Source organism: Caretta caretta, chromosome 1, assembly GCF_965140235.1.
Source record: "Caretta caretta isolate rCarCar2 chromosome 1, rCarCar1.hap1, whole genome shotgun sequence".
Classification (NCBI taxonomy): Eukaryota; Metazoa; Chordata; order Testudines; family Cheloniidae; genus Caretta; species Caretta caretta.
In genome coordinates this window covers 257,821,577-258,398,292 of record NC_134206.1, presented here as the reverse complement: position 1 = coordinate 258,398,292, position 576,716 = coordinate 257,821,577, and the positions used below count along the sequence as shown (strand labels likewise).

The 576,716-nt window shown below is 45.4% G+C and overlaps 5 protein-coding genes and 1 long non-coding RNA gene across 23 annotated transcripts; 3 read left to right on the top strand and 3 right to left on the bottom strand.

Moving 5' to 3' along the window:
- Positions 1-15,560: 15,560 nt before the first annotated feature.
- MYH9 (myosin heavy chain 9) lies at positions 15,561-112,234 on the top strand. The gene is made up of 41 exons (XM_048832963.2): positions 15,561-15,725; positions 34,799-35,151; positions 42,353-42,509; positions 55,843-55,870; positions 56,746-56,839; positions 63,141-63,233; positions 63,994-64,057; positions 64,744-64,842; positions 66,629-66,772; positions 68,799-68,894; positions 71,308-71,426; positions 72,998-73,150; positions 76,035-76,208; positions 76,815-76,988; positions 77,570-77,684; positions 80,667-80,860; positions 81,362-81,483; positions 81,979-82,048; positions 83,315-83,475; positions 84,340-84,448; positions 85,337-85,468; positions 86,085-86,291; positions 86,899-87,036; positions 88,127-88,250; positions 89,091-89,262; positions 89,878-90,090; positions 90,486-90,630; positions 91,218-91,424; positions 98,338-98,442; positions 100,367-100,519; positions 102,104-102,352; positions 102,847-103,059; positions 103,981-104,193; positions 104,581-104,742; positions 105,067-105,195; positions 105,532-105,620; positions 105,815-105,938; positions 108,803-109,011; positions 109,507-109,615; positions 110,321-110,493; positions 110,708-112,234. The coding sequence occupies exons 2-41, from the start codon at positions 34,819-34,821 to the stop codon at positions 110,823-110,825; spliced, it is 5,883 nt and encodes a 1,960-aa protein (XP_048688920.1). The 5' UTR covers positions 15,561-15,725; positions 34,799-34,818; the 3' UTR covers positions 110,826-112,234.
- A 36,880-nt stretch (positions 112,235-149,114) lies between these two features.
- RBFOX2 (RNA binding fox-1 homolog 2) lies at positions 149,115-401,102 on the top strand. 17 transcript variants are annotated; one of them, XM_048832951.2, is made up of 14 exons: positions 149,120-149,517; positions 195,847-195,897; positions 323,596-323,820; positions 334,792-334,938; positions 359,593-359,646; positions 369,921-370,013; positions 372,682-372,742; positions 375,599-375,652; positions 375,775-375,867; positions 376,980-377,112; positions 385,492-385,534; positions 390,739-390,827; positions 392,184-392,256; positions 394,891-401,102. In XM_048832951.2, the coding sequence occupies exons 1-14, from the start codon at positions 149,347-149,349 to the stop codon at positions 394,933-394,935; spliced, it is 1,332 nt and encodes a 443-aa protein (XP_048688908.1). In that variant the 5' UTR covers positions 149,120-149,346; the 3' UTR covers positions 394,936-401,102. The 17 variants fall into 17 exon arrangements, with proteins under 17 accessions (XP_074979657.1, XP_048688908.1, XP_074979631.1 ...); XM_048832862.2 differs by lacking the exon at positions 385,492-385,534 and adding an exon at positions 382,717-382,756 and having other exon boundaries at positions 149,122-149,517; XM_075123556.1 differs by lacking the exon at positions 323,596-323,820 and having other exon boundaries at positions 149,115-149,517.
- Positions 401,103-416,612: 15,510 nt separating this feature from the next.
- On the bottom strand, positions 416,613-427,467 carry LOC125628096 (uncharacterized). The gene is made up of 3 exons (XR_007354138.2): positions 426,932-427,467; positions 421,157-421,280; positions 416,613-418,543 (listed from the first exon to the last, which is right to left on the bottom strand). It is a non-coding gene; the product is annotated as an uncharacterized LOC125628096 (long non-coding RNA).
- A 2,785-nt stretch (positions 427,468-430,252) lies between these two features.
- LOC125628058 (apolipoprotein L6) lies at positions 430,253-488,567 on the bottom strand. 2 transcript variants are annotated; one of them, XM_048832796.2, is made up of 5 exons: positions 488,459-488,567; positions 441,535-441,607; positions 433,758-433,884; positions 433,479-433,629; positions 430,253-431,551 (listed from the first exon to the last, which is right to left on the bottom strand). In XM_048832796.2, the coding sequence occupies exons 3-5, from the start codon at positions 433,786-433,788 to the stop codon at positions 430,660-430,662; spliced, it is 1,074 nt and encodes a 357-aa protein (XP_048688753.2). In that variant the 5' UTR covers positions 433,789-433,884; positions 441,535-441,607; positions 488,459-488,567; the 3' UTR covers positions 430,253-430,659. The 2 variants fall into 2 exon arrangements, with proteins under 2 accessions (XP_048688753.2, XP_048688758.2); XM_048832801.2 differs by lacking the exon at positions 441,535-441,607.
- On the top strand, positions 460,754-468,090 carry MB (myoglobin). The gene is made up of 3 exons (XM_048832814.2): positions 460,754-461,041; positions 465,868-466,090; positions 467,034-468,090. The coding sequence occupies exons 1-3, from the start codon at positions 460,947-460,949 to the stop codon at positions 467,178-467,180; spliced, it is 465 nt and encodes a 154-aa protein (XP_048688771.1). The 5' UTR covers positions 460,754-460,946; the 3' UTR covers positions 467,181-468,090.
- Positions 488,568-504,240: 15,673 nt separating the features above from the next.
- Positions 504,241-523,792, bottom strand: RASD2 (RASD family member 2). The gene is made up of 4 exons (XM_048832783.2): positions 523,775-523,792; positions 513,525-513,962; positions 508,270-508,549; positions 504,241-506,579 (listed from the first exon to the last, which is right to left on the bottom strand). Exons 3-4 carry the CDS (start codon positions 508,538-508,540, stop codon positions 506,050-506,052), a joined length of 801 nt encoding a protein of 266 aa, XP_048688740.1. The 5' UTR covers positions 508,541-508,549; positions 513,525-513,962; positions 523,775-523,792; the 3' UTR covers positions 504,241-506,049.
- Between the last annotated feature and the right edge of the window lie 52,924 nt (positions 523,793-576,716).

Sequence of the window (576,716 nt, the reverse complement as noted above, 5' to 3'; positions counted from 1 at the left end):
TCATTTTCTCTTCTCTCAGAATGGTCCTTATATTTATCTAGCCCTATCTGTCTGGCATTAGGCTTTCCTTAATTCAGATATGGGTCTCAAACACTTTTCCACTCCAGAGTAACAGCCGTGTTAGTCTGTATTCGCAAAAAGAAAAGGAGGACTTGTGGCACCTTAGAGACTAACCAATTTATTTGAGCATAAGCTTTCGTGAGCTACAGCTCACTTCATCGGATGCATTCAGTGGAAAAATCTCCTCACTGTATTTTCCACTGAATGCATCCGATGAAGTGAGCTGTAGCTCACAAAAGCTTATGCTCAAATAAATTGGTTAGTCTCTAAAGTGCCACAAGTCCTCCTTTTCTTTTTCCACCCCAGTGCTTCCATGAACTGCTGTGTGGAGCTACAATCCACATTTCCACCTACAGAATTTGACTCTGTCTATCATCATTAGTGACAGCACTGTTTGAAGGAATTTACACATGATGCCTCTGGAAGGCATGCTACCGTAGTGTATCCACTGCAGGTGCCTCTTAGCCTTTATTTGTTAGCCTACGCAGGAGAACATTTGAAGCGCAGATTTATTGGTTTAAATTTAAACCAATCCAGGCTCTCTGCAACCGTGGTGTGTAAACCTGGGTATCCATTAAAGGCTACAGCCTGTATCATAAGAGCAAGTCCTGGACAGCTGTAGTGTTGTAGTAGCTAGAAGAGAAGTCTATGATAGCACTTTTATAATACGCTTCTTCTACTCTGTGCTTCAGTTTCCCCATCTGCAACATGGGTGCTGAGGATCAATGAATATTTGTAAAGCACTTTGGCTGGACCTGTAACTCCATCCTCCTGCTGGCCCTCCCCTACCCCCTTTACCAAACTATCCCCACCAAACATACTAGATCGCCCTCAGGCTCCCTTTTTGCACAAGCTTTCCACCACTTCCTACACATTTTGTTGCGGGTGTTTGGTATACTAGTGTGTTCTGCTGGGAGAGGGTTGTTTGGTACAGGAAGTGCTAGGGGGCTGAGTTAATGCTGCAGTGTGTGGTTTATAGCATACACTAGTTATGGTAGGTGTGTGCCTGTGGGTGGAGGAGTAGAGAGTATGTACCGTTGAGGTGGTTTAACTTTTCAGTCTTTGCTTTTATGGGTTTGTGCCAGGTATAGGGTTGCCAACATTGTATTTCAAAAATAAGGGACTGTTTCTATAGTACCCCCACTCCACACCGCCTCCTGATATTATATTATTGTTATTATTTATTATTATTGATAATAATAATGGACAGTGTGTAATGGAGGTGCGGGGCAGCTAAGCCTCTGCAAACCTCGCACCGCTGTGGGCGGGGCCATGGCAGATTATCACACGGGCCCGGTCAATGTGGGGGTCCCAGAAAAATCTCCTCCCACCACAGCCCTGGGGCTGGAGGAACTCTCACACTGAGCTTTTCCAATCTCAGGGCCGCAGCGAGGAGGGCCCTCAAGGGAGTGCGGGGGCGGAGGGGCGGTGGAATGGGGGCAGGGCCACAGGGGAAGGGGTGGAACAGGGCAGGGCCATGGGCAGAACTAGGGCTGAGCCGCAGGGAAGGGGCAGAACGGGGGGAGGGGCCCCAAGCTTGAAGCTCCGCTGCTGCGGCCCCCTGGCCTGGGTGAAGGGCTCCGCCACCCATAATAAGAATGATTAATTAATTAATTAATAAGCAGCACTCACCTACATTTGTCTTGCTGATTTTTGTAGCACTGAGCAACTGCAGACTTGGAGTTCTGGCCGGGGTTGAGAGCTCCACTGTGATCCTGGCTGGGGCTCAGAGCTTGATCCCAGCCAGGGCAGAGCTCTCAGCCCCCCCGCCTCTGTGGCCCCGACCCCCCCAGCCAGGGCCTGCCAGTGTGCGGGGGAGGGGGGGAACTCTCAGCCCTTCCCCACATGGCCTTGGTCAAAGAGGCAGGTCAGGGGGCTAATCTCCCCAAGGGAAGCTTCACCCGCCACCCATGATAATAATAATAATTAATAAGCAGTACTCACCTACATTTGCAGGGGTATGTCTTTTTGCAGCACTCAGCAACTCCTGATCTTGTTGGACCGAGATTAAAAAATAAAGGACGTACCTTGTAATGGGGGACTGCTGGCAACCCTAGTCAGGCATGTTCTGTGTGTAGCAACAGTACCTGCTTCACTATGACTGTTAAAAGAAAAGGAGGACTTGTGGCACCTTAGAGACTAACATTTATTTGAGCATAAGCTTTCGTGAGCTACAGCTCACTTCATCAGATGCATTCAGTGGAAAATACAGTGGGGAGATTTATATACATAGAGAACATGAAACAATGGGTGTTACCATACACACTGTAACCAGAGTGATCACTTAAGGTGAGCTATTACCAGCAGGAGAGCGGGGGGTGGGGGGTGGGAAGACCTTCTGTAGTAATAATCAAGGTGGGCCATTTCCAGCAGTTGACAAGAACGTCTGAGGAACAGTGGGGGATAAATATGGGGAAATAGTTTTACTTTGTATAATGACCCATCCACTCCCAGTCTCTATTCAAGCCTAAGTTAATTGTATCCAGTTTGAAAATTAATTCCAATTCAGCAGTCTCTAGTTGGAGTCTGTTTCTGAAGTTTTTTTGTTGAACTATTGCCACTTTTAGGTCTGTAATCGAGTGACCAGAGAGATTGAAGTGTTCTCCAACTGGTTTTTGAATGTTATAATTCTTGACGTCTGATTTGTGTCCATTTATTCTTTTATGGAGAGACTGTCCAGTTTGACCAATGTACATGGCAGAGGGGCATTGCTGGCACATGATGGCATATCTCACATTGGTAAATGTGCAGGTGAACGAGCCTCTGATATTGTGGCTGATGTGATTAGGCCCTATGATGGTGTCCCCTGAATAGATATGTGGACACAGTTGGCAACAGGCTTTGTTGCAAGGATAGGTTCCTGGGTTAGTGGTTCTGTTGTATGGTGTGTGGTTGCTACTCTGAAAACTATGACTGTTGTCTTTGTATTTATTTGTAACTCGTCTCTAGCACAGTTTGGTCGGCCAGCAGGAACAGGGTCAAAGTGTGCATAATGGCAGATGTGCCCAGGGAGATCAGGAGGACTCTGCAGGCATGTGCCAGGAGGGGTGGATCAGCTAGGATGTGGGTGTGTGTGTCAGCTTGCCAGCTGTAGCCCTGCACTGGGTCGCAAGTGTCTGAAGAGAAAAGTTTTCCTTGTGATTGTTAACCCAGGATCACGACCAGATGAGAATTGGTTTCCGATCTCTGATGCTGGGTGCTCTCCAGCCCACTTCCCCAGATACTGTGGAGGTCACAGATGAGGTCATTTTGCTGCGATGTAGCTGCAGTCTGCCGGAGGTATGCGGGGGAAGAAGTGGGGGAAGTAGGGGTGGGTGGTTTCTTTGTACTTTCAGAGATTTGAACAGCTGGATTCAGTGAGGGTTCCCAGGGATTTTCCCAGGAAAGAGGTCAGTGGGCTTCTCAAACATGTAGCCTGGGAGCAACATGTTCAAATAGTGGCCCTTGAGGCTCCGCCTCTGCTGAGCTCTGTGAAAGTCTCCCTTGCCCATATAAGGCTACAGTTGTCACAAAGAACCATAAATAGTTGTGTTGTCATTACCTGCCTCCTCATGAGTATGAACTAACTAGGGCACCTTTCCAAGTCAGGTCCTGCTTCCTGTCTGGAGTGACCTACTCTCCTCTCCCCACCCATGCTCCATGAAGACAGTATTTTCCAAAATAGTATGTCTATATGTGCATGCACACACACAGAGCCTGATTCTCTGTGCCCTTTGCCTTGTGCAATCATTTCACACACACACACACACACACACACACACACACACACAGAGCCTGATTCTCTGTGCCCTTTGCCTTTTGTAATCATTACACACACACACACACACACACACACACACAGCCTGATTCTCTGTGCCCTTTGCCTTGTGCAATCATTTCACACACACACACACACACACAGCCTGATTCTCTGTGCCCTTTGCCTTGTGCAATCATTTCACACACACACACACACACACACAGCCTGATTCTCTGTGCCCTTTGCCTTGTGTAATCATTACACACACACAGCCTTATTCTCTGTTCTCTTTGCCTTGTGCAATCATTTCACACACACACACACACACACACACACACATACACACACACAGCCTGATTCTCTGTGCCGTTTGCCTTGTGCAATCATTACACACACACACATATCCTGATTCTCTGTTCTCTTTGCTGGGGTCAATACCTCAACAATAGTAACTCTCTCACAAGGTTACTGTGTTTTTATTCAGCGGCTGCGGTGCCTGTTGCCCTTTCGCCACTGGCAAGGATGGCGCTTTTGTTCTTTAAGTGAGCTGTTTTACTTGTGGGGGAGGGAACAGGAAGAGAAAGGAAAAAGCTCAGCAGGCACAAAATTGGACAGCAGAGAAGAGAGAGAGAGAAAATAACAAGTCCTTAAGTCCTGCAAAGGAAAATATGCTCCCCAAAGGCTTATCCCTCTTTTGAAGATGCAGTGTGTTCCTGGTAGGGGTGACCAAGTATAGAGGAGACCTCCTGTGTGCATGGAAGGACACACTCCAATAAAGAAGGATGGTCCAGTGATTAATGCAGTAGCCTTGGGCCTGGGAAACTGTCCAAATCACTGCTGTACCACAGATGTCGTGTGTAACCTTGGGCAAGTCACTTATCCTCAGTTGTCCATTTATAAAATGGGCTAATAGCACTGCCCTACCTCCCCAGGGTGTTGTGAGGAGACAGGCACTAAAGATTGCGAGGCACTTGGATGCTATGGTAGCAGTGGCCAGATAAGTGCCAGATGCAGATAACAAAAAGGCAGTGTAGTCTGAGAACAATGTGGTTTAGTGGACAGGGCACTGGACTGGGAGTCAGGAGACCTGGTGGGCCAACTCACTGGCCAATATGTCAAATATAGTTCCCAAGAGCAGCAGAACTTCTGTCCTCTAACAAAACAGTGTCAGCACATCTCAAAACAAATCTTTCCTAGACTCTCTAATTTCTCCTTGATAGTCAGGGCCTACTGCCTGATCTTCCCAAAAGTCTCTTTCGGATCCTTACCCCAGCCCTGCATCTCCCTGCCACCAAGCTGTCATGTGACCCCTGGTTACCTCACTCAGCCAGTCAGTCAGATCATTGACCAGGCCGCTGGGTCACATGCATGTGTCCCAGGACCAGGGCACTGTTACACCTGGGTGGTATTCCCAGCTCCACTTGTACCTTGCTGTGTGACCGAAGGCAAGTCACTTCCACTCTTTGTGCCTCTGTTTCTCCTCACACCCTTTATCTGTCTTGTCTATTTAGACTGTAGACTCGTTGGGGAAGGACTGTTCCCTTATTTATGTTTGTACAGCACCAAGCACAATGTGGCCCTGAACTTTGCTGGAGGGTCTCCAGATGCTAGTGTAATACATATAATCATACAAGCAGGGACAGAAGTGCTCATGTCATAGGTGCCCTTATACAAGGAGGAATGGGAATTGTCTTGATAGGGGGAGGCAGTGGGTCGACCTTCTGCTCAGGGAAAGGCAGGGGTGTTTACAATGGGACACACCCTAACTAGAGGGAAGAATAAGAATGCTCCTACTTGGGAGTTCTGATGTTGTGAATAATGGGTTTGCCCTAAGCTTAAATAATAATCCTTTCCATATCCTCTTGCAGTCCAGAAGCCATAGATCCTATTATGACCCAGTGGCCTTAACCAGGCTGAAGGCCCTATTGTGCTGAATGTTGTGTACACACACTTTCTCTCTCTCTCTCTCTCACTCACTCCTCCCCTGCTTTTTGGGCAGCTGAATGGATGCAAAGGGAACTTTTTGAGCCCAAAAGCTCAGATGTGGGCGCGTTGCATCTACTTGTGCTGTTTGGGGCACCCACATACAGGAGTCTTTGGAAACGTGTCCTTAGAGAAGTTGGGAACCAGGGTGTGGTGCTACACATCCTCTCTTCCTGACTGAATCATGAAGCGGCTCCCTCATGATCCTGGGTCAAAGGGCATCGCTCCGCCTTTTCCCATAAACCAAGGTTGGAATACACCTAGCATTAGGACCTGGCAGCTTTCATCCAGGTTTCCTGGCTTTGGAGTCACTGCAGCAGGGCACTGCTTTCAGGTGAGGGGAGGAAAAATCCCCTTTGAGCCCACAGGTAGCCCCACCCTCTGCACCACTGTGAGCCCAGTTCCTTGCTTGGAGGGAGGGGGGTGCTAATGTGCATGTGCCTGGCCCCTCGCTCCTTAGACGGTCTGGTGCCAAACGGTGAGGTAATCGTTCGTTATCAGGATTAAGCTTAGTTTGCAGGGGGAAGGCAGAGGCCGCGCCTTTCCCTGCTGGAGCTCTGTGCTGCTGTGTGCCTGAAGGCATGCTGAGCAGCCACTCAGGGAGCAGGGAAGATGAAAGGAATACACTGGGCGCCAAGCAGGGCACTCTGCCTTAAAAGCCCAATTATTGGAGAGTGATGGGAGGGGTCACAGCTCTCAGCCACCCTTAGTTTTCTGCCTCTCCTCCCAGGGGGCTGCACCCAGAGTCCATCCCAGGCGCACAGAAATCTAGTGCAGGTTCTTCCCTTCCTCACAGAGTCCATCCCAGGAAACACAAAATCAGGATTCTCTTTTGAAAGGAGACTTTTAAAGGTGGCCTGCAAAGAGCCTGAATCCTTTTGTGCATCTTTATGTTGTAAAAGGGAATTTTGAAATTTTCCTGTCCTTTCTTTTTCTGCTTGATTTTTACGTTACACATCCCTGTCTTGTTTGCCTTTGGAGACTCTATGGTGCATGGAGGACTAGTAGCATAATGACATCACAAGAAAGTGAAAGTTAAGCTATTAAGAGGGGAAAGGATACTCTTTAAGAGTCTATGTCTATTTGTTAATTCCAGTGCCTAATGAACACGCCACAAGGAAGTCTTTGTTAGAGGTTCCACACCGCACCTGAACATGCTCTGAAATATCCAAGAGATCATCTAGCACAATGGTTTTCAATCCGTGGGCCACAGACCATTGGGGGGCCACAGACTATGTCTAAGGTTTCAAAAGGGGTCTGCACCTCCATTTGATATTTTAAGGAGTCCGCAAATGAAAAAAGGTTGAAAACCACTGCTCTAACAAAACCAGATCACAGCCTCGGCATTCCTAATATACCTAAGGTAAAAAAGAAGTGGAACCCACACACCATTTTTGTTTGTTTAGTTGGTTGGTTTGGTTTGGTTTTTTTGCAGGGGAGGAAGAATCCTTTTAGACCTTTGTTTTCTTAAGCACAAAATAGCACAACCCCAATGTTTGAAATGTCTCTTGCGGGGCCCGTTTAACACTAGGCTCATTCTCTGTGATGTGTAGGACCTCACACAGTGGTTGTGGTGTGGGGGGTGCTGTAGATGGTTTTCTGGATTGTGGTGTTTGGTAGGAGACTCTTTGTGGGAAAGTTGAATCCCTTGTTTTCATCTTTCTACTTTTTCCCTCCCACATCTAAAGGAGTAGTTTTTTGAAATTCAGAAGCTGTGCAGCAAGACAATAGGTCTTTATACATCTACATTTATTTATAAAGACTCAAAGAGCAGTATAGGCCTTTGTGAAACTAACAAACCATGCAGGTACTTAGACTTCATGGTTGTCCAACTGCATCTATAGGAAGCAGAGCAGCAGAATAACAAGTGGTTTCAGCATGCATTACATACGTGTAAGTTATGAATAAACAGACAATGGAAAAAGGGAGTGGACAAGAATATTTCCTGACTTAGGTTTATTGATTCACTGGGTGGAGGGGAATTGGCTTATCTTTTTATTTCATGTTTTGCATTTTCACCACATTTTCCTTAGCTCCAAGAATAATCTCCCCAAACACCTTTATCATTCTAACAAACCAGAGTAGAAAGTAGCAGACCTTGGTCCCGGCAGGAGGCCATTCACCTGCTTCCCCCACTTCAAGTTGTGGAATGTCCCAAGCCCAACAAAAGGCCCCGACTCCATCTTGTCTGTGGCCTTGGTTCATCCAACACTCTCATACTTCCTGATATCTGAGAAATACACGTGGAATTGGTGCCAGCCCAGGGGCCAATGGGTTCCTCACTACTCTTTACTGGGGCTGTGTGTTTATTAAAACACTCAGGATGCTTTCTTCATTCTAGGCTTATCGCTGGAAATGGAAGCCGCAGGTGCTTTGATGAATGGAATTAAAAGATCAGGTGGTTTAATGGGAGCTTCTGTCAGCCGCTCTGCTGAAAGATAACTTCCTGCAGGGGAAGACACCTCTGTGTATCTCCATCAATATCACCCACCTCCTAAAGTGATAACTCCTCCGTGGGTCTCCAGAGCTATCTTTCCACCTCGCACAGTGCTAATGCCTCTGCCTCGGATGGGAATACTGTCAGTTCAACCACCTGTTGTCCCCAGGCTGCCTCTGCCCATCTGACAGTACACATGAGTTAAAGAGAACAAGGAACAGGTGCCGCAGCTCAGCTGTACTCAGCTCTCCACTCTGGCCATGTGTTTCAGAAGGAAGGCAGGGCGAGGAATAGATGGCTGGGCAGTACAGAATGGTCCAAGCTGATAGTGGGAGCCAGGAGAAGCTGGCAATGTAGTAGGAGATTCGAGGAGGCTTGCTAGAGAGCAGAAGAAAAGTCCCAAATGTGGGAGGGAATCTTGGCAGAGAAGCAGGTGGGATACTTGAACAAAGCATGTAGTGACTCCAAATGCATAAAGCTTGCAATGTGTGATATCAAGGGTTGGTGGGTGTGTTTATAAGACCTGCAGCATAAGCAGTTGAGCTGCATGCATAAAGTATGTAGCATCCCTGATAAACAAAGAATGCAGCTTAAATAATTCCCATAGATGAGGGTGAATACTTACTGGGAAGGGATATTGAACCACCTCTCCACACACCAACACTCATTGGTTACCAGAGCTGTAGCTCCCCCTTTGGTACTATAGCCAAAGCCAAAAAGAATGGCTTTGATTGGACCAATTTGATCGCTGGCAGCCAGGCGCAGTCTCTTTAATTGAGGATAGCTATAAGCTACCAAGGTTGTGGTCCGCAGCATGACAGCAAAGTCATGATAAGACTCAAAATGACTCCTACAGTATTGGAAAATTCCTCACTCCTGGGACCTTTGGGACACAATAGAATATTTCAGGCTAGTGTCATTTTGTCCCCAGTCAATAGGGTAGAATGAAAACCACAGAGCCATTTTAATGTGAGCAAATATTTGGTCTTAATTACCACTGAAGGTTAAGCCCAAGGCAAACACCAAACCTAATGTTAACTGGGAAAGCAGTGTCAACAGAACAAATGGTCATATGGCAACCTAAGAAAGGAGAGGTGCCATACCAAATCTGGGGGCACCCTTCCTTCCACTCCACTGAATCCCAGGACTAACTTCTTTTCCTCTGCTCCCACTGTTTGAACCTTGGGAAGAAAGAAAAGAGATTTAAAAAAAACCCAACAGTCTCCAATTAGATTCCTTACTTAGCCTTTCAGTCAGAGGCCCATAGAAAATAACTGAGACTTAAAAGCACCAAAACAATGTAAGAAATAGTTAAACACCATTCATGTTACTGGGTTGTTGGACTAGAAAGAGCACAGTTATATCTGCCAAATGGCACCACTTTAACCAATTCTCTGAGTCTCCCAGTCTAGTGACTGGACTCATTCTGCTGCATTTTACCTCACCCAAGACTCAGCCTGGATCCCTAGAAAGGAAGGTAGTGTCTCTGACAGAAATCTCCACATAGCTCAACAAGGCAGAAGCGAGAGAAGCAGCACTTAGCTGGATCTTACAATTACTTTAAGAGTCTGTCATTTTTCTCAGTGTCCTGTGTAGGCAGGCAAGTTTGTTTGCCATCGCAGTTCCATAAACATGATGGCTGGGCGGCAGGAGGGTTGGGGGTTGGGAAGGATATTATTCTGCTCTTCTCAGCTTTATCCCTTTGCTGAGTAAGAAGAATGCCCCCACGTCCTTCTAAACTCAGGAATCTGAAGCATTTCTTACTTCCTCCAAGAAAGGGGAGGAGGAAGAGGAGGTGTCTGAGATGCTGAGAAAGGTCCTGAAACAATTGTAAAGCCACAGAAGTGTGAGACAGCAGTGGTGAGATGAGGATATGACGTATAGGCCTAAGATTAGAGTGTTTCTCACTGGCCAATTTGCTATTAAAATAAGTATTAAGAAGTAAAGAGTCACTATTCTTGTCTTTTCAGAGTAGCAGCCGTGTTAGTCTGTATTCGCAAAAAGAAAAGGAGTACTAGTGGCACCATAGAGACTAACCAAATAAATTGGTTAGTCTCTAAGGTGCCACTAGTACTCCTTTTATTCTTGTCTTATGTAGGCAACAGGATGTGTTCTAGAGATGTTCTGGTGAGGTCTGGGTGAACCGGAGAGAGGTAGACAGCTCACAGGTCTAGTCTTTGGCGCATAGATACCTTTGCGGAGTGATCCTCACCTCTGTTGGCCCTTTTGTGCAGTTTCACTGGATGACAGCCTTGCACGAGATTGAAAGCCAGGTAGCAAATGCTGAACAGGAAGAAAATGGGGCAAGAGGAGCTGGAAATGAGAAGGAGGGGGACAAACTGAGGTAAAAAACAAGCACTGTGCATGCTCTTAAAAATTACAATAATGGGCACATTAGAAATTTGTAGAGTAGTTTAGATTGTAAGCATGCTCTGAGACATCCTTGTGAGTGTATTAGGTCAGGAATGTGGTCTCTCCAGCTTCACATCATGCAGTTATAATCCCAACACAGCATTTGGAGGAAATCATAAACTCCAAGAACAGAGCTCAGGTCATCAGACCTGACAAGATTGTCCTCTGCCTGAGATGGGAATACAGCCTTCATTTAGATACATTTCTGGAGAAGATAAAACTATGTTTCAGTTGTGTCAAGGTACAACTGTGCTGTAACATTATCCCCCAAAATGGTAGTTTCTACACTGCAGTATCTGTGTCATTTGCTGGGGAGGACTGCTGGAGTGCAGGGGAAACACTCTAGACATGTAACAACGAGGTTCTCCTGTTAATTGCATCCCACTCAACTGAGAGCAGAGATGTTGCCTGCATGTGATATTCTGCTGTGGATTTTGCCACGAATGTGTTAAGAAAATGACCACAGTTTTCTTCTTTGTTAAAGCAGAAGCAGGAACTGTGGTGATGGGGTCGGAGTTTAGCAGGTTATGAAGAATCTTTCTATTCATTCACTTAGTGCAAGAGTGAGTGGATTGCGGGGGCACGTTTGATAGGATTTTACCATAGACTGGCATGAAGCAGCTGTATTTTATAGGCAGTATGCTGCATTAAAACTACAGCGCATCATGCACATTCCCTCTGGCCTCAAGAGTGACACACTAGGACAAGCCATTGAGCCCACAACTTCTGCACAGCTTTGCAGAGTGCTCTTGGGCCCCTGCCATAACTCAAGTGAGCAGAACCAAAACTCAAGCTCAGGTGACCTAGGTCATCTAAAGCTCTAACCTCTAGTACATGGAACCAGTCTTGTTTCTTGTTTTTAAGTTCATGGTTCTCCTCCGCCAATGATCAAAGAGCTGAAATCTGGTTCTTGTACTGAAGAGGAGTGGAGAGGCATGGGCATATATAGGAAAGGGAAGTTGTGTGCTCTCTAACAAGTGATGACTATTTCCCAAAAAGATTTGGCACTGAATAGATACAGTTCAGGGCACAGAGGGAAAGAGGGAGTAAACGAAGAAGTCCAAAATGCATGTTGTTCCATTCTCCCAGGCATCTGCCTCCAAAGTGCTGTCTCCTTTTGTTATGGTGTGTGAACTCAAGCTATAAGAAAAGGAGTACTTGTGGCACCTTTTTGCGAATACAGACTAACACGGCTGTTACTCTGAAACCTGTCAAGCTATAAGCTGCACCAATAGCAGCCACCAGCACTTGCTACAGCTTTATAAAGCCAATACTGAGCATTCTTGAGGGACCTTAATTTTGGACTTTCAGTGAAGCTCCCTTTGTTGGTATTTCAGATGCCACAGAGCTCTTACCAATACTACGTTGTGACATTCTGTAGTTCTGTGCACATGTGGTTTCTTAACAAAGTCCCTGTGGTTAGCATTTAGCAATACGCCTTCTCTGAGGTAAACAACTTTACTCCCTTGTCTCTCTTCTTTTATTCTATTAAATTTTGGCTAGAAACACGGCAAAATACAAGCAGAGATTTTATCTGCAAAACATTAGGAAAGTGTTTTCATGATTAAAGTGTACTTAGTTGCTGGCCAAAGATGCTGGCCTATTTGACAGGTGTGGAGACTGATTCCCCTGTTTATCTCAGGAATGGTACAGCTTGGGCAAGAGAAGTGCAAGTTTACACACACACGAGTGCCTTGCCAATGAGCCTCAAACCTGAGCTATCCTAGATTAGCCTAAGAAAAACTGTTGCACTTAAAATATTGGGCCCAGTGCCTTACATGCCTGTCACAGCACATTAAAGCCATCGAGATATCTGACCTGGTGCAGGATATGCACAGAGCATGTCTGGTGGCCTGCCTCATTACATGCACTGAGCACACCTGGTCTAGAGCATAGTCACCGACTTCCAGAGAACAATCAAGTGATGGCCGAGCAAAACATCCCCAGAACAGTGTGCTTCTAGAGCTGGATCAGTCACCATGGTGCCAAATCCATTAAAGCAAAATGAAGGGCAAGCTTAAAGAGAAATCAGAGTTGGGCAGGATTTGTGTCTGTAAGGGAAGGAAAAAGGGTATTTCCATTTTCTATGCAGAGCAATACTTCAGTTGAAAAAAGAATGACCATGGAGTACCCCCTGACAGTCAATATGTATGGAAGATTACATTCACCACATTAGACAGGAAATCTTGCATAGATGATGTGATTGCATTTCAAAATGTACAGGGTTGGCACTATGTGGGAGACCTGGGTTTGATTCCTGAACACAGGTGAGAGGAGACAATGTTTTGAACAATTCACAATCCCTGATAGTTTGGAATGCCCTGGAAGCTGATTGGTTGGTGAGGAGACAATTGTAACTCTGGGTGCTAATTGCCTAGGAGAAGATGTGCTTCCGAATTCTAGAACCTGGAATTCTAGAACCTCTTTCTTGACTAGGAAAGAGGTGTTTCCTGACACTGGGTAATTCTAGATACTACTGGTTAGTTGTTGAGGAGGTGAGGACTTAGAATTCAGATAAAGACAGTGGCAGATTTGTTCTTCCAAATGGATGCTGTTTGCACATATTGTCCATCAATAAACGTTATAATTGGAACTGGTCAGAAGGATCAAATAAAACTCTCATGAGCTTTTAGGACATAACAGGTGCACCTCAACCTGCATGGCTTCACAGGAAAACTTTCTGATTACACTTTCATATGTATGCCTCCTTTTCAGGATGACTGCTGCCACCACAAAACAAACGCCTCTGTACAGTGTAACTGGCATCTGGTGCAAACGAATAACCAAGCAAAGGAAACTAGCCATTTCAAATCTGAATCACCTTACACACAGAAATATTAGCATTAGAGAACAATTAAGAGTGTTCTAAAGAAATTAGACATTTTTCCAGGAGGGAAAAGAGGGCGCAAAAGTGCAGTAACTGTGGTCCTAACTACTCTCCCCTCTCTAATCTTTTCCTTTCTCAGCCAAGTGGCTGAGAAGGCAGCTTCCTCTCATTCTTTAATAGCCTATTGCACATTAGTATCTTTGACCATTTTCAATCTCAGTTTCACTCCAGCCACAAAATTTAAACTACTCTCCAGAAGTAAACAGCCTTTTTTATGCTGCTACTGATGGCTCTTTCTCTTTCCTACATGTATCCTTGGACATAATGGACATCATCTTGGGCCACATGAATACTGTTGATTATGGATATGTCCCTGGTTCCCTCTTGTCCTACCTCTCTTGCATTCTCTGTCTCTGCTGGTAGCTCTTTTTCTGCACCAATACCTGTCCTGTATGAGGTCCCACAGAGTTAAATTTTCAGCCCTCCTATTCTTTCCCACCAGCATTCTTCTCTCTCATTCTGTATCGTTAACAATACCACTTTTATATCTGTTACTTAGCTGTACATATCTTTCACCACCTTTACTGACTTCTCCCACTCCACCTTTTGTGTCTTGATCAAGTAAACTTGTAGCTTTGTTCCAACTTCCTTCAGATAAATCTAAGAGAGAAGTGCTTCTCTTGGGCAAGAAATGCTTGCTCAAACACATCTTCATTTCTTCTACTTCTTTTTTCAGTTGAAGCCTCTCTCATTTGCCTCTTCTGTAGATAAGCTTAGATGACCCTTGACCTTTCTTTATTTTGCATTGCCTATGCCTGTGAATCTTCCTACCACACAGGGCTGTTGTGACAAGCTCCGTATGGGTGGTACCTTGTATTTACCTATAAAGTGCCTGACACATATATAGTAACCCCAACCCTAATAATTAATAGCTAAGTATTCCTATCAATACTTCTGCAATATTGTTCTTGGTTCACTGCTACTGTCTTCTGAAAGCCTTAGCCATTCTTTCTCGCCTCTCATCTTGGCTATTACATCCCCCTTTTCTGTGGCCTCCCTGTATCCCAGCTCTCTACATTTCAGCAAGTGAAGGGTGTTGTTGTCTATGTTCTTGCATGCACAAGAAAGCACAGTCACATCACCGCCATCCTTCCAGAGCTCTGTTTCCCCATTCATTTCTTAATCCCTTTCAAGGTTCCTTATTTTTAAAGACTAATTGTAAAACAAAAAACATATATCTGTGCCCTTTCCTGCTCCTTAATAATGGGTAAAAAATATCTGATATATAAAGCCAGTTATTTTCACATTAGAAGTATTAGGTTCTGCTTTCTATCTTTTTCCTAGACAACTTTGGAGGATCAGGAATATACCCCATCAGAGGAGGCTGAAACCTGGGCTGTAATTCTCTCAGCCCCCAAGTGAGAAAGAAGGAAGGAGATATTGAGGCATACACAGCGTAAGAAAGGGAAGGCACTGGAAACCACCCAGTGAAAGAAAGGGTCTGCTTCAGCTGGCACTGGCCAGTGGGTCGTAGTTTTTAAAGCGACTGGCAGAGAATGGTGATTTATACAGATGAAGAATTCCAGGATGGGCCCAGTAGCACCTGGCCCAGGGATCTCCCAGGTGGCCCTGGTGGAGGAGATGCCAGAGGGAAGGCAGGGGGAGTGAAGGGCCATGGGAGGGGCCTGGCACTGCCCACCAAGGGGCTGTGTGGGATGGTGAAGGGGATTGTGGGAGTGTGGCTGTGGTAACTGTGGGCACGGATGGGAGGTTACTCAATGCCCCTCCCGCCCCGTACAGTTGCCCCGCCTAACAGCTCCTCTGATCTTCCCCGAGCCAACAGGACACTCTCGGCTGGCCTACTCTTGTTCTCATTGGCTGGACTAGTTGTCAATCTGCGCTCCTCCCTGACTGAGCGCCGACTGGCTGGGCCCTTCACTCTCGAGCGTTAGCGAAGAACGCTACGCCCTCTTCCTAGAGGCGCCGCTCTCCTCCTCGACCGCTGTTGGTTATGGTCGGAGTCAATCAGGAGCAGCCCGTGTTTCTATTGGTGGGCTGTATGGAAAGGGGGAGGAGCTGCTCCTTGGCCGCGGCCGCTCCGCCCGGCTTGAAACCTCGCAGTGCCGGGGAGTTAGAGGTGTTAAAGCCGGAGCAGCGCGGTGGGTGAGCGCTGAGTCTGTGCAAGGAACCGGCCCTGAGGACCAGTCTCTCACCGCAAGGAGTAGGCGCCGCTGCCGCGGCTCTTCCCAGGCTTTGGCCGGACTCAGGTGAGGTGCGGGCGGGGACGAGGAACGCAGCGCTCGCGCTTGGTTCTTAGGGTGGCGCTGGCGGCTTTGAGAGTGGGCTGGGTCGGGCGGGTCTGCTCCGGTGCCTGGCAGCCGCTTGCGTCGCCCGCGGACTGGGGCCCGGGCCGTGGGTTTGCCCGGCCTGGCAACAGAGCCGTTACCTGCCGCCTCTCCCCGTCGGCCGGGGAGCGGATAGGGGGCATCCGTGGGGGCACGGAGGTCGCCCCCGCCCCGTGCAGGGCAACCGCGGCGGCAGCCCTGCCCACAGGGCCAGCCCTGGCCCGGGGCAGCGAAGCACGTGCCCGCGCGCCTCTCGGCGGGGGTGGCGGAGGGGTGGCGCTGGGCCGCGGGCCGTCCCTGCCCGGCGGTGGGGGAGTGCCGCTCGCGCGGGGTAACTTTTCTCTTCACCCCCCCCCCCTTGCCCCCTAGCCCGCCCGCCCGCCAGCCAGCGCGAGTAACGGGCGGGCGAAGGGAGCGTTTGGCAGCTGTCAGGGCTCCCGCCTGAGTCACGGGCTGACAGTCCCGCTGCAGACATTGCAATGGGCTTGGCTTCCGCCCTCCGAGCCAGACTTCCTCATTCGCCTCGCTCCGGCTGCTCCCGCCGCGGAGAGGGAGGGACAGGGGCAAGATGAAGCTTGCAGCCTGCAAAGGCTTGGAGAGTGCGGCGCTTTCCTAGCTCATTCCAGCGCACCGGGGGGGAACCCTCCCGCATTGTCACCCCCCTGCCTCCGCTAGGCGTAGAAAGAAACCAGCTCCCCAGCCCTTGTGGGTGAAACCTATACGTACACAGTGGGTTTAATCAGGAGTGCTCCTGTCCTGATCTGCCTCGACCCGGTGTGAAATGAGCCTTGCAGCGGTATCTTGTTCTGCCGAATACACAGTGTAGTTTCGTGGTAACAAGGTGCGCTGGTCAGGTTAAGGAGGCTGTTCTCACAATGGCTATTGGTACCCTCTTCCAGCCCCGTCCTCCTGCTGAATCACCTTGGTGCTTATCTGCATTGCTTTCTTCTTGTTTGTCTTTCTGGCCTTGCCGCACCCAGAGTGGGCTAAGAATCTAGTTTTTTGTGGGAGAGACTCTTTATCAGAAAGAAAAGGAGTACTTGTGGCACCTTGGAGACTAACCAATTTATTTGAGCAGACTAACACGGCTGTTACTCTGAAAACTGTTTATCAGGTCTCTCTTATCTAAACTGATGTGCTAAGTAACGCATGATAGGTTTGAACTTCGAAGCTGAACGGATGTTATCCTAGAAGAAGTCCAAACCAGCAAGCCCTGGTGCCCTGCCCTTCTCTGTAAAGAAGGTGCAGAGTAATTTGCATTGAGGTGTGGAGCTTGAGGAACCATGGTGTTCTAAGATTAAAACACATCCGTAATTCTTAAAATACAATTTCTTCCCTTACGCATAGGTGTGATGCTGTTTGAGTTACTTTTAAGTTAAAAGTAAAAGCCCTGTAATCAGTTTCTGCCTGTGTAAAGATACTTTCTAACTTAGTCTCCAGGGAACAATGTGACTAAGTTAATTTATCTGTGGCACTCCATTGAAAGCTGCAAACCTTGATGCAGCATTGTATTGATTCATATGCTCACTTTCTGGAGTTGTGGCACTCAAAATCTTATGCTTCACTGAGATGAGATAAACAGATGTTTCTGCTACATGGGGTGTTGAGAGGTAATATTTGGAGGAAAAGACACTTAATAAAAGTAAGTGGGGCTACTTTGGTTATTAAGTACTTCGAAGTTGTGCAGGATAATGCTAACAGTCGTAGATAGGCACATGATACTACTGGGCTGGATATTCTGGCCATGTGAAATTGCCTCTGAAGCTACATCTGTAGTAAACTGTACAGTTTACCTTAAGTCATGGAAGCTTCACATCAAGAGAGGCTAGTTAGAGTGGATTGTTTTTCCTGAGCGGCTTGGGTTACTTCAACAGATATGTATAGTCTGCAGGCAGACACTACCAAAAAATCAGTTGTCTAAGATTTTCAGTAGTTTTGTTGGAATCAGTGTAGACTCATGAATGGTACCAGATAAATAGCTGTGAAATGTCTGGACCTTTTAAACTGGATATGACTAACAAGGTTGAATTTTTTGTGTAGTGTCCTCTCTCTCAATGTTTAACTTGTCTTGCCAAGAAATGATATTGTAAGTTTTCAGGAGAAGGTACTGACCTTGTCCTCAGGCTTGCATGGCCATATAGTGCACATCTGTTCCTATATAAATAATAGGATGACTGATACTTGTATTAGGTTTTTTTGCTGATTACTCTTATTCCAGAGGAAACTTTCTAGGTCATTGATACTAGGAGTATGGTTCTGCTTACCTCATGTTCGGTTCAAGTTAAACCTTCAGTAAAGTAGTTAGACCCTTGTCAGCTTGACATCTTTATCCTAGGAGAGGCGGGGGTTGTGGCTGTTGAGAATACATAATTTTTCTCATCCTTTCTAGATGTATTCTGATTGGCTGCCTTAGAATGGGCTAAGGAAAACAAGTCGATGTATTGTCACAACTAAGCCTACATTGTAAAGCAGCTCGTAAATAATGAGAAGGCTAGGAAACGGTTTATCTACTATGTAGCATTAGGGAAGGCACTGTACATATACCTTCAATTTGTAGACATCAGTCATCTATGGGTATGTCCACACTGCAATTAAAAACCTGAGCTGTCATAAATATAAAGGGAAGGGTAAACACCTTTAAATCCCTCCTGGCCAGAGGAAAAACCCTATCCCCTGTAAAGGGTTAAGAAGCTAGGATAACCTCGCTGGCACCTGACCAAAATGACCAATGAGGAGACAAGATACTTTCAAAGCTGGAGGGGGGGGGAGAAACAAAGGTTCTCTTTCTGTGTGGTGGTGTTGTTGTTGTTTTGTTTGTTTTTTTTTGAAGCAGAAAAGGAATGGAGTCTTAGAACTTAGTAAGTAATCTAGATAGATATGTGTTAGATTCTGTTTTGTTTAAATGACTGATAAAATAAGTTGTGCTGAAAGGAATGTATATTCCTGTTTTTGTGCCTTTTTTGTAACTTAAGGTTTTAAGGGATTCTCTATGTTTTGAATCTGATTACCCTGTAAGGTATTTACCATCCTGATGTTACAGAGGGGATTCTTTTACTTTTTCTTCAATTAAAATTCTTCTTTTAAGAACCTGATTGCTTTTTCATGGTTCTTAAGATCCAAGGGTTTTGGGTCTGTGTTCACCTATGCAAATTAGTGAGGATTTTTATCAAGCCTTACCCAGGAAAGGGGGTGTAAGGTTTGGGGAGGATTTTGGGGGGAAAGACTTTTTTCCAAAGGGCTCTTTCCCTGTTATATATTTGTTAGACGCTTGGTGGTGGCAGCAATAAAGTCCAAGGGCAAAAGGTAAAATAGTTTGTACCTTGGGGAAGTTTTAACCTAAGTTGGTAAAAATAAGCTTAGGGTTTTTTTCATGCAGGTCCACACATCTGTACCCTAGAGTTCAGAGTGGGGAAGGAACCTTGACATGAACTCTAGGACCTTGCAAGGTGGGAGGGTTCCAGAGCCTGTACTGCAGCCCAGTGTCTGCACTGCACTTAAACAGCCCCTTAGCCTGAGTCCTGTGACCCCATACCTGTGAGCCATGAGTTTTTAATTGCAGTGTAAACCTATCCCATATGTCCTCCTAAGCATTTGTTTCCCTGGTATGAAAAATGCCAGGGGACTGAAGGTCTGGTGTTAAAACTCTGTAGTAAATGGTAACTAGTACTTCTCTTAAGTTGTAAGTTTTCTGGTGTTCTCTGTGTAGTCAAAAGCTGCAGGTGTTCAAAGCAGTCAAGCGTACTGATAATGCAAATGCTCCTAGTCTGACTGCTGAGGCCTGGTATTAGTACTGTAACAGGCAGTATGAAAGCACAAAGCATTATTTTATTGGTCTTGCTTTAAAAATGCCATATTAAATGATGCAATAAATCCTATTTCATAGGATAATTCTCTTCCAAACTATCTCCATGAAGGTGAGAACATGAGTGTACATGCCTGCATGGCTTGCTGTTTGAAAATGTGAGAGAGAAAGCTGCTATAGTGTCTAAAATATTTCAGACACTGATTGGACACCAGTCTGTGGGAGGTGTCAGTCTCATGACCTTCTCAATATACTAAATTGCTGGGAGATGAACGGTGTGACTAGTTTCTTCTGAGTTTTGCTACCTCTAACCTTCTAATTAGGCTGGAATGACTTTAAGACTCTTGAGTATGAGTAGCCTTCTGAATCTTTCTCTTGCCCAGGATTATGTAACTTTTAGGAATCTGTATGACTTTACCATGGTGAGATCATAAAATGGACCTGCTGGAGGTACAGGAACACTCCTATGGTTAATCTAGGACTTAATGCTTCTTTAAATAAGAGTTATGGTGCAAAAATCTTTCTATAGTAGGTCTACATTCTTACAGGCAGCTTAAGGTTGTCTTAGAGGAGAGGCTCTCTAACAGCTAAACTTCAAGGTCCAGAAACTGATGTGAACCTCTTCTGAAAGATGTCTGAATCCTCCAGACTGAATGTAAAATTGAACATGGTCTTGTTCATTGTAAGTGCAGTGCTTAATCCGAAGGGTGCTAGATGGCACTGAGGGTTCCTCCTGACTTCTAATGTGGATATCTTGTTAACCCACTTGCCTGATGTTTATTTGCAATTTAAAGCATATATGCAAACAGCAGCATAAACTTGGATTTAAACTTGGAGAGTGGTCAGTTTGGATGAGCTATTGCCAGCAGGAGAGTGAGTGAGTGTGTGTGTGTGTGTGTTCCCGGGGGGTGGGGGCGGTGAGAGAGCCTGGATTTGTGCTGGAAATGGCCCACCTTGATTACCATAAAAAGAAAAGGAGTACTTGTGGCACCTTAGAGACTAACCAATTTATTTGAGCATGAGCTTTCGTGAGCTACAGCTCACTTCACCAGATACATCTGATGAAGTGAGCTGTAGCTCACGAAAGCTCATGCTCAAATAAATTGGTTAGTCTCTAAGGTGCCACAAGTACTCCTTTTCTTTTTGCGAATACAGACTAACACGGCTGTTCCTCTGAAACCTTGATTACCATGCACATTGTAGGGAGAGTGGTCACTTTGGATGAGCTATTACCAGCAGGAGAGTGAGTTTGTGTGTGGGGGGGGGGGGAGAGGGTGAGAACCTGGATTTGTGCTGGAAATGGCCCAACTTGATGATCACTTTAGATAAGCTATTACCAGCAGGACAGTGGGGTGGGAGGAGGTATTGTTTCATGGTCTCTGTGTGTATATAATGTCTGCTGCAGTTTCCACGGTATGCATCCGATGAAGTGAGCTGTAGCTCACGAAAGCTCATGCTCAAATAAATTGGTTAGTCTCTAAGGTGCCACAAGTACTCCTTTTCTTTTTGCATAATAAGTGTTAGAGAATTTTTCCTTGTGTTCATTTTCAGTAATTCATGTGGGCTGGGATAAAGCTGTAATAGTATTGCATTGCCTGCAGCAGCATTGTTTTTGCTGGCAATCAATCTAGTTGTGTGCTGGCTTGAGGTGACCTTGCATCCTCAGTTTCTTTTTGGTCTGAGCACGCTGTCCGGTAGGACTAATTCAGTCTTCTGGTGCAAAAGGATGTGGAAACTAACAACCTATCTTGGAGTGGTATCCAATAACACCAACTATATGTAGTCACCTGCAAATGCAATGTCTACCCTGGAAGTTGTTACTGATGGGTGTGTCCTAGTAAATTAGGAGTACATTAACACAAACCTGTAGTTAATCTCTATGCCCACGTTTAATTATGGTTTATCTTTCATGCACACTTTCCCTTTTAAGTCACTTAGTGGCTGTAGGAAGTTGTACTGAGTTCCCAAAATGTTCATCTTCTCAACACTGATTTCTGTTATCCAAGAGTACTGCAGTGGCATAGCAACCTCTGATCTGATACCAACCCAGATTCCCTCCACAGCATACACCATATACCTGCTTTCAGTCATTGCCTCTTGACTCTGTTACTGTCCCAGGCAGCATGCTTCTTTTTCCCTGAGCTTCCTAAAGAAGACCAAAGAGGTAGTGGAGTTTGCAATTTTCCATTAATGAAACTCTGAACAATTTCATTGCCAGTTACTTTAGAAACTAGTTCTTTTGCTCTTGCATTATGTATTGCTTATGTCAATGTCACCTGTGTGTCTAAGCACAACAAAATTGTAACTATAGAACTCCCTGGCATATGTATCTGAAATAAGAGTTTCCCATATGTGAGGAATAGCTTTGTATCGTTCAAAAGCTTGTACCTTCCACAAACCAGTGTTGGTCCAATAAAAGATGTTACCTCACTACCTTGTCTCTCTCGTACCCTGGGACCAACATGGTTACAACAACACTGCATACAGTAGCAGGAAACACAGGCAATAGACATGCATTATGTTGGATGAGGAAAGGTGGTATGAGCAGGGTATGCAAAGGCATATTTCATAACTCCTGTGGGATTTGTGTTGCTGGAGCTCTGTGCTCGGGGTTGAGGTTTCATCTTCCTTCAAAAAGAAAACTAGTATCTAGTTAAAATGTACACAAGCAGTTTATTTAGGCACTTTAGTAAAGACTAGACTCTAGAGCCAGGTGGATGGGTGACCAGCAACAATCCGTAACAAATGAATAGTAGTATATGTTGAGAGAAATTTAACAGTTTAGAAACGTTTGTCATGATCAAGATTGGAATGAATCTGTTGCTCATCAAAAGCTACAGTTTTACTGATCAATCTCAGCAAGAAATCCATATGATGTAGGTTAAGACACAGGAACTACAATTCTCATTTGAATGCATGCAAAGCGGATGTAAGGCAGATTCTATTTTTGATAGAAAAATCTTTGGTGTAGGCAAAGCTTACAACTTTGGTTTCTTGTATTCAGATAGGAACTGCTTTTCTTGTCCGATAGTCAAGATTGCAATTTCCTGTTTATTCTTAAGTAAAATATATTCTTGTAGTTTACTTCTCTGTAATTGGGTTTAGTGATACAACACAATTTAAGACAATAACTTCCTTAAATGTGCCTTGAGTTTTCACCTGTTTACTTGAGTTTATGCTATCTCTTGACCAACCTGGATGTCTAGGATATGCAGGTGGCTTTACTGTTAGAATGCTGGCTCTTTTCCTCTTAAGAGGATGGCTGCTCTTGTGTCTGAGTGGTTTTAGTGGCATACTTGGTGCTGCTTTGAACAGAAGTGAACTGGAGTCACTAATCTGATATTACAGCAACACTGTGATAGTCATGGTGATGGTTTAATCTTGTACTCTGAAATGTAACAAAAACAGTTATTTAATCCTCCCTTCCCCAAAATGTAGCTGGTAACTGACTATAAAATGGTATGGTTTCCCAAGTGAACTTTAGGATGAAATAGTGAGGGCTTTTTGGCTGTAAACTCTGTTGGGCAGGGACTGTCATGCTGTATCTGTAGAATGCCTTGCAAAATGGGGTGCCAAACTGGTTATTGCCTTAGGTGCTATTGCAGTATGAATGTTAATACTAGAACATCATAAAAGTTTAAACTTTCTATTGCATGCTAAAATGTTCTTTATCTGCTTTATTTTAACTTCCTGACACAAGTCTTGTACAGAAGAATTTGAGCTTGCAGTTTAAGACATTGTATGGCAGGCAACGTGAAATGCGTGTACACACACGTAATATTGACACTTGTGTGTGGTTATGATTCAGCCACCTAAAAGTGGAATTCGCAAATAACTTCATTAAGACTTAATATGTGATTTTTAATAACGTTACATTGATATATGGAGATATGTATTGCATTGTAAATATTAAATCTGGAAATATGTAGTTGTATCAACCATCTCTCTCCCCCCCCGCCCCCACTGGTAATTGCCATGTAAAATACTTTACATTTTCCTTTATGGACCTCTGATTATGACAGTATGGACTATGATTCTTCGATATAGGCCAAAAAGGCAGTATCTGAAAGTGATATTGGTAGAATATGGTGGGGTGATGTCTCTACTCTGTATTTGTAAGGTAGATGCAGTAATTGTCAGTCTCTTGCTTGTTTGGGTGCTGGGAGTATTAATCGTGTAGACTTTAGCCTCTCCACCATGGATGGGGTAAGTTTATTGTGCCCCATGTGGGAAGGCTATTACTCCTTGATTATGAGGAGTGAGAATGCTCTCATACTTGTCACTGAAACTTGGTCTGGTACATTATATTTTCCAAATTATTGCCCCTACAGGAAGGGGAACACGTTTCCTGTAAGCATGAGTTAGCTACTTCCTGGTGCGGGAGTTGAATCCCTCCCCATGTTGTTGTACTTGGAGACCATTACTTATGAGCAGCACTAGCACTTCAGACTAGTAAAAACAAGTTTCCTGCTCTGATGAGTTTCCAGAGTAAAGGAGACATAAGAGGGGTGACAAAGTGGGAAAAGCACTCAAATATTTACGGTGATAAGTGCCCTAGAGCAGTGGTTCTCAACTTTTCCAGACTATTGTACCCCTTTCAGGGGGTCTGATTTGTCTTGTGTACCCCAAGTTTCATCTCACTTAAACTACTTGCTTACAAAATCAGACATAAAAATAAAAGGGGCACAGCACACTATTACTGAAAGTGCTTACTTTCTCATTTTCATCATATGATTACAATATTTATATTCCAATCGATTTATTTTATGCTTACATTTCAGCATGATACATGTGAGCCTTGTCTGAAGTCAGAGGTTTGAAGCCTGAGACCTGCCACCACCCAGAGCTGAAGCATGAAACTTAGCTTTGCAGGGCCCCCTCTGAAAGCTCAATATAGCAGAAACAAGTGGAAATAGTGAAGTGTGGGGTGCACACAGGGTTCAACTAGATAAATATGCAGGGGTGGAGCAGTGCAAAGCCTTGCAGGTGTTAGATATGTCTTCAGAGTGTGAGGGCAAGTCTATATTACAAAATTAAGTTGACCTAAATTACATGGACATACAGCCACTGCAGTAACTGAACGGGTTCTAAACCTCCACACTACACGCCTTGTGTCAGCCCCACCAGGATTTAACTGCCAGTGACGGGCATTGTGGGACTGTTTCTGAAAGGGAGCAACAGTCGATGTAAGCAGTGCAGTATCTATGCTGACACTGTGTGTTGACCTGACTACATCAACCTAAGAACTACACCTCTCATGGAGGTGGAGTTAAGTTGGTGTAGTGGGCGAGTTACGTCCGTGGGAGCTATATTTTAGTGTAGACGCTTACAGAGCTGGTTGACCTAATATGCCTTACATCAGCCTAACTCTGTAGTGTAGACCAGGCCTCAGTATTTATAGGTGCTGAAGTTGTTTTCACTTGGCCCCTACATACCTGTTGAGCCTCAAGGCTGCTTGGTATTTTCTATTAAAGTATCTTGGCTGTTTTCCTGGCCAGAAGATACTTAATGAGTCCTCTTTTTGGAGCTCACCTCTGCTTCCAAGGGAGGGTCTCCCAATCCCTGCCTGAATGGGGAGTGATGTTGAGAATCAAACTTGGATCTTGTAAGCCTTAGCTATGTTAGGCTTTTCTATCCAACATTTCCACAGTCGCTATCAATGGTGGAGCTGAGCCATTTGAAACAGGTGGGCAACTTTTGGTACAAAGGTCCAGTATATAGACTGTCATAGTGTAGTAGAACCAACTAGCAAGCTGGCCATAGTGTTTCTGGTGAGACGTAGACTCTGTTTCCATTGTAGAAATCACATTTGAACATGGCTGCCAAACAACTTTAAGTTTTCATTCTATATGGATAGGGAAAAATTAAAATATTTATTTGAAATATTATTGGTATGGATGGTAAAAACAAGTTCTCTGACATGCTGTTGCATTCAATTTCTGTACCTACAGGCCAGGATGATAAGGCTGTACCAATATTTTCATTGGTAAGACCTTGTGCCCTATAGCTTCACAAAAAGTAGCCAACCTTATTTTTCTTCACTGTCTTCAAACTAGATGTAATTAACTTAATCCCTGCTGCCCGCCCTGTGACAAGCAAATGTGTGTATTTACTACGATAATGTGAGCAGCTGTAGGGTTCTCAGGCTTAAAGCATCTGACTAAACTTTTTTGAGCACCAAAGACTCTCATTAGGCCTAATGCAAAGTATTAGAGAAGGGAGAAAAGTGACCCAGAGATAACAAGGGGCTAAAACTGTCTGAAAGTCCTTACACCCTCCAATGCAGTATTCCTGAGGAATTCTACACGTGTGGTCAAAGTTCTTGCTGTTTGTTCTGACTCTCGAGGCAACAATCCCACAGCAAAACCATTTGAACAGCAGGGATGGGCTGCAGTTTTCTAAACTACTGCTGTCTCTGTAAGTGGGATTACTCTGTCCAGTGGTCATGAAGTATGTGTTCTCCTTCTGGAATGTTTTTTCCTTGTGGGTATTCTGCCTCTGGGAGAGGGATTCTGTCCTTTGCTGAGAAGGCATGTACAGTATATCATTAATAAGAAACAACAGTTGCAGAAAGCACATCATGCACGATAGTGATCTTGGAATATTTATTTCAAGTGAACAGTGTTGGGTGGCAGCCAGCCTAGATTTGCTGGATTTAGGACTGATCTTGAAGTTAAGACAAGGCCACTCCCTATGAGCAGCAGTTGGTATTCAAACCCCAGCGTGTGCTTTGTAAGCCCTATTTAGCTTTGACTCAACTATCTCAACTATAAAGTGTAATATGACTTAGTTTGAACAGTGTTGCGTGGGGTGGGAAATGTGACTGACCATTGCCATCACCCAGATAAGTTGTGATGGTAGTGTCTTACTATTATATGACTTGTGTAGTTTGGGAATTCCTACTTAAAACCTTTGTCCCAAAGCAACCCTCCTGTGACAAGGACTATTCTAGAGTGAGGAAATGCTGCTTGATGCACTTACCAGATAGTGCTTGAGATCAAATTAAGAGAATTCTAAAGGTGGTCCTCCAAAAGCATGTGTCCCATATTCATCATTCTGAAAATACCTGCTGGAGACCTTTCAAGTGAACCTGTAAGACACACACTAATTCTTGTCTTTCTATCTCATGATTGACCTTGACAATCAACTAGTTCAGATTTACATATCCGAGAAATTCCTTGTTGTGTGGTAGAGAGAAGGTTGAAAGAAGTCTCTTTTCTGGACATGACTATTCACTTCCAGAATCCAGTTTGCCATTCACTACCTAAACATTGTATAAATCAGGTAGTGCACATATGAAATGAACTAATTTTCCAGCTGGGTAGGAGTGGTTCAGTGTCTTGAAGTTGCCATATTTGGACCCAAGAACTTAAAATTTCTTATCGGTGTTTAACCCTCTCCTCCAGTTAATCCAACTCCTTTTAACCTGTTGTCACTAAGATTCTTGATACCTCACATATTTATTGCCCCATCCTCCCATACTCTATCCAGCTGAATATGTGATGCCAAAATGCCCTCAAAGTTTCTGGATTATTTTTTCTCATGGGCAGAGGGGCACATATTAATGCTGTGCCTTGCACTTAATGTGCAGTAGTACAAATAACATAATGAAGAACCTCTTAAATTCTAAGGAGGCTGTGTAGTAGAGGCAAGATGGAGTTCCTGCCCCCACCCCCACTGTGGTCTACAGCATTACAGTTGACTGAGTGCACTGTGATTTTTGGCTTTATCTGTAGCATCAGGCTATATATGTTATCGAGCATACTGGATTTGATGGGCTAGTAGTTGGATCCAGAAAATTGTTCTCCTAGGAACAGACATGAAATACTAAATGGCATTTTGGGATGTATAAGTAGGGGCATAGCGAGCAGATCGAGGGACGTGATCGTTCCCCTCTATTCGACATTGGTGAGGCCTCATCTGGAGTACTGTGTCCAGTTTTGGGCCCCACACTTCAAGAAGGATGTGGATAAATTGGAGAGAGTCCAGCGAAGGGCAACAAAAATGATTAGGGGTCTGGAACACATGACTTATGAGGAGAGGCTGAGGGAGCTGGGATTGTTTAGCCTGCAGAAGAGAAGAATGAGGGGGGATTTGATAGCTGCTTTCAACTACCTGAAAGGGGGTTCCAAAGAGGATGGCTCTAGACTGTTCTCAATGGTAGCAGATGACAGAACGAGGAGTAATGGTCTCAAGCTGCAGTGGGGGAGGTTTAGATTGGATATTAGGAAAAACTTTTTCACTAAGAGGGTGGTGAAACACTGGAATGCGTTACCTAGGGAGGTGGTAGAATCTCCTTCCTTAGAGGTTTTTAAGGTCAGGCTTGACAAAGCCCTGGCTGGGATGATTTAACTGGGAATTGGTCCTGCTTCGAGCAGGGGGTTGGACTAGATGACCTTCTGGGGTCCCTTCCAACCCTTATATTCTATGAAATGTAGCTTCTTCAGTGATAACTGAGGTTTCAAGCTAAAATCCTACCTACAAACTTGGGTATAACCTTGTTTTTGCTCTTAGCCATTGGGTCCTCTATGCCTTTACTAATCAGTCCTAAGGATCTGAGGCCAAACAGTTCCTCAGCAAATTCAGAGGAACATTCACAATGAATAGTAGACGCTGCAGTCTTGCAAGAAGCTGCTTTCAGTTCATAGTCACATGATGCATTTTAACACTCTCACCACTTGCTTAACCTACATACTGCACTTTCCAGTTCGGCACCATCTGCTATATAATTAGATCTCTTAAATATGGTTATCTTTTAGTGATTGGTTTTGACAAACTATGCTCAGATGGCTGGGGACGGAGAAATAGTTCTATCAGCAGAACCAAGGCAAGAACAGACTGCTCAGATCATGCATTTGAATGGGACTCCTATCATGTCTATTGATGAATGTTTCAGATCAGCCAGGCTATTCAAGGTCAGATTCTTTAAACATTCTACATTAGGAAAGAGTATCCAAGTTCTCCCATTGGGAAGAGATTTTTAGCTGTGGTTGAATTGTATCTTCATCAGCCGGTAAAACTAGTTCTCTAATGACAGAGTCTTGTCATGCCAACAAGACATGGAGTTTTGCCCTTCTTGATAGAAGGTCCTAAGCTTGATAGAAGGTCCTATGTATTTAGTGGGTTGTAACTACAGAGTAGTTTGTAGGCCAATTCAACTAAGAACTGATGACTTGCATTTGTGAACTTTGTTCAAATATATGAACAACTTAAAAATGTGAACTGCATACACAAAGGGAGTCTGTTTATCAGACAGTGACACTTACCTAAAACAAGCTAATCTTTGTTTTCCCCTCTTTCTAATCTTGTCTCTACAATGCTGGCATAAAGGTCCCTAAACACACCTGTCAGGATAATTTCCCATTAAATTTTGAGTCATCTAGTAAGACACTATTAAATTTATCAAAAGGTAAGCTTCCAGACAAATCATTCCTCCATGTAGAAAGGGAAGTACAAGCTCCAATCATGAGCATGTACATTGATGATCTGTTAGTGAGCTGTTTCAGACACTACACTACTTCTACCTAGGTATTCTGTGGCCCCATACCAGCGCACCTCACAAACATCAATGAAGTTATCCTGATAAGGCTCTAAAGTAGGAAAGTAGTATTCCCATTTTACAGATAAAGAGCTGATGTACATGTGACCTTCCTAAGGCCACACAGGAGATCTGTGACAAATCCAGGAACTGGTCCCAGTCCAAGACTTACACTACAAGACCAACCTCTTTCCCTTTATTTGCTATCCTCCAATAAGAAAGGAGACAAATCTGCCTCACCATGGTAAATCCTTTTCCCTAGAAATTCTGTTTTAGCACCTATGGGGCTGGTCTGGAAATCTCCAGTTAGTGAAAGCTTTGGAAGACTCAAACCAGAAGTCTCCTGGTTTAATACTAGCTGTTTAATCAGCACTCCAAGTACTACAGTAAATCTGATGCAAAACTCCTGTTAGTGCTCTTTGATTATTTTCAGTCTAATTTACTTCTGCTTTTACCTAGATAGTTCAGTGTAGTCCAAGCCCATCTTGGTGAGCAATAGCTCAATCCCAAAAATAACAATTCTGTGGCTGCTGACAAAGTAAACACTGCGGGAGCGGGGGTAATGCAAATAGTTCTGGAAGATTAAATTACAAACAGATAATGCTGGCTTCTTTGAAAGGTCTCGAAACAGTTCTTAGTTCTGAAACTTAGAGGCAATGGCTTTCAGCAAGGGGGCAACTTTTAGATCTTTTTCAGGTTGGCCAAGGTGAGTTTCAATTTGTAGAATTGCTTTATTGGCACCTGATAGTCCTACTGGAGTAAAGGGCTGTGGGGAAGAGAACCTCCTTAACTCTCAAACCCTAAAGCTGCAAATCCATGGGAAGACTAAACCTATGGCAACACTACAGAGCTTACTGCACCGCTGTAGCACCACTAGTGCAGATGCACTAAGCCAGTGGGAGAGAGCTCTCCTGTCAGCTTAATTACTTCAGCCCCTGTGGGTAGCAATAGCTCTCCTGCCAAGCGCTGGTGTGGACAACATTGTTAGGTCAGTGCAACTTACTTTGCTCCAGGGGTGGCTTGTTCACACCCCAAGCCATGTAAGTTGTACCACAGTAAGTGGTAATGTGTACAGAGCCTAAATCAAACTTCAGTATGTGTGATTCCCGTGTAGATCAAAGTGTTTAAGAGACAAATGCATGTTTCCTCCTAGTTCCTAAGGGGGACAGATAGCGTCTTAACTAAAAAGCAATGTTTGGTTCAGTCAGCTCAGAACAGGATAACCAGATGTCCCAATTTTATAGGGACAGTCCCGATTTTGGGGTCTCTTTCTTATAGGCTGCTATTACGCCCTGCCCCCGTCGCAATTTTTCACATTTGCTGTCTAGTCACCCTAGCTCAAAAGAATCTGGACGGAAGTACATAAATACAGGGTTCTCATACTTTTGTTTCATAGTATGGACTACCCTCATATCTTGTGGGCATCTCCCCTCCCTTCATGACTGTGGAGACCACTTCTCCTCCGCTTGAAATTGCACCATATCCTTGTGGTGATCACACAACTACTTACATGACAAGAATGTGTTTGTAACTGTCTTTCAGTGTGATTTGGCACCTGGATAAAAGAAAGCAAACACCACTTGACTAACCTGCTCTCCAGACTACTATGGACCACTCTTTGGGAACTACTGTGTTAATAGAGCTGTACTATTTCTGAAAACACGAGGAAGGAGAATTTTAAACTCCAAAAAAATAAAAAAATCTTGATCATGACACTTGGTGCTGTTGTCTATAGGCTGTATTGCAACAAACAATAATCCCCTCCATCGCCCAATATACATGTATAGATAAATGTCAGTGCCTCACGCAATCATGTCCACATCCAAAACAAATTACTGAGCAAACAAACCACTTGCAGAGCAACACTACTTGCTGGTGTCTTTCCCACAACCATTAATTGTTTGGCTTTTAAACCTGACTGCCTGTGCTGATGCTCTAGCTCCAGTTACTAGATCAGCTTCTGTTGCAAAGAGGATTCAGAACGTGGAAATCAGCCTATAGTCACAGCAGAGTGTTGTGATAGCCGTGCTCGTGAATATATAAAGTTTCTTATGTCCTACTCAGCCATGTGTAGGATTTCTTAGTATTGAAGTTCATTGGGTACTTGTACATAGCTGGCCTCAATAATTACGTCCCTCTCTAAACTAGGATCTTCTGCTGGTGTCAGACTTGCAGACACTTGGGTAACTATGAATTTTTTTGGCCAATGGCCTCACCACTGCAAAGAATTTGGGAGCTTAAGGCTCCCAGGGAATAACCACTTGCCCAGGGGACCTCTGCATTATCACAGGCTATGTCTACACTACAGCAGGGATTGATGCTCTGAGATCAATCCACCTATGGTCAATTTAGCAGGTCTATTGAAGACCTGCCAAATTGACAGCAGATCACTCTCCAGTTGACCCCTATACTCTACCCCTGATGGGAAGAGTAAGGTAAGTCGACCCCATGGTAACTCAACCTAAGGTGTGCCGACTCCAACTACATTATTCACATAGCTGGAGTTGCGTCGCATAGGTCGACTTACCGCGGTAGTGTAGACGTAGTCACAGAGGTCCCAGGTGCAGGAGATACTGTGGTGCTTGTCAGAAGCCGGCTGGAGCTGTGAAGGATTGGATGGGGGCAGTAGGTGATGTGACTCGGGCAGTCCTTTGTCTAGGCAATTCCCTCCTCCTGTGAGCCCCATAGTTGTGGTAGGAAGCACAAGGTAGGGCAGTGCTAAGGGTTGCCCTGGAATTAGAGGTGTAAACAGCCTCCTCTTAGTCCTGGCATTAGTGTTAACACCAGCACAGGAATGGATTTGCTCCTAGTTTGGCCATCAGATTAATTTCTGTATTGTGTGAGTAATATGGCTATTCCAGGAGGCCTAATTTTTCTACATGCCCCTCCTGCACAATGCACAATCTGGAATGACTGATGGAGGCAGAAGTGTACTGTACATGCTGAAGCTGTGGGCTAGGAGGGCTAGTTATCAAATGGTATTGTACACTCTAACCATCTCTCACTGCTGAAGAGTGTAGTCTTACTGTGTGTGGGATGGAGGAGGAGAAACCCTGAAATAAGGATTTTGACCAGTCTCCTTAATGTGGCTATCCTCTTCATTGGGAGTGAAAGGGTCCATACCTGGGTGAGGTGTCTTTTGACCTGTGGTCCTATTTCCTAGCCAAAAGGTGTTCATCTCTACCTCAAAATGTGAGGCAGAAAAATCTCCAGACTGTAGCAAATGTATCTTCTGCGTGAAAAGGGAGTCAGGAATATGTATTTTAGGCTGAATGTAGAGCTCTTCAGATAGTTTAATTACGTTCAGTTTAATCATTTCCTGGGGAATCCTAATTTAGCTGAAGCACTCAGCCTCTGGTGTCCTGCTTGATTATAGCCAAAAAAGGAAACTGGTTAAATTCTTGGGAGTTACATTTGCAGGAAGCTGTGTAATGGAGGTTAGAATACATCTGTTGCCTTGCCAAACCTGATACGATCATGAACACAATGAACGTTTTAGTTCCTTTTTTCTCTCTTTAACCCTTTGGCTGGCCTACCGTCTGTAGCAAATATCCAAGGCCACCTGAGATTTGCAAGATCTCATGCTGAATCACCAACCCATTCTTCAAAGATCCTGGACTTCCTTTCCCCTTCCTGTGTATTCGCTCAGGCCAGATGTCCTGGAGTGTGGTGTAGTTCTAGAATGGAATGACAACTTGCTCTCATTTTAGTGGTGGCCTCATTTACAGGTGTGCACTGTCCAAGCACTGTAGGATTGCAAACACTGTTACTCTACCTTTGCTCCTGCTGCTATCTAGCCAACAGTGGATGGAATGGGATGTCTCCTTGGTGCCCCTACTGCAGGTTGTACCTGTCTTGCTGCAGAAATAAACCTAAAATACTATCAAATCACAAGGGCCCTGCTTGTGTCTTAGTCTTCTAGACTCAAGTGTATTCCTTGCATTCATGGTCTAAGATGTAGATTTTAAATCAGAGTTCAAGTGATATTGCTATATGTGGACTACTTGATCCTTATTGATGGCTACAAAACTTGCAGAGCAGGAACAAGTACAGCATTCAGTACAAAGCAAGAGTGCAGTTATCCATTTGATAAAAGGAATTTCCCTGCATGCGTGCACATTGCTGGATTGGGCCTCAGTGCCGATCTATACCATAGTTGGCATTTTTCCAGACTTTTCTTGCTGTTACATGTGCTTAATGCTGGGATGCTATGCTTTAAGCTGATCCCAATGCATGTTGGGGCCAGATTGCTCCTGCAGTGAAGCTCTTAATTCCTGTTGTCTTTTTGGGAAACTCTTGCTGTGCCGGAATGCTGCCTAGTTGGCTTTGCAAGCTTTGTTTATATACTTGAAGAGGAACTGTTGTAACAGTATTTGACAGCCTCCTATTGCATGTACAGACCATCCTGCCTCTTCTCCTTTTTGTCTTCTCTTTTCTGGCTAACTGAAAATTTCTGACAAAGTTGCATAAAATCAGAGTGAGTTAAGTGACTGACAAGTTGGTGAGCACCGATTCTAGGGGGTAAGGCTTTTGGTGTTTTTGTGAAGTGTCTGGCTTTCTTTGGTTTAATGAGCCCTGGTGCATGAAGTGCACCAGCATCTTGATTCACCAACCAAATGGTGCCTTACATAAATCCCATTTTAGGAACCGAAAACCCCTTGGCAGAAGCATTTCTGATAGTTCTGATGAAAGATTAAATCCCAATTACTTTGTTTTATACACACTCCTAGAAATCCCCAACGTTCTCCCTGATGCAATGTCAGTGATCTCTCCATCACTAGGCCTCAGTTATGTCACTGCTACAAAAACACGATCTTTAAACAAAGTAGTGACCATAATGTTTCTTAACCCAGAAAGGTTCTGTACCCTGATAACTAACATCTTCAACAGTTTCCTGTAAGGATGACCTACAGAGCACAAATAAACTGAGTTAAGCCCAGATTTGTGTTGGGTATGTACCATAATCTGGCTATGGGGAGTACTTGGTGTATTCTTAATCTGCCTTTTAAATTCTCTTCTTCTTAAAATGTATCTTGGGACACTTAGGGATATCTTCAGGGAATAAAGGGTAACTGACAGCTCAACCCAGGCAATCCATGGCATTTGTAAATGCTGAAGTACATCAAATATCACGTTTTCAGTGAACCAGGAAATACCAAAAAGACTTCATTCCCCCTCCATTTTGAGGAGAGAGCTAAAAAGTTTGGTTAAAACTATTCTGCAGTGAATTGTCAACAGCCTAGATAGTAGTGATATTAGTCAAGAAATCTGATCTTAACTGCAATGCGAAACAAGTAGTTATCTAGGTGTTTGTCAGTAAGTTACTATAGGGATTGTTGCTTCCGAATTGTCTAACATGTTTACAAGCTTAATTTCAGTTTAACTTGTTTTTTGCTAGGGAATAGAAAATACATATTTTCCAAATGCTAAATACTCACAATGTTTGAACAGTCTGTTCTTTTCCTGTCATTTTAGGAAGAGAAACCCTGACCTTGTGTGTAATTCCCGCAAACCACCTGTGATTACTGAAATAAACTTAAGGTGGGGGAGGCCCTGATAGCCAGGGACCTAAGCCAGCGTAGAGTCCATTTGCCTCTAAGAGTTCATAATGCTGCTTAAATTCTAAAAACTTGAGTTCTTTTTTTGTTCTGGCAGGTCCCTCGTTATAAATCACCATGGCTCAAAAAGATGTTGATAAGTACCTTTACGTGGACAAAAACCTCATCAACAACCCTCTGGCTCAGGCTGACTGGGCAGCCAAGAAACTGGTGTGGGTCCCATCGGAGAAGAATGGATTTGAGGCGGCCAGTCTGAAGGAGGAAGTGGGAGATGAGGCCATTGTGGAGCTGGCAGAAAATGGAAAGAAAGTGAGAATAAACAAAGATGACATCCAGAAGATGAATCCACCCAAATTCTCTAAAGTGGAAGATATGGCAGAGCTGACCTGCCTGAATGAGGCTTCTGTGCTGCACAACTTGAAGGAGAGATACTACTCAGGGCTCATCTATGTAAGTAACAATCTTCTGTATTTGGGGAGGGGGGCGGGGAAGGCTTTTATGGGGATTCCATGTAAACTTGCTGCAACCAACTTCTCCCAAACATTTATAGTTAACCTTACACTGCCCCGTATGAAAGTCTTATGTGACACCGCTGCTTCTTCAGCCCCACAACTCTCCCCTGGGTAGAATGGATCTCAGGGAATGCTGTGGTGAAATGGTTGGACTTTGGCATTTGAGTGTCGTTGTTTGGAGTATGTTTTGAATATCATTAACTTGTTTTTGGCTAGAAAAAAAGAGACTTTGGAAAGCAGGAAGCCTGATTAAAACAGTACTAAATAATAACAAACCCCATTTTGGATGTATACCTAACATCTGGCTTGCTTTTCCCACATCTGGAACCTCAATGGAAGGGAATGCTAATGCCAAGCTGGCTCTAATCTCCCTCTGAGATTCAGGTTTTTAGCACATGTGCCCTCTCCAGTAACAAACATCCTGTACCCCAGAACAGTGTCTATCTGAACTACCAGGTTCTAGTCTCTTCCCTCCCACCAAAATTTACAAGAACAGCATAATCCTTTTACTGGGTTGTTGCCATGGAAATGACAGTGATATCTGTAGATGACAGTCATGCACAATCATAAGGAATAAGGTACAAGAGCCCAAAGGGGGCATGCTAGAGGATAAGGATTTGGAATCTGCATTGGTTCTATAGTTCCTGTTCAAATGTCACTGTTAATGTGACTTGCATCAAACAGCACACAAGTCTATTCCTTAAGTCCCTGTTAAAGCAGAGGCTGTCAAGGGGCACAGGATGAACTAGGCTCAGTGGTAATGTACTTTTTAATTCACTAGCTGATTACCTCTGGAGAAATTTTGTTCCTATTTTGTTTGGTCCTAGTCTAGTCCTTATTTGACAATACAGAATGATAGCAGAATGGTCAGAGCTGGAGATGGAGATATTAAGTCCTGATGTTCAGTGTCTCTAGGCAATGTGAAGTAGATTCTTTAGTGTGTTATGTCTGCTGCCCGATGACCTATTGAGGATGCTAATGTTATTGTAGTTCTAAAGAAAATCTAGATTACTGTTTTTTTCTGAACACTAGTAACATTCATACCTCTTATGTACTTTGTCTGATCTCTCCAAATGTCAGAGCATGTTTCTAACAATAAGTCTCCCATAGTCTCTCTCAGATACCTGCTACTTAGTCATCCAAAGAGGCCTAGTCCTCTTCCTCGCCTCTTCTGTGGCAAGACAGAGGGTCTCTGTAGCCATTAGCAGAGATGAGCAATCTAATCTAGGGCAGCAAATGGTGCATCTCCATTCCCACCATGTACCTCTGTAAGAACTCCTTTGAACTGCCAACTTCGAGGTCAGTGGTTTTCAACCTGTGGTCCTCAGACCCCAGGGCATCCACAGACTGTCTCAGATTTCCACAGGAGTCTGCACCTCCATTTGAAATTGTTTAGAGATCCACAAATTGAGAGTCTGAAAACCACTGATCTAGGTAATACGATCCTAACCTAGAGTTTTTGGTTCCACTTCTGGCTGATGCTGTGGCCACTTCAGAGGTACAGGGGACATAGGCAGCTGCTACAGAATACCATTTTTGGAGTGGGGGTTCTTCAAGGTATAGAACTGGTGTAAAAGCTCCATGCCAGCCTTCTCCCTGCCTGATGTCAGGGGGCATGATGAGGAGGTGTTGGCTGGAGCTCAGTACATTCCATTATTCTAGGTTGCTGAATAGCTGATTGGTAGTTGTGTGTAACCACAGCTGCCTCGACCTCCCGAGGCTGTGACTTCTGAGCCGTGCAGCTCAGAATCAAAGCGGCACTTGTGCCTTGTACTGTTGAGAAATGGGTATATTTTCCCTTCCTAATAAAGCTATTAAATTTTAAAATAAAGTGTAAATGGATCATATGTATCCTAGGTAATATTTCCCTCCTAAATTAAATTAACAAATCTTAAAACTAGTGGTAGGTAGTCAAGTGAGTTAAATATTTCACTTGCCTTGCAATAGGCTGCCATTTCACAGGTGTTGAGATGTCCCCTCAGTGATGCGTCAGACAGGTGGTCACATGATCCATAGGTGTAACAAATTGAAATATAACCAGTTTCATAAAGGATATTTGCGGAAGTGAGATTTCCTCCTTAAACCTAACTAGTAATGCGTTATGCAAGAGCGAAACTTGGTCCTACCAATCTATCCAAAAAACATGAGTCTGCCCATTAGTGAAGTGAGCTGATCAGATTGGCCAGCAGCTCTCCCCAGTGAGTCAGGAGATTAAGGTGAAGAGCTAAAATCCTTCCACTGGACAGCAGCTGGGCACTAATCTTCTTGACAGGAAGAGAGCAAACACAAACTATCTCTGGTATAAAGATCTCTGGAAAGGTCATAAACACAACACAGCGTTGTTCTTGGCTTCTGCCTCTTCCTGCAGGTGGGGGCTCTGTTTCTGAGAAGTTGTGTGTGGGGGGGTGTTTCCCCTATCCTTCCTCTGAAGGGGGATGGGAAAGCTTGAGACTAAGTTTACAGTGGGGACTCTGAGGCTGTGTCTGCATTGCCACTTTCAGCGCTAAAACTTTAGTTGTTCAGGGGTGTGAAAAAACACACCCCAGTGACAAAAGTTTTAGTGCTGAAAAGTGCCAGTATAGACGACGCTTTAACACTGGGAGCCGCACTCCTGGCGATAAAGCTATTAAATTTTAAAATTAAATTTTAAACCCCTCATTTGTTTTTTTTCTTAATCGCTGCGGTCGCGCTGTAACGTGGGCAGTGTAGGTATATCCTAAGATGTTTGTTCAGGGAGTGGCAGGCCTTTCAGGAACTTGGAAACAGCAAATCAGTGTCACAGACTGAAGAGATTTGTTTCTACAATGATGATTGGTTTTAGATGACTTTGCTGATGGTTGTGATTATCTGCTTTCATTCTCTGAACTGAGCTTGACTTTAACCCTTCCTGACTAAGCATGTTCTCTGGCTCATCTTGGTAACTCACTGCTCACCTTAAGTGTGTGTCCTGGATCCAGAGCAGAATGTAAATCCAGAACCTTACAAGTATTCCAGTCCAGCAACCACATCAGCAGAGGCTAGACCCTGGGAAAAACTTTTTTCCTTCCTAAACTGTTCTTGTCTTCTGAGTCAAACATGCTTACACTATCTCTGCAAGGCTGACAGGAGTAGATTAACTGCTAAAGAGTAAACCTGATTCTAGTCTGCCCTGTGCATCAACCAAAACACCAGTGAGGTTTAAGTCCAAAACTATAATATTGGGCAGTGATGTCTGAAGCAAAGCAGAGCTGCAGTGGAGACAACTTGTTAGGTGTCACCTTTGTGCATTAGCCTTTAATCTCTGGAAACTTGGGTTCAGTTCCTAGACTGGGGCACAAATGAAAATTTAAATTGACATTCCCAAAACGACTAAGATGACTTTTGAACTCCTTGGTAAGGCTGGCAGACTCAAAGTGGAGTAGCAAAGTGAGTGAGATCACTGTGTTGGGGCTGCAGATTAGGAGGGGTGTGCATTGGTAGAGCTGTGTAATAAGTATCTCTTCCATGAACCTCAGATACTTAAAAGGATAAAATTAACTATTGCCTTAAAGAATTACTGCTCTGCAAAAGGAGTACTTGTGGCACCTTAGAGACTAACCAATTTATCTGAGCATGAGCTTTCGTGAGCTACAGCTCACTTCATCATCCGATGAAGTGAGCTGTAGCTCACGAAAGCTCATGCTCAGATAAATTGGTTAGTCTCTAAGGTGCCACAAGTACTCCTTTTCTTTTTGTGAATACAGACTAACACTGCTGTTACGCTGAAACCTGCTCTGCAAAAGACTGCCCTTAGGTGTGTCTCTCTCCTCCCCCCCACCCCCAATCCCAGTTGGTAGTGGTGATGGAAGGAGGAGACAAGTTTCTCCTTGCTGCATGGCTTCATTGGTCTGATAGCGTTAATGTTCTTTTTGTTGCTAACTGCTGCTCTTCCTGTGCTGCAGACTGCTTCCATCCAGCTTCAGACCTCCAGGCTATTTTTGCTTGGAATATGGGCAGTCCTACTTCACCAGCTTACACTCCTCCGTAGGAAGCTGTACTCATACAGACACAAGCAGACTCTAAATCCATAGCTGAATCTTTCAGCATTACTTGCTGCCACTTATTCACATTTTTTCTTTACCCCTTTCCGCAATAAAACAAAACAAACTATTAAATCGCTGCCTCCCTAACTTATTAGTACCTCTTCCAAACAGTCTGGAAAGTTTGTCTCCAGAAGTATGTTTCCTTATTGGGGGAGACTAACAGGCATATTCTCTTCTAATCTATTTCTGTTCACAATAGCCATATAGTGGCTATAAGCAACAATGGATGTTCACAAGAAAAGCAGCAGCATAGTTTACAATACAACATCTCTTTGAACTCCAGCAAAACAACTGTGCAAGTTCCAGTTAGACTATAACTTGTCCCTTAACAGCATGGTTGCTTGCTGCATCAGCCACACCTGGTATTAGGGGAAAAGAAAAGGTGTGCTGGGGGGCTTTCTGTGGGCAGGTGTGGTGGAACAGAGCTTCACTGCGTCTGATCCACCATTGGTGTAAGGTATGCAACAGACCTTACACCACTGGAGGAAATTAGAGCATAATGGGGCCTATTATCTTCCACTTGCACCTGGGAGCCATGCCAGCTCTCTCTAGTCTCTATGTCCAAACGCTATATTGGACATCGCAGAGAATCAGCGCCAATGTCTGCTGGTATTACTGTGGCAGAGCAACCCACTTAGCTAAGTCAGCTCACTAAAATTCAGTGAACCTATCTAAGCATGGAAATGATTGCCCATTTGTCAGTTTTCTCTTGGTCTTGCTTATATACCTCTTAACATTGAGCTACTAACCCATCAGGTAGCTAAATTTATCTAACTCCTTTCGTAGGATCCCATCTTGGAGAGATGCTTCAATAATATTGGGGTCTTCTCTTGCACACTATTTAAAGAATAGTTTCCAAAAGTTGTCTAGTGTCCTCCAATGCAAGACTAATTCTGAAACCACCTCCATACACACAGGAAAACTTGGTTGGCATACTTTCCTTGGGTGCGGGGCAGGGTGTCTAATTGGTGCACAGACTTCCATTATAGCCATGTGAAAATGGATGTGGATGCCCACTGATGGGGTGTGGGATTAAAATCTCATGCCTGAACACCTTTGTCCTGAGTCTGACACACAGGTAGGGCTAATTATTAAAAATGAAAGCAACATCCAGTAAATCAGGGTTATGACCATAAACTGTGTAACCGATGCTATCTCCACCCTTCTAATTGCCAGTAGTCTAATCTTTACTGTGAACCATCTGAAGAGGCTAAATCTGATCAAATGCCTCTTGTGCTTAGAGTAAAGGACTCTTTACTACACCAAAACAGTTTTCTTTGAGAAAGTGGGGGAAGTGTAAGATGTAGAATGTGCCAGATGCACCCTATTCTTGTAGCATTTAAGATAGGATGAGAGTGTGGCCTTATGAATCAAACACATGCCAATAAAATCTATACGCTCTTTGAGCGACTACAAACCTCAGGAGAAAAGTTTGGCTTCTTAAAATATCTAAGAATACATTCTTCCTTCTGTCCAAAATACTCTTTCCAATTAAAAAGGGCATTCTGAGACGTGGGTACTAACAAACCTGTAACACTTTCTCTCTTCCTCTTGTCTTGACACCTGTCTTTCTCAGGTAGGTCTCTTTAAAATTGCAGTAAAAGTGTCTGGACATTTGTCTTGCCTCAGAACTCTGCAGGATTAAAGCCAGTTGAAACTAAATTCCAAAATTTGGGTTTGGTGTGATGGATGCTAGTGAAGGTGGCAAGTATTTCCTTATTGTTAAAATGGGAGACTCCAAAACAGTTTTACATGTTGATCAATTCCAAGCTACGTTGGACTTGTGATTCTCTTGTTTTAAATGCAGCCCCAGACAAGTTTGTGTCTTGTATGTGAATGAACTAAAGTGGCTCCTCAAAATATTTCCTCTCAGAAACCAATTTTGCCTCGACCTCTGAATCAAAGTCTTGTTTTGAATGAAGGGGTCAGGAGGAAGTATCAGCTGTCCACCAAATAATCCAAAGAATAGTTTACTGGGCACTCCTTCAAGGATTTAGTGTGGAGGGCCTCTCCCCATCTCCTACCCCTTCCCTTTCTCCTATCTAGGGAAGTGTACTGCCTGTCAATTTTTTACAGCAACTTTAATAGGGAGAAACTGCTGAAAGTAAATCCTTGGTGACTCCCATACTGGGAATTCTTCTGGAAATGAGCAACTTTGTAGGATCCTAACCAAGCAGTGGCAATAGATTCTAAAGCCAGAAAGGACCATTATGATGGTCTAGTCTGACCTCTTATATAATACAGGCCATAGAACATCCTCAAAATTCCTAGAACAGATCTCTTTTTAAAAAAAAAAAATCTAATCTTGATTTAAAATTGTCAATGATGGAGAATTTACCATGATCCTGGGTAAATTGTTCCAATGGTTAATTACTCAATGTTAAAAATGTATGCCTTCTTTCCAGCTGAACATCAGTTTGATAGCATGACTTCTGTACTTCACACTTCTTGGCAAAGGATAGCTCTACTTAAGAACTGATGCATATGAACGGGGGGATCATATGCATTTTAATGGGTGTCCTGTGATATATTAAGAAAAATGCTTACCTCCCTGCCCATGGTGCTTAATGCAACGCATTACTTCTTGTCCCTACATCAGCTTATGTTCCCTTGTGTAGCTGATCACAGGGGTCTCAGTTATACTCTGGACAACTATAGTAAGCAGGCTTTACAAATATGAGCTAGCGCACAATAAAATGTGCTCCCAGGCTTCTGGGAGAAGTTTTCTACAGTCAAGTGTAGACTTGGTTTAAACTTCAGATCTCTGAAAGCCAGGGAAACTAGTTTTGATGGACCCTGCAGTTAACTGGAATGAGCTAGCCAGTATAGATCAGTTGCTGCCCAAAAGCATCCGATAGCATGGAGTATCTAGTAGGGTTGCTTGAAGGAGGTAATGTGCCATACTGGTAAACTTGGTATTAGCTGTTGCCCAGTTTCCAGTATTGACTTGTGCCTACCTGTCTCTCTTCACTGCCCCAGTAGAACCTCTCAAAGGGGGACTGCCTCCAAGCAAGAAACCTTAAACGAACAAAGATTTGTCTGACTCTAACTACTATTAACTGATGTCTTTTCTCGCAGACCTACTCAGGCCTTTTCTGTGTGGTTATAAATCCCTACAAGAACCTGCCCATATATTCCGAGGAGATTGTGGAGATGTATAAAGGCAAAAAGAGGCATGAGATGCCTCCTCACATATATGCAATCACGGACACTGCCTACAGGAGTATGATGCAAGGTGAGTGCTAACTATGGGACAGTGACTTTCTTAGTGAGATCTTGAAGTCAAAATGGTATTCAAGACCTAGTGGGAGGACTTACTGTAAAAGACCGCAAACCTCTCTGAGGATGTGTTGTGTAGAGGAGTCACTAGGCAGTGTAACTTCCTGTCTCCCTTCTAAGAAGGGGCAGGTGTGTGTGTACGCTTATAATAAAACTATTGAAATTCACTGAGGACAAACCTAGAGCTATTTTTGGTGCTGGGAGCAGAGTGTGGTCTGAAACCTTGATGTAGAGTACTGATCAACACTAGTTTTTCATTGCATGAAAGCTCAATCAAGTTCTATCCTGTCAAGGAGGATAAACACTTATTTGCTAGTACTACACAGTGTATTGGCTGGTCATAAATTTAAAAATAAATACATTGACCAGAATAGTTTCCTGATTATATTTAGCAGAATGCCTACATAGTGTCATCAGATATAAAGAATTTAATGCAAAACGAGGTGTGGTTTATGGGTTCCTGGTAAACTGCCAGTGGATTTCTTGGTGTCACTTGGGGATCCTTTATGTAAAGCTCTGAAGATCCTGTATGCATCCCACCTCTCAGTAAGGTGATCTCCTTTTAGAGAATCAAAGCCTACAGTTGGGGGATCCTGTAAAATGCCCAGATGTATATAGAGTTAGCTCTATTCTGTCTCTTCCTGTCTTGGTATCTGGATTATGGATGCAGAAGTAGCAAAGCTACAAGAAGTGCCTAAGGCAGATGGTGGACAGTCTGCAATAATGACAGTTTGGGACAAGACAGCATGGTAGGGTTGAGACTGAAACTCCCCTATCTCATAAGCAACTGTTCACTATTAAAAATCTGGATTTCTGTCACTTCCCCTAGAGGGGCAGAACTTATATCTCCTCCTGTTTTTGAAGAAAATTCTGTTTGGTCAGTTTCCAGTTATCTGGCCTTATGTATAGGGCCCTCCCAAATTCTCAGTCCATTTCACGATCAGAGGATTTAAAAAATTGTAAATTTAATTATTTCAGACATTTAAATCTGAAATTTCATGGTTTTGTAACTGTAGGGGTCCTGACCCAGAAGCGAGTTGTAATGGGGTGGGGGGGAAGTCATAAGGTTGTTGGGGTGGGGGTGGGGGGCGGGTCGAAGTATTGCCTCCCTTACTTGTGCACCGCTGCCAGAGGCAGCGCTTGCCTTCAGAGATGGGCAGCCAAAAAGTGGTGGCTGCTGGCCGGGAGCCCAGCTCTGAAGGCAGCACCGCTTCCAGCAGCAGGGCAGAAGGATGGTCTAATATGGTATCGCCACCCTGACTTCTGTGCTGCTGCTGGAGGGGCACTGCCTTCTTAGCTGGGTGCCCGGGAAACAGCTGCTACTCTCCAGCCATTCACCTCTGTAGGCAGCGCAGGAGTAAGGCTGGCAATACCATGACCCCCCTCCAATATCCTTGTGACCCCCATTTGGGTTGGGACCCCCAGTTTGAGAAACTCTGTTCTCCCCTGTGAAATCTGTATAGTATGTGGTAAAGGTATACAAAAGACCAGATTTCATGGTCCGTGACACGGTTTTCACGACTGAATTTGGTAGGGCCTTACTTGCGTAGCTTGACAGTTAATGACCTCCATTTCTCAGAAACTCTCCAGCATAGTGGAGCTAAAACAGTGGGATAGTGTGGGGGGGGAAAGGGAACAGGAAGAAACTGCTTCCTTGTGCCCAGATCAGTGACTCAACAAAACTTATAGGTGGAGGGAGGAATGCCAACAAAGGCTGCTGGAGTACAGCCCCACAGGAGATTTGGCATGACAGATAACTCAAGGTGAAGTGGAAAACTGCTTTCTGGAAGAGTGTAGGCAGGTCATAGAGTAGTGGAAGCAGGGTGGCAATGACTTCCAGGAGTTAGGAAGGCAGTGCTTCTTGTTAAAGAGCATGATTCCCTGCTGAGAAATACAAATACCTTTCCTAGCTGTCACTCTAAAATGGCTTTGCTGCATCCAGAGAACACTGCCTGGAACATGTCCTTTAAGGAACCTCATTTCCTCTTTTAAACAAAGGAATTTCTAAACTCTTTGCACAAATAACAGGACAAATGTGCCTTCTGTTCACTACATAGTAGCATGACTGCCCATAAACTTCTTATCTCCAGTTCACTTCCTCTATTGCTTCCTTCTCTTCCCTGCCTACTCCTTGTCAGCAACAGTGCCAACAACTGTTTTCTTTAAACAAGCTACTGACTTGTCCTAGCAGAGTTTCCAGTTTGTGGGAAGCACCTCCACTTCTATGCAACAATGGAGGCAATTCCTTTGATGCTATTGTAACATGATTCTGGAAGACAAGAGGCTTCCTCTGATAACTAACAGCGAAACCACTTGAAGGATGTAGAGCAAGCATCCTGTATGGAATCTCTGCCAGTTACACAAGTTAGTTCTGTGGAGAGCCGCACAGTTGTGGCTTAGAAGTGATAAGTGAAGTTCCCTTGCATGTGGTGGTTTGTAACCAAAGGTCACTAGTATTTCTCCTCATCTTTCTTCCTGACTTTGATAGAGCGTTAACTGTCTGAAACCCAGAAATCTCAGACTTGCATTGTTGATTCACTGCACAAAGCTAAAGGATGGTCGTCTGTCTATTTTCTTAGCACTGGGAGGGGGGTGTTGAGTTCTGCTTAAGTATTTACCTTGCCTGGCTGTAAGGGAAGAGGTAACAGGTGGAGGAAAGAGGGTTACAGTCCTGCCCTGAGGCAAAGAGCTCTCAGCTGTTGCCCCTTTCCCACAATAAATCTAACATGATGAATATGGCAGTCTTGTCCAACTAGCTGATTGCTCCAGGTCCTCTTTATCTAGTCCAGAATAACTGTGGCCTATAACCACCCTCCTCTGTGCACTTGCTGGGCTTGGAAATCATTCCCAACTGATGGGCTAGCTGGCTGTGACCACACTATCTATTTAACAAGGTTTTAGTGGGCTCTGAGTGTGGGTTTCGGTGTCTTGTAAAGTGTATGTATTGGCAGCAAAGTAACTCTAAAGCAACAGTCTCCTTCAGATATCCCAAATGGCAGAAACACTAAATTGTAGGGATGACACTGGGGTTTTGCTATTGGGGGTGAGGATGGAGGGCTGTTGTAAAGTTTCTGGTCCCAGCCAGCCTCCTGGGCAATGGAAAACATTCCTGTTTGGCTTTCTCCCATTTTGATTAGCTTGTGGGGGAGGTTTGATGCAGCAGCCAGTGGTATGGGAGGAATCTGCACTGAGAACAGAAGATGAAAGAGCCCAGTGCTCTGCAAGGACTGGAGGCATTTAAGATTAATGGTTGTGCCCCTTTCTCCTTTCAGAGCCCAATATGCAGGGAATCCTTCATGGTATGAATGCTTTTAGAGAAAGATAGCAAGCTGTTAACTCTCAAGAGGTAACTGTACTCCATTCAGCTGATAAAGCAGAAATGCCTACGTGTAAATTTGTTTGGATTCTGGATTTTTTTGGTTTCATTGAGTTTATGGTATCTTAATAAGCAGCCTGTTCAGATTTAGGGGTTGGGATAGGATTGCTTTTATTCTGATTTAAACTAATCCAGAAATTGTTTAACCCTTTGTTTTGTGTTTAAGCTGATGCACTACCTTTCAGAACTGGGCATTCTGGCAGGCTGCTGTCGAGGCCCCCTTACCAAAGGTGCACCAGTGCCTATATGTTCAATAAGTTTCCCACAAGCAACTTAATCCTAATCCAGGGCACTGCTGTGACCTAGAGGCATTGTGGAAAATTTGCCATATTTAAAGTAGTGCTGTTTTTATCTCCAATCTGCTCTGTTATGGGGCCTAGAGGGGACCTCAGAATTCTGCTCTTGTGGACAAACTTTGGAAATCCTCTAATAGTTACCATATTTGTGTGTGGGAGTGAAATACCCAGGGTGCCTAAGTGCTGTAATTCTCCTGGTGTCTGGCACCTTGAGTACCTAAGGGTCTGAATTTTTTCAGAGGAAGTATCAGAGGGGTAGCTGTGTTAATCTGGATCTGAAAGAGCGGCAAAGAGTCCTATGGCACCTTATAGACTAAACAGACATATTAGAGCATAAGCTTTCGTGGGTGAATGCCCACTTCATTGGATGCATCAGACGAAGTGGGCATTCACCCACGAAAGCTTATGCTCTAATATGTCTGTTTAGTCTATAAGGTGCCATAGGACTCTTTGCCGCTCTTTCAGAGAAAGTGGCTTTATTGCAGTGAAGAGCTGAAGGATAATGGTTTTATATGGAGAGGTCTTAAGCATGCATAGCATTACTCTAATGCAGCAGATGTGCATAAAAGGGAGTGTATGTGTGTGTAGAAATTTAAGGCAGATAAAAGAATTTATAAACAATTGAGTGTAGCATCTGCAGTAGATCTATTTGGAAAAGGCATTTCAGAGCTGTTGGAATGGAGTCTGTTCAAGCTAGTGGGAAGCATTGTTCACCTGCTCAAGATGCTGGTGAAGAATCTTCTCTGTGAAATACTGACATAGGGCCAGACTGTCCAGACATGACACCAATGTCTAAAGAACCACACAAAATGGCTGTTGAAATGTCACACTAAACCTTGGCAACATTTGGGCTCAACAGGGAGTACAATTAGTCCCTAATAGCTTCTTCAAAACTTCTCCCTAGAAGAGTGTTGCTGCTTTTTGCTCCTAATGCACCTCTCAGGTCTGGATCTGTCTATTCCCTCCCTGCCAGCTTGTCTCACTTCAGCAGGCAGAACAAGTAGCAGGGAGAGACAGTTTCCCACACGTCTCAGCGGTCATTTGGGTTTTTAGCAGTGGATTGGACAAGAGTCTTAAAAATATGGGGCATATTAAACACTCCTTGATTTCCATAGATTAGCCCCCAGTGATTTTTAAATAGCCAGTTTACTGCTGGTAGTCACTCGGGAGCTAGCCAATCTAAGGGCTAAAGGGACTGGAATATCCAAGGGTACATCTGCACTGCATTAAAAAACCAAACCCACAGCAATGAGTATTAGAGCCTGGGTCAACTGATTCAGGCTTTTGCAATGGGGCTAAAAATAGCAATGTAGATGTTCCTGCTTGGGCTCTGAGAGCCATCCCCTTCCCTGGGTCTCAGAGCCCAAATGGGAACATCTACATTGCTATTTATTTATTTTTTATTTTGCCCGGTAGTATGAACAAGAGTCAGTTGATGATCACTGTCGTGGACATGTTTTGCAGTGTAAATGTTCCCTGAAGTACTGAAGCTTCGGATACAAATAATGAAATTTTACCTTAAGGGGAGGAATGCCCCTAGATAGTCTAAACTAGAACCTAAAGTTGTCCTAGTGCAGAAGTATATGTAACCTCTTTAGATTCTATAGGGAGTCTTATCAGAGCTGTGCAGAAGCTTCCTTTTAAAGAGGACACTGTTGCATGTGGCTCACTAAGAGGCACAAAGTGGGTGGGAAAAATAGCCTGTCAAACTGGATTGTAGGAGAGCTAAACTGATCAAGTAATGTCACTCTTACGTTACATGTGGCACTTCTAGAGTTTAAGACAAATTAAATACTGTAGTGGCCGTTCCACGGATTTGAATAAATGGATGATTAATTGAATCAAAGTGTTTAAACTCAATACACCGGACCCTCGCTAGAACGCATGTCTGTATAGCGTGAATTTGCATATAATGCGGTCGCGGCCATGGATCCCAAATTTTAATTAGTTTAATTTCAATTCATTTTAATGCGGTCCCCATGTTAATGCAGTACCGCACATGGATCACAAATCCAGTGTTCTAGTGAGGGTCTGGTGTATTAACACCCTTATCGCTCTCTGGGAAGGGAGATGGATGCTCTTCAGAGGCCCTTCCCCAGTTGCCACATTTCATAGGAAATATCAAGTCCCCTTGGTCTGATACTGTAGAGTTTGAGCATGAATTAGACTCCAACGAGAGACTGCTGAATTGGAATTAATTTGCAAACTGGACACCATTAAATTAGGCTTGAATAGAGACTGGGAGTGGATGGGTCATTACACAAAGTAAAACTGTTTCCCCATGCTTCCGCGCCCCCTCCCCCCCCGCACTGTTACTCACATCTTCTTATCAACTGTTGGAAATGGGCCATCCTGATTTTCACTACAAAAGGTTTTTTCCTCCTGCTGATAATAGCTCACCTCTCTGATCTCACCTGGTTTCAGAGTAACAGCCCTGTTAGTCTGTATTTGCAAAAAGAGAGAGTACTTGTGACACCTTAGATTAACCAATTTATTTGTTTTTATTTTTTTTATTTTTTATTTTATTATTTTTATTTATTTATTCGTTATAGTGTGTATGGCAACATCCGTTTTTTCATGTTCTGTGTGTGTAATCTTCTTACTTAATTTCCACTGCATGCATCCGATGAAGTGGGTTTTAGCCCACAAAAGCTTATGCTCAAATTTGTTAGCCTCTAAGGTGCCACAAGTACTCCTGTTCTTTTTACTTAGTTTATAACTCTCAGGTGTTTTCATATTTCCTAAATTTTGAGTAAACAGGACACTTCTGGCTTTGCTTAGTTTGACTGGACTGACCCAACCAGCATTTCATCTTCTTGTCAAACTTGTATGTGTGGAACTGTCTGCTCCCTTAAGAGAGCTCTTCCCCCTGTATGTCCCTGGATGCTTAACGCTTGGTGACTGCTATGCAGTAAATATCTGAACTGGTTCTCCACCAGCTACATAGCCGTTCAGTTGCTAGAGGTGGCAGCAGAGCTGTGGGTTATGGGAGACTGAGTGTGGGTTTTAGTTGTTGTGTGTGGGTTTGGTTTTTTAACAGCATGGAAGGGTCCAGTTAAATTCCCACTAAAATGGAATGAAAACTACTAGTGATTTCTTTAGCAATTTGTGCATGGCTCTACAATAATCCAAAGCAAGAGGCATTGTTAAGTTTTTGCTTGCTTGTCATACAGAATGTTTCTTTTCAGTGGTGTCTACATGTGAATTGGGTGATAAGGCTAATGTAGCTTTTGATTTCCATAGTTTAATGTTTTTTTTAATAGGGGATTGTCTTCTCTCAGATTGCACTCAGGAGTCATAACCAATTTGGAAGTGTCTTTTTTTGCTTTGAAACACCATTTCTATTCAAGCAAAGAACATAGAAAATTCTTTACCCATTTGCTTTGTGCTGCTTACTACGCACCTTTTGGTTGGTTCTTATAAACCAAAGCTGAAGTATTTTAGCCAGTTTGTGGCACTTTAGCCCAGACTGTCAGTCCCTCTGCTGAATATGGTATTGGCACCATGAGCACAGGAGCATGCATACAATTTTTTTCCTTTCAGAACTCCCCAAACATTTGTGTAACCTAAAATTTCAGGTAGACACCTTTCTATTTTGCTGTTTCCAGATTCAGGTCTGGAATGCTGGAGGAGGGGATCTGGGATCTGGTCCAAGAATGTCTTGGGGAAATAAGCTTAGATGTTTCCATCAATATATAGAACAACTTGTGTATATTTAACTTTTTTGTACAAATCTTTCAGCTTCAGATAGCATGAAGCTGAGACTTAACTTCAGCTGATTCTTCCCTTGTCCATTCTTCCCTAGAAGTTCTGTTGCTATCCCTGTCCAGGGTCACCTTCATATTAATTCTGGTTTTGGATCTTGGATTTTGACTTTGTCTACACGAACATTTTACTTCCAAATTTTTTTCCCAGTTGGAGTGATAAGATAGACTGTCTGCTGGCTTTTTAATCACAGTGCTTCTAACCCTGCTTGCAACATGGCTAGATGGCATGCTTGTTCAAATACCACTGGTCGGGCTGTGCTACACTCACACCAATGGAGTGGCTGTGGGGAGAAACTTGAAATAAAATGCAAGTGTAGATAAGGCCACTGGGAAGAGCCCTAAAGGAGCCTGCTCTGTGTGTGTGGGGGGGGGGGGGGGGGAGGCTGTAATAAGATTACATGGTAAAATCAGGTGTGTGTGAAGAGGGTGCAGGACTGAAGTGCTTCATGGATCAAACCTTTTCATTTAAGGCTAAATCAGTCTTGCACTCTCACTTCAGCTCAATCCCCTCATTTGCTCAGCCTGTCAGTTGCTTAAATTGGACTGCATGCACTAGCAGCAGTGTCAGAGGAGCATTTAGTAACGGAAACGAAGAAGACTAGGCATTTTCTCTGGCCTGTCTTCTGCCAGACGTTATGTTCAGTGGTTAGGAGGTGGGTGGTACCATCTAGCAATGGTTAAGCTTTTTGCCTTAATGAGTCAGCTATAGGCTGGGGATTGCAAGCCAAGCCATTGCCTTTCAGATACACTTCCTCTTAGCTGGAAAGATGATGTCACCATTGTGTGAAAGCTATATTACTTCTCCTTTTATGGAGATGTACAGGCTCAAAATCGGAGTTGCTCATGCAGAGGAAGTGGGTGATAAAGGCCTTTTAGGATGTTCTGTAACTAAAATGTTTAGCATAAACTGAATGTTCTGTTCTAGCCTTCTAATTTCTCTTCCTCCACACCCCCAAATCCTCCAAAACAAAACCACCTGAGCAGAGGTTAACAAATTTATTTGAGCATAAGCTTTCGTGAGCTACAGCTCACTTCATCGGATGAAGCTGAGCTGTAGCTCACGAAAGCTTATGCTCAAATAAATTTGTTAGTCTCTAAGGTGCCACAAGTACTCCTTTTCTTTTTGTGAATACAGACTAACATGGCTGCTGCTCTGAGAGCTGAGGTTGTAGCCACTTGCCCATTGTACTAGCATATGCAAAAGCAGTCCCAGAACTCATACAGTCCATTTGCTATCTCACAGTACAACGTTTCATTGAGGATTTTTACATCTCTTGTAAAAATCAACTTTTGGCTTAATGATATATTTTTGTGCAAATGCTTTCAGATCCTGGAACCAACCTAAATGCACTCTGATATCTGGGGACTACAGAGGTTAAGAATGGTTCTTTTTTTGCATAGGCAAAAAAAGAAATGTATGTAATATGCACTTAGAGTATTACTGTACACCTTGAATTTGAAGACTACTTTCTGGATCCTTGAGATTACTTTGTAAGTACTCTGATACTGTGGTAATAAGAACTAAATAAAGCTTAGATAGAAATATTTCTTTGCCAGCTGGTCTAAAGTACAGAATTGTTGCTGCAGTTAGACTAATGGTTTACTTATTAAATATGTAATTCAGAGGAGTGACTTTGAAAAGAATCTGCTTTTCAGGCAATTACCCTATAGTAAGCAATTGAAGTTGTTACCCAGTATGAGTAACTTGCATGTGCCACCAGTTTTGGAGATGTGGGAGGTGGGCCTCCAAGAAAATGGATGCTTCTAGTTCTGGCAACTGAAGTTTGACTTTGGCCGTGGTTATGCAAGAAAAATGAGAGGGTTGTATGGAATATGTAACATCCTGGAATTTAGAGTAAGTGCCTCTTAAAGTGGAAAAACTTCTAAGAGCTGCTGTTTTTGTAGCAATTTAACAACTCTTTTTGGCCTTCTGCTGGGGTCCTACTTTTTGTGGTTCAGCACAGCATTTGAGTCTTCTGTCCGTACACAATTAGAAGAATTCCAGCTATCCCAGTGATGGCTGTTTTGCACTGCTGGGAAGGAATTTCTCCTTAGATTCCAAACTGGAATGTTTCCTTTTATGGTAGTGTCTGCATACTGCTGTGACTTGCCTGCACTCGCAGGTACATTCCTAGTGGCTTAAAGCGGAGGTGACTCACAGCTGCTGCTGGTCATGGGGAAAGCAAATGGGAGGGGGTAACATAGCACTGAAAGGGTTCACCCTTACTGTCTAGGGTTTTTCCTGGATGGTCACCAACTGGTATGTCTATTTCTATAGTAAGGTGTGAAAAGGAGAAACTCTACTTACCATCCACCTGTGGAGGATATTAACTAGACTGCTGCTGTGTCACCACCTCCCTCCCTCACATGAGATTCTAAAACATTCTTCTAGACCAGCAGTTTTCAAACTTCATTGCACCACAACCCCTTTCAGACAACAAAAATTACTACATGACCCAGGGGCGGGGGGAGAGTCTGAGCCCCACTGCCCAGAGCTAAAGCACTCGGGCTTCGGCTTCAGCCCTGGGTCCCATTGAGTCTAATGCTGGCCTTGGCAACCCCATTAAAATGGGGTCATGACCTACTTTGGGGTCCCAACCCACAGTCTGAGAACAGCTGCTCCAGACAAAGTGTCTGCCAGGGCATTTGATTTGTGTAAGTTTGATTCTAGTGTCCATCAACTCTGTTCTATTTGACATCTGGCTTATGTGGCTGTTTGCCACTGTTTTATCATGAAGGATATGGATATTACCTTTTTGTCTCAAACAGGCTTCCTACATGAGCCCCCGAATAAGCTCTTCCAGCAAATGAGCTGCTCATCACTTAATCAAGTTTTCAAAAGGCCATAGCTACATATGAATGTGCTGCAAAACCAGCCAGGTGTCTGTCCTACTGAATACAACACCTGGGGCTATGTGCAGATTAGTCATTAGTTAATCACCGATGAACCCTCCAAGTGCCCAGTCATGCAGAATCCTGGTGCATACCTTGGTGATCCATTGACCGCCTGGAGACCTTAATGGGTGTGGCCTTCTGAACTGCTTAGAGGTCTGTCCTTATACCTGTCATTCAGCTGTGGATTTCTTAAAGAACTACATTGAACATACCTTAAGTCTTCAGTGACTGAAGTCTGCCACTTCGTTATAGGTTTCAGAATAGCAGCTGTGTTAGTCAGTATTCGCAAAAAGCAAAGGAGTACTTGTGGCACCTTAGAGACTAACAAATTTATTTGAGCATAAGCTTTTGTGTAGCTCACGAAAGCTTATGCTCAAATAAATTTTAGTCTCTAAGGTGCCACAAGTACTCCTTTTCTTTTCACTTCATTATAAGTAGTTATACCTATAGTTAAGGTTGCCAGATGCTTAATTTCAAGACCCTATTTTCTTTTTTGTTATGATTTTGCCAGACTTAAACCATTTAGGCTGAGACTTTCCATGCCCAATGTCTGCCTTGCACTAAATATTTTTGGCAAGTTTCAGTAAAATGGTTCAGTCACGTCTGAAGACAAAATCGGGGAAAATACGTTTTTTTTGACTAGTTTAAAAAACAAAAACCCCTCTTGCCACAGTTTTAATTAAGAAGTCCTACCATGTCCATGTTTTAAAGCAGGGACCTGAAATTTGCCTGGGGTGAGTGTCCTGGTGTCTGATATGCCTTTTGCCGTTGGGTGACTTTTTACAGGAAGGGGCTAGATCCTTGGATATATAAACAGGAGTAGGAAGGTGATTTTTTTGTTCTTTGTTTTTGTTTTTAAACCTCTGTGTATGGCATTGGTGAGACTGGTACTGGAATACAGACCAGAGTGCTGGTGTCAGAATTTTTAAAAGGATATTGAAAAACTGGAGAGGGTGCAGTAAAGAGCTACAAACTAACTATTTGAAGGCTGGAGAAAATGCCTTACTGTGAAACTTAGAGCTCAGTCTGTTTATCTTGCAAAAAGAAAATTGAGAGATGACTTGATTACAGTGTACAAGGGGAGAAAATACTAGGTACTGCAGAGCACTTTAGTTTGAGGAAAGGCATAACAAGAACAAATGTCTGGAAGCCGAAGCCAGACAAATTAGAAATAAAGGCACAAATTTAACAGGTTGTTTAACCATTGGAACATATATCAGACTCCACAAATTTCCCTCCATTTCTTGATATCTTCAAATCAAGACTGGATGTCTTTCTGGAAGTTTTAGTCAAAAAGTTATTGGGCTAAATATATGGGTAACAGGGTGAAACGGAATGGCCTGTAATACAAAGGTAAGACTAGATCTAATAATCCCTTCTGCTTTTGACCTCTATGAACTCTGATAAATTCAGAGCATCTGAAAGTCTCAGCACATCATGCTCAGACTTGGTTGGCAGCTAAATTTTTGAAGATTCAGTCTGCACAGAGCATACTACATCCCCATAGCTCCCATGCGAAACCAGACTTCACAGTAGCAGTGCTGTCCCCACAATAACTGAGCATCTTCCATTCCTGGGTTAGGACTCTCCCTGCAATTGCTGCTGCTGGCTACTAGGAGCCAGCATAGCACTGGACTCCAACTGAGCATGGAAACGCTCTGTCCTGTGCTCTGTCTCCCCCTACTGATACCCAGCCAGCATGGAGGAGGAAGCTACCTAAGTGAGGAACAGGGGAGGGGAAAGTGATTAAATACTGGGTAGTGGAGGGGAAAAAGAAAGCATAGGAGCTGGGGGAGGGGGGGGAGGGAGAGGGGGCAGGGTGGGTGGAGACAGGAATGGGGGTGGAGAGGGAAGATAATAATAGGAAGTGGATATGGGGACAAGAACGGTAGGAGCCATGTAAGGGGAGGATAGGACTGGTAGGGATGCAGGGGGAACCTTGAACAGGAGCCAGGGAAGGAAGGTGGAAACTGGGGGTGGGGGAGAGGAAAGGGAAGAGGCTGGGACATAGGGGTGTTTGTGAAGATAAATTCACTAATGTTTTTAAAAATCTAAGATGTTATGACAACACCATAGTAAAGCCTATGCAGAAACTAATAGTTGTGTATTCGATGCAGGGTTTGGATGGTGCGCAGTAAATTATACATGTGGCCACATATTGAAGTGTTAAATAGTTACCCATTCAGTGAGCACCATCCATTCTGCACTGAATGAGGGTTTGTGTGTGTGTTGGTGGGATGGAGAGGGAGAGATGGGAGGATGGTGTTTGTTCATGTAATTGAATACTCCCAGTACATATACACAAGGGATCCAAATTTGGGTTTATGGTCAACCTTAATTCTGGTACTTCCTGTATTTGACATTGCAACCTTAATGTTCTTTTAATGCAGTGGGTTTTTGTGTAAGTACAGTGCCTCAGTCCTGAACTTGCCACATAAGAAATGGCTAAAGCAAAAACCTTGAGCCACATTTTTTTCACCCTAGCATCCCCATCACAGCTAAAGCTGTAGTCAATGCTTAGGCCTCCCTTGCTTTAAAGGATAGCTCAATGTCCGTAATCGCCTTGTGGCAGGATTGGAGTTGCAGGGCCTATTCTGCATTTGGAAGCAAATAGTTCAGGAGGCACAGGAACAAATTAGGAGTAGGGGTTCTTTTCACACCCTGGAAAAAGCAAAATAACAATTACCTTGTTTTGTGCTGAACTACAGATACATCTGGACAGGTAAAACTAAAATGATGGTGCTACCTTTAGGACTTTAGGGAGAGGGGAGGAACTATGCCAAGATTTAGAGGTGACTGGTCATACTTCTGAAGATGCTTGCATGAGGATGCTTAGTGGCTTCTGCTCTCCATGTTTTGGGGAGTGCCAGCATACCCTCTGAATTTAATAGCTTTTGTAGTGGAGGCAGAAGTGAGTTTTGGCCTCTCTGATTCTGTGTGTTTCTTTTATTTCAGATCGAGAGGATCAGTCCATTCTGTGCACGTGAGTATTTACATTCTTCAGCTTGTCTTGCTGTCAGCTCTTGTTAAAATCCTGCTGGAGGGCTTAATTGGGGGTTTACTGGAGTCAGTATGTCACATGATACTGTAGAGGCTAGGGAACATTTTGCCTGTTTAAATCCTACCATTAGCATCCCTTCCCTGCCCACATCTCACCTCTTTCTGCACAAGGATTGTCTCTGGCATGAAGGAGCAGGAAACAGGTGATCTTAAGGTGACTGCCTAGTGGAGATGTTACTTTATTGATGCTTGGAAAGGACTTTGGAAGAACTGGGGTAGCAGTGGTGTATATACAGTCAACAGCCATGTGCTCTCATTCATGCTATCTAGGCTGAGGTTGTAGGGAATAATGTGCCTATTTAACACTGCAGTTTCCTCTGTTGAGCCTAAAAATAAGACTGATCCCCCAAACCCTGTTAATTTCTGGTTCTGAAGGAGTTAACTACAGCTCTTTTGCTTAGGGAAATTCCTTTTAAGTAATTCACTTAATTGCCTTTGTGTCCTGTCCCGTGGTTCTCTTCTCCCCCCTCCTCCCCTGCCCCCATTATTCCTCAACCACTTGCATGTGAAGGCTGCCAAGTGACTGGAAAATTACCTTTATTCTTTCCTTCCCCGCCCCTCCTACCCCCAAAGTCACGAGAAACTGGCTGAGCAATAGGACTAGAGCACAGTACTGGTTGCTCTACTCTTCACTTAATGTGTTCAGGTTCTCTGTTAGGGCAGGTATCTCAAAGCAATGTTTAATGGCAAGAATGCAACTAAAAGCACTGATCAGCTGACAAGCATTTTAGGTTTAAAAAGGTGAATGCATTTTCCCCCATCTTGTTCTTGAATGAATCCCAGGCTCTGTCTTTGCAGAGGTGAATCAGGAGCTGGTAAGACAGAGAACACCAAGAAGGTCATTCAGTATTTGGCTCATGTTGCTTCCTCACACAAGAGTAAAAAAGACCAGGTAAGTGCCTGTGTTCCCTACAAGGATGCTGCACTGTCATGCCGAGCACCTACAAGCTATGGTACGCTAGGAGATACCTTGGTTAATACTGGCTGAATAAAACACTAGGTACCAACTTGTGCATAGGGGAGTGAGGAGACCATGAACTATGGAGCCATGACAATTTTGTGTGTAGCTTTAAAAACCTCACAAGTCAGGGGCCGCCATTCTCCCTCATAATTCCATTGACTTCAGTGGAGATACAGCAGTTTTTCAGAGCGTTTTGGTTTCATAGGTGGGTGTGTTTAGGGGCACAGTTTACAAACCATCACGTATTGGTCTTCTGACTCGTTCATATAATTTGTGACCAATCCAAGCAACTTAAGTGACCCACTCCCTGGAGATGTGGTCTCCTTTATTCTACTCCCCTGTATCTTGGGGCTGGTTGTGAAATCTGTTCTATAAGCAGTCTCTCCAATTTGGAGAGGTTCATAGATATGAGCTGAAGACTTGACTGAAACTATAACAACTTTTAAATGGGTGAAAAGTATCTAAATACATTAGAACAAGGGGTCTTTGCAGTTGTCTCACTTATATTTTTTTCCCCTCCCTCTCCCCTTGATGGATTATGACCGAACTCATCAGTTGTATCCTCTTAGGTGAGCTGCACGTTTACTGCACGTTCTGCACCAGGAATGCATTTTGTCCCATTGTGTGACTTGAGCACCTTTTCACTTCACACCAGTGTCACTTTCTGCAGCTAGAACAGTCCCATAGACAACTCACAGTTCTGTTTTTATGATGCACAATAACCTTTTGTGAGATGCTATCAATTAGAGATTGCAGTTATGTCAAGTTCACTCATCTAGTCTGCACTCAAGGTCTCTTGTAGAACTTCCCAAGTACACTGTAGAGAAACTGTTCCTGTATAGTGAAGGGGAGTTGAACTGAACCTGGCTTTCCTAGAACTGCATATAGAGCCTCTGGTGTGCATGGTGTTCCTAACCAGATGGAGTTGACTGGCTGTCTAGCCTTTCACCACAGCAAGTTAGCTGTGGGTGCAGTTGCTGGGAAAGGTCAGGAAGCTGCTGCCCTGAGTGTACTGGATGTTCCAACACAATGAGCTTGTTAGCCAGAGTTACACACATGGGAAATGCAGTTAACTTCTGAGCTTTATAACAAAACCCAGATGCCAAGCGCATCTTCAATATCTTTATGTAGAAACCTCTTCTTAGAAACTTAACAATAGCCATGCTGTGTCTGTATATAGGGTATATGAAAAGGATACTCTCTGCATGCAGATGTGTATGTTTGTGTAAGCACACTGTTCTAATGAGTGGCTTCTGGAATCAAAACAAAAACATAGCTTCCATGTGCCAGACTTTGAGATATACAAAAGCTTTTGCCATGGCCTGTCAGTAGCTGTATTTAGAAACATTTTGCTTTTATATTTTTTTCTTGGAATGTGTATGTTTGCGGGGGGAGGGGTGGGGAGTGAAGTGAAAGGATCATGGGATTGGGAGTTGAGCATTCTTCTGCTGCTTATTCTCAAGTGAAACTTCAGTCATCTAAGCAGACCAAGGATCTGGTTACGGTATAAACCAGCCTTTAGCTGGGCTTAACACATGAGTTCTCGGAGTTCAAGCTCCATTTGGAAGATTCTCTTAAGGAATCCTGCAGCTCACTTTTAACTCTGGTGGCTCCATGTTGGTTACCAGCCTTACCAATGAGGATTAGAACTATTCAGGTTCCTTAGTGTTAGATGGTAATGAGACCTCTCTGCAGCCCTGCTGACCTTCACACTCCCTAGGCCTGACTCCAGATTCCAACTCAGTTTGTCTACAGATTAGTATAGTAACTTTTGAGACATCTGTTCACCTATCACGGGGTGGGCAAATTTTTGGCCTGAGGGCCACATCTGGGTAGGGAAATTGTATGGTGGGCCATGCATGCTCACAAAATTGGGGTTGAGGGCTTTGGTTGGGGAGGGGTGATCTCTGGGGTGGGGCCAGAAATGTGGAGTTCAGGGTGGAGGAGGGGACTGGTTGGGGTGAGGGCTCGGGTTGGGGGTGCAGGCTTTGGAGTGGGGCTGGGGATGAGGGGATTGGGGTGTAGGAGGGTGTTATGGACTGGGATCAAGGGGGTGGGAGGGGGATCAGGACTGGGGCAGGGGGTTGGGGCGCGGGAGGGGCTTGGGGCGCAGGCTCTAGGCAGCGCTTACCTGAAGCAGCCGCATGTACCTCCTCTGGCTTCTACATGGCAGTGCGGCCAGGTGCCTCTGCACGCTGCCCCATCTGCTGTTGCCACCCCTGCAGGTCCCATTGGCCGCAGTTCCCAGCCAGTGGGAGCTGCGGGGGCGGCGCTTGGGCTGGGGGCTGTGTGTGGAGCCCCCTGGCTGCCCCTAAATGTAGGAGCCAGAAGGGGGACGTGCCACTGCTTCTGGGAACTGTGTGGTGCGACGCTACACACGTGCCAAGTGGCCCCCAGCCCCGCTCCTCAGCTGGAGCATCAGAGTGGGGCAAGCCCCAGACTCCACTCTCCGGCAGGAGCTTGAGGGATCGATTAAATCTGCTGGCAGGCTGGATGTGGGCCGTAGTTTGCCCACCCTGACCTATCACTACCCAAGGGAACAAGTCTACAGACTCTGCTTGTGCTAACCCCCAAGGCTACTAGATTAGGCCCTGCTGCTGGCACCATTAGATTGAGGATGTAGCATGAATCTTTGTCTCCTGCATGGGCAGTGCAATACAATAATGGGGTGACATTTGGTAGCCTAGAGCCTTTTGCATTTCTAGTATCTTTTGGTCAAGAGATTAAATTTACAACTCAAGTCTCTGCTTTCCTACTTTTTCAAACAAAAACAGCTTTTCTGAAGCCCTTCTCTCAGCTGCAGTGGGGGGACGGACCCTTTCCTCCAATTTCTATTGAGCTGCAAAGATTCTAAAGCAATGATTAATGTTTTAGGTGATTTCCCCCCCCCGCCTCAAAAAAAAAAAAAGAAAAGAAAAAGAAAATCACTGCATTTATGGTGGTAAGTACTACTAGGCAGGGTGATGCTGCATTTAGGGCATACAGCATTCCATTAAAATCCCTGTTTTCACTTAATCAAATTGTGTATTGGGGAATGGGGCAGTTGAGTTGTGGTTGAAGCATTCCATGTTTGCTGTCTACCTCGCTTCACCTGTTTCAAATCATAGGAGAGGAGAGTACTATTTTCAAAACTAAAGTTTATAACTTCTTTGCAATCAGAAATGCAAATGCCATGTTGCAACTCTGGCAGTTTTTTATCATGAGTGATGTGGTGCCTGGTGCTGTTTTCTTAAAGCTCCAGCTGCTGGAATCATGTTTCTTGAGAATCCTTTTTTCCCCCCTATTTTTAAAGGAAGCTTGTAGCTTTCATGGCTGTAGAGAAAAGCTTGCTGTCGTGAGCCGTAAAGGCTCAAAAACCAGAAAGAAAATAAGAAACCAAAACTTTTTTAAATTGAATGATTTTTAAGTTAATCTCCTGACTTTCTGGGTCTTTCCTCATGACTTTTATTTTTAAACAGGGGGCTGGCAAGGTTCCTATTTTTTGCATATGGCTCCTCCTCTTTGACGTTGGGAGCATATGAGGAGGAATTCTGAGTTTTCAGTGGGCATCAAAGACATTGATTACTTAAACTGATATGCAGTCATGGAGAGAGGGGGTGCTAAGGACCCAGCTGCACATTCCCACTGTGAGCTAGCAGACCTAGAAGCTGGTACTGCAACAGTTTGCATGGGAGGAAGGGGGATGTTGTATCCATCTCAAATGCACACAGAATCTTTTTTTAAAATTCTTTAAAAATCAGCTCAGGACCTGCAGCTGTGGGTACAGAAAGGTTGGCAGTGTCTTAATTACAGGATCTCAGCAGTTCCTGCTGAATTCTGCACATTGTAAGGTTTCGTAGTTTAGAAAAGTTTATTTTCGTATTGGAAAGATAGTCCTAAGTATGCGGCTGCTTCTACCTTGCTAATGAGCCATGCAAAAAGTCTTCAGTCAAACAATGGCTGCAGAGGTGTGAATGCTCCCTCCTATGAGGTATGACCTGAAACCCTACATGGGCTACTTAAATACCAACATCACAAGCATGCTTTTTTCTGCTTAAAACTAATGCTAAGTCAATGTTCAGGTTACATATTTAAATGTCAGTGAGGAAAGGAGCTAATGCTTTCTTGGTAACATTAACCTTGTAATCAGATGCAGCATTATAGTAGCATACTGAGACTGTGCTTCTGCAAAGGATTTGGTATTCCTTCTGCACTGCAACACTCTACTGAGCTGGTTCCCATGATCCATCTCTGATTTGATTAACTTTAGCCTTTCCCCTCTTCCTCTCACCCTGTGCACCCCTCCAACCCCCACTTACCATTGTGACCTTCTACATGCCTTCTACGATTGTGGGTCTCCTTACCCGCTAGATCATGCTATCCTAACCCTCCCCTTCTACTTGCTTCTGGCTCCACCAACTTCCATGTGTCACTAATTGCACCCTTCATTCCTGAGGTTAAAAAACATGAAGGAATTAACTTGCCCACAATACACATGTTGCTGTGAGACTCTTAACTGTCACTTTCCAGTTCTTGTGTAGCTAAATTTGGCCTTGCCAGTTTGATATTTTTATCTGAATAATTAAATATATTTAATGCCAAAGTCTAAGTGCTGTTTTTCTTCTAAATAGTCTTTTGATCTTTCCTTAGTCCTGCAGTGAAGTTGTAATGTTAAAATTGTGACATCATTCATTTCCATAGCAACAGATTGCAGTCTTAAACAGGATTAGGACTGCACTGCAGGATCACTCAGACAGGATGGGAACTGTTGGAGAGTAGGCGTGGGTGTTGCAGCTCACACATGTCAGAATAGCAGGAGAAATGCAAAATTACTGACAGACTTTTTATAGCAAGTTTGAGGTTTTCTTCTCCGCACAGCCAAGTGTGACCTTATGGGGTGGATGGCTGCTATCCCAGCCTGTTCCTGAAATTAAAAATCGTCTTATACGCACTTGTGACAAAGTGAATAAAAACTTAGTTGTGGCTGTGTCTTCTGTGTGTAACTCTGCAGACTAATAGAAATGGTTGACTCCGTACTTTAGGCTTGTAAAGGAGTGTTGTAACCTGAACGCAGCAATAAGAAGTAGAAATGCCAGGGTTCTAATTCCAGGTTTTAACCTTGGGCAAGTCACTTCATAGCTCTGCCTCATTTTTACCATCATTAATGGGGCTAATATTTATTTTATCCACCGCTAGAGGCAACATGAGGCTTGACTAATGTTTGTAAATGCACTTTGAGAATTAAAGGAGCTGTAAAAGTACTTTGTCATGTAAACACACCCTCTGCAATCTGATTTCTGGGATTGGCATTCATGGGCAAAAATGTTGGGCTCTATTCCCATGCATCAGGAAGTCCTGAAGACTTAGTCTCTACTACTAAAAGGAGAAACCTTAACCCAGTTGTCAATTTTGATATCTGGGATGGAGTGTTTTTTGCCTATGGCTAATTTTGAAATACCTAGGACTCCCTACTTCCAGCACAGAGAAGGGACAGTCAGTTCAAGTAACCACCTACAGACTTCTGGAAAATGTGTGTATGCTCCAGAGATTGAGTACTTAGTAGGGACAGCAATTCTGGCTGGTCTCTCCACCCCAAAACTCTGTTGCCTATGGAGAGGAGGAGTGTGTGGAAGTGGAAGACAGTGGATAAAACAGTTTGACTCAAATACCAGTAGTTGCCTTTTGTTGCATCCCCACAGAGAAGGCTTTTGCTGGTCTGTGTAGAGATGAGAGCCCCAGTGCAAGCAGAGATTATTGTCCCCAAAATGATTTGTGATTCTGATCATCTATTACTGGTGAGCTCATCCTGTGCAGAATCCAGGGCTCCCTCCCAACTGAAAGCCAGGTTTGTTTTGTTCTTCCACCTGGGAAGTAGGATGCTGCTGGGATGTGGATGTGATCTGGGGGAAGAACTTTCCATTCTCATTGCTCCCAGAAAGCCTGTGGGATGTGCCTTAGGCAAGACACTTAAACAGGACTGCCTACTGGTAACTGAAATCCAGCACCAGAAGCGGGGAATATTGCACTGATGCTGACTGGCTGGGGAGGAGAAAATATTTCTACATACTGAAATGAACTCAGTCTTGCCAAAAGAAGAATCCGTGGCACCCTAAAATGTTTGTTTAGGGGAATATCGCCAAAGATCTAATGTGGCTTCTTTACATAGATGCTAAGCTGATGAGATGAAACGTGGACCCTCTAGGTGAAGGTGTTAAAAGCTGCTGTCTTCATCCACTTTTGGTTTTCTGTCTAGGGAGAGCTTGAGAGGCAGTTGCTTCAGGCTAACCCTATCCTGGAGGCTTTTGGAAATGCCAAGACAGTGAAGAATGACAACTCCTCGAGATTTGTGAGTATTATCCTGCATGATTTCTGGTGTCCCCAGTGTTCCAGAGGGAGAAGCCACTAGTTGAATGAGTTGTGGGAGTCTTGCTTTACTTTTGTGCCTGATATGCAGTCTTGGGATGTTCTTTTCTGTAACTGGCTTCCCTTGAGTGAAACTGGGACACAGTTTTCACTTGTCAGTGAATTATCCATAAAGTACTGATGGGATTGAGTACCTGGTCTGCAAGATATTGAACCTTTGCCAGGACTCCCTGTGCCATTGTCTGTCTGTCAAATTCATTTTTCTCCCAAGGAGAGATTAGTGTCCCGTATTGGATTAATTCTGGAGGGCAGCAGAAAGCTTCTAAGGGCCGGGGAAGCTACACTAGAAACCAAATTGAAGTGTAAATGGTTGAAGAGGGGCTGAGCTGTGGTGGTGGTCAATCTAGAATGCAGTCTCTGCTTATGGCACCTGGAACTGAGGTGGAGGGGATCCACTTCAGAATGAAACTTAACATGTTTCCTGATGCCTAGGCAATCTGAAATTCGATCTAATTTGATGGCCCTTTGACTCTCATAGGAGTAATTTATGGTGTCAAGGATGTTAAACTGCTCCATGATCAGTGAGTGTTGTGAGCTGGCTGGGCTTGTGGTCTGTTTAAAACTTGTCTTAGCTGGTAATTATGTTGTTTGGAGCAGAAAGGCCTATACTGGGACCTTTACCATTTTGCTCTAGCTGTGATAGCATAAGATAACACTAATATTTCTGCTAACCTCTTTCTCAGGGCAAGTTCATAAGAATCAACTTTGATGTCAATGGCTACATTGTTGGAGCCAATATTGAGACTTGTATCCTTTCCACGGAGCCACTTAATGGAAATAAATTATGGGGAGTGGGAACATGCATACCGAACTATCTACCTATATACAGCCAAATAGTGTCTGCTACCTTACAGCAATGAAGTCAGAGGGATCTATAGACTTCTGTCAACACCTGTCATCTTAGGCTAAAGAGATCCATGTTAAGATCTCTAGTTTCGTCTGCAAGTAAAAAGGGAATCTTATTTAAATGGTACAGCATTTCAGAACCTATGCTGGGGTTATAGCAAGAATCCCTTCTGGATGAAATAATTCTAATGTTATGGGATAGAAGTGGCGTTTTAAGCTGTGATACGCTGAGTAGACTTGGGATTCCATGATCCTTTCATCTTTTAACCAGGGGAAATGAGGACTGTGGCAAGTGTCTTTCCCCCCTATTTATTCACAACTCAGTCTTGCATACTGGTCCTACCCTTGGAATGAGGATTAACTCAGGAGTCCAGAAGTACATCTTAAACTTAATCAGCCACTGAGGTTGTTGAAGGGTGGGTTGCTGTCAACCCAGAAACTTTGAAAGGGCAATGCAGAGCACTAAGCTGCCTGTCACGCCAACCAATTTAAAGGGCACTGACACCAAATAGAACCTCCTTTCCTCAGAGGAGAGTGGAATGGGAAGTTACTTGTTAGTCTCTCTGTTGTTCCTTTACTCTGTAAAGATCTCTTGGAGAAATCACGTGCAATCCGTCAAGCCAAAGACGAGCGAACCTTCCATATCTTCTACTATCTATTGTCTGGAGCAGGGGAGCACCTGAAAAGTGAGTACCTTGTGCTGTAACTAGAGTCCCTTTCCCCTAACTGCCAGATTGTTCCACACACTTGCAGTCTAGGCCCTATTATTTCCCCTCTTCCAAAGCCTGGAACTGCCTCCCACTGTTTTCTGACCAGGACCTCTCCTTTCAATCATCTCCTTGAAACTTTTTTTTCCTTCCTGAATTGGTACCCCTGCCAGTGATGTCTCCACACCCTTCCTTGTCTGAACTATTGTCCCATGTTTAGTCTGCTCTAATAGAGTGCAGGTTCTTCAGGGCAGGAACAATCTTCTTATAAACTTGGCAATTAAGAAAATACAGAATAACATTTGGCACCTATGCAGCACTAGGTGTGCCTGTGCTCTGTTAGCATAACACCTCAAGATCTCAATCTAACCTTCCTGTTAAGAAAGCAGTTTAAACTCACACCCTGGGAGAGGGCAGGCAGACTGGAGAGGTGGGGGGCAGGGAGAGAACTCACTTCAGAACCATCTGCACAGCGTTAATGGCAGAACATACGGCTCCCAGAGCTGGGTGTTGGACTCCATAACTGACTTGAAACAACAGGACACCTGAAAGAGGATGCACTTGCAGGACAGTCTCTTCTTCTAATGGGAGCAGGATCCAAGAACTGCTGGGGCTGCTTTGGCAGTGTGCCGGGGCGGGGGGGTGGGATGGAGGAAAGAAAAAAGTCTGGGCAGAAGAGCGTTCTGAGCTGTGACTACAGAAATGCTGCTACAAGAAAAACGTAAGACAACTGATCTAAACCTAAACCCTGGTTCACTCAGCAAGACTGTTTTCACTTGCTGGGGACAGGAAAAGAACTGAGGGCCAGATCTTTAAAGGTAATCCGGCACCTAACCTGCTTAGGTGCTTTTGAAAAATCTCACTAGGCGTCTATATGCATCTTTAGGCTCCTGAATACCTCTGAAAATCTGACCCTGAGGCTTTAGTGCAGAGGTCCCCAAAGTATAGGGTGTGCCCCCCTAGAGGGGCATGGAAGAACATTATGGGGGCGGGGATACAGTGAGGCCCAGGCCAGCCCTGCCCCCCACCAGAGCGGGGAGGGAATGCCACCCATCCCCTCCCTGCCCCAACTCTGCTCCGGTCCTGCCTGCAGTGACATCCCCGGCTCCCAGCCCTGCACCTGGCTCCATCCCCATCCTCAGCACTGCTTCGTTCCTGGCCCTGCGCCAGCCCTGGCCACTGACTATGGCTACATTCCTGGCCTTGGGCCAAAGCTGGGGGAAAGGCCCCCAGCTGCTGGCCCTTCCACCCCAGTCTTGACCCCTGGCCATGGCCCCCTTCTTGGCCCCAGACCCACCTCCAGATGCAGCTCCAGCCTCAGCCCCCTTACCCCTGCCTGTTCCCCTCTCTTCCGTCTCCTCCCCCAAGCCACGGCCCAGTGGCAGGAGGGGCATGCACATAGGTAAGGGGGGCATGGCCCGCCAAAGTTTGGGGACTGCTGCTTTAGTGAAAGAGGCCAGAAAAACAAAAGCTGTCTTGTCTTTGTCTCTGCTGGATATTTTTGACTTCCATGCTGATGGTTTGGCGGGGGTGGGAGGGGAGATGTTTGGGAGTGTTTTTTAAAGAAGCTGAAACTGGCAAATGTCGTCGTGAAAATCAAGACTGCAGGTGATTATAACTGACTTTCTTAGAAGCGTGTACAAAGGAGGTAATTCATTTTTTGGTAGATTTGGGAAAGCATACATTCTTAACTGCCTAAAATAATGCTAGCTTGTTCTCTATAATGAAGGCTACAATCATTCCTTGTCTGTTCCTCCCCCTTAAGCTGATCTGCTGTTGGAGCCTTACAACAAGTACAGATTCCTTTCAAATGGGCATGTTACGATCCCGGGTCAGCAAGACAAGGATATGTTTCAGGAGACGCTGGAGGCAATGAAAATCATGAGCATCCCAGATGAGGAGCAGATAGGTATGGATCCGGTGAAGGGCTTGGAAATGCATGGGAAAGGGTTAAAAAGAATGGAACAGTCTGGTCCTATTCAAAACACATGAGGGGAAGGCAGCCTCTAGTATACCAATTACACAAGTCAATTAGTGATATCTGAGAAGCAAGCTGGCTGCTGGTGGTATGGGAGTGGTCCATCTCAAAATTCACGAGCATAACTTCAGCTAGTGCAGAATGCAGCAGGTCACTACACAAACTGCCATGTCCCATGCTTGTCCCAATCTGTTGGAGTGCTATACATAGTGCTTATCTGTAAAACCCTCATTGAGTTATCAAATGGGTGCCTATCATGGGGTTATCTCTAGCATTTGCTCTTCTCTGCGGTCTGCCAGAGGCAAGACTTGGCCTTCTATGGGATGTACTGCAAGACCTTCATTCACTCTAGATTTCTCAATATGTGACTTGGGCCCATCGCCATAGGGGCATCTACTCCACCAATGGTTGGAGTCACTTAGTTGTGAACAGTGGCACAAAGCAGTGTACCTCTCTCCAGCTTACTGCACAGCTTGCTAACCAGAAAGTAATATGGTCCAACATCTAGATACCACAGTGATTGCCTTTTCTAAGGCACTTTCTGAAAGTGTTTTTTCCTCCATCTACTTTCTAAGGACTGGCCAAATCTCCATTATTTTGTCTTCTCTCTAGCATTTCAAACGTCTCAATTTAGTATCCTTTGTTCATCTTAGACTAAGTCCTCCTCCAGTGCCTAAATCTGTCAAGGAGGCTGGAACCAATGTGTGGGTGAAAAGACAACTCTGCATTGAGGTCTAGTTAGGGATTTGGCTGCCTAATGTATGGCCGAAGAGATCTGACGCCCACTTCATAAGTTGTGCGGTAGGGCGCATCTGTACTGGCCAATGAAAGTGGTGCCATTAGCTCATTTGCAGGGGTGCATGGAATGCCGTTTCCTCTCTCTTCCGGGCGCGAGAGATGCTACATGTTCTTTTAGGCTTATGAGAAGCACACATATGGCAGCTGGTTGAACAGTACATTTGGTTTGAATGCAAAGTCTAAACACACTAACCATATTTTTAGTTGAGACAATATAAAAATAAGCTTTCTCTTTGAGTGCCAGGTCTCCAGATTGTCACTGGGCTGTCAGATTTCATGCCATGTCAATGGGAGCATGTGTGCTACTTTACAGATATTATTTCAGGACTGGCAGGAGAGGCTTTAGAGGAGCAGCCGTGTTAGTGTGTATTCGCAAAAAGAAAAGGAGTGTTTGTGGCACCTTTAGAGACTAACCAATGTATTTGAGCATGAGCTTTCGTGAGCTACATGCATCCGATGAAGTGAGCTGTAGCTCACGAAAGCTTATGCTCAAATACATTGGTTAGTCTAAGGTGCCACAAGTCCTCCTTTTCTTTTTGTAGAGGCTTTGTTCACTGCGGATGTGTTTACAGACATGCTGTAAACTACCTAGTGCTATAGTAGGTAGAGAGGGAGACCACTTGAAGAGGAAGTAGTGACCAGTTAGTAGCTAACTAGTTAGTACCACTAACAAACTTACTGTCAGTGAGTCTTGAGATGAAGATGGCATCAGATCAACACTTTTCTCAGTATTCCGTATTGAAAATTCTCCCTCTGTTCTAGCATCTGACGCTGATTCTTTGAAGGGCTAAGGGGGTGCTTCAGTATGTTGTCCACAGTGGTACAGGTACTTCAGTGGACATCAGGATACCTGCAGTCTGCCACGCTATGTATGTTCCAACAAATGGAGACATTATAGCACTTGTGCTAGGGAGGTGAAAGTGTGCTGGATGAAAAGAACAAAGACCTGCCCAACCGTAACTGGCTCACACCCTAATATAGGCATGGCTTTGCCCTTTCAATGATTACTGTTACACAGTGGAAATTTTCATCCTCTTAATCTGATGCCTGAGGTGATCAGGGAAAAAGTCAGTGCATGCTGCTCATACCTGCCTTACACGTGTTGCTAATATGCAATTTTAATTCTTTCTAAATCTGACCTTTCTTTGCTCTATAAAAGGTCTGCTGAGAGTGATCTCGGGTGTTCTTCAGCTTGGCAACATAGTCTTCAAGAAAGAGCGCAACACAGACCAAGCCTCTATGCCAGACAATACAGGTAACCACACCCACAAAAACCACCAATACTTCTCCCTACAAGAGCTTCTTATCACACATGTAGGGGATAAGGGATCACCTTTGGAAAGTACAGAACTTTATAAAATGAGCCCAAGTTCTTTAACAAAACATAAATGTACAAATCATTTTATTCAGTGCCTAACTGCAGCCACCTTTGGGCAGGAATGTGGCAGTGTTCTTGTGCTGTTGGACAGGAAGTGAACATGGCAACTAGCTGAAACTGTGTTATGCTATTGCCATGTGATCTGAGTATTCACCTGTGGTCAGATGTATCAGAATACCTATAAAACCTATTCTCCACCAAAATTATGCCCCTTGCTCAAAGGATTTAAGGAAATATCCCTTCATAGTCTGTTTCAGTTAAAATTCTGCTTGATAAGGCTTGAATGGGCAGATCGGTGATGGGTAAATAATACATGTGCCTTAGCTACAGTGTTCTCTCTGTAAATAGCTGTAATTAGCACCCTGTTAGTGCATGCTTGGGAGACTTCTCTCCATTGCTCCAATTAAAAAGGGTAAATGGGATGAGGGATGACCTGGGTAATTATAGGCCTCTCAGCCTGAGATCAGTCCTGGGCAAGATCATGGAGCAATTTGATTAATATGTGACTCTATTAATAAAGAATTAAAAGAGGGTAATATAATTAATGCCAATCATCATGGGTTTATGGAAAATAGATCCTGTCAAACTAACTTGATATCTTTTTGTGATGAGACTACAAGTTTTGGTAATGGTGTTGATGTAATATTGTTAGATTTCTGTAAGGCATTTGACTTGGTACTGCATGACATTTTGATTAAAAAAATTAGAACTATATAAAATTGACATGGCGCACATTAAATGGATGAAAACCTGGTAGGTCTGAATGGAATTGTAAAAAGAGAATCATCAAGTGGGTGCATTTTCTAGTGGTGCCCCACAGGGATCTGTTCTTGACTCCACAGTAATTGACACCTTTTGTCAATGACCTAGAAAAAAACACAAAATCATCACTGATAGTTTGCATGTGTCCCAAAAATTAAGGGAGTGGTAAATAATGCAGACATTTCACTGATAGAGCAATCTGGATTGTTTGGTAAACTGGGCATGAGCAAACAATTTGCACTGTAGTATGGCTACATGTAAACATACATCTGGGAACAAAGAATACAGGATGGTGGGGGCTCTATCCTGGGGAAATGGTGACTTTGAACAAGTTTTGGGGCTTGTAGTGGATAATCAGCTGAACATGAGTTCCCAGTGTGATGCCACAGCCAAAAGGGCTTATGTGATCCTAGGATGCATAAATGGGAATCTAGAGTAGAAGGGAGGTTATTTTACCTCTGTGTTTGCAACCACTCCTGGAATACTCTGTCCATTTCTGATCCTTACAGTTCAAGAAGGATGTTGATAAATTGGAGAGGGTTCAGAGAAGAGCCAGGAGAATTATTAAAGGATTAGAAAACATGCATTAGAGCAATAGATTCAAGGAGCTCAATCTATTTAGCTTAACAAAGAGAAGGTTAAGGGGTGACTTGATTAGTCTATAAGTAACTACATAGTGAACAAATATTTAATAATGGGCTCTTCTAGCTAGCAAGAATGGTACAATATAATCCAATGGCTGAAGGCTGAAGCTAGACAAATTCAGACTTGAAATAAGGCATAAATGTAATAGTGAGAGTAATTAACCATTTGAACAATTTAGCAAGGGTTATGGTGGATTCTCCATCACTGACTACTTTTAAATCAAGATGGGATGTTTCTTTAATAAAAAGAGTAGGAATTATTTGGGGAAGTTCTATGGCCTATGTTATGTAGGATGTCAGACTAGATGATCATAATTCTGGACTTGGAATCAATGAATTATAGTAAGAGGCCAGTACACAGGAGGCTGCTGAGGACCTTTAAAATATAGACTTTGGATTATACCTTCAACCATTCTGTCATAATTTAGCAAATCCACTTCAAATGGTTTCCCTCCAGAGAGGAGAGAGGACCTTCTCACACCAGATGAAACATTCTTACACTGATTACAGTTGCCTGAAGAGGCCATTCAGCCAGTGTAGATAGGCTTATTAGCTGGGATTCCTTTTATATATTTCAGCTACTTGAATGCATCCTCAAAGTGGGTGCAGGCAGTTAACTTGATGGTGCCACTAGGCCAGTGGTCCTGTAATATCACCTAAAATTTACCCTTGTGTTTCCTGAAGCAATTTAACACACTCCAGTGTTTTTAGATCTCTTCTTTGATTGTCTCGTTAACCTGTTCAGTTAAGAGCTATTACATGCTGGTATTTGACTCTCTCTAAGGGATAGATTGCTGGGAATATCTTTCTCCTTTTGTCATTTCCCTGTGAAGCAAAAGGAGCATTAAGGTGAACATCTCTTTGCTTTCTCTTCTCCTTTCTAGCTGCTCAGAAAGTATCCCACCTTTTGGGTATCAATGTGACAGACTTCACCAGGGGAATCCTAAGCCCTCGTATCAAGGTGGGACGAGACTATGTCCAGAAAGCTCAGACTAAAGAGCAGGTATGTGTTCTGCAGAAGTAAGTGAGCCCTTGTAATAACATGGTACTAAGATTATTGTATGCACTAAAGACTTCCATAGCCTCAGATAGCATCTTAATTGACTCAGATATGTAAGCAATTGAGCGTGGAAACTGCTTTAGTTTTTGCTCCCGTGATCTACAATATATAGAAGGTTGTGGTGGTGGTGCAGAGTGAGGTAGCTCTTATTTCCCATGTATATTGACTGTGCGGCCTGTGATAAGGAAATATGAAAATGGCTCCCTGTCTCTAGGGAGTGAATTCCCTTTGGGGCTCTCAACGTCTTATCCAAAGCTGGCACATGGCAGTCAGCCTCTGTGGTAACTCTTTGTGGCCTGCCATGGCACTGTTCGCTCTGCCCCAGTTTCCCCGGGAAACTCCCTGGCAGTTGTCTCTCTGCATCACCTGGCAAGGCACTGGTAACCCATTTAGGTGATAGTCCCAAGTGCAACATAAACAAAAAGGGTCTTGTGCCCTCCTGGGCTCGGTTCTTTCCCATTCTCCTGCAGAGCTCTGGTTCTCAGGGCTTGCTCCCTCTTCCAGGGCCAGTTACAAGAGCAAGCCAGCTTTCCTGTTGCAACTATCCCCAGTCCCCCCTCTAGGCTGTCGGTTTGAGAGTTATCCTTTTCCAGAGCCTACTAGAGAAGTCAGCTACCCTTCTGCACCTTGTCTCTCCCAGATGAGTTCTCTCGGGCCTTCATAGATGCACGTAGCTGGGATGGGGCCAATAGGTAACAATTAAATGGAGCCATCTGTTCCCTAGCCCAGTAAAGGGCCAGTCAGCTTGTAACATGGCATTTCCTACACATTAGGTGCAAAGATAGTGATACTCATACTCACCCTCAGTGTTGACAATTGCCCTGTGGCTTCTCTGAGTGCAGAAATTTAGTTGTAAAATGGAGCAGACCATGCTAGGCCTTTACCTTGGCTATATGTGGCAATTGACCTAGAAACTGGCTGCCTCTGCCGAAGGGCTATCAGGCCTGCACTCTGTGTAGTATCACTTCTCTACTTGCCCTGTGATGAACACTTCAGTGTGGTCTCTGTGTGCTATAAAAATGTCCTCTTTAGAAGTGAGGTGATGGGAAGGAAGGATACCAATCAGATTCTATAAATCACCCTTGAGGTGCCCTCCCATTTCAATATACAACTCTCTGCCTCTGATGTGGGAATTTGACCTTCCAGGAAGAGGGGCATTGAGAAAACAAGCTCCAGACTCAACAAATACCTATGGTTCCCTTATGGAACCCTGAAAAGTCACCATGGTAGTCATTGACCTTTATGAGAGGACTAGACAGAATTTCCCCTTTGGAGTACCTGGTATTGGCTCCTGCCAGAGGCAAGATGCTGGAATTGGGACTTGGACTCTGATCCAGTATGGCAAGTCCTCCATTCATTGAGTCCCTCCTGCTCATCTGGAAGAGTCTGCAAAATGACTGACTCATTCACTAAGCCAGTCAGGTCACTGACTTCAACCTGAGTCTCCAGTGTGCCAGATTACTGAGCTATTCAGTTTTGGATTACAATATAACTCTTATTTCCTTCCTACTCAGGCTGACTTTGCCATCGAGGCACTGGCCAAAGCCACTTATGAGCGTATGTTCCGTTGGCTGGTGATGCGCATCAACAAGGCCCTGGATAAGACCAAAAGGCAGGGGGCATCCTTCATAGGAATCCTTGACATTGCCGGCTTTGAGATTTTTGAAGTAAGGAGGTATTCTATTCCTGCATATAATGCAACATGTTCCTGTGCCCTTGCTCCTTGGCAGAATATCACTGAGGTCTGGGGAAAACAAGTCCTGTTCAGTCTTAAAAAGGGGCTAATCTTTCTTAGTGGGGAACCTCACTGCCCCACTAATTGGCTAGTTTCTAGGTGTTATTTCAAAAGGTTAAATTCTTTAGTATTTCAAATTTGTTGCAAATATTTAAATTACCTATAATATGTTCTGAGGCTCTCCTCGTTTCTGGATTGTGCATTGTGGATACCACGGTAACCATCTGTATGGTTCTGTATCTCTTGATTTCCTCCTATAGATCAGAGTCCAAATGTTTGTTAGCTTTAGGCTGAAGTTTAATGACTTTTGGTGTCTCTTGCAATGTGGAATTTAAGGGCCACTGTCAACTTGAATGTTTTGAAATTGACTAAAAATGTTTCAGAACACTAAAGGATGATCTGTTGAAGTTTTTCCAAAAGATATGCTTTAGGAATTTTAGGAAAGTTCTATGGTCTGTTATACAGGAGGTCAGACTGGATGATTACAATGATGGAATGAGAATAATCAGTTGGACACAGTAGTACCAGGATACAAAATGTATCGGAAGCACAGAACAGGTTATGCTGGTGTGGAAGTGGCACTATGTGAAAAAGCGTAGAATCAAATGGAGTAAAAATCTTAAATGAACCAAACTGTACCATAGAATCTCTATTGATAATTCCATGCTTGACTAATAAAAATATAGCAATAGGGATATACTATCAACCACCTGACTAGGATGGTGATAGTGACTGAAATGCTCAGGGAGATTAGAGAGGCTATAAAAATAGAAAACTCAATAATAATGAGGGATTTCAACTATCCCCATGTTGACTGCGTACGTGGCACCTCAGGATGGGATACAGAGATAGTTTCTTGACACCTTAAATGACTGCTTCTTGGAGAAGCTAATGCTGGAACCCGTAAGAGGAGAGGCAATTCTTGATTTAGTCTCAAGTAGAGCACGGGATCTGGTCCAAGAGGTGAATATAGCTGAATCGCTTGGTTATCAGTTAGTGACCAAAACAAAATTTAACATCCCGGGGCGGGGGACACCAAAGCAGCTCACCATGGTAGCATTTAATTTCAGAAAGGGAACTACACAAAAATGAGGAAGTTAGTTAAATAGAAATTAAAAGGTACAGTGTCAAAAGTGAAATCCCTGCAAGCTGCATGGGAACTTTTTCAAGACACCATAATAGCTGCTCAATTTAAATGTACACCCCACATTAAAAAACACAGTAAGAGGACCAATGGCAAAATTGCAGATGATACAAAACTCCTCAAGATAAGTCCAAAGCAGACTGTGAAGAGTTACAAAGCTGGGTGACTGGGCAACAAAATGGCAGATGAAATTCAGTGTCGATAAATGTAAAGTAATGCATGTTGGAAAACATAATCCCTACTATACATATAAAATGATGGTGTCTAAATTGGCTATTACCACCCAAGAGAGAGAGATTGGAGTCATTGGGGATAGCTCTCTGAAAACATCATCTCGGTGTGCAGCGGCAGTCAAAAAAGCAAACAGAATGTTGGGAATCATTAGTAAAGGGATAGATAAGACAGAAAATATCATACTGCCTCTATATAAATCCATGGTATGCCCACATCTTGCATGCTGCATGCAGATCTAGTCACCCCATCGCAAAGGGGATATGTTGGAATTGGAAAAGGTGCAGAAAAGGGCAACAAAAATAATTAGGGGTATGGAACAGCTTCCTTATGAAGAGAGATTAATAAGACTTGGATTTTTCAGCATGGAAAAGAGATGATGGGGTTTTGGGGGGGAATATGATAGGTCTATAAAATCATGACTGGTGTAGAGAAGGTAAATAAGGACATGTTTTACTTCTCATAACACAAGAACTAGTGGTCATCAAATGAAATGAATAGGCAGTGGGTTTAAAACAAACGAAAGGAAGTATTTCTTCACATAATGCGCAATCAACCTGTGGAACTCTACCAGAGGATGTTGTGAAGGCCAAGATTATAACAGGGCTCAAGAAAGAACTAGATAAGTTCATGGAAGATAGGTCCATCAGTGGCTCTTAGCCAGCATGGGCAGGGATGGTGTCTCTGGCTTCTGTGTGCCAGAAGCTGGGAATGGGCAACAGAGGATGGATGGTTTGATTGCCTGTTCTATCTGTTCCCTCTGAAACGCCTGGCATTGGGCACTGTCAGAAGACAGGATACTGGGTTAGATGGTCTGACCAGTATTGCCATTCTTATGTCACTTCTGGCCTTGGATTCTATGAAGTGCTGCTAAAAATATTCTTAGAAGCAAGGGAGAGTGGATCAGATGCAAACATCAGACATTTTGTAGCCTATGTGCATTCCTGCCTGCCAGCCTGTTCAGCAACATGTGGGTAAGGCATCCCAGCTCCAGAACTCCTTCCTAGGACCTGCAGAAGTCTCTAGAGAGTGAAGAATACCCTCTCCCATGTGACCCCAGGTTCCCATTGCTCCTTGAGCAAAAACTTGGTGGGGAGGGTCAGGAGAAGAGGGAAGGGTCTAGGTTCCCATTGCTCCCCAGATCTATTAAGGGAGCTCCCAACTTTGAGGTTGTGGGAAAAGGGGAGACCTTGCTGATCCCAGATTGCTGCAGTTTCTCAACTCTTCTGCTGTATTGTAGAGTGTATAAGTGATGCTCTTGTATAACTGAGCGATTGACATGGTGCTACCGGATGTACAGCGTACACAGAACATTTTTGTCAAATTAATCTGTTATAGAAGTGATCCTAAATGGTAATAGAAAAATAGTAAGTAAATCTTCTAACAAAGGTGACCATTCAAGTGGTGTCCCTCTAACTTCTCCCCTTTTTCTCCCTGTTAGCTGAACTCATTTGAACAGCTGTGTATTAACTACACAAATGAGAAGTTGCAGCAACTCTTCAATCATACCATGTTCATTCTGGAACAAGAGGAGTACCAGCGGGAGGGCATAGAATGGAACTTCATTGACTTTGGCCTGGACCTACAGCCCTGCATCGAGCTCATAGAGAAGCCGGTAAAAATACAATGTGCACACCCTTTCTGAGCAGCAAGGAGAGGCTGCATTACATGCTTTTTTTGCCTTCTGTGCTATCATGCATACAGCCTCTTGGACAGTTTGGGGACTGGCCTTCCAGTTCCTGCAATCCTTTAAGTGATTTTACTTAGATGTGAACATGGGCACTTATTTCCATCTTGCTTCCAAATAATATACTGCTGATCAGATATACCAGTACCCATTCCTAAATTAATGTGCTTTGTGCAATCTCCTGCAATGACCTTCTGTATTTTAATGCCCTTTGTCTACACTTGTAAGGAGAGTGGCCAAGTAGCTTTTCTCCTTCCATTACAAAAGCATTCTGTCACCTAAGGCTCCCTAGACAATCCTAGTCTTGTATCGGGGCCTTACTAGTGAAAGGGACACTCCAGAATCCAGGGGAAATAACAGAATCTGGGGAGTTACAGGTGATATTCTGTGATTAGCCATTTCTGTATTATTGGGGATCTGGTTTTAATACAGCTGCTTTTGGTGGCTGGGTATTTTTTTCCGAAGTGTTTTAATGTTGGCAGTAGGGCTGATTTGTGTCTTTTTTGAGATGTTCTGGTATATCCATTGTGTTAGGCGGGGCCCCCTGGTATATTGGCTTTGCTGGATGAAGAGTGCTGGTTCCCAAAAGCGACTGACAGAAGCTTTGTGGAAAAGGTGGTGCAGGAACAAGGCAACCACCCCAAATTCCAGAAGCCAAAACAGCTGAAAGACAAAGCTGACTTCTGCATTATTCACTATGCTGGCAAGGTAAGACTCATGGAGGCTGCTGTGTGGAGTGAATCCAGAACATACTGCTGGATTCTTCCACAAATCTAACTAGATCTAGCTGTTTTTAGAATTCTGATGCTTCACACACCAATGAAAGAAGTTTCTATAATTACTCAGGTATCTGACCAAGGTGACCCTACCAAATGCATTCTCCTTGTGGGCTAGGACTTGCCTACAAAATAGTAGGTGTAAACATTGCTAGACTCAAACTCCAAACTGAGACTAGGATGACCTACCTCGAATATTTGTTCACCAAGAGTCAACAAGTTGAGTGATGCTCCACTTCTGTTGAGTGATGCTCCCAAGGTGGTGCATACTGGTATTGCAGCCTCACTCCTAGCTCTTAACAGCACATACTATAGCAATTCAACTGGATTCTGCAGATGTGCTCACTAGGTACCTCAGAGCAGGCAGAGTGGGGGGTAGAGGGTCAGACCCACAAACACTGTCTATTAACAACATCCTTAATGTTGGGTTTTAGACTTGTGCAGGGTCCTACTAGATCCTGCATTCTTAGAAACCCTCAGTCAATTTCTTGGTGACTGACATTCTTTCCTTAGGTGGATTACAAAGCAGATGAGTGGCTGATGAAGAACATGGATCCTCTGAATGATAACGTTGCTACTCTTCTCCACCAGTCCTCGGACAAGTTTGTGTCTGAGCTGTGGAAAGATGGTATGTGATTAAACCTCTTTCCTGTTAGCAGTTTTTACTAGAAGAATTGACCTTTAACATCATTTGATATCTGATAAAACTCTACAACAAGATGTGCTGCTTTTCCCCCTTAGAATGAGAACAGAGATCAGCATGATCTGGAATTGAGCCCTGCGTGGGACTATTTTTTTTAATTCTGACACGCAATACTCACTCCCATCTGCTCCTGCAGTGTTTCTTGCATTTTTATCCTGTTCCTACCTGCAAAAGCCTTAGATCCTGCAAGAGAGACAGATTTCCCCCATGCTACTAAAAACAAAACAAGAAATTGTTTGTTATAGATAATAGAATTCAGAGTTTTTAACCACGAAGAGTAAAACTTCTTGCTTAAACCCCGTAAAAATACTTTTAACTCCTTTTATAATTGACATAAAATCTTTCTATCCATTGCTTAAAAAACGTTTAAGTATTAAAACTTTAAAAAAAGAAACTTGCTTTACATTGCTGAAATTCTATTTGACATACTGACTAGAGATTTAGTATTTACTGTAATCTTGTAGTTTTTGTTTTTGGGGTGGGAGTATATCTTTGTCCCATCCAGTCCCGCCGACAACAAAGTATGTTTTACTAGCTCCCACTGTTGTGGCAGCGGGACCCAAGGGATCTCAGTCCCACTGCAGGGCTCTAATCTGGAACTTGCTATCTGCTTGCTTTGCTTAGGCAACAATACTGCACAAGAGAAATATCCCCTCTAGCTGAAATGAGGGGTTGCCATTCATTGGCGTATAGTCTGGTGCATGCACTGCAGCTACTTCTCTAACCAAGGAATCCCAGGCTAAAATCTGAATCTGCCAACATGTAGCCGGTAGCTACAACCTTCAAAGATGACATCTCAGAGGGTGAAACAATATAGTTAATTCTGTCACTAGTGTGTTCTTGCTGCAGTGTCATTAGGTATTTTACTCTTTCCTCTTTGGATGTGTTTGTTGCTTTTGACTCTTACTGTTACTATCGCTTTTTTTTCCCTTGGGTTTTCTTTGACGTCTCTGTCTGTTGCAGAGATGCAGAACGTTCAGAGAGCCTATTTCTATCAACACTTTCCTATTCTTCATCTAGAACCAGGTGACTGAGAAACCCGGCTGTCGTGTCGTGTGTAACGCATCCTAGAGCCATGCAAGAAATGCTTCCGTTAATTCTTCTGTCCCTTTGCCACTCCTGCTTCTCTCTTTGTTCAGTTCCTTTGCTTCATGCTAGTAACCCCTCTTGGGCTTGAAAAACAAAAGCAAAGCTCATCTTGCAGTGAGATACTTGAAAATGCAGGCACATCCATGTGCTATCCATGCACTCCTCAGACCTGCATAGGAACAGTTAGAAAGGAAACCTAGGAATAGCCAAAAAGCAAACATTTCCATCACCTGTTTGAATACAGACACAGTGATGCTGCATTTCAGTGCAGGATTTTGAGGGATGGTTTCTGAGATGGTACCTATAAAAACAGAACTTCAGCTGAATAGTACTCTGGCGGAATGATTTGACTTCAGCTGCTAACCATTTGAGAATTACTTCGAGACCAAGTCTCATGTGACTTGTTCTGCATGGAAAATGGCCTGTCTAGTGAATGCTGTACTGCATCAGGCTTGCAGAAGTCATTAAATGACAGAATGCAGCTGAGCAGTCCCCATGTACTGTTCCTAGCTGAAGCTTCTGTCTTAAATGATTGTCATTTTTACTGTTTTCATGTAGACTGTAGGGATCAAGAGTTTAAGAGGATTGTTCCAGCTAGAATCTGGGATACTGTTATGATGTCATCCAGAAACGTAGCCTTTTTTTCCCTAATTAGAAATACTTGACCCTATTTTTAGCAGCTATTGTAGGGGTGGCAGATTGTAACGTTGCCTTTGCTGAATAGCAGAGCCTGCCTCTTTGTGGGGTGTCTCATCTTACCAACAAGTTTTTTTTACCCCAAAGCAAGGTTGTACTCAAGTTAAATATATCTTCTTGGAGTGATTTTTCCCTGCCCATTGACATGGTAATAGCTGTTACCTGGCATCTAAACTTGGGATTCTAAGATCAGAGAAGCAATGATGCTACCAAGCCACTGTGATTAGGAGCTTAGGGAGTTTGTTTGTTTGTCTTAGTTTTGCAGGCTAGTAGAAATTGGGTAGGAAAGTTGGGAAGATAAGTGCTATAGCTTCTCCTGGCCTCTTCCCCCAAAGTTTGGCCAGTGTCTATTGATAAAATAACCCAGTTCAAAAATGGAGAAACTCTGTTAATCTGTGTCTAATATCTTCTTCAATTCCTTGGAGCACAGTGTTTGTGGTACAAAAGGGAGCTGTTAAGATCTCTAACAACTTTTTCCCCCAAGGCTGTTGGAAGTGTAGTGCACTCTCGTATCTAATGTACAGTATACTTGTCCTCTGAAAAGTGACTCAAATAATGGTATTTTGGGGTTCCAAGTTTGTGGTGATTCCATTCCAGGTTTGCCCAGTTTACCGTTTAAGAATGTGGCTTTTCTAACTGCCAGCCCTGCAAGGTCAAGCAGAGTTCTTGCTGTGCAAGTAACTGGCTGAACTTGTAGCTCCATTTGTGTCAGGGTTGCTGGTCTTTGTGTAGGAAGGAAAGACCTCAGGCTGAATCTGTTAGAAGTGTCATCTTTTTACTTGGAAACTAACCAAGCCTGGTGTGGAATCTGAGGTAGTAAACACAAAATCCATTATGCCACTTTTTGTTTGCTCTTCAGAATACAACTGCTCTTTTAAACTGCCAGTTGGGTCCATCTCACACAACAATTCATCACTCAGAGACCCAGTAGTGAGCTGCTGCTTTCTTTCCTTCCTGCCCCATTCCTGCACAAGTCTTGGACAGGACTTCTACATCTGTGTAGAGAAGAAGCAAAAAGGATCCTGCAGCTCCTCTTATCCTGCTCTGCCCAAATGTTCTTTGCACACATTCACCTACCAGACTCTAGTGGAAGTTCTAACTCTCTCCCTGTGTTTTGTTTAGTTGATCGTATAGTTGGGCTGGATCAGGTGGCTGGTATGTCAGATACAGCATTGCCAGGAGCCTTTAAAACCAGGAAGGGTATGTTCCGAACAGTGGGACAGCTCTACAAAGAACAGCTATCCAAGCTGATGGCTACCCTGAGGAACACCAACCCCAACTTTGTCCGCTGCATCATCCCCAATCATGAGAAGAAGGTGAAGGACGATCTCTGGCTGGGCTAGCAAAATAATGGCAGTGTCTTGAGAGTGAGGGGATGACTGGTAAACGTGCTTGTTGCAAGGGACACAACTATGGGCTTCAGTCACTTGCAAGGCTTTGTAGAGGGGTATGAAGAGTTTCCTTCCCTGGTGACTGCATTTGTTGCACAGCAAAGTAACAGAGTAACCTCTCTCTGTTACCCTTAGATCTCTGATGTCATTTTAGTTATAGTCCACTTCTAACACCTCCCTGAAGCTCACAGATATATGATTTTTAATTAAATAGTAGCCAGACTGTTTTAGAGCACTAAGAATGAATCCTATAACTCCCTTAACTTTGGAGGTGGATCTCTGTTTGCCTCTAAAGTAAGAAGGCATAAGGGCCTTCCTTATGACTTCCCCTGGAAAGGGTACTTTGAGCTCAGTGAGCAGAGTAGGAGTCTCTCTTTACAGCTCTTGTAAAGTTCTTTAACATTGCTAAATACCTTCCCTCATTAGGCTGGCAAACTGGACCCCCATTTAGTCCTGGATCAGCTCCGCTGTAATGGAGTGCTGGAGGGAATCCGTATCTGCCGACAGGGCTTTCCCAATAGAGTCGTCTTCCAGGAGTTCAGACAAAGGTAAAGTTCTGATCAGAGCATAAAAGCAGCCTCTTAATCATACCAGTTTAAATGCATGGTCAGTACATAAGAGCTGCTTTGTTTTAATCATAATTTGATTGCCCCTGCTTCTAAATGGCAGGGGACTTAAATAGCAAAGGCAGTGATGTAGGAGTTCGCCACTTGTTGTTATGGCAGCAAGGTCTCTAGAGGTTTTAGTAATCTGTTGGATCTGGGCTGCTTTGCTTCTCTCACAACAGCAGCTGTGACTTACGTGGTAAACCTGTAGTTGACATGATGGGTAGAAGACCTCAGCCAAGACTGGCTTTATCATCTAATACCAAAGGGCATAAACACTGTATTCTGTAATCCACTAGAGGTACAAACTATACAAATTCATAGTTCCATAGGAATATGTTACAGGTATTATTCTCTCCCAGATTTCTTCATTGGAGTGTCTAGTGCAACTTGTATGAGATCTGTCAAACTGGTCTAACACACAGATTGTCCCTACAGATATGAGATCCTGACTCCAAATTCAATTCCCAAAGGATTCATGGATGGAAAGCAGGCCTGTGTGCTGATGGTAAGCCACATCCTAAACCTTACTTGTGTGCATTGAGGCTGGAGAGGAGATGAGGAAGGTCTAAATCAGACCGACCTTCCTTTTCTAGGTGTATTACAAAATACATCCATTGTGCTCACGGACCTGAATTCTCCAACTGGAATGTCTGGTCCATTATGAGGGAGAGTAGCAGAGGACTATAGAAAGTAAAAGCCCCTATGACTAATGCTTCTGGACCTTCTGCTAACCAAATGATATATTGGGATTTTTCATGCTGGTGAGCTGAGACTCAAACACATGGCACCGTGTAAGATGGCAGTGGTTCTGGTCTGCGTGGATTGTTCACTGGCCGTAAAATTGTTCTTGATGCATAGTTGAACATGTACTTCAAGACAAATTTCTTTGAATGGCCTGTAGCGATAGCTGCTTTTAGTGCAGGGTCCAAGTGGCTAGTGCAGGAATGTCTGTCGCAAAGTGGCTATTGAGCATTCAGACTGAAACTGAACTAGTGTGTAATGGATGCCATATCCACTCTGTCACATGCAGAATGTGGCTGATTTTTTTCCCCAGCTGTTAAATGCTTAATGCTAAGCAGTTCCTAGGGGAAGAGAAAACTAGGTGGAGCACTTCTTCTGGCAAGGGTAAAGAAGCTGAAAGAGTTGTATCATTTATGGGAGGGTTCAACAAGTCTGTGCTGTTTAGGAAGGGAAGAGGAAGGTTAAGTACAGTATATATTTAAATATACTGGGTTAATCTCAAATCCGACTACAACCTCTAGCAGGGGGTGGGAGCACAATATTATCATTGTAGCTTCTTAAACTGGCTAGTAAGATGTCTTTTATGCACAAGTGGTCAGGCCTGGACATGTTCCCTAAAGCACTCTTGTAGACTTAAATGCTCTAGTGTGGTGTACTGAACCTGACTGCATGTTTCCTCTCTGCTCCTCCATCCCATCCTGTGCATCCAGCTGAGGATAAGACTTCCTCTAGAGCTGTGGTTTTCAACCTTTTTTCATTTGTGGACTCCTAGAAAATTTCAGATGGAAGTGTGTGGGCCCCTTTGGAGATCTTAGACCTAGTCTGTGGACCCCCAGTGCTCCGCAGACCAGAGGTTATAAACCACTGCTCTAGAGCCAGCTGTCAACTGGCCAGATGATCTCAGTGCAGGGGAGGAATGTCTTCTAGCATTGTAAATGGTCATTTCTTGTGACACATCACTCAGAGCAGTCCCAGTGCAGCTCCAATAAGATGTTTTCCTATTTCTAACGGGTGCATCTTCCCTCTTTAGATCAAAGCATTGGAGCTGGATCCAAACCTGTACCGAATTGGACAGAGTAAAGTTTTTTTCAGAGCTGGAGTCCTCGCTCACCTTGAGGAGGAAAGAGACCTGAAGATCACAGATGTCATTATTGAGTTCCAAGCATGCTGCAGAGGATACCTAGCCAGAAAGTAAGGACCATGATGTACATGTGTCAAATGCATACTCATCCTTGTTGGGTCAAGCTTATATTCTACGAAGCCAGCTAAAAATGATTCCCTTCAGAAAGGACTAACTCTTATCTGATGATTCAGTCTCAAAACACAACAGCTTATGTTTAAGGCATTTATAAAACTCAAGTACAGCTTGTATAAACTTGACCCAGAGTGAAATTGCAATTCATTGGCTAAATCCTGGTAAAGACTTCTGCAGTGAAGTGTTTGAGCTAGTATCCTACATCCTCCTTGGTTTTTATAGGCTGTAAGGCGTACTCTTGTCTATAGGTACTTCAGGCAATGGGGAAGCCTCTTGCTAGAGCAGTTGCAACTACAAACGGCAGATGTGAGAATTTGAAAAGGGTTTCTGCCATCAACATGGAGACCGTGTAGTGCAATACAAATGTTTTGTGTGTATCTGCCTCTCAAAACTCTAGAGTTGTGACTGTGGAGAGAACTGTGTAAACTACAGCACACTTCTGTAAGCATACAAATGGTATGGTGAGCAAACAGACATCAAACCAATAGTGAAGGGAGACGTGGGAAAGGGAACAAAGATCTCTTGATGGTGAGTAATGAGTCACTGAGGCAGGGAGGATTGTTCCTCATGGCAGAAGTTGGAGAGAAGGTGCTTCCTCACTGGTGAGGAAAATGAATGAAGGGACAGACAGCCCATGTATACTCAACAGCATAGTCAAGGTCTGAAATAAAGAAAGCTCATGAAAGGTTTAAAAAGGACAATCTGGAAATGAAAGTTGGAAGTGGCTGAGGATTGACTTGATGTAGATGTCTGTGTGGCACCTGTGGCTTGTTGGTTGTCTGACCACTCTTATTTTTCAGGGCCTTTGCCAAACGTCAACAGCAACTAACTGCAATGAAGGTGCTTCAGAGGAATTGTGCTGCCTACTTGAAGCTGCGTAATTGGCAGTGGTGGAGGCTGTTCACCAAGGTACATCTTCTCACCTGGCTATTTGGCAAAGGGTTAATAGCTGAAACTGGAGCTTTCCATGCTCAGCAAGACAAAAACTTCTCCGTACAGAGTCTCTGCTCCATGTTGCAGCTGGATAATGCCAGCTGAGCTGTCCCCAGTGTAGTTATGCAGGATATCTGCATGCCTCAGGTGCACTGTTGCATAGGAATCTAGTAACACTGTGGAAAAGGCAAAAGTAATCTTCCAAGTCCTCCAAACCCAGAAGAGTCTTGTCCTCTGCACCCTTCCAAGAGGCGGGCTGTTCGTTGTATAGCTGATCTGTGCTGTTGCTGGAGTTGTTTAGAGTTGAGGGGTTCCCCATCCCTCCCCAGAGCAGTAGAAGAAGAGGGGGCGTGCCTGAGGTTCTGATCCTCTACCAATAGACTCCATCATTTTCTGGCCTATAACTGAAGCATCAGCAGGAATGAGGCTCTTGAGCTGAGTAAATCTTCAATTTTCCCTACTGTGAAATGAGATTTCTGATTGACCTTTCTGTGAATTATCCCTCACCAACATGCAGAGGGATTTGCACTCTTGCTCTTCTCTCCTGCTGTCTTTCCTGGCTCAGCACCAGGTTCTCCATTCACCTAGATGTTACTTACCTCTTCCTGCTGTATCCTGGCCTGAAGAAAGGGGTGGGTAGGTATTGAGAGTTAGTGGCAGGATAGATTATACAGAGTCTCCAGTGATTCTGCCTCCCAGCAGCACCTCTCCTACCATGGCATTCTCTAGTGTCCCCAACAAAACCCTGGCAATTGACCAGTCCTTTAGACTTAAAAGAAACCTTATCCAAGCTTGTGTTGGGACTGGCCTGTTGTTTTTCTTGCTGTTGACTCTCTCTACGTTCCATTAATTTTCTCCTTGCAGGTGAAACCCCTGCTGCAGGTAAGCAGGCAGGAAGAGGAGATGATGGCCAAGGAAGAAGAGCTGGTGAAGGTCAAGGAGAGGCAGTTGGCTGCAGAAAACAGACTGACTGAGATGGAGACCCTCCAAACACAGGTGAATCTCCCTCACAGAACTCCAGTTAGTCAAACTACTATATGGCTGTTCTTTCACATAGCTGGTCCATGATCTACAAGCTGCAGGATTCCTGCTTAAGTGTATAGATTAGTTCTCTCTGGCTTAAGCACCCCAGCACTCTTCTCTTAGTTCTGCAACAGTGAACAGCTATTGCTCCGCTACAGCCATCATTTGGATTAAAATCTCCATTGACTGAGTATTGTGGAGAGTCACAGAAACAGAACGAGGTCACTAATGGTCTCTGGCTTGGAGTAGAGAAGGATTTTTTTTTGTTTAGGGATAACATGTGTGTGTTCTTTATGAGGGAGGAGGAAATCTCACTCACTCAAGAAGGGCAGTCCCCAGACATCTCAAGGGTTGATGTAACATGATTGCACTATACAAGCTTATGCAAAAGGATAAAACTTAAAACATGACATGACTACTTTGGCTTGTGACTAGCATCAGGAGACTCCTGGTCCTGCACTGAGAAGAGTCCATGTAAAAGGAAGAGCATATCTGCAAAATCTAAGGAAGAGGTTTAAACCTGGGGTTTAGCACAAAAGTAAAGTCAGTGATTTGGAACTTAAAGATCCTGGGTTTCTCTCTTGTGTAGCTAATAGCAGAGAAACTGCAGCTTCAGGAGCAGCTGCAGGCAGAGACTGAGCTCTGTGCTGAGGCTGAGGAGATAAGGGCCCGTCTAACAGCGAAGAAACAAGAGTTGGAGGAAATCTGTCATGACCTGGAGGCCAGGGTGGAGGAAGAGGAGGAACGGTGTCAACACCTGCAGGTTGAGAAGAAGAAAATGCAGCAGAACATTCAGGTAACATCCTGGGAATGGCACCAGTGTGTGTGAATGAGGTGGTAGGTGAGTATCAGAGTAGTGGTACTCTCTCAGTGGGAAAGATAACAGAACAGGAGGCAAAAAATAATGGTATGGAAGAGGGGGTCTGAACTACACTTTAAATTGTTAGGGTCTGTTATCTCACTCGTGCCTTCAGGAAGTTGGCACAGACTGTTGACTGAGGAGACCGCAATAGGACAGTTCTAGTTCTGGGGTCAGCTAGGCCTAATAAGCATATAGTTATCTGAGAGAATTTCCCCAGTTCTTAGGTGATGGTTGAATCTGAGGTTGCTCTTAGGTGGTTGGGTGGATCCTTGGTTAAAGTGGTAGTCCGGAGACTACATATCCGCTCTAGCAGAAGCAGCAGTGCCACTTTGCATATGAGTTTATGTACTTGATTATATGTATAGCTGGGAATGCAGTGTGCTACATCTAACTAGTGGCTACAGAATTCTGATATATTGGGGATTGCTTGGAGGATGGGGAGACCCTCATTTTGAGGGTCAGTTTGTAATTTGAGGGTTGTATTAATACTATAGTGATGACACGTGAGCAGTATGAATAACATGTCATGGGCCTTATTCAGGAACTAGAGGAGCAGCTGGAGGAAGAGGAAAGTGCAAGGCAGAAGCTGCAGCTGGAGAAGGTGACCACAGAGGCCAAGCTGAAGAAGCTGGAGGAAGATCTGATAGTTCTGGAAGACCAGAATCTCAAACTGGGCAAGGTAAAGTGCACAGAACAGCATTGGGGTGCCCAGCTGGTCTGGTGGGTACAGGAAGTCAGCTGTAGCCACTCCTGGTATGTTGTCAAGGCGGGGGCTAAACTGGGTCTTCAGTGACTTTGCTGACTTCCTGAACTGAACACATTCCTGAAATTAGCTGCCAGTTAACAGGTCAATATGCAGAGACTGGTACTGTGCTCAAGCAGTCTTGAGTGGCCTGATCTGTCTGATTATATTGCCTACCGAGAGCAGCACGTAGCCTAAAGAGCTCTCTTCACTTTTGAAGGGCCATCAAATACTAATCGGCTATTTTTAAAATAGCCAGTATTTGGAATCTACACTGAATCCTGAAGTCTCCATTATCACCAACTTTTATCTCCCTTTGGCCAGTGTAAAATTCCTTCCAGGGAATGGTCCTGTAAACCTGGAGATCAGTCTCCACTCCCACTCTGTCAGTGAACTTCCCTCTGAAGCCAGTGAGCACCCATTCCTTGTGTCCTGCAGAAGTATGGTTGCTAGAGAGCCCAGAGGACTCCTGCCCCCACCCACGCTTGGATTCCAAGAAAAGAGTGCTTCAAGTCCAAGAAGCTGGGAAAACAAACTGGGGTTATATGACTAGTTCCAGGTGTGGTGGGGGGGATGGGGGCAGGAGGGTGTCAGACTTCCTTTACTTCTAATCAGGTATACATGAAACAGTTGGACTTGATACAGTCATTCAAGCATTGTCAACCTAGAATGAGTTGTGCAGCCCAGTGAAAAAGCCATGGAACATTCTTGGCCTAAATTAAACAGTATCCTAATTCTTAATCCAGGAAACTAAAGTGTAAGGGTTACACTGTCCCCATATCCAACCCCTTGTGCTGTAGCCTCAGAAGATCGTTGGTCATAGGATGATGCTATATATAGGATTTGGGAAACCCAGGAAGTGTGGGTCAGCCACCACTTTCTCTAGCCAGATCCAAGATTGGGGTTTGGGGTTTGTTTCTGTGGCAGGAGTTGGCACATATGAACAGATTATAGCCTATTCAATCTATACAAATGAGTTCATCCAAATTCTAGCACCAGATTTGACACTGGCTTTTAAATCCTGCAGGAGAAGAAACTGTTGGAAGACAGAATATCTGAGTTCACAACCAATCTAACTGAGGAAGAGGAGAAGTCAAAGAGTCTGGCTAAACTCAAGAACAAACATGAGGCCATGATTACAGATCTGGAAGGTAGAGAGGGGGCTTAGGAAGAACTTGCTTATTTAGTATTAATCTTCCTGTCAGTCAGGATTTCCTGAATCTCAGACTGATTCTAGGTCTATGGCCTCATTGGGATTCCAGTTACCAAAGGGTTAATATTCTGGGGCAGTAGCGGGGATGCTATTGATCAGTCTGATGGAACCATTCAGCAGCTGGCTGGCTGAAGGTTATATGCCTTGTCAGCTGAGCTTTGGTCTAAATAAAATCCTCTAAACCAGCAGACTAATGGCAAAGAAAGACTGGTTTGATTTCTTTTCGTGCTGTGGAAGTGTCTCTGCTCTTCTGCTTCCAGTGGTACCTGTACACGGGGGTTAGTGCTGCTGCTGATCCAGAGTGTCTCCTTGTTAGTGCCGTTCAGGGTGCAGATTTAAAGATTTTACTCACCTCTGACTGGTCTCTGTGGAAAAACTGCTGGGAGAAACACATCCTGGAGCAGCCCATTCCCTTTCTGTGCAGGGAGGGGAGCTATTGCTAAGCATCGCTTTGTAGCTACATGTGCAGTGAGATGTAGGTTGGGAGGAGCATGGCACCGTCTTCCCTGGCAAAGGTATCCTCTTGATGGAGGAGAATAAGGGAAGCTGGCTGTAAAGTAAGAACCTGAAACATCTTCCAGATCTCACTCCTAATAGGAGTGCAAGATTGGGGGCGGACGCTACAGGTCATTGGAAGAACATACAGTATCCAGTAGGGTGGTGATTAGATGCCATGTTAGAAAAGATTCAGTCACTCAGTTTTTGCTCTCTTGCTGATACATCATGCAGTGTCCTAAGAATAAATATCTTCATTTATGCTATTGTCTGTCTCCTTCAGAACGTCTGCGTCGTGAAGAGAAGCAGCGGCAGGAGTTGGAGAAGACTCGCAGGAAGCTTGAGGGAGACTCCACTGATCTGCATGACCAGATTGCTGAGCTGCAGGCTCAGATTGCAGAACTCAAAATGCAGCTGGCCAAGAAGGAAGAAGAACTACAAGCAGCCTTGGCTAGGTGAGGCCTCACCACCTGATCACAGACAAAATTTCTTGTCTTGTGTTGCTTGTTGGAGTAGGAACTGAATGGAACAGGCAGCTCTTGTAAACTAGCTTATTTGACTGTAAAATCAATGCATTTAACACTATAGCTTTTTGACTGCTGATTCCTGCCACAGACTCGTGTGCAGCAGTAGAATATGAACATGCTGTGAAATGCCCATGCTTCCCAGGGACAGCAATACATCAAAGGGGGCTGACATGGGCAGCAGCAGGGGCAGCTTAGTTTACTGAACAGGTACAAAAATCAACCTTGAAAAGTCAACGTTTAAGTTGCGTTCTATATTACAAATTAACATACAGTACGTGGCCCCTTCTCTTCTGTCTTCTCCCACCATGTCAACATTCCTCTGTCCTCCAGTTTGAACTAGATAATCTCCTCTAAATCAGTGGCAGATGGAACTAGAACCTTAACTGGAGGGAATAAGACCAGAAACTGGGACCTTGGCCTCACAGACCAATGCAGAGCACTAACCTTTCTCCTGTTCACAATTTTGTTATGACTTTTCTGGAGACAGGTGGGGGGTCACTCAAGCTTCACGTGGCTAGAACTGTATTGCTGTGTCTTATGCAGGATGGAGGAGGAGGCAGCCCAGAAGAACATGGCTTTGAAAAAGATCCGGGAGCTGGAATCTCAGATCACTGAACTGCAGGAAGACCTGGAGTCTGAGCGGGCAGCTAGGAACAAAGCAGAAAAACAGAAGCGGGATCTGGGAGAGGAGCTGGAGGCACTGAAAACCGAGCTAGAGGATACGCTAGATTCAACTGCTGCACAGCAGGAACTCAGGTAACTGCAATACTCAAAAACAGTGGTGCTTGGTGAGGTAAACCAGGTGCTAGCATCCTCACCATGGGAGGAGAAGACTGAGTACTTCAGCAGCTGCAGAGACTTAGAGGCTAGAGTGAAATGTCTGGTTAAGACTGCAGTCTCTCACAAGATTTGTGAAAGCTGATATTTTCCTGCAGCCAATGGGCAAAACAGACTCTCCATGCTTTGTTCTGAGCTTAGATTCACAAAATTTAGAGGTGGGTAAGGCTGGACTCTGATAACTCAAGGATTGTTTTATCTTTTCATAGCTTGAGTCTCTTAACCAGTACCTGGTTATTTCTGTCAAAGATGCCAAGCTACAGGGGAATGCATGTTCCTTGGTCTTGTCCATTAAAAGCGTCTGGTTTTTGCAGGTCAAAACGGGAACAGGAAGTGACTCTTCTGAAGAAGACCCTAGATGATGAAGCAAAGACCCATGAGGCACAAATCCAGGAGATAAGGCAGAAACATTCACAGGCACTGGAGGAGCTGGCAGAGCAGCTGGAACAAACCAAGCGGGTATGTAAGAGAACGGGAGTCATAGTGCCGCGTCAGACAATCTCTCTGGAACAGTAGCGGGTGTACAACAGGGGCCAATATTTAAAGCTTCAGAGGACTACGGAAATACACCTGGTCAGTTATAGAATGGTAACTAATTTGTCTCCTGTTTTTCTCTCACCCCCCTCTTGCTGGTGCCCTTCACCCCCAGTAGATCAGCATATACCCTGAAGCATTATAGTTACCCTTAATATGTTGCACTCAGTGCTCCCTCCCTCCCCCAATATAACTGTACTGTACAGCTGTGACACTCTCTAGTTCCTTTCAGTGATGGTACTTGCTGATCTCTGGTCCCTGCTCTTACTGTGGTAATCTGAACTACAAGACTGTCCTCAGTTTTAGCTTCTCCCCATGACTGTTACTACTTTGAGTAGGTAAATGTCTGCAGCTTTTCAGTGACTGGGTGCTGAATTCTAACTATGGGATCTGCTTATTTGAGAAAGCAGACAGGGCCTAACTGTGAAACACTTACTATTTGTTGGCTATCAGAATAAACACCTCAGTGAAACTAAAGTCCACTACATCTAAAATTTGCTCTTCTCCTTCAGGTGAAAACAAATCTTGAGAAGGCAAAGCAGTCTCTGGAGAGTGAGCGTGCTGAGCTGTCCAATGAGGTGAAGGTGCTTCTGCAAGGCAAAGGGGACTCTGAGAACAAGCGAAAGAAAGTAGAGGCCCAGCTCCAAGAACTACAGGTGAAATTTACAGATGGTGAGAGAGTGCGGACAGAGCTGGCGGAGAAAGTCACCAAACTCCAGGTAAGGGTCCGTGAGTTTTCCTTCGCTTCTGTGTCTGCACAGAGCTGGGGGCAGGTAGGAGGCTAGTGGAACTTCTGTCTGTATGGGGCAGTGGGTTGCCACATCTGCTTTTCCTAGCTGATGGCCAGATAGTAAATATGTCCTACAGGAGCCATACCTCCTCCTGGGCTGTGCAAACTCCACAACTATTGGAAGGAGGGTTACAAGGAGCAGACGTACATCCATTTGGGGTGAAATGACTCAGTAATTGAATCATCATTTCTGAGGGTTTGAAAAATCTGGATTCTTCAAGTGCTTCCTCACGTCCTTCCATATTAGGTGTGTGTGCTCGCCACATGCACCAGTGCTGGAAGTTTTTCCCTCAGCAATATCCGTAAGGGACTGGCTCTGGCACCCTCTAGAGTGGCACCTGCATTGCACTGTATAAGGAGCGCCGCCGGCTCCCCACCACCCTCTGTTCCTCCTTGCTGCCCGTGATGGTGCTGGAACATCTGCTGCTTTGGCTAGTGTGGTTTCGTTCTCTGTTCTTGCAAACTTTGAAAACCTGTAATATAGGTACCCTTAGTAGTAGTTCTTGAACTCTTCATTAGTCCCGAACGGGACTCAGCTGGGGGATCAGGCATGCCCCAGTCTCTAGGCTTTAAGCCCTGTGGTCACTGCAAACAGCCTATGCCCGTCAGTAATCCACATGCCAGCTGCCTAAGGTGCTTAGGCAAAGGGCACATAAGTGACAAGTGCCGTATCTGCGAGTCCTTCAAACCTAGGATGAAGAAAGAGCGCAATATCCGTCTAAGAGTGCGCCTAATGGAGTCGTCACTCACTCTGGCACTGGAGCAGCGGTCCGACTCTGCACTGAGCACCTATGCCAGCCCTGTCCATGAACTGGCACCGGCCTCCCTGCACGGCTCCAGTCAAGAAGCCGAAAAAGACTGAGGGGAAGATCCCCTACCTCCTGTAAGGGAAAGGAGAGGGCTTGGGGGGGGAACCAAGACCTGTGTCGGGCAGCTCAATGTCTCCTTCGGGAAGTCAGGCCCCAGCTCAAGTCAAGCAGTGCAGCCCATCCCATCCTTTGCCTGTGACTCCGGATGATGGTGTAGGCCCCATCCAGTGTCGGGTGCTGTCAATACCTGAAGCCTTTCAAGCAGCTCAGGAGATCCTTTGGCTCCCAGTGGCACCCTCGCTGGCTCTGGCAGTACCCTGGTCTTGGGGAAAACCCGCGTTGGAACTTCTGCATGTATCCCCACCTCAGCAGTATCGAGCATCAAGAGGGACTTTGTTCCAGCATTCACCTGTGTGGAGCCCTCTTCGGTCCCTGCATCAGGGGCACCAATCAAGGGACTCGAGGCGTACTTCGGTGGTAGATTGGCAGAGACCCTCTGAGGCACACGCCACTCAGCAAGAATTCTGGGACCAGCCCCAGCCGTCTTCAAGGGCCTGATACTGATCAGACACCACAGAATGCCGATCACCGGGCTGTCATCACCTGTCTCCAAAAGGAAGGTTGCCCTAATCAGGACGATCCTCCTGGCAACCGGCCCATAGTAGCTCCTGGTCCCATTCGATGTCCCGGTACTGGTTGAGTAGCATGAGGCACGGATTGCCGGGTATCCAACGCAGATCTGCCGAATGCCTTTGGTCCCCAAGAGCATGACCAAGACAGTCTCACTCAGACCAGTAGGCTTCGGGACGCAGCGACTGGCACCAGTCGGACGAGAGCCACCGCTCAGCCTGATCCTGGTCACCCAGTACCAACTGCTCTTCTGGTCGCTCCGGTATGGAGCGAGGTTCCCTAACTGTGGGACAAGCCCCAGTACCAGCGGTGCTGACGACATTATCTGCACTGAAACCTGTCCCATGGCCCCAAGCACAGTGGCCGGCACCATGGTACCTGTGGAACCCTGGGGGTTCACCCAACCTTCCCAGGTTGGCCAATCTGTGTCTGGAGCCTCAGAGGCCAGCAGCCTCAGTATCCCGTCCCCCTCCGGTGCTGGAGACTTTGTGGGATAAGACCCCGCAGGTCCAGGAGGACCCAGAGGAGCAAACTGCTGGACCACCAATGGACGTGGATGTTCCCGTGGCACTGGCATCATCCTAGTCGCCAGACGAAGCTATCATGGGGTCCCCTCACCCAGTTCCTCAGGATGATGCCAAGGTGCACCAGAAACTTTTGAAGAGTTGCTTCTAGCCTCAGGGAGAGGAATTGGAGGAGCCCTCTGACTCTGACGTCCTCTGCTCCTCAGCTTCTACCCTTCATGAAGGGGTTTCCAAGATCACTAATGCCCTGTGGCAGACCCCCTCTTCTCTGGCCCCTATCTCTGAAAGGGCCGAATGCAAGTACTTCATGCCAGCGAAAGGGACCCAGCCCCTAGTTACCTTGTGGTTGAGGCGGTTAACCACAAGTAGAGGCAGGGACAACCCAGGGCCACCCCCAAAAGTAGACTCCAGGAGGCTGGATCTTTTCGGGCGTAAGGTTATTCATCTTCCAACCTTCAGCTGAGAGTAGCTAACCACCAAGCCCTCCTTGGCCGGTATGACTTCAACATGTGGCAAGCCAGGGCCAAGTTTGAAGGGTCGCTCCCTGCAGCTTCCAAGAAGCAGTTCCGAGCGATCCTCAATAAGGGCACGACTGCGGCCAGGGTGGCCTTCCAGGTGGCGTCACACTGGTGATGCTCCTGCCTGCACCGTGGCGTCCACTATCTCCATGTGGTGAGCCTCATGGCTGCTCCTGAGTTGTTCACTGAGGCCCAGCAGTCATTGCAGGACCTGCCCTTGAACAAACGGGCCCTATTTGCAGAGCAAACAGACAGCAAATTGTATGGTCTCAAGGACTTCCACACCACCTTGAAGACCCTGGGTCTCTACGTGCCAGCCTTGGCACATAAGTGTTTCAAACCCAGCAGCAGCCGCAGAGCCAGTGGAGCCAGCCTTGGCAGGAGCAGCCCCATAAACGAGCCAATGGCTACAAGCTCCATCCAAGCCACCCACCTTCATCCTCTGCCCAGGAAACTTTTTTGCCAGACAAGACATTATATGCATATACAGTAAAAGTTTTAAACAATTGAATATTCTACTCCCCAAAGAGGATTGTGAAGTTTGGTTGAGGTGGTGGGGTAAGAGGGTAGGCTGTTTCCCAGCGAATGCCTTGCTGCTAAATGATGAACTAGCACTCGGCTGCGCCTTCAAGGGTTAACATGTTGTTGTAGCCTCATGCTCTACAAGGCAGCACCGAGGGAGGCAGGAGGGAGGAAACACAATAGACATAGGGCAGTGGCTGCAAACACTTCCCTGTGGAAACTGAACATGATGATGAACTCTCACTATCCTGCTGGAGCTCACCACTCCCTCCTCCGGACAGCCCATGCATGGCTGCACAGGCGCTGACTTTCCAAAGTGCCGGGGTGCATGTGTGTCTGTGTCTGTGTGTGTGTGACAGAGACACATATTGCCCCTTTAAGTATGCTCCCTTTGAAGTAGATCAGCAAGTTCAGACACAGCAGCAGCTTCCAGCAAGCTCCCTCTGTCCTGAGACCTGTGTTTCTGAGCCTTGTTGTGTTTCCCCTCCCTTCTCCCCCCCCCCCCATGGAGATGGGATACAGGAGCGGGGGGACCCCCTGACATCAGCACCGCTCTCCTCCTCCTTCTCCTGTGTGTCGTGTCCTGTCGTGAGTCTGTCCGTCCCCCCGCCCCGGCCACACGGCAAGCAGGAGGCTCCTGGGAGCAGCTCCAAGGCTTAGGTCAGGAGCAGCACACGGCAGTGGGGGGAGGGACACCTGAACTGTGGCAATTGATAGCCTGCTGGGTGGCAGCCCAGCCCCACACCTACTTACAGGGAGCTGAGAGGAGGGCTGCTGGCCAACCCTGGTTCCAAGCCCCCATGAGGATGGGCTGCTCTTCCAGAGAATCCTGCAAGCAGTGGACAAAGCAGGCGGCCAAACAACGTTATAAGGGAGCATTGCACAACTTTAAATGAGCTTGTTCTCTAATAGATCAGCGATGTGACAACGTTAACCAGGATGATGTTAAGTGAGGAGTTACTGTACTTACCTCACTGCTGCGGTGGGCCGACTGCAGAAGTCCTTGAAGGGGTTCCATTCGACAATCCTTCATACTCTATCGAATTGGTGTAAGACGCCTTGGACTTTGGCTGGGGGGCACATATCGGCATCCTCCAGACTCGGAGGATGTGGTTCCTGGATGAAGCGTGCTTGCACATAAATGTCAGAGAGCTCCAAGCAGTCTGGCGTGGCGTGCGGAGGACTGTTTGGGCAAGGTGGTACGAGTCCTGACGGACAACACAGCCTTGATGATCCACATCAACAGGCAAGGGGAAGCACGCTCGTTGGCTCTGTCAGGAGGCGCTCGGTCATCAGCAATGAGATCCACCTGGAAGCTTGTCACCTTCCTGGTGTCAGGAATATGCTGGCGGACCAGCTCACCAGGAACTTCTCACCACGAGTGGTCGCTCAATCCAGAGGTAGACTGCATGATCTTCCAAAGGTGGGGAATTCCCCGAGGGGACCTGTTCACTACCAGACAGAAAAGGAAATGCCACTGGTTTTGCTCTCAGTAAGGTCTGAGCAAAGGCTCCCTCTCCAATGCCTTCCTCCTGTCGTGGTCAGGGAGCCTGATGTATGCACTCCCTCATTCCGTTAATCAGCAGGGCCCTGGCAAAGGTCAAGAGCGACAAGGTGCAGGTCGTCATGATCGCCCAGACATGGCCTCGCTAGCACTGGTTCAGCACACTCATGAAACTGTCAGCGGCCTCTCTCTGGCCCTTGCCCAACCGACCGGACCTGCTGTCACAGGACCACGGTCGACTCCTACACCTCAACCTCAGGTCCCTCCACCTTTTGGACAGTGAAGGGGTGTCCAACAGGTCCTCCTGGAAAGCAGGAAGCCCTCAACTAGACTGATTTAACTGGCCAAGTGGATGAGGTTTTCCTGCTGGGGATCTGAACGGGGCATCTCTCCCTCGCGTTCCTCCATACAGGCTGTCCTGGACTACCTGCTCCATTTGAGGAACCAGGGCCTGGCACACTCTTCCATTAGAGTGCCTCTCACGGCCATCTCCACTTTTTACTCACCGATCCAAGGACAGTGTTTTCCCATGACATGATGGTCAGATTACTGAGGGGGCTCGAGAGAGATTTCCCACAGGTACAGGCCCCTGTCCCATAGTGGGATCTTAACTTGGTCCTCTCTAGGCCCACCAGCCCGCCCTTTGAGCTGCTGGGTTCCTGCTCCCTTTCCCACCTGTCATGGAAGGTCACGTTCCTGGTGGCAGTGATGTCAGCGAGATGGATCTCTGAAATTAAAGCCTTGACCTCAAAAGCTCCATACACAGTCTTCTACAAAGACATGGTTCAGCTGCGGCCCCACCTGGGCTTCCTGCCGAAGGTGGTCTCCACCTTCCATATGAATCAGGACATCTTCCTCCCGGTTTTTTGTCCCAAACCGCACAAGACCAGTGAAGAGAGGCGTCTTCATGCCCTAGACATTCGGAGGGCCTTGGCTTTCTATTTAGAACGTACCAAGCCTTTCCATAAATTGACTCAACTCTTTATTGCTACAGCCGATAGGATGAAGGGTCAGCCGGTTCCATCTCAGAGGGTTTCCAATAGGATTACCTCGTGCATAAGCACCTGCTACAACCTGGCGGAGGTTCCGCCGCCCCTGATTGTCGGAGCCCACTCAACGAGAGTGCAGGCATCTTCGGTGGCCTTCCTGGCGCACATCTCTATCCAGGACATCTGTAGAGCTGTAATGTGGTCCTCTGTTCACACGTTTACCACTCCTCCTGCCATCACTCAGCAGGCCAGGGATGGCGCTGGATTCGGCAGAGCTGTGTTGCAATCAACATGTCTGTGAACTCCTACCCGCCTCCAGGGGTACTGCTTTGGAGTCGCCTAATATGGAATGGACATGAGCAAGCGCTCGAAAAGACAGTTACCTTTTCTGTAACTGGTGTTCTTTGAGAGGTTGCTCGTGTCCGTTCCATGACCGGCCCTCCTTCCCCACTGTTGGAGTTTCCGGCAGGAAGGAACTGAGGGTGGGGGGAGCCAGCGGCACCCCTTGTACCGTGCCATGTGGGCACCAGAGCCAGTCCCGTATGGACACTGCTGAGCGAAAAATTTTCAGTGCATGTGGTGAGTGCACGCACCTCATATGGAACAGACATGAGCAACACATCTCAAAGAACACCAGTTATGGAAAAGGTAACTGTTTTTTGTGTCCATGTTAATTCCACTCCTAACATGAAGCTTCTTTACGCTGGGGTTCCATTACTTGCGGGCTCTGAATGTGGGCGTCGTGGGGGTGGTGGTGTCACAACTCCCTTTCTATGTGGCGAATTAGGAGAGGGCGGGCCCAAAAAGTTTATAATATGGGGGTATATTATGGGAAAGGTGGAAAATGACTTCTTAAACTATTGCTGCTGACTCCATAAGGGAGGGGTAAACCTTTCCCTCCCTCCCACTCAAAGTGGACACTGCCTCATGGTGCCTTCATCATGTAGGGATACCTAGTGAAAATATGAGTGCAATGGGTGGAAGGCATACTGTGATCCAAGAAAGAGCAGAGACGTGGTGCTGAGGAACTGGCATCTCTAGTCTTGGGGCAGGTGGGTGTAAGAAAGCAAAATATCAACAATTCCTTTCTGTAACCTTGAGTAATTGTGTAAAATCTCCCATGGGCTGCAGCAGAATGGATAGCCAGTGCAGGCCTTCACAGATGGGGAGATTTGAATTGAGGTTCCATTAGTGTAGTCTTCATCCTTGCCGCTCTTAGACATCGAACACATCCTGTTTGCAGCAAAGAAGGTGGCTTTTTCGCAAGTCAAAAGCTGCGCATCTACTCCTAGTTTGTTTGTTTGTGGTTCCATTTGATAACTGGCATGCTCTAACTTCTCTTGCAGGTCGAGCTGGACAACATCACAGGCCTTCTGAATCAGTCTGACAGCAAGTCAATCAAATTAGCGAAAGACTTCTCTGCTCTGGAGTCACAGCTTCAGGATACCCAGGTGAGGAGTGGGAGTTGCAGCATCCTTATGTACTGTATTCATCATACTTGCCACAGTAGTAGAGCACAGAGCAGATCTCGGCACTAAATGCCCATGGACTTCTGCTCATCAGGTGTTTCTGGCTGATGTGATATGCTGAGTGGGTCCCCTCAGGAATGATCCCTCTGTCTTCTACCTGCTCCATCAGTAGATGGAACAAACTTAACTTCCCTTACCCCAGGATTAGAACCATTCCCATCACTTTTCCACTTGAGTGCTGTGTGCTGCCAATGCAATGTTCTCACTTTAACATCATGGTGCATACTTCGTTTTTCAACTACTTTCCATTTGTAGTTTCCTGTGAACTCCATAGTGACTGGCACAAAGTAGCCTTATTTGGTAGTGAAGATAAAAGCAGTACATCAAATACACTTGAATGTTTCAGAAAATCTTACTCTGTTAAAATGGGCTTGGATATAAGTGCCATTTTAAGTATATGGGCCTGCAGCCAAAGGGTTGAGTTCTGGGGATACCCTACAGAATGATGAAGGTGGTCAGATTGGATCCAGTATTCATCTGGCAGAGTAAACAGTGTGTAGATGAAATATAAGTATACTAAACTGGAAGGCACTGAACAACAGGGATGCATCATAATCCAGAAAGGATTAATTGGGAAGGGGCAAATTAGAAAATAGTCTTAGTACTTGTTGCTTCTGGCCTTAGACTATAAATTCTTCACAACAGGGATTCTCTTATTTGTACAGCACCTTGCACAATGGTTCCAATCTTGCTTGTGACTTAGGTGCTACTATAATACAGATAGCTTATCCAAAGTTACTGTTGAAAAGGTTGATATGGACCTCTGATTAGAACAGAATGAATGGCAGCAAAAGGCCAGTGTAGTTTGGGGCTTTGTATGCAGATGCAGCATATCTCTATCACCTCCCTGTTCTGTGATATGCTTCTGATGCAGCCATGCTTAGACTATTGCATTCGGCTCTGGGCATCTCTTTACCAGAAAGATTGACCAATTAAAGACTGCTCAGAAGAGTAACTGATTAAGGGGCTGGATGGGATGTCTTATGCAGAACTTGCCTAAGTGGGGAGTGTGATGAGCCTACAAATTTGGGGGTGTAAATGCTAAGGAGAGGAGAAGAATTATTTAGTGATCAATGGTCTGATGACATTGAGGGCAAAAGCTTAGGTTGAATATTTGGGGGCTGGCTGTAAGACCTGTCAGTTTTTGAAATAAGCTCCATCTGTTGTTGACACCTGTGTTCTTGGAACACGTAAAAGTAAAGTAGACCCGATATTAATACACCACAGAACAATTGTGCATTGGCAGGGAGATTGAAGAGATCAATATCTTTAGGTCAACTAGTCCAAGTAGTGGCAGCATGATTTTGTCAATGTGGGTACTACCCTAGGACAGTTTGTAGATCACAATCACTTCTCTGAGCAGGCGTGTGAAAGGCACCAGCTGCTTAAGAGTGAATTAACATAGTTAACCTGTTCTGATTTTCAGTATTAAAGTCCATCATGAAATGGGGATGGCAGAATACAGCTAACTGCCAGCATGAACTGTTGAAGGCGTTGAAAAGCTTTGTGTGCTGTTTGCAGAGAACCCTGGGGAAAGGATTATGGGGTGGCTGAGCCGGGAGGCAGCTGCTAGCACTTGTGCATCTCAGCTGTACATAGTAAAAGAGTGCCCTTCTATGTTTTAGAGTAGGACTGGAAATAGGAGTTGTGGGTGTTCTCCCTGGCTGTACACTGACTTGCTGAATGACATTAAGCAGTTATTTTAAACCCTATTGTTTTCTCTTTGAAAGTAGGATTCTTCAGCTGAATCTCCTGAATTGACATCTGTGTTGGGTGGTTGGGGCTTGTAAAGTTCCTTGGCTTCCTTAAACGAAAGGCTCTACATTTCAATGTCTTTGCTGTGTAGGAGCTTCTGCAGGAGGAGACTCGCCAGAAGCTGAGCCTCAGCACCAAACTGAAGAAGGTGGAGGATGAGAAGAACAGCTTCAAAGAGCAGCTGGAGGAAGAAGAGGAGGCAAAGAGGAACCTGGAGAAACAGATCTCTGCCCTTCAGCTGCAGGTACAGAACCTGCATCTCCTAGAACAGGGGTCAGCAACCTTTCAGAAGTGGTGTGCAGAGTCTTCATTTATTCACTTTAATTTAAGGTTTCACGTGCTAGTAATACATTTTAATGTTTTTTAGAAGGTCTCGCTCTATAAGTCTATATATTCTATAACTAAACTATTGTCATATGTAAACAAGGTTTTCAAAATGTTTAAGAAGCTTCATTTCAAATTAAATTTAAAATGCTGATCTTACACCGCTGGCCTGCTCAGCCCGTTGCCGGCCTGGGGTTCCGTTCACCTAAGCCGGCACGGGGCTGAGCGGGGCCTGCGGCCAGGACCCCGGCTGGCAAGGGGCAGGCAGTCAGAACCCCAGATCGGCAGTGGGCTGAGTGGGGCCAGTGGCTGGGACCACAGACTGGCAGTGGGCTGAGCGGCTCAGCCTGCTGCCGGTCTGGAGTCCTGGCCCTGTCCATATAGAGTAGGTACTTACCTATTTCCCTAGGTCTAGCCATTCTGTTCCTCTCTGCACTGAGATGAGGCTGGTAGTGTGCTGAAACAGGGCTGGGGGTGAAGGAGCAGGTTGGGGTGCAGGGTCTGGCCAGGAGCTAGAATGAGGGAGGGGGCTCAGGGTTGGGGCAGGAGGTTTGGCTGTGGAGCGCTTACCTGGGCAGCTCACATATGGTGTGAGTGGTGCAGGTGGAAATGGGGGTGTGGGTGGGTATGTGTGTGCAGGAGCTCCTGTTTGGTGCTCAGGGTGGGGGTGGGGATGTGGGGGGTGCAAGAGTCAGGGCATGGGGTGTGGGGGGCTGGGGATGTGTGGGGGGTGCAGGAGTCAGGGCAGGGGGCTGGGGGTGTGTGAGGAGGGGGTCGTGGGGGTGTTCCCATCCCCCTGCCCTGAGCGGCTCACGGCAGGGGGCTGGAGGGGATATGCCCTGATTCCACCCCCTTCCCCAAGGTCCCTGCGGCTCCACTTTTCCCTCTCCTCCTCCGTGGCAGGGAGGGAGAGAAGGAGGGGTAGGAACCCTGCATGCTGGGGGAAGAGGCCGGGGGGGAGGGAGAAGGTTGCCTGCCCTGCAAGGAGAGAGCAGTGGGCGGGGAAAAAAGCAGGCCGGGCAGGATTTTTAGTGGCATGCTGCTGTCTGCCTGGGTCCGGCAGACAGCAGTGTGCCACTAAAAATTTGCTTGTGTGCCATGTTTGGCATGCATGCCATAGATTGCTGACCCCTGTCCTAGAACAAACCTTCGTACTGGGGGGCGGGAGGGGAATAACGAGCACGAAGCTGATTCCTAGGAAATCTAGTTCAGATGGAGAATGCTGGTGCAATCTGGATTTGTTAGCAAAGGAAACTATCCTAAGGAAGCAGTGACCTTGCAGGGGTCAGGCAACTGAAACATTTAGTAATGAATCAGAGAGAATCGTCCCTAGAAACACCTCTGTAGCTATTTGAGGAGAAGGGGGACTCTTCATCCCACACACCTCGTAAGTCTGACTAACACGATCACTTCAATTCTAAGGGAACAATTTCTTACCTCCCCCCACCCACACTAGAGGTCTCTGTGGTTTGGCTTAATATCTGTTCTCTTCCCCCTCCCCCAGGTAGCAGACACGAAGAAAAAAATGGATGATGGCCTGGGCTGCCTGGAGGCAGTGGAGGAAGCCAAGAAGAAGCTGCAGAAGGACTTGGAGGCCATGAGCCAGCGTTATGAGGAGAAGGCAGCTGCTTATGACAAGTTGGAAAAAACAAAGACCCGGCTGCAGCAAGAATTGGATGACCTCATTGTGGACCTTGATCACCAGCGGCAGATAGTCTCCAACCTGGAGAAGAAGCAGAAGAAGTTTGATCAGGTAGTGTCAATCATGGGATATACAATGGGAGGATCTTCCTTCCCAATACTGCCTGCCACAATGTAGACATCTGTTTAGGGAATGCATATTCTTTTCTGAACCATAATGGGGGTGGGGAGGAGGAAGCTGGCACTGGTGAAAATTCATGTTCCTTGCATGTGAATTCTAGTGTCACCTCTTGTCCAGGGGGACTGAAATTTTGAGCCTCATCTAACTTGTATAAGTGTTTGGGAGCAGACCCAGGTCATGGGCAATTGCAGCTGTCTCTTTTTGGACTTGCATATAAGTAGTGACTGTGACTACTATAGAAGTCTATAGTCAGTAGGGTTCTAGTCCCAGCCCTGCCAGTCAACTTGGGAGCCAAATGCTTGGCTCTCAAGACCCGTGTTCTCTGCATTGCCCTTTCCGCCCAAATCTGAGACACTGTCTGGAATGGCACTTAGAGATAAGCCTAGCTCAGGAACCCTCATAGCAGTCATTCTCTCTTCCTTCAGCTGTTGGCAGAGGAGAAGAACATCTCCGCCAAGTATGCAGAGGAGAGGGACCGAGCTGAGGCAGAAGCCCGCGAGAAGGAGACCAAATCCCTGTCCATGGCCAGAGCCCTGGAAGAAGCCATGGAGCAGAAGGCAGAGCTGGAGCGGCTCAATAAGCAGTTCCGCACAGAGATGGAGGACCTGATGAGTTCCAAGGATGATGTTGGCAAGAGTGTAAATATACAGTTAAAACATCTCCCTGTTAAGCAGATTCGTTGAGAAACTTGCAACATAGGAGCTTCTGTAAAGGAATGCAACTGGGACAAGTAAACACATGCCGTGGGTTCAGGAGTAGGAATAGATTGTTTTGTTTTTATTGAGGGTGAGTGAAAGGCAGGAAGGAGAGATTAAAGGCGCAAGCTGGGCATTGGCTAAGAGAAGCCCACTACCCATTGTGGAGAGACGAGAGGGTGCCAGGTGAGCCTGGCATTTGAAATATAGGGAGCTAGCCAGAGAATGGGAGATTGACCCAGATCTGAAGATGCTAAAGATTCGTGCTAAAGCAGGGGGAGGCTTGAAAGGGAGTTTGAAGCACTTCCACATCTCCGGCAACATGACACGAGGGTGTTTCATGCTGCAGTGAGATCAGGACTGGCCTAACACATGCTTCTCCTTTAAATTTTCCCAGGATGCCTGATCAGAGGGAACAGGAACATGCAATAGAATCATAAAATATCAGGGTTGGAAGGGACCTCAGGAGATCATCTAGTCCAACCCCCTGCTCAAAGCAGGACCAATCCCCAATTTTTGCCCCAGATCCCTAAATGGCCCCCTCAAGGATTGAACTCACAACCCTGGGTTTAGCAGGCCAATGCTCAAACCACTGAGCTATCCCTCCCCCTGAGCTGAGGTCAACGTTCAGATTAAAGGCTCTCAAGTATGCGAGCAACTTTCTTTAGCCTTAATAAGGGGGCATCATGGTGCTAGTACAAGGAAACTGAGGGTGATGTGGCAGGAAGGGCAGCAGGGTCTTTGCATCGTTTCCTCAGTGAGCTGCTGCCCTATTGATGCATCTGGATGTCTCTCTGCTTTTGGGGTGGGTGAAGTTGGTGGCTGTGTTATTTGGGTGATCTGATGTGTGTGTTCATGCTACAGGTTCATGAGCTGGAGAAATCTAAGCGAGCTCTGGAGCAGCAGGTGGAGGAGATGAAGACTCAGCTGGAAGAGTTAGAGGATGAGTTGCAGGCCACAGAGGATGCCAAGCTGCGGCTGGAAGTGAACCAGCAAGCCATGAAGGCACAGTTTGAGCGTGACCTCCAGGGCCGGGATGAGCAGAATGAGGAGAAGAGGAAACAACTGATCAGACAGGTCAGCATCACTCCACAAATCCTGGAAGTTGTCTGCTCAAAGGGAACTGCTTCTCCATCTGCCCTAGGACAGCTGGACAGTGCCTTTCCAGATCTAGCCAGTGCCATTCCAGGAATTCCTGTTATCATTGGGAGGCATTGCTAGAGCTCCAAATCACTCCCTGGCATGTGCCCCTCATGTACCATTGTCACAGCACTTGCACTGTCTGTCAATCCAAGAAACCAGAATAGTGCTTTCTTGCTGAGGGAACACTGTCTTAACTCTCTCTCCCTTGTTTCCTTCCGTCCCCACCAGGAGAGAGAATGACCTCTGGTTATCTTTTTGTGGGAGATGAAAGGTTCATGCTGGCTTGTTTGGTTTCCATTGATGCCTTGTTTGTCCCACCAGGTACGAGAGATGGAGGTGGAGCTGGAAGATGAGAGGAAGCAGCGCTCCATGGCTGTGGCTGCCAGAAAGAAGTTGGAGATGGACCTGAAGGATCTGGAAGTCCAGATAGACTCTGCCAACAAGAATCGTGATGAAGCCATCAAACAGCTCCGCAAACTGCAGGTGGGGGATTTCAGTCCTGTGCCTGCTTCCTATGTGGGGGGCATGGGGTGGAGACTTGGTTTTCCCTGTCAGATTCATGCATTTTCATCACCCGAGCGGTGTGGCACAGCATTAGAAGCTTGATGTATGCAACAGTTTAGTTGGAAAGGTTCAGCAGCAATTCAGATGTCTCTCTAACCCCGATCTGTGTCAGTCCATTAATTTATTCCCCTATTGGTGTTGCAAAACCAGAGCAAATTTTCCTTACTTTTTACCACTGCTTGTGTAATGTAATGGGAGGAATGAAGGATGTTCTCTGAAGTCACCGTTTTGTTATCTCTGCAGGCCCAAATGAAGGATTATATGCGGGAGCTGGATGATGCACGCACCTCCAGAGAAGAGATTTTGGTCCAAGCCAAAGAGAATGAGAAAAAGATGAAGAACATGGAGGCTGAGATGATGCAAATGCAGGAGGTAATGGAGCCTGCATTCAGGCAGGAGGGCCTATTCACTTACTTTAGCCAAGGAGTAGGCCACTGTGCAGCTCCACAAGCCATCTCTGAGCACAGCAGTAACCCCCCACAGTACTAGGCTCAGTTTCCTCCACATGCTCGGCCCTTTCTTGTTAGTTGAATAAGAGTGACTCAAACACAGGAAGTCCATGTGGAAGTACAGAACACTAGTCCTCTTACTTCTTGGAATCTGCTCACTACTAGTAGCTGTTACCTCTCAGAGGTGTTACTAGTACCTCTGAGCTGCATTAATTACTAATTTCACATTGCATCACTGACCGTCTCATTTTCATTCCAGGAACTTGCAGCTGCTGAACGTGCCAAGCGCCAGGCCCAGCAAGAGAGGGATGAGTTGGCTGATGAGATAGCCAACAGCAGTGGCAAAGGGTGAGTAGTAGCACACTTTGCTGGGGAGGAGAAGCTGATTTGGGAAGGTGCCCTACATAAGCATATACTCTAGCCTGTATTGTAATAGTCTGTTAGATGCTTACCGTTTTGTAAGGCTATAACTGGTAAGCTTTCTCTAGGGAGTGCACTGCATCACCACCGCCCAGAGACTTAATTCTTATTGTCCTCATTAGAGCCCTGGCCTTGGAGGAAAAGCGACGTCTAGAGGCCCGGATAGCTCAGCTGGAGGAGGAGTTAGAGGAGGAGCAGAGCAACACAGAGATGGTCAATGACCGGCTCAAGAAAGCAAACCTTCAGGTACCTGCTTAGTCTTCCCACCAGCTGGCTCTGGAAACTCCCAAACTGAGTTCTGGATGAACTTCCTCCCGTCTTCCAAACAGTACAGATTCCCAAAGTGCTTTACACAGCAGTGTCTGTGCACTGCTGAAGATAAAATGGGATAGTCATTCAGTGCTCACTGATGGCTCATACTGACCCTGGGATGTTAAAACCTCTTTGTAAGAGAAGGAAAGTAGCTGGGAGTGTCCCCCAAACTCTTAAGAGTCCTGTCCGGTCACCCTTTTTAATAAGGGGTGACTGATAGTTCCCTATCAACATTAAATATTTTGCTGCTTATCCATCTCTGTAATATATTGGAACAGTCCCACTCTATAGAAAATCACTTTTCACTGCATGCTCCAAAATGATTAACCTTACCAAGTGCATCAGTCCATTGTAGTGTCTTTAAATCAAGACCTTAATCTGAATATTCTTGGCATATATTTGATTGTAAGCTTTTTGGGGCAGGGACTATTGTTCTGTTTGTACAATGTCTAGCACAATGGGGCCCTGGTCCATGACTTGGACTCCTGGTTGCTACTGCAATACAAATGATATATATTGTCCACCTTACCTAGAGGGTTAAAATAACCTGCCTGATTGCAAAAGTGAGTGAGATTAGTAGTTTCGCTAGAGGCAGATTTGCAGGTTCATTCCTAAATGGGAGCGGGGAGAGGCACACCGGTGAGAAGGGAGAACATGACCGGTCATAGGAGGAAGGGAGATGACAAGGGAGTGGATGCTAGGGCATGCTCAGAACCTAAAAAAGGAGGAGCAGTTGAGCTGGCCATTACACAGCTACTGTGGGAAGAGGGCAGCCACACTTCCCTGGTCAGCTTCCAGTACATGTCGAGGGGGCAAAGAAGCAGGGGGAGGAAGTGGGGGTACAGAAGCCAAATCCTAGAATTCTGAAGCACTTAGAGGAGAGGAAAGTGATAAGGAACAGTCAGCATGGATTCACCAAGGGCAAGTTATGCCTGACTAATCTAATTGCCTTCTATGACGAGATAACTGGCCCTGTGGATGAAGGGAAAGCGGTGGACGTGTTGTTCCTTGACTTTAGCAAAGCTTTTGACACAGTCTCCCACAGTATTCTTGCCAGCAAGTTAAAGAAGTATGGGCTGGATGAATGGACTATAAGATGGATAGAAAGCAGGGTAGTGATCAATGGCTCCATGTCTAGTTGGCAGCCGGTATCAAGTGGAGTGCCCCAAGGGTCGGTCCTGGGGCCGGTTTTGTTCAATATCTTCATAAATGATCCGGAGGATGGTGTGGATTGCACCCTCAGCAAGTTTGCAGATGACACTAAACTGGGAGGAGAGGTAGATACGCTGGAGGGTAGGGATAGGATACAGAGGGACCTAGACAAATTGGAGGATTGGGCCAAAAGAAATCTGATGAGGTTCAACAAGGACAAGTTCAGAGTCCTGCACTTGGGACGGAAGAATCCCATGCACCGCTACAGACTAGCGACCGAATGGCTTGGCAGCAGTTCTGCAGAAAAGGACCTAGGGGTTACAGTGGAAGAGAAGCTGGATATGAGTCAGCAGTGTGCCCTTGTTGCCAAGAAGGCCAATGGCATTTTGGGATGTATAAGTAGGGGCATTGCCAGCAGATCGAGGGACGTGATCGTTCCCCTCTATTCGACATTGGTGAGGCCTCATCTGGAGTACTGTATCCAGTTTTGGGTCCCACACTACAAGAAGGATGTGGAAAAATTGGAAAGAGTCCAGCGGAGGGCAACAAAAATGATTAGGAGACTGGAACACATGGGTTATGAGGGGAGGCTGAGGAAACTGGGGGCGTTTAGTCTACGGAAGAGAAGAATGAGGGGGGATTTGATAGCTGCTTTCAACTACCTGAAAGGGTGTTCCAAAGAGGGTGGCTCTAGACTGTTCTCAGTGGTAGCAGATGACAGAACAAGGAGTAATGGTCTCAAGTTGCAGTGGGGGAGATTTAGGTTGGATATTAGGAAAAACTTTTTCACTAGGAGGGTGGTGGAAACACTGGAATGGGTTACCTAGGGAGGTGGTGGAATCTCCTTCCTTAGAAGTTTTTAAGGTCAGGCTTGACAAAGCCCTGGCTGGGATGATTTAATTGGGGATCGGCCCTGCTTTGAGCAGGGGGTTGGACTAGATGACCTCCTGAGGTCCCTTCCCACCCTGATATTCTATGATTAATTCTGTCTGGTTCTTGGCCCAGTAGCTAGTGAAAGCTGAATTTTGGTATATCTTTCACTTCAGTGGACTGATGATGTAAAGGAGTGTCTGATCTTCAGAGGCAGTCCCCACTATGCCATGCAGTCAGCACTGACTATGTATCAGGCAGAGGTCTGGGCTGGAGGTGGCTTCAGTTTCTGTTACTGTTCCCTTGAAAACAAAATGTCTCCAGGGTGCTCCTGGGTAGCTGAAATGTGAGTCTGTCCTAAGCATGTGGCTCTGGCACTTGATTTCTGGCAGACCTTTCTTATGGGGGCAGCTGGATGCTACATTGCAGGGCAGACCATCACTGCTGTGGCACATGGCCTATGGCTGAGTTTGGCTAGCAAAACCAGCCCCAGAGAAGGGGACCTAGCAGACTTAACTCTCAATCCGTTCAGCCCTGGGCTTTTCTTGGATGAAAACTTGAGCAAACCAAAACAGGCTTCTGGGAGAGTTTGTCCTTTTGTGACCATGGAGAGCGTTGTGCTACATGGTGCAGAGTTAGTCAAGCTTGACTTGTACAATGTAAGCTTTTCTGCTCACGCTAGAGGTCCTTCCTGACAAGCGTCCATTGGCGAGTAGAAATAAATCAGTCTTCCAGCCCAGAACCCTCTTGGCATGCTGAGTCTCTTCTCTCCCCAGATCGATCAGATAAATACTGACTTGAATGCCGAGCGCAGCAATGCCCAGAAGAACGAAAATGCTCGCCAGCAGATGGAGCGTCAGAACAAGGAGCTTAAGGCCAAGCTGCAGGAGATGGAGAGTGCAGTGAAGTCCAAGTACAAGGCTTCCATCACTGCCTTGGAGGCAAAGATAGCACAGCTGGAAGAGCAGCTGGACTCGGAGACCAAGTAGGTTCTAGCAGAACCTCCTGTCATGTTAAAGGCCACTGGCCCCTCTGATGTACTGGCACAGAGCAAAATCCTACTCTTGAGTGCTGTGTGCCAGCCTCTTGCAATGAGTGCTCCATCTGGTTATCAGGAAAGAGTAGCTCCACTGACCTCCCCTGTTCTCGCAGCAAACACCCCTAATTCCTAGCCTACCAAGCTTTGCCATTCCAGGAACTGTAGCTCTAATTCAGTGACCCCTTAGCATCCCCCTCAAACTCTGGCAAAGAGATCAGACTGACTAGTTAGTGCACCCTGGGCATCTCCAGGAAACCTGACTTCTGTCCCTTTTGCTTTGCCAACATCCTGAGTGGAGCTCTGTCTCCTTTCATTCCCCTGAGGTGCAATGACTAGTGAAGTCTTGTTCCTAACCCACATACATGAGTACTTTGTCAGGGATGGTGCCCAGAGGGTCACCAGAGATAATCTGCTACCTGAGCTGACTCTGTTTCTGCACAGGGAGCGCCAGGCTGCAGGCAAACAGGTGCGCCGTGCTGAGAAGAAGCTGAAGGATGTCTTGCTGCAGGTGGATGATGAGAGACGCAATACTGAGCAGTACAAAGATCAGGTATGCGCAAATTACACAGCGTAGCGGTCTGTAGTTTGGCTTGTAGCTGGTGGATTTCTCCTACCTAAAGCCACATCTGCTTCATCAGTTACAGAATAGTGGCATTATTTTCTCTGTAGACTTTCCACTCGCTGTTACACTGAGGATATGGCTGCCCATGGTCTTAGCTCTGTCCCATTTAATGGCCGGTACAGCTGAAAGGGTGATGCTTTAAGAACAGCCTCTCCCCTTCAGTAACTTCTACAGTTCATCTGTGTAGCATAAGTTGGAACGATGTTCTGTAACTGAGTCAGCTCAGCCTGGCATCTTAAAAATCCAAATTCTGTTCCTCCGCTTCAAATCCCAGAGGCAGATTCCTGTGTGGTGGTCTCTGTATGGTGGAAGGAGAGTGGTGGCAGGTGGTGCCGGCTGTTGGCCTACTGAGTGAGCCCAAGCTGAAACATCTGACCCTGTTGTATGAAAGAGGCAGTGTGTAGAACACTTCCTGCACTACAAGCTGAAGAACAAGAAGAAGCAGAAGGAAAAGCTTAAAACTAAAATAAATCCCACGTCCAGGCATCTAATCTCAGGGAGCAAAGAGTAAGAGTAGGTGCCATTAAGGACTCAGCTTCCTTCTGGTGTAACTCCCTGCTGCAGCGCTCGAGCCCCCACAAAGGGCTAGGAGTGAGCTTTCTGAAAGGCTGACTTCTCCTTTCTGCTCGGCAGGTAGATAAGGCGAACGTGCGCTTGAAGCAGCTGAAGCGCCAGCTTGAGGAAGCAGAAGAAGAGGCCCAGCGAGCCAATGCATCCCGCAGAAAGCTGCAGCGTGAGCTAGAGGATGCCACTGAAACAGCTGATGCAATGAATAGAGAGGTCAGCTCTCTCAAGAGCAAACTCAGGTAAGGGAAATCAATCATGCTTGAGAAATGGGCTCCCACCCCAGCAAGCTTCTGTCTTAGCCAAAAGCAGAGACTTCAGTGACCAGATGTGCATCTTCTCCAAGGAAGCAGTGCGGCAGGTCCTTCTTTGCCCCCCCTCCCTCCCTCAGAGCATAATGTCTGACAGACGGTAAATGAATTCTGTTGCCTTGATGTGCTGTTCATCCCTCTCTAGGCGTGGGGACCTGCCATTTGTCGTGCCGCGCCGGATCGCCAGAAAGGGCACAGGAGAATGCTCCGATGAGGAAGCAGACAGCAAGGCAGATGCTGGCGATGCCAAAGCTACTGAATAAGTCTTCTCATCTGACCCAGGTTACACCTGACGGAGTGACCTACCCACCCCTCCTCCAGTGGTCTTCCTGCAAACCACCTCCTGGGGAACACAGAGCCCATCCAACAAGTGTGTTGTGTATCTAGAGCCATTGGGCAGCTGTGTTCCTCATTTCCTCCTCTTCCCAGCTTCCAAGTTCTCTTTGTATTTAATGCCAAAGAGTTGGGACTCTAAAATCTGACCAGCAGAGTTTCATGACGACATGCACCTGTAGAACTGTCCATGCCATGGCTGCTGGTGAATCTTTACACTTGGAAGGAGAGGGGTTAGGGAAAGATTTTTATTTTATTTTTTTTTTGCTGTAAATCTACTTTTTCTTCAGATCCTAGTTTGATAGATGCAGAGAAAGCCCCTTCCTCTACTCTTTTCCCCCACCCCTCCCTCTTTGTTTGCTTTTTGGCAATCATGTTCAGTGACCTCAGACTTCTGCCTCTTTAATCTGCCCACCCAGATGGTTTGGAAGCAGTTTCAGGAATAACGGGGTGCTTTGGCCATGGCAATTCACCCTTTCTTTTTTCTAGAGCCCACAGTTCACAGGCAGGGGTGAAGGAGGGAAGCATCTTTCAGGATCACCCACCTGCGGGACTTGCCAAAGACTTTTTTTCTTTCTTGTTCTTACTGTCTGGCCAGATCTCGGAAGTGCAATGATGTCCTGGTAGTGTCTCTGCTTCTGTCTGATTGGCTTTTTAGCTAAGGTAGCGTGGACCAGTAGCTGGTGACAGGGACAGAGAAAGCAGAAGAATCTCTGTATGCTTGTCTGAGAATCTCTTGAGGACCAAATATATTGAATGGTAATGGACAGAATCTAGTGGAATTTAATGGGTGTCGGTGGGAGGGGAGGAGAATCCCTCTTTTTATTGACATGTCCAAGCCTCTTGTGTATCTGCTCTGTAACCAGGGGATGGGGTTAGTTATTCTGCACCATTGACTAAGAGTATATTAAAAACCCTTTAATCTGCACAGATATACGTAAAGGGCCTTTGTGTCTCTTGTAATAAGTAATTAAGAAAAAAATAAAGGTCTTTATCACTGCCTTTCTATTGGGACCTTGGTTATATAGAGATGGTCTTTACTTTTCTACATCATACACTGGTTGCTGGATTTACCTGTATTCTTAACCATATTGTATATGCTGCATTTAGACTTACTTATGAGCAAAGAAAAATAATTAAAAATATGAAGCTCCGATACTGTATGCCTGAAAGCGCTCCAAATTCAGGCACCACGTCCCCATCGCGGTCACACCGGATTTAAAACCTTTTTTATATAAAAGTGCCTTAGCATGTGCCTCAGCTGTGTTCCCACTACAGTCAGTGATGGTTTACTGGTGCTCCACTGATGTTACCAATAAAGATGATCCATGCGCTGCAATCCGTGTGCTTGTGTTGCTGTTCCACCTTTCCTGAACGCAGTGGAGGAAGCCTGTGGAGCTGCCAAAGGAAGCAGCCCTATGGAATCAAATCGTCGGTCCATCCTGTCAGTATCACCTCAGGAGCACGTAGGCACCAGGTGACTCTTCTTAGCCCACCTTCCCTATCAAGTACGAATTGGCATTACAGTACCCCAAGAGACTTCTGGGCTGGGAGCCTTTCTCCAGCAGTAGCTGGAGGAGGACATAACACCTTAACACTGCAAGACTAGATCCAGGTGGGGGAATGTGTGAAATTCTACCTGACCCAACTGGCTGTGTTCATGGCCTGCAGAATGAGGATGTAATTGTAGAAATGCTATGTCCAAGCTTTGAAATAATGTATGTATATGTTACCTACCTCCCCACTTCTCCTACAGGGTTGCGGGGTGATAGGAAGGTCAATTCAGCAGAGGAGTAATGGAGAGGGATAGAAAAACCTTACTAGTGTGGCGAGTGTGCTCTGTAGAGTCCCCACTTTCCTTTAACTTTCTCTTTCCTCCCCTTCCCATCCACCCTGCCTCCCAAAGAACCTATTCCAAACAGCAGCTCCAAAGGAGATACACCTTTACACCCCTTCCCCAGGGAAGGGCTTCAGCACTTGTGGCTACTGTTTTTCTCCTCCCACACCCTTCCAGTTGCCCTAGCTGTTCAGATATGGATGGATGGATGTGATACAAGAATCTGGAGGATGGAGTCAGTGTCCATGCTACAATGAGCTGCCTTCTCCTTTTGGGTTGTATTGAACGTTGAATATTTCTGCAGGTTGGGGGTGGGTGTGTGTGTGTGTGTGTCTTTACTGATGGACATGGTACATCCAGGTGTGCAAAGGGAAAAGCTACCCTACAGCAGGGCACAGGGACAGAAAATAACATCGAGGACGACAGGTCTCCATGCACCTAGGTACTTGGTATGCATGATGTCTGGAGGAGTGACTCTAAAGTCACTGTTAGTACAAGTGGCACTTCAGAATTCTGATCATACTAATCACTGCTGTGTTGTCCTATTAAATGCCAAAGGGTTCAGCCTAGATAAAGAAACCTACGGCTGGATGCTGCTCTTAAGAGGTGGGCTTACATCCTGAACTGAAATGTACAGTGGCGGCTGCAAGATCCAGGGGACATGCCTTATGTTAACCAGCAGATGGCGTTTTGAAATTGCCAGCTGCTGCTGCAAAGAGGGGGAAGTGAGTGACCAAAGTGTGGCTAGGACAAACAGGAGGGAGGAAGCAGCTGTAGCTCAGTGGAGCACAGGAGACTAGAGCCCAAGGGCAGGAGGGGGGATTCTTGTTGACACAAGTAGTGAAAAGTAGGGGGTTGATCCTCCTGGAAAGAGCAGAGGCAACCACTGGAAGAGGCGATAGGTTTAAAGCAGGGGCAGGCAAATTTTTGGTCTGAGGGCTACATCGGGTTTCCGAAATGGTATGAAGGGCTGGTTAGGGGAGGCTGTGCCTCCCCAAACAGCCAGGTATGGCCTGCCCCGGCCCCCTATCAGACCCCTGCTGCTTCTTGCCCCCATGCAGCCCCCCTGACTGCCCCCTGCTGCCCCACCCAACCCCTCCTCTCATTCCTGACTGCCCTGCGGGACCCCTGCCCCATCCAATCACCCTTCTCCCTGACTGCCCCCAGAACCCCTGCCCCTTGCTGCCCCATCCAACCCCCTCTCCTTCCTGACTGCCCCCCTGGGATCCCTGCCCTCTGACAGCCCTGACCCCTACCCACACCCCTGTGCCCTGACCACCTCGAACTCCCCTGCCCTCCATCCAGCCCCCCTGCTCCCTTACTGTGCTGTCTGGAGCACCAGTGGCTGGTAGCGTTACAGCCGCACTGCCCAGAGCACCAGGACAGGCAGCCATGCCACCCAGCTGGAGCCAGCCACGCCACCGTGCAGCACAGAGCACCAGGTCAGGCCCTGGCTGTGCAGCTGCGCTGCCCAGCAAGAGCTCACAGCCCTGCTGCCCAGAGCATTGTGCTGGCAGTGCAGTGAGCTGAGGCTGCGGGGGAGGGGGAACAGTGGGGGAGGGGCTGGAGGCAAGCCTCCTGGGCCAGGAGCTCAGGGGCTGGGCAGGACGGTCTCGTGGGCTGGATGTGGCCCATGGACTGTAGTTTGCCCACCTCTGTTCTAAAGCAACACATTTGCCACTACAGAAGTGGGGCCCAATCCCACAAATCAATACTGATTGTAAACTAGATTCTATACAATTTAATGGGGGTTGCAAACTTAAATTTGAAAGCATTACATGTAATGCTTGTATTTTGGATGAGAAGTTCCTTTGTTTGTGAAAACCAGTTAAAAGCATCCTTCATGCTTGTATTATTGGAGCCTTGTAGGAGAGAAGACAAGTCACGTGGGAGACCACTCTTTAGCAATGCGCTTACTGCCACTGCATTGCTCAAACACATGGCTGATCAGATTTTACAAATACAATGAATACTTACTAAGCATGAGCAGGAATTCCCCATGAGAGTGCCTAGAGCAAAGGGGCCACAACAGTGCAAACGCTGCATGAAATACAAGCTTTGCTGTCTGTGAAAGACTTGCCCATGAGACATTAGCAAATCAGCGTTAAAACCAAGACTTCACTCACTTTGCATAATACAATCAGGGAATTTACTGGTTCAAATATGTAGCTGTTGCCTTCACCAAACTTAAACTGCTCCCTGCCAAACCAGATATGTTCATAGCTGTGTATCAGTGCTTCGACTGGGAAGAACCAGGGCAGCAGCCAGCTGTACTCCGAGGCGCTGACTCTGTGGGTGCTCTGGGGCTGGAGCACCCACAGGGAAAAATTTAGTGGGTGCTCTGCACCTACCAGCAGTCAAGCTCCCCTCCCCACTCCACCTCCGCCTCCTCCCCTGACTGTGCGTGTCCCCGCTTCTCCGCCTACCTCCCAGCGCTTGCTGCCACAAAACAGCTGTTTTGTGGTATAACAAGCTCTGGGAGGGAGAGGGGAGGAATGGGAATGTGGCATGCTCAGCTGAGGAGGCGGGGAAGAGGCGAGGCCAGGGCAGGGATTTGGAGAAGGGGTTGGAATGGGGGCAGGGCAAGGGTGGAGGCAGGGCGGGGGCAGAGGTGGGTCGAGCACCCATCGGCACCAGCAGAAGTCAGCCCCTATGGCTCTAATCAAGGAAAGCTGATGCAGTGGGGATAGTGACATGCTCCTAGCTTTCAGAGTAGCAGCCATGTTAGTCTGTATTCGCAAAAAGATAAGGCGTACTTGTGGCACCTTAGAGACTAACCAATTTATTTGAGCATAAGCTTTCATGGGCTACAGCCCCACTTCATCGGATGCATAGAATGGAACATATAGTAAGAAGAAATATATATACATACAGATAAGTTGGAAGTTGCCATACAAACTGTGAGAGGCTAATTAGTTAAGATGAGCTATTATCAGCCGGAGGAAAAAAAACTTTTGCAGTGATAATCAAGATGGCCCCTTTAGACAGTTGACAAGGTGTGAGGATACTTAATATAGGGAAATAGATTCAATGTGTGTAATGTCCCAGCCACTCCCAGTCTCTGTTCAAACCCACAGTAATGGTATCTAGTTTGCATATTAATTCAAACTCAGCAGTTTCTCATTGGAGTCTCAGAGTAGCAGCTGTGTTAGTCTGTATTCGCAAAAAGAAAAGGAGGACTTGTGGCACCTTAGAGACTAACAGATTTATTTGAGCATAAGCTTTTGTGAGCTACAGCTCACTTCATCAGATGCATCCGATGAAGTGAGCTGTAGCTCACGAAAGCTTATGCTCAAATAAATTTGTTAGTCTAAGGTGCCACAAGTCCTCCTTTTCTCATTGGAGTCTGTTTTTGAAGCTTTTCTGTTGCAAAATTGCCACCCTTAAATATTTTACTGAGTGGCTAAATAGGTTGAAGTGTTCTACTGATTTTTGAATGTTATGATTCCTGATATCAGATTTGTGTCCATTTATTCTTTTGTGTAGAGACTGTCTGCTTTGGCCAATGTACATGGCAGAGGGGCATTGCTGGCACACGATGGCATATCTCACAGTGGTAGATGTGCAGCATGACTGTACAGGCTGGCTTCGGGTAGGCTACCTGACTGGGAACATGGAGAGTCGCTGTCAGCCAGTACTGGCTGCTGCCAGCAATGTATGTGCGTGCAAGCCAGGCTGGAGCCTATCCACCTTCTCCAGGTGCTCTTTTGTGTAGCACAAGCTGCCTGCCCTGGCAACACAACTGCCTCCTACACCTTTTCCCCTATTTGTACACAAGCCCACAGAGGGGTGGGGTTTAACCCTTAGCATGCAATTTTCCTATCCTGGCTATTGAATCTTGTAGAGTGCAACCTTGATCTACCAAACTCCCCCTTTGCTGCTGGTTGGTCACAGTCCCTCAGCCTGCACATGCTGGAGTTCACTACCCTGTGGATCTCCTGGAACCCTTTGACAGCCCATCAGTCCAGCTTTCCCAGGGCTCGGCGTGTTTGTGTTTGAAGGGAGGATCTCTTTGCTCTTCCCTGTGGAAAATACATTGAACAGTCCCTAACGGCCTATGTGATAGACCCAGGCCAGTTGGGTACAGCAGAGTAGCCCCACTGCTAAAGGATCCCCTCCCAGCCTAAGGGGGGGGGGTCCACAGGACCTGGAAAACCAAGTAATTACAGGGGACAACTAATGAACAACAGGGACAGGAGTCAGACAAAGGGTCAAACCAAGGGAACCGGACGGGGACACCGAGCAGAGGACCCCAGACAGCGCCCACTGCTCCTCAAAGGTGTCAAGGGAGTCAGTGGACGCTGCCCAGAGGAACTCTGCCCGGAGGCGTGAACGGACAGAGGATCGGAAATAGGCCCCACAGTCGCAGGAGACCCTATCAGCCAACCTCCTCACCCTGGTTTTATAGATGGCCACTTTAGCCAGAGCCAGGGCCAGGAGGAGGCTGACGAGGAGGTCCCACGGCTTAGCAGGGCCACGGACAGGGAGGGTATAGATAATGAGGTGAGGGAAAAAGTGCAACCAAAATAACAAAATATTCGTGAGGAGCCGGAATAGGGGCTCCAGCCTGGCGCGCTCCAGGTAGACGTGCGCCAGGGTTTCCCTCACGCCGCAAAAGGGGCAGGTGTCCGGGATTGGGGTGAACTACTCCAAGTACATGCCCGTGCTCACAGCCCCATGAAGGAACCGCCAACTGATATCCCCGGCAGGCCTTGGGATTAAGGTGGAATATAGGCTGGCCCACCAGGGCTCCTCACCCTCTAGAGGTGGCAGGAGGTCTTGCCACTTTGTGTCAGGGCGGGACGCGAGGGTGAGGACATGAAGGGTGTGGAGCATGAGCATGTAGAGATGTTTCCTTGGCGCGGTCTGGAACCGGACCGGCTGCAGTTCGTGTAGCCGGCTCACGGTGAAGGGGCGGGGGGGAGGGGGTGTCGGTCGGGTCCACGGGAAAGGGGTCCGATGAAAAGGTCTGGAGGGCCTGGGGTGGAGGGTGGGTGGGGCGCGCCCTCTCGCAGGACCCGGTCGAGGTAAACCCGAGCGGTGGGCCGCAAAGCGGCCCTCACCTCCTGAAGTACGCGCAGGGGAGTACGAGGTCTGGAGAGCCCCATGTGCTGAGCGAGCGTCAGGGGATCTAGCCAGTCTCCCCGGTTGTAGTCCAGGAGGTCTCTGACTCTGGTAACTTCTGCCAGGACCAACCTCTGGCGCACCGAGGGGGACTCCACCACCTGCACACGGAACTGGGGGTTGTGTAGCAGGGGCTCCGCGAGGAGATCTTCCCCCACGGAGGCTACCACGGACCTGATCGCTGTGAACAGTTTCCAGGTCCGGAGGAGGTCCTGGAAGAAGACCGGCAGCCCAGAGAGGTCTCGCGGAAGACCCCTTGGATGGGGATAAAGGAGCTGCCGGTCGTATCAGAGCCCTCGGAAGCGGCGCAGGAAGGCATGCGCCAGTATGCTCCACGCCGGACTACCTGCACCATAAAGGAGCCTCTGCAGGGCCTGGAGGCGGAAGACATGGAACTGAGTGCGGAGACACTTCAGGCCCTGCCCTCCCTCCTCCAGGGGTAGATGGAGAACCCCTGCAGAGACCCAGTGCAGTCCTGACCAGAAGAACTCCAGAATCAATGTCCGGAGGTTGGCCAGGAAATCCGGGGCCGGAACCAGGGTGTTGAGCCAGTACCAGAGCATGGACAGGACTAGTTGATTGAGCACCAGTGCCCGCCCTCGAAGGGACAGACACCGGAATAGTCCTGTCCATCTCTGGAGCCGCTCTACCACCCTGCCCTCTAAACCCTGCCAGTTCTCTGGCGGAGATGGATGCGTGGCAGAAAGGTAAACGCCAAGATAGAACAACGGACCCGTGCTCCACCGAATGGCTTGCAGCGCGGGTGGGAGGGAGCTCGCCTGCTTCCAGTCCCCTACCACCAAGCCAGAGCTCTTGACCCAGTTGACCCGGGCGGAGGAGACTGCCAAGTAAACGGCCTGGCAAGCCTCCATCCGCGCCAAATCACCTGGGTCCTGGACCACGAGGAGCACATCGTTGGCGTATGCTGAAAGGACCAGCCGCAGCTCCGGCTCCCGTAGCGCCAACCCCATCAACCTCCTGCAGAGGAGACAGAGGAAGGGCTCGATCGCCAGAGCATACAGCTGGCCCGAGAGGGGGCACCCCTGCCTTACTCCTCACCTGAAGCTGACTGGTTCGGTCAGGGTCCAGTTGAGCCTGACCAGACACTCTGTGGAGGCATACAGCACGTGGAGAAAACCCACAAACTGGGGTCCGAAGCCAAACGCTCGCAGAGCGCTCAGGAGATACCCGTGATCTACCCTGTCGAACACCTTCTCCTGACCCAGGGACAGGAGGGCGAACGACAGACCATCCCTACACCCGAGTTCCAAGAGGTCCCGGACCAGGTACAGGTTGTCGAAGATGGTGTGGCCCGGGACGGTGTAGGTCTGGTCTGGGTGGATCACGTCCGCCAGCACGGACCCTAGCCGCAGCGAGATGGCTTTTGATATGACCTTGTAGTCCGCGCTGAGGAGCGAGACGGGACGCCAATTTCGTAAATCGCAGAGGTCCCCCTTCTTTGGCAATAAGGCGAGCATGGTTCGCCTGCACAAAAGAGGGAGGACCCTGCTCTGCAAAGACTCGGCCCAGACGGTGACTAGGTCTGGGCCGAGGACGTCCCAGAACACGCGGTGGAACTCCACGGTCAGCCCGTCCATGCCCGGAAATTTATTGGTGGGCATGCGGCAGAGGGCTTCCGAGAACTCTGCCAGAGTGAGAGGCAGCTCAAGCCAGTCTCGGTCGCCCGCGCTGACCGTTGGGAGTTCGTCCCAGAGCACTCTGCAAGCGTTAGGATCGGTCGGATCTGGGGAGAAAAGGCCTGCGTAGAAGGCCCTGGCTCTCCCGCACATCTCCACTGGATCCGTGAGGGGGGTGCCATCCTCTGCGAGGAGGCAGGTGATGTGCTTCTTGGCCCCCCTCTTTTTCTCCAGGGCATAGAAGAAGCGGGAGCCGCGATCCATCTCCCAAAGGATGCGGATGCGGGATCGAACAAAGGCACCCCGGGGCCCGATGGTCCTTGAGGGCCCGGAGCTCCTACTGCTTCTCCTGGCACGCCCCGCACAGGGATGGATCCTCGGGGCTGGTGGCCAGACGCCTCTCCGGCTCCAAGACCTCCCATTCCAACTGCCCTATCGCCGCATCCCTCCGTCGGCTGGTGCCCCGGCTGTAGTCACGGCAGAAGAGCTGGGCACGCACCTTCCCCAGGTCCCACCACCGCCGTGCCGAGGGAAAGGCACGCCGCTGCCCTCGCCAGGCCAGCCAGAACTCCCGGAAGGACGCCACGAAGCCCACATCCTCCAACAAGCTGTTGTTAAAATGCCAATAGGCTGGCCCCGGCCTCTCTGCGCAGAGAGAGACCGTCACGGTGGCCAAGTGATGATCGGAGAATGGTGCCGGCTGGATGCTGGAGGAGTGGGCCTGTGAAAGATGGAAGTGTGATAAATAGATGCAGTCCAACCGGGAGTGGCGCAACCAATGGGCCTCCACCCAGACAAAAGTGAACGTCGAGACGTCATCCGGGTGGTGGTTGCGCCAGATGTCCACCAGGGCATGATGGTCGACTATCTCCTGGAGGACGTCCGCAGCGGCCAGGCACCGCTCGGTCCCCGAGCGGTCCTGCTCCTCGAGGGTAGTATTAAAGTCCCTGCCCAAGACGAGGCACTCGCGAGGACCCAAGGTGCCGAGGAAGGTGGACGCCTGCTGAAAGAAACGCAGCCGCTCCGGGCCCCATGTCGGGGCATAAACGTTAACAAGATTGACCATGAGCCCCTCCATACAGACCCGGAGGTGCAGCAGGCGGCCCGGCACAGCCTCGGCGACCCCCAGCACCTCAGGCTGTAGGTCGGGGGAGAACAGGGTCGCCACTCCAGCCATACGAACTGTGAGATGGCTAAAGTAGACCCTGTCCCCCCATTCCAGCCACCAGCTATCTTCGGCCGCTGGATCCGTATGGGTCTCCTGCAGGAAAACCACAGAGTATCCCCCTCCCGAAGGAAGGAGAGCACCTGGTACCTGCGGAGACCCATCCTACAGCCCTGGGTGTTTAATGTTGTGATGGTGAGAGGTGCCATGAGGAGGGCTGGGGGGGATCCTCGCTGGCAGAGACGCTCACAGTTCCCAACGGGCCACGCAGCAATCCGTGACCTACCCCGTAGGTAAGTAGGGAGTCACGGAAGAGGTGGACCTGCTGGTAGGCCGCGGCGGCCTGCTTCCTGGTCCTTTTACCCTCCCCCATGAGGGCCCTCAAGGCCCGGAGGATTTGATGGAAGTCCCCCCCTCGCTGCAGGGCGAGCTGCACCTTGTTACGGGAGCCCTGAAAGTCCTCAAGGAACTCCCGCAGCTCCTCTCGCAGTGTATCGGGGGCCCGGGTCAGTAGCCCCCGGCTTTCCTCTGGAGGGACCACTGACACAGCCCCGTGGCCCACCGAAACAGGCAGGCAAGGACCCCCGACGTGGCAGCCCACACACTCCCCCTCAAACCCCAGCTTGATTGGGGGCGGCGGAGGGAAGATAGCAGCCCCTGGTGAGTCGGGACTGGGAAATACAGAGGTTGCTCCCTGGGGGTTATCCTCTAGGAGCGAGGAGATGACGGCCCCAGGGGGCGGCAATGATATGGCGGGAGATGGAGGGGACAGGGACGAGGTTGACATCAGGGGCAGGGTAGGGATCCAGAGTAGGGGCAAGGCAGGGGTCGGGTGCAGAGTCAGAGAGAGGGGCAAAAGCAGGATCCTGGGCCCCAGTAGCCAGGCCGTTGGGAAATGGCCCCTCTCGGTCAGGCTCTGGGAGCGGGGCAGGGGGCCCTCCGTGATGCTGGGCTCCGGAACCACGGCCGGCATAGTAGCCACAGCACCTTCAGTGGGGTCCCCGCCCAGGAAAGAGGTCGATCACCCTACGCCCACAAGGGACAGCCCATGGGGCTCGGGTCCCAGCCGCACAGCACCGGCGGTCGCCTCAGTGGGCTCGGCGGCCAATGCAGGGTGCCACCTGTGGCCGGGCAGATGGAGGAGCCCGGGGAACATTCGGAGGCGGGAGCAGAAACAGCGGTTGGGGCAGGGAACATGGAGAAGGCGGCGCCGGGGTGAGGTCGCTCAGATCGAGGCCCGCTAGCAGAGGGTTGTCCTCCCCCTGCGTGACTGGGGTCAGACCCAGGGCCTCGATCTCCTTATAAATGGAGGGGAGCTCTCCTTCCTCCACCCTGGAGGTCTCCCCGCCAGTTCCTGAAGCGACGCTCGCCCTGGGGTTCATGGGGGTTCCAGATGGTAAGGGGGCAGGTGGGGCTCCATCGGGGGCCTTGGAGGGAAGGGACTCCAATGGAGGGACGGCACTGCCCTCCCGTGCTGCCACGTTTTCCCCAGCTGGCACCAGGGGATGGCACATGCCCGCGGGCAAGGCAGAGGGCTTGGCATCGGCGCCCCCCTTTCTGGTCTTCTGGGGGGCTTCTGCATCGGTGGAAAGGAGTGGAGCTCGAGCCCTCCGCTTGCCCTGGACTAGGGCCCAGCCCTCCATGGCATCATCGGGGGGCTGGCTAACAGGGGTCAGGTCGGGGGGCAAGGACGATGGCTCAGGGACCATGGGAGGCAGCAGTGGGGCGGAATGAGAGAGGGAAGATTCCCCCTGGGCCCGGCCCTCTCCCATGCTCAGCGCTATCCCTGCTGCACCCTCCTCTAGGGGCCCTGCCGGATCGTAGGCAGCAGAGGCGGGGCTCTCCTGCTCATCTGGGCGTGCTGGGGGGAGCGCCCCTTGGGCCCGAGCGGGAGCAGTGATGGACTGAGTAGGAGGAGGGGCGTCTTCGGCCGCCGGGCAGCCAGGGGCGCCAGCGATGATGGGGCCGGTGCCCCGCCGGGGCTTGGAGGTCCCGGATGCCTCTCCATGCCGGGCCAAGGGGCAGTCCCTCTGGACGTGCCCCATCACCCGGCAGAGGTAGCACCGGACCTCCCCCGTGGAATAATGCACCCGGTAATGGGCCCCCTGGTAGGGGATCCAAAAGGACCCATCAAGCGTCTCTCTGTCAGGCGCCGCCGGCGGCAGTTGCAGCTGCACTTGCCGGCAGAACGAGAGGACGTGACGGAGGGCGGGGTCCTTGCAGCCCAGTGAGAGAGGGCTCAGGACGGAGATGGGCTTCCCCAGGGTAGAGAGGGCAGGTAACAGGGCGGCATTGGGAAGGAAGGGAGGGATGGAAGTCAGGACCACGTGGATGCCCAGGTCGTCCAGTGGCTCCAGGGGGACGAACACGCCTCCCCACCGCCAGGCCCTTCTCCACCGCCTCCTGGGCAGCGGCCTCCGATGCCAGGAAGAAGACCACCTTCCCGTACATTCTAGAGGCCACCACAATGGCCGCGGGCCCCAACGCCCGCACGTACGTCTCCCCGTGGGACGAGGCGGGCACCAGGAGGCAACGGACGCCATGCTTCCTGGTCATGGTGGGAAAGGGGCCCCGGCCGCTATAGCTGGTAGCAGAAGCAGTGGGCGGGAGAGATGACGTAGTGCAGGCGGGGGGGCTGCCGCTACCTGGGCGTACGCCCTGGGGAGGGACACAGAGTCTACAGAGCCCCTGTGCGCTCCCCCAGCAGCAGATAGCCTCGTCCCCTCCGCCTTCGGGGTCCAGCAGCTCTCAGGCAGCAAAGGCAGCAGCAGCCCCAGGCAGCAGCAGCCCCAGGCAGCAGCCTGGTGGCCAGGTAGGCAGAGAGGACCCCTCACAGATGGTGGTGGTGTCATCATCCACAGCAGCAGTAGCAAGGGCAGGGGGTAGGGGTCCCTCACTCCCCCCCTCTGGTGAGCGGGCCAGCAGCCCCCCCGCAAAGGGGCTGTAGTTGGAGCAGTAACAGCAGCACCCAAGGGTGGGTGGGTGGGGGAGTCCAGCAGCTAGCCAGCAACCAGGTAGCAGAGAAGGGGGGTGGGTGGTGTCCGGCCCAGCCAGGGGAGCAGCAGGGGCAGTGGCAGCAAGGGCCCAAGGCCCAGTAGCAGTAATCTCCCTCCTCCCTCCAGGCCAGTTGGGTACAGCAGAGGAGCAGAAGGCTGATCTACTGGCCACTGAATTAACAGTTTTCTGTTCCTTGACTGACCAGGGCAGGAGTGGCTCCAGGCAGATGAGAACACCTGACTCCAATTAACCTGCAAAGAGTCAGGTGAGGCCATTAAGCTAATGTGACTGCCTGACTCTACTTAAGGCCCCTCTGATCATATAAAAGAGGAAAGGAAGTGCGGCTGAAGGGCTGGTTAACAAAGACACCTTCAAGTCATTAGTAAGGGAGCCCTAAGGTAAGGGCGAAGAAGAGAAGCAGAACTGTGGGGAAGTAGCCCAGGGAAATGTAGCAACTCTACCAGTAAAAGGTTAGCTGCCAACAGCTGCTACCATTAGGGTCCCTGGGCCGCAACCCAGAGTAGAGGGCGGGCCCGGGTTCCCCCCAGTCCACCACTACAGAAACCCCTCCTGGGAAGAGAAAACAGGCCCCTATCAGGACAGGAGGCTAAACTGTTTTGGCATGAGGCCATAGGAGCAACAGAGACACTGGGAATTCTTTCACCAACCTCCACTGCTGGCTTATGATGAAAAGAGCTCGGTAGACTGAGTCCCTGGCCCTAGAGAGAAGGGCTCCGTGAAGCTAGCATAAACCGCCTGGAAGCGTGGGATCTACGGGGTCAAGGAGCTCTGCCACACCTATTTCACCCATTGGTTGATATCCCTCTTGGGTAGTGCAGTGGTGGCTTCTTGCTGACAGGAGAAGTGTGGAGGGGTGATGTTCAGTGCCACACCCCTGCCCAAACTCTTTCCTACTAAGTGAAGCTCTGATCTTATCAAGGTAAAGGGGCCCTTTGGGGCTCAGAAGAAGCCTTAACATTCCTACCCTTAGACTAGCTGGGCCTATAAGAGCAGGGCTCCGGAGTGGGGCATAGTTCACCCCTCCCTGGATTCTGAAGGAAAGCAGTCAACGTAAGTAGCCCTTGGTACCCTTAACTCCATTAAGAACATGACTAGGGTTGTCTCAGCAGTGTGGCGGGTCTCCCAACAGCAGGCCCAGAGGCAGGGGTGCTGGAACAATTTGTATAGTGGGGGGTGCTGAGAGCCACTGAACCAAACTGTAAACCCTGGATAGGATGGAAAGCACTTCAAGCCTGGGGTATGGCTGCACCCCTAGTTACAGAGGGAGTTTTGCATGTATTTAGGGGTGACTTTTTCTTTAAATGTGTCCAGCCTGGGATACATTCTGGTGGTTATATGGGGAATAATGGTAACCTGGTTCACTAAAGCCCCAAAAATACAGCCCCAGGGGCCTGTCTCTCTCCTCCCTCAGGCCTGCAGGGCTCAAGTGATGGGGCTGTTTCAGTGCTGTGCAGACTTCTGGGACGGGCTGGGCATCTACACAGCAGTGAAACAGCCCGGCCCCAGGAGCCCAAGTTGCCTGGTATAGGCCAGCTGCAGGTGTCTAGGCCTGTGCAGACATATGCTAAAGCTGCCATTCATCTTCAACGGATGAATGGTTACCAGTGACTTCGTTGCTTTATTACAGCACTCAGCAGGAGCTGCAGCACAATGAAATGCACGAGACTTGGCTCAGCTATTGTAGAAGGACTAGCCCTCGAAACAGCAGGACACTCTCCATGATGAGTGGCTTAGCCTACTTCTCTGTCTGCACTGGGAAATATTAGAGAAAGTTTCTGCCATTGCAACCACCAGCTCAACTGCATTGGTAGGAGGCCCAGCCTAGACAAGGCTCTGCCATTGTACTACCCTATAAGGCTGAACTTGAGACTATCAGAGCCTCATCTGTGCTAGGGCTTCCGGGGGGGCAGTTTAACTGGGGGTAGCACTAGGGGTTTAAGGTCCTTAGACAACCTTAATGAGTTGGTAAAGGGATTTAGGTGAGGAATTTGAACAACCTCCATCCCCCCCCCCCCGCCATTGATTCAAAAGGCGATATTGCTTTGGGATGTACTAGGTTACAAATAGAAAAGGAGTACTTGTGGCACCTTAGAGACTAACCAATTTATTTGAGCATGAGCTTTCGTGAGCTACAGCTCACTTCATCAGATGTTTACCGTGGCAGTTTCCACGGTAAACATCTGATGAAGTGAGCTGTAGCTCACGAAAGCTCATGCTCAAATAAATTGGTTAGTCTCTAAGGTGCCACAAGTACTCCTTTTCTTTTTGCGAATACAGACTAACACGGCTGTTCCTCTGAAACCTGTCATTAGGTTACAAATGGTTCCCCTTTGCCTGAACTATAAATATAGATGAAGTGGCTCCAGTCTGTCTGACTTCTGGCTGCCATGTATAATGGGGAGGGGGAAGGAGAATGGGTGATATTTGACTGAAAACCTCAACACAAGATACTACGTGTCGGAGGGGAGAGGAGGGCTGAGCCAAAGCGGGGTCTAGACGTGAGCTGTGAAGCAGAGCTCCTGGTTGGACTCAAACACACGCTGCTACTCAGCTCAAGTTCTGTAAGTGACGTTGCCGGGGCACGTTAGAATTGATAAGCTGTTTGCTTTTGCCAGCTAACAGTGCTGTTCAGGCATCTGCTTTCTCTCAGGCAGGCTCACTGCACCTACCACTGGGTTTTCCCTTCTCTCTGTGGTTGTCCAACCCTGTTGAACCCATCCCAGTTCAATTTGTCTCCTAGCCACGGGAATAGCTGTATTCCACCCATCCTCCTCTCCCTGAGCTCTGTTTGTTTTGTAGGAGTGGCCAGGGGCACCCCCAGTCCAGATTGGGGCCCCATTGGGGTGGACGCTGTACGGCATGGTTGACAAAGCATAGGGAATCAGCCAGAAGTGCTGAATGACACTTGTCCTAGAGGCAAATTTCTGAGCTCTTCTCAGATTAAAGGGAGTTTGCTGCATGGTGGGCAGCAGCTGCTCTTCCCCCATCTCCAGCACAGGATGAGAACTGACAGTCTCACGTGCAGCTCCTTGCAGCTTTGCTAGCCAGAGGAATAAGGTAACTTTTGCCCTCAGGAGCAGTCTCTCTGCACTCCAGTTTCCAGCCTCTCACTTACTGCACTTTGGCATTGAGCCTTGCCAGGGTCAAGCTCTGGCCCTGTTTCAGCTTCGCTTATGCTGCTGCTAGGGCTACCAGAAGTGGACGGAGGTACCAGGGGCCTAGAAGGGAACCCTTGGCTGCAGCTTTGCAGACAGCATCCCAACTTCTGAGCCGTGGGAGGGCCACACAGCTCTATTGACTCTAGCTCTGGTAGGACCACAGCATCAGAGAGAGAGATACCAACAAGGCTGTACCCTACAGGCCGTGGACCAATGCCACGGCCCCTTATGGAAGATTAATGGGCCTTTTCCTGCCTCTGTGGCCTTCATCTCAGCAGCTGCATGAGCCACCTCCACTAGCCACCAGTGCTGCTTAGCAGCTGGGAGTAAGTTCTCCCCCCAGCATGCATTGCAGTGGTCTCTAGGCAGCAGCGTGTGGTCCTTTTTCTCAGCTTCCCTAGCGACCACCCTCTCTCCTCACTGGGGAGCCGCTCAGAAACTATGCTTGAGCCAGGCTGCTCTAGCAAACAGGGCCTGAAGCCCAGATGAGGCTCTCACGCCAGGAGTCCAAAGTGGCTCAGAAGTGGGGCCTGTCCTGCCCCGTTCCACAAGGAGTGCTAATGTTGTCATTATCAACTGCCTCAGGCTTTGAAGCAGACCAGCCAAAAAGGGTGGAAACAAGAGAAACCAATTAGCTGGGTGGGTTTGGATCCTTTCTGCTAGGGCTGTAAGTGTATGTTATCAGAAGCATTGTGCACCTTGCTGTGGAAGTCAGACTGTTTCCCTGTGTGTGAGGGACGTGATCGGCCATTTAACCACATTGTACTTGGAAGAGTAGCTCACTGTTTCTCCTGTAGCCAGGAATCTGGGGAATTTCTGGGGACCTGATTAAAGAATATTCCCTATGCCCGTAGTGGTCTGTGCTCAGTAAATTCTGCAGTGGGACTCCATATCAGAGTAGAAGGAGACCTACAGGGCGGCTATCGCAACAGGATTAACAAATGTATGTCCTGCTGAGCCAAATGCCCCCAGGGTTCAATTATGCCCTATATATCTGATGTAGGAGTTAAAGCAGCCATGGACCCTTCATCGGTGAGTTGCCTGACCTTGGTGCATTGACTCGCTCTCGCTGGTGGGCTTATGTGAGTTTCTTACATCGAAGTTCCTTTGTAAGAGAGATGTGCAGCCTTCCAGGAGGGGTGAGTGGTTGTCTCCAGGAAGGACGGGCGAGTCAGAGCAGCTGTTCCTGAGAGGGGGATGGCACATTCACATCACATCGCCACAACTGGTGGGGCCCTTTTCAGATCCAGCATGCGAGTCCTAATCTGAGGACTAGTTGGGTCTGTAGTACAGACCCAACTAGCTAGGCACATTCACACTGAGCTCTGGCTGACAAAATCACCATCAAAACAGTAGAACACTAAACCAACATAGGCTTCCACAATGGCAAATGGTGCAGCCTCTTCTCATTTACTGTGTGCGCCTAAGGTGACCACCTGTCCCAAATAGGGTGGGACAGTCCCAAAATGCAGAGTTCAAGATACGGTCCCGGGCTGAATGACTCTGGGACAGCATTTGTCCCAGATTCCCTGTGGTGCTGCTCCGTGCCTGCCTGAGGCTCAGGGGCAGCACCAGCCTCTTCCTGGTGGTGGAGGCTGAGGTGAGCCTTAGTCCTTCCTCCCCACAAGGCCCCAACCCCTTTCCAGGCTAGAAGCCAGAGCTGGGCAGAGAGCTTGGGCCGCTGTGGGGAGCCCCAGACCCTCCATCTGCCCTGGGGGCCGGGGCCTTGGGATGAAGAGGAGCAGGGATGGGAGGCTCGGGGGAACAAGAGGGGCAGGGCCATAGAGAGTGGCGGGGCTCCTGCATGTGTCCTGCTTTGCCTTTTAAAAAGTTGGTCATCCTATGTGCACCCCATCTCACATATGATAGTGCAGAATTACAGGGGGTTCAAAGAATGATCAAGGGCTTGGAACCGCTCTCATAGGAAGAGAAGAGTTGTATAAGAGGGACATATGATAGGAATATATCAAATAATGACTAGCCAGACAAGGTAGATCAGGAGCTTCTGTTCTCCCTGGCTCAGCACCCAAGAAAAAGGGGCCATTAAATTAAAGGTGGGAAATTCAAAATGAATCAAAGGAAATGCTTTTTAATACAGCATGTAACTAGACTATGGAATTCTCTGCCACAGGATGTCACTGAATCCAGGACTTTAATGACAGTCAAAAAGGGATCGGCCATGTATATAGAAGATAATATCCAGAGCTGTTATAATTTGATGATAAAAATGTTGGCAGAGGTATAAAACCTCCTGCTTCAGGGCTTAAACCACTCTCTAACTATTAGCACTCAGAATATGACCTAACGTAGGTAGAAGATTATCCCAAATCTGCCTACTGCAGGGTACTTACACCTTCCTTTGAAGCATCTGGTCCTGGCCGCTGTCAGAGACATGATAATGGGCTAGATGGGCCTTGTGTCTAATTCAGCAGTTCTCAAACCGTGGGTCGGGACCCCAAAGTGGGTTGCAACCCTGTTTTAATGGGGTTGCCAGGGTTGCTTACATTTGCTGAGTCTTGAGGCTGAAGCTGAAGCCCGAGCCCCACCATCTGGGCTCGTAGCCGAAGCCTGAGCCCCACCAGCTGGGGCCGAAGCTTGAGGGCTTCAGCGCTGGGTGGCGGGACTCAGATTTACAGGCTCCATGCCTAAGACTGAAGCTCTGCGGCTTCTGCTTTGGCTCCCTGGCTGCAGGGCTCAGGCTTCAGTCCCCTCTCCTGGGGTCGTGTAGTAATTTTTGTTGTCAGAAGGGGGTCTCGGTGCAATGAAGTTTGAAAATCCCTGGGCTAATCCAGTGTGCTACTTCCTGTGTTCCTAGAACCATCCCTGGCCATGTTTCTGTGGGAAAAACAATCTGTGACTTAGCCCTGGTCTACACTACGAGTTTAGGTCAAATTTAGCAGTGTTAGGTTGATTTAACCCTGCACCCATCCACACGACCAAGCCAGTTTTGTCAACTTAAAGGGCTCTTAAAATCGATTTCTGTACTCCTCCCCGGCGAGGGGTTTAGCGCTAAAAATTGACCTTGCTGGGTCGAATTTGGGGTAGTGTGGATACAATTCGACAGTATTGGTCTCCGGGAGCTATCCCAGAGTGCTCCATTGTGACCGCTCTGGACAGCACTCTCAACTCAGATGCACTGGCCAGGTAGACAGGAAAAGCCCCAGGAACTTTTGAATTTCATTTCCTGTTTGGCCAGCGTGGAGAGCTGATCAGCAGAGGTGACCATGCAATCCCAGAATAGCAAAAGAGCTCCAGCATGGACCAAACAGGAGGTATTGGATCTGTTTGCTGTATGGGGAGATGAATCCATGCAGGCAGAACTCCGTTCCAAAAGACGAAATGCCAGTATATTTGCCAAAATCTCCAAGGGCATGATGGACAGAGGCTACAACAGGGACACACAGCAGTGCCGTGTGAAAATTAAGGAGCTCAGGCAAGCCTATCAAAAAACAAAGGAGGCAATTGGCTGCTCCGGGTCAGAGCCCCAGACATGCTGCTTCTATGATGAGCTGCATGCAATTCTAGGGAGCGCCCCTACCACTACCCCACCACTGTCCGTGGACACCTGCAAGGGGGGAGTCTCACGCAACAGGGATGAGGATTTTGTGGATGAGGAAGATGAGGAGGTTGAGGATAGTGCACAGCAGGCAAGCAGAGAATCCCTTCTCCCCGGCAGCCAGGAACTGTTCATCACCCTGGAGCCAATACCCTCCCAAGGCGGGCTCCCAGACCATGAAGCCAGAGAAGGCACCTCTGGTGAGTGTACCTTTGTAAATATAATACAGAGTTTAAAAGCAAGCATGTTTAATGAGTAATTTGCCCTGAAGACTTGGGATGGCCAGTATAGCTATTGGAAAAGTCTGTTAACGTGTCTGGGGATGGAGTGGAAATCCTCCAGGGACATCCCCATGAAGCTCTCCTGGAGGTACTCTAAAAGCCTTTGCAGAAGGCTTCTGGGGAGGGCAGCCTTATTCCATCCTCCATGGTAGAACATTTTACCACACCAATGGGATATTCAGAAGTGCCCATTCCTGCTGGGCTGTTTGCCTTTGGCTGAAAAGAAATAATTCCCGCTGTTAGCCATGCGGTGTAGGGAAGCCCATTCATGCTGAACTGTTCGTGTTTGGCTGACAGGGATCTTTCCTGATACTAGCCATGTGGTGGTGGTGGGGGGGCAGGGGCGGGTGTGAAGCGATCATCCCAAAGAATTGGGGGTGGGGGTTGGGTTGTGCTGCACATTCACCCTAAAACCGCAGCCCCTCCTTTGAAATGGCCAACGCAACGGGCTTTGCTTGGTATGGGAAAGGAGGGCACTGCTGTTTGAAACCAGTCCCACATGTTATGAAGTCTGAAGAAGCCAAAACCCTTTGCCTTACTATGGCTGCCTGCAAGCCGAATTCTGTTGCCCAGCCGAGCATGTGTGATGTCTCACAACAAACCAGCAGGCACTCAATATAAGAGACAAAATGTAATGTGAATCGCTTGATTCAGTGTGAAATAGTCTTCCCTTTGTTCTCTAAAATGTATCTTTTTAAATGCTACTCTCCCTTTTTTTTCCCTCCCGCAGCTGCAAATGTTTCTACGCCCCCCACTATCATCTCCATCCCAGAGGCTAGTGCAGATTAGAAGGCGAAAAAAACGCACTTGCGATGACATGTTCTCAGAGCTCATGCAGTCCTCCTGCACTGAAAGAGCTCAGCAGAATGCGTGGAGGCAAACAATGGCAGAGTCCAGGAAAGTGTTAAATGAACACAATGAGAGGAGGGAGGATGCAATGCTGAGGCTAATGGGGGCGCAAACTGACATGCTGAGGCATCTAGTGGAGCTGCAGGAAAGGCAGCAGGAGCACAGACCGCCACTGCAGCCCCTGTATAACCACTTGCCCTCCTCCCCAAGTTCCATATCCTCCTCACTCACTCCTCCTGGGCTACCTAGTGAGTTTTCTCGCTATTTGTGTGATGAATTAATAAAGAACGCATGATTCTGAAACAATAATGACTTTATTGCCTCTGAAAGCAGTGATTGAAGGTGGAGGTCGGTTGGCTTACAGGGAAGTAGAGTCAACCAAAGGGGCAGGTTTTCATGAAGGAGAAACCCACAGAACTGTCACAACGTAGCCTGGCCAGTCATGAAACTGGTTTTCAAAGCTTCTCTGATGTGCAGGGCGTCCAGCTGTGCTCTTCTAATTTCCCTGGTGTCTGGCTGTGCGTAATCGGCCACCAGGAGATTTGCCTCAACCTCCCATCCCACCATAAATGTCTCCCCCTTATTCTCACAGATATTATAGAGCACACAGCAAGCAGCAATAACAATGGGAATATTGGTTTCGCTGAGGTCTGACCGAGTCAGTAAACTGCGCCAGCGAGCTTTTAAACGTCCAAATGCACATTCTACCACCATTCTGCACTTGCTCAGTCTATAGTTGAACTGCTCCTTACTACTGTCCAGGGTGCCTGTGTATGGCTTCATGAGCAATGGCATTAAGGGGTAGTCTGGGTCCCCAAGGATAACTATGGGCATTTCAACATCCCCAACAGTTATTTTCTGGTCTGGGAAGTAAGTTCCCTCCTGCAGCTGTTCAAACAGACCAGAGTTCCTGAAGATGCAAGGGTCATGTACCTTTTCTGGCCATCCCACGTTGACGTCGGTGAAATGTCCCTTGTGATCCACCAATGCTTGCAGCACCACTGAAAAGTACCCCTTGCAGTTTACGTACTGGCTGCCAAGGTGGTCTGGTCCCAAGATAGAGATATGCATTCTGTCTATTGCTCCACAACAGTTAGGGAACCCCATTGCAGCAAAGCCATCCACTATGACCTGCACATTTCCCAGAGTCACTACCCTTGATAGCAGCAGCTCAGTGATTGTGTTGGCTACTTGGCTTATGTTGGCTTACCCACTCCAAATTGATTCCTGACTGACTGGTAGCTGTCTGGCATTGCAAGCTTCCAGAGGGCTATTGCCACTCACTTCTCAACTGGGAGGGCTGCTCTCATCTTGGTATTCTAGTGCTTCAGGGCAGGGGAAAGCAAGTCACAAAGTTCCATGAAAGTGCCCTTACGCATGCAAAAGTTTCGCAGTCACTGGGAATCATCCCAGACCTGCAACACTATGCAGTCCCACCAGTCTGTGCTCGTTTCCCAGGCCCAGAATCAGCGTTCCATGGCAGGAACCTGCCCCATTGCCACCATGATGTCCAAATTGCCAGGGCCCATGCTTTGAGAGAAGTCTGCGTCCATGTCCTCATCACTATCGCGATCGTGCTGTCGTCACCTCCTCGCCTGCTTTTGCAGGTTCTGCACATACTGCAGAATAATGCGTGAGGTGTTTACAATGCTCACAATAGCAGCGGTGAGCTGAGTGAGCTCCATGCTTGCCATGGTATGGCGTCTGCAGGAGAGCAGGAAAGCAGAGTTGCAGCGGAAGCGGTGGATGACAATGGATGCCACAAGAATAAATATTTATACAGAACGATGAGAGGACCTGTGGGGTGGATTCATGGCACCAGGAGAGCAGAGTTGCAGCAGATGATGACGGTTAGCAGTCCTACTGCACCGTCTGCTGACAGAAGCACCCAGGACACAACAGCAGCAGTGACGCTGAGCTGAGCGGGCTCCATGCTTGCCGTGGTATGGTGTCTCCATGGAAAAAAGGCATGAAACAATTGTCTGCAGTTGCTTTCATGGAGGGAGGGGCGACTGACGACATGTACCCAAAACCACCCGCGACAATGTTTTTGCCCCATCAGGCATTGGAAGCTTAACCCAGAATTCCAGTGGGCGGCGGAGACTGCAGGAACTGTGGGATAGCTACCCACAGTGCACCGCTCCGTAAGTCGACGCAGTCAGCCGACTTAATGCGCTTAGTGGGGACATACGCAATTGACTGTATAAAATCCATTTCTAAAAATCGACCTCTATGAAATCGAGGTAATTTCATAGTGTAGACATACCCTTAGATGTGCACAAAACCAGAAAGAGACAGAATACCTTCCTAGCACTGAGGATAAACAAATTGGGCCCAGCAGCACCAGCATGTGCTCAGATTCCGGCACCTATGGAGCAGGGAGCAAACCTGCTTGAATGCCTGACTTTCACAACAATGGAGGTTCCTTGTTTGCTTGGAGCTTAAGGCCAGAAGGGACCTTTAGATCCGTGGTTCTCAACCTTTCTGGACTACTGTACCCCTGAAGCCTGAGCCCTGCCGCCCAGGTCTGAAGCATGTAATTTAGCTTCGCGGGGCCCTCTGTGGCATGGGGACCAGGCAATTGTCCTGTTTGCAACCCCTAATGCCAGCCCTGCATGTGGAACCCCCCCAAACCTGTTCTGTGACACACCCCCCGGAGGGTCGCAACCCCCAGGTTCAGAAACTGATCTAGATGAGTTGAAGACCCCTGGAAGACCTCTGTGTACCACCAGGGATACATGTATCCCTAGTTGAGAACCACCGCAGTAGATCGTCTAATCTGACCTCCTGTATAACACAGGCCCTAGACCCACACCCAGCAACTGCTTGCCCCTTGCCCAATAACTTGTGGGTGGAACTTAGAGAATACCTTTCAGAAAGCCACCCAGTCTTGTTGTAAAGGCTTTAAGACGGGATTATCCACCGCATGGCTAGACAAGCTGCGCTAATGACTATGGCTGGTGGGAAAAACGTTGACGAATCATTCTTTCATCAGAATTTGCCGATTCATCAAAATCAAAAGAGACCGTGGAACCAATCAAAATCAAAATGTTCTGTGGGACCAAACTGGAACAAAACCAAATCTGGCATCTCTATTAATCCTCCACAGAACAGAATTACCATTTTCCACCCACTTCTACTAATGACAGATGACTCCACTTTCCACAAACCATCACTTCACAAAGCGAACGAACCTCTTCTAAATCTTAATGACCCCGCATACTCACCCATCAACCCTGTGGCACATGTACCAAGCTTACATCTGTGAGTTTAGAACAGCCCAGACTTCTGAAATTAAGAGGGATTCCCTTCAAAATCAGCTAGTGAAAGAATAACAAGAAAACCGTATTTACTTAAATTGCCATTTCTTTGGTCTTTTTGGTCTGTTTTTGTATGACACCTAGCACAATGGGGTCCTAGTCTGGGATGAGGGCTTCTAGCATTACGGTCATACAAATAAATAACAATCATATATTTGATCTCTGACCCTAAAATCTTGCAATGGGAAACTCCTGCTAACACTATGTGGACTTTCTAGCTTCTAAAACAGCTAATAAATATTTATACAAAAGAGAAGTGCTTTGGAGTTGGGAACAAACAGACCAATTTTAACAAGAGGTTCCCCAAACCAGGTCCCTTTTTGCCAGTGGCAAGCTCTGTGTACCAGCAGTATGGCTACTGTGGGGAGGGACTGGGAAGGGACTCATATTTTCCCCATTTACACTGAAAATCTCTCATTACAATAGGTAGGGAGGAGCAAATAGCCCTTGGCAAGCACATATACATTAAGTGCCTTTGCTGGAAATGCTTATGCTTTGTTCCTGAAAAAAATGACAGTGTTAGAGCTGACTGCCCTGCTTGTGTTATTTGAATGGAGAAGGGGATGAAGAGAGATGTTTAGAAAATCTCTTCCATTTGGTGCAATCTAGGCCATTCCGAAGACCAGAAACTACTCTCTTCTTTAGCAGTCTCCTCATGGGATGCATGCAAATCAGAGGCACAGAAGTCACCATAAGAACGGCCATAGTGGGTCAGACTAAAGGTCCATTTGACCCGGTATCCTGGCTTCTGACAGTGGCCAGTGCCAGGTGCCCCACAGGGAATAAACTGAGCAGGGCAATTATTGAGTAATCCATCCCCTGTAGTCCACATCCCTGCCCTCCTGCACGCAGTTTGGTGGTACAACTGGCCTGTATGTCTGCTGGGTGGTGAACTGCCCTTCTAACCCCTGTGAAGGCAGCTTCCAGGAGCCTTTAGAGTCCTTCCAGGTTCCAGCACATCACTGGCTACCTCAACAGCTGCAGCTATTTAAAGCACCTGATTGCTTGCAAATGTCATGTATAAATCATTAAATAATTGTGGTAACCACTGCCCTCTTGAGACCTCTTGTTGTAACTGCATACAAGGGATGGAAAAATGCACAAGTCTTACCCTCCCAAACAAAGGCATTAGGCCTGGTCTGTACTTGGAGTGAGCCTCGATTAAAGCCACCTGGGTAGTCCACCAGTGCAAATTACTGCTTCCCTTGTCTACACTTGGGGTTTGCACTGGTGCAGCTGCGCCAATGGCTGAAATTGGGGCTAATTCCAAGTGCAAAGAGGGCCTAACAGCACTTAAACATCCAGTTGTGGCTGAAACAGGCAGCAGGGCTGAGCAATGTTATAAGCAGATTCAACCAACAAAATCATGCATTAACTGAGGCCTTTCTTCAGCCTGGCTGTCATTAATGTGCTCTCTTCTTTTTGTTCTAGTTATAACAGGTTTAGGCCCTGTCCCCACAGGTTGTACCAGGCTGGGTTATGATCTAGTTTGGTCACAAGGAAGGTTAACAACCATTGTTTCGGCTGAGAGGTGAGTATATAAATGGCTTGTCATTTTTATTGTGTTACCAACATCTAAACATATCAGGGAGGTACATAAGAATGGCCATACTGGGTCACATCTCGCCCAGCAGGCCAGGGCCGTAATCAGGTTGGGGCGATCAGGGCAGAGGTCCAGGATGTAAAGCTGCAGGGGTGGAAAAATGGTGTGGTGTGAAGGGGACATATGGGGTCATGTACCTCCCCCAGATTTCTGCCTTCCATTTAGCACAGAGGTTTTCGAACTGTGAGGTGCCCCACAGTTTGAAAACCATTGCCTCCTACCAGGAGCTGGTGCATTGGAAGCTGGTGGGAGCCACTCTGCTTGCTTGGGCCCTGACTCTCTGTGCTGTGGGAGCCCTCTGCACGGCCAGGCGCTCCATAGGCAGGGCGGGTGGCAGAGCTCTGAGCTGTGCCCCTGATGTGTTCTTGCCTCTCCCCTCCAAGAACCAGGTGCAGTTTGAAAACCTCTGTGCTAAATGGAAGGCAGAAATCTGGGGGGAGGGGGAGAGGGCACGTGACCTCACATGCCCCCCATGCATTGCCTCTGGGGGCACAAATATGCTTACTCGCCCCTGGCACTAAAATGCCTACTTATGGCTCTGCGGTAGCTTGTCTCCCAACAGCTGCTGATGCCACATGCTTCAGAGGGAATGAAGAGAAGAGGGCAATTATTGACTGATTCATCCTCTGTCATTCAGTCCCAGATTCTGGAAGTCAGAGGTTTAGGGAAATGCAGAGCATGGGGTTGCACCCTTGACTATCTTGGCTAATAGCCCTTGATGGACCTATTCTCCATGAATTTATCTAGTTCTTTTTTTAACCCAGTAATATTTTTGGCCCCACCTTCATAACATCCCATGGCAGTTCCACAAGTTGGCTGTGTGTTGTGTGAAGAAGTACTTCCTTATGTTTGTTTTAAACCTGCTGCCCATTCATTTCATTGGTTGACCTCCTAGTTCTTGTGTTCTTTGAGGGGTAAATAACACTTCCTTAGTCACTTTTTCCACACTATTCAGGATTTTATAGACCTCTATCATATCCCCCCTTAGCCTTCTCTTTTCTAACCTGAACAGTCCCAATTCTTTTGTGCTCTCTTCATATGGAAACTGTTCCATACCCCTAATCATTTTTGTTGCCTTTCTCTGTACTTTTTCCAATTCTAATATATCTTTTTCGAGATGGGGGGGATGACCAGAAATGCACGCAGTCAGTATTCAAGGTGTGGGCGTACCATGGCTTTGTACAAGGGCATTATGATATTTTCTGTCTTATTTTCTATCCCTTTCCTAATGGGTCCTAACATTCTGTTCACTTTTTTGACTGCCACTGCACATTGAGCGGATGTTTTCAGAGAACTCTCCACAATGACTCTAAGATCTTTCTTGAGTGGTAACCGCTTATTTAGACCCCATCATTTTATATGTATAGCTGGGATTATATTTTCCAATGTGCATTACTTTGCATTGATCAACATTGACTTTCAACTGTAATTTTGGTGCCTGTTAACCAGTCTTGTGAGATCCCTTTGTAATGCTTTGCCCCATAATTCTAACTTCTGTCCCATATAAAATAATGGAATAAATATTAGGAGGAAAAACTACACTAAATATGAAGAGGACACCATTACCTCTGTCTGGCTTAGGTTTATAAAACTTGTCACAGGGGCGTAGACACCTTTTTTTATTTGGAGAGGCTAGAGTTAAAAATAATACAGTAGTAGCTGTTGAATATCACTTTGAGTAGTTTTGTACCATGACTAAATGTGTCCACGTTTAACGAAGTGAGAAATGCATTTCTGTCCCAAATTTAGTGTTTCCATTAGTTATTAAGGAAATCCCTATAAAATCTTTGGGGGAGGGGAGGGGATACAGCCCCTACCTGTTCCCAGCTGTCTACGCCCAAGTGTCAGACAATGTTTTTGGTGAGCTTTGTTTGCTAAATTACAATTTTTGAGGACAAAGAGAAAGTTATAGATGGAATATTTGGATCTAAGTGAAGAATCTTAGTGTTGTTCAAAAACTTTTAAATGAATTACAGTTGGTTCTAACGGCAACAATGTCCTGTGGAATGAAAACTGGCAGAAGGGGATAACTGTCTACTGATAAATAACTATGTATCAAGATGGGAGGGGCCATGTGGTCTAGTAGAGTATTACATTTTCTGGGTCACACCCAAGTAAGGCACAGCCTTACCTCTGACCATGGCTAGATTATGATGTATTCTCTTGAAACATGTGCACTGATAATGCAAATGTGTTAGCTGCATGGGGAAAGCTAGGAGGTTGGAGTTAAGGCTGTGTGATTGCCTCTGATGAAGAGGAATAGGATTATACATTATATGTTGGAAGTGCAAGGGAGCTTGTTGTGGATGTGAGAAGCCTGTGTGTGTGCTTGGGCAAGGATTGTTAAGGTGTGTCAATGAAGATTGCCTTAGCTGGTGATTTCCTTGCTTTTCAGTGATTGTTGTGTGGGATTTGCATTCTACCTACCTTATATCCAAGCTAACTAACTTCTTTGTTTTGCGGGGACTAGACTGTGAAGAGAGAGCCTCTTAAATCTGGAGTCTACTTTAGAGCATTTGATCAGGAAAGATGGCACATGTGCGCCTCTTTTTCTGGCAGTGTGCTCAGCCCCAGGAAGCGTGCCCTGAAATAGGTTGAAAACTCCTTGCAGCAAGAAATGCTCAAGTCAAATGACATTGCAGTAGCCTCACTTCATGGTTCATTGTTTCTAATGTATTTCAGAGCACTGAAAGAGCCAGCCCTCAGGATCTGTGTGGGCTGGAGGCATGCAGGGCTAAAATGAGAGACGTTTCTCCCATTGAGAGGGAAGTAGGGGCCAGGGTGTGTGTTTATGAACAGCCTGACTTGCTGCCAGAGATCACGAGTGAGTCAGTAGTAGTAACGTGAGCTGGCAGGGGAAGGCGGGAGAGTTTGTGCTTTGTAATAATCCCTTTTGTGGAAGGTGAGGGTCAATTGTAGAATCCTTGAAAGGGCAGAACCCGGGCAGGGAGCCCCAGGTGGCTCCTGATGGTTCTGGGAGGTTCTAAAAGGCACTGGCAGTTGAGGAGTAAATCGGTGCCCAGGTGGCTCTTACTGCTGTGAGCACCTGTGACTGGCCTCTTATTCCTCCTCCTCCTTAGGGGCCTTGCAGTGGCTCCCCTGGAAACACCGATTGTAATATCAATAGGGACCGGGAGGAAACAAAGATAAAGCGATGGCAAGCTAAATGCAGCAGGAGGAGCCATGCCTGGGAGGAACCAGGCTGCCAAGAAGCTGAGGCTGAGGGAGGGGCTCCCTGGGCAGAGGAGACCCCATGTGACAGGTCAGGGAGCCAGAGACTGGTGATGACATGGAGAAGAGGAGGGATTTTGCCAGCGAAGAGTCTGCCAGGCTAACCACAAAACCACAGAGGACCTCACAGCAACCAGTCTCTGACAAGCCCCTTAGGAGCAGGGAGAGGCCCTCGGTCATGGATGGCAGCTCAGGGAGAAGGCCAAGGAACCCCTCTCTTGGCAGAGGTGCCTATAGACTGGGAAGGGGACTCTGCCATTGCTATGGGGATGAGGAACAGGCCCCAAGTGGGCCGTAGGGCAGTTGGCCCCATCCAGAGAGAAGAGTCTCTGGGAGAGGGGAGCAGCAAGAAACCACCAGGAGCAGAGACGAGCCACAGTGAGTGAAGCGAGCAGGTCTCCAGGGTTTTTTTGTATCTCTTCGTATTTGTATGGGTTTATGTTATACGTGAAATTGGCACAATTTAGGGGGAAATACATTGTAGAGCTGTTGTCATTATGCCCTGAACCATGCATTACAAACCCAGGAAATTCAGTGTTAAGGTTCAACTTAAACCTAACCCCATTAAAGTAAGAAATACACTATTAAGTGCTCAAACAACCTTAACTCTGACCTGTAGTGAAACACAATGGGAGGACATTTGAAAATTGATTGTGCTTTTAAAAATCCGTTTATTGAATCCTGAGAACACAAACACTAAAATGCCTCAGTCTCAATCACATGGTTATTCTATCTGATCACTCCAGGGCAGAGTTATTTTTATCGCTAAATCACATATTTAAATTTCTTACAAGTTTACCCTGCATGGTGAATTTCCTGGGTTTATAATGCTTGTTTGAGGGATTATTGCAACATCCCCATAATGTATTTTACCTTAAATTACTGATATGTCAACTTCATCTTAACTCCACTTGAGCATAGTTTGTGTTTTGGAATAAAAGAAATAACAATGTGTGAGGCAAGTCCGTGGCTGGACTCGGGTGTACATAGCAGTAATAATCATGAGTCAGAGAAAAGATATCTGGTACACTTGGCCCATAACCTCAGAAGGCATGTGTCCCAATTCCATGTCAGTCAGAGATTCCACTACAGTTTTGTCAGCAGCTCCACAGACCTGAGATCTTCTTTTGATTTCTGATAACTTTTTGATTTTGGTTTGGATATGGAGCTGTGATCTGCTTCCAGATGGCTGTTCAGCATGAAGAAATGAGAGGAGAAGGGGCTGGAAAACATGACTAAATATGACTGGGTTTCCGATTGCTACAGACTGTTAGTTTAGCTGCCCCTCCCTGCCAGCAGCCACAGCTGGAGATCCCAAGGTTTGAAGAGAACCATGAAGAGCTGCAGGCAGGTCCCGCCTCCCCCACTTTTTTTTTTTTTCTGTGGGGAAATCTGCAACACATTATTGGGGCTAGAAAGCCTGGCATGTTTGAAGTGTCTTTAAAATTTCATTAGCCTTTCATATTTCCTACAGGGGATTATGTAGTGTCTGGAGTTTCAATAAATTCAGGGAGAACGGTTACAGACTTTTGTGGTGGGGATTGTAAATTGCATTTGAAATAATCTCATTCTGTTAGAGATAAGAGAGCACTGATGATCAGCAGAGACGACCACATATTCCAAGACAGATGTGTGCAATTTTGCATGCCTGCCATCTGTGTACAAACACTATGACTGTGCACACAAATCACGGACCTGATTCAGCAAAGTATTCAAGCACATGCCTAACTTTAAGCATGTGAATAATCCCATTGACTTCAGTTAAACTACTTATGTGCTTAAAGTTAGGCAAATGCTTAAGTACCTTGCTGAATTGGCAGCCAAAGGATTTCTGCATACACTTTGCCAGCTACATCCCTAGCTCGCTGTGTGTTCATGCAAACATCCAATTTTCATGTGCATTCATAGTATTTATGTAAATAAATTAGGCATGTGTGATTGTGTACATAGAATGGAGTTTTCTTATCTTTGAAAACCTTGCCCAGAATATCTTTGACTTGTACATGAATTGTTGTTGGGGGGGGGTTTGCTCCTGTTCTTCAGCATATGTTTGGGTGAGGGGCGGGTGTGACTGTGTATAGAGTGGAGAGAGCTGTTTAAAAATGTGTGTAATTATTTAAAACTTGCAAATAGCTTGAAATACGTTTTGTACAAGCGACATATCAACTTGTCAATGGATAAGATCGCATCTCTAGTACTTCTTGGTGCCTTCCATCCCCGGCTTCTAATAACATTTCTTCTGCAGCATTATAAATGCACAGGGCACTTTCAGTGTAAACGATGACTGATATCCTGCCACAGAGAGCCTACAATCTAAGGGCCTGATCTTGCAAACAGGTAGACACAGGAGTCAAGTTTCTCATGTGAGTAGTTGCATTGAGTGATTGCTGGACTGCTAAATAGCCAACAGGTGGAATCATTATAATGCATACATCATGGTCTGGAATGTTGAATAGGTTTCAGAGGAGTATGTGAAGAGTAAATGGAAATGTGTGAGAGTGTGGAGCAGATTAAGACTCAGAACCTCTCAGGCAGCTGAGGAGGGTTTAGCATAGCTGAGGAGGGGCATGGAAAGATGGCTTTAAGCTGCTTTTGCACTGCCCCGCTACCGGGGCTACTTCATGCTAATCTGATCCCCAGGCACAAGTTGTATGCCTGTAACCTGCAACGGTTGCCTACCACCTGAAGGGGCTTTTGTGGCAGCTAGAATCCTCAGGCTGCAGGGATGCCCCAGCCAGACCACCTCCCTTGGTCATGTTCCTGCACTGGCCGCAGAGAGGGAAGGAACTGCTGAGGACAGCCCCGTCAAGAGAAATTTGGGGACCTGGTACATAATGGTTGTTGAGGCCTCATCCCCTTTCATTTCACTTTATTTACACAAACTTTACAGTGTTTTTTTTTTTTTTTTTTTGCGGGGGGGCCCAGAACAACTGTCCCCTCTTTCCTCCCTTCTTGTCAGCTCTGGCTGTGGCAGCTCTACACCACCCAAGGAAATCCATGCTGTTCTGTAGCTAGTTAAGTCAGCTTTAGGACAGAGAGATCTGAACAACATTGTATGTATATTGGTGCACTTTAAGACCCTGTTCAGTAAACCAAATGGTAAAAACATACTAGTTCAAGAAATAGGCCAATTAATAATAGAGGCGAGGTTGATTTGCAATTAGCAAGTGTGTGGAGGTCTTAAATCATACAAAAATTATATGATCAAATACGTTCTGTTATAACTTGGCCGACCATCATCTTGACCATCTTACTTGTATATTGTACCCTTCCTTTTGCTTGATTGTTGGATCGTAGCGTGTAAGCTCTGCACATACCTGCCTTTATTTATGCAGTGCCTACCGCATTGTGGGCATTATTGGAAACAGACAATAACTAATACGGATCAGTGTTTGGTTTGTGTATTCCTGGAAGTCCATGTAAACAGAAGCTCTGCACACTGCAACAAACCAGCCACTATAAACTTTGGAATGTCAGGCAAAAGGTGTTTCATCTTAAAGGCACTGCAGAGAAATAAGAATGTAAACATAATTGGTTTACATATTTAGGCAGAGGAAGTGGGTTGGACCAAACTAGAAAAGTATTGCCTCAATACTGGTAACTACCAACCCCTCAAAACAGACCCCAAACCCCAGGACCTTCCATTACAGGTTTGACAAGCTGTTGTGAGGAAAAATCAGGTAGTCTATTGTGCACTGTTCCCTGGCACCCTGAATGGGAAAGGGTTCAATTTATGCCAACTAGTGCACCAGTTGTGGCATCTACATGGCTAGCTACCACAGTCTTTCCTGATACCTTTTGCTTTGAACTCCAGTGCATGCGATCCGGTCAACTCCATTTCCTCTAGCCTGAGGATCTTTCATTTCCCAGGAGTGGTCTACACACGCTTTTTGTACCGGTATAACTATTTTGGGTGTGTATGTATGTGAGATGGCTTACTAAGACAGTTATACTGATACAGCCCCTAGCGTGGATGCAGTCAGTATAAAGGTCCCTTACGCAAGTATAGCTTATTCCCCTTCCACTACAGAAATAAGCAATACTGGTGCAAGGAACCATTGTACTGATATAACTGCATCTACACTGTGGGGGGAGGAGTTATAATGAAAGAGGGATAGCTCAGTGGTTTGAGCATTGGCCAGCTAAACCCAAGATTGTGAGTTCAATCCTTGAGGGGGCCATTCAAGGGGTTCTGGGGCAAAATTGGGGATTGGTCCTGCTTTGAGCAGGGGGTTGGACTAGATGACCTCCTGAGGTCCCTTCCAACTCTGATATTCTATGAATCTATAAAAGCAGTACACCAGTATAGTTGAAGTGGTACAATTTATAAGCCTCCAGGGATGTCCAGGCCAATCAGCAATCAAATGCCAAGTATGGGTGCATTTAACCAACAGGTAAGAAAGATGTAAGAATCATAGTTAAAGTAAGAAAGAAAAAGCATTTATTCATATGCTTAGCTAAGGGAAGCTGCACTGGCACAGATTGGGATATTTCAGTTACAAAGGTCAAAGCATGGGTATAAAGTGCACCTCAGCTGGCCCAGCATTGCTTGAGAACCCTGTAGCAGTTACTGCTGCCACAGGGAGAGACATCAGGCTCCAAACCCCCAGATCCTCAAAGTTATTTAGGTCTCCATTGAATTCAACGGGAGTTAGGTGCCAAAATAACTTTTGAGGATCTGGGCCCAAGAGCTGTCCATCCTCCACTTTCTAATTGACCTGCAGGATAGAAATTGCAGCAACAAGCAGGGTGGTTCAAAGCACTACTTCCCTACTGGTCTTCTGAGGAGAGCGACAGAACCACTAAGAACTTGGGAATGAGGAGAGAGACAATGCCACCAGGGACTGAGATAGGAGATTGAGGAAAGGGTGGGCTGAATTAGGAGACACATCTTGTGTGGTGACAAAAGTAGCACAGGAAAAAGGACATTTTCAGTGTTGTGGTGGTGGTGGAGGGGAAAGGCTCGCTTTGAACTATTGCCTGATGATCTCCACACTTGGGATCAAAGACTGATCACTGAATTTGCATTTGCTATTAGCAGCGTCTCAGTTCAGGACTGTTTCTTAGAGCTCCCAAAAGTCAGTGTCCCCACTCCCATCCTCCAAGCAGTGTATGGTGGAGTTCAGGTTTTTGTCCTTTCCACAGATTGTGCTCCCCTCCCCCCCGCCACTCCCCACTGGTGTCTTGGTGCTGTCTAATCTCTGATACATGTCTGGTAGAATCCCAGAATTTATTCCTTCTAGCCCTTTCTTGTGGAGCCTTCCAGCATAGAAAAGCTACATGATAGCAAACCTATACAAGGTACTGGATATGTTCAGGCAGAGGAGTTTTTTCACACCAGCCTGCCATGAGCCCTTTGCAGGTGTAATGATTTACTTACAAGTGACCTGCTCATTTCTTGAAGGCAAAGTTGTGGTGATTGAGCATTTTATATGTTGGACAGGGGCATTTCTGTTGTCTCCTATGATGCAAGTGCAGTAGTGAAAGTACTGGGGGAAGAGGAAGTATTGGTAAGTCTCACATGTTACCTACAATAAATAGGAGATTGAATTGTGTGACAGAGAGTCAACCGATCTGGGTTATGGTCTTAGCTCTGCCACAGACTTCCTGAGTGACTTGGGGGAATGTCACTTAACTGAAGGAGAAATTGAAGCACCATGAGGTTAAGTGGCAATGGTACCTTCCCCACAGGCACGCTGTGATGGTTAATTCATGGGTTTTGAAATTATGGGATGGAAAGTGCTATAGAAATATTATTAACAGCAGAGGGTGTCCTTTAGTGGTAGCTCTGTGGCAGTTTTTTAGATAGAGCACAGTAACTTGCCTTAGCTCTGCATGTGCTCATTAACTGAGGGCACTTTGGAAAGTTCCCCTCAGTGCCATCCAGTGGCTGATAGGCTGTTCAATTAAGTCCTGCAGCTGCTGCTACTTCAGAGCTCCCTGGTGGAACGTCCTTACATGGATTCTTCATCAGGAAGATCTCTTTAAAATTGGTTGTGAATGGTGCATAAAAGTAGGATGAAGGTAGAGTTTGTGTGTTTTTCTCTGAATGGGGTAGTGGCCCACTGATTAGAGTCTCCATTCCTGGCCTATATCAGAAGGCTTTTATCGAACACTTTAGTTGAATCTTCCTCGACATGCCTTTTCATGTGGAATCTAATCAAGACGACTGGGCCAAGCAGTTACCCTTGGCATGCTGGCAGCCAGAAACTGCATCTAAGATTCCTTTGGGTACACACTATTCCATGTAGGTTTACTGCTATTGAATACAGAGACTACCATGTCCTCACAAACGGGGACATCACAACAAAAATATATTAGTTGAAATTATTGTTTAACTTGACCTTGAAAACAATTTCTGGATCAGGAAAAGTGTTGTGCATGGGAGGGCTGGAGTCAAGTGTTGGAATTCAGAAGCCAATGGCTGGATAATTTCATGAAGATCAATAGTAACAGTTGTAGAGAGATGCTGAGATAGGATAATCAATTCTCAGGCTTCAGGGCATAAACTGATATCTGGGGAGTCAAGAAAGACTTCTTCTCAAACCCACGTGCACTCTTGGCTAGGTCCATTATAGGGTTTTTTTTTTCCTCCTTCCTCTGAAGCATCAGTGAGTGGTCACTGTCAGAGGTGGGATGCCCAGCCAGATGAACCAATGACCTATTCCAGTACCAAAACTATACATTCCTCTGCAACAAATTCAGATACTGAAACAAAAGAAAGGGTAAATAATTCCATGGTTTCCACTGGTATCAATCTGACAATTTATCAAATAGCATATAGAATGGGTGGGAAGCTCTGGCCTCACCCAGTTTTGAAAAAAACAACCCACTCTCATGTAGACAAGGCCTATGGACTAATCCACACTGGAAAGTTATACGGGTAAATGCTAAAATGAGATTTAAAACCAATACACAAAAAAGAAAAGGAGGACTTGTGGCACCTTAGAGACTAACCAATTTATTTGAGCATAAGCTTTCATGAGCTACAGCTCACTTCATCGGATGCATATAGCTCACGAAAGCTTATGCTCAAATAAATTGGTTAGTCTCTAAGGTGCCACAAGTCCTCCTTTTCTTTTTGCGAATACAGACTAACATGGCTGCTACTCTAAAACCAATACAGTTATTCTAGTATAAATCCCTCTATGGACACGCTTATTCCAGTGTAAGGATATGCCTATACTACAGCAGCATAGTTATGCTGCTGTAGTAGTATAGATGTAGTTAATGCATCTCTCTGGGAGTTGGGAGCTACGTTGATGGAAGAATTCAAGCTGCATCTACAATGAACATTTGGTTGACCTGACTACATTGCATGGGGCATGAAATTTGTCACAGTCCTGAGCTATGTACTGTAGCTAGATTGATAGAAGTTTTAAGTGTAGACCAGGCCTAACAGTGCCTTTTTTCCAATTTAGCTTATGTCATTTTAGAAAGGGTTTTAAGATAAACCAGAAAAAGCCACTCTCAAACTGGAATAAGAGTGTCCACACATGGAGTTGTGCTGGTATAATTATACTGATATAAGTGTACTGGTAAAATTATACCAATATAACTGATAAAACTTTCCTGTGTCAACAAGCCTGAAGCAACAGCTAACAGAGTAGAAAAAAAAATGGTCAGTTTTCAAGATGACGAATGATTAACACTGGTACACGTTTAGATTTCTTTCTAGGTTCAATGTTTGTTAATTATCTGGAAAAGGAGATGAACAGTGAGGTGGCAAATGTTGCACCTGATTGTAAAATTATTTATTCAGGACTACCTAGTCAAGACTAGATAAAAATAACAAACTCCAGATGTACCTAACAAAGACAGGTGAATGGGAGTCCAGTGGTAAATGAAATTAAATGTTAAGAAATGCCAGGAGAAGCAAATTTGAAGGAATGATTTGAATTACTCATACACATTGCTGGGTTTTAAGTCAACTGTTAAATCACATGGGAAGATGATCTGGTCATTATGAATAGTCAGCAAAAACCTCTTCATAATGTGTTGCAGTGGACAGAAAAACAAGTAAAGTTGTATCATATAAAGAACAGGCCTGAAAATATTTCAATTAGGGCTGTCAAACAATTAAAAGAATAATCACAATTAATTGTGAGGTTAAAAAAGTCACTATTGATCACAGTTTTAATCACACAGTTAAACAATAATATCAAATTTAATTTGATATTCTTTTTGATTTTTTTTTACATTTTCAAATATATTGATTGATTTCAGGTGATAATGGTGTCTGCTTCTTATTTACAATATCTGCTGTAAATGTAAACAAACTTGTTTGGCTTAGTGATTGGCTGAATAAGAAGTAGGACTGAGTGGACTTGTAAGCGCTAAAGTTTTACACTGTTTTGTTTCTGAGTGCAGTTATGTAAAAAATATTTCTACATTTGTAAATTGCACTTTCACGATAGAGATTGCATTCCAGTACCTGTATGAGGTGAATTGAAATACAATTTTCTTTTTTACAGTGTAAATATTTATAATAAAACTATAAATATAAGGAGCACTGTACACTTTTATCCTGTGTTGTAACTGAAATCAGTAGATATAAGAAGGTAGAAAAACCTCAAATATTTATAATAAATGCAAATTGGTATTCTATTATTGTTTAACAGTGCAATTAAAACTGTGATTAATTGCAACTTTTAAAAATCTAGTTAATTTGTTTCACTTCAGATAACGGTGGTTAATTGACAGCCCCAATTTTCATGCCATTATGTAAATTGAGAGTTTGCCCTCACCTAAGGTGCTGTGTTCACTTTTGGTCATCCTACTTCAAACAGATGTAGCAGAAAGGGAGATATTTCTGAGCCAGGCAGTGAAAATGAGTAGAGACCTGGACAGATTTATGTATGAAGAGAGACTGAAAAGATGGGGACTGTGTAGTCCAGCCAGGAGACAAACAATGGGGGATATACATAGGAGTGAATAATAAGCTAGGCCCATGTGGGGGGCTCCTGTTTCTCATAAGTGAGAGCATGCACACATACCAGGAGGTTAAAAGGCAACACACCTTGAAAACTACCCCCAGGCAGGCAGGCAGGCAGGCACGGACCCCCCTCCGCCCCCCCGGGCCCAAGAGGTGAGTGGGGTGCAGGGAGCATGACACAAAGCAGCGGCGGAGCGCGCCGGTGCTGGACTTGAGCCGGGCAACCTGATGGGGCAGAGAAGACCCCGCCCCTGGGGCCACAGCGCTGGCCCAGGTTCCCACTGCCCCGCCCCGCCCTCTGGGCACCCGGGCTCGAAGTACCCCCCTGCCCCGTGTGTGGCCCCGCCCCCATTCCCGAAGGTTGCCGAGGCCCCGCCCCTCCCTTCCCGAAGGTTGCCGAGCGGGGGTCGTGCCGCCTCGGCTCCCGAGCCGGCGTTTCCGGAGAGAGCCGAGGGGCTCCGGCCCCTCCCCTCCCCGGCTGCTGCTCCCGCCGCCGCCGCCCCCGCCCCCTCCCCAGTGGCCGGCCCGAGTCAGTGCCTGAGTAGCTCGGCAGAGCGGCTGCTGCGGGACGGACCCTGCTACTCCTGAGCGCCCGGAGCCCGCTGCCTGACCCTTGCCCCGGCTGCGCCGGGCCCGCAGCGCCACCGGGCTAGCGCGACAAGCGGGGACCCTATCGCCCGTGCGCGGCTGCGGCGGCTCCCGCAGGGGACGCGGGGCGGCCGGGGGGTCCGGCTCGGATGGCGGAGGGGACCCAGGCCCAGCAGCAGCTTCTCCCCGGCGGCGGAGCCCCCCGGGGCGTGAAGCGGGAGCCGGAGCTGGAGCAGCCCATGCCCGGAGGGGACGGCGCCGAGACCGGCCTCTGCAAGCGGCTGAGGACAGAGGCGGAGGCGGGCGGCGGCGGCATGCAGGTAGCGGGGCCCGGGCAGGCTGCGCTGGGGGGCCGGCAGGCGGAGCCGGAGCGGGAGGAGGGTTGGTGCAGGCTCCGGGGGGCGCCCGCCAGCTCGGGGACCCGTAACTGGGTTGTGTGGGTCAGCGAGACCCTTGCATCGGAGGAGTGGCGGGATCGGGACCAGATCCTGTGGGGGCAGGCGGCCAGGCCGATGGCCGCGGGGAGCGGCTCGGGAGAGCTGGGGGAAAGCAGCCGGCCAGGTAGGCTGCGGGAAGGAGGAAGCCGGTGCTGGAGGAGCAGGGCGCCGGCCTGGGCAGGGATGGGACGCTCTCCGGAGCAGGGGGCCATGGGCTGGCCCTGGGCAGGTAGGGGAATGAGATTGACGGGGGATGTGGGATTGATTTGGGTCGTGGGTCAATTCCCCACCCGCAGCTTTATGGTCCCTACAGCAGAAATGAAGCCAGTTTTCCGAGAGGAGTTTTCGCCCTTCCTTGTCCCAGTGCCGAACAGAATCCAAAAAGTTACTGTTTCTAATGGAGAATAATACAGCGCTGGTTCTGGAGTGTGGCCCTAAGGATTTCAGTGTTTCGATTAAAGGGACACTTACTTTTCAAACTGTTATTTTTGCTAGTGCTCTCTTAAATAAATGGGCTTATTTTTTTAAAATCCCTTTTAAAAACAAATTATACAGTTTTTTGTTTGGTTGGTTGTTTCCCCCGATGTTTGTAAGGGTCTCCTCAACAATGAAGAAACTGAGGGGGCTATACAAGAGAAATTGTGAAACTGACTAGATGCAAAGTGATTTCAAATGCACAATGTAAACAAAATAGATACATATTTTTGTTAATCTATTTATTAAATAATACCTCAGATTATTATTATAACAAGAGAATGTATAGGGTTTTCAGACCTGATATTTTCAAGTTGATCTCTTTTACTGTTCCAGATGCCTATTTATTAAAAAAATAACACAACCTTAAAAATATGCCATTCCGTCCCATAGTTTGATTTTTAAGTACTGACTTTTCCTATGTTAAAGGTGTAGTAATATCTAAAACTGCAAAGAACGTTGTAGAATTGTTGGCATCCAGTGTGGGGGCTGCCCTCCTTTAACATATTTTCTTTTGCCAAATCACTATGTTTGTTGCAGTGAGTCACTGGATGCTTGTTTCTATCTTGGGTGCCTCAGATTGGTGACAGCTGCTGATTGTGGACTTCATTTACTACTTTTGTTGTTGTTGCTGTTTGTTCTGCTTTTTCCAGTTTTTAATGAATGGGAGAATATAGAAAATAAGAGTTCAGTGCTAGTTTACAGGATTGGAAGAGGGATTTTGGGGTTGGAGTATTCCGTGTATGGTGCAGAGGTGTCTTGGATAACATGAAGGAACAAGGAGGATCTGGTCTGTAATCTTAGAGCCTGTTCTCCCATAGATATAGGTGGGCATGAGTTTATGAATTCACATGGGCACGTCATCACAATGAACTATTTTAATTTATTAAGGGTACATTTCTCCTGGGGACAGTCTTGTTGCTGTTTGTTCTTCACTGGGCCTTTCCTTCCCACATGGCTGGATATCTCCCTCTGACTGTAGCTTCTGTGTACTGTATCTGATTGTAGCTTCTGTATACTGTGTAATGGCAGCGCTGCCCTGGGAGATGCTACAGACGGGAGTGGCAAAGGCAAATGGTTCTGCCATCGTGCATGTGTATTTCTAATAATCAATGACACTTAGCCATATCTTGCTCTTGTGTGTTTGTAAATAATGACTAATTGGAGGTGCAGCTGATAAACAAAAGACCATCCTATGTGGGTTGTTCCCAAGATTGGCAAAAAGAGCGCTACCTCTTATTATTAGAGTTTGAAGGCAGACATGTCAGCACATGAAAGATTCTTCTATCTTCTTGCCCCTTTTTGTTTTGATTATCATTAATGAAATGTTCTCTCCTTTTTCAGATGCATTTGTTTGGAGTTTCAGAGTAACAGCCATGTTAGTCTGTATTCGCAAAAAGAAAAGAAGTACTTGTGGTACCTTAGAGACTAACCAATTTATTTGAGTATAAGCTTTGGTTAGTCTCTAAGGTGCCACAAGTACTCCTTTTCTTTTTGTTTGGAGTGTTTTTATTTTCTCTCTGGAGATATTTTACACAATGTGTTTCTGCTAGAGAAGTAAGCGGGTGGTCTCAGTGCTTCTTGCTGCTGTTTCTTGCACTGGATGTGTTGGAGCTCTTTGAAAACAACCTGATTTATTCATCATATTTTTTTCTGCTCTCATTCCTGCTTGGGTTTGTGGTTTTTGTTAATAGTCTCTGAAGGGAGATAACATGTTTCTCTCCTGAGCACTTCCCAAGTGCCAATACAGGTTTTTCTTCACTTTTATTTTATGGTTATTTCCAGATTGGATGCTGGAGGCTTTTTTTTTTTTTTTAAACTACCTTGCAGCAGGAAGTATTTGTTTGGAGATCTCCTGTGTGTCTGGCCCTACCCTCTTATCTTTCTCTCTGTCTCGTCATTCACACCCCCCGTTTTCCCTCATATCCCTCCTTTCTTACACCATTATATCAACTGAACTTGATTTGGAACATCACACATTCAATTTGAAATGCCCCCTGCTCCTCCAGGGGCTGCCAGGAAGCACACACTTACCTCTTTCTCCCTGGTTGCAATGATATTTTACCTGGTATAGAGGTCTTGAAGTGTGAAGACTATGCGTGAGTGCACTAGAAAAGCTGCTCAGAATAGAAGGGAACCTTGTATGTTGCATGTAGCTTGGTAATTATGAATGAATACGTGAACAGTCTGATATGAACTTCTAGCTTTTAGGAGCTGAAAGCCAGGGCATATGTCATTGGTCTTGTGTACATACATGAGATGCACTGGTTTGGTTAAATAATGGTGGCTAATTTGGTTTACAGTTAGTTTACCAATATGTTTGTTCACACAGGAGTTTGCTCTGATTTAACTAAATTAAATAAACTCAGGTTTTAAATTGAACTGGTGCAACTTTTGTGTAGAAAAAGACCTACTTAAATTTGTGCAGGGAATGTATTTTTGTTGTGTGTGTACATTGCCTATTGTAATAGGACCTTATTCCCTTATTGAGGCCTTTAAGTGCTACCACAATAAAAATATTAAATAATAATAGATATGAATGTTTTCCATACTGGTAATGTAGGCAGACATACAATTCTAGCAACACAGGAAAAAAATTACAGTTAAAGTCCTCTTGGTCTGAAGTTTCACATGGTTATTTTTAGGCCAGAGGAGAGTGGTTTGTTTATTTTTTGGAAGGTTTTTTTGGTAGTTGGGACTGGGCCAGTAGAAAGTTTGAGGCTAATCAGACAAGTAAGTTTTGCGTTATTGTTTTTAGAAAAATTGATGGTTCTTAATGTTTTGGAAATTTATCCTTATAACTACAATGCCTTAATATAAAAACTTAATACTTGATTTTCCATCATGAGAAAGAGTGCCCAGACACTTTTAATTTTTGAAATCACTAATTTTTTAGCAAATCCTCCATGTATAAGTTAGGTATGATGCTTGCAGAAATTATGAATTGTGAATTGCACATATATCGGATCTGTAAGTATCGGAGGTTTTATGGAAGCTATAATCTGAAGCCAGTGACCTTATGTTGTGGCTCCTGCGGGTCTTTTACATTCTCTAGTTACTATTCGAGAGGTACTAAGCTTAGCAGCTGCTGTCTTCAAAACGTTGAGACTCTGCCTGTAGAGCTTGTAAAGGTTGTGAAGGAGTCCTGAACTGCCATATCTATCAGTTTCCTTTATGCTAGAGCATTATGTATTAATGTCACCATTAGGAAGACAGTGAATAAGGAAGAAGAACGTAATGTTGTCATAAATCAACTCCCAATTACTGAAAAATCTTAACTCTTCCATAAACTTAATGATGCTTTTTTGTCTGTGTAGATAGAATTGAAAAACTAGGTCACAAAGAGAGACTCAAGATAGTAACTGGATATTGAGAGGCTAATACTGGGGACAAAGTGTGCATTAGGTGCTAATGTAACCCCTAAGTATGTTGAGTTTCTTATTCTTCACTCTCTTTCAACCCTGGCACTAGCAGACCGCTTATACAGTTAGGGTTTCATTATCTAATCCATCTCTGATCAGCCTGGATAAGCCCTGTTTGGCCGGTGTTGATCTTGTTAGTAGGGTGGTGTAAAGCCGCTTGAGCTGGGATTGGGACAAATCGGATCATAGCTGGTATCTGAATCTGGGACATATTTCTGTTAATCAGGCTGTGGGAGGGGGAAAGAATTAGCCACAGCAGAAGGTCCAACATAAGCTGCTTCTGTCAAACTCCCTGTGGCCTGTAAGTGGCAAATCTGCTATACTGGACCAGTAATGTGTTCTGGGAGGGCTTGGATGCGTTTGCAAACTTTTTAAACAGAGTCCCAAGTGCATTGTTGCATCGTCTATTAACCATTTAAATACTGTGGTGTAAGAATGTAACTCTTTTTCTGGGGGTTTTGCTGTTCTGAAGAAGTGATTCATTGATTCACTTGAGTACCAGTCCCTCTGAAGTTGCCTTTGAAACACCTTGGTCCACTACTTCTCCAAGAGGTTGCCTGTTGTTCTGATTGAAGGAAGAGTGCCACTGAGACAAGCACATCTTTTACTTTTGTGCTGGGGTGGAGGAGAGAAATGGGGCATTGAACTGGGAAGTGTGCACTCTTTCTCCTTCTCTAGGAGAAAATGTGGGGAGAAGAATGGAATTGAAAAACATCATTAGCATGGAAAACATTGGGTTGGACATGTCCTCCATGCCCTCTTCATTGTGGCATTAAAGGGATGCCAGCTGAGTGGGATGCATAGGTTCTTGGCCACCGCTGGAGAAAATGTCCAAGTGCTTCTCTTCTGATTGGCCTGTGAAGGGGCTGAATTACTCACCCATGCCACCCTTTTGTGTTTTCCAATTAATCTGGGGGAAACTTTCTATCTGGACATGCCTTGTTTTGTGAATTAAAATATTTTTGCTTCTGTGGGTGAGGAACCTGGTACCGGTGGGGGTACTATGAATCTGCTACTAAAGTCTGGCTGGAGACTTTATTTTACAGCACATTTCTTTTGGAAACGACCCATATGTCACGTGCATTCCATAGCTCTCTGTGGCACGTGAAAGGAATTGCCTCTTGTCAGCTATAAATCTAACTGGGTGTTAATGGATCTTTAAGTAAGGTGTGTGCTAAGCAGGCCACTGATATTTTCAATGCTAATGATGCTTTTTCTCCTTCTTGCCATTCTTGCATCTCTGGTAACAAATTTCCAAAGACTGGGTTGGATTCTGAAGGAGAAAAGTTGACTGGGACTGTAATAGGTAGGAAGAGTCAGGTTGATCCACCCTTTTATGGTATGGGTTCATTCCTAGGAAACTGGCTGGTTACCAGGTCCTCTTAACTCCTACAAAGAGGAGCAGATGGTTTAAGGAGATGCTATAGAAGGTGCACACTGGGGTTGGACTTTCCTCCTTTTTGTCACTTAGTCAGTGGCCATCTCTGTATGAGGAATACCAGGAATGTAGAATATTCTACGATAGAACTGAGTTTCATTTTCTGTAATAACCCCTGTCTGAGATTCAGTGAGGGATGTCGAGGGAGTTTAACTGGGAGACTGTGGGTTTGCAGAAGGTTTTGGATTTGGACAGTCATATTCATGCTGTTGTGGAGGTGCATAATAATTCCTCTGGTTCATAATTATTTCTCTGTTGACTTTTGTTCTCTGGGTTTTTTTAGAATCTCTGTATGGATGTTACAGTTTCATAGATTCATAGATATTAAGGTCAGAAGGGACCATTATGATCATCTAGTCTGACCTCCTGCACAATCCAGGCCACAGAATCTCTACCCACCCACTCCTGCAATCAAACTCTCACCTATGTCTGAGCTATTGAAGTCCTCAAATCATGGTTTAAAGACTTCAAGGTGCAGAGAATCCTCCAGCAAGTTACCAGTGCCCCATGCTACAGAGGAAGGCGAAAAACCCCCAGGGCTTCTTCCAATCTGCCCTGCAGGAAAATTCCTTTCCGACCCCAAATATGGTGATCAGCTGAACTCTGAGCATATGGGCAAGATTCACCAGCCAGATACCAAGGAAAGAATTCTCTGTAGTAACTCGGATCCCACCCCATCTAACATCCCATTACAGGTCATTGGGCCTATTTCCCATGAATAGTTAAAGATCAGTTAATTGCCAAAATCATGTTATCCCATCATACCATCTCCTCCATAAACTTATCGAGTTTAATCTTGAAGCCAGATAGGTCTTTTTCTCCCACTGCTTTCCTTGGAAGGCTGTTCTAGAACTTCACTCCTCTGATGGTTAGAAATCTTCTAATTTCAAGTCTGAACTTCCCGATGGCTGGTTTATATCCATTTGTTCTTGTGTCCACTTTGGTATGAGCTTAAATAGTTGCCTCATAGGTGAAACCTGGGACGGTTTTATATATTCTTCCCCAAGTTTAAAGGGAACCTTTGGGAATAGACTGAAGGCTGTGACCAGTAGAGAAGCCGGGAGCTCTTTATAGCTGGCACTTTCCCTCCTCATTCAGGAAGATAGGAAATTCCCACCCCCACAAATCAGATTGATGCAGTAGAACACCAAGAGAGTATGTCATTATTTATCTGGATTTTAGAGGTGTATGTTTAAAGGTGATAGCTGGAATTGCAAGTCTAGAAGCTAAATCAAGGTCTGGTTCTTCTGGGGGCTGTTTTCTTTCCATATATGGTTGGGTGCTCTATGAACAATTAGTTTATAATATTTCCAATTAGAAACAGCTGGATGTTTGCATTTTATAGAAATCCTGGGATCACTGTGGTCATTTTGAAAACTTTATTGCCCACTTAGCCAATGAGGTTCATAACCAGGGTAGCACAATGCGACCAGGATGCTGGCCTTCCAGGCTTCCCCTGTGAGTGCTACTCTGTTGTTTCCAGTGGTTTCATTTGCAGAATTTCCATTTCACAATATACTTGAGTTCACAGTTTTTATAGTTGTTGTTGAGAAGGAGGCACTAGTCTAGGGGTTGGCAAACTTTTTGGCCCGAGGGCCACATCTGGGAATAGAAATTATATGGTGGGCCATGAATGCTCACAGAATTGGGGTTGGGGTGTGGGAGGGTATGAGGGCTCTGGTTGGGGGTGTGGGCTCTGGGGTGGGGCCAGAAATGAGTTCAGGGTGTGATGGGGGGGGCCTCCGGTGCTGGGGGAGGGGAGGGAGGGCTCTGGCTGGAGGTGCGGGGTCTGTGGTGGGACTGGGTATGAGGGGTTCGGAGAGCGGGAGGGAAATCAGGGCTGGGGCAGGGAGTTGGGGCGTGGGGAGAGGCTCAGGGGTGCAGGCTTCAGACAGCGTTTACCTCAAGTGGCTCCCAGAAGCAGCAGCATGTCCCTTCTCCATTGGAGCGTCAGAGTGGGCCACTGGAGTGCATAGGAGCCAGAGGGTGGCCATGCCATGGCTTCCAGGAGCCGCATGGAGCGGCCCCTGACCCTGCTCCCCAGCTGGAGTGCCGGAGGGGGGCCATGCTGCAGCTTCTGGGAACCGTGTAGAGCGGCCACCGAACCTGCTCCCTGGCTGGAGCGCCAGAGTGGGGCAAGTCCCAGATCCTGCCCAGCAGGAGCTCGAGGGCCAGCTTAAAATGGCTGGCAGGCTGAATCTGGCCCGTGGGCTGTAGTTTGCCCACCCCTGCGCTAGTCACTTGAGGATTGTAAGAAGCCAGAGTGACATGCTGGCTTCCTGCCTTACTCCATTCTCTATCTGTGGCTGTATTTACACGGAGGATTTTCCCATTGTTGGTCTAGCATTATAGTGAAAACATTAGTGTACATGTGGTGCAGATGACACAGCTGAAAAAATGCAAATGCCTAGTATACACTTGTGAGTCCACTGTTGCTAGTACTGCTGGGATCAAACTGGGGCTGGACTAACGGTAGGAGAAGTGCTGAAAATTCTCAGTATAGGCAAGACTTTTTCATTCAGTCAACTGGTGAGTCTGATAAAGTTTGAGCTGTCCTGTATAACTGGGTGTAAAAGTAAGAGAGCAAAAGGTCTGGGAGGAGATTAGCAAGTGGTTTGGGTGGCATGGCAACCTAATATTTAATTTCCCCATATGAAATATTAATTGACTGCATTTATGTGTGTGTGTAAAAAGCCTCTTCTGAGATATTTCAGCTAAGGGATTAAAAGAGCATCCCAAAGTAAAGTGAGAGAGGCAATTAGAGCTAACCAGTTCCAGTTCAGTGAAGCATTCTGTTGATCTACATTTTGCAGTGGTATTGAGGTGACTCTGGAGTGTAGCTGTCATGAGATAATCCCACAGTTTAGGGATTAAAGCTGTTTGGCTGAGTTTTGGGCATTAACGCCCTCTGCTCTCCAGTGAATTTCATTTTGACCACAGTCACTTCTGAATTCAAGAAAAATGCTCTGTTGAAAGATGTGCATCAGCTGTATGTGTGTATGCATTTTCTCAAAACACTTCCCCCCCACTCTTTGTATCAGTTTTGCAGATACACACACATTTCTATACTTATGGCTATGTTGACTCAACCTATCGCAACCCTTGTATGCACTGGGCTTTACTTAAAAAGAGTCTGTCTGATCATTTTGTAATGTGGATTCTCACTTGTGGGCTGTCTCCATATTTTTAGGCAGAAGCTTGTGAACGATCCCAGCACCATCGTCATCTGCCTTGTCATGCAGACCTATGGTACCTAGTGAACGCTACCAGAGTGGCTCTGTTGTTGGACTGGACTGGAATGGGACAGTAGCTGTATGGGAAAGATATGATATGCTCAAGTGGCTTAACATTGTGTTAAGGCAGCAGGAGTTGCGGAAGATGCTCCTAGTTTATTTTGTGAGGAATGGTATCCAGATTTGAAGGTGGGCCTCCTATAGGGCAGTGCAAAGAAAGCTCTTGAAGCTTCTGCTGGCTCAGTCACTGAGAGACTGGGACCCTATCAAGTATACTAGCACCTCCTGGTAATCTGGGGAATGTGGGAACAGGATGTTTCCAGTCTGTGTGACTTAGGAAGTGTGGGACTCAGACTTCTGCTTGGATGAGTCTCCTCTACAGCAGACTAACCACCCCACCCCCGCCCCTTGCTTACCAGTGTGATTGATTGTGTGTGTCCCTGTTGCCTCTGCCAAGGGAGAATTCTTTGCACAGGATAATTGGGATGCTTTTTTCCAGGGACATAGGTTAGACGAGTACTGTTTATTTTCCTTTATGGCTTTGTTGGTTTGCCTGATCATAATTGCCTCAACTGGAATAAAAATACTATTTAGTGCAAAGATGGGACAAACCCATACTACTAAAAAGCAGAGGAGGGGGATGGTTTTGAAACCTCTCCCTTCCCTCTATTTTTGGCTAAAATCCTAACAGAAAAGCTAAAGAAATAATCTTATATCGCATTTCTGTGTTGTGAATATCAAATTATCCTCCCTAGAGGCGCTTGAGATTCTGGGATCTGGATCTAGATCAGGCTCCTCCCAGGGCCTGGAATGCATTCTGTTAGCTGAGGCTTTCTGCAAGGCTTTTCCTGTTCTGTTATTTTAGAAGAATTTTGCAGACATCTGGGGTAATTGCCACCATCAGGGGTGATGCCCAGGAGTGAAGTTCCACCAAGGCCTCACTTAAGTCTTAATTTAGTATTGAGTATAATAGCAAAAGGCAGTAACTGGGACTACAGGTACATAATTTGTCTGTGGTTGCAATTTCCTCTCTGAGGGGGGTGGGAATGGAGCTTTAATCTAGAATATGCTGCATCTACCATACAAAAGCAAAACCAAACTCAAGATTTATCAGAGCTGTGTAGTTTCAACATTACTTTAGAGTGCAGAATGCGGGGGAATGACAAAGTATGACATGTCCAAACTATCTTCATTCCATACAACCTGTCTCTGAAAAATCCTCCGTATCTTTTGGCCCAGAACAATCTGAAACCAAGATCTATTGACACAGTGCAGTCAAGAGAATATGAGCACCATCATTGCCAGGAGGCGCTGGAGACGGATTGGCCATGTGCTTCGGATGGAAACTGATTCCAACGCCAGAGTAGCAATAAGATGGACACCTAAAGGCAAGCGAAAATGAGGCCGACCGAAAACAACATGGTGAAGAGCTGTGGAAGCCGAGCTGAAAAACCTGGGGCGCAGCTGGGGAACCATTGAACGACTTGCCAGAAACAGACAGGGGTGGAGGAGCTTCGTCGCTGCCCTAAACATCAGAGGCGTAATGGGAACATGATGATGATGAAGATGATGACCATAGACTACTGAGGGTTCAGCACTGCCCTCTAGATCAGTGGCTCTCAACCTTTCCAGACTACTGTATCCCTGCCAGGAGTTTGATTTGTCTTGTGTACCTTCAGGTTACACCTCACTTTAAAAACTGCTTGTTTACAAAATCAGACATAAAAATACAAAAGTGTCACAACCACTATTACTGAAAAATTGCTTATGTTCTCGTTTACCATATAATTATAAAATCAATTGGAATATAAATATTGTACTTACATTTCAGTGTGTGTGTATGTAGTACATAGAGCAGTATAATCAAGTTGTATGAAATTTTAGTTTGTACTGACTTTGCTAGTGATTGTTATGTAGCCTGTTGTAAAACTAGGCAAATACCTAGATGAATTCATGTATCTCTTGGAAGACCTCTGTGTACCCCCAGGGGGTACGCCTACCCCTGGTTGAGAACCAGTGCTCTAGATCAGTCTTATCCCAGAAAAGGTACTGGTGATGAGGTCTCCCCCTCCCAAGTCAGCCTGTGTATGGATTCTCCAATTTCCTCTGCTGCCTTTTTACTTCTGAGTGAAAGCCTCATGCTCATTGGCATGGAGGATGTTGCATAGGCACCTCTCCGTTCTTGTGAGTATTGGGGGATTCTCAGGAAACTGTCTCTTTCTGTGGCACTCCCCCAGGATTCTGGGCTCAGAGTGAAGACTTGCTTGTTAACTTTCACAACAAGCACTTGCAGCTTCTGCCAATCTAGTCAGTGAGGGGCTGGGATTCTAACATGAGTGCTCAAACCCTTGGGTGATCTGGGATGTTTGAGAACAGTCTATTTCCAGTCCATTTTGGTCCAGGAAATGTGGAACTGGAGCTTGAACTTGGGTCTCCTATATAGAATGCCAGAACTCCCACTAGTCCAGACCTGAAAACTTGTAGGAACTTGAGGAAATCTCCGTTATCATAACACATTGGCTCCAGAAGTGAGGGATTGTGTGAAGTAAGTAGCAAGATGATGCATTTGTTTTGAAACTATTGTAATGGAGCACAGATGCATACATACATGTGTTTATGGCTTGGCTGCTAACTGAATCCCATGAATGTCTTACTAAAGAAAAGCATGATTTTGGAACTCTGCCATTGTAACCTAGTGTTTTTGTATGCAATATGTGAACAAAAGTTAAAATTGCAAAGTCAAGCACTAAGAAGTTAGGAAATGCAAGAATGGAGGTTGCCTTTGCAATCTTAATTCCGCTCCCTTGTGTGTATGCATTATGGTACACTTTTAATTACATGATCACATATTATTTGGACAGTGTTCACTGGGGCCACTGAAATCAGTGGGAGATGTGACACTGACTAAAATGGGTGCAGGATCAGATCTTGAAGGGGTAGCTATTCAATATTGCTTTTTATTGTCATCATCCATTGTGTGGCCCTATGTATTATTTATTGCACACCATCCAAACCCTGCACTGAATACAAAATTAATTTCCTCATGGGCTTTTCTATAGAAGTATTCACCATAGTGTCTAAATATTTCACAGATATTAATGATCTTATCTTCACAGCAACTCCTGTGCCATAGGGAGGTATTATCCCTACTTTACAGATGGCGAATTGAGGCACAAAGAGATTGTCAAAAGTGTGAACTAAATTTGGGTGTCTGCTTCGGGACATCTAAGGCCTGATTTTTTCAGAGTACTTAGAATTTTTTATGTTCAATGCACAGCTCTAATCAGCTTCACTTGCAGTTGTGTTCTGCGCTTCTGCAAATCAGATCCTCTGTCTCAAATTGGTCACCTAAAAAATGAGGAACACACAATTAGTGACCACCTGTGAAAAGTTTGGTTTGAGTGACTTGCTCAGCATTACACAGAAACTTTGTGTCATAGGCAGGGATAGAATCTATTTCTCCAGGGCAGTATTCGCACACCTAAACCACAAAGTCATCTTTTCTTTTCCTGCAATCCCCTGCCTCATTCACCACTTGCCTTCCAACTTCTGCAACAAACTGGAGTCTTATGGATGCTGGCCTCATTTACGTACACAGCCATGATTCATTGTCAAAGCACCGTCCATCCTGTGCACTGAATGAGGCAGGGATATTGTGCAAAAAGTAGTATGTGATCATGTAATTAACGATTTTATCATACATATGCATAAGGGGGCTCCTGAATTGAGGTTGCATGGACCACATTAATTCTGGCATTTTCTTAACTTCTGAATTCTTGACTTTGCAACTTAAGATTTTGCTAATGCAGCATTTTTGGATGTAATTTCATAACTTTTTTTAAAAGAAGATTGGAAAAACAATTTATGTCATGTGGAATCATACTGGACTTTCCCTATCTCCAATGCTGGGAGCTTTAGATCAGCAGCAAAGACCTCTGCCACTTGAGCTAACAGAGTAACTAACTGGTAGCCTCTATGTGGACCAGAGCCACTAGAGGGGAAGAAGAGAGACAGGTTGCCAGTAGGTTTTACGATTATTTGCTCACAATAGAAGAATGTTGACACTCAGGAATCCTGGATCTTGTTTCAGGTTCTGGAATGGGTGGTCTCTGGTCATTACAGACTCTTCTGTCCCTGTCCCCAGCATGTACCAATTACAGCCTGAGTGTCACTATCTCCTTTCTGCTTCTCACCCCCTGCAATTACTGCCAAGTTACTTCCTCTTTCACCTCCTCACTGCCTAGGCGCAACACTGAGAGAACAGGAGAGAGAGACTCCTTGGTCTCATTCCTTGGGCCCAGCACCAGAAGCAGTTGCATGGAGAGTCTTGCTTAGCCCCTACACCCCTGGGCTGCATGCTTAATACAGATGGAGTCTTTGGAGAAGTTAGTTGCCAAAAGCTATCAAGTGTCTACTGAACTCAGATTTTCTGGAGGCTTGTAATTTAGCCAAATTTAGGTGGATTTTTATGAGATGGCAAAATACACATCCCTGAAACAAGGGCAAGCCCCTGCCAAATTTCAAGACTGCTCCAAAGCACGGAGGCTTTACTGCTTTTCAAAAGAAGTCTATGGATTTTTTTAACATGGACAAAACTACATATTTTCCTCAAATTTAATCCTAGAAAATGATTGAACCATTTATGCTGAAATTTAAAAATTCTGAAGCAGACATCTAGCATGGAAAATTTCAGTCTGTGAACAGTTACATTTTGAGAAAGCCATAAACAACTGAAAATAGGATCTTATAATTAGGTTTGGCAGAATTTGATTTTTTTGGGTAATTTTTCTGGATAATATCAATGTTTGTTTCTAAGCATTTTATTTTTTTGTTGATTTTAAATTTTCACAGTTGTGGGAAATTGTGGTGGTGAGAGATAATAAAGGGGTCAGACAATAATTATTTAATGACAGTAGATGTTGCGATTCAAAATGGTAAAGCTTTATATCGATTAACACAAATTGGCAACATCACGTGTCAAAATATACAAAGTAAATATCTTTAAATCAAGCTCTGAGTTCTCAAGCAACATTTTTCTTGTTTTGTCAATCTGTAAATTTCAAGTATAATTGATGGGAAATATTTTTCGTTGGGGGGTGGGTGTGTGTACAGTGAAATCAACTTTTACTGACCTTTACTGATACAAATCTGATCCTTCCAAGTCTAATTATAATGGAATGTGTTAGGCAACCTTAACTATAGGCATCCCTATCAACTCTGCCTACAATAATAAACACACACATGAGCGTATAAACTGAATGTTTTCCTAACATGTATTCTGCACTCATCCTTTGTCCTCTGGATTAGTTTAAAATAGTCATTATCCTACATCAGTTCCCCCTTTCCACTTATTTTGAGAAGACTATTTCTGGATTCCTGTGTTTCTTGAATTCCTGAGCAGAGTTCAGAGGTTCAGAGTGTTGCTTGGTTTGTCTTTCTATTAGAATATTTTACTTGCACTGTGAGGCAGGATTTTAAGGCCCAGGCCTAAATTCCTGGTTTCCTCCTTTCGGCAAGAGTGGCTATGGGGCATTGCTGCTGTTGGGGGGCAGTGTGTGAATTCAGACCTTGGTAAGGTTTTCTGCATAAGTGGGCACACAGGGTGTGGTTTTGGTGAGCTTTGCAGTTGAACTGTAAATCAACGAACTTGCTGAAGGGATGTGTTTTAGATCTATGGACGATTCTTAGTTAGGAATCCTTCCCTCTTGCCTGGGTTCTCTTCTAATGCAGGGGCTAGTCTATCTTGGGGCTAGGGACCTCAGTCTTTTTGCAGGCTCTGTTGTGTAAAGCTTTACAGCATAGTATTTTATATAGTTTGTCATTTAATCACGGAGGCAACTATCACTGTCAAGATACTGCAAAAGAATACAATTGATTGTGAATAGCCTGGATGAGAACTGCTGGTTTATGGGACTGGAGAGCTCACAGGATTACGAATAAGATATGGCACCTTTCATCTCTTGGTTGCTACTTTCCAATTGAACGCCAGGTCAGGTAGTGCAGCTTGCTCAGGGGATAGAACTCAGAGTCCAGAGACTTTCACCTCGAGGTGCCAATTAAGATTAGGCCTAGATTAGTAGTCATTGAAAGTCATCATTGTCTGATGGCAGTTCAGTCCACTATGTGAAATTACTTGGTAGGGCTTAAAAATTGACTTGCATCCTTAAATCCCTCAGAATTTAAACTTGAATGAAAAAGAAAGTCTCTAGCTACTATGTTTGTGACGATAACCCACAAAATATGAATCTATACAGTATGGTCTTGTTAAGTCTGCTGCTAGACACCTCCATTGCTTCTGTTCTTGCTTACAGCTTGCCCATGTAGCAGAATTAAATTAACAAAACTGGTCAATTCATTGCTGCAGTTGAGAACCCTCTGGGCAGCAGTGAATCTGACAATAATTGCATGACACTCATACTGCTGTGGGTAAAGCAGAGGGACAGCAGTAAAGGGAGGCCCTTGTGTAACCATTCAAGAGAGAGGATGATAATCCAAAAATGGATGCAGGGGGAACAGTAAAGTAGAGGAGGTCCTCTGAATTCCTTTTCTTTTATCAGCTTCTAAAGGAGTTGAGGCTTTGGGGCAGGAGACAGTTCTCTCCTCTGTCAGGTACCTACTAGCCAGAGGTTGAAGGAGCCTTTGAGCATGGTTAAGGGACAGCCGCACAGTAGGAATCCCAGTACCCTCCCTTTTCCTTGCAGGCTTCTTTCTTCTTCTTAGTAGGATTAATCCTCTATTTAGTAAAATTTTCAACCCCAGTGAGTTGGTTGTTCTGGTCCACTTTTTGGTTAGCCATTGTCCACATTACAAAAACTGTAACACTTTAGATCCCTCTAATCCAGGGGTGGCCAAACCACGGCTTGTGAGCCACATGCAGCTCTTTTACAGTTAAAGTGCGGCTCACGGACCGCTTCCCTCCAAGGCTCCCCTCCCACCCCCCACCAATTCTCCATCTACCAGACTCGGGGAGGGGGAGAGGAGAAGAGCTCAAAGCTTCTGCCTTGCAGCGGGCTGGTGGGGCTAGGGGCTTCTGCCAGAGACAACTGGTGCTTGCTTGGGGGGGCCCCAATTTAAAGGTTTATGCTCCCCCCAATAGCTTGTGTGATGCCCCAACAGGCACGCTCCCCCTCTTACCCCCAGTGGCACCTCCCTGCAACTCCCAGGTATTAGTTCTGGGGGGAGAGGCAGCAACAAAAGCAGCAGCTATCCATGCAGCTCCCAGCTGTTTGCCCCGCCTCTCCCCATGGCCACAGTTCCCAGCTTGCCGGCTCCAGCAGCTGCCCTGCAGGGAGGGGGCCTGGCGACACCATGTGACTGAGTGGGGCCAGCAAATCCTGGCAAAAATGTGTGTGTGGGGGGGCACATGACCCCACATGTCTCTCTCTCCCCCCTCCCCTGTGTCACCTCTGGCTTCTGCCCAGTGGGGAGGGAGGGCTTGGGACTTCAGCCCCATAGGGCATGTCTGTTGGGGCTTCAGCGGGAGCAGGACTGAAGCCCGGAGCCTGGGCAGGCACCTCCCATGGGGCTGAAGCCCTGGGACCTGCCTCCCTGCAGGGCTAAAGCCCTGAGCCCTGGCAGGCACACCCCAGCTCTTGAACTTCTGAAGATTGTTGTATGCGACTTGGAGGCTGAGTAAGTTTGGCCACCCCCTGCTCTAATCCATGGTAGTTGCCTGGTCCCCATTACCGTAGTATCTAGCACCTCACAATCTTGATGTATTTATCCTCACAATGCCCTTGTGAGGTAGGGAGGTACTGTTGTCCCTGTTTTATAGATGGGGAAGAGAAGCACAGAGCGTCTAAGTGATTTACCTAACTCCATTCACGCATCCGGGCAGAGTTCCTCTGGGTGGCATCCACTGGCTCCCTTGATGCCTTTGAGGAGCAGTGGGTGCTGTCCAGGGTTCTCTGCTCAGTGTCCGCATCAGGGTTCCCTTCGTTTGACCATTTGACCGCGCTCCTGTCTCTGTTATTTCATTAGTCCCCTGGAATTATTTGGTTTCCAGGTCCTGTGGATCCTCCCCTTAGGCCGAGTGGGGGTCCTTTAGCAGTGGGCGGGCTCCGCCCGTCCACTTCCTGGATCGCAATAGAATCACCTAGGAAGTCTGTGATGGAGCACGGAATTGAAGCCAGGTCTCCAGAGTCCTAGGCTGGATCTTAAACACTGGGCCAGCCTTTCTTCTTAATGTGCGCTAATGACGCCTTTGACTGTCTGCAGAAACGGAAAGGTGAGTAGCCCCTTTTGCTCTTAGAGGTGATTCTTCAGTGATGGATGACACAGTGGAAGAGGGTGCTGTGTGCTTGCACTGTTGCTACCTGTGTTGTACCTGTCCAGGGCATAAATAGAAGACACTTTTCTCCAGGGGCTACAAATCCAGCAACTCTTGCCAGCACCAAATTCACTTAAAACTAAATACATATAATGGAACTGCTCCCTATCCCTAGAGATTGCTCTTTTCATCTCTCTAACCTGGTAACTAATTAAAAGAATGCAGTGTGTATAGACTTTCTCCATTTCTCTTCCAAGTGAAAAATGGATGGTGAGATGGAGAAGGTTGTACCATTTCCTCCTTGCTCTCTGCCAGAGTATTCTGCATAGGAAAGCTGTTCAGGTTGTAAGAGATTGGAGCAATTGCCCAACCCCATGGCTGATTTACAGGTGTACTTTCCCCACTTTGTTCCAGTTCCATGTTTAGTCCTCTTCCATTTCTACTCCTAGACTTTCAGACATTAGTGGCAACTTGAACAGCAGAAAATGGCCCTCTATAGCAGCTGACAGATGGGCTGGCAAAAGCTCCAGAAGGCTCTATCTTTCAAAAATGTCTCCCCATAGTTAATGTCATATCAACACATGGGCATTAGCAATGTCAAGGTTTCTAGTGTAGGACGGTCTACTGGCTGCTGATGACATTTTCAGGATTGATAATGTGGCTAATATGGTGGTGGCAGTCAGTGGGCTGTCTACACTAGCGCTCCTAACATTGCTGATGCTGTTTTGGAAAACATCCCTAGTGTAGACCAAGCTTTAATGGAGGCTTGTCCTTGAGCATTCACACACTAGTGCTAGGAACACTGACCACAGAAGCCGTGCTATGTCTCTGAGGCTGAAGCAAGCTAAAAGAACTCAGTCTGGAGTACCTAGAGTGATGGTCAACAAAGAGTAAATATGTGTGTGTGTCCCGTCTCTCCCCCCGCCCCCCAAGTGAACTGGCTGTAGCAGAGGATTGGATGGAAGGAGAGGGTGCAGCATACCTGTATTTTTGAAAGGCAACATGAGCCAGCAGGTGGGGGGATGGGGCAGGAGGTAGAGAGGAGGCAGCAATATATTTCAGGCCTGTGCAGTGACAGTCTTCCCTTGCCTCTGTGATCTTAACAAGTAAGTGCATGTTGGACTTCAGAAACCCAGCAGTATTGGGGAGTGAAAGGAGAGACTCTCTTGTAGTGTTACGTAAGGAGAGGCCATTGAAGAATTTGTATCTCTACTACCCAGGTGGCCGCTGCTGTTCCTCACAAAGAGAGGCTGTTCTGCCAAAAGTGCTTAAAGTTCCTGTTTCTTGGTGGTGTTTGGAGAACCGGTATCTACACTTACCCTGTGGGTGTGGGTGTGTGTGTACACTCAGCACAGCTGACTACTGGTTTTAGCCTCAGTGCAGAACAATGGAGGTGGGGCATAGCTCTTGTAGGCAGAGGCTCCTCGCTCACTTGGCATTCGTATTCCTCTGCTCACCTTTATATTTAAAAAAAAATGCTATTTGGACTCTCTTCTTCCCTCTGTGGAAAAAGAGGAGAAAATATTTGTTTTGGTGGCTGCCCTGATTGCCTTTGAGTTTTTAAACTCTGACCTTCCAGCTGATGACAGGCTCCCCTCCCCCTCAGCGCATGTCTGCAATGCTTTCGTCCGCCGGCACGCGTGTGCTGCCCTTGAAAACAGACTGGACTTATTAAAATCACTGCTAGTTGCCATGGCAGCCGTTGTCGCTGTGGGCTAATAGGAAAGGCAATTACTGCTGCATGTCGGAGGAGCATACTGATGGGGGAGGGAGAGAGAGTATCCCATAATGATTAGCTGTGTGACTGATAGACTGGCTGTCATAGAGAACAAGCCATGGGGGGGAGAGAGGCTGGCGATATCTTCTAATAAGGTTTGGCTGAGTGTGTTATATTTTCCAGCTCAAGCGCTAATCCAAATGGAAAGATTCACACCCCTCTCATTAAGAAGGGACATCTCTCATTTTAGATTCAGATTTACTTCCGTCCAGTGCAGATCTGCTCATCTGACTCTGTTACTAAACCATCATCAAAAACTGAGTCTTGAAAACTTTGTACATGTTGAAGAAATGAACCTGGCCTCTTTCCAGCCATCTCCTCTTCTCCATAAATATCCCTCTTCTCTTCTTTTGCTGTGCCCAACAGGCTGAAGGTTATAATGAAAATTAATTCCTATTTTCTTATTATGGAAAGAGTGGCGTGTGAGAACTGGGAATAGAAGAGTGTTTCAGGCAGCTCGCCTTGTCCCCAGCAGCAGCCTGTTCTAGCCCTGTTAGACTTTTGATATGGTATTGTGTGTGTGAAGGCTGAAACACCTTCACTGCTGACTGTAGTCTCTCCACAGATCACATGTGGTCATAAAGGCAACCAATATCTATTTTTTCCTGATGCTTTTGATAGTAAACTGTCCTTTTTTCTGACTTTAAGAGAATATACAGAAGCAGAATCGGAGCCATGTGCTGGACAGTTTTAAACTATAAAGAATCAATAGTTCCCTAAAATGTGAATATGTGTGTGTGTGTGTGGAAACTCGGCTTCCTATCCCAGAATTGTAATATACAGGAAGTAGTTTATTCACACTTGTCAAAGCCCTGCTCCTCAAGATATCAAAACACTGGCTTTCCCTCACCTCTCTGAAGGTTCTTCCTTCCTTCTCTTCTGGGAAACTGATGCCATTTCATGACTCGGAGACACTTGGAGGAGGTCTCCTCTGATTGGCAGAAGGCCCATCGTGTGAGAGTTTCTTTTGGGATCAGAAATTCATCATGGTGTCAGCTCTGATGGTTTTGTTCCACTTGACGGTTTTGTTCTGCTTGGATGAGGAAACAATCCTGGGGATTGGGGAAGGGATATCTTTCTGCCAAAGCAAGAAAATAATACAGCCCTTTCAGAATGGGCAAAATTGGACCTTAAATTCATGTTTCTGTTTCAGATATCTCCCTTTTTCTCCACTCCCCATTTCAGTTGTTCTCACAACAGCTGTTTCCAGCTGCCCTCTGGATCTTACCCTTCTGGGATGGCTGTAATGACTCACTCAGTTGGGATGACTTCCACAGTAGGTCTAATTCTTGCTTCTTAGAGATGAGTACATCAGGAAGAGGAGGAAGATTTTTGGTGTCCTGTTTTAAATCTCTTAGTTAGGATTTCTCTAACTTTTTGAAAAAGTACTTTCCTCTCTACGTTTAGGTTTTTGTCTCCTGGATCTGATCTGGTAGTAAATATGGATGATGAGCTTAGTGAATAATAATTCAGGAGGCAGTGGTGCAAAGGTCAGGGGTGGGGATAGTTCCATATGAGTAAGCTTCCTTGTTTCCCTCAGCAAGTCTGTTCTTTCTTTTCTTTAGGAACATTCAACATGCCATTTGAGAAACTGCTGGATGTAGTGATGCAGTAATTCCTGTTAATTAAAAGGGGGGTGTGGGTGTGTTCCAAAGTAGAAATTAGCTTTGTGTTCCTCTCCCATTCCTTTCTCTTCCCCCTCCTTTACAATTCAAGAGTTAACGTAATAGGCTGGCTGCTGTTCTTGCAGTAGAATCTAAATTTTCAAACTTTTTGATCTAAATGTGCAAATTATCAATTTTATGTTCAGTTTTTACAAAGGTAATTTTAGTGCTTTCAGTCTTACATGGACTTGGCTGTTTCCCAAAGATCCTGTGAAGATCTATACAACTCTTCATGGGCCATAGCCCTGGAAAACTAGAATAACAATCAACAGAGGGAATACTTAGGATTCCAGAGAGAGCTTCCTTATCTTTCTTATTTTAGAGAGAGTTATTTGTGGATTCGAGATCAGGTTGGGATTTCTTTTGTCCAGTGAACTGCAACCCAGCTCCTTTCAGGCCCCAGAGGAATCTTCACAACTGGATGGACATCTGTGCTCAAACTGCAGTGCATTGTCAGTCTGCTGTTTGTGGAGGGATGAAGGTGGAGAATGAGCTTTTCTCTAGAGCTTCCAGCAAGTACAATGGACCCCATCCACTTTCACCTGCCCGTTCAGCAGCACTTCTCTGGTACCAATTCACTTTCCGGACAGAGGCTAGAGTAGGAGTCTGTGTTTGTGTATACAGAAGAGTGATTGTTCCTGTACTGTGTCAGGGATGGAAATGGAGAAGTATAGGTCACTGACACAAGCCTGGTGCCACCGTGGTTTAAAATACTCATTCACAAACAATTTAATAGAAGAGTCATTGTGGGCATAAGATATGTAAACAATTATTTCCAGCCAAGACCAACTTGAGGCTATCGGTTCAGCACCTGGTGAGGAGGCACTACCTTTTGCCTTCAGCTGCTATAACTGCTGCTTGTGCGCATCGTCTCACCAAACGAGGGTTGCTGGTTCATGTTGCTGTAGTAACGTGGGATATGTAAAAGCATGGCAACCAGAGTGGGCTAAGAAGGACTTAGCTCATGAAATCCTTGAGGCACTTTTGTCATGTAGCTAGGGGTGAAAGTAACTTAAAGGACTTACTGGTATGCTGGAGTCCTGAGCAGGGGGGCGGGGCCTCAACCGGAAAGGGGCGGGGCTTCAACACGAAGAAGTGGGGCCGTTAAATCCTCTGGCCCTTTAAATCGAGATTTAAAGGGCCTGGGGCTCTGGCTGTGGTAGCGGCAGCCGGGAGCCCCAGGCCCTTTAAATCACCTCTGGAGCTACCAGCTGCGGAGGTGGCCTGGAGCCCCAGGGCTCGGTTGGCGATTTAAAGGGCCTGGGGCTCCGGCCACTGCTGGGAGCCCCAGACCCTTTAAATTGCCGGCCTGGGGAAGCCGGTATGGTCAGCGGTGTACTGGACCGCACTGGCTTGCTTTCACCTCTGCAAGTAGCAGATGTGGCAGGGTGTGCTGAGTTGAATACACACTAAAGGTGGGAGTGCTTGGAACTGTCTAAACTTTTCTGGGTTTAAGAATCCAGACCTTTGGGAATATTTCCAGATGTGGGTCCATTGCAGAGGGGAGAGGGAGAGAAGAAGAGAGTTCTAGAGACATCATAACATTTGCTGACCACTTCTGAATGTCCTCGCATCCTTACCAGTGAGGCAGAATTACAACTAATTCCATTAGTTAAGGTATCTGGGATGTGCTGGGGTCTGGGCAGTCACCCTCTTTAAGCCTGACTACCTGAGTGGAGAGGGCAGAGTACCCAGGCTGGAGTCTCTCGCATCCCAAACTTGTATGCAGTCATGTTCACTTAGATATAACTGCTCCACAACTGGGGGGCCATTCTAAATCTTGCCCTCTGGTGTCACACCATAGTTCTGCAGGTGTTCTCCCCTTGGCTTTCTCAGGGTTCATGTGCCAGAATACTTAAAGTAGGATCCCCCTTGTGGAGTCTTATTTATTAAGTCTTATCAGAATATAGACCCTTTGGCTCCTTTGTCCCTAACCTTGTTCCTTCTTAAGTGAGGAATCCCACAGCCCTCCTTGGGGCCTGTGCTATGATCAAGGCAAAGGTTCTCTTCCTTGGGTCAAGAGTCTTACAGCTCCCCTTCTGGGGCCTGTGTCAGCAACTCTGGCTGGCTGCAGCCCTTGATCAGTTTCTTTGAGCTGGCCCCGCTGACATCTGTCCTTTCCTCCTAGGCAGGCAGGCTTCTGTTTGTCTGCTCATTCTTTCCTCCTTTGGCTCTCTGGAAACTTCTCTTTTATCCCTAGGCCTAGGACTGATTTAGCCACAGGGCCTACTAGTCATGTGACTGCGATAACTTTCCCCAGAACCGCATAAAAGGGCCAGTCCCCCTGTGACTGCCCAATGTGGTGATTGTGCCTCTTTTCTAGAAACTCAATTCCCTTTGCAGGATAGTGCCATATTCAGGTAATAACTATATCTGAGGTTGAAATTTGGAAACTGTTTTCCCCTTTCTCTGTCCTTTGAACCTTTCCCTCCCTCACCTTCTCCCTTCCTGTCACAGTTTTTTTTTCTGATTTTCCCATATTTACTGGAGCGGCAGAGTAGCTGTGTTTTCCACATGGAAGGGCTGTAGGTTGCAGAGGGAGAATGACTAGGAATAGTCTGTTTTCTGTGTAAAGCTCTAGAGACTGGGCTGTACAGGAACACGTGATTTAGTCTCTTTCCCCTTGCAGTAAGCCCCAGGAAGCTATGTGCAGAGGGAACAACCAGCTGTATGTAATTAGCAGGGACTCTGATGTTGTTATAGTAGGGTAGGCAGTCGGGGTTGCTGGTTTCTGTAAGTGCATTGGTTCAGAACACATTGGCTGGCAGGACTGTCACGCTTAGTTCCTCTCCTGGAAAGTGGAGTGTTTCTTTGGCTTGTTGGGCTCCCTGCAGTGAAATGAAACAAGTACTCCATTTGAAATTTGTGTCCCCACACTTCAGGTTTCAACCCCTACCTGCAAATTATTATGGGGTAGCTGACATTAGTTTACATTGGTTTTATCTTGCCTTGACAGCCTCTTGTAAGTGCATCGGGATGTCTGAATAATTCACTCCTTTTTGTCCTGCTGTTCATATTGAATTCCCGCTGTGGCTCTGGGGCATCTTGCCAGGCCCTAGGGTGATTGATTCCATTGCTTTGTGTGCTGTGTAGGCACAGTGCCCTGTGTATATGAGCTTTGGGGAGGGGGAGAATGATGGTGGGTCATTTGATTGTACATGTGAGTATGCAACTTGAGGTTCAACTATACGTCAAAAAAGATCTGATATCCTTTTAATCTATTGATCTGTGTAAAGAGGCTGGTGGATAAAGGTGCACTTTCCTCTTTAGCAAGGACCACATGTCTGGTTTTTGTTCTGAAGGCCAACTGGATTCCTGAGGCATGCTCTTCACTCCTTCCTACCATAATTCCCCACTTTCTGTACTCTCACTCGACACGACACCCTATGTTGCAGGTATTTTATCCTTGAAGCAAAGTCTATCCTGTAAAGCCTATCCTTATCATTCCTTAATTGCAACTTGAGATGATGCATCTCTTGCACATATCCCCTGTTTTCAAGGGCCAGTGTGCTACAAAGCAGCCTCGGTTGTTACCCATCTCTGATCTGGTGGGAGAGTTTCCCCTACTGGTGAAATGGAAACAGTTTCCCATCAGTTGTAATGCTGGTTTTAGCAGTCTGAAAAAATTTACTGTTAAATGTTTCCTCTTTTTAAAGTTCTTATTCTGTCCACTAATTGTCCGGTGATCACAGCACAAAAGGGCTATAGCGTTCCCAGCTACTTTCACAGGGTTGCAGTTTATAGTTTGTGATGAGTATCACTTTTCTTGCTGGGAACTTCCAGACTGATGCACTTAGCCATTGGGGAAACAAAGAGAAAAGGATTCAGAGTAGCAGCTGTGTTAGGAGTCATCTTTGTCACTCAGTGGTCCCTATTTTGCCTTGTCCCTCTGACTGTTATAAATAATGTTCAGTTGGCTGCAAAATATTCCTGGAGAAGCCATCTGTGACCTGAATTTGTTCTCAGATGTTGGCTAATGCTAGCAGAGGGAGAGGGAACTCCAGGCCCCTCCCTCTGCTCAGATAAAGTAGTGCGTAATGTAACTCAACCCTTCCTTTGTGTATGCCTCATCCTCTTTGTCCAGAGCCTCCCTTTAGCTGCGCTGTTAGAGGGCTCATCATGTAGACATTGAATTGATATATTATCAGTCTTGCCAGTGTGGAATTTAGAGTCTATGGTATTTTGGACAAGAATAAAACAGGAATAACCCCCAGGGTTACAGCCAATATTCCCTCTCAGTAAAACAGATTCTAATATTTGAGATGATGTGTGAATGATCTCTGAGCACAGAACGGCTGATGCATTAGTCTGTGCAGCTGCTGCACTGCTGAGCTCTTACTCAGTGATTTGTAAAGTGCTTTGGGGACCCCAGGGTATGAAAAGTGCTAGAGAAAATGGAAGTCTATCCTAGAGAGGAATCCAAACCGTTCACATCAAAGCAAATACAGAATGGAAATTAAACAAACTTTTTTGGGAGTAAGTTGGCCATTCTTGATAAGCGTACTCTTCTGCTGGTTGGTGAGAGGTTTCCTGGTGCATGGGGCCCCGTTGGCAACGATAAAATTGATCAGAATTGTAAACAGGGGCGACAGAGACTAGATTCAGTCTCCTGCTGCTATTTGGAATCCAGAGGGAGGTGGTGGGGAAAGAGATATTTCTCCTTTTTCTTCCTTCCCCACTCCTGTCCCTAGACCACTGGAGGATGCTGTTGCTTTTGAAAAAATCATGTTAGTGTCACTTTGCTATGATGGTCTGTAGCAAACAGTAGAGGAGGCTAGATATGATTCTGTGTGAAGGGTAACAAAGCAAAAGCCAGAAAAAGGAGTGGAAGGTAAGATATATCTACAGAGAAGAGACTGCTGAAGAAAGAGCCAAATAAGCAGGAGAATGGGGAGTGGTTCTCCCTGTACGCTTTCTAACAACCAGGAGTTGAGAGGAGGGTGGAGAGAAACACCATTTCTTTTCCAACTATATAGAGGGAAGGGGGACCTCCAAACACAGGAAAACTACTGCTCTCTGAGACCAGTTAAGCACAACCCTTCCCTCCCACCCAACAGAAAAAAGTTGGGAGAGTGGAAAGGGGCACAGCAGGTTGTAGAAACAGTATTCTGGGAAATCCACAATGCTGCCATCCTCACAACAGCCAAGAGAAATGGGTGGGGATCTGGTTACCTATTATCTATCAGGACTTAACAGATGTATTAGACACTTAACATATAAAAGTACTAGTCCTAGCCAGAAGTAAATGCAAAAGATGGTGGGGGGAAAGGGCCGTGCACTAGCAAGGTCTAGGTGCAATACCCTGGTGAGAAGCTTAGCCTCTTTATCATTCAGGTTCTAGGAAGTAGGAGAGTGCTGGGACTGCTACTAGGATGCTGTCCCTGGACTTTGCTTGCTCCGTCTTTTGTACAGGTTCTAGCTGTAGGTGTCTGATTAAATTTTGACAGGTTTCAGAGTAGCAGCCGTGTTAGTCTGTATTCTCAAAAAGAAAAGGAGTACTTGTGGCACCTTAGAGACTAACCAATTTATTTGAGCATGAGCTTTCGTGAGCTACAGCTCACTTCATCGAATGCAGCTCACGAAAACTTATGCTCAGATAAATTTGTTAGTCTCTAAGGTGCCACAAGTACTCCTTTTCTTTTTGATTAAAATTTGAAGCTCCTCCCTCCCTCCCTCCCCGCTTTAACTGGAAGAAAGGAAGAACTTGTTCTTCCTCCTTCCCTCCTCTGTCTCCATGAGTTTCCTGACTAAAGCCAGGAAGGAGCAGATCTCCTACTCCCTCCCCCCCACATACTTCTAGATGCTTCAAGGGTGATGGGAATGAGGAGCAGTCTGCCTCAGTCTGTATTTTGCATGGGTTGAGTCCCTTTTCATCCTGAATAATTCCAGTCTTTCTCAGCAGTAGCATCAGTGTAAAATGTATTTGATTCATGGCAGTTTTATTGCTACCCATAGAATTCTGAACAGCTGTAATAAAATTGTCAGCTGACTAGCATCTTTTAAATTTCACTCTGTTGCTGCTGTGCAAAGTGTGACCATCCTGCCAGGGACTGGAGCTGTCTTTCAGTAGATTCAATCTGATGCAGTGCTCTCTTTCTATTTGGTTGGTGTTTGGGAGATTTTTTTCAATCTGAAGGACTAGAACCTTACTTTTTAATGTGAACCTTTAAATGCTGCGAATGCAGGAGTTGATAGCATAAGCCGTGACCATTTACTAGGGGGAAAAAAAACTCTCTCTCCATGAGTTAGTGGATTTTCTGAACCGTTCCCATCAAATCCGTGCTACCGATCCCTGCTCAAGCTTGGGGAGCCATTTATCCTGTTAGCTGCTGGCTAGAAACTTCAGTGCTTTGGCTAGTACTCTAGGTGCTTGGTAAACAAGCCATAATACTATCATAATCATGAAGAAGCAAAAGGCAGGAAATCTGTGTGTATGTGTGAAATCCAGTGCAGAACTGGCAGCCTCAGTTTCCCCTGGACCCTTGCTGATTGGTGAGCTGGAAATAAACTCCCAAGTGTTGATGGATTTAATTGATAGAAATGCCCATTTCCTCCTGATGCTCAAGGCTCTGTCAATAATTAACTGAGCACAACAAAGCTTGGTTCCTGGCACCCAGCTGAGGTCAGAGATACTGCTGACATCATTCCCTTCCATTCATGAGAGTTCACTCAGTTTGAGCACCTCCACTCCTTGATAGAGCTGCATTATATTGTATCCAGCTGTCCCCTGCTTATGGTGAGGGGGGAAGGAGCAGTATGAGCAGATATGTTTCTCACATGGTGGTTCTGTACAGTACGGGTTGGATTGGGAGTGTCTTGGCACAGGGAGGGAAGCCAAGAAATGTGACTGGAGGGAAGTAGATTCCTTTTTTTCTTTGCCTGAGATGAAAGATGATGTCACATGGAATGAATGAATTGCAGAAGAGCACAGAGTCCTTGATCTTAACCTGAAGCAGTTTTAGGGGCCCAGTGGAAATTGTTCTGAAATGCATGGTAAGGGTAGATAGATTCCTCCAAGAAGGAGGTTTAGTGGTTGGTACTCCACACCACCAGGTGGCTGACCTAACATTGAGTCCCAGTATCTTGCTCCCTGGGCTGAACATCTTTTACCAGCCATGCAGAAGAAAGAGCAAGTAAGCTGAATGTACATGACTGCAACTGTCTAGGGCTTTGAATAAAAACCTTGGCTATGTTTACAAAACTGTTTTTTAAAAAGCAATGATGCTTTGTTGTGGCCTGAAGTTTAGATTGGCTCCATCAACTGCTATTTGCCATGGTGCCTGTGGCTGCTCCAGTTCTGGAGTCTGCTGTCCTGCCAAATTCTCTGTACCTAATTTAAGATGTTTGTGTATGTATCAAGAGGGTCAGCTCCCTTTTCTGTCTCCTCCAGATAAACTTGCCACATTCTAGGAGGAAATACGATGCTTTAATTTCAGGAGCCTAGTGTATTCAGAACTCTTCTCTCTTGTGTTTCATCTGTATGTTCAGGGAGGGGATTTAACCTCTTGATGCAAATAAATCTCCAGGGATTTTAGAAGATTTTTTTTTTTTGCCTTGTCCCGGAGGGAGATGCAAAATAATATTGAAGCTTTTCAGCAGTACAGTACTTGCAGGAATTTGGAGTCTGGGGTTTTTAAATCTCTTCTCTTTTCTGGTGTGTTTAAAGTTAGGCGAGTGGAACTTGGACCAAGTATGGAAATCCATTTATTAATGAGAAGATTAGTCAAATCTTAGGGCTAGTAAAAAAAGAACGCTTGATAGTACTGACATGTGATGCAAGCAGGAACCGTACAAAATTTGTCTGCTGGTTGCACCTCAGTCCTGACCTATGGCACTCCTTACTACTTCAGTTCTGAGCCTTCACGCAGTTCTGTCGGTGCAGCTGCTTGGCATTCCAGTCCTGGGTTAACCGTGGAGATCCTCTTAATGCCTATCTGGCCATCACTACCCTTTGCTTTTCCCATCCTGATATGTTCCAAAGACCAGAATTTGTGCCAAACAGCATTAATTTTGTGAAGAATTCTCTAACTAGGTTTAGTTTTGCCTTTTTTTTTTTCTTTTTAATTCTTGCAGTCTACAGGGTTTGGACTAGAGGTGTGAGGAGAGTACACTACCTCCCCTGTGCCACTGGTAGTCTCTTATCTCCTTCCCCAGTCTCTTTGTCACCTCTGAATCAATCTCTTGGGCTTTCTCCTTGGAATTTCTAGCAGCAGCTGTTCTTCCCTTAAAAGCAAGACTAGCACTCCTGTGCAGATCCAAACATGAGAAAAGTCCTGCTTTGGTTGGCTGGATAGTTACCCGGTGGATACTTTTCTCCACTTGTAATATGGTTTCTCTTAGGGCTTGTCTACACTGCTAAAAAGCTTGGTGTTTTTACCTTGTGGTAACTAATGTGCATGAGCTATCCCAAGGTGTAAAAACAGTGAAAACCAGGCACTTTAGTTTTACTGCAAGGTAAATTCTCTAAGGGCAACAGCAGGCAGGGGTATAGGGTTGATGAGTTTACCTCACAGTAAAACTGAAGTGCCTTTTTTGTTAACCTTGAGAGAGCTCATGCATGTAGTTATCACAAGGTTTAAACCTCCCCCCCCCCCTTTTTTTTTTTTAAAAGCAGTGAAGACAAGATTCTAGGTCTCAGGCTGCTGGCACCCTGCAAACTCTCTTATAGTGGCCTGTCTTGCTTCCCTGAGGCACTTCTTCCCTGTAGCAGGCTTTATTCGAATTCTTCCCTGCTCCCAGCACTCCCTTTCTGCTTTGCGTGCAGTCTCCCGTGAATGAAGCTTTGGTCTTGTTTTCCTCCTTTGAATTTTATGCTTTGTTCTTCAGTTTGATTGAAACAATTCTGGGGAGGTGGTGTTTTTCCTACGGGAGTGGGGGAGACAGCCATAATATTGTTGGTGGCTTTTCCTGCTTTTAACTCTGTAGTGGCTGCAGCTGTCATATGCTCTGTGGTGACTCAGTCCTGCCCTTTGCATAAAGACCTAGTTAGTCTCAGCGAGGGGCAATTACTAGATTTAATGGGTTATTGACTATAACCTGCCATAATGGACAATCTATTTATGGCTGGTGTTTTTCATTCATGACCTATTCAGTGGGGACATGCCCCCCCCCCCCCCTGCTCTTCCAGTATAGGGATCTAAGGGCAGAGGAGCTAATTGTGTTTAGCAGCAGCCAGTCTTGTAAAGGAGGAAGAGGTCGGAAAGACAGAAGTGTGCCCAAAAGAATTCTGGGGGCGTGTTTGAAAACATTTTTACATAGCACAATTGGTGTATATGGCCTGGTGCCTTTATAAAAACAGTAAGACGTGGGGTCTGGCACAAGCCACTTACAATCTAAATGGCACCAAATCTGAGGCTGGACATAAGGGGAAGGCAAAGATTACTCTGTAGAATGTTGTGATGTTAGTTATGTTAGTTTTCTGTTTGCAGTTGGTTTGGTATCTAAACAGGTGGTAGGTTTTGTTTTTTGCTTTATTTTTGTTTAGCTATGTTTTTGAAAAAAATTCTTACATTAAACTAGCAATTTAGCAATAAGGGTCAGCTCTGGAAAGTTAATTGAAAAAAGTTGATCTGGAGGAGGGAGTTGAATGAAAATGGGGCAGATTGCAAGGCATGTGTTTCTTTGTTCTGGAACTAGTAAACTGTTACAAACTTGTAAGACGGAATTACCTCTCTGAGTATATCAATGCATAACAGCTTGTTGGCTGGGTAAATGCCACAGTCATAGCTATCCCTCTACATGTTACAAGTTAATACATGTGAATGTAGTATTAGTGAAAGGTGCAATATTAACAGTCCTGGAGATTGAAGTCATCTGTTTATCCTGAGAGCGGATATAAAAGGATTAGCAGTTACAAGCAGCTTTGCACCCACACCACTTCCTGCCAGCATATCCCAGCCCTGATTGGGAGGAACCTTTCGAAGAGTAAGAAGGGGTAGTTCACTCTCCATGGACCCTTTCAGTCCTTGGTACTGCTGTTGAGACTGCCAGTTTAGTGCTAATTGTAATGGGTGGGTGCGTGTGTGTGTCTGCGGTTTTATATGATCATCCATTCCATAAAGAACTGAACTGAGACTCTGTTTTATGCAAATACTGCAGAATATTCCTTTATGTTCAGCTAAGTGGATTTTCTCATATCTGCATGCCAATTTGGCACTGGCCCGGAGCTTTCAAAAGAGCAAGTAGCAGTGTGAGAGGTCTTCTGGGTGTTTCATTCCTTTTTAGGGCTGCTGTATCCACTGACAGACAGTTGGGATTGGCGTCCAAGTTCTCTCTTTATCTTTTTATAAGTGATTAGTGGACTGGACACTTTGTTACTAATGTTACTTTTGAAGAAGTGATTCTTACAGATGACTGATGGTTGATCTGAGAAATAACCCATTCTGCCTTAATGATTTGTCTATCTTTGTTCCTTCCCCTTGTGTTGCAATCTCGTGATGACTCCTGTGAGCTGAGAGGGCCCTTGCACTGTGTGAGCCTCACTTGAGGGGTTTCATTCTCTCATATAGATGCCCTTTTGTTTGCTGCAGCCACAGGGAGAGGAGGTTTCCAGGAGGGGAATGAAGAGGGCCAGGCTCAGTGGTTTTAAAAGAGGGAATGATTTTTTTAGGGCGAGCCTGGGAGCTGCTTGGTTCTGACTGATTCCAGATGGTGCTGCTGGAACACAAAGATTTCCAGTGTGTTTGGGGTGGTGCTGACTGAGGGCCCCCTGAGCGCTTCCTGTGTGGCTCCACGATCATACGAGCTTAATCAGAACCAGCCTTGCCCCTGGAACTCACATAAGCCTCTCCTTTTCTTTATCCAACCTTCTGAGCTCCATGTTTTCTCCCACCCCTTTTAGCCCTTTACCATTTCAATTCTGGCCTTGCGGCCCTCCTCAGATCTAACCTGTTAACTGTAGCCGGTTAGGTATCCAACAGATGAAATTCAGGTTGTATAGAGCAGAGGTTCTCAACCCTTTTTTTTTTTTTTTCCTGAGTGCTCCCTCACAGCCCTCCAACATGCTATAAAAACTCCACGCCCCACCTGTGCCACAATAATAGGTTTTCTGCTTATAAAAGCCCGGGCTGGTGTTATTGCCTGGCGCCCCACAAAGCTAAGTTGCTCAGGCTTCGGCTTCAGCCCCAGGTGGCTGAAGCCTAGGGTTCAGCCTCATGCGGCGGGGCTTCGGCTTTCTGCCCTGGGCCCCAGCGAGTTGAACACTGGCCCTGCTTGGCGGACCCCTTTAAACCTGCTCGCGGCCCCATTGTGGGCCCTGGACCCCTGGTTGCGAACCACTGGTATAGAGTATTTGGAAAGGAGATTGCTGTTTCTGGGGGAGAAGTTAGTGTGTAAAATGAAGCGGTGAAAATGACACCCCAGTTATTTATGGCAATCTAATTCCGTCAGCTCAGAATATCCTGGGCTTGGAAAATTCCCTGACACCTAGATAAGTTCATGAAGGATAGGTCCATCAATGGCTATTAGCCAGGATAGGCAGGGATGCAAAACCATGCTCTGAAGTGCCCCTAGCCACTGTTTACTAGAAGCTGGGAATGGGAGATGGGATGGATCACTTGATGATTGCCTGTTCTGTTCATTCCCTCTGAAGCACCTGGCATTGGCCACTGTCGGAAGACAGGATGCTGGGCTAGATGGACGTTTGGTCTGACCCAGTCTGGCCGTTCTTATGACAAACCTACTAGTCTTGTTGAAAAAAGTCTGTGCTACGTCTCTCTCCCCCGCACACACACAAAAGAAAACCCACTCTAAAACAAAGCCTTGCTTGCTTAATTTATATTGTCCCATCTTCATTTCCCACCAATAAATCAATTCATCTCTCTCACACACAGCACACTATGAATTAATTCTGCCCTGCTTCTTTGTAGGACTGCCACTCTCCTGATCATGCAGGAAGTCCTTGTGCTCCTGGCCACCCCTCTGCAAGTAGGGCTTCTGTTCCCCATTCCTCTTTTCCTCTCCCCTCAATCTTCTGAGAAAATGAGCAGTAACACTTGATCTGTTCTGCTGCCTTTCCACCTTCTTCCTCCCCACATTCTCCAAGGAAGGAGTTAGTAGTTCCCTGGTCTTGCTTGCTAGGCCAAAATTTCTAGTTGCTGTGGATGAGCAAGCACATGGAGTTTTGAAACCCAGCGAGTGTCACTGCAGCTGGGGGATGTAATTCCCAGTTCGAGCTAGTGCACTAAAAATAGCAGTGTGGTTGCAGCGTCATGGGCAGCAGCTCAGGCTTGGTGCCTCAGTGCAATCCCATCCTAGGTACGTGTGTTGGGCCACTGCGGCCACACTGCTGTACTGTTGCACGCTAGACTGAGCAGACCTAGTGCGTAGTATGTCTACCCGAGCTGGGAATTACACCTCCTAGCTGCAGTGTAAGTGTATCCACTCTGACAGGTAGATTACAGTGCAAATAAAATGCAAGATGCTTCATCATCAACCCTATGTGATCTTGGTATCAAAAGGTGATTTCAACATTGGATTTTAAAGTCTGTGTAGGACCCTTAGATGTTTCCTGATGAGTAGAAATAAAAGTGAAGAAAAGTCGTACTTCTAAAACGCCATTGTCTACCAAAAATTCGGTGCTGCTAACTTTTGTGCCTACAGCATGTCCTTGTATCTGCTGGTATATAGCTGTCACATTGCACATAGTAGTCTCAGGGGCTTGATAATGCAAACGTAGTTCATGTAGGACCAGAAGCAGGCCATAGGCCCTTGAGGTCTGAAATACATTGAAAATACTGTCATCTCTAGCCTATATAACTTCTAACAAAATTCAGATTTAAAGTTGCTTTAAATAAATTGAATTTTTTTTAGTCTCTTTGTTCCAGAAGGCCAAAATGTCCTAAAGCAAAAATCTCCATAGCCGAACTGGGGAGAGAAAAGCACAATTAGCAGAAGATTCCTTCCTGACCTCCAGAAAACATAGATGGCTACTTCTCAAGCACAAAACTGACTAATACACCTTTTAATGTATTAGAGTCCATATAGCCATCTAGATTTTGTTTAAATACATTGGCTCATTCCACTGACAGATACTCACCATCTGTCTAATAAGACAAACATACTTTCAAAGTGGATGCATATATAATGGATGTCATACATCCTTTCCTGTCTGAGCAAGTTGTACTGACCATGGGGCTCTAAGCCAATTAGCTGTATAAATATTGTGCATAAGTAAGATGGCTATCCCGTGTGTTTGAGAGCAATGATCTTTATCTTTACATTTTATGATGGTAATTGAACGCAAGTATTTCAGCTAAAGATGAGCTGTGGCCAATCTTATAAAGAAATTCTGCTTTCAGTGGTTTTTTTACTATATAAATTTAAACCCCTTACACTTTCTAAATTGAAAAAAATATTCTGCAGAAACGTACGTTTCTTTAACAATTCTAAAAATACGTTGAAAAAGAAACAGATTAAATCCATTTAGTTGAATTTTATTTTTTTTTATAAAATCTATTTAGAGAGGTTTTTGTAATAGAAGCATTTATATTGGGTGATGTTTTCACTTTGACACGTATGAATCATGATCTGCTCAATGTCTTGCCTCCAAAAAAAAAAAAAAAAAAAAAAATTCTGATGTTCCTTTGGTTGTGGCTTTCTTTTCTGGCAAAAATTTTCCAATCTTGTAAACAAGATCTGTGATAGCAGCATAATGACTGCTTAAGAAACACATCTTAAACTGAATAAAAACTTTTTAAAAGGAAAAAAAAAACAAAAAACAATTCTAGAGTGTCACTCTGAAGCCTAGAATGTCTACAAGCTAGAGCCCTGCAGTGGGACTGGGGTCCCATGGGTCCCACAGGACCCGCTGCCATAATAGCAAGAGTGGGTAAAATGTACTTTGTTGTGGGCGGGATTTAGTGGGGAAAAAAATACAGACTGTGGTAATTTGTGGGGAAACACTAAATATCTCATTAGTTTACCAAGAATATCTTATTTGAGAAATTGCTAATTACTTTGTCTAAGCTTCTTTTTCCTATACATGTTTATCTTCCTTGCTCCGAATCTGGTGTAGTACACTGGCACAAGTCAGGTCAGAGAATCTCACTAATTGGTTTTATTGTTCTGTGATGTCACATATGCGCAGACTGTCACTGTTGTATCAGCTTGCTGTCAGTGCCGTGAGCAGTTTTCTGGTAAATGTTTTTCAAAAAGCAATAATTCTGACATATAAATAATTTGAATGGTATGTTTCAAAGTTCCGAAAATGGTGCTTAAGCAGTTTAAAAAATTCCTGGTTTTTTAAACAACTTCCTTTTTATAATCATTAAAAAAATCTGCACCTTTTAAGGCAAAATTGTGGTGCAGTTTGTTTTGACAACTGTGATATACACGACAGCAGTTTGTTTCAATGTTTCAAATTCAAAGTTTCAGCAATGTAAAGCAAATTTTTCTTTTTTTTAAATAATTGTATTAATACTTAAATTTAAGTGAGGGATAGAATTATTTGCTATCTATTATAACAGGACTTAAAATATTTTTTTTACCCGGTTTAAGAAAGATTTGTTATGATTTTTACCACTAAATAAATAAATAAATAAATTATATATATATAACCGTTTTTGTTTCCGTTTTTGTTTTAATAGCATGGGGGAATCGGTCAGGATTAAAAAAAATAGTTTTATGCAGGGCTCTACTACAAGGATTGTTGAGAGCTCTTTGTTTAGAATGTCAAGCAGTTCTATCCTCACTGCAATCTGACATCTTTTACCATCCGGTTTTTACATTCTCATCCATTTTTTGTTTTTTTTTTACACTTTATGAATTACAACCATATGACAGCATGGCTTTCATATGGTTCTCTCTGTAAAGTTTTATTTCTCGTTCTTTTTCCATGTATGTTTATTTTAAAGGGACACTTTCAGTTTAAAACCTGTGCTTATGTTTAAAACTTTACCTTCTGTTACTATTAACACTTGAGATTACTAGTAGAATTGAAAGATTAGAGATGTTCTTTTTTGGTCTTTTTTTTCTGTTTGTTTACATAGTGTATTTGGTGGCACTGTAGTCAGTGTCACTGTTTCTGCTGTACAGTCAATTAATTCCCTTCTAGTTTGTGAGATTTTTCCACAGTGGCCAGGGAATAGGGATTGGAGTTGAAGATAAATATTGAGATAAACACTTTTTAAAAATAGAAAAACGTGATTGTAAAACCATACAAAATTCAGAGGGACTAAGGGGCAAGTTAAGGGCCTCAAACCACTTTTAATTCTTCTAAAACTTAGATTTCAAGATGATGATCTCTATTTGATAAACTTTCTTCCTTTATTTGTGATCTATTTGTGGTAGATATCAGCATGACAAACTGGGAGTTAAGGGAACACATCAAGGAATGTGCAGGTAGGGCAGGGAATTGTGAAGATGTGACACCTGTTCTTTCGGGCCAGAAAACCACACCAAAAAGTTTGGGGCCAATGAACTCCAGCTAACTTTGTCTGATTTCAGTACTGCTTTACCTGACAGTAGTAAAGCTCCCTATGGATGCTTGCATGCCTTGTTTTATGGCTGCCTTGTTTAATGGCTCCTGGCTGCCTTGCATGTTTTGTCTGGTTAACTGCTCCAGATTATTGACATTCTGATTAGGGCTGAAGGCTATTTTGATTAATCTTACATCACTTCCACTTCTTGTCTTTTGCAGCCTTTCCTATCTCCCTGGATAGTAAAACATACTTGAACTGGGACTCTGCCCTGCATATTGAAAATATATCTCTCTGGGGTGTGTCTGTCTTTAGTGTACTCTTTCTGTTCTGTAAGGCTCTGACCAGTTCGGGGGCATTTCTTACTTGGTTATAATTGGTGCCTTGTCCATTAATGGTAGCATAGAACAGAACCACTTGACTGAGTAGTGAGTAACAGGTTGTATTGGGCTATAGAATATTGCATTATTACTATAAAGATGCGCGTTTTGCTTATGACAGGGAAATACATGACTGCACTGAAAGTCAGGATCTATAGTGTGGGCTGGCGTTTGAGGGAGGAGGGGAACGTGGCAGTCTCACTGTTGTAGTTTTACCAGGCAATATGTATATGTGTCTCCAACACTTTATATGAACTGCTTCTCAGTAGGTAGATATATTTCCTTGCTCCCTGGGAACTAACTAAAACTCTAATCTCATTGTACTACTCAAGGAAATATGTATTTCTGGGTGGGGAAGTGCAGGACATAGTTCCTTACGAAATTTAAAAAATACTACTTTCCTCCATATGTTCAAGTAAGCCCTGAAGCGTGCTGGGAATTAGGTGAGATTCAGAATTCAGGTGGCCAGTGTCCTGGGGTTGTGTTTTTCTTTTTTTTTTTGTCCCATGCAATTATTTATCTTATTCAAGAAAGGATGAGGTGAATTTTCCATTTTGTGTTCAGGGCTGATATTTATGGCAATCCCAGTTGTTTACATTCCATAGGCACTGCCCATTTCGTCTGAATTCTGAGGGGAGGAGGGAAATATGGAGCTGTTTCCTTAATTTCAAGACTCCATATCCCAAATGTCTAAATTTAGCTCTGCTTCTTGTTGAAAGCATCATTTTTTTTTTTGAGGTGAACGGGAAACCTTGTATCCTGCTCTGTGAGGCCACTAAAGAAGCAGGAGGAGGTGAGGGTTACCATGGAGATGATAGTTGTGTGCAAGGGGAGAACAGCATGGTTTAGAATTCCAGGAAGGAAGAGGAAGTGATGTCATCATATTTCATGCACCAGCCCAGGCACCACTGTGGTGATTGTGGGTGTGCGTATTTTTTTCAGGAACATCAAGGATGTGCAGTCGGTCATGCAGAAAGGCCCCAGATGTTTCATTTGGAAACATCACCTTGAATTTGTTTATAAATGCTTGTCAGGTCAATACCCTGAGTGCTTTTGAATGTATTGTGTGTGTGTGTGTGTATATACACTGTATTTTATAAAAAGAAAAGGAGTACATGTGGTACCGTAGAGACTAACCAGTTTATTTGAGCATAAGCTTTCGTGAGCTACAGCCCACTTCATCGGATGCATACTGTGGAAAATACAGAAGATGTTTTTATACACAAAAACCATGAAAAAATGGGTGCTTATCACTACAAAAGGAGAGTGATCACTTTAGATAAGCTATTACCAGCAGGAGAGTAGGGTGTGGGGAGAGAAAACCTTTTGTAGTGATAAATACCCATTTTTTCATGGTTTGTGTGTATAAAAACATCTTCTGTATTTTCCAAGTATGCATCCGATGAAGTGAGCTGTAGCTCACAAAAGCTTATGCTCAAATAAATTGGTTAGTCTCTAAGGTGCCACAAGTACTCCTTTTCTTTTTGCGAATACAGACTAACACGGCTGTTACTCTGAAACCTGTATTTTATAAAGCATTTTCTTCTGGTTAAAAAGAAAAAAAGGGTGATGTAACAATCCATGACTGTATCTGTTCACGGAAAATGTGATTGTCAGCTCACCACGTATTCATGCCTCTGTGGAATAGAATATATGGCCCTTGACTGCATTTCTGGACATCTCTTCCTGGTGAACTAAAGAAACAGCTCCACTAACTTAACCAAATGGGAAAACTTATATACATATGGGCAGGAGTATATATCGTGGGCAATAGAGGACAGTGGTGCACAGTATAGTTAATATCAAAGAGTGATACCTCTGACCAAAATTACCTTTTTACATTCAAAATACGTCCTGTAAAAATAATGATGGGATTGGGAGGCAGTGGTGTAATTCTCAATAGCCTACAACTCTGTATGTAGAGATGTTCATGCTAGTGCACTAATGAGGCGGCAAATAAATGGAAAGTCTTCTAGTAAACAAATGATGTTTGTAGGATTGTTGATGGGCCAAAGCCCAGAACCAAATGAAACTGGAAGAGGGAAGACAGCCAGAGGGAGGCTTACTACTCTATACATGATGTTATTGGAGCTTAATAGCAGGAGGTAATAAAGAGCCATACATCAAATTGGGGTAAGTATCCAGTTGAGGTGCCATAGAGATCAGTTTCAAAACCAGTTTAATTCAGTTTTTCATGAGTAATCTGGTAGTTGAGCCTTAGACACTACTTTTACATTAGTTGTATTCACAGGCGATTCTAGATCAGGAGGTGTTGCAAACAGCAGTGAAGACGGACCTAATGTATTGGGTGCATCCATGCTAGGAAAAAACGGGTTTTCTTACCATGTTAGCTAATACATGGTAACTAAGACGAAATAAAATTCTAGGGAAGACAAGGCAGTTTGTAGTTTCCAAATGTGTTCAACCTGCTAATTGGTGGTAAAACTAAAACTGTCTTGTCTTAGTGTTTTACTTCAGTTAGCTAACATGGTAAGAAAATACCTTTTCCTCATCCAGCATATTACATCTCTATCTTCAGGACAGTTTTGCCTTTTTTCCTGCTGAAGACAGGGCCACTAATATGAAAGATTGGAGGTTAAAACAGTGGGAGAGGTGCAACAGTGAGGTAAAAGGACAGTGCATCCGCCAGCTTCTGGTAAGGAGGATGGTATTGGGATTCTTACCGAGTTAAGTTCCCATGATGTGTTTGCAGTCCCCAAGCTGCAGGCTGAAGGTCAAGAAACAGTTGCTACAGAAGTCTGTTAGACCATTGAACAGTCAAAAGGGAAATGGTTGGCCACCCCATCACTTGCTTCCTTTTACAACTAAACTGCCAGGGAACTATCCTGTGTTGACCATAGTGGTGGACAAAGGAAAACTAAGATCTTTTCAATCTCCAATTTCTCTTTGTTTTATAGAGAAAAATTAAGGGAACTATGGGCCTTTCAGTTTGTGTGAGGACTACGGTATTTCCTATCTTGGATGCTGATTGTATGTTTGTGCAGAGAGCGGAAAGCGGGGGGCAGCTTGCCCTGAGCTGAGTCCTCCTTCTATGTGGCTCCCACACATGGACGTTGTTTACTGTATCAAATGTATGAGTAAATTGATTTCATTAGAGGAGCTGATGTAGAGTTTGTTCCCTCAGTTATGTTTAAATCTTGTCTTGTCTAGAGACCTCTCTTTAAAATTTCCATCATTGCTAACTCAGGTTCACCTTCATCAGTGTTAGTAAGGTTCAGTTCCACAGTGTGGGTGGTCTGACCGCCAACATCATTTTCAGCACCGTCTCAATTAGACTTGCTCCCAGTTGGGTTAGATGACGTGGATGCTGGAAATGGCGTTGGGAGTTTGTGAGCTGTCTGCACCAGAGCTCTTAGTTTGCTAATGTTGGTGGAAGTGAACTTGTTCTAGCAAGACTGGGAAATATAAACAAAACCAAAAAACAACAAAACCAAAACCCTCTGATGTAAGCAGGGTGTAAAAGTCTAGCATGGACTTCATGGGAGCAGTTGTTGGGGTAAGTCACAGGGCTGGCATATGTATTGTAACTATTACTTCTGTGCTGTAGTTGCAAACACTGTGGGAGTGAGGGAGTCATGGGTGAGAGATTAGTAGACAGTCAAAAAAAAGTGAGATGCCTGTGACAATCAGAAATCTAATGCCCGTGTGCTCCCCTCTCTTCACCTTGTTCTCCCCACTTTAAAGCAGGTCTTGAGCACCCAGGAAGTGCCTTTCAGCAGTAAACAAAATGATGAAATGCCCCATGGCAGTTTGATTTGATTTCACTGGCTAGCACATCCTAACTAAATCTCTCTGGAAATGGGGAGAGAAAACTAATCTGGTGTTGGTAGGAGGGAGTCGTGAGGGAACTGGAATAAGCTGGGGTTGTCCGGTCTCACTAGGCTGTGCTGCTCTTACTGGAAGGCAGACGCTTTCTTCTTCCTCCCTGAGGAGGGGTGTATGTGAGGTTTTTTTAATTAAACCTCCCTTTCTCCACAGTCTTTTTTGGAATGAGTTTTGTTGGGTGTAGGCAGTATGGCATATTTTGCTCTGCATTTAGTCTTTGCTTCCCCTTCTCCTTTGGATCTGCTATTGGGATTTTCTCTCCACTTGGTTTAACCGGATTGTTCTGTTCCAATCATAGGAGTTTAACCCATTCTAACCTTTTCACTCCCTGCTCCTTATCGTCTTCAACAATAGCAAACTCTGTACAGAATAATCATGCAGCAAGGCCCTTCCTCGATTCACAATTAGTGACCTGTAAAATTGGCAGCACCAGTGACTATTGGCAGGAGCCAGCTTTCCCCAGGCGCTTCCCCACTCCCCCTGGAGAGTTAAGTTCAATTAGAGCTACAACATGCACAGCAGGGAATTTGCAAACAGTACAGTGCCACATGGCACCATTTCTGCATGAAAGTCAGAAAGGTATCTTTGACCCTTCTGTGACCTTGATGCTCTAGCTGCTGCCCACTCTCTAACCTCCTTTTTCAGCAGATTGCTTAAGAAAGTAGCTTTTTCTCATTTCTTCAGTCACTTCTTGTACAACAATATCCTTGACTGTGTTCAGTCTGTGTGGGTTCCCCCACTTCGGACATAGAGTGGAAACTTCCCACCATATAGTTAACCTTTTTGTTGCATGGGTTTCCTTGACCTCAGTGCAGTCTTGAATCCTGGACCAGCCGCATAACTCTCAAGCCATCTCTGACTGACTTCCTTCTCTCTTGATGTAGCTCCTACTGTCCAACCACTCTGTTTCTGGAGATGACTTTTCTGCATCAAAATCCTTTCACTTACAAGTCCCAAAAAGCTTAATTTTGGCTCTCTTCCATGTCCCTGCCAAACCAATCTATGTTCACTTTGGGTTACTTTCTCTCAAACGCTTTTTTATTTTGGTCATATACAGTGCATACCAAGCTCTCATTTTCTATAACAAGTGGTCTCTGTTTACCCTTTCTGCCTCTTGTCCAAGTAATTCCTCTAGTTAATGTCTGATGTGAACAAGTGCATCCTTCAAATAACTTTGTCCCCCTCTTTCCTTGATTTGTGCATCCCATTTGCCTCCACTGCCTATCACATTGGAGTTGTCTATGATCCTGCCCTTTCCTTCCTTCCCACATCTTCTGTCTGCCAATCTTTCTACTTTCAAGGGTGCTTTGAGAATGTAGTCAATATTTCTAACACCCTTTGAAGATGAAGAGCTATAAAAATGCAACACATCTGCAACATTGACTCTACTGCTGCATTCATGTCTCTTGCCTTGACAGCAGCAAATATCTTCTCTCTGGCTTCCACAAGTGTCATGATGATATTCTGAATGTCCTCAGCTATTGATATGACTCTGCCTATAACCATAACAATTAAATACAGCAAACCTTGATCATTTTGTTTAGTTGCACCTACTTTCTTCAAAAGCAGCCTATTCATGAGTTTTTACTAATATTTAATCATATGGGGAGTTCGAAGAGTCTATTATTCCATTATTAATCATAGCATACTAGAATTGGAGAGCTGGAAGGAACTTTGAGAGGTCATCTAGTCCAGTGTTCCTCAACGACCAGTCTGTCAGCTGGTGCTGGTCCCAGAGATCTCCCTGGCACAGTTTAGGAAGGCAGCAAGTCAGTCGCTGGTACCAAAGGTTAGAAATACTGACCTAGTCGGCCTCCCTCATGCTGAGGCAAGGCCAAATAAACTGAGACCATCTCTCATAGGTGTTTGTCTTATCTGTTCTTGCATTCCTCCAGTAATGGAGATTCTACAACCTGCCTTGGTAACCAATTCCAGTACTTAACTATCCTTTTAGTTAGAAAATTTTTCTAATATCTCACCTAAATCTCTCTGGCAGCAATTAAACCAATAATTTCTTGTCCAACCTGCTGTGGGCATGGAGAACAATTCATCGTTATCTTCTTTCTATAACAGTCCTTAACATATTTGAAGACTGTTAGCAGGTGTCTCTGTCTTCTTTTCTCAAGACTAAACATGCACAGCTTTTGTAATCTTTCTTCATGGGTCAGGTTTTCTAAATCTTTCATCATTTTTTGTTGCTCTCCTCTGGACTCTCTCCAATTTGTCCACATCTTTCCTAAAGTGTGACACCCAGAACTGGACACGGTACTCCAGCTGAGGCCTCACCAGTGCCCAGTAGAGTGGGACATTTACCTCCCGTGTATTACATACACCCCAGATTGGTATTTGCTGTTTTCACAACTACATCACATGTTGACTCGAGTGTAGGCTCGGCAGGATTCAATTTGAATGGTAAATGTCGATTTCAACTGACACATTGAAACTGATGAAAAAAGTAGCCAGCTGTAACAGCGGGAGTGCAGCCCCCACCCCATTGTGCCTGCAGGGATCGAGCGTTACTGGCCCTGTCGCAGTGCAGGGAGCCCTCTGCAGCCTGTTTTCGTGGACCTGCTCCCTCATTCCTGTGATAGTAGGGCTGCAGAGGGCTCCGTGTACTGTCACAGGGCTGGTGACACCCAACCCCTGCAGGTGCACGGGTTGGGGAAGGCTGTGGCCAGGGCAGCAGGAGAAGGACAAGCCCCCAGCTGTGAGGGGAGGCCACCTAGCTCCTGAATGGCTCGTTGTTGTCCTTTTGACAGCCCTGCCAGTGGGTCTCTGCTCTGTCCTATGAGGACTGCAGTCTTCCCCATACCTTGCACCTGCAGGGATGAGGTGCTACTGGCCCCACAGCTGTGCAAGGAGCCCTCTGCAGCTCTGCTGTCACAGCCCTCCTCACCAGCTGGGAGTGTGGGAGCTGTCCCTGGCCAGGAACTATTGAACCCCTGGCCACAGAGTACTGCTGGTCCTCCTCCTTGCAGTCCTGGCTTGAGGCGGGGCGTTCTTTACTCTTCTGGGCTAGGACCGCATCCTTCCCTGCACCTTGCACCCCTGTGTCTTGGGCCCTTCAGTTGTGCAGAGAGCCTCCCAGAGCACTCTGCAGTCCTGCTCTAGTGCTGTTCTAACCCCACTCCTGCTCCTTAATTTCCAGCAACTGTAAAAATAAAAATCAGTAAAAATTGAAGAAAATTCTCAAATAAAATTAGTGCTGTCAATTAATTACAGTTAACTCATGCGATTAACTCAAAAAATTAACTGTGATTAAAAAAATTAATCGCGATTAATTGCACTTATAACTATAGAATACCAATTGAAATTTTATTAAATATTTTTGGATGTTTTTCTACATTTTCAATATTGATTTCAATTACAACACCGAATACAAAGTGCACAGTGCTCACTTTATTTTATTATTTTTGATTACAAATATATGCACTGTAAAAATGATAAGGGAAATAGTATTTTTCAGTTCACCTCATACAAATACTGAAGTGCAATCTCTTTATCATGAAAGTGTAACTTACAAATGGAGATTTTTTTTTTGGTTACATAACTGCACTCAAAAACAAAACCGTGTAAAACTTGAGAGCCTACAAGTCCACTCAGTCCTACTTCTTATTTTGCCAATCGCTAAGACAAACAAGTTTGTTTATGTTGACGGGAGGTACTGCTGCCTTATTCTTATTTACAATGTCACCTGAAAGTGAGAATGGACATTCACATGGTGCTTTTGTAGCCAGCATTGCAAGGTATTTACATGCCAGATATGCTAAACGATCGTATGCCCCTTCATGCTTCGGCCACCATTCCAGAGGACATGCTTCATTGCTGATGATGCTCGTTAAAAAATAATGCGTTAATTAAATTTGTGACTGTATTCCTTGGGGGGAGAATTGTATGTCTCCTACTCTGTTTTACCCGCATTCTGTATATATTTCATGTTATAGTAGTCTCGGATGATGATCCAGCACATGTTTGTTTTTAAGAACACTTTCACAGCAGATTTGACAAAACGCAAAGAAGGTACCGATATGAGATTTCTAAAAATAGCTACAGCACTCGATCCAAGGTTTAAGAATCTGAAGTGCTATCCAAAATGTGAGAGGGACGAGGTGTGGAGCATGCTTTTAGAAGTCTTAAAAGAGCAACACTCTGATGCGGAAACTACAGAACCCAAACCACCAAGAAAGAAAATCGACCTTCTGCCAGTGACATCTGACTCAGATGATGAAAATGAACATGCATCAGTCCGCACTGCTTTGGATCATTATCAAGCAGAACCCATCGTCAACATGGATGCGTGTCCTCTGGAATGGTGGTTGAAGCATGAAGGGACATAAGAATCTTTAGCGCATCTGGCATGTAAATATCTTGCAACGACAGCTACAACAGTGCCATGCGAATGCCTGTTTTCGCTTTCAGATGACATTTATAAACGAGAAGCAGGCTGAATTATCTCCTGCAAGTTGTAACCAACCTTGTTTGAGTGATTGGCTGACCAAGAAGTAGGACTGAGTGGACTTGTAGGCTCTAAAGTTTTATATTGTTTTGTTTTTGATTGCAGTTTTTTTGTACATAATTCTACATTTGTAAGTTCAACTTTCATGATAAAGAGATTGCACTACAGTACTTGTATGAGGTGAATTGAAAATCGCAATTTTGTTTTTTACAGTGCAAATATTTGTAATCAAAAATAAATATAAAGTGAGCACTGTACACTTTGTATTCTGTGTTGTAATTAAAATATTTGAAAATGTAGTAAACATCCAAAAATATTTAAAATAAATGGTATTCTATTGTCGTTTAAGAGCGTGATTATTTATTTAAAATAGTAATGATAGTCATGATGTGTGATGGAAGTAATCGAGCACCTTTTGCCACGAAGCATTTGTCTTAACAAGCACTGTGGTCCTGGAGTTCAGTCTCTGGACAGAGACTATGTAATCTTTTTGACTCCAAGAGATCATTGTGAGAACATAGCCTCAACCTCATGCTCTCTGTAGGACAGAGGCCAGTTTGAGCTGAATACTCCAGCATCAGTCAAGGTCTACAAAGTCTCTCTATCTAACTTCCAGCTGTTTCCCACAATGCAACTACTGGCAGAAACAGCAGTCCTGGCATAGGTTTGCTTTTAACAAATTTGGTCTGGTCAGCTTTGCCTAGTTTTTCCTCTAGGAACAAACAGCTGGGATAACATGCAGGGCTTGTTAAGACTCCAGAACACCCCCTTGCCAAACAATACCTACTGCTGTGTGTAGCAACAGTTTAAAAACAAACTCTATGCAGGAGTGTGGGATTGCTACTTTCTTTATGGCCAGCATTTTATAACTTTTGCATACAACTACTTCCCCCGTCTGCCCTGGAGGGAGCAGCAGGAGCAGCAGCAGCAGAATGAAACTGAAGCAATCCTATTCACTTTTACTCACTCCCTACCCTAACCTTGTCAAAGAAAAGAGGTGTGTGTAAGGTGAAACTGCCTAATTTCTCCCCCAATTTGAATTTGCAAGTGTAGGAGAGATTCTCTTCCTATCTCCAGGAAGAGTAAAAATAAAGTATTGATATGTTCACCTCATCTCTGCTGTAGTTGCTAGAATAGGGGAGAGGCTGGGAAATTATAAGAAATTCCAAGGATGAATAGGACGTAGAAAACTCACATATCCTTCCAGTCAAGGCAGTGTGACAGAATTGCTGATGTAGGAAATAGGATGAGCAATTTGGGGGTGAGAGAAGAGAAGCTAGAACATTGGTTCTTTTTGGGAGTGTGTGTGATATTTCGCCCAAGTTTAGTAAGGTTATAATTTAAATTGTAACTAACATTATGTTCACATGTCACAGTGTAGCACGGTTTTCAGGAAAGAGTGCACACCTTTGTTGCCATTTTTTAGATGGAGAGAGTTTTCTCCAAGACTGGGTTAACTGGGCAGCAGCACATAGACGTTTACACTATAATTGTTCTATCTCCACAATGGAAAAGGAGACGTTTTAAAAAAAAAATCCTGTGAAAAATAGCAAAAACTATAGACACATCTGACAGGAGATGGAGTAGGAATAGTTTGATTATTTCATGCCTGTATTTTCTTCTTCCATGCACTCTGGAATATGTAGTTTCAAACTAGTCTGTATTTAGATGCATTGACTCACACAGAAAATAGGACATCAGTAGGAAATTTTAATGTTACCATCCTCTTTCCCCAAATCATTGCAGCTTCTTGTGTCCACCTGGACTTGGGTAGACTTATAACCCCTTGTTTCTATTCCTTACAGTCGTTGCATTCACCTTTTCTGTTCTCTTGTAGAATGAGCCTCTGACCTCAGGTTATCATGGATACCCTGCGAGGGATAATCAAGTAAGAGTCCGATTACAGTAAACTGTGTGCGTGTCTGTCTGCTTGTGGATGTTCTGGCAGATGGCTTCCTGACACTGTTTGTTTTGGAATGGGGACTGTTTTATTTCACTGGTTGAACGCTTACGGAGGTATACAGTAAATTAAATACATTTTTTGGCCATGCCACACATGGAATGTGGCTGCATGCATGATGGGTTAAATGTGATCCCTCTGGTTCTCATTAAAGAATTTCCTGACCCTTGGCTATTCTTAAAACCGGACTTCAGATCTACATCCCAAATACCTATTCGGTCTCCTCAGTTTTGCTCAGTATAGACGTTCAGTCTGTGAACTCTTCGCTCTGTTTTGTTCTTACTGCTGTAACTCTAGCAGCTGAGGAGAGATGAGAAACAGTTTTTGTCTGAGAAGTCTCTTCCCTTGCAGTGCTGCTGGAGCAGAGAACAGCGTGGGCCAGGATGGGTTGCTTCTAGCTCTTGTGAATTTGCCTTGGTGCTTTTTGAGTCCTGCAGGGTCCATGCCCCATCCACCAGTTGAGGATGTTTTAATTTTATAGTAGTAAAGATGGTACGGTTTGGTCCATTGCAGCCATCTCAACATCCCCTTCCCACTCCACAGAAAGTGGGAAACGCCAGCTGATGAGTCTGTGTAGAGCAGGGAAGGAGAGGGCCATCATAAATTCTTTCTACCTTTCCATTGTGAGGATATTTGTCACCCTTTGTCCCTTGCAGCTTACAAGTCAACATTGTCCAGGAAGAAGTCCTGAAGCTTGTCTGAAACCTTTATTCTAACTCTGGAATTGAATTTTATGGAGATTTTTGAAGGACCTAAGCAAGGAGTATGGGCACATGCACAGTAGAAGTACAGCTATGTTTTATGTATTCAGTGTGTCACATGCTCTGATTTTGTTTCAACAAACACAGTTGTGTTGCACTGAACCTCCCCCGCACGCGCCCAAACAAACAGAAAAACACCATATTCATGTGTTAGCTGAGTTTGTATCCATGCTTGCCATGCTGCTGAACTGTTTGTATCTATGCATTCCCGGGGAATTTGGTAAATTATCCTACAGTGGTTCCATGGGAGTGTGGGGATTGGGTTGGGTGACCAGAGCAAGTGCATATAGAGTGGCACACCAGAGCCTGTGGTGTAGCGTAGTCTGTGATCTCCTACTGCACAAAGTTCTGGAAAAAACATGTGGACCAGTCATACCAGTTAAGGGATTCCCAGCTACATCGCAAAAAGAAAAGCCTTGTCTGTGCTACAGTATTTTGGCATTGCAGCCCCCTGTATGCCTTATTTTAACTCTCAAGACCCTTGCTGAGAGAAAGTACAATTACAAGTCTTGCCACCATTGAATCCTACACTGGGTTTCTCTACATTGTTGTGGAGAAATAAACAGAAAATATAAGTGTTATAGCTACAGTGGTTGAGTTAGTTCTGCCAGTGCAGTGTTACAATGCTCCTGGCCCCATCACTCAGTAGTAGCTTTGACCGTTCAGAATACTGGCTCTGTCCTCTCTCGTGCAACTCTTCTTTTGGCTGCATGTGGGTCTGAGAACACATGCATAGGTACTCATCCGCTCTCAGCTATGCTCCGTCCTGTCTTCCAACTCCTGCCATTCAGGGCCATCCTGACAGCACCTGGGACGCTATATGTTCTCTCTCAGTCTGCACCCAAACTCTGCACTCTGCACCCTGGGACAGCAATGGGGGAGACACAAAATAAAACACTAAACTACAGCTTTTGTAACCTGAACATGTTTAAACCTCATGAAGATTTGCCTGAAAAACAAAGGACAAAAATCAATTGCTGTTCAGCAGCCAATCTAGGCATGCACATGCCCTATTGTACTTACTTTCCTGATGGCAATCAAATCCTGGCAATCAAATCCATCTCTTAACTACTTTATTCTTTTATTTATGAGACAGTAGCTCCCAGATGCCCCAGTCAAGATGGAGATCCAGTGTGCTAGGCACTGTACAAATGTAGAATGAATGCTTCTGCTCCAACATGCTTACAATCTAAATAAGGTCAAGGTGTGAAGGTGGGTATTGAATGCAAGGGAGGGGGGGAAAGGGAGAAGACAAGGGTAATAGCTAAATGTAGTAGGTTTCATGGTGGCTGGGTTTTTTCTTTTAAGGTGAGTGACACACCAACCAAACAAGAACAGAAAATCAATCATGCAACAAATTAAAATGAGTTATTGAATAAATAATCAGACTCAAATCAAAGAACTTCCTCAAGAACGGTTACCGAAAGGAGGTAGTGTTTATCGTAGCTTGGGCCCAGAGTAAATCTGGCAGCAGCTTGGGGGAGAGGTTGGTGAGACTATACCATGAGCTTGGCAACTGTGAAACTAATCTTTGGCCCTCATGAGGCATGTGCAAATCCCCATACGGGACAGAATTATTCAGAGGATCCATTGGGACAAACAAAAAATGTGAACCAGGTGCAAATACCATATACCCTGTGAGGCCATGGACACTGGTCACAATTTCAGCTTGTACATAAACAGCATCAGTTAATCATAGGGCCTGCTATGGCAGCTGTACCCTGATAGATCACGAGGACACTGCAGGTGGGCACAGGAGCCAATGGATCAGCCAGTGTGTGTGCTGGCAACTCTACACAGTCCAGTCATGACCTCTCCATGAAGGTGCGCACAGGTGTCAACATATTAGCCAAAACGTGTATAGGCATTTCAGATGGCAATTTACTTCATGGAGGTTTCCTGGCAAGCCAGGCAACCTCACTTTTTAACGGTCACGTTTTCATTTTAGTAAATCTCTCTGTAAAATGATTTTCCTTCCATATTTGCTCCTCGTTATTTCTTGATCTATTAGGGTTTTTTCCTAGTCTCACTTTTGGCTCTGGGGCAGATGAAATTCAGACCTGGCTTTCAAACTAATGAGATTTCAAGCTTTTAGCTAATCTGATTGGGAGCCTCTAATCTGATAGCAGTAGAAAGCAAAGTCCTCTGTAGCCACAGGCTGGGTCTGGTGTTGTAGAGACGGCGGTGTGCAACCTATCACCTGGTTCTTTGCAGCGCAGGGCAAAGGAGGTTAGGTTTAGTAATTCAGGCTCCATGCTAAAGTAATTGAGATGCAGAAGCAGCAATTTGGTCTGTTGAATGAGATTTCTCCCCGCACTCTGACTGGGAGCTGGATTTGAATTGGTGGTTTAGGTTCAGAGCCACAGAGGGATTTAGGTATTGCAATGCTGAACTTTTACTTCAAAAATGTAGGTGCAAAAGAGTTTAGGTGCCTACAAAAACAACGAGGAGTCCGGTGGCACCTTAAAGATGAACAGATTTATTTGGGCATAAGCTTTCGTGGTACAGGGTTCAGCGACAGCCAGGCAGGAGTTTTGTAGATCGTAGTGGAGCATAAGTCTCGGAGTTAGGTGCCTAAATACCTTTATGTGTCCGGGCCTTAGTGTTTAAAAGCTGCATAGCTAACTCTTTTCTGAGACGTCACATTTATTTCTCTTTAAGAACTGTGCTGATTTCTTACCAAGTCATTTTTTATCAGAAATGGCAAAACTGAATTTTACTTTCTGGATAAAAGTGCTCAGGGATAACTCAACCTTTCTTCCATTTCTTCCTGTATGCCTTTTTTACACCTTTGAACTGTAAGTGCCATTAATTGACATCTGTAAACCTTTCACTGTGTTGTCCTTACACCATCTAGTGGATAAACCTTATCCATACATTCTTGACTGTTTCAGTTTTGTCACCTTTCCTTCTTCCTCCCTTCCAGGTAACTGTTCAAGGCCAGGGGATTAGGGTTCAGGAGGGGGTGTGGGGTCTGGGAGGGAGTTTGGTGCAGGAGGGGGATTGTGATCTGGGGCAGGTGGTTGGGGTGGAGGAGGAGGTGCGAGGTGCAGGCTCTGGCTGGGAGGCACTTACCACAGGCAGCTTCCGGCCAGCGGTGCAGCAGGGCTCAGGCAGGCTGCCTTCATGCCGTGGCCACATGCCGCTCCCGGAAGCGGCTGGCTACTGGCACATTTCTGCGGCCCCCGGCTGGAGTGGGACAGCATGTATCTGTGCGCTGCCTGCGCCTGCAAGCACTGCCCCCGTAGCTCCTATTGGCTGGGAATCGGCCAATGAGAACTGCGGGGACAGTGCTGGGGGTGGGGGTAGTTCACAGACCTGCCTCCCCCCACACCAGGAGCCAGAGAAACATGCCAGCAGCCAGCCACTTCTGGGAGCGGTGTGGGGCCACGGCATGCAGGCACCCTGCCTGAGCACCCTTTTTAGTGGCCCAGAGATCGTTGCCTGTGATTTATTTTTGCAGGGGCCCCCTTGAGCTGGGGCCCTGGGCTGCAGCTCCTAAAGCCCCTGCCTTAATCAGCCTCTGCCTTAATCCAGCCCTGCTCGCGGACCCCAGTTTGAGAACTGCTGCTCTCTGTGCTGTTCAGCCCTGGCCCCTCTGCTGAGTCTGCCAACAAAGGGACCAATTGTGGTGGTTTCTGTGATATAAATACTTGCCCCTTAGGCACTGAACTGAGACTTCCAGAGCACATTTCATGTGTCCTGCTAAATGTCTCTTAGATACTATAGGCATGTCAATACAAGGAAATTGACCTTCATTGCTATAGTGGAATAACTCCCCCATGTGGACACTCTGTTCTGGAATAAATGTGACTTTATTCCAGAATAATTACTCCAAATTACTCCACTTACTTCCAAATAGTTATTTTGTTGTGACTCTGCCAGTCAGTTTCCCTGCTTTGTATTTTTCTAGTGCTTTTCATGCCAAAGTGCTTTATAAACAATATCTAGAATTTGCTTCAGCCACTTCTGGGGTGAAGTATGCCCTTTCCCCAGTGTCAATTGAATATGGTACTCTTCCTCATTTTGTTCCAGACTGCTGAGTAGCATAGCTATGTGCCATATTCTACAGGCAGAATGTAATTGCACAAATTGGAACTGGGCCACAAAAGTGATCTTCAGCTACCATAAAGAGCTAGGGTTTAGAGTGTTAGTTTGAAGCCTCATTTAAAAGATTGCACCTCCAGGAATACAGAGTTGTAACATCATACTAATTTGGAGGGGAAAGTGCCATCTATCTTATCACAACGGCTACTTCATGCAGTAGAACAATTTCCCTTGCTGGTTTCCCATCCAAGTACTTGCCAGGTCTGACCTTACTCTTTTTATGAGTACAGATGAGAATATAGTCCAAGGTAGTATGGCTGCATATGGTAACTGCTAGAAACAACTTTCAGTCACTGCCCCTTTGAGCTGGCTTCAACCTCGGGGTAAAATTTATCTAACCCAGGGGTTCCCAAACATTTTTCATCCTTTTTTCTCTTTGGTATCTGACTAAATGTCTCTCGTTTCTGGTATTACTGGAAAGCCACCGCCAGAGTGGGAGTACCGTTGCCAGCTTGACCTCTCGTGCTTGGAATGTGCAAGGTCACGCTGTGCAGAGGACGTTATTTTGAGAACAAAATGGTGCCCTCCAGACAGCAAAAGTTCTTGAACAGTGTTTCGACACGTTTCAGCCTTGTTTCAAGGGACAGACCCTGCATAATCCATGACAGGGGTCCAGGAACCACTGATCTAATCCATTTCCAACTGAGCCACTGACCTCTTGCATTCTTATTCACTTATTGTTTTAAAATGTATATTCAGTTTCCTGAGCAACTTAGCCAAAAAGATTTGCGTGTTCGCTCCTACTAATGGTTATGAACTGGTTTGGATGAGACATGCATCACTGGCAGAAGCGTTGAAAACAGGCAGTCTTTTGTGCTGCTTGATCCCTTTCTGGCAACTGGAAAATTCACAGATCTGTGCCTGGTTCTTATAGGCTCAGCACAGCCCTTCCGCCTCCTCCCATTCCCTTGTGATGTGTGGAATTCGGCAAGAAGGCTCTTAGTGAGGAAATCGAGTGAGTTTGCTGCCTCTCCCAGGGGAAGTGCACTGCAGAGCAGCCAAGCTTCCTGGTGTAATCTCCTCACAGATACTTTACCTGTCGGGGGGAGTGGGGGAGTCTCTGCTGTGTACAGCATCTTCATGCCTTCTTCATTTGGGAAATGGGGCAGCTAGCATGGTCTCCCCATTGCTCTCTGACTGGTTTGGTGTGGGTCTGTTTCCTGTACCTTGGTTGTCCTGTTCCCTTTTGGGAAGGTGGGAAGTGTAGCAATATGAGTTGGGATTCCACATTGGGTGTTAGCCTTTTTTAAGACAATACTGGGGCAGGAAAATATCTGAGATTCAAAGGGAGTGGGGGAATAGTTCAGCCTTATCTGTCTTGTCTATCATGGTAGTGCCTAGGAGCCCCAGTCATAGTTTAGGACCCTATTGTGCTAGGCTCTGTACAAACACAGAGCAAAGAGGTTACATTCTTAGGGCTTGTCTACACAAGGAGTTATTCTGGGATAGCTATTCCTGACTAACTCCATGTGTGCATGTAGTTATTCTGCAATAAAATCCTCCCCTGCACATAAGATCAGATGCGTTGAGGTTAGAGTTGTTAAACCTTCTACTTCACTACTTTTCCAGCTTTTTGTCAGCAAGGAGTAAAATGTTCGTACTCTGTACTAGACAGGCCCGGTAACGTGGTCTGTTGTTGACCTAACGTGCAACTTCTTGCAGAAAATAGAGATTCCGTTTAGAAAACGGCAAGATAAATATGTGGGCAAAAATAATCTGAAAGAGAAATTTAAAGGAAGGGAGAAATCTGGGAAGCAGTGGTGGTGAAAGTTATTGAGGAGTGATATTGACTGATGTGGTAGACATGAGATTAAAATGTAGCATGGTCGCAACAACAAACCAGTGTAACTTAAGAGTGCGTACATAAAGCCTTTTAACAGAGTTGGAAGGGAAGAGACCTTCTTGAGACATCTCTCATACACAAACGCGGCTTAATATGTCCAGGTCTGTGCACCTCCGTGTCGGAAAGATAGTGACAGATTGGAAGGCATTAAAAGCAACGTAAATTATGAAGCTATGGAAGAAGAGTAAGAGTCAAATATTCCTTAAGGAAAGAATTTATAGGGAAGAGCCAGGCAGAGGCTGAAGCTGGTATAGCACATGCTGAGGCACTTTAAGCAGGTGTAGCCGCCTGGGTGAGGGCAGAAGGGGAAGAGGAAAGATGGGACCCACCTGGGCCTACCTCTTCGCCTCCAGTGCCACCTACTCTCAGACCCAGAACTGTGCAGAGGAGATCCCTCTGGGGATACTAGGAGGACCCATGTAAAATCCAAACCCTTACTCCAGCCGTTGGACCATCCAGCCCATTTCCCTGCCAACGCAGGAGTGTTCCCTCCAGTGCTAGTGCTCTGAGTCTAGCCTTTCATGTCCCAAACAATGGGACAACCACGATTTCTATTGAGAAACTAGACGAATAGAGCTCACTGTCAGAAAGCGAGTATTCAGCCTAGATTTCCCTGTTCTCAGTCTGAGCTCATGCTCCTAGTTAGACCCCCTTGTAAACACCAAGGAAGGTGAGGAACAGGGGGGTCTGACTAGGAGTACTGAGCTCAAATTGAGAACAGGGAAATCTAGGCTGACAGAAGGTGATCAGTCTGAGGCTCATGGGGTCAGAACTAAAAATGTGCAAACTTAATGTCTGTCTTGTGTAGGGATATTTTTTCTTAAGAATATTTAGAGTGATAGTGCGGGGAGCAAAACCCCATGGGAGATGGGAAGTTGTCAGCTCCCTGTGTATCTGTAGTTATCCTATCATTTGATATCTTTTGAACTGGAAAAAAAATCACTTAAATATCTTACATTTATTTAACATTTTTGATTCTGAAAGATCCCAAGACACTTTACAGACTTCCTCTCTGGATCTCTATAAATATCTGCACACATCACAGCAACAACCACATAGCTGACTGCAACGTTTTTTTAAACTGGATGCTGCAACACCACACAGCAGTAGATCATTTGTTTTTAGTTCTGAAGTCCCAGTTCTGACGTGAGCCGCACAGCAGTCGGCACAAAGAAAAGGAGTTTTCGGGAGGAGGCACCTCTGGCTGTATATGGGATTGATGTCATTACATTATTAGGAAAACTGTTACTGAACAGAACCAATAAAGGGCCTGCTGTGTGCCACGTGGGAGGAGATAGCTGATCCGTGTGGCTGTATCTGTGTTTTGCCAGAAGAGGGCACCCAGTGCACAGTAAGTGCCAAATGTAAAAGTGGAAACAATTCAAGACTCCAGAGCTGGATCTGTCTACAGAATGGATGTATAGAAAAGCCAAGAGTAGGAGCGCAAAGATTCCTCCTTCCTCTCCTGAAAGCCATTCTCATTTTCTAAGTGAGTCTTTTAGACTCTTCTGTCACTACAAATTTGTTTCAGAGGAACAGCCGTGTTAGTCTGTATTCGCAAAAAGAAAAGGAGTACTTGTGGCACCTTAGAGACTAACCAATTTATTTGAGCATGAGCTTTTTACAAATTTGTTGTGTGCAGTATTGTTGTAGTGTGTCAGTCCCAGGATATTAGAGACACAGTATGAGTAGGTAATCTCTTTAATTGGACCAATTTCTGTTGGTGAAAGAGACAAGCTCTCGAGCTTACATGGAACTCTTCTTCAGGTCTGGGAAATGTACTCAGAGTGTCAACCAAAAATTTGTAACTACTGCTGTGGAACAGGAATGTTGTAAGGTTTGGGGAGAAGATGGAAAGTAGAGGGTAGAAGCTGACTGGTTGTGTGAAGGAGTTAGTGACTAGGAAGTGGGAAAAGGCATGATAAAGTAAGTGTACTAACATCTAGTAAGCATTTAGTTACTGCTTCTCTCTGTGGATGTGTAGGAGGCAAATCTTGACAAGAGAAATCTTATTTTTGGAGGTGGGAAGAAAATGCTATGACCAATTCCGCACAGAGCCAGGAGAACCCAATGCAGGCTTCTGCGTGTGCATTGGTTGATAATGGGTCTGTTATCCCCAAATACAATCTGTTTTGGAATAGGACAGAGACTTAATCTGAGGAGCTGTGAGCGCTTTTGCTGGCAAGGTATGTAAGAAAAGGTTTTAATCATGGAACAGTCTCTATCTGGTTGCCGAATACCTATATGTCCAAGGTGGTGGACAAAGGGGAAAATACAAGAGGGTCTTGCTGAGAAATGTTGGGAATAGACAACTGACCCTTTTGTGGGAAAGAGGCTGGTTGGGCACCAGGGCTGTTCTGAACTTAGCATGCTGTTGGTTTTGAGCCTGCATTATCATTATGAATATTTGAGCGTGCTGTCAAGCATCATTCCTACTCAGTGTTTTATATATAATGAGAGAGTCACTGATCTGATCTAGGTACATCCCCCTTCAGGCCCCTAACCACCCTAGTTTCCCTAGAGACCACTCTGTAGGGAACACCTACTTTCTCCACTGCAATCAGCCTACCATAATCTATAACACCATTTATAGGAATAGAAGAGGGAACAGGACTCCCACTCCTCAACCCCTTCTCCAGTGGTATGAAAACAGGTGTCTCCATCTATATCATAACAGCCATGACAGATTGAAGGCTAAGGCCCTTCTGTCTGGGTTATTAATTGTAATACTGGAGGTCTCCTGTGGCTGACATATGATGTGTCCATCCAGGTGCCAGGCAGCTGGGTGGGTCGTTTCTTTGAGACCTCTGTCCCACAGCTTTCTGTGTTTTTCTTGCCTGACTTAATACCTGAGGGCTGAAGGAAGCTCTGGACTCCAGTTACAGGCCTTTCTTCTGCCTGGCATGGATAAGCTGGGCCAGGCTGTGAACCCCAGAAACCAGCTCACTTGTACGACTCCCCCATAAGGTTCAGTGGCCAGAATTTAATCTCTTTAGCTCACTTGAAGAGGGATTCCTCCCTCTCACCATACGTAGCCTTGCCCCCATCTCCTGTTACACAAATAAAATTGGACCAACAACCTTCAGCATCAGTATTTCCTCACTCCAGGGAGCTCTGTTGCTTGCTTTTACCCATGTGCTATTGGGAACTGCTTTTACCCATGTTACCCCCAGTATAGTTATTGCTCTATGCCTCTTCCTTTCCTTCTTGCACCTCATGCTGCTGTACTACCCTGAGAATGAAATGAATGGGAATTTCCTAACTACAGCTATTCTGCTTACTTTTCCTGCTTGGTAAACAAGCAACTCTGCATTTGCTGGTGCAAGATGGTGCATTTAAGAATCCGGTCTCCTGTCACTAAACAGATGCTTCTTAAGAAAGAACAGTGGATGGAGGATATTCATGCCCTTTCTAAAAGAGAGGGTTGCTTTCGGCATAGAGTTAGGGTCTAGGATAACACTGCCTGGAGCAGGCATTTACCAGATGGATTCTGCTCCCCAGAGATTTCTGGATGTACAGGAACTCCTCACTTAGTCGTCCCGGTTGACATTGTTTTGTTGTGACCTTGCGGATCAAGTAGGGAACATGCTCGTTTAAAGTTGCACAACGCTCCCTTATAACGTCGTTTGGCAGCCGCCTGCTTTGTCCACTGCTTGCAGGAAGAGCGGCCGGTTGCAGCTAGCAGGTGGGGGCTTGGAACCAGGGTGGACTTGCAGCTCCCGTATCAGCTCCCTGCTCCCCTAAGTTCTCTGTGCTGCAGCCGCCCAGCCCAGCGGGCTACCAATTGTTGGCAGTTCAGCTGTCCCTCCCCCCACTGCCATGTGCTGCTCCTGCCCTCTGCCTTGGAGCTGCTCCCCGAACCTCCTGCTTGCTGTGCAGGGGAGGGGGAAGAGGTGGGCTAATGTCAGGGTGTCCCCCTCCCCCCTACTCCTGCCCCCCCCTTGCCCCTTCTCCATATAGAGCAGGATGGGGACAGGACAGGGCTCCTGAGAGCTTGCTGGCCCTAGCTGCTGTCTCAACTTCTTGATTTTTTTTAAAGGCAATGTGCTTTGAATGGGATCAGCGTACTTAAAGGGGCAATGCACATCTCTCTCCCCCACACACAGGGTGTGTGTGTATGTCTCTGTCTCTGTCTGCCATGCTGCCTCCCCTCCCTTCATTCATGCTGCCTTGTAGAGTGTGAGGCTACATTAACAACAATGTGTTAACCCTTGAGGGCTCAGCTGAATGCTAGTTCATAGTTTAGCAGTAAGGCATTCCCTGGGAAATATCCCACCCTCTTCCACTCTCTAACTTCACCACCTCAACCAAGCTTCACAATCATCATTGCGGTGTACGGTATTACATTGTTGGTTTAAAACTTATACGCGCTGTGTGTGTGTGTGTATATAAATAGTTTTTTGTCTGGTGAAAAAAATTTCCCTGGAACTTAGTCCCCCCTATTTACATTAATTCTTATGGGGAAATTGGATTTGCTTAAAGTTGCATTTTTCAGGAACATAACTACAATGTTAAGCAAGGAGTTACTCTGTGTGTGTGTGTGTGTGTGTGTGTGTGTGTGGTGGGGGAACTGCTGTAGACACTATTTTGATTCATTCCATTAGTGGATTAATCGGCAATGTCCTGGCTTAACTCTCCTACATTTCCCAATGGATCTCAGGAGGTGCTGGCACAAGCAACAATGTCTTTGTGGGATGGCAGGCGGGAGGAAAGAAGTTGAAAGGCAACGTCTTTGAAAACAGTCCAGTTAAGCGTTGTCAGTAGGAGTGACGTGGCAGGTGAAAGTGTGCTTTGATTCTGCTGCCATTTTGCTGGGGTGTGTGTGTACATTTAATGTCCTTGGAGTGTGGTCTGCTGTGCTAATTTGATATAGAAAAAAAATATTTCTCTATTTTGCATTAATTGCCGGCTGGATTATGTTTTTCAAGAAGTCTGTAATTAGAGGACAAGGGTTCTCTTTCTAACAAAGGTCAGAGGCTGCTATCTCCTGAGACTTGCGGTAAAATGAACAGAACTGTCTGGCAGATTTTAGCTGAAAATTTGAGCAGATGCCATGTAGTTGTTTACTGGGCGGGGGGACCCATCTCTTCTTCCACCCCCCCCCTTTTACTAGGCCAGCCAATCATTGGGGAGTGGATTTAGCTGCTGCTGCCACCACCCACACAGGAGCCGGGCTTGTAGCTCTTGGCGGTTTTAGCAGGAATTTGACTTTTTAACTCTTCGGTGGCTTTGAATGGTGATGAGCTGCACTGTTGATTGTGTGGGGCTGAGCTGCATTTGCTCTCTGTCTAATGCAGATTTTCTGAATGATTTGTTGCTGATGAGTCCAGTTGAAAATCCCACAAGGATGATAATGAGGAGAAGCTTAAGTAACTGCTCTGTAATACGTCCTAACCTCTTGGGCTTCATCATCACTCCCCTGTTACAGCCTGGATGCCTGGGTTACACATTTTTACATGTCAACAAAGCAGCCATGGGAAACGCCTATTACTTTTCATGATTGTCATCTGTATTTACGAGGCACCTAACACCCTGGCACCTAAGCATACTTGATATAGGTTTAAAATAGTACGAAACAATTTCACGTGATAGGGGAACGTGTCTTTTCCAAACCTGTGTAGCAACCAACTCTGATCCTTTGCAAGGATCTGAGAAGATGGCTAGCAGCCAGAAGAGTAAATGTTATGGGATTCAAAAGCTTTCTGTTGAAAGCTTGGATGAAGGAGATGTCTTATATGTTGTGGTGTATGGGGCCAGGTTTGGGCTGTCGTGTTTCCTGCTGATTGGCATTTCAGAGCTGACTGCTGTGAGCTTCATCCTAAGGACAAATAGCTGATGCACTCTCTCTGAGAGCGGTGGTTGTGGTTGGGCACAGAAGGAGTGCTGGTCTCTGAGATACAGTCCAAATTATTTTGGGCTCTGTAGATAGTAGCCAACACTTTGATTTTTCACTCAAAAGTTAATCTAATTACTTCACAATACGCAACACAGGTGTAATGTATTCTTAGTGGTCAATGCTACATAAAGGGTAAACAACTGCATTTAGCATAATTTGGAGCTTTTAACTGTCCTTCAGATTTAGCATTAGGGCAGACCTAATGTTCTCATCTTTCTTGCCACTTTCCTGTTTGGGGTTGGTGGCTTTTTATAGCCGCCTTCTAAAACTCATCATTGTGCACCAGGCTGTTGTGCCGATTGGTGTCTCTGAGCTTCGCTGATACATGTACCGAGTCTTAGGTCTCCCCCTTGGTCATCTGTCCCCTTGAGTCAACCTATCTGTGCATGTGTCTGCCTTCAAATTTGCCCCCACCCAGTGTAAGCAACCCACTACAGCAACACAGTAAAATCACCTCCCTGAATGGTGTAGAGCAATGGCCAACCTATTTAAGTCATTGCAGTGCTAGCGTAGACATTGAATGACCTGAGTTGACCCTAACAGTCCTCCAGCAGCTGGCCCACTTCCTGCGACAGCAATTGCTCTGGTCACAATTTTAAACTCCACTGCGCAGGGGTCATGAGACTGGAAGCCCCATTTTCTCCCCCCCACAGTGTTTTGGAAATGCCTTTTCCTGATTGCCCTCCTTGGCAAGCCCACCTAGAAGCTCACCCTTGTTGTGTGCAACTATCCATGCTGGCTTCTTTCACAGAGAGGGGTACTAAATGCACTCCTGCCTGGAGTAGAAGGGGAAGTACTGGGGATCCTGGGCCTGTTGAGGGGGAGGAGGCTGTGCAAGCCTGCGACATTCCCCTCGTACAATGTGAACAGATGAGCAGCTGTGTCCCCTCAAATCTCCAGTCTCAGGTGCCTTTTAAACTGCTTCACTGTGAGAACAACCATTCCTGGCCTGCTCACACACAGCCTCCAGCATGTAAATTGCTCCCAGTTATATTGTATGGGCTTTCTAGCTAACCACTCATGAATTACATTACACGGCAACACCAGCAAATCCCCAGTCCCAGACCTTCCCCCAGAATTGTGCATCTTGTACTGCTCAGCTCTCTCCTTCTGGACAATACAAGCTCATAGAAAGTCCGTCATTTCATTAATAGAAAATGATATGCACAAGCAGTTACCTCAAGTGGAGGTTCCCAAACACTTTAATCAAAACATACTGGCTTAGATAAAACAATAAAACAAGTTTATTAACTACAGAAAGAAAGATTTTAAGTAATTACAAGTAATGAAGCATAAAAGTAAGAATTAGTTACAAAGAAAATAAAAGGTAAAACACAAACTAATCCAAAATTTAGCAAATTAAATGAATTCAGAGCAAAGGTTTTTCTCACCACAAGCTTTTTGCAATCTTACTGGCTGGAGATTGCATTCCATCCCAACCAGGACCACTCTCCCAGTTTAATGTTCCTTTAGGCGTAGTTGCTGCCATGAGGAGAGAGGAATGGAAGAGAGAGGTAATTTATATTGTGTCCTCTATTCTTAATCCTCCAAGAGAAGAGAAAGCTATATCTCCAGCTGGGGTACAGGCAACAGCCAGTCTGTTACACGGGAACTCCCAGCTGTTCCATTGCCAAAAGGTAAATTTCTCGTTCACACCTTTCTTTCTGCCAATGAATGGCCATTTACTCAGGTGATCTGATTATGCTGACACATCGCTGAGGTGCTGACTCACTTTTTGTCTCCGAGAAACTGGTTTGGGATGTTTCCCTAGATATGGAATATGCTTTGCTAAAATCATACAGTAAAACCGTATACATTTACATACTGTATTGCCACACATTTTACTAAGACGATAATGTTCAGCAGATTATGAGTTTTCAAATGGTACCTCACAAGGCATACTTTGTACAAAATGTATCATAGTCTTGTAAAAGTGGTGAACATTGGGTACTGTCTGTGTCACAAAGCCCAGCTACGGACCAGCTATAGAAATGTGGACATCTTCAAGCAGATTGTATGAGGGAATGCAGGCAAAGGATTACGACAGGGATCAGCAGCAATTCCACGTGAAAGCGAAGGAACTCTGTCAGGGATACCACAAGGCCAGAGAATGCAACAATAGATCGGATGCTGCACTGCAGACCTGTTGTTTTTATAAGAAACTGCTTGCCTTACTTGGCAGAGACACTGCTAGCACCCCACAGACTACTCGGAGGAGCCTGAGACAGAGGTCCCTGCTGTGAACAACGAGGAGGAGGAGGAGGGAGACATGGCAGGAGACCCTAGCCATGCTGCAAGCCAGGTCGTGTTTGAGACTCTGTCACAATCTAGCCAATTTTCCCGAGCAAGCATAGATGATCCTGAAAAAGCGGACGGGAACTCTGGTAAGTGTGTGTGTGTGTTTTCCCTTACAGTGTTTAATTTTAAAGATGGTGCCAGCCCATCCCCCAGTTAACAAGACAAAGGTATTGAATTTTCATTGTTTTACTTGTAGGAGAAGAGGTATTGGTACAACAAACAGAACAAAAGTTGGCGTCTGCTTTCATTCACCTGTTGGGTTAGGTGGGAGGGGATACATGGAGCAGTTTGTTTATGTGCATAGGGATGTCGCTTTTATTCTCCTGAGAGATCTCAATGAAACGTTCAAGGAGATAGCAGAGGACTGTAGACTGAAGGTTTCTAGGGATGGCTGCCTTATTTCCTTCTCCACAGTAGGCCACTTCCACACGCTGCTCTGCGATGAGTTTGGCTGGCACCATTGCAGTAAATGGGCTAGCAGCATCTGGGCCTGGGGGTCTTCTGGGTGCCAGTAGCAGCTGTGCTCTCTGTGGGTCTGCAGCCCTCAGAAGTGAGATATCTGCTAAACTAGTGCCAGTGTTCAATGCCATTGCCCTGTGCTCCTACCCATGGAATATGGAACAGAATTTTATATCTTCATGCAACAGAAAATCCTCCCCCCCACACCCTTGCCATACTTACCACAGGTAGATCTGGAGAGCAGTGTTGTGCTGAGGTACTCCAAAGCTCCGGCGTGTCAATAAGCATTTCTTAAGTGTTTATGGGAATAGGGGAAGGGAATTTTGAAACTTATCTTTCCCTGTCCCCTTGTGACTGTAAATCCAGAGGCACATCTGTTTTTATCAGGAGCTTCTAGTGTGGTAGCCTTTTGGGGGGGCGTCCCCCTCCCCACCAACAGAACACCTGACCCTAATGAAGATGAGAAAGAAGAGGACTAGGGAGGACATGTTCTGTGAGATCCTTCAAGCCCTTTCTGGATCAGACCATAAACAAAGGGCTTGGGTGGGGAATATGACCAAAAGCATGGAAAAAGACAGAGAACAGGACATAGGCCCAGGAGTTCCATCAGGGACAAGGAGTGGGAAGTGCACTAGGAAGTAATGGGTCTTCTCAGGTAGCAAATCCAAATGCTCCAGACCCTGGTTGATCTACAGGACAGGTCCAAAAATCCTGGACTCTCCGCCCTTTGCAGTCCTCTGAGAACTCCATCGTCACTGCTCCCTACACCTCCATCAGAACATGTGGCATCCCAGGGTGGTCATTTACCCCAACCACTTCACACTGGGGGGCAGCAAGGAAAACCGCCACTTCACATGCGCTGACTGGTGAGAACCACGGCTGGTGTATGTATAGCCCTAAAGGACAACATTTGTGCATTCAAATGGATGTAAATGTTTATTTCCTTTCTAATTTTAATTTTTCGCACTGTTAATTTGTTAAAATTTGTATATCATTGCCTGTGGTTTTATTAGCACATTGGTTTTTCTGACCTGTTTTTTCCTACTCAATAAAGTTCTATTTTTCAAGACTCAAATTGTTTATTAGTGTACAAGAAATCCTGTAGAATGCATAGTGCTAGTCAAAGGAAACAGTACTTGTAAATGCACACTAAGCACCACAGAACCAGCTTCAGGAAAATACCCCGACATATTTCTAAATGTATAGCAAGCACTACATGGTCTCAGCAGCACTCATTGTAAGTAAACACCACCAGTATCCCTTCAAACTACCAAAAACACATTCAGCAGTCATTTTGTACCTGCTGAGCTGGTAATCGAATCTTTCCTTGGTGCTCTTGAGGTAGCCAGCATATGACATCAGGAGCAAGAGGTAGGTTGGGTCACCTAGAATCGTTATTGCCCTTTCGGTATTGGCAGTGGTAATGCACCAGCTGGGAAAGAATGTCCCTGCCTGCAGCTTTCGGAACAGTCCTGTGTTCTTAAAGATGTGAATTCGTTCACTACCTCTGACCAGCTCACACTGAATATCAGTGATGTGTCCCTGGTGATCCACCAATGCTTGCATAGCTGTAGAAAAGTAGCCCTTTCTGTTGACGTATTCTGTGGCAAGGTGGAGTGGTGCCAGTGTAAGGATCTGTATTGGCCCACCACAATTCAGGAACCCCATTGCTGCAAATCCATTCACTGTTTCCTGCACTTTGCTGAGAGTCACAGTCCTGCATAGCAGGAGACGATTAATGGCCCTGCATACTTGGATGACAGTGGCCTGCACTATGGATTTTCTAACCCCAACTTATGGTCCACTGACCAATAGCAATCCAGTGTGGAAAGCTTCCAGAGTGCAATTGACACTCTCTTCTCCTCTGTCAGTGAAGCTCTCATTCTGGCATTTGTGTGTTGGAGTACTGGGGTGAGTTCGATATACAGATGCAGGAATGTGGCCTGGTGCAGCCGAAAGTTGGCAGCAAATGCGCATCGTTCCAAACCTGCGTTACAATGAGACACACCCCCCCGCGCGCCCAGTCCGTGCTCGTTTCTCAGGCCCAGAAGTGGTGCTCCACTGTGTTCCCACCAACAACCTTGAGTTGTTTTTCCGGTGTCCCACAGCAAACTATCCTCAAAGAAAGCATCATGGCCCCTGTGAGTCTGCAAATACAGAAGAACTGTGCATCCTGTATTTGCCATGTGCATGAGACCCATGCAGAGTGGTGTGTGCTTCTGTCAGAGATGCGGGTTTGTGGGATTTTTAAAGAGAGATGCAAAAATTGATGAGATATGGATGGCATTATGGGATGGAGAAAGTTGTATGCTGGGAATTTGACCCCTAGCACACAAGAAACCCCGGGTGAGTCATTTCTATCCCACAACACACTATGAAAATTTCCCAAAAGGCACTATGCTGGACGGTGACATGGGGCACACTGGGAGACCAACCCTAGTGCTCTGTATTTTGCATCAACACAAGCACTCCTGGTGAGTATGCACAGTGCTGACGCAAGTAGCCAAGTATGTACACACCCCAGCGGTATACCAACTTTGGCTGCTGTACACCAACATAGCTTGTGTCGACTACAGTTTGTAGTGTAGGTATGGTTTGGGACATATCCCACTTTGGTCCTTCTGTATGTGGTTTGAGAGCTGTGGATACACATATCACAAACTTTTAGTTCTATAAATGGCAGTCTCCCCTTGATTTTTCTCTACTCCAATGCTCTACGGGTATCAGCTTTCCCTTAAATCTGTATATGGTTTTCTTCCTCCTTCCCCTACTTACAATATAATTGTTACTATGCTTCACAGAAGTCTTTTAGCAATTGTTTTAATTTCAGCCTTCCTTCTGGGGATTCCCTTCAGACCCCACTAGTGTTGCACCTTAATTAACTGGAGGAGTCATAGAATCATAAAATATCAGGGTTCGAAAGGACCTCAGGAGGTCATCTAGTCCAACCCCCTGCTCAAAGCAGGACCAATCCCCAGCTAAATCATCCCAGCCAGGGCTTTGTCAAGCCTGACCTTAAAAACCTCAAAGGAAGGAGATTCCACCACCTCCCTAAGTAATGCATTCCAGTGCTTCACCACCCTCCTATTGAAAAAGTTTTTCCTAATATCCAACCTAAACCTCACCCAGTGCAACTTGAGACCATTAGTCCTTGTTCTGTCATCTGCTACCACTGAGAACAGTCTAGATCCATCCTCTTTGGAACACCCTTTCAGGTAGTTGAAAGCAGCTACCAAATCCCCCCTCATTCTTCTCTTCCACAGACTAAACAATCCCAGTTTCCTCAGCCTCTCCTCATAACTCATGTGTTCCAGTCCCCTAATCATTTTTGTTGCCCTCCGCTGGATGCTTTCCAATTTTTCAACATCCTTCTTGTAGTGTGGGGCCCAAAACTGGACACACTACTCCAGATGAGGCCTCACCAGTGTCGAATAGAGGGGAACGATCACGTCCCTCGATCTGCTGGCAATGCCCCTACTTATACATCCCAAAATGCCGTTGGCCTTCTTGGCAACAAGGGCACACTGTTGACTCATATCCAGCTTCTTGTCCACTGTAACCCCTAAGTCCTTTTCTGCAGAACTGCTGCCTAGCCAGTCAGTCCCTAGTCTGTAGCGGTGCATGGGATTCTTCCGTCCTAAGTGCAGGAGTCTGCACTTGTCCTTGTCAAACCCCATCAGATCTCTTTTGGCCCAGTCCTCTAATTTGTCTAGATCCCTCTGTATCTTATCCCTACCCTCCAGCGTATCTACCACACCTCCCAGTTTAGTGTCATTTGCAGACTTGCTGAGGGTGCAGTCCACGCCATCCTCCAGATCATTAATGAAGATATTGAACAAAACCGGCCCCAGGACCGACCCTTGGGGCACTCCGCTTGATACCGGCTGCCAACTAGACATGGAGCCATTGATCACTACCTGTTGAGCCCAACGATCTAGCCAGCTTTCTCTCCACCTTCTAGTCCATTCATCCAGCCCATACTTCTTTAACTTGATGTCAAGAATACTATGGGTAACCGTATCAAAAGCTTTGCTTAAGTCGAGGAATAACACAGCCACTGCTTTCCCCTCATCCCCAGAGCCAGTTATCTCGTCATAGAAGGCAATTAGATTAGTCAGGCATGACTTGCCCTTGGTGAATCCATGCTGACTGTTCCTGATCACATTCCTCTCCTACCTGTGAATTATGTACTCGTGTATTGGTCTCTCCAGGATCCCTTCTCACACCAAAACCATGTAACTGGCATGCTGTTGGCAAAAACGAGCTGACAATCCAGACAACTTGTCTTGCTTTAGGTACATAAAGTGTTTGTATAACCTTATTGAATTTTTTCTTTTATAGGGGATCACCACAAAGAAGATAATTAGTTTATAAGAAAAGAACACAGAGAAAAATTAAAGGAACCATGACATAGGATGCAGCTAGCCAATCATGAGTCTGTATAATGCAGAATTTGAAAAATAGTTGGACTTCTGTGCTGTTTTAGGTGTATTTTTAAATTTACTCAATGTGATTTATTAATCTTTGGATCTTCTTGGAAGAGAGAAATCATTGCACACTGTTAAAGGGAGTGTTCAGAATCTGTTCAGCTGCTCAAGGGGCTCTTATAATTACAGAATAAAATTCCTGTCTCCAGTTACATCCATATCCCAGGGCTTGTAAACTGCTTTACATAATATTGAATTAGATCTCAGCAGTATGGGGCTGGCACAGGTAAACGTAATAGCTAACAAGCGTCAGTACTGTCATATTGCCTGGAAAATTAGGATCTCTTTTATTGAAAAAGAATTTGGCCTGGACAAGAGAGCATCTCCTACTTTTTGATTAATGCCCTAGTATCTTTAGGTTTCTCCCACAGAGAAGAAGAAAGGAATTCCTTTAGCTTCTGTAAAGGACGGCATTTTCCCTAGGTTCTGTCCTGAGGTGTCAACATGGGGTATAAGCCAAAATTCTGTAGTGGAATTTTAACATGACTTCCTGGAGCAGAGGGGAGAACTCGGCTGCCCTCTTTCCCACACATACTGCTGTAATATCGCTCCACATACAGCTGATCTGAATTCAGTGGATGGTCTGTGTGTGCACGCTCATGAGTTGCTAATGTGTTAAGATAGCCTGCAGTAGTGGGAGATGGAGGCAAAAAAATTGATTCCTGATTCAAAACCAATGAAAAAAACCTCAGCTGTTAGTGGTTCAGAACAGCAGCAGCTTCCCTTCTTCCTCACCCAAACCACCTATGCCTCAAGCAAGGCAACACCCCTGACATTGCCTGTCTGACCTGGATGTGGCCACAGTTATGCAACACTGGTGACCATTCTGTCATTGAGGTTGGCCCTGAGTTTCCATTTTATAAGCCCTATTTGTGCCCTGTCTAAAATCCACAAACAAATGTGTACCAGCCTCAGCATTGATACATTAAATCGGGGGGAGGGGTAATTTTTCTACCCATTTTCATTTAAATCCAATATGGGGTTCCTGATTTGACACACTAAAAATAGAACAGCATTTGAACTCTGGAGAACGTTTAACGCTTTTTGCTGCTTTATAGGGACAACGGGGGAAAGAATTCCAACTTAATTTTCTGGACTCCCCCAGTCAAAATAATGAGCATAGGATTAAAGTTTAGTTGATTAAACTCTAACTTCAAAAATTATGAAAATTTTGAAATATCCGTGCCTCATGCCAGTCCTAGCAACCCCCTCCCGTGCAGCTCCAAATGTACTAACTTTTTGTGGCCCTTAGTAGGTCTTCCAGTTATGGCATGATGGTGGGGAGGGAATGGATCTTGGGTTGAAGCAGTGAAAAGGAGAATTTAGGGATGATGGTGGTGGGGAGATTCCACCTATACTCCAGACCCTAGGCTTGGTTGGCTCTTCATTCTCCCCTAAAACTTTGTTAGCACCCTCTCGCCCCACTACAAGACTTAATAGGTTCATTGGGGTTCTTGCAACCATCCCACATTCCCTGGAAGCCTAATTAGGTCTGCAGGTGCTGAGAAGTCTTTGTAGGTCCATTGGGAGCTACAGAGGTTTGTCGCGGAACTGACAATCCTATTTAGGGTCATTATGGACAGTTGAATTTCCTAAGGGTTACGAGGGAAGTATCAGGACTTGGGTCTGAAGTATGTTAATGTTTGCAATGAGGGTGGATGTTTGTGGGATTCTTACTGCTCTTCTACATCTCCTAACACTCGTGGGGGTGGGGATTTTCCACTGAGCCTCCTAAGCCTTGGGCAATGAGGGGGACTAGAGCCGCAAAAGTGTTTCAGAATTTGGGGGGCAGTGGATTCATACTGACTTCCTAAGGCTCCTGATAGTGAGTGCGAGCCTCCTATAGCCTTCGTGTGGGAGTGGAATAGCGTGGCCTGGGGCAGCTCTCATTGAAAATGCCAAGGTCAGGGCAGGCTGCAAAAAGGAGAGCAGATTTTCCCAAAACTGGTGGTTAACACTGAAGTTAGACTCACCAATCAGTCAAAAATTGTGCTCCTGATTCCCCACAGTGGTTATCAAGAAACTAAAAAAGAAATCATATATCCCCGTTATTGCATTCCAGTTTTCTGGCTCCCAATCAGCACATAGGTCCACTATAGTGAGAAGTTATTTAAAATTCTGCTCATCATACAAAATGTTCTTCTGACCCCAAAGGGCCAGCTGCTTTGTCAAGTCAATATTAGTTTGGATCTTACCCAAAATACTATGCTGCTAGCCAATTCTTTAGTATCTAAAACTAAAGGTTTAGTATAAAGAAAAAAGAACAACAAGAGTGTTAAATGGTAAAGTAATCAGATACATACAGAGACTTCAGAGTCCATATATCAGGTTCTTAGCAGTATTGGTGAATTTGCTGGCTTGAAAGGCCTTATGGAACACATCCACAGCTTGGATGGGTCATTCAGTCCTTTTTTCAGATCTTCAGTTTATAGCGAAGTTACTGCCTTTTAAATTCTTTTGCCATGTGGCTTGTACTTCCTGTGTCCCAAATACAAGCTTCACAGAACATGGCATGGAAAAGCCTCAGAGTTCTCTGTTCACTGGCCTGCCCCTACAAGTCTTGCTGACTCATAAGGTGTATCCCCTGGCACCTTTCTATGGGTTCATTGTACCGCTGACGACCATTGATGGGCCACTGAACAGGCTAGGCAGTGCTGATGCCAATCTGTCTAGGGGTGTCACCCAGAAACACAGCACACATTTGGAAATACAGATATACCCTACATATCTGTAACTCATAATACAAAGGTGGTACAAACATATAATCAGGATGATTTGCCAAGTATAAAACATTTTCACAGATACCTTTCATGGCATATCTAGAACGATTCATTGCAATTTTATAATACTGGTATTAATAATAATAATATAAAGTGTGTCTCGATTCCATACAGTGTCACAAATAGGGTGAGGTTTTTTTTTTTTTTAAACAAATCCCAAGGCCTTTCAGGAAGTGGGTTTTGGGGGTGTCTCTGACAAACCTCATAAGGCTCACCAGAAGGTTGATGCACTCAGGTAAAGTCCTACTTCCGTGAGCCTCTTAAATTAAAAGCATGGAGATTCACAGTTAAGGCACCCAGACTAATTTACCTGTGTCCTGGCAGGACACCATCCTTGGCAGATTGAATACCAAAAAAGCACCACAGAACATTAGCTATCTGGTGTGTGACTGTATTTCAAAATGTTTGCATTTCTTGCAACATTATCCTTAACTCTGAATTTCTTGAGTTTTAAATTTTGGTTTTGCTAACACTATGTGCTCTCTCAATCTTAACCTCACTTTAACAAATAACTTTGGGAATAACTACAAAGACTGCCTTGCTGGCTTTATATTCACCCGACTTAAGCTACTAATTTGGGAGTGACAGCTAAAAAATGACAGGTTTCAGAGTAACAGCTGTGTTAGTCTGTATTCGCAAAAAGAAAAGGAGTACTTGTGGCACCTTAGAGACTAACCAATTTATTTGAGCATAAGCTTTCGTGAGCTACAGCTCACTTCATCGGATGCTGTGGATGTACTTTCCACAGCTAAAAGATATTTCTCAATACTTGGTTCCTTTGTCCTTGCTATGGACTTCACTTTCCTTGGCTGCAGGTTTGGACAGTAAGGCTGTGAGCTGAGATCTTTTGAAGTATTTATTACCATTGTACAAGGTACTGGTGAAACCTCATCTGGAATACTGTGTGCCGTTCTGGTTTCCCATGTTTAAGAAAGATGAATTTAAATTGGAACAGGTGCAGAGAAGGGCTACTAGGATGATCAGAGGAATGGAGAACCTGGTTTACGAGAGGAGATTTAAGAAGCTTGGCTTGTTTAGCCTAACCAAATGAAGGCTGAAAGGAAATATGATTGCTCTTTATAAATACATCAGAGGGATAAATACCAGGGAGGGAGAGGAGTTATTTAAGTTAAGGACCAATGTGGTCACAAGAACAAATGGATAGAAGCTGGCCATTAACTAGTTTAGGCTTGAAATTAGATGAAGGTTTCTAACCATCAGAGGAGTGAAGTTCTGAAACAGCCTTCCAGGGGGAGCGGTGGGGGCAAAAACCCTAACTGGTTTCACAGGTGAGCTTGATAAGTTTATGGAGGGGTTGGTATGCTGAGATTGCCTACAATGGCACGTGGCCCATCTGTGATTGCTAGTAGCAGATATCCCCAACAGCCAGAGATGGGACACTATATGGGGAGGGCTCTGAGTACTACAGTGATTTCTTTCCAAGGTGTCTGGCTGGTGGGTCTGACTGACATGTTCAGGGTCTAACTGATTGCCATATTTGGGATCAGGAAGGAATTTTCTCCTAGGTCAGATTGGCAAAGACCCTAGAGGGTTTTTGCCTTCCCCTGCAGTGTGAGTCATGGGTCACTTGTTGGTTTGAACTAGAGTAAATGGTGGATTCTCTGTAACTTGAAATCTTTTTAAATCATAGTTTGAGGACTTCAGTAACTCAGCCAGAGGTTATGGGTCTATTACAGGAGTGGGTAGGTGAGGTTCTGTGGCCTGCAAAGTGCGGGAGGTCAGATTTGATTATCACGATGGTCCTTTCTGGCCTGAATCTACATGAAGTATATTTTAAGGCCAGAAAATTAATTTCTGTGTGGCCAGTGGCGGACATCTCCAGCAATGTTCCTGGAAATAGTTTGTTCCATCCACATGTTGGGATATCCTTGCTGTTTGGATTGACGCATTCCCTTTAGCAGGAGGTACTCTCATCCTAAGCAAAAAGAAAAGGAGGACTTGTGGCACCTTAGAGACTAACAAATTTATTTGAGCATAAGCTTTCGTGAGCTGCAGCTCACTTCATCGGTTGCATTCCTACATCCAGTGAAGTGAGCTGTAGCTCACGAAAGCTTATGCTCAAATAAATTGGTTAGTCTCTAAGGTGCCACAAGTACTCCTTTTCTTTTTGCGAATACAGACTAACATGACTGCTACTCTAAAACCTGTCATCCTAAGCAGTTTGCCTCCACAGAGTAATCCCTTTCAGAAGCCTGCTTCATGTGGTAATGTATAGCTGAGCTGTACCTACCAGAGGAAGAACAGGCAATCCTGTTTTACAGTGTCTCCTTTGCACTGTAACAAAATGGGTTTTCTCTTGAAACATGCCAGTGTTTTGCTTACTTGTTTGATAAGACATTCTAAAGGACCCTAGGGACCTTTCTGGGAGGCTTAGTGTACACACTTTGTATTCTCCTAACTTTTTCCACAAGCAGGCTGGTGCAGAAAGAAACATTTCCAGGTGCCTTGGACACTGAGATGAGACTTACCTTGTGGCTTCAGACATTCTGATACCTGTAGATAATGCAGGACTCCTGGGAAGAGAGGTTCAGAGTGAATATGTGCTCTTTTTTATAAGGTTAGAGTCTCTAGCAGCACCCAAAGGAGTAAACCAGCCTCAAAGAAGATCAGCGTATCTTCACAGGAACTGCAGGTGTGCCCAGAGACTTTTGTGTCCCTCCCCAGATAGTTCTCATCCCATTAATCAATCTTTTATTTATTTATTTATTTATTTATTTACTTACTTTTTAAAAAAAAAGAAGCAAAACTGAGAGACTCTGATTTACAAATTCTCTTGCTGGGACGTTCTGACAGAGTCAGATAAGCCCCAGAACACAGCCATTTAGTCATAGAAATTTCCCTTTGACAATTGCAAAGCACGTTTCCCTTCCCATCTCCGCTCAGACCTTTGTAGATAGTCCTTGAAGTATTTATCGTGGTGGGACAATGAACGACTCTCCATCCTTGATCAGTATACTGTTTCTGCATAAATTGTGGCATCCTGTGTCGGACTTTTGGCTTAGAAAATAGTCAGTTTCCCCAGTTTGAAATGAAATTCTCCCTTTCCTTACCGCTCCAAGACATACACACCTTTCCTCCCACTTCTTGGCCCTAGGAATACAACACAGTGTAGGAACACCAGTACATTTAGTAACATTTACTAACCATAATAGAACATGGTCATCCTTATTTAACTACTTTTTAATCCTATCTTACAGGAGAGGGTTCAGAGAAGTCTTATTTGCTAACAAAAGCAGATACATCCCTGACCAGAATTTTCCATCCCAAGAATGATTGTGCATTAGCAGCATCTCTCTGGGACAGCAATTTATTTTTGTTTCCCTCCCTTATGCCTTCTACTGCATCTTCGTTCCCTTTACCTTCTTTCATCTGATTGGCCCACCTTCATTTCTTCTCTCCTTTGGCCTGCAACGTTAGAGCGTTGGGCTGGGTTATGTTCCTAGGTGCTGTAGAAAGTGGTATTGGTGATTGTCAATGGTAGTATTTTCCTCACTCAGTTCTGAACCAGTGCCCTGATGTGTCCCTATGGGGCTGCTGATGGAGATGTCTTAATTTGGCAAAGACTTAGCCCCTGTCCGAGATACAAAAAAAATAACCGCATCAGGGAGCCTGGCTAAAACATGGTGGAACTTTTTGACCTGGCTACGTTATAGTTAAAATTTTGTAGTGTAGATAGGGATTATGGTTGTTGTAAACAGGTCATGTAATTCGGCTAAAACCTTAGACGTGTCCATGGGCCTCCACCTGGATGTAGTCAAATCTTTAACGTGATTAAATAATCTGTGTATATACATTGTGGTTAGGTCCCTTCTATTCTACAGATTTTACCTAGATTAGAGGACAACAATATTGTATCTTGGCACCCTGATCTGGTTATGTTTGTTGCGTAAACAGGGCCTTTCAACACAAAGGCTGACTGCTTCTCCTGATTAAGTATCCCATAACATTTTTTACAAGAATAAGGGTGGCAACTCTGTCCACTTCCTGGCCATATTCCCATTTGGGTCATTACATTCTGCCAACCTAAATATCAAATAAAATATGATCTGCTTTGTGTCCTGTTGTAAAATGTTGAGTGGGGTTCATGTGTGGTGTTAAAACAGCTGCTGGGATTCAGAGGCAATGGAAGCTCCCTAAAAGGGGTGGGGGGGGGGCGCACTGGTGCCAGAACTGTGGCCCTTTCCCTAGCGCTTCCTCTCCCTTTCTTTCCGAGGCTCTGCCCTTGTACCACCCATTCCCCTGAGGCCCCACCTCTGCACTTCTCCCTCCCTCCAGATCCTGCCTCCTGTTTGCTCCCCTCCGCCGCGCCTCCCCCACCTTCGCTTGCCCTTATGACCAGTAAAAAGTGATAAGGCCATGGCCCTCCCTGCTGGAATTTACCCCAAGGATGGCTGCATTTCACAGCCAGAGAATGTGAAACTTTGGCTTTGAAATCCTTTGGAATCCTTCAGGACAGAAGATGCTATACGAATATAAAATATTTATTTGTTTAATCCTCTTTATATTCTTCCCTCATTTTTCTTATTAATCTTTCAATTTCTCTCTTGTATTGGGGTGGGAGAGGCTGTCAAATAATTAGGTAGTGTGGTTTAGTGAGTAGAGCCTGGGACTGGGAATAGGGAGACCTTGGATTCTCTTCCTAACTGTCGCTGTCTTGTTGTGTGATCTTCAGTAAGTCACTTATTTCTCATATGTACTGCAAATATAACCATGTTAGGGGGTCTGTGAGGGAAACATCTTTGAGGCAGGCAGTGGAAACCGTCGGGTCTTGCATCTAGCGAGCAGTGGTATAGCTTAGTTTCTGGCCAGTGAAGTCATAAATGCAATCATAGCCATTTAGACACAATCCTATCAGTCACAGCATTGTAAAAGAAAATGGGGTGGAGACACCATGCCTACAGATTTTGAGACACATAGGAGTTTAGCTGTAAGGGATAAAATTCTCACATTAGGAGGGAGTGACGTGCCCTGGTAAACTGTGATGATCCAACACCATACTTAAGAGCCATCCATCATACAGTAGCCTGATTCCATTGTGGATGACCCTTGTTAACCTGGCATACTCAGTGCCATGAGTAGATGAGTAACGTGAGTGGCACAGAGAAACCTCAAGTATCCCACCACTTGAGTAAGTTTTGATCCCATGACTCCCTGATCCAGAGACCATTCATGAGTATTTGTAATGGGGCAACTCCGTCAATCTGCAGTCACTCTCCCTCCCTCCCTGGTAGGTACTTCGTAATCAAGAATATCGTGTGGAACATGCACACCCAGCCATTGTAGGCAGGCCACAATGACAGTCAACCTTTTTGTGACAACATGGAGTGCTGCCACCACCCCAAAAGGCAAAACAGGAAACGGTAGTGGTGTTGTGCTGTGGAAAATCTGATACACTTCTGTTGCTTAAGAATTATCTTTGTGCGCATGGTCCAGAGCACGTAATAATTGGTCACCTTCTTCTAAAAGAAGCATATCTCCCAGGGTGATGGTCTTGAATTGTCCTTGAGTAAATAGTGATTTAGGTACCTGAGATCCACGATGGGCTGGAGCCCTCCTGTTTTTTTGGCTACCAGGAAGTATCCCTCTTGGGTCTAGTTCCAGGGGTGTCTTTTTTGCCAGGAGGGTCTGGATTTCTTACATCATCTTTTCCTAATAAGGTGTCAGATAGTATTCATGGAAAGTGGGTAGTGAAACCTGATTTTGTAGCCCCACTAAACAATGGTGAGGCCCTACGAGGCCTTGGTGACAAGGGGCCAACTGGCCATAAAAAAACCTCCCAGTTTGCCTCCAGTGGAGAGGTTCTGACTGAGTACTGCTGGTGGCAGGATGATTCTTTATTTGATAGTTGTGGAAAAAGGGGTTTAAGACGAGTTCCAGATGTTGCTTTGGAAGCTGAATGTGCTCTGTGCAGCAGTGAAGTTATGGAGCTGCCTTGAAACCAGCCATCAAATTAAAATCCAGCTTTCAAGGCACAGGCTTTCCCTTACCTTCCCTGTCTTGTGAAACGGACCTAAGGGGTGAGACAGGCTGAGAAAATGCAGGGTAGCTTTTTGCCTTAGAGAGCTATTGGGTATTCAGGACTTTTGAAAATCAGGTCACCTATTTAGGAGTTTAATTTTAGGCACTCGTCTTTTAAAATCTCTCCTAAAAATACATTTTTGTATGGAGCTTGAATTTCCCTGGGTTGTGCTGGGTCAGTGAACTGCTTTGTGTTTTTTGAGGCTGTGCTATTGTATTCCAGAATCTCCAGCTTTCATTTAAAAAAATTGTAAGTCTCTAGCCGTCATGGTTGTGAATAAAATCTTGAAAATGTGACCCACGTGCAAACCAGTGGAGGGATGCCCTCCTGAATCTGCAGACAGCCTGAATAATATCTCCCAGAGGTGTAAATGTGTTCCATTCATGTCAGTGAAATGTTAACTGAGATGCCCAGTGATGTTAATGTGAGCATTTTTAACTATTTCACTGCTATTCAGTGCATACAAGAAAGAAGCAGAAGGGTCATAGTGCAGATTATAATATCTTCTTCTGAGAGTGACAGCTCAGTTTGGTGCCATGACTGGGTGGTGATTGGAGGGGGGAAAAAGGTGGTATTCTCCCATCTGATCTATGGAGTCACAAGGCCCAAGGGATTATTTTAGCCACACCAATGGGGAGCCAATTGTGCACAACCCAGTGGGGCATACAAGCCTACCTGGGCCAACCCTGTGCACCTTCTCCACAAAGTGTGTTCCAGTAGCGAGTATTGGGCCAGGTGGCTTCCTCCCTGGCTTTAGTGGCTGCTGAGAAATCATTGCATTTGTTCCATCCCGGTCACACTGTCAGGCTTTTCTTTGCAGCCATGAGGGTCAGAAACAAAATGCTCTACCCCTCTGAGGTTTTGATATTATTTTTTATCTCTGTCTGTTTGTCTATGATTTTGGGAGAAAGGGCCCTAGGCACGTGCCTGTTGTGCCTATACCTTAATCCAGCCTAGTCCGTGGTGTATCTCAACCCTGTTGAGGGGGAGTCAAGTGTGAGGAGCCCAGGAGAGCATATGTGAGCATACTTTGAACATTTTCACAAATTGCTCTGGTGGCATCTCATTTTGTCACCCTAGATAGGTGGCTCTTGTGGGAGTGGAGTTGGGAGAGTACCGCTGCTGTTTCCACTTTGAGCCCTATTTATGTATATAATTTATATGTAAGGATAAGGAGCAGAGGTGGTGTGAGATTTCTATTCCTTCTGCCGAGACAAAAATATTTGTTCCAAACACACATTTCCAAGGAGAACATTGCCTCTGCCTCTTGACCTCATTCAGTTAAAATACAGGCTCTTGCATTAGAAGATAGGCCAAGTAAGGCTTATCATTTGTGGCCTAGTGAATCGAGGAAATTTTGCATCCTGAGACGGGGAGGTAAACCCATTTTCCTAGTTTGGAACAGCAGTTTTAACAGGTTAGCTAGATGAGAAGTGACACTTGTCCTATGAGCATGGGGGATGGGATGGGGGTGTTGTGTGGAGGGGAAGAACTTGTTGGCTCATGTCTTTTCAGACCTGTGCTGGGAGCTCAAGAAGAGGGTCTTTTGTGCCATGCACCTCTGCCGGGGCTGGCTGCTGATTGATGGGGTTTGTAAAACTGAAATTGAGGATGAGGGATCTGAATGCAGTAAGCAAGAGGATGCTCACCTCAGCTAATCTCAGCTCACCCTCACTTCAGCAGGGCCCCTAGGGAGTGGGAACTCCATAGTCTCCATGAATCAGGAGCCAAGCCAGCTGCTTTTTTCCCTTTAGTGATATCAGAGATTGTAAAATATTCACGTAGAAAGCCACCTGCAAAAGATTTTTAAACCCTTTTATCTTTTGATTCTCTCCCCTTCTGATCCCACCCTGATCTTCTCTCTCTCTCTCTCTCTCTCTCTCTCTGTTGATAACTTTGGGGTGCCCGGTACACTGTATACACCATCTTCTGAGCTTCAGGGTTCCCAAGATTTATTCTCTGCCTTGGTCCCTGCAAGTGGCATACTATAAATACATATAGCTACTGGATTATGACTAAGCTTTGTACGTTGACTAACGTTGGCTAATGGTTGCAGACGAAGATGTTGCAGGAATAGGGCTCTGCACAGTTTCTAGGTTTATGGATGACTTCTGGAGCGGGAACTAAGGGAAGGGAGTTGTAGAGAGGGGAGGACTTGCTCTCACCCTCCTTGACCTTGAAGAGTAGTTCTCTGCTTCATTCATGTTTAAAGAACCCATTTCTAAAGTAAGCACACTCTGGTATTAGGAGTTGGTCTGCATTTATTACTAACCCCACCCATCCCTGCCTTTTGCAAGAATCTTGTGAGGCCCTGATTGTGTTTTTAGAAGCGGAATGACAGAGAGAAATTCCCTGGAGGCAAATGCAGAGTGTGTGCTCTGCACGCCAGTACAGACACACAAGGCTGGGAACTCCCAGAGAGATTGAGTGAGAGAGAGAGAGAGAAAGCACAGAACAGCCAAACAGTGTTGGAGGAGGAGGGGGGAGGAAGAGGCGAGACACTTTTTAATCCTTAAACTGAGCAATTTGGATTTTGTTTTTTAAACCCTTTGTCTCTACTTTTTATTGAGGAGCCTTTTGCGTTCCCGGATCACCTCCCTGCTGGGTTTGAACAGCTCAGGCTGACATGATGTACCTCTGGGTGAGTAGAGGGCTGTGTGTGTGAGGGCTTACACGCTTTGCACATATAAGGAGTGGAAAGCTGAGGGATTCTGTACTAGCATGAGCGGCCTTCCCCTTAGGGCTCAGCTCTCTGCAGCCCCTACACACAGTAGGCTTTAGCTTCCATTTTAAAAAATTCTTTAAAAAATTATATTGGTAACTGAATTTTAAACAGACTTTTCCTGCAGCAAGATCCCTCTGAGCTTGTATGTTTTTCAGCAGGTGCCTCAGAGAGAGAATTCTTTGTGGAATTATCCTCATTTTCTAGCACCTGTAGGACCTGTGCTGTTCCTGGACTTCTTCCTATGCTTTGTGGAATTTTGGTATGACTGAGGGGCACCCTGGCGGTGTACGTGGTAGAAATAAGTTTGATCCTCAAATGCCAGGAGTAGAGAATATGATCAGGAAGAATTAGCATTGTAATTGGGGAGTATGTGGCCAGATGCAAGGATGCTTTTATCAGAGGTGCCAGGATTACAGGAATTTCTAGTGGATTATGGGATATAGTGACAGGAAAAATGCGTGTGAGATGATAAATATCTAGCTAGCTTTATAAAATATACATAAATTTTCATCCTCTGAACAAATTCTTAAATTTTCTCTGGAGTAGTCCGCTGTTAGGATGCTCGGCTAGGATGTGTAATTCTCTCTGCTCCTTGGTACCCTTGAAATCTGTCGTTTTGTCCTTGGATCTGTTACCCATATGCCCAAGATTGCAGGCTCCTGCATTTGATTTAAGGATAATCAGGTCAAAAGTTTAATATATTCATTACTGGGGAAGTTGTGGGATTCTGTCACTGTCATTTTTTAACTCCCATCCCCCCTTCCCCAGCCCTTCCCTCCAGTTTATTTAGAAAACAAAGGAAGCCTTGGAACACAGAGGCGTTTTGCTGCTTTTTACTTTTTTCCATTGTGCACACACTCTAGCTTTGTAATCATAGGGTAACTTACATATGCTGGGCAATGCACACTTGCTTGTTTTTATAGGGTTGGCCCTGTTAGCAGATGGATTTCAACTTTTAAATCCCCTTTCTTCTCCAACCACATATTCTGGGCCTTGAATATGGCCACCATTTTTGCCAAGGAGGGCTAGATAGGCCTTCTCTTGCGGATCAGATAAGACTGCTGCTAAATCTGCTGGATGTGGTGAAGTGAGAAGCTATTCATTGGTGCTAGTACTGATTTTAGCTAATAAGTGACAATGGTGTGATAGTTCCCTACTGACTATGGGTGTTCCTACACTGGACCTGTAATTTCCAGCTCAGGTAGATGTATAGTACCCATGCTAGCTTTGATCAACTGAGTGTGCTAAAAGTACCAGCATAGCCCCAGTGGTGCAGGCAGCAGGATAGCTAGCCAGCTCCAGTACAATTGTTTCCAGCACCCTGTATTGGTACTTGGATGGCTAGCCCCTTCTGCAGCTCATGCTGCTGCAGCTACACTGCTGTTTTTAGCACGTTAGCTGGATCAAAACTAGTACATGTGTATCTGGAAATTACACCTCCAGCTCCAGTGTAAATTGGCTAAAGTGTGGGAGCGGACATCAGTAGCCCTGCTCTCCTTCCTGTGTGTGTGTGTGTGTAACAGTTCTAGGTGTAAGGGATATGGCCTGCCAATGTGTCAGCCAAGAGAGACTCATACTAGCGGTGTGCTTCATTTTTTAACAGGAGTGATTGTGAATTGCCGCTCTTGTGGATCCTGGGAGAAGGTTTAGTTTTGGCCAGTTTCCCAGCAGACTGAAGAACAGTATCCTCCTTTATGCTGTATGTACTACTCTTCCTCCCAATTCCACCCCAAACTCCCAGATCCACTATTGCTTTAGTAGGATTATAGTTAAACTGAGGTGTTGAAAGGGTTTTAACTGCTGTTAACCAGTGCTAAGGGCTCCTTCCAGCACCAAGTATGTTAATTCAAAAATGGGTAACTGGTAACATTCTTTTCTCTTTCCGGCACAAAGTGTGGGGAATTTTCTGCGACCCTGGTTCTTTGGGGAAGGTGTCTCTCTCTCCCACTCCACAGAAGCCTTTGCCTCCCAGTGCATCCTACATTCCCTCTTATGCTTTTGTCTCTCACTGACTTACCGTGTAGCCTTCAGTGGCAAAAACTAGGAACCCAGAGTTGCCTGTCTGATTTGACTCTGGGTCGGCTGTGCCACATCCATACTGTAATTGGGCTCTGGTTTCTTGCTTCAGTGCTTGTGGTCACAGCTCTTTCTGTTCCCTGTGCTGTATTTTCTCTGTTCAGTGTTTTTTGTCCATAGAACATTGGAACTGCTGTAGATCCATGGAGTTTTGTACTGAGTCATTCCTTAATTTAGTGTATAAAGCTACATTAATACAATGTTAAATTTGAGGTTTTAAATGTGCAAGCCAGGAAATCCAGAGTTATGGTTGCTGCGGGAACCTTAACATTGTCCCTTGTGCGTGCACATTACAGTATGATCTTTTCTTAAGTGATCCTGCAACACTGGACATTGCCACATACTATTTGGTAAATAATGCAATGAAATAAAATACAAAGGAACTGCACTTTTCTCTAACTGTGGGTGCAGAGAAGAATCCAGCCCAGAATGGTGCAGTAGCCAGAACGCAATAGCTTGGGGGTTATAACTGCCGCCTCCTTTGAATGAGCCATCATATTCCACATTCAAATTAAATTTCCTGCTTGCTGATCTGTACTCTCTAGTGTGTAATGTGTCACAGGATATTTTAAATAAAGCCTTTGTAAGATACAGTGCATTCTGGGCTGTAAGAGATCCAGAGAGTGGGAAATTTAAAATCTGATGTGATGACCTAATCTGTGGGGAACAGCTGGCTATGGTGTCGGAAGCTGAGAAGGCAGGCTAACAGTGGAACTGCACAGTTATAGTAGTAAGAAATACCGTTTACCTTAGCAGTGTTACAGTGTGGGGTATGCAGTTGTACGAAGTCTGCTGTGAGGCTCCGGCAGTAGGGGCAGGCTACTGCCCGGATCAAAATACAGGAAAAGATGCCTACTGTCGTTTTCAGTATTTGAACTGAAAATCTTTTAACTTTAATATTCCTGAACACATAATGGTCAAACTCAGAAAGGATTAGCCATGGGTGAAGTCTGATGGGAGCCCCTGTGGCTGCAGTCCACAGGAGGTTTGTGGTGGGGGAGGGGAAAGACGTGCTGGTGGCCCCGACATCTCAGCCTTTTCCTTCTGCGCCCTTGAGCCGAAATAAGAAACAGTGTGAATTAAACCAGACTTAGTTTGGTGTGAGTCCCTGTCTGGATACTTGGGTATTTTAGAACAAAAATGGCTAGGATCAATCTAGCTAAGGCTGCTTTGTGCTACTGACTGTAGCATTGGGGCTCAGATCCACCTGTTGTGTGCCAGAATACCATACCAGCCCCTATGTCTTGCTGCTGCCTTCTTTGCCTGAATTTAAGCTTTCACTTGAAGTGCAACTAAGAGCTTCTCTGCACTTGAAAATTTACCAAAATAGCTATTCTGGAATAGTTATTTTAGTATAAGCCGCTGTATGGACACTCATTCTGGAATAAGTGTGACCACACGGGGCTTATAATGAAATAACTATTCTGGAATTGCTATTTTGTTAAATTTCCAAGTGTAGACAAGTCCCAAGTGTCTAGCTGTTATGGTTATTGAGGTATACTTGGCTCAGATTTTTGAGGCTAACTAATGCAGTGATGTCTACCTGTATTTTCGATCTGAAATGATAACTCTGAAAGCCATTAACTGCCCCATTCATCTCAGTGGGGGCTAACTGAGGTACCCAGTGATATTTTGCCATTGAAAGTGTTAACTACTGAACTGCTCATCAAAGCAAGTAAGAAAGGAAAGGGAAGATCATATTATGAAGATCTGCGAGTGACAGCTCATTTTTGAACCATGAACATGTCGGTTTGGAGACACCACACTTTGTCCTACACACTGATTGAGAGTGAGCTAAACCCAAGGAGCAGGACATCTGAGGCCTTCCAAAGTGTGTGGGAGGGTCCAGTACAAAAAGCCCAATGGGTGTGTCCTTACCAATGGGAAGTCAAGCCCAAGGAGCACAGCAAAGTCCATGGGTTTCTTTGTACCCAAAGGAGCACAAAGAACATGCAAAATCATATTCTGAATTGTCTGTACAGTCTATTTTGAGCAGTCTCTCACGTGGAGGTAGCTTATTCTGTGGGCTGAGTTTGGAAGAGTGTATCATATTTTTTTCTCAATCTGACCCATGTTTAGTTCAATCAAATTTTATTTCACAATAAGTGTCAACACAGGCTTGCACCAAAACAAAGAGATTTTTGGAAATTAACGTAGTTAAACCAATACAAGTTTATGTGTAGACCAGCCCTTAGTTGCCTTTTAAATAGAAAAGCCTTACCCTCGCATTAGATGTCAGAGGTATGGCCCCTAACCCTTTGTATACAATGAATCACGTGGTACAAATGTAGGCTCACTTTATTTTGAGGAGTGCTTTATAAATTGCAGGATGTAGACTCAAGAGTTACACAGATGCTGCCTTGCTGAATGTATGTTGGAATATGAAAGGTTAGAAGAAAGAGCAGCAACCCCAGCAAGCAATTTGATCAATCTACCCTTCCTTCCATTCTCTGAGAGGGCTGAAGCCATCAAAGACAGGAGGGACTAATGGAGCGAAGGTCCATGTTGTTGCTAGGCTCCTGATAGGAAAGCACTGGATTCAAAGCTCTGATCTCCAAGGGATTATAGTGTCTCTAGATAATTTCCTCGGTTCTCCCAGCTGTGCACAGGGTACATGCTGAGTGTTTGTGAGAGGACTGGCTTCCCAGTGCAGTTAGAATGATTTCTTTCACCCGAGCTCTGTGGAAATGAATCCCTTCCTCAGACCTCTAATGACTATTTGCTTTACAAGCAGGAATGGTGCCAGGTAGCTTACCAAGTTATTTGTAATATTTCTGCCTTTGTCTCCTTTTTCTTTTTGATTTGCCTTTCATTTGCCTTGCCTTCACTGCAAGGGGAGCTCGCTGTAGAGTCTCTCTTTGGATTGCATAGAATCATTTTTCTTTTCCCTGTCTCTAGGCGTTGAGCTCATCAGCTTTACCACCCTAGGGACTAGAAACCCAACTCTGCTGCCAGCTCTGGGCCTTAGCAACATACTCCTGCTCATGCCATGTCTTTCTTTCATTTCAACCTCTTGCATGAGGTTGGTTAGAGCCAGTGCATACTATGATCAGCCCAGGATGTTTTTCACAGGACGCAATATATATACAGTCACATAGCAAGTGACCATCCCTGCTTCTGAACTTTTCACATACTGTGCTAGGGGCTGGATCTCTGTAAATATTGGAACTTCATGAGGCTTTGTTAAATGTGTAAATGCTGATCTATAAAACACATACTGTATTATAGTTCTATTTATTCTCTTTGAGTAGTGAACTAAGGGCAGAAGAAGTGTTTCTCAAAATAACCAATTAAATGAGATCTTTGAAAGTGGGGCATAGATCAGATATTTCTTAGACCTTGTCTTCTCTAATGTAAACTCTGTATGCGTGCGCATAAATATTTTACAGAAAGCTACATTAATAGAACTTTGTTGCGAAGTTGGGTACCCCAAAGTTAGGAAATTCCAGAATTTGAACCTTAATTTGAGCCATATGCATTATGATAGTCTTTAATTACATGATCACATTTAATTACATGATCACATGATCCACAGAACCCCATTCTCATTCAGTTTCTGAGCAGCTATTCAATATTTTGTTTTATCCTCATTGTTCATTAATTTCCTTATGGGCTTTTCTGTGGTGTTCCTTAATGTAGTATCTGAGTGCATCACAGTCATTCGATTTTTCACTACACCCTTGTGAAGTGCAGGAGGTATTATTATTTCCATTACTTAGTATTATGTAGCACTTAATATGTTCAAAGCATAGCTCTCATTGATTTCAGTTACAGCTCAGCACTTCTACAAATCAGACCCTAGGGTGTCAGTTCGGGCACCCAGAAAATGAGGAACCCACAATCCGTTATCACCTGTGAAAAGTTTGGTTAAAGTGACTTGTCCAACATCACACAGAAACTGTGTGTCAGATGCAGGGATAGAATCCAGTTCTCCAGGGCAGCATTCAACTGCCTTGACCATGAGACCCTTCTTTCTCTTCCTGCAGTCCCATGCCTTATTCACTACACACCTTCCAGCTTCTGCAACAAATGAGCTAAGGGTTCTACAGGCAACAGCTTCCTTTGCTACACAGACCTGATTCATCTCCAGAGCAGGTCCATCTTGTGCATAGGCGCTGACTCTGTGGGTACTCCCACCAGTGGGCCCCGCTGATCAGCTCCTCCTCCTGTTCAGCAGTGGGCAGGAGGCCCGGGGGGGGGAGGAGCAGGGGCAGAAAGAGGCGGGGCACGTTTGGGGGAGGGGTCAGAATGAGGGGGGAAGAGGCAGGGAGGGGGCGGAGCAGGGGCGGGAAGAGGCGTGGTGGGGTGGAGTCTTCGGGGAAGGGGTGGGGTAGGGGTGCTTGGGGCGGAGCGGGGGTTGAGCACCCCTGGGGAAATCAGAAAGTCTGCCTGTGATCTTGTGTGCTGAATAAGACAAAGGTCCTCTGGGGAAAAAACTCTGTGATCATGTACTGTATCATAATGCATGTGCACAAGGGGGCTGAATTAGGGTTGCACAGGCAGCCTGCATTCTGATATTTCCTGACTTTCGAGTCCTTGACATTGCAACACCTCAGTAACTTTTTAACATCATTTTTATATGTAATTTCCTAGGTTTTTTTCTTTTTTTTAAAAAGCAAACTTTAAAAAAAAAGTTCCATCCTGTAGAACCTTATTGGCACCCATGTGGTTCATCGGCAGGGTTGGAATCTATAGAGCCAGAGCACAGACCTCTGCCACTTGAGCTACTCTGTCACTTGGTGTAACTGATAGCAGAACACGATTGTGACAAGCACTAGAAAGGGGATGAGACGTATGCTTGGCCAGATGATTTCACGGATCTATGCTGACAATAAAGGAATGGTGAGACTTTAGTCTCCTTTCCAGGCTTAAGAGATGAGTGTTCCCTAGTGCAGGGGTTCTCAACCTTTTTCTTTCTGAGGCCCCCCCAACATGCTATAAAAACTCCACAGCCCACCTGTTCCACAATAACAGGTTTAGTGCATATAAAAGACAGGGCTGGCGTTAGGAGGTATCAAACAGGCCAATTGTCTGGGGAGCCTCATGCCACAGGAGCCCCTGCAAAGCTACATTACTCAGGCTTCGGTTTCGGCCTCGGGTGGCGGGGCTCAGGGCCCGGGCTTCAACCCCATGCGGCAGGGTTTTGGCTTTCTGCCCTGGGCCCCAGTGAGTCTAATGCTGGCCCTGCTTGGTGGTCCCCCTGAAACCTGCTCGAGGCCCCTTAGGGGGCCTCTGACCCCTGGTTGAGAACCACTGCCCTAGTGGGCACAGACTCTGGTGCCTGTACCTCCCAAACTTGACCTCTTCTGTCCCAGCCCTTTGTCCCCAGCCCAGTCTCTTCCTACTCCAGTTCCTTATGCCAGGCTCATTCTCCTTCTGTCTACCTAGTCTCAGTCTCTCCTCACCGGACTTCTTATAGCAGTGTCTTTTCCCAATCCTAGTCTCCCCTTCCGGATTCATTGTCGGAGTCCCAATTTCCTCCTCACCACTCCGTATCCTTGCTCAGTTAGTTTCAATTCCCTCTTTCCCATCCCGGCTCTTTGTCCCAGTCCCAGTTCTGTTCCCCCATGGCCCCGGCGCTTCAATTCCTTGTCAGCTCGATCTGCCCTCTCCCTGCCACATTCCCCTCACATATAGGTTCCTTGTACAGCCAAGCTAAGTGTCCCCCCCAGTCCCAACTTCTTGTCTGATCTCTGCATGTGTCCCTCCCCCCAACTGGCTCCCAGTCCCCACACTTCCATCACCAGCCTCCTCTCCCTCCACCTCCCAGTCCCAGCCACCTTGTCCAGCCAGTCGCAGTGTTTCTCTTTCCCCCAGACTCCCACTCCAGTCTTAGTCTCACCAGACTTCTTGTCCCACACCTCCTCCTTTCTCTGTCCACTTGTCTGACTTCTGTTCCCTGTGCATTCAGATCAGGCACTCTCCTTCTGCATGCTGCCAGGGTGCCAGCAGAGGAATAGCTGAGAGTGCAGCTGAGCCAGATTCCGTGCTTTCAGTTTGGGTGGCCAGTCCTACCCCAGCCTGGAACAGCTATTACAGGGAAAGTCCAGCTTTGCCCTTGTGGCACTGGGCTGGAGCATGCTCCGCAATTCTGTGTGGATGGCATGTGCAAGGCCTGGTCAGCCCTAGTTGCTGAGAGTGGCTGTAACATGCTCAGTGAGAACAGAATCATTGGAGGTTTTAGCTGGTAAGAAGTCTCTGCTGAGCATGTGGGAACTATGGTTCTTCAAAAGCCTATAACGTTGTCAAATTTGGGTGAATTTTCACAAGGATGACAAAAGGTATAGGCCTGACACATAGTCCACCCCCTGCCAAATGTCTGGGCCCTGCTCCAAAGCATGAGGGTGCTATTCCATTTCAAAGAAAAAGTAGCCAATGTTTTAACATGGGCAAATCAGCACATTTTTCTCTAGGCTCGTCCTCAGAAACAGTGGAACAGTTTGACCTGAAGTGGTGTCGTGTGTCTCCCCCCCCAACATAATAAAAATAAAGAAAAGTCAGCCTGAGGCAGACACCCGACATGGAAAATTTGAGCCCAAACAATAGCTTGGCGAAGCTGTAAGCAACTGACAAGGTGTTATAATGGGAGGTGTTGGGCAACCTTAATAATAGGTGATAGTACCAGCCCCATTTATAAAATAATAATAAAAATATCCACAGTACCATGCTCCTCCCGTGGGGAGAGGATGAGAGAACAAACATGTAACTGATGTTAGGCATGTTGTTTAATGCACTGCTGGAAGGCATTCAGATACTATGGTGATGAACGCAGTATAAGAACGTATATAGAACTGAGTGTTAGGGAGTACTGTGTCTTAAGAGATAAGAAGTGCCTTGTCTCATCTGAGCCTACATGTATGAAACCATGAAGGGGAAAACTCTAATTCTGGGGTTTACATTGTGATGAGTCACAATGCTCACCCAGTCAGTGTTCCTCTGTTCCCCTCCCCCAGCATGGTCTTGTGCCATTTTCTGAAGATATATTTGTTGAACCTCTTCTCTCTCCCTAGCTCCTTAACCCCCCAAGCAAATTGCAGGAACAAAAAACTATATTTTTCCATTGTGCTATTGGCCAGGAAGTGTACTGCTGTTAATAATTATTGCAGCAGCTGCTAGGAGTGGGGCCCCATCATACTGGGTGCTATATAGTCTAACAATTTGCATTATTTGATGTCCAAAATATACAACGTTTTAATAAACATTGCCTGTTTTTGCTGGTTTTAAATGGCTTCTGCTTGTTCCTTTTTAAAGGATCCCTTCCTGTTTGTTTTATTCCTGAAAGTGGCAAGAGAAGAATAGCTTTACAATAGTTGAGAGGGGAAATTTGAACACTTATTGGTTGGTGGTAAGCTAGTTATTTGGGAACTGTGATAGGGAGAGATGGGAAAGAAATCTGCTAGCCAAGTTCAGGTGGGAGCATTTCAATTCTAGGAGATTACTTTTGAATGGTTTTGGTTGAGGGTCAGTTTAGTAAATGTCATCGTGTCATCCTCCTGTTCAACGTATGTGTAAAGCCACTTGGAAGAGAGAGGATGAGATGTTTCGTATCATTATCATCTTCTTGTGAAATCCCAAAGGGACATAGTCTTCTGGGAGATCGAGCACCACCCGGATCAATCCCTAACTAGGTCCGTAAGGCAGTCTTTGATGAGCTTATCAGGCCACCAAAGCTTTTGGCGCCCACGTGATTGCCGGCCATCCCTTGGTAAATGCAGAGTGGTTACCATGCTGATGCTACTCATTTGTCATCTTTTCATTGAACCCAGATTTTGTTTATTTGTTGTTGACGTCTTGAAATCCCAATCAAGGATCAGGGCCCCATTGTGCTAGACACTATTAAGATATATAACAAAAAGACAGCGCTGTCCCCAAAGGGATCTGGTCTTATTACATTACTAGTATATGATAGAAGTTGGGATCTGGAGGAAAACAACACGGCTGTGATTTAACTTGGGTAAAATAGAAGTGGTGGTGTTACCAGGACAAGAAGTGTTGAGAGAGATGGAAGGAGGAGGTATCTGTATCAAAATAAACACGTTTTCAGGGTGTTTGTACACCTTTTGCTCAGTTAGTTCACAACCTCTAAGTCCAACTGGCTTCATTGCTGTTCTGGGATTTTCAGAAAACAGCAGTGCCTGACACGTTTTGTTGTTTTTTAAATCTGCTACTAGCCAAGAATTTACATCTTACCATAGTAACCCACATCTTTTTTTCTTTGATATTCTGTGCCAGTCCAGACACATGGGTATAGTTCTTCCCAGCCAACAGATGGCGACAGAACTGGGTCTTTTGATATAGTTCCCCTCTCCATGTAGGTGCTTTACTGGCTTTCAGACCTTGGTGGTTTCTGTTTCCAACAAGTAGAGCACATCATTGAGGCCTGAACAAAGGTGAGACTAGCCTAGGTTTCAGAGCCTAATAGGAGCTTTGTCAAGGTTCCTTCCCCACTCTGAACGCTAGGGTACAGATGTGGGGACCTGCATGAAAAACCTCCTAAGCTTATCTTTACCAGCTTAGGTCAAAACTTCCCCAAGGTACAAAATATTCCACCCTTTGTCCTTGGATTGGCCGCTACCACCACCAAACAAATACTGGTTACTGGGGAAGAGCTGTTTGGAAACGTCTTTCCCCCCAAAATACTTCCCAAAACCTTGCACCCCACTTCCTGGACAAGGTTTGGTAAAAAGCCTCACCAATTTGTCTAGGTGACTACAGACCCAGACCCTTGGATCTTAAGAACAATGAACAATCCTTCCAACACTTGCACCCCCCCTTTCCTGGGAAATGTTGGATAAAAAGCCTCACCAATTTGCATAAGTGACCACAGACCTAAACCCTTGGATCCTGAGAACAATGAAAAAAGCATTCAGTTTTCTTACAAGAAGACTTTTAATAGAAATAGAAGTAAATAGAAGTAAAGAAATCACCTCCGTAAAATCAGGATGGTAGATACCTTACAGGGTAATTAGATTCAAAACATAGAGAATCCCTCTAGGCAAAACCTTAAGTTACAAAAAAGATACACAGACAGAAATAGTTATTCTATTCAGCACAATTCTTTTCTCAGCCATTTAAAGAAATCATAATCTAACACGTACCTAGCTAGATTACTTACTAAAAGTTCTAAGACTCCATTCCTGGTCTATCCCCGGCAGAAACAGCATATAGACAGACAGAGACCCTTTGTTTCTCTCCCTCCTCCCAGCTTTTGAAAGTATCTTGTCTCCTCATTGGTCATTTTGGTCAGGTGCCAGCGAGGTTACCTTTAGCTTCTTAACCCTTTACAGGTGAGAGGAGCTTTCCCCTGGCCAGGAGGGATTTCAAAGGGGTTTACCCTTCCCTTTATATTTATGACAAGCTTTATCTACATATTGGTGTGAATCTGCCTTTTTTGGGCTCATGATCCTTTAGGTCAATTCATCAACTCTCTCGGTATAGCTTGGCTGATTTGTGCAGTTACAGTTCCAGGAAAGTGTCAGAGGACAGGAAGATGGAAGCTTTGTGAGGAGAGCAGCTTCAAGACCTTCTGTGTAAGCTTCACTCTATAAACTGGTTCATTAGGAGCCATTAGCAGGCTCCAGAAACTGAGGAAATCTCCTGTGCCAGAGATGAAGTAAGACCTGGTCAAGACTTTGCCCTACCTTGATTTGAGCTTATCTACATTGTGATGTCATGTGGCTCTATGGCTTTGTCAGTCATCACTGATCCACTGGCCACTCCTTAAAAGATAAGTTATCTCTCTTCTTTCACAGCATATTCCTGGTGGGGGAGGAGCTTGAAAAGTTTCAGTAGTTGCTAGTGCATATGAAGACTCAGTGTTTCTCTCCTTAGAGGGCCTTACATGATTCCTAAAGTAAGGCTCTAACTCGTCCAGGAACAGACTCAGAGAAACCAAAGTTATTACCCAGAGACCACAATCCCAGTTCAATAGGAGAGGTCATTTCAAATGAAGCAACACTGTGTTCAAAGAAGCGGGGGATTAGGGATCAGGGTGATCCCTCATATGGAGGCCAGTGCACAGAATACCATTGTAGTCAGAAGAAATAAAGATTCTTCTTCGAGTGCTGTCCCTATGGGTGCTCCACTTCAGGTATTGGTGCATCCCGGTGCCATCGATCAGAGATTTACGGTAGCAGTGTCTGCTCCGTAGGTGTCTCGCGGTGCTGTTGGTGCCGCATTTAGCATGTGCACGACCCAAGTCCTCCAGTTCCTTCTCAACTGTCCTCCGGTGAAGATGGAGCTCTGGGGCAGTGTTCGTCACTCTTGCCAAATCTTTAGAAATAGCAGTAAGTAGCTAGTTAGTCATTTGAAAGTTATAATTAGTTTTAGTAATAGTAATAGTTTTAGTTTAGTTTAAAAAAAAAGTTTACTTTTCTCAGTTTTACCCTCCCTGTAGTTTCCCTGCACCGGGGTCTATTAACTGTTTGGATGCCTGGCTCTCCAGGTTTTAAGGAATGCAGCTCTTGCTGCGAAGCAATGCCCGTTTTGGATGGGCACTCTTTGTGTGTCTGATGTCTCAGTGAGGTGCATATCCCACAAAAATGCGCCCACTGTAGTAATTTGAAAGTGAGAGCCCGGCGTGACCAGGATCTCTGCTTGAAAATGATACTAATGGAGAAATCTCTTCAACCAGAGCCTGACCAATAGACCTCCTTTCCGGGCACCCGCCCCCTTCAGAGACCGGAGACATGCCTTCCTCTAAAAGACCGAGGAAGAGGGTGCAGACGTCTCCGCAAAGAGCACCGCAGAAACATAGGTGGTCTTCTGCCAGGTCGCTACCCCTGATGCCGATGCATGCTCAGGTGAACACCTTTGATGCTCCAGGCACCTCTGGCACCGCCGAGTCCTGAGTGAAGGAGACGGAGTCAAGGCACAGACACAGACATGCCTTCTCCATGGCACTAAATTCACCTGTAAGGGACTCCGGTGTTGAGCGTCTCCTCAGGCACCTTGCCTCCGCCCCCAGCACCGACATTGCGGTTGGTACCGGTTGAGAAAACTAAGTTGACACAGACCGCGCCGACTGAACCGCCCCAACATCTGATGGCACCGGCATTGTCACCGATGAGAGCGCCCCCACTGGAACCAATTGTACCGACATCAGAACTGATACAGACTGTGTTGTAACAGTCCCCACTACTTGCTGCAGAGGGCACTCCTGTATGTTATAGAGGAGATCCCCATACCTCTCATAACACTGTACACTCATCCAGTGAAGATGATGATGATGCGCAGGAACCATCCATTTTCTCGCTACACCACTCATCACCAAAAGGATGCCAATCAAATACCTTTACAACCAGACAGCTCAACCGTGTTATGGACTGCCATGGATGTATCCACCAGTGGCCTTCCCAATTCAATGGGCACATTGGGAACCCTGGGCAACTTATCGGGGCCCCCACTCCAGGCCACCCATGGCTCATAAAGGCGAGTTGAGGTCTAATCCCACATCCCCCACCCTGCAGCCAACGGAAGCTCAGGATGTTGGGGATGACACAGAAACAGGCACAGATCAGGAAGCTGCATCTCCTGCTCACAATTCTTCCTCTTCCACAGATGAGGCAATCGTGTCACTGCTGTCCACCTCAGCGGATGACTTCAAGCAGTTCCAGGAACTGTTTAAGCGGGTCGCCCAAAGCCAGGACATCCCGTTGGAGGAAGTGCAGACAAACCAGCACGAGTTGGTACAAATTCTTCAACCTTCATCTACTTCCAAAATCACTCTGCCCATCAACGATGCCATTTTGGAACCAGCAGACAGAGTCTGGCAGACACCGGCCTCAATTTTGTCGACATGCAAAAAGGCGGATAGGAAGTATTACGTCCCTGCCAAAGGGGTGGACTTCCTCTTCTCACCCCCGCCTCCCAACTCTTCGGTGGTCAACGCTGCTAATAAGCATGGCAAACAACAACAGTTTAGATTGACCCCACAAAATAAGGAACACAAGAGGCTTGACATCTTTGATGAAAAATTTACTCCTCAGCGACATTACAATTCCGCGTCGCCAACCGTTCAACCTTGTTGGCTAAATACGGTTATGATTCTTATGGGAAACTTAGCTTGTTCACAGTGGAGCTTCCCAAGGAAAAAAATCACAATTTCAGAAGATTGTAAATGATGGTCAACTCATCGCTAAAACAACCCTCCAAGCGTCTTTGGACGTCACGGACACAGCTGCCAGAACACGGCCATGACCACAGTGATGCACCGGGCATCCTGGTTGCAGTCCTTAGGCATCCCAAAAAACTTCAAATGAAAGTCGAAGACCTACCTTTTGACAGAGAAAAGCTGTTCTTGAATAAGACAGATGAAGTGCTCCACTCGATGAAAGACTCTCGAGCCACTCTGTGGATTTACATCCCACCTGCAAAGAGACAGGGGGGATGTAACCTTATCAGAGATCCAGAGATTCCTCTTCTAACTGACAACAGCAACGACCATACGAGAACCAAAGACAGCGTCAATGTTCGCAGCGATGGAGAGCACCTCAATCTCAACCGTTGAGTTCTCAATCGGCTCCGCCCAAGACACAATTTTGAAGTTTTAGTCGAGGGTCTGGACAACCTCCCTCACCAGGCAGCGTTTACACCCAATCCATCCCCATGCTTTGGTCATCGTCTTCACCCATTCTATTTTATCTGGGTGTCAATAACCATGGACCAATGGGTGTTAGAGATCGTACGATCGGGATATACCATCCCCTTTACCTCCCAACCACCGACCCTACTTCCCTCCCTTCCCTCTTCAGGGATCCTTCCCACGAGCACCTGTTACAACAAGAAATCAATCATCTTCTACAGCTAGGTGCCATGGAACAAGTGCCTTTGCAATACAGAGGCAAGGGGTTTTACTCCCACTACTTGACGCAGAAGAAGAATGGGGGATGGAGACCTATCTCAGGAAGCTCAACAAGTTCGTATGCTCTCAAAAGTTCAAGATGGGCACACTGGGCATGATACTTCTAGCGCTGCAAAAGGGGGACTGGTTTTTAGCCCTCAACCGCCAAGATGCTTATTTTCATATTACCATATGCCTTGCCCGCAGGAAATTCCTGCGATTCACAATAGGACATGAATACTTCCAGTAGAGAGTACTACCATTTTGCCTATCCACTGAACCAAGAGTTTTCTCCAAAACCCTAGCGGTAGTAGCGGCACATCTACGCAAACAGGGAATAATGATCTTCCCTTACCTGGACGATTGCCTTCTCAAAGGCCCTACTCAACGAGAAGCACGGGACACTGTCCAGATGGCGATCACACTGTTCAGGGATCAAGGGCTACAGATAAATGAACAAAAATCCACTTTAGTCCCTGTTCAACAACTGGACTTCATCAGGGCACACCTTGATGCCATAGAAGCCAAGGCATCCCTGTCCCTGAATAAAGTCACAATGCTGACAAACCTCGTCTCAGAGGAAAGAGTCAGCCCCCAAATACTGGCTCATACTGTCTGGCAACTGTTAGGACACATGGCAGCCACAACATGGCAGACACGCAAGACTACATATGCACTGCCTACAGGGTTGGTTGAGCTTAGTATACATACCTAGCAAACACAGCCTGCACAAACAACTTACAGTACCACCCCGCGTCCTGGACTCTCTATACTGGTGGACAAGACCAGAAAATGTATGCTTGGGTATTCCAGTCCAACAGGATCCCCCATCAATAGTAATCACAACAGACTTGTCACTGATTAGGCTGGGGCACCCACATGTATCAGCACACAGTCTCTTGCAGAGACTCAGTTACACATCCATCTACTAGAGATACGCGCAGTCCGCAACACTAACAGACACTTCCTACGTCACATAAAGAACAAATCAATTAGCATATTGACCGACAACATTGCTTGCATGTTTTACACTAGTTGCCAAGGGGGCGCTCGATCTCACTTGCTATGCACCAAAGCCATGCAACTGTGGAACTGGTGCATACACCTCAATGTAAAAATTTCAGCTGTTGGAATGTGACGGTGGACATGCTAAGCAGATACTTCTCTCGAGACCACAAATGGGAAATGAACAAGAGAGTACTGCTATCGACATTCTGCCAGTGGGGCACTCCCCTCATCGCTCGCTTCCCCAATGAACCACAAATGCGCCATGTTCTGCTTGAGGGTGGGAATAGGACCGCGATCATTGGGGGGTGCCTTTCTCATGGGATGCACAACTCATGCACATGTTCTTTCTGATTCCCCGATATCACAAATGATACACAAGATATGACTAGACAAAGCCAAGGTCATCCTCATAGTCCTGACATAGCCCAGGCAAGCATGGTACCCTTACCTGATGTGCATGGCAGTATATTCCCCTCAAGTTCTCCCTCGCCGTCCGGACCTGCTGTCTCGGAACAATGGTTGCTCTGTTCACCCCAGTCCGGAGAAACTCCATATTCAAGCGTGGCTTCTGCATGGTTCCATTATGGTGAACTAGCCTGCTTGGAACAAGTTAAACACCTGTTACTAAACAGCAGGAAAGTGACCACGCATGATACTTACCTTTAAAAATGGAAGAGATTCTCCTCATGGTGTCATTAAAAACATGTGATGGACTCCCCATCACTGCTATCATTAGTGTTGGAATACCTACCGGAACTGAAACATTCCAGGATTTAGCAATGAGCTCGATCAAAGTCCATCTCGCGGCCATTACTGCATTCCATCATGAAATTGACAGGACCTTGATCTTTGCGCACCCTATTACTAAACGGTTCCTCGCGTGCCTCCAGAACATTTACCCAGAGGTTCGCCAACCTACTCTGGCCTGGGACCTCATTCTGATATTGAAATACCTCACCAGACCGCCATTTAAACCCCTACCCACCTGTTCCCTCCTACATTTATCCATAAAAGTGGCCTTTTTGATCACTATTACTTCCGCCAGACGGGTGAGTGAGATAGGGGCTCTCATGGCCGATCTTCCCTACACAGTATTCTTCAAGGACAAGGGCACGCTACGTCTGCACCCAAAATTTCAACTGAAGGTGACATCATCCTTTCATATTAACCAGCCAATCCATCTTCCTATGTTCTATTCCAAGCCTCGTGGGTCTCCAACAGAGACTGTCTTGCATACATTGGATGTCAAGTGTGCGCTAGCATTTTACCTAGAAAGGACCAAACCTTTCCAGAAATCTCCTAGACTTTTCATTTCTACTACTGAGCATTTGAAAGGCTGTGCAATATCCACTCAGAGACTGACTAAATGGATCTTCACATGCATTCAACATTGCTATAGTATTCGGAACACGGATCCTCCTATGCACATCAGAGTGTATTCCACAAGATCTGTTCCTATCTCGATAGCGTTCCTTAACAATGTTCCGATATTAGAGATTTGTAGGGCAGCCACTTGGGCCTCTGCCCACATATTCACTGAGCACTATGCAATAACTGAAGACTCCAGGGCTGACGCCATAGTTGGCCTAACCGTACTTACCTCTATGATTCAAATGAACCTGAAGTCCCTGCTGCCTTCTGAGGGGCACTGCTCTACAGTCGTCTGAAGTGGACCTCCCACAGGGACAGCACTCGAAGAAGAAGAAAAGGTTACTCACCTTGTGCAGTAACTGAGGTTCTTTGAGATGTGTGTCCCTGTGGGTGCTCCACTACCCACCCTCCTCCCCTCTACTTTGGAGCTTGCAGTAAGGATTCTGCGGTAGAGAAGGAATGGGAGGGCTCTGGTCGTGCACGCGCTAGACACGGCACCAATGGCACCGCAAGATGCCTACTGTGCATGCGTGATCCGCGCAGACACTGCTACTGTAAATCTCTGATTGTTGGTGCCAGGATGTACCAACCCCTGAAGTGGAGCACCCACAGGGACACGCGTCTTAAAGAACCTCAGTTACACTGCTACCGTAAATCTCTGATTGTTGGTGCCAGGATGTACCAACACCTGAAGTGGAGCACCCACAGGGACACGCATCTCAAAGAACCTCAGTTACTGCACAAGTTGAGTAACGTTCTCATTTGTTTCCTGAATGAGCCTAAATAAAAGAATACCAGGGTCCTGGATGGTAGATTCTAGCTACTGAACATACTATAGAGTTCAGTGTGAGTTCTTCCTGCAACTCTTCTGCTGAGTTGCTCTGCATCAACTGGTCGAGAAGGCAGGGAGTGCAGCAAACCTTTAATCTATTGTAAACAGAAACTGTTCTTCCAGTCTTGGAGGACGAGAGAGGACCAAGGGCCCACTCAACTTTAGTTTGTGCAGAACAGCAGGCAGCCCAGTCACAGACTTGGAATTGAAGAGAGTAAACTTTTGTTAGGGTTCACAGAATCTCTGAAGTAGATTATAGAGTTGAGAGATTAGTGCAGGCAGCTGGTGAATCACAGTGAAAGTCAAGATCTCCCTTTTTTGCTGGCAGAAAAGAAATAAACCAACAAAGGATGCCCTCTAGAGCCCACAGATTGGAGGATCCTAACAAACGCTAACATTGCTATGGCCATCAATCAAGTGTGTCCAAGTTTCTCAAATCTGTGAAGAAACTAAAACTGGTAATTAGGCCGCCTCCTGTCCCTCCCTTAAATCTGGTTTTCATTGTTCTCTCACAGCCCTTTAGGAAAATCTTCATTTGTATACCTTCTGTATCCTATTTCTGATGGCTAAGGTTCTGTCTGCAAGATATGATTTTCCACCAGGTTGATGTTATTCTTGGGCCTTTAGTTGAATTCAGGCCAAAGACAGTTTCCATGTTTCATATGAGCTAGGAGGCAGCCTGTCCCCTACCCCTTTGTCCTAATTCATGCCTAGACATCAAGACAATTATTTGAATTTGTCCTGACCAAATGATGAACTTCAGCTACTCTGTAAGAGATTAATCATCTTGCTGTAAGGCTCTACTGTAGGATGATGCTAAAGGCGGTTTTCTGATGCATGATGGACAACAGTGAGATTCTTCTGAACATTTTCACAACTTCGGAAGTACCAAGAGTACAAACAAATTTAAATGCAGGAAAACAATGTAAAAATTTAAATTACTGCATATGTCTTGAAATTGACAAATGAGCATGCTCTGGTCTATTATATTTCTTTTTTTCTCTCATTTCTGTTGCAGTAGCCTCCCCTTCCAGGAGAACCATGTCAGCTTGAGCCTTCCTGGAAATTTCATGGGTGAAGTGGCCTGTTAAGGATGGTCTCAGCCTCCTTCAGGAAGGAGAGATTTCACTGCAATATTTGAGGCAGCAGGAGTTAGCTGAGTTTCTGCCTTCTGTATACCCACAGAACGAGGATTTTGGGGTGTTTGATTCCAGTAGCCCTGTCTCCAAATAGCACTCAGGGGTGGCTGCTGTAACAGTCCCAGCGCTCCAGTGATATATGTGATTCCAAACTCTCGGAGCTGTTTGAGATTGGGAGATTGACTGACTGTTCAGTGCAGAGGTGTGGCAAAGGGGAGGGATAACTAGGATTAGTCCTTGCTTTGTCCATTTCAGCTAGTGGGACAGATGGTGCAGGGTAGGTGATGGTAGGTGATGCAGATGGTGGCACCTTGTGAGAAATGGCAGGTAACTGAATTGTGAAATTGGGTGTTTTGCTGGAGCATGATGCCTTGAAGGAACTGGAGAAGAGAATGGGGTTGGGTAAATGTTATTAACTGCACTTGAATGCTTTAATGTAGTGTTGTTTTTGTGTCTATAAATATAGAGTGTTTGTATAATTTCTGTTTTTAAAGTTGTTTGGGATTTTTCAGGATAAAAAGTGCAGTAGAAAATGCATGATATAATGCCTTCTTCTGGTGTCTCAGGTGTAGATCCCCTGTGCAGCTGCTTAGTTGTTGTGAATAGCTGTGCTCTGTGACAGTTGAGCGGGGTAGGTGTGACAGTTAAAAATTTTTTTTTCAGCTTGTGCAAAAAAAAAAAGGCTTTAAAAATTCTGGGTATGTTATATGAATGTCTAGAGAGAACTGGGTGCCTTGTCTTCTTTCCCTCTCCACAATATCCATTCAAATTACCAGCACAAGTGCTGGAAACTTTAAAGACCATTGGAATGGAGGAGCAGCTGGCCTGCATGTGCTACCCCACAGTAATGCCAGTGACATGTTTTTGAGACAGGCTTTTCTTTCTTTTGTGATTCTTGGGTTCTGTTGTACAATGGCGATATGCAACAATTTTTCTTAAATGTGTGTTTGCTGATATGTCCCTTCTAGTATACTGCTCTCTTTGTTCCTGATGGTCAATGGACACCTTCAAAAGCTGGCTGCCGATCTACAGCATGTCTGGGTACAGCTGAGGCATTTCCACTTTAGCCTTTCTCTTTCATCAGTCATGGGGCAACCCAATCAAATTCACTGTAGCAAGATTTATGGCTGGCCCCAGGACACTGCTTTGGTAAACTTCAGAGTGTCTTCCATGCTCAGGCAGCTTGTTATGTCGTCCCTTTGCTTTCTGTGAAGAGCAATGTCTGTTCTGTGGTTTTTCTACAGTTACAGGATTGAACTTGGTAGTGCTCTGTCATCCTTCCCACAAATCCTGTAGTGGTATTGCAACCTCTGCTATTTAATTGGAGTGGCGGCAGTGAAGGCGCTGTGGTTCAGATATAAAAATAAAAGCTGCTGTTGATTTAATCCCATTACGTAGTGTTGATCTCACGACCACTGGACTATTAGTAGGATTCCAGTTTTAATCCTGCAAGGATCAATCTAGCCTGTTGCTCTCTCTGTCCTGATCCTAAATCCCCCTTTAATCTTGTTAATTACACCAGGCCTTTTTCCTGTGGACCAGCATAGCCACATTATGCCTTCATGCTGCATTCTTTGACCTGGGATTTTCCCTTTATTTTTGGAGAGCTGAATTACTATTTGTTCCTGAAGACTGATTTCACCAGTACAGTAGCACTGTATCAACCCACCATGGCCTCAGATTCACTTTCTCAGATGCTTGTGCTACAGGTGGTATCTGTGCTAGAACTATGTCAGGGTGCTCTGCTTCATCCCTCCTAGCTTCTTCCTGGAAAGTTTTTTTCCCCATCTGTCATATGATAGGGTATCCTCTGAAGGAAGAAGTGCTTCCAGAACACCTGGGCCCTCTGAGAGGGAAATAGGAATCTGATGGGAAGAGGCTCTTCTAAAATGGCTAGGAATGGGGAATGCCAGAGATGGGATCAAGGATTCCTGTGGGGGAAGGGAATCTCATGGGATACAGGAGGATTCTCTGGGTGTAGTGATGTCTCCTGCTGAGGCTCTGACTACAGGGATCCCTGGACTGGAGATAGGCACTCCCATGGTAAAAAGATCCCAGGATGACGTATTCCAAAGGCCAGGCAGAAATCCAATTGCTTAAATCAGCTTTTTTATCTTGACGTATATTCTGTGGCTTAAGGTAACCCCGGGAGAAGAGAGAAATAACGTGCATTCAGACTTAAGGCTCTTTATCTTCAAGTTGCACAGTCTGTAGGCTGCAAACCCCTGTGCTGCTTTTTCTGCATAATGCACAAAGCGAGTTTCTCTCTGTGACAATCTGCTCTTAGCACTTGCAATAATAGAAACTAGCTGGGTTTAATGTATTCATTTTTAGTATATTTTATACTGTAAAGAAAAAAAGCAAACCAGAAAATCCCCCTTTGTTCTAATTTCATGAAGAACTGACAGATTTTTTTTTTCTAGAACAGGTCTGTACAGGGATTCTGGTAGCTGTTCCAAATCCAACTCCTTCATCTGGCTGGAGCCCTGCTAGTCCAGTCTTTCCCCTCCCCTTTCTTTCTCTTTTGTCAGTGCTCCTCCCTCCTGACAAACAATCTCCTGCTATTCCAGTCCAACAACCAGGCCCCCATCTCCCAGAATTTTGCCAGTACACCTCAGTCTTGATATACTTCCTCACCAAGAATAAAGTCTGCAATGACAGCCTGCAACACAGGAAACCAGCATAATTCCATTTTAAACCAAATAAAGGGAAAACCCTTTTGGCTCATGGAGGATGGGTTTTCTGGCTGCCTCTCTCTCTCCTAATTAAAGGGTCCCTGATACTTAGTTTTTTGGGAGGAAGGGTTTAAAGCTGTGATAAAAGGCGATCGTTTTAAGCAAATGCTGACATGATCCCAGCACTTCTAGGGTTAAAGAAATCACACTGAGGGGTGATATGGTGACTGTGTTCCATATTTTTTGTGTGTTGCCAGTAGTGAGAAGGGGGAAACTTTGATTTCTAATCCGCTTTGGAGGAAACTCTGTATCAGGGCTGCACAGAAACATCCAGTCAAGCAGTTCCTTTATCATAAAGGGGATTTTAATTAAAACTGTTCTTGCATCATGAGCGGAATGAGCGTCAGCGCCAGCCAGCCCCATACCAGGCATTTATCTCCTTCAAACCACATTACCAGTAATTGCTACATTAAATCAAAGTCGGGGGAGATTACAGGTCTGAATTGGGCAGGCGACTGGTGCCAATGCAGGGAGCTCTATGCTGCTGAGTGGCTGATATGGGGACCCCTCCTTCTTCCAAGTGAGGGTCAAGGGTTGAAGGACGGCTGGTTTCCAACAATCCTTCCCTGTTGATAGGGCAGGATTCTTCCTCATAATCTAGGAGGAGTGGCAGGCTGCATGCTTCAAACAACCCAAGCTACTGGTGTGTTCTCTTATTATTTTCCTTTTTCTTAATTTCCATATGTAGCAGGAATCCTCCCCTTTCCCCGTATCACACCGCGAGATATGTTAGAGACACTCCATCCCTTTCATCCAATAATCCTTGCCCCACTCCTTGAATGCAAGAAGAAAGCTCTCCTCTTCTCTCTCGATTTGTGCCGTCTCTCCCTGCCCAGAACCATGAATGAAACAGGGAACTTCTAGCTTGGTCAATCTTTCTGCCTTCCCCTGGGTGCAGGAGAGAATCTTTCCTTCCATCTGTGACTTCCCTGCCTATGCTTCCCCTTCTGCCAAGTGCAGCTCATTAACTCTGTGCATTATTTCTAAACATTAACCACACAACTATTTTTAATTATAGACCTGGATGTTCCCCTTTTTGTTCCTTTGTCTTGACCCTGTCTACAAGCGTCCCAGACCATCTGATCTTCATACTGTAAGTTCTAACATTGGAAGTATCGCCTGGTGAGATTTAGGAGTGCCCCATCCCCCTGAGACCTTTGGTCTGGGGACTGACTGGGGGCTTAAAAGTACTTGCAGGCAATTGGAGAACTACTGAAATGTGACAGCTGGGTTTGCAAGGTCACCATTAGAACTGTCTCTTAGTACTAACGAGGATGGGTGAGTCGCAGTCTTTGCAGAAAGCTCCCTTTCCATTTTAGTTTTCATTCTCTCTGCTTTCATCTTGATGTGAACTGCACTTCTGAGAACTTCAGTTTCATTGCAGCTAGTTAGGGGCAGTCTGGTGGCAACCCCTCTTCTCTTCCTCTCCCCCAATATATCCCTTTGGCAGTGTGTCACTTCCAGAGGTACACTTCCCAAGGAGTTTTTCGGTCTGCCACTTCCCTCATCCCCAGCAGAAGGTCTCATTGTCAAATCTGTACATAGGACCTGGGTAATTGGTATGTGAGAACAATACAGCCAGGTCTGTCTGCTGAAGAAATTAATAGACATCTAGCAATTTAAATTCTCAAGGCTCAAATGAGCTTCCTGGAAGTGGTGTAATGTGGAGGCATCACAACATGTGTGCAAGTTAGGCTCTTTAAAATGGGGAGCTATAGCGTTTGCTTCACTGAAGTGTTAGCTTGAGGTATGACTCAAGTGTTGCCCCATACCGGACTCCCATCCCCACACACACACACATTTCTAGTTTGAGTTAGGTGGTGCTTTAAACTCCAGCTTGCTGGTCTATCAGGGTTGTGGGTCGAAGCTTGAGTGCTGCATCTCAAGCTGCTAATGCAGTGGGAACACAGCTACTCTGTACTGCTAATACAGTCAGTCTACAGCTCAAGTATTGTTTTGCAGTGTGGCCATTATTAACTTGAGCCAGGCTAACTCAAGAGGTATGTTCTAGGAATTGTTTTGGGGAAGTTCTCTGGCCTGCATTATGCAGGAGGTCAGGCTAGATGATCACAAGGGTCCCTTCTGGCCTTGGAATCTTTGAATCTACGAGAGGGGGTAACTCAAGCTAACTCTGCAGTGAAGACACATCCATCGTCATAGAGCACATCAGCATGTGACCTACAGAAAACCAGGTATAAGGCTGTATGAAAGTTCAGTCGATGAAAGTTACGTCCGTGCACAGCCGCTGACTTTTGTATATAGCTCAGGCATGTGCACACTTGGGTGCTTGCATCGTTTTAAAATGTGGTGTAGCACAGGTAGGTAGCCCAGTGTGCCCCTCACTGCCTGATGAGTCGGTGCCTTGTAGGACATTTGCACTTTTGTGGGATACAAGTGATTCTGGTATCACCCAGGGTTTTCTAGGAGCTAGGGGTCAAGTTCCTGCTATGCCACTTTCCCCATCCCATAACTCTTTCCCCACCCCATAAATTTTGTGCTGTTTTTGTCCTGCTTTTTGTCCTCTGCCATCTCTCTGATAGAAGCATGGACCCTACTCTGCACAGCTCAGCATAGTTCTTATGAGCATTGCTAACAGAGGACGCATGATTCTCCTGTGTTTGCAGGACTTGAATGAGTACTACTACAACCAGGAGTGTGATATGGAAGAGATGGAGATGTTCAAGCACAATAACTGGATGCTGATGGATGCAATGAAAAAAAAAAAGCCAGGTTGCTGTTAGCATTCACGGAGCTGCTCCACTTGGTAGATTGCCTCTTCTGGGCCTGAGAGACAAGCACTGATGGGTGGGATTGCATCCTAATACAGTCTGACATCATGAGCAGTGGCTGCAGAACTTTTGGATGCAAAAAGCCACATTCCTGGATTTTGTGCCCAAGCTCACCCCAGACCTCCAGTGTACTGAAATCAGAGCTGTATTGACAGTGGAGAAGTGAGTGGCAGTCGTGCTCTGAAAGCTTGCAATGTTGGATTGCTGTCCATCAGTGGGCAGTCAATGTGGAGTTGGAAAAGCCACAGTGGTGGGCATTGTCATCCAAGTGCGTAAGACCATTAAGAGTCTCCTGCTACAAAGGACTGTCTCTCTCAGTAATGTGCAGGAAATAGTGGATGGATTTGCAGCAATGGGGTTCCCGAATTGCGGTGGGAGCGATAGAGGGCATCTCTATTGCGGCACTAACCCACCTTGCCAGTGAGTACGCCAACAGAAAGGGCTACTTTTCCATGGTTACATGAGCACTTGTGAATCATCAGGGATGCTTCACCTTTGTCAGTGTGGGCTCGACAGGGAAGGTGCATGATGCTCGCATCTTTAAGAGCACAGGACTGTTCAAAAAGCTGCAGTCAGGGGTATTCTTCCCCAACTGGCGCATTACCACTGGTGATGTTGAATGCCAGTAGTGATTCTGAGTGACCCAGCCTATCCCTTGCTCCCTGGCTCATGAAGCTGTATGTTGGCCACCTCGACAGCACCAAAGAAAAATTCGACTACCGGTCCAGCAGGTGCAGAAGTTGAATGTGCTTTTGGTAGATTGAAGGGACACTGGCACTGTTTGCTTGCTCACTTGAATCTCAGGGAGGCAAACATCCCCATTATTATAAGTGCATGTCATATACTGCATAATATGTGAGGCAAAGGGGGAAAAACTACTGGCAGGGAGGCAGAGTGAGGTGGACCAGCTGTCTGCTGATTTTCAACAGCCAGATACAAGGGCTATTGGAAGAGCCAACCATGGAGCTATATGGCTTAAGGAGGCCGTAACAGTCCATTTTAACAGTCAGTCACAATGATGTCTGATGCTTTTATTAAATAATGTCTGTGGTGTGTATGGAGATCAAATATGGATGGGTTATTGCCTCTCGCTATGAATTCTGTAATGCTTGGTGTAAAGATACTTTGAGTTTCCAAAAATAGAACTTCATTGTGTGCAAAGCAGCAGGGAACAAAATTAAAGTGCAGACACAATGTAAAAACTGTTTAGCAACACTGTAACAGGGTGAACCATACTTTAAAATACCAAGTGAAAATGGAGATAAACAATGAATATTTGGGTTCATGTATGTAAAACTTGACTACAGAGTATTGTGTCAGATCCTGTGGTTTTCACGTGGGTGGATGTGTAGCTGTTTTTCAAAGATTGGAAAGGTAGATGAGTCTGGGGTCTTTAGGCATGTGGGTCAGTAATGCTCTGCAATATCTGAGTTTGTTGCCTGAGCAAACTGATGATGTCCTTGCACATTTTCTGATGAGTCTCTAAGTTCTTTTTCCTCTCTTGCATCAATCGCTCCCTCCATTGCTGATCCTTCTCTAGGGTCGAGGTCATATGACCCCTCTGTGCTCACGGTCTGGTGCTATAAAGAATTCAAGGCTCTCACAGAACATATCCTCCCTAGTCTGCTTCTTTCTTCTGATCATGGTCAGATGTTCAGCAGGCGTGAAGGGGCCACCTCTCAAGGCCACCATCCCAGAGGCTGGTGATTAAAAAGACAGCTACATCATTAAATTTACAGTCATAACAGAAAAGGAACGATAAGTCTCAACTCCCTTTAAACATTATTCCCATAAATACCATGAGAAATGTTAATTGACACTTCTACTTTGGAAAACCTCGCTACAGCACCACTTTGCAGGTCAAACCATAGTATGTCTGCTCTAGCAGGAAGGAAGGGGATTGTTCTGCAGAGTGGGTGCCCCAGAGTTTGGGTATAGGGCAAGTGCATTTAATATTGGCAGTATTTTCTCAGGCAATGGTGCTCTTGGCTGATACCTCACTCCTGAGGGTGACAAAGTCAGAGACTCCAGCTGTTACTGGTGTCCCAAAGCCGCCTGAGCCTGCATGCTGCTAGCATGTTTGCATTCAGTTCCTCTGGCAGCACTGCAGTAGAGTGGCGTAGGAAAGTCTCCTATCTTTGGGAAAGAAACAAGGTTGCCTTTCCTTGCAATGTCGGGACAGGATTGCAGAGGATCTCCATGAAAGTTTCATAGATATTTCTCGGTAGGATAAAAGGGACATCCCTATTAAGATAAGCAAAGTACTCCACAAGTGCCCCACCGCCAGTGCAACAAATCAAAGAATTTAAAGTGGATTCCAACTCTACCCGTGTTTGTTCTACCTCTACTCAAGCACAGGACCCTGATCTTGGTTTGGTTTATGTAATCAAACTGTCATACTACTTTTTTTTTAAATTTATTATCGATCATTCGATTTTTTCAAACATTATACTAGTAAAGTAAGCAATTGGAAGTCAATGCCTTTGCTCCCTATACATGCAGATAGGACGGGTGCCATTTTTCAGCGGGAAAGAAAGGCAAAAGGGAGGAGAGAGATGAGGTTTCAGGAAACAAAAAGGAAAAAAATGATGTGCATACAGACTTACCTGAGCTCCCTTCCCCTTCATCACCTGTGCTTGCCCAGTGGGACTGGGTAGACTGCAGTGGAGTTTCAAACAGCTCCTGGTTCATGGCATGGTCTGAGTTCCCTGCTCCCCCCTCTATGCCCGATCATGACAGGAGTGGCTCCTGCAAAGTGTCCACAGTCAAATGCAGGGTGTTGGCGAGATGACTGCCAATATGGCATACACTTTGTGGTAAAAGCAGCAGGTCTTCACAGCAGCACCAGATTTCTTGTTGCCCTCCCTTGCTTGCTGTTATCCCGGAAAAGTCCCTTTGCTTTCATGTGGCACTGCTGCTCATCCCGGTTGTGTCCCAGTTTCAGCATCGCCTGTGCAATTTGCACATAGACGTCAATATTTGTATAGGTGTTCCTTAGCTGTGCTTGGGCAGCCTCTTCTTTGCACAGGCCAAGGAGATCCAAGACTTCTTGCCTGCTCCAGGCATGAGCATGTCTAGTTGTGCTCTGTGCATGTGGAACGAGCATGGACAGATGCATGCAACAAAGGTGAGCTGGGAGGTGTGCTTGCCAAGGTGGACAATCAGGAAAAGGCATATAAAAGGTGGTTTTAGAGGGGGGACAGGCTTCCAGGTCTCTGTGACCTCTAGCTGAGTTCAGAATTGTGACCAGAGAGGCTTCTGTTGTGGGGACAGGGGCATTTGGGACAGCTACTGGAGGACTGTTAGGGCTGACACATAAGAACGGCCATACTGGGTCAGACCAATATTCCGTCTAGCCCAGTATCCTGTCTTCCACTAGTGACCAGTGCCAGATGCTTCAGAGAGAATGAGCAAAACGGGGCAACTATCAAGTGATCCATCCCTTGTTGTCCAGTCCCAGCTTCTGGCAGTCAGAGGTTTGGAGACACTCAGAGCATGGTGTTGTGTCCCTGTCTATCTTGGCTATTAGCCATTGATGGACCTATCCTCCATGAATGTATTTAATTATTTTTAACCCATTTATACCTTTTGGCCTTCACAACATCCCCTGGCAACGAGTTCTAGAGGATGACTATGCACTGTGAAGTACTTCCTTATGTTTGCTTTAAACTTGCTGCCTCTTAATTCATTGGGTGACCCCTGGTTCCTGTGTTCTGAGAAGCAGTAAATAACACTTCCCTATTCACTTTCTCTACACCAGTTATGATTTTATAGACCTCTATCATAACCCCACTTAGTCTTCTCTTTTCCAAGCTGAAAAATCCCAGTCTTTTCAATCTCTCCTCATATGAAGGCTATTCCATATCCCTAATAATTTTTGTTGCCTTTCTCTGTACTTTTTCCAGTGCTAGTCTTTTTTTGAGATGGGTGGGGTGGGGGAAAACCAGAACTGCACGCAGTGTTCAAAGTGTGGGCATACCGTGGATTTATATAGTGGTATTATGATACTTTTTCTTCTTTTCTATCCCTTTGCTAATGGTTCCTAACATGCTGTTAACTTTTTTCACTGCTGGCTCACATTGAGCAGATGTTTTCAGAGAACTATCCATGATGACTCCAAGTTCTTTCTTGAGTGGTAACAGCCAATTTAGGCTCCATCATTTTTTATGTATAATTGGATTATGTTTACCAATGTGCATTACTTTGCATTTATCAACTGAATTTCATCTGCCATTTTGTAGCCCAGTCACCCAGTTTTGTGAAATCTTTGCAACCTTTCACAGTCAACTTTGGACTTAACTATTTTGGATAATTTAGTATCTTCTGCAGACTTTGCTGCCTCACTGTTTACCCCTTTTTCCAGATCATTTATGAATATGCTGAACAACACTGGTCCCAGTACAGAACCTTGGGGGACACCACTATTTACCTCTCTCCACTGTGAAAACTGACCATTTATTCCTATCCTTTATTTCCTATCTTTTAACCAGTTACTGATCCATGAGAGACCTTCCCTCTTATACCATGACAGCTTACTTTAAGAGCGTTTGGTGAGGAACCTTGTAAAAGGCTTTCTGAAAGTTCAGGTACACTATATCCACTGGATTACCCTTGTCCACATGCTTGTTAATTCCCTCAAAGATTTCTAATAGATTGGTGAGGCGCAGGTAATACAGTGGCTACGCTTGCACTGTGTCAACCTAAGTAGGTCAGCCGTGGCTCTGTGTTGCTCAAGGAGGTAGTGTTATTGTGTCATCATAACTGGGCACTTCATAGATTCCAAGACCAGAAGGGACCATTGTGATCATGTAGTCTGATCTTCTGTGTAACACAGGCCACAGAACGCCCCCAAAATAATTCCTAGACCATGTCTTTTAGAAAAACATCCAATCTTGATTTAAAAATGATCAGTGATGGAGAATCCATCACGACCCTTGTTAAATTGTCCAAATCGTCAATTATAGAGTGATTGGATTGTGTTGTAGCTTTTTCCACTAGACTGAAGTGACCATTATTAAATATTTGTTCCCCATGTAGATACATATAGACTATAATCAAGTCACCTGTTAATCTTTCTTAAACTAAATAGATTGTGCTCCTTAAATCTTTCACTACAAGGCATGTTTTCTAATCCTTTTAATCATTCTCGTGTCTCTTCTCCAAACCCTCTCCAATTTATCAACATCCTTCCTGAATTGTGGGCACCAGAACTGGACACAGTATTCCATCAGCAGTCACATCTGCGTCAAATATAGAGGTAAAATAACCTCCCTATTCCCACTTGAGATTCCCCTGTTTATGCTGCCCAGGATTGCATTAGCCTTTTTTGGCCACAGCATCACACTGGGAGCTCATGTTCAGCTGATTATCCAGCATGACCCCCAAATCTTTTTCAGAATCACTGCTTCCCAAGTTAGAGTCCCTCATCCTGTAAGTATGACCTGCATTCTTTGTTCCTAGATGTATACATTTACATTTAAATGTATTAAAACACACATTGTTTGCTTGTGCCCAGTTTACCAAGTGATCCAGATTGCTGTGAATCAGTGATCTGTCCTCTTCATTACTTACTACTCCCCCAATTTGGGTCATCTGCAAACTTTATCAGTGATGATTTTGTGTTTTCCTCTAGGTCACTAATAAAAATATTAACTAGTGTAGGGCCAAGAACTGATCCCAGCAGGACACCTCTGAAGACACATCCGCTCGATGATGATTCCCTGTTTACAGTTACATTTGAGGCAGTTTTTAATCCATTTAATGTGTGCCATGTTTATTTTATATTATTTTAGTTTTTTAATCAGAATGATGTGTTGTACCAAGTCAAATGCCTTACAGAAGTCTAACTATGTTACAGCAACGCTATTCTCTTTATCCATCAAATTTTGTAATTTAATCCAAAAAAGCATCAGGTTAGTTTGACAGGATCTGTTTTCCATAAAACTAATGTTAATTTACATTAATCCCATTACCCTCCTTTAATTCTTTATTAATAGAGTCCCATATCATCTACTCTCTTATCTTACACTGGATTGATGTCAGGCTGACAGGCCTATAATTACCCAGGCCATCCTGTTTACCCTTTTTCAATATTGGCACAACATTAGCTTCTTCCAGTCTTCTGGAACTACCCCAGTGCTCCAAGATTTAGTGACCTGTTGATTTAAAAATGTCTAACTTAGTAGCTTCTGTTTAACACCTTCCAGAGATACTAGTGGAATGGAAACTGTTATCATCACCATAGGATGAGCCTATATTCTGTTTTTTCCCCAAATACAGAACAGAAATATTTATTGAACACTTTTGCCTTTTCTTCATTATTATTGATAACTCTACCATTCCCATCTAGTAATGGATCAATACCATTGTCAGGATTATTTTTGTTCCTAATATATTTTAAAAACTCCATATTGTCTTTAACTCTGGCCATAGAGATCTCCTTGTGTTCTTTTGTTTCCCTTATCAATTTTCCACAATTCCTAAACAATACTCATGTCAGTGGGAGACAAATTTTGGTGTAGATGCATCACAACCAGGTTGACACATGTTCACTTAGATTGATCGAACTCAGAGGTTCTCAAACTTTTGTACTGGTGACGCTTTTCACATAACAAGCCTCTGAGTGCGACTCCCCTTATAAATTAAAAACACTTTTTAATATATTTAACACCATTATAAATGCTGGATTCAAAGCGGGGTTTCAGGTGGAGGCTGACAGCTCATGACCCCCCCCCCCCATGTAATAAACTTGCAACCCCCTGAGGGGTCCCTACCCCCAGTTTGAGAACCCCAACCTAACTTTATAGTCTAGACCAGGCCTAATGCTTTCTGCCTCTGGCGCAGGGACAGCAGATAGGGGAGACTCAGGGTCAGGGAAGCTGTAGTGTGAGTCTCTTCATAGTGGCCAAGGAGGCTGCTAAAGGGGTAGAGTGTGGTCCTCTCACCTCCCAGCTTGTGCAAGCTGGGAAAACGTTGGGTGGTTAACATCCAGTGTTTTGATTTTATTTGCTCTTGTTTTAAAACTGTTATTTGAAAATAAAGCTAGCCCTGCGGGAAGGGTCTTGGACTGAACAGTTGTTGGGAGCTTTATTCTACCTTCTCTGGCCTGTCTGTTTGCCCACCAGCCTTGAGTCAGTAGAGGAATGTTGTGCCATTTTGTGCCCTATTTCATGGGGTTTTGTGAAAATGCAAATATTTCAGTTTCTTGGTTTGCTGATAGTGGATCCCTGCACCTGTCTGCCTCAGGGTGAGAGCAATCCCCTTCTTCCACACACACACACCCTCTCCAAATACACATGCTGCATTTATTTGTAGGTCTCACTGACTTTTTCTGGCTGTTTTCATCTGCTCCCTTTTCCCCTTTCTCTTAGTATGAGGCAGAAACTGACCTGAAGACTACTTTTGGTGGGTTGGCAAACTGACTGCACAGTCTGGATGAAGCTCCTCTAATCTACACAGGCACACCCTATGTCCGAGAAAAACGCAAGAACGTGTGCAGAACATCCACAGCAATAACTAGTGTATTCCCCCCTCATCCCCCCAAGAAAAGTAGTCCCTGGGGTCACGCCCTGCATTAAGGCATGACTTGCTGCTGTCACCATTCATTTAGCAAGTCTGACTTTCTTCTTTCAGGGTAAACCTTTTCATTCTTGCCAAACATTTCTGCAATCTATTTCTGAATCCTTTCCACACAACTAAGGAAATTCACCTCATTCTTAACATGCAGCACTTCTGGTATTCTGCTCCTGAGCCTCTCCTTAGTAGACTAGCAGGCTGAGTTTGTTTTGTTTGTTTTATGGGTATAGAGTGAAACAAGATTGATGGTCTGAAGTTTAGAACCTAAGTCAAATTTAAACCTGGATCTCTAGAGATTAAAGGACATGGATAGCTTTCCCTCCTGAAATTGCCTCTGCTGATTTTGACTTTACCTGTCACATGCTATATTTTGCAGACCAAGAACCATTGCAAAAGCAATCTAAGTATTGTGAGGTGTGCACCAATATATTTCAGCTGTAGTTATAAAGGTCCCCCTTGTACAACATTCCCTGGTTTCTCTATTTCCATTGTCAGTGTAGTGTCAGAACCAGTTCCCTCACTTTGACTGTGCTGTTTATTTAGCTTAAATTTCCAGTTAAGAGGTTAGTTTATGTAACGTGTGTTTGCTCGCCTACTTATAACCTGCAGTTCTTTTTCGAGTCATTGTGCATGTGCTTTGCACTCTTGGTGTTGGTGTGCCCTGTGCAAAGCCATCAGAAACTTTTTCCCTCAGCGATACCTGCTAGGTAGCTGGAGCTCCCCTTGCTGCTGTGTGCCACTGCACAGAGGTATAAAGGGCACCCTCAGTTCCTTCTTACCTCCCACGATTATCGTTGGAACTCTGTTCAATACCAAACAGGTCTTTCTCTCAGCCGTTGTACATAGGTTGTGGTGTGTGTAGGTAATCTAGTCTTCAGTGTAGTTAGTAAGTTTTAGTTGTGCTGTTTTAAAATAAATAAATAAATAAAGGTCTACGTCAGCGAGTGCCCTGCACAATAGCTGCCTGAAGTGCTTGGGGGGAAGAACACATAAAGGACCAGCGCCAGATTTGCAGGGGGTTCAAAGCTAAGACAAAGAAGGATAGGGAGGCTAGGCTGACATTCCTGCTGAGGGAGGTGGAGTTCAGGCCACCGTTGGAGCCATCCTGGTCTGACTCAATGCTGAGTGCTGCAGATTCAGTGAGAAGCATGCCTGCAGCTTTCACGGAATCCAGACTCTCTTCTCTTTCACCCGTACTATGGAAGAAATACAAAACTTCTAGAGAAGCCCTGGCCAGGGGAAAGTCTCCATCCTCTCAAGTCTGGTAAAAGGAGCAAGAAGGAGTTCAGTAGAGTGCACTTAAAACCTAAGCAGTCTTCCTCCAAACTTGAGTCTAAGTTGGCTCCGGAGCTGCAAGGAGCACCATCAAGCCCAGTGCCAGAAGTGGCACAGTGATCCACAGCAGCTAATGAGAGAGTGCGACAGGGCACTGGGCTGCCACCCCAAATCAAAAGATGTTAAGAGACTAGACTTATTCATCACAAAGATTTATTCGACCGCATATTTGCAACTGCATATTGCTAACCAGCAGGCTCTGTTGGGGCTGTATGATTTTTATTGTGGTGCTCCATGGAAAAGTTCAGAGAATTACTCCTTGAGAACTCTTGTTCTGCCCTGGTCAATGAGGGCAGACTAGTCACAAGAACTTTGCTGCAGGCGGAGCTGGATGCAGCAGACTCAGCAGCTAGAACCGTGGCTTCCACCGTTGCAATGCGTAGATCATCCTGGTTGTAGTCTTCTGGTCTTCCCTATGAAATACTGAGCACTATCCAGGACTTGCCATTTGAGGGTCCTTCTCTGTTCTTGGTCCAGATGGACAGCAAGCTCCATGGACTTAAGAACTCTAGAGCCACCTTGAAGTCTTTAGGTCTGTACACAGCTGGCCCGGTCGGGAAGCACTATCAGCCCCAGCAAATGCATTGATCATAGGATCATAGAATCATAGAATATCAGGGTTGGAAGGGACCTCAGGAGGTCATCTAGTCCAACCCCCTGCTCAAAGCAGGACCAATCCCCATTTTTTGCCCCAGATCCCTAAATGGCCCCCTCAAGGATTGAACTCACAACCCTGGGTTTAGCAGGCCAATGCTCAAACCACTGAGTTATCCCTCCCCCTATTCCGCTCCTCAATAGAGCTTGTCAAAAAAAAGAGTTCCTGGGGTTATAGACCTATGCCTCCCCCTCCTGCAGGTTCAGCTCCGCTTCCACACTCTTCAAGACATCCAGGAAGTGCAAAGCCATCATTTTGATGGGTCAGTCAAGGTCAACTTACCAGTCTCCATCTTTTCAGACCCAAACTCCCTCACCTTTGTAAAACATGTGTCCCTCTTCCACAGTGCTTGGTCCCGTGTTACTTCAGACCAATTGGTCTTGAGCATTGTGGAAGTGGGATATACTCTCAAGTTTGCTTTTACCCCTTCCTCCTCATCCCTCTTCAGGGACCACTCTCACAACAAACTCCTTATCCAGGAAGTACAACCACTCCTTTGCTTGGGAGCCATAGAGGAGGTTCCAAATAGTCTGAGAGGGGAAGGGGGTTTATTCCTGATATTTCCTAATCCCAAAAGTGAAGGGGGGGGCGTGGGGGTGGCCAATTTTAGACTTGTCTCAATTCAACAAATTCTTTAAAAAGATAGGTTTCAGAGTGGTAGCCTGTATCAGCAAAAACGAGGAGTCCTTGTGGCACCTTAGAGACTGCCCAAATAAATTTGTTAGTTTCTAAGGTGCCACAAGGACTCATGTTTTTTTTTAAAGAATTTTGCATGGTCACCCTAGCTTCTGTTATTCCTTTCCTGGATGCTGGGGACTGGTATGCTGCCCTTGACTGAAAAGATGCCTACTTCCATGTGATGATCAGGCTCACAGGAAGTACCTTTGATTTCTGGTAAAATGATTACCAGTTCATTGTACAGCCTTTGGCCTCTCAGCAGCTCCCAGATCTTTACAATAGTCATGGCAGTAGTAGTAGCTAAATTCCTCTGAAGATCAGGAGTTCTGGTTTATCCCTATGTGGATGACTGGCTGTTCAGGGGTTGGTCCAAATTGCAAGTACAGAACAGTGTTGCCCCTGATCCAGTCAACATTCAATGCTCTGGGACCGTTAAGCAACACAGAAAAAATCTCTCCTCTCCTTGGTTCAGAGGATAGAGCTTATAGGGGCTATACTGGACTCATCTCAAGCCAGGGCCTTTCTTCTGGACTCCAGGTTCCAGGCAATTTGATCAATTGTTACCGGTTTGAAGGCTTACCCGGTCACAACAGCACAAAACTGTGTGAGTTTTTTGGGTCACATGCCCTCTTGCACATACATAGTTCAATATGCCAGCCTGCATCTCAGAACTCTGTAGGGCTGCTGGTATCCGTTTACTCACCAAGGTACCATCAGTTAGATGTAGTGGTGAGGGTGTCTTCCCATGTCCTCACCTCCCTAGACAAATCTAGCCAATGTATGTGTCAGTGTTCTGTTTGCCTGCCCACAGCTGACTCTCATGCTAGTGACAGATGCTTCTGCTCACCTGGCTTCTCTACAGACACAGAGTTTTTGGTCCTCAGAGGACTTAGCTTTACACATCACTGTCAAAGAACTGAAAGCAGTCAGATTGGCATGCCAAGTATTTCTGTTGCAGATCCAGGGAAGCGGCCTGTTAGTCCTCACAGACAACACAGCAGCAATGTTCTACCTCATAATCTGAGGTAGCCTACTCTTCTCCACTCTGTCAAGAAGTGACTCTATTCTGGGAGCTCTGTATTGACAATTTGATAGATATAGAAGCATCTTACCTGCCAGGAGGACAGAATGACCTAGTAGATCACTTGAGCAGATTGTTTACAAGTCACAACGAGTGATTTCTTCCCCCAGATGTGGCCCGATACATCTTCCAGCAGTGGAGATTTCCCCACATAGATCTATCTGTGACAAAGTCCATCAGAAAGTGCTAGCAGCTCTGTTTCCTAAAGTGTCACAGATCAGGTTCCGTAGCAGATACCCTTTTACTGACATCAGGCAGGCATCTCTGTGTGTTTCTACCCGTCCTGTTCATTCACAGGGTATTACTAAAGATAAGAGTGGCCAGAGTCATACTTACAGCTCCAGTATGGGCCCGTCAGCTCTGGTTCTGTGCTCTCCTGGCACTGGGTCAGTGAAACCTCCAATTTAATTTCCATTACACTTGGACCTAATCTCTCAGGATTATGGTTACCTACTCTACTCGAGCCTACAATCCTGTCACCTAACTGTATGGATGCTCCATGGTTAGACACTAGAGAAAGACATTCTAGAGATCCTCCTAAATAGTAGAAAGCCTTCTACAAGAGCTACTTACCTCTCTAAATGGAAGCATTTTTCTGTCTGGTCTTGCCAGTTTTGAGTGTCACTGACCAATTCTTCAGTTCGACATATTCTGGAGTACTACTTATACTGGAAACACCAAGGTTTGGTGGCCAATTCAGTTAATATCTGGCAACTGTCTCCATGTTCTACCCTAAAGTGGACAATTGCTCTGTTTTCTCCAGTGACATGTCCATACGGTTTTTAAAAGGCTTCCTCAAATTATACTCTCAGGTACAAAACCTAGTTCCCTTGTGGGAGCTAAACTCAGTGTTTTCAAGACTTATGGGTTCCCTGTTTGAGCTGTTGGCTCCCTGCTCTCTGCTGCTTCTGTCAATGAAGTTGTCATTATAGGTGGTTGTTACCTTGGCCAGAAAAGTAGGGGAGCTATGGGCATTAATGTCAGGGCTTCCATATATGATCTTTTTAAGGACAAGGTTTACCTGCGTCCTTATCCAAAGTTCATCCCAAAGGTGGTTTCTTCTTCCCATATCAACCAACTCACTTATTTGTCCATTTTAACCCAAAGCCACATATAAGCAGGGAGGAACAGCATTTGCATACCTTAGATGTAAGGAGAGCCTTAGTGTTTTACCTGGACAAACACTTTCGTAAAGCCTCCTAGGTGTTAATAGCTGTGGTGTACAGAATAAGAGATCAATCAGTCTCCACCCAGAGAATTTCTCCCTGGATCATGTCCTGTATATGCCTGTGCTGTGACTTGGCTAATGTTGCTCCACCTGACAGAGTCAGAACTCATTCAACAAGGTCACAATTGGCCCTGACAACCGTTTTGGCACAAGTTCCAATTGCACACAGCTGTAGAGTGTTAGCGTAGTACTAGTTCCACCTGTTTGCCTTCCACTATGCTGTGGCTCAAGACTCCAGAGATGATGCTCGATTTGAATGAGTTGTTCTCCAGTCTTTATTGAAGTAGACTCTGATTTCACCTCCTGTTCCTACAGCTTGTGAGTTACCACAGGAGGAATGTGCATGTGCAATCACCTGAAGAAAAAAAGGTTACTAGCCTGTTCCATAACTGTTGCTCTTCAAGAGGTGTTGTGCATGTCCATTCCATGACCCGTCCTCCTACCCCTCTACTTTGGAGTTGTGGCAAGAAGGACCTGAAGGAGCTTGGGGGAGTTCTGCCCTTTATCCCTGCACACAGTGGGAACTTGAGCCAACCAATGGGTACAGCTGAGGGAAAAAGTTTCCGACAGCTGGGCGTACTGACACCAGGAGTGGAATGGACATGTGCAACACAGCTCTAAGAACAACAGTTACCAAACAGGTTAGTAACCATTTTACAGCTGCTCTGAACCGAAGAAATTTTTCCAGTCCAAGAAGTTGAAGCAATAAATAGCTTTACTCCTGTATAAAAAGAACTACATCACAGCTAACACAGTATTTCTCTGAAGCTCTAAGGGGTTGTCTACACAGGAAAGTTATACCAATATAAAGTAGGGTATGAATTTAAACCAATGTAGTTGCATTGGTACATCTCCCAATGGGGGTGCTCTTAGTCCAGTACAAGAGTGCCTTTTTCTGGTTTAGCACATGTCATTTGGAAGTGACTTAAAATAAGCCTCCCCCATCAACCAAAAGGAGCCACTTTTCTTCCCAAATAAGAGTCTCCAGATAGAGACGTTAAATTGGTATAAGTATAGTGGTTAACTATGCTGGTATAACTGGAAAAATCTCCCATGTAGACAAGCCCTACTTTACTATTCATTCAATTAAAAAGATTTTGTTAGAGTATCTCTGATAGTGCCGCCTGGTGACTTCCAATAATATTACAATTTATTCTTAGGTAGTTATTTAAATAAGGATTTAAGATTAGTTTTAATAGGATTAGCGTGGAATCCAGTTCAGGTGGATTTGGAGAAATGCACAGGCTTCAGGTTCTGTATTTCATGTGAGAATAATGTTCCTGTCGTGAAACTGAACGTTAGGAGCTCAAAACACCTTTGAGAGAGTCATTCCCCTTGAGGATACTCACGTTGTGCAGCCGTTAGTCTCAGAGTGAGAATGAAATGGGAGTACAGAGTTACGAACACCAGAGTTGCGAACTGATGGGTCAACTACACACTTCATTTAGAACCGGAAGTACACAATCAGGCAGCAGCAGAAACGAGAAGAAAAGCAAATACAGTACAGTACTGTGTTAAATGTAAACTACTTAAAAAAAAAAAAAAAAAAAGGGAGGGGGGGAGTTAAAAAAATAAAATAAAAAGATTTGACAATGTAAGGAAATTGTTTCTGTGCTTGTTTCATTTAAATTAAGATGGTTAAAAGCAGCATGTTTCTTGTGCAGAGTAAAGTTTCAAAGCTATATTGTCAGAGTTCAGTTGTAAACATTTGAAAGAACACAACCATAGCATTTTGTTCAGAGTTGCAAACATTTCAGAGTTATGAACAACCTCCATTCCTGAGGTGTACGTAACTCTGAGGTTCTACTGTATTGGAGGAGGACATGCCCACTTTGCCTTCTGTATTTAAGGGTCCACAGATGTGTGAAAGGAAGCTGCTAGATCTATCACAAACAAAGGGAAAAAATCTTTTGGTCTATTTCAGAGCCGTTGTTGCTGCTGTCATATTCTCTTAAAAAGAAATGCTAAAAGGCAACATGGCTATCACGAATGTCTAAACCAATGATACTCGAGACTGAGGCTCAAGAGCTACAAGTGGCTCTTTAATGTGTCTCTCTGCAGCACATGATATTAAAACACTGTGATTTAATTGGTTAATGACTTAGGTTGGTTAATCAAGTTGTTTTTACTTATTAACCAGTGGTAGTTGATAAAATAATATTTGATCAGTCATTTTGTGTGTGTGTGTGTGTGTGTGTGTGTATTTCCCCTGTCATATTGTTTAATATTTAGTACTATGGTAAATGAAACAATGAATTGTGGCTCTTCTGGGTAATGTTCATCACTAATTTGGCTCCTGAACCACTGAGGTATGACTATCATTGGTCTAAACCATGAAAAAGGAAGTTCATTCTTTTCTCCTCTGTAGTGATCTGGTGAAATAATGTAGCCAGAAGGCTCCTTTTGCTCTTCACATGGCAGGCCAGCTGAATTCTGTATGGACAGCTAGAACTGCCAAGATCAAATCAAACACCAATGCTATGTTATGAACACATTTTTCCCCAAGTGGTGTAACCCAAAAGGCTTATTTTCTTTCTGAGGCAATGCCAAGTGCTCAAAATTTTGTTTTGAGGAGATCCAGCTCACTTGGAGAAGAAAAGTTCTCCTTCACTGGAGTCTGGAGCTTCTGTGTACATTTTTCTCCCTTTCCCATTGATATCTTGTATCTTATGGAAAATAAAACAGGACAGAGCTGCTGTGGAATTGGAAGTTCCGAAAGGTTGGCCAGGTTATGGTACTCAGGTATGCTGGCACTATCTCAAGATAACTTAATTAAAGATGGTATCATAATATGTACACAAGTGGAGAAGAGTTAGTTATGTGTGCAACATACACCCTGGCATTTCCTGACTTATGCTTCATTTTGCAACTTTAACCTTTTAAATGAATTTTAAAATTATTTTTCCATTAAAATTGTCTTCCTGGGAGTTATCTGTTTAGGTAGGACGATGAGTAAAATCCAAGCTTTGGTAGCAGATTCTCCTGATGGAGTATTTCACAAAGTTAAGATAATGCAGTGTGTCCATCTGAAATTTCTCCTCATGGCAATGTCTGAATTTCACCTGAACCAAACCTATATCCCAGTCCTTCAGCTGACTCTGTTCGAGCAGACCACGTGCTGTGAGGAGTTCCGTTTACTTTAGCTGAGGTCTGTCTTCACTGATCTCATTGCAGAATCAGGACTCCTTGTTCTTCCACTTTTTTTCTCCCAAAGTCTCACAATGTGCCTGGGAAAGCTAGACTGCATAGATGGGGTGGGCAAAGAGCTTTGTTGTTGTTTGGAAAGGATCCAAGCCCTTTCACATTTATTGGTGCGTTTAAGGAATTAATTTCTGCCCACCTTGATAAATACTTACCAAACCTACTATAGGCAGGAGTTCCAGTCCATTGGTATCTGCTCCATTGGAGGAAGATTACTATTATCATTTATGGTAGAGCCCTGGGTTTGGAGGCACAGTCCATAATCTAAAAAGAAAGTCTCCTCCTAGGTCTTTTATGTTACATGCATATTGATGACTTATAAGGCCACAACTTGGAGTTCAATTCACACTTTTTCTTAGAAGTACTCTCTCTACTTTGGAGCCTATTTACAGTTATAATTATTCTTTTTATACTACCCAAAGTGGGCTAGGTGCTTTCCTAATAATTAAATAAAACACTAGGTCCCTGCGTTGAAGAACTTGCAATGCCCTTAACCAAACTGGATGCTTATGCTCAGAGATCAGTCCTTCAACCGTTAGTTAAAACTCCCATTAACTTTCCTACCTGATTGCTGTTGTCTGCCAGTTTCCTATGGTACAGAGGCAATTCCATGTGATAGCAAAGGTTACTCTCCAGTGACCTGAGTGTCTTGGAACGTATTGCCTTTGCACATCCACGCTGATTCTCCCTCCTCCCACCTCTTCTATTAAAATTTGTCGAGAGTAGGAAAATATGTTGTTTGAGACTTACCCATTTTAAACCCAACTTGGACTGCCTACCTTACCATCATAGTTGTGTTTTAAAATTGTGGTGTTGTACACACTTTCAAACACCATTTATTTTCCTAGTTTAGACAAATCACTGGTGTATTATAATTAAGTGTAGATGAAACAGTGAGGAACTGTGGACAGTAATGGGAGCAGGGTATCCTATAACTACAGTTTAACCCTAGCGGTTAAGCCACATTACATTGGTTCCAGCATTACTCAGTTTGGCTTAGAATTCTTTAGAGTGGCAGAGGCAGCATATGGGAAGAGCTCCATTCATTGTAAGCACCCTTTGACGGGCCGCCATGCCTAGACCCTGCATTTGTCCAGTAGTCGTTTGTAACAAGGACATTGAAATCTCCTGAGCTGTCTGACCTGTGTGCTGATGCCCAGACAAGAGAGATGCTTACTGGTCGTGGGCGCAGAAGTGCACATATTTTTTCTCATGTGCCAGGATAGAAATGAGTGCATCTCTGAGCAATTTTGAAGATGATTTACAGAGCTAGGTGACAGTAACATTTCATACATCTCAGAAATGGCTTCATTCCCATTAGTCCCAAAAGCTGCCTCATCACTTCTTTCCCGGTAAAGCAGTGATCCCCAGGGAGTCTGCCATAGCTGTGCTGGGAAGACCTGAGCTCGCTACTGGTCACTGGCTGAGTGCAGAACTTTTTTTTTGGAGATGACAGCAGAAAGTGGTTACCTATTGAGGGCACTAGAGCTTAGTGTCACTGCCTGTTACTGGTGCCCATTCACTTGTGTCAGCGATGTCACTTCTTGTGGGATGCACACTTGGATGCTTCTCTCATTTGCGATATGTCTACACTGCAATCAAGGGGTGTGATTACAGCTCTCACAGACATATCTGAGCTAGCTTAAATCTAGCTACCTTGAATGCTGGAGAAGAGAAGCCATGGGAGCATGGGCTAGCCACTCTAGTCATTAACCAGGAATCTGGTTGGGCTTATACAGATATCTCTGTGTTGCCACAACTTCACTGCTCTAGTACCAGAGCTAGCTAGATTAAAGCTAGTACAGGCATGTTTCCGTGAGCTGCAATCATACTGCCTGATTGCAGTGTAGACATACCCTTGCTGTCACCAATTCTTACAATATTTGTCTCTAAATTTCAGAATTGCTCTTTGAATATTTCTGTCTTGTGCTTTTAAAATCTGGTTTGAGGTTCGAGTGATGTGGAATGCTAATGTGCTTAACAAACCCAGAAGTAGGTATTAGACTGTAAAGACTTACTGTTAAAGAGATGAGTATATGGCAAGTTGAACATAATAGTTTTACAGGCATTGTCTTGGAAACCCAGTTAAACTGAGCAAAATGGCAGAAGAAGATCAAATAGGAGGAATCTCCAGCCTCTTCTGAGAAGGAAAGGGAATATATAGTAACAATTTTTGAGTTTCCATTTCTTTAAATAATTCTGTTTCAATATCAAACCCATTAACATCCTCCTGATATATTGGATCACATCCATGAAAGCCAGGATGGATAACAACTGAGGTCCCTTATTAGTGTTGTTTCAGGGACTCTAGCCCTAATAACTTTTCAAATGTCTTGAGTGTATTAAGGCTTGTGAACATTGAGGTATCAGTAGCATTGGCTAGTCAGGCATAGCTCAGGCCAGGTAGGTACTATGCAAGCTTCTCCCTTATAATTCTGCTAGTATACCCGATTCCTGACGTGCCCATCATGCCAAATTATGTGGTGGTTTTGTGCAACAGATAAACTGTCCACTATGCGCTTTGTTGAGACTGCCAAATCTTCTTGCTCTTGTGACCAAAGGAGATATCTAACGTTTCTAGATCTCTAGAGGTGAAAAAAAGCTTATACCCTAATACACTTTATTCCCTCATAGAGCAGTCAGCATTGAGCTCTGCGCCCTGCACTGTACTACTGAGCACCTCCTGATGTATGCTGTAATTCAGTTGATATCCTCTCCACTTTAGTGTATGATGATCCCAAGGGCCAGATACAGTCAGGCTTACCTTAATTGCTCCAGTTTTTAGTGGATACTAAAGCTGGCTAGGAGATTTTCATCAAAAAGAGTTTTTGACAAAATTGGGAGGAGAAGAATTCATAACAATTTTTGAGAAAATGTTTTTCCTTTTCCCACCCAGCAGTCTAGTGAGTATGTTGCTAGCCCAGGAGATGGAGCCCTGCACTACAAACAAGGTGTAGTCCTGGTATGAGTTCACTAAGTCACCTTCTGGCCTAGCAAAAGCCACCTTCACGCACAGGCCATATAATTTGCATTGATACGGAATGGCACGTACAATGTCTAAATAAGGTGCTATCTGGAAATGTTATTCCCAGTCAGTTTGTCTAACACTTGTAAGAGCTGACTAGGCCCCTTGGACTATTTAGCTGCTGTGGAAATGGGTACATACCACACCAGAAAATGCATCCTTGCTTGCTAGCTTGTTTCTTACCTTGCCCTAGTCTTTAAAAAGCATAAACATATCCCGAGCTCCTCACTGGAGCTCTCATGACCCAGTTTAGCAGGTGCAGCAATTGTGTAGTTATTAAAGATGCCAGTTTGGGTGGGTGTGAGCAAGTGCACCAGCCAGTCCTCCTGGGATGAAGGGAACATGAACATAGTTAGAATATGTGGAGGGGAAAGTGTCAGTAGTGGGAATACAAGATGAGCCTAAGGATTATTCTGCTATCTCCAGAGGAAAGAATTTAGCATAAGACATAAGATTAAATTCTGTTTACTGTGAAACAGTTGGTGTGTTGATGTAATTTACTAAGTAAAGATCAGTACGGAGTGATCATTGTGCAACACAGAAAAAACCCCAGATGCTGTATGCAGTCTGTCTCTCTGGCCATGTCTATGCAGTGTTAGGAAGCTGTTTTAAAAACTTCTGTAGGAAATGATTTCAGCTACTATGATTGTGCCAGAAGCGTTGATACAGTAATAACTAACTTATGCTGGTTTGTACTTTTGAGTTAGCATGCTTTCTGTAGCCAGTGCTGAAAACAGTTTGGCCATGCTGACTCCAGCAGCCCAGTTTTGGGGAAGGGGAGAGATCTGATTTGACTCTGTATCAGAAAATGACCTACTGTTGACCAGTGTAGAGAGGGCCCTGGTCTCACAGTTTCTAAAAATAGTCTGCAGTCCTGAAAGCACTTACACTGTGAGTAACCCATAGGAAGTACTCATCATCTTAGTTACTCCCTTACAAAGAGTTTGCAGGATCAGGGCCAGGGTAGTTACCTACCCACACCAGTGTCATGAATCGTGTTAGCGGAATTTTTAAAACTTTCTCTCTCTCTCTCTCTCTCTCTCTCTCTCTCTCTCTCTCTCTCTCTCATTTCCTAGCGTGTCACATGGTAATGTAGTTGGAGCCTCTGTCTCTTCTCAAAGTGCGAAGTGTAATTTTTGGTATTAGGAGGGACAACATTTAACAAACTCCCTCTGCCATCTCCCCCAGTAAAGGTCTGTGCAACTGGCCCAGTGCTCACAAGCAACTCTACAATAACAAGCCAGCCATGATGAATAGCCCTATAATAACAGCATTTTCTAGAATGGGAGTCCATGTAGCTTGATACTGGTCAATAAACAGTGCATATTTTTACTTTTTTGTGCATGAGAATAGTGGCTTGGTGCAGTGATCTGAAAATAGGTTTGTAATTTAACTGTACTTTTCTGAGGGTGGAGGGGAACCGCTTCATCACTGAAGTGAATTAATGCTAGCAAGCTTAAGTGCATAAAAAGTTATCAACTTTAAAACATTGCACTTCTGTCTGGAGTTATTTACCTATTATAGTTCAAGTAATACTGAAGATTAGAGAAGAAAATGTTTCCTCTATTTTTTCATTTTTGTTTTCTTTCTCCATTTCACAGCATTTTATGGATAGTAAGTTTCACTGTTTCTCCCTGTAAAACCAGCTGGTTTCTCTGTTGTTATGTAGGTCTTTTCACACAGCAATTATGGGGATAGAAACATTTTTTAAAAGTGGGAAATCGTCATCATATAACCACCAGAATTTGTGGAGTGGGGCACTCGGGGGCAGGTGTAATACCTGAAACTGCTTTTAACTCATTTTAAAAATGGATTTTTATTTTATTTTATTGTGGGCTCTGTTCCTTTTCCTGACCCATGTCGTAAGTTTCTGGGGGCAAGGATGGTCTCTTACGCTGTATGATGCCTAGCACAATGGGGCCTCTATAGGCTAATGGAATATAAATAATAATGATAATGTCGATGTCATCCCTTCAGCACTAAAATACTTTAAGGTTATGCTTTTGGTGAAATTCTTAAAGGTAGTGTAGCCTAGGTCTTTTTTTAGTTTAAAAAAAAAATGACCCACTGTTGCTACCACTAGTTCAGCTCCATTGGTGGTAGCAGCAGTGGGAGCACAAGTGTAGAAGAGGCTGCCACTATTTTAAGCGCTGTGTCGTGTAGAAGTTCTGTGTGTGGTTTAGGCAACATGAGGCTTAAAATGCCGGTAGCTGCAGAAGCTGTGTCAGCCCCAGCACCACCACCACCAGGGGAGCTGCACTTGCGGTAGCAACAGTGGGAAACTGACAAAAAGATATAGTGTAAATAAGTCCCCTGTGCTTTAAAGCTGAAGCACTTCTCAAATGTGTGAGGGCACCCATCGTTCTGTGGCACTTTCAGATTAAGGTGCACTTAAATACTGAATGAAAAATGTTTTTCTGCATAGATATGTTCAAAGTATCCAGTTTATAAAGCACCATGCACATAAATTGTGCTGTGTAAATCAGGTATTTTAAACCTTCATAACTTTCAAAGTAATAAGTCAATTTTCTTCAAACTTAGCTTGATTTTTGCTTTGCAAGAAGGGTTATTGATATGCTAGATACAAAGTTTATAGCTTCATCTGTTGAATTGAGGTTTTTGCGGGTAAATTAAGATACTTGAAACACAGGGTAGGACGGGGGATAAAGCGATGGATTCTAATCCTTAACTATAGTGGTCACTACTTTGAATACTATCATGCAGAAATCGTTTCACTGATCACGGAAATGCAGCCACCTTAGAGGTAGGACATAGCAGTTATTTAACAGTGCACAGAAACGCTTCATAAAAGTTCAAGATCAGAAGTGTAGAAAAAAATCCATAGCCAGTTAAAACAGTAGGGGGAATTGAGATAGACACTGCTTTTGATCACCACAGCTTTGTCTCATTTTTTTGAAACTCCAAGGTGAGGGATACTGTTACTGACCTCTCAGGCTGAGGGTTCATGGTGTCAAAGAGGAGTTTGGAATTGTTCACTATTTTCTAAGTGTTAAACAAATGTTTGAACCATTGGGTTCATGTGTGAAATTGAGATTAGTTGCTTTGGAGTAGAACCCAGTGACATTTCATGTATTTTGTTGCTGGAGTTGTCTCCTTCTCTCTCTCTCTCTCGCCCTCCCCACTCCCTTCAGGCCATGTTCTGTCTTCTAAATCACTGGTCAGTTCTCCGGTTACAGATAACACATATGGCATCCAGGGCTCTAAAAGGAACTTCTGAACCTGCTGGCCTTTGTCAGATTAACTCCGCATCTGTCCATGTCAGTTACACATCCAGTATCCTTTTGTAGGAATGTGTGTGCGTTTGGAAAAGTACAAGGGAGTTTCCTAAAACGGGAAGAGCAACTGGGTTTCCAGACCTAGCTGCCTTCCCCACCCCTCACTATCCCCTTTGCTGACAGCCAGAGTTAATCCTCCTAAGTTTGATTGGAACAGCTGAGAGCGTGCATCAGGCATGTTTCAAGGCCTCTCAGTGGATTCATGTTGCCCCAGAGCTGGGGCCCCATTCCCTTCACACACGCCCCACCCCAGTGCTGGTTCCGGCAGCTGTCTCTGCCTGGGTTAATGCAGAGAGAGAGGTGTTAAACGATACAAGCATGTATTCTGCCATGAAAGAAATCCCTTCACTGCAGATATCAATGTGGCTTCTCTCTTCTACCCCCTTCTGCATCACCAAAGAGTTTTTCTGTGCTAATCCCAGCACCTGTCCCTGCCTACGACACTAAGAAGGATCTCTGAATAGGGGGAGAAACAGTCCCATATGCTTTTCCCTGTCCTGGATTGGGAGTTTTCCTTCTGACGCACCTAAAGCCCAGAACTTATGCCCCTTCCTAAATACTGCTTGCTTCCTCCCATCTCTGACTGTTGCTGCGAAGTGCCTATGTTCCCCTCTTGAGTTGCAGGAGAGGTGTCAGCTGAGGATTCAGTTTTCAGTTCAGGAATCCCAATTTAGTAGCCTCCTCTCTACCCCGTGCACTTTGGCTCTGCAGTGCTGGATACCACTGGAGAGGGGAGAAGGGGGGCTGATCTGAACTGAATCAGGCAGCTCCTTTTCATTTTCAGCTGAGCCAGTATCAACCTGAGTAGACCCAGAGTCCTGAGCCAGGCATTGCACAGTGCTGCCAGAGTCCTTTGCATAAGACTGTAAGACGGAGACGCAGATTTGGAGCTTCCAGTTCTCTGCCTAGCTGGTCTTTAATTGGAGAATCTTTGGCTATGTATGGTGTGTATTGTATGGATTATCAATACCCAGTTGTCCAGGTAAGCAAAGGAACAGTTGCAAATTAATAGCCTCGTCGTCATTTCCATTTATTCCTAAAATATGCTTAGGTGTATGTTTTATGGAAGGGTGATAGCCTTCTAAGCTCTGCTCCTTCACGTGATGCTGATCAGGCCTCAGCTTTCCAGGGGCTCTATACTGAGCTTTGCTGTAGCAGGAACTGTGAGCTTTACTGCTTGGGGGCCCTGTTGAGGGGTTTAGCATTAAACTTTGGAGATTCAGTTGTTCCAGATGCAGTTTCCTGGATTATTATTTTTTCAAGAAGGGTGGGAAATGGTTTTGAATTGATAAAACCTTCATGCTCTGTGAACTGAATCTCTTTCTTATTGGGTGACTCATTGCATCATCTGGGGGCAGTCCATTTCAGAGATGGCAAGCAGCGGAGGGAGCTGCTTCTCCCGCCCCTCACTTGTAACTAACTAGATTTTGTTAGGTTTTGTGGAGCATTTGCCTTTCACTTCTGAAGATCTGTCTTAAAGTCTGCATTAGGCTGTAGGTGTGATGACTTGATGGCTTCAGGCTAGTAGTTAGTGGACATTTGTCCACTTTAAAACAGGCTTGCTGGCCTGTGTTCAGAGGAGAGCCTGGGCCCGGAATATCAATGAGTACTCAGACCTGTGGTGTGCCTGAAGAGGTCTGAAGCAACAGGTCAGAACTGAGGTGCTTCTGGCACAGCTATGTGGAGAATGGTATACTCTGCACCATGCCTATCTAGCCAGCTCCAGCAGCCCTTCATTTTCACAAGCACTAAACTCGTCCACAAAATTTAACAAACAAAATAAAGAAACATTGGGTGAAGATTCTGTGCCCTGAGAATGCCCAAATGGCCACTGAATAGTCAGTGTTTTGTTAGGTTATTTTGCATTGGGGTTCTTATTACGCTACGTGAAAAGAATCCGCCACCAGAAGTGTGTCTCTTGGTTGTTAAGATTTGTCCCTGATAAATGTGGTTCTTTGCACTTGAAACTTTTTATCTGGCTCTGGTCCAGCTGGCAGGTTTGTTCCATCTCAGTTTGAGCCAGCACAGAAATGTACATAATGGGATGTTAAAATCGAAGAGTGTGCTCTCTTTCCACTCCACCAAGGGAGAATTACAGGGATAGCAAAGAAAAATTAAAACTAACCCTGGGGGCACTTGAAGTAAAGAAATGGGGAGTGAAAGGAGAGCAGCAGTTGATTCTATCTGCCCATGGTGTATTAGCCTTTCAACCACGGTGGCTAATTTAACTGCAAACCAGTTATCCAAACCAAAGGTTAGCCCTGGCTTTATTTGTTCAATGTTAATATTGTAATTTCAATGCCCGCCTTCACCTTTGTCACCTGCAGTTGAATCGTTCTCCTCCCAGCCTCTCTTTCCCTTGGAATTGAATGACATGGGCTGATGGAAGTCATCAAGTGCATTGAGGTTATAAAGGAATTGAAGGATGGGCGGAAATGCCCAGGTGTGATGCGGGGCCCTGTAGGACAACAAAGCATGTCTGTTTAGCCACTATGTGAGACAGACAGGTTAAATTTCCCCATGGTTACTTTAGAATGCTGTTTATCCAACACCAAAATGAAGTTCCGCGTGCATACTTGCACCAAGATGCACACAAGATGATGAGAACTTGTAAGTACCGGTATCCAGATATGTTTTGTTTCGGTTTTTAAATTTTTAATAAATTTGGTACTAGGAAATAAGGACCTGATCATACAGAGCTGGGTGTAGGGCAGGGAAGTGCTATGTAAGGTTCCCACACAGCTCTGCTTGTACACCTCTATCACGTCTAGCAGCATCCCCAGTAGTTTCAACCTGGGGCTTTTCCTAAGTAGAGATGACTGCCAATTATGCTAAATTATGTTGTCGTTCTATGGTGTGCTCAAATGAGATGCTAGGTGGAGGCCCAACAATCTTACTTCACTTGACTACAAGGCAGTATTTGAACCTAGGTCCCCAGAGTGAATGGACGAAACCGACTTATCCCATGGATCTTGTTCATCTTACACAAAGTTCTCCCTTGCTGGTTCCAGAAGAGCACAATGAAGAAATGACTTATGTTAGCATGCCTGATCCTCACCTCCACGGCTTTCTCGAAGCTTTTGAAATTCTATACTAGATTCTTATTTGACATGTTGTTTTTGTTTGTATTGGTCAAAACCCCGAAAGAGAACCTTCCTTTCTTGCCACACCAGAGAGTGCATTGGCCCTTGGGTGGCATTCCTCTTCGGTCAGAGCGGAGCAGAGATGGTGGATAAGGTGGGATGTATGCCAAACAAGGGAATTAGAGTTTCTATCTTGTGAAGAGTTCATTTGGGTAAGAGGTGAAGGCAGCAGTTGGGCACCACTATGGGTGTGCCCCTTGTTCTGGCGCATGTGTAAAGCGGTTGTACCAAGGAAGTGACAGGATGCAGAGTGCTTGAACAGCATGGTTATGAGCAGTTGCTTTGTTTTCAGAGGTTGGTTTTGTTAGTGAACATCTCTAGGAATTTGTAAGGTGAAAATCTAAATGGATCAAAGGCATGACACTGCCCCAGTGATTGGAGCTGTCACCCCTTTGTGTTAATGGCTCCACAACATGAACGTTTGTCTCTGAGTTGACTGTAAAAATGACCATCACCTCACTTGTTCGATACATGTGATTTATCTATTGCAGTGTACTACAAGATATCATGGGTTTGAGTTTCAGCAGGGTAAATGCATGAGTCAAGCTGGCTATTGGGCTTGGGAGGCTGACTATACTTTGTGGGGCAGGGTTTGTTCTCTAGGTTTTCTAGGTAGTATTCTGGACTGATGTATGGTGAATTGTGATACACACAGGACTGTACACAGGAAACCAAGTACTCTTAATATTTGTAGGAGGTCGATTTGGATTCGTTTCTATTCCTGTCAGGGGTGTCTGCCCCTATTCCCTTTGTAGAATTTGTGGTGGCAGTGATTCTCTGGAAATGTCCTTATCTCTAGCATGTTGAATGTAACAGTTTCTCTCAGACATGGCTGTGGCTGAATAATCCATGTTTTTGTGACCTCCAGTTTGCAATATGGTTCATGGGACTACTGTTCAGAAGCACTTTGAAACTGTAGCTTGTGCTGAATATGCCTTTTTGCTTATTTAGCAGATATTGCCATAGGCAGCATATTATATCAGTGCTCCACAGACTGCATTGGCTTCTTATTCACTTCTAGGTTCAATTGAGAGTGTTGATACTGACCCTTAAATCCCTATGTGTTTCGAGGCCTGGTTAACCAAGAAATCACCTTACTCTCTCTGTCCCTTCACAATATTTTAAATCAGCTAAGTGCCTAGGTTAACATTTTTTAAATGTTGGGGGCTGACAGCAAGGTGCTTTCAGTAGAGGACTTTTGATTTTGGAGTATACTTTTTTTATTGATTCAGTAGAGCCCATTTTAAGCCAATCTGTTCTCTCAAGCTTCTGCCTGAGGTGGAGAACTTGGGGAATATTTGAATACTGAAATGTTAAATTCTGAGGCTGAGTTTCTAATTTTAGTTAAAATTGTCTGGTTAGAGATAACTGCCAAAGTTGTGCTTCACAATCTGAGCTTTCTTTTAAAGAAAGTCTGTTTCTAGCCTTTACAGTTTCAGAGAGAACTTTGGAAATCCAAACAAAATATAAACCAGTGTAATGTGCTATGCTTGAGTCTGCAGACATCCTGAAACAATAGCTTTGAGAGGCGTGAACTGCCCTATTCACCTCAGTCAGGGCCCTGAGACTCAAGAGTTCCGCAGCTATGGAGTTTGGCTCTTTTCCAAGATGTCATAGAATTCACCATTTTCCTGCAACTACCCCACCTGACATTTTGTTTTCTGCCTCCCTGCCCTGCCAGGATGTGCCTGCCAACAACTGCCTCTTGCACTCCAACTTTATTTCTGAGAGGGAGGTAATTGGATTACAGTGCATGCTTCAGGCACTGTTCCACTCAAGCAAGCAGTAGATGGTGAGGAAGCCAGAGCACCCAGAAGTAGTGTAGGCTGGTGAGCTAGGCAGCTTGAAGAACAGTGTAGCAGCAGCAACCTAGAAAACCAAGGAGACAGGTCAGTTTACAGATATTCTCCCCCCTCTACCTCCCCCCCCCATGCCCGCTTTCACTGGTAAACTTGAAGATGGTTCTGAATTTGGGCTCCAGGATAGCATTGTATGAGCCAAGGTCAGGGGAATGGAGCCAGGCCACATATAGGAAATAACAGTGACAAAAGCAAAATCCCCTCAAATAATTATAGATGACATTTACTCCAATAAGTGTTTCCCATGATAAACATGATATGGTAGTGACTATCTATGGGTGATTTTTCTGCAAAGGCTGGAAGCAACAATGATGGGTTGAATAAAGTTATGGGCAAGTGCAGCAGGGGTTTGGACATGAACCAAAATGGTGAACGATTAATGGAAATCTACAGTGTGAATAACTAGTGGTAGATGGAACAATATTTCCTCATAAAGAAATCCGTGGAGTGACATGGAACTCCCCAGATGGTACTACAAAGAACCAGATAGATCATTTCTGCATTTTAGGAAAGTTTTGCAGCTCTTTGGTCAATGTAGTTACTTTATATTGCTAAATTGAAGATCAATTTAGAGGATGAAGAAAGTTAAAAGAAGACCATGCATCAACAGTGCACAGTTAAAAGATTCAAATGCAACAAGTGCCTTTAAGCTTGAGGTGAAGAACAGGTTCAGTGTTCTAATGGAATCAACTGATGAAAACGAAGTAATTGATACTCTGTGGGAAAACTTCAGTTTGTGCTATCTAGAAAGTGCAAAGATAACTCTAGTGACAATGAAATCTAAAGGTGAAGAATGGATTAGCAATGCTACATGGGCAGCAGTGGAAAAGAAAAGTAATACAAAGCAAAAACACACGCATGCTAAGATATGTGAAGAGACAAGGAAATAGTGCCCCCCGGGGGAATTCTGTGCTACTGCGTGTGTGCATAATTAATGAGCTGTACATATCTTTAATTTTTTGTGCAGAAAAAAGCTTCTGCTGAAATGTTGCTGTAGGTCCATCTTGTGACCACCGGAGGGCGCTGTGGCACAAGAACAGCAGCAGCTCCCAGCAGAAAATAACTTCTGCAGTTCCGCCTTTTGCCTACCAGAAGGTGCTGTGGTGATAGAACAAAGCAGCAACTCCCGGCCAGCTAGGGAAGAGAGAGAGCCGGTCTTCTTCGCAGCACCTGTCAGGTCAGGTCGGGAGACAGGGGCTGTGGGGAGGCAGATAGCGTGTGGTGCTGGGGATGACGGTCAGACAGGGGCTCATAAGGGCTAGTGGGAGAGGACAGACTGGGGCAGGGCCTGAATGGGAGTGGAGGCACAGGGCCACAGAGGGGAGGGAGGTGCAGGGCCACATGGTGATGGGGGAGAGGGTGCAGAGCTAATAGGGATGGGGTTGCTAAGTGGGGGTACAGAGACACATGGGGACAGGGGAGTGGCTGAGTGGGGACACAGAGACACGTGGGGATGGGGGGAGTGGGTGTCTGAGTGGAGGAGGAGGGACACATGTGAACAGGGGGTCCAAGGACACATGGGGGTGCAGGAATACATGGGAACAGGGGCAGATGTGCCTGACTGAATGGGAGAGGCTAGGAGTTAGCCAGGATCTGCATGGGGGAAGCTCCCTAATAATCCCTCCCCACCACCAAAATTCTGTTCCATACTTTTCCCCACCCATACCTAACATCTCTCCAAGTTCACACCCAGGCTCCTTCCCAGCAATTTACTTCCCTCTCCTTCAGCTCCTCCATTACCCCTGACTCCCCCAAGCCTTTGCACTGCTTCTGAGGGGTGTGGGAAATATGGTTCTATATTGTAGTTTAAATGAATTATTGCTCAGAGTTCTGTATTAATACGCGTAAGGAATCTATTTGTCAATAAACAGTTCCTGAATCTTTTTTTGTTGTCTGTATTGTTACAGATATTTGCTGACAGGTATTTTGAAATAAATGACCAAAAATAATTGAAACTGGTGTGATTATATTGTGTTGTTTTTGACACAATATGCAGAATTTTAAGATATTGTGCACAGAATTTTTAATTTTTTGTTGCAGAATTCCCCCAGTAAAATAGCAAGAATACAGAATTCTAGATGAGAGACAGAAAGGAGAGCCAGGAGGGATACAGGGCATGTACTGATAGAAAATATTGAGAGGCTGAAGATACTAGCCAAAGAGGTGGCCGTATTACCTTGTATAAGACAATCAAACAGCTAACAGGAAAATTTAGCAATACTGGAGGCCCTATGAAAGACGCAAATAGGTAGACTCTTAGTACAGAAGAACAACAAAGGAAAAGATAGTCACAATATTTTCAGGTTGTTTTAAACAGACGAAGACCAAGCGAACTACTAGAAATATGTGATGAAGATTTACCACTGGAGCTTGATATTGATTTAGGTGATATTAAAATGGAAGACATTAGAAAAGTCATAAGTAAACTCAAAAATGGGAAAGCAGCTGGAGAAGACAGATAACAATACTGGAAGAGAGATGTTTAAAGCAAGTGATGAAACAACCCTCCAGACTTGTGGTTTTGGCTAGAATATGGAATGAAGAAAAGACCAATTCAGGGGAAGAGAGGCCTCAGAGTAAAATTGCCATAGAAGGGTGATCTACCTAATGGCAATATCTGGACAGGAATCACATTACTTTCAATGCCTGGGAAAAATCACATGCCACATCATCCTTCAATGTTTCAAGGAACAAATAGATCTCCAATTTATAGAGGAACAAGCAGATTTTAGACCATTGAGATCATGTACAGACCATATTGTTTTCAGGCATATTATAAAACTAAGTGTGGAGCAGCAAGCACCTCTTAAGATCAATTTTATAGATTTCCAGAAGGCCTTTGACAGTGTACACTTCAATTCTTCAGAGTCTGAAGAATTATGGCATATTAGGGAACACCAGCAAAAATAATTGGAATAATCAGTTATCTATATGATGATGCCGAATGTACAGTCAGAGATGGTAACATTAGTCAGTGGTTTGCAGTGACACCTGGAATAAAGCAAGGGTGTATTTTGTTAACGCTGTTTGCACTAGTCATTGACTATGTCATGAGGAAAGTAACAGAAGGCAAATGAAGAATTTTATAGACAAGTGATAAAGCACAATTGGATTACCTCATTTTGCTGATGATAGTGTCCTGCTTAGTTCAACACATTGCTTAATGGAAGAGAAGACCCAGCTTTTGGTAGGCATAGCAAAACAGGTTGGTTTGTTTATCAACTGGAAGATTGTGTGTATGTACACACAATATATATAATAGCTATTAGTGTCCCAAAAGCAGCCCTCAGAATAGACTGAGAGACACTAGAAGAGGTAAAATGACTGCCTTATCTAGGGAGTGAGATGTACAATGATGGTGACCCAAAGTTATATATCAACATATCTCAAAAGCAGCAAACAACTTTCATAAACTTGAAAAGATTTGGAAAAGTAGCATAATGGGCGCTGATACGAATTTTAAATACTGGCATCATGTCTGTCCTCCATATGGAGCAGAGTCATGGAAATCTACAACAGAGAGAAGATAAGATGATCAACTCATTCTAAGTAAATGCCTGCAGAAGATCTTCAGAGGACAATGGAAAAGAATTTCTGATGTTGCAAGCAACTCAAGTAGATCAAACCAACCTAAAGCATCAAACGTGGTAATAAGATGATGATAGACATATTTAAGGACATGATTTATGGATGCCACTGAGATGACTTCCACATCAAGTGATGATTTAGGTACTGCCTGGAAGGAGGAAAAAAGTGATCTAAAGAAACATGCAGAACAATAGAGAGAGAAGCCAAATGCATCACCATGACACTCAGAAGTCCAAACAGACCAGCAGAAGACCAAAATAAATGGCGGAAGCTGGTGGATGCCCTATACACCTGAGAGTGTAGGAGGATAAAGAAAGAAGTATTTTCAACCGTAAGCCATAATTGTGTGTGTTAGCATGAACGTGAATGGATGGGGATGAAAGAATGAACAAATGTTGTTGCAGGATTTAGAGGTTGTTTCGGTGGAATTTGCTCCCATTTTACCACAGAGTGCATGGGGTCTTGGGTATAAGATATTTTGTTTGAAGGAGTGGCTTGCACAAGCACTGACTTTCCACCCCCATGCCACCCCTTCCCCCAAGGCCCCACCCCTGCCCTGCGTCTTCCCACTCCGCCCCTCCCCCAAGCGCGCTGTGTCCTTGCTCCTCCCCTCTCCCTCCCAGCCTCCCTCCATGCTGCCAAACAGCTGTTTGCGGCAGGTGGGAGGAAGGGGGGAGGTGCTGATCTGTGGGGCCCACCAGCTGGTGGGAGGCGCTGGAGATGTGGAAGGGAGCTGATGGGGAGGCTGCTGGTGTGTGCTCAGCACCCACCATTTTTTCCACGTGGGTGCTCCAGCCCTGGAGCACCCACGGAGTCGGTGCCTGTGGTGGCTTGGAAGGGATTTGGTGCCCTGTTGGTTTTATTCTTGAGGAGAGGTGAAAGTGGTACGATGATAAGGAAGGATGGTTCAGTGGTTGACACTAATCTGGGATTTGGGAGACCTAGGTTCAATTCTTGGTTTGCTGCAGACTCCCTATGTGACCTTGGGCAAATCAATTGCTCTCTGCCTCTGGTCCCTTTCTGTAAAATGAGGATTATGGTATCTCACATGGGGTGTTGGAAGGATTAATATGTTAAAAATTATGGGGCACTCAGCTACTGTGGCTAAGGGGGCCAAATAAACACCTAAGATAGATGAAGAAGCCTGGGAAATAATTCAGTGATGTCCATAGTATGAAGGAAATACTATTAATGCAGACTTTTTCTTTGGCATTGCATCCAGTTTCATGTGTAATCTCTAATCCAGTCACTTTAATTTCTGTGATGGGAGGTCTGTGTAAAAGTGTCAGACTGTCAAACAATAGCTTTTCAGACGTGATCTCACGTTGCCAAGCTGTGTTTGATCCAGGACTCAGGTTGGCTTGGTAAAATAGAAGTGGTAGTTCCCTGGCCTAACATGGAACTGTTTGAAATCATGGGTACAAGTGATTTAGTTGGGGATTTGTCCTGCTTTGAGCAGGGGGTTGGACTAGATGACCTCCTGAGGTCCCTTCCTACCCTGATATTCTGTGATTCTATGATATACAATATTTTAGTTTCACTTTCATGGGTCACATTTTGTCATATTGGAAAAAAAGATTTGTTTTGTTCTGTACGATACTGTTAGTTTCCATACTGCTAGATTTTTCTCTCTTCTTCCAGATGTGCCCATTGTTTAAGGATCAGATAGTTTTCAGTGCCACCTCTACCCTATTTGTTTATGGGGATTCTGCAGGCCTTACAGGGGACACACCTCAGGAAGTGTGTGTATTGGCAGTTGTGCCTTGGTTATTGTGGGGAATCCTTGCCACTTAAATACCAACTTCTAAGCACATTAGAAATATGAGACAACATTGTAGGCCTGTGCTTGACTGTAAATAAATATTTCATATGGCCAGCTGCAACATTTGTAACCTTCAGGGCAGTGGGCTCTTCACTGTGAGAGAAATTGTACTTGAGGGGAAAACCACCCTGTGCAGTTCTCAGGCTCGTTCTGTTTCAGTGATTAGCCTACCTTCCTGGTGCATCTCCGCTTGCCTACATGGGCACCCGCCCAATAGCTGAGCGCACACATGCCCATATACACCCCCCCCTTTCCCCCAGCCCCACACACAGAGCGCGCACACTAGCTTCCAGAGGCGCAGCCTCCAAAAGGCCTCTCTGTGTCTCTGAGTTGGATGTGTCAGCAGGCCAGGCGGGGATGGAGGAGGAGGCGGGACCCTGCTCTGATTAATTACCTTAGGCATTCGGGGGTGGGGCTTCCATCAGCCATCTGGCTGAGATATGGGAGGGAGCTTGGGGGGGGGGGGGGGAGAGAGAGGGAGAGGCAGCCAGAGAGGAAGAGAAAAGAAAGGAAGAAACACTAGAGAAGAAAGGGAGGAAAACGGGCGAAAGGGAAAACCCCACAAGCTCGTAAGAGCCACACGAGGGCAGGGTGAAAAGCAAAGAGCCAAGGAGGTTCTACCGCATCCGGCTCGAACGTTTTTTTCCTCCCACTTGTCTCTACTCCGGTTTGGTTTATGGAGAAAAAGAAAATGGTAACTCAGGTAAGGTTTGTGTTCCCTGCTGCTGTCTACTCTGTCTCCCCCTGCAACTCTGAATAGCGGGGAATTAAGAGTCTTCCTGCAGAGCTCTCGCCTGCTGGAAAAAGCAGCTTTTAGTGTGCTGAGCTGCAGGACGATTGAGCTGCATGTGTGTGTGTAGCTACCCCCTCCACCCCTGCTCCATAGCAGATTCCTGTTTCCTGTGCTGTGCAGCTGCAGCTCAGGAAAGACCCTGTGGGGATTTGTCTACCTCTTTGTCTTGATGTTGAGAGGGAGGGAGAGGGACTGCAGAGGTACGGAGGGATTCTCACAGAACTGCCATGGAACGAGGGGTTTCGCTTTCCAGGTTCACAGGAGATTTTGCATGAGTAGGACCTCACTCCCTTTTACCGCTCCTATTTTGGCTTGGGAGCTGGAATTTAACTCCTTCACTCAATGGCTGGGGTGTCTTGTGGAGAGCAATTCATTTTTTGGCTCTGTTGGCAGCACAGGCCCCAGCAGATGGGGGTCCTCTGCATATTTACGGGGCAGGGGATTTGAAGCCCCTTGTCTTCAACAACTAATTTAGCTTTTTAGTGCCCTCTAGAGAGCAGAGTGCATGGGGGGGGGCATATGTATATCTTCTTTCAAGCTAGGCTAAACCTGCATTTTAATGGCTTGTTTCTGACAAGCAGAAAGGTAAACATCCCCCTCCCACCATGTCGTCAGGTGGCTCTGCTGGTTACCCTCCAAGCGATGGACCCTTCTTTAAGGGATGTAAAAATGGGAATGGGACGGATTACAGTTTAGGAAGGAGAACGTGCTTGTGTTGAGAGCAACTGACATTTGTGAGGGAATTTACCCAGGGTCTGGAGCCATCATCTTTCTCCCACCCTGTGAGGGGATTTAATCAGACAGTGCCCACCTTTTAAGGCCACTACTTGTTTTAGGATTTTTTGGCATGGAATCACCAAGTCGCCGCCGTAGGGAGAGGGTAAGGAGAAGAGGAGGGAGGGAGGAAGTGGCATCGCAGGAGCTGGAATCCTTTACCGTTTGACATTATATAATGCCCTGCAGTGCCATGCAGAGCCGGAAACCTTTGGGGGATATTCCCAACGGGAGTGGGGGTGGAGGAGAGGTCTAGCGGAGGGAACTTTTCATCAGATCTGGGGTTGGTGAATACCGTTTTTCTTTGGAGCTTTGCATTATTTGGAAAACATTCCAATTTCACATATACACATCCATTCTTTGCTCCCCTTAGCTCTAACTGGATACATGTTTGTTATGAACATTGCTGAGACTGTGCCTGTCCCAACGCAAGGGGACATTTCATAGATATTTGGCTTAGTAGGGGACAGCCACAAGAAGTGGTGATACCAGCCTTGACCCCTTCATTCTCTCTCGCCTTGCATTGACTGTCAATGGCTAAAAGATAGGAAGGTCTCTGTCCACTCTAAGGCATTTTTGAAGGCTCCCAGTCCCCAGTCCTCTCTTCTGCTTTCGCTGTCATAGTCGGCATCTCCATCAGTGTGCCCTTTCATTCAGACCAGGGTTTCCAGTGATCTCCTGAGACTTTCTGCCTCGGTGTAGTTACTGAATGGTCCTAAAACTGTGCCTCAACAGTCAGTGTCCAGTTGTGTGTAGCTGTGGTGTGCCTGTAGAATGTGGAGTTATTGTACAGTTGTATGTACATAGCCTGTGTTCCTCCGTGTATGTGTGGGGAGAGGGGATACCATGTTTGTGTGTATGTGATGTGTCCTTATTATGTGTAGTTATTGTGCACATAGTCTGTGTCTATATTGTGTGTGTGTATGTACAGTTGTGCATGTGTGCCCCCAATTACAAGTGTGTACAGTAAGTGTGTGCATATGACCAGTAAACCGGAGACGGAACGTAGGCATAGAGATATGCAGAAGCTTGGAAGGATAGGATTCTTGTTATACAATGTTAAACAGAAAAATTATAAACCTATCAACGGGTTCTGGGGACACCCTAATAAACCAGATGAGGGAAGTCTGGCCTATTGCTTTTCCCAAAGAACCGTTAATTCACAGGCGTGTGGGAGAAAATGTCAAACTCATGAATTACTAGTCTTGGTTGACCTTGAATTACAATGTCTTAAGTGTGTGTAATTTCAAGGATACATTTGCTGGGTGTAAGTTGCATGTTTACATTCTGATATGAGAGAAATCCAAATTAAAATAACCAGAAGGGTCTGAAAGCTCAGGCTTCATCTTTCTCTGAGGGTCTCTGAATGATTGGTATCGATTTACTGAAATGTAGGAACAGTGGGGTAAGTTTGTCCATTAAGTACTGCCATATTTTAGGGAGACTGCATGGGTTGCTTAAAATCTGGCCCTATATGTTACTTTGCTGCAGGTTTGGGGAGTTACATGGTCTAGAATGACAGGTTTCAGAGTAGCAGCCATGTTAGTCTGTATCTGCAAAAAGAAAAGGAGTACTTGTGGCACCTTAGAGACTAACAAATTTATTTGAGCATAAGCTTTCGTGAGCTACAGCTCACTGAGTCCGATGAAGTGAGCTGTAGCTCACGAAAGCTTATGCTCAAATAAATTTATTAGTCTCTAAGGTGCCACAAGTACTCCTTTTCTTTTTATGGTCTAGAATAACCTGGCATACAGAACAACATCCTCGCCCACATTATTCTTACTGAGTTGTCAGGTTCTGTGTATTGCAGTGACCCTGTTCAAAGCCTGTGAGTGAAAGCCCTGTTTATTCCAGTGGGACTTTGAACCTTTGTGTATGAAAAGCAAGTGATTTGTGTTAAACTTATAGCAGTCTCTTTGTGTAGAGCTGTCATATTCACACACACTATCTGCTGCACACCCGCTTTTTGGAACATCTCAAAACAGTGTAGTGTGGTTTGCTATATTTTAGGGAACAAGCTCCCCAATCTCCCTGGAAGTGTGAGAGTGAGATTTGATGTATGAAGGGCCATTTAAAAAAACAAAAATGGGAGGAGATCGGGGCTAGAAATAGTGATGGGTAGAAACAGGAGATTCTGGTATGCTTTTAAAATAGGAAATCAAGATTGCTAATGAGAGTTTAAGCTCCAGTTCATTAGCAGAATGTGCCCTGATTCCCTTAATCCTTAATCAGTGAAAATGAGTATAAACCAGGCCCAGTATGTCATGTGCTAATTGCAGATGAAAGGGAAAGTCTTGGGTGGAGAGGAAAAGATTATATGTTAAAGGGCTTTTCTCTCTGCAGTGCATGGTAAGATTGCTAGCTTCTGTGAAACACAAAGCCCTCCCTTTCTTGGACAGCCCTGTGCCGTGCTGGCGTTTTCCTTAGAATCTGTTTCCCATCAGGGCTGAGAGAGGGGGAAGGTGTTGAACATCTGGGAAAAGAGTAAAGGGGGCTGCTGTCCCTTTAAGGAGTTCGGCAAGCCCATGTGGCAGCAGGCAATTCTGGAGTGTATTCCTTTGTAATGAATCACCAGTTCCATTGTTTGCTCCCCCCCACCCCCCTGTAGCTTGGAGGGATGGAGCCTTTCACCTGGGCTGCTGCTTGCTCACGGTTTGTGTTCCTAGGTGGGGGGAGGGGATGTTTGCTGTAATTAAAGACAGACACAAGAGAGCTGCTTTCTTCGAACTTCAGTGCCCCTTTTTCTCTCTCAACATGTCATGGGGTAAGGGGTGGCAGCTCTGCATTTTGTGGCGAGCATAGGCAGTAGCATCTGAGGGTCTGGCATTCTTTTTCGTGTGAGTCCTGGATCTCCTTGTAGGATTACTAGTCTCCATTTTGTGACACCATCAGAAGTGACTTCACTCCATTCTCTGCCAGCATGCCCCCCCCCCCAGCACCCCTCTGAGACTCCAGCTAGCACCGTTTATCTTGGCACGGGCTTGACTTACTGCGCTCTGTCCAGGACTCAGAGAGGTGGTGGGGTTTGTGGGTTTGAGACTAATTTATGTTCCTGTTAAAACGGACTAGCAGCGGCCTCATTTTTTCCAGAGATTGTTCCTTCCCTTCCCCCTTCTATAACCCTTTCCTATCCAGGCCCGCGCCACGCCAGTCTGAGACACAGCCCTCTGCAGCCAGAAGTTGCTCACCCAGTCTCTGCTTTTTTTGAAAACAATTCCAGAGCTCCTTAAATGGATATCGTATTTGAATCTGAGCAGCTTTCTGACTCATTAAAGGCCTCTCTCTGTGTGCCCATCTCATTCCTTTGCTTCAATCTCTCTTCCTATCTTTCCCAACCCACCCTTACAGTAATGACCAGATAAAATGGACCTCCTTTGTCTGAACTGTCTGTAAGGAAGACTCAGTCCTAGGACAACTCTACTTTCTCTTACACTGTGTGGTGAGATCCCCCCCCCCCCCCCCAGTTGTAAGCTGCCAAATCCCTCTTTCCCCCCTTTAAACACCTCTTCTCCCCCCTCTTGTATGGTGAATGGCTTTAAATTCTCCCTGTTCCTTCACAAGCGCCCCTCCCTAGATGATATTACTGCTCTCCTCTAGCCTACCCGCACCCTTTTTGCTGTATGGCGTCAGCGTCTCCGTCTCCCCTGGGCAAGCTCTCTTCTCTGCTGTTCAGTTTGGGGTCTCTTTCACCATGTGCACAGACTATCTGAAAGCCTTTGTACTTCTCTTGTCTCTAGGGCTCATGTTCATGGTTTTCTTTTTGTCCTGAAAACGGTCCCCGTTGAAATATACACTGCTTTTGTGCCTGTGGCATTTCCTTGTCTCTCCTCATTTTCCCTGGTTTGTCCTAGGACTTTTTTCAAATGCTGCAGAGACAATGTTGGCAGTGGAGGGATGTGTATGTGCGTACACCCGCGCACACGTGTGAGTGAGAATAGGAGTCCTAGCAGGTCATTTTTCCAACAGAACGTCCCAAAGAGGAATCTAGTAATGAATCTTCAGCTCACTTTCCTGGTGTAGGGTCCGACTTGCTGGGTATATGGGCCTTTGGTTTGTTTCCTTAGGTGTAGGAATATTTTATAGAGTGTTTATTGCATTTAGAGGAAGAACTTAAAAATCAGTGGGGCCTATAGGAACCTAGAGAGTGCATTGAAAGACCTATTCTCTGCACCACCCCGTTGAGGACTTTCAGGCACATTTGAGCAGAGTGCAAACTGCTCCAGGCACTCACTTAGCAGCCTCAGGATGGCAGACGCTGCATTTAATCATCCCTAAGCAGTGAGGTGGTGGGAAGAGGAATTTGATACAGCCATACCATTTGCTCAATTCCTGGTCTCAGGAATTAACTATTTCATTTAGCACGTTTCTACTTTGGAAGACAAAGGTGACTTAGTGGTTGGTGCCCAGGATAGCGAATTAGGAGAGTGGGGTTCTTAGGCTCATGGTGAAACACATTGTTATCAGATTAAAAGTGCTATGTAAATGCAAAGTATTGTTTTTTGTTTCAGAGGAACAGCCGTGTTAGTCTGTATTCGCAAAAAGAAAAGGAGTACTTGTGGCACCTTAGAGACTAACCAATTTATTTGAGCATGAGCTTTTGTGAGCTACAGCTCACTTCATCAGATGTTTACCGTGGAAACTGCAGCAGACTTTATATACACACAGAGACAAGAAGTGGTCCCAACATGAAAGATCCAAATGTATTGCTTATTGGGCTGTGGTGAGTTAGCAAGAGCCATTTGAGGATAGGGACCCTTTGGTGCCTTCTGTATGTCTTTTGGCCATGTGAACAAAACATGAGCTCTTTGTGACGAGTGGAATTTCAGTGAATTAGTATTGGACATCTACTTACTGCAAAGCAGGACCTACTGCTGCCAGAGGGAAATAATGAGAAGGCAGAATGTCCTGGCTAACAGACATTTGTGTGAGGATGAACTCCATTTTCAAACTAGCTTTTACAGGTAAAGTGATAGAGCTCATGCGTCAGATTCTGGAGACAATTTCAGTGGGAGATGCATCTGTTCATTTGTGGATTTGTAGAACAAAGTAGTATACTCTATTCTCCTTTCTTTCCTCTTACCCTCACTGTTACCATTTACTAGTTGGCTTCTTAGGTCACAGAATTCAGGTTTCAGTACAGGGAGCAGAAGCAATCAAATGGCTTCATGGTGGGGCACACAGATGGAAGAAGTTTGCTTGTTAAAAAAACCTCATAGATTTAAAAGGAATGTAGTCAGGTGCTCTCCCTATTTCTCATTTTTTCTGGAACCTGAAAACAAATCTTACCTTCGTACTACATCTGTTTTCCATCTACATTATGTGAAACTGCTCTGATTTGTTGTTGTAGGGTTATCTATGATCTCTGTGCTGTGCAGATTTTTTTTTTTTTTTTTTGGCTTGCTAGTGAATGTTGGTTTGTGGTTTGTGAGAGCGGGAGTTGCATATATTGTTTCTGTAGGGTTGTTCTCAGATACGAGAGCTACTAATGCTGACTTGTTTTCTTCTAGAAAAAAGAGCATTGAAACTTTTTGAAAAATAAAGAATTGAATGGACTTTGCAAATAAATGGAAAAGAAATCAGTTGGGACAATATCAGGCCTGTTCAGTGACAGTATGCTTTTTCAAAATGTCTGATTTCTTTTCGCCTTACCAAATTCAGTCTGTTTATGTAATTCATATTAATATTTCACACAAAAACAATGTTAAAAGAGCAATATTAAGGTTGCAAAGTCAAGCACTCAAAAATCACGACATACCAGAGTTAAGTTTGTTTGTGCAAACTTAATTTGGCCCCCTTGTACAGTATGCATTATGAAACAGTCTTTAGTTACGTGATCTCATACAATTTTTTCCACAGAAAAGAGAAAGAAGGTTTTGAAAAAACCAACAAAATTCCATCATGTGGGATCATATTGACGCAAAAATGGATCACGTTGGAACCTTTAGATCTACCATTCAGACCTCTGCCACTTGAGCTAAGGGAGTAACTGATACCAGTAGTAGGTGGACCAATCCTAGAGGGAAATGAGACACAGGCTTTGCCAGTGGGTTTCATAGCTATTTGCTGACAGCACAGGAATGGTGGACTCAGGAATCTTGGATTCTGTTTCAGGCTCTGGAGGGGTGGGGGCTCTAGCGGGCGCAGATTCTAATGCTTATTTCCTCAACCATGACCCCTTCTACCTTGTCGCCTCCAGCCTGTCCAGATCCAAGTCCTGTCTCTGCCCCACCCTTGGCTACTAATCCCAATCCCTGCTGCCCAGCCAGTCCCAGTTCTCCTCCTCCTGGCTCCTTGATCCAATCTCTCTCTCCTCCACCCCGCTTCCAGTCACCAGGGGCTCTCTTCCCCACCAGCCCACATTCCCCATCCCCACTGGTTTCCAGTCCCATTCTCCTTCTCTGGGTCCCTTGTCCAATTTCAGAATGTCTCCCCTCTTCTCCGACTCCTAGTCTCCTTGGCTGACTCCCAGCCCCAGTCTCTCATTGTGACTCCTGTCCTAGTCTGTTTGCTCAGCCAGTTTCGGTCTTCCCCCGCAACTCTGTCTGCCATCCCCCGGTTCCTTGTACCAATCTACTCTCACTCCCTTGTTCTCCCCCAGCAGATCTGGCTCTTTCCCCCTCTGCATTCTAATCAGGCAGCTTCCTTCTCCACTCTGCCTGGGCCCAGTAGAAGGGTCAAGGAGAACACAGGAACGAGGGTCTCCCCTGCTATCTCTTCAGGTGCCGAGAGCTGGACTCAGACCCAGCATATGGCCTGCAACAGTTGAGAGCTGCAATCGCAGTAAAGGTCCTGCTCTGCTCCAGGCTGGAGCATGCCTATTACAGATGGAATCTTCCTGGAATTTAGTTGCTAAAATCTAAGAATTCTCAAACCAGCATGTGCCAACTGTGATTCCTCCCCCCGGACTATAATTTGGCCAAGATTGGATGGATTTTCAAAGGAATGGAATAGACTTTCAAAAATATTCAGCCTGAGGCAGACATGTGGCATGGAAAACTTCAAATAGTTAATTTGGCAAAGTTATAAGTAACTGAAGACAGGGCCTGATAATGGGAAGTGCTGGGCAGCCTTAATGATAGGCACTAGTACTAGCCTTGCCTATAATTGGCTTGGCAAAATTCAATTTTCATTTTTTAAATAACTTTGATGGATAATAGTTTACTTTTAATTTTTTTTCCTATTTTTATCTTTTTACATTTTCAGTTGTGCAAAAATATGTGTGTTAAGCATTTCCCCAAGTTGATCCATATAAATGTTCACAGTTGTGGGAAATTTTGGGGGGTGTCAAACAGTAATTATTTAGTGACAGTAGGCATGGATTCAAAAAGTTAAAGCTTTAGAACTGTTAAAAACACAAATTATCAACATCACATGTCAAAACAAACACAAATATCCTTAAAGAAAACTCTAAGTTCTCAAGCAGATTTTTCTTACTTTGCCTATTTGTAAATTTTGATTATTGATGGAAATATATTTTCATTGGTTTGTGTGTACAGGGAAATTGACATTTATCAACATTTACCAATACAAATCTAATGTTTTCAAGACCGTCTATAATTACTTTTACCTCAAATGTAGTAGAACCTCAGAGTTTCAAACACCTCAGGAATGGAGGTTGTACATAACTCTGAAACGTTTGTAATGCTGAACAAAACGTTATGTTCTTTGTAAAGTTTACAACTGAACATTGACTTAATACAGCTTTGAAACTTTACTATGCAGAAGAAAAATGCTGCTTTCCCTTAATTGTTTTAGTACTTTGTTTAACACAGTACTGTACTGTATTTGCTTTTTGTGAGGGGTGCGTCTACTGCTGCCTGATTGTGTACTTCTGGTTCTAAATGAGGTGTGTGGTTGACTGGTCAGTTTTAACTCTGAGGTCCTACTATAGTCCCAGAGTACTGTATATAGCCTGTAAAATACAATCCAGTTATCTGAGAGTGCAAGGGGACACTACAACTTTAGGGCAATTGGGAGGGCAGCCTTGCTAGCAACCTTTAAGGACTACACTTAGGTTGAGGAACCCTGAGTGCAGTTAGAGCCATTCTGCTTCCTTAAGGTTCATAGATTTTGAAGCTGTGGTCCTGCAGACTTTAGAAGTTGTGCATGGTGAGGCCCTGGTCCCACAAAGCTTCCAAATTTTGGAGAGCAAATTTGACTTCCAGATAACTGTTTTTGATTGATCGAGTTTTAGACATCAGAGTTTGACTTAAGCAGTACATACAATACCACTCAGATTCACCTTTGAGTTTATCTTCTCCTTGTATAAAAACCTATCTCACCCTCCAATCCCTAAATCGTTGCTAGGCTTAAAATATTTGCAAGTATGAGAGGCTCACCTAAGACTGGGCTCACGTTTTTTTGGACAGCATCAATCCTCTATGGTGCACATATTCCTAAAACGTATGTTGTCTTTAATTTGTTTTGTTGTCCTTCTCTGGATCTTTTCTTGTTTTTGTTGTGTCCTCTGTAACATTTGAAGTGCGATGACCAAAACAGAACACACTACTCAAAGTGAGCACAGTTAAGGAGAGTGGGAAAGGCATTTGTTTTTCAACCAGCCCCCTTTTTGAGAAAGATCTGTCTCTGTAGCGCTAATTGGAAAGTGTAGTACAGACAGGAACAAAAGTCAGCCATTTAAATAGGCTGAATTTGATATCCATAGTTTCCTACAAGGAACTTCTTCCAGACTGACTAGATTAGACAATAGAAGAGGGGAAGGTGGCTCTTGAGGGATCCAGGAACTTGTTGACTCCCTGTGAACTGGTGAGATTTTGTGGAACATTAGCTTTGTTTAGTGTTTAACTGTCCGTATTTAATTCACACTATGTTGGTGTAAGTTTTCCTCGTTTTTCTTTCTGTGGGTCTTTAAACACCATCTTTCGCCTTGCTGTATTTACCAAATGCAACTTTGTGAGGCTCATTTTCTGTTAAGCTTAAACCCCTCAATGTCATCATGGTAGTGTAAAGGGACAGAACTTTACTCTGGGGAATTCCCTCCATGTAAGGGGGCTACACAAGTGTAGTCCCTAGAGTAGAGGACAGGGAGAAAAGGGGGCTGATCAGAGTTGAGGAGGGGGCATGGTGGGAAGCACACTATGCTTTGGCTGTTCTCTGCTTCCCATGTAGGGCTGTCAACTTTCTAAAACTGAACACCATAGCCCTGCCCCTTCCCAGAGGCCTGGCCCACTGCCCCACCCCTTCCTTGGGGTCCCGCTCCCACTCACTATATTTGCCCTCCCTCTTCCCCACCCTCACTCACTTTCACTGGGCTGGGGCAGGGGGTTGGGGTGTGGGAGGGGGTTAGGGCTCTAACTGGGGGCGGGGGCTCCGGGCCAGAAATGAGGGGTTCAGAGTGTGGGAGGGGGCTCCGGATTTGGGGGGGGCCTCAGGCCTGGGGCAGGGGGTTGGGGCACGGGCTTACCTCAGGTGGCTCCCAGTTAGCGGCTCAGCAGGGCTAAGGCATGCTCCCTGCTTGTCCTGGCTCCGCGCTGCGCCGCGGAAGTGGCCAGCGGGTCCGGCTCCTAGGCGGGGGGCCAGGAGGCTCCGTGCAATGCTCTTGCAGGCATGGCATTGCCCCCCCAGCTCCTATTGGGAGCTTGGGGGTTGGTGCCTACAGGCGGGGACTGTGCGCAGAGCCCTGTGGCCCTCCCACCGCCTAGGAGCCAGGTCTGCTGGCTGTTTCTGGGACGCAGTGTGGTGCCAGGACAGGTAGGGGCTTTCATGCCTTAGACCCTCAGCACCACTGACCAGACTTTTGATGGCCAGGTCGGCAGTGTTGACCGGAGCCGCCAGGGTCCCTTTTCGACCAGGCATTCCAATAGAAAACCGAACACCTGGCAACCCTATCCCCATGGCCTTTATGAGGACATGGGAAATGGAGTGTAAGTTAGAGCAGCAATAAAGATACCCTCATGCCAGGGCCCAGTCAGTTTCTCAAATGGCTCAAGAATATAGTGAGTGCAAAGGTAGTTTAAAGCTATTTTTCGATCCCATGTCCTGCCCAATATTCACTGTGTCACTGTGCTCAGAATTGACCCCTGTGTGTGGAACAGTTTAGATCCCCATTTTATGTAGTAACCCCAGAACTTCCAAGATATTGCAGGTTGGCGTGCCATAAGTGTTGAGAGGGCAGGATTACCCAATAGGAAGCATATTAGATAGACAAATGCAGACCAAACTACAGAGTTCTTAGGCGTTCTGAAGGCCTGGTTTTACCAAATTAAGCTAAATCTAAATAAACTAGGTTTAAAGATGAGATCTGAGAAGGAGACTCTTAATTATCTTGGAAATTGAGCGGCCTCTTGCAATGGTTATTGAAGGTCTGAGAAAGGAAGCAGGGAGAAAGATGAACCAGAAGTTTGAGACTCCAGATTCATTGTCAGGAATTTAGGCAGTCCATTGGCCCCAAAAAAACTGTTTGATGTGAGGCCAGAAGTCCTCTCCAGCAACTGAATCCCATCAGGAATTCTGTATCCCTCAGCCAAACCTCTGACCAAAGCTGAAGTAGCCAAAGAAGCCTAGTGAGTGAGTGTGTGTGTGTGTTGGGGGGGGAGGGAACTCTGGGAAATTAACAAAGGAAAAGAAATATCTAATGATTAAATAAGTAATGGAGAACTTCAAATATTTGTGGGGGCTGTAAAGGGAGATGGCTTTTATTGATTCAGACAGATCATAGAAGGCAGCAGTGACTTCAAAATTTGAAATGTTCCCCAAGGTTAGCCAGGAGGATACTGTACATTGCCATACAACTGTGCCAAGTTACTATCTGGCAGAAGCCTGGGGGGAAAGAGTCTGATGGCAGAGAAAGCTGGTTTAGGGTAACATAGTAAATGCATAACTATGATAGTCTCCATGCTAACATTTTGGTAATTTTGGCAGATGAGTGATAGTATACAAGGAATCATGAGACAAGGTAGGTGGTTTGCCATGATTCCTGAAAATGCTTAAACTCGCTGGCAATGAATTAGAGGAAGATATAAAAGCAGTGTATTATGTCATCCCATCTTATCTTAAGTGTATTTGGAGAATCACACATTTAAATAAATGTCAATATTTAATTCCTGGATTGAAAGTAGATCTTCCACAAGCAAGGTGGATTGATTTAAATAATCAATTTTAGTCTTGTTTTACATTTGTACTTTTAAATTATTTTCCTAAATAGAGGTTGATTTCTCGTTACTTGATAACCATTAAAACATGTTGATTTGTAATTAAATATAGATTTACAACAAAATTGATACTACTTTTTGCTAACCAGGAGGATCTAGTGTATCTAGCAATACACATTTATTTAAGCAGCTGTATGGCTTACTGTACATTTATTCAGATTCTGAATTTTTACATGTTTATCATGTTAGAAAATGGTGAAAGATGCATTTCTTATTTAGATTAATTTTTAGTCATTTGTGTTATGCTTTATTTGGATTGAAATTGGAATTCAATTAAAATGCACAAAAACAGCATTTTAAATTTTTTTTTATTACTTAAATGAAAGTACCTTAAATACCCTGAATATATTAAAAAAAAAAGTTTATCAATGCATGTTTTGCTTTTAAAATTAACTGATTATTTTAAAAAAAGGATTCTGACCATGATTAAGGCTCCTAGGTGCTACAATAATACAAAACAATAATAATAATAATAAATATAATCTGTAGTTAATGAACTCAATAGCTTGTTTCTGGTTGTCCTGTCCTTTAAGATTTTAGAACTAATAGATCTCATCCTCTTGCACCTCGTTTTTATTCAGACTGGAAGAGGAAAACAAGCTTTCCTTCTTTTTCACTCTCAATGAGTTCTTAACGTGGAATGAACTATGCATTGAACTGAACTAGCTGAATAAACTGAAATGAAGAAAATATTCTCTCTGAACTTGCAGAAAAGCCTATTGCTGTCAAATGCAGGTTTTAGCACTTCAACAAATTGTGGTTCCAGTTGTGTAGCCAGCGACTTCCACCAATTCAATGGTTTGACTTTCTTTAAAACTTTGGCAGCAAACATACATATTCTGTTTAATAGTATTTTTAATTAAATGATTGTAATAGATGATAGTAAGTTTAGACCTTAACATAGGTTGTCATAATTTTAAATTTAATTTAAAAGTTTTATATTTCAAAAGAGAAAAGTATTTAATTTAAATTTAAATTGTTTTTAACTAAAAAAAAAAATTGATTTTTTTTATCCACCATGACCACAAGTACTTACCTTCTTGTAAGCCTCTTCTTCTTGTAAGCCTGCTATTCTACATTGGCCTCTGGAAAGGATTGGAATAGCAAGGGTATGGCAGGTTAGACTAAGGTATGCTGGCAGAGCTGTACTTTTAACAATCTGCCGCCATTTTGGGAGTATTAAAATTCAGTAAACTCATCCCACAATTTTGGGGAAAGAAAGTAAAGCTTAGTTCCTCAAAAGTGCCACCAGTCTGGATGCATGGAGTTGGAAGGAACTACACACAGTAGAAAATGGATTTTGCAGGACTAATGCAATCTTGTTCTAGCACCTGGCCAGAATTCCTTCAAGCAAAGAGAAGCAGTCCAGCCCAAATCCCTTTATTCTAAAAAAAATAAGTTAAAACAAACTGCCCAGGGCTCTGTACTGTGGAAGGTTTCTGGAGTTTGACAATGATAGTGTGTCTTGTGAGCTGTGCTGGCCCATCTGGGGGAGGCTTGTATGGAACCTATCCAGCAATCTGGGGCTTCTGCTTCTAAAGCAATGAATGTGTTCAGTTGCGAAGTGCCATCTGCTTCAAAGGAACATGTCTGTAGGATGGAGAAAACTATCTTTCTCTGTGTTCTGTATGGGACTTTCAGTGAGCGAAGAGTAAATTGCATTTTCCAGTGTCCCCACTATATGTCAGAAAAATTTTGGTGCTAGCACTGAGATAGTCTTCCCTTTGTGCTTCTGGCTCCTTTAACATTCTGTGAAATTCTGTTCCTCCTACAATACTTACTTGAACACATGTGCTCACACACGACAGTATCTCTGCTCTCCTTTCCTGTCTTCCATTAGTATTTAATTTGCTTTTTCGTATCCCATCTTTCAAGCATCTTTCAAATCTTCTTGTTCAAGATGCTCATGACAGGTTCTGCTGCAATCATGTGGATTTTGGGATGAATTGGTAGTGAAATTAGTATACTCCATGAGGAATATCACCAGTATTGGCTGCAGCATGACCTTCCTGCCACTAGGGCTGCAGTTATCCAAAATTAAAGTTTGTCATCCGCTTATCTCCATTAATTGGAAATAAATCTATCCTTAGAAAATACAGAATAAAATTTTCTTTTATTTCTTTATTGTATTTCTCCTTTTCCATTTGGTAAACATTTAACTTCTAATTTGGTTTTCTGTCATCCTGGATCAGATTAATATGACCCTCCCCCCACCACTGCCTTTTTTGTGCACTAGTGTACATATGCACAGTTCCAGGAATAGTATTAAACTACTACCTAGCAAGCAGAGGGAGCTCTCACTAGTTTTGATGTGTCCTGCAAAATGGTGGCAACTACTTTAAATTTCTCAATGAAGGGATAGATATATTTTTTTTAATTGTGGACTCATGATCCCCACTGAGTCTCCATAAGCCTCCTTTATATATCTTTGAGTGTTCGCAAGGCCTGTTAGGAGGACTGAAAGGTGCAAGTCATTCTTCTTTGTCAGATCAGGTGTTTGATTTTTAATGGGGTTCCCCAGATCCTTTCGCCCTCCTTAGTGAGGGGTCTGTCAATACTAAAGGTGACTGCAGTGAGAGATGGGAGTGGGAATGTAAAATCCAAGCTCTCAACAAGGGTAAAATAAATCGCTGCCGCCCTTGGAACCACTTTGCTATGGTACTTACAATGTTGATGTAAACAGGATCTCTTCCCTTGCCCCCTGGCCATAGTCAAAAGTAGTGGCTGCTGCGAACCCTCCTGGAGCCTCAGTTCTGCAGGGACGGAGGGAGGCAGCAAGTGATCGATCTAACAATTCAATACACAGCTTCACTTCCCTGAAATTCTATATGGGGAGAGAGGTTTTGCCATTTGACAGCTCAATATTTCATATGGGAGCCAATTCATGCCATGGAGTGGGAGGGAAGGAGAGGGTGTTTCATTAATATGGAACTGGCCATCCAGAGCAGACCAAGTAGCATTCAGACATTTTAGTCAAGAAAAAAAAAGAGCTAATGGCATATTGTAAAGCCCCACTTGCATTAAAAGGGTTCCTGGGAGATATAAGTCCCCTTGTCTGTGGAAACTTCGACCTTTCATTTTCTGTTGTTGCTGATTTGTTTGATAAGATTAGGCTTTCAGAGGGATAGCTTCAAGTTGCACCTTCTCTTTGGTTCTTATCCTCCTGGAAGCAAAAGACCAAGACCCAACACGTTCTTCTCTCCCCCAGGATCAGTTATCCTGGCATTTAGGGAAAAAAACACTAAACAGGGGGCAAAAATAAGGAATAGGAAGCAAAATTTATCCTTTAGATTTCTGAAACTTGTCAGGACAGTCGTACCAGCTGGAACTACTCTATTCCTGTGTGAGTGTGACTTGTAACATCGAATTCTCCCATATACCTGAAAATACTGTTGAGGAGTAGAAAGATGCATTTCTGCAGTAAGATTGGGGTATCCCCTTTGATTTAATCAGCAGGAGACTAATCAAATCCGTGCTTGTGCAGAGTGGGTATGGGGATGAGATAGGGGAAGCATATGACCATCCTGCTGCAAGGCAGTTGGTGGAGTAAATTTCTGTCACTAGTGTTGTCAGCGAGATGGCTCAAAGAACCACTCACTCCAATGGGCTTCAAATTCCCTCTTCCTAAAATCCCATCTGAAAGCATTGTTTCTTTTCTCCCCTCACCCTCCAACAGAGGGCAGGTGTCTACACTCCACCACTTTTGTTCTATCTTTAGTCTGCAGTCATGATGGCTCATCCTGTACTTTAGATCATTTGGAGATGGGAGTCATACTGCTTTTCTCAGACTTTTTATTTATTAAATTGGTAACATTCAGGCAGGCCTCCAGAAGGACGGTTTGTTTTAATCTAACTGGTATTCCGCTGATTTCCTTTCACTCAATGTAAGGCTAAATGGCATCCTGAATGGCTTTTCCTAATATTGTATATCTGTTTAGAATTTTAAATGGGATCTTTCATGACCTGGTGAATAAGTGGTGGTCGCTGATATATGACCCCTTCTGTAAGGAGACCATGAATTCCACATCCTCTTCCTGTAATCTAAGCATATGAAAGTCAATGATGATGTAAATGCAGTTATGCCCCATCCCCAAAATATGCCTTCTGCTTTCTTAGCATTCTCAGAGGAGCTTCGGGTTATCCATCTTGAATTTTAGAAGCAGCCAACGTTTTGTGGGAAACCTATCAGGCCCAAGGCTGATATCTATGGCCGTGAATATGGCTCTTAACTGTGTTCTATACATTTGCTTCAGAATTTACTGAGGACTGTAGCCTCCAGTACAGGAAAACCCCTTTAAAAAGGAACTTGGTCTCCAAGGAACCAAACCCTGGAAGTATAATCAAGGCCTTGGACAGGAAAGACTTCTAGTTCTGAAAATTAAAATCCAGTACATGAAGAAGGTATGCAGAAGATGAACTCATTAAACAAATGTATTTTCTGTAGTATTCTAAAATTTGTTTTCTATCCATTCTTATTCATGTTTCATGTTTTATCAGAAATTGCAAAGTTCTGTGCAACTGTTACATCCCACAGAGGGCTAAGAGCAGGGAGAGGAGTTGCTAGCAATAGAAAAAGCACCAGAGTAAACTCAACAGTTAAACTAAGGAGAGGGGTTGCAGCTGAACCTGGCTGACCTGGCACTGAGCTTGGCCCTCAACATGTCTTACTGTTTCAGGATGTACTGTGGAAGAGTAGAGTCTAAGAAAGCTTTGAGGGGACTTAAAGCAATTGTTTTCCCTCAGAACAAGATAATATCATCTAAAAGTTTGCATCTCTCCAGAAGCTGGTGATCATTTTGAGGTCCCATCCTCCTGGGATATGGGACACACATCTCTTTCCTCCTTTGTGGTGGCTTTTGCTGTTTGGAAAGTAACTGAAACTATGCTCATTAATCTTTGAAGTTCTCAGGTGCCTAGTGGAGGCTTCGGGAAGGAGGGGGGAACAGGACAAGGAGTGGCCATGGCCCTGCAGTATTTATGTCTTCTCTTTTATCCTAATAGACTTCTCGTCAGGATGAATGTGTTCTGAAATATTTATTGCCCTGTTTAAATATTCATTGCTCCAAAGGCAGTACAGCATCATGGCAGCACTGGTGCCTTAGGAGACGGGTAGGCTACAATGCTCCTTGGCAATTCCTTTCAGAAATAAGATAAAAATGGAGTAAATTTAAGGCATTCCCCCAACTGCAAGATTCATACTAGCATTCGGGCTTACATCTTGGTGTTTCCTCTGAGTACCAGAGGCTTGCATTTGTTCTTAGGTGCATATCCTAGAGTCTCTCTCTCTTGGCTGCCCAATGCTCATTCTTACTGCCAGGCCTATATCCTAGGGTGTGTTGCCTTGTTTAGCCTGGCATTTATATGTAGGACCCGTTGGCAGAAATGGTTTGAGTTTGATGTGACTCAGCCTCTTGTATTTCTGGTATGGTGGCAGACTAATGGAAAGAGGAAAAATTGTATCTATTCACCCCTTAGTACACTGCTGTGGGTGGCAGAAATCTGTTGGGATTCACTGAGGTGCAATCTTTGGGAGTCTGTAGATACTCACAGAAGCCCTGACATCAGTTTAGCTTACAGAAGGATTTAAACCAGTTAAAAGTATGTCTGCATATTAGGAGTTTGCACCAGTTTAACAAGATCAGTTTTTAAATTGGTCTCTTTAAACTGGTGCACTTTTCTAGTATAGACAAGACTTTAGTGGGGTGAGGATAGGAATGAGCATCTTGCCTTTGGAAATCTTGGGGGGCTGTTCCATCTGAAGGCATCAAGGCCGAAGTTTACTGAGACCTCACTGAGAGAGTGGAAGTGTAGAGAAGATGTCGCTAGATGGGCTGCATCTCTGAGCAATATCTGTGGGTGATATAGAGCAGAATTTAGTGCAGACTTGTGGGTTACAAACTGGTATATGATAAATTGAGGTTTCTCCTCCCCCAGGTCGACAAAGAGATTCCGCAATAAGGTAGAAATTTCTTACAGGTATGTCAGACATTCATAGAGGTTTAAGGCCAGAAGGGACCGTTAGATCATCTAGTCTGACCACCTGTATATTACAAGCCATTAATTTTCACCTAGTTACCCCTGTATTGGGCCCAGTAACTTGTATCTGTCTAAAGCATAATTTATGTTTAACTAAAGCATGTATTCTAGAAAGGCATCCACTCTTGAGCTGAAGATCTCAAGAGGTGAAGAATCCACCATTTCCCTTAGGAGCTTGTGGCAGTGACTAATCCCTCTCATTGTTAAAAATTTGTGCCTAATTTCTAATTTGAATTTGTCTGGCTTCAGCTTTCAGCCATTGGTTCTTTTTATGCTTTTCTCTGCTAGATTAAAGAGCCTTTAATACCTGATATTGTCTCCCCATGAAGGAATTTATACACTGTAATCAAATCACCTCTCAATCTTTTTGATAAATTAAGTAGATTGAGCACTTGAGGTTTCTCACTGTATAGCATTTTCTCCAGCTCCAAAATCATTTTTGTGGATCTTTTCTGTAACCCCTCCAGTTTTTCAACATCCTTTTAAAAACTATACTTGGTATTCCAGTATCAGTCGCACCAATGCTGTGTAAAGAGGTAAAATCATCTCACTACTTCCCTGCTTGGACATCCAAGGATCACATTAGCCCTTTTTACCACAGTATTGCACTGAGAGCTTATGTTGAGTTGCTTTTTCACTGTGAGCCCTAAATCCTTTGCACAGTCAGTGCTTTCCAGAATACAGAATGAAACCTTCCTTTAGGATGGAAATTTGGTCTTGGAAAAAATGAATAACAAGGCAAGAGGAAACTATATTAGCTAGAGGAGCCAATGTGGGAGCCAATCTGGATTCCTGAGCCACCAAACTCCTTAAAAATAACATGCCAAGTCAATCACAGATCTCCTTTGCCACTTCTCTCCTCCATCCACACCCCCATGGCAGATTGTTACAGTATTGTTGCTTTGCTATTGAGTCCTGGCATTTAAAACACAGAGGAGAGTCTGGTTTGCCTTGGCTAGGATTGTGCGCATCTGAGCCAGTCTGGTTGCTGTTGAATTCTCTCCATGCACAGGACAAATTCATATGGACCCGTGGTATGTGTAGTCTGCAGTGAAAGTGGTATGAGCCTGACAACTTTAGCTGCTTATATAATGAAGAATCTCAAGAGGAGTTGTGCTTTATATATAAATACTCTCTATGCATTCCCCCACATCTCATCTCCAAAGTCGTGTCTGTACATACAGCTCCTAACTGTGTTTTCTGCCAGCTCTGCAGTTCCTTCCAAGGCATTCAAAACCCTACCAATTGATTCCAGATGTTTTTCCCTTTCCCACCATTCCCTCCTTTCCCCTCCCCCTCCCCATCCGGCTGGCACACTGCTGCTCTGTCCTTGGTTTTCATCCTGAGGTGCTGGATTTGGGGAAAGGAGGTGCAGGCAAGGGGGTAGATTTTGCTAGCCACTGGAACAGGGGAATCAGAGTGGATTTTGTTATGTAAGTGAAATTAGATGTTTGACTGGGCTGTGACGTAGTCCTTAATGTTTATGTGCATCCTTCTACCATCAAAATCATGATGTAGGCAGTTACTTTGCACAGTTCAGTACCACCCTACTTTCCTCTTTCAGCTGTGGAGAAAGAGACAAGGAAGCCTGGCTTCTGGTTGCAAAGGGATCTCCACAATTCTTTCCAGAGAAGCACCAGTTTGAGAGAGCTGCATGTGACTCCCACTGCAGGCAGACACATGCAATAGGCAAGGCTTTGAAAAATCCACTTGCCTACAATGAGTAGGAATTTTTCTGGGTGCGGGGCATCAGCTTCTCTAGGATTTAAGCTGTAATTTAAAAAAAAAAATTCTAGTTTTTATTGTGATGTCTTCCTAAATCTGCAGAACTAGCTCCAGTGCCACTTTTGGGGAATCTGGTTACTACCACTGTGAAGTAGCTGTGATGGAGTGCCCCGGTCACTAATTGTAGGAGTATGGTGCCCTGTGTAGGGCTGTCATCCTCCCTACCCCTTGGAGCAGAGGCATCTGGAATGCGTGGCACTGCTTAGAGCAGGAGATCCAGCTTGTGTGGGCAGTGGCCCCTGCCAGCACTATCATATCATTCCACCAAAGATTTTGCTTTCCCCACTCCATTCCCCCACACAGAAAACTTTGTTTTGTGGTGTGATATTGGGGAAACAGTGGACTGAGGGTCAGGAAGTCAGTCTGAAAGCCACTGATGGCATGCCCTCTATCTGCCTCTCTAGTAGTGGGCTCATGTATAGGAACCCCTTATCCTGAGTCTGCTGCTCCCTTGTGTTGGGTGATTTAGGTTCTAATCCGGAAGCGAAGCCTCACCTTCCAACCATCCCAGCAGAGGACTCTGTTTCTGTATGGGGACCCTCCTACCACTTCAGCAGAGGCCAACATAGAATGATTGGAGATCACTAACCAGCATTAATTTATTTCTAGGGTGTGTCAATGACGATAGATTTTTATGGTGAGGCAGTTGATGCAGAGTTCAGCAGCAGCAGACCCAGTGTTTTGGAGTCCAGCAGTGGAGAGTACCAATCCACTGGGAGACTGGGCAGAAGGTGGTATGGCTCAGAGCAAGGGTATATTTTCAGCCAGGTGATTAGGCTTAATTCTTGGCTAAGTTGTTGTCCATTTCAGCACAGAGAGCTTGAATTTGTGCACAGGAATAGAGTGAAGGTTAACTGGTGTTAAGAACAATGATTGTCAGGGGGTGTGTGCTGTCTTTCAGGTGCTTGAAAGTAAAGATCTCTCTTTTCTTCCTTTCCCACAGCAGCGGGGTTTGGCTTCCTTCTATATGATGTGTTTAAAAAGAAGTCCAGGGGGTAAATTTCGTGTCTCAAATTTCTTCTGCCTGTCTCCATTAGAATTTTTCAGACCTATAATTCTCATGGTGTTCTGAAAAACCAGTGCTAGAACCAGTGGATTCTGTGGGCTAGACAAGGCTCAGGTGAGCTCAAGCACTTTCACCACATTGTTATTCACCATTTGATGATAGTGATAAAAATGCTTGAATACATAGAAGGCTTCTGAGAAATACAGCTTCTATGAGTGCTCTCATGAGTGGAACTGCACCTACTGTGAATTACAGGCCTGAAAAATTCCAGTGTAAACAAAGCTGCCGTGATGGGAAGAATAAATGTCCAAGCCTTCAGACAAAAGAATCTCTAATATTACAGTGGTAGTAATACCTACCTGTTGCACAGTGCTTTACAAAGGAGGTCAGTATATCCCCATTTTACGTATTGGGAAACTGAGGCACAGAGGTGAAGTGACTTGCCCAAGATCACCCAGTAGGCCAGTGGCAGAGCCAAGAATAGAACCCACATCTCCTGTGTACTAGGTCAGTACTCTGTCCTGTCTCTTTTTATCCACTGCAGTTTTAGTGCTGGTGAAAGGTGCTAGAGGGACAGCCTTGGGTGCTGAAGACCTCTGTTTATGGAACAGATATGGTAGCAATGCAAGCTTTCCATACCCTCCATCTAACTCTCACTGGTGTTCAGTCTCCATGTTTTATTCAGTGCTTGCCCTGTGTTGGCAGTGTTAGCAAGGAAGCAGTTGTGGTTGCATTTTTGTGTTGTGGATACCAGCCAACTAAGAACAGAACTGAAAGTTAATTTTGGCAACACTTGTATACATTGTCATTCCAACTGCGTTGTTAAAAGCTGATTTCAGGCCCCTTGCTTGCCCCCATCCCTTTGCACCTACGACACTGAATAGCTGTTGGATGGTGATAGATTTTGATCACTTCCAACAAGAGCCATTTGGAAATAGTGATATAGAGACAAAAGGCTTTGTATCTCATTTCCAGTCCTTTGAACCCATCCGGTTTCCCCAATATGGGGCTGTGGTATGTATGTCGAATTCCACTCTTCAGGGCAACTAGGATATGAGGCTGGCTCCAGGTGGGGCTGGAGTTATGCTCTCACTATGTACATGTAAATGGTCAATACTGCTTCTTGACTTTGAATCCTATATTAGTGAGATATTTGAAACTCCTCTCTTTGGAGTTTCAAATGTGGGTAGGTGATGCTGCTTGAATTACCTTTTTCCATCATGACATCTGAAACCTACTCAGAAGAGACTTCCATTTCTCTGTGAAGTACTGAAGGCTGGAGTCTCCTGTCCAAAGCGGTTTCATCAGTTTGTCTTATGGGTTTCTTGAGAACAGTGTTAGAGCTACATAAGAACTTCCTTCCTTCCTGTATATACAGAGACAAGTTCCCGTTTCTGCTCACTGTCTCATTTCCCAGTTGGCCACCAAGCTGCTTTCTAGATCTTGGGAGATCAACAGTGTTTGAGCAATACTGTAACACCTTGGATTTTGAGTGGTAGGGCTGCAGGCAGCCATGGGATTTCTTTGTTTGTTAGTTCCTGTCATTTCCACAGAGAAGAGGAGAAGGAAACAGGACACAGTCCCCAGAAAGGAGAAGCGTCTGATCATGAGCTGATATGATGGATATTTGAGGACTTATCCTGGGGAGAAGGGAGATACATAATTCAGGCTAGATCTCCTGTGTTATTTTATCAGATACCAGAGACCTATAAAAGCACTGCTAAATAAGGCATTCTTTCACAATTATCATGACGGTGTTCTTGTTCAGGTGCAAAATACCTTTGTCAATGAGGATGATGGGAAAGTGAAATTTTATTTTCCTTACCCATCCAAAAAAAATGGCTTATCTGAGGCAAATGGGAAAGTAGAATATTGCAAGACTGAAATAATGTGTAAGAATATGCAAGTGATTCTTTCTGCTCCTTTTCCTTGACTTCTCTACTCTTGTGAGCTTCCCTGAACCTTGGAGTCCATGCAAAAATTCACAGGCTCACGCTTGTATTATGGTTGAGTTTGAATAGTACAGTATTTATAGGAAGGTATATTGCATTTTGAATGTGAATCCCTGTTTTACATATCTGGCATTAGGAGGCAGTGCCAAATCTTCTCTCTGTATAGATTTGCACTAGATTAACTAAAGGTGTGTTTTTAAACAGATTTAGTTAAACGAGTAAATAAGTTTGTGCATAGATGCTTTCTTTTTTTCATTTTAAGAGTCTCTTATTTTGGTTTAGCTTAATCCAAATTTAAAAATGAACCGGATAAACTAGCCTCAAACCGAAACAAGAATGTCTACACACAAATTGTACCCATTTAACTAAATTGGTTCAAACCCACACCTTTAGTTAAACTTCTGCAAGACTGTGTATAGACAAGGCCAGGGGTAGTCAATAATTTTTTGTCAAGGCCCAAATTTCTTGGTCAAGATAAAGTCAAGGTCTGGATGCCAGAGAAACATTTTTCACACCACAAGTGCCCTGGTTCAGTGAACACATACAATGCTGTGCAATATACCCAGGGCCTATATTGCATATATTTTTACTGCATTAAATGAAAAATAAAATCAAACCACTGTATAACCTAAAAATAACCTCCAAGAAAGAAGTAATTTATCTGAGACTTTGAGAATTACTTGGATAAAATGTCAAACAGATGCAAATATTTGTGGTCAAAATCCATGTGCTTCATTGTTTGATGTTCCCATTTTTAACAACAGCCACAGTCTCTGTCCAAATTAAACATACTGGTTGACCCTTTGGGTGTTGTGGCAAAATAAAACAATCAGCATCGGTCCACTCGTCTTTAAATGAATGGTTTTCAGTGTTGATTTTCTTCCTTGTTTTTTTTCCCCGACATTTTTAAACACATGCCATTAAATGTCGAAAGCACTGGAGGTGGGACTACCTTGGCTCACCTTTGCTCCTCCTGCAGTTCTTGGGGCTCTTCACTGCTCTGAAGCTCTGAGTACTGGCATGATTCCCGGCGGGGCTGACGCCACGATTCCCAGCGGGGCTGAAGGGGTGCGGGGGGAAGAGGAGAAGAGGGAGAGGCACAAGAGCCCTCTCCTTGTCCCAAAAGTAGACGGAAGGGAAGAACAGAGCCACCACAAGCCATTGAACTCTTTCCTCTTTCTTGTAAAAATGGCTCCTGCTGAGGGGCAGGGGCAAAGACCACTGCCTTCTTCGAGTGCTGTCCCTGTGGGTGCTCCACTCTAGGTGTCGGTATGTCCCAGCACCGTTGATCGGAGATTTTCGATAGCAGAGCCTGGTCAGGACACAGGTGTTCAGTTGGTATCTCTCGCCTTGTTGGAATCTTCCTGAGCGCCTGTGTCCCGCACCCCCCTCAGTTCCTTCTCAACCGACCCTGGCTGAAGACGGGACTCGGGGCAGTGCTACTTCTCTTCTCTGGTCTCAGTAGGAAAAAAAGTATCAAAGACTATAGAAATAGTTATTAGTTACATCCCAGTTGTTTCCCTTCCTTTAGTGTAGTTACATAGTTAGTTACTTAGTTTTAAAAAAAACAAACAAACACCTTTTCGCTTCAGGCTTGTCTCCTGCAGAGACACTCTCCCCTGCCATTTCTAGTTCAGAATGCCAGGGGCTTCAGGATTCAAAAAGTGTGTTTCCTGTCAGGACTCCATGCCACAGTCTGATGGGCACTCACATTGTGTGAAGTGCCTCAGGGAAACCCACATTCCCGCAAAGTGCCTCCACTGTACAAGCCTCAAGTCAAGGGCTCGGCGCGACAGGGACCTGCGACTTAAAATGCGTCTGATGGAAAAATCCCTGCAGCCGCTTTCGGAGACGGGGAAAGTTAAACCCGCTCCTACATGCTCCCCGGCCGGATCCGAACCAGTGGGGAGCGTTGCGTCACCCTCTTTGGAGCAGAGGCAAGAAGCACAGCAGTCTCCTGGGAGAGACTCCGACAAGGGTAAAGGGTCTCCCGCGAGATCCTTACCCTCTGTGCTGACAGCGCCTCAGCCCTTTCTAAAGCCTCAGCCGTGGCTCCCGCAGAGGCAGGAACCCTACTTCCCATACCGGGAAGGTTTCCGTGGCACCGAGCGCCTCAGCACTAAAAATATCCATGGTGCCGACTGAACGCTCTGCCCCGGTGCCGGGAAGAATGTCGGCACCAAGCCTGCGTCCTGTCCCAGCACCTGCAGCAGACCCCCTTCAGGGCACCTCCAACAGACCCGCGGCACCGCTGACACTTCCTCTTTCAGTTGCTAATGCGCTAGAGCACAGTCCAGGCTCAGGGCAGCCCAGGGAGCAGGAGCAGCAGTTCCTCACTGAATGTGACCTATCAGTGCCACCTAAGCCTAACTCACCGCTCCTGGATACAAAGGGCTCACTCTTCGAACAGCCACTCTCACCACCTGAACTGGCTACCTTCACTGACAGCGAACCCGATCTACAGCAGCAGACGGAGTTCCCCCCACCTGCCTCTCCTCCTCCACTGGACCCTCTTCCACTTCAGGCTATAGTCCTCAGCCACCAGCCTCAGTTTCCCTATTTTGCCGCCCCATGGACGGCACCTGGGTTCTCCTACCCTATGCCTGGGCCCCAGTGGTACCCTTGGCCACATCCTCCCACCACTCATTCTCAGACCTCTTCCACGAAACCATTACTTGCTTCTGTTCCTCGATCTGCAGCTCTGTCCACTTCTAGAGTACCTGAACCCCCTCCTGAGAACGTGAGCTACGAACCATATCCTGACTCACCGACCCCTAATTCCATCTGTTCCATACAGAGCCCTCTCCCCCCCCGCTTCCACAGAACGTGGTCAACTGTAAACAATTTCAAGAGCTTTTCAAGAGGGTGGCACTCAGTCAAGACATCCCCCTAGAAGAGGTTAAGGAGACACAACACAAACTCCTCAGGATCCTTCAACCCTCTGCACCGTCAAAGATCGCGCTCCCTATAAATGAAGCTCTCCTGGAACCAGCTGACACTCTGGCAAACTCCAGCTTCTTTATTACCTACCTGCGGAATGGCCGAACATAAATACTATGTTCCTGCTAAGGATGCTGACTTCCTATTTTCTCACCCACAAATGAACTCTCTCGTCATGGATGCGGTCGCACAAAGCACGAAACAGCCACAATATCGGCCCACCCGGGAAGACAAGGACCTTAAACGCTTTGACGTCTTCGGACACAGGTTTACACATCCTCCACTCTTCAATTCAGGATTGCAAACTACTCTGCACTCCTCTCCAGCTACAACTTTGATAACTACAATAAACTTTTTGAAATTGCCTCCTACATTCCAGAGGATAGGAGAGCGGACTTTAAATCAATTCTGAGCGAGGGCCAATTGATTTCCAGAACGGCCCTACAAGCCTCTTTAGACATGGCAGACACAGCAGTCCGTACTATTGCAACTGCTGTGGTTATGCGCAGATCTTCATGGCTTTCTGCATCTGGCATCCCTAAAGATCTGCAGACCAAAGTGGAGGACCTCCCCTTTGACAAAGACAAACGGTTTTAAAAAAAAAAATGGATGAACTACTTCACACTATGAAAGATTCTAGAGCGACACTGTGCACCCTGGGTATTCACCCATCTCTTCCCAGGAGACAATGATACCAACCTTACCAAAGACCATGCACACAACAATATTATTGGCCTCAACCCAAACCATATGACATAAATAGGAATCGCTCTAGACCCCCTAAGTGCAGACAAAATGAAGCTCAAGCAACCACCTCCCACCCATCCGGGAATAAACAACAATTTTGAAACGTTGGTCGAGGGTCTGCACAACCACCCCTTGATTCCACAGCCTACTTGCCCATTTGGCCACCGCCTCCAGAGTTTCCAACATGCCTGGCAGTGTATTACACAGGATCGCTGGGTCCTCGAAATAGTTCAGTCCGGTTACTCTATCCCATTCATATCCTATCCTCCTACCCTTCCCCGTCCCTCTTCAGGGACCCCTCCCATGAGCACCTACTTCGCGTAGAAGTGGCTCACCTTCTCCAGCTAGGCGCAGTGGAACTTGTGCCGACACAACATCAAAGGGAAAGGATTCTACTCCCATTACTTCCTGACCCAGAAAAGGACTGGGGGATGGAGGCCTATACTGGATCTACGCCGACTGAACAAATTCGTGAGGATACAAAAATTCAAGATGGTCACACTGGATCAAGGGGACTGGTTCACAGCCCTCGACCTACAGGATGCTTATTTTCATATATCAATTCATCCAGCTCACAGTTGCTTCCTACAATTCACAATCAGTTACGACCATTTTCAATATAGAGTTCTTCCTTTTGGCCTCTCCACAGCCCCGAGAGTCTTTTCCAAAACTCTAGCTGTGGTCGTGGCTCACCTCCACAAACATGGGATCACGCTTTTCCTCTACCTGGACGATTGCCTCATCAAAGGCAACTCCTATGGCGAGACACTTCAAGCTATCTGTCTTGCCATCTCCCTCTTTCACAGCCTAGGCCTCTAAATAAACATCCAAAAATCCACCCTGACATCTACACAACAGATCGAGTTCATCGGAGCTCATCTCGACTCAATCCAGAGCAGAGCCTTGCTCCCTATCACAGATTCCTCGCTATCACACAGCTCGTACGCACACTCTATTTGTTCCAGGACACAGGCAAGAATCTGTCTACAACTCCTTGGTCATGTGGAGCCACCACCTTCGTGGTCCAGTATGCCAGGCTACACATGAGATGTCTTCAGGGCTGGCTCAATTCCGATTTCAAACCCAACAGACACACCATAGGGTCGCTGCTAACTCTTCCTCTCAATGTTTTAGCTTCCGTACACTGGTGGACAAGACCAGAAAATCTCTGCATGGGGGTTTCCTTCCAGCAACGATCCCCAGTGCTCATGCTCACCAGATGCTTCCTTAATCGGTTGGTGAGCACATCTCGGGGGTCACAGGACACAAGGCCGGTGATCCGCCTTAGAGACGCACCTACACATAACTCTCTTAGAGCTCAGAGCAGTGAGGTGAGCATGCCTTCACTTTCTTCCCCTCATAAAGAACAAATCTATTTGGGTCTTGACAACATAGCATGTATGTACTACGTCAACAGACAAGGGGGAGCCCGATCACATTCCCTTTGCATGGAAGCCATCTGACTATGGAATTGGTGCATACAACATTAAATACAAATCCATCGCTTCCTACCTACCAGGCTGCCACAACACTACTGCCGACGCACTCAGCAGACCCTTCTCAACAGAACACGAATGGGAACTGCAATACTTCAACAGCTCTTCTTCCTCTGGGGCACCCCGTCAATAGACCTGTTTGCCACACCCCAGAATCGAAAATGTCAGCTGTTTTGCTCCAGAGTGGGACTCGGGACTGCATCACTAGAAGACGCGTTCCTCATCCTGTGGAACAACTCTTTCCTCTACGCCTTCCCACCAATCCCTCTGCTACACAGTTCTTCGGAAGATCGTAGACAACAAGGCCCAGGTCATCCTGATTGCCCCGGCTTGGCCGAGACAGACGTGGTATCCTTACCTCCTGTCATCCACGGGCTCTCCCAATAGGCCAGATCTCCTTTCCCAGGACAACGGATGGGTTCTTCACTCCCAGCTCCAAAAGCTCCACCTGACAGCCTGGTTCCTTCATGGTTCCAAACCCATGAACTAGCCTGTTCCGAGCAAATCCGATACGTCCTTCTGCACAGTAGAAAAGACTCCACTTGTAAAACTTACCTGCAGAAGTGGAAGCGTTTCACCCTCTGGTGCTCACGTAATCACTTAACGCCCAATATAGTGACCCTCCCTAACATTCTAGACTACCTCCTGAGACCAAAACAGGATGGACTTTCGCTCAGCTCCATCAAAGTACACCTGGTGGTGCTTACCACCTTCCACGACCTGTTAGAAGGTTATTCACTCTTTACCCACCCCACCATAAAACAATTTCTCACAGGCCTGCAAAATCTCTGCCTTGAAATTTAGCCAACGGCAGCTACATGGAATCTTAACCTCATTCTTCGCGCTCTCATGAAACCTCCATTAGAGCCTTTGGCTACCTCCTCTCTTCTCCATATGTCCATGAAGGTAGCTTTCTTAGTTGCAATAACATCAGAAAGGAGAGTAGGTGAAATAAGCATCCTGATGGCCCATCATCCCTACACAATCTTCTCCAAAGACACAGTCACTCTGAGACCACGTCCTAAATTTCTCCCTAAGGTGGTATCCACCTTCCACCTTAACAGACCGATATACTTGCCTACTTTTTATCCCAAACCTCACAAGACTCCACACAGAGCATCCCTACATACTCTCGATGTCAGGCGAGCAATCGCCTTTTACTTGGACAGGACTAAGCCGTTTCGTAAATCTCCATGTCTCTTTGTCTCCATCGTCAAAAGATCGAAAGGTACGGCTATCTCTAAACAACGTCTGTCCAAGTGGATCTCTGACTGCATCAGATCCTCTTACCGTATTCAAAATATTCAACCGTCCGAAGGCATTAGAACTCATTCCACTCGAACGTTCCATTCCAATGTCCGTTGCCTTCCTACATAACGTACCCATTTCTGACATCTGTAGGGCGGCTACATGGTCACCTGAACACACGTTTGCCAAACACTGTGCTATCACACAAGATACCATGGCAGACGCCATAGTAGGCCATACAGTACTCTCTACAGTACTCACTGCTGCATCTCCAAAGTCCCACCGACCATAGTGGGTACTGCTACACATTCACCTAGAGTGGAGCACCCACAGGAACAGCACTTGAAGAAGAAAGGGAAGTTACTCACCTTGCAGTAACTGAAGTTCTTCGAGATGTGTGTCCCTGTGGGTGCTCCACTCTCCACCCACCTTCCCTCTACTTTGGAGTACTAGTATAATCACTCCACGGTAGAGAAGGAACTGAGGGGGGTGCGGGACACAGGTGCTCAGGAAGATTCCAATGAGACGGGAGATACCAACTGAGCGCCTGTGTCCCAACCAGGCACAGCTACTGAAAATCTCTGATCAATGGCGCTGGGACACATCGACACCTAGAGTGGAGCACCCACAGGGACACACATCTCGAACTTCAGTTACTGCAATATGAATAACTTCCCTTTCTTCCTCCATCAGCCCTGTTTGGCAGCAAGGGAAAAAACAGTCAACCAGAAGAGGTTTTTCCAAGACAGGAAATATGCAGCCTCAGCAGCTTGGGTGGAATTGTGGACAGTTTAATTGCAGGGTCTGTGCCCAGGTGTACTATTTTAGATTTTGATTGGGGTGGTGGGTAGCATTCCAGGGGCTACATAGCTGTCAGCCCTGGGCAGGCTCCCACTGTCATGGTTTAAATTCAGGTGCACAAGATTAGAGCTGGATAAATGTTCGGGAATGCCCCCGTGTCTACTGCTAGGCTGAAGCCCCAAGTCCCCACGTGCCTGGACTTGGGTCTTCAGCCCCACCAGAAATCCTAGGGTCATCCCTGTGGGAAGCACCTCGGGACTGAAACACCCTCCTGCAGGGCTGAAGCCCTGAGCCCCCGGGACCCCTGCGGTCTGCTGAAAAGACTTTCGCGGTCTGGATGTGGACCGCAGGCTGCCTATTGACTACCCCCAGACAAGGCCCCAATTTCAGGAAGAGACTGCGAGAGTTGCTGCCATCCCTGTAGTGACAGACATCAGAATCTCTGGTCTCCCTTGCTGTCATGTAGCTGTTCTTCAGCTGGCTCATACCACAAGTACTAGGTGTGCTTTCTTTGGCTTCTTTTCTTTGACAAGAGGTGAAATTCAAAAGTCTTGATTTTATTATTGGACTCCCCTGCTATGATATTTTACTTCTGAACTCATACTAAAAGGAAAGAAGGCTTTGACAGGGCAGTGTCCTGCTCCTGTCTCTTTTCAAGAAGAAACTGTTTGGAGACCTTCTTCTGGTCAACACTTCATGGCTTATTTCACCAAGGGAATTGTGTGGTCAGGTTCTGAATTAGTTTTACCCAGCTTTACTTGACCCGTAAGACCATAGTTCTGGCATTGGGCTTTGAAGGGAGAGGGCACGACAGTTCCTTGATCCCTATCTCATGTTTCCATTCATTCAAACCGTTCAGCAGACAACATCAGTAGGTTGGAAAGCTGTCATGTGCTTGGTGCCTTCCTCTGTGGGCTTGTCTTACTAGATACATACTCTTTAGATCCAGGCTATAAATGTTTGTTCTTTACTTCTAGTCTATTCTCCCGGATAAAGAATAAAGAACAAACAATTATAGCCTGGATCATACTAGCCTTTACAAACATGTTAATTACCTCAAGTTAACAGGTAATCAGTTGCCACAAGTTTGAGTGTAGACATTACAACTGAGAAGAGTGCATTGGCTTTTGCTTGGTGGCTTGTTTTTGTTTTTTTGTTTTGTTTTGCTTGGTTTGTTGTTTTTAAATGAGGGATATAAACCCTAGTACTTCAGGACGTACGTCAACCAACCACAACCTGACAGGAGAAGGAAACTTCCTCCAAGGGCAAGTTATTCACAGAGTTTCTTGCACCTTCCTAAAGCATATGATGCTCGCTACTTTCATACAGGGTATTGGATTAGATAGACAACTGATCTGATCCAGTAGGACAATTTTTATGGGCTTCTCTACACACACAAGTTGTACTTCTTTAATTATACTGATATAGTTAAAGTGGTACAACCTCCCTAGGGTAGTCGCAGTTCAGTAGGTGTACATGTGCTTAGATCAGGATAGCTTATTCCTATACAGGAAGGGTAATGAACTGTCCTGGTGTATGGCATGGTTATACCAGTATAAATGTATTCCCCCGACGGCTTTTACTGGTATAACTATTAAAAAAAAAAAATTCACACAACTGACCAAAATGGTTGTACTGGTTTAAAAAAAGTGTGTAGACCAGGCCAATGTTTCTCTAGTAGCCGTGCTCCATTTCAGTGTCATGATCTTGGTTCACCACCTACTGACTGCCAAAGGAATTTACCTAATTAACATGGCAATGAAGAGTAAAGTAGTTTAGTAAATATTCAGAGGAATGTCCCCAGCTCCACATCTTTATAAGCTATTATATTTGTATAAAGGCTGATCTGTATGCAGTTTTTCGCACCGATTTAACCAAATTTCCTGATGTACCAGTGTGAGCTGGTATAAGTTTCCACAAAAGGGGTTTGAGCAATTAAACTAAATCAAATTTTTAAACAGTTTTAGATAAATTGGTTAAGTGCGTGTACAAGATCTAAGTTGGGAAGGAGGTCTCTGTCTTTAGTGTTCTACTTGGCCTCCACAGAGCCACGCACTACTCTGGATCACACCTTACAAGCCAAGGGGACTGGGTTCAAGCTGCATTTAGTTACATTAATCCCATATCCTTTTTGTGCTCTGACCGCTGTTTCAGTTATGTTTCTGAACAGAGCCTTAGTTTTCTTATGAGCAATGGAGGTGTTCCCTGTATCTTTATGGGAGTGGGGTCTGACGTGGACATGTGTCAATGAATCAGATGCAGGAATCTATTCATCTGTTTTGAGAGGGGAATTGGTTTGAGTCCCTGGTTGTGGATGAATTAGTGGAAGAGAGCAGAATTTTTTTCTTGGGCTGAACTGCAGGTTAAAAAGTACTGTACACTGTGTTTAAAAAAAAAGTACCATACACTGTGTTTACTGTTTGCCAAGCTACCACTGCACTTGGAGGGCTTGTTGCTATTCGTGAACAACCCTTCCCTGTTCGGCTAGTCTGGGATGGCTGTCATCTGCAGAAGAGAGTTTGAAACACACTATTGCTGACAAGACTCTCAAGACAGTTTGTAGAAAGGATGGGTAGGCAATGCAGTTTCAGTCCATCCATTCACACCTCTCCTCCTGCTTGTGATTGTTAGGACTCTTGCATTTCTTCATGTCCTTCATACCTGGGAAGTGGGAGAATCAGTTTGCTTAAATACTGCTGTTAGAATTGTATTTACATTTTAGGAGGGAGGGAGGGTGAGGAGCCCAATCCTTGCAATTTCTATATTTGAATTGTAATTTCAGGTCTTGTTGGTGTTTCCTGTACTATGTGCAGTACTTAGAAGATTTAAAGTGTTCTGTACATGCTAAGAATTAGTAGTAGTAAAATAGTGGAACAAGTATTAAGAGGTGAAACTCGCTGAACATCTAGATGATAACAGGACAATAATAAAACTTACAGATAGCGTAATAGGAGGTATTACGAGCACTAGAGAGGACAGAGAAATAATACAAAGGGATCCACGAAGGTTAGAAATATGGGCAGAGAATAGTGAGATCAGGCAGGAAATGTGCAAGTGAATACATCTGGAGAAAAATAATCTGAAATACAAATATTCAGTGGGAGGGAGAAACCTGGATAAGAATACTGGTGAAAGATAGTAGGAAACATCAAATTTAAAATGCGTTGGCAATAGTGTGGCAGCAAATATGGTTTTGAACTGAATTACTTGGACGTGAAGTCAAAAAGCAGGGTGGTGATAGTCCCCTCTAAATTGCTCTGGGACAACTTCATCTGGTGTACTGTATTCAGCACCAGAAATTGATTGAAAAATTTGGGAAGTTCAGAGAGGATGATAATGATCATAGTTGGATTTATGAGGCAAGATTAAGAGCTAAATATATATGTGTTGTCTAAGCATCCACTAAGAGGCTAGAAGGAACATACTATTTTCACCCTTAAAATGTTTGTGACTAAAAGTGGGAAGCGTATTTATTTAGGATGGTACAAGTGGATGAACTTGTAAGATAGGAAGAAAGGAATAAAATGAAATTAAAAGGGAAACAACTTCTGAAAATGAGATTGTTAGGTTTGCAGGATAGTCTTTTTGGGTCATTTTAAAACAAGATTAAATAAAACAATAGAATATGTCCTGCAGGGAACAATCCTGCATTATCAAGAGGATAGACTGTGTGACCTAATAGGTCTTATTCATAGAATCCTAGAAATGAAGGGCTGGAAGGGAACTTGAGAAGTCATCAAGTCTGGGTCCCTACGCAGTGGCAGGACCAAGTTAACCTAGACCATCCCTGACGGATGTTTGTCCAACTTGTTTTTAAAAGCTTTCTAATTAGCATTTTGTTCTCAGTGTTAGAGATATTGTCAACTTGAAAGCTAGTCAGTTAAAAATAAATAAGTTAGTAGTTTTAGATCAGTGATTCCCAAACTGGGGTTTGTGAACCCTTGGGGGTTGGCGAAATGTTACAGGGGGTTCTCGGGAAAGAATTCCCTAATGACGGACAGAGCCATCCTAGGGACCCTGGGCAGCATGGGGCCAGCAGCCTGGAGCCCCTGGACTTCCAAGAGCTAAGCAGATCAAAACAAGCATATCTATCACACTGAGGAGATTTAAACTTCAAGACTCCTTATAAGAAATGGAAAGGGAGGTAGATATTTTTTGCTGTTTTTAAATTAAATAGGCAGCTAGTATTGTTTTTAAAATTATTATGAAGAACAAGTTTAAGCTTTGTTGTAATGCTGTGCGTTGTTTGCCTGGACTGCTCAAGACCTGAATGCTTCTGTAGGAGGAACTCTTTAAGTTGGCTTCTTAAATACCTTCATGCTGTTTCACATCAGATACTCCTTGATGAAACACAGGAGCTTTGTCTTATAACAGGCTTCTTCATAGTGATAAAAGCTACGAAAGTGAGATCTTGGAAGAGTGTTGCCGTTTTCATAATGTAATAAAATACTGTAATGATAAATCATAATTAATAAATAGTATGTAATAAGCATGTCATAAAAACAAATTTTATATTTCCAAGGTCCCTGCTTTTATAATTTATACTCAGGTAAAGGAGAAAATCCCTGGAAATATTCATTTTTAGGAGGGGCTTCGCGAGACACAACATTTTAGTGAAAGGGGTTCACAGGTTGTTAAAGTTTGGGAACGACTATTTTAGATACTGCGCCTTCCCCGGAGTCCTGCTGCCAGTTTTTGTAGTTTTACAATCACAGTTTCCTATTTTGTTCCTATTTTAAAAATGGAAAAACCTACACAGTCATGGGGAACTGACTTACATTAAAACTAACTATAGACAAACAGCTGTCAAACAGACAAGGAAAATAAACTGAAAAAATATTAAAATGATTTTTCTCTAAACTTTCAGTTATAATAATCAGAGATGTCTCTCTCAATGATAAGTTTAAAAAATTCTAGACAGAAACATAATTAAGTTGATGGTGTTTCTTTAAAATCTTCATTTAAAAATAAAGTCTTCAGGCCTGTCCTTCCTTCAAAAAACTAAACTTATTTATTGTATTAGTTTAGATTCACTTAAAGGTTCAAAGACAGGGAACTTGTCAGGGTAAGGGAAGCAATTGGATAGAAATTAAAGCATGGTGGGGCTACCACTCTTCTGGGCTTTTTGGGGAAACCTTGCATTGCACAGATGATGCATTGAGTGAGTCTACACTGGAAATAATTGCAGCTACAGTAACTCCTCGCTTAACATTGTAGTTATGTTCCTGAAAAATGCACTTTAAGGGAAAAGATGTTCAGCGAATCCAATTTCCCCCATAAGAATTAATGTAAATAGGGGCGGGGTTAGGTTCCAGGGAAATTTTTTTCACCAGACCAAAAACTGTTTTATTTTTGTATAAAAATAAAATATACTTTTTGTCTGGTGAAAAAAAATTTCCCTGAAACCTCCCCCCCCCATTTACATTAATATAATATATATACACACACAGAGAGTATAAGTTTTAAACAAACAATTTAATACTGTACATCGCAATGATGATTGTGAAGCTTGGTTAAGGTGGTGAAGTTAGAGAGTGGAAGAGGGTGGGATATTTCCCAGGGAATGCCTTACTGCTAAATGATGAACTAGCACTCGGCTGAGCCCTCAAGGGTTAACACATTGTTGTTAATGTAGCCTCACACTCTACAAGGCAGCACGAATGGAGGGAGGGGAGACAGCATGGCAGACAGAGACATACACACACACACCCTGTGTGTGGGGGAGAGAGAGAGAGAGATGTGCCTTGCCCCTTTAAGTACACTGACCCCATTCTAAGTACATTGCCTTTAAAAAAAAAATCAGGAAGTTGAGACAGCAGCTGGGGCAGCAAGCTCCCTGCCTTGTCCCCACCCTGCTCTATATGGAGAAGGGGCAAGGGGGGGGCAGGAGTAGGTGGGAGGGGGACACCCTAACATTAGCCCTCCTCTTCCCCCTCCCCTGCACAGCAAGCAGGAGGCTCCCAGGAGCAATACATGGCAGTGGGGGGAGGGACAGCTGAACTGCCAGCAATTGGTAGCCTGCTGGGCGGCTGCTGCACAGAGAACTTAGGGGAGCAGGGAGCTGATAGGGGGGCTGCCGGCCCACCCTGGTTCCAAGCCCCCACCAGCTAGCTCCAACCGGCCGCTCTTCCTGCAAGCAGTGGACAAAGCAGGCGGCTGCCAAACAACGTTATAAGGGAGCGTTGCGCAACTTTAAACGAGCATGTTCCCTACTTGATCCGCAAGGTCACAACGAAAGGGACGTGAGGAGTGACTGTATATTCCAGTAGCTGCCAGCGGTGGTGCAGCCATTTTCATGACATGGTGGTAAAAATGTCTGCGTCTGTGAATTTAACAGTGCTGCTGACAGTTGCTGAAACACGACTACTGGTTTTTCTTTCTTTGATAAGGGTTCCAAGTTCTGTTTCTGCAAGCAGCAGTGTTTAATATGCAGCTTTGTGTAGGGACTGGACTTCAGTAAGTGAAACGGGCGGTGTGGTTTCATAGGGTCCGTGGCTGCAGCTCTGCACTGCTGAATGGTGTTGAATTCCCTTTCCTCACCTTCTTGCCAGCTACAGGCGTGCATGATCATCTGGTCCGCAGGGGACACAGGCCAGATATACTAGTGTCAGAACAAGTTTGAGATTCAGCCAATGTCTGAATGACCTGTGTTGGCTGGAGCTGCATTGAATTTCATTGTTTCATTCGCTCTGAAAGGGAGCTGCAGGCACTTTGATAACTGGATTGAAAGATTTGTCCAGTTTCAGCGGAGCTCCCTTCAGTGTCTCTGTATTCTCTGCTGAACGACTACGATGTAATTTCCTGCAGCTATTACGCCTTGGTGAATCCCTTCCCAGCAGAGATCCCTTTGCCTCATTTGGGGACAAGACTGTTTTCCCTTTTGTCCACTGATTTAAGCACACCAATATTACAACAGGCTCCACTACCTCAGGGTGTTGTGGAAGGAGGGCCCATGTCTGGAGTAGCAGGTGAAACTTAAAATCGGGATTACAGTACAGTGGTGAGCAACCTCCTAGCCTGAGAATATTCCTTGGCTTTCTCTGGTGGGGTGATGGGTGCAATAGAAACAGAGCAGTAGTCCAGTCTTCTAAGGTCAGAGAGACTTGAATGTCATGGGCCATTCTTCCTTTACCCCAGGTGACTGAATTCTTCCAGCCATGCTTCCCTCCCTTCCCTGAGGGCATATAGATGGGCCCTGACAGTTGGGCAGAGTGGCTATAACGATGATTTTGGAAGTGCTAGGACCCTCTGGAGGCATGGCAGTATGGGATTTTTACCCTCTTTGGGATACCTTTCGTCTGGTGGAGTATCTGTTTAATAGACAACCAGTTGGCATCAAATGGCGCCAAAAGCTGCTAAAAAGCCAATTGTCCTAGCACAGAAATCTCTGTGGGATGCCCTGAGTTGAGGGAGGAGTATAATTAACGTCTTGTTTGAAGGTAGTGATGCTAATGCTTGGGAGAGAGCAAGTGCTGCAAGCCTGTATTCTCAATTCTCAGTTCCCCATGGCTCCTGTCTGTCTTCTGAGGAGTAGGCAAGAAGCATGAATTCCAGTAATTGGGTATCTGGGTAATCTGTTTTGCACAGATCTGTCCTGGAAAACAGATCTCTGCTCTCTTTTACTAGAGTATAATAGCAAGGAATACTGCCCTAAGTACTTGGGGGCAGTGCCATGAGGATTCTGTTTATCACAAGAAATATCTTAATGGTTAGAGGACTGGGAGAAGTGGGATGTGCCAGCCAAGTACACTAGCATTTTATAGGGGTGTTAGGACCAATGTCACCAGCACTGGAATGCTGGGAGCACTCAGGAAAAGTCAGAAAGAGAATTCTATTCTGTAATTTGGGCCTGAGGAGGAGATGCAAGCCAGTCAGGCCCCGGAGATACACCTTACATGACTTAGGGGATCCTGTGATATTTCAAGGGTGTGTAGGTCCTGAGCCGCAAATATGGCCCCTTCATTCTGTCCAGTATCCTCAAAGCTGCCAAAGCAAACTTAAAAAAATGAGAATCTGTGCTCTCTGGGGAGGAGTGTTCCTTCTGTATAAAATGCAATAGAGGACTTGTTTGGGTGGTAGTGTAGTGACAATGAATGAGATACTGAGCTGGGCTGGATTGGACCCCTGTTTGCTCTTCTTAGATTGGACTGCTGGTCCATCATTTGTAGCATATTAAATCCATTTTCTCCTTTCCCCTTCTCCAGGGTAACCAGGAGCCAACAGCCACTCCTGATGCAATGGTCCAGCCATTCACCACAATCCCGTTCCCTCCACCCCCACAGAATGGGATCCCCACAGAGTATGGGGTGCCACACACTCAGGACTATGCAGGCCAGACCAGCGAGCACAATCTGACACTCTACGGAAGTACGCAGGCGCATGGAGAGCAGAGCACGAATACGCCCAGCACGCAGAATGGATCTCTTACGGTATGCACAGCCAGTTGCAGAGTGGGAAAACCAATACAGTGCCATTCGTACAGTTCGTTTCCTGAAACTGTTTTAGGTTAGATTACCTGATAGCTCTCTTCCGTTCCTAATGTCTCATAAGTGCGTAGGTAATGTTGCTCTTGTATCAGAGGTAGGCCGCTTGTATCCCAAAAGTGAGAGAATTATGAAAGCCCCGTGGCTTTCACATCCCAGTGCAATGCTCCTACCTTCTTTCCCCCTTGGATATACTCTCTTGATAAATATGTGTTTGTGAAGAGAGAAATATCCCCTCTGTCGCAACAAGGAGTAGCGATAGTTTATGGTGGCGTTCTTAAATGTTGTGACTGAACTGTAGACTAGAACAGTAATTTAGGGATGTCCAGCTTTTACAAAGATGTTAACTACTTTGAGTTAATCTGCAATCAAATTATAAAAAAAAAAAAAAAAAACGGAGTGAAAACAAGCCTTAAAAAGCTGAAATTATAGATAGGATTATAATTAGTTGATACAGATGAATTATCCCAGTTCAGGGAGGTGGTAGAGTGGGGAGACGTTTTGGCTTTTTGAAGATGACCGTGTGCATGGGGGGTGCAGGGGGGGCAGACCTAGGCAGGAGACAACCTTTGGCTGCTATGCAGCCATTTACTGAACAAAGACTTTCACAGTCTTCTTTGTTCACTTTCATCTTCCCATAGCCTGCAACTGAAACTGGACAACATGCTGGCAGATTATCCCAGGGAAAGCTTTATCCATCCCTTAAGCCACTTGTTAAGATTTAACTTCCTAATAAAGAGTCTTATGGTTAGAGCCTACAGTGCAAAGGGATGGATTTAATCTGCTAATGCTTTCAGTTTTCCTTGTAGTTAGGTGCTTGGCTGCTAGAGATTATTTTTTCTCCCTATAAGTACGGAGTGAATTTAGTCTCAGTGATTGGAAGGGCTGATATAGTGCCAGCTCAAGTGTGTACGGATGCGCAGCGTGTAGCACCCTTCTCTCTGGGATGGGCCATGACTGCACTGTTCACAGCACTGGTCTTGACCTTGGGAGGTGCTTCGAGCTATGGTGTTCACAAGATGAATGGATTGTCTTTCACAACTATACAGAAGGAAAGGGTATAAGCCTGGTAAAGTACATTGACCATGCTTTCAATTCACTTCAGACACCTTACTAAGTCACAGGGCAATGCAATCCTAGTCCATGACAGATCATGACTGGAAATGGAACCCAAGGCTGATGCAAGCAAGTGCAGAGCCATATAAGTAGCATTATGACACTGAGCTGTCTGTCCCATCTCCCACCCATCCAGTGAACACAACACAGGAACTGGAATTTTAGTTTCCTGCCTGGCAATGCAGAGCAATACTAAGCACTACCAGCTCAGTGATGGAGTTGGATGTTGGGAATACAACCTAGATCTCCTGCATGGCAGTGCAGAGTGCTTCCTTGTTTGTCTGCTTTTTCCATGTGTTTATGTAGTTCCTATCTTTGTCCAGACATTAAGAATGTTTTTTTTAAAATGGAAATGAATAATGTGAGCCTTGACCCTGGACGTAAGCTGCTGCCAACCCTCCTGTTCCTATTCCATATTAGGAACCATCTCCACTGCATTGCGGGGAAGAGCTCTGCGTTTCATTGACTAATACAAGGTCCAGAGAGCCAAAAGAACAAGAATAGGAGTCCGCATATGTGCTCTGGCAGGGTGAGACAGTGGTACTTAGTAGCCTATGAGGAGAGAATAGAAGCTCGCGTGGGAAGGAGTGTGTTGCTGGGTGCCTGCTGTGAGTGGGAGAATTGTTGTCAGGAGTCTGTGGAGAGGTTAGATAATAGGTTGGCTAGCATGTAACTTTTCTACCAACTACTGGGAACAGTAGGCATGTTTGCTCTAACTATTTAACATAGTTAAAGGTGTGCAAGTGAACACTGTGAAGTAGTAGAGTGCACAGAACTGGAGCAGGCCAGGAACGGGTAAAGGTAAATTCCTTCAAGAAAACACATGAACACATTAGTGGTGGCAGTTTTGGCCAGGATTATTTAACCTGAAGGGATTCCAGTTGGTGGTAAGCCACTGTGTGTGTTTCATGGAAATCCAAAGGGAGTGAACAAAGTAGCTGAGGGCTTTCCTAGCCTGTCTTACATGCTTTGGGCCTTGAATCTTTCTGCACTTATCCCTTTCTATCCCTCTAGTGGAATCTTAGTGTATGAAGCTCTTTTGATTCCATGGAATATAGGCCTTGGGGTATATTTGCTTTTAGCTTTACTCTTTATTCAGCACACTGAGCAGTCATGTGGGAACCAAGGAAAACTCACTGTATTGTGTTGTAAGTAGGAGGCTTAGTTACTCAGGCCGAAGGTGGGTGTTAGAATACAACACACCAGGTAGATGATACTACCTTTCCGAATACACCCTTAACTCACAGGCACTGTCCATCACATGTGCCAGTTATTACATACATACTTGTGTGTGTATGTTGCATGTGTGCACTCATTTGTCACACACAGGTTCTCCCTCTTTCTAATCCTGTCTTCTGGCCCATGGGACTCTACTAACCTAATACTGTGTAAAGTTGTCTTTGGGCCTCTAATGCTCTCCTCTTGCTACAGCAGTCGACAAGAGCAGCTGCCCTCACGTGTGTGCAAGTGAGATCCCAAACCCAACAGGCCTGCAGATTCCCCTGCTGTTGTGATCTTAAGCCTGGAATCCCAGGGGCATTTCAGGAATTCCTTTAACCAGAGAAAAGAGACCTTTCCCTACTTTTAAGATCAGAGTTTATGCTGATGTCCATTTGGTGCAGTACACAGTCAGTTAGCAAAAAGGGGATGGGAGGAAGAGCTTAGAATTCCTGCTTTTCAGCCTGGCAGATGCTGAGGTTTTTGCAGAAATGTTAAATTGAGAAGACAGGGTGTCATTTCTGAATTGGTTTTGGGTGGGTTACATCTGACTGATAACAAGCCTGTGCGACAGTGTAATGAGTTCATCCAGTTTCTTCTCTTATGAGCTAGTCAGGCTCTGGCACACAAGCCAGACAGGCTGATGTAAGGATGCTGACAGTGGCAAAGTGAGTTAATTTAACACAGTCTGGACACCTGAGTTCAAATGTCAGCTCTGGTTGCAAATGAAATAAACTTCATGAGTCAAGGTCCGCTCCAGACTGGACATTTCTCTACATCGGGGTAATCAGTTATTTTTTGTCAAGGTCCAGATTTCTTGGTCCGGGTATAGTCAAGGTCCGGACTCCAGAGAAAAGAATAAGTAAACTAAAAATATTTTGGGGTTCTTTTAAAAGTGTCTGGTGGTTCGGGTTTGGCCGGTGGTCTTCCTATTGACTACTCCTGCTCTACGTTATAAAAACAACGCACATTCTGGCATGATTGTTTTGTCAGCTAAGGAGAAACCTGGGACTTAAATAACATTTATGGCTATAGGTCAGGATTGAGAAGCACAGAAATAGAACTGTGGATGGAGGAACTTGCACATTAATTGCTCATATTATGCTTGAGTTTAATTTGTGGTATTGGCCCCTCACTTATTGAGGATCAGACCTCATGTGCTGGGCTGTGTTTCTTGCCCGGTACTTGGGGTTATGAGTCTATTTCCAAAGCATCTGGCCTTTCTTCCCAAACTATGCCCAAAGCAGAGTTGAGAGAGCTGGATCAAAAATTGACAGGGACATCAGTTCAAACGTGGCTTAGCAAAACAACCTGCAGCAGAAGTCTTTTTCCCTGACTGATACCTTGCATCTCAGTTTGTCAGTGGTATGACTCTTGAGTTTTTATCAGTTTACAGAGGTAGACATAAAACAACCTGAGGACTCTCAATCTGAGACAGCCCAAGGTGGAGAGACTTATTTAGAGGAATGATTGACCATCTAGTGAACTAAAATGGCTTTCTTGACAGTAGAAAACAAGAGGATTTCCCTATAAGGTGAATAAAACTGATGAAAGAAGCCAGCTGAATAGTGGGAAGAAGGTGTGTGGGTGTGTGTGTGTGTGTCTGTGTGTAAAACTCTATATCTAGAGGTATAGCTGTACAGACATAGACATATGTAAATCACTTTATATGAATGTTCCTGATGCAGCCTCATAAATGGCAGGTGTTGAGAGCTTGCCTTTTGCATTATATCATGAACCTGTACAATACAAAATCTCATTGCAGAGAGCAGTGTCTGAGATAAGTCTCTGACGTACTGTCACTTAAACACATTTAGTAAATGCAGCACATCCTCCAAAGGAATACAGATGTCCTTTTTTTATTGGCGAATGAGGAATCACATTCACAGTGGGATCCATGTACCCTAGTCAGTGTGAATGGTGAGATAGGGACTACACTTTCAAATTTCTGGGTGTATTATATGCATCTAAATGCAACATATATGCAACATATGTTTTTAAATGTGCAAGGTTTTCCTAGGACAGGGTGTTCCCAAACTTTTTTTTTATAGCATGAACTGCATCTTAACAGAAGGATTGTCCCAGGGATGTCTCCTCTCTGATTTGCTGTTGTATAGATTGCCCCCTCTCCCTCAAATAATAATGGAAAATCCCTATGGTAACTACAGCAAATGTGTACCTAGGAAATTTAATATTAAGGAAGTATGTAATGTTTACTTTTAGGTGTCTCTTAATGCAGTTTAACAGGTGGAGGAGAAGCCATCACTATGTGACCGAACAGCTCTCTGTGGACCACTCCATGGTCCACAGTTTGGAAACCATTGGGCAACTAAATATGAAATTTTGAATTTGAGAGCATGGTCTGACCATGAAACAGATTAGTTCAGTTTTCCACACTTACAAACCACTGTTTAATGTCTAAGCATGGCAGCTGTTCGCCACCACCTTCTCTGGCTTGTGTGCCAAAACCTCCCTATTTGATAAAAGATGCATTTGGTCCCAAGAGACTTTCATGAAGGTTCTGGCTTGGTGGCCATCAAAACAATCCTGTCTGGACGCTGCATGTCATCGTTGCATAGAAAAACATTTAATACATTCAGAGATTCCAAGGCCAGAAAGGACCCTTTGTAATCAGCTGGTCTGGCCTCCGGTATAACACAGGCCACAGAATTTCCCAAAATAATTCCTTTCTTATTATATTCCTAGCATGTTCTGAGTTGCATTTAGACATCCATATTGCCATCTCTGGAAATTGGGCTCCCTATTTTTAAGGTAAAGAATACAAATGGAAATGGATTTGTTAATTTTAAAAATGAAATTTAGTGCTGTTGAAAAGTGCCAATTGGCACTGGAAGTCCTCTGTCTTCAGAACAGGTACAGCATGGGCAATGACCATTCAAGTTCCCACATCCACTGCCCATGACTGTGTATTCAACCTTAACTCGGAGGAACAAACTATAGGAGTGAGGGGGATTCAGTGTCCATGGCCCTTTTAAGTCCTTAACCCGTACCTCTACTTAAACTGCTTCCTAGGGTGTCTGTTATGATGGTAGCTTTTGTGATGTGAACCTATTGGAAGCTGGACTGAAACCCCTCCATCCTCACCCCACCCCACAAAAACCTCAACAAGCAACTTTCCATTTCTGTAGGCACATAGCCATCAAATAGTAGTGAATTTCAGTTACCGCCTTCAGTCATTCCGCAAGCTGTTTCCTGATCTGTGGCCAGACTATAACTAGTGGAGTCAAAAAATGCTATAGCTCAACTCCAAAGCTCATAAGCCAATCTAGTTCCCCTCTGAATACAGGCATTAATAGTTTACATTTTTCTGTCTGTTTTGTAAATAGACTGTACCCACAGTCTACCCTTGTTCTTGGGCTACACAGCATTCTGGATCTTCTATTTCCAAACGTTTTAATTTTCCATAACTTGCATCTGAAGAAGCAAGCGAGGGAGAGAAACAAACTGTACTTCGTATTTATAGTTTCTGTGCTGGCTGATCTCTTTGCTGTTGTCAAAAGAACAGGAGTACTTGTGGCACCTTAGAGACTAACAAATATATTAGAGCATAACCTTTCGTGGGCTACACCCCACTTCATCGGATGCATATATATATAGGAATATATAGTAAGAAGATAGATAGATATAGATAGATACACATACAGAAAAGGTGGAAGTTGCCATACAAACTGTAAGAGGCTAATTAATTAAGATGAGCTATTATCAGCAGGAGAGAAAATTTTTTGTAGTGATAATCAAGATGGCCCATTTAGACAGTTAACAAGACGATGTGAGGAGGATACTTAACATAGGGAAATAGATTCAATATGTGTAATGACCCAGCCACTCCCAGTCTCTATTCAAACCCAAGTTAATGGTATCTAGTTTGCATATTAATTCAAGCTTAGCAGTTTCTCGTTAGTCTGTTTTTGAAGCTTTTCTGTTGCAAAATTGCCACCCTTAAATCTTTTACTGAGTGGCCAGAGAGGTTGAAGTGTTCTCCTACTGGTTTTTGAATGTTATGATTCCTCATGTCAGATTTTTGTCCATTTATTCTTTTGTGGAGAGACTGTCCGCTTTGGCCAATGTACATGGCAGAGGGGCATTGCTGGCACATGATGGCATATATCACATTGGTAGATGTGCGGGTGAACGAGCACCTGATGGCGTGGCTAATGGGATTAGGTCCTATGATGGTGTCACTTGAATAAATATGTGGACAGAGTTAGCATCAGGCTTTGTTGCAAGGATAGGTTCCTGGGTTAGTGTTTTTGTTGTATAGTGTGTGGTTGCTGGAGAGTATTTGCTTCCGGTTGGGGGGCTGTCTGTAAGCGAGGACTGGGTCTGTCTCCCAAGATCTGTGAGAGTGAGGGATCATTTTTCAGGATAGGTTGTAGCTCTTTGATGATGCGCTGGAGAGGTTTTATTTGGGGGCTGAAGGTGACAGCTAGTGGTGTTCTGTTATTTTCTTTGTTGGGCCTGTCCTGTAGTAGGTGACTTCTGGGTACTCTTCTGGCTCTGTCAATCCGTGTTTTCACTTCAGCAGGTGGATTTTGTAGACTGTTGTCAGTCTCACTTTGTCTGTCCACCCTATGTCTGCTCACCCAGTCAGATAAATATTCACTGTTGGCTCAAGCAGTATAGATCCCCTGCTTCGCCGAAATCTTAACTGAGACCCTAACTTGGGCATGCAGTCTGTGGAACTGGCTGCTTCAGAACAGTTTGGGACCATAAGCATAGTGCCAGGTGACTTTACCATCAATGTATGCAGTGTTGTTGTACCTGTGGTGGTCCCAGAATATTAGAGAGACAAGGTGAGTGAGATAATATTTTTTTATTGGACCAACTTTTGTTGGTGAGAGAGTCAAGCTTACACAGAGCTCAGACCTGAAGAGTCAAAAAAGGGTCACCACCTTCTCACTCTAATTACCATCAATGTAAATTACACAGACTAATGTGAGAGTGTAGGATGGGACTAAAAGCATTTTAAATTCCAGAATTTCTGCAACAGCGTAAGTCTCCTTGTTACTGCCTCCTTGCTGGCAGTTGAGATTTAAGGAACATGAAGAGACTCTGCACCCCACTGTTCTGAACTGACAACAGGTTGTAGTACGTATCTCGGACTTGAGGAGGGAGAAGTGCAGTTTCCCACTGTCAGATGTTGCTATCAGTCTAGAATGAAGTAAGTGAGAGTTAGTGCAGGGAGGAGAGAGTTGGTTTGTGAAGAGTGTTTTTTATTATGTGACTCAGGGTAACTTTCTGCCATGAGTCTCTATTAAATGCTGCCTCTAAACAAGCTCCAGGTCTTTCCCTTTCATCTCCTGATGAATTAAGTCAAGGAATGACCAAAAAAAGAAAAACAAGACCTTAGGAAGCCATTTCTTCCATTTGTATTTGTGGCTGAATATATGGCAATACACAAATGTATCCAGCCAGTCCGATGCTGGCTGAAAGACTGAACCTCACTTTAGGGTCACAGATGTTAGAAATGGGAAAGAACCATTAGATTGATGAACCCATCCCCTTGCAAGTGTAGTTTATAACTTTCAGAGAGGGAACATATCTGACATTAGCAGGAAACTGTTGAATTCATGTAGAAGAATGTACCCTTCCACATTGGTGTTACCTGTCTCTGAGCTTGGGAGTCTTATCATAGTCGAGGTGAGGTTTGACAGAAGACCTCTTGTCTTCCCTGTTTGAAGCCTTATCTCACTGTACAAAGCTAGCATGCTGTAAATATTGTCTCTTGTATGGCAGCAGCACGCTGCCATATGCAGGCACAGCTGTGAGGGATTTCTGAACAGGCCGCTGTATGGCATAGTACAGGCTTAGTAAGACATGAGTTCCTGCCTCTGAGTGTTTATATTCTCCTCGGTCCACTAGTTCACAGCCTCATGGTTTCCATGCCTATTGAAGAAATAGACCTATTCCTTGGCAGATTACATCAGAAACTGTTCAGAGTCCTTAAACTTGTGCTGACATACCTCACTTTGTAGAGTCTACACTTGTCATGCTTGGGAGGGATGGACAGAGGGTGCATGCCTATCTGGTGGGGCATGTGTCTACCTGCAACTTTTACCATCTGTTGCAGGAAGCACAGGGCTTGGAAATTTACATTAGTGGGACTCCAGAGTATGCATAAAACCTGACTGAAGAGAGATTCCCTTCGAAACTCAGTAGCACTGGGGGAGTTAATGATTTCTGGGGGTGGTGTTGGAATGCTAATCTCTAGGCACTGTTTGCACTGGTGATGGATGAGCTGCCATGTATTCTGTCCTTTTCCTTGGACAGATTTGCCCCGGGGAGCAGAGGACTCTGATGGAGTCATAAAAATAAAACTGCCAAATAGCATGGTGTGATTTAATCACAAGCTGACTGCATTGATTCTTCCCCTAGGGTGCACCACACGTGTTTCGAGATGCATTTTGTCATGGGGTGAGGGAAGGGAAAGGCATCTGGAAGTGGTACATTTTAGATATGATATCTGTCAGGATGTTGTCTATCTGATATTTGGGGGTGGGTAAACCATGGCTGATTGTAAACGGTGTACTTTGTCCAGTCTGTGGTGGGCTCATGTCGCTCTGCTGTCCCCTTCACTGCAACTTGTGAACAGAGATGCTTGCATAGCCATGCCATTCCACTCTCCCCATCACGGCTAGTTTATACCAAATGGATCACATTCATTTGTACTGCCTGCATTGCTTAAGTGAAGTGAAATGGAAAGCTGCTGTTGCTTTGATCAGCATGCCGCAGCCACAGTGTTCACTGTTAACATGCTATTGTCAGTCCCGTAAAACTCGTATGTGTGTCCGAGAGGGAGAGACTTCTGGCTGAGAGAATTTCAGTGCTACTGTTGCTCATTTTGTATAGCAATGGAGAGATGCCCCTTTTCAGGTCTTTGGGACTACGTCTACCCAGCAAAGAAGCAGCCATGGCTGGCCCATACCAGCCGACTGGGGCTGCGGGGATGTTTCATTTCTGTGTAGGCTTCTGGGCCCAGGCTCTGGGATCCTCCCACCTTTCAGGGTTCCAGGGTTCTAGGCCCAAGCCTGGAAGTCTACACACCAATGAAAGAGCCCCACAGCCTGAGCCCCATAAACCCAAGTCAGCTGGCGTGGGCCAGCCATGGGTTTTTCTTTGCTGTGTAGATATACCCTGGGAGGCTCTCAAGGCTTTGCTGCATAATGTGCAGGACGCTCTGGGTAAGTCCAGCCAGCGGTGGAGGAGCACAGTCTTTGGTTAAGTCCCCTGGGAGAATTTCTTTGCACATTTGATAGACCAAATGGATGTCCAGCATCAGTAAAACACTTGATTGTTTTAAGCTGTTAGGGCCTGGATATGTCATTGCAAGTGTTTAAAACAGGCTGAATAGAGTCTTTGCTAGCCCTTTGAGTTCCCATGCAATAGGTTTTAACTATTGCTGTGGGTGAAGGGGTGACGTAAGCCCACACCATGTGAGAGAGAGTGAAGCTGGGCTTAAGAAATTTACTAGACATCCAGCCAAAGCATTAAACCTTCATCTGAGACAGGTGACAAAAGAAGGGGTGAATAAGCGCTCTGGTGATTATCCTGGCATACCATTCACAGCTGCTGGAAAGGGACACAGCAATAAAACTGATCAGATTATTATCAATTTCGCTGTTCTGCTGGCAAGCGTGAGTCAGTGAGTACATTTTTCATGTCTCAGAGTAAGGGATGGGTTCCCCCATGCTGGGGTTAACAAAGTCATGACACAGCTTGTGGAGTCTCCTGGAGGAGAGATTCAAATGGAGATTAAATAAATCTGGCTATTTCAATTTCAATGTTAAAACCTCCTACCAAGACATCTTCATTTGTGCCTCAATCTCATCTATGATGCAAAACACATTTGGGGCAGCACGTATATTTTGACTGCAAAGCCAAAAAAGGAGTGTGGCTCTTTGAGTTTTAGTAGAACCTAAAAATGGTGATATTTATTTATTCAAGAAATTAAAGTAGATTTTAAATTAAGTAAAATAAATTAAACATAAGAATGCATAGCCATTGCCTGTGGGCTGAACCATTTTAGTATAGGTCATATTTAGAGGTGGTACTTCTCTGAATGGAACACAGCAGAACAGATGCAGTTTTGCCTGGGGGTGCAGTGCTGACATCAGTCTGTTGGAAAGCTGCACCTCAGTCATGGGATTTTGATTATTGCATCAACATGCTGCTATAAGAGATTAGAATAATAATATTACTTGCCAGCATCAGGACAAAAAAGAAGACCCCACCTCTTCACTGTAGCTTTCCCATGGTAACAAGGGGGAAGAAAAGCCAAGGGAAACAGAGGAGAAACTACTTTAAAAAAACAAAACAAAACACTACTAAGCTAAAATATTATATTGGTGGAGAAGGGGAGAGAAAGAAGTCTAAGATCCTCTTACTATTTGCTCATGGAAAGGAGGGAGAAATAAAAGATCAGTTGTTTGCTGGGATTATCAAACTTACTGTGTCACGGTTACAAGTGTAGTGTAAATACATAGGCAGAGACTACCTCATAAGGGTTGGTTGGAATTGGTATGATTTCTCTTCACTTCTCTTTTTGTCACTGTTTGATTTCAGCAAACAGAAGGAGGGGCACAGACAGATGGACAGCAGTCACAGACACAAAGCAGTGAGAATACTGAGAGCAAGTCCACTCCAAAGCGGCTTCATGTCTCTAACATTCCCTTCCGTTTCCGGGATCCAGACCTCCGACAGATGTTTGGGGTAAGTTACTGAAGCCTTTAAGGAACAATGGACTCTACTTCACTATAAGTACAGTACATGGTGACACTGATGGTGTGTCTATGTTAGGAAAAAAGGTGTTTTTACTACATATTCGTTAATATGGTAAAATCCCAGTGTGAACAGGGTAATTTGTAGTTTTCACATATTAGCAGGGCGAGGTAAGCACTAGGTAGGGTTTACCTCTACTTGCTATCACTTGCCCTTTCTGCACTAAGATTTTATCATGTGTTAGCAAACAATGGATAAAATTCTGCCTTGTTGCCTAGTGAAAATAAGGCTTCATAGCTAAGGTTGATTTAGTGTTTCCATTCTAAAGCGTTATTTTTCAGTTGGTTACAAACTTTCTGAAACATTTAAGGGCCTCCTTATGATCCACTTCTGGGACCTTATGAAGACATTCCTGTGAAGAAATTGGCCAAATAATATTTGAGGCGCCATTGGTGAGGGGATAGTATTTTTAAAAGTATATAACATACACATTGTGTGTAGTTTGACTGTATCTTTTAGCCTGCTCCCCCATCCTTCCAGCCTTTGTACATTACCTGTCTTCTTAGATTGTAAACTCTGTAGGGCAGAGACTGTTTTCATATGTATGGCCAGGGACTAGTTCACCATGGACACACACGAATTCAAAGGATGATACAAGGCTTTGCAAGAGCTATGCTTCAAGTGAAGTGTCTATACGATCCACAGGAACCTTTGGCTTGTTGGCTGCTCATCCTGTGTGGTTGACAATGTACTAGTGTTGTCTGCAAATAGTTCCGTGTAATTAAGTGTTTTGTTTTTCTTTTAACAAAATCTAGGGAATTCTATTTAATAAAACAAAACAAAACTTTGTTGCATGCTAAGGCTGCAGACTGAAGAGCTCAAGACAGGAAATACAATGTTAAGGTTGCTCATGAAATCTTGATAGTTGTTCCCTGAGTGTATGTGTAAATCATTTCTAAGTGCACCGTCACCTACAACTGGTTCTGCAGGACTCTTGCTTCAGTCATTGTACAGCTTGAACAGTATTCACTGAATGAGGCAGGGGTCCTATGAAACCATACCTAATTCACATCAGCAAACTATCCCGATGCAAGGGAAAGATAAGAATAGTAAGAGGTCAATTTGGCTCTATCAGGAGTTCTTTAATGACCTGAAAATCAAAAATGAATTCTACAAAAAGTGGAAATATGGACAAATTGCAAATGGACAAAATGGAGAAGTATAAAAGAATGGCATGAGCATGTCGGCACAAAACAGAAAGGCGAAGGCATTTAGCCTTTGAGTTACACCCAGCAAGGGACATAAAAGGCAACAAGGAGTTTTTTGAACACATTGGGAGCAAGAGAAAGACAAAGGAAAGTGTAGGCTCACTATTTAGTGGGGAAGTAACACTAATGACTTATGACATCAAGAAAACTGAGGTATTTAATGCCTAATTTGGTTCAGTCTTCACTAAAACAATAATGGTGATCAGATACTCAACACAATTAATATTAACAAGGGGGAAGGAGAAGGAATGTTAGCCAAAATAGGAAAAGAACAGGTTGAAGACTAGTTAGATAAATTTGATGTATTCAAGTTGGAAGGTCCTGCTGAAATTGATCCTAGGGTGCTTAAGGAACTAGATGAAGCAATCTTGGAACTATTAACAATTATCTTTGAGAACTCTTGGAGGACAGGTGAAGTCCCAGAAGACTGGAGAAGGGCAAATATTGTATCTCTTTTTAAAAAGGGGAACAAAGAGTACCCAAGGTCTTATAGACCAGTCAACCTAACTTTGATACCTGGAAAGATACTGGAACCAAATTATTAAACAATCAATTTGTAAGCATCTGGAGGATAATAGGGTAGTTCTTCGAGTAGATGTGGCCTTGTTTTCCGTGTAGGCATGTGCATGCATCAGTGCACTGAAGCCGGAGAACATTGCCTAGCAGTACCTGCAGGGACGGTGCTTGTGCCCTGTGGTCCTAGCATCTACCCTGGCTAGATAAGGGTGGCACTGCCCCAGCCCACCTCAGTTCCTTCTCTGCACCCGTGGCTAGAGTCAGAGCTATGTGTGGTGTTTCACCTTACATTTTCAGTGTCAGTTTTTCTGAGTTTTTCTTCTAGAATAGTAGTTATTAGTCCTTTAGATTTTGTTTAGTGTTAGTAAAGCATTAGAGTAGTTAGTTACCCTGTGTGTTGCCCTCACCAGGTTCAAGCATTGTCCATCTCCTTAATAGTGATCCCCACATGAGATGCTTGTTGTATCTCGGTGAGGGACACACTGAGGAATGGTACTCCATCTGTAAATCATTCAAAAAGAGGATTCAGGTAGCAAGAGACTTACAGCCAAAGCAGCACCTTCTGGAGCAGACCATCAGATCGCTTCAGCACCCAGGCCCTTGTCTTGTCGGTAGTTGCCTTCAGAACCAGCAAACAATGCCTTTCCATGTTTGGACTCTGGTGTTTCCTCTAAGAGAAAGAGGAGTTGTTATTCCTTCATTGCAACAAGAAAGACATCTGATAAGACTAATCGGAACCATTTCAGGCTCGGGAGACTGTTCTGCTGCTTCTAAGAGGAGTGCTGACCAGCATCACACTCCTTCCGGCATGTGGGATGGAGCAGGTCGTCTAACCAGTCCTTGGTACTGCACTGAGATCAGCGAGAGCCGGTACTGTTGACTCCCTGGTTCCAGCCACGGGGTGTCTGTTGAATCTGGTACTGATGATGTTGGCACCAGTGTTAACTGTCTCCACACCAGTGGCATATCAGCAGACATCAGACCTGCTTTGCCGCTCAGTCCCTAACTCTTCACTACTTCAGGAGTTTTCAAGTGCCATAGCTTCTACCACTTTGTCCTCCATTATGTCTTCGGCACATTCTGGCAATGTTGCAAAGGTGCTGGGTTCGTTAGCACGGCAGCATGCATTGCCCATGTCCCAAACTGTGGAGTTGAGGCTGATGCTGGGCCCAGTGTCAAAGGCCCCCTCACTGCTGGTGTGTCCTTTGACACCGTCATTGCACTTTTAGGAAGTCCCATTGTCGAGTTTGGTACCACCTGGGCCTTGGTACTGGTGCCTCTCCCAGTACTGAGTGGGAGTGTGTCTTGCTCAATACCGTCGATTCCCCATTCCTCTTCAGCAGCAATGCTGGCCCCCGTGTTGGGCTTCGGATGAGTCCAATTGTTTGTTCGCCCCATTGGGGCTGGCTCTCTGTTCTCACTGCAGAATCTTCGGAACTCCTCGATATCCAGATTGGGGTTGTCCTCCTCTTTGTTGTTGTCTGATAGAATGTAAGATTTGTGAGATTCTGTATGGTCACCCTTGCAATCATTCTCCCTATGTTAAATCACAATGACTGGCTTGCTGCCCCGGACCTTCAGGATGTTTATTTCCATGTAGCAATTCTTTCGAGCCACAGGAGGTTTCTCAGGTTTGTCATGGTAGACCAGCACTATCAGTACACCGTGCTTCCTTTCATCTGTCTTCTGCTTTCTGGGTTTTTACCAAGTGCATGATTGTGGTGACAGTGTACCTCAGGAAGAGGGGAGTTTCTAGCTTCTTGTATCTGTATGATTTGATACTGAAGGGCAAGTCCAGAGACGAAATCCTGTCTCCTTCAGTTCATGCTATGCTTACTTGGTCATCTAGGTCTCATCCTAAACAGTGGGAAGTCAGCATTGGTTCAAACTTTAAAAGAATTGAGTTCTTTGGGGTCCCGCTAGACTCTGAGTTTGAGACTGTTTCTACCAACTGACTGGTTCCACATGATTCACCATCTTTGTCTGGAATTGCAGTCTCAACCCTCAACCACAGCTTGAGTATGCCTGAGGTTTCTAGGCCATATGCTGCATGCACATAGGTAGTCCAATATGCCAGGTTGTGCCTTCATCCTTTTTAGATGTGGCTGAAGTTGGTGTATCATCCAAACGATCATCTCTTGGACAGACTGGTTCAACTTCCTCTGCCAATCCTGGACTCTTTACGGTGGTGTATGGCAGGGGTTCTCAACCTTTTTCTTTCTGAGTCCTCCGCAACGTGCTATAAAAACTCCACGGCCCACCTGTGCCACAATAACTGGTTTTCTCCATATAAAAGCCCGGGCCGGCATTAGGGGGTAGCAAGCAGGGCAACTGCCTGGGGCCTTATGCCACAGGGGCCCCCGCAAAGCTAAGTTGCTCAATTTCTTTGGCATCATCCCCAGGTGGTGGGGCTCAGGGCATGGACTTCAGCCCCATGCGGTGGGGCTTTGGCTTTCTGCCCTGGGTCCCAGCGAGTCTAACACTGACCCTGCTTGGGTGACCTCCTGAAACCACCCCAGTCCCCTGGTTGAGAACCACTGGTGTATGGTTCAGGACAAAGTGTGCCAGGGTGTTCCTTTCTCTCTGTCCTCACCAACCAGGCCTCTTGTCATTGTTGCCTCCTTAATAGATTGGGGAGCACATCTGGGGTCGCTGAAAGTTCAAGGACTGTGGTCGGAGGAGGAAGCTTCTCTGCATATCAATGTCCTGGAGCTTCATGCCACCTACAATGGCTGTCAGGTACTTCAAGATCACATCAGGGACTCAGCAGTGCACATCCTTACCAACAATACCACCACAATGTATTACTGTTTGTGAACAGACATGGGGGAGCACACTCCAACATGATGTGTCAAGAGGCGATCAGGCTCTGACAGTTTTGCATCAGGGAAAACTTTACCCCTGTGGCCAATCACTTTCGTGGGATCCAGAATCATCTGACAGATCATCTCAACAGAAAATGGTCCCTAAAGCCCAGAGTTCTATGGTCAATCTTTGCATTTTAGGGCATCCCAACTGTCGCCCTGTTCTCTATGAAAGACAACAAGAAATGCCAGCTGTTTTGCCCATGAGGGGGTTTCTGTCCAGGCTCCTTGACCTTTCTGCCTGAGCTGGGAATTGTCATCCCTGTGTGGTTTCCCTTCAATTCCAGTCATCTCGCAGGCCATTCTCAAGCTGAAATTGGACACTGCCAAGCTTATTTTTATTGCTCCAGCATGGCCAAGACAGTGTTGTTTCTCCAACCTCCTCGCATTATTGTTACGGCTTCCCATATCCTTTCCATTTCATCTTGATATCCTGACTCAGCATCATGGTCAGGTTTTGCATCCAGCACTCAGCTCATCCCACAGCATGGATGCTGCAACTAGATGAGAAGGAGGAAGGATGTTCGCAGATGGTCCAACAAGTTTAGTAGTAGAAAGCCCTCCACCAAAGTGGCCTATTTGGCCAAGTCGAAGTGGATTTCAGTGTGGTTGTTAACCTGAGGAGTTCAGTCAATGATGGCTTGTGTCCAGGACCTGTTGTTACACCTTCAGTCTTCTGGTCTTGGACTTAGTTCTTTGAAAGTGTCTCTGGCAGCAATTTCAGCATTCCATCCTGTTAGAGAGCTTATTCCTTCACTCTCCCACTTCCCTGGTCCTTCTCACATGAACAGAGAGCAACAATACCCGAAGTCCGAAGGTGCAAAGAATTCAATGTTTATTGGGGTGAACTTCCAGCAAACTTAAATACAAGTTCCTTTTTCCTTATTTTCGAATCCCAACTTACTTCCTGTTTGCCCCTAATTTATATAGTATTATTCTTAGCTATACCTTAACCAATCATTCTACTGAAATTTAACTAACCAATCCTAACATATTGTAACATGATTAGCTAACCAATTATATCCCACCACCTTAATTAGTTTACACCCAGCAAAATTAATTCTACAGCAGACAGAAACAATCACAGAACCAGACAGAGATTATACAGACAAACAATAGCAAAGTGGGAACTATAATGACAAAACAATACAGAAGTGAGGATTTCACATCCCAGCTATTGATAAGTGAGTTCTTGCCAGACGGGTTGCTATCAAACTAAGTTTCCTTTTACATTTTCTAGGCACTTCCCTTTCTCTGGAGGTGATAGGATACAATCCTGTCCTGATAGTGCCTGACAGCCCAATAGCACCTTATTTCAATGTGACTAGTTTGGAATGTGAGGATTGACTGTTCGCTTCCTAGCTTATGGCTGCCTCTGCTGCTTAACCAAAGGCCTTAGCCTGAGAACAGGGCCTCACACTGTCACAGTAAGAGAAGGCCCTTACACCAGCAGACAGTGATTTTGATTCTTTCTTTTATACCTCTAGAACTAGCCAAGTGATAAGAATACCCCTAAATTCTTAAAGTATAGGCCTTTGCAGGCAGGCCTGAATATCTATATCCTAACACATCCATCCATCCATCCTTCGGAAGTTGTTGTTTTCAAACTCCATGGTGTTGAGGTTCTTGAAAAAGTGTCACTCATCTCCACGCACCAGGTAAAGAACTAATTCCTTTGTGGGATCTTAATGCTCTCTTAGTGGTTCTTTTGGGACTTCCATTTGAGCCTCTGGCAACTTCTTTCTCCTTTCTGTGTCAAAAAATCACTTTTCTTGAAGCAATAACATCTGCAAGGAGAGAGTTGCAAGCTTTGATGGCAGAGCCTGCTTACACACAATTTTCCGAAGATAAAGTGACCTGTGATTGTACCCTAAGTTTTTTCCTAATGTGGTTTCTCAGTCTCATTTGAACTAAGTTATAGATCTGTTCGTATTCTTCCCTAAGCTGCATTCACCCCAGAGGAGCAGCGTCGTCACACATTGGAAATCAGGTGACGTTTTGTTTTTTACTTGGATGGGATTAAACTTTTCCATTCTTCACCTCATCTGTTTGTTTCAGATGCGGTCTGAATGAAGGGACAAGCAGACTCTTGACAGACAATCTCCTGGTGGTACTTCCTGTGTCATGCCAGTATACGAAATAGCTCACACTATGCCTCCTGAAAAGGTGCAAGCTCATTTCACAAGGGCCAAGCAATGTTGATAGCATTTCTAAGTGACGTTCCTATATTGGACATTGGCAGGGCTGCCACTTGGTTCTCTGTACGTACTCTTACAAGCCATTATGCCATTTCAGCTGCATCTAGATCAGATGCAAGTTTTGGGAAGGCATTCCTGGAGTCCTTGTTAAATAGACTCTGAACTCTGTCTCCCACGAGTACTGCTTGTGAGTCACCTGCCTGGAATACATGGCTGCATCTACTCGAAGAATTAAAAACGGTTACTTATCTGCACAGCAGTTTGTTGAGATGTGATACAGACCTGTACTCTACAACCCACCCTCTGCATCAGAGTCTGTACTCTTGTTATTTGGTGTGAAAGAACTGAAGGGGGTTGGGGAAGCACCGCCCTTATTTAGCCAGGAGAGGGGCTAGGGCCACAGGCTAGGCAAAGTTCTTTGGCTTCAGTGCACACACCTACATGGAATGCATGTCTGCATCAAATCACAAAGAACAACAGTTACAGTACAGAGTGAGTAGCTGCTTTTTATGAGGAATAGCCAGCATGGATTTGTCTAGAACAAATCATGTCAAACCAACCTAATTTCCTTCTTTGGCAGGGTTACTGATGTAGTGGATGTGGGGGAATCAGTAGATGTGCTATATCTTGATTTTAGTAAGGCTTTTGACATAGTCCTGCATGGCATTCTCATAGGCAAACTAAGGAAACGTGGTCTAGATGAAATTACTATAAGGTGAGTGGACAAATGGTTGAAAGACCATACTTAATAATAATCAGTGGTTCACTGTGAAACTGGGAGGGCATATCTAATGGGATCCCACAGGGGTCATTCCAGGGTTAGGCACTCATCAGTATTTACATTAATGGCTTTGATAATGGAGTGGAGCGTTTGCTTATAAAATTTGCAGATGACCCCAAGCTGGGAGGGGTTTCAAGCCCTTTGGAGGAGAGGATTAGAATTCAAAAGGACCCTGGCAATTTGAAGAAGTGGTCAGAATTCAACAAGATGAAATTCAATAAAGACAAGTGCAAATTACTTCTTTTGGAAGGAACAATCAAATGCACAACTACAAAATGGAGACTAAGTGGCTAGGTGATGGTACTGCAGAAAAGAATGTGGGGGTTACAGTAGATCACAAATTGAATTAGTCATCAATGTGATGCACCTGCCAAAAAGGCTAATAACATTCTGGGGTGTATTAACAGGAGTGTTTTGTATGAGACATGGAAGGTACTTGTCTTGCTCCATTCTGCACTGGGGAGGCCTCAGCTGGAGTACTGGGTCGAATTCTGGGTGCCACACTTTAGGAAAAATGAGGACAAATTGGAGAGAGTCCAGAGAAGAATGACAAAAATGATAAAAGGTTTAGGAAACCTGACCTGTGAGGAAAGGGTAAAAAACACGGGCATGTTTAGTCTTGAGAAAAGAAGACGGAGGGGAGGGGCCTGATAAGTCTTCAAATATGTTAAAGGCTGCTAGAAAAAGTACTGCGATCAATTGTTCCCCATGTCCACGGAAGGTAGGACAAGAAGTAACGGGCTTAATCTTCAGCAAAGGAGATTTAGGTTAGATATTAGGAAAAGCTTAATAACTAGAAGGACAGTTAAGTTCTGGAACAAGCTTACAGGGGAGGTTGTGGAATCACCATCACTAGATTTTTAAAAACAGGCTGGACAAATACTTGTCAGGGATGGTCTAAGTTTACTTAGTCCTGCCACTTCTCAAGGTCCCTTCCAGCCCTACATTTCTATGATTCTGGTTTGTGTGTCATTAGCAATTACAATATTGTTAATCTCCAAAATTCATGGATTTTTAATTAACAGTGGTTTAAATGAGAGCAAAAGTGGGCTCTCAGTTCACATGTTGGCCAGGGTGAAGTGAATGAAATGTGCCAAAATGTTAAAACAACCAGCACTGGTCTTCAACTCTGCTGACCAGTAGGAGCTGGGAGTGCTGTGTACTGTGGAAGATAAGGGTTAGTCCTGGTTTCTTGCACTGGGGTGGGAGTAGGCACTGTGAGAGACCTGGTTTTGAGTTCCAGGCAGTTAATGTAGTACACAATCTACTGCTGTGCAGATAGCCTGGATTTATTTCTAGTGCAGGGGTCAGCAACCTTTTAGAAGTGACAGGTTTCAGAGTAACAGCCGTGTTAGTCTGTATTCGCAAAAAGAAAAGGAGTACTTGTGGCACCTTAGAGACTAACCAATTTATTTGAGCATAAGCTTTCGTGAGCTACAGCTCACTTCATCGGATGCATCACGAAAGCTTATGCTCAAATAAATTGGTTACTCTCTAAGGTGCCACAAGTACTCCTTTTCTTTTAGAAGTGGTGTGCCGAGTCTTCATTTAATCACTTTAATTTAAGGTTTCACATGCCAATAATACATTTTAACGTTTTTTAGAAGGTCTCGCTCTATTTATTATATAACTAAACTATTGTCGTATGTAAACAGGGTTTTCAAAACGTTCAAGAAGCTTCATTTAAAATTAAATTAAAATGCTGATCTTACACCGCCAGCCTGCTCAGCCAGTTGCCGGCCTGGGGTTCCATTCAACTAGGTCAGCAGCCAGGACCCCGGCTGGTAAGGGGCTGGCAGCCAGAACCCCGGGCTGGCAGCCAGAACCCCGGGCTGGCAGCCAGAACCCCGGGCTGGCAGCCAGAACCCCGGGCTGGCAGTGGGCTGAATGGGGCTGGCGGCCGAGACCCCAGACCAGCAGTGGGCTGAGCGGCTCTGCCCGCTGCCACTCAGTCTGCTGCTGGGCTGGGGTTCCGTCTGCCGGCTCCTGCCACCCAGAGTCCCGGCTGCCGGTCTCTCTTAGCCCACTGCCGGCGTGGGGTCCCGGCCCTGTCCACATAGAGTAGGTACCTACCTTCTCCCTGGTTCTAGCCATTCTCTTCCTCTCTCTGCACTGAGATGATGCTGGGAGTGCACAGAGACCAGGGCTGGGGGTGAAGGAGCAGGTTGGGGTGCAGAGTCTGGCTAGGAGCTAGAATGAGGGAGGGGGCTCAGGGTTGGGGCAGGAGGTTTGGGTGTGGAGCGCTTACCTGGGCAGCTCCCATTTGGTGTGAGGGGTGCAGGTGGGAATGTGAGGTGTGTGTGTGCAGGAGCTCCCATTTGGTGCTCAGGGCAGGGGGCTTGGGGTGTGTGAGCAGGGTGCAGGTGTCAGGCCAGGGGACTGGGTATGTGTGGGGGGTTCCGGAGTCAGGGCTGGGGTTGTGTGAGGGGTGCAGGAGTCAGGGCACGGGGTTGGGGTGTGTGGCGGGTGTGGGAGTGAGGGCAGAGGGCTGGGTGTGTGTGAGGAGGGTTCAGGGCAGAGGGCTGAGGGTGTTTGAGGGGGGTGGGTGCAGGGGTCAGGGCAGAGGGCTGGGGGTTGTGGGGGGTTCAGGGGTCAGGGCAGGGGGCTGGGGTGTGTGTGAGGGGATGCAGGAGTCAGGGCAGAGGGCTGGGGGTGTGGGCTGGGGTCATGGGGGTGCTCCCAGCCCCCTGCCCTGAGCGGCTCACGGCAGGGGCCTGGAGGGGATATGCCCTGATTCCACCCCCCTTCCCCAAGGTCCCCGGAGAAGAGAGCGCTGCGGCTCCACTTTTCCCTCTCCCCCTCCGTAACAAGGCCATCTGCGGATTGGCTGCAGGGAGGGAGAGAAGGAGGGGCAGGAACCCAGCACTCTGGGGGAAGAAGCTGGGGGAGGGTGAAGCTTGCCTGTCCTGCAAGGAGAGAGCAGTGGGCGGGGGACGGAAAAGAGCGGGCCGGGCTGGGCAGGAATTTAAATGGCACACTGCTGTCTGCCGGGGTCCGGCAGACAGCAGCGTGCCATTAAAAATTGGCTTTCGTGCCATCAGTTGCTGACCCCTGTTCTAGTGTGACACACACAGCCCTGGGAGTTCAGGAGCCTCTATCCTCTGAATCACCTATTCAGGCTCATCACAGTTGTGTCTGAGCACCTAGCATCATCTGCGTTTTACTAATGGGGAAACTGAGGCACATTGAATAACTACACTTCTGTCTTATGAAATTTCTTCCAGAAAGCACATTGTAACTGCTGGGTACTTGCAGTAAGGATTTCCTGTCCTTCACTGAAGCCCAGCTAATGCCATGTTATGTTACACAGAGGAAAAACAAATGTTTTACTTGTTAATTTTCATTCTCCACCAAATGATTTTTGTGCTTTAAAGTTACTTGACTTAGGGTACGTCTACAGTACAAAATTATTCTGAAATTATTCTATTTGAATTTTCGGAAGCTATTTTATACATTCGGTCTTGTGTCTCCCCACTAAAGTGCGTGAATTCAGCAGAGTGCATCCACAGTACCAAGGCTAGCATCGAATGTCGGAGTGGTGCACTGTGGGTAGCTATCCCACAGTTCCCACAGTCCCCGCCGCCCACTGGAATTCTGGGTTTAGCTCCCAGTGCATGATGGGGCAGAAACATTCGCGCAGGTGTTTCTGGGTGTGTGTCGTCAGTCGCTCCTCCCTCCATGAAAGCTACGGCAGACAATCGTTTCATGCCTTTTTGGCGTGCAGACGGCATACTGCTTTCAGCAGACGGTGCAGTATGGTGCACCGTTTCTCTCCTGGTACTATGAATCCACCTCGCATTTCCTCTCGTCTTTCTATGTAACCTCGATAAGTATCTACTCTTTCTCTTCCTCATCTCTTCCAATTCCGCTGCCAACTCTGGTTGGCCATCGTGAACAGAGCAGCACAGCTTCCGCTGCCAACTCTGCTCTCCCGCTCTTGCTGCACTACCGAGCTTCTCCATGTTGTCTGTCCTGGGCTCCCACCTCTGTGAAAGCCACAGAAGACCTCCATTTCCCGCCTTTTTTCAGCTATCATGAACCAAACAGCATCTCTTGTGCTGCCACTCTGCTCTCCTATGTTTTGCGTCCTTTTTCCAGGATTACCCTTGCAGGCACCATAGCGCGGCAAGCATGGAGTCCACTCAGATCTCCACTGCAATTTTGACCATAGTAAATACCTTGCGCATTATCCAGCAGTATGTGCAGTACCTGCAAAACTGGGTGAGGAAGCGACGACAGCGCGATTACTATTCTGATGAGGACATGGACACAGACGTTCCTAGAAGCACGGCATGTGGCGATTGGGAGATCATGGTGGCGATGGGCCAGGTTCATGCTGTGGAACACCAATTCTGGGCCCGGGAAACAACAGACTGGTGGGATTGCATAGTGTTGCAGGTATGGGATGATTCCCAGTGGCTGCGAAACTTTCGTATGCATAGGGCCACTTCCATGGAACTTTGTGACTTGCTGTCCCCTGCCCTGAAGAGCAAAGACACCAAAATGAGAGCAGCCCTCACAGCTGAGAAATGAGTGGCCATAGCCCTGTGGAAGCTTGCAACACCCAACAGCTACCGGTCACTCGGGAATCACTTTGGAGTGGGCAAATCTACTGTGGGGGCTGCTGTGCTGCAAGTAGCCAACGCAATCGTTGACCAGCTGCTATCAAGGGTAATGACTTTGGGAAATGTGCAGACCATTGTGGATGGCTTTAATGCATTGGGGTTCCCTAACTGCGGTGGGGCAATAGATGGAACGCATATCCCTATCTTGGCCCCCAGAACACTGGGGCGGCCAATACGTAAACCGCAAGGGGCACTTTTCCATGGTGCTGCAAGCACTGGTGGATCACAAGGGATGTTTCACCAACATCAACATGGGATGGTCGGGAAAGGTGCGTGACTCTCGCATCTTCAGGAACTGTGGTCTGTTTGAACAGCTGCAGGAAGGGACTTACTTCCCAGACCAGAAAATTACTGTTGGGGATGTTGAAATGCCTATAGTTATCCTCGGGGACCCAGCCTACCCCTTAATGCCATGGCTCATGAATCTGTACACAGGCACCCTGGACAGTAGTAAGGAGCAGTTCAACTATAGGCTGAGCAAGTGCAGAAAGGTGGTAGAATGTGCTTTGGACATTTGAAAGCATGCTGGTGCAGTTTACTGACTCGGTTAGATCTCAGCACAACCAATATTCCAATTGTAATTGCTGCTTGTTGTGTGCTCCACAATATCTGTGAGAGTAAGGGGGAGACGTTTATGGCAGGGTGGGAGGTTGAGGCAACTCGCCTGATTGCCAATTTCGCACAGCCAGACAACAGGGCGATTAGAAGAGCGCATCAGGGTGCGCTGCACATGAGAGAAGCCTTGAAAGCCAGTTTAATGACTGGCCAGGGTACAGTGTGACAGTCGTGTTTTTCTCTCTTGAAGTTACCCATCCCCTATATATATGAAAGGAAATAAAGTCACAATTGTTTAAAAACTGTTCTTTATTATTTGTTGCACAACACAACACATACTTTCCACTAAATGCATCCGATGAAATGAGCTGTAGCTCACGAAAGCTTATGCTCAAATATATTGGTTAGTCTCTAAGGAGTACTTGTGGCACCTTTTCTTTTTGCGAATACAGACTAACACGGCTGTTACTCTGAAACGCATTGAGAGAAATCAGAAGGTAGACCGGGGCGGGGAGGGTACTGGGTTAGGGGGGTGGAGGAGGAGGGAAGGACAAGTCCAGAAACCAAATCAAAGTTTCAGATATGCCAGCTTTCTGCTGCTTGTGCAATCCTCTGGGATTGAGTGTGTGGGTCCCCGTAGCCTCTCCCCCCCCGCCCCATGTTCTTGGGCGTCTGGGTGAGGAGGCTATGGAACTTGGGGAGGAGGGACGGCGGTTATACAGGGGCTGCAGCGGCAGTCTGTGGTCTTGCTGCCTTTCCCGCATTAGATCCACCATACAGCGAAGCATGTCAGTTTGCTCCCTCATGAGCTTGACAATAGCATCCTACCTGCTCTCATTGCGTGCGTCCCTTCTCTCTTCGTGTTCATTTAACGCTTTCTGGGACTCCGCAATTGTTTGCCTCCATGCATTCAGCTGGGCCCTGTCAGTGCAGGAGGACTGCATGATCTCAGCAAACATGTCGTCCCAACTTCGTTTTTTCCGCCTTCTAATCTGGACCAGCCTCTGGGACAGAGTAGATAGGGGCCACGTTGAAACATTTGCACCTGTGGGAGGAGAAAAAGGGAGGGTAGTATTTTAAAAGATACATTTTAGAGAACAAAGGGGACACTCTTTCTTAGTGAAACAGGCAATTCATAGTACACAGCACATGTTCTTTCTGTACAAGGTCACATTTTGCCTCTTATACTGAAGTACCTGCCACTTTGGTGTGAGTAAGCCATCACACGCGGCCGGGCAACAGAATTCAGCTTGCAGGCAGCCATGGTAAGCCCTAGAGACACGCGGGGTTCTGCTTCTTCCGCATTCATTTCAATGCTTTCAAACTGCCGGGCCCCATTTCCCATAGCAAGCAATGCCTGGTGGGTTTGCCATATAAAAGGAGGGCTTGCAGGATTTCTGGGATGATAGCTTCACACAGCACCTCCTCCCACCCACCACGTGGCTCCGATGAGGCTCTGAGCAGGGATGAGCCCTTTAAACTAAACGCGAACAGCCCAGCGCAGCTGGGTGTCCCTCCACCCCCGACAGTGTGGCTCCGATCAGGCTCCACTCACCAGAAGTGCCTTCTCCGGAGTCATGGTCTGGGAGCCCGCCTTGGGAGTGAGGGGAGGCTATTGTCTCCAGCGTTAAGACTAGTTCCTGGCTAAGGGGGGAAACGGATTCCCCACTTGCTGCCTGTGCACTGTCGTCGTCCTCCTCTTCGTCTTCCAATAACTCATCCTCCTCGCTCCATGCAACTGCCCCCTTGCAGGCGTCCACGGACAGTGGTGGGGTAGTGGTGATGTCATCCCCCCATAATTGCATGCAGCTCACGGTAGAAGCGGCATGTATGGGACTGTGACCCAGAGCGCTTATTAGCCTCCGTGGCTTTTTGGTACACTTGCCTGAGCTCCTTGAATTTTGTACAACACTGCTCTGTGTCCCTGGAGTAGCTTCTTTCCGTCATGGCTCCAGAGATTTTAGCATACGTATTTGCGTTTCTTTTTTCGGAACATAGTTCTGCCATAACCGATTCGTCTCCCCAACCTGCGATGAGATCCAGTACCTCCCATTTGGACGATGCTGGAGTTCGTCTGCGAATCCGGGACTGTGTGGTCTCTTGTGATGGTGGACTCTGCATGGTTGCCTGTGATAGTGGACTGTGCTGATGGTGACCAAACAGGAAATGAAATTCAAAAGTTCCCAGGGCTTTTACTGCCTACCTGGCCAGTGCATCGGAGTTGAAAGTGTTGTCCAGAGCGGTCACAAGGTAGCATTCTGGGATAGCTCCCGGAGGCCAATAACATCGAATTGCATCCACAGTACCTGTAACCCAGAACTGCGATCTCGATTTTAGCCCTACTCCACTTGCCGAGGTGGAGTACAGAAATCAGATTAAAGAGCCCTTTAAATCGAAAAAAAACGGTTTGGTCGTGTGGACGGAATTAGTTTTATTTCGAATTAACTTGGCTAATTCTGAAATAACTGCATACTGTAGACCAGGCCTTAGATCAGCAGTAACAACAGCTAGAGAGCCAGCTCAGTGGCATTGATTTAAGGGAGAATTGTGACTGGTAAATCTCAGTGCCAGTGTGCTCAGCATATCTGTATGTCCAGTGAGAAAGGTATGAGCTTTTCAGGAGTGGTCTATCAGAACTGTATCTTTTGAGCACAAATTCAGTTACATGCCATTTTTCAGCACTGAGAAACTCTGCAGCTTTGCCAGAGAAACAATCAATGACTCTCCTCTGCTCCCTTTTTCCCTGTCAGTGCTGCTTCTCTTAACACATTCACAGCCTGGAGCAGTAATGTGGGGCTTCAGTTCCACCCATCACAGGAAGCAGGAGGTTTTTCCTTAGGTGACTCATATTGAAACAAACCTTCTGTCTCCTTCAGGGGACTCATGATTGTTCGAGTCTTCAGCTGTGGGTGGTTGCAAGCCGCCTCCTCCTCCCTCCCCTTTTTGTGTGTCAGGTCTGATCGCCTCAACATAATCTCTGAGAGACTCAAAGCCCTTGCCTCGAGTGGTTTTCCAAAAATACTGTGCAAAGAGTGAAATTGGGTAGACAGCATTGAATGGGGGGGAAGGAGTGAATGTGATGCTGGGGAAGAAGTCCCTCAAGGATAGAATGGCAACCCAGAGGTCAGCTCTGTCCCCAGGCATGAAGCATCAGCTAATGTTTTCGTGCAGTCTGGAGCAGACATAGAAATGAACCTCAATGAAGTATGGGTGGGGAAAACCATTTAACCCTTTCCAAACCACTGTTATTAATGAAAGCTAGGGATTGAAGGATTTCCTGTCAGATTCAGCCTCCAGAGCATCTCATTGTAAAGTGCCAGCATGTACTGGAAATGGAGAGCCAGTCCTCTTGTGGGACCTGAACACATTTCTAGCAGCTCCGTTCGAGCCCCTCGCTTCCTGCCCACTGTCCCTCCTGTCTCAGAAAACTGCATTCTTGATAGTCATTAACTCTGCCAGGAGGGGGTGTGAGTTGCAGACCCTGACGGCTGGGCCTCCTTACACACAGTTCTCTAGGGACAAGGTTATGCTTTGGCCATACCCAAAGTTTGTATCCAAGATGGTCTCTCAGTTTCATTTGAACCAGGTGGTATATTTGCCTGTATTTTCCCCTAAGCTACATTCCTCCCTGGAAGAGCAATGCCTCCATCTGCTAGACGTCAGACGCTCTCTAGCTTTCTATCTGAACAGGACGGAAGTTTCGTGCTTTGCCTCGCCTGTTTCATATCGTATGTGGACCGCATGAAGGGACAAGTGGTCACTGTGGAGACCATCTCTTGATGGATAAACATCTTGCATCAAAACTGCATACAAGAGAGTGTCAGCTTCACCTCCTGACCAGATACGGGTGTATTCCACAACAGCACAGGCAACGTCGTGACGTTCCTCCCTGACATGTCCATACTGGACATTGGTAGGGCGACCACGGGGTCGTTCATGCGTACTTTTACAGACCATTATGCGATCATTGCTTCCTCCAGAGTGGATACTAATGTCAGAAGAGCAGTCCTGCAATCTTTGTTCAGGTAGACTCCAAGCTGAGCCTCCGGTTGGGTGTACTGCTCACTAGTCACCTTCTTGGAATACACAACCGCATCAACTTGAAGAAGAAGAAACGGTTGCTTACTATTACTGATTCTTCAAGGTGCGATGCAGATGTGTATTCCACAACCCTCATGCCATCCCCTCTGCATCAGAATCTTTCCCTGGACATTGGATAAGAAAGGACTGAGGTGGTTCGGGGCGTGTGCACGGCCGCTCTACAGGTACTGCTAGGCAAAAGTCTCTGGCTCCAATGTGCGCATACACCTACTTGGAATACACATCTGCATCACATCTTGAAGAACCACAGTTGCAGTAAGGTAACCATTCTTCTTCTTTTCCACTAAATGACCCTAAATTCACACCTAGTATGATGAAGGTTTTTGCGTTCACAACTGGTGAAGATAGAAGTGTTACTCCTGCTGAGTGCAGTTCAGTGGGGAAACAATGGGATAGAGAAAACTAAATTATAGGTCTTGATTCAGTCAGGAGTGCGGGAGCTGAAAACAAAGAAAAGTACAGATGCTGTCCAAGGGCCTTCCAACTTCTTGCTCTGCATCCATTAGACATCCTTATGGAGGGGCCCCTAACCTTTAGGATGTCAAGACACTGGTATCTTTCCCCACCCTGGACATGCTCCTTGTACTTGACTCTGTTCCCACAGTCTCGGATATAGGTGCAAGGAGGTATAATAAAAGCTGTGGCGCAGTAGTACTGGTAGGGACTGCTCTTTATTTCCTCGCCCTAAGGGTCGGGGTTGCAAAAGGTCATACTCCTCCCTGTCATGTGGCGGGAAGGGGGCGGTCAGTATCTGCTGATTCTCGTGGCTTTCTCGTGGCTACTGTTACAGGAGGCACTGGCATTATCTTGACATCTTGCATCAATAATATACTTTCTAGAGTGACCTTGAACTGGGAACTGTATGTTCAGTGCTGCTTGAGCAACAGACTTTGTCCAAATGGATACCCTAGAACTAAAACTCTAGGACTAGAAGCATCTGTCCTAAGCCAATGGTAGCAGTACATCTGTCAACAACTATTGTGCTGCCTTTCTTGCTAGGACATTTGTTTGTGCTGCACAAAAATTGTGTCTGCACATTGGAATGCATAGGGTCTTGTGTGGTTTATTCTAGTGGAAGGCAGTGGTGAGTGTCAGTTGTCTGGCTGAGACATCTTTGAAGCTTTTATTTAAGTTGCAGGGAAAGTCTACACTAAGGTCTTTATGAAACTAGGTGAACCTGTAACTTTTAAAATCCAGTTACATATGGATTCTATCCACAGGTGCTAGTCCAATCAAACTGAGATTCTACTTACCCTGGTTCTAATCAATCGTCTGTGTAACTCACTGTCTTGTAGTCCAAGAGCTTTTTACCTCGCTGGCAGGTTTCAGACTGCTGAGGTTACCAAGAAACAGTATTTTTATATGAAGTTTCCTATCGCTCTGGTTTCTAAGACAGTTGTGGTCTGCATACCCTACTGTCTATGTGGCTTCCTTATTTGGATCTAGCCTATTAGAAAACTTCCAGGTTCTGTTGAGCAAGAGGTTTGTCCGAGCATGACTAGTTGAAGGTAACCTACTGTCTCTTCAGTTGATAATGAGTTGCAGCCCTGCAAGTATTTAATCCTTTTCAGTTCTGTCATCCTGTTTTTAAAATGTGGTATTCTATTTTGACTGAGTGTGGGAGATTCCAACTGAGTCACTTCAAGCCTGGGAACTCCTATTATTTCACAGGTAGTAAGTCAGTTTATCAGTTGTTTTGATTGTGTGTGTCAGAGTGTAGGGGCTTTGGTCTCTAATGGCTACTCCACCTTTTGCTGGATTAAGTAGAGAGAGGGGATGATGTGAATTATATGGATTCCTTTTGTGAGTGCTGACGGGGCAGGCCCTACACAGTGTTCTCCAAGGGGAGGGGGAGTTTTGTTCTGTGGTGGTGGAAGGTTGTCGAGCCTTACATTATTTCTCCCTTTTGTTGTCATCTGGCCAATTCTGGAGAACTCACATTTATGATTTTTATGGTTTTCATTTTTAGGGGAGCTATCTCTTTTTTTTTCCTGCACGTTTTGAAACGGACAGTGACTGCTCTAGAGAATGAGCCAAGGCAGTGCCAGTTGGAACAGAATACAAGGGAGGGGCCATACTAAACTGCCAGTGTGTCAAAAGGCAATCTCAGATTTATCACAAATAATGCAGTTTTGGCCTCTGCCACAAGAACTCTCACAAAAAGCTCCTGTCTTCATGCCTTCTGGGTGGGAAACAAAATGAGAGGCACAAAGACACACCCACCCTTCCCCACAGGTGCATAAGCTGCAAGCCAAAAGAAGAACCCATGTGGCAGTGAAAGACTCTGGCAGTGGGGAAAGGCTCCCGCAGCTCTCCATTGCTGGACCATTTCCCTACTGCGTCACCCATGCCAGAGCCTTTCACTGCCGCATGCAGCTATTTGTACCCTACATGCCACTGCAAGTGTAGGCCAGGCCTAAGAAAGAGGATTCACTGTACCACCTCAGAGCACTGGCTCACCCCATCTGATATCCCATCTTCAGCTCTGGCCCATCTCTGATATTTCAGAGAAAAGCTAAATAACCCCCAGCTAGTTAGGTTAGTTAGGCTAGTTGTGCATCGTCAGGAAAAATGTCCTTCCTGACCCTTGCAGGTGACCAGCTGAAGCCCTGAAACATGAGATTTGATTACAGTCATTGTTGTAGTACAGAGCTGAAAGTGTTGAACATGTTGAGGGCAATGCAGGCAATCCTGTTCTTCCTGTGGCCCAGGAAGGGAGGGAATGAACAGGGGAATTTATAGATTCCACGGCCAAAAAGGACCACCACCAGCTCTCCCTCCACCACTCATGTTAACCATGCTTTATTACCGCAGTGCCTATCATCCAACCAGTATCAGAACCCCCTTATGGCAGGCATGGCACAAACAGGGAGAAGCAGACAGTCCCTGCCCTAGTGAACGTACAGCCTCGGTTATTTTATGGATGTGCCCATTCACGTTGGAATGGGTGTGTTTATAAATCATAGGGAAAGAGATCAATACAATAAAATGGGCCAACTCCTCAGTTACCTCTATTCGGCATTGGTGAGACCTCATCTGGAGTACTGTGTCCAGTTTTGGGCCCCACATTACAAGAAGGATGTGGAAAAATTGGAAAGAGTCCAGCGGAGGGCAACAAAAATGATTAGGGGGCTGGAGAACATGATTTATGAGGAGAGGCTGAGGGAGCTGGGATTGTTTAGTCTGCAGAAGAGAAGAGTGAGGGGGGATTTGATAGCTGCTTTCAACTGCCTGAAAGGGGGTTCCAAAGAGGATGACTCTAGACTGTTCTCAGTGGTAGCAGATGACAGGACAAGGAGTAATGGTCTCAAGTTGCAGTGTGGGAGGTCTAGGTTGGATATTAGGAAAAACTTTTTCACTAGGAGGGTGGTGAAGCACTGGAATGGGTTACATAGGGAGGTGGTGGAATCTCCTTCCTTAGAGGTTTTTAAGGCCCGGCTTGACAACGCTCTGGCTGGAATGATTTAGTTGGGGATTGGTCCTGCTTTGAGCAGGGGGTTGGACTAGATGACCTCCTGAGGTCCCTTCCAACCCTGATATTCTATGATTCTATGAAGAATAGGTGTTGTAGTCCCAGCTGACTGCTGTTAATACGGCTGTGCTTTGGTACAGGCCTTATTATTAACCAAAGCATCATTGTGCTACCATAGGGTGGCTTACACCTTAAGGGCTAGAGGCCTGGGGGTCAGCCAACCCTGAGGCGGAATCACTTGATTTCCCTATAAGAGCAGGAGGAAACTGCAGAGAGAGTTCTCAGGGGGAAGAGAGGCTGCTGGGAGCGATTAGGCTCCAGCAGAGAAACCTGAAACTTGGAAAGGCCTTGGAGAATGGATGGACTTGAAAACTTTATTATGAATGTTTAAGGTAATAAAGCAGAACCTGATAAGGGATGGGAATGGATGGAAGTGTTTGAATTATTGAGGAAGTCCCCTGAAGAGGGAAAGTGAGGCAAGGGACTCCATGTAGGCCATTCTGAGGCGGTGAGTGAGCACCCAGGAGAAGGTCACATGTTTACAACTTAAAAAAAAAACACGATGGGGGAGTTGGTAACACCCCCTATAGTTAAATTGCCTAATATTTTCCATTATAAAAAAACCTCACTCACTCTTCCATTGTTTACAGAAAGCTGTTGATATTTGGCAGGAGGAACACTCTCCAGCTACAGAAATGTCTTTTCTATATCCTGTAAGGTTCTATTCAACCTTTTGCTGAGATATAAACTGTTAAAATTCACCATTTCACTTCTCTGCTTTTCATTCCTCAGGATAATTTTGACAGTATGAAAAAATAATGAAACACCTGAACATCCTAAGGCTGGGCTCATGGCTCATTCAGCTCATGGCCCCAGTGGCTCATACCCTTCTCTGGGGGCACCACATGAGGCAGGAACTAGCTAGGCTCATTTCTCCTCTCCCTCCACTAGCCCTGCACCTGGCCCCAGGTACCACCTGGCCTGACTGGAATGCAGAGGGCTGAGGAGCAGGAGTTTGGGGAGAGTGAAGGGGGCAAGGAACCATAGGGTGAGGGTGTATAGGTAAAGGCATGGAAGAGGGTAGGACCGGGGGACATGGATGGGTGCAGAAGCTAGGGGTGAAGGTGGGGGCAGAAGTGTTTATAACTATTTAGTGTATGCATCCCTCCAGAACTTGTAATTTGAACCCTGGATACCTGAGTCACTACATTTCTATGCCATCAATAAATAGCTGTGAAACCCTCTGGCAAAGCATATATCTCATCTTTCTCCTGATTAATTATAGGGTGTTCGACTGAAACACCTGGTTGAAAAGGGACCCTGGCAGCTCCGGTCAACACTGCTGACCGGGCCGTTAAAAATCTGGTCAGAGGTGCTGCAGCGCGAGAGCAGGCTAGTCCCTATCTATCCTGGCTGTCACCACGCTGTGCCCCAGAACTGGCCAGTAGAGCCGGCTCCTAGGCGGTGGGCATGGGGCTCCATGTGCTGCCTCTGCCCCGAGCACTGTTGGTTCCTGGCCAATGGGAGCTGGGGGGCGCAGTGCCTGCGGGTGAGAGCTGCGCGTGGAGTCTCCTGGCCCCTCCGCCTAGGAGCTGGACCTGCTGGCTGCTTCTGGGGGTCGCATAGCACAGTGACAGGGCAGGCTGGTAGCCTGCCTTTGCGCCCTCCGCCCCCCCTCGCCCCCCCGCTGTGCCACTGTCTGGGAGCCGCTGGAGGTAAGCCCACGCCCCAGCCCCTGAGACTCCCTAAACCCGGAGGCCCCTCCTGCACCCCAGTCCAGAGTCCTCACCCCGCCCCCCTACCCCAGCCCAGAGCCCCCTCCCACACCCTGAACCCCTCATCCACGGCCCCGCCCCAGAGTCCTCACCCCTTCCTACACCCCAACCCTCTGCTTCAACCCGCAGCCCCATCCCATACTCTAGCTCTATTGCACTCCAGCTCTCTTGGCCTCACCCCCCAGCCTGGAGCCCCCTCCTGCACCCCAAACTTCTCATCTCCAGTCCTACCCCAGAGCCTGCACCCCCTCCCGCACCCCAAGTCCGAGCCCCCACCGTGGAGCCTGCACCCCCAGTTAGAGCCCTCACCCCCTCCTGCACCCCAACCCCCTGCCCCAGTCCAGTGAAAGTGGGTGAGGGTGGGGGAGAGCGAGACACTGAGGGAGGGGGAATGTAGTGTGTGGGGGCGGGGCCTCGGAAAAGGGTTAGGGCTAGGGTGTTCTGTTTTGTGAGACTAGAAAGTTGGCAACCCTAATTAATTACACATTTTTCCAAAGCACCCCTGCCTTATTCAGTGCTCAAAATGGTGGACATTGCCCAATGAATGGGGAGTTGTTAAATATTTTTGTCTTCCTCCTTCAGTGTATAGCCCAAGCCTTATTTAACACACACCCAAACTTTGCAGTGAATACAAAATTAATTTCCTCATGCCCATTCCTATTGTGAATTCACCACGCTATCTATGTGTTTCACAAACATATCTTCACAACACCCTTGTAGAGTGAAGTTGTGTTATCATCCCCATTTTACAGATGGGAAACTGGCACAGAGAGAGAGAGGTCTAAAATTGTCAGAAATGTCCACTAATTTCGTGTGCACAAGTTGAGACACCTAAGGCCTGATTTTTAAGGGTACCTGGCATTTTTACATCACTTTATATGTTCAAAGCACAGCTCCAATCACCTTCTCTTGCTGTTGTGAGTTCTCAACACTTCTGCAAATCTGTCCCCAGGTCTCTCAAATTGGGTACCAAGAAAATTCACTAGATACCTTCTAACTCTGCAACAAATGAGATGGGTCATATAGACAACAGCCTCATTAACTACCAGGTTGAATGAGGCAAGGGTCCTGTGGAAAAAACAGTAAGAGATCACATAATTAGACTGAATAATAATGTATATGCACAAGGGGGCTGAATTAAAGTTATACAGGCCAACTTAGTTCTGGCATTTCCTAACTTTTGAGTGACTGATTTTGCAACAGTAACTTTTTTTGACATTTTTGGAATGTAATGGTTATTCAGGAGAATTTTTCAATACAATATATAGTTAATGTAAGGACCCTGGAATGACTGTAATTGTGAGAATTACTTAATATGCCAAAACATTATATTCAGAAGTGAGTTTGGATGTTTGTTTGTTTTTATTGCATTTTTGGTGTTTGTATTTTGGTTGACTTGAGCTGTCCCTTAAAGGACGAGATGGGGAGAGCACTTTTACTGTCGTGTGTGTTTGAGAGCATTGTGTAAGAGATATTGCCTGTATCCACACAGTGGAAGAACCAGCCTTTGTATGTTCCTGGGAGGTCAGATATTGATTTAATAAACTTTTCAGAAAGCAAGCCTCATTCTAGAAGTGTAACATTAGTATTTCTGGAGGACTGGATGCCTTAGGGCTTTGCTAATGAGCTACAGTGCCTTTCCCCTGGAAGTAATCAGAGAGTGTGTAAATATAATTTAGTGCATCCCAGTTCCAACTCCCACATTGCACTTATCGTTATCATTTGTACTAGTTAGCAAGTGAATTTGTACAGCACCGCCCTGATCTCAGGTGAGTCCTCTGGAGAGAGTTCCTGCCGCAGGGGTCAAAATCGTGCTACTCGTGATAAATGTGCGAGCGTTAGCAACGCTGATGGTCTCTCACACATGCCTCGAGGGTGGGCGGGGGAGTTAAAAACATGATTTAATCTTTTAAAAAAATTTCAAGCTCATTATTTCCTACAGTCTTACTCATGACTATTGAACATTTTATGGTTGCCAAACCTGAAAATAGCTAAGAGTTTAGGGAAGTTCCTATCTGTCTTATGCAGGGAGATGATTCCCAAGTATAGGAGTCCTGTGTGATTATCCTCTTCAGAGAAGTAGGATTACAATTCACTTTCTCTTTGTCGCAGCCCTTTCAGGAGGAGGCAGATGGCAAGATGTGACTACATTTGGGAGGTGTTGCTAGTCTGAGGGGAAACAGTAGAATGGGAGAGGAGGGAGATTGTTGAAAATATGAGTGAGGACAAAACCATAAAACAGTTCTGGAAATACAGTCTGAGAGAAGAAAAAAGTCAAGAGAAACCAATGGGCCTGTGACCGAGAGAGAGTCTGAGGGCCCCAGAGAATTGGGGCAGCCCTAGGGTTGTCCCTGGGATTTAGTGCTCTCACTTCTGAGTCAGAAATGGAAGGATTCCCACCTCCCTTCTTTCATGTGTAAAGAGGACAAAAATAGAGAGGGGGAAAGTGGCTAGCAAGGAATAAATCTTTCTTCTCTTGTCTCTCTGCAGCAGTTCGGCAAAATCCTTGATGTAGAGATAATCTTTAATGAACGTGGCTCCAAGGTAAGTCCTGTTTCTATATCCAGTTTCTCTTGTTGTTTTGCTTGCACAGAGAAATAGGCAGTTCATTGGCCAAATAACATGCTCTGCGGAGATCAGGAGGACCTGGTATGATGGGGGGAAATGGAGAAGCTATTTCTGGGACTCTCTCCTGCTTCTTCTAACTCCAGAATCTGAGCATGGCCAATTCTGGGCAGCACATCCAAATGCTCCCAAACATTCCTCTCTATAATGAGAGATCAGGTTCCCCAACCCTGTGAGGAAGGAGGGAGTCATTTGAACCCTCTTCACTGCAGAGCAATGTGGTGTTCTCTGGGGAAGGCAAGACAAGATGACACTACGTGTTATGTGTTGATATCCATAAAATGGTTTTTATTACATAAAAAAGTGCTTATTGAGAGTAACTGGAATATCTCACATATGCAAGGAATTTTTTCCTCGCCTTTGAAAACTTAATAGGCTGTTGTGAGAAATACTGACCTTTCTTGACAGAGACATCTAATGCTTAAATTAAGTACCCACAATTTCCCCCAATATGAACCCTTCCCCATTGAATTTCTATTTGCGCAACTATTTTCACCTTTAAGATGCATCAAAAGGGAGGTTTTGTTCAGCATTGATGCTAATTTACCTCTCTGGAGTCCAGGCTTCAAATGCTGCTTAGGTCAAATGTAGTGAATTTCAGGACTCTTTGTCCTAACTGGCAGTTGGGTCTCATCTCATAACCAAGATCATCACAATGACAAATTGATGTGATTCTCTCTCTGCCCAGGAGGTCCAGCACTGGAATAGCAGGGAGTGTTGCAGGTCAGGATCAAGGTGCATTGGCAGAGCTCTGTGGGGGAAGCTTGCACAGTGCATGTCTATACTATGCTTGACTTAATCAGTGCTACGATTCCCATTTTCAATTAAAAATGAAAATTTCCTCTCTCACATGAGATTTTGGAGATGCAAGCCAGCTAAGCAGTTCATATTTTTAAATCCCTGCCTTTCCCTTGGGTTTGAAGTTCACAGCACTATGCGGCCTCACTGCTCCTTCAGCAATATACTGATATACAAGGTTCTCTACAAATTCTCACCTGTGTTCCCTAAATTGCATTTTAAAATTCCTTAATCTCTCCATGTATTCTCTGGAATCCAGGCAAGGGGTGGTTTTATATCTAAAAGAACCAAGATTCACTCCCCACTCCCAACAGCGCATCACTCCACCCATTTTTGCCCATTCTGTGTGTTTTATAATCCAGTCTAGGTAAATAGGTTTCTGGATAGTTTAGTTTGGGAGTTTTCTTTCTCTTTATAGATACAGTAAACCCTACATGCTTTTACCAGAAACATTCAGCTATGGCTGAATCTGTAAATATTTATTCTGCTCTGCACAGTTCTTCTGTTTGTAGGCCAGAGCTGTCTGTGAATTATCCTTGATTTTAGTCATTTCTCTTGGGTGTTGTGAACAGCCTTTAGCAAAATCTCTGCTTTTTCTGAATGTAATCTCTTAAAAAAAAACAAAAAAACAAAAAAACAAAAAAAAACCCCCAACTGACCTGTCAAAAAAACTGTGGAGCTATATACCTCTTCCCCCACAGTATTTGTGCTTTACAGTTCTATATGCCTTTCCACCTCCATACACACCCCATCTCCTCCCCCAGCCCTGTATTAAACACCCACACCTGCCCTTTCCCATTTCAACAATATTAACATAGGGGATTTTCTGTGAATCCTTGAATTCTGATTATGAACACTACCTGTGCAAGAAGATAAATGAGCCCAAGGCTTCTGATTTTCAGTTAAAACAAAACCCATGTTTTGCTGAAGAGTTTTTTGCAGAATTTTGCCCTGGATTCTTAGTAAATATTTTAAAAATGAAAACAACCCAAAGACATAATATTCTGGATATCCAGTTTCCTATTGCTGTTTGTCAACTTCATAGCAATGAGTAGTTGCAAAACTGATGCTTGCTGTTTCAGAGATGGGACCCAGAATACACCCAAAGAATATTTGTTCATGAGAGTTTGCATCCTGCTCTACCCAAAGTAATTATTACTGTTTTTTAAAAATGCCAAACTTATTCCTACTTAGTGTGAAAATGGGAAGCCCAAGTGTTACTGAGTGGGGTATAGCTGCACGAACCACCTGGTATTCATGCTATAATGTAGAAACAACAATTTGGTGACCTGATGGTGAAGCAAAGGAAATGGATCTTTCTGGAGGCCCCTTACTCACTCTTGGGTCCTCCCTCCCCCCCCCAAATAAAATTTGAAATAAATTAAAAATCTGAATGCATTTCTCCTGCCCTGTGGTTTCCTTTGTAATCTAATTATATGAAACCTCTCTCTTCTCCTCCTCCTCTCTCTTGGGAATCTGAAAGCAGATGCTCCTGCTGCCTGCCTTGTGCTGTGTTCTCAGTGCTCCCCTCCCCTTCCCAGAGTTCCTAAAGGGTGTAGCTTGTATGTGTGTTTGGTAAATATTTAAGGTATAAAGGTAAATCCCAAATATCCCTGGTTTTGCCCGCACCCAGTGTGTGATGGGAAACTCTTCCATGGTCTGAGCAGCTCTTGTCCCTGTCTAATGATGGCAGAGGTCTCTGCCAGAAATTGCTCCAAGATTGGTAAATGTAGGGATTTGAGAAAATGAGCAACTTATATCCTTCCTTTTGGATCCACCTGAGATGAACTGATAACTTTTCTTTCTGCATCATTAATTCACTTAGATGGGTGATCTTTTTATACATTTTGAGAGGAATTGTACTCAACAGGGCAAGTGATTGTGGCCCCTGAACACCTGAGAAATACACTAACTGAGTCCTGAACAATACAGTTACAGCACAACAACTGGATTGTGTTACTTATCTTAAAAAATTGCATTGTTGACTTTCTGAAGTGTGGGGTGGGATGAATTAGTTCCAAGTCACCTGGTGGTTTCCTCTAGTCACATGATTTGGATTCCAAACTAATCTGAGTGCTCCTCTGATTGGGACTATATAAAATGACACTGTTGCCTCTGGTGGTCTTTACACTGATGCTGTGCTGGTACACATTCGAAAGCATAAATGAATGTTATAAGGCCTCTTGTGGCACCTTAGAGACTAACAGATTTATTTATTTATTTAGTCTCTAAGGTGCCACAAGTACTCCTTTTCTTTTTGCGGATACAGACTAACATGGCTGCTACTTTGAAACCTGTCATAAGGCGTCTTGGTTTTCTTGTGGTTTTCAGCTTGCCAAACAGAATGACTTCAGATTTCCCTTAAATGGGATTTTTTTGTTCCCAAGGAAACTAGCTGTTTGTTTTTGATTCCCCACAGTTTACCATTAAAGTTCTAGTTCATGTAAATGGTACAACACTCCCATCCCCAATTCACCATGCATTTTAGTGACCCAAGAATAGAATATATCCAGAGTAGGTGAGGGTATACGATGCTCCACCTGTTGGAGGAGGCACCTCTTCTAGTAGATGTCCCAACATTAGTATACCAGCTGAACAGCTGTGTGTGTTTGCAGAGTTAATGCCATCTGCATATTAGTTTAACCATAGAATTTTAATTGAGACTTGCTCCCTCCATTTCCTGTTCCCAAAAATTATAACGGAACATTACACCAAAAGGAAACTTAGTGCTTTTCTCTTCATCAGCCATTCAAGATGCAGCATTCAGAGCTGTGCACATGATGATAACAAAATAAGACTGCTTCTGAACGAGGAATCCTGGCTGCTGATTGGCTGATGAGGGAATCATTTACAAAAAATAGTAAAGTGTTCAGTTTTAGTACAGATCTCACATGCCATTGATTTTAGAATTATGTAAATGATGTTGTCCCCCGCTGCCTTTTATGAGGGAAACGCAGACCCATCAAAAAGGAGTTAGCCCTGTGTCCTGAAGAGTGTTCTGAACTTCTTATGGGAGAGAAGGTAGTATCCACAGGAGCAAATCCAATGGGGCTTAACCCCAAAAGGGATTGTGGCTTGTTGGAGAAATGCACATTGATCACATCTATAGAGTTTCACTTTTAGCTGCTAGCTGTCCTTAGTGCACACTACTACTATGGTGACCTAGGCTACTGGCCAAGTATTCGATTACAGGGTTCTGGTTCACAGAGCGATTTAATTCACACTGGGCTCTGCTCAGCACCACTCAAGCCCCCCGTGTAGTTGTATGTTTCATTTTAACATTTTGTAAAATATCATACACGTTCTGTAAATTTTGTTCTGGCCTATGGCAATTCATGCAGAAAACAGGCAGAGGTAGTTAGCAGGCACACTGATACATCCACCCACCCTTTATGGACTTCCAGTACTGAGGGTTGCCATGGCAGTCTCTGCTGCAGCAACAGCATCTCCTACATTCCTGAGATCTAAACCAGAGAAACCAAAAAGGGATGATTACTTAAAGGACACTCATGTGCAAATCTCTCTCTCATTTCCTCTGTTATCCCCAAGTAAATCCTCTTACTTTCACACACTGCTCCAGCACCCGGTCATCACCTCTTCTTTCCCCAAGGACTGAAACACATCTCCTGGAGCCTCACTGCTAGAGGTGAGGATGGGTGACATCACCTCTTCAGACCTTTTACTGGACCACATCCAAGCCCTGAATCTTAAGAGGGAAACCCAAGTGAAGAAACAATTAGTGCACCTACAAAACAAACTAAGAAAAGAAAATCAAGCTCCTTACCTCTTGAAGCACCACACCAGAATTCATATATTCAAAATCATAATATTGCCCATACTCCAGGCTCAGAATTGGTCTGTCAGCATCAGCAGCCCAAGTGGAGGCTATCTCACCCTTATGATAAAAGACAAGGAACAGCTTCAAAACACTGGTAGAGCAGACACCCATCCCTACTGCTTGCTATGCCCTTGAAAGCTGGGGGCGGGGGTAGGAGAATCTCACGCTGTTCATACAACTTATATAGCCCAGCATAGTTGCAGAAAGCACACTCCTGTTTTTTAAAAATATTTTTGCACACTAGCTTAGGGCTTGCCTAAACAAGAAAGTTGCACCCATTTAACTAAAGCTGTAATTTTAAAACCATTTAGTTAAACCAGTGCAAAAGGTGTGTGGACACTCTTATGTTGGTTTAAGTCAATTTAAACTAAATCAAAATAAGTCACTAAGGCTATGTCTACACTGCAGACCTCACAGCAGTACTGCTACAGCTGCGCCACTGTAAGGTCTCCTGTGTAGCTGCTCTATGCTGGCAGGAGAGAGCTCTCCTGCTTGCATAATTAAACCACCCCTAACAAATGGTGGTAGTGATGTCGGTGGGAGAGCGTCTCTCACCAACATAGCGCTGTACACACAGCGCTTTTGTCGGTGAAACCTTTGTCAGTCAGGGGTGTGTTTTTTTCTGACTGACAAAGGTTTCATCGACCAAGAGCCAGCGTAGACATAGTGCATTATTATTTTCTTACTAAACTGAAATAAGTGTGTCCACACAGGTTTGTATTGATTGAACTAAATTGGTTTAAAAACAGACAAGTTAAATCATTGCCACTTTCTTTTGTCAGCAAGGTCCTTAGTAATTACTTAGAATGAAAGAGATGTAGCCAAGATCTTTCCCCCTAGTTGTCTAGCTACAATTTTAGGCCTTGTCCACGCACAGTCTTGAACCCGGACAAACCCTGGTGTGCACACTTTTATTTCTGCTTACCAGTAACTAATTTCAGCTTAGTTTAAACCAATTCATAATCAGTTTGAGAGAAACTGAGCAAAGTCTGGCGTAAAACAAAATAAGAGAGTTCACACAGCCATTTGTGTACTGGTTTAACTAAATCCATTTAAAATCACACCTAAGTGCAATTCTTCTTGTAAACAAGCCCTTAGTTTGATTTTCCTTACTGACCAGAAGTTCTACCGTTCTCCTCCTGCAGGGTTTGGGGAATGTGCGTACACTCTTTAAACAGTGTGTGCTTGTTTCTGAATCTCCTGCTCTGTTGCTGTTGGTGCATTCCAATCACTCATCTCATGTGGATTATGGAGGAAGGTGAAAGGTCCCCTAATCTTTCCTAAAGCCTTGGAAGCAGACAGCCCATACTGCTGGACTTTCCTGGCCATGTCTCTATGCTTCTGTGTCTTGACTGTATCTATAAAGAGGGTTTATTTTCAGAAAAACAACTTATTTTTGGTAAAAATTAATTTTTGAATGTAGCAGCAAATTAAGGAAATGCCCTTCAGAGGCTTTGTGTTCTAGCAACACAAGACAAAATTACTGCTGCTCAGGTGAATGTTCTAAGCACAGTGGAAAACAAAGAGTTAACAATGCATGGATTTCAAGGGACTGGTTTAGTTTCCTTTGGTTTTTATTTTCTGTTTTTTGTTGTTTTATTTTTTGTTTTGTTTTAATTTCTGTGTTCTGGCCACACCCAGGAGAACCGTCTGCTTTTGATTTCTCCCTTTACGGTCACATGGTAAATTTTCTTTCTCATTCTTCAGAGATGGAAACATTCAAAGACTATATATCTCTACCTATCTATTTTTTTACACCGCTCATCCTGTTGCTTGTTATTTATTGCAGAATCTGAGGCCAGACTAAAAGGGTGACAGTTACTCGGTCTCTTCAGGGCCCTCAAACAAGCCTTTGGGGAAAAAGAGAGGGATACTGTTGGGCTGCAGATTGCTCAAATGTTGCAGAGAGGTTTCTTTGGGGGTACCCAGTACTGTCTAAGCTTGATCTTATTTCCTACTGGTGGTTGAGCTACTGGCAAGGTTGACTTTGGGGTGGAAAGCCATAACAGTCCTATTAAACTTAGTCTGCTTGTAATATTTAGAAAACCCTAGATCTCTCTTGACCCAGCCCTGTATCCTCCCTGGATCTGGCCCTCTGCCTGCTGAGGTAAGGAGAGCCTTTGCCCATTGTGGATCCAGGTTAGCAAATATTTTTTGCTTGAAACAAGTATTGTTTTGTAAAGCAGACAGTCTTGTGTGTGAGCAGAAATTACCAGGGAGGGAAAAAGAAGACTGTTATAAATGCATTTAGGTACAAAATAATCTCCATTCTTTTGTAGGTCACCTTTTTTAAAAAGGATTTTTAAAAATCAGTTTTGTGCTTTTTTTTCTCCCACATGGAAATTTTTAAAACAAATGAAGAAAATAAAAATTCTGCAAGTTTTTTTTTTTTTAAACCTTAGAAATAGTAGTAATGTCAGGTACGTCTGGTCTAGTTTTACTGGACTAGTGGTTGTAGGCAGTGTTGTTGTAGCTGTGTTGGTCCCAGGGTATTAGAGAGACAAGGTGGGTGAGATAATATTTTTTATTGGACCAACAGAAGTTGCCTCTGGAGTACTAGTTGGAAGGCTCAGATGTGCTTCATGTGGTCTCACACTTTAATGGAGGGTGCATAGGTGTTGAATCTTTAACATCATCCATACTCCAAAGAGTTAATTGGGTATTGGAATTAAATAGGTGTCAACAGAAGGATACAGTCTGAGGGCTTGTCTGTACATAAACTGGAACCAAAATAACTAAATCCGTTTTAATTCATACTTTTGGTTATTTTGGTGCAAGTCTGTTTGTGGGCATTCATTTTAGAATGAGTGCCCCAGTTTGATATTAGTTGTTGGTTTCAAATTTGTTTTTACTTAAGTTCATTTGAAATAGGGTACTCTTATTCCAAAATAAGTGTCCCCATGCAGATTTACACTGTCTAGAAGTAAAACCAGTGTAGTTATTTTGGTTCCAGTTTGTGTATAGACAAGCCATAAAAATCCCTTTTTCCTGTTGCTCAGTTTTATGTAATTTATGATGTCATTTCTTCAATTCTCTTCTCTTCATAAACTCCAGGACAGATAATTACAGATGTTTTTAATGAAAAAGCAAGTTTTTATTTTTAACTTTTTTACAACAAATTTTCAGGCTGCCTTTATACACCATAAAGGAGCAAAGAGGGGCACAACCATAACTTTCCCACCTTCACAAGTTGCCTTTAAAGGCAACCTATGGTCTAGCCTCCCTTGGTAGCCAGCTCAGCTCCAGCATGTCTGAGCCAAGGTTCAAGAGGGTTTTATCAATTCAGACTAATTTGTCATCCCTGATTCTGCCCCCCATGTGGTCTAAATTTGACTCATTTCAGCAACACACTTTCAAACTGCTTTGAAAAGGGGAGACACTTGTTAGTCATATAGTTTGTTATTTTTTTAGTAACCAGGAAAATGTAATTGGCTGGAAGTTTAGATTCCTGGGGTAAGAGGAGACATGAGATTCTCTTACAGAAGCTAGCGTAACAATTTAATCATTAACTATGATTTTTTTTTCTTGATCTTAAAACAAAAAAACAACCAACAGTGCCAAAAAAACCCTGCTTTACAAATGTACTGGAAATCCAGTTGTGAAGGATAAGGGGTACTATGCACAAGGCTACTGGAATGGCAAATAGCTCAAACCTTAGAAGGTTCTCATTATAAAACCTTAAAAAGCTCTTGTAAAATGATGGCCCACTAGCCTCTTGCCATTAAGCCTGTTTAGAAATCAAGATGCTGCTACTCCACTTCAGCCCGTGTGTTGAGGAAGGGGGCTGCAGAGCCAAGATGCCTTTTCCCTGCAGAGACATAGTCTTACATCACTCACATTACCTGGGTCTCTATTTAATATAATTTTTCCATTAAATCAAACACAAGCTTTGTTCTCCCTGCTCCCCAGGGTGGTTCCAGCACAGATTACTGTCTGTGCACAACTGGTGTTCATTTTATACCAAGCCACAGAAACTATGTACCCCTCTCCTGTTCATAAAAGATCTTAAAAGCCATCTGAGGTGAAATTTTCACCTTGGTCCCTGACCACTAGACTTTTATATTAAAAATGTCCAAATCATCAGAGCTGTCTGTTAGAATGTATCATTTGCTGCTAGTTAAATTCCTAGTTCATTTAGTCATGTTAGTCCATCCATGTGACAGTGCAGTTCATCCCCATAGGATTCAGTCTGATGTCGTACATTGTACTGTTTTATGATTGAATGAGTGGAGACTTCTTAGGAAAGAGATTCTGTATGTGTGTTCAGGGTGGCCTGGGCTAAGTAGACCAAGGGCTTTGCATGTAAGGAGATGTTATAATAGCCCTTGGGCCACCATAGTTATCCTAATAGGCATAGGTGCTGGCTTGAAGTGGTTTCCATCATCTACAGAGTTTACAGTTTGGTTCAGTGACCCTCAGAACCCCCACTATATAAATTGTTCCGGTGCCCCTGCCAACAGGCCAATGTAAAACCATTCTTCTCCAGCTTCAGCGTTCAAGCCCACCTAGTGCTCCCACTTGTCTCTACACACAGTTGAGAAGAAACCGGGATACCCCTTTGAAGTAGGAATTGTTAAAATAGTAGTCTAGGTATGTAAATGAGTTAGGAGGGAAGCAGCTGTTAGATAGGGGATGTCAGCTAAATCCTGTCTTGGCCTATGACATTAATGCACATAGAAATCTCGTTCATACTTATTATGCTATATAGATTTGATATGGCAGTCACAGAGGGAAAATTTTACACTGTTTTTTTCCTGACACTAATATATAGTGCTTTACATGTTTATATTTTGGTACTGCCTAGAAGTCTGAGTTAGCATTAGGGGCCTGTCCTAGACACTGTACAGGCATAGAGGTAGACATGATCTCTGCCCTGGAGACCTTACACTGGGCTTTACAAACATCTAATCCTCACAACAATTATCTGAGGTAGGTAAATATTATTATTGTACCAATTTTACAGATGAGAAAAGTGAAGCAGAGAGGGTGACTTGCCCATAGCTACAGTGGTGTCAATGTAGGAGCCAGGATCAGAACACAGGAATTCCTGGTGCCCAATCCTTAACTCAACCCACACCTCTCTCTTGCAAGAGACTGTTGAAACTAGCAGGTGCCTTTCAATACCAAATAAAGGTCCACAAAGTAGCACAGGCATTAATTGGCAATGGCATGAAATGTCCAGCTTGGGCTTCACCAGCTTCTCTACATCAGAATAGAGTAGGGCCTAGGATTTACCTTTAAGAAAATTTGTCTCGAGTAACTTTGTACTTCTTTTTTGGTCTGGCCTCAATTGCTTTTACATTTTCTTTTCATTATTATTATTATTATTTATTATTATTATTATTTAATATTCTGATTAAAATTCCTTTATTTTATTGAATTGAATTTATTTTATTTATGAAACATGCATGAACCAACTATGTGACTCTAGGAGAGTATTGCTGAGTTGTGCTGATGTCAATTTCATACTGTGATATTTTTTCTCTATTTACCTAGAGATCAGTATTTCAATATATAACGATGTGCATGTTTTCCCCCCTTCTCCCGCTGCATGCAGGGATTCGGGTTCGTAACTTTCGAGAATAGTGCTGATGCAGACAGGGCCAGGGAGAAATTACACGGCACCGTGGTAGAGGGCCGTAAAATCGAGGTGCATGTCTTCAGTAATTCAATTTCTTCTTTATATTTATTCTTTTTATTTCTTTTTTGTGTCTTGCCTCACTTATTTCACATTTGGATCCCTGTCTTGTGTGTGCGTGTGTTTGTGTCTCTGTGTCCTTCACCCCACTGCACTGAAGTGTACAAAAGTGACATCCCCTCCCAAAAAAATCTTTGATTTTGAGTATTTTTCTTTTTCTTTCTTTTTTTTTTTAAGTTTGTTTCCCACCCACTCCAAATTTTTGCCCTTCTGCTGTCTTGATTTTCCTTTGCTTCAGTTTGTGAGGCTCCGATTTCCTGTTTGTTATCAGGCCTGAACAAAAGTAACTAAAAAAGTACTGTCTGATTTCTAACTCTGTGTCTGACAATAAAGCAGGGGGCCAGCAAGTATCCTTTTTCCTCAGAGGCCAGTTCTCCTTCATATGAGTGTGAGCTGATGTTGAGGGCAGGGTAGAGGGGAAGAGGCACTAATTGGGCTGCTATTGCTGCCTTCTTGATCTGTCTGCAGTCAATTAAAGTTAACTCTTAAAACTTCCTGTAAGGAGAGCTCTCAATAGAAGGGTTAAGTGGCTGGCCAAAGTAGCTACATATGGGGCCATTGCATGGTGCTCACCAATTTTCTGTTCCACCTTGTTGAAGGCTAACTGGCCCCTTCCCCTTCTCCCTCTTTCTTTACAACAACAACAACAAAAAAAAAGTACTAAATATTAAAAAATATTAAACATAAAAGCCGCCGTTTTGAGTAAGATGTCTGCATATTTTGCTTTTTTTTTTGTTTTTGTTTTTTTTATTTCCCTTTTCGATGGTTTAGCGTTTAGGGCCCTTCACTTGACTCACTCTTTCCATGGTAACTATACACAATGCTGGCGATGGTACGAGTTGGCGGTAAGTGAAACAAAAGCACTGGAGAAGAAGCTTGTATTTTTAAATTTTTTCTTAAAGTTACAAAAACAAAATTAAATAAGAAAGAAAAAAATCCATCTGCCATCTCACATTAACACTACAAAATGTGATTTGACTTGTTGTCCCCACCCGCCTCCTTTCCCTTTTCCCCTCTTTTATTTTCAATGCTGTTGAGTAATGCCGCCTGGACTTTGGATGTACGTATCGTTTTGTAGCAGTCTGAGCTGTTTGATTACTGACTTCATGGTGATTTCCCCTTGCACATCTTACTCAGAGTTACTGAACTCCAGTTTGGCTGGTTTTATTAATGCACCCATCCCCTCCTCTTTCTCTCCTGCCCCTTCTTTCTCTTGCTCTGTCTTTCCCAGACCTATTTGTAGCTGTGATTGTTTGTTCTCTCTTTCTCTCTCTCCGCGCCCCTCCACCACATGCCCTCCCTCCCCAGTTTATTTCTTTACTCGGTTAAATGCAGCTGTTGGTCTCTCTTTGCTGACTGGTGGTTTCTGATTGGTTCTGGCAATTTTTCCTTTAAGTGCTTGTGTTGCACTTTGCTGTAGCAGCTGATTTCAGGCACTGGCTCCATCTTAATGATTGTCTGTGAGACCCTCTCTTCTCCTCCCTTCCCCCCCCAATCAATTGTTTTTTTTCCCTTTCTTTTATCTGTGTGTGTTTAACTGCATGCTCTCAGTCTCATCATTGTTGTTTCCCATTCTTTCTTTTTTAAATGTGTAATGTTTATATTGTTTTTGGGCCAAAACTAGAGTAAATGTGGTTCCAGGCTCCCCTCGCCTGCACAGGCTCACCACTCCATAAATTCCAAAGGGTTCCTTAAGGCAGGCTTCTTTCATTCCTCTGGCCTCTCAGTTCCATTCTGGCCTGAGATTTTGACAGATCATTGATTCCTGCTAAGAAGCTTCACCCTCCTTGCAAGAACTCTGAGGCTGTGTCTGACACAGGGCTGCAGTAACTTGGCTTTCAAACCCCATCCATCCTTTCTTTAGCAGCACCACCTCTGCTGTAACACCCACTTGCTGTAGCACTCAGAATGCTTGGAACTATACGGAGCTCTGTAAAGAGGGTGGAGGGTACAGTGAAACCAGGAGACCCATCTACACCCCTGCATTTTATTTTAGGAGGTTTTTGTGAGAATTTTAAAATCAGAGATAAACAAAGTAGTAACCCAAGGGCATCTTGAAACTAGGTTGAAGGCCAATGTCTCATAGGATTCCAAAAGTCTCTCTTGGCCTAGAGAGATTAAATCCAAGACAACTGGAATCCAGATTACTCTTCTTCGTGAAGACCTGTTTGTCTATGATGTTTGTGGTCTAGCACATTTAATGGTGGGCTTCTAAAAGAAGCTAGTTTATTCATCACCTGCTTTGTTTGTCCTCTGCCTCAGCTGCAGAGATCACCATCCTTACCACTCCAGTGGGACTGAGATTAGATTTTTGCCCATCCAACTGGTGAGCTGCAGATACCCAGTGTGCTTTAATGGTGGCAGGATGTCTGAGAATCCCAACTTTACTCTCGTTGGCCTTTTGTTTAAATGCATAAAGTGCCACAATTAGCTGTAACGTTTACAATTAAATGACAACTTCTAATAGTAATTTAAATTATCTTACATTTTTATAAAAGTAGCTGTTTGATTTCTTTGCTCAAAGATGTATAGGGTATGTGATATTGGAGAGGAAGTTATAATTTTCCCTAACGTCTTGTGCTTCCTTCCCTCTCCTCCCCCGCCCCTTTCTTACTTTTAGGTGAATAATGCAACAGCGCGAGTGATGACCAATAAGAAGATGGTCACGCCATATGCAAATGGTAAGAGAGAATGTTTGCGCTAATCCTAACCTGAAAGGTTTCAGGTGTGATGACAAACTCTACAGCCTCAAATTCAAGACCTTATTACAAGGTCTCATTGTTCCTTGACTACAGTGGGATCTCTGGCTGCTCAGCACCTTTGAAACTCAGGTCACTTATTTAGATGCTTAATTGTGGATTTAGGAGCCCACCTTTAGGAGCTCATTTTTAAAATAATCTGGGCCTTACTTTTAGCTGTAAATATAACTCTCTCCTTGCAGCCAGGAAAGCTGGGGCACCAAACAGTTTGTCTTTCACAGAACTTGCCTATTGTCAACAGTTTTCCAAGGAACTTGAATAAGGAATGACTCAGCTGTTTTGTGGAGTGAAGAACTCTGTCTTGATTAGCAAAAAGAAAAGGAGTACTTGTGGCACCTTAGAGACTAACCAATTTATTTGAGCATGAGCTTTCGTGAGCTACAGCTCACTTCATCGGATGCATACCGTGGAAACTGCAGCAGACTTTATATACACACAGAGAATATGAAACAATACCTCCTCCCACCCCACTGTCCTGCTGGTAATAGCTTATCTAAAGTGATCATCAAGTTGGGCCATTTCCAACTTGATGATCACTTTAGATAAGCTATTACCAGCAGGACAGTGGGGTGGGAGGAGGTATTGTTTCATATTCTCTGTGTGTATATAAAGTCTGCTGCAGTTTCCACGGTATGCATCCGATGAAGTGAGCTGTAGCTCACGAAAGCTCATGCTCAAATAAATTGGTTAGTCTCTAAGGTGCCACAAGTACTCCTTTTCTTTTTGCGAATACAGACTAACATGGCTGTTACTCTGAAACCTGTCTTGATTAGAAGTCTTGGGTCTGTTGTCTACCAATCTCTCTGCAGCAACTCTATGTAGCATAGTATAGAAACAGCAATATTCTTATTATACAGTGCACATGTTGCGTTTGAGAACTGAGCACCATTATACTGGAAGCTGTATATTTTAAATCTCACCCCCCAGTGAAATTAAATGTGGAGTTTACAAAGTTGTCCTGGGACAGACTGAGGTACACAAAGTTGTCCTGGAACATAGTGAATGGTCCCCAGTTGCACTGAAAAGGTTCCCAAACAGCTTCTGTGCAGTTTCAAGTTAAACATACAGTAGATAGTGAGAGAGCATGGGTTGGTGGTTAAAACAGAAGATTGGAAATCAGAAGATCTGGGTCCTATTCTTGCCTCGTCTACAGATTTACTATGTACCCTTGGGCAAGTCACTTAATTTGTGTGTGTGTCAGTTTCCCAAGTGTGGTGAGGCTCAATAAATGTTTGTAAAGAGCTTTGAAATCCTGTGGTGGGAAGTCACTATGGAAGTGCAAAGTGGTTGTGCTGTGTTACTCAGTGAATAGGGACAGAGAATGTATAAGGTTACATGGTAATGACATGTAGACCAGGGTGACTGGCAAGAGCATCCTTTTGGTTTGTCAACCCATAGTCTACGTTAAAATAATGTAAAGGTGTATGGTATTTGGGCAGTTTGAGTGTACTAGTTAGTGCTTTTCACTGCCATGTGAGAGAGACTAGGTTTGGGAATTAAAATCCATGTCTGTCTATCCAGGTTCTTATCTTAGCACCCATCATCTTAATCTCTTGCTCACAAAGTTGGCAGTGCACAGGTAATACGCCCAGTGCTGCAAAGAGGGTGTGCATTACATCATTCAGCATTACACCCCAGCATATTAAGTAGTGACATTGGTGGGCTGTGATCAAATCACACCAGAAAGGTGATTTGTAAGACCTCAAAGATGGGGCTGAGTAGTTAAAGTGTGGTAAGTTTCATAGGACTCCTGTGGAGGAAGGATATGTGATATTTATTAGTAAAACCTGCATGATAACTAAGTAAATAGATGAGGCCTGCCCTGAAAAGTAAAGACTTTTCTGTGGAAATCAGACCTGATCATTTTAAAGGGCCCACCCTAATCCCAGTTCTCTTCCCTTTTTGGTTTGTATGGGTGGAGACAAACAGGTTTTCCAGCTCTGCTCACTTGGGAAAAGTGCCTCAGTTCATGTCCATTCTACAATGGCAGGCTTTTCACCGGGTTCATTATTAGCTTATTTAACCATTGCTCTCTTGTGTATTTGTGTTGATGATTTTCAATACTTGACCATTGTACAGATTATATTAAATGATTCTCTGGGAAAGATTGCATCTGGGGGATGCAACATGGAGAAAGCAGCAAAATATAAATAAAACTGAGAAGAGAAAATGTGGAATGAACAAACTTGTTTGTTTGAAATACTTTTGTGCAACATATTCTGTGTGATTCAGTTACCTGGGAAATCGCCATTCAATTGCCATGCTGTCTTTAGTGACGCTCCAGTAAATATCATAGCTAGTGTATTTGAGACATTGGGATGTAAAGTGACTTGCCCGAGATCACCGATTGAGCCAGTGGTTTAGACATAGTTAGAATCTTCAAGATTCCCAATGAACATATAGAATAATAAGAACTGACAGGAAGATTCACAGAGAGAATGCGTCTTGTGGGCCAACTATGGGGATTGTAGTGAATATATGTATAAGGCAGTTGGCTTTCTGCTCAGTTTTGTTTCTTATAGCTTACACCAGAGGTTACTATGCAGTGGATCAGCTAGTGTTCTGCTTATACCTCCCATATAACGGTCTATATCTGGACACTGGCATTAGGAAAGGTAGTTTGCCTCTGTTCAAAAGCACAGGGACCTCGGTGGAAGCAGTAATGGGAGAAGTGCCTAAAGCTGAGTTTCACATGCAAGGCTCATTTTCCTCCCACACCCTTTCCACTGTTTTTCCTGGTATGGACTTCAGCACTCATTGCCATCTTTGCTCTTTCAGGTTGGAAATTGAGCCCTGTGGTTGGAGCAGTGTACGGCCCCGAGTTATACGCAGGTAGAACTTAAGTAGACACTTCCATTTCTGCCATTTAACTGCAGTGGTGTTTGTTTGTGTTCACAGTCTGCTGTTTCTTTATAACCTTTTTACATTTTTTATTCTTTTTAAAACTAAATTAGCATCCAGCTTTCAAGCAGATGTCTCGCTGGGCAATGACGCCGCAGTGCCCCTGTCAGGAAGGGGGGGTATTAACACTTACATTCCTTTAATCAGTAAGTAGCCCCAATTGGCCCCTGTATTGTTACTGTGCTTGAGTAAACAATGATCTGTTAGCCCTCTTCTCTCCAGCCTGTATGATATATACTTGAAAGGATGGGTTTTGTTGGGGACAGATTTGCCACCAGCCAGAGCCCCCACGCTGGGCAGTGGCCATGACCGTTTCATCTTGCAGTGCATTTCCATGCTTGCTTTTGACAGGGGCTTCTGAAATGATAAGGAAGGTGCAGAGCAGGAGGGAGGGGAGTGTGAAGAGAGTGCCACTGCTTGTACTTCAAAACCAAAGAAACCAAACAGACAAATCCCCAAAGTACATATTATACAAGCTGCTAAACTGTGAGTCGACTGCAAGCCCCTTAGGGCATGCGCCTGGAAGCACCTTGGGTTGAATTTGTGCCTTGCGACTGGCTCCTTCTGGGTATCTGTTATTGCATTGTTTGTAGCTGCCTCTGAGATTCTGACCTAATTTGCCCCGAGCCAGTTTACTCCAGCATGAAGTGTAATAAAACAGGGCCCAATACACATGGAACCGGTTACTGGTCACATTTGCTAGAAGATGATGGGCTCTTGGTAAACTGGCACTTAATGGGGAATTTCTGCTGCCTTACATGGGGGTTATCCTGTCTTTCTGGCTTTAAATTGAACATGGGGAGGGAGGGGATGGCAAAAGGGGGAAGGGAAGAGGACAATTGACTGATTTAAGGGGCTCATGCTGAATTATTTCAAAGAGCCACATCCAAATGTAGAAGAGTCGCCTGCTATATTGGTAGCAACTCTCTGTGCTTCTCGGGCTCTTTCTAACCAGACTGCATGGCAGTGTCAAAAATGGGGGTGGAGGGAAATTGTACCACGTTTGCAATGAGCAAGGCATGACACAACATTAACCCCTTGCATGCCAGGCCACTCTGCAGCCCCCCTCTCCTTCTGGGTCATGATGTAGCAGGAGGTACATTCTTTCTATGGGGCTGTAAGTATGCCCCTTTGCCGGACAGATGCGGAACATCCCATAACTCTGGAGCCTATTGTATTATTTTTGTTCAAAACAGATAGTTTTGAATTGGGCAGGAGTTCTGATCCCTCTCATCTTTCTCCTTATCTGTCTTTACAGTTCCAGGCTTCCCCTACCCAACTGCAGCCACCACAGCAGCTGCGTTCCGGGGAGCACACCTGAGGGGCCGAGGACGGACAGTATACGGTGCAGTCCGAGCAGTACCCCCCACGGCCATCCCTGCCTACCCAGGGTAAGCACTGGACACCAAAACAGTGTGATCTACACCATGTTGAGAGGCAGCTGATTGGCCAAGGATAAAAATCAGAGCTCTGTTGGATGGTGAGAGTCAGGATGCACCAACACCAGAGTATTCTGCACCCAATGACACCAAAAAAAGGCAGATCTAAAATCTTTTGTGTTAGATACTTTACATTTCATTTCAGTATCCTGACACACTAGTAACTAATGGCAACTGCGTAAGGTACCAGCAGGTTCCTTCTCTTATGCATTAGCAGTTTGTCCATGTGGAATTCATCTAGCACTGACACTACGAAAAAGGACAAAGAAAGGGTCTCAAGTCTGTGGAGTGAGGCAGGTTCTGTTTTCTTCACTCCTTTGTATTTTGTTATCCAGGAGTGGGGAGTATTATCCGCTACCTTCATGCCTCCCCATCTGGGAGTAGGGCACAGGAGAGCCAGTTACCCACAATGGATTTGCTTTCTTTGTTGGAGACAGTTTAAAAAGGTTTAAAACAAAGATCAATCAAGTCCATTTAAATTAAGGTGGGGAGAGAGGGAGTATAGGGAAAATGAAACGGCAGCATGCTTCAAATAATAAGAATGGTATAAAGTACTGATGGTTGTGTGATCTGGCATCCTTCACCATCTGATTTTCATTAGTCGTGTAGTGGAATGAATTCCGTAGCAACAAATTATTCTGTTGTTTGAAAGGTGTAAATTGCTGGATTTATTTGGGTTGTTTGAATCTGAGGATGCCTCATTCACATCACTTACCCCTATAGCCTGTTTGCCCGGTTCTCAAGGCAACATCCTCACATTTTCACAGAGGGAATCTGAGTGAGAGAGAATCCTCCCAGAGAGCAAGAAAGTTGGACACTAACTCCCATTTCTCCTTATTAGGTCAGCTCTGGAGGGGGAGAGCATAGACCATAAGTCTCCTAATACCACAGTACATTTGGACCTTGCCCTTGGATGCACTGATCAGCGTGGGGGACCTTGTGTAATAGATTAAGATGGGGGTTACTGTGCCCATTCTTTGCAGAGTCCAATCTGGCATTTAAAATAGAGCTCAATGAAGCAAGTTGGAGTGGCTAGACATCCATCGACCCTACAGCAATAACACATAGCAATAATTTGAATGGCTTTGCATCCTACATTATGCAAATAAATATTTTGGACTTAGTACGTCCAGTGACCTGGGGTGGGGAACCTGTTGCCTGAGCACATGGGGGTTCACAATGGTGTTCTTTTCACTGAGTTTTCAGATGATCATCCCTCTTACACAGATCCGTCTCTTTCCATTGCCATTACAAGTTTATATCCTATGTTCTCTAACCCTGGCCTCTGACCTACAACCTCTGTCCATCTTTGTTACTGTAATAATGACCCAGTCCTGTTTTATCAGGAAGTGCTCCAGAGTGAAGCACACAAGCAAAACTGAGCTAAGTGCTACTGTCTAGAAGGACTTTTATCCTGTTTTAGGAAGGACTTTTATTCTTTATCCCTGATAGTAACGGCTGGAGCATTCCTAGCAAGAGGCTGTCATCAGTGGTACACTGGGAGAACACTCCTTATAGCTTTTCTGCACTTATGACTGACTGGTTAAGTCCAACCCGATCTTTGTACAAAGGAGTTATTTACATTTGGAATACAGGCCATGCACCAGTGACCATCCCTTCTAAATAATATCTCATGACTGTATGTACTTGCAATTCATTCAGTTTGTCTGACTCCACAGATTGATCTCATATGTCTTCATGTGCAGTGAATTGTCCAGCAAACAACTGGAAGACAGCAGTAAACAAGCTGCACTCTCAAATGATCCTGAATTGTGCTAGACACAAACATGAGGTTTCAATTAATACATTTGTTGTTTTCACAGACTGGGTCTCCAACATTGCATGTCTTACAGAGGAAGGTGGTTCCTCGTTGTAGAGTTTAAAATGTGTGGAGCAGTTTATGTTGTAAAAAACAGTAGGAGAGAAACAGTATTACAACTGAAGTTACATCAGGCCACTTTTGACCGTGAATGCTTAGTGTCATGCATACATTCCTGGCACCAAATCATGCATCAGTTACTTCCCCCTACCCTTTTAATGGAAAGATGAGACCATGAAACCAAGAACCAAGCCTTGAGTAACTAAAATAAAATGGATACTTAGGAAGAGGACATTCAATAAAATTGAAAGGTGGAAAATTCAAAACTGATAGTAGAAAATACTTTCACAAAACACAATTATTTTGTGGAAATAATTGCCACAAGATATCCTTCAGGCGTAGAGCTTAGCAGGATTCAAAAAGGTAAGACGTTTATACAGATAACAAGAATAGGAATTGCCAGACTGAATCACGATCAAGGGCCATTTATCCCAGTATCCTGTCTCTGATAGTAGTCAGATCCAGATGCTTCAGAGGAAGGGGCAAGAAACCTCCTAATCCCTAGTAGTTACAGATTTGGTTTAAGACCTGAAGCATAAGGTTTAATAAAATTTGCATGAACATGCATTTTAATACTGCTAATTGCAGGTCATACATGTAGGGACTAGAAACAGGTTACACATACAGTTCCCCATCCTACATCTTGGAAGGCTGTGAACCAGAAAAACATTTAGGGGTCATGATGGATAACCAACTGAACATGAACTCACTGTATAACGTAGGGACTAAGAGAGCAAATGGAATCCTTGAGTGTACAAGCACAAGAATATTGAGAAGTAGTAGGGAGGTGATATTTCCTTTGTATAAAATGGTAGTAAGACCATTATTGGTATACCGTGTCCCTATCTAGTGGCCATGCCTTTAAAAGAATGTTGGGAAATTAGAGGGGGCCCAGAAAAAAGCTGCTACAAGAATTGAAAAACACATCTTACTAAAAAAGCTCAATCTGTTTAGGTTAACAGAAAGAAGGTTAAGAAGTGACTTGATCACAGCCTATTAGTACCTATGTGGAGAAATAATTTATGATAGTACAGGGCTCTTTAATATCAGCAGACAAAGGCATAACAAGATCCAAGTGTCTGGAAGCTGAAACTAGACAAATCCAAACTAGAAATAAGGCACTTTTTCTTTTGGGGGGGGCGGGGGGGCGGGAGGGAGTGCAGATAATTAACCACTGGAATAATTTACCTAGGAATGTGACGGAGTCTCCATCTTCTGTGCTGGGCCCAATGTGTATTCCACATGTGGGTACGCATGTGCACTATGCGGCTGAATCTGCAAGTTTTTCCAAGCAGTGTCGGTTGACCTGCACATGCGTAGTATCGTCCTTTGTGCTCCTGACCAAAGAAGTGATGGTGCAGGTCGAAGTGGAAGTCTTTCTAAAAGATATGCTATGACTCAAATGGAAGTTATAGGCTTGAAGCAGAAACCACTTGGTGAAATTCTGTGGTATGTGTAATGCAGGAAGTCAGAGTAGATAAACATAGTGGACCATCCGGCCTTAAAATATATGAATATCTCTTCAAAAATTTGTTTGCATTAATGAATTAATAAATCTGGATATTTTTGTTAGCTATATAAATGTCCAGTCCCTTTTCGAATCTTGCTAAGTTTTTAGCCTCAATAACCAGAGTTGTTATAGTAAATACTAAGAAGGGAGGAAAAAAATACCAAGAGTTTTGGAAGGGATTTAAACCCTCAAACTTCAGGTTATAAACCAATCTCAATTTATTAGGGATTACGGAGGAGAACTTTCTCTAGTGACAAGTTATCCCACAACATGGATTCTTGTACCTTTTTCTGAAGCAGCCAGTGCTGGCAACTGTCAGTGACAAGATCCTAGACTAGATGGACCATTGATATAATCCAGTATGGCAATTCCTATGAACTCCAAAATATTTTTACTAAAATGGTAACCTATTCATAAAACAATCACTGTCTCTGTCAAGTGTTTATCCTTCGTGCAGGAGTGGGGACCTGCTTAATAAAACACATTTGACAACAGAAAATCTAACAATTTAAGTCACAGCCCCAGAAGCCAAACTTTTGTGGTTTTAGAGTTTGGTTCCTACAAACACCATATGACCCACTTCTTCCTGCTGAGGTATATCATCTTGTCTCTTCATCTCCACATCTAGTGCACTTAGAGACCAATGCAACTCTGTCCATGGGGAATGGATTGCACCTGTCTTGGAGGAGACAAAATTTTACCAGAAGACTTCACTTGTAGCTAACGCTGCTCCATTATTTTTAATGATAACTTACAGTCTGCTTGCAAGATATCCTGACCTCTCTCTCTGTACTTTACAATAGATGGGTGTTTTAATCAGGGTGTCAGGATTTTGGCAGCATTTTACACTCCAGCTGATAATATGAAAAAAATTACAGCTAATGTTCCCTACCTCTTTCTAGCTTGTGGTAATGCTATTGGTAAGTTATACACATGCCCCCATCAGTCTCAAAGATGGTGGAGATAATGCTTTTTAAAGTGTGGGTGGCTTAGGACTGAACTGTCCAGAGGACAAAACAGGAGAAAGTTGTATAATATGAAAGCGTGTGTTTATATCAAGGAGTGGAGGGGGCGGCGGGGCGGCCTGGAGTATACCCTTTTTCCTTCCTTGTACTTCCCCAATTTTCATCCCCAAAGCAAGCTACATTACAACCTTACACTGCCAAATATTCTGGTAAGAGTGGCTCTTTGGGAACCACAGACCCTGGTCTGACATTTTTGCGGCTTGAAGTTCTGAGAGAAACTAATAGTTACCAATAAAGCCAAAGAGAGCACCACTCCATCCTTCCAGTTGCTCCTCTCTGCTGTGGAATGTGTCGTTACTATCAGGGATGATCCCACTGCACCTTTCAATTCTTGAACCTTGGACCAATCACTTAACCTTTTTAGCTCATTATCTCTGCTTGTGAAAGCAATGCATTGTGGGTATTGTTGGTTTTTTCTTTTGAATTATATTTCTCTGTGTTTACTTTGATCAGAATTGATTGACTTGTTTTCCTGAGGTGTTGCATCGGTTCTTTAAGATGCTGAATAATAATACTTTGCATGCTTGTGTGATCAGCCAAATCTTATCGCATGTCTAATGTGCAGGGTAAAAACAGGTGATGTATGGATATCAGAAACAGTCATGCAGCCCTGTAAAACTTAACATACAGAATTATACACAGCTTTCTCCAATGTGCTTCTGACTTAGGTGGATTCTAGCCCTTGTGGGACTGCTTCTAAAGGGCTTCTTTAGTCCATGTGAAACCCACTCCATGAAGCCAGTCTTTCCATGTGTTTAGGGAGTAACTAAAGTAATTCCAGGATCATAACCAGGGTGGAGGCTCCTAAACCCATGTTTCTCCTCTTCAGGGCATCAGGTCTTTCTGAGTCTATTTTTATTATACAATATGAAGGCTGTTTCCCTCCCACCCTATGCATACTGTCCCATCCCCCCACCCTCCCCGCCTGCATGCCATGGAGGATGACATGGGGCCGCATGGGTACGTGCGCACACACATTCTCTTGCTGATTCGCTCCTGCCAGAAAGCCCAGGTTGTGGATTCATACATCACCTGCCTGTGTAAAACGCATGTGCATGCTGCCGTCCTCAATAACCGGAATGTGTTTTCTGTTCTTTTTGTTTTTGTTTTTGTTTTTTTGTTTTTGTGTGGATTTTCTGCAGTGTGGTTTACCAGGACGGATTTTACGGTGCTGACCTCTATGTAAGTACACACACCGGAGCCTTCTCATCCCCAACCTTCAACAAGCCAGCCTTTTTTGTTCTTGTTGTTGTTTGTTTATTTGGTTGGTTTGATTTGTTGTTTTTTTTTTAAATATCATTTACTTTGATTTTCTTCTTCCTTGTGGATATATATATTATATATTTAAGAATGCAAGCATGCTTCTCTGTCACTGCGCTTGCCCCTGGGTGCAAGACCTAAGCCTATGGGTTTCCTGATCATTGCCAGGGTCAGTTTACTGGGTGTCCTCTCCCCACATGCACACTGCTACTAATCAACCTGAGAGATGATTAGCAAATTAAAATTTCTCTCAATACTTCTCTCATTTGCATAATTTGGATATAAAAATAACAGGACTGGTTTAGCCTCAGATGTTCCCTTTCCCTCTCCCCTCCCCCTTCTTCTCCCCTCTTGGGGCCCTTTCAGGCTTGATTTGTGCACCATGCACTAAGCTAACTGAGCTCTGTGTTTACAAAAGCTCGTGTACCATTGGGATGTGGATGTCACTCCTCTGGAGAAGACGTGGGGCTGATTAAAAATGGAGTCTGAGATACTGGAGTGAAGGTTGGCATCTCATTTTACTAGTTGAAATGGTACCTAAATAGAATAAGGGTTCTCTTTCTTCTCCCCAGGGGAGTTGTAGAGCACGTATATGTGAGGATGTTTAGATGGAAGAATCAGCAGCCTCCTGCTTCCTGGTAAATTTCTCAAGCACCGCAAAAGGCTTTGCCCTATCATGTGACTTCAGCAGCATATCTGTATCCAGAATTCTTAGCGCACTGATGTTTGAACTGATTGAGGGTGGTGTTCCTACACCATGGGGGGTGGTGGTGGGGGGGTTGTTCTTATTGGTAGGTAAGGAGAGCAGTTTTCCTTTGGATGGAAAGTTCCGTTATAACAATCACACTATAGGAGTGTGCTCTCCAGACCAAAGAACTTTACATTCACTGTCCCCACCTTCATCCTGCTCAAACTGTTGGGCTCCAGCAAAGCTCTTCCTTCAATAGGTGGAGATGTATCTTTGGAGTTACCAAGAATTTTGTCTTGTTTGTGGGTAGAGTTGCCAGAATAGCTGAACTTGGTTTCCATACTGCTTAGGAGATGGTGCCCCTAACATCCAAAGATATACATCTAGAGGTTGGTTCCTGGGTAATGGATAGGGTTGCCTTTGGGCTTCTCTGGTCTATATGGAGCTTCAGACCTTGTAAAGACACTTTTCCCAACCCAACCGTTAGAAAACATTCTATCTAAACACTGAGGAACTTAGTGTTATGTATATACTTTGCCTGTCTGCAAATAAACTCTCACACACATGCTCTCACATGTACATGCCTGCGCACACACATGCATTTCCTGATTCACATGTGCTCTTGCACATATGCTCACCTAGGAACTGACCTGCCTGGTCAAGTGTTCCATTATAATACTTCTTCAGGATGTAGGAAAGAGTTCTGTTTTTTCTCTGTCACTCCTAAAGCCTTACTCTAATCTATGTAGATCAATGAGTTTGGGGCTGACCTTGCAGTGACTAAGCAGGTAAATGGGCAGCTATTCTGTGCTTGGTGGCTTCTCTTGCACAGGCTAGCACATTAAAGCCTTGTTGAGAGGGAAATGTTGACTGGGGTTATCTCCCGATTCTTTTCAGAAAGTTCCTTCAGATCTTTAACTTGCACCTTTTATGCATAAAAGGGGCTCATTTAACACCTTGACAGCAACTTTAATAGTGCAGAGAATCCCCACGCCCACCTCATGTTACACTCCGCTTTCAGCATTTAATGTGTCTAAGCGCTAAAAAAGGGACTAGAACCCTCAGATAAAACCATTTATTTGGCATCTTGCTATAAATAGTTCAGGTCCCATTAATACGGAAAACAGGGACTTCAGTATAGGGCCTCTCTGAAGATGGGTCGGCCAGGTTTATCCCTTTCCTTTTTATTGCTAGAGTTCTCAAGAGAGATGCATCTCAGCCTGAACTTCTGAGTTACCCCACTTTCCACTCTGGATTGGCACAAATTGAATGGGTGCTGGTGCCTCATCTCCCACTGGATTGTATTCGTTTAGTTGCTGTATGAGGGCTGTCCTAAGCTTTCAGATGAAGGAACAGGGTTCTTCTGCCACTGATTGCTGATTTGGGAAGAGGGTTCCCTAGTTGTTGAGATGGTGGAAGTTAAGGTGAAGAGCCCTCACACCTGCTGAACTGATAGGGGTGGGCTGAGGGAAAAGCAGGGGGGAGAAGGACCTGCAGCTGGCAGGATGGGGTGAGTAGGGGGAGAAGAGGGTTGTTCCAGGCTTTGGCTGCTTTTCCTTCCCACACAGGTATCATACACTTTGATTTGGTCTTCCTCTTCCTCCTCCCTCCTCTTCTTTTCTGGGGCAACCATCCTGCTAGCCACTTTCTTCTATTAAAAGGGCTGTTCCATCTCTTGTTGGACTCATTCCTGTCTGGCAAAGTAACTGAATTTATAAAGTAACCTTCCCCAGGGTCAGTGTTGGGGGATAATAGCTCCATTTTGGCCATGAGGAAAGACAGTGCTTCTCCTACAATGGGGTTAGTCTGGGATAACAAACCACCCATAAAGACCACTCCCATCTATGAAAAGCGTGCTTGCATCCACTGGAAAGAAAAGGCTGGTGAGCCCCTCGGTGGGCTGTGTCTGTATGATTGTTTCTTTCCACAGCTGTGTTTTTTGAACTGCTCTTCCTGTGTTCTGTTATAGAATAGTCTTACAGGAACCAATCATTAGCGCTAAAATACCTCAGGTAGGAGAGCCAGTGTGACCTGCCAACCAATCAGATTGTGGATTGCAGTGGAAAAAAACTGAATTATACTAACCATTCCAGCGCCACGTTAGAGATGGGAACAGAGGCTTTTTTTAGGACAGTGCAGACTTGTGAGCGTGTGATCAAAGCTCCTGCTACCTCTGGGCTGCACATGTTCAGGTTTCACACCAAGTGGCTTTTCATTCCAAAAATTAAGTGGAAGGGTTAATACAGGTCATGCTTGTCCCATTACTATGTAGATTCTCCTGGTGCAGTGAATGCTGTTGTCCTGTCACCTCTTTCACCTGCCGATCCACAGTGCTTACCTGCCAGCTTTCTAATACTGAAATCCTAGAAATTAATTCCAGCCCCTTTTGCTTTTTAACCTTCAATTATAGAGGCATTGGGGAATGGAGAAAAGATGCGCCAGGCCTAGAAAACAAAGGGTTCCTAAAATTGGACTTGCAACCCCAAAACTGATAGGGTAGTGAGTATATAGACACACTCATCAGCATGGACTGTCCTTTTCTTCATGTTTCTGGAAATACCTGTGACACCTAGAGGTATGCAGGTACTCCATAGTACTGAACCTCAGCAACACGCTTCTCTGCTCACTCCCTCGTGTCCTCTGCCATTCCAGAGAAAGGGCATCTGCTAATATGCCTGAATAATAAGGCACTGAAAGAGGAGAGAGGAAGCTTGTTGTAAGGTGTAATTGGATCTCCTTATGGTCTGTTTTGTTTGATTGCCCCATATGGCTCTTTTGCGTGGAAGAGAGAGTGTGTTTTTTTGTGCTGAAGAGTAGTGTAGGCAACTGAAAATACTTGCTATCTGCCTTTAGAATCTTCAGTGGACAGCTGAAATGTTGTTTCAGTTCAAACAGCAGCTTCATACTTACATCAGTTATCAAATAATTTTCAGATACTTGCAGCAGCAAACGAATACTGAAAAAAATCCACATTTTAATTTTGGCAAAGGAATCCAAAGGGAATGTTTTGACTTATCCTTCTGTTGCTGGGCCATGGCTGGTATCTGCTTATCTTGGTCCTCTGGCCCTCAGAAAAGCAGTTTGAGGTCAGGGGATTTCTGCCACAAACCTAGGAAAATCCAGTTAGATTGACAAATGAGGACAATGGAATCAGCCTGTAGGGCCCTCCATATAGCCACAGAAGAGGAGAGGTTCATTAAAGACAACTTCTCTCAGCATTTGAGACATACTGGGAGTAAAAGAACTCAAATGAAGCTAATCTGCATTTTGCCGAAGCAGTGCTTAGACTGTCCTATTCAGTCTTCACACATCTCCCTCAACCCAGCCAAAATAGTATGCACTCTAAAGACCCATACCTGCTGTAGAAGAGCCTTCTCCTTGCAATTGAATGCTCACTAAATACATACAGCCCTTCTCCTTGCCCCTCCTCTCTTCTTGTGGCAGAGCTTTGTTACTGCCTTGCTGGTAGGGAGGTGTCTGGCATCACATTCTCACAAGTCCAGACCCATTCATTTGTTTTGAGACACAGTTTGGATGGTTTTTTTAAAAAAGGCTAACTAGGTTGGTGGAGATTGCACAGCTGCCTTGGGTATTTAGGGACTATGCCATTGAAGGGTAGGCTCCATTAGGGTCCCTCTGCAGCACTGGAGAAGTATGGAGCAGCTATTCAGGAGGTGTCTTTTTCATAGGGTAACGTGAACATGCAAGGTTTCAGAGTAGCAGCCGTGTTAGTCTGTATTCGCAAAAAGAAAAGGAGTACTTGTGGCACCTTAGAGACTAAAAAATTTATTTGAGCATAAGCTTTTGTGAGCTACAGTGGATGCATCCAATGAAGTGAGCTGTAGCTCACGAAAGCTCATGCTCAAATAAATTTGTTAGTCTCTAAGGTGCCACAAGTACTCCTTTTCTTTTTATGAACATACAAGTTCAGTGAAAATATCCTGTAGTGACGCAATTTAAATAAGCTACAATACCTAATGAGAGTGGCATCAGAAATCATGGGGGGTACGTCCCTATGAGGGGGTTAATAGATTCGCTTTTTTCTTCAGGCAAAGTTGTGTGTGGGCAGGAATAGCAGGATGGAGACATTGTATGTGCTTTGGACAAGCTGTGTGGGATCTGAGATGCACTGACGGAGCTGTGTGTGGGTCCTGGGTTTGGAAAAGCAGGGACTGCTGCTGAAGAAGGAAACTCCCACAGAGCTTCCCCTTGTTTTTTACAAGTCCTAAAACTCACCAGAAATTATTAAGGAATGAAAAGGAGTGAGAAATGGGACCTTTTATTTTTCCCCTGTTTTGGTGTATTTGGACCTGCTTAGGTAATGCTAGATATATCCAGATGTCTGAATCCCCAGAAGTGGTCCATGCTCATTGCTCCTAGATCAGGAACATATCATAGTGAGGTTAGTCCTCGTTTTTTGTTTTATTTATTGTACACACACATAGAATATGTAAACAGCTCCAGATCACAGGTCTGATTATGTGTGTATATACATATAGCCTTTAATTTTTTTTTAATTAACAGTAGCTTCCGTTTTGCATCAGTGCATGGTTAAAACCAGTACACATGTCAGCTGTTTCTTAACTTCATTTCTCCAATGAAATATTTCTCCTGTTTTTTGTTTGTTGTGCAGTCGGAGAAGAAATGTTAACATCTCGCTCTAAATCTCAGTGGAGTCTCTGTTCCCTTCTCTGATATAACAGATGGGTTATTGCTTGTTATGATTATTAACATTGTGGCGTGGGCTAGGGCTAGGGTGGGAGACATTTTTATTTTGGGGCGGGGGGCGGGTATTGTTAAGGTTTGGGATGTTAACTCCAGGGGTGACTGACTGTTTCCGTAGTAGCAGGTCGTTGTGGCTGCACGCTCTAGTAATTGAGGCTGTGTACTTCACCGAGCTTGCGGTAGAGCCTAGGACAAACCGCTGTCCCAAGAGAATGCTGGGATGGATAGAACTAGCCAATATGAGTCTGAACGTGGTGATTTTGCTGGTTGTTTTAGCTCCAGTTGTCAGCATGCTTAGTTTTTAATTTGATTAATAGATGTTACGCCATTACCTTTCCCACACCTGATTCCAGTCCCTCTGTCCCTTTTCCCATTATATGACATGTAAGTTAAAAGAGAATAAATAAAAACCTTTTTTGGTTTCAAACTGCATCTTGCTGTTATGTTCACAATAACCTCCACTCATATTAAACATGGCTACCGATTTCCAATGTGGCTAGTAAATGTTCGGGAGAGTGAGAATCTGGGCACATTCTGATGCAGGCTGCCCTGCATGTGATACTAACATGTGGAACTGGGTAAATTTTACATCTGCCTGAACATCAGACATACCAAGAATTCAGGAATCTCATAAACTAGGAGAGTACAGTGGTGGTGTCAATTTGAAGTTTTGCTTGCATTTGTTGGCGAAGGTTAATATGGATGAACTGGGTCTCACTGTGCCTCGTGCACCCTCTCTCTTTTGTGTTTGGGGATTAGCAGTAAAGTATAAAAACCTAGCAAATTTAAGTGGAGGGACTAAAAACAGCCAGGTAAGAGTGGGAGAGTAAAAGCAGTGACATCACACCATTTTAAAAAGATGATGTAAGGTTTAATGGGTGACGATTTGCAATATGCTATATCTCATTAACAGGACGATCCTAACTTAACCCTAGACATTATATCTTCACCTCCTCCAGAGTAAGAAAGCATCTGCAAACTTGTCTTCCAGTCAGCTCCCCACCCTTCATTCCGAGTAGCTCCACTAAGGCAGTGGAAACTAAACAAAAGCCAATTGCCTCTTTTTAAAAAGAAAACTTTGAGACAAACTTCACAAGGAGAAGGATCATGTATTTTCCCTCAGATTGAATATGAGCTTGAGTTTTTGCTTTTGCCCTCCTCTTGCCAAAAGTTTGTCAGCTAATGATGGCAAAGTTGTCATTAACCCAATCCAGAGATGAAGGATGTAAGGCCAGCATTTGGTCCTATACAACTGCGTAAATGTTGAAAACTGTCTCTGAGGTTTTCTGGCTTTAGTAATAGCTCAAGCTGGAGTCACTGGCCATATTATTCCCATATGGTTAACAAAAGCCATGTTCAAAGTTATACAGTAAATGCAGATCGAATCCCCATTTCACCAAGTTCATTATCCTGGTTTCTGACACTAGAAGCCTCTTTGGACGGGTCTTTGTCTCCATTCTGATTGGGAATATACCTTTCCGTCCATAGCTTACCTTTAATTGCCCCATGAAAGATATAGAAAGCCGCTTGCCCGACTACTCAGGTCCCTCTCAGCCCCGAGAAGGGGGAAAAGGAAGGAACTGCTTGTGTCTGTGCTTTTCCGGAATTCCACCCAGAGACCCACAAATCTTTCTTTGGCTCAGAATTTAGGATGAATTTTGCCTATTCCTTGGGAGCTGTAACTAACTCTCTGAACAACCTCCCATGATCTGTAGCATCTCAGCGTCTTTTAAAAGGCTTCTGTGTATTCTCAGAGCAACTATAGCATGGACCACAGCAACAACACACGCTTCCCTGACATAATGCCCAGATGTCCCCCACATGCCTCAGTCTTACTTTAAGGGGCCAACCCAAAGTGGCAAAAGGCCTGTTCAGTCTCTGTAAACGTTTAATCCTTGCTGCCTCTGCTGAGAATGCCAGCTAGTGGCACCTGCTTCAGTTTCTGGGCGTTTCGCTAACTCATCATTCTTTTGTGTATCTGGACCAGGTGAATATCTAAACTTCTTGTTCCTCTCACAGCAAAGAAACAAAAGCAGGAGTTTCCCTGGGTGATTTTCTTTCTGAAGTGCATATTGGTGGAAAAGAGAACACCTTGTTATGTTCCTTTGCCCACAGCCCACACCTCCCTTCTTAGGCAGCTTCCCCCAACTCTGGCAGAGGGGTATATAGGGGTACAACAGCCAAATTTAGCTCTTTTCTGTCCTGGTTTTCCCCTCCTCAACACCAGCTGTAATTTCCCACACGAATGACCGTATGAGATTTCCTTCGGCCTATGCCTTTCACTAAACTGCCTACTGAGGCTTTGATTCAAGGCTCTCCCCAACCCTACTGAGGGGTAGAACATAGATGGGTTAGAGGGTGACTCTGTTGTGATGGATGTAACATGGGAGCTGATGCAGTTTGAAACCCTTCCTCTCCTTGTGGTGTGTGTGAGTTTTGCTTTCTGTTGGTGGACAGGTATCTGTAAAGTCAGTTCTCCTTTCTCCTGCAGGGTGGATATGCCGCCTACAGATATGCACAGCCTGCTACTGCAACAGCAGCCACGGCCGCTGCGGCCGCTGCAGCAGCTTACAGCGATGGGTATGTAAGGAGGCATGGGGCGAACTGGATATGCTCAGGGGTTCGTGGAGCACTGCTACTCCTTTTAAATACTCCTCTATCTCATTACTCTGGCTCATTCCCCCTCCCCCACCCCCAAAGACGCCCCCCCATCCACCCACACCCACACACACTTTAGAGGAAAATGTCCAGTTGGCCCATTCCAGGCTTGGGCTCTGTAGCTGTCAGATATATGGAATAGGGCACTAAACCTGGTTTCTCCCTTACCCCTTTGGTCCTCTGCCAAAAGAGACAACATGGTTTTATGGTTAGGGCCAGGTACTGGGAGTCACAAGACATGGTTTATATTCCAATTTCTTTGTTCTGTGACTGTGGGGTAAGTCACTGAATCACTCAGTGCCTCAGTTTCCCCATCTGTAAAATGGTAAAAATGACCGTGTAAAGTAGTTTGAGATCCTTTCATGAAAACTTCTATATAAGTGCAAGGAATTATTCGGATTATTATCAGAGTAATTGCCATAAGGTCTTTTACCTCTCTGTACAGTGAAAATTGCATATTAATTCAAATGCATGGTGGGACTTTTCAGTCTTACTAGAGCTGGGGGAAAATTTTCAACCAAAACTTTTTGGGGGGAGGGGAAGCAGGGGCAGGGGAGGTGTCAAAAATGCAAATTCAGTAACACCAAAACATTTCATGAATTTATGTTGGTTTTGCCAAATTGTTCTGGCCAACTCTCCTCCCCCGCATCCCTCCCAAAAATCTGAAAAAATCTAAATGTTTTGTTTTGACATTTCAAACTGAAATGTTTCAATTTTGGGTTCAAAACCACTTTTTATTTTGAAAATTTCCTTCAGTTTTGAAAATGCAAAAACTTTAAGAAAAACACTTAAAGTCAAAACAAAAGGTTTTGTTTGACCTGAAACTAATTTTTTAAATTTTTTTGGAATTGTCAGCGAACTGAAAAATCCCTAATTCATCCAGCTCTAAAGCTTGCACTCCTGTCTTCATATTCTGGACAATTCCCCTCTCCCTTCCATTTAGTTGCTATAATCATGGCAGCTGCCCTAATACCAGTAGTTGCCCTCCTCCAAAATAGCACCACTAGAGGTAGGAGGGGCACTAAATGTGATGCCAGCTGTTCTCACCACGCTCCTGCTAATTAAGAATATGGCTTTTGTGTGTCTCCTCCTTGCAGGCCTTTCTTTCATCCCATCTCATACAACGTATCCATAGATGCTCTCTGGAGTGGGGCTGCCTCAAGCAGGTGTGGGCGGGGGCACAACATTTCCCCCCCGACCCTTCCACTTCCTCTCGTCAAAGAGTAATATCTAAATCCCTCTGTGGAGTGACATTTTTTCTTTTCCCCCTTTCCTCAGGTATGGCAGGGTGTACACAGCAGACCCTTATCACGCTCTTGCCCCTGCCGCTAGCTACGGAGTTGGCGCTGTGGTAAGTATGATTTTCTTTCTATCCTCCTGCCATTTCTCTCATTCCTGCTATGGTGAATAGCTGCCCAGGGCACAGGAGCTGCTATGAGTCTCCATCGACCACCTTTTCTCTTCAGTCAAGAGGCCTCTCACTGCAAGGAAGCTCTCCAGCTAGTCTATGCCCTCTTGTCTGTATTGCCTGACAGATCTGTTACTGCAGTTGGAGATGAGCAGTGTCTTGTTGTTCTGGTGCTTAGGAGAGGGATGGGGAGAGCAATAGGGTGATATCTGATAGTGTGGCTTTATTATTATTATTTGTATGACCATAGCGCCTAAGAGCCCGAGTCATGGACCAGGATCCCATTGTACTTGGTGTTGTACAAACACAGAATTAAAAGATGGTCCCTGCCCTGAGGAGCTTACAGGCTAACTAGACAACACAGAAACAGGGTGGGGGAAGGGGTCTCTCACACAATCAGAGTGAACAATGTATTGGTGGCAAACAGCACATTAGTGCTGTGACTTTTTTCCTTATTTTGGTGGGTGCAGTTAGGATGGGATAATTAAAAGGAAGGGCGAGGGGGACATTGAAGGGAAGGGAAATGAGGGGAATAGGGAAGGGAGGGGAGAAGAGGAGAACAGCGGTGATGCTGAGGCAGAGAGACTGTGAGGGAGGAGGAAGGGTTGGAGCCAACAGCCAATCAGCACAGGGTGGAAAAAGTCCACTCAAACCTGTAGAAAGTTCTCCCAGGATACGTCTACAATGCAGTGAAAAACCCGCGGCACTGAGTCTCAGCCCAGGTCAGCTGACTTGGGCTGAAGGGCTATAAAATTGCAGTGTAGACATTCAGGCTTGGGCTGGAACCTGGACTCTGAGATCCTCCCCCCTTGCAGGGTCTCAGAGCCTGGGCTCCAGCCCAAACCTGAATGTCTACACTGCAGTTTTATAGCCCTGCAACCCAAATCCCATGAGCCCAAGTCAGCAGACCTGGGCCAGCCACGAATCTTTTATTGCAGTGTAGACGTAACCTATGGACCAAAGGTCTCTGATTTGGCTGTTTCTGCCCTTAACCAGCCCTGCTCTGTAGCTTTCTTCCAAGCCCACGTGGGGGGAAGGGCAGAAAGACACACCTAGGTCCTAGTGCCCCCAGAGTGTGTGGACAATCTCCCCTGCACAATTCTGAGGACAGGAGTACCCCCAGTTGGGCCCATTTTACCCCCTCGCCCTCGCTTTGGCTGCTTCTGCTTCTACTGGATGGAGTCTCTGGAAACTGTTGTGGCAAAGCTTGAAAGCACAAGGCATCCTTTCACCACCACTTCCCTTAACTTTAAAAACTGAGTTAAATGTCAAGAATACGAATTCTTGGTAGGGGAGGTAGAATAAGGTCTTGTCTCTCATGGGCCTCAAGAGAGCTGCCAATGGAGTTGTTGTTCCTGGTTCCCCTGGGCACTAGAATGAGGTTGCTGAGGAGCAACACAATGATTGGCAAAGTGCAACCTGTCAGCTATGGCAGAAAGAAAGTCAGTAAACAATTAGGCCCTCATTGCCTTCCGTGGGTTTCCACAGGTGTCACTGCTTGGGACTTAGTATACCATTGTTTTGTACAAGAAGGAAGAGATTCCAGTTCCATCGCTCAGCTCTGTAGGGCTCAGAGGAATAAAAAGTAGCAAAAGTTAATTTTGTTACTGAAGTCAGATCTGACTCTGATACATACACAGAGCAGGTTAGCTGAGGTAGAAGGAGCCATTTTTCTGCCCCTGCATTGCTCTGTAAAGCAAAGCAGAACTATATAGGAAAGATGGTAGGTGAATGGATCAAGGACTCGTTGCAGAGAACAGACCTAGATGGCTTGCTTGGCTCTCCTTTATCCTCAGTGCTTCTTGCATTTCTAAATCCCAAGTTCTATATGTTTAAGGGCTCAGAATGGGAGGAAACCCCCTACAGAAAGGAGCATGAGGGCCTTTGAGCATTGGAAGCATTGCAGACCAACACTGAGGTGCCTGGGGGTTTGGCATTCCTGGGATTGGAACAGCAAGGGGTGTTCCAGGTCAGGAGTGAGTAAGGAGACCACATAGAAAGTGTGAAAAATCAGGACAAGGGGTAGGGAGATGAGATAATAGGTGCTTATTTAAGAAAAAACCCCGAATATCAGGACTGTCCCTATAAAATCGAGACATCTGGTCACTCTAGGAGTGAGATGCTGGGGAAGAGCTGTGGTGGGGGACATGACCTGGTCTAACCTGTCTTTCCAGTCAGGAATGAGGTGAGTGGAGCAGCTTGCACAGAACTCACCCTCACCATCTCTGCTTCCAGTCAATACTGTATCTCTGCTCTTATGAAAATTGAAATGCAAGCGGGTTCATCCAAAAAGGAAACATAGAATTGTACTCTGAGATCCTTGGAGCTGTTTGGATTAGGAGATTTGCTCAACTCTACTTTCAATTAACTGGTTGTCTGTGAGGCTGTCCCACCTGAGCCTGGTGTCTGTTTTTTCTGACTTTCCCATCTCATCTGCCAGTGGGAGTCTCCAAAGATGGTAGATCAACACCCGGGCGCACTCACTCCAATCCCTTTCATGGAGGTTTTGTCATTGCTTTGAATGTTTCTCTCCCCAAGCTCCTAATCATCTTTTCTTTTATCCTTTAACTTCTGCAGGCGAGTTTATACCGAGGCGGCTACAGCCGATTCGCCCCCTACTGAAGTGACGTGAGCCCCTGCAAGTGGGACAGCCCCCCCAGTTCATGAGGCCTGGCTATTGCAATATTTACTAGTAGAGGAACTCTATAGCAAGATGAGGAGGAAAAACAAAAAAAGAAAAGAGAAAATACTTTTTTATACCTCACTATGTTCTTTGAATATGTATTTTTCCTTTAAATTTCTGCCTTTAATTCTTTTGTTCCAAAGATTGTGCTTTTTTGGTTTGTTTTTTTGTTTTTTAACTGTGGTAAAAAATAATGCATTTCCGTGTCTGTATGTTGGTGCATAGCTTATCCTACCAATCACGGAAGAGGCAATTAATGATAAGGAAAGATATTAGGAACCAATATCATGCAATTAATCGTGGACAAAGTTACTTACCTGGGTCTGGTGCTTGGCACCTGTGAGATAGGAGGATGTGAGGGAGAGCCTCTTCCTGCTGTGTTTCTGCCCTTTGGAGGGACACATTGATTGGCTGTGGCTGGAACCCACATGCTGGTGAGAAGTAGTTCTTTGTATTTGAAAAGACGGGAGATGCAGAGACTTCCAGCATTTTATCACCATCTGGCACGCACACACTTGGAACAGTTTCAGGGGTGTCAGGACTGTATAGTTGGCGAGAGAAGATTCCCCAAACTTGCCCAAAGACTTGGGCGATTAACTGCAGTAGGGGACAAGACTTTGAAATGAATTCTTGATATCTCTCCCCCCACACACACCTTGATTGTTGTCCACTACTGGACTGTAATTGTCTGTCCTTCCTCTGCTTTCTAAGGTCTTTCTCCTTTACTGCCCCTCTTTTTCCCTTCTTTCCTTGAGGATTGGTTGGTGTGATGCTGAAAACGTGGGCCAGTAAGGATAGAGCTTGAGGCAATCGTTGAGAGTGCTTGTGTCTTGGACATCAAGGAGTGGTTAGATTTACCGAGCATTTGCAGCTTTATGGGGAAGGAAGCTGGCTGAAGAACCCTGCATCGGTGCCACACTGAGCTGCTCTGAGGTTCAGCATTCAAGGTCCCTCTCCCTATTCACCATGAGCCACTTCGGCATTGCTGCAAATAAATCATTAAAGTAGTGTGAAGACAAAAAATGAGTCATGGAGCAGCTGCAGAGGGACAGGGGAGTGTGTGTGAGGGGAAGAGAGTGTGTTTTATTTCAGAACGCTGTTCCTGAAGTGATTTTGGATAGCTCAGATGTCTGGAGGTAGGCAGAAGCCGTTTGTACAAGCTCTGAAGTCATAGGAACCTCCCATCTGCTAGATCTATTTGAGGCCCTTAAATATTTAATCTAGAGCCCCAGTGGCCATTTGCCCAGCCTCTTAGTATCCTGCAAAGAGCACCTGGACTGCTCAGTCCACATTTACACTACAGACTATTTAGAAGGGCTCCATGGCTCCCAAGGCCATCTTCCTTCTGCTCTTTTAACTGGAGTGATTCTTCTATTTTAAAAAGCAGGCATTTTTTAGGTTGCTGCAAGGAGTAACACTGTGGCAGGGAGTCGTTGCTGTCAACATCTGAGCTTGGTTTTAGAACTCAGAGGAATAGTCTCCCCTCCAGTTGTTAGTTATTGCTATGCTCCCAGCAACTCTTGCAATCAAAGGCAGATTCTCTGAAGCTTTATCTAACCCTAGACACTAGAGAAACAGAGAGAGAAGCACAATTCCATTTGGCTCCCTTGTCTAGCTGAACTGGTACAGGGGTGACTTTTCACTCCCAGAAGGGCTGTGTGGGGTGTGGATTTGTAGCTAGAGCCTTTCAACTCCTGCCACCATACACTTGCTTCGCTGTCAACAGTTGATATCAGAATAGGAAAGCAGATGCGCTGAACTTTAAGCATTGTAAGTGGGCAGGGCTGTCTGGGAGGTGCACTGACCCACCATGCACAACACACATCTTTGCTCTTCCCCTCAGCACACGTCCTCCCTGTGCCTGGCAGGGAGGAGGTGCCTGAAATGGGAAGGATTGAGGAGACATTAGTTAAGCTAGAGACCCTAAGGCTATTGATTCTGTGGAGGAATAGCTAGAACAAGGGGACACCAAACTGCCAGCCTGTTGGCCACTTTTCTCGTTGTTGTTTTTTTTTCTCCCCCAAGCCAAAGTTTGGTTTGTTGCAGTTATGACAATTTTTGTTGTTTGTCTATAAATATTTTAGTTAGATTGAAAACGGGGTGGGGGAGTGGGGTGTTGGGCTTTCACAAAATCAAGGAAATGAGGGGACGGTGGGATTTTTGCCTTTTACTGGTTGAGTGGGAAATTTTTTTTTCCAGTAGAACGTCGAGTGTCCTATTGAAGGGAAGCCGGTTTCCATCATGTGGCAGATGGGAGTGGGAGACTCCTTTCTGGAGCTGAGACGCAGCAAAAGCCTCAAAGGGAGTTCATCATAGCCACACCTAGATGTCTCTTTCCTCACGCTCAGGAAGGAGGGATTGCTGATGCTGTAGGGCCGGAGAATGGGAGAGGGTGAGGGGCCACAGCTTGCTTAGCGCTGTAGTGGCAGGAGCTTCAGCTTCGGCCGCTTCCATGTGTCTCACTTCAGCTGGTTCTGACTGCAGCTTCTGAAGGGCCAAGCTCCACTTTCTCAAGAGCCCTCCTGCACCATGGCAGCGCAGCATGTGGTTGGTTGCCCCTTTGCTTCTCCATCTGTAGGGAAGGCTGAACATATTTCTGCTGTTAAGTAGGGTCTGTGCTTGACAGCTATAACCCCGCTTAGTGCTGAGAATCTGGGTTCTCGTCACATAAGTGCCTGGGTTCAGCAGGGGGTGGGTCACCTAATGCTTTACCACCTACTGTCACCAACTTCTGATCCACAAAGGCCAGTCCCCTAATGCATCAGTAGGGGCTGCCCTGATCTATTAATCACTGTTCTAGGCCCCTCAGTGTATTAGCACCTGGGTTTCCCTAATTCCTACTCCATGGTGACCGGGCTGGGGGGAAGCTAATCCCTTTGTCCTGCTGATTACAGGAGTTGGTTCTATAATTTTAGACATTTACCATCCATACAGTCCAGGTGATACTTTCCAAAACCAAGACCTCCCAGACAGCTTTTATCACAGCTGGATTTTTGCAGCATGGTTGCTCCTATGAATTCTGTGCCATGGCAAGCAAGAGCCTTTCATCCCTCCCTCCATCCCTCTTGGCAAACACAATGACTCTGATTCCACAGATGACATTTAACGAATTGGCTCATGATACGAAGGACCTATTTCCATTCAGATTAGCCAAGCCTTGGCTGGTTTGAGGTATCCATTTCTCCAAAGATTGAGGAAGGCTCATATCTTCCTATGCAGAATTAATTATATTCAGGCTTTTTATTACAGGGATGAGGGGAATGGGGGTACAAAAGTGGAGCAGGCTTTTGTCACTGAGAACATCTAGTACTTTTGTCGTGTAATGATCAGTGTTCAAGAGTTTCTGTCACACAGGACTTGGCTCAGGTCCTTAACCACTTAGGTCTGGTCTGCCCCCCAGTGTTTGTACCAGTATAACTAGTTTGGTTAGAGGGGTGATTTTTAATGATATTGTTATACTGGTACAATCCAAATGTGGGTGCTGTTATACTGGTATAAAGGTGCATTATACCAGTATAGCTTATTCCCCTTTCCACATGGGAATAAGCTATATCAGTATAAGGCACATATATATAATTGTGTCCGCGGTAGAGGGGTTGTGTGACTTTAACTACACTGGCGTAGGTAAAGCAATACAACTTTTGTGTGTAGACAAGCCCTTAGTGTTCCAGTTACCCATTTCTTATAACCAGGCATTCACAGGGCAGGCAGTCATGGAGGTCCTGTCTACAGTAGAGTTCAACCATGTTAGCCAAAGCCATGCTTTTAAATTATATTCTTGCTTAGACAGCCCACTGCTATGGGGACAGTAGTGTGGTCCAGTGGGATAGAGCACTAGGCTGGGAGTGGAAGACCTGGGTTCTAGACTGGTTCTACCGATGATCCTGCCATGTGACCTTGGGCAGGTCTGTTCATCTCCCTGTGCATCAGTTTTCCCCATCCACAAAGCAGGGATTGTGATACTTTATCCTCCTTTTGTGAAGCCCTTTGACACCTATGGATGAAAAGTTCTATATGAGATCTAAGTAATGTCTCAAATCCCAGTATAGGTAGGGCCTCACTGATATAAAATGGTTTATAAAACGATTTCATAGCCTAGCAGCTTTCTGGTGAGAATCATTCTTAAATGAGGTCCTGGCTGTTGTGGTTTTTTGAGCTCTGCTATGTGGGCACCTGGGGGCTTTGCAAATCTTCATATATCCCCCTTCTACCCCAATCCCCAAGGAAAAGACAAGTAGTGAATAGGTGTGGGGAGCACTTAGGAATTCAAGAAGGGAAAGAAATATTGGCTCTGGGGAACTCTTCTTTTGCTGAGTCCAGCTCCAAAGGGAAACCACACAAGCAGCTTGGAGAATAACTTGCTGCTTGCGCCCCTCTAGTATGGTCACGTCTAAGGAGTCCATGCCTTGGCGGAGGGGGAAGTGGTTTTTAAAGAGTGTGTTACTTGTTTGCACTGTTTTAAAATAGGAGAAAAAAACAAACTAGTGAACAAGGTGAACATCCAATGTAAACTTCGGTGTGTTTTTATTTTGTCATGCTCTTGAAAATGTCAAACATTTTGTAGTATACACGAGTGAGACTTGATTCTTTGTTGCATAAAACACTATTTTTTGGTGATGTTACTGTCTGAAAAGCTCCTCCCTCCTTGCCCCCACCCCACTGATCTCCTCCCCACCCCAACTTATTTTATTCTATAATGAAATCACCAGTCGACAAGGCATGCAGGAATGTAATAGCCAGAGTGTGAAATGGGGTCCTTTCCAAGTAGGCTTTGGGTGTCCTCCAGGGTGGAGTCCTTCCTGTAGCTTGCAGTATGCAATATAACGCCCCTCCCAGAACACACACCGGTTACAAAGCAAATTGAACTAAGACGTCCAATGCCAGAATCGGTTGCCACCACGAACAGTGGAGGGGGACATTCCAGAAGTGGTGTAACCACTTGCAGTTGTTGTCCTACCCATGTTTCTGGCAGCAACCAGTGAAAGCTTACACAGGAAGATGACAAATACGGTCAGTGCCAGTGCAGCCAGTCGGCAAAGATTGGTAGCAGAGTAAGAATACATCAGCCAAAACCTTGCCTTTAGGGAAACTGCTGATGTATAAAGCCGTCCACCTGAGTATTCATTTGGCTGGCAATCTGCAAAGTGCCAGTGATCTAAGGATTGATTCTAAAGCTGGTCAATAAGTCTCTCTTTTGCCAGATATTTTTTGGGGGTGAGTGGGTGGGAGGGGTCTGTTTGTTGCTTCCCTGAGGAGTGATCTCGTAAAGGGAATCTGGCCTCCCACATAAATAATCTCAACTTCAGTCACTTTCTTCTGTTTTTCTCTTGACAGTATTTTTTGTGTGCGCGCGTGTTGTAGTTTTGGCAGCTCAGTTTGGCTGCATTCTCAAGTGACGAAGTAATCCTCTTTTACCCCAGGGGATAGGATTTGTTTTTCTTTTTATGTTATCAATTCTGCTTGTAAATAGCTGGAGCAAAAAAAAACCTGGGGCCGATAGCAAACGAGAACCAGGGCTGTAGAGCGATATGGAGCTGGTGGAGAGTTTACTGACCTCACGGGCTGATCTGCCTGAGACTTGGAGCTTTTCAATGCAAGGCTAAAATTCCACGGAACCTCCAGTGGCAATGACTGACTTTGCCCCTTCATGCAGTCTCCCCACCACCTTCCCATTGCCAGGTACCCTTGGGGCATAGGAGGCATCAAAATTAGATGCTTTCCTTTCCCCTGGATCATTTCCTAGGACGCCCAAGCTGCTTGTTCAGGGTCCCATTTCTCTGCTGACTCTGGAGAAGCAGTACCTGCATCCCAGGGCTTTGTGACCGTCTCTAACTTCCTTCCCCCTCTCATTAAGTATCATATTGTATAGTAGCTTTCAGACCATACAGTATTCATTGGGTTACTCCTATTATTATCAAGTAGCTGGAATTGTGAAGGTCGGAGTAGTTAGATCTTTAGCTTTTATTCCTTTTTTTGTATTACTATCCATGTGTATAAATTATTGATCATGTTGCTGGCTTTTATAAACTCTAAGCAAGGGAGGAGCCCTTCCTCACCCTTTGCAAATGGTAATGAAGCACTGTTTTTAAATAAAAGAGAAACACCAGTTGGATGTGTCCTGAGTGTTTGTTTACGGGTTCTCTGTTGTGAGCATTGTTGGTTTTCGTGCCCATTCCCCTTTGCAGAAGAATTTCACTGTTCTCACTTTGGAGGGCAGAGAGGCTTTTTTAAAAAATGATCAATGTAAAGCTCAGGAAAGTCAAGCCAAGAATACTGCCAGGATGCAGGAGAGGCGCTCTCACAGCTCTGCTGATGCACCTCAGTCGTGACCTACCATGTTCATTAATTGGGCCCCCAAAGCTGTCTGTATCTCCCAGTCCTGTTCTACCGCACTCCCTGCTATCCATATCCTGCGTTTTCGTAAAAGCAGAAAAACCCACTCACTGTGGACATGATTTGAGACTTTATTTCACCTATAAGCAATCCACAGCTGAACCCAGTTTTAGGGGGTGAAAGGCTAATATTTCAGCCCAGAGTGTCTTTAGGGCCATTCGCCTTAAACCTGTGTACCCAGCCACCCTGCCATTTGTGTTCACATGGCCTCAGCACATGACTCAGAGTCAGCAGTTCTAGGTTCTAATCTTGGCTCTGCATAGATTTCCTGTGGGAGACTGGACAAGTAATTTTAAACTCTCTGATCCTCTTTGCCCGTAAAATGAGGATACTATTATTGCACACAAGTGTTGAGGTTTGAATTCATTCATATTTTATAAAGTGCTTTGAAATACTGAAATGAAAGACATAATGCAAGTGTATTATTATTAGCCCTTGAAATAGATGTGTTTTCCAGGCTAATGATCCTAAGAATGAGGGAGAAATAATAAATCATAGTGCTGGCAGAATTACGCGTAATTGTAAAAGCTGACAAGGGGAGCAGAAGAATACAAGGAGAAATCTGTGGCCAGCAGCATTAAGGAAAAGAAGGAGAATTCTGGAGTACATCAGGAACAAAAGGAACGCTACCAAAGGTATTAGTCCATTTCTAAATGGAAATAGTAGAATTGTCAATAATAATGAAGAAAGTCAGAAATGTCCAATAAGTATTTGTTCTATGTTTGAGCAAAAGCAAGATGACGTATTCATATCCAATATTTTCCATTCCACCAGTAACTGAGAATGTTAAACAGCAGCTACTAAAGTTAGACTTCTTTAAATCAGGAGATCCAGATAACTTGTTTCCAAATAGCTGGGCAAAGAGCATTCTGGCCCATTAATGTTGATTTTTAGTAGGTCTTGGAACACAGGAATTTCCAGAGGACTGGAAATTAAGCCAGTGATGTGCCAGTATTTAAAAAGGGATGACCCAAGTAAGTGTCAGCTTAATTTTGATTCCAGGTAAGATAATGGAACAGCTGATACCAGACTTGATTAATGAAGAAATAAGAGGGTAAAACAATTCATACCAGTCAACATGGGTTTATGTCAGAGGTGGACAAACTACGGCCCGCAGGCCCCTCCTGCTCGGCTCATGAGCTCCCGGCTGGGGAGGCTAGCCCCTGGCCCCTCCCCTGCTGTCCCCCCGCAACCTTAGCTCGCTGCGCCGTCAGCGTGGGAGGGGGCTGCAGTGCAGGGGCAGGGGAGAGCAGGAAGGGGGGCTCACCTGCAGCCACAGGGGAACAGGCAGGCGGGTGGCGAGAGCACAGCGAACGCAGACAGAGGACTCAGGAGGAGCACCGCGCAGCCTGCTGGAGAGAGGCAGCACTTTGAAGGGGAAACCACGGCTCCTCCTGAGTCCTCCACCCATGTTCGCTGGGCCGCATTCTGAAAGAAGCTTTAGAGGGGGGCCTATTGGGGCGGGGTTGTGGATAAGGGTCGGGGCAGTCAGGGAGCAGGGAGGGTTGGATAGGGAGTGGGGTCCCGGGCGGGGGAGTGCGGTTAGGGGTAGGGGGTCCCAGGATGGAGTGGTCAGGGGACAAGGAGTGGGGGGGGTTGCATGGGTCAGGAGTTCTGAGGGGGGGGCAGTCAGGAGGCGGAAAGTGGGATGGGGCAGATAGGGTTAGGGGAGGCACAGCCTTCCCTACTTGGCCCTCCATACAGTTTTGGAACCCCAATGTGGCCCTCAGGCCAAAAAGTTTGCCCACCCCTAGTTTATGTTGATACCATTTTTCATTATATTGCAAATTTGGTTGATGAAGGCAGTAGTGTTGGTGTAATACGCTTGGACTTCTGTATGGCATTTGACTAGGTACCCAACTACATTTTGATTAAGAAACTAGAACAATACAATATCAACATGATACATAATAGATTAAAAACTGGCTAACTGATAGGTCTCAAACAGAAAATCATTACTGAGAAGGTGTGTGTCTATTGATGTCTGCAGGGCTGGTTCTTGGCCCTATGCTATTCAACAATTTCATCCTGGAAAAAACACACAGAAACAACACTGATAAAGTTTGCAGATGCACCAAAGATTGAGAGTCAAATAATGAAGAGAACAGGTCACTGATACAGAGTATTCTGGATTGCTTAGTAAGCTGGGTGCAAGTGAACAATGTAGGTTTCAGATATGGCCAAGTGTAAGGTCATCAAGGAATAAAGAATGTAGGCCATACACGATGGAGGACTCTATATTGGAAAGCAGTGACTTTGGAAAAGACCTAGGGGTGATCAAATACTCTGGCTACAAGGGCTAACGCTATCCTTGGCTATGTAAACAGGAATCTCGAGTGGGAGTAGGGAAGTTATATCACCTCTGTATTTGGCGCTGGTGTGACCGTTACTGGAATACTGTGTCTAGATCTGGTGCCCACACTTCACTTGAAAAATTAGAAAAGGTTCAGTGAAGAAAAATAAATAAAAAACAAATAAAAGGATTAGAAAACACGCCTTATAGAGATAGACTCAAGGAGCTAAATCTGTCTAGGGTATCCAAGAGAAGGTTAAGGGCTGAGTTGATCACAGTCTATAAGTACCTATATGGGAAACAAATCTGATAAAAAAGAGGGCTCGTCAGTCTAGCAGATAAAGGTATAACAAGCTCCAATGGATGGAAGCTGAAGCTAGACAAATTCAATATTGAAATAAGGCACACTGTTAAAAAAAAATGTGGGAAATTAATCTGTGGAACAACTTACCCTTGAGTTGTGGTGGATTCTCCATCACTGAAATTTTTTAAATTAAGATTGGTGCTTTTCTAAAAGATCTGCTCTAGTTCAACCCCAGCTATTGGACTTGATGAAGGAATTAGTTTAGGGAAGTCCTATGGCCTGTGTTAGGTAGGAGGTCAGACTGGATGATTACCATGATCCCTTTTGGCCTTTCAGATCTATGACTCTACTGCACTGTGATGCCAACTCTTTAATAATCGGTGATGGGCTTGCTTTCACAGCACTTTGGTGCTGCCAGTCTGTCCTCTAGTGGCTGGCTGAGGAAAATTGCAGTTATTCCAGATAACAGTGATGGCTCTGAAACATTCTGGGACCCAGTGGGGAGCACCCTTTTCTTTTTTTCTTTTCACAAACAGTGTTTCCGTTTGGGGAGCCCCTTTTTGAGATTCAAAAAGCACTGACTTTGGAGCACTGGCCGAGGGGTTACTACTTTGCCCTCTTGGGTTTATTTCCCATGGCAAGTCTCTCTCCGGACTGGTGCAGAGAGACTGGGTGCATTCTGCACTGTGGGGCCACATGTTCCAGGTTCACTCTCCAGTCCTATTGTCTCAACCTCTGGCCTCACGCTGGCTATCAACAACATTGGGTTGTATTGTTTGCATCTCATTAGCCGCGAGGGGCCCCCGTTAAAACGTGGGCTCCATTGTGCTAGGTTCCATCCAGACAGAAATGGATTCTACCCCAAAGAGCTCACAACCCGCACGAGAGAGCGGAAGTGCACTCGCAAAGACATACTGGGAATTCATGTCTAGATGAGCAGGTTGGAGGATCACACCATCCGACAGCTGGCGTTTGGAAAGGCCTGTTCAAGAGTGAGTCTGCAAAGGCCTGGGATAGACCTGAGGAGAGCTTGGTTCCTAACCATGCGCACTCTGCTTCTGTTACTCTTTGGTGAAAGTGGAGGCAGAAGCATTTTCTTGACACCCAAAGCGCAGTGGCCAATATCCCAAGATGGCTGCCAGAAGGCAGGAATTGACCTTTTGTGTTGAGAAATCATGTGACAGTCGGCTCCTGCTTTGCTGTGAGCTGATCACCCTTGGAATGGTCTCGAGATTTTGGGCACACCTGGGAGAGAGAGGATGTGCAGTGCCTGCACGGAGAGCAGCTGTCCCAGTCTGTGGGTACTTCGTCTTTTTAAGGACATGCTGAGTGCTGCACTCTAACTTTAGCACAACGGTACGGATTGACTCGGCTTGTTTTATTAATGGAAGGATATAAATACATCTGTTTTGCATCTGCCTTGTTCCTCCATGTGCAAATGGCAGGCTTTGTCCCGACTCCCTTTGGTGATTAAACTCGCCATCTTTTCAATCACAAATCACATTTCCATGTGTCAGTAGGAAATGTAAAGCTACAAAGTCACTTTGCTTTGTATGGAAAGTGCGGCCCTTCAGCCTAACTCAGCTGAGAAGCCACTGATTTTGTGGAGCTCTTTAAAAATATCTTCACTTAATCTTTGTTTCTATCAAATGATCTTTTCCATGATTGGCAGGTCTAGCACTGCCGATGCACTATACCCCTTACCCGCTCCACACTATTCCACCCCGTCCCCTCTGCCTCGGCTCTAAAAACCCTAGATCTCTGAGTTAAAAGCAGCAGTGCTCTTTAAAATTTTTACTACTACTTGGTTCTCCTCTGTCCACATGGAAGGAATTCAGACTCCATAAATATCTCACGAAATTGATCAAGTACATTTCACATGTGCAATTGACAGTTGTCTCAGAGGCCCCGGTTCTACAGAGCACAAAGTCAGTCACATACTCAACAGCTGCAGGGGTCGCAGCATTCTCATCATTTGAGGGGAGACGGCACCCTCCCATGACTCAGGAACAACATTGACCAGCTGTGGAATTATGCTCAAATACATTGGTTAGTCTCTAAGGTGCCACAAGTCCTCCTTTTCTTTTTGCGAATACAGACTAACACGGCTGCTACTCTGAATCCTTGAACTCTGTGACTGTTCAGATACAGGGCTTTTTGGGGGAGGGTAATGTGGCAGAGCTCCGACTTTGTACCCGTGGGTCCCACGCTTCTAGGCAGTTTATGCTAGCCTCAGAGGCTCACTGTGACCCTCCACATAGCCCTTCTCTCTCTAGGGCCAGGGTTACAGTCTACTGAGCCCTTTTCATCATAAGCCAGCAAGGAGGTTGATGAGAGATCTCCCACAGTCTCTGTTGTCCCTATGGGTTCATACCCGAACAGTTTAGCCTCCTGTCCTGATGGGACCTGTCTTCCCCTCCCAGGAGGTATTTCTGTAGTGGCAGGTTGTGGGGAACCTGGGCCCGTCCTCTACCCCGGGTTCCGGCCCAGGGACCCTAATGGTAGCAGCTGTTGGCAGCTGACCTTTCACTGCCAGAGTTGCTACATTTCCCTGGGCCAGTTCCCCACAGCTCTCCTGCTTCTCTTCTTCACCCTTACCTTAGGGCTCCCTTACCGATGGCTTGAGGGTGTCTTCATTAACCAGCCCTTCAGCCATGCTTCCTTTCCTCTGGCTCTCCTCGGCCTGACTGGAGTGAGCCCTTTTATAGTATCAGAGGGGCCTTAATTAGAGTCAGGTGTTCACATTACCTTAATGGCCTCACCTGATTCTTTGCAGGTTAATTGGAGTCAGGTGTTCTCATTAGCCTGGAGCCCCTGCTCTGGTCACTCAGGGAACAGAAAACTGTTAATCCAGTGGCCAGTATATCTGCCTTCTACTACTTTGTTCTACCCAACTGGCCTGGGTCTATCACAGTAGAAAGAAAAGGGGCGGGGAGGGGGGGAAGGGGCAACCCACCCAAAGCTTACAAAAAATGTTGGTAAATATGACACGAGACTCCACATTTATGGATTTTACATATTTGTGTCTCAATGACTCAATTCAATTAACTCATTTTATATTTAGGAAGGAAGCAGGGGGAGGGGTTCTAGCTGCCAACCTTGCAAACTCATCGTGGGCTCTGGCCGTCCAGCAGAGTTCTTTGTGGCTGTGATAAAGGCAATTAATATTCTAGTTTATTATAATTTAGTTAAGAATACTGTCAATGATGTGTGAACCAGAGTCAAATCCAGCTTGCTGTCCCATAGTGTGTTGGCTCTGCAGGAGGAGCAGCAATAGAAAGATGTGAAAGCTTGATGGAGAGAGAAAAAGGTCTCTGAAGACACAGAGAGGGTCAAATCCATCACTGATGTAATTCCAATAACTACTGCTGACTCTAGTGATGAAGGCTATGTCTGTGCTACAGATTACGTCACTCAGGGGTGTGAATAATCCACACCTTGAGTGACATAAGTTATACCGACCTAAGCGCTTGTGTAGACAGTGTTATGTCAGCGGGAGAGCTTCTCCCGTCAGCTTAGAGCGTCTTCACCAGAAGAGCTGCACCGGTGCAGGGCCCTCCCCATCAAGTAGTTGTTGCTGGCTATTACTGGACAGCTATGGGCAATATGAAATTATCCATTGCAGCTGCCTATTGTCAATACCCTCAAGTCCCAAAATGGACACAAACTAATGCTCTAAGCAATTGATACGTTTTCGCACTCAGTGGAAATGCTGCTGTAACACTGAGTGCTCCAAGACACAACGCTAAATGCCCTGAAAGCACAATAGTGCCTTGGGAGCCAAATGCAAGGTTTTCCCCTCCTTCTCACCCCTCCTCCACACAAACCTTTTCAGGCCCCATGAATCTGTGTATCCTAGTCTTGAACTCCCAGAGCTGTCCAGGCCCTAAGCTCCCCAGAACCTCATGAACACCCTGGGTGAAATCCTAGCCTCATTGAATGCAATGACAAAACTCACATTGACGTCACTGGGGCCAGGATTTCACATGCTGTGCTTTCCCTACCAGGACCTTGAGCGTTTACAGCCCCTGTTCCTGGTTGTGTGCTCTCATGGGCACAGGCGCTGTACTCATAGGTCCTGTCCCTGTTTAGACCCCAACCTGTGATGGTACCTCATATCTCCCCTGCCAGTCAGGGCCCATACCTCCATACCTCCACTAGCTGTAGGCCTGTGCTCCCATGCATGATGCCCACAATCCACATTCTGCATTCCCAGGGCAGGAATTCCCTACCCAGGAACAAACCTTCTATTTTCTGTATTGTGCGTGTTTGCACACGGGCTCCTTGCTGATGAAGAACTGTAAGTTTTTTCACCCTATTTCTTTGGAAAGTTAATTCACCTGAGACATGTGATCTTGGATTTGGCCTAGGTACTAGACATAATGGCATAGCCATTTTGAAACCTGAGGGTTTCAGACTGATCCCTTGAGCCAGTAGGCAATTCAAGGAAATTTTAACTACCACAAGCCATCAGGAAATTTCCCCTGCGTTTGCCAAAAAGTTACAGATTTGCCATGTAACCTCAGGATCCAAATAATGTGGGTGTGCACAATAGACTGACTGGGTACAGTACTTCTCAGAGCTTTTGTCCCAAGTTGATACAATGTTGTCGTTTTCCTTCCAGTGATTGTGCAAATACGCATTCCACTGTAGGGTCATGGAACGTATGTGTGCACAATACGTCTCGCAGAACGACAATTATTGTACATATCTGGTGAGTAACAGATTCTTGGCTTTTGCAATAGTAGTACTGGGTTTTCACATGGCGTGATAAGTGGTGTTGCCATGTGGGTGTGTACCTCTGAGTGGTGACTCTTTGTTCCTCAGTCTAGCACCTGCCTTCCTTTACCAAAGCGCCACCCTTTGGAAAAATCTTTAACTTAGTCTATTTTTAAAATACCCCCGTTCTTTTAATCCAAGAATTTTGCAGCATAGTCAGTGGAAAATGGTGCCCTAGAGAGAGAAAGGAATTAGAGGCTGAATTTAGAGCTACTGGAAGCAGGTGAAACTATACTGTCTTTGCTGGAGCTACACCTAATTCTAACAGTTGGAGTTGTGACCACAGCTGCTGAAATTCTAGCAGTGCTATACATTTCCAGTACACAGGGCTGACAGCAGGAGCCCAGCATGCTCAGCAGTGGAAGGTATCAAGTAAGCTCCTGCTCTGTTTACCCAAGTTGGTTAACAGGTGTGATATCCTGATACCAACATAAGGTCTGCTCAACATGAAGGGTGCATATTATGTATCGTCACTGGGCGGGGAAGCATAAAGTTTCCCTTAGAGTAAGTGAGGTACCATTTAGCAGCAGAGTTTGGCCCCTTGGCCTTCTTCCTGTACAAAAAAGCTCAACTAGCTTGTTAATTTCAGTAAACTAGTTAAGGAAGATCGAACAGGGAATGAACTGAGGCCAGTATGTAAAGTTAAGACCATGCATAAGTCTGTGCCGGATTGGAGCCTTGGGGCATAAAGCAGACAGGGAAGAATGTTTCTTTTCAGACTATTTACAAGACTGCAGAGGGAAGGGTCAGGTCCTGTCACCTTCTCAAGTCAGAAATAATTGTTCCTTACAGAGCATTCAAGTTTACATGTCCTTGCCTCTGAAAGCAGGGTTGATGTCCAAATCATTAGGTATTTAAGACACTGACATTCCAGTGCTCACCAGGTTATTTTTGAACAACACTGTAAGGGAAGCAGCAGCTCTGATTTTTGTCCATTTTATTATAAATTTATCAAAAGTCTCAATAAGTGGCAGTAGAGGAGGGGACTGATACTTTTGGTGGAGAAATAAAAGGAGGAGACTCACCTGCATGTAACATTACTACTGTATTTCTAGACTTAGTACCTTGGATACCCTGATTCTGTCAAATAGTGACTGCCATGGATCCAAAAACTTGTCAACCTGGAGCAGAGACAGAGGTCATCCTTGTCATGACTCACAACCTGGATTAAAGGGGCTGGGGAAAAAATCCATTACTGCCTATACAGCCAAGGCCTCAGTTCAGCGCTAATGAAAGCAAGAGCAAAATGTAGCTCTCCAAATCCACATTTACAGGACCAAGTTCTACTCTCAGCTACGCTGTATAACTCTAGTACTTTCCGTGGAGATACTCTGGCTCCATACCCTGCAGCTAAGAGAAGAATCTGGCCTGTCAAGTTAAAAGTAGTGGCGGCAACCCCATTCCACCCTGTTAAAAGCTTTGTCAGGCATGAGAAGAGACTCCACCTTTTGTGAAATTAGACACTGGCAAAAAGTTTCAAACTAGGGAGTATACAATGAATCACAGAAATCCATATTTAGGCACCTAAATAGAAATGGCCTGATATTCAGAGGTACTGAGAGATCCAAATTTCCGTTGAAGTCTGTGGGAGCAACAAACAATTTTGGACTGGGAAATCTACATTCAGAGTATTTCTCAACCTCAAGTTTTGCTTCCCCAATCGGTGTCCTGCCGCCTGACTTTTAACAACCTATGCACCTGTACCAGTTTTTCTCTTTTTTTTCCTTCTCCCTTCACAGCTTCTGAGCTATCTAATCCACTGGTATTTATAAAACGTCACCACAATACCTGATCAGAGTACATATGTTTGAACAGTGAAAACTGCCCGATATAGGGATTATAGGGTGGTGGAGGAATTAGTATTCTGTCCTACTCCGGTTGTAATCAGACTCTTAAATTGACCACATTATCCTTCATTTCTCTGGCCTCCTCTTTGGATCTAGTTACTTGGGGAATAATATGGCCAAGAGATGAATCCCTCTCCATGATAAGACCAGTGTCTCTGCCCTCTGACACTCCGTGCATGTCCATTTGAGGGAAATAACTTTTTCAAATAATTATTTAATTATTCTAGTGTACTGAAAATGTATAAGACATTAATCAGAACACATGGTAATGGATGAATAAGAATGATAAAAACGTAGAAAAAGCCATTTTTTCCTGATTGTTAGAGTCTGAGATTATAACATTTGGATGCAGATAAAATCAAAGCAAACACCAAGGGCCGTATGCCAAGATACAACCTATTTACCAAAACAAGAATATAGATAACAAGAATCACATTGACCGTAAAAATAAAGTGAACAAGTTTTCCAGTCAAATCAACCTTTTCCTATGAGAAAGAAGGGTAGAAAGAAAAAGAGAAAAGTATATATCCAAAGCTCAAACATCTTCTTGCGTACCTATATTATTTATAATGATTTTAAATCCTACATGATAACCCAATATATTAGAAGAGAAAAAATAGTTCCTTTGGGAACAGCTGCCACACCGAATCCTTTAAAATCAGAGTCTCTGGTCTTTTTCCTCCTCTTGGGTATCTTCTCCACTCTTCTTAAAAATCAGAAAACTAATTTTTATCCATAAATGGCCTTTTTTCCCTTAATAAAAAAGTGTTTCATTTCGTGTGTCTTCAATCACTAAGTGAGTGAAGCATCCATACCCCTGACATAATGTATCTGTTTGTTTGTGACAAGCCAGCTCAGAGTGAGACATATGGCAATCATCTGGGGAAGAATCAGGAATTAATCATCAATATATTACTTGGTAATGATAGAAGAGGAGGAACAATGCAACGTGATGGCCAACTCATTAGAGTGTCAAAGTTTATCCCAGAAGATGGAGATACTTAGGTAGGCCTATTAGTAATGAGATTAGTTGGCTGGATTTCCTCCATATTTTAAGAGGGAGTGAATCAGCTGCAATCACAAATTGACTTCTAAGAGCTGAAGTCATATACAATTTATGAAGACTGTTGTACTAGATTTTATGGACCTAATCAAGAGAGCCAAGACATTCTAGATTATGTTCTTTTGTTTTTGTATTCACAGTTGCCTTTGCAGATAACCTCCAAGGCTTTCCGTGCTCTATTACTGATAAATGTTTTAGAGAGACAAGGTAGGCGAGGTAATAGCTTTTATTGGACCAACTGCTGCTTCACAGTAAAAGCTATTACCTCACCCACCTAGTCTCTCTAATATCCGGGGACCAACATGGCTACAACAACACTGGAAACAACAAGTGGTTTGGATTTATTCAACGTTTTGTAGACTTGAAGTTAGACCTTTGCAAAGGCCAGTAGATTGGATAATTGATTCAAATGGGGAAAGAGAATAACATTAGTTCCACACGTGTTTTTTCAAGCCATGCCTTAGTTGAAAGTAAGCAAAAAAATTTGGAATGAAGATGACATCAACATAAAAAGCACATCTTAAGGGACCCTAGCACATCAGCATAGAAAATGCCAGCCAGTCATCAGATAAACCTTGACAAACTGCATGGAACTAGGCTAGGTTGAAATATTTTTATTTTTGTGACTGGGGCATAGAAGGGAAAGGGATGGAGTTTCACAAACAAATCCATGTTTGTGGTTGGGGGGATCAGTTTACAATGGCTTCGCTGATTGATGGACAAAAGCTATCTCCCCAATCTGTGTAGAGGCTCAATTTTATAAAGAGCACGTTGAATATGATGTAAAGCATTCCATACCTCCCAGGTGATCCTCCACAAATCTTAATGGGAAAGCATTGTTCTATACCAGTAGTTCTCAACCAGGAGTACGTGTACCCTGGGGGTAATTAGAGGTCTTCCAGGGGGTACATTAACTCATCTAGATAGTTGCCTACTTTTACAACAGGCTACATAAAACGCACTAGCAAAGTCAGTACAAACTAAAATTTCATACGGATAATGACTTGTTTATACTGCTCTATCTACTATACACTGAAATGTAAGTACAACATTTATATTCCAATTGATTTATTTTACAATTATATGGAAACAATGAGAAAGCGAGCAATTTTTCATTAACAGCATGCTGTGGCACGTTTGTATTTTTAGGTCTGATTTTGTAAGCAAGCAGTTTTTAAGTGAGGTGAAACTTGGGGGTACACCAGACAAATCAGGCTCCTGAAGGGGGTACAGTAGTCTGGAAAGGCTGAAAGCCACTGATCTATACCATGGTTTATATTTAGGAAGGTCAGGTGCCTCTCCCGCCTTGGAGCACTTCAGATATTTCATGTGCATTTGGAGATATCTAACTGCTACCGTAATACATATAAATCTGCATAAAATGCCATCTTGGTTGAAAATGGAGATGCCTTTGATCATATAAAACCATTGCTCACCTCAGCCAGCAGTTCTACTGCATGAATAAACTGAAGGGGATATTTCAGTGTATGATTCTTCATTTGTGGTGTATTGAAACTCTGTTAAAATTGTAGGCGGTGACTTTAAATTTCAGGTTTTTATTCCTGGTCCTGCTTGCAAGCTAGGGGACTGTGAAAGTAGAATGAATTATATTGAAATTATAATTCATTAAAGAAATGCTGCTTGAAGAGTTTGTTGAAATATAGTTGTCAAGAAGAGAAACATTCAGGAGTGTGAGACAATGGGTCCTCAAACTAATTAACTTAGAGCTCCTACTGAGCTAGGAGATTGGTAAACATTAGTATGCAAATAAGATATGTATGTATATTTGTCAGTTTCTGCTTCCTTTTGTCTCCTATGTTAAATTGGCTTTGGCTTATCTGTATAAATAAGTTATCTTGAGCTTTTGCAGAAGGCTCACATATATCTGGGTGCATTGGCAAAGCGCTTTGCTAATGAACAGAGTGGTCTGACAAATTCAGTGAGTCTTGAATCTGACTTTGACAGGACTCTATAGGAAAGCATGTGATCAGTCAGTCTGCAGACAGTCTGTCCAGACTCTAGAGTATAGTGGGTGAGTTGTGCCTCTGTGTTTTTAGGGAGCAGCCTGCTTTGTCTCTCTCTGTTTTGTGGCCTTTGTTATTGTGTGGATATGGGTTACTTGCAGGATTCTCTGGGTATATCTCATTTAATCATTTCCCTGCCGTTGCTGGGGCCTCCAGCACCAGGGCACCTCAGTCCCTCTTGTTCACTGCCTGTGGCACATAATAGTCTAGTCTCCTGTGGGCTGCAATACTCTGGTGTCATTTCAGTTGTTGGGTTTAGCGTGCAGGTGCTGGTTGATGCTGGTGACCTGTGCTATACAGAAGCCCCTTTGTTTTCAGTTTAATCTGATTTTTACCAAAAAATTCCTGGGTTTTACAAAAAGTATTATTCATTTTTTTTACAGATTTTCACCTTACTTTTTTATCATTCAAATATATAAAAAAAACTTCTTTTATTAGGAAAATACAATACGTTGCATGAGATATATGTATTACGATAGTACATTAGTCTGTGTGTATATGCAAAGCTGTTTGTTGAAGTAAAGCTATGTATTAGTCTAGAACAGGGGTCTCCAAACTTTGAGACAAGGGCCATATTAGATTTTTGAAGGGCCTTCGCGGGACGAAGCGACTGTGAAAAAATTAAACATATGCAAAATCGTTAAAAAAAAAGAAATATTATTTTAGGATTAGTGAGAAGTATGGTACTAATGTTTTTCTGACAAAACTGCATTTAGCTGTGGTTCAAAGTTAGTGTTCCCGATCATCAAAATTGATTGTACATGTTCATCAGACAAGGTCGATCTGTAGTTGGATTTCACATATTTCATCATCACAAATGTTTTTTCACACACATAAGTAGTGCCAAACACACATTAATCCACAGACAAGGTTTTTTACATGAGCATATTGATCACTTGGCCGGCATTTATAGAACTCTACCAGATTTCATTCCTCATATTTGTCCTTCAACAAATCATTGGATTGCAGGTCAATCACTTCCATTTGAAGTTCAGGTGGCAGTTTTTCGAGATCGCAATGAAATGGGTTTTGGAAGATCCATATTTCTCCTGCATTCACATCAAGGTCAGAGAAACACTCCTGAAACTGTAGTTTCAGATCAGAAATGATTTCTTGTGCAAACATAGTTGGGAATCGTGATTCAGTTGAACTTGGTTGAACTTTTCACAACATGTAAAATGAGCAAAGCAGTCCCTCATCAGCTGGGACTCGAAAAGAACTAGTTTTTGCCTGAATGCTTTCACCTGGGTGTACATGTCACAGATAAGCCCATTTTCTCCTTGTAGTCTAAGATTGAAGTCATTCATGTGCTTGGTTAAGTCTACAAAAAAAAGCTAATTTCCAAACCCATTCACTGTTTGTGAGTAAAGGTAGAGGTCATTTTTTTAAATTTAAGAACATTTCAATTTCAGTTCTAAGCTAAAAAAATCACGATAAAACCTTTCCACAGCTAAGCCATCGAACTGAAGTGTGGTAGGGCAACTCGTGATATTCTGATTCTATTTCCACCAGAAATGCTTGGAACTGACGATGGTTAAGTCCATGCGAGCGAATGAAATTCACGGTTGAAACTACGGGTTCCATAACACATGACCAATCCAAATATTTCCCGCACAATGCTTGCTGATGAAGAATGCAATGAAGAATCATAGGCTTGGGTTTCATAGGCCCGCACTTTCACAAGCTTTGTAGATTTGTCCAATCAAACCTTTTTTGGAACTGCACATATTTCTACCTCCATCAACTGTAACGTATTTCAGTTGTTTCTATTGCAGGCTGTATTGAGAAAGTGACTTTTCAACTTCTTTGAAAATCTTTTCACCTGTGGTTGTTCCATGCATACTATGCACAGAGGCTAGTTCTTCCATAACTTCAAAATTACTGCCGACCCCGTGAATAAACAACAGCAGCTGCGAAGTATCGGAAACATCAGTTGACTCGTCAAGTGCGAGGGAAAACCACTCAAACTTCTTAGCCTTTTCATTCATCTGGAAAATTATATTACTGCCAATGTCCTCGATTCTGCGACCAACTGTGTTTGCCGAAAGACTAATTGTCTTAAATAAATCTACTTTTTCTGGGCATATTTCTTCGGCTGCTTGAATCATACATATTTTAACTAGCTCGCCATCAGTAAATGGTTTTCTTCATTTTGTTAACAGTTGTGCCACTCGAAAGGTGGCTCTTGTTGCAGCTTTGTTCTCGGTTTTCTTCTTCTTAAATATAAACTGTTGTGACGATAAGCCACGTTTCATGGATTCTAATTTATCTGAACGTAGCTTTCCCGTAAATTGAGAGTAGTTCGACCAGTGCTTGGTTCCATAATGTCTACAAACGTTGTATTCTTTTAGCACTGCGATAGTTTCGTTACATATTAAACACAATGCTTTACTACCTGATTCAATAATGAAATAGTCCACACTCCATTGTTCTTTAAACACGCGACATTCAGAATCAACCTTTCTCTTCTGTCCTTTTCCCGACATAATGGCCCCAGTAGCAACAGACTTAAACACAACGAATATACATTTCTCAATAGTCTGACACGCGCTAAGACAAAAACTGAGGGAAACAACAACTCATCACGCATCCAGTTCCTTCTGCCGCTACTAACCTACCTACTGCGTGCTCATCGGCTCTGCGACCCTGGCAGGAATGCAGTGACGTAATGAAGTTCTGCCGCGGCTCTGGGGTTTCTGCTGCTGGCCCCTTGCCAGCCGGGGTCCCGCCACTGCTTGCACCCAGCACCCGCTGCTGGCCTGGGTGAAGGAACCCAGGCTGGCAGTGGGCTGAGACCCCGGCTGACAGGAGCCCGCGGCGGGAACCTCAGAGCAGTGGCGGGCTGAGCTGCTCAGCCCATTGCTGCTCTGGGATTCCCGCCACGGGCTCCTGCCAGCCGGGGTCCGGCCGCCCGATGCGATGTTGGTTGGGGGGCTGGGCAAATCGAAGCCACTGGCCGTAGTTTGGAGATCCCTGGTCTAGAAGATACACACAACAAACAGGCATGCACACAAGCTCTGAAGCGCATGCGCGTCTGAACGTGCCGCTGAATTTCACGTCGACCATGTACATGTTTCAAGCCGTTGGCAGATAACAGTTTAAAGATTTGATACACTAAAATGGGAAGAAAACAAAAATCTGTAACAGACTATGTTTCAGAACACAAGGAAGTATTCGAAAGTTTTAAAAAAAACAAAAACGGGAGAAAAGGATGAAGTTGAGCGTATGCACTGCAAATGGCATGGCCCAATTATTAAATGTAAATATTTGTAGGCTAATAGTTCTAAGTCTACAGCAGTCCATTGTTTCTTCAAATGAAAAGTTTTATTTGGGGATTAGAGATATATCGTTTTCTTAAACTCAGAGGTAGCATTATGTTTTGAGTTCTGTTTTAGTTCTGCAGCAAACGCACATTGACTAATGGAATTCAAAGCTTTAATCTACTAAATACTTCCCCCCCACCGTCTTTCCATCCACCAAAATAAACCCCGATATTTACCCAGTAAAATGATGAATAGTCTTTTGCACTGATTTTCACCAGTTTTTGTTGTTATGGTAATAAACACTGTTAAATTCCTGGGAGAATAAACACTGAAAACGAAGGGCCCTAGCTATACAGGAGGTCAGACTAGATGATCTAGGGTGCCTTCTGGCCTTAAATGCCATGATTCTAAGGATAAGCCTACACTTAAACTGCTACCGCAGCACAGTTGCACAGATTCACTGTAGACACTCACGAGAGTCATAGGAGGGGTTCTCCCGTTGCTGCAGTTAATCCACCTCCCCAAGAGGCAGTGGCTGGGTCGATGGAAGTATTCTCCATTGACCTAGCCATCAGCTCCACTGGGGGTGATGTTGGCTTAACTCTGTCTCTTGGGGGTGTGGATTTTTCCAACCCCTGAGGGATGTAGCTATGCTCATGTAACTTTTCAGTGTAAACATTCCCTAAGGAAAGTCGTGTTATGTTGCAACCTTCTAGCAAGAGTATTTGGTTTTTATCTAACTTCTCCATGTGTATGCCGTGAATGGTATATTTATACATAAAAGTTTGCTAATTTGCCATATCTGTCAATTCCAAATATGCTGTATACAGCAAACTGATCGCCTCAAGTTTCATTTTCAGCTTCTCAGCTATTTTTCTTATTTCAGCTCCAGTCCCTCCCTTACCTCCCTCAGCTAAATGTGTGACGTCTGTCTTAATCACACAGGCTTTGTTTATGATGGCTGGTGTTGCTATTACAGCATCCAGCCAGTTTCCTTTGGATGCAGCAGGTGGTGTTTCAGCTGAACCGCTTCCCATTGCCTTAGACTGTCTAGTTCTGCTAGGGATACTGCTTTCTTCTGACCTTGAACTAGGGTTAGCTTTTTGTTGAGTTGATTTGTTTAACTTTGTAATGTTTCTATATAATCCCTGAGCTGAACCAGCAGCAGACAAGAAATCATTCAAGTAGTTGCATGAGGCCTCCGTCTTCTGAAAAGCTTCTAATTCACAATCCTCTTCATTGGACATTTTCAGATAATTCAGGCTGTTTTCATATTGCTGTAGCAACTTCTTAACTTTATCCTCTATCTTGAAGTTGTTATGATTTTTGTATACAAGTCTGGAAATATTTGCAACATCACCTAATATCTCCCAACCAAGACCGAGACGGCCCCCATGTTTTACTAGATTAAAAATGCTTGAAATAAAACCCATGGTGTTTGCTGCAGTACGTATCGTGGCACATTTTTTATGGACTTCATCCATGGTGTCTACCATTTCCTCAAGGCATCGTATGAAGCTTTCCACCTTCTTTCTTTGCTCGGGAAACTGCTTCAGGAAGTCACCGATACTTTCTTTATTCCTGTTGGATGACAAAGTCATGTGTTTATAGTTGGTGCCACGGGGTCAGTCAACACATGAGAGCTGCTAAAAGGTAAAGGCTTGACTGGAATAACCAAATACACAAATGCAGAAGAGTTGAATACTGGCTACTCATGGACAGTAAGTGCCCCAGTGAAACTCTGTTCTATTCAGGTTCTTATGCCACACCCCTCACCTTGTATGAAGATGTTGGAATGACAGGAGGTAATACACTGCAGAGACGTCGCTCTTGGGGGAGGGTGGGATTCTCTGAAGCTTCTCCTCCTGGCAGGGGCGCTGGAATGATTTGTAGAGTGGGGCTGCTGAGAGCCATTGAACCAAACTGTAAACCCTGGATATGGTGGAAACCACTTCAAGCGTAAGGGTGCGGCAGCACCCCTAGTTCCAGCACCTATGCCTCCCAGTGAGTCCCCTCTAAAACCGACCTCAGACGGAGTGCCTACAGAACAGTCAATGATGGTTAAGTGGTGGGTGTGCAGTGACTGCTGCTGAACATGCTCGTTGCAGTGTTACCTTCCCCTTCCCCCTCTCTCTTTGCTGTATCCACTTGTTTTCCCTCTACGCTGAAGTTGTAAGCTCTTTGGGACAGGGGTTACCTTGTTATTTATATATATGTGCTACATCTAGCGCACTGGGAAACCCAAACCCTGCCCGAGCCATCTAGATACTACCCCAATAGCAGTAATTGTAGCTCTCTTGTCATTTGGGAGGGTTGAGACAAGAGCTCCCCCAGGCAGACAGTGGCACAGAATCAGCAGCGAGCGGTAGGATGAACAAGAACTTGAAGCTACCTGCTACCCGTGTGCTTGAGACCTAGACAGCCACTGGGGTGTTAGTGCAGAGGAGTTGTTGATAGCCCAGAAGATGCCCGGACAACCAGACTCTGTGCACAGGACAATCTGTGCCTGGACACCCAGCCCACGCAGGCTCCTTGTTTGGAGGGGGAAGTAAGGTGTCAACTTCTAGAATCAGGACATGTTGCCCCTCAGTTGCTGTCTGCAGGATGGGGGAAGGGAGGAGGGGACACTCCATTTGCTTCTCAGCAGGAGCCCAGCTGAGCAAAAGCACCCAGCCCCTTGTCAGCTAGTGGTCCCAAAATAGCTCGGCTCCTTGAGGCATTGGCAAAGGAGAGAGAATTTTAAAAAGTGAGTGACCTTATTTTAGCCACTGCAATATATCGGACTAGGGTCGTATCCCTTTTAACAGTCCGCGAGCCCTCTCGTGGCACTCCCTGCGTTCTGTGTTTTAGAAGCCCCCGGACACCAGCCGGAGCAGCAGCGTGTACGTGACTAGGCTGCCTGCCATGTTTGTATATGTTAGTAAACATGGTTACTTAGGGCCCAACTGTGCCCATGTGGTTTTTTTGTGTCATTATTGGCTGAGGAGCAAAAGACGCAGTGCCTACATTTACTGAGATGGAAAGTATAGTTTGATATTGGGGAGGGGGAAGCACTGTTGGGATGTATTCTGAAGCACTTTGAAAAGTCACTGGAGGCAGAAGTGAGCAGCACTCTCCCTTGACTTGGAAAACCTGCAAAGCTGTTGACCCACAGGATACTCCAGCCACTTCCCCAGCTTGGGATTCACTTCACGCCTAACAAACAGGATACGAGCCAGCCATGCAGCACTGCTCTCAGATACCACCCTGAACGGTGTAAATCAGTGTGTCACATGCACCAAAGGAGGAAGTAAGTTGCTCTGCTTTACTGGTTAAATCTCTCTTAGGTTGAGTCTGCACTCGACGTTTTCTTAAGATTTCCCATCATTGCCCTACATCCCACCTCAATGATCTGTTTGTTTTAAACAGTGAACAGAGAAAGGGCCAGAATCTTAACTGTTAAAATGAAAGCTGAATTCAGGCTGAATGTGTAACAGCTGCGAGATATAGGAATTGCCAGGTTGGATCATACCCTAGATGTCCATCTACAGTAGTTCAGTATCCTGTCCCTAACAGTAGCCAGCACCAGATGCTTCAGAGGAAAGGGTAAAAAAACTCCTGCAGCAGGCAGCTCTGGTATAACCTGCCCCCAGGGAAAGTTTCCCCCTAAATCACAATAGTTAGAGGTTGTCCTATGCCCTAAAGCTTGAGAAGGGGACTTCTTTCTATCATAACTGGCACCTGGAGACTGTGTCACTCCCCAGCTAAGGAACCTGGACTTTGATGGACTTTGAGTGCAAAGGATAGCCTTAAAAATGCTAACCCTCGTCACTAATTCTCAGAAGCCCTGTTTATGGTCGAGAAATTTTCGAAAAAAATTCCCACTCTGTCCATTGTCAATTCAGCTTCACAGACATTAGTAACATGGAGAGCCCCAGCTCAGGACTCATGCTGCTGGCTTTAATGTTGTGTCCTGTAACCCTGCTCAAGGCAGATCGAATACATTTTCAGTTAAAAAAAACAAAAACAAAACAACAAACATCAGAAACGTTTCACAGACACTGCACCTATGCCTAGAACTGGAATATCACAGCCTGCATTTTTCACATAACACGGAACATTGTGTCGTACTAAAGGGGAAGGAAATTAAAGCAGATCAACTGGTTAACTTCTGTTCGCGAGAATTCTTAACTGGCCAAAATTGCCGTGCATTACCTCTCAAGATATATCAAGGCCTGCTTGACCATCATCAAATCTTCAGCATTCAAGTCAGTGACAATCTTGTCTACCAGTGTCCTCTTTAGATGCTTTGATATTTCAAGGTTGTCATCAAGATTTTCTAAATCAAATTTAAAATAATTAAACCAAGTATTCCCTTGTGTTTTGCATGCGAGTCAAACGAAGAAGGGGCAGGAAGCTACGCGCAGTGGTTCATGCACTGTGCTGAGCTACAGGAGATTAGAACTCAGTTCCAAGTCCTGATCCTTCATTCTCTGGACTCTCAAGTCCTGGAAATGCTCCTCATAATCATGTAGAAGACCCAGATTTGGGTCCCAGGCTCTCTCGTCGCAGGTCAAGTGTAACTGGGAGTTACCTGGGTTACCTGGGTGACCCTGATTAGGGTGACTCTCACAGCCAACAGGATGATGAGAGAGGAAAGCAGGAACCCCTGGCCCTGAAAGGGTGTTTTAAGTGTGATGCACTAGTTCCGAACAGTGAAAAATAGAGACTGAGAAGCAGCCTGAGCTGCAGCAGATATTCAGGTACCTTCAGAAATACTGGATGCTCCTGAAGATATCCTGGAGGAAAATACTCTCTGCATCTTCTCTGTTGAACCCTTCAGGGGTATCTTATTAAAGGTGACTCAAGAGGAGACTGATGTGGCTTGTGGAATGACTGAGAATCTAGTCCCTAGTGGGAACAGGTGCCCATATTATAAAACTATCGGTGGAGTCAAAATTGGCATGAGCTGACCCTTTGTTGGTAGCCTCAGGGATTCCATGGGCAACATTCCCACCCCTGAGAGGTGTAGCTATACTGAAGCCCTGGTGTAGACAGCACTTCTGTCAACCTAGCTACTGCCTCTCGGGAAGGTGGATTAACTACGCCAATGGGAGAACCCTTCCCGTCAGTGTAGGTAGTGTCTACACTGAAGCACTATGGCGGCGCAGCTGGTGGGGCGGCCTCTGGGGTCATTAAATTGGGGAAGAAAACTATTAGAGCCTCCCCTGGGATAGTGCTTGGGGTGTGCTATAGACCGCCGGGATCTAATTTGGATATGGATAGAGCCCTTTTTAATGTTTTTAATAAAGTAAATACTAATGGAAACTGTGTGATCATGGGAGACTTTAACTTCCCAGATATAGACTGGAGGACGAGTGCTAGTAATAATAATAGGGCTCAGATTTTCCTAGATGCGATAGCTGATGGATTCCTTCAGCAAGTAGTTGCTGAACCGACTAGAGGGGATGCCATTTTAGATTTGGTCTTGGTGAGTAATGAGGACCTCATAGAGGAAATGGTTGTAGGGGATAATCTTGGTTCAAGTGATCATGAGCTAATTCAGTTCAAACTGAATGGAAGGATTAACAAAAATAAATCTGCAACTAGGGTTTTTGATTTCAAAAGGGCTGACTTTCAAAAATTAAGGAAATTAGTTACGGAAGTGGATTGGACTGAAGAATTTATGGGTTTAAAGGTAGAGGAGGCCTGGGATTATTTTAAATTAAAGCTGCAGAAGCTATCGGAAGCCTGCATCCCAAGAAAGGGGAAAAAATTCATAGGCAGGAGTTGTAGACCAAGCTGGATGAGCAAGCATCTTAGAGAGGTAATTAAGAAAAAGCAGAAAGCATATAGGGAGTGGAAGAAGGGAGGGATCAGTAAGGAAAGCTACCTTATTGAGGTCAGAATATGTAGGGATAAAGTGAGACAGGCTAAAAGTCAAGTAGAGTTGGACCTTGCAAAGGGAATTAAAACCAATAGTAAAAGGTTCTATAGTCATATAAATAGGAAGAAAACAAAGAAAGAAGAAGTGGGACTGCTAAAAACTGAGGATGGAGTGGAGGTCAAGGATAATCTAGGCATGGCCCAATATCTAAACAAATACTTTGCCTCAGTCTTTAATAAGACTAAAGAGGATCTTAGGGATAATGGTAGCATGATAAATGGGAATGAGGATATGGAGGTAGACATCACCATATCTGAGGTAGAAGCGAAACTCAAACAGCTTAATGGGACTAAATCGGGGGGCCCAGATATTCTTCATCCAAGAATATTAAAAGAATTGGCACAAGAAATTGCAAGCCCATTAGCAAGAATTTTTAATGAATCTGTAAACTCAGGGGTTGTACCGTATGATTGGAGAATTGCTAACATAGTTCCTATTTTTAAGAAAGGGAAAAAAAGTGATCCAAGTAATTATAGGCCTGTTAGTTTGACATCTGTAGTATGCAAGGTCTTGGAAAAAATTTTGAAGGAGAAGGTAGTTAAGGACATTGAAGTCAATGGTAAATGGGACAAAATACAACATGGTTTTACAAAAGGTAGATCGTGCCAAACCAACCTGATCTCCTTCTTTGAGAGAGTAACAGATTTTTTAGATAAAGGAAACGCAGTGGATCTAATTTACTTAGATTTTAGTAAGGCGTTTGATACTGTGCCACATGGGGAATTATTAGTTAAATTGGATAAGATGGGCATCAATAGGAAAATTGAAAGGTGGATAGGGAATTGGTTAAAGGGGAGACTACAACGGGTCCTACTGAAAGGTGAACTGTCAAGTTGGAGGGAGGTTACCAGTGGAGTTCCTCAAGGATCAGTTTTGGGACCAATCTTATTTAATCTTTTTATTACTGACCTGGGCACAAAAAGTGGGAATGTGCTAATAAAGTTTGCAGATGATACAAAGCTGGGAGGTATTGCTAATTTAGAGAAGGACAGGGATACCCTACAGGAGGATCTGGATGACCTTGTAAACTGGAGTAATAGGAATAGGATGAAATTTAATAGTGAGAAGTGTAAGGTCATGCATTTAGGGATTAATAACAAGAATTTTAGTTATAAGCTAGGGACGCATCAACTAGAAGTAACGGAGGAGGAAAAGGACCTTGGAGTATTGGTTGATCATAGGATGACTATGAGCTGCCAATGTGATATGGCTGTGAAAAAAGCTAATGTCATCTTGGGATGCATCAGGAGAGGTATTTCCAGTAGGGATAAGGAGGTTTTAGTACCGTTATATAAGGCACTGGTGAGACCTCACCTGGAATACTGTGTGCAGTTCTGGTCTCCCATGTTTAAGAAGGATGAATTCAAACTGGAACAGGTACAGAAAAGGGCTACTGGGATGATCCGAGGAATGGAAAACTTGTCTTATGAAAGGAGACTCAGGGAGCTTGGCTTGTTTAGCCTAACTAAAAGAAGGTTGAGGGGAGATATGATTGCTCTCTATAAATATATCAGAGGGATAAATACCAGAGAGGGAGAGGAATTATTTAAACTCAGTACCAATGTGGACACAAGAACAAATGGATATAAACTGGCCACTAGGAAATTTAGATTAGAAATTAGACGAAGGTTTCTAACCATCAGAGGAGTGAAGTTTTGGAATAGCCTTCCGAGGGAAGTAGTGGGGGCAAAAGATCTATCTTGCTTTAAGATTAAACTCGATAAGTTTATGGAGGAGATGGTATGATGGGATAACATGGTTTTGGTAATTAAATATTCATGGTAAATAGGCCCAATGGCCTGTGATGGGTTTTTAGATGGGGTAAGATCCAAGTTACCCGGGAAAGAATTTTCTGTAGTATCTGGCTGATGAATCTTGCCCATATGCTCAGGGTTTAGCTGATCGCCATATTTGGGGTCGGGAAGGAATTTTCCTCCAGGGCAGATTGGTAGGCCCTGGAGGTTTTTCGCCTTCCTCTGTAGCATGGGGCACGGGTCACTTGCTGGAGGATTCTCTGCTCCTTGAGGTCTTCAAACTACAATTTGAGGACTTCAATAGCACAGATATAGGTGTGAGGTCTTTTTTAGGAGTGGTGGGTGAAATTCTGTGGCCTGCATTGTGCAGGAGGTCAGACTAGATGATCATAATGGTCCCTTCTGGCCTAAATATCTATGAATCTATGAATCTATGTGCCACCCCCACCGCCCGATTTGCTGCTTTGCTTGTACTGAGCATGCTCACAGACTGAACATGCTCAGTAACATCTGCTGAAGCTGCTGCCCTCACTCTGCCCTGCCCCCCAAAGGGCAGGTCTCTGAGTGTAAACATACCCTGAATACCTTTCCAATACCTGAGGAAGAACTGTCTGTAGCTCAAAAGCTTGTCTTTTTCACCAAGAGAAGTTGATCCAATAAAAGATATTACCTTGTCTTTCAGTTAGTTAGTTATTTTGCCTTAATCTGGCAAATGTCAGTTTGAAATGCCATTTGACTGAAACAGCACTGCACTAAATGACACATGTAGATCGGCTGGCGTGCAATGGTCTCCCTTGTTTTAAAAAGAGATTAATTCAAACTGGAACAGGTGCAGAGAAGGGCTACTAGGATCAGAAGAATGCAGAACTTACCTTATTAGAGGAGACTTAAGGAGCTTGGCTTGTTTAATCTAATCAAAAGAAAACTGAGTGGAGATATGTTTGCTCTCTAAAAATACATCAGAGGGATAAATACCAGGGAAGGGGAGGAGTTATTTAAGTTAAGGGCCAATGTCGGAACAAGAACAAATGGATATAAACTGGCTATCAACAAGGTTATGCTTGAAATGAGACAAAAGTTTCTGACCATCAGAGGAGTGAAGTTCTGGAACAGCCTTCCAAGGGGAGCAGTGGGGGAAAAAACCCAACTGGTTTTAAGACTGAGCTTGATAAGCTTATGCAGGGAATGGTATGATGGGACTGCCTACAAGGGCATGTGGACTATCTGTGACTGCTAGTAGCCCATATCTTCAATGGCCAGGGATGGGACACTAGATGGGAATGGCTCTGGATTACTAGAGAATTCTTGCCCAGGTGTCTGACTGGTGGGTCTCAGCCACATGCTTGGGGTCTAACTGATTGCCGTATCTGAGGTCAGAAAGGAATTTTCCCCAGGTCAGATTGGCAGAAACTTTGGGGACTGGGGTGCCCTCTTCTAGAGTGAGGATTCAGCTGCTGGTTTGAACTTGAGTAAATGGTGGATTCTCTGTAACTTGCCATCTTTAAATCATGATTTGAGGACTTCAGGAATTCAGCGAGAGGCTGTGGGCATATTTCAGGAGTAGATGGGTGAGGTTCTGTGGCCTGTAATATGCAGAGGTCAGACTAGATGATCAAGATGGTCCCTTCTGGCTTTAAAGTCTATGAATAAGGCTTTTCTCAGTGTGTAGAAGGAAGAACACTAATAAATCTTCAGTGCTCTGCAGAATCTTCTTTGCAGTAGAAATAAAACCGATCACATTTCTGACGTGGACTCTTATCTGTAAATGCTAGATGAAGCACTAGAAAATATATTATGAGGAACAATCTTGTGCTAGCAGGCCACGAGAGAGGAGTGGACTCAATTACCTTGGTAGATCTTTTTCATCTGTAATTTCTTTGCTCCCTTAATTTAAAAACTGGTCATTTAAAGTGCTCTGGGCGGCTAGTTGGCTTGGACTCAGTAATTTAATTTAACAGCTCGTGTTCAGAGCCTTGTAAGTGTGTCCTCGCTCTGGTAACTATGTGGGTTGGGTTCAAGAGCACATCGCAGTAAGGAAGGTAAAGTTAATATTAACAACAGCACTGCATTAGGACAACCATTTAAGAGAAGGAAAGCAAAGTGAATCTGGTTGCTGTGACCATCAGAAACAGTCTGCTGTATGTTTTCTTTAGTAAACAGTTCACGTTTTACTAAGAATTCCAACTACAGTGTGTTATGTTTGCCAGCAGGAGACAAAACAATAGCACCTTGCTTGATAAATACAGAAGATCTAAATCAATAATTCAAATGAAATCCTATCGCGCTTACCTCTCGGGCTGCCACTTCTTTGTCTGTGTCATGATTTGCATGGCTTTCCCTCTCCACTGATGCCCTGGCTGTGCTGTGGGAGGACAAAGAGCAAAGCTTTCAAAAGAAAGTGGAACCAGGAAACCGGTGAGATAGAAACCGAAAGCAGATCCGATGGGGATTTAGTGCGTGTTTTGCAAGGTTAAATTAAGGTCTTGGGGCTCTGGTTAACAACTCTGCATTGAATTGCCTTTCATCATATGCAGATAGCCTGTCTGTGGAGAAAAAGTTCATGTAGGGTTGAGCATGAAACTCCTGGGCACCTCTTACCACCCAGTTCAACATTCAGCCAGCAGACGGCTCTCTAATCCTTCTAGAGTCCAGCACAGGAGTGGGAAGGAGGAGGTCACTGGGGGACCTGGCTCAGAAGAGAGCTGAGGGCCCTGTGGGAGGAACTGACTGTTGAAAGAAGTCCAGGCAGCTGGAGAGCTGAGGCTGGAAGGCGGGATCAAATCACAGCCTGTCGCTGGCAAGGGACAAGCACGAGCTGCTGCCAGGGGTACATCAGGTAGAGAGGTTACACCAAGACTCTTTCCTTCATCACCTCGTATTGGGTTGTTCTCGGCCTTGGGGACTCTGAGTTAGGAGCTGCTGAGCTGATCATTTATCATCTCTTTTGCCTGTGACTAAAGCAACTGTGCTGAGTGTCTTTGCACCTTACCTCTTCAGCCCTAGTTATCCTCCATGTTATCACAGTGAATGGGCGCTCACCCCGAGGGCTAGAGCTGAAAGAACTCAGTGCTTGGAGCATCCAAACCATTCACCTCCAGGGGTGTGGTTCACCCAGTGTGATACCAGATCCCTACAAGTCAGTGATCCACAGTGACGCCCTGCACTAGGGTTGGATACAGTGTCCCGTGGCTTGCAAAGTACAGCTCTCACGTGTGGGGGCTGCCATTTGCTAATCCTCAGCTCTGCTTACAGAGCTGTGGAAGATCTGCCTTGCTCCCCGAGGGACAGTGCAGTGTGGACATGTGCTGAATTGGAGGAAGATTCAGCTACAAAGGGTCCTGGCACAGTGGAACCTGCTGTCGTTGCTGGGTTTTTTGAGCCTCGCATTTGCACCAGCATGTGAATCCCTTGTGCTGTTACCAGGACCCATCTTTAACATCCCTGGCTTTGTCACTGCACAGAACTGTCTGTGTTGCAGAGATTATCTTGGTCGGTTTTAGCATGAAATGAATCTGCACTTAAAGCATTTTTTCAAGCATAGCCACCAGATGGCTTCAGATCATGCCAGTGGCTAGAAATCTGGACTACAACAGAGATACCAGCAGGAACATAACATTTGAATATGCAGGAAGAGCTTCAATGTCTGCCAGTTCAGTTCAGTACGATAGTTGTTAGGGTCAGATACACACAACTGGGGAAATGTTAGACACATGATGTGAAAACTTCTAATGTGAAGCCTTACGAGAGACCGGAGTCTATTCTGGGCAGCCTAATGAGACTAAAGGGAGATGACAGGAGACATGGTTATTTGGAGGTGGGGGACTTGGACGGTCGGACTGTGGAATGTATGAGAGCGACACAAGAGCCCAGTGCTGTTACGGGCCTGAGGCACGACGTTCTGGGAGTTTGGATCCAGGGTTTTAATTCAGCTCATTAAAGAGCTGGAGGCCTCCCCAAACTGCAGACTTGGAGCTGGCCTTCCGGAGTTTGTGGACGGTTGGGTCTAAGATTTTGGCTTGGGCCTATTACTAGTTCCTGTGTGTGGGAAGCTGCCTAAGCAGGGAAAGCGGGACATGCTGTGTTTGAAATTAAATATTTTAGTAGGATGTGCTGACTCTGGTTCGATTTGTGTGTGAATGTTCAGAAACGAGCTCCCATCACGTGTTGGTGGAAAGGTTATTCTCCCTTTCTTTGCAACCTGGCTTTCACCTATGATTTTGATGTCACAATAACTTAGCTATTCTGAATGTACCAACAGTCTGACTAGTTCCCTCCTCGGCCTGCTAGGAGTTGAAGGTCAGGCCATGGGTCACCCTCCCCAACTCTCCCCTCTCCTACTCCCCCAGTTTGCAGTAAAATCTTGGATTTGGCATGTGACCTCAATGTCACAACCATCTGGGCAATCTGTTCTGGGAATGGGCATCATATGAATTGTGTGTGTTTTGCCATATTGATCCTAGCTAGTACAGTGGGGGCCTGAACCTGTTCTGGAGCCTCTGGGCTCTACTGCAGTACAAATAATAAATCATATTTTCTAGGATGCGCTTTCTGAATGGCAGGGCTGGCTTTGGGGGTTTATGTGTAGGTTTTTGCCACTGCAACGTGTATTTTTAAATGGGAAACAAAGTGCACGCAATGCCCTCAGTGCTCCTCCATTTATATTATCAGTAATTTTGAAAGAACGTTTTTTAATTTCCATGTCTGCACCTTTCAGACTACAGCTTTATTTTCCAGTTGGATTAATTTTTTTCAGACACATTTTTAAATCATTCATAATGAGTCAGGAATTAAACTGCATGTGTCTAATGGGAAATACATGTGCACAGCTAGGGTTTCATATGGCTGCCAAGCTAGCTCTGCTTGGTCTTAACTCTTCACGGCATAAAATACCAATAAACCCCTCTTTTGCCAGGCCCGGTCTGTTGGTCTCAAAGGCAGGACATGGGAGCAATGTCACAGCTGCTGTACAGGGTGCATTCTGTAGGGCACTGGCTTTCTCTTGTTTTCCCTTCAAGGGCTGATACAGCCTTCCTTTTTCTCTAAGTTACTGTCTGTACATCCTCTCAGCTCCCTCTTGGTACCCTGGTCCTGAGGGTATGGATGCATGTATATTGGTTCTTGGTTAGTGCTGGCTGAGCCCGAAAGAACACATTAGCCTCTTCTCTTCTAGAGTGAGGGTGTGCCCCTCCCCTGAAATGTAAAAGTTTTGACCCTCCACCTTCCAGAAACACTGCTTTGCTACTCTCCATGCTAGTTCATGGCTGTGTGGTTGGTTAACCTAGAACTGCTAGGACTGCACAGCATGGCTTTAATTTCCAGTGAAGGGAGTTGGGGGAATCTCCCCTTCTCCGGATGCTCTTGCAGATGGGGGTGAGTTTCAGAACTCTGGAGAAATTTCTCTCTCCCTCATGCCTTCTCTTCACACCCAGCCCCAGTGTCCACTGAGTCTGTACAACACCTACCGTTGAGGCAAGTAGGTGCTACTCTAATATAAAAATAACGGTGGCCAGGCACAAATATCTCAGGTATTTCTATCTATTTGCTGAGGTGAATTAAAATGCTTCAGTGAGTATTACAGATGTGGGCAAGGCAGCTCATACACTCAAAACAGAAAGGAAGAAGAAGTTTAATGCTTTACAAGTTCATCTGAAAAGCAGGTACTGCTCTTGTAATTTCACTCCTGAGCAGATCTCTCACACATGCGTACAGGATATTGTTACTTTCTCTTAAGCACAGGCAAAACAGGGTAAACTCCTAGCAGGGGGATTCACGGTGTCCCAGGTCCTGTACAAACAAAATGCACGACATCTCCCGATCCTTTCACTGAATTACCGTATCAGTCTCTTTGAACTGTTCAGATTGTTTGATGCTTTTGGTCAAAGTGGAGCTGGGATCTCCTTATTAGTTGGCATCATGTGTCGCTTTTGGGGGCTTTGACGTCCTACCATGATCTCCCCTCCCCTTGTGGCTCGGTTCCTCTCCTGGCCCAGTGCTGGAAATGGGAACTTGTATCTCATCTATTGGTACACCATGCCTTTCAGCTCCTCATACAGCTCGCTGAGATTCTGAAGGTCCTTTTCAAGGTAGCTAGCTTTTTCTCTTATATCTGCTGCAGCCTCCGTCTTTGCCCCCTCAGTTAAATGGATGGAGTCTTTCACGAGACTGTAGGCATCAAACAAGACAAAAACTCCTGCTGCTGTGGCACCGAACACCCTCGCACCTTTGGACATGGCAAGGGTGGTCCCACCTAACACTTTTTGCACTTGCTTGGTCCCCTTTGCTGAGTTTCGGGCTGCACTCCCAGCCGCGGTGAGCCGTTTTGCTAAGGCCTTCAAACCAGGGTTAGCTTTCACCACTTTGAATGCTCTTACGTTGGTTCTTATCCCCTTAACGCTTTTGTATACTACCCCTGGAATTTTACTAGCGGTGGAAAGGACGGGTTTCAGGTGTTCGACCATGGCCTCGCTCTTTGGAGAGAATTTGGGTCTGAAATCCACTTCGTCGGGGAGGGACAGTGTTTTCAGGTTGCTTTGGCATTCCACCAGCAGGTCGTTGGCTTTGCTCCTTTCCTTCAAATTGCTGACGTTCTCATATATGCTTACAGAAATGCTGGTAGCTGCTGCTGCCGCCCCTAGGCCAATCCCAGTTGCCGTGAGAGCCAAACTCCCCCCTGCCGTCAGTGGTGCTAAGGTCAGCCCAAGGATGGTCAAGATGCCGGACGCCAGGCTTGTGGAGTTCGCGGCCATGTTGGCAATGGTGCAGTTCTTATGGGTCTCATCAATGCTGTCTGCCATATCCTTAAGGCACTGGATACACTTCTCTATCTCCTTTCTCTGGTCAGGGAACTGCTTCAGAAAGACCATGATATCTTCACTGGCACTCTCTTCCCAGGGGATGATTCCTTCAGACCTGTTAGAAGCCAAAGGTATATTTTGGTCACTGCAAGAGACCTTATAGTTGTGCGGTGAAAAGTAACTATTAAAAATGGCCCCTTCTTCCTCAGCAGATCTGTTCCCTTGTATGTATCAGAGTCATAGCTATTCATGGCAATGAAAATATTTTCTGACTTGTGAAGAGACTGTGTGTTCTAATGGCTAAGGTACTGCACTGGAACTTGGGAGATACCTGATGCTTATTTTGGCTCTGCCACTCACCAGCTGGGTGACCTTGGACAAGTCACTTTACCTCTGGGTCTCTGTTTCCCCACCACCCTTTGCCTTGACTGTAATCTCTTTGGGGCAGGGACTGTCTGCTAACTTGTGTGATACAGTGCCCAGCACAATGGAGTTTCAGTCTTGGCTGGAATCTCTAGGCGCTATTAGAATTCAAATAATAACGATACTGCCCGTCTTGTAAACTGAGCAAGTATCCCTGGGCTAGTCTACACTAGAAAATTAGATCAATCCAGCTGAAAAATCCATCTCCCTGAGTAATGGAGTTAAGCCGACCTAAGTCCATGTGTAGGCTGTGCTAGGTTGATGGAAGAATTCTTCTGTCCACCAAATTACCACCTCTCAAGGAGGTGGATTAACTACAGCAACAGGAGAGCCTCTCCCTTACTGTAGTAAGTGTCCACACTGAAACCTTACAGTGGTGCAACTGCAACACTGTAAGTTTAGACATAGACGCTATCCCTTACATACTTATCTGGCCTCCACTGCCATAGCACTGAGTGCCTCCTATTCTTAATGTATTTATCCTCCCTACACCACACCCTTCAGGGTGACTTGGGGGAACCCTCATCATTTTGGGGTTTTTTGTTCCCGCTTTTGTTTGGCTGGACAGAGGGGCCTGGCACAAGTGGGGAAGAGGGGAGAAAGCCACACACAGTTTCATTGTCTCTGGGGGAGGAGGGAGTTCTGCTCCCCAGATCCCTTGTTGGTGAGATTTTGCCTCCGTAATACCCCAACAGGGATCTCTTCCTTCCCAAACCCCACGGCCCTCGGATCACTGATCTGTCCTGCCTGCCAAATGTTGAAACTGCTGCAGCCTTGGTCCCTCTGAGGTAGATTTTCTCAGCCTGTGGGTTGGAACCCAAAATTGGGTCACTAGAATGTTTCAAAAGGTCATGTGGCAGCTCCTGTGGCTTCTGTCTCACGGGGCTGGCTGGGCTCGCATCCCTGCTCCCGGCACTGCAGCCTCCGGGGGAGCAGCACCACGGAGGTTTGGCCCAGCCGATGATGGGAGCCCGGGTAGGCCAAATTTGAGTGAGTGGCACTACAACCCCATGAAGCAGGTCACAAATCCATTCGGACAAATTTGGTCTAGTCAGAGGTGCGGGGCCAAACCTGAGTGGTGCTGCAACCCCAGAGGTTGCAATGCCTGGAGCGGAGATCCAAGCCCAGCCAGCCCCACAGCATAGGAGGTGCAGGAGCTGCCATTGTGGGGTGAGTGCTGGGCAGGACCCAACCCCCTGGGGTGCAGGACCTGACCAAAACCACCCCAGGCCCCAGACTATTTACTGGGTCACGACTGGGCATAAACATTTACAAATGGGTCCTGAGCCCAAAAAAGTTGAGAATCACTACTCTGAGGCACTGGGTTGTTCTCTCTGGCACCCTCTATTCCTCTCTCTTGCTCTGCATACCGATTAAGGTTATCCTTTCCCTGAACTGAGCCTGCTGGCAGAGAACCGTTTCTGCTTTATACATCCTCACTGGTGCTAATAAATCTGAAATTGTTCACCGATAACAAATAAAATGGAGGCAACACCCGGGGCTGTCATGGATGAAGGGACCTTGGTGCCATTCAGTTGGGGGGTGAGGTGTTATCAGGAGACAGCTGACCAGCCTCTGCGTGTGAGAATTCTTTTTTGACCAACATTTCTCTTGCTTACCTCTCAAGGTCCATCACATCCCGCAACATTTCCTCACAGTTGTACCCCTCAGGAAACAAGCTCTGCAGCTCCTCACTATATATTTTCTCCTGCAAAAGCTCTGAGATCCCCAGGCTGCCATCATATTGAAAATCGTGGTCATCAGTGTTTTCTAAGATTAAAAACAACATCAGACTGGAGTGTCTTCAGACCTACTTTTAAAAGGATGCATGCATTTCCCATTCTGAATCATGAAAACAGAAGGAAAGAGAAATAGCGCAGTGGAAGGAGCAGGGATACCTTTGTAAGTACTGAATGTTTCCGAGGCCATCTTATTGGGTGAAAATACCAGGTGCAATCTCTGTGACTTTCTTTACATTGCAGTCCTTCAGCACCTCTCATGTAGAGAAAAAGAGTGGCTTCCACCCTGGTAAAAGGAAGAGTAGGAGGGAAACATGGTTCAGAGTGAATCAACAGAAGGAACAAGTGTTGCATGTGGAATGAGTTTAGTGGGAAGGCAGGGTCCCATTTTAGTTTGCTATTGGAACATGCCCAGCCATCACAAAATCACCATCATAACTGGCACAAATTCTCCCTTTTGTTGGCAGCCGCAGGTATGTTGTGGAAAATCTAGCTGTTGATGTTGCTAACAGCTTGAAACCTGTAACACTTTTATTGGTAACTTGCGATCAATTGGTTATGCAGGGGATTGATACTGCTCTTAATAACCTCTATGTTAAATATCCCTGTGAATTTAAAATGACTCTTCCTGGCTTGAAGAGAGGCTAATCCAGGGATCAGCAAACTTTGGCATGCGGCCCATCAGGGAAATCCGCTGGCAGGCTGGGTCGGTTTGTTTACCTGCAGCGTCTGCAGGTTCAGCCGATCGCAGCTCCCACTGGCCATGGTTTGCCATTCCAGGACAATGGGGGCTGCAGGAATTGGCGCGGGCCAAGAGATGTGCTGGTCACCCTTTATAGTAGGTACATCTAGAAGTAGTTAGGTCAGGGGTGGCCAAATTGTGCCTCCGGAGCTGCATGCGGCTCTTCAGAAGTTAATATGCGCCTCCTTGCATAGGTGCTGACTCTGGGGCTGGAGCTACAGGTGCTAACTTTCCACAGCACAACCCCAAGCCCCGCCCCCACTCCACCCCTTATCCCAAGGCCCCCCCCTTTCCTGCCCCCTCCCCTGAGCCTGCTGCACCCTTGCGCCTCCTCCCTCCATCCCAGAGCCTCCTGTACACTGCAAAACAGCTGATCACGGCAGGCAGGAGGCACGGGGAGGGAGGAGGAGGTGCTGGGGGTGGCGACTGGGGGTGGGGGAGCTGATGGGGGGGCTGCTGATGTATTACTGTGGCTCTTTGGCAATGTACATTGGTAAATTCTGATGCCTTCTCAGGCTCAGGTTAACCCCTGAGTTAGGTTAATTAGAATTAGTCAGAAATAAAGGGTAAATAAATTATTACATTTAAATGTACAATGTAAAATTGGGTCACTAAGAAGACAGGATCGTGAATTTTGAAAGCATGAAATCTGGTTTACCTTTGTTGTAAAAGCCAGAACCAAGATGCAATTTGAATGGATGCAAAGGCCCTTAGCCCTGGTCTACACTATGGGGTTAGGTTGAATTTAGCTGCGTTAGGTCGATTTTAAAATGAATGCATCTACACAACTAACCCCGTTCCATCGACCTATAGGGCTCTTAAAATCGACTTCCATACTCCTCCCCAGCAAGGGGAGTAGCACTAAAATCGACCTTGCTGGATCAAATTTGGGGTAGTGCGGACACAAATTGACGTTATTGGCCTCCGGGAGCTATCCCAGAGTGCTCCATTGTGACTGCTCTGGACAGCACTTTCATCTCCGATGCACTAGTCAGGTACACAGGAAAAGCCCCGGGAAATTTTGAATTTCACTTCCTGTTTGGTCAGCGTGACAAACTCAGCAGCACAGATGACCATGCAGTCCTCCCAGAATCGCAAACTAGTTCCAGCATGGACCGAAAGGGAGACACTGGATCTGATCGCTGTACGGGGAGAGGAATCTGTGCAGGCCGAACTCCAATCAAAAAGAAGAAATGCAAATATATATGCCAAAATCGCACAGGGCATGATGGACAGAGGCTACACCAGAGGGACACAGCAGTGCTGCGTGAAAGTCAAGGAGCTCAGGCAAGCCTACCAAAAGACAAAGGAGACAAACAGTCACTCTGGGTCAGAGCCCCATACATGCCGCTTCTATGATCAGCTGCATGGCATTCTAGGGGGGGACCAACACTGTCCGTGGACACCTGCAAGGGGGAAGTCTCATGCAACAGGGAGGAGGATTTTGTGGATGAGGAGGAGAAGGAGAATGCGCAGCAGGCAAAGCGGTGAATCCGTTCTCCCCGGCAGCCAGGACCTTTTTATCACCCTGGAGCCAGGACCCTCCCAAGGCGGGATACCCAGCCCTGAAGCTGGAGAAGGCAGCTCTGGTGAGTGCACATTTGTAACTACAGTACAGGGTTTAAAAGCAACAGTGTTTAATGTTTGATTCGCCCTGAAGAATTGGGATGCATTTGTGGCCAGTACAGCTACTGGAAAAGTCTGTTAACATCTCTGGGGATGGTACGGAAATCCTCCAGGGACATCTCCATGGAGCTCTCCTGGAGGTACTCTGAAAGCCTTTGTAGAAGGTTTCTGGGGAAGGCTGCCTTATGTCGTCCTCCACAGTAGGACACCTTATCACGCCAAGCCAGTAGCAAGTAGTCTGGAATCCTTGTAGCACAACGCATGGCAGTGAATGGTCCTGGGTTTTGGTCGCATTCAAGCAACATTCGGGCTATACCTTTCTGTGTTAGCCTCAGGAGAGGGATATCATTCATGGTCACCTGGTTGAATGCATGAGGTGTTTACAATGCTCACAACAGCAGCGGTGAGCTCAGCGGGCTCCATGCTTGCCATGGTATGGCATCTGCACGGGTAATCCAGGAAAAAAGGCGCAAAACGATTGTCTGCCGTTGCTTTCATGGAGGGAGGGAAGGAGGGAGGGAGGGGCGACTGACAACATATACTCAAACCACCCGCAGCAATGTTTTTGCCCCATTAGGCATTGGGAGCTTAACACAGAATTCCAATGGGCAGCAGAGACTGCGGGAACTGTGGGGTAGCTACCCATAGTGCACCGATCCATAAGTCGATGCTAGCCATGGTATTGAGGATGCACTCCGCTGACTTAATGCGCTTAGTGGGGACATACACAATCGACTGTATAAATTGATTTCTAAAAATCAACTTCTATAAAATTGACCTAATTTTGTAGTGTAGACATTAGTGTTGAGTCTGCAGCTGATGTTTGAAGCAATAGTTGTTTCCTGATAGAAAAATGGATTTTGTTAATAGTTGGCATTTTCCATACAGTAGATTCTGACCTGTTCAAACTGCATTTCATTAAAGTCTAAAATCTAGAGAGACATTTTAATCTAGATCAAGATGAGGCGAACTACATATACACGGACTGAGTCTCCTCTCACATATACCAGGTTTAAACAGGTCTAAATCTGCTGGTGGGGTGGAAGCATGCTCTTGTGAAGTGTTTTCCAACTATTTCAGGTTGGCAACCCCTTATTCAAATGCAATTTTTTTCCTGACCACCACCCCCCTTACATTTTTTTACTCTTACTTTTATACTAGCTATATTGATGATGATAATACCAAGCCTACATCATGTATCCATATGTGTGTTTCAGGATGTTTAATATTTGACCTTGAAGGGTAAGCGTGGGGGTGGGGTGGGGGGACTGGAGGAGCTTTAAGTTTTCAGTGCTTCACATCGTACCTTGATTGCCTTTTGTGATTCCCCTGAAGGTCATTGATCCCTCAGCAGAGAAATTCTAGTCTAGTAGATGAGGATCTGGATTGGGAGTCAGGAGACTGAGGTGCTATTCCTACCTCTGCCACTGTTGTGCTGGGCGACCTTGGGCAAGTCACACCCCCGTGCCTCAGTTTCCCCTTTGACTAACTTGTCTATATAGTTAGCGGATTATAAACTCTCACTATGCATTTATGCAGTGACTAGCACAGCATGGTCTTGATCTCATTTGAGCTGTTAGGCTGTACCGTAATACAAATAATAATCTATAATGGAATGTAGGAAACGGAGGATTTAAAATCTCAGCTCAGTGCTAGTCTCTTTGGGCAAAGAATTTCAGTAGTGATTTTGGGGGCCCAACATGAGATGCCTTAAGGGGGCTGATTTTCAGAAAGCACTGAGCATCCTCCTGTGAAAATCCAGCCCCTTTAAGGGACTGCAAGTTGCACTCACAAAATCACCAGATGCTTTAGAAGCTCTTGGTCAAGGACAGCAGCGCTAGTCTGAGATGTTTTAAATCTTGGTCCTTGTGTTTTGTCAAGCGCCGTGCACATCTACTGGGCTCTGTTTAAATTTTTTTTTAAAACGGTTATTTTTAGAGCTGATTAAAATTCTGTGTACATGAATATGGAAATTAGGTATAGCACTGGGGCTCCTGGCTAGCAGCGAGCATGGCTCTTTGCACTGCAAAGGTCGGGCAGCTCTGCTGGTCAAATGAGCAGAGCTCAAATTACAGGTAAGAAAATTCCCTGTTGAGGTGTCCAAGTGCCTCACTGTAATTAGCATCTGTCACACTGCAAATCAAATGAGTGCCTAGAAGGATGCGGGGAGGGGCAGGAACCCAGCCATGGGAAAGAAATGGGGATGACGGATCTACTGGATGCTGGAGAGGCAGCACGAGAAAGGGACTTAGGAGTTGTATGACCCGGGTCCTGATTGTGATTCCACTCTGGCCATCCTGCGTGCGTTTCGGCTAGTCACTTAATTGCTCTGTGCCTCGTTTTCTCCATCTGCAAAAATAGGGGTGATCCCTGTGCCTCCTTTTGATGAGCTTTGAGCTCTTCAGATGAAATGTGCGATATGAGCCCAAAGCGCTGGGTTATTGTTACTACATCTGTTGTCTCCAAAGAGCAGCTAAAATGAAAATAGAAGAATTTTAATTTCAGTTTCATCAACTGTATTGCTGCAGCATTGGAGCAGTGTACAAACTCCTCCCCAAAGATGTTAGAAATTCAGCGACACAGAAAGGGTGTTTGTTTACACTGTGATGCAGCCTTGTTCTCCTTGCACTAGCAGCTCTGACCTGCTGGAATCACAACGAGGAATAGTTCCGGATGCCTTGTCCTGGGAGGTGCCTTGTGCTTCCTGCTGGAGGCTGGGTACTCTCATCTGCCACTGAACTCAAGGGGAGCTGAGCTGTTCAGCACCAGTCAGGATCAGGCCCTGAGGAAGCAAGAGCCCTAATTTCCTGCTTGGCAAACAAAAGCAACCTGTTCTGCAGTTTCAGTCCAACTGACAGTACCTGGGTCGGGGCCTCAGGCTCGTGTTTTGACACTGTATTTATACCGGGCATGGGTGTTAGCTGGGAAATGTGACTACTGACCACATGCTGTTCAGCTGATGTTGGCCCAGGCACCTTGGTAGGACAATCTCCCCTCCCTGCCTATCTCCCCTTCCCCACCACAAGTGGCCTTCAGATGAATCCTGCCATTTTGCTGGTGTCATTGGGAGGCACTCGAGCCAGAGTACTGAACTGGTAACTAGGCAGGGTGGGCGTTCCAAGGGAGTGAAACTGTTTTCTTCTTGTTTTATTGTTTCAGTACAGAACAGAAAGCTCCTGGGGGGAACTGTGGCAGCTGTGCAGCACAATTTAACCTGCCTGGGGGTACAGCCACATGCCACAGTCATTGGACTAACTGCACCTCTGACTCCCACCTGTTTTCTTCGCGAGCACCCTGCTCTGGTCTTGGGCCTGATGCCATTGCCTTTCTCAGGGTGGAATCCTGTGATTCTATCACTCTCAGAACAGGCCCTGGCTGCAGTCCCCTGTGATCAGCCATGATTAAGGTTGTGGGTCTGTCACGGAAGTCATGGACAGGGCTGGCCTTACTATGAGGCAAACTGAGGCGACCGCCTCAGGTGCCAGCCTGTGGGGGGAGGGAGCCACTAGGACCCAGAGTTTCAAAGTTTTGGCCCAAGCGAGGGGGCATGGGGACATCATTTGAGCTCCCTGCCTCAGGTACCAAAATGTTGCGGGCCAGCCCTGGTCGTGGATTCTGTGACTTTTCGGGACCTCCATGACTTCTGCAGTGGCCGATGAGGCTGGCTCGGTGGCTGCCACACAGGCTGCTGCTGCGGTAGTCTCGGGCCACTGCACCCCTCCCCCTCAGCATCAGCAGGAGTTTGGATGTGGGAGGGGGCTCAGGGCTGAGGCAGGGGGTTGGAGCGTGGGAGGGAGTGAGGGCTCTGGATGGCACTTACCTTGGGGGGGGGGCTCTCTGGAAGCAGACAGCATGTCCGACTCCTAGGCGGAGGCGTGGCCAGGAAGCTCTGTGCAGTGTGCGCTGCCTCCGCCCACAGGTGCTTCCCCCGCAGCTCCCATTGGCTGCAGTTCCCAGCCAATGGGAGCTGCAGATTGGGCACTCGGGGCGGGGGCAGCGCACGGAGCCCAACTGGCTGCGCCTCCACCTAGGGGCTGCCGGTTCAGACCGGCTGCTTCTGGGAACTGTGTGGAGCCAGGTAGGGAGCCTGCCAGCCCCCCCTCACCCCTGCAACAGTGGGAGTCCTGGGGCTGCGAGCCCCCAGACCACCCCCCCCAGAGAACCTGCTGCACCCATGGGCCACATAACCCCCCAAAAAGCACCCAAGTTTTAATCAGAGGTATATAGTACGAGCCATGGACAGGACACTGGCCATGAATTTTTGTTTACTGCCCATGACCTGACCATGACTTTTACTAAAAATACCCATGACTAAAATGTAGCCTTAGCCATGATTACCTCAGCAGGCTGACTTATTTTCAGTGCCTGCATTTCTGTCCCATGTGACCAATGACAATGGTATTCGCTACCCAGTAACAGAACAGGCTCTCTAAAGCAGAGTGTTATTTATTTAGAACCAAAGCTTTTCAGATGAAACAAATCTTAAAACAATAAACAGACTAATGCATGTCTAGCTTACCAGGTATCTAACACTCTTCCACATGAGGACCTTGGTAGATAGGTCTAAGCTTCCTGTAGAAACCCTGAAACCTCTAAGGTCTGGCCTGAATAATCTGTTGCTTTAGCGCTCAAACCATTTCTCCCCCTGCTTCAGAGAGCGTCACCTTTAAAGACTGCGTAGTGTTTTGATCACTCCCCTATTTATAGACCTTTTGATCACTAGTCTCCTAGCCTGGCAGAATAAGTCTTGCATCTTTGTTAGAGACAAGATATAAGCTCTGTTCTTATGTGGGACCATTATGTTTCTTTCCTGCTTGTTTTTCCACAGTCCTCATTGAATTTGAGCATTATACGATTATAATAAACATTCCACTACCACAGTGTAAGTTACACAGTCTATCTCAATAACCAATAACCTCAGTAATACAGTGTACAGAGAATTATTACATACCGGTGGTCTTAGATTATTACACAGCAGCTTTGTGCCCATCACACCATGTCTCAACACTGACTTGTGCACTCTCCAAAAGAAGGCAATCAGGTTATATAATTTTTTAGCTAGCTGTCTTTGAAAGCCTCAGACTGTGACCACTGAAGTCAATGGCAAAGCTCCCTTTGATTTTAGTGGCCCTTAGAACAGTTCACACAAGCGTACTGATGAGTAAAGTGCACTACACTGGTCTCTACACAGGTGAATGACCCAACATTTTGCACAGATGCTTCTCTCTCCCCGCCACACACCCCTCTTCCAGCTATATTCTTGCCATGATATTCTTGATATTGATATGTGCCTCTTCCAGCCCCCTTTCAGCAGGCAGCCCAGCCCCACCTCCCTGCTGCTGGAATCTGTCGGTGTCAAGAGATGAGGTAGTAAACCTAGCATTTAAGAGGAAGGGAAGATTTAAGCACAATCCCTACCGGACCACCTCACGTTTCAATAGTAAATAGTTTACATTTTACAGGGAATTTCTGGTTTGCCCACAGGCCAGCAGGAGGCAAAACAATATCCCCTTCCTCGATATAAGGTCTGCAAGATCGAAAGCCCTGATGAAACGCTATGACCCTTACCTCTCTGGCTGCCCTTCGCTAGTCGGCCTGAGAAATCATAGGGCGGTGTCTGTGAAGACTGAAGCACAGTTTCCTGTAAGGAAGTGGAGAGGAGTTTCTCAGAAGTGGGTTTAAAAAATATGTCCTATAGAAGCCAAATATACTCACCAAGGCCCTTAGTGTGTGTTTACCAAGGGTGGAGTAACTCAGTATAACCTGTTATAAAGGAAAGTTGGAGGAGTGAAACAAAGGGCATTTTTTTGTCAAAGAGCAAGCTTGTCTGCTGGCTACACTCTCCTGTTGTAGGCAGTGTTGTTGTAGCCATGTCAGTCCCAGGATATTAAAGAGACAAGGTGGGTGAGGTCATAGCTTGGGCCAACTTCTGTTTGTGAGAAAGGCGAGCTTTTGAGTGACACAGAGCTCTTCTTCAGGTCTGGGAAAGGTACTTAGAGTGTCAGAGCTAAATAGAAGATTGAACAGATAGTTTAGCAGTCTAGAGTCATGGTCTTACTAAGGACACTGTATTTATGGCTTATTACAACGATCTGTAACCCGCTAACTTCCTTTCTGTCCTATGACTGCAGGGGTGTTAATAAGCCACTTCACCTTGAATAGTCCCTTAGAATATGTGCTACTTATGCTAAACTATCTGTTTGATCTTGTATTTAGCTGGGACACTCTCAGTCTACACTACAAAATTATGTTGATCTAAGTTACGTTGGCATACAGCTGCAGCAGTTATTGTTTGTGCTCGTCCAAACTGCGCTCCGTGTGCTGGCGGTGCGTGTCCTCACCAGGAGTGCTTGTGTTGATGCAGGGTGCAGTGCACCATGGCAGCTATCCCACAGTGCACCTCGCCCCCATCCAGTGCAGGGTGTTCTGGTAAGTTTTCATAATGTTGCATTGGGATGAAACCAGTCATGCAGGGGTGACTGGGAGCGTGGATTCAACTTCCCAGAATGCAGTATTCTCCATCCCATAAACCCGTGCTTCCCTCCTCGCTGTCTACCATCTCTGACAGAAGCATGGAGCCTGCACAGCTCTGCACTACTGCGATGAGCACGGGCCACCTGATCCTGCAGTAATTGCAGAGCTGCAAGAGGTGCCACAGGGAACATGATGATTCCTTGGAGGCTAGATGGCTGTGGGACATAGAAACAATTCAAAGTTGTTGGCAGCATTCACAGAGCAGCTTCAGACAGTGGAGAGCTGGTTCTGGGCCCAAGAAACAAGCACTGGCTGGTGGGATCGCATTGTCACGGGGGTTTGGGGTGATGAGTAGTGGCTGCAGAACTTTTGGATGCGCAAGACCACATTCCAGGATCTGTGTGCAGAGCTCGACCCAGCCCTGCAACTCAGAGACACCAAAATGAGATCTGCATTGACAGTGGAGAAGGGAGTGGCAATTGCACAGTGAAAATTTGCAACGCCAGATTGCTACTGATCAGTTGGGAATCAATTTGGAGTTGGGAATTCCACCATGGGGGCTGTTGTGATGCAAGTGTGCAGGGCCATTAATCGCCTCCTGCTGGGAAGGACTATGACTCTTGGCAATGTGCAAGACATAGTGGATGGCACTGCAGCAATGCGGTTCCCAAACTGCAGTTGAGCAATAGATGGCACGCATATCCCTATTTTAGCACCAGACTGCCTTGCCACAGAGTACATTAACAGAGAAAACTAGTTTTCTATGGTAATGCAAGCTCTGGTGAATCACCAGGGATGCTTTACCGACATCAGTGTGGGCTGGTCAGGAAAGGTTCATGACACATATTTAAGAACACAGGGCTGTTCAGAAAGCTGCAAGCAGGGACTTTCTTCCCCGACTGGTGGATTACCATTGCGGATGTTGAAATACCAATGGTCATCCCGGGTGACCCAGCCCTACCCCTTGCTCCAATGGCTCAAGAAGCTGTACACTGGGCACCTCAAGAGCACCAAGGAGTGCTTCAGCTGCAGGCTGAGCAGGTGCAGAATGACTGTTGAATGTGCCTTTGGATATTGGAAGGGTCACTGGCGCTCTCTACTCATGAGATTGGACCTCAATGAAAAAATATCCCAATGGTTATAGCTGCCTGCTGTGTCCTGCATAATATCTGTGAAGCAAAGGGGGCAAAGTTTCCAAGGAGTGAAGAGTAGAGGTGGAGCAGCTGTCCGGTGATTTTGAGCAGCTGGAGACCAGGTCTTCAAGAAGAACACAGTGCGGAGCTATTAGGCTCAGGGAAGCTTTGTAAGACCATTTTAATAGTGAGCCAGAGTAGTGTGTTGCTGTAGTGAGCTCTACCTGGCCTTGCTCTCCTGTAGCTCTGTTATGAACCCTTTGGTGAGTGCTGTGTGTGTAGTAAAATAACACGGCCAGTGCACCCATACTGTCTGTGAAGGATGGCAGCAGCATATGTTGTGATCAAATAAAAATGCATTTGTTTCCCAAAATAGATTTTTACTCCATAACAATGTAAATAGAAAAACATTTATAACTTAATAGACCATAACACATTAAGGGAAAAGAATGTATGAAGGGGAAAGAACAGTCATTTCCATCTCAGCTGCACATACACCAATCGTGTCTTTCACAGGTCAGTGTATGTGCGGCTGTGAATGTCTTTAATGTCCCCAAGGGGTGGAATGGCAGGGGTAGAGCAGCGGCCCCTTGTGCTGTGTGGAACGTTTTTTTTTTTGGGGGGGAGGGGGGCTGTAGGGAGATCCTGATATGCAGTTCTCTATGGGCTGCAGAGGGAGGCGAGCATGGGATTGTGGAACCTGTAGGTCCACCAGAGTCTGCAGCATGTCTGTTTGCTGCCTGAGAAGCACTAGCATCTCCTGCAGCATGTCCCTCTCCTTTTCCTGCACCTCTCTCTGCACTCCCTGACTGTCTGGCCAGACTGTGCACAAGGGTGACCCTCCAAGCCCTATACTTGTTATCTGAAGCAGCGGAGGTTGCAGGATTTTTTGGAACATGTCATCCTGAGTCCTCTTTCTCTTTGTCCTTATCTGGCTCAGCCGTTCTGCTGGTGTGGATGGAGTGACCCCGAAGGCCACGTTTGCAGCTGCTGAAGATACAGTACACAGATGCACCATTGTCAATGTATTCACGAGATAAACTGAAACTTAGGATACTGAACTCGCTCCCCTTGATCCAGACAAGTTTTAAGCACTCCATTATCGCTTCTCCTTGGGGTTTATACAGCATGATGGCAGTCACAGCACCAGCCATGGTGAGTATGGCCCTAGGGTGGGGGACAAATTGGGGAAATTAGGGGAGATAGCTCACAGGCATGAGTATATGTGCATAGGGCAATTGAACTGAATACGGGCACCATTTTCCATAGGTGGAGCTGGATTTTAGCCGATATTTCAGTCCTGAGGGTAATGGAGGCTGAAAGGGAACAACTCCTGCAGATGTCCAGCTGCAGACCAAGGCAGTACGCTGCTAGCCTGTGTCCTGCAATGGTGCCTGCTGAAGTAATTGCTGAGCGGTGTGGGAAACTGTCCTACCACAGTAGAAGAAATAAGGCAGTCTTCCCCAGAAACCTTCAGCAGAGGATTGCAGATTATCTGCAGGAAAGTTTCATCGAGATATCTACGGAGGATTTACGGGATATCCCAGTGCACATAAACAAATTGTTCTGCGGGGGCCCCCTCTGCCTAACTCTAGAGGGGGATGAGAAGTGGATAGCAACTCTGACTCTGTTGGTTGTTTCACAACCTCTTCTAGCATAAGTAAAAAAGAGTAAATCAATGGATGTGTCCTGCCACTTTGGGGGTTCCATCTCTGTAATTTCTAAGCAAACCATATACTTACCAGAGGTTCCTTCCCCTGCAGGCTCACCCGTACTCAACTGTTAGGACTAGTTGGACTGCGCTGGAGTCAAAAACAGGTTCTGGGTCGCTGCGCTGCTGGATCCCCTGGTCATCTGTCTCCTGTATTCCACGTTCCTTCTCCCTGTTCATGGCGGGGGCCTCTGCCTTGGGGTCCTACAAAATATACACGGGGGCTCTTGGGGATGGTGGTGGGGTCTCGTCCAAGGATGGTGTGCAGCTCTTTGTAAAAGCGGCAGGTCTGTGGTTCCACAGCCAGTGCTTAATTTGTAATGAAAGAGGTGCCGGGGCTCAAGCAATTTTTTTACGTTCATAACTGATGCAGCAAGCCCAGAAGTGCTGGGGCTATGAACTGCCACGCCCAGAGGTGCCAGGGGCTCAGGCCTGGCACAAATTAAGTATTGTCCACACCAGAGTGATTGTTAGCCTCCCTTGCCTACTGGTACGCCTGCCGCAGCTCCTTGGCTTTCACGCATCACTGCTGCTGGTCCCTGTCGTAACCCTTCTCCTCCATGCCTCAAGCGACCTGCTCGTAGATGTTGATATTTCTGTGGCTGGATCAGAGCTGTGCCTGCACGGCCTCTTCTCCTGACAGACCCATGAGATCCGACCCCCCCGTCCCCCATGTACTCCAGGCAGGAGCACGTCTGTAGCATGTAGCCAGCATGGTCAGTTGCCTGGTGAGCTCTCCAAGCCAGGCAAACAGGAAATGGAATTTCAAAAATTCACGGGGCTTTAAAGGGGAGGGGTGGCTTCCTGTGTACCTGGCTGCTGGGCAGTGGAGTTCACAATGGTGACCAGAGCAGTCAAGGAGCGGCATTGTGGGGATACCTCCTGGAGGCCACCGACAGCCAAGGTAAGTAACACAGTGTCTACACTGTCACTGCTTCGACCGAACTACATTGACCTAAACTCTCTGCTGATCATGGAGATGGAGTTAGTAAGTTACGTTGGCGGGAGCGAAATTTAGTGTAGACACCTCCAGAGTTAGGTCGACGTATGCTGCCTTGCGCCGACTTAACTCTATAGAGTAGACCAGGCCTTAGTACTGTTCCCAGCCCTGACGAAAACCTCTGTGTGGCTCGAATGCTTCTCTCTCTCACCAACAGACATTGGTCTCATAAAAGAGATTACCTGAGCCACCTTGATACTCTGCTGTTGATAGGCTTGTAATGTGACCCTGCAATGCTATCCATGATACAAAGGTGTAATAGCCAGGATGGCCTGAAGCTGGTCACAGAATCATTTTATTTTAATAAAAAATTTCAATGTAAATGATTTTTTTTGTTTTTGCCCAAACGTTTTGGGGTTTTGCTGAAAAGCTGAACATGAAAAATATTTCCCTTTTCGGCATCTGCAAGCGAAGACACAACAAAACGAAATGAATTTTCTGGTTTTCATTTTTTTAATGAAAATTCAAAACAACTTGAGGAAAATGAACATTTTCCATGGAAATGTTTGTTTCTATGAAGAAAAAAATCTCAAACGAAAAATTTCAGCCAGCTCTACTAGCAATTCTGTCCTGAGTGTGGCCTTTACTGCATGCGTTCAGGAAGCCTGGATGTAGAGAAAAGACTCAAAAGGATGAGCATTGTGGATTCAGGGAATAAATCGAGAGGCAAAAGTGAGGTGCCAAGAACTATAGTGACCTCAGAAGAGTGAAGCTTTTGATGTCACCAGACCCAGAGATGACTTTATAGACTACAGATGAGTCTCTCTTCACAGTAACATCATCACAAGAAAAGTTTGGACTGGGTGCAAATCACTTGGAATTAGTTCCCGCTGGCCCCTGTCCAAATACAATCGTATGGCTCACTGGTCCATAATTCTTAGGGGATCTCATGGCTCCTTTTTAACAGATAGGTCCCATCTTAGTAACTAAGGAACAGCTGTAGTTTCTAGAGCTAAATCTATGCCTTTGTTGTATCTTTGGAAGGATCCTGAGGTTAGAGCAGTGGACTGGGAGAACTGGGTTCTCTTCCTGGCTCTGCTAATGACCTTGTGCATGGCCTTGAGCAAGTCATATAACCTCTCTGTGTGGCTCAGTTTCCATCTGTAAAACGGAGATGATAATGCAGTAATTGCCTTTCATAAGTGAAGTTTAATTCCTTAACGCTTGTAAAGTGCTTTGACATCCTCACAGAGAAGACGCCAGAAAGATGAAAAATATTACATGGTCATATCCCCCATTTATTGCCAACAGAACCTTCCGACGCTGAGTACTGCCAATGAATTGCATTTGAGTTTCTCTAGTTGCTCTGTAATTTCCTTAAGGAGGCCAGTCCCTATCAAGTGTGGGTGATCCAGGAACGCTGCATCCTGTACCTTGCAGTAGAGCCCTGTGTGGGACTATTTTTTTAATCCCGCTGCCACTCCCACCTGCTCCCACATTGTTTCTTGCATTTTTATCTCGCTCCCACCTGCAAAAACCTTCGATCTTGCAAATCCCGCAAGAGAGACAGGTTTTCCCTATGCTACTAAAAAACAAAACAAAACTCAGTCAGTTAACATATTATATATATAAACGTAATTCAGACACAATTTTTACCACTGAAATTATAAAACAAATCTTGCTTAAACCATGTAAAAATATTTTAATTCCTGTTAGAAAAGATACCAAATCTCTTTCGAGCCCTTGTTTAAATTTAAACATTAAAACCTTTATTTAAAAAAAAGAAAAACTTGCTTTACATCACTGAAAGTGTTTTCCTGCAAATTACCGTAGTCTGTTTTTTTTTTTCTTGGCCCATCCAATCCTGCCCACAACAAAGCACATTTTACCCACTCCTGCTTTTATGACAGTGGATCCTGTGGGACCCACGAGATTCCCCGTCCCGCTGCAGGGCTCTTATCTTGCAGTGTCCCAGACATGTTTCTTGGAGTTGCCATTTTTGAGTTCCTGCCTCTCCCTTTTATAAAATGCCCAGCTACACACTGGAATGTTGCAGAGGTGAGAATCCAAAATGGCAGCTACTATCTGATAGCTCCTTTTGCTCTTGTGACGATCTTGTAACTTGTCCCCGTCAGAGCACGATAGCTAATGCTGAATTGGAGAAGCAGCCATCTATATTTAAAGTCCTGCTAGCATGGGGCTCTTCCTACAGACATTGGTCATGCTTTAGTTAGCAATGGACCATAATCTGCACTCTTCTTTCCCCACACGGAGAATTCTTTAAAATCCCTGGCTCCTGCCATTGGGATTATCCTACTGTGATCTTGCTATGAATGAGGCTGCACTTATTGCATTACTCATCCAGAGCCACTAGGTGGCAGCAGGTCATGCCCAATAGGTTCAAGTTTGGGCTGAGCTCTAGGAACTTGCAGGATGTATGTATGAGCATGCAGCAGGCTCCTGTCATATAGATGATGGCATTATCTCTCTGTGTCTCTCACTCGCACCTCCCTCCTCCCCACTTGCCTAACATACAGGGTTGACTCTGAGGGAGAGTCCCAGTCAGAAGAACACTGATGATGACTTGGAGGCACAAGAGGAAAATAGAGGGACTCCTTAGGACTTTAAAGGGGAGAAGGGAAGGGAAGGGCTGGGGGGAGGGGTCACCAGTATTCTGCTTTGAACCTCAGAGCATCTGTTTGGTCCCAGCTAGTCAATGACCCATTGAGTCATGTATCCTGCCTCAGGGCTTGTCTACACTTAAAACGCTACAGCTGCAGCGCTTCAGTTTAGATGCTACCTATGCCGACAGGAAGGGTTCTTCCTTTGGCGCAGGTATTCCACCTCCCGGAGAGGCAGTAGCTAGGTCAATGGGAGAATTTTTTGTTGACCCAGCACAGTCTACACCGGGGGTTAGGTTGGTACAGTAACTCCTCACTTAACGTTGTAGTTATGTTCCTGAAAAATGCAACTTTAAGTAAAACGACGAATCCAATTTTCCCATAAGATTTAACGTAAATGCAGGGAGTTAGTTTCCAAGGAAAAAATTTGGGGGCAGACAAAAGGCATTATATACTGTACTGTACTGTGGTTGGGAGGTACCCCTGGCTTACCCTACACAGGCACAGCCCGCTGCAGACAATGAGGTAGGCAAGGACACCAGGAAGCACCTTGCGCAGCAGCAGCGGCAGCTTCCCCCCCGGAAGAACAGGTGCCGACTTTGCCAGGGGATGCTCCAGGCCCGCCTCTTCCCCTCCCTGCTCCATTCCAGGCCCTCCTCTTCCCACCTCCATTCCACTTCCTCCCCAGAGCATGTCGCGTCCCCGCTCCTCACGCTTCCTCCCAGCGCTTCCCTGATGCCAAACAGCTGTTTGGCAATGCTTAGGACTTTCTGGGGGGTGGGGGGGGAGGGGGAGGAGTGGAGACACAGTGCTGTTTGGCGGTGGGGGAAGCACTGGGAGGGAGAGGGAGGAGGCGGAGAAGAGGGACTTGTGCAATGCTCCCTTGTAAAGTTGCTGTTCTTCCACAGAATCCTACAAGCAATGGACAGAGCAGGCAGCCAAACAACATTAGAAGGGAGCATTGCACAACTTTAAACGAGCATGTTCCCTAATGGAGCAGTGACGTAACTTCAAACAACGTTAAGCGGGAGGATGTTAAGTGAGGAGTTACTGTACAGATACGTCTCTCGGGGGTGGATTTTTCATATTCATCAGCACACTCTGTTATACAGCGTTATAATCATTAGCACTTATATACTGTGATTTACAAAGATGATCTAATCAGGTAGAATGTTTTTCCTGAGGGCTAGAAGCTATTTGGAATGATTTATGTCATGTCTCTTTAATTAGCCTAACGGATCTATCTAGATGCGTATGGTCCTCACAAACATTAATGGATTTTAGCCTTGTGAGATGGTCAAGTATTATCTCCATTTCACAGGTGGGGACCTGAGCCACAGAGAGATCAATGTGATAGAAAGGTTTTACTGGGTTTTTTAGGGTTTTACTTAGATTTACTGCTCATTGGGCCAGAGAGTGTCTTTTTGATTGGTGTTCATATAGTGCCTTGCACAATGGGGTCCATGTCTCTGACTGGGGTTCCTAGATGCTACCACAATACTAATAATTATTAATAATAGGCTGAGTTTGGGATGGAATCTTTACTCCGAGCAGAATGAAGCCTTTTTACCCATGAGTTATGTGGTTATCCCAGATGAGTGCTAATAAGACCTTTTATACCATATCACATGATCATGTATCTGTAATTGCCCCATATTTTTCAGGAAAACTTTGTTTTAAACAAGTTTAGAGTTATATAAAATGTTAATAGTTCTATATTCCTTTACTTGTCAAACCAGACTCCCTTTCATACCATGAGACCAACTTTTTGGACCTCAGAAGAAGAGGAAAATTAGAACAAATAGATTTTGGAAAAGTGTTTTATCTTATTGAAAAGGAGGCTTTTCTGGCTTGCTTACACCATTACTCTTATTTTTAGCCCCAGTGGATCATGAGTTATCGGAGCTTTAAATCTCTCACTGTTCTAAAACAGAATATTGACCTGTCCCTGGCCTAGTGTCTGTGTAATTTGGGTGGAGGCGATTGGGGGGGAGGAGGACCTTTTGTGCCAGGTTGTTTTTTTAAAAAAAAGTAGAGTAGCCTGGAGTGTTGTTAGATGTCCCAGCAAGATGGTTTAGTGAGCTGAGTGCAGGTGAGGTGGTCAAAAGTACATGATAAATTATACCAATCAGACAGCTGTCACCTAACACTCTATACTCCCCACCCTTAACCTAAATGTCCCCTTCCATATAGAAACTCTGAAATGAAACTGAGTCTTTGATTAGATCCAAAGTCTGGGTGGATGTTTACTGGCAGAAAATTGATGGCCAAAATTTAGTATGAGGTTATCATGGTGAATCATACAGTTCAACCTGGTTTATATTACAGAAAGTCAGTACAAAATTATATGCACATTTTAAACCACACTTCTCCAGAGCAATTTTGTACCTGGGATTGACTCATGATGTCTGAAATGTGATATGTGGTGTAATAAGCTAGGCACAAGATAGGAAGCAAACTGTAATTTAGGGGACAGAAAGGATAATCGGAGAAAGGTAACAGAAGGGTTACAAATATGAGTTTGTCTTGACCAACGTACTAGCTAAGCCCAACTGAAACTTGTCCTTTCCCCTAGGCTAGCTGGAGGGTAACACCTTTAGCCTCAGTTTTAGGTGGTCAAGTTGTAGCTTAGGCTCCTGCCACTTTTCCTAGTCAAGACAAACCCTCTATGGCTATGAATTATTCAGAGATGTCATACACACCTCTTGAAGATACTTAGCTTGCCCTCCTCACTGTAGTATCTGTAACCCTCTCTGGAATTGTTTGTTCCTAACATATTATACTAAGCCTTTAGGGGGGTTACCCCTGGACTACAGCAGCAATGGCTACAGAAGCTCAGGACTCTTTGCCTAGATTCCAGGGTGGAGATAAAACAAGCTACCAGAACCAATCTTAAGCCAAAACTCGGAGAGAAAGGGTTTGGTTACACTTTTGGGTTTTGGCTGTGTTTGGAGTATGGCAGGGAGAGAAGCATCACAGCCAGGGAGGACCCTTTTATCCTCCATGTTCCTAACCAAGGGAAGACTTTTGCTAGTCTACTTAGATGACCTCATCATCTTCGGAAAGCCCTTAAAGGACCATGAAACACATTTGCTAAAGGTCCTGGATTGTCTGCAGGAATGTGGCCTGAAATTATTACTGCACAAATGTGTTTTCTGCCAGACCACCATCAAATATGGGGGACACGTCATGTCTGAACCAGGAATATCTCCCAGGCCTGACAAAATAAGTGCTTTGGCTACTTGGTCTCAGCCATGCAATTTACGAAGCCTACTATTCTTTTTAGAATTATGTGGATACTGCTGCAGGTTCGTCAAGAGCTATTCATTAGTTGTGAGACCCCTGCGTGAACTAACACAGGGATATGCCCCTACCAGATCTGAGGGGACTGGCAAGAAAACATTTAAAGAAAAACCCTATTTTAAGGAGTCTCAACCTTTCAGAGCCCGATAAGACCCCAAATGTGAGGAGACATTACAGCAGATCATCCAGTGCCTGACACAGGCCCTGGCTGGTACTAGCCTAGGGGTGGGCAAACTTTTTGGCCTGAGGGCCACATCGGGGTTCCGAAACTGTATGGAAGGCCGGGTAGGGAAGGCTGTACCCCCGCCCCCTATCCTCCCCCTCCCACTTCCCAATCCTGACTTCCCCCCTCAGAACCTCCGACCCATCCAAACCCTCTGCTCCTTGTCTCCTGACCGCCCCCACCCGGGACCCCCTGCCTGGGACCCCACCCCCTATTCAACCCCCCTGCTCTCTGTCCCCTGACTGCCCCAACCCCTGTCCAAACTTCCACCCCCTGACAGGCCCCCCCGGGATTCCCACGCCTATCCAATTGCCCCTGTTCCCCGTCCCCGAGGGCCCCTCCCCAAACCTCCGCCCCATCCAACTGCTCCCTGTCCCCTGACTGCCCCCCCGGGACTCACTGCCCCTTATCCAACCCCCCCTCCCTTATCCAACTAGCTGTAGTGGTCTGGAAGCAGTTCTTTATCAAGGAAATGATAAAGAGTTAAAACCCATTGCCTTTGCCAGCAGAAGTTTGAAAGTAGAGGGAAAAAAAACTATTCTGCTCACAAGTTGAAGTTTCTGGCATTGAAGTGGGCAGCAGTGAAAAAGTTTCATGACTATCTTTATGCAGCCAAGTTTCTGGTATGTACGAACAGCAACCTGTTATCCTATGTGCTAACATCAGCTAAGCTTCATGCTACTGGACACCGATGGCTTTCAGCATTGTCCCTTTATGACTTCAGCACCGGCTCAGTTTGAACGACACTAATGATGGTGCTGTGTCTTAGCACCTTCACACAGAACAGAACACACCAGATTTCTGGAGGACTATTCTTGACCCTGGTGTAAAGGCTATATGCCATATGCTAGTCTCTACAGACAATACGACCACCAACCTGAAGAGGGCTGCCAACCAGCTGGGAGCCCCTCCAGAAGCTATCTCTATGGGTTAAGCCCATTTCACCCATTTGGATACAACTTCTTTACTGCAAGTCTGCCTAGAGAAAAGCTCAGAAAACCGACTTCAGTTTAAAAGACTTTATTCATACTCTGCAAAAGGGATTGTGAGAGTTATCAGTCAAGTCTCCTCACCAAGATGCATCCTTATTTTTTTAAAAAAATGGAGTAAGCTTACTCTAATAAATGGCCTATTATTTCGCATAAGCCAAGGTTAAATGGCCCCAAAGAAACAACTAGTGCTTCCTTTTAAACTGTGGAGTATTGTCCTACATTTCCTCCATTACGAAAATGAGCACTTGCGAGTAAACAAAACTCTTAACCTAGTAAAGTTCAGGTTCTGTTGGCCATGTATGGCTCATGAAGTGGAAAAACATTGCAAGGCTTGCTTTAGATGTACATGTAACCAGGATCTGAATGAATGCTTCCCTGACAGCTAGCTGGGAGAGGGAGAGACTTTGGGTGTGTTTATGTAAATACAGTTTGCTCCTGCATTGCTTATATATTCAGCAGATGGAGTGGTGTCAAAGTAATCAACTTTGGCTGGTGTTGGGTTACAAATCACTTACCAGCCACCAACAGTACCAGGAGGTGTGAGCCGGTATGACATTGTGCATCAACTATGAGAAAGAGACCGAGAGACTTTTTCCATTGGACCATATGAACCGGAACCATAAACTCACTGAACATTAAATCTCACCAAATGAGGGTAAATCCATCCTCATCATCGTATCCACTCATTATACTCCACACCTGCATACAGCCATTATATGAACAACATACTCCCATATCTCAATGTCTGTACTTTGACCCGTTAACCTTTTACCCCCAATTGGGGAGATTGCAGATTATGTATTTCTTATGCCATCTGTTCCTAAACCGAACTTTGCACCCCTTGATAATCTGTACCTTATTCCCTGATAACCAGAAACTTCTATGCTTAAACTCTGTACCGTTTTCTTTTTATTTCAACATCATCTTAATAAAATTATTAAATCTGAATTCAGGAGTGGTGAAATATGCTTACCAATGTTGTAACTGTAGTAGGAATACAGGAAAGCGGGACTGTGCTTAACCTGTCCCAAAATAAGAGGGTCACCCTCAGTTGAAAGAACCTCGTTAAGCCAGGGGCTCAAATGCCAGAGCTCTGTTAAAGAAAGAGGGGTGGGGCTAGGTGTCTTAGTCAAGAGGCTGAGAACCCTCCCCAAAAGTCCTTCCTGGACGGTTAAACCTGTTTCTCCCCACTGTTCAGAGAAAGAACTAAATAGACTTTATGAGGAGTTTCTTTGTTATTTTAAATGCTCAGTCAGAGCTGAAATCAGTTGTGGTAGGACTGTGTTTCTGCCCTGCCTGCTAAGAGCTAAAAATCATTGAGAGACTGATGTGCAGAGGTCACAGCAGAGAAGCAGGTGGCAGCAGTAGGTGATTGACAGTTGGCTGGTGAACGAGTGGCTGGTGAGGCGGAGAGGCACAGCGAGCAGCCAGCAGGGAGGCTGGCAGAGAGTGCCACAGCAGAGCCTTGCAGAGATGGGTGGTGAGCGAGTGCTCGAGCACTAACGTGCCTCTTTACCCTCCCATCACCCTGGGTGTGGTGGGGTGAACTCTGCAGATGCACCTCTGAACTCTGGGTCTGCACTGACCAAGTACAGCAACTGTGAGTGGGGTGCAGAGAAGGGTCAGGCACGTGAAAGGGACTTTGGGTTCCTGGCCTTAAGAACCTGAGGGGAAAGGACACTGCCCAACTTATTTGGGGGTGGGTCTTTTGCTCATGGTTTTTGTTTATGAACCCTGTTTGCGGAGTTTTTCCAAATTAACACCAGTTACTTCCCTCCTTTTATTAAAAGTTTCTTTTTACACAGACTCTGTGCTTGCGAGTGGGGAAGTATTGCCTCTCAGAGGTGCCCATGGGCGATGTGTCATTTTCCCAGGTTACTGGGTGGGGGCTCAAACCGGTTTTGTGTTGTATCGATGGAAAGGAACCCCTAGCTATTGAACCCGGCCCTGGTTGCTGCTGGCTCCAACTGTCAGAAGGGTTACATTCACAAAGAAAAACACTGCCAAAGATATCTTCCCCTTTAGTTAATATTACCAGCTGCGGACCCCTTGATCTCGTACACATGGACTTTTTAAGTTTGGAAAGTAATACTAAGAACATTGAAAACATACTCCTGGTAAAGGACCATTTCACCCAATACTTGCAGGCCTTCCCCACTGAGGACTAGAAAGCTGCCACCGTTGCAGAGGTGCTGTGGGAAAAGTTCTTTGTGCATTATTGATTGCCCTGTAGAATCCATTCAGATCCAGGAAAAGATTTCAGAAGTCAGCTTATTAAAGAACTATTGCAAATGACAGGAATGAGGAAATCCAAAACAACTCCTGCCATCCCCAAGAAGACCCTCAGCCAGAGAGATTTAATAGGACCTTGTTAAACATGTTAGGCACCCTGAACCCTAATCAAAAGTTCAAATGGAGTCAGCATGACAGCTTCTTAGTACCTGCCTAAAATCGCACAAGTAAAAACCCACTGGGTATTCCCCATGCCACCTAACATTTGGGAGAGAGGCAGACTGCCAGTGAACTTAGCCTTTGGAGTGTCTGCTGATGGAGCTTACTCTGAAATCTACCTCCAGTGTGTCATCCAACTAAGAAAGCATTAAAAAAGGCCTATAAAATAGCCACAGAAGCAGAAAAGAAAAAGGCAGAGAGTCCAACAAAAGCAAATAAAACAACTGTGTGAGGGATCAAACCCGCAAACTAGAGAGCAGATCCTGACACAAAATCTTGGGCTCCAGGAAAGACATAAGATTGCTGACCATTGCCAGGCTAAACCTACATCACAGAAGAGAAGGTGCCAGGCCTTCTTGTCTACAAAGTTTGGCCTGAGGAGGGGAGAGAACGTAGCAAGATTCTCCGCGGAAACCAACTGTTGCCCATTGGACAGCTAGACTCCAGTACTAACACGGCAGTACCAGCACCTGTCCAAAGACCTCCTGTTACTTGGAGCAGGAAGACAGCAAGTTAATCTCAGTCTCCAGTGCCATCTCTCAATATAGCTCATTCAGCGACAGCCAAGGGGAAACCTGTTGCTTCTAATGACGATAATAAGTATAGTTTCCCATGTGGGGAAATGGTTTATGAGCACATCAATCTGATGATGTTTGGAAGGAACAAGACTCGTAATGAAATGAAAACCCTAGTTTCAACAAAACCTTACTGCTATAGGTAAGTTAAACCCTTTGGCTGAACATTTCATTTCACCACAAAATCAAGACGATATGGCCATGGTTATGGAGAAAAATCCTACTGAGGGAGAAGTTGCAGACCCAAGTGTGGAGCCTGAGGTGAGAAGTGCATGCCCTACTGCTGCCAAGGATACAGCTGTACCCGGACAGTGTGGTCAAGAGGTAAAACCTGTCATAAAGTTAATCTATGACTCCCCTGGTGTCTCCTTCAGTGTACTTCTCTCTGTGCTGTATAAGTGGGTGTCAGGAGCATGCTGTCCAATATTAAAACCCACTGTGTAGCGAGGGGGTGTGGCCTCCCTCCCAGACGGTTGGAGAGACAACTGTGACAGCCCCATGGTGGGCAGAGCCAGGACACCCACGCCCACCTCGCCAGAAACAGAGGGATGGGACAGGAACTGGAAATCTAAAAGGCAGGCCCTTCAGCTTAGTTGGGGAGGAGCCGCCAGAGGAGAAGATGTCTCCCACCAATTGCTGGAGCTCGGACCTGACAGCAAACATTACAGCGCCCGAGACCCGGAGTGACTATCAGAGCTGCTGGTCGCTGGAGACACCGAGAAGTTGCCATTAGCTGTTTATCCTAGCGAGGCGAACGACGACACTGGGACCCAGGTACACCTCCCTGAACAGGAGTGTAGGAATTAGTCCAGGGGAGCCGAATATAGTTCGGCTGTGTTGCTGACTGACATCCGACCAACGTTTTGTGGCTGAATTTCCCTGCTGACCCAGCGATGGACTACTTCACCACTGCTAGGGCCCTGACCTGGGTCCCAGTGTAGTCAGGCAGGCCCAGGTCCTCCTGCCACCCCACTTCTGGGGTGGCAGGCTCCTCACTCTAGGCCAAGAGACCTGTGTTTGTTTGGCGGTCTGCCAGAGCCAGGAACCCCATCTGTGTGCTGCCCCACCTGGGGCTTATAGACATTACTGCTCTACCCCGCCGACTGGCAGAGACCCCAGGTCTAATTCCCCCCTGGAACTGCACCCTCCCAGAGGCCTTGTAGCGAGGGGGCATGGCCTCCCTCCCAGATGGGTGGAGGGACAACTGCGACTGCCTTACACCATTAATGTTGTCCTCAGGTTGTAGTAGGACAGCGTATTTGTGTACTTTAATGAAATTGAATTTACGTATCATTTTAAATGTCTATTGAAATTCTTGATGGGAACATCAAGTTTTCCCAGGTGAGGGAGTGTGTAACCCCCTCTTGAATGGATTGTTCCGAACATGTTACACTGAGCGCCTAGGGCAGTGGTCTCCAAAGTGGGGTGCGCAAGACCATCCCTGAGGGTGTGCGGCAGGAGGAGCGCTGCTGGCACGCCTGCGGCAGCTCTTCTACCTTTGGTTCTGCGGCAGCAGGAGGCGCACGCCTGCGGCAGCTCTTCTATGTAGCAGCTCCTCCCTTCTTTTTTCTTCGGTGGCACGCCTGCGTCAATTTTTTTTTCTCCTGGGGGTGCACAATCAAAAAAGTTTGGAGACCACTGGTCTAGGGGACTTGCCTCTACACTACAGCAGCAGTGGCAACAGAGGATCAGGATCCTATTCCCCAGACTGCCTAGAGTCCAGGGCAGAGATCGAACAAGCTGGAAGGTACTACCAGAACCAATCAAAAGCCAAAACTCAGAGGCAAAGGGTTTGGTTATACTTCTGGCTTTTTGCTTGTGTTTGGAGCGTAGCAGGGAGAGTAGCATCACAGCCAGGAAGGACCCTTCTACCCTCCACATTCCCACCCATGGGAAGATTTGAAGACCTTTTGGAATTTCTAGGACAATGTCATCTCAGCAGAAATCAAAAACTCAGAAGACTTCAAGTTGCAGTCAGGCTACTGAAAGTCAGCCTAACTGCACACTTAAATCCAGATCAGAGAGGCACAATGACAATCTCCTTGGTGCGAATACAGTAGTTTGTAAAAACACCCTTGTTTATTTATTCTGATATTGTGTTTTAAGCGAGCCACTGATTCAGTGCTGCACCATCCATCAAAGACTGAGCCTGAACTCAGTTTTTGCCTCGGCAGATGCTAGCTGCTGGGAGAGGAAGTAGGGTGGTTTGCACTGGCTGTAAATGTTGGGTGGGCGGTAGAATTTATATATGACTAATTTTGTGTTTTGTTGGTTATTGTTTTATTACTCTGGGAACTGATATAGCTATTTTATTTTTGTGTATTCTGACTAATGCTCCTCTGTATGAGTTTGGGTGGTAAATATTTTCCCAAGGAACAGGCCCTCTGTGTTATATTGGAATTGGAAAAGGTTCAGAAAAGGACAACAAAAATTATGAGGAGTAAGGAACGGCTGCCATATGAGGAGAGATTAATAAGACCGGGACATTTCAGCTTGGAAAAGAGACAAACAAGGGGGGATATGTTTGAGGTCTATAAAATCATGACTGGAGTGGAGAAACTAAATAAGGAAGTGTTATTTACTCCTTTCAGTAACACAATAACTAGGGGTTGCCAAATGAAATTAATAGGCAGCAGGTTTAAAACAAACAAAAGGAAGTATTTTTTCACACAACACGCAGTCATCCTGTGGAACTCCTTGCCAGAGGATGTTGTGAAGGCCAAGACTATAACAGGGTTAAAAAAGGAACTAGATAAATTCATGGAGGATAGATCCATCAATGGCTACTAGCCAGGATGGTTTCCCTAGCCTCTGTTTGTCAAAAGCTGGGAATGGGCGACAAGGAATGGATCACTTGATGATTACCTGTTCTGTTCATTCCCTCTGGGACACCTGGCATTGGCCACTGTCGGAAGACAGGATACTGGGCTAGATGGACCTTTGGTCTGACCCAGTATGGCCGTTCTTATGTTCTCTGCACTAGGAGGGGTTTCCTTGGGTGGAGGCACAAGGTGCCTTTGTTGCTGAACCCAGGACCCATACCCACACCTCAGGGCTGGGTTACACTCACAACACCACCGTGAAGTAGGCCACTGCTATTACCCCCATTTTACTATGGGAAACTGAAGCACTGAGAGACTTACTGACTTTGCTAAGGTCACATAGGAAGTTTGTGGCAGGGAACTGAACCCAGATCTCCCAAGTCCTAGGCTGGTGCCAATTTTCATCTCCTAACAAGAGTTCCCTTTCTCTGTGCATATACACTTCTGCTTAGCCATAGATACGGGTGCATATTAAACAGTAATTGTTGATTGAATTTTATTATCAGGACATGTTCTGACCATGTCAATAAGGATTCCTTGAACCTGGGAGGGAATAAATCACCACTTCAGTGTGCCTGCCAGTTGTCTGTCCTTCCCTGGCCAGCTCCCTCTATGGAGCTATAAAGAAGGTTGGTAAGTCTCCCAAACTGTAAACACAGCGCTGTCCTTCCCTCCCCCCGGATTTCTCCAAACACACAGTTATTTGAATGTAGGGATACAGACAGTTAGTTAATGATTAGGGGAGGGAACATTATCAGACAGGATCAGACCCTGGGTCTATCTAGACCAGAGTCCTGTCTCAGACGCTTCAGAGCCCTGAAATATGCAGATGTGGGATAATCTGCCCCTGACAGTAGGTCTCACCCTGGCCTCTCATACTTAGAAATTGTTTTGAGCCCTGAAGCATCAGGTTTTGTATTATTTGACAAATGGTTACCTGGGGGCTATGTGACACATTCTGGGTACCACCTTGCAACATTCAAGCAGTTCAGTGCTATAATGTTATATCCCCCTTGGTTTTTTCCTGGTTCTGGAGAGTGAGGAGGGGAACACATGGCATTTGGACCCAGAGGAACTAAAAGCTCTCGAGGAGACTTCTCCATGAGATTGTGTGATTTTCTAAAAGAGAATCACCTGCTTTTATCAGAGAAGAAAATAAGAATATTAAAAAAGAAATATAAAATCTCATCCCAGATCCGCAGTGGAAAGGAAATACTTTTGTAATCAGTAACCAGTTCTACAGGACAGCTGGGACTTCCCCTGTTGCCCATCCTGGGGGGTTGAATAGAGGTGCAGAGAATGGGTCACTACAGACAGACGTGGTCCATCTCGGCGCCGCCAAGAGTGTGGTTCTGAAATCTACAGCTTGAAATTTTGACTCTGCCTCTCGGGTCCTTGGGACAGCAGCTCTGTGACAGGCTCCTGGCACTGCACTCCAGCAGTGTCCTTTCTGCCACAATGGGATACGTGCCAACCCAATAGGAAAAGCAGAAATTATTCCATCAGTGGCAGCCACAATAGCACCTGACCCAAAATAGCTTCCCAGAAAGAGAGAGGCAGATTAGGTTAAACTAGCCTGAAAGAGAGCGAAACTCCAGCTGACAATTGACAGGTGTCCGTCTGTGAGGAGGGATTATAAACCGCAGGAGTGAGCTCGCTAGCAGCACTCTGAGGCAGGGCATTCGGCTGCTAACAACCTCATCTCCGCTTTTTTTTTTTCAAGCACCAACAAATTATGGGGCTCAGTGATGACGAATGGAACCATGTCCTGGGCATCTGGGCGAAGGTGGAACCAGACCTCTCGGCCCATGGACAGGAAGTTATAATCAGGTAGGCATGAAACTGGTGATGGAAGCGTGCGAGAGAGCATGGCTCAAGCGCTTGGTGCATTGGACTTTAGGAATAATATGCTTTTGAGCATCCTTTAGAGGTGTACAGGTGAGAAAGTAAAGAGGGTGTTGTGACTCATTAGCCCTGGAGCTTTAGTTTTCTCTAGCATTTGTATGAACTGACTTCTTTCTTTATTGATCATTTCTAGGGCAGTGGGTTTCCCGTCACTATGGTTTCTGGGTCAAAAGCGTTAACTTTTTAAGGTTCCCCTCCCCCCGGCTCCCCCCCCAAAAAAGGTCTTGGGTTTTGTTACTCCCTTTGCCCTGATCAGCTAGCCCACTAATGAAGTTGAACTCCAGGTCCCCACTGTCAGAAGCAAAATGTTGGAGTGAGGTGGGTGTCCCTCCCGGGCCTTCCAATTCTCTGCAGTTAGTCCCTCCGGAGGTAGGGAGGGGAAACAGCATGGGAGGATACAAAAAAAGGGGTCGGGGGAAGAGATGAGAGAAAAATTGCATGTGACCAGTTTTTATGGAATCTGTGATTTCATCAAATTTGCTGTGATTACCTGTGATTTCCCCCCACCAAATTTCCCCCCGCCTAATAATTTCTTTCTGTTTCCTCTTCGGTAGTCCTCTTCCAGCCTGCCACAACCTCAGGACAAACCATCTAGAAAGGTGGGAGGTAGGACCCAAGTTCTTTTTCCAAAGCCTATCTTGAGTCTGGTCTGAGATGGGGCACTTTCCCACCCCACCCTCCTCCACTGGAGTGTGTGATTCTGAGGTTAGGGTGGGAATTCTCCCCAGGCCAAGCTCTAGGGAGGCCCCACAACACTGAGTTTTTGAGCATCTGGGGATGGAGCAGTGAGTAGCATTTCAATGACCTTGAGGTCCCCCTCCAGTGGGATGGACATGTTGGGTTTTGATTCCCCTGGGTGCCGTGTTTCAAGTCACATACACCATGAGCTTTAACAGTAAATTGAGATCCCCTTTACGTATCAGTTCTACCTGTCCAGTTCCAGAGGTCACCAATCCCCATAGGAACATGCTAAAAAATGATGCACATAAACATGTTCTTGGTTAAGTTGCTTTGAGTGCTTTACTTGTGTTATGGTAAGGTCATCTTAACTAAAAGTGGCGCCAATGACGTTGTCGATATTTTAAGAAGGGACTGCTACCAGATTTCTCCCTTAGCCGGTGCTAAATCCCATATACCAGAGGTATGGCGTATACTTGCAAGGGGAGGATGTGGGGCAGATGACTGGAGAATCTATCGGTCTGCTTCCCCTCTTTGAATGAGAATGTTTTCTTTTAAGCATAGCTAAGGAGGGGAGCAACATTGCTTGGCAAATCCATACTCAGCGCCCTTCACTGGAAAGGTCTATACTCTGCTCTTGAAAAATATCCTGAGTGTAGTATTCTTGTATGACAATTTTTGGTTCTGGTAGCAGCCACAGTATGTTAGACGCTTTCCAAACAGAAAAGAAGGAATTGTCCTTGCTCCAAAGAGCTCACAACCGAAAAGACAGACAGAGAGAGGGTAGGGGAAATGAATACAGCATAAACAATAAGAAAAGCCAGCCATGGTGGTGTATAGCCACATCTTGGCAATACAGTGTTTTAATAACATAATGGGGAAGAAGTGCAAGGGGTGTTTGTTTTTTGCATAACATACATAGATTATCCCTCACTACCCCAAGACCTAATCAGCCAGCTGGTTTCTTGTAGGAATCAAGAGGGATTTGAATACAGGGAGGCCTTGCAGACGTCTGTTGGCATAGAGGTGTGTACAGCCTGTGCTAAGGGAAAGAGCTTGTAGGTAGATATCATCCCCTGGGAATATTTTTGGAAAATACTTGACACTTGATGCAGCTGGATGCATTTCAAGCAAAACAAAAATTGCTCGTCAGAGGTATTTTTAGGAGTCCAAAAGATATATCATCTTTGGCAGGCATAATTTAGCCATAGCCAGGCAGAGGGTGAAGGGAGATCCATCAGAAGCATAGAACAATCATAACTTTTCTTCCAATTTAGCAGTGGCATTTTAACAAGGCTAATTGGTCCTGATAGGCTCCTTACATTGCACTGGGTGGAGAGTGTGTCTGCAACAAATTGCTTCGCTTATAAACTACAATAGCATATAGTTCAAATGATACTAAACGAAGCAATTTGTTGCATGTCCTTCCCTAAGAGATACCTCTGTGCCAGTCATTTCTTTCTGAAACCAACCAGGTCGTGAGGAGGAAACAAACAAGAAGGAAAAGACCCATCTTGATACATGTAGTACCTGATAAAGGACAAAATTGACACAGAAATCCTTTGTTCTGGTAACACTGGTGCCATCTTAAATGAAAGCCCTTTAAAGAATGGTCACCCACATGAAGAATCTTTTTGCTACAAGGCTGTTCCTATTATCCATATACTCGGGGTGTTTGTCAATTTAATCTAACTAATATAATGATGTCATAAGACTGAGAATCTGGCACGAGACTGAATGGCCCATAGAAGCAGAATTCCCTTCTTACTGCCCTCTAAGGGGTCTCTAGTTAAAGGTGGAGGGACTGACATACCTGCTACTGGCCAATAGCATCATTCCACATGGCAGTGAAACCTGGTGGCCATCACGTTGTGAAAGATGGTTTGGTGGTGAAGGCACTGGACTCAAGAGATGTGGGTTCAATTTCTGGCTGTTCCACAGACTCTTCGGGCAAGTCATGTAACCTCTCTGTGCCTCTTTTCCCCATGTATAAAATAAGGATACCAATAATTTTTTGCCTTTTCTTTATTTGCCTTGTTTATTTGGAGTGTATGATCTTCAGACCAGGGACGGCCTCTTTGCCTGTGTCTGTACAGTACCTAGCTCAATGGAGCCTGATCTTGGTGCTACTGTGACACAAATGATACATACTTATTACGTACGATATGAATAAATAATAGTAATGTGAGCCAGTATTCCCCTTTCATTGTCACTGTAGAGCGTGGGGCAAAAGTGACGTTTCCTTCAGGACTGGCTGCCTGCGGTATCTGTCTCCAACCCCCAGTAAATTCAGCAGGGGAGGAATGGTGACAGGTCTGGTTTTTAACCACCTTCCCACCGTCTCCATTTCAGGAAACAGAGCTCCTGTTTGTAGCTTTGGATGGTGTGGGAAACTTGCCGGCCCTGGGATGGCTGCAGACCTTGTGCTCCTCCAGCTCTTGTTACCCAGTTGCTCCCCATTCTCTAACAGTGCACAGTGGCAGAACCGTGCTGTCAGGTATCAGGCTTAGCTGATAGATGAGTGAGAGAAGTGGTAGGAATTAACACACACTCTCTGCCATGGTGTTGGGAGTGCTGACTGCTGTCTGCACACACACAGGACTCTGGCACAGCATCTACACCTCTCTGTCGAAAGGCTTTTGGTAGCACCTTTGACCATTCTATTTAAGTGCTGTACATGGCTCCCCTGGGTGGGAGGGAGGGGAGAGAGAGATGTCTAATATTGTTCCCTCCTGGTCAATTTAAGAGCAGCGCTGATGGGCTCAGATGGGAACTCAGAATTTAATGGCTGTAATGCCTCATGAAGCAGAGCTTGAAGAAGCAGCCAAGGCATTAAATTGTGTGAATCCTCAGAGCTCCATGGCAGGTGAGGGAAGAAGGGTTTTCTCAGACAAATGTCAGTCACTCCTTCGTGTCCTGGCTGGCCCTGTACTCCTACCCTGATCCTAATACGCTGGTACAATCCCAGGTGACTGGTGCCAAAGGGCTAAACAGCTGTGAAAAACAAGTAAGATGGGCACCCGCTCTGTGACATCATTTGAAAATGTTAAGTGCACTGCCTGCCTGCCTCTCATGAAGAGAGATGGAGAAGGCTGGGATCGGTCATCTTAGAAAGGAGACAAATATGAGGGCACAGGATTAAATGTTAAAAAATGATGCTTGGTCCAGGGGAGGAGCTTCTGTTCTCCCTGTCTCATAACACAAGAACAAGGGGATGTGCAATGAAATGTAAAACCATCAAATTCAAAGTGGATAGAAGGAAATACTTTTCCACACAATGTGTAATTAGACTGTGGAACTCACTGCCACAGGATGTTGTTGAGGCTAAGAACTTAGCAAAATTCCAAAAAGGATTAGGTATTTATGTGGACAACAAGAATAGCCTGAGTTGTCATAGTTATTACTGAAAACTTGGAAAGGATCTAAAACTTCTTACTTCAAGGCATAGGTGCTGGAATTAGGAGTACCGGGGGTGCTGCCGCACCCACTGGCTTGAAGTGGTTTCCATCATATCAGGGTTTACAGTTTGGTTCAATGGCTCTCAGTGCCCCCACTATACAAACTGTTCCAGTGCCCCTGCTTCAAGTGTCAGACTAATCTCAAACAATTGAAGGCCAGGATGAGACTTTCATGGGAGGCAAATCCCACATCTGCTTTCTTATGAGGTTCTTATACCTTCCTGTGAAGTATCTGGTTCTGGCCACTGTCTAAGGGTATGCCTACACTGCAATCGGCGGTGTGATTGCAGTGTGCATAGGGATACCCGATCTCTAGCTAGCTTGGATACCAGAGCAGCAAAGCCACAGTTGCAAGCCTACCAAGAACCCTGGTTAATTACTTGGATGGCTAGCCCATGCTGATGTCTGTTCTGCCTCAGCTTCACTGCTCCAGTAAACAGTCCAGCTAGATTAAAGCTAGCCTGGGTTTGTCTACTCGAGCAGCAATCATACTGCAGTGTAGAGATCGGTTTGATGCTGAAGTAGATGGACATTGGGTTTGATCAAGTCTGGCAATTCCTGTTTTTTTCCCCATCCCACCTTTGCACCTCATGGGTTCCCTGCCTCTGTTCACAGACTCTTTCAGCTTCACCCCGAGACCCAGGAACGCTTTGCCAAGTTCAAAAACCTGACGACGATCGATGCACTGAAGAGCTCAGAAGAAGTGAAGAAGCACGGTACCACTGTCCTTACCGCCCTGGGCAGGATCCTGAAGCAGAAGAACAATCATGAACAGGAGCTGAAGCCACTGGCAGAAAGCCATGCCACCAAGCATAAAATCCCTGTCAAGTACTTGGAGGTATGGGAATTGGAGAGGGTTTCTCGGGTGAGAGGGGTTCAGTGTGTGTAGAGAATGTGGGCTTGAGTGGGAGGACGGATTGCACCTCTGCTCACTGATATCTAGTTGGACCTGTATGAGCTCTGTGTGATGTAGGAGGCCACTGTAATATTGGAAGGCTCAGCTCCTGGGGTGTGAGTCTCCATGTTTACATTGCTCACACGCAACCCTTAACAATAACAAACCAGTGGGTGCAGCGGCAGCACCCGTGGAAACCAGATCATATTAGAACAGTGAGTGACAGCACCCAAGATACTTCTTTGTATTACAGCAGCATCTGGAGGCCACAGTGAAGATCAGAGATCTATTGTGCTAGGCACTATACAAACACAGAGGGAGAGTTTACAGTGTAAATGGACAAGGCAGACAAAGGATGGGAGGGGAAGTGACTTTCCCAGGATCACAAAACAGGTCACTGACAGATCCAGGGCTAGAACCCAGGTGTCTCCGAAGTCCCAGCCTAGTGCTTTATAGGCCACGATGCCTCTCAAATGGCTGAGGGAAGGACTACTGAATTCAGTCCTAGGACTTGCCTATGCAAACACTTAATTTGTGGCCAGCTGGAGTGTAAATCTATCTTGCAGTAGCTTATCACGCACTAAGTGCCTGTATGCACCCTGCTGCCATGCACCAAAAGCTCCCTGATGCACTTTGATCTACTCCCATTTCAAAGCGGGGTAGATCAAAGCGCACTAAAGAACTTTTAGTGTGCGGCACCTGGGTCCACATGGACACTCAGTGCACAGCAGGATTGTGCGGGGTAGATTTACACCCCTGCTTGCCACGAGCTAAGTGTTTGTGTAGACAACCCCTATCTGCAAATAATTATTTACTGAAAGGTCCCTACTGTGAGTGATGCTTACCTGTCCCTTTTCCTTTCCCTCCCCCCTCTCCTTCTTGACAGTTCATTTGTGAAATCATTGTCAAGGTCATTGCTGAGAAGCATCCCTCGGACTTTGGGGCCGATTCCCAGGCTGCGATGAAGAAGGCCCTGGAGCTGTTCCGAAATGATATGGCCAGCAAGTACAAGGAGTTCGGTTTCCAGGGCTAGCGTGCACATCAGGCGACACCTCCATGGAGGCCCAGCAGTGCATCTTAGAATAGCTTCCTAAGCCCCGGTTTGGGTGCCTCTTAAGTGACCATCCAAAGAGTGAGGGGGTGCTTTTGATTAGAGCAGTGTTCAGTCTCTCACCAAAGAGAGGCGCTCACGGTGATATCTGGCTTCACCTAGAGGAGAAATCTGTTTTCTTAGCAAAATAATGTATTTGTTCATTACGGAATGACCTGAGACCTTCTCCCCTGAGCTCGGCCCCAAAGACCCCATCTCATAGCAGAGCCAGAGAGTAGGAGAATGTTTAAGAATAGATGTCTGAGAATGTGTGTGGGAAGGAGAAACTGGGCTTGAACTAAGAACTCTCCTGCCCGCTGCTAGAATTGACACCACAGCTGGCACTAGGGACAGCCTTGGCCAAGGTCTCCAAAAGGAACTAGGAGTTTTAGGTGCCCAACCAGAGACGCCATAAATGGGCCTGATTGTCAGGAAGTGCTGAGCTCCTGCCCTCTGAAAATCAGGCCTCCGTAAGGTGTCACAGTCACTAGTTTGGAAGAACTTAGCAGCCTCACATGAGCCACCAAAGGAGTGAATGGGCTGTGGGGAGTGTCCCACCTCCCCCTAAGAGGGGGTGACAGTCTCTCAAGAGCAGGGATGAGACATGTTAGCAGGTTAGAGGGGAGCTTGTATTGCTACCAATGGTATTATGCCAATTCTGGGGATAAGCACAGCCCTTCAGCTTCTGGGGGCTGGCAAGTGTGTCACTAGTTGCTAAACTCTCATTAGCAAAAGCTCTCAAGAGAAAGTGTAGGACTCCCTTGATCCCCAGCAGCTGCTGCTACGCATTTGAATTTCCATCACACTGGGTTGTGAATAGTGTGTTTCACAGTAAATAAATATGCTTAATGTACCGGAGTCTGTGTCTGCTTCTTACGTTTGAGAAGTGCCTAGGTGAGAAGCAGGGGAGGTGGGAAAAAGAGAGAGTAGCAAACACCCAACATTTCCTCTCTGTGACAATCACAGGCCATTGCCCCTGTGGTACCAGTCTACGTCTTGAGATGCACTTGGAGTCTGTATGCTTTAGTGGAAATCAAGCTGCCCTGTGGAGGAATAAAAGCCCCTTATATTTGTGTATGGGGGAGACACCCTCAGCTTTGTCATTGCTCAAATACCAGCACAGATTCACAGGCTTATCGGCCTTTAAAACTCCACCTCAGCTGAATTCTGGGTCCCTGACTGCGCTGTGTGGTTTCCTTGACCAAACTCTGTGGCCACTGCTGGGCTGGAGATTCTCCTTGGCCCAGCACGGGTTCTTCCTTTCACAGATGCTCAGCTGGTGCTACTTCTGCAGAGAACTGAAGGTGACACTGTACTCTACTTTCTAACGGCAGCACATTTCTTATGTAAACCGAAACATGGCAACAAAAGAAATGCAACTTCTAGCTCAAGAGGGTAATAGGGGGCTGCAGCTGGCAGGCAAGTGGTTAAAACCTGCAATGGAAGAAGGACAGGCCAGTGGTTAGCCTAAGACTTGGAAGATCCGAGTGCAATTCCCTGCTCTGCCACAGACTTCCTGTGTGTCCTTGGGCAAGTCGCTTAGTTTCGCTGTGTCTCGAGATAGTAGTATTTCCCTACCTCAGAGCTGTTCAAATATGCTGAAGATAGCGAGGGGCTCAGTATGATAGTAATAGGGGCTCTAAATACTTCAGAGCGCATTCCCTACTTCAGTGTGAGTGAAATCAGCAGTGACTAAGCCCCCAGTTTCCTTAAAATACAGAAGACTAGCTGAGGTGGTCCTGCTCCTTCTCCATTCAGCTCAGAGGTCCAAAAACCCTCTGCCACTCAGAGGAGAATAGGGGTAAAGTCCTTGATGGATCAGGGAGTATTTCTTACTTTGCTCCCTTTATAAATCCCCACCACTCCAGTTTTGGTCATGATCAGCATTCTCTGGGAACTCAACCTTTCAGAATCTGGCATTGTTAACTAGCTGGAAGGGTCACTGAACTCCCTCTTGCCACCTAGATGAGGTTACAGTCTACTTGGCCCTTGTCTCAGTCAGACCACTAGCAGCTTGCGCATTCTGGCTCAGGGTATAGCAGCCGCTGCAGGAAGAGCAGCATATTAAATATGGGCCTAGGATTGTGAGCTGAACACAACAGGATTCCCTGCCAGCGACAACAGCCGCTGCTTTTGGCTATAAAGCTAGGCTTGGTGGGGAGCTAAATTCTGCAGCTATGGCAGCTGCTTATGTCAGTCCAAGTGGGCCAGCAGCCATCTATGGCTATGTTCATTTAGGGCAGTGTAATGGAGGAGTGGGGCTTGCTGCTGGCTGTGTTGTGTCTGACTACTTGCTGCATACTCAGCATAAGCTGCAGTTCTATTGGGTGAGGTGAGTCTCTACCCTCCCCAGCCAAGCTAGTAGGGAACAATGCTAAGCTCACCTCAGTCGTGTCCTATTGGTTTGGCAGAAAGCCAGTCACCCATTTGTCTGTAGTATGGTAGCATGGAAGCACCCCCAGCTGGTGAGCAGGGCTGTGTTGGGCTGGGCACTGTACAGATAAGACAGTCCCAGCCCCACAGTGTTCACTACCTAGGATTTTGGACAGGCTTAGGTGGTAGCTTTCGCTTTAAATCCTATCCAGCATGCCGATTGCTGGGCCTCACTCACCTACCACATGGCCAGTCCTCTTGCTTCGTGGATTTCCCCCTCCAGTAACTGGTAGCACTGGCGTGCACGTTAGTGACTAAATGCTGCGATGTTGATCACTGGCTCGTTGCAGGCAAGGATGGAGATGGTTAATTATGTTATAGGGCGAGAACAATAAAACACCTCTCGTGGGCACTGTACCCGGCTTTGTCCCACCAGGTGCAGCTGATGTGAGGAACAGTGCCTAGAACATCAGTCATTTCTTCAGCCCAAACACCTAAACCCTCATCCATTTGAGGATATTTGAACATCCTGAGACTGCTTGGGGTCTGGGCAATGTCCCAAGAGCACAGAGTCTGCACCATGGTTGTTGCTAGACTAAAGGGTGCCGCCCCAGTGCTCTGTACCCAGTGCAAAGTGATGTAAAACGCTGCCAGCTCAGCATAGTTACAGGTTATGGTCACTTGCCTTGGACGTGGAAAATCCAGCCAGAGGCTATAGGGGACTGGCAGAGGGGTGCATGTGTCCGTCCTAGAAGTGACAAAGTAAATGGAAAGAGAAGTCCAGGTCAGACTTGTCTCACAAAGGCTTATAAATGTGTCTAGCCGAGCATGTGTGAGAAGAGAGAGCCATGCAGGCCCGTTTGTTAGCACATAAATTCACTCCCTGCCTCTGTGACCCTAATCATGGCAGGGTCCATCTCTCAGTCCTGTGACTTGCATATAATCCCTTTGCAAATGTCAGCAAAGGTGACTTTGTGGCTTTTTAAAGAGCTGTTTTATAGACGCTTGGCTGAGTTGCACCAAGGTCCTTCCTCAGCTTGGCTGCTCTCACTCCATAAAGATACAAGCAAAACAAGCATCTTCTGCCACCCCAGGAAGCACTGAAGCTGCCTTTTATGGCAAACAGAGGCACCTCCCTGGTATGTCGTGCAGTCCAGGCTCTTGCATGTGTCCACAAGCACTACGGTGATTTCCAGCACAATAGCCATGCATTCAAACTACGGTGCATGTTCGGGTCATGGTGATCAGCCATAGCTGTGCCTCATCTCCCTCATCCAAACGATACTGCTGCCTCAGCTCTTGCTGGGGCAAATGGAGATTTAGTAGCACCAAGTGTTGCACTAGTTGGTGATGGATTGTTTCCGAGACTGTTTGTTTTCCCCGGGAAGCGCAGTACAAATATAGCATGCGGGGGCCCTGCTCTAATATTACAGCCTTGTTGTGGCCCGGTCACACACTGAATCAATTGAATAGTCTGGGCTGGAAGACCTCTTAGCTTCTAGTTCTGATGTTTTCTCTGTGCCTCCTTGTTTATCTGAACAGCAGCTCCGTGGGCTGACAGTGGTATTTGTTTGGAACTCCTAGTGCGAGAACGGGAACCTCATTTACTCTGTCCCTTTCTCATCTGCTCCACCCCCCGCCCCCTTCCAAATTCCACAGTAGATTCTCCCACAATCCCACCGTAGGGGTGGAAAATTACTGGTGTTGACATCATGCTAATGCAGTGGGGGGGGGCTCTGCCTTGGGCCTACGTGAGAGCAGTCCCGTCCTGCAGGCTCTTGGTGAGCTCTTGGGTTATCGAGAGAGTAGCTGATATGTCAGAATGGTTCTGTCTCTTCTCACTCACCCCCTCCGCTGGATGAACATATACAGGAATAGTCAAGCCACTCAGAGGAAACCCTTTGGGGGATGCAGGATGTCACGTATTTACTGGGAGCGGGCAGAGAAGGGGGAAAACTAAATGGGACAGAAAGAGTGAAGGTAAAGCACAGCTGGAAAGAAAAGAAAACTGCAGAAATTGCTACCAATGGGCTATCAAGCCAGGTCTCTTCCCTTGGACAATAGCTAGTTCCATGAGCTTCAAAAAGTTGCTCATAATTTTTCACTGCTTTACAGTGGGCAGGAGGGGAGGAACATGTCCTGATCCCACTGATGATTCATTTATGATCTGTTGCAGGGAGATACTGAGACCGTTTAGTATGGCTACTCTCACTTCAGCAGCTAGTCTTCTTATTACCCTTGTAAAAAAAATCTTATATGTTTTTGTCTCTATATTGTCATGTGTCAGTAAGTTCCACAGGTTAATCATAGCACATCAAGTTTAAACTGCTCATCCTCACTTTTCTGCTCTTACATAATTCTTCTGTGTCCAACATCTCAGACCTACTCAACTTATTGTAAGCTCTTCTCCCGGCCCTTCCCTGGTCTATCAAAAAAGGCAGGCTTGACACCGGCTTGGTCTCCTTCCACTCTTGTCCCCATGACTTTTTCTATGCTCCCTCTGTAAATGAAATGACCTCCTAGTCCCAGTTCATGAAGCCACCAGATGCACATTCATAGATTAAACAAATCCTTAACATGGTTCCTCCTGTGGTTTTCCAGCACATTCTTTCTAGGTCTGTTTTAGATTGGAAGCTCTTCAGAGCAGAGGCTGTCTGTCTGTGCATCTTGTCTGGGATGGAGCACGTTATGAGTATTTAATTAATGATAAGGTATTCTGGTTTATTATCTATTTTGAATCCATTGTTTTTTAAATCGGAGTACCCATCTGTTATTGAAGCATGACTTACTAAATGGGCACACCTGCTTAGCCTTCTTCCTGCTATTCATTATATTATTGCTGTCTCATTTAGATCTAGGACGCTTCACTTCCTGCAGAGAACGACTTGGGCAGTAGTCCCATGTGCTCTTAAACAATTCCATCCCCGAGGTGGTCACCTTTAATTGGTAGATGAGACGATTCCTGTATCCAGCTGTGCAGCTACTCCAGTGATCCGGGATAGCTAACCAGACAGATTACAGATGCTGTCTGTAGGTATATCTACACTTCAAGTTGTGTAATTTCCAGCTCAAGGAGATCGATTCATGCTAACTCTGATTGAGCTAGTGCATTAAAAATTAGTGAGGGGCTAGAGGCCCCAAAATCTGTAGGCGGCACATTCGCGACGCTAGGTATGTATTCAGGTGGCTGTCGTTACAGCGACATACTGAAAATAGTGTTAGCTCATCAGAGCTAGTGCAGGGATAACTCCTGGAGCTGGAAATGACACCTCCAGCTTGAAGTTTAGATTAGATGACAGAGTGTGGTTAAGAGCTTTGGGTTTAGTTTGGAAGAAAAGGCTCTGGAGACATACGCACTATTATCCTTAGAACTCTGTATAGTGGCTTAGTCTTCTCCTTCCCGAAGAAAAAGCCCTGGTCTGCAAAGAAAATGGCCACAGGTGCTGTGAACATCAGTGGCAGGCCAAAGCAGAACACTCCAAGCCCCTGGAGTCACTAAGCTAGAGATTTATATATACAAACAGAGAGAAGGGAGCAGCCTATCTTTTGAGGGCACAGCGGGTGCCAGCCATCTGGGGTACAATTAGGAATCACCTTTTCACTCAGATCCATTTGCTTTGCATTTAGCCTCCGCATAAGGTGCTATGGATTCTAGTGGGAGCTTTTAGGCTACCGTCAGCCATGTCCCGAGCTATTAGTGCACAGCGTTCCTGCTGTCAGACTGAACTATACCTGCTGGGATTTGGACAAAAAGCCACTGGCTTGAGACGACTCAACATACTCCACTTGCAATGTAACAGAAAATGGAAACCAGGCCTTTGTGTGTTAACTTACTGAACCCCGAGTCCCCAGTAGTGGTCCCTTTTGTGGCAACGGCTGTGATCTCTTTAAAGCACCAACACTTCAAATCACAGTTCCCAGCAGCAGGGGTAGAGAGTAAGGTATCAATGGAAGCAAGTAAAAAAAAAAAATTGACATCCCTCCCCCACCCCCATGCTGGTATCCATCCTGGTTGGCAGTGGTTAGTAGACCCTGCCACTTGAGGGCATGACTTGGTTTCTGGCTTTAGTGTGTTATGGCTATGGGGAAGGGAGGCTGGATTTCCTGGAGAAATAGTGCTGTGATTTGTATGCCTGCGTCATTCTCCTTTATTTATCCCCAGGGAGAGGGAGATGGTCCTATCCCACTGACTAGATCTACATTCACAAAGACATCATGACTAAATCCACATGGCATGACTGCCAGACTGAACTCTGATTTAACAGCAGTGCACTCATTTTCAGATCAGCAGTTTGGCCTTACAGGTGAGCTTTAAACAGCATGGGGAGGGTGCATACATATGGTGGGGAACAGAAGGGTCTTGGACAGCCTGCTTTGTAGGAGAACTAGCTTCAATTTTCACAATCTCTTATCTAACTCTGTATAGTGCTGTAGCAATATTATTAGTGTGAGCTATGCACGAGTGTAAGGAGTCCAGTAAAGGCAACAAAAGCAAGCTGCTCTCTCTCCTGGCACAATATATGTAACAACCAGGATATCATGGAGGCCCCGTAGGAGCTCCATAGATAAGGTTGTGTAGAGATTTCTGTTTAAAGCAGGACTAAAGTCCATTTGTTTTGAATTTCAGCTTAGGTGCTGATGCTCAGTTACTCAGTTCCTGCGGGTACAGAGGATAGGGCAGGAATGGGGGTAGGGAAGGAGAAAAGGGGCTTTGAGTTAGGTTTGTGCTCCCTGTGTTGTGGGATAGCCAACGGCCTGCCTGCTCTCCAATGCAAGCTAGAGCAGCCGCAGGGCTGCTCTTACATATGTGCTGTTTCCCCTGGAAGCAGTGACTAGCTGGAGTGTGATGGATTCTGGCCACCTCTCCTCTTGGCTCTGCCTTGCACAAAAAGCCACTGGCTTGAGACCACTCAACATGTTCCACTTGCAATGTAACAGAAAGGGGAAACCAGGCCTCTGTGTATTAACCTACTGCACCCCGAGTCCTTGATGGCAATGACTGTGATCTCTTTAAGTGCTCAGACTCCAAATCACCATTCTCAGCAACGAGTATAGAGAGTAAGATATCTGGAAGCAAGTCAAACAAATAACCCCATCTAATGCTACTGCCTCATCCACTCCACCTACATGTTTGCTGAGAGAAGATTCTCAGAGTGCTGTTTCCACTCTACCAATCGTTGTGTAACTGAGAATCAGTCCCTTAAGTCTCCAAATTATACACTGCTAAGCAGGAGACAACTGAGTTTTTTGGGTAAGCTGCCATTGCCTTCCATGTTAGCTTCTGCCTTCGGCTTTTGATTGGTTCAGAGGAGCGCCGGCTGACCTTTCCCAGCTTCCTTTCTGAAGAAGTTGGCTCTCTGTTGCTTTCATAACTGGATAGGAAGGCTGAGGTCATGTGACTTTGCCCCTTAAACTACAGACAATTGTCTAGTATGAAATTGCCTTTTTACTGAGTAATGTGACTTCCAGCACAGCCAGGACTTATTGTAATTACATCACTAGTTTCTTTAGGGAGCCATTCTGAACCATTTCTTCTTAGCTTGAGGTAGAACCACGGCTGGGGGAAACAGACACCCACCCTTCCAGCCTGAGAGGAGGCTTAAGTGCTCAATGCTAAAATGCTCGAGAATAGTTCTCTCACAGAGCCTGAGTTTGTGGTCACATATGGGTATCCCAGAGCATGGAATTCTAGCAAGAGTGCCTGGAAGAGATGTGTGGTGGAAACAAGCAGTGGTAAGAAAACAGAGGATTAAATAGTGCTTTCCCCTTGGTTGCTCTTAGCGGCTTGACAGCTGCACCATCTGGAGGGAGCGATGTTAAACAGACTTCCCTTCAGAATGTGTCCCAGTACAAAACTAAGGATTAGAGGAATTGTCCTGCACACAAGACCTTAAAATGCCTAGGGTACTTTCAAACTGTTATATGCACGCTAGAGGTCCTGGCCATGACTGGTATCCTAATCAAACAGATTTTGTTGTCTATCAGGCTACATGAGCAATGGCTGGACCACATAATAGTTGCCTGCACAGTTAGTATCTATGCATAGCTGTGTGTCATAATGACAACAGTGCTTTGAGATCTCCAGAGTCATTCTTTCCCCACCCTCCATTTTTTGATCCTTTTCTTTGGAAGCAGCTATTGGTATGAAATTCTCCATTTCACCTCATGGGGATCACTGTGTCTGGTCTCATATTTTCCATTACACAGACTCTTTCATAACCTCCCATGAGACACCATCCTACTACGCAAATGAGAACTGCCCTCCCTTATCTCGCAAGGAGCAGCTTCTGTCAGAGGCCTTGTCATAGCCATAATTTGTTAAGCACAGACCATGTACTTGGGCACTGTACAAGACAAGAGATGACAAGTTTTCTGCTCCAAGTAGCTCATCTGCTGACCGAGTGGAACTGAGAGAGACCCATGCCTTGCCACCAGACCACTAAGCTAGAGGTGTTGAGACTGTAATCTCAGAGACTCCTCTTCACAGACGTCAGCACAGCCAAGGACATCACAGAGGCTTATGCTAATGACATCAGACCAACACAGTGGAAGTACTGAGCAAGTGTTAGCTCAGAGGCTAGTCCATCAAACTTGAGATGCTGAGCCAAGAACTTCAAACTTTGCCTCAACAATAGCCCCGCAAGATAGCCTGACGTAGTCAATAACCTTACAGATGTCCAGGCCTTCATGTAAGGCCAGAAAAACTAACAATGTTGATCCAATGACCTTACAGAGGGCTGTCCCTTAACATCAGGCCAGCAAGTTAGGGGTACTGAACCAGTGAGCTCAGAGGCCTATGCCATGATGTTAATCCAATAAGGTATAGATGCTTAACTGGTAAATAAATCAACAGAGGCCTGTGTCTTCAAATAAGCCAGCAGTTCAGCAGAGGCACAAGAGTGCCTTTGCAGAGGTCTGTGTTTTGACATCAGCCCTTCAAGGTAGGGAGCCAAGTGGCAGTGTAAGTAAGCAGCAGTGCCTCGGAAAGCAGCTTTCTCAGAGCATCTCCCTTTCTTTGCCCAGGGAAGGGAGAATTCATCAGGTGAGGGACTCTGAAGTGGGAACCCAGGAGCAGAACTGACTGAAATTTTTTAAATGAAAAGTTTCCTTCACCTTGAAAACTGGCCTTTTTTTGAAAAAAGGGCATTTTAATGAAAAACTGTCACCATTTTCCACATTCTTTTTTTGTTTTTCACCAATCATGACTTTATCAGAATTGATTAAAAAAAAACAAACCCAAACATTCCTGACATTTTTTGTTTAAACAAAAAATTACTTCGAGAACCATTTTGATAGTGTGTGGATTTAAATGTTTCATTAAAAGCTTTCAGGATTTTTTTTAAAAATAAGGTTGCGCAGAGCCCTGCCAAAGGAACACAGCTTCAGCATTTCCCACAAAACGGCATGTGCACTTTTCAGCCAGCTCTAGCGGGGAGATTCGGGGGCTCCACGCATTCCTGCTGCTAGATGTGCCAGCACTGGCATCTGAGAGGATTACTCACACTGGGAATTCCTTATGTGTTTCCTCTCTCCTGCAGGAAGATCTGGTTTCCTCATCCGTCTAGAGGGGCAAAGAGAAAGGAAACCACTTTCAGCTGTCCCTTCTTCCCAGGAGTAAAGGGACAGATCTTACCACTGGCAGAGTCCATGGGAAACCAAATGGCCCTATAAGTGCCTGCTCCCTTCCTGGTACTGCATGGTGGGGAGGGCAGCTGGGAAAACAATTCACAGCTCCACCCACTGCCTAGGAACAGGCAGGCAAACACCGCAGGTGTTTTGCTGGCTGTCACCCGCTTTGGGGACAGGCAGTGGTGCAAGTAGAATTCCTTTTTTACCAGTACTCTGCACCAGCTAAAGGGGGGGGGAGAATCTCCGCACATGACTTCTCATGTGACCCTGCCCCAGCCCAGGGCCCTGTGCTCTCCCCATCCCCTCGCCATGATCCGTCCCATGTTAGCTGGGGGGGGCTCTGTCCTCTTCCCACTGGGCTGGAAACTTCTGAACCGCAGGGTTCTCCAGAAATGCAGCAGGGAAAGGCGCAGAACGTGGGGCCAGCAGGCGGCCCTGCGCCGGCACCTCCTCCAGCGCAGCTGTACCGCCCCCAGGCCCTTTCATGTAGCTGTGTCTCCTGAGTCCAGGGAGGCAAGGCTAGGGGCGGTACAGCCGCGCCAGAGGAGCTGCCGGCATGAGGTTCTGCTCCTTTTGCTGCTGCAGTTCCCGGGAGAGCCCTGAATCGCAGAGCTCTCCTGGGAACCACAGCGGCGAAAGGAGCTGAACGTCTGGCGGCCCCCACCATGCAGACCCCAGACAGGAGCCGCAGGCACGCAGCGTCAATTCAGGGCTCTCCCGGGAACTGCAGCAGCACCCCGCGCCGGCAGCACGATGTCCAGTCAATGCAATGGACTAGCTCTTACTTTAGTCTGCTTTCAACCACTCAGTCAGAAGAAAGCCCACCAATCAGACACAGCACACCCAAGCTCCAGCCTCCTGGTGTTCACGTAGTTCCTGGGTTTGAGAGGCAATGGGTTCAGCATTCTTACTGGTGTCTGTCTATGGTGGCAGGCTCCTGAGACGCGAACGGTTGATGCCTGGTGAACTCTGATAAGAAGGGAGTTCCAGGGCTAGGGGCAGCATCACGGTAGTCAGATTAGGGGAAGGATATGAACACAGTGGTGAGATGGAATTCAATGGCAGCTAAAGAATATGGGACATACTGAGCTGACGGTAAGTTACAGGGCTCAGTACAGGAACTGTTGGATGAACTGCAATGGCCTGTGCTATGCAAGAAGACAGACTAGATGAGCTAATGGACCTGTCTGGCCTTAAACTCTGTTCATTTTGCACAAAAGAGGAGGCCTCGCAGCCCAGTTTTGATGGCTGTCACCCCACATCTTCATTTGGTGTGGTGAACAGATGTTGCATTATCTTGTGGTGACAGCATACAGCAGGAGGACACTAGATACTATGGCCCAGCTCCACAAAGGTACTTAGGTGCCCCAAGCCCAAATTTAGGCATCTAAGTGCCAGGTTTAGGTTCCACTTCGATCCACAAAACTTTTGCCAAACACTCAGCGGGTAAGTTTTGAAAGTAAAAATTCCCTCAACACCCAAGTTTCTGCCTCTGGTCATGCATCCTGCTGCCTCACTCTAGGCACCCAGATGGGTGCTCTAACCATTGGACTACAGAATCTCTCTCTCGCTGGACCAATGATTGTTCGACTGTGGATAATTCTAAATAGTCATTGGGCCAGACACCAAGAGAATGACTCTGTTGTCCAGCGGTCAGGGCACCCATCTGGGAGATGGGTGGCCCCCCGGACCAGTCCCCCCTGCTCCAGCTACTCTTATTATTTATCCACAGGGGAACAGCTTCAACAGGCAAAACTGAGGGAGTCTTACATCAAAAGATCCCAGAGCTCAGTGGTTAGATACTCTCCTGAGAGGTGGGAGATCCCTGTTCAAATTCTTTCCTCTGACGGGGTGCGGGGATTGAATCTTAGGCTCTCACCTCCCAGGCAAATGCTCTAACTACTGGCTAAAAGTTATAAGGTGGGCACTGGCACTGCTCCTAGTCCCACCAACCTCAATTTTGTGTGGAGCCATGTAGGTGTCTAACCACAGGTGAGAGGGAATTGTCTTACAACACATTGGTGGTCAGCATTTCCCATGGGCTAGCTTAGGCAGCTCCCTGCCTAACATGTTAACTTTTGTGGATCATCACAAGGCACCTCTCTCTCCCCATTCATTGTATGGGCAGCCCAGGTGCCTACCTCACTCTTTGTGGAGCGCAGTGGTATTCCTGGTGCCTAAAAAGGTTAGATGCCTTGAGTCTGAGTGTTGCATAGGGTTGCCAGGTGTCCTGTTTTCGACTGGAATGCCCAGTAGAAAAGGGACCCTGGCAGCTCTGGTCAGCACTGCTGACCGGGCTCTTAAAAATCCAGTCAGCGGCACAGCACGGCTCAGACAGGCTCCCTGCCTGCCATGGCTCTGTGCAGCTCCTGGAAGCAGCGGCATATCCCCGCTTTGGCTCCTATGCTAGGGGGGCTGTGCATGCTGCCCCACACCTCAAGCGTCGGCTCCGCAGCTCCCACTGGCTGGGAACCTCCTTCAGCAGAGGCCCATTCCCTCCTCTCTCCACTTCCTCCAGCTAAGTCTTCTGTTTCTGGGAATGAAAAGGCTTTCTTGGTTTAGAGAGTTACCCCACTGGGCCAGGTGCTCAAGCAGAGAAGCTGAAGTTCTCCCAGTCATCTGCTCAGACCAGGGGATTCCAGCCCTCCCTTCCCCCCCAGAAAGGTTTCTGGGAAGAGAGTCTATTCAAAGTCAGTGACCTTACTGGCAGACAGCCCAGTGTCCCAGCAGGGGAGAGTCATACAGTTGATGGCTCTGTCAGCGTCAGCTTTCTAGGAGGTGCCCCCATGCCCTCTGCAGGAGCACAGTGTGTCCAACGCCACCTTTATGTCTTAACCCAAGATGGAGGATACAATGTAAAAGGACTTTCACAAAACAAAATGGCATTTACAAGTTGACACGGACGTATTCCCTCAAACTGTCACGGTGCTGGTTAGCGATTCATGGGGTGGGAGGAGGGACATACTCCTGGGAACCAAAAGCCAAGGTCAGGTTTGGAAATAGACAGTCAGTCCCCATGCTCAAATAGACTGACAGGGCAGTAAAGTCTGCCTCATGAGCTCTGCATTTGTACAGCAATTGCCTATTGGGTCAGAAAGAGTCTCATAAAAATAACTCACACATAGGCTAGGGTTGCCAGGTGTCCAGTTTTTGACTGGGCGTTCTGGTTGAAAAGGGACCCTGGTGGCTCTGGTCAACACCACTGATCGGGTCGTTAAAAGTCTGGTCAGCAGCACAGCGGGGCTGAGGTAGGCTCTCTGCACGGCTCCTGGAAGCAGTGACATGTCCCCCTCTGGTTCCTATGTGTAGGGGGATCCAGGGGGCTCCCTGTGCTGCCCCAAGCACTGGCTCTACAGCACCCATTGGCCAGGAATCTTTTTTTTAAACTAAGTAAGTAAACAAACATTTTGCCCCCTCCATCCCAAAAAAGAAATTTAGTTCCAGTTTGTTGAAAGGCACCCACTTCAAATTCTTTCCATCCTCATGGGGCTGGATTCAAAGTACAGATGAACTGACATGACTCTGGGAGCCACAAATTCCTGGATTGTACTTGCAATCCTGCCTCCACCACTGTGTGCCTCAGTTTCCCCAACTGTAAAATGGGAATAATTGCTTATCAGACTGAGGGCTTGTGAGGGTTAAAGTAATGTGCGTACACATGTGAAGATGTATAGTATTTATTATGCCAGCCAGGTGGCACATACAGCATCTGGTGTCATGTCTGTAGGGACTCAAGAACTGGCACTTTTTGTAACTGGCCACAAGATGGCATCATTGTGCCTCACATCCCACCAGCTGGGCACTTATCAGGAAGAGTAGGGTGCATGTAGGTGGCTAAGCTACAGTCATACCATCCCCATCACAACAGATCTTCTAGGAGATCTCCCCAGCTGATCGGCTGTAGAGCATTCACATTTAAATTCTTCAAGACAGCCTACGGCTCTCACATATATGGATGTAAATCCAGAGTGACTGCAGTGAGGTCAACGGTGGCATGAGTCTGCCTTTACACAATGCAAACAAGATCAGAATCTTCCTTCTCATTCTTACCTCTGAAGCTCTGCCTCTCCTAACATCTCAAACTGGTCTCCGCCTGCTTCCCCTGCATTCCCTATACTCTACCCCCACTTGTCTTTACTTGATGCCCCCTTGGTGTCTTTCTCCCAGGCACACCTTTGATGCCATGCCCTATGCCTGGAAAAGCCTCAATCCCCTTGAGCACTGAACACCTTCCCTCTCTAAATCCCTTCTTGACTCTCTCTCACTCCCTGACAGCAGCACTGGAATCATGAGCAACCTTACTCCCACCTGACCACATCATTAATTGAAACAAATAACCTGTCGCTGATCTGGTCAGACTCCCTCTTGCAGGCCGCCCACCAAATGGCTGTGGAGAAGTCCAAACCTTTTGATCCCTGGGTGTTTTAAGGCTCCCGAGTCTGAACAGAATGCTACTCCCTCCTGACAGCGGTGACCTTGCTGTCCCCTGCCCAGCCCTATTACCAGACCTGACGCCGCAGGCTCCCCCAAGCTTCAATACACCTTTCTCCAGAAATCCACCAAAAGGTGTGAGGCATCTGGGTTACTACTTTAGTCTCTCAGGGTTGCACATGGTAGATGCAGCATACAATACGCATGCATTTTGCCTGGAGTTCTACAACGCTGCTGTTCTTTAATAGTATGAGAATTACACAGCGCTTAACAAAATAAAAACCCCACACACAATTCTCCTCACTCTAGCCAACCCTTCCCGTTGGAGTCCTATCTGTTTCCAGATACACGGAGGTCCCAGCCACAGCAGCGTCCCTGATCTTACGCTCATGAAAAATTGTCAAAGAGAGAGACAATAGACTGAGCAACTCCTGCACTTTAGAGTATTCCAGTCCCTCTGTCAAGTGACTCATTGATCAGCCTACTCAGGTGATCCACAGGCCCTTACCAAGGTGACTTCATTGCCAGGTGACCTCTCCCGTGATAAACCATTTCTCCTGCTTGGGAGCCAGGCTACTGTATACAGTTATTCCATTTCAGTGGTCAGCCAATCGGATTTACCATCCTGCTATTGTCAGCCTTGTATCACTGCCTTGTTGGAATTTCAGTCCAACTTGGCGGTACAGAGGTAACAGAGTAGGTAAAGAACCCCACAGCCAAGATGGAGTCAGCAGGTTGACACAGATACAGATGAACAGTTCATAATCTCACACAGAGCTCATAAATCATACAGATTCCCCAAACCATCACACCAACATTAAAATCAAACAAAAATAGAAAAGAAACATGGAACCAAAACATACAGAACAATCTCAGTTCTTCATAGTTCACTCTCCCCAAACCATTTTTCCTTTTCTCATTTTCTGTTATCTCCCCTCTTGCCCTCCTATACTTCTCCATTGGTCTATTTATTATTCTTGAGGAAGGGATTGTGCCTTCCTGTCTGTACAGTGCAATTCATATTTATTGGGCTAATGCCATAGGATGGGAGGAAGGATCTTGGTTGCCAGCCATCAACTAGAGATATGTACTAACTCCAGCATGGATTATTGGCTTGATGCAGGAGTGGTGGAAATTCCCTAAAAGTAAGTAAGAGAGAGAGAGAGAGAGAGAGGTGGTGGGGGGGGTGTCACCAGCCCCTGAACGGAGACTCCGCCCCTGTGCCCACACTATCCGTTAGCCCTGAAGCCACACCCCCACACTGCCCCTTCTCCCTGAGCCCCAGGTGGCCCTCATGCCACCTGTTCCCCTGCGTGGCACATCTACTCCCCAATCCTCTCCCCCCAGCTTGCTCGCCCTTAGGGCTGGTAAAAAGTGGGAGGGCATATCCCTCCCACTTTTAAAAGTGATGGGGCCATGGCCCTGCTGCTCTCCCCGTTCTGGCACCCCAAGCCTCATGCATGAATTACTGAATGAAATTCTAAGGCCTGTGTTATCACAGAGGTCAGGCTAGATGAACACAATGTCACATCTCACCTTGAACTCTCTAAGTGTATCATGCTTGTTAGCATATGAAAGCTAACTAAAAGAGAGGGTCTAACTCACTAAACTTCCATTAAAGACAGGTTTTAAATGCCATTGAATTGCACTGGCCTGGGAGAAGTTTTGGGGATGGACAGAGATAGAAAAAGGATAGTTTTTTGCTATGAAAAAAAGCAGGGACTAGTCCTACTAAGCACAGGCAGTCAGTGTGTATGAGTTTACTGAGTCAAATAAACCATAAAAAATTGACTGACATTAAAGTCAGTGCAAGAGACAAGAGTTGGAAACATTTCCCCCTTAATTGGACATATGCTTCTAAATAAATTCTTTTTTTATATATGTAATCCAGATTTATGGCTTGAACTGGATAGCTGAAATGTTTTTTCAAATGTTACCATGCATGATCATCAACAAAGAGAGTCTTAAGATTGCTTTGAATTGGACCCAATCCTACTCTGCAGGAGTTTTTGTAATTGTTATCAGGGGAGCAGAAATGAGCCCTGTTGATAATATATCATCTGATATTAGCCTTCCAAGAGGGCAGGTCATCTCATGGTTCAGTAACTGGTTAAAAGATAGTAAACAAAGGGTAGAAATAAAATGGTCAGTTTTCACAATGGAAACAATTGAATAGCGAGGTCCCCCAAGGATCTGTGTGGTGACCTAGGCTGTTCTACATATTCATAAACAATCTGGAAAAGGGGCTGGACAGTGAGGTGGCAACATTTGCAGACAAAATGAGACTACTCTAGATAGTTAAGTCCAAAGCTGACTGTGAAGTTACAAAGGGACCTCACTAAAGTGGGAAACTGGGCAACAAAATTGGCAAATGAAAATGAGTGTTGATAAGTCCAAAGTAATGTGCACTGGAAAAAATAATCCTCAACTCTACATCCAAAATGATGGGGTCTAAATTAGTTGTTAACACTCAAGAAAGAGATCTTGGAGTCATTGTGGACAGTCCTCTGAAAACATCCACTCAATGTGCAGTGGCAGTCAAAAAACAAACAGACTGCTAGGAACAAGTAGGAAAGGGATAGATAATAAAACAGAAAAGATCATAATGCTGCTATATAAGTCCATGATACACCCACACCTTGAATATTGTGTGCAATTCTGGTCACCCTATCTCCAAAAAGATATTAGAATTGGAAAAGGTACAGAGAAAGGCAACAAAAATGATTAGTGGTATGGAACAGATTCCATTTGAGGAGAGAGTGAAAAGACTGGGATTGTTCACTGTAGAAAAGACATGACTAAGGGGTCATATGACAGAGGTCTATAAAATCATGAAAGGTGTTACTTTCCCCTTCACATGACACAAGAACCAGGGGTCACACAATGAAATTAATAGGCAGCAGATTTAAAACAAACAAAAGGAAGTACTTACTCAACCTGGGACACTCGTTGCCAGGGGATGCTGGGAAGCCCAAAAGTATAACTGGGTTAAAAAAAGAATTAGATAAATTCATGGAGGATAGGTCCATCAATGGCTATTAGCCAAGGTGGTCAGGGATGCAACTCCATGCTCTGGGTGTCCTTAAACTCCTGATTGCCAGAAGCGGGGACTGGATGACAGGGGAAAGATCACTTGATAATTGCCCTGTTCTGTTAATTCCCTCTGAAGAATCTGACACTAGTCACTGTCAAAAGACAGAATACTGGGCTAGAAGAACTACTGGTCTAACCCAGTGTGGCTGTTCTCATATTTATTATTAGTATTAATTATTTGTATTACCATAGCACCTAGCATCCCTAGTCATGGACTGAGACCCCACTGTGCTAGGTGCTGTACAAACACAGCACTAAAAGGCAGTCCTTCCCCCAAGGAGCTGACAATCTAAGTATCATAGAAGGGATAAGAGGTGGGTACAGCGCAAGAAGGGTGAGCACATGGAAACAATGATACAATAGTGGTCAGGATAATGAGCAGCTGCCTAACCATTGTCAAGGGTTATTTTTTGTAGGTATCATGGCACAGGAGAGTTTTAAGAAGGGATTTGAAGGAGGAGGATGGGGTGGCTTTTTGTTGTACATTTTTTCAGTGAAAAGGGTAGAATGTCAGTGTCATCAAACAAGCATATTATATATTTGCTGTATCCTGGGACTGTTAGCCCCTTCACTTTTCCTAAAAGGAATCAGTCCCAGATTTAGACGGGGGACTAGGAGAGAGATGGGGAGTTCAGGTGTGAGTGGAGCTCTGAACAAGACTGAAGTGACAGGTTTTGCCTCTCTCTTAAGGACCTGATCTTACACAGTGGGGAACTTCCTCAACTCCGGTCCCAGACAGTGGGGATGGTGAGGAGCTCAGCACCGAGCAGGACGAAGCCCCAAATGCTTTGAAATCAGAGGAGAGTTGGTGTCACAAAGATCAAATGCAGCCTCTTCTTTTCCATGGGTGAAGCCCCCGTCCATGCAGGGGGAGATTGTCCACAGGCACACACAACACCTAACTCCCACTGAAATTACACGCATTGGGGATCTGGATACTTGTTTCCCCTCACAGACCTTTCCTCTGGAGTCCTCAATTTCCAGTGTCACTGTTCGGTCACTACAACAGTTATTTAGTACTATACCTGTACCATGAGAGAGAACCACAACGCTTTGCCCTTCATCTGAGGATCTCAAAGCACTTTGTGAACATTTCTAGGTCTCATAACACCTCTCCGGGATAGATACAGTATTTATACCCTAATTTTGCAGATGCGGAAGCTGAAGCAGAGTCACTTGCCCAAATTCAGACAGAGAGTCAGTGGCAGACCTGGGAATAGAACCAAGAAGAGCTGCCTCCAAGTCCAGTGAGCTAACCAATAAGCAATGGTGCTGATTCTGTCTCACCCAGATTTTAACTAGAAACTTTGGATCTTCCCACTCAGAGTTTTCAATCTTCCACCAGATTTCAACTGGGAACCAAAAACAGAGGGCCCAAACCAAAACCCTGGATCTAGTCACTCCCAAACTTTGGAGAGGTCCAGATCTGAGGTTTGCTGCTCAGAATCACCTCTAGTGGACTAGACGTCACATCTCCCCGGGACCAGCCCTTGCCCCAGGAGCGATTGCCTCTAAAAGCCCAGTGCAGAAGATGCTGCTGTCAACCCGCAGCCATGACAAGACTACCCCTTCCCGCCCCTATATTGTACTGCAAAGCCTCTTCCATCTCCTGGCATGTGGGACTGATCCCACAGGATACCTTCATTTAATGGGGCAGAGGGATCTCACAGGTACTACTTTGGCCCCCTGCCTCACAAATGCCCCCAAGGTGCACAGTTGTCCAGTGCAACCTCCGTACAATTGCTTAGACATTATACAACATTTCCAAAAACTCAGCCATCTTTCTCCCCTGGCTCTGTAAACTACACCTGTTACAAGCAATAAAAAGGAGCCACACAGTCATCAAGTGGAAAATATTTTCCCCCTCCCCCTCTTTCTTCCACCTACGAGGTATGATTCTCAGGCTGCACTGTATGGATTAGATTTTCAGCGAGTCACTTATTTCTGGCAGAACCTGCCTCCGCTCTCTCTCCCTGCTCACTGGATGAGTGACACTAATCAATGGTGTGGGAGGTAAGGAGGAGATTAGCATTGCTGTGATTGACAAGCCTCACTCAGTATAGCAGTGGATACCTGAAGACCCACTGGATAGCTCTAACCCGTTGATACCACGCCCATCGCTGAAACAAAGGGCTCACTTTGTGAACAGAAACAAACAGGGCAAGTTACCGCAAAAAAGGCCTAACTCAGTGACATTTTTAATCAAGAAATTTCCCTATATTAATCACAATATGTAATCAACAGGAAAATTGGTCCCTGCTGTGGAAGGAAAGATCCCTTGAATTATCTCAGCAGGGAAGCTGGCACTAATTTATCGCTGTTTCGTGCCAAGTCTTTTTGATGCGACAGATGAATGAAGCTGATGTTTTGGACCTTGACTCTCTCATTTACCCTAAGGTCTTTTACACCGGGCTGGCAGGGCCATGTAAGAGGGAATCAGGCCCTTAGTCTTTTGAAGCATGGCTAAGGTCAAGAAAGCTGGTGCTGTTAAAACTGCTCTCTCTCTTTTCCTTTCTTTTGCCCACCCCCATCCCTGCACACCTCCAAAGTCTTGGCTGGATAGGACTCTCCTCCTCCTCCCTTCATCCCCGAAGAGCTGATATCACTTCAGAAGAGCAAGCATTGAAGCCCATTCTGCCTCATCTCAGTAAACTCGTGGGCTGAGTGCCTGTCACATTGTCGCTGGTGATATTGCTGTAGAAAGCAGCAAGGGCACAGTTTGCCTATCAGAAACATTTGCTTCCTCATTTAAAGAAAATGTCTCCCTTTAAAATATGTCACCAAATCAAAATGTATTCCCCCTCTCTCACACACCTTTTCTCCTGAATTCTGGATAGGGGAGGGGAGGCCTGTGACACAGTTTGCTTTAGCCCTAAAGAGGAGGGAGAGCTGGAAGCACCACGCTCTGGCTCTTTCCCTCTCTGTCCCCCTAGAGGAGATGGGGAACCAGCAGGGGAATAGATCCTCCTCTATGAAAAAGGGGGCAGGTAGGGAACTACCAGCCTGGACAATTCTTCTCTGCCCATCAGAGCCCAGTGCTGCTCCACCTACTGGCGGAAAGCCATGGAGGCCCAGAAATACTCCAGGCAGGGAACTGCTCCTGCTGTTACTCCCACTTCTGATTCTCCTGCCTGATGAGTCCTTATTGCACCTGCCTGTGAAGAGGCAGGAGGTTGGGGAGCTGAGAGCTCCCAGGGCCAGGAGAAGAGGAGAGCTGTATTCCCACATGCTCCTCTTTACTTTAACCACTGCGCAGCACCTCTATTGTGAGCTCACTGGCTTAGCACTTAGCTTGCTGGTTAACACTTAAGGCCCAGACTTTTGTGAGGCCACGGGCTCAGCAGCTGAGCTGATGTGAGAGGTCTTTGAGAGTGGTGCAAAGTAGCCTCCCAGCAGTCGGTCAGTCCTGATGAAAAGAGGAACTCTAGCCTAGCCCACCCCACCCTCTGGAATTCAGGGTCCGGGCTCTGGACTCGAGGCATTGGTCTGGGTTTGCTACCCAAACACCCCTGCTTTCCAAGACTACTTCCAATCACGTCTTTGCTCTATCTCCATGGGACAAAGGGAGTAAAGCCTTCCGATGGCCTGAAAACACACACAGACTTTGGACCCTGGTCCTCTTCAGAGCACAGAGAGAAATTAAAGCTTTTAAAAGAGGCTCAAACAAATACCATTTAAAAGCAAAACAGACTTACTCTGAAGTTGGTGGTGCTGCCCCTGTGATGAGCAGACAGTCTCCAGTGATTGCTCCACTTGCCCCAGCTCCTAGTACTAAAACTCAGTGGGGGTGTTTTGGTTGGCTAGCTCCCAGTACCAAGGGGAAATCAGGACCCTGAGACTGACAGTTCCCAGGAACAATGGGGAGAGGCCAATGCTCCACGTCACCCTGATTGACAGGGCGGGCAGGCTAATCAGGGAGTCAGGAGGCCAGGGGGGTCCCTTCCTCTGTGTGAGCTGGAATTGCCTGGGTCAGGCAGAGTGGGGCCAAGTAAGGAGAAAGCAGGGGCCCCGAGCTGAGCTGGGGAGCAGAGCTGTGCCAGATCCAGAGGGGCCAGAGAAGCAGCGCAGGAAGCAGGTCAGTGCTGAGAGCAGAGTCACAGAAGAGGCCGCAGAGCTGCAGCAACCAGAGCCAGAGGGGCCAGAGAAGCAGCCCAGGGAGCTGGAGGCACAGCAGGAGCTGTGCTGAGGCAGAGTGGAGCTGGAGCAGTCCAGAGCTGGGTGCTGTGAGCAGCTGGGGAGAGCGAGGGGGGACCCTGGGCAGCAGGCCCAGCACAGGCCCTGCAGGCTAGACTTGGAGGGGGATCATATCTCCAGTAGGGCAGAGGCGACACTGGGAAGGGTCCTGCCGCCTAGAGCCTGAGGGTGTGTGGCCACCACCAGAGCAAGTGTCCAACCCACAGCATCTCTGCAGCACAGCCAGGGCCTGAGAAGGAGACCTGGGACGTGTGAGGAACAGACTGTGAACTGCCCTGACATTCTAGAGACGCTGGTTGTGGCGTCCCCATGCCACAGAGTGGGGTGACACGTTTTCCTTTAACCTTTCCCCTTTTTCCTTATTTTTTTTAATTGATTGTTTAATAAATTGTATTTGCTTTGAACTGTATGTAATGATCAGTGGGTCAGGGAAGCATCTAGTGCAGAGAGAGCACCCAGGAGTGGGGACACCCTAGCCCCTGCCCTAAGTGACCACAACAAGGTTGGGGGTTGAGCCCCCCAGGAATCCTGGGCCCAGCTTTGTTGGGGTTATGAGGACTCTGCCACACGGGGGAGAGTGGAAGGAGAGCCCTTGAGGTCAGGCAGAGACTGAGGACTCAGATCCTTTCACTAGCCCACTTCACCGGAGTAGTGTATAAGCCAGGAAAGTTTCCCCACAACAGCGGGACCATTCCCCCGCTTACACTAGCTTGTACTTCCTCTTAGGTGTCTCAGGCTGGTTTCCTGAGAGGCAAATGGACTTTAGCTGTTTTGTGAGCCTGCCGGTTAACCCTTGCTTTCCTGACTGGATCCACAAAGCTTTCTAAATAGGTCACTCCCTACCCCTCTTGGGACCCAGGTATGTAATATATCCCATCACAGCAAGGTTACTGACTAAGTACCTCTACAATGCTGGAATGATAGATATCAAGGCATAGGCCTCTTTTAAGTTGCTGTCGCTTGCTTGCTTATCTGATGTCAAGGAACAGGTCCCTGTAAACTCACTGACCAAACATCCCTGGTTTGCTGGTCACTAGCTCAGCAGCATTAGCCAGTTGGTATGATGTCATAGCCTCTGTGAGGTCACTGGCTTCACTCATCTAGCAAGCTGGGCTGCTGTCTAAACAGAAGAGTCTCTGAGGTTACCTCTTCAGCACTTCTACCTTGTTTGGATGATGCCAATGCACAGGTCTCTCTGAGACTACTGATTCAAACTGCTGGTCCTTCAGTGTCTGAAAAAGATCAAAGTAGGAGGAGAACCTCCCCCATTCTGGTGGATGCACGTTATTGTGCAAGTTGACATCATGTAGTGAAGTGATACTTCAATATCCTGTCAGATGGGACATGACATGTTGAAGAAAACAGAGCTATGGGAATAAATGTACTGTGCATGTGTGCACATGCAGAGTGTGCAGTTGTGTAGGGGAACAAACTTTGTCTACCCACAACCCCACAGTGGAGTACCAGGAGGGGACACGGTATTGACAGTCATTTTGTTTTCCTTCATTCTGGTGAGGGGAAGGGGCAGGCTTTTCCCCAGAAGAGAAGGGAGGCCTAGAAGTGGGAAACTCTCCTTTTTCCCTCTCTGCCACCTTATAAGGGAGGAGGAACCAGCAGGGGGACAGATCATCCTGTAGAAGAAAGAAAGCTGATCAGAGACTCCTAGTTTGGATAATTCTCCTAGCAGGTGCTGGTGCTGCTCCACCTACTGACAGGAAGGCTTGGAGCCCCAGAAATGCCCCCAGCCGGACACCAACCAGCCCCTCCTGCTGCCCCTGCTTCAGATTCTCTTCACCAGCCCATGAAGAGCCAGGAGGAAGTGGAGGGCTGGATAGCTGAGCTCTCCATGTCCAAAAGAGGGTGAACCAACCTGTGAGCCCCTGAGATCCTTCTTACTTTAATCCCTGATTAATGAAAAGATGTTAACTGGGAAAATAACAAACAACCTTTGTCCTTGAAAGAAAAGGAGGACTTGTGGCACCTTAGAGACTAACAAATTTATTTGAGCATAAGCTTTTGTGAGCTATAGCTCACTTCATCGGATGCATTCAGTGGAAAATGCAGTGGGGAGATTTATATACATAGAAAACATGAAACAATGGGTGTTACCATACACACTGTAAAGAGAGTGATCACTTAAGGTGAGCTATTACCAGCAGGAGAGCAGGGGCGCGGGGTGGAACCTTTTGAAGTGATAATCAGGGTGGACCATTTCCAGCAGTTGACAAGAACATCTGAGAACCACTAACCCAGGAACCTATCCCTGCAACAAAGCCCGTTGCCAACTGTGTCCACATATCTATTCAGGGGACACCATCATAGGGCCTAATCACATCAGTCACACTATCAGAGGCTCGTTCACCTGCACATCTACCAATGGGAGATATGCCATCATGTGCTAGCAATGCCCCTCTCCCATGTACATTGGTCGAACTGGACAGTCTCTACGTAAAAGAATAAATGGATACAAATCAGACATCAAGAATTATAACATTCAAAAACCAGTTGGAGAACACTTCAATCTCTTTGGTCACTCGATTACAGACCTAAAAGTGGCAATTCTTCAACAAAAAAAACTTCAGAAACAGACTCCAACGAGAGACTGCTGAATTGGAATTAATTTGCAAACTGGATACAATTAACTTAGGCTTGAATAGAGACTGGGAGTGGGTGGGTCATTACACAAAGTAAAACTATTTCCCCTTGTTTATTTCCCCACCCCCACCATTCCTCAGACGTTCTTGTCAACTGCTGGAAATGGCCCACCTTGATTATCACTACAAAAGTCCCCGTCCGTCCCCCCCTGCTGGTAATAGCTCACCTTAAGTGATCACTCTCCTTACAGTGTGTATGGTAACACCCATTGTTTCATGTTCTCTATGTATATAAATCTCCCCACTGTATTTTCCACTGAATGCATCCAATGAAGTGAGCTGTAGCTCACGAAAGCTTTTATGCTCAAATACGTTTGTTAGTCTCTAAGGTGCCACAAGTACTCCTTTTCTTTTGCGAATACAGACTAACATGGCTGCTACTCTGAAACCTTTGTCCTTGAGTCAATGCAGTCCCCGGGAATGCATACCTTTGCCCAACTGTTTGAACAGAAATCAAGCGTCCCTATTTTCTAAATGTAATCAAATGAAAATAAAGACCTCTCTCAGCCATTTGACCGAGGAAATGTTCTCAGCTTAAACCCCTCTCCTGGAAAGCCACTTATTGTTCCTTTGAATGGGAACCCCGTTCAAAACAACATTGCTCTTTAATAAACATCAGACCTCAAACTCCCTCTCTACACTTAGACAATTGAGGGAACATTTTCAAAAGGAGCCAAGTGATCTGGGAGCCTGAGCCTCATGGAAAGTCAGTGGGATTGAAGGCTTCGCTGTCAATTAGGTGCTTTTGAAAATTTCACCCTTTGGCAGAACGCTGAGAAACGAGCCAGGGTGAGAATTCGCCCAGCCCGGGGAAAAGGAGCTAAGAAGTCTTTAAGCCTTAAGGAGGTTTTAGTACCGTTATACAAGGCACTGGTGAGACCTCACCTGGAATACTGTGTGCAGTTCTAGTCTCCCACGTTTAAGAAGGATGAATTCAAACTGGAACAGGTACAGAGAACGGCTACTAGGATGATCAGAGGAATGGAAAACTTGTCTTATGAAAGGAGACTCAGGGAGCTTGGCTGGGTTAGCCTAACTAAAAGAAGGTTGAGGGGAGATATGATTGCTCTCTATAAATATATCAGAGGGATAAATACCAGAGAGGGGGAGGAATTATTTAAGCTCAGTACCAATGTGGACACAAGAACAAATGGATATAAACTGGCCACTAGGAAATTTAGACTAGAAATTAGACGAAGGTTTTTAACTATCAGAGGAGTGAAGTTTTGGAATAGCCTTCCAAGGGAAGCAGTGAGGGCAAAAGAGCTATCTGACTTTAAGATTAAACTCAATAAGTTTATGGAGGAGATGGTATGATGGGATAACATGGTTTTGGTAATTAAATATTCATGGTAAATAGGCCCAGTGGCCTGTGATGGGCTATTAGATGGGGTGAGATCCGAGTTACCCAGGAAAGAATTCTCTGTAGTATCTGGCTGGTGAATCTTGCCCATATGCTCAGGGTTTAGCTGATCGCCATATTTGGGGTCGGAAAGGAATTTTCCTCCAGGGCAGATTGGAAGAGGCCCTGGAGGTTTTTCGCCTTCCTCTGTAGCATGGGGCACGGGTCACTTGCTGGAGGATTCTCTGCTCCTGGAAGTCTTTAAACTACGATTTGAGGACTTCAATAGCACAGATATAGGTGTGAGGTTTTTTTTGTAGGAGTGGTGGGTGAAATTCTGTGGCCTGCGTTGTGCAGGAGGTCAGACTAGATGATCATAATGGTCCCTTCTGACCTAAATATCTATGAATCTATAAGCCACTTTTGCGCCCTCCTGATTCCAGGCTGCTGTAGAAACCAGTGCGCTCCCAGAGGGCGGCTGTAGAAGCCAGTGAGACCCCTTCCTGCCCCCAACGCTCACCCAACAGAGGGGCTTGCAGCAGGGCCTTTTAGGACAATGTAAACTGCCTTTTCCAAGCCTGTGCGGGGGATAGGGAGAGGAGGAGAATTCTCTCCTGTCTGGAAGCAGGGCTCTGCTACACTCTGCAGCAGTACAAGGGAGCCGTAGAGAAGAGAATCCCTCCCCCTGCTGCCCACACTCCTCACTACTTCGCCTTCAGTGATGGGGTACAAACATCTCCTCTCCCACACTCAGCACCCAGTTGGCTACATCTTACAGAACCACTCATGAGTCAGCTAAGGAGCGAAGTGATCTAGCAATCCCTAGAACAGCCCTCCATGAGAGTATTGCAGGAGTGACGTAGGCCAATATGTTCGACAGTGGCTGCTGATTTTTGGATGCCCAACCTGAGACACCTGTTGATTTTTGGAGGTGCTGAGCACCCGCAGCTCTCTCTGATTTCAGTTGGAATTGTAGGGGCTCAGCACCTTTGAAAATCAACAAGCTGGGCACCCAAAACATGGGGCCCTCAGGACTGAGAGGACAATATTTCTAATTTTGGCTTTCCTGTCTTGCCCTAGAATCAACTAGGGCCCTACGACTTCTGGGCAGGACTGTATGGGAGCTCTGTCCTCTCCAGCTGTGTCTTAGCAAGTCCAGCTGAAGAAACATTATCCCTAAAATTACACAAATTATCAGTGCTGCTACCTATTAGAATATAATAGTTACTAGGTCTTCACAGACATACTGATCACTTATTTATAATGTTAACCAGGGCAGTGGCTGACTTCTAATGCATACAACCATACTCATTTCAGCTTACCACACAGGGAGAATGCCTGAGAGACAAGGGTTGTGCAGATGACTAGTCAGCATGAATAAAGCATAGGACAGACATCATGATGATGCCAAGTATCAGAGGAGTAGCTGTGTTAGTCTGTATCCAGAAAAACAATGAGGAGTCCAGTGGCACCTTAAAGACTAATCTTTTAGTCTTTAAGGCGCCACCGGACTCCTCATTATTATTGTGATGGGCACAGTATGGCTATAGTACAGTTGGCTACTGTCAGCCAAATTCTGCCCTGGCCTTTATTTAGATTGTAAGCTTTCTGAAGCAGGGATCATCTCTTTGTTGTGTGTTTATACTAGCACAATGGGATCCTGGCCCAGTGACTAGGGCTCCTAGGCACTTCTGCCACACAAGTAATTAATACAGAAAATAATAATAGTCTGTATAAGATTCCAGGATTGTCACTCTGAAGCCTAGAATGCCTGTTGAGTCAGTGTGACGTGATAGACACCACTACAAGCATGGCTGAGAGCTTTTTGTTCCAAATATCACCAGGTTAAGTTATCACTGGGCTTCACGGTCTGTTACCATCCAGTGTTTAAGTTCTCAGCCATTTTGAATGTATGAAGTACACCCGTACAGTGAACAGCTACAGTAAGGCCTGTATCTATGCCATGCCAAGAGTCCTAGACCACTGTGATATCAGAGGTAACTCAACCAAACACCATCCTCACTCTACAGGTAATTTGCTTGCAACAGTTTCATTCGTTGTATTAGGGAGTGTGGACGGATGGTGGATTACTTGGCCCAACTCCCATACCTATGCAACACCGGGGCTTTCAGTTCCTGGTAATAATAATAATACTGGCCCTTGTGTAACTGCACTGAAGTCTAGGGAGTTGCATAGCCTGTGAGTCATTGTGTTTGTGTAAGGGGAGAATGTTCATCTTGCCAGAGGTGTACCTGGCTAGAATTGTTCTCTTCTATAACTGCCAAAATGTAGGTTTCTCCCAGCTGGCAGCAGCTCATAAAAAGTGTCTGAAAACTGCTGCCGAGCTCTGGCTATGAAGGCTCCAAGGAGAACTGTTCATCCCCATCATGCAATTCCCAGGCAAACCTCCTGTCACTTGGCAGAACACTTTTCCACGCTGTGTTTATTTCCCTTTTTATTTTATTTCTTTTTAGAAACCTGTATTTCTTTGGTTGGCAGCCTGCCACCAGGACTGGAACAAACTGTTCCCTTGCGTGTGGGGCACTCGCCTGTATCAGCCAGTCAGAGAGCCACCTGCCATGTCACCACTCCCTAGCCAGTGCCACTTTATCAAAACACACACTATTTTGTAATCAACTTGTGTTTGCATTAGGGGTTTAGGTTCCAAAACAACTAGGAGATGGATGAGTAATTTATACTCCATGCCAGTGTAGGGTGACCAGACAGCAAATGTGAAAAATCGGGACAGGGGGTGGAGGGTAATAGGAGGCTATATAAGAAAAAGACCCCAAAATTGGGACTGTTCCTATAAAATCAGGACATCTGGTCACCCTCTGCCAGTGCAACAGGCTCTTGGGCTCCTACCTGTCTGCAATCCACTCCCGGTTCACACACCACAGTGCACTGATCTGGGGGTGGAGGGATTTTAATCCTTAAACTGATAGGATTTTCTAGGCTGCCAGGAGGACATGCATAGTCTGCGTACCTCAGTTTAAAAGTGGTATATAGCTCCTAGGAAATGCAATTCCTTTCCCCCACTGTTGGCCTTGCAGTAGTTCAGCTACTAGATGAGGCGATAGCTTATTTTTGGTATTTCTTTGGAACTCTACCACCATAGTATCTGAGCACCCCACAATCTGTAACATAGTTCTCTTCACAACCCCCCCTATGAAGTAGGGCAGTGCTATTATCCCATTTCACAGGTGGGGAACTTAGGCACAGAAACTAAGACCCAGATCCTCAACAGCATTTAGGTGCCTAACTCCCATTGGAAATCAGCGGAGCACTTGAGTATTTCACACCCTTCATAAACGTTGTTACAAAAATTTCCTGCTTTGTTTTTTAATTTTGAAAAATATGGTGACCTTATCCCACCCCCGCCTCTCCGTCTCGTCTAATCTAAATGATCCAGCCACCGTCCACCCACTGGCTGGAATACATTTGCATAAATCATTAATCAAATACTTTTGAATAATGAACACATATGTAAGAGCCAGTGTCTCTTCATGGATAATTCATTGATTGTTTGCTACAAATAGGTCACTGAGCTCCTCTGAAGATGCTCTCAAAATGGGGTCTAGTACAAGTCATCAGGTCTACCTTGTAATATTAATCTGCCTGAAGGGGAGCAGAGAACTACCCAACCTCCAAGTGGCATAGTGAGAGTGTGTGGAAGGAAGGGGGTTGGAAGTAAAGGGAAATTTAGGGAGATTTTTCATAGATACCAGATTCAAAGGCCAGAAGGGACCACTGTGATGGTCTAGTCTGACCTCTTTGATGCAGACTTTGGGCATCTCATGTTCCATCACAGAGACACTCTTAGAGATGGAGATAACTAACCTATTCTGTCATCCAGTCCATCCCACTACCAGCACAGAATGATTCTTTGCAAGCTAGTATATATTCTAGTGTTTATCCCTATCTAGTTCTAATGAGACTTCCATGACTTGAGATTATACCAATAAATACCACTGTCAGGAATTTTCCCCTTCTTAACTTAATCTTTTTGTAACCCTTCTGCCTGTCAGAGTTGGCAGCAACAAGGGCCGGGTTCAGTATCTAGAGGTTCTGTTCCAATAACAGAGTGCAAAACCGGCTCGAGCCCCCACCCAGTGACCTGAGATAACTACATACCCGGGATAACCACCCTCGGGCACCTTCAAGAGGCAATACTTCCCCTCTCGCAAGCACAGAGACTGAGTGTAGCAAAAGCCTTTTAACAACAGAGAGAAACAATGTGGCATTATATTGGGGAAACACCACAAACAGGAATTGTAACACAAACCATGAGCAAAACCCACCCCAGCAAATTGGGCCGTGTCCTTTCCCTTTGGTCCTTGAGTCCCCAAAAATCACCTGAAGTCCCAAAAGTCCAAAAACCCAAAAGTCTCTGTCCTTGGTCAGTGCATCCCCAGAGTTCAAAAGTTTATCTGCAGAGTTTTACCTCCCAGCCTGGGTGGAAATGGGGGGGGTTAAGGGCACCTTACGTGGTCCAAAGCCAACTGCCCCGCCTCTCCGTGGGGCTCCTCTCCACCAGCCGTCCCATGAGCTGCTCTAGCCATCCCACAAACTGCTCCACTCTGTTAGCCGCTCCACTCCACCAGCCATCCCATGAGCTGCTCCGCTCCGCCAGCCGTCCTGCAATATATCTTCAGAGCCCACCCCACTACTTAACACAGCACTCAGTAATTTTAGCTCTTTAGTGATTTCAGCTTGTAGTAGGGGAGCCTCAGTACTGGTGCACCATTATTCCAAATCAAGTTCAGCTCAGCAGCCTGTAACTAGACTCCTAAGGGAATCAAAATTAGCTCTGATATTCCACAGTAGTGAGATGAAAAGGTACAATTGGTGTTTTAAGCCATCACCAGGGAGCCTATACTACCAGATATTAATACATATCCCCAACCTCTCCCCATTCACTGGGCTCTGGAGCCCATGACCCTTGCCTAGAGAGTGCTGCTTAGTTGATGGCGAGTCCCACCATCATAACAAAAGGCCAAGTATAGTTCTACTGTCCTTGATTCACATAATCAGGATAATAACAGTTTATTCCTTCCCCAATAACAGAGAAACTGGGGCTCCTACAGCAGCCAAAGTAACCATCTAGGCAGGGTGGGTGTGCCTATGCAAATGAGATCAGCCCCTGAAGTTCTTTTCCACAACCAGCCACAACTCACCACCAGATGTCAGGGTAGAGCTCATCCTAACTTTGCTTACATCATTATTCCCAGTTAGATTTAATAATTTATTAAGATGATGTTGAAATAAAAAGAAAATGGTACAGAGTTTAAGCATAGAAGTTTCTGGTTATCAGGGAATAAGGTACAGATTATCAAGGGGTGCGAATTCGGTTTAGGAACAAGGTGGCGTAAGGAATACATAATCTGCAATCTCCCCGATTGGGGGTAAAAGGTTAACGGGTCAAAGTACAGACATTGAGATATGGGGGTATGTTGTTCATATAATGGTTATGTTCAGGTGTGGAGTATAATGAGTGGATATGACGATGAGGATGGAGTTACCCTCATTTGGTGACATTTAATGTTCAGTGAGTTTATGGCTCCAGTTCACGTGGTCCAATGGAAAAAGTCTCTCGGTCCCTTTCTCATAGTTGATGCACGATGTCATACCTGCTCACATCTCCTGGTACTGTCGGTGGCCGGTGATGTGTTCGATGTAGATGTCCCTGGACCATCGGATGGTGTCCGAGACCATGAGGTGCCGCATGAGCCGTGCGTAGTGTCAACCGATCCCACAGGTCCACAGCACACGCTCGTTGTAGGAGTCCCAACCGCCCAGGGCTCCAATGATCAGGGCATCCATCTGCACCTCGTAGCCCTTCGCTCTCAGGGTGTCAGCCAGGGGGAGGGGGATGGGCGTATTTTTCCAGCTTACGAGCTCAGGCTTCGCGGATGGCTGAGGTCCTGTTCTCAAAGGAGACCATGACGTTGACGAGGATGATCTTTTTCTGGGCCTCGTCGGTGACTACCATGTCAGGTCATAACTGGCTGTCGGTACCGGGGATGGCACAGTTCACGGCGACCTCCCCGAGGCACGATGCGATGGCTTTCACCAGGCGGTTCTGGATGGTATTGTGGTGCAGCTGCCAGGCTCTGGAGTGGGGCTTACAGCTGTAGAGGACGTGGGGCAGGGTCTAATTGGAGTAGCCCCACTTCCTGCAACGCTTGTCTTGGTTCCCGTGGTGGACGGCTCCGTTGAGCGGGACGCAGTTGAGCCGGGCATGGTGGATGGCAAAACGGGTGAAGCTGCCCCTGGCGAGGAAGTGGTTGTTGGCGTCCCACTTAATGGTCAGTTCGAAGGTTTTACCCTGGTCTGGTTTACGCTTCAGGGTTTCCATGTACAGTGAGTGAATGGCTGCCTTCAGGGTCCTCTCCAGCATGCCCCTGGTTCTCTGGGTGATGATGGTGTTGTCGGTGGACCTGATCTGCGGCACCAGGAACTCCCAGCTCCTGGTGCTCCTCGCACCACTCCCAGAGGCAGCCGATGCGCTTCCCCAGGCGACATGTGGCATTGCGAGCGCGGGACCACAGCAAAGCGATGTCGCGCCTGTCCCGTCCAAATTCGCCATCCAGGGAACTGCTCAGGAAGGTGGCGATGTCTTGGTTGGAGGGGGCTCTGCTGATCCGCTTCTTTGTTGCGTCATGGAGGGCATTTGCCGCGATGTTCCTTACCATGGCGTCGGGACACGTCAGCAGGCGGAAGGCGTGGGTGATCTCCGCGATGTCACACAGGTTGCCCATGTGGGGGACATTGGCACCGCCATGCCTGTGGGTGACGTAGACCAGCTCGTTGCTGGCTCTCTGGGGAAGGAACAGCCACTTCTTCACCAGCTGCCGGACGATCTTGTCTGCCTTGTTGAGGGGTACCTTCGCCACGGCAGATCCCCTTAGGATGAATGGGATGCGCGGGATCAGGAAGGCGTTCAAAGTGTTTATCTTCTGCCACGGTGCTAGCAGGGAGACGTCAATCTTGGCGGCATCCTGCAAGATCTCTTGGATGATGTCCTTGGGTGTCTGCCAGACATGGAAACCTGTCGGCGTGCCAAGGTGCTGGTATGCCTGTCCCTCTGCCAGGGGGATGACGGGCTCGCCCAGGATCTGGAACCCCATCGTGTGCACCAAGTCCCTTTTGCTGCCGTCAATGTGGAGAGTTGCACGCTTCTTTGCATTGAAGCGGAGCCCCATCCAGTTGACAGTTCGACTGGTGGCATCTAGCATACCTTGGAGGCTCTCTGGGTCGTCCACGGTCGGGACCAGGTCATCCGCGTAAGCCAGGACGCTCACCCTCTCATCATGGAGATTGAAGCCATCTGTGCCATTGGAGATCGTTCGCAGCAACGGCTCCCTTCCAACCATAAATAACTCCTCTTCTTGATTTGTCTACACGTTTCAACTACTTGTAGCAAGTTTTCATACCATCACCTCCCTTAGAGATTGTTTGCCTAAGATGTACATATTTAGCTCTTTCAGCCTTTCCATAATCCTTATAAAAGTCACTCTCTGTAGCAGCCCCATAATCATTTTTGTGCCCTAACAGTCTACATTGTCAATAACCGTCTAGTAAAGCAGTATCCAATAGCCATTGCATAGCCCAAATGCTGGGATCAGCCTGTGACTGTGTGTGTGGGAGGGAAATAAGGAGAGGATCTGGGCTGATGGCGTAATGATCTTTCCCCCCAGTTGCATCAAATGTTTCCTGGAGGAAGGCCTCATCCCCTGAACCCACCAGATGGCAATTCTGTAGGGAGTGAGGGAGTCTGGTGCTTGGGCCCCAAAGATGGGACAATAATGCTAAAATCCACCCACTTTGTTGGCCTGCAACATGGCTAGATCAAATATCCCTGCACCATGTCTTATAGTTATTGCATGGAAGTTGATATCTTATATAGAACAGCAGTTGCACCCTGCTTCTCGATATGTGTCTTGCTGGAAGTATCATCAGTGAAGGTATGTTATGGGGGCTGGCCCCTTGTCCTGGTTTCTGAAGGGTTGACATTACGTTCCCATGAGGACTAAGAGGCAATATATACAGGAACTGGTGTAGATCAGCCTTTGTATACCTCAACCACTGCAAACTTTTTGTTGTCACTGTGAACTGAGAGAAGAGACAGTCATTATGGAAACCAGGGGGAAAATATACATTATATCCCACTTTAGACCTGTTTCAAGGAAACCTTTTCATCTAATTCCACAGCTAGGTGGGTTACTACAATGATTTAATTTCTAAAGCATCTCTGGCCCGTCTCCAATCCCAGAAAAGTGATGGAGGGGTGGGGCCTATGCAAGGGTTAACAGAGCTTAAAACTGAAGAAAAAAGCAAAAAGAAGCACTTTCAGAGGGTTCTTATAGGTGCAGAAGGACAAACTGAGGAGGATACCAAAGGGAAAAAAGTGTCAGTTCCCAGCAGATGCCTCAGCAACACCTCTATCAGTGACCGGCCGTGGGTGTAACGGCTGAGCTCCTAGATGGCAACTAGTGTCAGATACCCATCCAGAGGAGGCCCACAGACAAGGTCTTGAAATAACCCAGGCCTGCAGCTCTTTACAAGAACCAGCTCGGAATCAATTTGTGTGACTTCATCCCATCCATGCCCTTTCACTTCTCCCTTCTCACACCCACCTCTCCCTCAGCATCTTTCCCACACCTCCCCAAACAAACCTCCCACACATACTTTGGCCTAGCAACATCAGCAACTAACAAACATTAGTAGCCCTTCATCAAGCATGGAGAACCTACCAAAGCAGTCACATAGATTCATAGATACTAAGGTCAGAAGGGACCATTATGATCATCTAGTCTGACCTCCTGCACAACGCAGGCCAGAGAATCTCACCCACCCACTCTTGCGAAAAACCTCACCTATGTCTGACTGCTGTCACCTTACCCTCCTCCCATGCCCCTTACTATCTGGACATCTTTCCCTACATTATGTCTCCTTATCTAAGGCTGTAAGCGCCCCCAGGACAGCCCCCTCCCCTTTTACTAGTCTGTAAAGTGCCTTGCACACTATGGGCACTGGACAAATATGAAATCATAATAGCTGTGATCGGACTCACTGTTTATCAGCATCCAATGACTCCTGCCTTCCAGGTGTGATTCAGACCAATGGAGAGCAATTCCACACACACATCAGCAACATTCCTTGGAACGCCAAGGCAACAGCACAGACTCAACCACCCCGAAAGCTGCCAAGAGGCCCAGCGTGGGCAGCTGGCCCCAACCTAAATACAGCTGTAGATCGTGCCTTTGAAATTATTGAAACAAACCATTTTGATTTGTCAGGCTAGATTCACAAGGAGATTTCGGCACTAGTCACAAAATTGAGGAGGAGCAGGTGGTAGTGACTGTGGTGCATGCCTTCCTTTTAGCCAATAGCCTGATGGTTAGAAGAAAAGGAGTACTTGTGGCACCTTAGAGACTAACCAATTTATTTGAGCCTGAGCTTTCGTGAGTTGTAGATACTTCACCTCTCGCAAGCACAGAGCCTGAGTGTAGAAAAGAAACATTTAATGAAAGGAGAGAAGTTACCCGACATTAATTAGGGAAAATGCTGCAAGCAGGATTCATAAACATAAAACTGTGAGCAGGATGCCCACCCCAGAGTGCGTGGGGCAGTGCCTTCCACCTCATGTTCTTGAGTTCGACACCCAAAAGGTCCTTTACTGTGCCCCTCTCTGTTCCCTCACCATACCCCACTCACTGTGGTTGTCCTTGATCAGCGAGGACCCTGGGTTCAGAGGCACATCTGTGTGAGTTCACCTCCCACCTGGGGAAGAAGGCACCTGGCTTGCTTCACCATCTGAGCACTTGCTGTGGCTGGCTGCTTCGCCAACCGCAGTTCCTCACCGCCTGGCTGCTTCGCCAACCGCAGTTCCTCACCGCCTGGCCGCCCCGCCAGCCACTTGTTGCCTCACCAGCCACTCATTCGCTGGCTGTCAGTCACCTTCTGCTACCACCTGCCTCTCTGTTGTGACCTCTACACATCAGTCTCTTAGTGATAGCAGGCTGGACAGAAACATTGCGCCCCCCAAGTGATTTCAGCTCTCATTTGAGCTCTTTAACATAACAAAAGGCTCCTAATGAAGTCTATTTAGCTCTACCTTTGAACAGTGGGAAGGATCAGGTTAAACCAGATTAGGGACCGTTAGGAAGAGTCCACACCTCCGGCTGGGAACACCTGTCCCCACCCCTCTGACTTTCACAGAGGTCTGGCATTTGAGCCCCTGGCTTAGCAAGTTCCTTTCAGCTGAGGATGGCCACTCAATTGGACAAGCTCAGCACAGTTCTGCTCCCCTTTAGTCATACAATGAAGATAACATTGATAACATTTCTCTACCCCTGCATTCAATACTAAAGTGATTTGTAACCCAGCATCAGACAAAGCTGATTATTTGGAGCTACACAACTCCTGTCTGCTAGATACCTACGCAGAGGGGTGTGTTCATGTAAATACAGTTTGCTCCTGAAGTCTCTCCCTCTCCCGAGCTAGCTGTCAGGGGAGAGTACATTCAGACCCTGCTTACAAAACAAAAGGCTAAAAATACGTTCCTCCTCCCGCCCCCCGCGCATAAATAAAATAAATAAAATTAACCTGACATTTTGTTTCAGGTTGTGAAACGTTTCATTTGACCAGAAATGAAATTTCCAATTTTTTTTCAATACGCTGTAAATTCTGATTACCTTTTTCTTTGATTTTTCAGAACTGCCAGAGAACCAAACCAACCAAACAAAAAATCAGTTATTTTCACAGTTCTAATGGTGGGTCAGAGGACAATTTTCCTTCACAGAGCTCGCATCTAATCCAAGAAGGGGTGGACAGTGTTTTCAGTTCATGAGAGGAGGGAGAGAGCGGCTGGCTCCCTGCACCGTGAGCAATGTGGGGAGCATAGCTAGCTGCCTGTGCTCTGGAGGAGACACGGGCCCCCTTTCATTTGTGCTTGTAGCATAGCACCACGGCCTGTGACCCAAACAACCCAACCCCTTCTCAGGAGCTGCCAAAAATTATGGCATCCTCAGAGCTCTGTCAGGGATGGATGTATGTAGCGGGAGCCTTCTGGAGAAAATAAAATGTTCTGTTCCAAGCAGGTCAATGAAGTCTGAAAGGGCTATGAAAATCCCTTTAAATGTATGCTCCCGTCAGAAAAAGAGAATCCTTTTCTAAGACTTCAGCTGAAGCCCCCTGTTCAAAAATCACCTGACACCTTACATAAAAACCCTACTGCCTTCCTAATTACTCCTGCTAAAAGCAAAATCAGGCAGGACACTGCTAATAAATCAATCAGGTTTAATCATAAACAGTATACATATTTATAAAGAGTGAGAGAGACTTGATAATATAGGGTGTTGCCATGGCACCAGGAATCAAACACTTGTGCGTTTTACCTGTGAATACAAGGAGAGGATGGAATGACGGACAAGTGGAGACAGGATTGGGTCTCTCAGAGGCTATTTCTAGCAAATATCTGTCATTTTTTGTCACCTGTCAAGTTACAGAATGAACTACCATTCAGCCCACAGCTCCAGCCAGAACACAGCGAGATGAATACATACAGGGGCAGTATGTGAGGGATGGGGCGGGCTGGAATATGCCAGGGCTGGTATGAGGTGTATATATAAAAACCACACACTCATGGGAAGAATATATGCACTGTTGTTACTTACAGTTTTAGAACTAGATTCTACCCACAGCTATGTATGCGTTTCTCCCATTTAAGTCAATGGGAGTGGCATGCTCATATCAAAGGGAATACATCTGGCTTTCTGAGTGCACACAGGGCCCCAGCACACCAAACAAGAGATGCTGAAATAGAAAAGACAGGGAGAGAGCAGCCAGGGACCAGGGCAAGGGAGGAATGGGAAAGAGTGACTCAACTCCAAATTAATCACAGTGGCAAAATTCACACTGTGCAGAGAGCTAGCACAAGGACTGTGCTGTCAGGGACTTTAGTGGTGCTACCTATGCCCATCCTCTGTTCAGGGGCAAACCCCACCAGTAATAAGGAGAACTCTGGAACGAAGGGATGGTTCCAAGCAGAGTTGGTTCCAAATCAACTCCCCACGTCCTGTCACCCTTGAATTTCAGAGGAAGGTCCAAACCTCTTTCTATAATGGTTCAAGCCAAAATTCAAATCAGGTCCAGCTCTTGTCAAAGACACGAGGAAGGAACCATTGCTCTGATAGAGAGGAGGGGCAGAGTGAGTGAGTACCTGTAACAGATTTGTGTTTGTTTTGAGAAGCAATCACACACGAGGAGAGCTAGCAGTCAGATGTGTTGGCTTTACAGTACAACAATTTCACTTTCAATTACTGTACATATTATGTAACCTTAAAACTGAAAATACTTGGCAAGTCTAGAACACAGACACAGTTTTCATTTCAAATACACAATTGCCATCTGGTTTCACTTGAAAAAACAAAACAAAAACAAGATTAAAGCTATAATACAAAAGTGACATTTACGTCAATGGCTGTTAGAAATTGCCACCTGTACAGCAAAATTTCATCGCTCCCAGACTTTCTAAGATACAGCAAACCAGAGCTCATCTACCTGGCCAGTCAGAATTGCATTCCCATGTATCAAGTCCACCCTCAGTCCTGGGAGCCTGGGTTAATACCATTATCCGTTGGATGAAGATGGGGAAACTGGAGCATTTTTAAAGTGTGCTTGAAAAAAGACACACATTTGTTTTTCTCAGCAGAGGCTGAATGATGGGTTACTCGTTATTTACATATATCCAATGCCTTCTCTGTGTTGCTGACCTATTCCCTGGGTAGGCATGAAGCAAATCCTTCTTTACAAGTCCAAGTTCTTCAGACAGGAGAAGAACAAAAAGAAACTTAATTAAGAAATGAAGAAGCTAGTCACCTTTCAGACCTCGGATTTCCTCAACTGTTTATAAGGTGGCTTGGAAGTTTACTATTTACATTAGCGATGCTGTGGAGGTCTGAGGAAGAGCCAAGCTTACGGCCATGGTGGGCATCCTCCATCAGGTGGGTGCTATGAACCTGTTCTCAAACCTTTTACTTTAAGGCACTGCACCAACACAATGATTTCACTCAGAATGATGGATACCCCTTCACTGGATAGTGCATTTCTCCCTCTCCCTTGCCTGGCCTTCCCTGAGAACTTTGGATTTGATGTATTTCAGGTCACTGTTGACGCTGGGTCGGCGAGCGAAGGGGGAGACCATGCCATAGGCATCCATCTCCTTGACCCGGCGCATCCTGAAGGATTTTTGGTGGAAGGCGTCACCATACTGGACAGAGATTTTCCTGTGAAGGGCAGGGCTCATCTCGTGAGGTAGCTTGGCCATGCTGAAAAGGACATAGAACATCTCATCCACATTCGTGTTCTTCTTGGCTGAGATTTCGAAGTAGGCACAGTTCTCATCGCTGGAGACAAGCTTCTCTGCTTCCTCCGAGCGCACCTTGCGGTAGATTTCACTATGATCATTTTTGTTGCCACAAATCACCATGGGGAGGTCAGCTGTCTCCTTGGTCTTGTTCTTCAGGCAGGATTTGACTTCAAGGATCTGCTTTTGGATCCTCTTGACCTCATCAAAGGAGTCTCTGTTATCCAAACTGAACACTAGGATGAAAACATCCCCTGTAATTAAAAAGAAAGCCAGAGGATTTGTTTATTAGAATCCATCTCAGAGCAGTCTACTTCCCTTCCACCAAAGAAGTTGGTCCAATAAAAGATATTACCTCACCTATCTTGACTCTCTCTATTTAAAACAATAGATTTCGTTCCCCCTACACACCCATCATTCTTCCTCTTTGCTTGTTTCTCCTTCGATCCTATACACTCTCTAAGGAGTGTTCCTGGTCACCTTCTGATTTACCTTCTCCCTTGTTCCCACAGCTGTAGAAACGTCTTATGGTCAAAGTATTTCCTCAGTCATATCCTGTTGTCTTATCCTAGACTGCATTTGACTTATTGATGTGGCCTATTTGCACCATGTGTTTTCAACAATCTTCTGACTTAATTCTTCTGGGTCACTCACTCCTCCCCCCCACCCCCCAATCATTTTTCCTGAAAAACACCACCTGTTTAGCAACTCCTAAGAGCAGAAAACAGTAGCTATGATACCTCGACCCTTTCAATATACAAGAACAGGAGCAGCACTTGACCACAAGACCCACAAGCCAGTCTGTTCAGAGCATCTGAGAAATGAGTTTGAGCTTCCAAGAATCCAGTGCTCTGCTACAATTTCACTGGCTCAAGAGAAACAGAGTACAAAAGGAAGTGCAAATGACAATTTGCACAATCTACTTACAATGCTGGGAGAATCTTTCTTGTACAAATATAAGATAAAGCAAACTAACAGCCTGTTAAGTGCAGTTTACATGGAACTGAGAAAGAGATCTTTCATGGACCCAAGCTTACCCCCACTCACATCCTGGAGTTTGGCATCTGCATCATGTAGGATGCAGATCCTGGTATCAAGCGCTACCTAATATAGACTTGGGGTCTCACCGGATAGTAGGGCAAGTAGGACTTAACCCAGGTGGGCTATGAACTTTGGCTGTATACTCAGCCATGTACACACCCACAGTCTAATTTTCAGAAGTGATGCACGCACAGCAGCACCTACTGAAAACAGGAACTCCTAGCTTATCAACACTTTCCATATGAGGCCACCATTCTTCTAATATGTGGTTTACTTCATTCTGGGTGACTACAGGAGAAGGCAGAAATAGTAAGAGTGGAGGGAGTGACTTTAGGGAGATGCATTCCACTGGAATTTTTAATTGTCCAAAAGCAGGAAACCAGTTTAAAATTTTTTTTCAAAACCTTGTCAAGTCATTTTTAAATCCCTCATTGTATATTTTACATTTGTATTACATTGCTTGTGCATGGTGGTGACAAACTTCCTCTTTCTCCTGGTGTTCTTTATACCTGTGAGATTTTGATTTTACCATTCACTTGTCACCGCAGTTAAAAAACACAAGTCATACGTATTATACACGGGGGGTGAGGGGAGGAGAATAAATTAGGCAAAACAACTCAAATTTTTGAACATCTCCAAGTTGATTCCTGGGTGAGTGACGTACTCCCTGATGACATCTGGAGTGCTCCAGTCAGGGAATGCCACTGGGGAAAAGATGCATCTTTATAACAAGCTCCATCCCATTACCCATCATTCCCTCTATCTATCTCCCATAACTAATGCTTTGTTAGGAAAGAATGGTGTCCTGGTTATTATTGTCAAGCAGAGATCCACAGTTGGGATCCTTGACCCACCATCCCTCAGTAGGACACCCTTTTCTGTCTCACACCCCACCCCTCTCACCTGTCAATATAGAAAGCCTCCTCATTGCGGGGAAAGGGTGATTCCCAGATGTGTCCAGGATGTCCAGCTGGTACATGTCTCCCCGGATGTTGTAGACCTTGCGATGAAAATCCTCAATGGTGGGAGTGTACTGGTCCTCAAAGCGGCCAGTGAGAAAGCGTGAGACGATGGCGCTCTTGCCCACTCTGGAGGCTCCCAGCACCACCATGCGGTAGGAGTTCTTGGCTGGCACGCTCAGGGTGCAGTTCCCACTGGACACAGTCTTCATCATTGCTTGGTGCTGAAAGGGTCAAAATAAAAGCAGGCAGGGGTGGAGAGAAAGGAAAGAAGAGTGAGGCTGTAGTGGAGAGACCTCTGTGTTTTCTTACAGCTAACTCAAAGATCACTGTGGATTGCTACATGATGTAAGATACAGCGTTTGGTTCTGGTTAGCAGGTCTGCTTAGCACATATAGGAAATCTTGATAAGGAAATTACATGAGGGAAACGGTCTCATTTTTTAGCCTGATTTAAGGAGAATTTTCTTTTCTAAGTCACATCAAAATGAAGAAATTTATATTTGAACATAAAGTTTTGAACTACAATTTGCCATTTTATTTAAACATTGAGGGCTAATTTATCAGCTTGGCTCTAGCCATGACTCCAGTTTCATACCGACAGTTTAAGCCACTTAGATATTTGGGGCCTGATTTTCAAAAGAGCTCAGTTCTCGTTTAGACACCTCAATGAAGCAGCCGGGTTTCCAGAAGCACTGAGCAGCTCCCATTAAGATCTAGCCACTCCCTTTAGGTATCTAAATGGGAGCTGCTCACAGTACCTGCTTTCTAGGATCAATCAGATACTTAGAGTCCAAGTGACCTAAAGTGCTGGTACAGGTAATTGCAGGCACAGAATTGCATCATCAGACACTAGCTTCAAAGACTTGGGCCCCAAATGTTCTTTTTCAAATTCTGACACCAGATTTTTATCCAACAAATCTCTTAGGCCAGAGCTCCTCACCCCCAAACTGTTAGCATCTCAAATACTGCTGCTTTGCAGCAAGATGGCTGGTAGTGGATGGAGCTGCAGAAATGCTAGTTTTGTTTTTCATGGATGTGTCACTCTTTACATTCACATGTTAGTCCTCGGTTCTGGCAGTCCTTGGCTGTATTGAGATAAATGAGGGACTGTGGGGGAAGAGGGCAGCTTTCTGATATAACCAAAGGGCAAGGTGAATACTAAAGTGAGTCTACAGACCCCGGAGATTACATTTTGACACAGCAGAAAGATACAGGAAATCTTGATAGAAAAACATGGATTTCACAGACATTTTTTATCTTTCAGATCAAATATGTTGTGCACAGAAAAGAAAAATACAGGCACACTGTGGAAAACTAGCTGTCATAGCATAGCAGACACATTTGGACAGTTTATTTTGGTTACTAGGAGCGTATGAAAGAAATATCAAGTTCCCACTGTGCTGTTTATTAAATGTAGGTGTTGTTTACTGAATGATAGGTTTTGAGTATTTATATATACACTGAGAGATTATTTCTGGGTACAGATCTGGATTCCTATCCTTTCCCCATGTGAATTTCATCTCCCAAACCTTTATGTATCTGGTATTTATGCCAAGAAAATCACTGAAAATGTTTTACATGTGTTAAGTACCAAGCAGAAGTAACGAAATATTCTTTGTAAATAAAGAAGCCTGTAAGAAGTCCAAGCCAGTATCCCTACTGGCTTTGTGCTGTGGCTTAAGGCACTAGCAGAACATTACTACTCATCGTTATGGTTATTTACTGAGCATTGACAGCATTCTCAGCTCTGTAAGGAGCAGAAAAGAAAATGCAGTGCTTGCCCCAAAGGCAAATTATAATCTAAATTACACTCAAAGGGGATTACAGCCTAAATTACAATCAGGCAGTAAAATCAGGACGTAATATTGTGCACATGTAGCATGGGTCCAATTCTGTCGATGTGAGCGCTGTGCCAGGCTAGGCTGGCAAGATCCGGCCCTATGTTTGGACTGTGTCTAATTTGGAACAGGTTGTACCTTCTCAGTGCAAAGTCACCAATTTTCCTCAGAAACACTGACATCCAGTGGTGTTCGCTGGCCCTTGTACTCTCCTTTGTACACTAGGATGTGCAGGTTCTAGGGTCTGTGCACCAAATGGATGGGGACTGATCTGTTTTGGGATTAGACAGAAGTTCCCCCTCCCGCCCCCCGTGCTCTCTGAGCTTTGTTTAGTAAGGTGGGGTATTTTAAAAAGGAGAATCAGTTTTGCCAAACAATCCTTATAAAAAAGATTGACATTATCCTGCCATAATGGTCTGATGCTGTACATAGGGCCAAATCCTCAGCTGTTGTACACTGGTGTCATTGCACTGACTTCAGTGGAGTGATGCTGATTTACACCACCTGAGGATCTGGCCCAGTGTCTTGCAGCTGTGCTGCTACAGGGTGAATACTGTTAGAATACGGTAGCATTCTTCAAATACGGAACTCTATCGGTGTTATCTGATGTGTTTGGTACAGTGCCCAGAATGACAGGGCCCTGATCCTCACTGCAGCCTTGGGGTGCTACCGTAATATAAACTAATAAATAAATAAATACTGGCCAAAAGGCAACTGCGTGAACTAGCAGCAAATCACAGATATACAGTCCCATCAAGAAAGCAAGCAGGAGAGTGTCTCATTTCAATGGGTGGGAGGAGAATTCTGCATCTATCATACAGACATGCCAAGCTGCACGTGTGCATCATCTCTTCTATATTTGAGTGCGTGGAGGAAATACTCATTTGGGCTAACAGCTTTAAAGTGGTCAAAGTCTGGGGCTATCCAAATCTAATGGATCATAATATAAAGCGGCTCTGAGAGATGGCCCACCACAGGGGTTCTATGGGGTTGGGGATGAAACAGACGCTCCTCAGCTGAGCACTGAAGGAAGTGATAGAACATAGGGCCAGATTTTCATTGCAGCTCTTTGTTGGGATCTGAGCACTGGAATATCTGGCCCCAGTTGTGCATGATGTACAGCTGCAAAGCTGGCCCCAAGTTCATACTGGCCCTATATAAACCCTATAAACCCTGAATCTTTCAGAACATGCTGAGAACAAGAAGCAAACAACTGAACTGGGGCAGAAGAGTATGATTTTAGTTTTGGGTCTGGTTGGGAGCATACACACGTTGTCAGTTTCGTTTTACATGTGCAGGCTTTTCACACTGCTCTGGATTTGTCACATCACTTTATTGATAACAAGCCACCTACAACTCTCTGTCCGTTCTCTTCCAAAAGGGGACAGCACACATTCTTCCACTGAAAATAAAAATAATCCACTTTCTGTCCATCCTGCCTAGCACAGGACTTTTAGGAATTTTTCTCTCATATTCATCCTAACAATCGGGGCAGAGAATCTGCAGAACAGTCTCTCTTGGGAACTGGTAGGAGCCTTATGGCTTGGGCCAATTAACAAGCTTGATGAAGCATGGGAGAGTGCACAGTTGGGAGCAATCCTAAAACATACGGGCCTTCTCTAATTCCCATACACACAGGCTGGGGCAGCTCCAACTTTTCTCCTTCCTCTCAAAGACGCACAGGCCATGAAAAATACAATAAATCAATACCCCTTTTGCATCTCCACAGCACCTTCAATCCAGAGATTTCAAAGCACTTTTTATTAATTTTTCCTTCAGTGTACTCCTGAGAGAAAAGTACTATCATCCCCATTTTACCGAGAGGGAGAGAATGAGGCACAGAGCGGCTCAGTGACTTGACCAAGGTCAGACAAGTCAGTAGCAAAGTGGGGAACAGAACCCAAGTCTCCTGGCTCTCAGAGTGCCCCAAATTCCAGTCACTAGGCTACACTGCCTGCCAACCTGAGCAGGGCAAACCCTTATTGTGCATGCGCTCACACACACACCCATGTGGTCATTTTATGAGGCTTTGACTGAGGGATGTTTGTGCACAGGAGAGGTTAGGGGAAGTGACAACTGGAAACAGATCTCCCCCATCACACCCAATATTCATTTAAAATGTCACCTTATGGTGCCCTTGAGAGGTTTTGTTTGTCAGATTATTCCTTTAAGGGAGCTCCCATGCTCTGCAGCCTGCCTTTGGTCTAGTGCACAGTAAATAGATCCTTTCAGCACTTCTAATTCCTGTAGCTGTTATTCATTTCATTGCCTCCCCTGTGCACCTGACTTGCAGGGTGCAGCATAACCTGGAACCTTCATTTGTCTTTCACACTCTTCAAATAATCACAGCTTCTCTCTGACTCAAATCTTTCTCCTCTCTTACTCAGAGAAAGAGACCAAGTTCAAGCCCCTTGCGGGGTACAGGGAGCCATACACCGGAAAGATTAAAGGTAGTAAGGAGGAAACAGAAAGAGACCACATGGTTATTTACTAAATAAAGTAAAAATCAATCAGAAGAGGACAAACACACACCACCAGCTGGTTTGAATCTATGACTCTTCCTTCAAGTTTATTAAAGGTTTAAAAATAGATTTGTTCCCTGCTCTGTCTTTAACTTCCTGCACTGACTTGAGGGTAACAAAACACCTGATTTATACTATTTTGCAATTTTAGAGCACCTTCTGTCCAATGATTTTAAACTGTTTCACAAAAGGTAGGTAAATTTAAAACTATCCCTATCTCTGTGAAACCAGGGCACAGAGAGAGAAAGCAACTGGTCTAAGGTCACACCATGAGCCAGTGACAAGGTAAGCATTAAAACCAAAGTCTCCTGACTCCAGCCCCTTGCTCTAATCATTAGACAATGCTGTTTTTGCAAATTTAAGACTACATTATAATGCATCTGCCTTTGCAAATCCACGCGTGCACTGAACAGATTATGCCAAAATTCCAGTGAGGTGGTGAAAAGTCTGATCCTATGCACCAGTTACAGAAAAACATAATGAAGATAAAAAACCTGCTGCCTGGAGCTTTTACATGTTAGCTTTCAATACCCAAATGCTGAGTATTACTGCATGCAGTATGCTCCCTACCACTGACCATACATAAAAACATTCTGAGATGCCACTGTTTACAGTCACCAGTTACAGTATCTCTCTCTCTATACTAGTCCTAAATGATTTATTGCATCTGGCTAAAAGAGACATAGGCAGAAGCAAACCAAACTGTGCATTACAGACCTGTCATTGATTAGAAAATCCTGGAGTACCTTTCATTTTCATGCACACTGATATTATTTCTGCAGGGTGTTTTTCTTCCTTTCTATTGCTTTAATTTCAAGTTCAGTGCCTCTCCCTTACCTTTCTTTGTTTGGAGGAGAAGTCCTGAATCTTAGTGCCGTGGATGAAGCTGTCTTGATGGCTTTCAGAGGCTGCTGCTCCTGCTGCTCCTTTCTGGATCCCAAGTCACTGAGCTGGGCTCTTCTCCACCACTTTGGACCTTAGCTGGACTGGGAAAGACCAGAGCGCTCCAGGGGCTGGTTCCCCATGGGTGATCTTTATTGGGTCAGAAGATTGACATGATCCAAAGTAGGCTCTGTGTACCAGAAGTAGTTTTTGCCCTCTGAAGAGGTTTGCTCTTCTCCTGGTAGTCTCAGTTCACGAGGTCTCCCACACACTTTCTTGTCTTGCAACTTGTAATTCGTAGACTCATTTGCATGGAAGTGGCCTCTGGTGCGACACCTAGCTGTCAAGGCTAGTGTGTGCATTCAGCTGACCCACAGTGCTTTTATGTAGACCCTGTGAAATAAAGAGGGGGAAGCAAATTAGGGGTTAAGAGGGGGGCCTGGGAGTTTCTTATTATACCAGGTTTGAAAGTACACCCTCACTCTTGCACTGCAAAGAATCCTGGCAGATAAAATAGACTTCCCCACCTCATCTGAGATTTGTTTTAAAATGCTTTGCTTTTTCTTTACATTTTAGAATTTGTCTATTGATTCTTCCTCCCTGCCTCTCTCACTGTCTCTCTCCCCCAGCAGCTAGTAAGTTGCAGGTTTTCCTTCTGCAGAACTCACCCATAATTGGCTCACTCCTCCCTTTAAGTCAGAGACAGTGGAAGAAGAGTTGCCAAGGGGGTGGGATCTTATGTTTATTGAAGGGCTTTTTTTTTTTTTAAACACAAAATTCTTTCACATTCCAGATTGCAAATTCTTTTTCTTTCCACAAGAGACCTGTGTGTATATCTGTGATCGTGTGTGAGAGATCCTTTTTACTCCTATTATGCTCTGAAAACTCATGAACTTTTTAAAAGCACTATTTTCCCCTTCCAATGTTTCCTGCTAAACAGAGATGGACTGAGCGGTTAACCAAATAGGGATTTTCTGTTCCTAATTTCTATGATTCTTTTGAGATATAGCATCCCCTGCCCCAAGACACTTTGCAGTTGTTAGGAACGCTCGTTGGTTTTGATCTAGAACTACAAATCAGGCTACAAATGTTAAGTGGCTTGCAACTTCATTTTGCTCTGGATCAACCCAGAGACAGTGCTAATTTCCCCTCTAAAAGCTGTGGTCCCACCTGCTTTCTCATGTTTGGATTCCTGACCTCTTCTTGCTGCAACAAGACCACTTTCTCCATAGACTACATATCGGCATTACTGCTGCTGGCAGCCCTGATTTGTAACCACCTCCCTCCTTAGCCACACCCCTTAGCTCTACAAATGACTAATCGCTTCCTAGGAAGAGGACTGCTGGTCATACCCACCCACTGCTGAATGTGCATGTGGTATTCCTGATGGCATTCTGTGCCAAAAAATTTTAAAAATTGTGCCAAAAAAATTAAAATTCTGTGCACAATATTTTAAAATTCTGCAAATTTTATTTATCATATAAATGTGGAGGCTCCAGCATGGCATTGGGGAGCACTGGCCATTGGCTGCACAGAGGTGGGCCATCACTGTGCAGTTCCCCCCCGGGACACGTACTCAGCAGTGAGGCTGCACCCAACCCTGACACAGCACAAGGACGTGGCCTGCCCCAGAAACACCCCAGGGCCCTGCCCCTCTGTGTGGGCAGGCAGACTCAGCAAGGGAGGATCCAAGTGTGCAGGGGCTTAATGTGGGGGGATCCAGGTGTGGGCTGAGAGGGTTCTGTGTGGGACAATCTGGGTGCAGGTGGCTCAGCGGTGGATCCTGGTGTGTGTGTGGGGGGGAATCTGGATGCACAGGGGCTTATTGAGGGGTTCTGGGTGCAATGGTAATGGGACTCTGCAGGGGGGTCCAGGTGAACGTGGTTGAGGCTCAGCAGTGGGAGGGAGTCTGAGGGTGGGCTCAGTGGGGGATCCAGATGGAGAAATCTGGGGGTGGGTCTGGCCTGGCCCCGGATGCTGTGCAGGGAAAGAGGAAATCCCATCCTCCCCAGCCCAGCCGGGACTAGCAGCTGAACCCAGTGCAGGGTAGGAGCCACTAGCCGGGTCTTCCCCAGTCCTGCCTCCTGCCCTCCCCGCTCTCTGCCGGCTGCCCTGGGCACCTGAAACATACTGCTGGGGAGGGTCACATGACCTTTCTTGTGGCTTCCCTTTGCTTCCCATTTTTCTGCAGGGAAGCAAAGAATTCTGCAGGGAACATAAATGCTGTGTACATGCAGTGGCACAGAATTCCTCCAGGAGTAATGTAGCTGCACTGTGTCAAGTTTTCGGGCTCCAGCCCTGGGGCTTGGGTTCTCAGCCATCCCTCGTAACTCCTGTATGATAGAATCATAGACTCCTAGGACTGGAAGGGACCGTGAGAGGTCATCAATCCAGGCCCCTGAACTCATGGCAGGACTACGTATTTTCTAGACCATTCCCGACAGGTGTTTGTCTAACCTGCTCTTAATCTCCAGTGATGGAGATTCCACAACCTCCCTAGGCAATGATGGTACCATACAATAATGGGGGATAAATCAGTGCATCAGGTTAGCTCCCTGCCTAACCTCCTCGTCTGGGGTGAGAGTAGGGTTGCCAACTTTCTGATTGCGGAAAACTGAACACCCTTTCCCTGTCCCCTGCCCCGCCACTTCTCTGAGGCCCTGCCCCTGCTCACTCCATCCCCCGTCCCTCCTTCGCTTGCTCTCCCCCACCCTCACTCACTTTCACCAGGCGGGGGAGTAAGGGCTCCAGCTGGGAGTGGGGATGAGGGGTTTGGGGTGCAGGAGGGGGTTTAGGGCTGGAACAGGGAGGTTGGGTGCAAAGGCTATGGCTGGAGTGTGGGCTCTGGGGTGGGGCCGGGGATGAGGGGTTTGGGGTGCAGGAGGGGGCTCCAGGCTGGGGCCGAGGGGTTCAGAGTGGGAGAAGGGGCTCAGGACTGGGGATTGGGGTGCTGGAGGGGGTGCAGGCTCTGGGAAGGAGTTTGGGTCCAGGAGGGGACTCAGGGCTGGGGCAGGGTGTGGGGGGAGGTGCAGGCTCTGGGTGGCACTTAACTCGGCACGTCCCTGCGGCTCCTAGGTGGAGTCATGGACAGGTGGCTCTGTGCTCTGCCCTCACCCGCAGGCACCACCCCCGCAGCTCCCATTGGCTGCGGTTCCTGCCCAATGGGATCTGTGGAGCCAGCACTTGGAGAAGGGGCAGCATGCGGAACCTCCTTGGCTGCACTGGTACCTAGAGGCCACAGAGGGACTTACCAACTGCTTCCGGGAGCCATGCAGAGCCAGGGCAGGCAGGGAGCCTGCCTTAGCCCTGCTGCACCACCGACTGGACTTTTAACAGCCCAGTCAGCAATGTTGACCGGAGCTGCCAGGGTCCCTTTTCGACCAGGTGTTCCAGTCGAAAACCGGATGCCTGGCAACCCTAGCCTGCAGTTGGCTGGCTGTCTAATTAGTCCCAACCACTACACCTGGGAAAAAGATGGCAACTTAATTGGCTGAGCCTCATAAAAGGAGGAGTAGGAAATGGGAGAGTGGGCACCGATACTTGTCAGAGGTTAGGATGTGCAGCTCCAAGAAACAGAGGGGAGACTGGGGAAAGTCCTGTTAGCACAAAGGGCTTTGAGGTAAGACCCAGGAACTTTTGGTTGATGATATCATAGAGTGAGGGACAGACTTGGGGGTTGGGGAAGGGACTTAATCTTTACAGGCTTTGTGGGGAAAGACTGTGAAACTTTGATCTTGTTTTCATTAAGAAGGCTTGAAATAAAACCCACAGCAGTTAGTGGGAGTGGAAACTACTCTGTCTGGATTCTGTGAGAGGCCCCATGCAGGATTCCCCCAGGGAGGGAGCTAGCTCTGCAGGCACCAGCCTGGGTCCAGCTGGAAGAGGGTGCTACAAGGTAGGCCTAGTCCTTCTTATATGGCTCCTGAACAGGGACCTTTCAATCTGAGCCCTTTCCATCAATGGAGTAGATACTCTGACTAATGGTGAATCAAAAGCATGTGGAGAATAAAAGGATCGGTCAGTTCCAGGAGGCTCTCCTCGGTTCCCAACAGCACCTGCAAGAAGGCCAACTGGCTGACCATGAGCAGAACAGACAGCTCTTAGGTAGAAATGGCCTCGCTTGCTCTCACGATGGCTGGCGGGAGAAAGGAACAGCCACAGAGGGAAGCCAGCTCTGGAGTTTCACCCAGTCTTACTTTGACCAAAATGGGCAGCAGTGACAACCCTGAGGCCTACATGACCACCTCTGAATGTGTTGCTACTACAGTGGGCTGGCAGAGGAGTTCCTGGGTGGCACATCTGGCCCCATACCTCATTGGAGAGGCCCAAGCAGCTTATCAGGCCCTGTGTGTGGATGAGGCACAATCCTATGCAATGCAAAGGGGAGTCATCCTGGACCTCCTCTGTCTCTCTATAGAAGCTTATTGAAAGAAATTTTGGTTGGAGCCATTCCCTAAAGGGCGCACCCTTGGGCAGTAGATCAATGGCTCCTGGACTTGACTACCCAATGGCTAAACCTAGAGCCCAAGATGGTAGTGGAGCTCATGGACAACATTCTCTCTAAGGTGGTACACACCTGGGTTCAACATTTTCAGCCTGGATGCACTGCAGAGGCTGTTGAGACAATGGAGAGGTTCTTGGCGGCTGAATTACCGAGGTGTGGGAAGGACAGCCTCTCAGTCAGCTGGCCTCACTTAGAAAGGCAGCAAGAGACTATGACCTACCCCCCCAATCGAAACTTTACCGCTATCAGGTCTCCCACACTCACAGCAAGGGCCTCAAAGTTCCAGACTTCCCATGGGCCACTACTCCCCCCCTCAAAGGGCCTGTGGTATGTTACCGCTGTGGGCAACATGGGCACATCTGACCAGAATGCCCTATGATGGAACGTGACTATTTAGGATGCCTCTTTGTCCAAGCCAGGGAGACTCCAAGCCAATCCATAGAATTGAGCGCGAGGCCCCTTGTGGTCCCAATAAAGACAGGGCCAAACATGATGGAGGAATTAATAAACTCAGGGTGTGGGCAAATGCTATTTCAGTAAGACCTGGTTCCATCACTGGTTCCAGAGTTCCAGACCTACTCAGATTTCTTGCATTCATGGGGAAATCCATGCATACCTAACAGCCTCTGTTGTTTTGCAGGTCAAATATGGCGCCTCCAGGTAGGAGTGGCAGATTGCCTACATTGGCCCATGATCCTGGGTTATGGCTGGAAACCTCTTTCAACTCTCCCGGGAGAAGAATCAAGTCCCTGCAGCCAGACACTTTAGAGAGGCAAGAAAAGAACCCCACTGAGGATATCTGGGATCTGTTTCCCATTGCTCAATCTGACTTCTTTGAAATCCCACGATGATCCCAAGGTTTGCAAAGACAGCCCAAGAAGTCTCAGAAGGGAGGACAAGCCAGAGGTGATTCGATGGAGCTGTGAGAAGAATCTTCCTAAAAAGCAGACCCAGGTGAGGGGACAGCCTACTGATTGTTGGGATATCCCCTATCCATGGATACCACAGAGCCCATCCCATCCTCTACTATAACACCCTGAGTGACACCTTTGATGTGGTGGTGGCTCAACACTATGACCAGATGCTCTGGGAATATTTCAACCAGTTTGCTGCCATCAATGGGGTGGCCGTCTCTGAAGATGCATCTCACCAGTTCCCCCCCTCTGAATTACAGGAGGAGATCCTGTACTGAGTAGAGACACATCCCCAAACTTCTTGCCTCATGAACTCCTATGACTAGCTCATACACTCCCCATGGCAGGACACCTAGGTAAGGTGAAAACCCAAAAAAGAGTGTTTCTATTGGCTCTATTCTTTTGGCTAGGGATACATAAAGAAGTAGGCGATTTCTGTGTATTGTGTCCCAATTACCAAAAAGTGACCCCAACAAATCAGGGCTGGGCCCCTTAACTCCCTACCCAACATTGCAACCCCCTTTGAATGGGTAGGGATCGATTACTAGGCCCTCTGGAGGAGAGTGTCTGAGGTCACAAGTTTATTTTGGTACTTGTGGACTACGCCACCTGAATTCCTTTATGAAATTCCTTTGCCTCCACCCTAGCATTTTCCTCAGCTGATCTTCCTGTGGAAATCCTCACTAATCGGGGAATGAATTTCACATCCCAGGTGCTCCAAGTGTGGCCACTGTTGAAAGTAAAACCACTCCAGATCTCAGTCTACCACCCTCAAAAAGATTGACATGGAGAGTGGTCCAATAAGACCCTTAACGGTATGTTAAAATTTGTGGAACAGAAGCCAAAGACTGGGACCAACTGCCTCTCTATATTTTGTTTGCAGTGTGGGAGGTACTGCAGGCCTCCAGAGGCTTCTCCCCTTTGGAGCTCCTTTATGGGAGACAGCCTAGCAGAGCGTTAGACATAGTTAGGGTGTGTTGGAAAGCTCACCCCTCCTGCTCTACCAATAACCTCCAATACGTTATTCAAACTAGGGAAAGGCAGACCCAACAGGCCCAGATGCAACAATAAAATAAGGGGTCTAGAGCCAGGAAATTCCAAATATTTCCCAGCTCAGAGAGCAAGCACCTGGCCAAATGGCAGGGATAATATGAAGTGCTCCATTGAGTGGGATGAGTAGACTATGAAATCTATCACCCTGACTGGAGAAAACAAAAGTAGATTTATCACATAAATCTGTTAAAATCCTGGAAGATCCAGGAATGTCTCTTCATCCGCCTGAAAGAGGGCGAAGAGGATCTGGATTCTCAGCTCCCTACACCAGCTGAAATAGGGATAGGAGAGGTGCCACTTGGGGACAGACTGTCTGATGGGCAGAGAAGGCAAAAAACCTCCTGAAAGATTACATGGAAGTGTTCTCCCCACTATCAGAATGAACCTCCTTAGTAATTCACTGCATCGTATAGAGCCGGGGGGGCAAGCCCCTCCAGAAGTCACATCCCATCCCAGACAGCATAAAACCCGTTAGTTCAGGAAAAACAGGAAAAGTTAAGATTGGGATTAATCAAGGAGTCTAGTGGTCCCTGGTGTAGTCAGGTAGTTTTAGTACCAAAGCAAGCTGGAACTGCCCAATTTTGGGTAGATTTCTGTCAAAGAATTTTATGCATATCTGATGCTCCAAGTCAATGTATCGCCTTGGTCAAGCCTGCTTTATCATGGCATTAGATCAAATTAAGGGCTATTGGCAAATTCCTCTTACTCCCTTTTCTACCCCACTGGGTCTATTCCAATTCATTAGCATGGCCTTTGGATTGCATGGGGCCCCGGCTACCTTTCAAAGGCTGATGGCCCAGGAGTTTCAGCCCCATCATTGCTATGCTACAGCCGACCTTGATGATATGGTGTTCTATTGTCGGGACTGGCTCACCAAAACCTAGCAGGTGTCTTTCAAGCCCTATAGGAGGCCATCCACAGCAAATCCAAAAAAGTGCCTGGTGAGGAAATGGGAAACAAAATATCTGGGGTATCTAGTAGGGAACAGAAAGGTACAAAGTGGACAAAGTTGAGGCCCTAGCAAAACTCCCATATCAAGAACTAAAAAGCAGGTCTAGTTCTTCCTAGCTCTTGCCGGGTACTGTAGAAGATTGGTACCGAACTTTGCCCAATTGGCAGCACCACTTATGATCTTGTTTAAAAAATCAGCCCCTCGACAGGTCATGTGGTCTTCCCAGTGTGATCAAGCATTTTGGAAAAATTAAACAGCTTCTATGCAACAAGCCAATAATGCACAGCCCCAGTTTCTCTCGAGAATTCATTCTACAACCTGACACCTTGCACCGCGTTGTGAGTGCAATGTAATCCCAAACCTTCCATGGACAAAAACACCCTACCCTCTATATAAGTAGAGAACTCCTATTCTGGGAAACCTGATACTTGGTCCTTGAGAAGGAATGCCTGACCATACACTGGGCTGTAAAGGCACTGAGGTACAGTTTGGAAAACTCTTTGTCTTGGTCACTGACCATGCGGCTCTAAGGTGGCTCCAAACCATGAAAAACTCAAATGCCCATGTGACATACTGGTACCTACCCTTACAACCCTTTCAGTTTTGTATAGAGCATTAACCCGAGAGTGATCATCAGAATACCATCTTCCTGTCACGAACTGAAGACTACTAGGGGCCCTGTGGTGAGTGCCTGACAGGACCTCTCAAGGACAGGTGATATGTGAAAGTATAAGGGATAGTATTCCTCTGAGGACAGAGGCCTCCAGATGGCTGGCTGGCTAAGTAGCCCCACCTGCTTCACCTGGAAGAATGACCAGCAACTGAATTTGCTGATCCTTATAAAAAGAAGAGCAGGAAATGGGAGAGGGGTCAGCCATACCTGCCAGAGGCTGGAGCAACTGTTGGGAGGAGCAGCTCCAAGAAACAGAGGGAGAGAAGAGAGACTTGGAAAAGTCCTGTTAGTGCAAAGGGCTCAGAGGTAAAGAGCCAGGAACTTTGGGTTGAGCAACTCGTAAGGTGAGAGACAGACTTGGGGGGTGGAGAGAGAAGGGACTTAACCTGTACAGACCTTGTGGGGAAAGGCTATGAAACTTTGATCTTGTTTTCATTAAGAAGGCATGAAATAAAACCCACAGCAATTAATCGGAATGGAGACTACTCTGCCTGGATTCTGTGAGAGGCTCCCCCAGCAGGATTTCCCCAGGGAGGGAGCTAGCTTTGCAGCCTGGAGTCAACTGGAAGAGGGCCCAATCCTTCACACTCCTTTCATACAGCAAGACCAGGGCTCCTTCAACTACCGGGTCTCCCCTGGCATCTTGACACATACTAGGGGTGGGGACTGGATAGCTCAGGGAATTTTTTTTAAAACTGGGATATAATGCCCTTTACCGCTAGGTTACCAATTCAAACTGAATACAGGCCAACAGGAACCAAAAGCTGTCACTATAGGATAGCTGTTCCGTGGTCTAAATAAGATGAGCATGAGGGCCCCACCACCCAGCTTCTAGCAGATAAGGATCAACAACACAAAATCACCACCCCAAGAAAACAGAAAGAGCTTGGTTTGTTTAGCCAAACCAAAAGAAGGCTGAGAGCGGATATGATTGCTTTCTATAAATATATCAGAGGGATAAACACTAGGGAGGGTGAGGAGCTATTTAAACTAAAGGACAATTCTGACACAGGAACAAAAGGATATAAACTGGCCAGCAATAAATTCAGGTTGCAGATTAGAAGAAGGTTTCTAACCATCAGAGGGGTGAGGTTCTGGAATGGTCTCACAATAGGAGTTGTGGGGGCAAACAACTTAATTCATTTTAAGGGATAGCTGGACAAAATTGAGTGGGATTGTATGACGGGGTTGCTTGTGATGGGATGTCCCTTCTGGTTTATGTCTTATTTTCCTAAAGCTTATGCTTCAGGACTTCAGCCAATCACCTACAGGGGGCAGGAAGGGAATTCCCCCCCCCCCTCCCCCAGTGTATTATGGTGGTTTTTTTGGTCTCCTTCCTCTGACGCATCAGAGATGGCCAAGGCTGGAGGAAATGGGATACAGAGTGGGATGGGCCAGTGCAATGAGATGACACCAAGAAGTCTTTCTCCAAGGTGCTTGGCTGGACGGTTCTTGTTCACATGCTCAGGGTCTAAGTGATCACCATATGTAGGATTGGGAAGGAATTTTCCTCCAGGTCAGATTGGCAGTGACTTTGGGTTTTTTTGGCCTTCCTCTGCAACATGGGGTGTGGGCCACTTGCCAGGATTATCTGGGTGTCTTTCAATCAATTCTCTGCCACTGCTGGGGGCCTCAAGCGCTGGTGTAGCTCAGACGCTCCTATCTCTGCCTGTGGCACATAATAGTCTAGTCTTACGTGGGCTGTAATGCTTTGGTTTCATTTCCATTGTGTGGGTGCTGTCTGGTGTTGGTGGTCTGTGATATACAGGAGGTCACACTAGACGATCTGGCGTTCTCTTCTGGCCTTAAACTCGATGATTCTATACCTGTCACTGGCAGTATTATGGCCAAGGACTGGATGGGCTATGGAAGCTGAATTTGCCTTCCACTCACAGAGTGCATGTACCCAGAGAATATCTCTAAGAGTTTCTCTGAGCTGGTGCATCTCCACCAGTGTTATCAAAGGCAGAAGCTGTAGAGTAGACAGGGTGCAGGCCATATCACCACCATGATGTCTAACCCTAATCAAGGTAGGTCACTCTATACCTAATGCAGGTGAAGATGAAGACGCAAATAAACAAAAGTGAGGTTACAGCCTGAAAGACTTACCCAGCCTTCTTCACCAAAACCAAAATTGGACTTGGATATCTTTTTCTGAAAGGTGCCCAGATACCATGTTGATGGCTGCTGGATGGGAACCTAGATAAGATAAAAGATTTCCAGACTTGCAAATCAGTTCCTGCAATTATATCAAGAGATAATCTGGACAGATTTTGTCAGGTGCCCTTGGATCCATTTTATTTCACCAAATGGGTAATAAAACAATCAATTGTATTAATAAAGTAAAAATAAACTATAAATCTTCAAATTGCTTTATGAATAGCACTATGATTTTTATTTATATTTTTCTAGCATAGTCACACAGTTCATGAGAGGAAAGATGGCCCAGTGGTTCATGCGCTTGCCTGGGACTCAGGAGACCGGGAGTCAAGTCCCTGCTTTGCTACAGACTTCCTGTATGACCTTGGGCAAGTCACTTAATCTCTCTGTATGAGACCCATGAAGCAATTTAGGCACCAGAGTTAGGCTCCTAAATCCTTGTATGCAGCACCACTGTGACCCACAAAACTGCTGCTTGGCTGCTGCCTAAACTCACTTAGTGCCTAACTTTCTGCTGTCAAAGTTCCCTAGGGACCAAAATTTTAGACCCTAAGGCATGTACACTGCTGCCCTACTCTAGGCATCCAGACACCTATCTCCCACCTAAGCCCCAGAATGATGCACGAACCAGGAGCATTTGGCTACCACTCACTTCATAACTCGTATCCCGTTAGTAGGAGCACTGGGGGGCATGGATCAATGTTCACATAACACTCCCCATCAATACCCCAGCCGGGCCAGAGAAGTTAATGATCCAACCAGTGGACCAAATTCAGTGAGGAATCCTGGTCACGTGCCACCCGAGGCATGTTGTGCATACGCTAAGAAGAAGTTGGAGCACTCGCTGGGGCTAGAGGAGACCCAGATTCAATTTCCCCTCTCTGCCAGAGGGGGGGAAAAGGAATTGAACAGGAGACTGAGAGCCCGTCTATAGAGTCATTCATTCTCTCTCCCCACCTCAAATGACTGTGCCACTGTGGATAAATACTTAAAGAGCCATTGAGCCAACAAGAGAGTGAGAATGACTCCATAGTCCACCTGCCTAGGAGATGGGAGACGAAGGGACCAGTCCTCTTGCTCCAATCACTCATTATATATCCACAGGGCAACAGGACAGACTGAGGGAGCCCTAACTCAGAATATCCCCTAGCTCAGTGTTTAGAGCACTCTCCTGAGAGGTAGGAGACCCCTGTTCAAATCTTCTCTTCCCGCTCTGGCAGAGATGGGGGAATTGAACCTGGGTCCCACCTTCCAGGTGAGCGCTCTAACCACTGGTCTAAAGTTATAAGGTGGACACCACCACCTCTGGATATTTAGTGAAGAGCAAAGCAGATGCCTAACCCATTCCCACAAGAAATGTCTTAGGTGCTTACGCTGTCTGACTCCTGATGATTGCTTCCCATTCATGGATTGCCAGCAGAGGTAAGTGCCTATCTCATAAGAATATAAGAACGGCCATATTGAGTCAGACCAAAGGTCTGTCTAGCCCAGTATCCTGTCTTCCAACAATGGCCAATGCCAGGTGCCCCAGATGGAATGAACAGAACAGGCAATTATCAAGTGATCCATCGCTGTCGCTCATTCCCAGCTTCTGGCAAATGGAGGCTAGGGACACCATCCCTGCCCATCCTGGCTAATAGCCATTGATGGACCTATCCTCCATGAACTTATCTAGTTCTTTTTTGAACCCTGTTATAGTCTTGGCCTTCACAACATTGTCTGCAAGGTGGTGTGGCTTAGTACATACTCCTCTCATCAGCATTTCCCATTGGCTAGCTTAGGTGGCTCCCCATCTAGCTTGCTGGCTTTTGTGGATCAGATTCTAAGGTGCCTCTCTCTCCCCAGTCATTACACAGGGAGCTCAGCTGTCTAACTCAGACTTTGTGGATCACTGTGTTGTTCCTGTGATATTTTTGTTGTTTTGTTTTAAGTGCCTATAAATTAAGTGCTGTGACACTCAGCATTGCAATGTGTTGTGGATCCCTCCCTTTGTGCCTCATTTCCCATCTGTAGAATGTGGATAGTAGCACTGTTCTTCCTCCCAGGAGTATTGTGAGGATAAACACCTCACAGATTGTGAGGTGCTCAGATACTATGGTAATGGGGGCCATATAAGTGCATTGTATAAGTACATAGTTGATTTGTAATCCAGAACTTGAAGCCAGCTAAAGTGTGTAAGAAAACCATGTTGCATGATACTGAATGCAAGCACACTCACTATGGTACAGATCCCATAGCAGTGTAGAGCCCAAAGAAAGAAGTCTGGATTATGGTCAAGATAAGAGAAACCAAATTGCACATATCAAACAGCTCTCTATCTCTCTCTGGCTAATTAGCGACTAGCATCAACAGGTTCTGGAGGGAGCTCTGCCTACCCCTTGTTCATATCAGGGCTTTAGAGCTGTGCTCCAGCTCTGCTCCAGCTCTAGGCAAAAACCTGCAGCTCCACTGCTCCGGAGCTGCTCCGTGCTCCAGCTCCGGGCTCTGCTCCAAAGCCCTGGTTCATATTGACAGTGTCTGTGACGTGGAGCACAAGTCTGGGGTTAAAGTGTAAGAGAGGTAGGGAAAAAGGAACAGTGCTTCAGATTCTTATCAATTGAACAAAAACAGTAGCCATTATTTGGTCAGGGCCCACAAAAATGTTTCTTCCTCCATATACTGGCTCTGCAGCAATGAACACATATATACACTGTCCTATGAGACCGAGATCACTCACTGATGCTGATGTATAAATGAAGTTGTTTCTACAGCAGAATGTGCGGTAGATGATGAACTGGTTGCTGATGGGCAAAAGTGCCATGGTCATTTCAGATCAACCGGGAAAAAAATAGGTCAGCAGAGGAGAGAGGGAAAATTTACCAATAAGGGTCAAAGGAAGGAGAACAAACATGGTGATGGGAGAAGCTCCATGTTCCAACTTCACCAGAGGCTTTACTAATAAAGGAGGAGGGGGCATGGAGAAGTGAAAAGCCAGAGTACAGTGCAGTTCAAACTGACTGCTTCCAAATCTAAATGACAGACAGAAAGCAAAGTGACTTGCTCTGTAATATTCTGCATTTGAACCAAAGCACAAGATGGCAGCTGCAGGGAGGCTCCTCCATTTTTAAAGATGCAGTGCTCCCAAAACAGGATGGTTGCATCACCTCTCACACTGATTGCTTCAGGATCACAATGGGACCCCTCCCCATGTAACATACAGCATTGGACAATAGGCTAGGTGCAATAATTGTTATTGTTTTACTTCTGCATACTTCACTGATGAAGACTGGATGCTGACTTAATGGACTAGTGGTCTGATGAAATGAGACTCATCTGTTCTCTCTTAACCAAGGATATGAGGAAAATGACAATCGTATGCCTCTCACCTCTGATCACAATTAGTTCAAGACAAAGGATGTTTCAAGGTTTTTGTCTCCTTTTCAATGCAAACACATGAGAAATTAAATATTTAAATCAGCTTTCCTGTCTTCTCCAATTCATTTTAATCTCCTTCATTATTCAATGTACCAGACTCATTCTCCCGCCCCCACCATCTTTGTTCTTCCCTCCACCCCTCTCGTATTCACTTCAATTGCTTGTGGCCCCTCCCTGAATAATTGAAAAGTTATTATGCAGGAGACAGCAAGCTGCAGCTCTTTTCCCCAACCCCATGTAGATTGCCAGTTTTGCTTGGAAGTATTCCTGGAGCTGTTTCAGACTTAATCCTGGAGACTCCAGGACAATCCTGGAGGGTTGACAACCCTACATGTCACACTTACTATAAGCAGTACAAAGTTGGGTAGCCCTAAAGATGAGAGCCCCCTCCACCTCCCAGCTAATTCAACTTAGTGAAGGACATTCAAGGAGGGGGGAGTTTACAATCAGTCATGAACATGGGGAAATAAGCGGCTATCAACAGCGTTAACCTAGAATGGGAGGAAGGATGAGATGCAAGCCTGGGAGACAGCTGGGGTTCTATTCCTAGCCTTGCCACAGACTTTGTGTGTGACCTTAGATAAGTCATTTGATTTCTCAGTGCCTTACTGGCCTTGGGTGTAAAACAGAATAATAGTTACCCTTCTCACAGGGAGACTGAATAAAGCTGGTTGAAAAATGGAGGAACAATTTTGTGAAAGTTCTAAAGCTGTTTCTCATTCACGAGGTTTGAAATTGAACAATTTTTCATTCAACAAAAATGAATTTTCATTTTCCCCTGTTTCTCTCACTTGGCCACTGAGTGCATAAAATGAAGAATGCCCAGATTTTACCTCCTCCCCAAAGTGCACAGACAGTCTTTTTTTCCTTTTGCCACTCTAGCTTTTCAAACTGTTTTGTGCATCTTTGAAAAGTTACCAAGTAGCAGAGTTAGAGTTTCATTTGAGTATTCAGAAAGGTTACAGAGTGGAAAATGGGAAGAAAACAGAAAAATGAGGAAAAAACCCCCACGGAACTGGGAGAAAAAAAAACAAATTCAAAATATGTGGTTTTGGTAAAAAAAAAAATGGAAAAAATGGAAAAACTAAAACTGCTTGCAAAAGTTTTCAATTTTGAAACAAGCCATTTTTCATCAAAGAAGTTGTGACTGAAAGTTTTCAGCCATCTCTAGTTACAAGTCTACATTCCTTTATGTTTGTAAAGCTCTTTGAGGGTCTTGGATAGAAGGTGCCAGGGAAATACAAAGTATTATTCTTCCCCTATCCTAGGGAGGGCTGTACAGCTAAGGGTAAAGAAGTCAGTGTCTATACTCCCATTGGTGGACCAAGTTAATTGGTTTATAATCTCCCCTGCCCTGATGAAGGAAAACAGAGTGGTCTAAGGCATTCTCTGCTGAAGGAAAGCCCTGTTCTCCTCTGACACTGAGTACAGAGTACTGTACTGTATAAAAACCCTTCATGAACATGGAGGAGCAGGCACAAGTCATGAGTTTGGATCTCTTTCCCACACCCATTTCTTCAGGCAGACAATAGTGCATATTGGAGCAAGGAGGGGTGCACACCTCTCCCTCCTGAGTCCTGCAGGCCAGTGACAGTGGGTATGCAGCATGGTATGAGGGGTACCACAGACTCCATTCCCTAGGGGTCCTGATGGCTTCTTCCATCTAGGAGCTGCATACAGAGAGGGGAAATGGCAGCTACCTGGCCTCTTCCACAGTTCTGTTTCTACAGTATCTGGGTTCTCCTTGGCTCTCCATTTTATGACCCTACTTTCCCTCTCCCTCCCTCCCTCCCAATCACCTCCTGTCAGGGTTGGAACCTTCCAGAAAATGTTTAGTTACAACAGGAGTGTGAGGAACTGACCGAGGAGTGGGGTGAAGAGGTGAATACAGGGGACCACTTGAAAGCATCAGAACAAAAGCATAATAAAGCCTGGTAACATGGGAGGGGAGGTGGGAAAACAGAGACAAAACAAACCACATAGAAACAAGCTGAAATACAATGAAAAATGCATGAAGCATTGAGTAAAACACCACAGCCTTCTGCAGCACATGTGACGCTGTCTCTGGCAGGTAGTTCTATTTTGGTCCCCATTAAGAAACGTCTGTTATAGCCCAGGCAGCTCTGGCTGCTGCTACATAAACTGGGACAGTGTAAATACTCATATTCTGAGGCTCCATCTGCCTTGCAAACTGGATGGAGCACTACGGGGTGGGGAAGCAGCTTACAAAAAAATGCTTCTCTGGGATCTAGGTTTTTAAAATCTATTCAAAAAACCCTTTCCATGTTCACCCCCACCTGTGCCTTCAGGAGATGGTGGGAGCAGTATTTGCAGAAAATACTTTGCAGATCGTTTCTTCTAGCACGAATGCTGCCAAATCTGTGTTCTTTGTGCCTGAGAGATGGACTTTTCTCAACCCTGATTCTCTGCTTTCTGGAGCCGATACCTCACTGGTGGAAGGTGCAACTGAGGGCTAATCCCTTTGACACTTCCCTTGGTCTTTCTCCCTGAAGTCAGTGTTTCAGGACCAGATTTCCCAGTTATTAAAGATAATTAATCCCTTTGTTATCCCCCTTGGCCTCCTCCCTGAAGCTGGCTTCACCACCATGTTGCTCCAATGTTATACTATTGCAGATCCATGGATTTCACCTTGGCGCTTGGTTTCAGTGGAGTCACACCAGGGTAAAAATAGATGGCAGTGAATCAGGCCCAATGCCTCAGTGATTTAGGTGAATGTCTCATTTACCCGCCCTTTCCTGTCCCGTAGAACTGCTGGACTATCTCACTGCTGTGCCATTTCTATGTAATCACAACAACTGTTCTTTCCCTACCATTTTTAACTTTTATTATGAAAATAAGGAGGCCTCTGGGATAAATAAATGCCTCCTTACTTTGACACGATATTAAATACCTCTGGGTTTTTTAATTGAAGTCTGTGACTAACTATAATTCCTGGAAAAAGAATAGCTCAGAATTAACATTTGTCCATTTTTTTGTTCTTGTTCTCCGCACCCTGTTTTTCTCTTTTTGTTCTAAGCATAGCAATAATGTACTCAAGATGCAAAATGACAGCCATACTAATAAATAATAGTAATGCTTGAACTTCTATCATCTTTTACTAATACCACAAAATGCTTTATGAACACCCATGAGTTTACCCTCAGACGCTCCTATGAGACAACTACACAAATATTTGTCTCTTTTGACATATGGGGAAACTAAGGCATAGAGGCAAGCTATTTTGTTCAAGGTCGCACAGTGAATCAAGTGGGAGAAGTGGAAATAGAAACCTTGTTTTCCAACCACTCCAGTGCTGGGTCTGAACCATCAGACCAGGCATAATCAGCACAGAGAGAGGATACAAGGAAAACTAATTGCAAAGTCTGAACGCTTACCATGGGAGGTGAGTTATTGCATGAGTGAATAACAGTCCATGTGGTATGAAAGTTTTTTTGGGGGGGAAACTGATAACTCATATGGAACAAAGCCATTTTTGTCCAGTTGTAATAAATGCAGCATTGTCAACTACAATGCCAACCACAAGCAATCAAAAATTATGAGTCAACCTCCCCGAAAATCATGAGATAAAAAAATATTTTGGGTTCTTTTTATTGTTTGATTTTTAAGCCTTTAGGATACATTGGGGTCACATTTTAAAACTTTGTTTTGAAAATAAAAGGGCTAAAATCTTACTTTAAAAAAGCTGGGGTTTTAAGTGAAATGTCAAATATCACTAGATGTGCAATAAAATCAGAGCTGGCAGTGCTAAAACAGAGCACTGTATTGTTGAGTGGAAGATGTAGGGTACCTACCAGAAGGACTGTGTGAATTTGTTTTCCCCCAGGGTTTGATCTCAAGTTTGAACGAGCCCCAAAATTCAATGTGGAGCTCATCTGGAAGCTCTAATATTCAGGAACCAGGGCTGCTCCACTGTTTTTGAACCTGTGTGCAAGCCTGGTCTGAATTTCAAGCTTTGAATGAAATTCAGATCTGGATGAATATGGCCCAGTTTCAGGTTTCATAATGAAAGCTACAAACAGCTGTGCTGACATGGGGCCAACTTCACCATCACCTCGCTCTTTAAATGAATAGATTTCAAGGCCAGAAGGAACAATTCTGATCATGCAATTGGGCCTTCTGCATAACACACGCTGTGCAATTACACCCAGTGATTCCTGCATCAAGCCCCAATAATTTGTGATCAAACTAGAGCCTGTATGAATGATGCAAATTGCTACCACTCTGACACAGCAGTGGTTTACGTGTGTAAGTGACCATACAAGGTGCAGGGCCATAGGGAATCAGACCCAAGGTGCTTTCTATGTGTTCTGGATCAAAGTTCACAGAACATGTGTAGTACAAAGTTATTGTTACCTTCTTTTCACTTCCATATCCTCCTGACTTTCCTCTGCTTTGAGACGCTTCTCTCCTCTCCAAATAATCCCACAATAATCCAATTAGCAACAAGCTCCCACTGGCTGTGACCACCACTCTCCTTAAAAGTAGAAGAGGACTGCATCTGTGAAATGAACAGCGGAAACAAATTTAATTAGTATCAAACTAACCAACTGGAGTGCCACTCCTTGCAGTGCCAGAGCACAGAGAAAGTGAGCTACAATTTATATGGGGATTAGAACTCTCCAACAAAACAAGGAGAGGAGAAGAAAGAAGGAAACTATGAGCATTTGTGCACTGTAGGATACTATTTTATAGCTAATTAGGCCATGAACTGTGTATATTCACCTCTGCTTAGGGTTGCCAACCCTCCCAGTTTCGCCGGGAGTCTCTCGGAATCGCGCTTTATCTCCCGGAGGCTACTGAAGCCAAACCTGGAGATTTTAGGCTGCTAAAAGTCTGGCAGCGGAGTGGGGCTAAGGCAGGCTCCATGCCTGCCCTGGCCCTGCGCTGCTTCTGGAAGTGGCCGGCACATCCCTGCGGCCCCTGGGGGTGGTGGGGGCAGGGGGTCTCCATGTGATGCCCCTGCCCCTTGCACCAACTCTGCAGCTCCCATTGTCCCAGCCCTGAGCCCCCTCCATCACCCAGACTCCTTCCTAGAGCTTGCATCCGCATCTTCTCCTGCAGTTAACTCCCTGCCACAGGCTCAGCTCAGAGCCCCCTCCCACACTCCGAATCCCTCAGCCCCAGCCCAAAGCCTGCAACCCCCTCCTGCACCCCAACCCTCTGCCCCGTGAACGTGAGTGAGGGTGGGGGAGAGTGAGCGATGGAAGTAGGGGGGATGGAGTGAGTGGGGCGGGGCCTCATGGAAGAGGCGGGGAAGGGGGCTGGGCAAGGGTGTTTGGGTTTGTGTGATTAGACAGTTGGCAACCCTACTCTGCTCCACATAATACACAGCTAAACTATCCTTGAATTCTCTCTCTGCGTCAAGGGTCCTACTGCCTTACCCTATGTCTCCATTTGGGCATTTGCAGTTTACTTCCCTGTCCCTGCCTTAAGAAAAGACTATAGAAAGAAAGTTGACGAAGTTAATATTGATTTTTTGGGGGAGGGGGTGGTGGTGAGGGGAGATTGTCTCTAGAAAGCTTATATAACCACCTGGAAAAAAACCTCACTGTCCTTGCTAGTTTCTTTAAAAAGCACTTTATTCTATTTTAATCCCAGAGAAAGAGACACCAAGATACATACTGCATTTCAGTTCCCCCTGGCTGGTGACAATACTTGCTCAATGAGGACTGAAAGCTAAAGACATCTGCAAAGGACATGCTACTTGGAATGTTGAGGTGAAATCGATGCTCATGAAACTGAGGTAGCAAATAGCCCAGATGGAAAGACACTATACAAACTTCCCATTCACCGTGTCAGTGCACCTCTGTCCCAGCCTCCTGCTAATTCAATCCTGGGTACCCCTCCCTGTTCTACCAGTGCACCTAAATCATGACCTGCAGTTCCCCTGCTATTCTACCCCTGAGAAACGCCCCCTGCCCCAACAGCTCTGACAGTGCATTTAAATCCTCACCCGCATCACCCCCTGTTAATCCCCTTCCCAGAACCCTCCAGCTCACAAATACGGCCCTGCTAATGAACCTCAGTCCAACTTTGCAGTGCCACCTGACATTATTGTTGCCAACTCTTGCAATTTTATTGTGAGCTGCAGGATATTTGGTGCTTTGCTTAAAGCCCCAGATCCTAATTTTTATTAATGTGATGATGTGAAAGCCTCAGATTTAATTTTAAATTTTATATTTCTAGCCCTCACAGTTGCAAAGCAAAGCTTGAAAACACGATACATTTCTTTGGACAGGAAAGCATGTTATGATTTTATTTGACATGTGACCACTTGTTGCCAACACTGGTATTCCTTATGACTTGACTCTGCTCTTTGATTATAAACTTATTCTTGTTTTCACAATAAATACATCTCAGTGCTGTGCTGCTAAGCGAAGTGCTGGTCCAGAGTTGACTCTTACAAGCTGGTGTGTATTGTTCCTTGGGGGACAGGAGGCCCGGTTATTCTGAGAGTGTTCAGTGGATGAGGGGCTGGACACTGCAAGGAATCCTCCGAGTATTCAGGGGTTGGCGTGTGCCTGTCACGACCTGTATGGAGAGTGTGAGGTCTGCAGAGGCCTGGAAGGCACTGCTTGTGCTGACAGAGGCTCTTGGTTTCAGGAAGCTGACCCACAGCAAGCACAGAGAGGACTGCTTCATGCAAAGGGCAGGTAGTGGTAAGGTGCCTCACAACTCTGGGAGCATCACAGCCCCCCCTCCCCCAAAACAAGGGAGTTATTTGTCCATCACTACAGTGTGTGCTCTCACACACACACACACAAAGTTTTCTATCATGAGGGAGACGGAGACTCGGGGATGGAAGTTGCCATAGCAACCTCCGACTCTGCAGTTCCAGTCTTATGCAACCATAAGCAGGTTTGGAAGGTGCAGTGGGGCACTTGGCTTATGGCAGAAGATTTGCTTTAGTTAGTTACAGTTCAAAGGCATGCTGTGGGGTTAAACTGAGGCAATCTGTTTGCCAGAGCTACAGCACTTTCTTCCCAGCACAGCCCTTGCCCTCTTCACTCACATCTCGCTGCCGCTTGCATGGCGGGATTGCAAGCTTGTGTGTGCAACACCCTCTGCTAACAGACCAGCCCTGTTCTTGGAAGGGCATCCAGGCAAGCCATTTCCCACCACACCATCAGCCAAACATGAGCATCCACAGCCAAGTGTCACACCGCTTAAACAGGTGCACACAAAAAAACCAAAACCACACCACTGTGCTGAGGCTGGACTGAAATGCTGTCGGACCAGGTGGGTGTGTTACTGCCACCAGTCTCTGCGACTGCTTCATTGAAATGCAGCTCTGCAGCTCTGAGGACACAAGGCACAAGGTCTAGGAGTAAACGTGACTGTTTTTCGCTCTCCTTGCCAATTGGAAGCTTGACGATTTAGACACTAAAACAGCAAAGAAGCAGTTTTCTCTCCCCACCCCGCACAAAGGAGAAAGGCAGAGAGAGGTCAGGGACATTTCTCTCCAAGTGGATCTGCTGGAGCATGGTGGTGCCAGGGGTGTGAGCCGTGTTTTGCTTTCTTTGACCACATTTGCTCACTGCATCCTTGGGGGTGTCTGTTCTGTATTTTCAGACATGAAGAACAACCTGCATCTTTTGTTTTAGAGCAGTGATACTCAGACCTCAGTGGTTCAGGAGCCAAATTAGCGATCAGCATTACCCAGAAGAGTCACAGTAGTGTGAATTCATTGTTTCATTTACTATAGTGCTATATATTCCTATTTAAACAGTATGACAGGGTAAATATTTAGCTTCTATATGTAATTCTCACAGCAAAATGACTGACCAAGTATTATTATATCAACTACAATTGGTTAACAGCATAGTAAAAGCCTCCTGACTGGTTAATAATTAAATCACAACGTGTTGTAATATCATGTGCTGTAAAGAGCTGCAGGAGACCCATTAAAGAGCCACTTGAGACTTGGGAGCCTCTGTCTGTATCTAGATGAATATTATTTCAGATTAAAGAAAATAAATGGAGAAGAATTCCAAAGTCACCATGACAGAGGGAATACAGTGATTCACTCTAAGGCCCTGCATCTGATCTAAGCTAAAACTGATCTCCAATATGGACAGCCTCAAAATGAAAACACAAGGTGGGTGCGGTCATATCTTTTATTGGACCAATTTCTGCTGGTGAGAAAGACAAGCTTTCAAGCTACACAGAGCTCTTCTTTAGATCTGGGAAATGTACTGAGAGTATCACAACACTGGATATAACCTTAAAATGGACAACCAGGCTGCCTTCTTGGAGATTTAAAGGACCATACAGAGAAAACAGATTCAGCATAACATTAACACAGCAATGCTGCAAACTCTTGTGATTTTACTGCAAGTCTTGCAATATCTGGTGCTTTTCATAAAGTCCCAGCCTCTAGATTCATATGATTAGAGGAAAAAAGAAAAGGAGTACTTGTGGCACCTTAGAGACTAACCAATTTATTTGAGCATAAGCTTTCGTGAGCTACAGCTCACTTCATCGGATGCATCCGATGAAGTGAGCTGTAGCTCACGAAAGCTTATGCTCAAATAAATTGGTTAGTCTCTAAGGTGCCACAAGTATTCCTTTTCTTTTTTGCGAATACAGACTAACACGGCTGTTATTCTGAAACCTGTCATGATTAGAGGAGAATCTCAGCTTTCATTTAAAAAACAAGGTGTCTAGACAGAATGGTTTCAGATAAAAGCTTAGAAATGTGACCCAAGTGTGACAGTTGGACCCCCCCACACTCTTGGTCCGGGATGCCAGCTGATGTGCTGAGGTTTCATTGAACCTGTCTGCTCAACTAGCCTGGGCTCCCTCTCCCTGTTTTGCTGAATCAGGCTTTCCAGCCTCTGGCAGCACACACAAGGGTAGGGACGCACAAGCTGTAGACTCACACAGAGTCTGCAAGCAGCTCTCTATGGGGAGATTCAGCTAGGAAGTTGCCCAGCACTCAAGTGCACACCCCCTTTTGGAGAGTAAACCCAAAATAATATTGTCTTGCGCTATATAGAAAGATCTGCACAGCGCAAGCTCATAAAAATTCACCCTCTCCCTCAATGTGGAGAGTTATGCACAACTTCTTGCCCCCCCTCCCAATAGGAATTACACAATCTGGGTTATGTTATAAACAAGAAATAAGTTTATTAACTATAAAAAGGTAAATTTTAAGTGATTATAAGGGATAGCAAACAGAACAAAGCAGATTACTGAGCACATAAAACGAAACACACATATTAGGCTTAATACACTCAAGAAATAGATAATAAAATGTAATTTCTCACCCTAAATGTTGTTTTAGGCAAGTTTCAGAGTTTCTGTAGCTTAGAGTTCCAGTTATTTCTCTTTACAGACTAGACTCCTGTCTTAGTCTGGATTCAGCCCTTGCCTTTCCCACAGCTCATTTCCTTTGTCTCTTCAGGTACTTTCAGCAGTCTTTCTTCTTGGGAAGAAAGAGTCCTGTTTGCCTTACTCCCCAGCCTTAAATAGAATTTACATAAGGCGGGAAGCCTTTGTTTGCAGTGGAAAAGTACCAGCAGTGTCAAAAGTGGTACTTTTTACCAGGTGACATTATCACCTGACCTTGCCATGAAAAAGCAACCATGAAACCAGGTTTATTTGCAATGTCCACAGGAAGGAACCCCCAGAAGACGGAGGATCCGCATCTTCAAAGACTCATTGTCTTTTTCTTATTGGTCCATTAAGGCTGATTGCTTACTGTCTGGTGGGTGTCTCCAAGTATAATCACAGATGGAATTGTTACATAGTCAATATTCCGAATGCCAGATACAGAAATGATACATGCATACAAATTGGATAATCTCGTTCAGTAAATCATAACCTTTCCAATGATATCTTACATGAGCCATCTTGCATAAAATATCTTAATTACGCCATATTCATATCATAAGCACATTTCTATAAAGAATATGGAGCGTCACCTCACACCAGGTTCACCCTAGAAGCTCAGAAACCAGGTGATAAATAGGAAGAATCCCCTTTTTTAAAACCTCATTATTGTTAAGCCAATCTCATGATCTTTGGGGACTTGACTCATGATTTTTAATCATAGAATATCAGGGTTGGAAGGGACCTCAGGAGGTCATCTAGTCCAACCCCCTGCTCAAAGCAGGACTGATCCCCAATTAAATCATCCCAGCCAGGGCTTTGTCAAGCCTGACCTTAAAAACTTCTAAGGCAGGAGATTCCACCACCTCCCTAAGTAACGCATTCCAGTGTTTCACCACCCTCCTAGTGAAAAAGATTTTCCTAATATCCAACCTAAATCTCCCCCACTGCGACTTGAGACCATTACTCCTTGTTCTGTCATCTGCTACCACTGAGAACAGTCTAGAGCCATCCTCTTTGGAACCCCCTTTCAGGTAGTTGAAAGCAGCTATCAAATCCCCCCTCATTCTTCTCTTCCGTAGACTAAACACCCCCAGTTCCCTCAGCCTCTCCTCATAACTCATGCGTTCCAGTCCCCTAATCATTTTTATTGCCCTCCGCTGGACTCTTTCCAATTTTTCCACATCCTTCTTGTAGTGTGGGGCCCAAAACTGGACACAGTACTCCAAATGAGGCCTCACCAGTGTCGAATAGAGGGGAACGATCACGTCCCTCGATCTGCTGGCAATGCCCAAAATGCCATTGGCCTTCTTGGCAACAAGGGCACACTGTTGACTCATATCCAGCTTCTCGTCCACTGTAACCCCTAGGTCCTGCAGAGCTGCTGCTGAGCCATTCGGTCGCTAGTCTGTAGCGGTGCATTGGATTCTTCCGTCCTAAGTGCAGGACACTGCACTTGTCCTTGTTGAACCTCATCAGATGTCTTTTGGCCCAATCCTCCAATTTGTCTAGGTCCCTCTGTATCCTATCCCTACCCTCCAGCGTGTCTACCTCTCCTCCCAGTTTAGTGTCGTCTGCAAACTTGCTGAGAGTGCAATCCACACCATCCTCCAGATCATTTATGAAGATATAGACGAAACCGGCCCCAGGACCGACCCTTGGGGCACTCCACTTGATACCGGCTGCCAACTAGACATGGAGCCATTGATCACTACCCGTTAAGCCCGACAATCTAGCCAGCTTTCTATCCACCTTATAGTCCATTCATCCAGCCCATACTTCTTTAACTTGCTGGCAAGAATACTGTGGCAGACAGTGTCAAAAGCTTTGCTGAAGTCAAGGAACAACACGTCCACTGCTTTCCCTTCATCCACAGAATCACTTATCTCGTCATAGAAGGCAATTAGATTAGTCAGGCATGACTTGCCCTTGGTGAATCCATGCTGACTGTTCCTGATCACTTTCCTCTCCTCTAAGTGCTTCAGAATTGATTCCTTGAATGCTTGGGGTTGGCCAACCCATTGACCACTACAGGAAGGGGAGGTGTAGGACTTTATAGGCATGACATATGCATAAAGCCTTCTCTCTCCTAATTGTAATATCGTAACATCCCTCAGTGCAAAGGGCCTGCCAAAGATACCCTGCTTTCAGTTATATATTCAGTGAACATGGCCCACTTGCTGACTGGATAAGCCATCAATCCTTTAAGCAAGGGTCAGTCCTAGAGCAATATTGTGTATTTGCATGAGGAAAACCTTCTGGTCTCTCCAGTGTAAGTGGTGATTCCACCCAAAGTTTTACCTGCAAGCAGGTAAGGATCTTTTCCATTATAAAAATAATCACTAGCCCATGGGCTAGGACATTTTGTCAGCACTCAGACATGGGCATTTACCAGGGTGGTCTCTGTAGTTAAACCCTACAGCAACGCTGCACATTGCAAAGAATTTTTGGGTATTTCCAGGCCGTGGCTATACTCTGCAGGGAGAGAGCTGACAGAGAGGACTTGGCAAGCTGACATAGGCTGCTCTGGAGACGTAAGTCCACATGTTCATCTAAACAGAGCAGCATTAAACAAACTGTCAAAAACATCCAATAACAGCTAGCAAAAATCCCCCAAGCCCATCACAAATGTCAGCTGAAGGGGGAAGTGAAATTAAATGTATGTAACACCACAACCTGACCTAGGTGCGATGGCCTGAGGAGAAGCTAATGGAAAGGGAAGGAGAGAGAGATCAGCACATGGGAAGGGGTGAGGTGTGAAAGCAAAAAAAAAAAAAAAAGAGAGAGAAATGCAGCTGTTCCCCATTTCCTTGTTTGATTCCCGTCTCCGGGCCAACACAGGTGGGGACTCAAGGAGACATATCTCATTCCTTACACAAGGGGGCCAGTCTGCAATAGACCCTACTCTCCATGGGGAGCACGTCATCACCTTATAAGGGCAAAGAGGGGTGAAAACCATGGCCCTGCCTTTCTCTGCACTGCCCACTGGAACACAGTGGGTTTACTGGGGATAGCAGGCTGCACTATCCTCCTTCTGTGCACCAAGCAGCTTAGGAAGGGTTTGTACAATCCTTAGAGTTCCCCCTAGGGCAGGGTAGCTCTGAACAACCCTTTACTGAAGGCTGCCGATTAAAGGCACAAAGTAGGCCTCTTCATTTTATGCCCTCAATAGCAAAAGACAATTAAGCCTTTGCCTTGGACAGCTGCTGAGCCTCTAATCACTTACAGATGGGAGGTTTTAGTTGTCAAGCACAGCTGCTCCTCGCGGCTAAGCATTGCTTACTTTTGCAGGGAGGCTGAAGGAATGTTGCAAATTTTTTGGCCAGCGGCTGTGGTAGCTCAGCCTGACCTGAGCTGAGGTGATCTCTGACCCAATGCCTCTTGCACCATACATTCTCCTTGAGGTGGCCTTGGTGACCAATGTTGAATTGTGACACTAATCTGAACATCCTGGGTAACCACAAGAATTAAATGCAGTGTCATGAGGGGCCATTTCATCATCACGACAGTGGCGATCACAGACTGATGACACAAGTAGCTGCTGTGATACTGCAACGTGTCACAAGTGATGACTGCATTATCACGCTAAGTTGGAAACAGTGAAGAAACATGTAAGTATCTGTCCTAACTCCTCTCTTTAGTGAGTCTGCTTCTGTGAACCATTATCTAAGTAGCACTGAAATTTTACCCCATGTCAGTATGGGGATGGAGGAATCACCGACGAATTCCTCACATGAGGAATCAAGCCCTCTTCCTCGTCAGCCATCTTTCTGCATCGAGCTCTCTTCCTCATTGGCTATCACCAATCAAGAGCCACAGTGACTTGCCGCAAACCCTGAACCGGCACACGGGCATAATAAGGAAATCAGATTGTGCGTATTTAAGAATCAGGAGGATTTGATGAGACTTTTCAAACTCTTCTTCCGCGTGTTTCATTTCCATGGGAATAGAAGCGTCAAGTCCTAAAAAAAACCAAAACCCTGTGGGTGAATTTCATCATCAGATGCACTTCAGAACCAGCTGAATTGCACTCCAGCTGGGTGTCTTGCTGTGGAATTACATGGGAGCCGTCAGAGTTCTTTTCATTGTTTCCCAGCCTCTCTACTGAATGCCCTGAAATCTCCCCATCCACACAGTGATTTACAAGCACTTGACACCAGCCATTTTCTTTAATTTACCTTGATTTCTAAAGCCTCCTTGAGATGGGAGGCTAGCAGGGCTGCTTTACCTCTCTGTTGTGTTCCATCGTCTGCAGCTGTCATGAGCAGTAGGGTATGTCAGCAGAGAACGTTCTCAGGAATGGGTGAGCTTCAGTGCTCCACATCCGTCACTGCAGGGAATGGCTGGTTCGTAGGCATTCCAGAGTTGACGTCCCTTAGCATGAAGCCCTGTCAGGAATGGTGTGGGAGCACTGTTTGTGCAGGAACCTACTCCAATCCCAGCTTCCCCCAGCAGCAGGTGCTGTAGAGAATGACACACAAGCACAGGCTCTGAGGCACAAACAGCTCCACCATTCCCAGCTGTCCCCAGATGTTGAGAATGGGACAGATTTTATTTGAGATGCTCCATTGCCCACCATACAGAACAGGATTCTTCAGAGACTTTGCTTCCAATAGCATTTTGGGGGCTCTTTGAATTACTTCCCCCATCTCCTTCCCCTCTGCTCCACTCCCCAAACTCTGCTCTTGCCTCCTGGTGCTGTGATGACTAGTGTTGTCCCTTGCTGCAGCCTGGCACCTTTCCCCTAGGTAAGCTGTGATGCTTCTCCTGGCTGTCTTTGAAACCAGCTTGGCTGCGGTAGCCGCCAGGCTTCAAAAGGAAAGCATCATTAACAAAAAGGGATTTCTCTCACCTCAGATATGGGCAGTGAATACTTTTAAACACAAGATGTGCTAATTGGCACCACTGTAACCCCGTGATCCTTCCTCCTGGGCAAGCTAATAATATTCACTTATTCATTATGAAGCCCCAGAGTGAAAGAGGGCTTAACACACCTCCAGCACTTAAAAGAAACACCATACCAACCCCAACCCTCAGTTATGAATGAACCTAACACATGTGCCAATGCATGCTTTAGGGCTCAAGTCAGGAGGGACCTAAACCGATCAGATACGTGGCTGGAGAGAAGATAACTAGCATGAGTTTAAATGTAGGAAAATACTATCTAATACACCTGCGGGAAAGCAATATGAAACACAGATGCTCAATGGGAGGGAGAACCCCAAAGCAATAGAGATGAAGGAGAAATCGTGGGTGGCAAGTCAGCAGGGCCAGCTCCAGGCACCAGTGAAGGAAGCAGGTGCCTGGGGCGGCCAATAGAAAGGGGTTGCACTCCGTGCGTTATTGGGGTGGCACTTCCGGGTTGTCAAGGTTCCTCCCCCACTCTGAACTCTAGGGTACAGATGTGGGGACCTGCATGAAAAACCTCCTAAGCTTATCTTTACCAGCTTAGGTCAAAACTTCCCCAAGGTACAAAATATTACACCCGTTATCCTTGGAATGGCCGCTACCACCACCAAACAATTACTGGTTACTGGGGAAGAGCTGTTTGGACGCGTCTGTCCCCCCAAAATACTTCCCAAAACCTTGCACCCCACTTCCTGGACAAGGTTTGGTAAAAAGCCTCACCAATTTGCCTAGGTGACTACAGACCCAGACCCTTGGATCTTAAGAACAATGAACAATCCTCCCAACACTTGCACCCCCCCCTCTCCTGGGAAATGTTGGATAAAAAGCCTCACCAATTTGCATAGGTGACCACAGACCCAAACCCTTGGATCTGAGAACAATGAAAAAGCATTCAGTTTTTTAAAAGAAGACTTTTAATAAAAAATAGCAGTAAATAGAAATAAAGAAATCCCCCCTGTAAAATCAGGATGGTAGATATCTTACAGGGTAATTAGATTCAAAACATAGAGAACCCCTCTAGGCAAAACCTTAAGTTACAAAAAAAGTACACAGACAGAAATAGTTATTCTATTCAGCACAATTCTTTTCTCAGCCATTTAAAGAAATCATAATCTAACACATACCTAGCTAGATTACTTACTAAAAGTTCTAAGACTCCATTCCTGTTCTGTCCCTGGCAAGAGCAGCACCCAGACAGACACAGACCCTTTGTCCCTCTCCCTCCTCCCAGCTTTTGAAAGTATCTTGTCTCCTCATTGGTCATTTTGGTCAGGTGCCAGCGAGGTTACCTTTAGCTTCTTAACCCTTTACAGGTGAGAGGAGCTTTCCCCTGGCCAGGAGGGATTTCAAAGGGGTTTACCCTTCCCTTTATATTTATGACACGGTATTTTTTACCTTGATCTTCGGCGGCAATTCGGCGGTGGGTCCTTCATTCCCTCTATTCCTCTTTGGCGGCAATTCAGCGGCAGCTCAGTCGGGTTTTTCTTTTTTTGTTATTCTTTTTCTTCACCACTTGAGGTGGCAAAAAAGCTGGAGCCAGCCCTGCAAGTCAGTCTTGGCTTTACAATTCAAATGTGGCAGCCAGGAAGAAAAAGGGCAATTCAGTTTTGGGTTGAATACACATTGGCGTCAAATCACATACAAAGAATTAATAAATTCCTCTCTGCATGGCTCTGGCACACTTACACTTGGAATATTGAATTCATCTGTGGTGTGGTCACTTCATTATCAGAAAGAATTTGGAGGGTGTTTAGAGAAGAATAACAGAAGTGATTTAAGGTGCTGTAAGTATTGATTAATAAGGAAAAATTAAAGCTGAGATTTTCAAAGGGGCCTAAGGAAATTAAGCAATCAATTCCCATCAAAATTCAATGGGTGTCATGTATGTAACTCCTTTGGTCCCTTGTAAAAATCTCAGCCTAAGTGCCTGATCCAGCTCCCATTGTAGTCAGTGGGAGACTTCCCATTGATTTGCATGGGAGCTGGCCTGGATCCTAAGTGCGCTAAGTACATAGGGTGAAATCCTAGCTTATTGCAGTCAGTAGGAGTTTTGCCATTGATCTCAATGGGCCCAGAATTTCACCAACACAATTTAGCTAAAGGATTGTATGGCTAGAAATGATTAGTGTTACTATAGACCAGTGACTCTCAACCAGGGGTGTGTGTCCTTCTGGGGGTATGCAGGGGTGTTCCAGGGGGTACATCAACTCATCTAGATATTTGCCTAGTTTTAAAACAGGCTACATAAAAAGCACTAGTGACATCAGTACAAACTAAAATTTCATACAAAGACTTCAAGCTTCAGAGGGGTAGCCATGTTAGTCTGGATCTGTAAAAGCAACAAAGAGTCCTGTGGCACCTTATAGACTAACAGACATATTGGGGCATGAGCTTTCCATGCATCCGACGAAGTGGGTATTCATCCACGAAAACTCATGCTCCAATACGTCTGTTAGTCTATAAGGTGCCACAGGACTCTTGGCTGCTTATACAATGACTTGTTTATACTGCTCTATGTACTATACACTGAAGTGTATGTACAATATTTATATTCCAATGGATTTATTTTATAATTAAAATGAGAAAATGAGCAATTTTTCAGTAATAGTGGCTGTGACTCTTTTGTATTTTTATGTCTGATTTTGTAAGAAGTCATTTTTAAGAACATATGAACAGCCATACTGGGTCAGACCAAAGGTCCATCTAGCCCAGTATCCTGTCTTCCGACAGTGGCCAATGCCAGGTGCCCCAGAGAGAATGAACAGAACAGGTAATCATCGAGTGATCCATCCCCTACCACCCATTCCCAGCTTCTGGCAAACAGTGAAGTGGGTAAGCTGGAGTTACTCAAGACAAATCAGACTCCTGAAAGGGGAACAGTAGTCTGGAAAGGTTGAGAGCCACTGCTATAGAGAAGGGTGTGGTATAAAGTTTAGAGCTGGTCTACATGGGAAAATTATACCCCTATAAATTAGGTGTGAATTTAAACCAATTCGGTAATACTAATACAGCCCCTTGTTTGGATGCTCTTATGCAAGAGTGCCATTTTGTTTTGTTTGTTTTTTGTTCATCACATACGGCGCTACAGCTGCGCCCCTGTAGCTCTTTAGTGAACACGCTACTATGCCAGCGGGAAAGCTTCTCCCATCAGCATAGTTAATCCACCTCCCCAAGAGGCAGTAGCTATGTTGACGTGAGAAGCTCTCCCATCGATATAGCACTGTCTACACAGGGAGTTAGGTCAGTGTAACTACATCTCTCAGCAGTGTGGATTTTTCACACCCCCGAGCGATGTAGTTATACTGACATAAGTCTGCAGTGTAGACCTGGCCTTAGTTTATATTGCTTAATTTATGGGAAGAAGTTTAAGATGTTAAAGATCATCATTTAAGTTAAAGAGTGTCCACACAGGCAATTATATCTGTATAACAGGGCCCGTGGAGATAAGGCCCTACGCAGATAGATCAATAGAGGCCATCACAATCTGAAAAATATCTGAAGGGTGCGGAAACCCAGGACAGAGAGGAACTGTTTGGAATGAAATTAACAGAAAGTTTGGACAGACTATCATGGAAGTCTTCCCAACGGTGACATCTGTTCAGCTGTGGAATAATCGCCCCAGCGAAATGGTGGAAGGTCCATCGCATGATTTTAAAAACTAGACAGAATAAAACAGAACATATAATGCATGGAACCATCCTCCACGGGCAAGCAGTTTGACTTTAAGATCAAAATGGGCTCTTGCTATCTCTAGGACATGCCACCACGAGCAACTCCAGCCCTCATGAGTCCAAAATAAGCAACGCCACACACACAGCTCTGGCCCGCATGAGCAACCCTGGAATAACAAAACCCAACAATCACAAGCAACCCAACAAAAACAAGCCGCAGTGTGCAGCTCAGCCTTCAAGTACAGCCCTGAAGCAACAAACTAACATGTGGGCCGGTGAGCACTTTAAATAAAACCAGATTTCGGTTCTAATCTGCCCAACGGTTATTACAAACAACAGGGAAGGAAAGAGGAGTTTACAAATAAGGAATGCCCAGGTTCCCCTTTTAAGCTGTACAATAACTAGGACTCTTACTTTGAAGAGTTTTCTCTCTACTTCCTTCTTTGTTCTGAGGTCCAGTGCCACTCTAGTTTAGGATACTGGATGAATATTCCAGGAAGCATGGAGACGATGCCTGAAGGTGGTTGGAGAAGGCTCTGCCTGGGGGCCTTACCCACTCTGTGGTCCCCTCTCAGGCTCAACCTTCTGTCTGGCTTCCCGGAGAAGTATTCCCATCTCCTGTAGCCTGTTACCACCCTTTGCCTGGGCTTCTGAGCGCCTTTTAACCTGCTCTTTTAGTCAGAGCATGCTCGGCAGGCCCGGAGCAACGGGGCTACCTGGGCCCAGTATTGTTTTTTAACACGTTTGGGCCCAGTGTGGGGTTTGTATACTTCATCACAGCATGGCTGGCTAACTGGATTTTGAAAGACACAACATTTTGTAGGTAAAGGTTTTCGGAGAAGAAGCGCTGATGACCCTATTTTTTACCTTGATCCCTTCAATTCACTACACCTAGTAGATGGGTGGCCCTCAGAGCTGGGACCCTTGCTAACATGCTCAGCGTTAACGAAAAGCACTAGCAACTTTGTTGAATAGGTTTGACCTCGATGGAGGTCTATGCAGCACTAGCTAGGACTGCCCCCAGTATGCACTGGGTCTCATGTAAAACCTGGGGAAGGTGTCTTTCTCCGTGAGCTATTCTAAAGTCCTATGGGGATGGGGGTGGGACTTTCCAGACCGTTTTGCTATGGTGGCACGATGGGCAGCTAGAGAGAAGGCAGGACAGTATTCTGGTTCACTTCCCACATGTCCTGGCTTCAGCCCACCTGGAATTCACTAAATGGAGCTCCTTCAAACTGAATGCAGGTCCCTCTGGCCCTTCATTTATCAGACAACTTCGTCTCCTTATAAGGGCTGCAGTGCTCACCCATCCTCCTGTACAGATTATTCCTCCTGCATTTTGCTCCACTTTGCAGTTTGACTTTTTGATCTTATACATGCCCCACTGCCTAAATCCCAGAATGTTCCTTCCTTATCCCTTCTCCAAAATCCACAGAGTCCTGTTTTTATATTACAGCATAAGCCTCTCTCTACTTCTGGGCCCTGCTCCCTTGGCGCGCAAGCTTTGTTCTCCTGTGGCTATACTTCCAGGCTCCACCCTGCTAGCCCCAGTGAGCTGGACTGGTTTCCAAAGTGAGATCAAAAAACCGCCCCGAGGAGGAAGAACTATAGGAACTCTGTAAGAGCGTAATACCAAAGAAGTGAGGAGGCCCCACTCCAGTGCCATATGCTTCAGCATTGCCAAAAAAGGGAAGAATTACCAACAGCCATGTCCCCAGATGATCACTCTTCTGTTCTCTCTCAGCATCCTGTTCTCTTTTTCCTATAGGCAGATCTGTAGCAGTACATCAGTCACTCTCTGACTCAGCTTGTCATGATGGATTCACCCTCCCCATTATTTTACCCGTTGTTGGTCTCTTTTATTCTGGTTCTTATTCCGTGCCTATCACCACATGGCAGGCATAGCATAGGCATGTGCAGACTGGGAGGGCAAGAGGGGGACAAGGATTGACTGGGGTCTGACGCGGGCTTTGTGATTGCTCTAATTTACACCAGCCTTACAGTGTTTGCCTACAGGCTGCGGTACAGCCCGGGACTTTTGTAGCAATGGGCACTACTCAGACTCCCCCCTCCTGCCCCTGGATCTGCACCCATCCCCATAGACTGAGGCTGGCAAGGGGCTTGGTATGGGGCCAATTCTTCCACAACCACTTGTAGCGCCTTTACAATCCCTACACCACTGCAGCAGCATACAGGGGCTGGAGCAAGGGGGTGGGGAGGGAGGGCACAATTTCTCTCTAACGCCTGATTCTCAGAGGTGATGAGTGCCTGCAGCTCCCATGGACTTTTAGACCTTAATATTTGAGTGAGGATAGAAGTCACCCCCCCCAACTCCACCTCCCCATTACCCACTTACTGCCATATCTCATCCAGATTTAATTCACTCACATGTACATCCACTGTAGGGTCTTGCTGAATCTTTGTTGGGACCCATAAGAGTCTGACAGCAGCAATTCAATTTAAACTTTTGGCCCTTATTAAAAAAAACCCAGGGAACTTCCTAAACAAAAAACATAAAGGGTTCAGGTTGAAATTGTGTTTCACTGGACTCCAGCTACCACCAAAAAGCAAGGATATCTTCTTTACAAAAATGCTAAACCTTTAAAAACCACATGCCTCTCAGAAAGCCTGGAAATATTCTGGGTGAGGTGATACGTCAGCTAGAGAGAAAAAAGGAGCTGAAGGCAAAGTACAATAGATGCCATGAACATGTCATGCCAACAGCTTTGTACTGGTATGCAAAAAGTTATATAACAGAGCACAAGGCCCTCATGAAGGTGCGGAACAATTAGTGACAGAGTTACAATTGCTGACTAACGACTGTGCATTTATGAATGTGGATGAAATTATTCAGGACAGGAAGCATTTGGAACAAATTTACCATAATAAGCAGAGAGCTGAGCTTGATTTAACTGAAGCTGTGCACACTGCTAGAATGGCACAGGCCCATCTCAAAATCAGTGTCTAAAGAAGAGATGGTGTGTGCAGTAGCCAGCTAACTGGGCAGTTGCCCTCAGGATTCTTGAATGTAAACAGCGATGGTTTGCCCTGATCACAATTTTTTTCCTATTCAGATATCAGTGAAAATGATCTATAGACTTAATTACTCACAGAAGTTCCCAGCAGGGATGGTAATAATTCCTCTGTGCACAACAAAGACTTTTGCTGTAATAACCTACCACCTTTTCAAATCCTTTATGGTGTTGTGCCAACGCTGTCCCAAATCTGCAGGTTCCCCACTGCTTCGACCCACAGAATTACACTCCATGATCATAGCTAAAAAAATATAACCTTCTTTCTCAAATATTTTTACATACCAGTTACGTTTTCTTTTATATCCTTTCTCAGTTTGCTAAACTCGCTGCTACTGCCTACACTTTAAAAATACCTTAATAGAGTTAATCTCTCTTAAATCATGCCTCCCTCCTCTCCTAGGTTGCTCTTCATATTCACCCCCCTTCCTCCACCTCTCTTCACTTTTGCACTCTCTTTGTTTTAGTGGTCCAGTAAAGTTTGCAGGATACTGGTACTGTGCTTCATCAACAATAAACCTGGCTGGGTGCCTTCGTACCTTAATGGATCTTGTGGTCATTGGACGGTTTGCTCAAGGTCTGCTATGCCAACTGTCTGTGCAAAGCTGGGACAACACGCAGAAAGAACACACACATGCTGCCAAACATCTAAGCACACCTACATCCCTCCTCAATATTCCATGTGGCATCAGGGGCTGCATGCCTACCCCCACCACTCCACACAGGGAGACATTAAAGACAATCATGGCTTCACATACACTGACCAGTGAAAGCCATGGTTGCTGTATGCATAGCTAATATGGAAATGAATGTTTTCTCCTTCTTAAGTTCTGATCCATAAATGTATTAAGTTTTTAAAGTATTTGCTTTTAACTTGCACAGAAGTTTTTTGCATTATTTTGTTACTAAAATTCTGTAGTTTGGACAATAATTCATCTTTATTAGTTCCCAATATATGTTCCAGAATGCCTTGCGGTACTGAAAGCACCCACTTATTTGTTATTATACAGTGTGACACAACTCATAAGATCGGTGACAAACTGTAATAATTGTAAATGTACAGTAAGCACGTTGCATGGACAGTGTTATATTTATAGATCTACACCAGTGGTTCCCAAACTTGTTCTGCTGCTTGTGCAGGGAAAGTCCCTGGTGGGCTGGGCTGGTTTGTTTACCTGCCACGTCCGCAGGTTCGGCCGATCGCAGCTCCCAGTGGCCGCGGTTCACTGCTCCAGGCCAATGGGAGCTGCTGGAAGTGGCAGCCAGTATGTCCCTCAGCCCGCGCCGTTTCCAGCAGCTCCCATTGGCCTGGAGCAGTGAACCGTGGCCACTGGAAGCTGCGATTGGTGGACGCAGCAGGTAAACAAACCAGCCCGCCCCACCAGGGGCTTTCCCTGCACAAGCGGCGGAACAAGTTTGGGAACCACTGATCTACACCAACCACCACAGGATTCCTGAAACAGCAGGGTGAAGTAGAGCACAGTATACCACAAGGCATTACTGTGGTTTGCTGTTCAAGCACTCTTTCAAAGCCTCCCTGAGATGTATAGTTCTGCACTATAGCTCTGGTGGCTCACTATTCAAATCCAGCAAACAGCCACTCCACCTCTGTCCTCCACCCTGGCAGCAACTTCTCCTCCTTTGCCTCACAGATATTATGCAGAACACAACAAACAGCTAAAACCTCTGGGATATTTTTTTCCCTGAGATCCAATCTTTGATTAAATAACACCAGCATCCCTTCAATCTACCAAACTGTCTATTCAACTGTCATTCTGCACCTGCTGAGCTGGTAGACAAACCTTTCCTTGGTGCTATCATGGTGGCCGGTGTATGGCTTCATGAGCCAGGGGAGCAAGGGATAGGCTGGGTCTCCCAGGATCACTAGTGGCATTTCTGCATTACCAATGGTAATCCACCATGGCGGGGGGGGGGGGGGGGGGGGGAAGAGAAGGTCCCTGCTTGTAGCTTTCTGAACTGTGTTCTTAAAGACGCGAACGTCATGCATGTTCCCTGATCGGCCAACACTGATGTTGGTGAAGAATCTCTGGTGATTCTTGCATAATTATAGAAAATAGCCCTTTCTCTTGATGTACTGTGTGGCAAGGTGGTCTGGTGCCAAAATAGGGATGTGAGTGATGTCTGTTGCCCCACTTCAGTTTGGGAACCACATTGTTGCAAATTCATCCACTATGTCCTGTATATTACTGAAAGTCACATTCCTGCATAGCAGAAGATGATTAATGGACCTGCACACTTGAATGACAACGGCTCCCACAGTGGATTTTCCAACTCTAAAATGATTTCCCACTGACTAGTAACAACCTGGCTTTGCAAGTTTCCACAGCACAATCACCACTTGCTTCTCCATTGTCAGTGCAGCTCTCCTTCTGATGTCCCTGCGCTGGAGGGCTGGGGTGAGCACGGCACACAGATCCAGAAATGTGGCCTTGCACATCCAAAAGTTCTGTAACCACTGCACGTCACCCAAACCTGCATTATGATGTGATCCCACCAGGCAGTGCTCATTTCTCAGCCCCAGAAGTGGTGCCCCATCATCTGCAGCTGCTCTGGGAACACCACCAACAGCCTTGAACTAGTTCTCACTATGTCCCACAGCAGTCTGTCCTGCACAAAATAGTCATGTTCCCCACTGATTCAGTTCTTGCAGCTTTGCAAATACTGGAGGATTTTACAACCTGTGTTTGCAATGCTCATGCCAATAGTACAGAGCTGTGCAGGCTCCCCGCTTCTGTCAGAGATGGTGGACAGCGAGAAGGGCTGGGTGGGTTTGTGGGATTTTTTAAAAAGGCACAAAAATTATGGGATATAGATGACATGATGTGATGGAGAAAGGTCCATGCTGGTCCTCTTGCTCCCAATTGGCCTTGCGTGCCTCATGCATTGCCAAAACTTTGCAAAAGACAGTGTGCTGGATGGTGACAAGTTGCACACAGGGATACTTACCCATGATGCACTGCACTCTGCATCGACACAAGCACTCCTGAAGTCTACGTGCAGCACCAATACAAGGAGCCTAGCACACATGCGCACATGGGGTTTGGAACGTGTCCCATATGAGGAGAGATTAAAGACGCTAGGACTTTTCAGTTTGGAAAAGAGGAGACTAAGGGGGGATATGATAGAGGTATATAAAATCATGAGTGGTGTGGAGAAAGTGAATAAGGAAAAGTTATTTACTTGTTCCCATAATATAAGAACTAGGGGGCCACCAAATGAAATTAATGGGTAGCAGGTTAAAACAAATAAAAGGAAGTTCTTCTTCACTCAGCGCACAGTCAACCTGTGGAACTCCTTGCCTGAGGAGGTTGTGAAGGCTAGGACTATAACAGGGTTTAAAAGAGAACTGGATACATTCATGGAGTTAGTTAAATCCATTAATGGCTATTAGCCAGGATGGGTAAGGAATGGTGCCCCTAGCCTCTGTTTGTCAGAGGGTGGAGATGGATGGCAGGAGAGAGATCACTTGATCATTACCTGTTAGGTTCACTCCCTCTGGGGCACTTGGCATTGGCCACTGTTGGCAGACAGGATACTGGGCTGGATGGACCTTTGGTCTGACCCATTACGGCTGTTTTTATGTTCTTAAGCAATATACTAATTGTGGCAGCTTTATGCTGACATAACTTGAGTCAGCAGAAGTTTGAAGACATACACATTGCCTTACACTGATAATCTTCAGGAGTAATTTGGGATAATTGATAGGTAATCTACATAATCTACCCCTCCTCCCCTGCCCCCCTACACTCAGACATACAACCCTCTGTTAATATAATCTTATATTACCATATCGTGGCCAGTCACCACCTTGATTTCTTCCCTGATCTGCTGGGCCTCTTTCTCTTAACCTTTATTTTTAGACTGTGAGCTCCTTGGGACTGAGACAGTTCTTTAATCTAGGACACCGTGGGCTGTTGCCAGAATGGAAATAATAATAAATATCTATACCAAAGATAGAGCCAATGGGAATTCCTGAACAACGGCCTACTGTTGACACAGCCCGACAGCAAGAGTTTGACATTTGGAAGGCCAAAGAGTGGAAATAAAATCCTTAGATCCTGTCTACCTTAAAGGTGGAACCATGCTGGGTGTATCAAAGACCAGGTACACCCATTTGACATGAAGCAAACTCATTTCAGTATGTTTACACAGTAAATTTTTTCTTGACACAAGTGCAGATACAATTCTTCCCTTGTTTACAAGGTACATTGAAGTTAACAGATGTTAACATTGAAGTTAACAGATGTTGCTCTGTGCAAGTGAAGGCAGAATCAGAGCCTATGCATCAACCATGTTAAGCCCTGAAACATGACATTTAATATCTCTGAGGACAGGTTAAGACAATCTCTAATTACTGGGGATTAGGATGTTTCTTGCACCTACGTCCGGTGTTGGCTACAGTCAGACACAGGATACTGAGCTAGATGGGCCTTGCATCTGACCCTCTTTGGCAATTCTTATGGTAGATGTGGACAAGCTGACATAGTTGTCATCCAGGCTCCAACACTGCCCTCACTTATGGATGGCAATCAATGCATTCTGGGAAATTCTGTACTCAGTGGCAAAAGATCATTGGTGTTTTTCAGACAGAGCAAAGCACTTTGGAATGTCCCCTTGTACAAGGATCCGAGAGGTAGGAGGACTAGCTAACCCAGTTGTACAGCAGAAGAACCACATTAAAGCTTTACAGCCTGACAGCTCTGCTATGGCCCCATTTATGAGCAGGGCCTGTGGCAGTATGCATGGATTAAGTAGTCCAAAAACTACTCCAAGATCCCATTCTTCAGCATGGGACGTTCCCTCTGAGCACAAGCATGCTCCAAAGGGATACACAAATGGACATACTGAACCATCTTTAAAAGTTATCCATAAAACATTAAGAAAGGGTCTCTAAACCTCTCCCTGGAGAAAATGAATGAGACCTACAAACACCAGGAGAGCCCAGTCCCCTCCACAGGGCATTCAGCTAGCCTCACTAAAGCATCTCCCAGCTCAAGCCTTTCCGCACTCACTTTATAACCAGCTTTTCCAGCCAGCAGCTCTCCCAACAACTCTCAGGGAAGAAAACTGTCTCTTGCTCTTGTCTTACTCAGAGGCTTTTATAGCTACTGTCCTAAGCATAGGTACAGCTCAGACCATCCACAGGTAGGCCTAGTTTGCCCTCACCATTACAGCTCAACTAGTCTTAACAGAACCACCTGTCCCCAAGTAAATCAAACTGTTCTTTCAGGCCTCTGGCACTCATAAATGATTTCTCTAGCAGAGGGTTGAAACACAACACTTCCACATGGTTAGAAACTACATGTTAACCAGGTGGTGTGGGCATGGACTGGAGGTTGAGTCAACCATACTACAGATATGGTAAAAACTTCCAGTACAGATGGGACCTTGGATTACTCTGACATTTTGTTTTCCACATGCACAAAACCACATATTTCTAATATAAATAAAAGTTACTCCTGTTCCTGCTTATAAGCTTGGATCCAGACTCTGATCTCTCTGGGAAACTTAGAACTGGGATTTGGCTGTTGTCAAATGAAAATAAATACAGGGGTTTGATAGATGGAACAGCTCTGTTCAATGTTGGTTTAGTTAGTCTGTTGAAGAAGGGTGAAAACCCCAACATCAACTAAACATGGCACATTGACTTCATGCAGCAGATGCTTTGGAGTTTGTAGGATTTCACATGGGAATCAGCTGTGGAGGGACAGGTGTAGTGGGGAAGCCATGAGTAAGGGCAACATGATGTTGCAGTCAGTACTTCTTGGAGTAATACCACAGAGCCGGCCAATCTGGACTGGCTTCTCATCCATCCAGAGAGAGCAGACCCTGTCCTGGGAGCAGAGTTGCAGCTCCAAAGCCAGAGGCACAGCCCAGAGAGAGCGGACTTGCCTTGGGAGGAGGGCTGCAGCAACCAGAGCCAGAGGGGCCACAAAAGCAGCCCAGGAAGCCGGTCAGTGCTGGGAGCAGAGTCACAGAAGCAGCCCACAGAGCAGACCTGTCCTGGGAGCAGAACTGCAGTAACCAGAGGCAGTAGGGCCAAAGAAGCAGCCCAGGGAGCTGGAGGCAGAGCAGCAGTAGTAGTGCTGAGAAAGAGTGGTGGAGCTGGGGCTGGAGCAGTCCAGAGCTGGGGAGAGTGAGGGGGACCCTGGGCAGTGGGCCCAGCACAGGGAGACACCTCAGCCAAGAGGCTCTGCAGGCCAGGCTTGGATCGTAACCCCGACAGGGCGGGGGCGACACTGGGAAGAAGGGTCCTACCTTGTTGGGGTTACGAGGACTCTGCCAGTCAGGAGAGTGGAAGGGGAGTCCGCAAGGGCAGGGAGGCCACTGGGTAAAAGAAGTGGGAGTGAGGACTCAGATCCTTTCGCTAGCCCACTTCACCGGCGTAGTGCAGAAGCCAGGAAAGTTCCCCACAATAGCAGGACTATTCCCCTGCTTAAACCTAAATCTAGTAAATAAAACAAAACAGCATTAACAGAGGATAATATCAAACCTACCCATCAGAAGCAGTCAAGGTTGAGCAGCATTTCAACTGTATGTTTTAACTCCTTTAAATTTTCCCTTTCTGAAAGGAATATAGTGGGAGTTCCTTACAAAGGACAGACACAACCTACATATCTTTCCAACATAGTTCAGGTCATCAAACCTTTGTGCTGCCATTGAATTGAAAGGGAGTTGATGAGAGAGACTTTCAGTCATCTGCAGTACTTTTCTGGTTTGTTTAGGATCTCATATTTTGCCTTTGTGCTGTACTCTGAGTTTTGTACCAAACAGGGCTGCAACCCCGACATTTTCCTAATGGCTGTGTGAACCTTGATCCTCCAAGTCCTGGTGTGGTACAGAGCCAGGAGTATAAGCACAGGTTATGGATGGACAGAAATACAGTTAACCTTGCTGAGCAGAAGTAAGTCTTAGTCAACCTTGCTGAGCAGAAGTAAATCTACCTTGCACACATGCTCTCTTACGCTCAAGAACATGGAGTGAAAAAGAGGGCAGGTGTGTGTGTGGTGAGGGCAAATGGGCACATCTGAGGAGACTGAGTCTAAAGGTTTGTAGTCACTGCTGTGTTACTCAGGTGATTGGCACCCAAGTATGAGCAGCCACACTGCAAAGCCCTTCCCGAGTTACTGCATGCTCACTGGTGCTGCACTGCCCTTCGGTGTGTGTCGCTAGGACTTCTGGGGGCACAGCCTATAGTTCCTTGTGCTGGAGTAAGCCGAGCAGCTCTATGAGTCTTTCCAAGTGAATTGTGGAAGAATTTGTCCATCCTTCTGTGCACATGGAGGAACTGGCGGAAGGAATTGGAGGACTAGCAGCACTGGCATGATTTAGTCTGTGTCCTCACTGCAAAGAGGGTGGGTTACCAGCCTGAGCAAAAGTGGTACTAAGCCCTAGTTTGTATCCCCAGCTGGGCCAGCTGGCCTTGGTTTGAAAAGCACCACCGCACTCAAGGGAAAGGGTTTTGTGTGTGGACAAGAGGCGGAGTTAGGGGCAACACCTGAGTAAGAGCCTGGGTAAACTCTGCAGAGAAGACATACCCTTAAAATATGATTCTCAGCATGGCACTAAACTACACACTCCCCTATTCGGCCTCTCTCTTGTTAGAAGGCAAGAATAAACTGTTGTTTTCAGTGATACAGGATTGGGTTCCCTCACACTCCTTGGCCTGCTCATCATTTTCTACGTTGTCCATACATGTCCTACACTCTGCCCCTGTTATTAAAGCATGCCTTGTTGCCTGGATACTGGGATGCAAGACAAGAAACGTAAAAATTGTAGAGGTTTTGTACGGAGTCTTTTTGTACGGAGTTTGCTCTTTGCTGTTTTCTGGGGAGCTGTTTCTGCAAAAAAATAAGCCCAGATCTTCCTCTCCATCCTTGTTCGGTAAAGCAGAGATCTGTACGTTGTGGATTCTAAATTGGCTTTCAAGTGCAGCAGCTGCTTTATAATGTAGCATTTAGTTTTCGTTCACCCTGCAGTCAAGTAAGCTAGAAATAATTGTATTTTTGTCGTCATGTTGTTAGAGTTTTGATCTGATTTGCTAGAGCAGTGTAAAGTGACCTTAGTTACTCCTAAGGAAATTCTGAGCCAAAAAAATAAAAATTCTGCACACAATATATTAAAATTCTGCATGTTTTATTTGTCAATAAATAAATGCAGAGGCTCCAGCATGGCAGTGGGAAGCACAGGCCACTAGCTGCGCAGAGGTGGGAGATCACCCTGCAGCCCTCCTCCCTTCCAGGACACGGACTTGGCAGTGAGTCTGCACCTGACCCTGAAACAGCACAAGGGCTGGGCTGCCCCAGAAACACCCAGGGGCCCTGGCCTGCCACAACAGGCATGCCAGGTGTGGGGCAGGCAGGATCAACCACACAGGATCCAAGTGTGGAGGGGCTCAGTGTTGGGGGGGACCCAGGTGTGGGGCTGAGAGGGTTCTGTGTGGGAAAATCTGGGTGTGGGCATCTCAGTTGGGAGTCTAGGTGTGTGTGGGATCTGGATGCACAGAGGCTCATTGAGGGGGCTTCCAGGTGCAGGAGCAATGGGTGAAGGTGGCTGGGGCTCAACGAGGGGGTCTGGGTGCTGGGGGAGTGGGGCTTGGTGAGGTGGGGGTCTGGGTACAGCTAGCTGGGGCTCAGTGGTGTGGGGGTCTGGGTGTGTGGGGCTCATCAGGGTCGTCCAGTTGCAGAGGGGTGGGACTCATAGGGGTGGGGGTTTGAATGCAGAAGGCTCAGTGGGGAGTGGTCTGGGTGCAGGAGTGGGGCTCCAGATGCAGGAGTTGAGGTTCAGCAGGGTGGGTTTAAGGATGGAGGGCTGGGGGGGGAGGGGGTCTGGGTGTACAGGTTCAGGCTTGGTGGGGGGTCTGGGTACAGGGGTCTGATTGCACCACGGTTGGGCAGATGGGGCAGCAGCAATGGGGACAGGAAGCAGGGGAGGATGCTGAGCTTCCTGCAGACGGGGCAGGTTTTTCTGGGGGAGGATCTGACACAGCCCCATGTGCTCCTTGAAGGGGAAGAGGAAGTTTTGTCCTCCCCTGCCTCTAGCCCAGCCGGGACTAGCAGCTGATCCCAGCACAAGTAGGAGCCACTGGCTGGGGTGGCCCCAGCCCTGTGATGATTTACATCTCTGCCAGCTGCTCTGGGTGCCCAAAAGGGTGTACTTGCACTGCTAGGGAGGGGTGTGTGACTGCTCTTGCAGCTTCCCTTTGCTTCCCTGTCAGAAAGTCATTTTTCTGTAGGGAAGCAAAAAAAATCTGCAGAGGATATGAATTCTGTGCATGTGCAATGGCGCAGAATTCCCACAGGAGTACTTTGTGTAAATGAGAATGAAGCCCATTAATGTTTGTCAAGCATTTTAAGATCCTCAAAGGGAAAGTGCTATGGAAATGCATTCTGTATATGTCTATCTATTACTACTATTGGAGGGGAAAGAACAGCGGCTCTGGCTTCAGGCCGTTCTAGCTGGCTCAGTGCTGCTCCTTCCCTGCCATCCTTAGGAGCACCCTGGTCAGTACTACTGTGTTTTCTGCATCATTTACCTGAGACTAATGTATCAGCATCAGGCCTATTTCCTTTTCCAACAAGGAGAGATTTCTGGATAAGCCCTAACCAAACTGGCTATATTTTCTACAAGACCTCAGCATCGTGCTTTACCTTCTGTTAACTCATATGTCTCACTGTCCATAACAGTCTCCTCAGAATAACAGTTAAGGAGGCTCGCCTCTTTGCTGGTTATTTTGTATATCCACAACATTTACTGGTCTCCTTGATCAGCCATTGCCATAGAGGCTGGATGCTAGTCTCATCCACCTTCCTTACAGCCACACAATATATCTTAGTATAATTATTCCATAATGATATGCCTCCCACAATGCATTTCCTCCTTCCTTGGTGCTGTCCACTGAAAATACAGCCAAATCCAAAGCTATACAGAAATGCAACAGAATAAACTTCTAAATGAATCCTTGTGAATGGACTGAATCTGGGGACTGATAAACCCTTAGACCCAGATCCTCAAAGGTATTGAGATGTCTGACTCAGGGAGTTAGGCACCTCAATACATTTGAGGATCTGGGCCTTAGTCACTGCTTCAAATCCAGCCCTGGTTGGGAATAACTGGAAGTAGTTACAATCGGATGACTTTCTGGTGAGCCATGTGAATGGAGAGAGGGGGTGGGTCTCGAGCCGAATGTCAGTGAATAGGTGGCCACATCAAAAGCCACTGTAGCGCTTGGCACCCTTGTTGGTATTCTCAGCAGAGAGCCCAAGGAGTGAATGGGCCATAAGGAATGAAATCCCCTTTTCACATCGTTATATGTATTTTCTCCAAGGCAGGTTAAACCTGGAATAGTTTGCACTGCGATGCCGCCTCAAACGTACCTCTTCTATGCATAAACAGAGGATTTCTTTCTTTGGAGCTGCCTGTCCGGTACCTTTCATAAACACTGGTGTCAAATGAAACATTAAAATGAGAAAATCTTTTATGAGGCCTTTTTCATAGGGAACTGACAGAAATTTGGGATGGGGAGTATAGACTTGTCTCCCATGTTAAACCATTTACAGATGGAATAGAATAACTTTTTAAAGGTTAAAAATGTGCCCTGATTTATTAAGATTCCTGTTTCCCGGTTAAACAAACAATCTGTGAAATGTCTTGCTGTGTACAACTTCTGGCCTTTTGTTTTAATGTTTCTCTTTTTTTAATCAACTTCCGCTCACAGCATTAATAAAAATTACTGGTTTTTTTTTTAGTGCAGTGCTGATTCATGAGAGAAAAGGAGTCATGAGTTTAACGTTTCCTCAGCTGCTTAGAGCAGCTATTGAATTTAATGATTCAGATGGGAAAGTAGGAGACATTTGGGTATCTGGAAACTTCCTGAACTACAGATCAGACATAAAACCAAGTTCCTAATCCTAACCACTTATGGTCATTTAAGACGCAACAGCACTTTCTGAAAGAGTAGTGGCGTGAACCATGGTATCCTGGCCAAATTCCAATCTGGTTAATTATAATCTTTTTACATAGATTTTTCCCACAGTTTGGGATGTGGTATTCTCCTTCACTTCCTGTCCTAAACCACTATTCAACATTGCCACATGCTGTTAAGCAGATGACACATTTCACCCCAGAAGGTGAATGTAATGGGTGAAGTAATTCCTTCTGCATATATGGGCCTGATCTAAAACCCATTGAAATCAAAGGCAATACTTGTTATTGATTTTGGAACATGAGTGTATGGACTATAAAGCTATTCGCAAGCCTTTGGGAGAAGATATGCCATGGAGACACCGGATGTTATTGCTACCTTATAGAAAGGCATGTTGTTGTTTTTTAAGATGGAAATTTCCTGTCGGCTTTTCCTAAAATGGAAGATGTGCCTCAAACTACTTCAAGCTAGAGCTCCTGAGAAGGTACAGCTCCTGGTCTGCACTGATTTTTAGCTTGATTGATCTCTTTAGCTTGTATTTCCTCAGCGTGCATCAGGCAACAGGAAACTGACTTTTGATAAGAGACTCAGATGCTCAAAGGGAAATAAAATTCAACTTCAAACAAACAACGATCACCGCTTCCTTTTCGACTGCAGTCTAGGAGGAATGTGTCATGAGACACAAGGGGTTGTACCTTTCAGGATCCACTTCAGGAGTCAGGCTTTAAGAAATTGCCAGAGTTAATCACTTCAAATAAGGCTGCAATAGAACACTGGGCTTGCTACAGGAAACCAGTACTGCAGCAGACAAAAAAAGATTACATGTTGAATTATCTGGCAGGGATAGGAAGGGTGCCACTGTCATTGCCACCCCCTCCCCCATAGCTCCATGATGCGCTGTTTCAGGATTTGGAGGACACAGCTAAAGAAGATCCTCTTCAGAATAAACTACATCCTGACACAATCAGACTAGTGGCTCTCCAGGACCTGATGAGTACAGGACTCTTAATTTGGAAGATTTTTTTTGTTTTGTTAAGCAGGTTATGATTATTGCTTAGTATTTGTATTGCTATAGCACCTAGAGGCATTGAACTTAGTGCTCCATTGAAGTAGGCACTGTGCACACACACGGAGAGACAGTCACTGTCCCAAAGAGCTTACAGGCTAAGACAAAGGATGAAAGGGGACACAGAGATGACGTGACTTTCCTGAGGCCACACATCAAGTCGATGGTAGAGCCAGGATGTAACACCTAGTCTAGTGCCCCAGCTGATAGACCTTGCTGCCTCCTCCAATTGCATCCCCAAAGGTTCTACAAGTGACTCACTTTCCTGATTGTCCCACTTCGGTATCAGGAAGATTTTTATCACTGGAAAAAATGTGTGGGTAAGAAGCATATTGCATGGTTAATAACCTGCATTGTTTTCAACTTACAAAAGTCTTCCAGGACCGAGTGGGGAAATGGAGATCTAATGGAATGGGGAGAGAGTTCAAGACTATGCACAGACACCTCTTTTTTAAAAAAGAAAATCACTTCGGAGGTGTTCAAAAGAAATGTTTCCAGGATAGTGGCTGGGATTAATGCTAGTCATGACTTGCATTAGAAAAAAATTTGGATTTCAAAAGCAGAAATGTTTGCAAAACAAAATTGATTTTCTTATTGCTTCATGTTCCCAGAAGCTGCTAGTCAGTTTGTGGGCTAAGTGGGTCCTAGATATTCAGGAAGGCACTGGAGGGGTGATTAAACTCTCTATAATGCACAGCATTGATGCGGATATTAGTTATCCATGTATGCTGATTATGTCCTGTACTGTACCCTAACAATACAACTGCTTAGTAAGGTTCATTATTAATCTGTAACCATAGTGACTCAGCACTTAAATAAGATATTGTCTAACCTAAAAGACAGATATCCAGGTGTGTGAGCTAGCTGAGGTACTTTGATGGCCCATGTTACCACAGTACCTAAGCACCTTACAATCTGGAATGTATTTATCCTCACAGCACCCCTTTGAGGTAGGGCAGTGCTTCTATCCCCATTTTGCAGATGGGAGACTGAGGCACAGAAAGACTAGGGGCTAGATTCACAAGGGGGACTGCGGCATTAGAAAGCTTTAGTGGAGCAGCAGCTGGAACCCAGTTCCCCTCTCTCCCAGGTAGGGGCCTGAACCACTGTGCTATAGAGTCATTCTCACATGCTCTCTGGCCCAATTAATATGTAATTATTTATACAAAGTGGAATAGCTTCAACAGAAGAGCTTGAGAGACCAAACCCAGAATGCCGTACAGGCCAAGGGCTATGGCATTCTCTGAGGAGAATGGGTTCTAGTCCTTAGGCACCTTAGGATTAGGTTGCAGCGGAGTAGGGGGTTGTGAATGCCAGTGTAGGGGGAGTAGGGAGTAGCGGAGTAGGGGGTTGTGAATGCCAGTGCTGCCTAACTGTTGGACTTTGGCACCAAAGTCCCCCTTGGAAATAATAGAAATAAGAGGGCATATCCTCGGTTGGTGTAAATAAGAAAAATATTTCTTAGAAGTAATTCTCTATTTCCTGTGGGAAGACAGGGAGGCATTTGCTGTTCTTTAAGTAGAAGCCTCTACCTTGCTGCTGTGGCCCCCTATCTCACGTGCTGCTCCCCTAGAATTCTTAAGCTCTGCGGAGCATTTAAACTGTGTGGGCTCCCCACAGCACCCTGGCAGCTCTCTGCTGCCAAAGCCTGTTTCCCAGGGAAATACATCTACAGCTAGAACAGCACAGAATAAAGCAAACGTGAAACAAACAGATCTACAGTCATTTATAATAAAAGCTAGTCTGATAGCTAAATAATTGGTGGGAGGAAAAGGCTCCCCTGGGCTCCTTCAATTCTTTAGCCTTTGGCTTGGTGTTTTTCATTGTTAAGTTCCAACATTTTGCTCAGCGCTGTTTGATCCCATGAAGAAGACACTTGTCATTGACCTGCAGATTTTACAGCCTACACAGAAAGACAAGTTGAAAGAAAAGAATAAGGGTGGAACAAACAATGTATTTTATTTGGACTGTATTTTTTCCTGCAGCACCTTCCTGTCATTTCTGATCTTTGTGTTTCACAGCTCCCTCCCAGTGAAGCATCCCCCTTTTCCCTCTAATATCACATTCTGCTGCCATGGAAATGATTGAAACGTCATAGATCCAGCATCGTGACCTCACTGCGGGAAGGCATAAAGGCATAGGAGAAGAAGGGCTGAGATGGAACCAAGCCAGTGTCTGAACACAAAGGTTCTATCAATAAGTGGCATGTGATGAAAAGGGAATGGATGTATGTTTACATCCTATGCTTTTTTATAATGTTTGTCCTCTAACATCATAAAGGGAAGTTGGAATTTCCCAGGGCACATTGTAGAAAAGCAAAGTTCAGCTTTTGGATCAAGGGAGGATTAGCTTTTCACAATGAAATGTATTTTAGTTGTAGGGACATGAATACGGCCTACTTGAATTGCCAGTGTGTTTTAGAGATCACTTTACAGATATGTTTCCTCATTATTCAACCAGCTCGTATCAACACAGAGCAATTTCTGTCCCCCTCCCGCTGCTGCTGGCCACTCCTCCCTCTCCTCCCGTTTCTCATTTTGATCTTGTTCATGTTCCAGTTTCTAGCAGTTTATCCAAAGGCACGACCTTAAACTGACTGAATTAAACAAGTGTAAAACTCTGTGTAGATGCTCTTAATTTGATTTAAACCTGCCTTACATCAATGTAGTTTAACTCAGCTCCTTATTGAGTTAAGCTAAATCAACATGGGCTTGTCTTCACTAGAGGACAGACTCAGTGTTCCTCTTGATTGTTCCTGTTAACTTACCCCCACATCCCTGTTGAGACTCAAAACCTCCACAAGTTGTGTCCTGGCTGTGGCACACAATCAGGCAGCTGCCTTGCTCTGAGGTTTAGTCCGGACTGTGATTAGCTTGGCTCAGTATTTGCTAACCTGATGTGTCCCCAGTCAGAACACTGGCCTCAGTCCCCACCCACCAGTCGATTGTTGCTGGTCCTCCAATCCTTTTCCAGAACTCCACACAGCACTTCAGCCTAGGTCCTTATCTTGCCATCTACCCAGTCTCTGTATGCTGATTGGATGTCACCTCCTTCAGATGTTGCTGCTTGAAGTCCTTGGCCCCACACAGGTTTTGCACCAATTTAAACTTTAAGTAGATTTTTAAACCAATTTAAAGTTCACCTGGTACAACTTTTAAATATGGGCAAGGCCATCGATAGCAATTCTTAGCAAGCGGTGTTTTTTCCATAAAATAACATGCATGGCTCTCTGGGGGCCCCCAAATTAAAATTCCCAGCTCGGTCACTTATTCACCATGACCCTCACTTTTCAACAAAGCCAAAGTCAGCAAAAAAAATTTTTCCAGCTGTGGAAAAAAGTAAGATTTTTCATGTATTGTTTAAAATATATTTCCATTATGCTGTAAGTTTCTTTTCATGGAAATTCTGAGAGAGCACTTGGGAGACAGCCCAGAAAAGACAGACAAATTGTGTATGTTTTATGGGAATGTGGAAGACAAGACCCCATGAATCATTATTAGGGCTGTGTGCCATAAGTCCTGGCTGATGTCAGCTCTAGTAGCCTTCTAGCTATTTAGTGCCAGAATCCCAGCTCCCGAAGGTCACATTTTCTTTTAGCAACATTTTGCATGTCATATCTTTGAAAAGCCTTTATCGCTCTTTAGATGAAATTTATCATCATCTCATAATTAACATACCAGTTGATAAAAAATGTTCTAAATGACTGAAGTTCTGTAAAAGGAGTTTCAGTTAAATCACACAACACGTGTAGTAGTTTTACAGTTCTTAGCTCTTTGTAATAACAGATACAAGTTGTACTGATATGCAATGAGCAAAATTATTATACAACATGTTCTGTCAATCAGCACCCAGAATTCTCCCAGCATTCTGAAGTACCGGGTCCCCAACCAATCAACTTCAGTGATCCCTCAAATGCCTTCTTCTAACCAATTGGCACCCAGGATTCTCTCACTATTCTGAAATACATCCTCACCCAGTCAACACTCATGAATCTCCCAGCTTTTGGAAGTCTCTCCCCCTCAGCCAATCAGAATCAACAATCTTTCAGTATGTTGAAGTGGCTCCTCCCAAACAGTCAGCACCTGGGATTCCCCCCATATTGTAAAGTTTGTATTTTGCTGTGGATGGATATGACTGCAGCTTCCAGAAACCATGGGGAAATCCACCGGGTCCACAGTTAAAAAAAAAACCAAACACAAAAATGTCTCCTATTTTTTGTAGGACCTGAGCACTGACTGTTATCTACCTGACTAAAAGAAAGAGGAGCACTCAAGCCACAGAAGCCGTAATAATGTAACCACACTGTCCAGAGTATAGTGCCAGCAATAGTAACGTATATAATAAGATTCCAGGATTGTCACTCCATCTGCGTGTCTCTCTGAAGCCTAGAAAATCTGTGGAGTAATTGTGAAATGATGGAAACAGCTACAAGCCTAGTTGAGAGCTTTTTGTTCAGAGTATCACCAAGTTCAATCATCACTGGGTTCGCAATCTGTTACAGTCTAAATTTAAGTTCCCAGACATTTTGACTTTACCAATTACACCAGAGCGGTGTACAGCGACAGTAAGGCTTGTTTCTATGCCATGCCAAGGGTCCTAAACCACTCTGATATCAGAGGTAATGCAGCCAATCACTACCCTTATTCTACCACTAATTTGCATGCAACAATTTCATTATTTGTATGAGGGAGCGTGCATAGATGGTGCATTGCTTGGCCCCAGCTGTGTGACACCATGGCATTCAACTATTAGTTTATTCTAAGTACATACAAAAGCTAACAGTAGGGTTTTCCTGAAAGCCCACCCAGATTGTGGCCTCATCATGCTTTCATTTTTGGCCCTTGTACATTCCCTTCTCTGAAAGCCCCTCTCCATATTTAACTCAGCCTCCATTTGTGAAACACACTGACCTACAAATAGCTACACAGATTTCTTCATACCCATGAACTATTGCTATTGATTGCACTTCTGGGCATACCTTGCTCAGATCTGAATGGTCTCATGAAGACTGTTCCCTGCCCCCTCCCCCGCCCCCACAAATACACATGAATTGCAGTGGGTTTCTATCTGGGAGCAAATCAAGGTGTTGATTGTAATGGTTCAGGGCCTGGCTACCTCAGAGACCGCCTGTAGTTACACACTCTGACAACAGCTGACATTAGTTGAGATGCTGTTGCTGACAGTGTGTAGATGTACACTCTTGAGGACGGGATGCAAGATATTTTCACTGAACGTGGGAAGCCCTGGCTGTGGTGGAATTCACAGTCTCTGTTCACTGAGTTTATTGCCTGTGGCTCTGAGCCAACTTCATTAACATCAGTGGAAAGACTCCCACTTACTTCAATTGGAGTAGGATAGGGCCCCCTCAGAGAATGGTGTAAGGCATAACCTTTTGGTCAAAGCCTTTGTTGGCCTCGATGGTTTATCAATGGCAGAGTTTCCTTATGTTGGGCTGGGACAGTACAGAGATAGGATGTCTTTGCATAGGCTGTTGTGGGTAGTGTCATTTAATGCATAGGCTGCTTTTTACATATGTTTTGCCTAGATACCATGGCTGTGTACATAAAAATCATTTAAATAAATAAATGCTTTACCATCTGTTTCTGCAGATGGCATAAGCCCATTTAATTATTTTGTAAGTTTCCATTAATTCTGGCAAAAAAAATTGTTTTCTATTGTACCAATATCTATGGTGAAGCTAAAATTCAGTTTATAAAATGTAAAAAAAAGAATAAAATAAAATTCCCTCACCTAAAAGATGTATGCAGCTTCTTTTTGCTTTTTCCTCTCTTTCCCCCTCATTTCCTTGTTCCCTTTTTTCTTTTCTTCCTATTCCTCTAACTTTCATTTTCTCTTCCTCTGTTGCCCATAGTGTTTCCCTCATTTCTGGTGTTTTTCTCCTATCTAGAGCTGGTTGAAAAAAGAAAATTTTATTTTGGTGGTAAATTTTCATCTCTTTCTAAATTTCCTGCAAACATTTTTTGTTCTTTTGATGCAAAAAGGCAAAAGCCCAAATTGAAACATTTGATTTTTGAAAAATATTTCCACTGGAAAAGGTGGGGGTGGGAAATGGAGAGAAAGAGGGGAAACTGAAAAACCAAAAACCAAACATTTTTGGGGGTTGATTTTTCATTTAAAAGAATGACAAACGAAAATTCTCAGCAAAATTCAGAGAGGCATTTTCTAGTAAAAAATAATTTTGATGGAAATGTTTCATCCAGCCCTACCCCTATCTCTGTCCTTTCTCCTCAACCTTTTAGAAATCATAATATGATCCCCTTTTCCCTAGATTGGAGCAACAGCTCCTTTCCCCTGCAGCTCTATTGCATCCCTCCCTCAGATCATATGTCTGTCCACATATCCCCCTCCACACACACACCTGACTCTCCTCCCTTGTTATGCCTATTCTGTTCCCTCTCCCACTCTGCTCTTGAAGTGTCCCCAGCGCTGTTGTCTTGCTCCATGCCACCTCAGGCCCCTGTTCGGGTATGTTTGAGAAACATGGAATTCAAGGTAAATGCCCAAAGCAGGAGGTCATCACTGGAAAGTATTGTGAGGTGAACAGAATATTATCTCAACATTACACAGATCTCTGTTTATGTGCAGCATCTTAATCCTCAGCTTCTATTTATTTAAAGTGTGTTGATGAGACAGAGCTCCGACAAAGCTAAAATTGAGTTTCCATTCCTCTGGAAATGTTTAACTCCTAGAACACCAAGAGACTCTGTAAAATGCATTGAGGAACTGAGATAAGTCTAAACATCCTCCTGACTCTTTCTTCTCCTCCAACTTCTGACTTCTCTGTCTTACAATACACAAGAACTCGTCCTAGCTCTCCTGTCCTACAACATCCTCAATAGGAGAGCTGGTGTGGAAATTTTTGACAAGTCATTTTCCCACCAAAAAATGCTGATTTGTTGACACAGAATCTGTTCACAGGAAAGGGTCAGTTTCAACTAATTTCTTGATTTGAAAAGATGTTGGGAAAGAAGTTCTGAAATGGTCAAAACCTCCTTTTTTGACATTTTCAAATGAAAAATTTTGGTTTGTTTAGAAATCTGGGCTAAATAAAGTGAAATTAATAATAATGACTGAAAACTAAACAAAATGTTTTGAAAATGTCAAAATGAAATGTTTTGATTGACTTAAACTGAATTTTATTTTTATTTTTGGTTTGTCAGTTTGAAATTTTTTTTGAGATTTTGATTTTTTGTCCTGATTCAGAAGGAGAATTTCTTCTAAATCTCAAAATATTTTCCCAGGACAGAAAAACCATTCCTGCCCAGTTCTACTCAATATCCCTGCATTGCCAACCCCAAGTCTTCTAAAATCATGAGCCAGCCTGCTCCCCCAACCCAAATAATGATTTTTAAGCCAGATAATAAATGTTGGATTCTTTTTATTTACCGTCCGGTTTCTGAGCCTTAAAGCTGCACTCAGGTCATATTTTCAGGCTTTTCTCTGTAACCATGAGGGTTAGATATTTGCTCTTTTATAAATGAAAGCTGAGATGCTCACATAAATCACTTGCCTCCAGGAGCTGGGGCTTTAAGAAGGCACCAAATATTGCAGTATGCATGATAAAAAAATCATGAGTTGGGAACAGTGATATCCAGCATGCTTACCCCTTACCTCTGCTGCCATTCATTCATCCTCCCGTGTTGTCAACTATCTATCTTGATCCCACCCCCACAATTTAGGCCCCCAACTGTGGGACTCACCATGAGCATATATCAGTGTGAGGTGGAAGGGTTTTGGCACCAGGGAAGCGGAGCGGATCAGGACTCATTCTAGAGGAGGATCCCCCACAAGCCCCTCATCCCAGCTGCCAGAAACTTTGCTCAATATCCAGACTAGCGCCCACTACCACTACCAGCTGCCAAACCCTAATACCCATAACTTCCAGGTGTCCTTTGCCTGATGCTGCTCAGCGTTCTAAGAGTTAAAAAGTTTCTCTCGAGTTTTATTCCCATTTTATCTGCATAGTTCCCTCCCACATTCTGATCCCCACGGGATTTTATAACCTCCATGTCCTATTTTGGCTGGTGATGTCAGAGGCAGAGCTGTTACCATGGAGAGGAAAGGGACAGACTCCACTGAGACGGACACAAACATAGCCTAAAACTAAAACAAACTTCTGATTCATCAGCCAAATTGTATCATTGTTCACGGATTGCAAAATGGTCATCAATAATTTCCCAGATGGATGTGCATGGTGGGAGAGAAGTACATTAAAGCCTTATATAAGACTCTGGATAACATTTACGTACGAAGCTCCCAGAACATGTATTACAAATTAATCTGTGGAATGAAGTCAGAGGGTCATTTCATGAGTGGCCGTGGATGAGAGCATATTGAAACCAAGCTCTTCTCAGAGAGCAAACAGGATTACTCATTGATACCAAAAAGGATGGCTCCCATACTGCAAACAAGATGATATTCAAGGACCATACGTATACACTACAGCAGGGGTGGGCAAACTTTTTGGCCTGAGGGCCACATCGGGAAATAGAAATTGCATGGCGGGCCATGAATGCTCACAAAATTGGGGTTGCGGTGCGGGAAGGGGGGAGGGCTCTGGTTGTGGGTGCAAACTCTGGGGTGGGGCTGAGGCGTTTGGGGGTATAGGAGGGTGCTCCGGGCTGGGATCGAGGGGTTTGGAGAGTGGGAGGGGGATCAGGGCTGGGGCAGGGGCACAGGGGGAGGCCCAGGGGTGCAGACTCTGAGAGGTGTTTACCTCAAGCGGCTCCCGGAAGCAGTGGAATGTCCCTTCTCTGGCTCCTGTGCAGGGAGGGGCCCCCGACCCTTGGAGCGGGATCATGCAGCTGCTTCTGGGAGCTGTGTGGTGCGGCCCCTGACCCAGTGCCCTGGCTGGAGCGCCAGAGCGGGGCAAGCCCCAGGTGAGTTTGCCCACCCCTGCACTACAGCAACAATAATATGGTGCATGGAGCCATAAGCAGTAATTTATTACCAATTATTTCTGTATTGGCAGATGAAATTCAGCAAAGTCATTCACATTGGAAAAAAACATCCCAACTGTATGTACAAAACGATGGGGTCTAAATTAGCTATTACTACTTAAGAAAGACCTTTGAGTCATCATGGATAGTCCTCTGAAAACATCTGCTCAAAGTGTCCTAGTGGTGAAAAAAGCTAGAGAATGTGAGGGACCATTAGGAAAGGGATAGATGAGAAGACAGAAAATATCATAATGCCACTATATCAATCCATGGTACACCCACACCTTGGATACTGTGTGCAGTTCTGGTTGCTCCATCTCAAAAAAGCTCTATTAAAATTGGTAAAGGTGCAGAGAAGGGCAATGAAAATGATTAGGGGTATAGAACAGCTTCTATATGAGGAAAGATTGCAAAGACTGGGATTGTTCATCTTAGAAAAGAGACCACTGAGTGGGGATATGATAGAGGTCAATAAAAGCATGACTGGTGTGGAGAAACGGAATAGGGAAGTGTTATTTACTCCTTCACATAACACAAGAAGCAGGGGTCACCCAATGAAATTAGTAGGCAGCAGGTTTAAAACAAACAAAAGGAAGTACTTGTCAGGAGACTGGGGTGTAGTCAATCTGGCCTAGAGGTTGGAGCAGGAATCAGGTCTAGTAATCAGAGCAAGGGTCAGAAATGGAGTCAGAATCCAAATGCCAGAGCCAAGGGTCAAGACAGAGTCAGAGTGAGGAATCAAAGCTGAGGGTCAGAACTGGATTACCTGGAGACAAGGAAGGCAGGAGCAAGGCTGGGACAGAATTAGAACAAGGCTGGGTGCAAGGCAGGATCCAGGTTGCAGAAGTGCAGGAGCAGTGAGGCCAGCACAAGAAGGCAGAGAATGCACAAGCATGTGCACTGAGCAGCTGCTTATCCACTGCAGCTGATGAACTTAAGAACAAGCCACCTGACTGCCCTAGCCAATCAGGTAGTTCGGCTATGGCCCAGTGGTGCTCTTTGGCTGCTTGGTGACTGGGCAGGCACAACTGCAGATCCTCATTCCTGACAGTACTTCTTCACACAACACACAGTCAACCTGTGGAACTCATTGCCATAGGATGTTGTGAAGGCCAAAAGCATAACTGGTTCCAAAATGAATTAGGTAAGTTTATGGAGGATAGGCCCATCAGTGTATGATAATCAAGTTGGGATTTGTGCTGGAAATGGCCCAACTTGATTATCATGCACATTGTAAGGAGAGTGATCACTTTAGATAAGCTATTACCAGCAGGAGAGTGGGGTGGGAGGAGGTATTTTTTCATGCTATGTGTGTATATAATAAGATCTTCTAAACTTTCCACAGTATGCATCCGATGAAGTGAGCTGTAGCTCACGAAAGCTTATGCTCAAATAAATTGGTTAGTCTCTAAGGTGCGACAAGTCCTCCTTTTCTCTTTGGTTGTTGTTGAGGTCACATGCTTTACTATTAAATTTAAAGTACTTTACAACGTTACTCTAGAAATAAAATCATCATGGGGTTCGGTGTTTGTTGTCTTCCAAGGATTCCGCATCAATATTTCTCAGTTTACAAGTAAAAAGGATTGTTTATTTATTTTTGTTAACTACAAGCCTGGCAAACTCAACCTGGGTTCTGTCTAGCTCATGCATCATCACCAGAACTGAAACTCAGTTCACAATTCTGACTCTAGCACAATAGAATCCAAACTGTTCTCTCATATCTGTGTTAGCTCTCCATGACTAACAGGGCTAAAAAATAATAAAAACCAACAAAACCAAACCTTGGCCAAGATTTTCAAAGAATAGATGCATAAAATTGGGCTCCTAAATTAATAGCCTAATTTTCAAAAGTGCTGAGTACTCAGCAGCTTCCGCTGACTTCAGCATAGTTTTAGGGGCTTAAAGTTAAGTGTCTATATTTGAAAATCTTGATTTATTTTTGTCACTGAAGTCAGCAGATATACACACAGGGAACAGATCTGTTTGTCCTTTCCTAGATTCACTTTTCTGATTATAACTGCACTTTAACAGATTGCTTATTGTATGTTGTTCCAATTATTAACCCTTCTCATGCCCTACAAGTGTGTAAGCTCACATCCAACAATGCACCTGTCCTCCATCCCCCCGTATGGCTGTGCTGGGTATATTGCACATACTGCAGTCATTCTCATGGACCCACAGCACACCTGCAAAGAGCTTTCAGCAATGCATGGAACTTGCCGTGGTGTAGTTTAAAAACAACATGTCTTTATTTAATATGCCATAACAGTCTTATTCAGTCGGTGAAGTAGGGAACCTTCATTTAAAGGGTCACTTGTAATATTAGTCAGGCTTCTCTTGAATCCAGACTTGCTGCAATGGGACAACACGAATGAGCTCTATCCTTGAAGCCCCTGGCTCCTCTTAAGTACAGAGGGCAAGTTCTTGTCATCCACCCTAAACCAGTAAGGCCTGCTGCAGCAAGAGAGGGGCTTGGTAAGAAGCATTTCCCACTACAGTACAGTGGAAAAACCTGGACTATTCATGGTGACACAGCAAGAAGAAACATCTTGCTCTGTTTTTGTTCCATAATGGGTGTGAGAATTTTAACATAAATAGATTGGTTTATAAATGTTAACTCTGGAGTCAAACGGCGCCAGGGCTAACAGACACATGCAACAATGGCCCTACTACAACACTGCCGTTCTAAAAGACAAGGATATATTTCTCACCCTTGTTTTTTCTCTTCTTTCCCTTCTTCCTCCCCCTGCCCACCCCACACCTGGGGATAAGTGCAAAGGGAGTTGTACTGAGGCGTGTTTTTCATTAAGCGATATCCATTTGTTTAATTGAGGGAACTCAGAGAAGCAGGAATAAACATTCCACGCGAAGCACCAATGTAAATATTTAAGTCTGGGAGTTCATGACCAAACTGCATTCTGGACTCAGTGAAGAGTTATATAACCAGGTGGAGAGCACCCTGAAGCTTCTTGGGGGATACTTTTAGAAAAATGCCCCAAAAGAAATGTTTTGATCTCTTGGCACTGTTATGGGGTAGCTCACACCATTGGAGTCCTGGGCTGTCAGACACAAGACAGGCTATGAGGAAGCTCAGAGTTTCAGCACTCCAGGCTCTGCACTGGCAAAGCACTGCTATGAAGAGACTCACAGCTAGAACTGGTTGAAACTTTTTGTTCAAAACGTTTATGGCTGAAAAATGGCTTTTTTGTCAGAATGGAAATTTCCACAGGAACTATCCATTGTCAGGGACAGTTTGGGGAGTGTTGTCAAAAATCTGAAAAATCAAAGATGGAAAAGTTTTCATTTTTGTTCCCCAAAAATCTCCCCCAGAAGTCAGTTTTTTTGACAAACAGGCAAAAACATTTGAAGTAAAATTTTAACAGAAATTTTCGTTTGTACGTTTTGCTGAAGTTTTTCATGGGAACAAAAGCCATTTCTTGACCAGTGACTCACAGCACTGAATTCCCTGCTGGCATTGAGGCTCCTTGAGCCCCTACAACTTGGCTTCCATCCCCTACGTTCTACTGAACCCATGCTCACCATGGGTACCAGTGACCACCTCAAGGCCTCTTCACTGTTCTCATCCTTCTCACTCTACTTGCATGAGGTGCTCCAGTCGAGAAACCTGCCACTTCCTTGGCTGTAGAGAGACTGGGCTTTCCTGGTTTTTTTCCCACCCTCTCCGGCCACTCCCTCACTGTCTCCTTTTGTGGCTCTCCTTGCTCTTCCCTCTCGCTATGTCTGGGTTCCTGTGGTGGGGCTCACTCATCCTTGGAGCACCCCGTTGTGTCGGTGCGAGATGTTGCTGCTATCTTTGGTTCCAGAACATTCTGCAGGCCGTCTGCCTCCGGCCCCAGATCTTCTGTGGCTCTGCTCTCTGGCCAAGTCACCCAAGTTCAGACCCCTTCTGGCGTATCATAAGCAAGCGTAAATGAAACTGAATAAGTCTTCTGCCCTCTTGGCCTACTGAAGTCTTCTCTGCTTATAAACCCAATCTCAGGACTCCCTTGCCCAGGAGCCTCTTCTGCTCCCTGTGAGTGTCCCTCCATAGGAGAGTCCTGCCTTGTCCACTGTCTCTCCCTAAATCATGCTCCCTTTTTCTAGGCCCCACCACAGGGCCTAATCCTGTCCCTGGGGCCTTCCTTAGCCTGCCTCCCGCAAGCCTTTCCCAGGGAGAGGGAGGGTCTTCCCTTCTCAAGGGAGCGCCTTCAGTCTACTTAAAGGCCTAGCTCCGCCTCTTCTTGCCAGGAGGCAATTAGTTAATCAGCCCCCTCCCCCTCCCCCGCAGGTGTAAAGCATGACTAATCGGTGTTTTATCCCTTACCTTCCAGGTGTGATGGGGGTTAAACCCTGACGCTGTTCCACAAGGATCTGTACTCTGCCCACCCTCCTGCTCCTCAACACAATACTCGGTCACTGGGAAACCTCATCCATTCTCATGGCTTTAATTACCACCCCTCGCCATGTCTCTCACATTTGTCTCTCCAACCCTGACTCCTCCCCCTCTCCTCAGGTTTGTATTTCCAACTGCATCTCTCATATCTCCTTCTAGACGATCCACTGCAACCTATCAATTATTTATTATATAATTATTAATTATTATTATGGCCACAGTGCCTAGGAGGACCCCATTGTGCCAGGCGCTGTACAAACACAGAACAAAAAGACAGTCCCTGCCCCAAGGAGCTGACAATTCAAGTATAGGACAATTGACAACAGATGGATACAGACAGGTGGGGGAGTACAGTGAGACAGTATTGGGCAGAACTACAAGCAGCCTAACTGTTGTCAAGTTCTTTTGTAGGCAAAGGAGAGTTTGGAGGAGGGGTTTGATGGAGGATAATGAGGCAGCTCTGTGAATGTTTGCAGGGAGCTACTCCTGTGTGTGTGTGGGGGGGGGTGCAGCATGGAAGAAAGCACGAAGGTGCTTGTTTGACAATTTAACGCGTGGCAGTGGAGGCTGGTATCATGGACTGATTAGAGGTGGGAATCGACATTTCAGTAGCGAATGAGAGACGATATGGAGGGTGAGGATAGACTGTGAAGGGTCTTGAAAGTGAATACAAGCAGCTTAAGCAAAAACTGAACTCCTCATCATTCCTCCCAAATCTTCGCCTTCTCCTTTGTCTGGAACTGTTAACTATGCCGCCATCCTCCCTGTCCCATCGGCTCCAAACCCTGGTGTCATCTTCAACTCCTCTCTCTCTTTATCTCCTCCCACATAGATTCTATAATTAAACCCTTCCAGTTTCAGCTCACCTGCATCTCAGACTGTGGTGTCAAACACCCAGTCTGTGGGTTGGATCCAACCTGTTTCACGTAATGATCTGGCCCCCGTGACAGATTCCACTTTTGCAAAACCTAATTTTCATGTAAAAGGGAGGTGTGAGGAGCCCTTCTGCCAGGTGCCAATAGAATCAAGTAGGGCTGGGTACAGTCAGTGCAGGGGCGCTTTTCTAAAATAAATTGAAGGATATCTCAAGCCTCGCCTAGAGCCATGACCTGTCTGATTCTGGCTCTGGGAAATTAAAATCCAACTTCCCTGGTCGCCATTGCAGGTGGCTCTTTCCCACCTGCAGGCACTCAGGAGTGCTTGGGAACATGGAACCACAAGTACCTTTTATTTGTAGGGGAGAAGGAAAAATCCAAACAAAAAAACCCTATGTTTGTATGTATGTACATCCAATCGGTGTGTCACGAGTTTGGTTAGCCCCACAGTTCCAATGTATTAATTATCTGGCTTGTTGGGTCCAGAACTTTTAGCCACACAGCAACCCCCACTCCCTAAAACCGCAGTCACAGGTCTAATTAGATTCAGGAGTAGCAAGGGCTATCATGGGGGCTAGCTCTCTTTCACCAGCTGCTCCAGACCAGAGAAGGCCAGATCATGACGCCATACCACTTGGTCCAGCTCTATGACATCAGCTCTATTGTGGTGGGTCTGGTCGGTCCTAGATGCAATAATCTCTACAATGATGCCTGTTGAAACTCTGTGGAGTCACCTGTGTATTGCCACCACCGGTCCAGTTAGGCCTCCCTGCAGAGAATCATAGAAATGTAGGTCTAGAACAGACATCAGAAGGTCATCTAGTCCAGCCCCCTGTGCTGAGACAGGACCAACACTGAGCCACCCTGGTCCAGGCAGGCTCTGCAGCAAAGCCAGCTTTGCACCCCGCTCTGAACTTCAGCTTGGTCCAGCCCTTCAGAACCATTCCACACAGGAATCAAAATCTTCAAATGTAGAACCCAGAGCAGTACAGACCCCTGAGATTGAGGGCCGGAAGTAGAGCCTCTAGTTTTTATAGCAAAACCTTCCGCCATCTCTGGGTGAATTGGATCCTGTTCCCAAACAAGGGCCCACTACCTCTAGAGTCAGGGTGACCCACTTATTCCAGGGCATACCTTGCACATTTCCTGTTACCTTTCAGGAGTACGATTACCATAACAATCAATTTATATGGAGGCAGAACAGGGGCATTCCAGCTAAATCAGCAAAACACAGTATACGGAATTATGGGTAAGTAAGATTATATTTTATGGAAATGACATTGGCCAGAACAGGATTTTCCTCTTTTTCCCTATAGAGGGAGTTCTATTTCCCCAAACTTTTGGGGTTTATATATGTACCTAGCCCTGATGATTGTGACCACATTATCCCATTGTCTTCTCCCTTCTCCTACCTGTCTCTGGACTACCTTCTCCTCCTTTTGGTCTCACCTTAATTTAGGATTGTTTATTGTTAGTATGGAGGTAGCACCTAGAGGCCCCAATCAGAACGGTAAGCTCTTTGGGCAAGGGAAGCCATCTTTATCTGTGTTGTAAGCACCATACATAGCCAGGGTGCTCTGTAAGCCATAAATAATAAGCAGACTAGAAAGAAAGCTCAGATTTCAAGAGGCCCAATAGCCAGTGACAACACTATTGTTGAAGAAGCTCACATTCTTGAGTTCAGGGCTGGCGTTGACAAGGCACTGCTGTTTTGGAAGCTTGCAGCACCAGAGTCTGGAGCGGGGACTGGCCGGACACCAGCGTGAGGAAGCTCAGCTGACAGGAGAATCCGAGGCTGGCGCTGATAGAGCGCTGCTATGAGGAAGCTTGCAGTGCCAGTGTATGAGACAGAAAAATCAGTACCCTCTCATTGCGCTGTCACAGAATCAAAGGCAGTAAAAACAAAAGAGAAGGTTGGTGGGGGAGGGAGGGGAGAGCTGAGGCGACTGGAACAGAACACAATGTATCTTTATGAAATATTTAACATTTTCTTTTACCCCATCTGTCTCCTCAGAGCCAACTGAATGTTTTGTATAAGCCAACCCCTCTGTCGACCTACTTGAGATAAAACCTCAAGAAGTCCTATTGTAAATGCGGCAGGGAGGCAGAAAAGAGAGCCCAGAGGGGGAAAAAAATTTCCATAATAAAACTGTCAAGGGGAAAAAAAAGACACCAGAAATCATTGCAAGGGAAAGTAATTAAATTAAGAATTTAAATGGTGACGTCCACTCCAAACCACTCAACATAAACGGTGTCCTTCATTCTCTAATTAA

Bases quoted from the DNA above. Each gene is read 5' to 3' on its own strand.
- MYH9 (XM_048832963.2), top strand. From the start codon at position 34,819: ATGGCTCAAAAAGATGTTGATAAGTACCTTTACGTGGACAAAAACCTC. The intron at 64,843-66,628 runs GTGAGTACCTTG...CTCCCCCTTAAG, and splicing joins AGCAGGGGAGCACCTGAAAA to CTGATCTGCTGTTGGAGCCT. The intron at 85,469-86,084 runs GTGAATCTCCCT...TCTCTTGTGTAG, and splicing joins TGGAGACCCTCCAAACACAG to CTAATAGCAGAGAAACTGCA.
- RBFOX2 (XM_048832951.2), top strand. From the start codon at position 149,347: ATGGCGGAGGGGACCCAGGCCCAGCAGCAGCTTCTCCCCGGCGGCGGA. The intron at 195,898-323,595 runs GTAAGAGTCCGA...CCCCTTCTCCAG, and splicing joins ACCCTGCGAGGGATAATCAA to GGTAACCAGGAGCCAACAGC. The intron at 390,828-392,183 runs GTATGTAAGGAG...CCCTTTCCTCAG, and splicing joins GCAGCAGCTTACAGCGATGG to GTATGGCAGGGTGTACACAG.
- LOC125628058 (XM_048832796.2), bottom strand. From the start codon at position 433,788: ATGGCCTCGGAAACATTCAGTACTTACAAAG. The intron at 433,630-433,757 runs GTATCCCTGCTC...TTTTAATCTTAG, and splicing joins AACATTCAGTACTTACAAAG to AAAACACTGATGACCACGAT. The intron at 431,552-433,478 runs GTAAGCAAGAGA...GGCTTCTAACAG, and splicing joins GATGTGATGGACCTTGAGAG to GTCTGAAGGAATCATCCCCT.
- MB (XM_048832814.2), top strand. From the start codon at position 460,947: ATGGGGCTCAGTGATGACGAATGGAACCATGTCCTGGGCATCTGGGCG. The intron at 461,042-465,867 runs GTAGGCATGAAA...CTCTGTTCACAG, and splicing joins GGACAGGAAGTTATAATCAG to ACTCTTTCAGCTTCACCCCG. The intron at 466,091-467,033 runs GTATGGGAATTG...CCTTCTTGACAG, and splicing joins TCCCTGTCAAGTACTTGGAG to TTCATTTGTGAAATCATTGT.
- RASD2 (XM_048832783.2), bottom strand. From the start codon at position 508,540: ATGATGAAGACTGTGTCCAGTGGGAACTGCACCCTGAGCGTGCCAGCC. The intron at 506,580-508,269 runs GTGAGAGGGGTG...TTTTAATTACAG, and splicing joins GAGGCTTTCTATATTGACAG to GGGATGTTTTCATCCTAGTG.